Genomic DNA, 576,716 nt, shown 5'->3' with positions numbered 1-576,716 from the left:
TAACATTGATAACATTCAGAACCATTCATAACCATTGATAACATTCAGAACATTCATAACATTGATAACATTCAGAACCATTCATAACCATTGATAACATTCAGAACATTCATAACATTGATAACATTCAGAACCATTCATAACCATTGATAACATTCAGAACCATTCATTCATGTATGCAGTTAGACCCTCAAAGTCACACCAGGTAGTGTTACCAGATCAGTATGATTGCTACCCAGAGAATACCATGCTTTAGTTCTATCACTATGGACTCCAATGAGGCTTCACTAAGGGTATTTTACAGCCTGGGGCCACAGGGACAGTTTAACCCCTTCCACTGGGCCTTGTTTTGTTATGTGTCTCTCAACAGCTTGTTAAAGGTCTCCCTTGTATAAACACAGTGGATCTAGTCTCTACTCTTTCTCAGAGGATCACTTTGCCTATGTCATGATACCCACAAACACAGTTCTATTCAATCTGGAAGGCTGAACAGATTCCTCGATAGAAATTAAAAGCCGACATTGCAGTCTCTGCTAAAGTGGGAGCATGTCCTTTTAAATGTAATTTCTGCCCTGCTGATTGAATAGAACCCAGTAAGATCAGGTGGGGATAGTCATGTCTGTGTGGTGTCCGTATGTCCACCGTTATGTCCATTACATCTCAAAGGAAACACGTGATGTTAACATACACATACTGTAGTTCTGGGATGGGTTGAAGTAGGAGCGGCAGGACAATAACACTTTTGGTTGACCAGATTCACAGCTTTACACTGTGTTAACAATGACTTTACACAGTGTTAACAATGACTTTACACTGTGTTAACAACGACTTTACACTGTGTTAACAATGACTTTACACTGTGTTAACAATGACTTTACACTGTGTTAACAATGACTTTACACTGTGTTAACAATGACTTTGCACAGTGTTAACAATTACTTTACACTGTGTTAACAATGACTTTGCACTGTGTTAACAATGACTTTACACTGTGTTAACAATGACTTTACACTCTGTTAACAATGACTTTACATTGTGTTAACAATGACTTTACACAGTGTTAACAATGACTTTGCACTGTGTTAACAATGACTTTACACTGTGTTAACAATGACTTTACACTGTGTTAATAATGACTTTACACTGTGTTAACAATGACTTTACACTGTGTTAACAATGACTTTACACTGTGTTAACAATGACTTTACACAGTGTTAACAATGACTTTACACTGTGTTAACAATGACTTTACAATGTGTTAACAATGACTTTACACAGTGTTAACAATGACTTTGCACTGTGTTAACAATGACTTTACACTGTGTTAACAATGACTTTACACTGTGTTAATAATGACTTTACACTGTGTTAACAATGACTTTACACTGTGTTAACAATGACTTTACACTGTGTTAACAATGACTTTACACTGTGTTAACGATGACACTACTCTTGTTGATGCTGCTCCATCTGACGACTTCATCCCCATTCAACTCTTCAGTTTCCACGACTTCCATTCGGGTTGCAGCAGGTATCTGAGGATGTCTTGAAAAGGACAGCGAACAAAATGTCAGACACCAAAAACATTGCTATCTGGTCATGCCGCAAAGCTTGCTGTCAAAATGTGTGTTTAACCAAGCATAACCTTTTAATCAAGCCTACCTCTATCAACAGCCGTGTATCCCACAAACAACGCAAAGTGGCGTGATAATTGAAAACAAGCTTTATCTTCAACCTCAAGGCTTAACCTTTACAGTTTATCCACCTTGCTACCATGGTAACAGACACAAGGCTGTAAACCAATCAAAGCAAGCAATGTCTGACTTTAGACATCCAAGTCTTGTGGGAGTTTATACAGTTCTCACTATAATCGTGTTGCAACAAAGGAAATGTAGGTGTTTTATCTCTTGTTTTATCTCTCCTGTTGCACCAAACATTAGTTTGTTTGTTGGTGATTTCCTGTTGAAAGATGTGGCTGACACAATCAACTACAGAACACATCTGGTTTCAAAATGCTACGTAAAGCTCGTGACAGGATCTGCTAACAATTAGAGGGATGCAGAGGAAAGAAAAGTGGATTTTATTGTCTATTGAGTGTAGACAAATGAATGCAGATTGTATTTGCCCTCGGGTGATTGCCAGGCTACACTGTTCACAGAAACTAATTTCATTAGAGAAGTTCCACAATGGCGCCGTTGCTGCTTGGCTTTATCTCAGCCTGAGGGCATGGTGTCCCACTCGGAAGCTCTCTTGAATACGGATCAGTCACTCAGAACCGGACCAATGCCAATCTCATTCTGATCCCGCCAGTCTTGAGATGGATTTGATTACCAATAGAAAGGGTCTGTAGGTACACTGTACACAGCCTCAAATAAATATAGAGCCCTAGAAGTGGGTGTCTCCCTTCAAGCCAAGTTCAATCAATTCCTTCATTTTAAACTGCCATGAAGCCACATGAGATTGCTTGGAGGAGCTGGGTTCAATTTGGTGCTCAGACAAAGTGATTGCTGTTTTGTTGCTTTGGAAATGATTCTGCTGCCAGTAGAGCACAATTACAATACAGCCATAACAACACCTAAAAATATGAAACTGAATGGCTTTGTGTCTCTGAAGATGTAAAGTAATCAGTAATATTTTGCTGTGTCTAAGGCCTGTCTATTGTGCTTGTGACTTGTTTTTCAGGTATGCGTGTAGCCTATTATCACTTAAATGTAAAAATACATCTATGGAACGTAATAGTACTAATTACCTTGTCCTCAGTGTGTTATGTAGAACTCGAGCAGGTTGTTGTCATCTTTTAACAACACAAAAGCAATTTGAGAGTTATACGTTGCAAATGATCGTGTGTATGATTGTACCGCAACTTAACTTAATTGTTCCTTCACATTCAGTTAATGAAAGAACCAGAAGTAGAAACACCATTCACACCGAAGCAACCACTCCACTAGCTTAGAACAATTAGACACTCTGTCATAGAAGATTTCTCCATTGGTACCATAACTTATCAAGCCTGCGGTAACATAGCAGGCCATCCCCACTGGGGACACACTGGTTGAATCAACGTTGTTTCCACGTCAGTAAAATGAAGTTACGTTGAACCCTACGTGGAATAGACGTTGAATTGACGTTTGTGCCCAGTGGGTTCCTGCCATTGCAATAAGTTGTAGTAGGAGACCTACACTGCCTGCAGAAAGGATTCACACCCCTTGACTTTTTCCACATCTTGTTGTGTTAAAAATGGATTATATAGAGATTGTGTGTCACTGACCTACACACAATACCTCATAATGTCAAAGTGGAATAATGCTTTTAGAAATGGTTACAAACTAATAAAAAATGAAAAGCTGCATCGTCTTGAGTCAAGAAGTACTCAATCCCTTTGTTATGGCAAGAAGTACTCAATCCCTTTGTTATGGCAAGAAGTACTCAATCCCTTTGTTATGGCAAGAAGTACTCAATCCCTTTGTTATGGCAAGAAGTACTCAATCCCTTTGTTATGGCAAGAAGTACTCAATCCCTTTGTTATGGCAAGAAGTACTCAATCCCTTTGTTATGGCAAGAAGTACTCAATCCCTTTGTTATGGCAAGAAGTACTCAATCCCTTTGTTATGGCAAGTAAAACTGTGCTTAACAAGTCACAAGTTGCATGGACTCACTCTGTGTGCAGTAATATAGTGTTTAATACATTTTAAAAAATATGATTACCTCATCTCTGTACCCTACACATACAATTAATTATCTGTAAGGTTCCTCGATCGAGCAGTGAATTTCAAAAACTGATTCAACCACAAAGACCGGGATGTTTTCCAATGGGAGATTTTGCCAATGCCTCGCAAAGAAGGGCACCTATTGGTAGATGAGTGAAAAAAATGAATAAAGGGGTATGAATACTTTCTGAAGGCACTGTACGTTTAGAGAAGAGAAACAGCGCCCCCCACTGGCAAGATTAGTACATTACATGGCAAATGATAATCTCCAAGGTAACAGGAAAGACATCATAATGGGACCCAATGACCATAACCACTGTCTCTCTCTCTCTCTCTAGCTCTCCATCTCTCTCTCTCCATCTCTCTCACCATCTCTCTCCATAGCTCTCTCTCGCCATCTCTCTCTCTCCCCTCTTGTGTTCTTGTCTTCTTCCATCAGTTTTCCTAAGGGCCTTTATGTGTTGATATATTGTAGCCTAAAGCATCGCCCCAAGCACTGGTTTTCATCCCTGAGCGTTGCTTTTCACAGTAAATCTGTGAAATCTGTTAAGTCTTTTCAGGGAGATTTGAAGTGAGACTTTAATGGTCTGGTCTGTAGGGTAATATCTTGTCTGACTTTGGGAACTAAGTGATGGTGGGTTGTCATGTAAGGCTATATATAAAAATCACCTTAAACTGTTTTGCAGTAAATTGCCTTTAGGTTTTAGCTCGTAGGATATTGCAGTTTTAAAAGGCATAGACAACCTGATTCCTGGTCCCTGAACAGAAACAAGATGGCACTTCTCTGTTTTGTTTCAACGTGTTTGTCCTCATCTCGTTACCACCAGGTAGAGCATCTAGTCTCATGCTGCATTCATATCAAAGTTCTCTAAGGTACAGTATAACAATCAACTAAACCCTTGCACTCGTGGGAATTGGCCTATATGGATAGGTCTACATTGAAATGTTTCTTACAGAATAAATATGGAAAGCATATGCATAACCATGGTAACAATGAAAAGGGAACAGTTTGAAGATTATGGGAACATTAATAGACTAAAGGTGAGGACACAACAGTTCACCTAACACAAGACTGAATCCAAACACTACACTGTTGATTTGATGTGCATTTGACATTTACTGTGCTTTTCACCCATTTCGAGTGTTATATCGAATGTGTGCATCCTTTGAGCGACGTTCTATCGATTCCCGGAGTAATTTGATGTTTTGAAGTGTATCGGAGCTATTTGCCGTTCAAGCAGGCAGAAGTACAGCCGGTATGATGAGTTTTACATCCGTCTGCTTCAAGCATGCAGCAGTTTAATATTGGACGTGAGGGGAGCATAATTTTCCAACGAACTGGAACAGAGCCCTAGGCACTAGATTTGGTGAAGGAGATGTTTTGGGATCACACTGAATATCACGGTTCTGTTGTACATATTGTGATGTTTTGCCGACAGCCTAACTCTCGTTAGATTAATTAAATGTCAGCTGATGATTTAGCCTCACGGCCAACAGCTCGACTTCTCCAGCTGATCTGTGCAGTGTAGAATAGATGCACTGTAGAATAGATACACTGTAGAATAGATGCACTGTAGAATAGATATACTGTAGAATAGATACACTGTAGAATAGATACACTGTAGAATAGATACACTGTAGAATAGATATACTGTAGAATAGATGCACTGTAGAATAGATACACTGTAGAATAGATACACTGTAGAATAGATACACTGTAGAATAGATACACTGTAGAATAGATACACTGTAGAATAGATGCACTGTAGAATAGATGCACTGTAGAATAGATATACTGTAGAATAGATGCACTGTAGAATAGATGCACTGTAGAATAGATATACTGTAGAATAGATACACTGTAGAATAGATACACTGTAGAATAGATATACTGTAGAATAGATGCACTGTAGAATAGATACACTGTAGAATAGATGCACTGTAGAATAGATACACTGTAGAATAGATACACTGTAGAATAGATACACTGTAGAATAGATACACTGTAGAATAGATGCACTGTAGAATAGATATACTGTAGAATAGATACACTGTAGAATAGATACACTGTAGAATAGATATACTGTAGAATAGATGCACTGTAGAATAGATACACTGTAGAATAGATATACTGTAGAATAGATGCACTGTAGAATAGATATACTGTAGAATAGATACACTGTAGAATAGATACACTGTAGAATAGATACACTGTAGAATAGATACATTGTAGAATAGATACACTGTAGAATAGATATACTGTAGAATAGATACACTGTAGAATAGATGCACTGTAGAATAGATACACTGTAGAATAGATACACTGTAGAATAGATGCACTGTAGAATAGATACACTGTAGAATAGATGCACTGTAGAATAGATGCACTGTAGAATAGATATACTGTAGAATAGATGCACTGTAGAATAGATGCACTGTAGAATAGATGCACTGTAGAATAGATGCACTGTAGAATAGATATACTGTAGAATAGATGCACTGTAGAATAGATACACTGTAGAATAGATACACTGTAGAATAGATACACTGTAGAATAGATGCACTGTAGAATAGATACACTGTAGAATAGATACACTGTAGAATAGATGCACTGTAGAATAGATACATTGTAGAATAGATACACTGTAGAATAGATACACTGTAGAATAGATGCACTGTAGAATAGATACATTGTAGAATAGATACACTGTAGAATAGATATACTGTAGAATAGATGCACTGTAGAATAGATACACTGTAGAATAGATGCACTGTAGAATAGATGCACTGTAGAATAGATACACTGTAGAATAGATGCACTGTAGAATAGATGCACTGTAGAATAGATACACTGTAGAATAGATGCACTGTAGAATAGATGCACTGTAGAATAGATACACTGTAGAATAGATACACTGTAGAATAGATACATTGTAGAATAGATACACTGTAGAATAGATACATTGTAGAATAGATACACTGTAGAATAGATGCACTGTAGAATAGATACATTGTAGAATAGATACACTGTAGAATAGATACACTGTAGAATAGATACACTGTAGAATAGATGCACTGTAGAATAGATGCACTGTAGAATAGATACACTGTAGAATAGATACACTGTAGAATAGATACATTGTAGAATAGATACACTGTAGAATAGATACATTGTAGAATAGATACACTGTAGAATAGATGCACTGTAGAATAGATACATTGTAGAATAGATACACTGTAGAATAGATATACTGTAGAATAGATGCACTGTAGAATAGATATACTGTAGAATAGATGCACTGTAGAATAGATACACTGTAGAATAGATACACTGTAGAATAGATACACTGTAGAATAGATGCACTGTAGAATAGATACATTGTAGAATAGATACACTGTAGAATAGATATACTGTAGAATAGATGCACTGTAGAATAGATATACTGTAGAATAGATACACTGTAGAATAGATACACTGTAGAATAGATGCACTGTAGAATAGATGCACTGTAGAATAGATACACTGTAGAATAGATGCACTGTAGAATAGATACATTGTAGAATAGATACACTGTAGAATAGATATACTGTAGAATAGATGCACTGTAGAATAGATGCACTGTAGAATAGATACACTGTAGAATAGATACACTGTAGAATAGATACACTGTAGAATAGATACACTGTAGAATAGATACACTGTAGAATAGATACACTGTAGAATAGATGCACTGTAGAATAGATACACTGTAGAATAGATACACTGTAGAATAGATGCACTGTAGAATAGATACACTGTAGAATAGATACACTGTAGAATAGATGCACTGTAGAATAGATGCACTGTAGAATAGATGCACTGTAGAATAGATGCACTGTAGAATAGATACACTGTAGAATAGATACACTGTAGAATAGATACACTGTAGAATAGATACACTGTAGAATAGATGCACTGTAGAATAGATACACTGTAGAATAGATGCACTGTAGAATAGATGCGCTGTAGAATAGATGCACTGTAGAATAGATGCACTGTAGAATAGATACACTGTAGAATAGATGCGCTGTAGAATAGATACACTGTAGAATAGATGCACTGTAGAATAGATACACTGTAGAATAGATGCACTGTAGAATAGATGCGCTGTAGAATAGATACACTGTAGAATAGATGCACTGTAGAATAGATACACTGTAGAATAGATGCACTGTAGAATAGATGCACTGTAGAATAGATGCACTGTAGAATAGATGCACTGTAGAATAGATGCACTGTAGAATAGATGCACTGTAGAATAGATGCACTGTAGAATAGATGCACTGTAGAATAGATGCACTGTAGAATAGATGCACTGTAGAATAGATGCACTGTAGAATAGATGCACTGTAGAATAGATGCACTGTAGAATAGATACACTGTAGAATAGATACACTGTAGAATAGATATACTGTAGAATAGATGCACTGTAGAATAGATATACTGTAGAATAGATGCACTGTAGAATAGATACACTGTAGAATAGATACACTGTAGAATAGATACACTGTAGAATAGATGCACTGTAGAATAGATACATTGTAGAATAGATACACTGTAGAATAGATATACTGTAGAATAGATGCACTGTAGAATAGATATACTGTAGAATAGATACACTGTAGAATAGATACACTGTAGAATAGATGCACTGTAGAATAGATGCACTGTAGAATAGATACACTGTAGAATAGATGCACTGTAGAATAGATACATTGTAGAATAGATACACTGTAGAATAGATATACTGTAGAATAGATGCACTGTAGAATAGATGCACTGTAGAATAGATACACTGTAGAATAGATACACTGTAGAATAGATACACTGTAGAATAGATACACTGTAGAATAGATACACTGTAGAATAGATACACTGTAGAATAGATGCACTGTAGAATAGATACACTGTAGAATAGATACACTGTAGAATAGATGCACTGTAGAATAGATACACTGTAGAATAGATACACTGTAGAATAGATGCACTGTAGAATAGATGCACTGTAGAATAGATGCACTGTAGAATAGATGCACTGTAGAATAGATACACTGTAGAATAGATACACTGTAGAATAGATACACTGTAGAATAGATACACTGTAGAATAGATACACTGTAGAATAGATGCACTGTAGAATAGATACACTGTAGAATAGATGCACTGTAGAATAGATGCACTGTAGAATAGATGCGCTGTAGAATAGATGCACTGTAGAATAGATGCACTGTAGAATAGATGCACTGTAGAATAGATACACTGTAGAATAGATGCACTGTAGAATAGATGCGCTGTAGAATAGATGCACTGTAGAATAGATGCACTGTAGAATAGATGCACTGTAGAATAGATACACTGTAGAATAGATGCACTGTAGAATAGATACACTGTAGAATAGATGCGCTGTAGAATAGATGCACTGTAGAATAGATGCACTGTAGAATAGATGCACTGTAGAATAGATACACTGTAGAATAGATGCGCTGTAGAATAGATGCACTGTAGAATAGATGCACTGTGTCAGCAGGTTTCAATAGTTCAATGGTGTCAAGATGAATGAACATACAGTACTGTTCTTAGATACGGTACAACAACCTCAATATGATGCAGTATCATTTCTGTCTTGGCTGTGAAGTCTGCAGTATGAAAAACACAAGGGAAGCAACATACATTATTGTTTAGGAGAAGTTCTCTACAGGTCTGATCTATTAATTGGTATTACGGTTCCATTTCCACATAGTTCAAATGCTTAACAATGTAGTTATTGTGGTGATTCATTCTTGAATTGTGGTGGAAATGCTGTCCTTTGACTTTGGCACCATGTAAAAACAATTTCAAATGTCAAAAACATGACAAATACTAAATGTTCAGTTTTATTTAACTATTGTTTAATAACAAAACATGTGTACATCCTTTACACTGCAACACATCTATTTGTATGTATTGTAGAAACTACTGGGGGCCAGAACAGTGTCTTGTGCCACTGGTGATGTGTAGTGACATGGTTTTGGGATTTAGAGCCAGAGGCAGCCGCTACTCTTCCTGAGGTCCAAACAGGCTTAAAGCAATTACATCACAACGAAACACAACAGCAACCTACATCCTCAATAAAAACAATACATAATACGAAGGTATTCATCTAATGTGAGCCAGAGGTGTCAGGGAGGGACAGAAGGACCGGTCAGTGATACACCAAAACACATTCCTGGTGTTGTAGTAAGGACATCAGTGATACACCAAAACACATTCCTGGTGTTGTAGTAAGGACATCAGTGATACACCAAAACACATTCCTGGTGTTGTAGTAAGGACATCAGTGATACACCAAAACACATTCCTGGTGTTGTAGTAAGGACATCGGTGATACACCAAAACACATTCCTGGTGTTGTAGTAAGGACATCAGTGAAACACCAAAACACATTCCTGGTGTTGTAGTAAGGACATCAGTGATACACCAAAACACATTCCTGGTGTTGTAGTAAGGGCATCGGTGAAACACCAAAACACATTCCTGGTGTTGTAGTAAGGACATCGGTGATACACCAAAACACATTCCTGGTGTTGTAGTAAGGACATCAGTGATACACCAAAACACATTCCTGGTGTTGTAGTAAGGACAACACTGTAGAAAAGCCCTGTCCAAATACGTCCTGTTGAACATTTTCCACAACTTGTAAGCTGCCACAACCAGCTCTTTACAACAATCCTTAAAGGGGCAGTAGGCAGGTCCTACATCAATGTTTGGATAAATACATTCATTTTATGTACCCATTGATTCTTGAAAAACAGAACTTGTAAATGCCTCATGCGCTTAGTTCAACTGTTACACCCCATCAAAACCCAACAATGAAAATGTAAACAAACACTGTAGCCTCAACTTGGTTAAAACTATAATTTTGATAACATAGATGGTCAGTCCTTTCATCCATAGCTCTGTCTATAGGTGGTTACATTTCTCCATCCATATTTTTTTCAACTGCTGATTGCCCCTTTAACAATTTGGACTGACCAACCAGAACAAATCCATGCTTAGGAGAGAATAGACAAACAGTGCCTTGAGAAAGTATTCAGACCCCTTGACTTTTTTCACATGTTTTTACATTACAGCCTCATTGTAAAATTGATTCAATTATTTTTTTTCCCTCATCAATCTACACACAATACCCCACAATGACAAAGCAAAAACAGATTTTTATAATTTTTTCACATCCATTAAAAATAAAAAAAAACAGAAATACCTTATTTACATAAGAATTCAGATATTTTGGTATGAGACTCGAAATTGAGCTCAGGTGCATCCTGTTTCCATTGATCATCCTTGAGATGTTTCTACAACTTGGAGTCCATCTGTGGTAAATTCAATTGATTGGATATGATTTGGAAAGGTACACACCTGTCTATATAAGGTCAAACAGTTGACAGTGCATGTCAGAGCAAAAACCAAGTCATGAGGTTGAAGGAATTGTCCGTAGAGCGGCGAGACGACAGGATAGAGTCGAGGCACAGATCTGGGGAAGGGTACCAAAACATTTCTGCACCACTGAAGGTCCACAAGAACACAATGGCCTCCAGCATTCTTAAATGGAAGAAGTTTGGAACCACCAAGACTCTTCCAAGAGCTGGCCACCCGGGCCAAACTGAGCAATCGGTTATAGGTTTGATGAACTCCTCAGGACGTTCCCTCACATCGTATTATAGACAGACCTTGATTTTCATCTCAAGAAAGCTTTTGATGTTTTTTTCTCTCTGTCCATCCTTGTAGCCACGTTCAGAGGGTAAGAAAGAGAACATTAGTGGTTGGTATTCTGCAAATACACTTCAATAATGAACACATAGGCCCGCTCAATACACTCTTGAAACAGAACTAACTGTAATTCTCTTGGACGATCACTAGATGTCACCTCATCTTTAAAATAGAATATCCGTATCTGTGTTCCCTTTTCAGCAGACATTTATACATGTTATGTTGGGGTGTTGTTTGTGAATGGAAATAGAAGAAACAAATGCAGTTCTGTCCAGCTGATATGTCATCAGAGCTGATAGCCTAGTGGTTAGAGTGTTGGACTAGTAACCGGAAGGTTGCAAGAACAAATCCCCAAGCTGGAAAAGTAAAAAACATCTTTAGTTCTGCCCCTGAACACGCAGTTAACCCACTGTTCCTAGGCCATCATTGAAAATAAGAATGTGTTCTGAACTGACTTGCCTAGTTAAATAAAGGTCAAATATATATATTTTTAAATGTCATCAGAGCAGATACTGTATGTCATAAGAGCAGATTGGCCATAAGAGCAGATATGTCATAAGAGCAGATACTGTATGTCATAAGAGCAGATTTACCATAAGAGCAGATACTGTATGTCATAAGAGCAGATTGGCCATAAGAGCAGATACTGTATGTCATAAGAGCAGATTTACCATAAGAGCAGATACTGTATGTCATAAGAGCAGATTGGCCATAAGAGCAGATACTGTATGTCATAAGAGCAGATTTACCATAAGAGCAGATACTGTATGTCATAAGAGCAGATTTACCATAAGAGCAGATACTGTATGTCATAAGAGCAGATTTACCATAAGAGCAGATACTGTATGTCATAAGAGCAGATTGGCCATAAGAGCAGATATGTCATTAGGCCACTAGCGGCAGAACTTTCATGACGGTATCAGCATATGGAGAATGATAAGTGCCAGTTCGACAATGAAATACTTAAATGCTAAGTAGGAATGTGAATATGATAAAGGTGTTTATATTTTAATATTATTTTGCATGATGCCTTAATTAAATTACAAAGTTAAAATTATATTGAAAATGGTTCATTGGAAAGGGTTAACAGAAATTCTAAATGAAAATGGTAAATCATAAATGGAAAACGCAAAATGGTAAAAAGAAAATCGTACATGCAAAGTGAAATTGAAAGTGTCTGTTTTTATTTCCTAACTACCCAATGTAGTATTTCCTGTTTTTCATTTTCCATTTAAATTTTCAAAAAACATATGTAAATTGATTCCTGGATGCGTGAACCAGGAGAGCAACACCACACCCACATGTAGTAGTAGTACGTCCTAGCCATGTCAGGCTCTCTGTCACGTAATGTTAGACTGGAGAAACCAACAGGTTAGAAACCCAGATCTCCTGCGCACCAGAAAATAGTTGGCCTGCTAAGCTGAAGCCTAGGCATTGACTCAGGGGGCCAATGCAACTCTTCAGATCTTAGGCAAGGTTAGACCTATTCATCATGCATGTGTGATCGCTGAACCACCTCAGTTACAATTCACCATCCTTTGACCTCCTTACAGAGATCCATCTGAGCCACAGCACAAAGGACTGCCAGGGTTTGAACAAGGGTGTTCTGAACATCAGAACATTATTTCACTTTTATTTAACCAGGTAGGCTAGTTGAGAACAAGTTCTCATTTACAACTGTGGCCTGGCCAAGATAAAGCACAGCAGTTCGACACATACAACAACACAGTGTTACACATGGAATAAACAAACATACAGTCAATAATACAGCAGCAAAAAAAAGTTTATATACAGTGTATGCAAATGAGGTAAGATAAGGGAGGCAAGGCAAAAAATAGACCATGGTGGCGAAGTAATTACAATATAGCAATTAGACACTGGAATGGTAGATGTGCAGAAGATGAACGTGCAAGTAGAGACACTGGGGTGCAAAGGAGCAAGATAAATAAATAAATAAATAAATACAGTACGGGGATGAGGTAGTTGGATGGGCTGTTTACAGATGGGCTATGTACAGGTGCAGTGATCTGTGAGCTGCTCTGACAGCTGGTGCTTAAAGCTAGTGAGGGAGGTATGGGTCTCCAGCTTCAGTTATTTTTGCAGGTCAATCCAGTCATTGGTAGCAGAGAATTGGAAGGAAAGGCGGTCAAAGGAGGAATTGGCTTTGGGGGTGACCCGTGAGATATACCTGCTGGACCACGTGCTACGGGTGGGTGCTGCTATGGTGATCAGTGAGCTGAGATAAGGCGGGGCTTCACCTAGCAGAGACATGTAGATAACCTGTAGCCAGTGGGTTTGGCGACGAGTATGAAGCGATGGCCAGCCAACGAGAGCGTACAGGTCTCAGTGGTGGGTGATATATGGGGCTTTGGTGACAAAACGGATGGCACTGTGATAGACTGCATCCAATTTGTTGAGTAAAGTGTTGGAGGCTATTTTATAGATGACATCGCCGAAGTCGAGGATCGGTAGGCTGGTGATATGTACTAGGGTATGTTTGGCAGCATGAGTGAAGGATGCTTTGTTGCAAAATAGGAAGCCGATTCTAGATGTAATTTTGGATTGGAGATGCTTAATGTGAGTCTGGAAGGACAGTTTACAGTCTAGCCAGTCACCTAGATATTTGTAGTTGTCCACATATTCTAAGTCAGAACCATCCAGAGTAGTGATGCTGGACGGGCGGGCAGGTGCGGGCAGTGATCGGTTGAAGAGCATGCATTTAATTTGACTATTTAAGAGCAATTGGAGGCCACGGAAGGAGAGTTGTATGGCATTGAAGCTCGTCCGGAGGTTAGTTAACACAGTGTCCAAAGAAGGGCCAGAAGTATACAGAATGGTGTCATCTGCGTAGAGGTGGATCAGAGAATCACGACATCATTGATGTATACAGAGAAGAGAGTGTGCCCGAGAATTGAACCCTGTGGCACCCCCATTGAGACTGCAAGAGGTCCGGACAACAGGCCCTCCGATTTGACACACTGAACTCTATCGGAGAAGTAGTTGGTGAACCAGGTGAGGCAATCATTTGAGAAACCAAGACTATTGAGTCTGCCAATAAGAATGTGGTGATTGACAGAGTCGAAAGCCTTGGCCAGGTCGATGAATACGGCTGCACAGTAATCTCTTATCGATGGCGGTTATGATATCATTTAGGACCTTGAGCGTGGCTGAGATGCACCCATGACCAGCTCAGAAACCAGATTGCATAGCGGAGAAGGTACGGTGGGATTCGAAATGGTCGGTGATCTGTTTGTTGACTTGGCTTTCGAAGACCTTAGAAAGGCAGGGTAGGATAGATATAGGTCTGTAGCAATTTGGGTCTAGAGTGTCTCCCCCTTTGAAGAGGGGGATGACCGCAGGCTAGTAATAGGGGTTGCAACATTTTTGGGAGATTATCCTGCTAAGCCAAAGCCTATAGTGAATGCAACTCTTCAGGTATCAGGCAAGGTTACTCATCATAGCTTAATCAGGTAATATTAATGACAGAGAATTGGTTTTATAGAATAGCATGTCATATCACTTAATCCGGCATCGCCAAAGACACGACAATGAGCAGAATTAAAAGATCCCAGACATTATTTATACGCACAATGTTAAATGTCAAATTTGTTTACATCCCTGTTAGCAAGCATTTCTTCTTTGCCAAGATAATCCATCCACCCTACAGGTGTGGCATATCAAGAAGTTGACTAAACAGGATGATCATTACACAGGTGCACCTTGTGCTGGGTACAATAAAAGGCCACTCTGAAATGTGTTGTTTTGTCACACAACACAATGCCACAGATGTCTCAAGTTTTGAGGGAGCATGCAATTGGCATGCTGACTGCAGAAATGTCCACCAGAGCTTTTGCCAGTGAATTGAATGTTCAATTCTCTATCATAAGGCGTCGTTGATTTAGAGAATTTGGCAGTACGTCCAACCGACCTCACAACCACAGACCATGTATGCCCAGGACCTCCACATCCAGCTTCTTCACCTATGGGATCATCTGAGACCATACACCCGGACAGCTGATGAAACTGAGGAGTATTTCTGTTTGTAATAAAGCCTTTTTGTGGGGAAAAACTGGGCCTGGCTCCCCAGTGGGTGGGCTTGGCTCCCAAGTGGGTGGGCCTATGCCCTTCCAGGCCTACCCATAGCTGTGCCCCTGCCCAGTCATGTGAAATCCATAGATTAGTGCCTAATAAATTCATTTCAGTTTCCTTATATGAACTGTAACTCAGTAACATTGTTGAAATTGTTGCATGTTGCATTTATATTTTTGGTGTTGTTCTGGTGTACAGAACAGCAGGTTCCAACCCTGTCATTACACTAGTCTAAAATCAATGCGCAGAGAGCCCGACATGTCTAGGATGTATGGTGGTGCATGGTGGTGTTGTGTTGCTGTCCTGGTTCATGCCTCCAGGAAGACATTTGCATACATTAAACACATTTTAAAAATCCTAAATTAGGCAGTTGGTAAATGAAGACAGGCACTTTCCATTTCACTTTGCACATTGCATTTGTCATTTTCTGCGTACCATTACCTGCTTACCATTTTCTGTTTATCATTTACCATTTTCATTTAACATTTCACTTTACATTTTCCATTTTTCAATGAACCATTTTCAGTTTTAATTTTTAATGAAGTTTATTGTGGCAGAAATAATGCCAACTAATATGAAAATATAATTCTGTTTATCATTTTCACATTACAATTTAGCATTTCATGTTCAAAGTGGCACTGATTATCCTCCACATCAGCATATGTTGTCAGAGAAAAATCCAATCAACTGCGTTACTGAAAGAAATCAGAAAACATTTAGAAACACTTCAGATGTCATGTTTTAATAGCCTGGACATTTACTTTAACATTTCCCCATTTGAAGTAACATGTGGGCATCATTTGACGAGCAAAAGTGCTGTGCGTAAAGTTTGGCCACCGTAGCTATCGTCAACATTGCTGCGCGCGTAAATTGTATAACTAGTCAGGTAGAAAAATGTCTCCGGTATAGTGACAATGGTTTACTTTATTGCACTTTTGCGAAAGCCAACAGCAAGTCTGTCACTGCAGCGCAATCATATCGAGAGACCAGACAGACCTCTCTCTTGTCAAACATATTTAGTAGGAGGGGCGGCGGCTGCGGCTTTATCTAGGTCCCAGTCCCACTGCTGCCGCCTCCTCTGCTCACATCTCTTCCAGCCTTCACACTTCAGTGAGGAAGACTATGGAGGATGATCATTGATGTTTGATATTTGTATGAATTAAAATACATCCGGAGTTCAGCGGGTCTATGCCAGACACTTCTATTGAACGCAATGATGGGTCCATGGAACGCTCTCCTCTACATTGCAGTCACTGTCTGCCTATTGAAGGGTAAGGAGTAATGCATGTATTTTAATTGTATTGTTACGTGCGTCCTACATGTTCGTTAGATGTGTTATTGGTGTTCAGTGCTGCTTTCAAATCAAGTTGTTGGTCAACGTCAGTTGTGCACATGTACATACATGCAGCAGTGGATACATTTTGACAGTTACTGTGCTGAACATACTGCATCACTACTTGTTTCCAATGCATGTATCCTAGCAACCACTGCCTGATCCTAATCTATCCATGTATTACTACTGTCTATTCACATGTTGAATCCCAGAACTTGTTCAACAGGCTTGATTCAGGCTGCTACTCAAAATCTGACATAAAAAGTTTTAAATTATTAAATCATATGACAGCTTGTAAATAGAATATACATGTTGAATGTTGAAATATATATGAGTATACATATACAATATATGCTGTATTTACATCAGCAACATCACTATGCAGATGGCTTTGGCAGGCACAAAGAGAATGAACAATGACTTACGTGCCATGCATTTACATGTAGTTATGATTAGTAAGCCTAGTTCGTTTTTCCCCATTAGAACTGTTATGAAAGCATGCACTCCATATAACAAGGTGTGGACATAATATGCATATTCAAGAAATAAATGAAGCAACAATCTATTGTGAGAAAATTATGAGGAACAACCTTTATTTGGACAGATATGATATGCACCTCAACTTATATATGGTATACACCTCAACTTCGATATGATATACATCTCAACTTAGATGTGATATACACCTTAACTTCGATATGGTATACACCTCAACTTCGATATGATATACACCTCAACTTAGATATGATATACACCTTAACTTCGATATGATATACACCTCAACTTAGATATGATATACACCTCAACTTAGATATGATATACACCTTAACTTCGATATGATATACATCTCAACTTTTAGATATGATATACACCTTAACTTAGATATGATATACACCTTAACTTCGATATGGTATACACCTCAACTTAGATGTGATATACACCTTAACTTCGATATGGTATACACCTCAACTTAGATATGATATACACCTCAACTTAGATATGATATACACCTCAACTTAGATATGATATACACCTCAACTTAGATATGATATACACCTCAACTTAGATATGATATACACCTTAACTTCGATATGATATACATCTCAACTTTTAGATATGATATACACCTTAACTTAGATATGATATACACCTTAACTTAGATATGGTATATACTTCAACTTAGATATGGTATACACTTCAACTTAGATATGGTATACACCTCAACTTAGATATGGTATACACTTCAACTTATATATGGTATACACCTCAATTTATAATCACACATAATAATAAGGAGATTAAGACCAATGACAATCTTAAGTCATAGGTCAATGAAATGGTCATTGTGACAAATATTACATCAGTATTGGCAAAGCATCATATTCATTTGTTTTCCAAGGTGAAGTTTCCCATTGAGTGCTGCATTGTCATGGATGGTCACACTCCCATGTGGCTTGAAGCTCTTGTTTAAGACAAAGCTGTCACAAGATGTCATGACATTACATCCTGAGTAACAGTATTACCAACTCCCCTTCCTGCCTGTGCTTACTCTGAAAGCATATGTACTCTGTCTTTCCTTGTTCATGTTTGTTTATCAGTCACATATACAGTGCATTCGGAAAGTATTCAGACCCCTTGACTTTTTCTACATTTTGTTACGTTACAGCCTTATTCTAAAATTGATTAAATAGTTCGTTTTTTTCTCACACAATACCCCATAATGACAAAGCAAAAACAGGTTTTTAGAATTAAATATCACATTTACATAAGTATTAAGACCCTTTACTTAGTACTTTGTTCAAGCACCTTCGGCAGCGATTACAGCCACAAGTCTACCACAAGTCTTCTTGGGTAAGCTTGGCACACCTGTATTTGGGGATTTTCTCCCATTCTTCTCTGCAGATCCCCTCAAGCTCTGTCAGGTTGGATGGGGTGCATTGCTGCACAGCTAGTTTTAGGTCTCTCCAGAGATGTTTGATCGGGTTCAAGTCCGGACTCTAGCTGGGCCACTCAAAAACATTCAAATACTTTTGCAGAGGCGCTGAAAAACAACCCCACAGCATGATGCTGCCACCACCATGCTTCACCGTAGGGATGGTGACAGGTTTCCTACAGACATAACGCTTGGCATTCAGGCCAAAGAATTCCATTTTGGTTTCATCAGACCAGAGAATCTTCTTTCTCATGAGAGTCTTTAGGTGGCTTTGGAAACCTCCAAGGGGGCTGTAATGTGCCTTTTACTGAGGAGTGGCTTCCTTCTGGCTTCTCTACCATAAAGGCCTGATTGGTGGAGTGCTGCAGAGATGGTTGTCCTTCTGGAAGGTTCTCCCATCTCCACAGAGGAACTCTGAAGCTCTGTCAAACCATCTGCTACTTGGTCACCTCTCTGATCAATCCCCTTATCCCCAGATTGCTCAGTTTGGCCGGGTGGCCAGCTCTAGGAATAGTCTTGGTGGTTCCACACTTCTTCCATTTAAGACTGATGGTGGCCACTGTGTTCTTGGGGACCTTCAATGCAGCAGATCTGTGCCTCGACACATTTCTGTCTCTGAGCTCTACAGACAATTCCTTCACCCTCATGGCTTGGTTTTTGCTCTGACATGCACTGTCGACTGTGGGACCTTTATATAGACAGGTGTGTGCCTTTCCAAATCATGTCCATTCAATTGAATTTAACACAGGTGGACTCCAATCAAGTTATAAAAAAGCAATATATAGGGTGATCAATGGAAACAGGATGCACCTGAGCTTAATTTAGAGTTTCATAGCAAAGGATCGGAATACTTATCTAAATAAGGTATTTCTGTTCTTTATTTTTAATACTTTTGCAAAAATGTCTAAAAACCTGATTTGTCATTATGGGGTTTTGTGTGCAGATTGATGAGGGAAAAATATTATTTAATACATTTCTGAATACGGCTGTAACGTAACTAAATGTGGAAAAAGGGAAGGGGTCTGAATACACTCCGAATGCATTGTATCCATGGAGTACACAGTGCAATGAAATGCTCACTTGCAGGTCCACATCTCATCAGGTTCACCTCTCGTCAGGTTCACCTCTCGTCAGGTCCACATCTCAACAGGTTCACCTCTCGTCAGGTTCACCTCTCGTCAGGTTCACCTCTCGTCAGGTCCACATCTCGTCAGGTCCACCTCTCGTCAGGTCCACCTCTCGTCAGGTCCACCTCTCGTCAGGTCCACCTCTCGTCAGGTTCACCTCTCGTCAGGTCCACATCTCGTCAGGTTCACCTCTCGTCAGGTCCACATCTCGTCAGGTCCACCTCTCGTCAGGTTCACCTCTCGTCAGGTCCACATCTCGTCAGGTCCACCTCTCGTCAGGTCCACCTCTCGTCAGGTCCACCTCTCGTCAGGTCCACATCTCGTCAGGTCCACCTCTCGTCAGGTCCACCTCTCGTCAGGTCCACCTCTCGTCAGGTCCACCTCTCGTCAGGTTCACCTCTCGTCAGGTTCAGCTCTCGTCAGGTTCACCTCTCGTCAGGTTCACCTCTCGTCAGGTTCAGCTCTCGTCAGGTTCAGCTCTCGTCAGGTTCACCTCTCGTCAGGTTCACCTCTCGTCAGGTTCACCTCTCGTCAGGTTCACCTCTCGTCAGGTCCACCTCTCGTCAGGTCCACATCTCGTCAGGTCCACCTCTCGTCAGGTCCACCTCTCGTCAGGTTCACCTCTCGTCAGGTTCACCTCTCGTCAGGTTCAGCTCTCGTCAGGTCCACATCTCGTCAGGTCCACATCTCGTCAGGTTCACCTCTCGTCAGGTTCAGCTCTCGTCAGGTTCACCTCTCGTCAGGTTCAGCTCTCGTCAGGTTCACCTCTCGTCAGGTTCAGCTCTCGTCAGGTTCACCTCTCGTCAGGTTCAGCTCTCGTCAGGTTCAGCTCTCGTCAGGTTCACCTCTCGTCAGGTTCACCTCTCGTCAGGTTCACCTCTCGTCAGGTTCACCTCTCGTCAGGTCCACCTCTCGTCAGGTCCACATCTCGTCAGGTTCACCTCTCGTCAGGTCCACCTCTCGTCAGGTTCACCTCTCGTCAGGTTCACCTCTCGTCAGGTTCAGCTCTCGTCAGGTCCACATCTCGTCAGGTCCACATCTCGTCAGGTTCACCTCTCGTCAGGTTCAGCTCTCGTCAGGTTCACCTCTCGTCAGGTTCAGCTCTCGTCAGGTTCACCTCTCGTCAGGTTCAGCTCTCGTCAGGTTCACCTCTCGTCAGGTTCACCTCTCGTCAGGTTCAGCTCTCGTCAGGTTCACCTCTCGTCAGGTCCACATCTCGTCAGGTTCACCTCTCGTCAGGTTCACCTCTCGTCAGGTTCACCTCTCAACAGGTTCACCTCTCGTCAGGTTCACCTCTCGTCAGGTTCACCTCTCGTCAGGTTCACCTCTCGTCAGGTTCACCTCTCGTCAGGTCCACATCTCGTCAGGTCCACCTCTCGTCAGGTCCACCTCTCGTCAGGTTCACCTCTCGTCAGGTCCACATCTCGTCATGTCCACATCTCGTCAGGTCCACCTCTCGTCAGGTTCACCTCTCGTCAGGTTCACCTCTCGTCAGGTTCACCTCTCGTCAGGTTCACCTCTCAACAGGTTCACCTCTCGTCAGGTTCACCTCTCGTCAGGTTCACCTCTCAACAGGTCCACATCTCGTCAGGTTCACCTCTCGTCAGGTTCACCTCTCGTCAGGTCCACATCTCGTCAGGTTCACCTCTCGTCAGGTTCACCTCTCGTCAGGTTCACCTCTCGTCAGGTCCACATCTCGTCAGGTTCACCTCTCGTCAGGTTCACCTCTCGTCAGGTTCACCTCTCGTCAGGTTCACCTCTCGTCAGGTTCACCTCTCGTCAGGTTCACCTCTCAACAGGTTCACCTCTCGTCAGGTTCACCTCTCGTCAGGTTCACCTCTCAACAGGTCCACATCTCGTCAGGTTCACCTCTCGTCAGGTTCACCTCTCGTCAGGTTCACCTCTCGTCAGGTTCACCTCTCGTCAGGTTCACCTCTCGTCAGGTCCACATCTCGTCAGGTTCACCTCTCGTCAGGTTCACCTCTCGTCAGGTCCACATCTCGTCAGGTTCACCTCTCGTCAGGTTCACCTCTCGTCAGGTTCACCTCTCGTCAGGTCCACCTCTCGTCAGGTTCACCTCTCGTCAGGTTCACCTCTCGTCAGGTTCACCTCTCGTCAGGTTCACCTCTCGTCAGGTTCACCTCTCGTCACGTTCACCTCTCGTCAGGTCCACCTCTCGTCAGGTTCACCTCTCGTCAGGTTCACCTCTCGTCAGGTTCACCTCTCGTCAGGTTCACCTCTCGTCAGGTTCACCTCTCAACAGGTCCACATCTCGTCAGGTTCACCTCTCGTCAGGTTCACCTCTCGTCAGGTCCACATCTCGTCAGGTTCACCTCTCGTCAGGTTCACCTCTCGTCAGGTTCACCTCTCGTCAGGTTCACCTCTCGTCAGGTTCACCTCTCGTCAGGTTCACCTCTCAACAGGTTCACCTCTCAACAGGTTCAGCAGCAGAAATAGAAGAAAGGAAAGAGTAATACAAAAATGTAATTGTCTGCACTCCATTTAGTAAGACCTCCGCTCTGGAGTCTCTAGTCTATTTGCAATACCTAATTGAATTCTCGGAGGGAGAGAGATCGAGAGATTAAGAGTGAGATGTAGAGATGGAGAGAGGGGGGAGGGGGGAGAGAGAGGTAGTCTTGGCCAGCTCTGTTTTATCTATCTAACTGACATTGGTGGGTCTCCTAGATTTAATCAAGAAGTACAGGAGATGCTTTGTCTCCTTCCTCTGCTCCCCAGCCTCCTTTCGTATTAGGAAACATCAGAAAGCTACTTTGTATTACCGTCAGTAATATTACTAATGTACCCTGATGAATGACTGATACATCTTTACACAATAACACAGTGATGTTATCCCACTGATGGTAACACTGAAATGTGATTATGAAGAGGGCCCGCGATCCAGAGGGGAATCAGACCGGAGACAATGAACAAGCTTTTATCTGATCTTCCAGTTCTGAGAGCCTCTGTATGCGACCTGGGTAACTGATGACGGACATAGATGTTTTCTTAGAAACTTAGAAACAATTTCAAAATAGACAGTGAACCATAGACAGTGAATCAATGGAGTAAAGTGCTCTCCCAGAGGTGTTTCTGGGTAATTGGATTTTGGCTATTAGAAAAGTAAGTAGCCATTCGTGTCTGAAGTGCCTTAAAATAGATGAAGACCTTTTCAGAGAATTTAAGAGGGAGGACTCTGAATGAACTGAGTACACTGTGCTGTTATGGTCCATGCATAGCTGGGAGAAAACACCTAGGTTATGTTCAGTGCAGTGCACCGTGACAATGGTTTGCAATAGTAAACAAAAATCTGTGATCTCATTGGACAATTTTAGGTAGTTTCAAAACGTTTTTTTCTGTACTGAACACAACCATGGACATGCATTCCAATGACTGGTACTGTAGAAGGGCTTACTAAGACATGTCAGAGATTACTGAAGTACTGAGAGTTATAGGGTGTCAGTATGCTACTAGCTGAATCTAGCTGGAGAACGTTTGATGAGCCTCTTGGATCAATAAGCAAGCATCCAAATGAGCTGGACCGGCTGTCCACCAGGTGGTTTATAGTCTCTCTCAATCTCTCAATCTCTCTCTCTTTCTCTCTCTCTCTCTCTCTCTCTCTCTCTCTTTCTCTCTCAAATTCAAGCTGCTTTATTGGCATGAAAAACATTGTCAATATTGCCAAAGCAATATTGTATACAATATACATTGTTATAAAATAGCAAAGAATAAAGAATAATAATATAAAATGGTAGTAAATAATAATACTGAACAATTCTAAAAATAACAACAATAAAATGGTAACAGTCAATAGTAGAAATATAATACACAGAAAAGGCTAAACATGGAAAATTAAACTAGAACTAACTTAGAACTAACTGTCATTGTAAGGATCTGGGTGTAGCTGGTGCAGAGGAGTCAGGCACAGGACAGCAGAGATGAGTAACACAAGGAACTTTACTCAAAATATCAAAGTACATGAAGAAACACCAGGCCCACAAACAACGGACCGAATTTACAATAAACAAGCACGCACAAAAAACATGGGGAAAACAGAGGGTTAAATAATGAATATGGAATTGTGGAATTGAAACCAGGTGTGTAAAACAAAGACAAAACAAATGGAAAATGAAAAGTGGATCGGCGATGGCTAGAAGGCCGGTGACGTCGACCGCCGAACGCTGCCCGAACAAGGAGAGGGACAAGGAGAGGGACCGACTTTGGCGAAGTCGTGACAGTCATCCTCACCATTACATCAGTACTGGGGCGGCAGGGTAGCCTAGTGGTTAGAGCGTTGAACTAGTAACCGGAAGGTTGCAAGTTCAAACCCCCGAGCTGACAAGGTCGTCTGTCGTTCTGCCCCTGAACAGGCAGTTAACTCACTGTTCCTAGGCCGTCATTGAAAATGAGAATTTTATTTTATATTTTGCTTTGGGTCATGTATGTGACAGAGATAGTGAAAGGACTTGACCATTTTTGACCATGACCATTTTTTACAACACTGTGGTTAACAAGACATGTTATTTCCGACTGTACAACAGGGACTACATACACATCTACGTAAAGTCTATCGATCTTCAGAGAAGACCAAGCACATTTTAAAACAGAAGCTCAAATGTCTACCTCTGTTGTGGTTTTTCCCCTGGCAGTGTCCCTCCAAGGGGAACCCCAGCGGAGGCTGTACAAGGATCTTATGGCCAACTACAACCCACTAGAAAGGCCAGTGTTCAATGACACCCACTCCCTCACCGTCAACTTCAGCTTTAGTTTGATGCAGATCATGGACGTGGTGAGTTACTGTGGTACGCAAGTTAACAGAGCTCACATATTGTTGTGCTAGTCCAACACTAACCAACCTGATTCAACTCAAATCAAGGGTGATTAGTTGTTTTGTAACAAAAATGTTCACCTCTGGGGTCCTTCAGGAATGGATTGAGAAACACTGGGTTGTTGTATTACTTTATTCTCTGATGTTACAAACTGACATGTTCATCTATCTCTCTATCATGTTACAAACTGACATGTTCATCTATCTCTCTCTCTGATGTTACAAACTGACATGTTCATCTATCTCTCTCTCTGATGTTACAAACTGACATGTTCATCTATCTCTCTCTGATGATACAAACTGACATGTTCATCTATCTCTCCATCATGTTACAAACTGACATGTTCATCTATCTCTCTATCATGTTACAAACTGACATGTTCATCTGTCTCTCTATCATGCTACAAACTGACATGTTCATCTATCTCTCTCTGATGTTACAAACTGACATGTTCATCTATCTCTCTATCATGCTACAAACTGACATGTTCATCTATCTCTCTCTGATGTTACAAACTGACATGTTCATCTATCTCTCTATCATGTTACAAACTGACATGTTCATCTATCTCTCTATCATGTTACAAACTGACATGTTCATCTATCTCTCTCTGATGTTACAAACTGACATGTTCATCTATCTCTCTCTGATGTTACAAACTGACATGTTCATCTATCTCTCTATCATGTTACAAACTGACATGTTCATCTATCTCTCTATCATGTTACAAACTGACATGTTCATCTATCTCTCTCTCTGATGTTACAAACTGACATGTTCATCTATCTCTCTCTCTGATGTTACAAACTGACATGTTCATCTATCTCTCTCTGATGATACAAACTGACATGTTCATCTATCTCTCCATCATGTTACAAACTGACATGTTCATCTATCTCTCTATCATGTTACAAACTGACATGTTCATCTGTCTCTCTATCATGCTACAAACTGACATGTTCATCTATCTCTCTCTGATGTTACAAACTGACATGTTCATCTATCTCTCTATCATGTTACAAACTGACATGTTCATCTATCTCTCTATCATGTTACAAACTGACATGTTCATCTATCTCTCTATCATGTTACAAACTGACATGTTCATCTGTCTCTCTATCATGTTACAAACTGACATGTTCATCTGTCTCTCTATCATGCTACAAACTGACATGTTCATCTATCTCTCTCTGATGTTACAAACTGACATGTTCATCTATCTCTCTATCATGTTACAAACTGACATGTTCATCTATCTCTCTATCATGTTACAAACTGACATGTTCATCTATCTCTCTATCATGCTACAAACTGACATGTTCATCTATCTCTCTCTGATGTTACAAACTGACATGTTCATCTATCTCTCTATCATGCTACAAACTGACATGTTCATCTATCTCTCTCTGATGTTACAAACTGACATGTTCATCTATCTCTCTATCATGCTACAAACTGACATGTTCATCTATCTCTCTCTGATGTTACAAACTGACATGTTCATCTATCTCTCTATCATGTTACAAACTGACATGTTCATCTATCTCTCTATCATGTTACAAACTGACATGTTCATCTATCTCTCTCTGATGTTACAAACTGACATGTTCATCTATCTCTCTATCATGCTACAAACTGACATGTTCATCTATCTCTCTATCATGTTACAAACTGACATGTTCATCTATCTCTCTTTCATGTTACAAACTGACATGTTCATCTGTCTCTCAATGCAACAGGATGAGAAGAACCAGGTTTTAACAACCAACATATGGCTGCAGCTGGTAAGACTTTTTTCCATTTGCCTGTTTCAACACGTTTAATTTAGACTATATACTGTACTGTACTATACTGCACTATACTATACTGTATTGTACTGTACTGTACAATACACTAGACTACACTACACTATACAATATTATACCATACTGCAGTACACTACACCTCCATCTATCTTGCAAATTGGTCAACTCGGGAACAATAACTAAGCTACTCAGTCACACACAACTGAGTGAAGATGACGTTTATGTTTTATGACAGTAAGTCCTCTCCTGCTCTCGCCTCATCAGCAAACTGTATGAATGTTGTGTTGGCTGTTTTAAATCACCTTAACGAATGGACAACCTCCAGACAGTCAGTCCTTCATAGAGCCACTCCGTAGACCTTATAGATAGATTTGACCTTACTCCAGAAACAGGCTATTATAGTATCCCTCTGATAAATATCCACGGTCTGTGGCTCAACCCCCTGGTGGGGAAGACAACGTTACATTAAGACAATAAAATATATACAACCCGACACCCATCTCTAGACTCGGAGGTAATCTGTTTGAGCACCCAGGACAGCTTGCTAAAGAAAGTAATTGAGACCGTGTTGATATTGCTACACTTACAGTACACTCATGAGGTGGTGCAACCTCCATTTGTTATGTCTGCTAACACTTACTGATAACAACATGACTGCCAACCTCCATATAAAGAATGAAAACTGACGATACACTGGCTATTATTATTATTATTTGACAGGGTATGCTTAGTCATGCTCCATACTAGGGCTCCGTTGGTTGTGATGTGTCATGGCATATCAAACATGACGTATGGAAACCTCACCTTGCTACACCAGTCTGGTGTTGTTGAAATGATGAACAGTCCACGCTACCCATCTCAAATCTCAAAGTATGATACAGGATGTGTAGGCCATTGTAAGACTCATTACCTTTTCAAACCAATCATTTACAACCCTCAAACTGATTGATAATGGTCACTATGTCCATGACTTGTTTAGTCATCCACATTTGAATTAGAATTGGAATATACAGGTAACTGCCAGAATAAAGGAAACACCAACATAACGTGTCTTAATAGGGCGTTGGCCTGCCAGACCAGCTGCAATGCACCTTGGCATAGAAGTGTCTGGAACTCTATTGGAGGGATATGACACCATTCTTCCACAAGAAATGACATAATATGGTGGTGGAAAACGCTGTCTCAGGCATCCAGAATCTCCCATTAGTGTTCAATTAGGTTGAGATCTGGTGACTGAGACACACACACACACACACACACACACACACACACACACACATTTAACCCCATATGCTCCTTTAAAACCCCCTATGCTCCTTTGAGACCTCTCTTTCAAAATCACTGAGGTATTTTTATACATGACCCTAAGCAGGATGGGATGTTAATTGCTTAATTAACTCAGGAACCACATCTGTGTGGAAGCACCTGCTTTCAATATACAGTACTTTGTATCCCTCATTTACTCAAGTGTTTCCTTTATTTTGGCAGTTAAATGTAGATTTTTTAGAAAAGATTGTAGCATAGCCTTAATCCCATAAAATGTTTATTCCTTGATACAGTTGTTTATTATAGACTGGGACAGATTCTAATCTGATCTGTTCTGTGTGTTTAATAAAGACTGGGACAGATTCTAATCTGATCTGCTCTGTGTGTTTAATAAAGACTGGGACAGATTCTAATCTGATCGGCTCTGTGTGTTTAATAAAGACTGAGACAGATTCTAATCTGATCTGCTCTGTGTGTTTTATTAAGACTGGGACAGATTCTAATCTGATCTGCTCTGTGTGTTTTAATAAAGACTGGGACAGATTCTAATCTGATCTGCTCTGTGTGTTTAATAAAGACTGGGACAGATTATAATCTGATCTGCTCTGTGTGTTTAATAAAGACTGGGACAGATTCTAATCTGATCTGCTCTGGGTGTTTAATAAAGACTGGGACAGATTCTAATCTGATCGGCTCTGTGTGTTTAATAAAGACTGGGACAGATTCTAATCTGATCTGCTCTGGGTCTTTAATAAAGACTGGGTTCTGTCAGCAATACCCTTAGAGTCCCACAGGAGGCTGCTGAGGGGAGGACGGCTCATAATAATGTATTGAATTGAGTTAATGGAATGGTATCAAACACATGGAAACCAGGTGTTCGATAACATTCCATTTGTTCCATTCCAGCCATTACTATGAGCCCGTCCTCCACAATTAAGGTGCCGGCAGCCGCCTGTGCCTTAGACATAACAAGCAGTAAAACAAACAGCTATGACAAACAACTATAGTTAACACTCCTACACTTCTTACACCCTTTAAAGATGTTCCTTTTTGTTGCTATGCAATGCCTGGTTTCCCCAGTTACCACAAAACTTTGACCATTTCCATTTTCAGATTCATCTGCATAGATGGATACTTTGTTTATCAAACCGTGATCAGGTTCAACAAGCGATGCGAGGCCTCAGAACCTCCCACTAATGGACTTAGCTTATCTGGAAACGTGTGTGGAGGAGTGGTGAGAATATGAGGAGTGTGTTATGTTTCTCTCTCCAGTACTGGAATGATTATTACCTGCAGTGGAATCAGTCTGAGTACCCTGGGGTGGCCAATGTGAGATTCCCTGATAGCCAAATCTGGAAGCCAGACATCCTGCTGTATAACAGGTTAGTACTATACCAGTAATCTTGGACCCCATAACCAGTTCTTGCTCTATACAGCTGGCCAACTCCATTACTATGGCCTCTAATGTATTAGCATGAGGTGGAAGCAGGACTTATATAGTTTGTAAGACAGGTGTTGAGCTCATACCTCTTGTACATTAAATGCTTTTGAACATATTGCCATATGACAGCGTTGATTTGAGGAAAGAAACTATTTTCCTAACATTGGAAATGTACAATACACAGATTATAATAGCAGGAACTGCTTCTTTAGGAGCCAGCCTGATCTCGTGAGCTTACAGAATGATGTGCGTTTTAAGTAAGGCTGGCCAGCAAGGCTATTCTTCATGCAAATAAAGTCAGAAAAAGCAAAAGAGTATTTCACCAAAAATGCAGAATTCCATATGCTATTGTATACCATTAACCCTCATAAACTTTCTTCAAGGACAATCACAGTGAAGAAAATGTAAATAAATGTAAATAAAATGGTAACAGCAGAACCCCCTGCCTGTTTCCCCCTAATGCAGAAAACAACATTCTCGTCCCTATCTGTCACTGTTCTTCTGAACAAAGCCTTAGTTTCACCCCAGTCAATTACATTCCACTATGGTGGCTTTTTGCCTCCCGTGGAACGGCAACTCTTTTAACTTGAGCTCACCTTTCTCCATTCCTATTGAAACCTTTGGGAGTTCAGTTGGAGGAGTGCATTATGTATTGCGAGAGACAGAGCTCTACACTGACTAGGCCATCTCTAGGGGAATGTAGCTGTTGCTATGCTGCAACAAAGGAACCATACTTCAGGTCTTCTATCACACGGTAACCTAGAAAATAATGAGGCAGGAATACTCATTTCGAAGGCTGGCATATCTTTTTAACTTTTTAACACCAGCTACAGTAATGGATTTAATTTTAACACTACAGTAATGGAATTGATACAGTACATTTTCTTTGCCATGTAATCCTTTGTGAGTAGTATGAATGGAGGTGGAGCTACATCCTGATTAACAGTCTGTGTTGCTCTAGTGATTTATAGCTGTATGATTCATGATCGTGGTTTTCACAGCTCAAGGTCATACTACCACACCAATAAAAGACTGTTGTGTTGCAGTCTGCACATTAATGTAGTCGTTCCCAACCCTCTTCTAAGGGCCTGTCTGCACATTAATGTAGTGGGTCCCAACCCTCTTCTAAGGGCCTGTCTGCACATTAATGTAGTGGGTCCCAAACCTCTTTTAAGGGCCTGTCTGCACATTAATGTAGTGGGTCCCAACCCTCTTTTAAGGGCCTGTCTGCACATTAATGTAGTGGGTCCCAACCCTCTTGTAAAGGCCTGCCTATACATTAATGTAGTGGTTCCCAGCCCTCTTGTAATGGCCTGCCAACCGCTCCAGTGCAAGCACACCTAATTCCACTAGTCAACCAATCAGAACACCTAATTCCACTAGTCAACTAATCAGAACACCTAATTCCACTAGTCAACCAATCAGCACACCTAATTCAACTAGTGAACCAATCAGCAAGGCAATAATTTGTTAAATCAGCTGTGCTACTGTAGTGTTGGAATGTAACTCGTATTTGGAATGGCTGGGCATCCCCAAGGAGCGGGTTTGGGAACGACTACACTAATGCCCACTAACTGAACACATCCATGTTCTCCCATAGTGCCGACGAGAGGTTTGATGCTACCTTCCATACCAATGTGTTGGTCAACTCCTCTGGGTCCTGCTCCTACTTGCCTCCAGGTAAGTATAGCTCAAGTACCATGCCTGGATATCCATATTCAATACCTTCCACATTAACTCTGTTTTCCCAAGTCAGTTCCACTGAACCATAAAAGCTCACCTTCTATGGATTTGACCTGTTTAGTTGGCTCTGGGGTCTAAGCTAGATGCCCTCAATCTCACCCAAATTATCATGGAACCTACCAGGTACAACCCCAAATCCGTAAACACGGGCACCCTCATAGATATCATCCTGACCAACCTGCCCTCTAAATACACCTCTGCTATCTTCAACCAGGATCTCAGCGATCACTGTCTCATTGCCTGCGTCCGTAATGGGTCCGTGGTCAAACGAACACCCCTCACCTAAAACGCTTCCGCGAGCAGGCCTTTCTAACCGACCTGGCCCGGGTATCCTGGAAGGATTTTGACCTCATCCTGTCAGTAGAGTAGATGCCTGGTTATTCTTTAAATGTGCTTTCCTCACCATCTTAAATAAGCATGCCCCATTCAAAAAATGTAGAACTAGGAAACAGATATAGCCCTTGGTTCACCCCAGACCTGACTGCCCTTGACCAGCACAAAAACATCCTGTGGCGTACTGCATTAGCATCGAATAGCCTTTGCAATGGACAACTTTTCAGGGAAGTTAGGAACCAATACACTCAGGCAGTTAGGAAAGCAAAGGCTAGCTTTTTCAAACAGAAATGTGCATCCTGTAGCACAAACCCAAAAAGTTCTGGGACACTGTAAAGTCCATGGAGAATAAGAGCACCTCCAGCTGCCCACTGCACTGAGGCTAGGAAACACTGTCACCGATAAATCCACGATAAATGAGAAATTCAATAAGCATTTTTCTATGGCTGGCCATGCTTTCCACCTGGCTGTTTCCACATTCATCTTCTGCACATCTATCACTCCAGTGTTTAATTGATAAATTGTAATTATTTCGCCACTATGGCCTATTTATTGCCTTACCGCCCTAATCTTACTTCATTTTCACACACTGAATATAGACTTTTCTATTGTGTTATTGACTGAACGTTTGTTTATTCCACGTGTAACTCTGTGTTGTTGTTTGTGTCGAACTGCTATGCTTTATCTTGGCCAGGTCACAGTTGTAAATGAGAACTTGTTCTCAACTGGCCACCTGGTTAAATAAAGGGGAAACAAAAATACAATAAAAAACACTTCCTCTAGGTACAGTGGTTGCGAAAGTACTCACCCCCCCATGGCATTTTTCCTATTTTGTTGTCAGACAACCTGGAATTAAAATAGATTTTTGGGGGGGTTGTATCATTTGATTTACACAACATGCCCACCACTTTGAAGATTTGTTATTGTGAAACAAACAAGAAATAAGACAAAAAAAATTGAAACCTTGAGCGTGCATAACTGTTCACCCCCCCCCCCCCCCCTCCCAAAGTCAATACTTTATAGAGCCACCTTTTGCAGCAATTACAGCAGCAAGTCTCTTGGGGTATGTCTCTATAAGTTTGGCACATCTAGCCACTGAGATCTTTGCCTATTCTTCAAGCCAAAACTGCTCCAGCTCCTTCAAGTTGGATGGGTTCCCCTGGTGTACAGCAATCTTTAAGTCATACCACAGATTCTCAATTAGATTGAGGTCTGGGATTTGACTAGGCCATTCCAAGACATTTAAATGTTTCCCCTTAAACCACTCATGTGTTGCTTTAGCAGTATGCTTAGGGTCATTGGCCTGCTGGAAGGTGAACCTCTATCCTAGTCTCAAATCTCTGGAAGACTTAAACAGGTTTCACTCAAGAATTTCCCTGTATTTTGCGCCATCTGTCATTCCTTCAATTCTGACCAGTTTCCCAGTCCCTGCCAATGAAAAACATCCTGGGGATTGTGTTCTTGGGGTGATGAGGTGTTGGGTTTGTGCCAGACATAGGGTTTTCCTTGATGGCCAAAATGCTACATTTAAGTCTCATCTGACCAGAGTACTTTCTTCCATATGTTTGGGGAGTCTCCCACATGCCTAATGGTGAACACCAAACGTGTTTGCTTATTTTTTTATTTAAGCAATGGCTTTTTTTCTGGCCACTCTTCCGTAAAGCCCAGCTCTGTGGAGTGTACGGCTTAAAGTAGTCCTATGGACAGAAAGTCCAATCTCCACTGTGGAACTTTGCAGATCCTTCAGGGTTATCTTTGGTCTCTTTCTTGCCTCTCTGATTAATGCCCTCCCTGCCTGGTCTGTGAGTTTTGGTGGGCAACCCTCTCTTGGTAGGTTTGTTGTGGTGCTATATTCTTTCCATGTTTTAATAATGGATTTAATGGTGCTCCGTGGGATGTTCAAAGTTTCTGATATTTTTTATAACCCAACCCTGATCTGTACTTCTCCACAACTTTGTCCCTGACCAGTTTGGAGCTCCTTGGTCTTCATAGTGCCGCTTGCTTGGTGGCGCCCCTTGCTTAGAGGTGTTGCAGACTCTGGGGCCTTTCAGAACAGGTGTATGTATATATACTGAGATCATGTGACACTTAGATTGCACACAGGTGGACTTTATTTAACTAATTATGTGACTTCTGAAGGTAATTGGTTGCACCAGATCTTATTTAGGAGCCTCATAGCAAAGGGGGTGAATACATACACACACACCACTTTTTGAATTTATTTAATTATTTTTAAAGTACATTTTTTTCATTTCACTTCAGCATTTTGGACTATTTTGTGTATGTCCATTACAATCCAAATAAAAATCAATTTAAATAACATGTGTTTGCAACAAAATAGGAAAAATGCCAAGGGGAGTGAATACTTTTGCAAGCCACTGTCCAGGATCAGCTTCCACTCCCCCAATCATAACCTTAACCATTAACTTCACTCTACTCCCGGAAAGAAAGTGTACCCAAGCGCACTTTAGCCCAGCTTGAAAAAATGTATTGACCCGTTGAAGTATCCTGGGGTAAGGAATTATTTTTGGATTCACTCTACTCGTTTCAGTTACCTTGAGTTAATGTCAGGTTTCAGGGAAGATGACGCCACAGCGTGAGGCTAGTCTTGCTAGGACTGTCTGACCTCCACTGCACAAGCCAAATGCACAGTCAGTCATTAGATCAATATCGTGGTAGGAAGGATGTTTTGGCTTTCAAAGCACTTTATTTATTGTTTCGTCCAACATCCCGGAACCATAATCCAATTTCATCTTTGATATGAGATGATTCTGAAAGCTCTACCACTATGTTCAATTGACCATCTGTTCTTTAAAGGGGCAATCTGCAATAGCTACGTCCATTTTTGGACTGATTAAATAAATATATGTACCCATTGATTATTTAAGAATATAACTTATAAATGCCCCATGAGCTTAGTTCAACTGTCGTACCCCATTGTAACCCAAAATATACGTTTGTTTTACTCCAATGTTTGTAAACAAACACTTTATAGCCTCGAAACATGGTTACAACTATAATTGTGATATCATGGCTGGTCACTCCTTGCATCTATAGCTCTGTATATGAATTTGAGTGGTTGCATTTCTCTAGCCCCACATCCCTCAGCTTTTTAGAGAAACAGTGGCAGGGGGTTTGCTTTGTTATTGTTTCAACTGCTGATTGCCGCTTTTAAAGATATGTCCAGATATGACAATAAACCATTCTCAACATTTAACCCAGCGTGAGAAAGAAATGCAGTTGATTTTGGTTGAGTGGGATTTTTATACAGTACTTATACTGTAAGTGAAATGAACCCCGTTAACCCAATCTAATATTTTCAGATATTTGATATTCGTACTAAGCAGATTTAGCACCATTCTGTCAGTTGAGAAATATTGCTTTGAAATACATGTCTTCGTATTATCACAAAATACACTACTTAAATGTTGCCCTATTATTATCTGTCTATTTCTACACTTCTGGGGGCCTGAAATTGGTGCAGAATAATAATAGGTAGAAGAATTACAAAGAAGAAGACGAAGAAGATCATTAGAATGCTGTCTTTCATTCCAACCAATACAAGACCACCCCAGTTTCAGTCCCACTTCACTGCAGATTAAATCTATTTATTTGTTACTTTTCTAGCTTGTCCTCGTTTCTTTTCCTCCCGCCCAAGAGACCGGCGGATCCTCCTGTAACTTCCCTTCAGTCATTCATGATGTATGTCATCATGACTGCGTCCCAAACAGCACCCTATTCCCTATGTAGTTCACATGCACTACTTTTGATTAAGCCTACATCACATGTAGGGAATAGGGTGCCATTCGAGACACAACCATAGTCCCTGAAGATATCAAAGAGAACAGTAGGTGGTAAAATCTCATAGAATTGCAACATTCTACCAAGGAGCTGTGGGTGTAAAAACACAATGTTAAAGGTCCGATTCAGAGGTTTTTTATCTCTATCAAATCATTTCTGGGTAACAATTATGTAACTTACTGTGATAGTTTTCAATTAAACTGGTCAAAAATAAACAAAAATGGCTTCTTGACAAAGATTTCTCAAGTAAGAATTCAGTTAGGACTGTCTGGTAGTGGTCTGAGTGGGGAGGGGACAACTGAAAACTATCTGCTATTGGCAAGAGAGGTTTGGAACTCTTTCTTATTGTTCTATTAACTAATTCACTGCCTGGTGATGTCACCAGGCAGGCCAAAACTCCATAACACCAAAACAGGCTGAAATGTGTTTTTAAACAGCTCTTCTGAAAAGAACTCTGGGCATTCTCATAATTTTCACATTTCGCAGTTTTATTCCAATCTCATAGTGTGGAAATATATATTTTTAAAAAGTAGAAATTCACGTTTTTGACTGCACTGGGCCTTTAAACTACCTTTTTAACTGTGGTTGGGTGAGAAGTATATTTTTTTCAGTTGCTACAATCTTCAACACTGTCATTCTTATTTTGTCTTCTGACAACACAATAACTACAAGTATTTTTCAGTTTCTGTTTTACTTTGGCTGACAGTCTGATTCCCTAACAAACTAGTTTTATTAATTTAATTACTTTGTATCCATCGAGTGTTTCCTCCATTGCATCGATGTTAATTTGTGATGTGTTTAAAATGCATTCTACATTTTAATTCCACATCAGTGCTGCTTGGTTCATAAGATTGGCTCTGTTCATTCTGTATAACATGCCTAGGAATGAGATTGGCTCTGTTCATTCTGTAGAATAGTATGTGTAGGAATGAGATTGGCTCTGTTCATTCTGTATAACATGCGTAGGAATGAGATTGGCTCTGTTCATTCTGTATAACATGCCTAGGAATGAGATTGGCTCTGTTCATTCTGTAGAATAGTATGTGTAGGAATGAGATTAGCTCTGTTCATTCTGTATAATAACATGCGCAGGAATGAGATTGGCTCTGTTCATTCTGTATAATAACATGCGTAGGAATGAGATTGGCTCTGTGCATTCTGTATAATAACATGCGTAGGAATGAGATTGGCTCTGTTCATTCTGTATAATAACATGCGTAGGATTGAGTTCACTCTGCTGGTTCACTCTGCTTTTGTCAGAGGTCTGGGAAGTGAGAAGATACTGTAGTGTAAGTGAAGTCTGACCAATCCCTTAATATACTGTAGTGTAGGCAGAGCCGGTCCTGTCCTCCCTGGGGCCCTAAGCAACATTCTGCTAAGGGGCCCTCCTACCTGACCCGTGAGAACATGTAAACCATTGTCCATTGCCACACAGTCACACCTGACACTTCAGTGCTCCCACTACAATCCTCCCACCTTTAAAACTGTTTGCTCCATCTGTTGGTCTAAGAATAAGTAGACCTATACAGAACAGACTGAGGTATAAACAAGCCATATTTATTGAACATAACATTTTCTATAGAATCTTAAGATAAGTGTATATTAACATTAACATAAATAAGAAATGATAGAAAATATAGAAAATAACCAAATATAACACTGAGCTTTGGCTCTGCTGCCTGGTAATTAGTCCAGTCCTCACAATATTATACAATTAGCTTTGTTTATACAATGTAAACATAATCCTAAAGGCTATGGCTGCACCTATATGTCTCAAAATAGTAAAATAAAACCTACAGTTGAAGTCGGAGGTTTACATACACTTAGGTTGGAGTCATTAAAACTCGTTTTTCAACCACTCCAAATTTTTTGGTAACAAAATATAGTTTTGGCAAGTCGGTTAGGACATCTACTTTGTGCATGATACAAGTCATTTTTCCAACAACTGTTTACAGACAGATTATTTCACATATAATTCAATGTATCACAATTCCAGTGGGTCAGAAGTTTACATACACTAAGTTGACTGTGTCTTTAAACAGCTTGGAAACTTCCAGAAAATGATGTCATGGCTTTAGAAGCTTCTGATAGGCTATTTGACATCATTTGAGTCAATTGGAGGTGTACCTGTGGATGTATTTCAAGGCCTACCTTCAAACTCAGTGCCTCTTTGCTTGACATCATGGGAAAACCAAAATAAATCAGCCAAGACCTCAGAAAAAAATTGTAGACCTCCACAAGTCTGGTTCATCCTTGGGAGCAATTTCCAAACGCCTGAAGGTACCATGTTTATTTGTACAAACAATAGTGCGCAAGTATAAACACCACGGGACCACGCAGCCGTCATACTGCTCAGGAAGGAGCTGCATTCTGTCTCCTAGAGATGAACGTACTTTGGTGTGAAAAGTGCAAATCAATCCCAGAACAGCAGCAAAAGACCTTGTAAAGATGCTGGAGTGTCACGACTGCTGCCGAAGTCGTTGCCTCTCCTTGTTCGGGCGGTGCTCGGCGTTCGACGTCACCGGTCTTCTAGCCATCATTGATCCTTTTTTCATTTTCCATTGGTTTTGTCTTGTCTTCCCATACACCTGTTTTCAATCCCATTCATTACCTGTTGTGTATTTAACCCTCTGTTTCCCCTCATGTCTTTGTCAGAGATTGTTTTATTGTCAGTGTAGTGTGATTGTTGTATAGGTGTGCGTCGGGTCCTTGTACCCATGTTTATGTACATTTAGTGTTATGGAGCATACTCCGTGGACTTTATTAAAAGACTCCATTTTACACTCCATTTGACTCTCCTGCGCCTGACTTCCCTGCCACCTATTACATCTACGCATGACATGGAGGAAACCAACGTTAAAGACCAACGTTATGTTTGGAGGAAAAAGAGGGAGGCTTGCAAGCCAAAGAATACCATCCCAACCGTGAAACACTGGGGTGGCAGTTGTGGGGGTGCTTTGCTGCAGGAGGGACTGGTGCACTTCACAAAATAGGTGGTATCATGAGGAGGGAAAATTATGTGGATATATTAAAGCAACATCTGAAGACATCCGTCAGGAAGTTAAAGCTTGGTCGCAAATGGGTCTTCCAAATGGACAATGACCCCAAAGCATACTTCCAAAGTTGGCCCATCCAAAGGAATTGGCCAAAATTCACCCAACTTATTGTGGGAAGCTTGTGGAAGGCTACCTGAAAAGTTTGACCCAAGTTAAACAATGCTACCAAATACTAATTGAGTGTATGTAAACTTCTGACCCACTGAGAATGTGATGAAAGAAAGAAAAGCTGAAATAAATAATTCTCTATACTATGACACTGACATTTCACATTCTTAAAACAAAATGGTGATCCTAACTGACCTAAGACAGGGGATTTTTACTAGGATTAAATGTTAGGAATTGTGAAAAATGTTATGTATTTGGCTAAGGTGTATGTAAACTTCCGACTTCAATTGTATACAGCTATGTGATTAACTTTGGTTCCCTCTACAGCCTGGGCATTTTCAGCATTAGCATGGGCACCAGTCTGTCTGGGCACCAGTCTGTCTGGGCACCAGTCTGTCTGGGCACCAGTCTGTCTGGGCACCAGTCTGTCTGGGCACCAGTCTATTTGGACTGTCTGGAAGAAATTGAGAAAGTATGTCACATAGTTAAGCAGTTATTTACACAAATGCACTTCTGCTATACAATCTTAAATGTTACTAAGTGTGTAAACATTTGAATTTTCTAATAAAAATCTTACCATCAAAATATTCCTCTTCCGCACTTTCTTGAGGCAAAATCATCAATGATGTCATCATAGGACACGTGATTCCCCACGTCATGATTTATACTCTTGATGGCCAGACGTTCCTGTGACATGAAAGACCTCAGGTAGCTTTTGATGAGCTTTCATTTTGAAAAGGTTAGGATAGAGTTCCTCCAGGTGTTTCTCACAGAGAAAGGAAAGCAGCTCAAAGGCAGTCATCTTGTCTGATGGCAAATCAGGTACATTCTGAATCTCATGTGCCAGATCCATTCCACTGATGTCACAGTCATCTCTGAAGGTTAGAGTGTTTTTAACTTCGATGCAGTGAGCCTTTAAAGATTCACTGGACATCTGAGAGGCAGTGCTGAAGTTCAGCAGCACTCCATATTTGGTTTTCACCTGGTTCACCTGAGTGTTTCAAATCTCTCATCCATGGATGTCACAGCAGAGTCGACCACAATGTTGAAGTAGTTGACATCAAGGTTTTTCAGTGCATCAGTTCCTGGTTCATCAGGAGCCTCATAGCTGAAATGTATCTTGCTGTTTCCCAGTCTCTTCTCTTTCAGAACAGCCTCTACATCAATTTCCTCACAAATGCTTTTGGCTGTTGTCTGGGCCTCAGAGAATCCAGTTTCCCAGTATGTAGTGAGGGAGGCCTTTGCGATTACATTTACTGTGATCTCCAACTGCATTGAGGCAGATTGGAGGAGCTTGTTCACCTTGTTTGTCATTGTCAGTATCTCACACCATACGACACAGCAAATCAAATGGCGGTAGGACCCAACTTCCTCTGCAAGTGCTCGTGCCTCCACAGGATCGTTGATCGTCTGTCTGGCTTCCGATAATGCCTCCCGAACCTCAGAATTGCATGAACACTTTGGAGCCGACTCTCCCATCCCATCTTGTGTCACTCCATGACCTCACGGTTATGTTCACGTGTTTCTTCAAAACACTCCATCTTTGTGTGCCCGCTGAAAAGAAGGTGAAGAGCTTTCACTAATGCCCAAAAAACCCAACTGCATCTTTTGAAGATTTGGCAGCATCTGCAATGACAAGGTTTAGAGTATGTGCTCCACATGGGATGAACACGGCTCTGGGATTTTTTTTTGCAGTCTGGCTTTACTCCTTGGTGCTTGCCTTTCTTGTTGGTCTCATTATCATAAGCTCGCCCTCTGCAATCTTCAAATGGAATCTTGAGCTCGTTCAGCTTATCTAAAATGACAGTGGACAGATTCAAGCCTGTTGTAACCTCAACATTCACAATGCTGAGGAAGTGATCCTTGATCTCTGGCTTTCCCTTTAAAGCCATGCTTCTCAGAATAATGGACATTTGCTCCTGGTGACTAATGTCAGGTGTACAGACCAAGATAATGGAGATGTACTTTGAGTCTCTTACTTGAGTCACTATTGCTTCCAGAATCTTGTCACTCACAGTCTGTTTCAGTTCATTCTGTGTGCGCTTCCCAAGGTAATGAGCATGTGTCTCTCCATCTTTAATTTTGTTGAGATGATTTTCCATAACGGGGTCAAATTTTGCCAGTAATTCAACCTCTTTTAGGAAGTTTCCATTATCTGGTTGGAAGAGTTTGTCTGATGAACCCCTGAGAATGCTAGGTTTATTTTAGCCAGAGATTGGGTGATATTTAGTAAACATGTAAGGACATCCCGTAATCTCTTTCTTTCAACCTCCAAAACTGTCATTTGTATCTGGTCAAGTGTCTGTCCCCAACTTAGGCACAGATCAAGTTCTCTCCACTGGGTCTGTCATAGTATTTGCTGAAGTTGGCTGTACTGGGTCTGTGTTAGTACTTGCTGAAGCTGGCTGTACTGGGTCTGTGTTAGTACTTGCTGAAGCTGGCTGTACTGGGTCTGTGTTAGTATTTGCTGAAGCTGGCTGTACTGGGTCTGTGTTAGTAATTGCTGAAGCTGGCTGTACTGGGTCTGTGTTAGTACTTGCTGAAGCTGGCTGTACTGGGTCTGTGTTAGTACTTGCTGAAGCTGCCAGTACTGGGTCTGTGTTAGTATTTGCTGAAGCTGGTTGTACTGGGTCTGTGTTAGTATTTGCTGAAGCTGCCAGTACTGGGTCTGTGTTAGTATTTGTTGAAGCTGGCTGTACTGGGTCTGTGTTAGTACTTGCTGAAGCTGGCTGTACTGGGTCTGTGTTAGTACTTGCTGAAGCTGGCTGTACTGGGTCTGTGTTAGTACTTGCTGAAGCTGGCTGTACTGGGTCTGTGTTAGTACTTGCTGAAGCTGGCTGTACTGGGTCTGTGTTAGTATTTGCTGAAGCCAGCTGTACTGGGTCTGTGTTAGTATTTGCTGAAGCTGGTTGTACTGGGCCTGTGTTAGTATTTGCTGAAGCTGGCTGTACTGGGTCTGTGTTAGTACTTGCTGAAGCTGGCTGTACTGGGTCTGTGTTAGTATTTGTTGAAGCCAGCTGTACTGGGTCTGTGTTAGTATTTGCTGAAGCTGGCTGTACTGGGTCTGTGTTAGTATTTTCTGAAGCTGGCTGTACTGGGTCTGTGTTAGTATTTGCTTAAGCTGGCTGTACTGGGTCTGTGTTAGTACTTGCTGAAGCCAGCTGTACTGGGTCTGTGTTAGTATTTGTTGAAGCTGGCTGTACTGGGTCTGTGTTAGCACAGAGGTTGCTGCTGGAAAGCGCGAGTTTCATTTCGTGCAGAACAAGGGATGCACTGCCCAGCTAGGTTAGCAAGACAGACAGACTAGAGAGAGATGCACTGCCCAGCTAGGTTAGCAAGACAGACAGACTAGAGAGAGATGCACTGCCCAGCTAGGTTAGCAAGACAGACAGACTAGAGAGAGATACACTGCCCAGCTAGGTTAGCAAGACAGACAGACTAGAGAGAGATGCACTGCCCAACTAGGTTAGCAAGACAGACAGACTAGAGAGAGGTGCACTGCCCAACTAGGTTAGCAAGACAGACAGACTAGAGAGAGATGCACTGCCCAGCTAGGTTAGCAAGACAGACAGACTAGAGAGAGATGCACTGCCCAGCTAGGTTAGCAAGACAAACAGACTAGAGAGAGATGCACTGCCCAGCTAGGTTAGCAAGACAGACAGACTAGAGAGAGATGCACTGCCCAACTAGGTTAGCAAGACAGACAGACTAGAGAGAGGTGCACTGCCCAACTAGGTTAGCAAGACAGACAGACTAGAGAGAGATGCACTGCCCAGCTAGGTTAGCAATACAGACAGACTAGAGAGAGATGCACTGCCCAGCTAGGTTAGCAAGACAGACAGACTAGAGAGAGATGCACTGCCCAACTAGGTTAGCAAGAGAGACAGACTAGAGAGAGATGCACTGCCCAGCTAGGTTAGCAAGACAGACAGACTAGAGAGAGATGCACTGCCCAACTAGGTTAGCAAGACAGACAGACTAGAGAGAGATGCACTGCCCAGCTAGGTTAGCAAGACAGACAGACTAGAGAGAGATGCACTGCCCAGCTAGGTTAGCAAGACGGACAGACTAGAGAGAGATGCACTGCCCAGCTAGGTTAGCAAGACAGACAGACTAGAGCGAGATGCACTGCCCAGCTAGGTTAGCAAGACAGACAGACTAGAGAGAGATGCACTGCCCAGCTAGGTTAGCAAGACAGACAGACTAGAGAGAGATGCACTGCCCAGCTAGGTTAGCAAGACACAGACCAGAGAGAGATGCACTGCCCAGCTAGGTTAGCAAGACAGACAGACTAGAGAGAGATGCACTGCCCAACTAGGTTAGCAAGACAGACAGACTAGAGAGAGATGTGCTGCAAGCTAGCACATCAACTTAACGTTACTGTTATTTGCTGATAAACTTGGAGAGGAGAGAACACATGTTTACCTGATTGCTGTTCCCGCAATTCACTTACATTGTCACGTCCTGACCTTAGTTCCTTTTTTATGTCTCTGTTTTAGGTTGGTCAGGGCGTGAGTTGGGGTGGGAATTCTATGTTTTGTAGTTCTATGTGTTTGGCCTGGTATGGTTCCCAATTAGAGGCAACTGTCAATCGTTGTCTCTGATTGAGAACCATACTAAGGCAGCCTGTTTTCCCACTATGGTTTGTGGGTAGTTATTTTCCATTTCAGTGTTTGCACCATACGGGACTGTTTCGGTTTTCATTTATTCTCTTGTTCTTTTGTATTTTGTATTCATTCTTGATTAAATGGTATTATGGATACGTACCACGCTGCATTTTGGTCCTCCTCTCCTTCCACCAACGAAAATCGTTACAGAACTACCCACCAAAAAAGGACCAAGCAGCGTGGTAACCAGGAGCACCGTGGAATGGGCTCATGGTCATGGGAGGACATTCTGGACGGGAAGTATTCCTACACATGGGAGGAGATCCTAGCTGGAAGGGATCGCCTCGCATGGGAACAGGTGGAGGCAACCAGGAGAGCGGAGGCAGCAGGTAGAGGGAGCCAGCGATTTGAGGGAACACGGCTGGCAAGGCAGCCCCAAAAATGTATTGGGGGGGGTCGCACAGGGAGATTGGCGAAGTCAGGTAGGAGACCCCGTGCTTGCCGTGGCGAGAGAGTGACCGGGCAGGTACCGTGTTATGCGGTGAAATGCACGCATAGTGTCCCCAGTGCGCACGCATAGCCCGGTGCGCTACATCGCAGCTCCTCGAATCGTCCGGGCTAGAGTGGGCATCGAGCCAGGAGGGATGATGCCGGCTCAGCGCATCTGGTCTCCAGTGCGTCTCCTCGGCCCGGGTTATACGGCACCAGCCCTACGCACGGTGTCCCCGGTTCGCCAGCGCAGCCCAGTGCGGTCTGTTCCAACTCTCGGCACTTGCCGGGCTACAGGGGGGATCCAGCCAGGACAGGTTGTGCAGGCTCGTTGCTCGAGACCTCCAGTGCATCCGGTGCCTCCGCCAAGGAAGAGGCCGCCTGTATGTCTCCCTAGCCTGGTGAGTCCTGTGCCTGCTCCCAGAACCAAGTCTCCCTCCAGTCCGGAGCTGCCAGAGCCGCTCTCCTGTCCGGAGCTGCCAGAGCCTCCCGCCTGTCCGGAGCTGCCAGAGCCTCCCGCCTGTCCGGAGCTGCCAGAGCCTCCCGCCTGTCCGGAGCTGCCAGAGCCGCCCTCCTGTCCGGAGCTGCCAGAGCCGCCCTCCTGTCCGGAGCTGCCAGAGCCGCCCACCTGTCCGGAGCTGCCAGAGCCTCCCGCCTGTCCGGAGCTGCCAGAGCCGCCGGTCAGTCCAAAGCTGCCAGAGTCTCCCGCCTGTCCGGCGCCGCCAGAGTCTCCCTTCTATTCTGGGCCCGCGGTAAGGGTCCCCAGTTTGGGGTCGGCGGCGATGGTCGCCACTCCAGAGGCGCCACCTAAGTGGGCCAAGACTAAGGTGGAGTGGGGTCTACGTCCTGCACCAGAGCCGCCACCGCGGTGAAATGCCCACCCAGACCCTGCCCTATAGGTTCAGGTTTTGCGTCTGGAGTCCGCACCTTTGGGGGGGGGGGGGGGGGTACTGTCACGTTCTGACCTTAGTTCCTTTTCATGTCTCTATTTTGGTTTGGTCAGGGCGTGAGTTGGGGTGGGAATTCTATGTTTTTCATTCTATGTTTTGTATTTCTGTGTTTGGCCTGGTATGGTTCCCAATCAGAGGCTGTCTATCTTTGTCTCTGATTGAGAACCATACTTAGGTAGCCTGTTCCCACCTGTGTTTGTAGGTAGTTGTTTTGTGTATTGCACCTTGCTGAACTGTTCGTTTGTTGTTTTTGTTCTAGTGTTCATATTTATTAAACATATTATGAATACTTACCACGCTGCACCTTGGTCCTCTTCTCCTTCTCCCGACGACATTCGTTACATATAGGGCCACACGGCTCTGAGTGTAGGTTCTGTCTTATTATACTGTAGTGTAGGTGCTGTCTGAACAAGCCCCTTAATATACAGTAGTGTAGGTGCTGTCTGACCAAGCCCTTAATATACTGTAGAGTAGGTGCTGTCTGACCAAGCCCCTTAATATACTATAGAGTAGGTGCTGTCTGACCAAGCCCCTTAATATACTGTAGAGTAGGTGCTGTCTGACCAAGCCCCTTAATATACTGTAGAGTAGGTGCTGTCTGACCAAGCCCCTTAATATACTGTAGAGTAGGTGCTGTCTGACCAAGCCCCTTAATATACTGTAGAGTAGGTGCTGTCTGACCAAGCCCCTTAATATACTATAGAGTAGGTGCTGTCTGACCAAGCCCTTACTGAACCAGAACTATCAAGACACACAGCGTCAAAAGAGCCATGACTCTGTCTTATCAACTCCGCTCCTCGGACACACACACACACACACACACACACACACACACACACACACACACACACAGAGAGAGACTGTCAGACACGTGCGCTTACCATGTGAGTACGTCCTCAACCTGTCAGTGTGGGTGATTACTGTTCTGTTCCCTCTTACTTTTCCCTTACTGTAAGACAACACTGGGTCTATGTACCGCAGCATCCAAATATATGGCTGGAAATAGCTCATTACTAGATTTCCTCTGAATTGATAGTGGCGTTGTGGACAAATTGCTTCCTAACTTTTCAAAATGAACACTTGTTCAATCAGACAAACCATTATGGCCAAAGCTTTATCAATGCTTTACTGCACAAGAAAGTCATTGGGTTAGACCACAATGGTTGAGCAGTATGAGTGAAGAGGCAGGCAGAAACGGTGTAGAGAAGATCAGTTTTTCAGAAACAAATGACATTTTGGGGCGTTTGTCTTCGTGGGCCGGTCTCCATTGCATGTAAATGGAAAACCATTTTGCACTGCCTTCTCTTTTATGGCCTTTGTCTCCCGCCAGAGAGTTGTTTTCTCATCCTCTAATAGTTTTCTTTAATACAGATGAAGATGTTTTATGCCTGTCTTTCTCATGATAGATTACTGGGCACTCATCCCTATTTCTCTGATTTGAGTTCTCTGTTGTGGTGTATAGGACTGTCTTTACTGTTGTTGTGGTGTATAGGACTGTCTTTACTGTCGTTGTGGTGTATAGGACTGTCTTTACTGTTGTTGTGGTGTATGGGACTGTCTTTACTGTTGTTGTGGTGTATGGGACTGTCTTTACTATCGTTGGGGTGTATCGGATTGTCTTCACTGTTGTTGTGGTGTATAGGATTGTCTTCACTGTTGTTGTGGTGTATAGGACTGTTGTGGTGTATAGGACTGTCTTTACTGTTGTTGTGGTGTCTTTACTGTTGTTGTGGTGTATAGGATTGTCTTCACTGTTGTTGTGGTGTATAGGACTGTTGTTGTGGTGTATAGGACTGTCTTTACTGTTGTTGTGGTGTCTTTACTGTTGTTGTGGTGTATAGGACTGTTGTTGTGGTGTATAGGACTGTTGTTGTGGTGTATAGGACTGTTGTTGTGGTGTATAGGACTGTTGTTGTGGTGTATAGGACTGTTGTTGTGGTGTATAGGACTGTTGTTGTGGTGTCTTTACTGTTGTTGTGGTGTATAGGACTGTTGTTGTTGTGTATAGGACTGTTGTTGTGGTGTCTTTACTGTTGTTGTGGTGTCTTTACTGTTGTTGTGGTGTATTTACTGTTGTTGTGGTGTATAGGACTGTTGTTGTGGTGTATAGGACTGTTGTTGTGGTGTATAGGACTGTTGTTGTGGTGTATAGGACTGTTGTGGAATATAGGACTGTTGTTGTGGTGTATAGTACTGTCTTTACTGTTGTTGTGGTGTATAGGACTGTTGTTGTGGTGTATAGGACTGTTGTTGTGGTGTATAGGACTGTTGTTGTGGTGTATAGGACTGTTGTTGTGGTGTATAGGACTGTTGTTGTGGTGTATAGGACTGTTGTTGTGGTGTATGAGACTGTCTTTACTGTTGTTGTGGTGTATAGGACTGTCTTTACTGTCGTTGTGGTGTATAGGACTGTCTTTACTGTTGTTGTGATGTATGGGACTGTCTTTACTGTTGTTGTGGTGTATGGGACTGTCTTTACTATCGTTGGGGTGTATCGGATTGTCTTCACTGTTGTTGTGGTGTATAGGATTGTCTTCACTGTTGCTGTGGTGTATAGGACTGTTGTTGTGGTGTATAGGACTGTTGTTGTGGTGTCTTTACTGTTGTTGTGGTGTATAGGACTGTTGTTGTGGTGTATAGGACTGTTGTTGTGGTGTATAGGACTGTTGTTGTGGTGTCTTTACTGTTGTTGTGGTGTATAGGACTGTTGTTGTGGTGTATAGGACTGTTGTTGTGGTGTGTAGGACTGTTGTTGTGGTGTCTTTACTGTTGTTGTGGTGTATAGGACTGTTGTTGTTGTGTATAGGACTGTTGTTGTGGTGTATAGTACTGTCTTTACTGTTGTTGTGGTGTATAGTACTGTCTTGACTGTTGTCGTGGTGTATAGGACTGTTGTTGTGGTGTATAGGACTGTTGTTGTGGTGTATAGGACTGTTGTTGTGGTGTATAGGACTGTTGTTGTGGTGTATAGGACTGTTGTTGTGGTGTCTTTACTGTTGTTGTGGTGTATAGGACTGTTGTTGTGGTGTATAGGACTGTTGTTGTGGTGTATAGGACTGTTGTTGTGGTGTATAGGACTGTTGTTGTGGTGTCTTTACTGTTGTTGTGGTGTATAGGACTGTTTTTGTGGTGTATAGGACTGTTGTTGTGGTGTCTTTACTGTTGTTGTGGTGTATAGGACTGTTGTTGTGGTGTATAGGACTGTTGTTGTGGTGTATAGGACTGTTGTTGTGGTGTCTTTACTGTTGTTGTGGTGTCTTTACTGTTGTTGTGGTGTATGGGACTGTCTTTACTGTTGTTGTGGTGTATGGGACTGTCTTTACTATCGTTGGGGTGTATCGGATTGTCTTCACTGTTGTTGTGGTGTATAGGATTGTCTTCACTGTTGTTGTGGTGTATAGGACTGTTGTGGTGTATAGGACTGTCTTTACTGTTGTTGTGGTGTCTTTACTGTTGTTGTGGTGTATAGGATTGTCTTCACTGTTGTTGTGGTGTATAGGACTGTTGTTGTGGTGTATAGGACTGTCTTTACTGTTGTTGTGGTGTCTTTACTGTTGTTGTGGTGTATAGGACTGTTGTTGTGGTGTATAGGACTGTTGTTGTGGTGTATAGGACTGTTGTTGTGGTGTATAGGACTGTTGTTGTGGTGTCTTTACTGTTGTTGTGGTGTATAGGACTGTTGTTGTGGTGTATAGGACTGTTGTTGTGGTGTCTTTACTGTTGTTGTGGTGTATAGGACTGTTGTTGTTGTGTATAGGACTGTTGTTGTGGTGTCTTTACTGTTGTTGTGGTGTCTTTACTGTTGTTGTGGTGTATTTACTGTTGTTGTGGTGTATAGGACTGTTGTTGTGGTGTATAGGACTGTTGTTGTGGTGTATAGGACTGTTGTTGTGGTGTATAGGACTGTTGTGGAATATAGGACTGTTGTTGTGGTGTATAGTACTGTCTTTACTGTTGTTGTGGTGTATAGGACTGTTGTTGTGGTGTATAGGACTGTTGTTGTGGTGTATAGGACTGTTGTTGTGGTGTATAGGACTGTTGTTGTGGTGTATAGGACTGTTGTTGTGGTGTATAGGACTGTTGTTGTGGTGTATAGGACTGTTGTTGTGGTGTATAGGACTGTTGTTGTGGTGTATGAGACTGTCTTTACTGTTGTTGTGGTGTATAGGACTGTCTTTACTGTCGTTGTGGTGTATAGGACTGTCTTTACTGTTGTTGTGATGTATGGGACTGTCTTTACTGTTGTTGTGGTGTATGGGACTGTCTTTACTATCGTTGGGGTGTATCGGATTGTCTTCACTGTTGTTGTGGTGTATAGGATTGTCTTCACTGTTGCTGTGGTGTATAGGACTGTTGTTGTGGTGTATAGGACTGTTGTTGTGGTGTCTTTACTGTTGTTGTGGTGTATAGGACTGTTGTTGTGGTGTATAGGACTGTTGTTGTGGTGTATAGGACTGTTGTTGTGGTGTCTTTACTGTTGTTGTGGTGTCTTTACTGTTGTTGTGGTGTATGGGACTGTCTTTACTGTTGTTGTGGTGTATGGGACTGTCTTTACTATCGTTGGGGTGTATCGGATTGTCTTCACTGTTGTTGTGGTGTATAGGATTGTCTTCACTGTTGTTGTGGTGTATAGGACTGTTGTGGTGTATAGGACTGTCTTTACTGTTGTTGTGGTGTCTTTACTGTTGTTGTGGTGTATAGGATTGTCTTCACTGTTGTTGTGGTGTATAGGACTGTTGTTGTGGTGTATAGGACTGTCTTTACTGTTGTTGTGGTGTCTTTACTGTTGTTGTGGTGTATAGGACTGTTGTTGTGGTGTATAGGACTGTTGTTGTGGTGTATAGGACTGTTGTTGTGGTGTATAGGACTGTTGTTGTGGTGTCTTTACTGTTGTTGTGGTGTATAGGACTGTTGTTGTGGTGTATAGGACTGTTGTTGTGGTGTCTTTACTGTTGTTGTGGTGTATAGGACTGTTGTTGTTGTGTATAGGACTGTTGTTGTGGTGTCTTTACTGTTGTTGTGGTGTCTTTACTGTTGTTGTGGTGTATTTACTGTTGTTGTGGTGTATAGGACTGTTGTTGTGGTGTATAGGACTGTTGTTGTGGTGTATAGGACTGTTGTGGAATATAGGACTGTTGTTGTGGTGTATAGTACTGTCTTTACTGTTGTTGTGGTGTATAGGACTGTTGTTGTGGTGTATAGGACTGTTGTTGTGGTGTATAGGACTGTTGTTGTGGTGTATAGGACTGTTGTTGTGGTGTATAGGACTGTTGTTGTGGTGTATAGGACTGTTGTTGTGGTGTATAGGACTGTTGTTGTGGTGTATGAGACTGTCTTTACTGTTGTTGTGGTGTATAGGACTGTCTTTACTGTCGTTGTGGTGTATAGGACTGTCTTTACTGTTGTTGTGATGTATGGGACTGTCTTTACTGTTGTTGTGGTGTATGGGACTGTCTTTACTATCGTTGGGGTGTATCGGATTGTCTTCACTGTTGTTGTGGTGTATAGGATTGTCTTCACTGTTGCTGTGGTGTATAGGACTGTTGTTGTGGTGTATAGGACTGTTGTTGTGGTGTCTTTACTGTTGTTGTGGTGTATAGGACTGTTGTTGTGGTGTATAGGACTGTTGTTGTGGTGTATAGGACTGTTGTTGTGGTGTCTTTACTGTTGTTGTGGTGTATAGGACTGTTGTTGTGGTGTATAGGACTGTTGTTGTGGTGTGTAGGACTGTTGTTGTGGTGTCTTTACTGTTGTTGTGGTGTATAGGACTGTTGTTGTGGTGTATAGTACTGTCTTTACTGTTGTTGTGGTGTATAGTACTGTCTTGACTGTTGTCGTGGTGTATAGGACTGTTGTTGTGGTGTATAGGACTGTTGTTGTGGTGTATAGGACTGTTGTTGTGGTGTATAGGACTGTTGTTGTGGTGTATAGGACTGTTGTTGTGGTGTCTTTACTGTTGTTGTGGTGTATAGGACTGTTGTTGTGGTGTATAGGACTGTTGTTGTGGTGTATAGGACTGTTGTTGTGGTGTATAGGACTGTTGTTGTGGTGTCTTTACTGTTGTTGTGGTGTATAGGACTGTTTTTGTGGTGTATAGGACTGTTGTTGTGGTGTCTTTACTGTTGTTGTGGTGTATAGGACTGTTGTTGTGGTGTATAGGACTGTTGTTGTGGTGTATAGGACTGTTGTTGTGGTGTCTTTACTGTTGTTGTGGTGTCTTTACTGTTGTTGTGGTGTATAGGACTGTTGTTGTGGTGTATAGGACTGTTGTTGTGTTGTATAGGACTGTTGTTGTGGTGTATAGGACTTTGTCTTTCATATCTTTATACCCTCTGAAAATTATCTCTCTAGCTCTAACTTTTGCTTCTCTCTCTCTCTCCATCCCTCCCATTTATCTCCCTCTCTTTCTCTCCTCATGTTTCTCTCCCCTCTCCTCTTCATGTTCCAACACAGGCATCTTTAAGAGCACCTGCTACATAGATGTGCGCTGGTTTCCCTTTGATCTCCAGAGGTGTGACCTGAAATTTGGCTCTTGGACCTATGGGGGCTGGTCTCTGGACCTACAGATGATCGAGGCAGATATCACAGGTTACATCCCCAACGGAGAGTGGGACCTAGTGGGTAAGAGTTAGTGGCTGGCCAGTATTGGACAAGATATTGTCACCACAAAACCTGGGTTCTGATGGCAAGGTTGTTTGGAAGACTGTGCTGCCAGTCCTGTATGGGCCATATACCGGTATTATTCTTACAGTATCTGTTTTGGATAAAAGTCTCTAAATTACAATATTACATCAAATTATTACAATAACTGTTTTGAACAAGCATGGAAGTTTGGGATAACTCACAAATATACCCAGACTATATTTTTTTAAATTTTGAGTTTAACTTTCAAACTCGATGGTCAAACTATAAAAGCTAGATCCTGTATGTATGATTGATCACATTTAAATAAAATAGGAGAATTCATTTTAAAGGCTTTTCCTCAGCAGTACAGATCTTTAGTGAAATTGGCTTCTACGGAATCCCTGGCAAATTGACTAATGTGTTTACAAGAGAGGGGTTCTAATGAAATGCTTCTACGGAATCCCTGGCAAATTGACTAATGTGTTTACAAGAGAGGGGTTCTAATGAAATGCTTCTACGGAATCCCTGGCAAATTGACTAATGTGTTTACAAGAGAGGGGTTCTAATGAAATGCCATCCCAGCGCTGAATATAGTTTTTCTTGCATGTTGGACTGCTTATTAAAAAATGGCAGACACTATTACTGTAATGGGGAACTGATGAAAACTAACAGGATCATTTGATTCAGGTTCAAACTCCCAACACCCTTAACTTACAACAGTTTCCTTATTGTGAAACACCATTAATTTGCCTGGGGGGAAAAAGACATCCATTACTGCAAATCATCACAACCCAAATTGAGTCCTCAAACTGTAATTGACTTCCTATATTGTTGTCTTCCTGGTGTATGATACAGAGGTGCCGGGGCGCAGAAACGAGCGCTTCTACGACTGTTGTAAGGAGCCTTACCCTGACGTAACCTTTACTGTGGTGATGCGTAGACGTACCCTCTACTATGGCCTCAACCTCCTCATCCCATGTGTTCTCATCTCCACCTTGGCCCTGCTTGTCTTCCTACTGCCTGCAGACTCTGGGGAGAAGATATCACTGGGTCAGCTCCGTGGGTTGGTGGGTGGATGGGATGAATGGATGGATGGATGGTTGGGTGGATTACTACTATTGGACATTAAACATAAATAGGTTATAAATAGGTTATTAAATCAACAACTGTAACTAGGGGTGTGGGGTTGTTAACCCACTGTTCCTAGGCCGTCATTGAAAATAAGAATTTGTTCTTAACTGACTTGTTAAATTAAAATTAAATTAAAACTTACATGCCAGGCAAGACACCCTATACTTCTCATAAGGTAATACACTTATTATTATTTTGAGTTTATAACTCAGTATTCACTCAATCCTCACTGAGGGAAACCAGCCACTGGAAAAATATTCATGAAAAGCTCCAGCAGTTGGTCATCAAGCAAATTCTTATTCACCTTTCAGAAGTCAGGCTTCAGTCTCCAGATTACTCTGATTTATCATTCAGTGCTAAGAGAATCATATTGAACATCCTATTTCCATCTCTCAGAACCTGGCTGAGTGCTGACTGTTGGCTTCGAGCTGTATAAGGCATCAAGGCATGCCGGGCGATTTATGCATGTCTACACGTCTCGTTGGAAAGATTAGGAGCCTGCAATGGAGATGGTTTCCTTAATTAACCCAGTGTTTCTCCAAAAGAGCTGTGTGTGTGTGTGTGTGTGTGTGTGGCAGCTGTTTGAGTGTCTAGAGGGGTGATGGGGAAAGCAGGAAATGTGTTTGATGTAGTCAGTCAAACTTCAAACGAATAAAAAAACATCTTGCTGTAATACATGATTTAATGCTGCCATGTTGTTTTTAGACTGTGTAAAGATTTATGAATCAAACTTAGTGGAAAGTGTGACCATCACAAAACACCATCTGCCTTTATGATGAAGACTTACTGTATCAACCAACCAACACCATTATCTGTCATCCTTTTTAGAAGTGATCAATGCACAACAGAATATGTATTCAGCTTCAGTTCCTACTGAGGAAACTGTCATGGCTGACTTGAACAGAGACAGGGACTGTTGATCAGGGGAAAGAGAGACATGAATATCCAGGCAGGGTCAACACTGCTGTTGTCTTTATGGTCCTTGGGGGTGCAGTGAACACACCTGCCAACATTAACTTGTGTCTCAAATGGAACCCTATTCCCTTTATAGTGCACTACTCTTGAACCCTATTCCCTTTATAGTGCACTACTATTGAACCCTATTCCCTTTATAGTGCACTACTATTGAACCCTATTTCCTTTATAGTGCACTACTATTGAACCCTATTCCCTTTATAGTGCACTACTATTGAACCCTATTCCCTTTATAGTGCACTACTATTGAACCCTATTCCCTTTATAGTGCACCACTATTGAACCCTATTTCCTTTATAGTGCACTACTATTGAACCCTATTCCCTTTATAGTGCACTACTATTGAACCCTATTTCCTTTATAGTGCACAACTTTTGAACCCTATTTCCTTTATAGTGCACAACTTTTGAACCCTATTTCCTTTATAGTGCACTACTATTGAACCCTATTTCCTTTATAGTGCACTACTATTGAACCCTATTTCCTTTATAGTGCACTACTATTGAACCCTATTCCCTTTATAGTGCACTACTATTGAACCCTATTTCCTTTATAGTGCACTACTATTGAACCCTATTCCCTTAATGGTGCACTACTTTTGACCAGAGCCCTATGGGTTAAAGGGTTCCATTTGGGACATCCCTGACAGTGAGTCACAGGTCAAGCATCTACGATCAATAGCTGTCGGAAATTAAATCAGCGAGCTGTCTTCTCAGTTGAAGTCTTATTTTAGACATGCCTGGCTGATGTTTTTTCATTTAGCGAGGAGAATTGTGCTTCAATCTGAGAACGCATCGAGTGAGTCACGGCCGTTAATAATTATATTTCTACTGTCTTTAGTTTTTAAGTCTTAGTTGGTTTATTTTCTTAGTTCAGCCATGCTCAGACTCTGGGCGGATTAGATAGAGATATTTTCAACATTTCCCTTTTGTAATGTGCCAATTGATAACCTATATGCCATTCAGCAGATGCTTTCATCCAAAGCGATTTACAGTCATGCGTACATAGATTGTTTACGTATGGGTGGTGCCGAGAATCAAACCCAATATCCTTGCTTTGCAAGCGCCATGCTCTACCAACTGAGCTGCAGAGGACCTACTTAGGATATGTTGCTACTATTTGTCTAAGATTTAAATAATTTAGCTACCAACACCTTATTTACTGAGTTGTTACCTGGCTGACAGTTTGTTACCTGGCTGGCAGTTTGTTACCTGGCTGGCAGTTTGTTACCTGGCTGGCAGTTTGATACCTGGCTGACAGTTTGTTACCTGGCTGGCAGTTTGTTACCTGGCTGGCAGTTTGTTACCTGGCTGGCAGTTTGTTACCTGGCTGGCAGTTTGTTACCTGGCTGGCAGTTTGTTACCTGGCTGGCAGTTTGTTACCTGGCTGGCAGTTTGATACCTGGCTGACAGTTTGTTACCTGGCTGGCAGTTTGTTACCTGGCTGGCAGTTTGTTACCTGGCTGGCAGTTTGTTACCTGGCTGACGAGTTTGACATTTGGGAAAAGTAGCTGTTGCTATGGTTATTGTCAGGAACACACAGAAGAGAAGTTCCTAGCGAGTGAAAGGTGAGCCGGTGTGCTTTGAGATACCGAGGAATTGACATCTAATCACTTAGAGATATTCAGTCCCCGTTCTATCCCTGGAATTCAGTGGCTTAGAGACCCAGCAAGCTCGTTAGCAAGCTTCAGGGGGGGATTGTCTTAAATCTCCACCCACAGGTGTTTGATGTCGTTCCCACATTTCCACTCGAACCCTGTTCGCCTCAAGGCAGTATGATGATGAACCACAATAGTAGATGTTGCTATTTCAGATCCCTCTGTCATTGTAGGCTAAAACCCAGTGAAGCAGCACTGGATTCTGACAAAAGCAGGAAACCGAAGACTGTGTAAATTAGCATAATAATAAAACAGAATACTGTTTGATTACATGGATGGGATAAACAATAGAACAGAGCACAGTGAAATGCAGACTAGAATAGAACAGAATACAATGCCACTCAATATGCCTTGGTGAAATCCAGTTGAACCCATTGGGTACACAGGGATAGTATGCTGCAATGTGACACAATACAGCAGATGATTCCACCTGAATAAATTATAGATTGGTATTCATAGCAAGCCATTTTGTTAAAAAAAAACACGACTCAGAAATGTACAAAATAATGTTAGGCCTATGTGTAAAATTGTGTTTGTTAAAATGTGTAGTCTGTTTAATATAATTTTAAGGATTATTTCACGTTCCAAAATAACCATACTATTAATCACACAGACTACATTAACTAATTTACGTTTCGTTCCAGGGATAACAGTGCTGCTCTCACTGACCGTCTTCATGTTGCTGGTTGCAGAGATCATGCCTGCAACCTCTGACTCAGTACCTCTAATCGGTAAGATTGTCTATTTTTAAATTGGAAATTACAATTGTAATGGCTGCATTTTGAAAAGGCCAACAGTATAATTGAATCATCTTCAGGAGAGGAAGAGCTATTGGAGGCTTGGAAGTGACTCAGTGTAAATTCCTAATCTCTGTATTTATCAAACCACTCACTTGTGTGGGAGGCTATTTCTTAACCTGAAAGATATTGATTTGGGAAGAGTGACAAATGAGAACCTCTCATTGAGATAAAATTATGCCCATTTCAGTAACTTATGGTATGGGGAGTTCTGTCATTTAGCCACTAGTCCTCTGTCCACATTCATATCTCTTCCTCTCTGTCCTCTCTTTCTCTCTCTCTCTCTCTCTCTCTCTCTCTCTCTCTCTCTCTCTCTCTCTCTCTCTCTCTCTCTTTCTCTTTCTCTGTATTGTAGCTCAGTACTTTGCCACCACCATGGTCATTGTGGGTCTCTCTGTGATCGCTACGGTTCTGGTCTTACAATATCACCATCACGATCCTGATGGAAGCAAGATGCCTAAGTGGGTGAGTGTATTTTTACACAAACTCAGTATCTGAAATTACTATGAAATCTTATTAGTTACTCACTAGTTCTACATCCGGACTCCCATTGTTGTGATTCTGCCAAAGAAAGCCTTTCAGTGATAGAGTGCTTTAGAATAGTTCTCAAAACCCTTTGCCTGGTAAGGGGAAAGTTATTCACTGACAATGTGTAGCACCAATCTGAGTGATGCCCAGTAGCCATTTTGTGCTAGAACATTGGCTATCATAGTGGAGGGCTGAGGAAGACTTTTGGACAATTAGAAGCAGGGGAGGATTAGGCAGCCATGATAGCGTGAAGGGCCAGGGAACACTGTTGTCGTGCGATCGTCACCACTGAGTGTCAGAACACCTCATTCAAAGGAATCATGCTGGGAGGATTTGAGTGAAAGTTTAATATTCTCTCTCTTAGTATCTCCAGTCAGTACACTGCTGGCACAGTACATTCATTCTGGTTTTACTCTCTGATTGTGTGAAGACTCGGGTGATTCTGCTCAACTGGTGCGCCTGGTTCCTGCGTATGAAGCGGCCCGGTGAGGACCGTGTACGCCCGGCTTGCCACAACAAGCATCCCCGTGGGAGCCTCACCAGCATGGACCTGAACACCAGCGCCTCAGCCCCCCACTCCACCAACGGCAACATGCTCTACATCGGCCTGGAGAGCATGCACTACACTACAGCTGCCACCTCCCCCGACTCCGGAGTGCTGTGCGGCCGTCTGGTGTGTGGTCGGGGGGAGGACGAGGTGCTTTTGCCCACGCGGCCCACCTCTTCGGCGGGGAGCCTGGAGCCCGATCTGGCCAAGCTCCTGGATGAGGTGCGCTACATCGCCAAGCGTTTCCGCGACCAAGATGAGGATGAGTTGGTGTGCAACGAGTGGAAGTTTGCGGCTTCAGTGATCGACCGGCTCTGTCTCATGGCCTTCTCTCTCTTCACCATCCTCTGCACCATCGGTATCCTCATGTCGGCACCTAACTTTGTAGAAGCCATTTCCAAAGACTTCTTTACCTGAGAGCTTGAAACGTTCACATGCTTTAGCCAATAAATACACTACATTGTTTTTGAAATCTCACATTACAAGACACATACTTATATCAAATGATTGAATATTTGTCTGTGATATAGAGAGAGAATACATTATGTCTGCATAAATATTCAATTTACAAGATGTACAGTTTTTTCACATTCAACTATATCCCTGCAGGATGCTGCAGGATGTCATCTGGTGGAAAACCGTGTTGTATGTAACTGGCTTAAAGGAATCTAGGCCTTAGGTATTACAGCCAACCAACACAGAAGAGGTAATAGCCATGCCTTGTATAGCTTTATAAATACCAAGGTTACTTCAATTGAATCCAATGTGTTTTTGTCCACTTGAGTAATTGCTTATTGGCCACCCTTTATAACTCTCTCAGTTCAAAACGTTCAAAACCTTTTCTCTTATGTGGTGTAAAGAAAAATTGATCGATACCTTTGGGTTCAAGGTTTCTGTCAAAGTTATTGTTGGTTTTGTGTTTGTAGATCGTGTGATGATATGTAGTGTGTAGTTTTCTGTGATTTGAAAATATCCATCACAAAAACACCTTTTTGAGTTTTGGCAACTTTATTGCATCATCATCATCAGTATGTCTACAAGAACAGAACACAATACTCCATCAGAATTATGTTTGCACCTGTACATTTAAAAAAAAAAAACTGATTTAATTGCCTTTTTGTTTATTTACTGATCATTTCAATACGTCGTAGTGCTTGGGCTTATAAAGCATCCCTAGAAGATTTGTGACAGGTGCAACATGTCCTCCATCAGCCTGGTCTCATAGACTAGACGTAGCATAGTAAATATAAATCCGGGACTCTCAAATGAGTATATGTTATGTTTGGTATGGTGACATAAGACAGTGTCTTGGATTTACGTAAATAATCATATGAAATGCTCTAAGACCAGGTGGCCTCCATTCATGACATTCTCACTAAAGTGTTTGTTACCACTTGTTTTTGTTGTTGTTTATTTAACAGTTTTACTGTAGATGCTGTACATGGAGTTTGAGGACTGATTATGTCAGTGCATTCTCCCTCTCTAAAACACATGAATGGAATTGAACCTGTTTTGATCGAAGCTTCATCTTCTTTTATTGTATTATCAAGTATCTGTGCCACATACAGTATATGTTTTGTGGACTCTCACAAATAAATGTATTTTTCTAGATGTGAACAACAATGTATCTTGATTTAATTACAGTTTCTTTATCATTTACTAAGTATGTGTAAAGTGGGATATTTACGCAGTATATTACAGTATATTGCTATACTTTCAGCACTTCAGTTCATCAATAAGAGCATAAACTTTATTACAGTATCACCTACATAACATATAATGTCCATATTGTCTTCAAACAGCAAGAGCAAACCTGATATGGTGATCCCTCAGAAATGTAGTCATTGCTTATATGGGTATTCAAGAGCAGAAATAATGATCAGTAAGATATACATCTACTTTATCATGACTTGATCTCCCATTTTAATATTACAATGTTATGATTATGAACAGATAAAGCTGTTGGCATTCTACTTTATCATGACTTGATCTCCCATTTTAATATTACAATGTTATGATTATGAACAGATAAAGCTGTTGGCATTCTACTTTTTGCAGTGTATAGGATGAAAACATATTGCTATCAGGCTGTTGTGTTATTTTCTATTGTAATCCATTTTAAGAATCAGACTAAGTATAATGATTCTGAAATACAGCTCTTAAATGTCATTGTTTACAACTTTGGGATGTCATTTGTAGCCAGCAGCATGTTATTTATTATATATAAACCACCTTTGTCAGATAGTCAGTGCTTGACTTGGGCAGGAGCTTACCGGACTGAGGCCTGGCACCTAAATCTTTCTACTGCTGGAGCTCCTGTTCCACTTATAGAATATTATCTCAAAAGTACTGTGGAGCTCCTGTCCCTCTTATAGAATATCTCAAAAGTACTGTGGAGCTCCTGTCCCTCTTATAGAATATCTCAAAAGTACTGTGGAGCTCCTGTTCCACTTATATAATATTATCTCAAAAGTACTGTGGAGCTCCTGTTCCTCTTATAGAATATTATCTCAAAAGTATTGTGGAGCTCCTGTTCCTCTTATATAATATTATCTCAAAAGTACTGTGGAGCTCCTGTTCCTCTTATAGAATATTATCTCAAAAGTATTGTGGCGCTCCTGTTCCTCTTATAGAATATTATCTCAAAAGTATTGTGGAGCTCCTGCACCTAAATATTAACAGTACCGGCACCCAACATTAGTACTGACACCTAAGTCAAGCACAGCAGATAGTCAAGATTTCACTTGGAGCTCATTCAACAGAGCCATTATGCTAAGAAGGGAACTAAGTGGATTGTGCTAAATATTTGCTGAGTGTGACAAACCACCAACACCCATTTCTTCAATAAATCTTTGTTATCAAAAGAGCATTTGAGCACTGGATAATGTAATGCTGCAGTAATGGATAGGCATATTCCACTTAGTATTTTGGCAACCCCTTCCATAATCATACTGGCAGTATAATGTTGAACAAATCAGACTTGAGGTACTGGAACTATGGCCCATAAAAGGCATTGTAAAGAGTATTTGGTATCTACTATATAACAATGACGTGCCTATAAAGTTTTATTCTCCCTGCAAGTACAATGATGAAGTTGAAATGTTGTCTATTGATTTCAGATTGAGGCCAAGGTGGGTCTACGACTGACAAACTTTATATAGGCCTAGTTACTTACTGTATAAACATTTGTAAAGGCTGATTTTTTAAATTATATTATTTGTGGCTATTTGATGTTCTCCGGTTAACTTTAGGTGAGCTAAACTTCTACATACGCTAGAAATGTGTATCTAACTACACCTATCTCAACTTTCAGGGAAAGTAGGCTATGCTTATTGCATAGTCTCCCTAGGCAGACGGGTTGCTTCCCAGGCTCCCACATGCTTTAGGTCTTGGATTGAGAATACCTATTGCATGCATTTGATACCAGTTCACTGAGATGTTCATTCCATATAGATGTATAGAGGACTCTAGTGCCCAAAAGCCAGGTTAAAAGTGGGCAGCACCATTGAGGACTTTCAACATTTTTAAGTAGTCAACTGGATGGGACTTCCTATGGGTTCAGGAAGGATCACATAATTCCATCCAGGTCATCAGGAGGGATCAGATAAATCATTATACTCCTGAGCAAACTTTCCATAACTGCAGGCGGCACAAAATTTCCAACCTTGACTGTATACCTGTTGAGACAACACACTCCAGGTGGCAGTATGCACCCTCTCAGTTTATTTACCAAACGTTTATTTGCCCATGCTCTCACAGATGCCATAATGGGGCAGATAAAATGTTGCAATCTCAATACATGCTCTCACAGATGCCATAATGGGGCAGATACAATGTTGCAATCTCAATACATCTCTATGGTTCATTCTCACAGAGGTTTTGTCAATTCCTAAACTGCCACCTAGTGACTGTAATGCTGAATCAAGCTTATAGGCAAACGAGACACGTGACTTGCTGTAATAAAGGTGGGGTGGCTAAAACCTACATTGTTGTTGTTCTGTATGATTGAAATGTTCACCTTCCATGTGAATTGATTATATGCTGACATTTTCTAATTATTCGTATTGTATGAAGTCATTGACATAATTTTATGTCAAAGTTGGGAGGAACCTTCAGTATCCTTAAGTACACTGTTTCTGGTGGGAAGGGATTCTTTGTTGCACCCTGCGTGCGCATTTGTTATTCAACCGGCTTACAACAGGAGTTGCTAACATCCTTATATTGAAATTGCCATATTAAAGTTGTTTTAACTTTCATGATGTCGGATGCCTTGCTTCAATGGTGTGTGGACCAGTTGCACCACAACTTTGGCTTGGAGGCCAGTGAAGACATAGTCCAGTAAGTAGCTAACGTTAGCTAAATGTTGATTTAAAATAGTGAGCTAGCCATTGCTAGCAAGCTAGCTGTCTGTCTTTTAAAGCTGTCTCTCATGTTAAAGTTAATAAAATTGTCAACGACATCATTATTACTATTAGGTCTGTAAACTTGTAAATTTTTCCAGTTCATTCAGCTAGCAATATATGTAGCCATTTGCACTTGCCTGCTAGCTAGCCAGCTAGCTAGCTTTTCCAGGTGGCCATATCTTAATGTCACTTCGTCAAAATCATAGTATAAGTTACTAAGCCAAAGCATGGACTGACTGACTATGAGATGGACGTAAATCAAGGTTTACCAAAGTAGGCCTAGCTGTCATAGGGCAACCTTTCAACAACGAGCTCCGCTATCTAGGCTAGCTATAAAAGCGTTTCATTGACATTCTTCTCACTCTCAACAGGTATATTCTGTCCATCGACAATGCGGACGAGATAGCGGAGTATGTTGGGGACCTCCTTCAGGGCACTGATGGAAGGAAGAAGCAGTTTATAGATGAACTCCTGGACAGATGGCAGCGGTCTCAGACACTGACTCCTGACAGCACTGGCCTGTTCCCCATAAACTCTCTGTCAGGAACAGGTAGGATGCCTTCTTCCGTTGCCACATTGGCACTGACCTGTTGTCTTATTGTTTGATATGTTTATTTTTAAAGTTATATGTATTTTATAAGTAGTTTTCTTGTCAGGCTATATGGTTCCTAATGCACAATGCCAACAGTACAATGGGAGTGAGTCTGACTGTTGTAATGTCCATCCTGTCCTTGTTAAGTGACTGTCCAAACACAGTAACAAGTACATGCATGAGAGGGAAAGCTAACCAGTATATGCTTCTCTAGATGCTCAAGACATGTCCAAGGACTCCCAGAAGAAATCCAAGCGCAAAGGCAGGAACAAGCAAGAGGTGATGGCTGTTAGCCAAGCAGAGCCTGAGCCTGAGGTGGTGAAAACTCCCATTGACCTAATGAAGGCCCAGGAGAGCGGCAGCTCCTCGTCACAGAAGAAGAAGAAGAACACATTTGTGAGCCTCTACAATAAAGAGGGCCAGGACAAGCTGGCTATCCTGCTGCCCGGGCGCCATTCCTGCGAATGTCTGGCCCAGAAGCACAACCTCATCAACAACTGCATGAGCTGCGGACGCATTGTGTGTGAGCAGGAGGGATCAGGGCCCTGCATCTTCTGCGGCAGCCTGGTGAGAAGAAAACCCGTTTTAGATCACCTGACCTCTAACTTTATGATTGTTTTATGTTTCCCCAGTAAGTTATTAGAATGCATGTTACTCATACAAATTCAATTTGGCCTCTTAGAGAAGTATTTTCCCCTGGTTTCGCATGTTCTTTTATGAATTAACCAGGTATGCACCAAAGAGGAGCAAGAGATTCTGCAACGAGACTCCAACAAAAGTCAGAAACTGCGCAAGAAACTTATGGGTGAGACAAGCCACCAGTAGTATCTATCTACATAGCATATTAGAGAGTTGTTGAAGTCGGAAGTTTACATACACCTTAGCCAATTACATTTAAACTCAGTTTTTCACAATTCCTGACATTTAATCCTAGTAAAAATTCCTTGTCTCAGGTCAGTTAGGATCACAAAGAATGTGAAATGTCCGAATAATAGAGAGAATGATTTATTTCAGCTTTTATTTCTTTCATCACATTCCCAGTGGGTCACAAGTTTATATACACTCAATTAGTATTTGGTAGCATTGCCTTTACATTGTTTAACTTGGATCAAACGTTTCAGGTAGCCTTCCACAAGCTTCCCACAATAAGTTGGGTGAATTTTGGCCCATTCCTCGTGACAGAGCTGGTGTAACTGAGTCAGGTTTGTAGGCCTCCTTGCTTGCACACGCTTTTTCAGTTCTGCCCACAAATTTTCTATAGGATTGAGGTCAGGGCTTTGTGATGGCCACTCCAATACCTTGACTTTGTTGTCCTTAAGCCATTTTGACACAACTTTGGAAGTATGCTTGGAGTCTTTGTCCATTTGGAAGACCCATCTGTCTTCAACCAGGATCTCAGCGATCACTGCCTCATTGCCTGTATCCGCTACGGAGCCGCAGTCAAACGACCACCCCTCATCACTGTCAAACGCTCCCTAAAACACTTCTGTGAGCAGGCCTTTCTAATCGACCTGGCCCGGGTATCCTGGAAGGACATTGACCTCATCCCGTCAGTTGAGGATGCCTGGTCATTCTTTAAAAGTAACTTCCTCACCATTTTAGATAAGCATGCTCCGTTCAAAAAATGCAGAACTAAGAACAGATATAGCCCTTGGTTCACTCCAGACCTGACTGCCCTCGACCAGTACAAAAACATCCTGTGGCGGACTGCAATAGCATCGAATAGTCCCCGCGATATGTAACTGTTCAGGGAAGTCAGGAACCAATACACGCAGTCAGCTAAGCTAAGGCCAGCTTCTTCAGGCAGAAGTTTGCATCCTGTAGCTCCAACTCCAAAAAGCTTGGGTACACTGTGAAGTCCATGGAGAACAAGAGCACCTCCTCCCAGCTGCCCACTGCACTGAGGCTAGGTAACACGGTCACCACCGATAAATCCATGATTATCGAAAACTTCAACAAGCATTTCTCAACGGCTGGCCATGCCTTCCGCCTGGCTACTCCAACCTCGGCCAACAGCTCCCCCCCCCGCAGCTACTCGCTCAAGCCTCTCCAGGTTCTCCTTTACCCAAATCCAGATAGCAGATGTTCTGAAAGAGCTGCAAAACCTGGACCCGTACAAATCAGCTGGGCTTGACAATCTGGACCCTCTATTTCTGAAACTATCCGCCGCAATTGTCGCAACCCCTATTACCAGCCTGTTCAACCTCTCTTTCATATCGTCTGAGATCCCCAAGGATTGGAAAGCTGCCGCAGTCATCCCCCTCTTCAAAGGGGGAGACACCCTGGACCCAAACTGTTACAGACCTATATCCATCCTGCCCTGCCTATCCAAGGTCTTCGAAAGCCAAGTCAACAAACAGGTCACTGACCATCTCGAATCCCACCGTACCTTCTCCGCTGTGCAATCTCGTTTCCGAGCCGGTCACGGGTGCACCTCAGCCACGCTCAAGATACTAAACGATATCATAACCGCCATCGATAAAAGACAGTACTGTGCAGCCGTCTTCATCGACCTTGCCAAGGCTTTCGACTCTGTCAATCACCATATTCGGCAGACTCAGTAGCCTCGTTTTTTCGGATGACTGCCTTGCCTGGTTCACCAATTACTTTGCAGACAGAGTTCAGTGTGTCAAATCAGAGGGCATGCTGTCAGGTCCTCTGGCAGTCTCTATGGGGGTGCCACAGGGTTCAATCCTCGGGCTGACTCTTTTCTCTGTATATATCAATGATGTTGCTCTTGCTGCGGGCGATTCCCTGATCCACCTCTACGCAGACGGCACCATTCTATATACTTCCGGCCCGTCCTTGGACACTGTGCTATCTAACCTCCAAACGAGCTTCAATGCCATACAACACTCCTTCCGTGGCCTCCAAATGCTCTTAAACGCTAGTAAAACCAAATGCATGCTTTTCAACCGTTCGCTGCCTGCACCCGCACGCCTGACCAGCATCACCACCCTGGATGGTTCCGACCTTGAATATGTGGACATCTATAAGTACCTAGGTGTCTGGCTAGACTGCAAACTCTCCTTCCAGACTCATATCAAACATCTCCAATCGAAAATTAAATCAAGAGTCGGCTTTCTATTCCGCAACAAAGCCTCCTTCACTCACGCCGCCAAACTTACCCTAGTAAAACTGACTATCCTACCGATCCTCGACTTCGGCGATGTCATCTACAAAATTGCTTCCAACACTCTACTCAGCAAACTGGATGCAGTTTATCACAGTGCCATCCGTTTTGTCACTAAAGCACCTTATACCACCCACCACTGCGACTTGTATGCTCTAGTCGGCTGGCCCTCGCTACATATTCGTCGCCAGACCCACTGGCTCCAGGTCATCTACAAGTCCATGCTAGGTAAAGCTCCGCCTTATCTCAGTTCACTGGTCACGATGGCAACACCCATCCGTAGCACGCGCTCCAGCAGGTGTATCTTACTGATCGTCCCTAAAGCCAACACCTCATTTGGCCGCCTTTCGTTCCAGTTCTCTGCTGCTTGTGACTGGAACGAATTGCAAAAATCGCTGAAGTTGGAGACTTTTATCTCCCTCACCAACTTCAAACATCTGCTATCTGAGCAGCTAACCGAGTGCTGCAGCTGTACATAGTCTATCGGTAAACAGCCCACCCATTTTTACCTACCTCATCCCCATACTGTTTTTATTTATTTACTTTTCTGCTCTTTTGCACACCAATATCTCTATCTGTACATGACCATCTGATAATTTATCACTCCAGTGTTGTTAATCTGCAAAATTGTAATTATTCGCCTACCTCCTCATGCCTTTTGCACACAATGTATATAGACTCCCCTTTTTTTCTACTGTGTTACTGACTTGTTAATTGTTTACTCCATGTGTAACTCTGTGTTGTCTGTTCACAGTGCTATGCTTTATCTTGGCCAGGTCGCAGTTGCAAATGAGAACTTGTTCTCAACTAGCCTACCTGGTTAAATAAAGGTGAAATTAAATAAATAAATACAATTAGCGACCAAGATTTAACTTCCTGACTGATGTCTTGAGATGTTGCTTCAATATATCCACATAATTTTCTTCCTCATGAAGCCATCTATTTTGTGAAGTGCACCAGTCCCTCCTGCAGCAAAGTACCCCACAACATGATGCTGCCACCCCCGTGCTTCACGGTTGGGATGGTGTTCTTCAGCTTGCAAGCCTCCCCCTTTTTCCTTCAAACATAACAATGGTCAATATGGCCAAACAGTTCTATTTTTGGTTCATCAGACCAGAGGACATTCTCCAAAAATACGATCTTTGTCCCCATGTAAAGTTGCAAACCGTAGTCTGGCTTTTTTATGGTGGTTTTGGAGCAATGGCTTCATCCTTGCTGAGCGGCCTTTCAGGTTATGTCGATATAGGACTCATTTTACTGTGGATATAGATACTTTAGTACCTGTTTCCTCCAGCATCTTCACAAGGTCCTTTGCTGCTGTTCTGGGATTGATTTGCACTTTTTGCACCAAAGTACGTTCATCTCTAGGAGACAGAATGCTTCTCCTTCCTTAGCGGTATGACGGCTGCATGATCCCATGGTGTTTATACTTGCGTACTATTGTTTGCACAGATGAACGTGGTACCTTCAGGCGTTTGGAAATTGCTCCCAAGTTTGAACCAGACTTGTGGAGGTCAACAATAATTTTTATGTGGTCTTGGCTGATTTATTTAGATTTTCCCATGATGTCAAGCAAAAAGGCGCTGAGTTTGAAGGTAGGCCTTGAAATACTTCCACAGGTACACCTCCATTTGACTCAAATGATGTCAATTAGCCTATCAGAAGCTTCTAAAGCCATGACATCATTTTCTGGAACTTTCCAAGCTGTTTAAAGGCACAGTCAACTGTATGTAAGCTTCTGACCCACTGGAATTGTGATACAGTGAATTATAAGTGAAATAATCTGCCTGTAAACAATTGTTGGAAAAATGACTTGTGTCATGCACAAAGTAGATGTCCTAACAGACTTGCCAAAACTATAGTTTGTTAACAAGAAATTTGTGGAGTGGTTGAAAAACGAGCTTTATTGACTCCAACCTAAGTGTATGTAAACTTTTGACTTCAACTGTATCTACATAACATAGTAGGGAGTTGTTTGAATTCTATGTAATGTCTGTGTGCCTGTCTGTGTCTCTCAGAGGGGGCATCGGAGAGGGGCTGTCTTCCACACCAAGAGGCAAAGATGAAGGCAGGGTTAGAAAAGGCCCTTCAACATAAAGACAAACTGCTGGAATACGATAAGAACAGGTTGGGATGTAGTGTGCATGTAGTATTGATGTGATTTCACTCTCTCTGTTTAAAGTCATTCTTTATACTTTCTTCCTGATGCATTTGGAGGCTGTGTCCTTTATATGTGGAGGCTGTGTCCTTTATATGTGGAGGCTGTGTCCTTTATATGTGGAGGCTGTGTCCTTTATATGTGGAGGCTGTGTCCTTTATATGTGGAGGCTGTGTCCTTTATATGTGGAGGCTGTGTCCTTTATATGTGGAGGCTGTGTCCTTTATATGTGGAGGCTGTGTCCTTTATATGTGGAGGCTGTGTCCTTTATATGTGGAGGCTATATGTCCTTTATATGTGGAGGCTGTGTCCTTTATATGTGGAGGCTGTGTCCTTTATATGTGGAGGCTATGTGTCCTTTATATGTGGAGGCTATGTGTCTTTTATATGTGGAGGCTATGTGTCCTTTATATGTGGAGGCTATATGTCCTTTATATGTGGAGGCTATATGTCCTTTATATGTGGAGGCTATATGTCCTTTATATGTGGAGGCTATGTGTCCTTTATATGTGGAGGCTATGTGTCCTTTATATGTGGAGGCTATGTGTCCTTTATATGTGGAGGCTGTGTCCTTTATATGTGGAGGCTGTGTTCTTTATATGTGGAGGCTATGTGTCCTTTATATGTGGAGGTTATATGTGGAGGCTATATGTCCTTTATATGTGGAGGCTGTGTCCTTTATATGTGGAGGCTATATGTCCTTTATATGTGGAGGCTATATGTCCTTTATATGTGGAGGCTGTGTCCTTTATATGTGGAGGCTGTGTCCTTTATATGTGGAGGCTGTGTCCTTTATATGTGGAGGCTGTGTCCTTTATATGTGGAGGCTATGTGTCCTTTATATGTGGAGGTTATATGTGGAGGCTATATGTCCTTTATATGTGGAGGCTGTGTCCTTTATATGTGGAGGCTATATGTCCTTTATATGTGGAGGCTGTGTCCTTTATATGTGGAGGCTGTGTCCTTTATATGTGGAGGCTGTGTCCTTTATATGTGGAGGCTGTGTCCTTTATATGTGGAGGCTGTGTCCTTTATATGTGGAGGCTGTGTGCTTTAAATGTGGAGGCTGTGTGCTTTAAATGTGGAGGCTGTGTCCTTTATATGTGGAGGCTATGTGTCCTTTATATGTGGAGGTTATATGTGGAGGCTATATGTCCTTTATATGTGGAGGCTATGTGTCCTTTATATGTGGAGGCTATGTGTCCTTTATATGTGGAGGCTGTGTCCTTTATATGTGGAGGCTATGTGTCCTTTATATGTGGAGGCTGTGTCCTTTATATGTGGAGGCTATGTGTCCTTTATATGTGGAGGCTATGTGTCCTTTATATGTGGAGGCTGTGTCCTTTATATGTGGAGGCTGTGTCCTTTATATGTGGAGGCTGTGTCCTTTATATGTGGAGGCTATGTGTCCTTTATATGTGGAGGCTGTGTCCTTTATATGTGGAGGCTGTGTCCTTTATATGTGGAGGCTATGTGTCCTTTATATGTGGAGGCTATGTGTCCTTTATATGTGGAGGCTATGTGTCCTTTATATGTGGAGGCTATGTGTCCTTTATATGTGGAGGCTATGTGTCCTTTATATGTGGAGGCTATGTGTCCTTTATATGTGGAGGCTATGTGTCCTTTATATGTGGAGGCTGTGTCCTTTATATGTGGAGGCTGTGTCCTTTATATGTGGAGGCTATGTGTCCTTTATATGTGGAGGCTATATGTCCTTTATATGTGGAGGCTGTGTCCTTTATATGTGGAGGCTATGTGTCCTTTATATGTGGAGGCTATGTGTCCTTTATATGTGGAGGCTATGTGTCCTTTATATGTGGAGGCTGTGTCCTTTATATGTGGAGGCTGTGTCCTTTATATGTGGAGGCTATGTGTCCTTTATATGTGGAGGCTATGTGTCCTTTATATGTGGAGGCTATATGTCCTTTATATGTGGAGGCTGTGTCCTTTATATGTGGAGGCTATGTGTCCTTTATATGTGGAGGCTATGTGTCCTTTATATGTGGAGGCTATGTGTCCTTTATATGTGGAGGCTGTGTCCTTTATATGTGGAGGCTATGTGTCCTTTATATGTGGAGGCTGTGTCCTTTATATGTGGAGGCTATGTGTCCTTTATATGTGGAGGCTATGTGTCCTTTATATGTGGAGGCTGTGTCCTTTATATGTGGAGGCTGTGTCCTTTATATGTGGAGGCTGTGTCCTTTATATGTGGAGGCTATGTGTCCTTTATATGTGGAGGCTGTGTCCTTTATATGTGGAGGCTGTGTCCTTTATATGTGGAGGCTATGTGTCCTTTATATGTGGAGGCTATGTGTCCTTTATATGTGGAGGCTATGTGTCCTTTATATGTGGAGGCTATGTGTCCTTTATATGTGGAGGCTATGTGTCCTTTATATGTGGAGGCTATGTGTCCTTTATATGTGGAGGCTATGTGTCCTTTATATGTGGAGGCTATGTGTCCTTTATATGTGGAGGCTATGTGTCCTTTATATGTGGAGGCTATGTGTCCTTTATATGTGGAGGCTATGTGTCCTTTATATGTGGAGGCTATGTGTCCTTTATATGTGGAGGCTATGTGTCCTTTATATGTGGAGGCTATGTGTCCTTTATATGTGGAGGCTATGTGTCCTTTATATGGGGAGGCTGTGTCCTTTATATGTGGAGGCTGTGTCCTTTATATGTGGAGGCTGTGTCCTTTATATGTGGAGGCTGTGTCCTTTATATGTGGAGGCTGTGTCCTTTATATGTGGAGGCTGTGTCCTTTATATGTGGAGGCTGTGTCTCCTTTATATGTGGAGGCTATGTGTCCTTTATATGTGGAGGCTATGTGTCCTTTATATGTGGAGGCTATGTGTCCTTTATATGTGGAGGCTATGTGTCCTTTATATGTGGAGGCTATGTGTCCTTTATATGTGGAGGCTATATGTCCTTTATATGTGGAGGCTATATGTCCTTTATATGTGGAGGCTGTGTCCTTTATATGTGGAGGCTATGTGTCCTTTATATGTGGAGGCTATGTGTCCTTTATATGTGGAGGCTATGTGTCCTTTATATGTGGAGGCTATGTGTCCTTTATATGTGGAGGCTATGTGTCCTTTATATGTGGAGGCTGTGTCCTTTATATGTGGAGGCTGTGTCCTTTATATGTGGAGGCTGTGTGTCCTTTATATGTGGAGGCTATATGTCCTTTATATGTGGAGGCTATATGTCCTTTATATGTGGAGGCTGTGTCCTTTATATGTGGAGGCTGTGTCCTTTATATGTGGAGGCTATGTGTCCTTTATATGTGGAGGCTATATGTCCTTTATATGTGGAGGCTATATGTCCTTTATATGTGGAGGCTGTGTCCTTTATATGTGGAGGCTATGTGTCCTTTATATGTGGAGGCTATGTGTCCTTTATATGTGGAGGCTATGTGTCCTTTATATGTGGAGGCTATGTGTCCTTTATATGTGGAGGCTATGTGTCCTTTATATGTGGAGGCTGTGTCCTTTATATGTGGAGGCTGTGTCCTTTATATGTGGAGGCTGTGTGTCCTTTATATGTGGAGGCTATGTGTCCTTTATATGTGGAGGCTATGTGTCCTTTATATGTGGAGGCTGTGTCCTTTATATGTGGAGGCTGTGTCCTTTATATGTGGAGGCTATGTGTCCTTTATATGTGGAGGCTATGTGTCCTTTATATGTGGAGGCTATGTGTCCTTTATATGTGGAGGCTATGTGTCCTTTATATGTGGAGGCTGTGTCCTTTATATGTGGAGGCTATGTGTCCTTTATATGTGGAGGCTATGTGTCCTTTATATGTGGAGGCTGTGTCCTTTATATGTGGAGGCTGTGTCCTTTATATGTGGAGGCTGTGTCCTTTATATGTGGAGGCTATGTGTCCTTTATATGTGGAGGCTATGTGTCCTTTATATGTGGAGGCTATGTGTCCTTTATATGTGGAGGCTATGTGTCCTTTATATGTGGAGGCTATGTGTCCTTTATATGTGGAGGCTATGTGTCCTTTATATGTGGAGGCTGTGTCCTTTATATGTGGAGGCTATGTGTCCTTTATATGTGGAGGCTGTGTCCTTTATATGTGGAGGATGTGTCCTTTATATGTGGAGGCTATGTGTCCTTTATATGTGGAGGCTGTGTCCTTTATATGTGGAGGCTGTGTCCTTTATATGTGGAGGCTATGTGTCCTTTATATGTGGAGGCTATGTGTCCTTTATATGTGGAGGCTGTGTCCTTTATATGTGGAGGCTGTGTCCTTTATATGTGGAGGCTATATGTCCTTTATATGTGGAGGCTATGTGTCCTTTATATGTGGAGGCTATGTGTCCTTTATATGTGGAGGCTATATGTCCTTTATATGTGCAGGCTATATGTCCTTTATATGTGGAGGCTGTGTCCTTTATATGTGGAGGCTGTGTCCTTTATATGCCGATGACAGGAGTGAGATTACCTTCATATCCCCTCCCCCTGTTTACATCGACAGTACGCGACGAACGCAGGTCCTGGATGACGAGTCAGACTACTTTGCCACCGACTCCAACCAGTGGCTGTCGCCTAGCGAGCGCGAGCACCTGAGGAAGAAGGAGGAGGAGCTACGGGAGCTTCGCCACGCCTCCAGGAAGGACAGGAAGATCACGCTGGACTTCACAGGCCGACAGGTGCTTGACGAGGGAGAGAATAACAGTCATTACTACAACAAGTGAGTGAATGACTTGAAAACATCTCAATTCACACCACAGGAGGTTGGTGGCACTTTAATTGGGGAGGACAGGCTCGTGGTAATGACTGGAGAACAAAGGTGGAATGGTATCAAACACATGGTTTCTGTGTGTTTCAATGCCATTCGCTTCGTTCCAGCCTTTATTGGGAGCCGTCCTCCCCTCAGCAGCCTCAACTAATTCACACCCTACTTCTCATATAGTTTACTACTGCAGACCGGAGCACCATGGACTTGCTGATAGGACAACATGTCAGGTAGAGCAGAAACAGACTTAGTCCCAGGCTTAGTTATGTGAGTCCTTGGGTTACATAAACAAGAGTAGGTTTTTAATACACCCTTCAGACTTTCACAACACAGTGATAACCTCCATTTCTCCTGGTAATGTATCCACACTGTTACAGCTAGAGGGGTTCACGTGTGTGTAGTTTGAAACAAGGCATCTAAAAAGCATCCTACTGACCACACTCCTTGGTGTTTTTAGGTTTGACGAGACGGTCAAGGCCCTCAACACAGGCACCAAGGGGAAAGCTCCCCAACGCCCTGAGGGACCAGCGGGGCGGCAGCACCTGAGAGAGCTGGTCAACCCCAACATCGTACAGGCTGCACCCAAGGTAGGACACACACACACACAGTATTTTCTCATGACGTTGTGGCGTGTCTATTTACCCTGGTAAATCCCTCTACAGCTGCTAACGTTTTGTCAACATAATTCTGTGACTCTCTACTCATTTCTTTACCATGCATCTCCAGTGGGTGGACGTGGGCAGTGGCCCTCGGAGATCTCAGGATAAAGGTGTTGTTGGCACAGAGGGAGACGGCGCTGTAGGCCCAGAACGCTCCAGACTCCGGCTGCAGGACAGAGAGCTGCAGGAGATGGCAGACGGGGGCTGGTGCCTCAGCATGCACCAACCATGGGCCTCACTACTGGTCAAAGGAATAAAGAGGTACAGAACACTCTAATAATGGGCCTCGCTATTGGTCAAACGCATCCCTACTGGCCTTGCTATTGGTCAACAACATCCCTACTGGCCATGCTATTGGTCAACAACATCCCTACTGGCCATGCTGTTGGTCAACAACATCCCTACTGGCCATGCTGTTGGTCAACAACATCCCTACTGGCCATGCTATTGGTCAACAACATCCCTACTGGCCATGCTATTGGTCAACAACATCCCTACTGGCCATGCTGTTGGTCAACAACATCCCTACTGGCCATGCTATTGGTCAAACGCATCCCTACTGGCCATGCTATTGGTCAACAACATCCCTACTGGCCATGCTATTGGTCAACAACATCCCTACTGGCCATGCTATTGGTCAACAACATCCCTACTGGCCATGCTATTGGTCAAACGCATCCCTACTGGCCTTGCTATTGGTCAAACGCATCCCTACTGGCCTTGCTATTGGTCAAACGCATCCCTCCTGGCCATGCTATTGGTCAAACGCATCCCTCCTGGCCATGCTATTGGTCAAACGCATCCCTCCTGGCCATGCTATTGGTCAAACGCATCCCTCCTGGCCATGCTATTGGTCAAACGCATCCCTCCTGGCCATGCTATTGGTCAAACGCATCCCTCCTGGCCATGCTATTGTTCAAACGCATCCCTCCTGGCCATGCTATTGGTCAAACGCGTCCCTACTGGCCATGCTATTGGTCAAACGCATCTCTCCTGGTCATGCTTTTGGTGAAACGCATCCCTACTGGTCATGCTTTTGGTCAAACGCATCCCTCCTGGCCATGCTTTTGGTCAAAAACGTCCCTACTGGCCATGCTATTGGTCAAACGCGTCCCTACTGGCCATGCTATTGGTCAAGCGCATCACTACTGGCCATGCTATTGGTCAAACGCATCCCTACTGGCCATGCTATTGGTCAAACGCATCCCTACTGGCCTTGCTATTGGTCAAACGCATCCCTACTGGCCATGCTATATCAGGAAGCACATAACACACACAACAATAGGCCCTGCAAAGACATTGAGTAAGAACAAAACACAACAAACAATGGACTATGTTATTGGTAAAAAGCATCACTATTGGTCTTGTTATTGGTCAAAAGGCAGCCTTTTCGACTAGCCATTGTAAAGAAGTGTTACAAACTCATGTATGTAGTCCTCTGTAGCTCAGTTAGTAGAACACGGTTCTCCTCTGTAGCTCAGTTAGTAGAACACGGTTCTCCTCTGTAGCTCAGTTAGTAGAACACGGTCCTCTGTAGCTCAGTTAGTAGAGCACGGTCCTCTGTAGCTCAGTTAGTAGAGCACGGTCCTCTGTAGCTCAGTTAGTAGAGCATGGTCCTCTGTAGCTCAGTTAGTAGAGCACGGTATTCTGTAGCTCAGTTAGTAGAGCACGGTCCTCTGTAGCTCAGTTAGTAGAGCACGGTCCTCTGTAGCTCAGTTAGTAGAGCACGGTCCTCTGTAGCTCAGTTAGTAGAGTACGGTCCTCTGTCGCTCAGTTAGTTGAACATGGCGATTGCAATGCCAGGACAGTGGGTTTGATTCCCGGGAACACCTGTATGTTAAAATGTATGACTGTAAGTCAGTCTGGATTAAAGCGTCTGCTAAAAGGAATATGATGTGTGTCCAGGGTGGAGGGGAGGAGCTGGTACACATCCCACCGCGGGCTCCTGTGGATAGCAGCTGCAGCCAAGAGGCCCACCCCTGAGGAGGTCACTCAGGTGGAGAACATGTTCCTTCATATCTACAAGAGAGGTACACACACACACACTGTTACACACACAATCTACCACTTTCTCTACACCCCCCCACACACACACGGTTACACACACACGGTTACACACAGACAGTCTACCACTTTCTCTACCCCCCCCCACACACACACACCAATCAATTAAAATATTTATTAGGATGTATGTAAACATACTGTTGACTCTCACCGACCACCTTCCTCTCCCCAGATCTTAAGTTTCCTAAAGACTACCCCACCGGCTGCCTGCTGGGCTGTGTCAACATGACCGACTGTCTGTCTCAGGAGCAATACAAGGAGCAGGTTAGTGTGACCACGTACCTTCCTACACACACGCTTCTGTACACTGGTACGCGTACGAACATGCCCGGACACTCGGAGCACTTAGCTCTCTGTGAAGGCTATGTGATATTCTCCTGGTTAGTGTAGGAACCACAGACACTTCTAACAGACAGACAGGACATAGTTTCAGCCTGGCTGGCATGACACGCCCAACACGCCTCAAGTCTTTTCCCCTCCCTCTCAGCCAAGAAAACACTCCAAGGGATAAAAACCAAGAGTCTGGAAAAATGTATGGAATTTTAAACTGTCTGTTCCCGGAATATTGTTTTTGACTGACGAGTTTCTCTTGTTCCAAGCGGTAGTCATCCTCTTAGATTAAACTGGGATGAAATGCTTTGTTCCAAAAGAATCCTGTCATTATTGTTTAAAGCAATGCAGAAATTGATTTTCTTACAAGGTAATAGGTGTCAGGTAACAGTTCCTGTGCCCTAGAATACCAAGGTAACCTGCCTGAATGACTACAGACCCGTAGCACTCACATCTGTAGCCATGAAGTGCTTTGAAAGGCTGGTCATGGCTCACATCAACACCATTATCCCAGAAACCCTAGATCCACCCCAATTTGCATACCGCACCAACAGATCCACCATAGCTCAGTTACACAATCTCTTTTGCACTCCACACTGCCCTGTCACACCTGGACAAAAGGAACATCTATGTGAGAATGCTATTCATTGACTACGGCGAAGCATTCAACACCATAGTGCCCTCTAATCTCATCACTAAGCTAAGGACCCTGGGACTAAACACCTCCCTCTGCAACTGGATCCTAGACTTCCTGATGGGCCGCGCCCAGGTGGAAAGGGTAGGTAACAACACATCCGTCACTCTGATCCTCAACATAGGGATCCCTCAGTGGTGCGTGCTCAGCCCCCTCCCATACTCCCTGTTTCACTCATGACTGCATGGCCAGGAACGACTCCAACACCATTATTACGTTTTCTGATGACACAACAGTGGTAGGCCTGATCACCAACAGCGATGAGACAGCCTATAGGGAGGAGGTCAGAGACCTGACCATGTGGTGCAAGGACAACAACCTCTCCCTCAACATGATCAAGACAAAGATGATGATTGTGGACTACAGGAAAAGGAGGACCGAGCACGTGCCCATTCTCCTCAACGGGGCTGTAGTGGAGCAGGTTGAGAGCTTCAAGTTCCTTGGTGTCCACATCAACAACAAACTAGAATGGTCCAAACACACCAAGACAGTTGTGAAGAGGGCACGACAAAGCCCATTTCCCCCTCAGGAGACTGAAAAGATATGGCATGGGTCCTCAGATCCTCAAAAGGTTTTACAGTTGCACCATCGAGAGCATCCTGATGGGTTGCATCACTGCCTGGTATGGCAACTGCTCGGCGTCCGACCGCAAGGCACTACAGAGAGTAGTGCGTACGGCCCAGTACATCACCGGGGTCAAGCTTCCTGCCATCCAGGAACTCCATACCAAGTGGTGTCAGAGGAAGGCCCTAAAAATTGTCAACGACTCCAGCCACCCTAGTCATAGACTGTCCTCTCTGCTACCACACGGCAAGCGGTACCGGAGCGCAAAGTCTAGGTCCAAGAGGCTTCTAAACAGCCTCTGTTTGCTACCCAGACTACCCCCCCCCCCCCCCCCCCCACGCTGTTGCTACTCTGTTATTATCTATGCATAGCCACTTTAATAACCCTACCTGCATGTACATAATTACCTCAATTGCCTCGACACCTGTGCCCCCGCATATTGACACATTGATTCTGTACCGGTACCCCCTGTATATAGTCTCCACATTGACTCTGTACCGGTACCCCCTGTATATAGTCTCCACATTGACTCTGTACCGGTACCCCCTGTATATAGCCTCCACATTGACTCTGTACCGGTACCCCCTGTATATAGCCTCCACGTTGACTCTGTACCGGTACCCCCTGTATATAGCCTCCACGTTGACTCTGTACCGGTACCCCCTGTATATAGCATCCACGTTGACTCTGTACCGGTACCCCCTGTATATAGCCTCCACGTTGACTCTGTACCAGTACCCCCTGTATATAGCCTCCACGTTGACTCTGTACCGGTACCCCCTGTATATAGCCTCCACATTGACTCTGAACTGGTACCCCCTGTATATAGCCTCCATGTTGACTCTGTACCGGTACCCCCTGCATATAGCCTCCACGTTGACTCTGTACCTGTACCCCCTGTATATAGCCTCCACATTGACTCTGTACCGGTACCCCCTGTATATAGCCTCCACATTGACTCCGAACTGGTACCCCCTGTATATAACCTCCACGTTGACTATGTACCGGTATCCCCTGTATATAGCCCCCACGTTGACTATGTACCGGTACCCCCTGTATATAGCCTCCACATTGACTCTGTACCGGTACCCCCTGTATATAGCCTCCACATTGACTCTGTACCGGTACCCCCTGTATATAGCCTCCACATTGACTCTGTACCGGTACCCCCTGTATATAGTCTCCACATTGACTCTGTACCGGTACCCCCTGTATATAGCCTCCACATTGACTCTGTACCGGTACCCCCTGTATATAGCCTCCATGTTGACTCTGTACCGGTACCCCCTGTATATAGCCTCCACGTTGACTCTACTGGTACCCCCTGTATATAGCCTCCACGTTGACTCTGTACCGGTACCCCCTGTATATAGCCTCCACGTTGACTCTGTACCGGTACCCCCTGTATATAGCCTCCACGTTGACTCTGTACCGGTACCCCCTGTATATAGCCTCCACGTTGACTCTGTACCGGTACCCCCTGTATATAGCCTCCACGTTGACTCTACCGGTACCCCCTGTATATAGCCTCCACGTTGACTCTGTACCGGTACCCCCTGTATATAGCCTCCACGTTGACTCTGTACCGGTACCCCCTGTATATAGCCTCCACGTTGACTCTGTACCGGTACCCCCTGTATATAGCCTCCACGTTGACTCTGTACCGGTACCCCCTGTATATAGCCTCCACGTTGACTCTGTACCGGTACCCCCTGTATATAGCCTCCACGTTGACTCTACCGGTACCCCCTGTATATAGCCTCCACGTTGACTCTGTACCGGTACCCCCTGTATATAGCCTCCACGTTGACTCTACCGGTACCCCCTGTATATAGCCTCCACGTTGACTCTGTACCGGTACCCCCTGTATATAGCCTCCACATTGACTCTGTACCGGTACCCCCTGTATATAGCCTCCACGTTGACTCTGTACCGGTACCCCCTGCATATAGCCTCCACATTGACTATGTACCTGTACCCCCTGTATATAGCCTCCACGTTGACTCTGTACCGGTACCCCCTGTATATAGCCTCCACGTTGATTCTGTACCGGTACCCCCTGTATATAGCCTCCACATTGACTCTGTACCTGTACCCCCTGTATATAGCCTCCACGTTGACTCTGTACCGGTACCCCCTGTATATAGCCTCCACATTGACTCTGTACCGGTACCCCCTGTATATAGCCTCCACGTTGACTCTGAACTGGTACCCCCTGTATATAGCCTCCACGTTGACTCTGTACCGGTACCCCCTGCATATAGCCTCCACATTGACTCTGTACCGGTACCCCCTGTATATAACCTCCACGTTGACTCTGAACTGGTACCCCCTGTATATAGCCTCCACGTTGACTCTGAACTGGTACCCCCTGTATATAGTCTCTACGTTGACTCTGTACCGGTACCCCCTGTATATAACCTCCACGTTGACTCTGTACCAGTACCCCCTGTATATAGCCTCCACGTTGACTCTGAACTGGTACCCCCTATATATAGCCTCCACGTTGACTCTGAACTGGTACCCCCTGTATATAACCTCCACGTTGACTCTGTACCAGTACCCCCTGTATATAGCCTCCACGTTGACTCTGTACTGGTACCCCCTGTATATAGCCTCCACGTTGACTCTGTACCGGTACCCCCTGTATATAGCCTCCACGTTGACTCTGTACCGGTACCCCCTGTATATAGCCTCCACGTTGACTCTGTACCGGTACCCCCTGCATATGGCCTCCACGTTGACTCTGTACCGGTACCCCCTGTATATAGCCTCCACGTTGACTCTGTACCGGTACCCCCTGTATATAGCCTCCACATTGACTCTGTACCGATACCCCCTGTATATAGCCTCCACATTGACTCTGTACCGATACCCCCTGTATATAGCCTCTACATTGACTCTGTACCGGTACCCCCTGTATATAGCCTCTACATTGACTCTGTACCGATACCCCCTGTATATAGCCTCCACATTGACTCTGTACCGATACCCCCTGTATATAGCCTCCACATTGACTCTGTACCGATACCCCCTGTATATAGACTCTACATTGACTCTGTACCGATACCCCCTGTATATAGCCTCCACATTGACTCTGTACCGGTACCCCCTGTATATAGCCTCCACATTGACTCTGTACCGGTACCCCCTGTATATAGCCTCCACATTGACTCTGTACCGGTACCCCCTGTATATAGCCTCCACATTGACTCTGTACCGGTACCCCCTGTATATAGCCTCCACATTGACTCTGTACCGGTACCCCCTGTATATAGCCTCCACATTGACTCTGTACCGGTACCCCCTGTATATAGCCTCCACATTGACTCTGTACCGGTACCCCCTGTATATAGCCTCCACGTTGACTCTGTACCGGTACCCCCTGTATATAGCCTCCACGTTGACTCTGTACCGGTACCCCCTGTATATAGCCTCCACGTTGACTCTGTACCGGTACCCCCTGTATATAGCCTCCACATTGACTCTGTACCGGTACCCCCTGAATATAGTCTCCACATTGACTCTGTACCGGTACCCCCTGTATATAGCCTCCACATTGACTCTGTACCGGTACCCCCTGTATATAGCCTCCACGTTGACTCTGTACCGGTACCCCCTGTATATAGCCTCCACGTTGACTCTGTACCGGTACCCCCTGTATATAGCCTCCACGTTGACTCTGTACCGGTACCCCCTGTATATAGCCTCCACATTGACTCTGTACCGGTACCCCCTGTATATAGTCTCCACATTGACTCTGTACCGGTACCCCCTGTATATAACCTCCACATTGACTCTGTACCGGTACCCCCTGTATATAGCCTCCACATTGACTCTGTACCGGTACCCCCTGTATATAGCCTCCACATTGACTCTGTACCGGTACCCCCTGTATATAGCCTCCACATTGACTCTGTACCGGTACCCCCTGCATATAGCCCCGCTGTTGTTATTTACTGCTGCTCTTTAATCATTTGTTTTTCTTATCTCTTACTTTATTTCCTTACCTGCATTGTTGGTTAAAGGCTTGTAAGTAAGCCTTTCACTGTAAGGTCTACACCTGTTGTATTCGGTGCATGTGACAAATAAAATGTGATTGAACAAGGATAGTTAATATAATCTAATTCAGTTATTTACTGTATTAACATGTAACTTTAGATTGGTGCTATTAGGTATGTAGCCTCGCAGTTAAAGCATTGTGCCAGTAACCGAAGGGTCGGTGGTTCGACACCCCAAGCCGACTGTGTGAAAAATATGTTGTGCCCTTGAGCAAGGCACTTAACCCTAATTGCTCCTGTATGTTGCTCTGGATAAGAGCATCAGCTAGATGATTTAAAATGTAAATATATGTGGTACAAAGCATAGCTTTTTTTATAGCTTTGTTTGCCTTTTCCAGTCTTGAAACACGTATTTATTTCATCCCAGCATTAACACACCTGATTCAAATAGTCCGCTAATAATCCAGTTGAAGTTGAACACGTGTTCAACGGCTGGGCATCCCATAGAGAAACAGATTGCCAGAGGTACAAAGTAACTAACTACTCTTGGTACTGTAATTTAGTAGCTTTTCAGAGTACTTGTAAAAATAATTGTTGTAATTTTAGTTTTATTTCCCAGAGAGGAACCGGTTGGTGATTTAGGCTAGGGTGTAATTGATTCTACTACTATGACATCATTGGCTTTCCTCTTTTCCTCCCTACTGCTATACAACTTCTAACCAGCAGAGGGCGTACTGCACCACTTCAGCATCAACCCACAGCCAGCCATTTTACACTGACTGGAGGCTACAGCACAATCACTGTAAAAGCACTGCTGAAGCACAACACAATTCAACCCACATTTACTCCCCTTCTCTATCGTCTAAAACACAAACGTGATCAACCAAACCCACATGGTATTAAGTTAACCCACGTTCCCATTACGTCTAGAGCAGTTAGATGAGATGGAGAGAAACGCTGTATTTCAGGGAGGCAGATTGACTCGCATCACCCTTTGATGTATAATGAATCAATCGGGTGCGCTGGTGCTCTCGGTGGTCTTTAATCTCTTGCCTTTCATGCTGTTTAAATGTGGAGATGCCTCAATGCCTGGATGGCCCAGTAAGGCCGTACCACTCCACCCCAAACCACTATGACTGAGGCTGCCAGCAGCTCTTTGAACATTGTACTCTTTCTAACATGGATTGATTGAAAGCTATGTCTGTTTTGTTTTAACCATGAGGAATGGGGATCTTTGTTGTTTTGGTTCGGTTTATTTAGAATGGTTTGGTGGTGGGGGGGGGGGGGGGTTCCATCGGCTCCCTGTTCCTATGGAGGTTTACCACAGAGGTTTTGAGCTGGTTCTTTTCTATTCTGTCAGCCATTATGTTGACCAGCGAAATCACGGTCTTAAAAAAAAGGAAGCATGTTGTTTTGTGTTCCGTGCGTGTCTGGGTGATTCCTTGAACAGTAAAAGACCCTGAGTTTTCACAAAATGTAATCCATAGAAGGTTCCTTTTGAGGAATATGAATATCTGTAAAATGAGTATGAACATTTAAAAATATAAACATGAATATTGAAAATATATATATTTTTAGATTAGGTAATTTGTGTGTGTATGAAAATACAGTGGGGCAAAAAAGTATTTAGTCAGCCACCAATTGTGCAAGTTCTCCCACTTAAAAAGATGAGAGGCCTGTAATTTTCATCATAGGTACACTTCAACTATGACAGACAAAACATGCCTACCACTTTGAAGATGCAAAATATTCTTCAAAGCAAAACTGCTCCAGCTCCTTCAAGTCAGATGGGTTCCGCTAGTGTACAGCAATCTAAGTCATACCACAGATTCTCAATTGGATTGAGGTCTGGGCTTTGACTAGGCCATTCGAAGGCATTTAAAAGTTTCCCCTTAAACCAGACGAGTGTTGCTTTAGCAGTATGCTTAGGGTCATTGTCCTGCTGGAATGTGAACCTCAGGCCCAGTCTCAAATCTCTGGAAGACGGAAACAGGTTTCCCTCAATAATTTCCATCCATCATTCCTTAAATTCTGACCAGTTTCCCAGTCCCTGCCGATTTAAAAACATCCCCACAGCATGATGCTGCCACCACCATGCTTCACTGTGGGGATGTTGTTCTCGGGGTTATGAGGTGTTGGGTTTGCGCCAGACATAGTGTTTGCCTTGATGGCCAAAAAGCTCAATTTTAGTCTCATCTGACCAGACTACCTTCTTCCTTATGTGACTTTTGGATTTTGGCGAACACCAAACGTGTTTGCTTATTTTTCCTTTGAAGTAATGGCTTTTTTTCTGGCCATTCTTCTGTAAAGGCCAGCTCTGGAGTGTACAGCTTAAAGTGGTCCTATGGACAGATACTCCAATCTCCGCTGTGGAGCTTTGCAGTTCCTTCAGGGTTATCAGTCAAATTTATTTTTAAAGCCCTTCTTACATCAGCTGATGTCACAAAGTGCGGTACAGAAACTCGGCCTAAAACCCCAAACAGCAAGCAGGAAAAATTCCCCATAAAGGCCAAAACCTAGAGAGGAACCAGGCTATGAGGGGTGGTTAATCCTCCTCTGGCAGGGCCTGGTGGAGATTATAACAGAACATGGCCAAGATGTTCATAGATGACCAGCAGGGTCTAATAATAATCACAATGGTTGTAGAGGGTGAAATAGGTCAGCACCTCAGGAGTAAATGTCAGTTGGCTTTCAGGGTATCTCTATTGCTCCTGCTTTCTCTATAGTTGAAAACAACAGGTCTGGGACAGGTAGCACATCCAGTGAACAGGTCAGGGTTCCATAGCCGCAGGCAGAACAGTTGAAACTGGAGCAGCAGCACGACCAGGTGGACTGGGGACAGCAAGGAGTCATCAGGCCAGGTAGTCCTGAGGCATGGTCCTAGGGCTCAGGTCTTCAGAGAGAGAATTGGAGAAAGCATACTTAAATTCACACAGAACACCGGATAAGACAGGAGAAATACTCCAGATATAACAGACTGACCCTAGCCCCGCGACACAAACTATTGAAGCATATATACTGGAGGCTGAGACAGGAGGGGTCGGGAGACACTGTGGCCCCGTCCGACGATACCCCCGGGACAGGGCCAAACAGGCAGGATATAACTTTGGTTGTCTTTGTTCCTTCTTTGATTATTGCCCTCCTTGTCTGGTCTGTGAGTTTTGGTGGGCGGCCCTCTCTTGGCAGGTTTGTTTTGGTGCCATATTCGTTCCATTCAGTTTTACAATGGATTTAATGGTGCTCCTTGGGATGTTCTAAGTTTAGAGTGAAAAATTGATAACCCAACCCTGATCTGTACTTATCCACAACTTTGTCCCTGACCTGTTTGGAGAGCTCCTTGGTCTTCGTGGTGCCCCTTGCTTAGTGGTGTTGCAGACACTGGGGCCATTCAGAACAGGTGTGTATATATACTGAGCTCATGTGACACTTAGATTGCATACAGGTGGACTTTATTTAACTAATTATGTGACTTATGAAGGTAATTGGTTGCACCAGATCTTATTTAGGGGCTTCATAGCAAAGGGGGTGAATACCCCTTAAACATGCACTACTTTTCAGTTTTTTAGATTTTTTTTATTTTTTCATTTTTTTTCACCTCAGCAATTTGGACTATTTTGTGTATGTCCATTACATGAAATCTAAATAAAAATCTATTTAAATCACAGGTTGTAATGCAACAAAATATGCCAAGGGGGATGAATACTTTTGCAAGGAACTTCCCAGTCACGTGAAATCCAAAGATTAAGGCCTAACTAATTTGATTTCCTTATAAAGTAACTCAGTAAAATCTTTGAAATTCTTGCATGTTGCGTTTTATGTTTTTGTTCAGTATATATTGTTGAACATCATATATTCTACTACGGGCATGCCAAAGTTCCAGAGTGGGATTTCTGCTACTTTTAGCATTAACAGAGGGAATGTGAAAATGGATTCAAAATGGTCGGGGATTTGCAGGATGTGTAATGATACAATTCAAAGGAGGGCTGTGATTGGTTATAATGACTACTATGCTCATAACTTTAGAGTATATTATTTTCAACCATATATAGAAAAATGTGGCAAATCAAAAATGATTTATTTTCAATATTAATTTGTATATTTTTCTCAATTATGCTCTAAGATACAAATGTGAAATATACAGTATGTCAACAATCCTTCCTCCATAGGACTATGGGTTACATTTTGTGAAAAAAAAAAAAAAATCCTGTTTATTTTATTGATCTAGTTTGGTGAAGATGCACCCTGTCTTTAATTGACCTGGCTGTTTGTTTTATTTCCCCGGATGCAATCGGGACAGTGAAAACATCTGTGACTGCATCTCTGCCACCCCTCCCCTACACACACACACACACACACACACACACACACACACACACACTCCCTCATACACACACACACATTAGCTCTAATGAGATATTGGCACACTTATTTTTTTAATGAGATATATAAACTGTGCTGGTGAAATGTAATTGGCTCTGATTACTTTGCGGTACGGGTGATTCTGAAGTCCGTGTGTGTGGGAGGTGACTAGACAATGGCAACAAATCACTCTTATTTTTTTCACTTTTACAATCAAATGATATATTTTTCATGTATTTTTCCTGTTTTAAATGGTTCAGTTTAGCTGGAGTGACCTAATAGGCGTCGTACATGGAAATAGGATAACCTACATCTGGGAAATGTACTAAACCTTGAGACTATTTGAATAGAAATCTTTCCCTTTGTTCAGTCATCTTTCTCTCACCTTCCCAACCTTTTCAGGGCCATAAAATCATGTCGGGGGCTCTGTGACCGCCCTTTCATCTGTGTGTGTGTGTGTGTGCTTGCAGAGAGGTACACAAGGCAGCCATAAATAAAAGCCCATTTCAATGTAGCCTTTCAGGAGAGGGAGGATAAAGTGGAGACCAGCTAGAAACTACACAGGACTAGAGTATAGCCTAAATACTGTATCATCCTTCGAGTAGTGTAAATAAATACGTAGGAGTGTGTGGATCGCTCTCCATTACCTTCACACTAGTCATTTAGCCGTAGCCGCCTGTTTTCCCATGTTAGATAATGGGAGTTAGCATAACGTGGCTAGCGCTGTAGCTAGCCCGCTCCCTAGAGCCGCCGTGTGAGGCAGGCAGGGGATTTACTGTGTTGTAGGGCTGGGAGTTGCCAGGGACCTCGCGATACGATATTATCACCATACTCGGGAGCAGATTCGATATGTATTGAGATTCTCACGATTGTATATGTATTGCAAAACGATGTTCCAAACATATTGCTGCTGCAAAGGGACAAGGAGCTATGAGAAAACCAGTCCTGGAAATAAAAGTGCTGAAAACAAATTGCCTCCGTATTTAAAAAGATGATCGAGAACAAGCTAAAATAAAATACTGGAATATTGGCGCAGGTACAGCAAACTAGCACAAAAGTAATATAGCGATATTGTCAACACGATACAATATATCATCAAACGTAATATCCCGATATGTAACTGTGTCAATGTTTTCCCCCATCACTACTGCCATGGCAGGAGGGGAAATTATGCTTCCTCAGTCCACACGAGGCTTACCGCCCACCTCGCTGTAACCTGCTCCCGGGTATCAACAGCCTGCGGAGGGAAGAGGAGAGGGAGGGAGGCTAGAGAGGAGGGGTTGATGGAGGGAGAATAGATAGAGAAGGAGGGTGGATGGAGGGAGAATAGAGAGGGGTTGATGGAGGGAGGGAGAATAGAGAGAGGAGGGGTTGATGGAGGGAGAATATATAGATGAGGAGGGGTGGATTGAGGGAGGGAGAATAGAGAGGAGGGGTTGATGGAGGGAGAATAGATAGAGGAGGGGTGGATGGAGGGAGAGAATAGAGAGGAGGATAGGTGGGTGGATGGAGGGAGAGAGAATAGAGAGAGGAGGGGTGGATGGAGGGAGGGAGAATAGAGAGAGGAGGATAGGTGGGTGGATGGAGGGAGGGAGAATAGAGAGAGGAGGATAGGTGGGTGGATGAATGGAGAGAGAATAGAGAGAGGAGGATAGGTGGGTGGATGGAGGGAGGGAGAATAGAGTGGAGGATAGGTGGGTGGATGGAGGGAGGGAGAATAGAGAGTGGAGGATAGGTGGGTGGATGAATGGAGAGAGAATAGAGAGTGGAGGATAGGTGGGTGGATGGAGGGAGGGATAATAGAGAGAGGAGGATAGGTGGGTGGATGGAGGGAGGGAGAATAGAGAGTGGAGGATAGGTGGGTGGATGGAGGGAGGGAGAATAGAGAGTGGAGGATAGGTGGGTGGATGGAGGGAGGGAGAATAGAGAGTGGAGGATAGGTGGGTGGATGGAGGGAGGGAGAATAGAGAGTGGAGGATAGGTGGGTGGATGGAGGGAGGGAGAATAGAGAGTGGAGGATAGGTGGGTGGATGGAGGGAGGGAGAATAGAGAGTGGAGGATAGGTGGGTGGATGGAGGGAGGGAGAATAGAGAGTGGAGGATAGGTGGGTGGATGGAGGGAGGGAGAATAGAGAGTGGAGGATAGGTGGGTGGATGGAGGGAGGGAGAATAGAGAGTGGAGGATAGGTGGGTGGATGAATGGAGAGAGAATAGAGAGTGGAGGATAGGTGGGTGGATGGAGGGAGGGATAATAGAGAGAGGAGGATAGGTGGGTGGATGGAGGGAGGGAGAATAGAGAGAGGAGGATAGGTGGGTGGATGGATGGAGGGAGAATAGAGATAGGAAGGATGGAGGGAGGGAGAATAGAGAGAGGAGGATAGGTGGGTGGATGGAGGGAGGGAGAATAGAGAGTGGAGGATAGGTGGGTGGATGGAGGGAGGGAGAATAGAGTTAAGGATAGGTGGGTGGATGGAGGGAGGGAGAATAGAGAGTTGGGGATAGGTGGGTGGATGAATGGAGAGAGAATAGAGAGTGGAGGATAGGTGGGTGGATGGAGGGAGGGATAATAGAGAGAGGAGGATAGGTGGGTGGATGGAGGGAGGGAGAATAGAGAGTGGAGGATAGGTGGGTGGATGGAGGGAGGGAGAATAGAGAGTGGAGGATAGGTGGGTGGATGGAGGGAGGGAGAATAGAGAGTGGAGGATAGGTGGGTGGATGGAGGGAGGGAGAATAGAGAGTGGAGGATAGGTGGGTGGATGGAGGGAGGGAGAATAGAGAGTGGAGGATAGGTGGGTGGATGGAGGGAGGGAGAATAGAGAGTGGAGGATAGGTGGGTGGATGGAGGGAGGGAGAATAGAGAGTGGAGGATAGGTGGGTGGATGGAGGGAGGGAGAATAGAGAGTGGAGGATAGGTGGGTGGATGGAGGGAGGGAGAATAGAGAGTGGAGGATAGGTGGGTGGATGAATGGAGAGAGAATAGAGAGTGGAGGATAGGTGGGTGGATGGAGGGAGGGATAATAGAGAGAGGAGGATAGGTGGGTGGATGGAGGGAGGGAGAATAGAGAGAGGAGGATAGGTGGGTGGATGGATGGAGGGAGAATAGAGATAGGAAGGATGGAGGGAGGGAGAATAGAGAGAGGAGGATAGGTGGGTGGATGGAGGGAGGGAGAATAGAGAGTGGAGGATAGGTGGGTGGATGGAGGGAGGGAGAATAGAGAGTTAAGGATAGGTGGGTGGATGGAGGGAGGGAGAATAGAGAGTTGAGGATAGGTGGGTGGATGAATGGAGAGAGAATAGAGAGTGGAGGATAGGTGGGTGGATGGAGGGAGGGATAATAGAGAGAGGAGGATAGGTGGGTGGATGGAGGGAGGGAGAATAGAGAGTGGAGGATAGGTGGGTGGATGGAGGGAGGGAGAATAGAGAGTGGAGGATAGGTGGGTGGATGGAGGGAGGGAGAATAGAGAGTGGAGGATAGGTGGGTGGATGGAGGGAGGGAGAATAGAGAGTGGAGGATAGGTGGGTGGATGGAGGGAGGGAGAATAGAGAGTGGAGGATAGGTGGGTGGATGGAGGGAGGGAGAATAGAGAGTGGAGGATAGGTGGGTGGATGGAGGGAGGGAGAATAGAGAGTGGAGGATAGGTGGGTGGATGGAGGGAGGGAGAATAGAGAGTGGAGGATAGGTGGGTGGATGAATGGAGAGAGAATAGAGAGTGGAGGATAGGTGGGTGGATGGAGGGAGGGATAATAGAGAGAGGAGGATAGGTGGGTGGATGGAGGGAGGGAGAATAGAGAGTGGAGGATAGGTGGGTGGATGGAGGGAGGGAGAATAGAGAGAGGAGGATAGGTGGGTGGATGAATGGAGAGAGAATAGAGAGAGGAGGATAGGTGGGTGGATGGAGGGAGGGAGAATAGAGTGGAGGATAGGTGGGTGGATGGAGGGAGGGAGAATAGAGAGTGGAGGATAGGTGGGTGGATGAATGGAGAGAGAATAGAGAGTGGAGGATAGGTGGGTGGATGGAGGGAGGGATAATAGAGAGAGGAGGATAGGTGGGTGGATGGAGGGAGGGAGAATAGAGAGTGGAGGATAGGTGGGTGGATGGAGGGAGGGAGAATAGAGAGTGGAGGATAGGTGGGTGGATGGAGGGAGGGAGAATAGAGAGTGGAGGATAGGTGGGTGGATGGAGGGAGGGAGAATAGAGAGTGGAGGATAGGTGGGTGGATGGAGGGAGGGAGAATAGAGAGTGGAGGATAGGTGGGTGGATGGAGGGAGGGAGAATAGAGAGTGGAGGATAGGTGGGTGGATGGAGGGAGGGAGAATAGAGAGTGGAGGATAGGTGGGTGGATGGAGGGAGGGAGAATAGAGAGTGGAGGATAGGTGGGTGGATGGATGGAGGGAGAATAGAGATAGGAAGGATGGAGGGAGGGAGAATAGAGAGAGGAGGATAGGTGGGTGGATGGAGGGAGGGAGAATAGAGAGTGGAGGATAGGTGGGTGGATGGAGGGAGGGAGAATAGAGAGTTAAGGATAGGTGGGTGGATGGAGGGAGGGAGAATAGAGAGTTGAGGATAGGTGGGTGGATGGAGGGAGGGAGAATAGAGAGTTGAGGATAGGTGGGTGGAGGGAGAGAGGGAGAATAGAGAGTTGAGGATAGGTGGGTGGAGGGAGAGACGGAGAATAGAGAGTGGAGGATAGGTGGGTGGATGGAGGGAGGGAGAATAGAGAGTTGAGGATAGGTGGGTGGAGGGAGAGAGGGAGAATAGAGAGTGGAGGATAGGAGGGGTGGATGGAGGGAGGGAGAATAGAGAGTTGAGGATAGGTGGGTGGATGGAGGGAGGGAGAATAGAGAGAGGAGGATAGGTGGGTGGATGGAGGGAGAGATGGAGAATAGAGTGGAGGATAGGTGGGTGGATGAATGGAGGGAGAATAGAGAGTGGAGGATAGGTGGGTGGATGGAGGGAGGGAGAATAGAGAGTTGAGGATAGGTGGGTGGATGGATGGAGGGAGAATAGAGAGTGGAGGATAGGTGGGTGGATGGAGGGAGGGAGAATAGAGAGTGGAGGATAGGTGGGTGGATGGATGGAGAGAGAATAGAGAGAGGAGGATAGGTGGGTGGATGGAGGGAGGGAGAATAGAGAGTTGAGGATAGGTGGGTGGATGGATGGAGGGAGAATAGAGATTGGAGGATAGGTGGGTGGATGGAGGGAGGGAGAATAGAGAGTGGAGGATAGGTGGGTGGATGGAGGGAGGGAGAATAGAGAGTGGAGGATAGGTGGGTGGATGGAGGGAGGGAGAATAGAGAGTGGAGGATAGGTGGGTGGATGGAGGGAGGGAGAATAGAGAGTGGAGGATAGGTGGGTGGAGGGAGAGAGGGAGAATAGAGAGTGGAGGATAGGAGGGGTGGATGGAGGGAGGGAGAATAGAGAGTTGAGGATAGGTGGGTGGATGGAGGGAGGGAGAATAGAGTGGAGGATAGGTGGGTGGATGGAGGGAGGGAGAATAGAGAGTGGAGGATAGGTGGGTGGATGGAGGGAGGGATAATAGAGAGTGGAGGATAGGTGGGTGGATGGAGGGAGGGAGAATAGAGAGTGGAGGATAGGTGGGTGGATGGAGGGAGGGATAATAGAGAGAGGAGGATAGGTGGGTGGATGGAGGGAGGGAGAATAGAGAGTTGAGGATAGGTGGGTGGATGGATGGAGGGAGAATAGAGAGTGGAGGATAGGAGGGGTGGATGGAGGGAGGGAGAATAGAGAGTGGAGGATAGGTGGGTGGATGGAGGGAGGGAGAATAGAGAGTGGAGGATAGGTGGGTGGATGGAGGGAGGGATAATAGAGAGAGTAGGATAGGTGGGTGGATGGAGGGAGGGAGAATAGAGAGAGGAGGATAGGTGGGTGGATGGATGGAGGGAGAATAGAGAGAGGAGGATAGGTGGGTGGATGGAGGGAGGGAGAATAGAGAGTGGAGGATAGGTGGGTGGATGGAGGGAGGGAGAATAGAGAGAGGAGGATAGGTGGGTGGATGGAGGGAGGGAGAATAGAGAGTTGAGGATAGGTGGGTGGATGGAGGGAGGGAGAATAGAGAGTGGAGGATAGGTGGGTGGATGGAGGGAGGGAGAATAGAGAGAGGAGGATAGGTGGGTGGATGGAGGGAGGGAGAATAGAGAGTGGAGGATAGGTGGGTGGATGGAGGGAGGGAGAATAGAGAGTGGAGGATAGGTGGGTGGATGGATGGAGGGAGAATAGAGAGTGGAGGATAGGTGGGTGGATGGATGGAGGGAGAATAGAGAGTGGAGGATAGGTGGGTGGATGGAGGGAGGGAGAATAGAGAGTTCAGGATAGGTGGGTGGATGGAGGGAGAGATGGAGAATAGAGAGTGGAGGATAGGTGGGTGGATGGAGGGAGGGAGAATAGAGAGTGGAGGATAGGTGGGTGGATGGATGGAGGGAGAATAGAGAGTGGAGGATAGGTGGGTGGATGGATGGAGGGAGAATAGAGAGTGGAGGATAGGTGGGTGGATGGAGGGAGGGAGAATAGAGAGTTCAGGATAGGTGGGTGGATGGAGGGAGAGATGGAGAATAGAGAGTGGAGGATAGGTGGGTGGATGAATGGAGGGAGAATAGAGAGTGGAGGATAGGTGGGTGGATGGAGGGAGGGAGAATAGAGTGGAGGATAGGTGGGTGGATGGAGGGAGGGAGAATAGAGAGTGGAGGATAGGTGGGTGGATGAATGGAGAGAGAATAGAGAGTGGAGGATAGGTGGGTGGATGGAGGGAGGGATAATAGAGAGAGGAGGATAGGTGGGGTAATGGAGGGAGGGAGAATAGAGAGTGGAGGATAGGTGGGTGGATGGAGGGAGGGAGAATAGAGAGTGGAGGATAGGTGGGTGGATGGAGGGAGGGAGAATAGAGAGTGGAGGATAGGTGGGTGGATGGAGGGAGGGAGAATAGAGAGTGGAGGATAGGTGGGTGGATGGAGGGAGGGAGAATAGAGAGTGGAGGATAGGTGGGTGGATGGAGGGAGGGAGAATAGAGAGTGGAGGATAGGTGGGTGGATGGAGGGAGGGAGAATAGAGAGTGGAGGATAGGTGGGTGGATGGAGGGAGGGAGAATAGAGAGTGGAGGATAGGTGGGTGGATGAATGGAGAGAGAATAGAGAGTGGAGGATAGGTGGGTGGATGGAGGGAGGGATAATAGAGAGAGGAGGATAGGTGGGTGGATGGAGGGAGGGAGAATAGAGAGAGGAGGATAGGTGGGTGGATGGATGGAGGGAGAATAGAGATAGGAAGGATGGAGGGAGGGAGAATAGAGAGAGGAGGATAGGTGGGTGGATGGAGGGAGGGAGAATAGAGAGTGGAGGATAGGTGGGTGGATGGAGGGAGGGAGAATAGAGAGTTAAGGATAGGTGGGTGGATGGAGGGAGGGAGAATAGAGAGTTGAGGATAGGTGGGTGGATGGAGGGAGGGAGAATAGAGAGTTGAGGATAGGTGGGTGGAGGGAGAGAGGGAGAATAGAGAGTTGAGGATAGGTGGGTGGAGGGAGAGACGGAGAATAGAGAGTGGAGGATAGGTGGGTGGATGGAGGGAGGGAGAATAGAGAGTTGAGGATAGGTGGGTGGAGGGAGAGAGGGAGAATAGAGAGTGGAGGATAGGAGGGGTGGATGGAGGGAGGGAGAATAGAGAGTTGAGGATAGGTGGGTGGATGGAGGGAGGGAGAATAGAGAGAGGAGGATAGGTGGGTGGATGGAGGGAGAGATGGAGAATAGAGTGGAGGATAGGTGGGTGGATGAATGGAGGGAGAATAGAGAGTGGAGGATAGGTGGGTGGATGGAGGGAGGGAGAATAGAGAGTTGAGGATAGGTGGGTGGATGGATGGAGGGAGAATAGAGAGTGGAGGATAGGTGGGTGGATGGAGGGAGGGAGAATAGAGAGTGGAGGATAGGTGGGTGGATGGATGGAGAGAGAATAGAGAGAGGAGGATAGGTGGGTGGATGGAGGGAGGGAGAATAGAGAGTTGAGGATAGGTGGGTGGATGGATGGAGGGAGAATAGAGATTGGAGGATAGGTGGGTGGATGGAGGGAGGGAGAATAGAGAGTGGAGGATAGGTGGGTGGATGGAGGGAGGGAGAATAGAGAGTGGAGGATAGGTGGGTGGATGGAGGGAGGGAGAATAGAGAGTGGAGGATAGGTGGGTGGATGGAGGGAGGGAGAATAGAGAGTGGAGGATAGGTGGGTGGAGGGAGAGAGGGAGAATAGAGAGTGGAGGATAGGAGGGGTGGATGGAGGGAGGGAGAATAGAGAGTTGAGGATAGGTGGGTGGATGGAGGGAGGGAGAATAGAGAGTGGAGGATAGGTGGGTGGATGGAGGGAGGGAGAATAGAGAGTGGAGGATAGGTGGGTGGATGGAGGGAGGGATAATAGAGAGTGGAGGATAGGTGGGTGGATGGAGGGAGGGAGAATAGAGAGTGGAGGATAGGTGGGTGGATGGAGGGAGGGATAATAGAGAGAGGAGGATAGGTGGGTGGATGGAGGGAGGGAGAATAGAGAGTTGAGGATAGGTGGGTGGATGGATGGAGGGAGAATAGAGAGTGGAGGATAGGAGGGGTGGATGGATGGAGGGAGAATAGAGAGTGGAGGATAGGTGGGTGGATGGAGGGAGGGAGAATAGAGAGTGGAGGATAGGTGGGTGGATGGAGGGAGGGATAATAGAGAGAGTAGGATAGGTGGGTGGATGGAGGGAGGGAGAATAGAGAGAGGAGGATAAGTGGGTGGATGGATGGAGGGAGAATAGAGAGAGGAGGATAGGTGGGTGGATGGAGGGAGGGAGAATAGAGAGTGGAGGATAGGTGGGTGGATGGAGGGAGGGAGAATAGAGAGAGGAGGATAGGTGGGTGGATGGAGGGAGGGAGAATAGAGAGTTGAGGATAGGTGGGTGGATGGAGGGAGGGAGAATAGAGAGTGGAGGATAGGTGGGTGGATGGAGGGAGGGAGAATAGAGAGAGGAGGATAGGTGGGTGGATGGAGGGAGGGAGAATAGAGAGTGGAGGATAGGTGGGTGGATGGAGGGAGGGAGAATAGAGAGTGGAGGATAGGTGGGTGGATGGATGGAGGGAGAATAGAGAGTGGAGGATAGGTGGGTGGATGGATGGAGGGAGAATAGAGAGTGGAGGATAGGTGGGTGGATGGAGGGAGGGAGAATAGAGAGTTCAGGATAGGTGGGTGGATGGAGGGAGAGATGGAGAATAGAGAGTGGAGGATAGGTGGGTGGATGAATGGAGGGAGAATAGAGAGTGGAGGATAGGTGGGTGGATGGAGGGAGGGAGAATAGAGAGTGGAGGATAGGTGGGTGGATGGAGGGAGGGAGAATAGAGAGTTGAGGATAGGTGGGTGGATGGAGGGAGGGAGAATAGAGAGTGGAGGATAGGTGGGTGGATGGATGGAGGGAGAATAGAGATAGGAAGGATGGAGGGAGGGATAATAGAGAGTGGAGGATAGGTGGGTGGATGGAGGGAGGGAGAATAGAGAGTGGAGGATAGGTGGGTGGATGGAGGGAGGGATAATAGAGAGAGGAGGATAGGTGGGTGGATGGAGGAAGGGATAATAGAGAGAGGAGGATAGGTGGGTGGATGGAGGGAGGGAGAATAGAGAGTGGAGGATAGGTGGGTGGATGGAGGGAGGGAGAATAGAGAGTGGAGGATAGGTGGGTGGATGAATGGAGAGAGAATAGAGAGTTGAGGATAGGTGGATGGATGGAGGGAGAGAGAATAGAGAGTGGAGGATAGGTGGGTGGATGGAGGGAGGGAGAATAGAGAGTGGAGGATAGGTGGGTGGATGGAGGGAGGGAGAATAGAGAGAGGAGGATAGGTGGGTGGATGGAGGGAGGGAGAATAGAGAGAGGAGGATAGGTGGATGGAGGGAGGGAGAATAGAGAGTGGAGGATAGGTGGGTGGATGGAGGGAGGGAGAATAGAGAGTGGAGGATAGGTGGGTGGATGGATGGAGGGAGAATAGAGATAGGAAGGATGGAGGGAGGGATAATAGAGAGAGGAGGATAGGTGGGTGGATGGAGGGAGGGAGAATAGAGAGTTGAGGATAGGTGGGTGGATGGAGGGAGGGAGAATAGAGAGTGGAGGATAGGTGGGTGGATGAATGGAGAGAGAATAGAGAGTGGAGGATAGGTGGGTGGATGAATGGAGAGAGAATAGAGAGTGGAGGATAGGTGGGTGGATGGAGGGAGGGAGAATAGAGAGTGGAGGATAGGTGGGTGGATGGAGGGAGGGAGAATAGAGAGTGGAGGATAGGTGGGTGGATGGAGGGAGGGAGAATAGAGAGAGGAGGATAGGTGGGTGGATGGAGGGAGGGAGAATAGAGAGAGGAGGATAGGTGGGTGGATGAATGGAGAGAGAATAGAGAGTGGAGGATAGGTGGGTGGATGAATGGAGAGAGAATAGAGAGTGGAGGATAGGTGGGTGGATGGAGGGAGGGAGAATAGAGAGTGGAGGATAGGTGGGTGGATGGAGGGAGGGAGAATAGAGAGAGGAGGGATGGAGGGAGGGAGAATAGAGAGAGGAGGAGTGGATGGACAGGGGGAGGTGGGGAAGTGAGAAGGGTGAAATATGTATGGGATAGGTATTTGCATTAAATATGTATAACGGCGTTATAAGTCCGCATGGACAGGGTTGTGAGTGAGGTAATGTCAAGGTAAGGAATGAAGTAGGGGGTGTGTTTATTATTAAGGACAGAGAGGGAGACAGAGAGAGGATAAAAGGGAATTTGATTGAGAGAAAGAGAACAGGCGAGTGTTTTTGAGTGATTGAAGGAAGGAGTAGGTTTCTAACATATAATTGCCAGTTATTGCCACTGTGCAGCAAGCATTCATGCAGGGCTGTGATGGTCATGGAATTTTGGATGACGGTAATTGGCCACAGTAAAAAAACAAAATTAACAAGCCCACTTTCTCATCTCCTCCGCTCCTGACTGCATGTGCTGCCATAGAAATAGAATGAATAGAACGGTCATCCCCATTCAAGTCAAAAGACTGCATAATGGCTGGACTAGCGGCCATTGTGAGTGTACCCTTTAGGAGCAAACCAGGAAGTAAAGTATGTGCTGGGATTTGTTGATTCAACTCAATTTGAGAGCGAGGGAGAGACTGACTTTCATATGCACAAAAAGCTTATTTCTCTCATTTGGTGCACAAATTTGTTTATATCCCTGTTAGTGAGCATTTCTCCTTTGCCAAGATAATCTATCCATCAGACAGGTGTGGCATATCAAGAAGCTGATTAAACAGCATGATCATTACACAGGTGCAACTTGTGCTGGGGACAATAAAAGGCCACTCTGAAATGTGTAGTTTTATCACACAATGCCACAGATGTGAGGGAGCATGTAATTGGCATGCCAACTGCAGGAATGTCCACCAGAGCTGTTGCCAGAGAATTTAATGTTAATTTCTCTACCATAAGCCGCCTCAAGTTGTTTTAGAGTATTTGGAAGCACGTCCATCTGGCCTCAACTGAATACCACATGTAGGTCGTAGCTAGATGTTGTATACTTAAACAATAAGGCCAGAAGGGGTGTGGTATATGGCCAATATACCACGGCTAAGGGCTGTTCTTACGTGCAACTCGGAGTGCCTGGATACAGCCCTTAGGCGTGGTATATTGGCTGTATACCACATCCCCAAGGTGCCTTATTGCTATTGTAAACTGATTACCAATGTAATTAGAGCAGTAAAAATAAATGTTTTGTCATACCTGTGGGCTCGAACCTCAGGGCTCGAACCTCCCAGTTTATAATACTGTATGTATCCCCAGTATATAGAAAGAACTAGTGATGGAGAGATGACTGTTGTGTTGGCTACACAATTTCATTCCACTTCAAAAATATATTCACCCCACAGTTGCTGACAAATACAGTATGTTTTAGAATCACATCAAGTTATTTAGACAAAGTAGTTTAATATAATGTCCCACATCTACATTCACTATGCGTAAATTATCTATGTCATGTGTGTGTTTTCAGATTCACTGCTAATTCATAGCCTAGGACACCCCAAGCCCCAAACCGCACACCCACAATCTACCCCGCCAAATAGATTGGATCGATCCAAGCTCTTAATAAGAGCCATATTTTTCACACCGTTCCCTAGCTTAGCCTGCCTTAGCGCTGGGTTAGCGACCGCAGGGCAGGTAGTCTAATCTGGCATGGTTAAAGGAGATATATGTAGAGACAAAGCTAGCTCCTATTTCTCCTTTTAGTGGAGCTGAGTGCTCTATTGATCTCTATTGACTGACCACGGGCCGGGTCATGTGGACTTGCAATTTGTGTTTCAGCAGAGGTTCCACAGTGTGTGTGTACGATGTGTAATGAGTGTATGAGGAAGAAAGAGTGTGCGTTTGTCTTTGTGTTGCTAATGTAGCATAAGAAGATCTAAGTATTCAGACATTCATATGTTACAATGTGAATAGCTACCTAGCGTGTCATTAGGTTAGTCGGTATAACCACAAGTCATGTAGCTTTCATCAGGGCTGTTCATTATGTTATAGTTGTTGTTATGACTTATTAAGCAGTTAGAACAACAATTGGTCTCCATTTGGGATTTTCCTGTCTGTGTCCTATAGGGTTTCCAGGGCTGATCTCCAGAGTGTCTGTGTCCTACAGTGTTTCCAGGGCTGACCTCCAGAGTGTCTGTGTCCTTCAGTGTTTCCAGGGCTGATCTCCAGAGTGTCTGTGTCCTACAGTGTTTCCAGGGCTGACCTCCAGAGTGTCTGTGTCCTTCAGTGTTTCCAGGGCTGACCTCCAGAGTGTCTGTGTCCTACAGTGTTTCCAGGGCTGATCTCCAGAGTGTCTGTGTCCTTTAAGCGTGTCCAGTGCTGATCTCCAGTGTCTGTGTCCTACAGTGTTTCCAGGGCTGATCTCCAGTGTCTGTGTCCTACAGTGTTTCCAGTGCTGACCTCCCACAGTGTCTGTGTCCTACAGTGTTTCCAGGGCTGACCTCCAGAGTGTCTGTGTCCTACAGTGTTTCCAGGGCTGATCTCCGGAGTGTCTCTGTCTGTGTCCTACAGTGTTTCCAGGGCTGATCTCCGGAGTGTCTCTGTCTGTGTCCTATAGTGTTTCCAGGGCCGAACTCCAGAGTTGCTCTCCTCTCCTTGTTAGTGCGTCCACAAGCTCCAACTGATGCCAATGTTTCCTTGTGCAGTAATGCAATATTTATATGCTGAAAAGCCTGTCTTCTCCTTTATCAGCCTCCGGAACATATTGTCTTTCCCTGTCTTCTCCTTTATCAGCCCCCGGAACATATTGTCTTTCCCTGTCTTCTCCTTTATCAGCCCCCGGAACATATTGTCTTTCCCTGTCTTCTCCTTTATCAGCCCCCGGAACATATTGTCTTTCCCTGTCTTCTCCTTTATCAGCCCCCTGAAATATTGTCTTTCCCTGTCTTCTCCTTTATCAGCCCCCGGAACATATTGTCTTTCCCTGTCTTCTCCTTTATCAGCCCCCGGAACATATTGTCTTTCCCTGTCTTCTCCTTTATCAGCCCCCGGAACATATTGTCTTTCCCTGTCTTCTCCTTTATCAGCCCCCGGAACATATTGTCTTTCCCTGTCTTCTCCTTTATCAGCCCCCGGAACATATTGTCTTTCCCTGTCTTCTCCTTTATCAGCCCCCGGAACATATTGTTTTTCCCTGTCTTCTCCTTTATCAGCCCCCGGAACATATTGTTTTTCCCTGTCTTCTCCTTTATCAGCCCCCGGAACATATTGTCTTTCCCTGTCTTCTCCTTTATCAGCTCCCGGAACATATTGTTTTTCCCTGTCTTCTCCTTTATCAGCCCCCGGAACATATTGTTTTTCCCTGTCTTCTCCTTTATCAGCTCCCGGAACATATTGTTTTTCCTGTTGCGGCTGTGAAGGTGGATGTGGTTGTTAAGAATTAAATTTCACTAGGAACAGGCATCATTATCTTTTGTATGTGTGTCTCCACGTGCGTGGGCGCGTGAGGGAGAGGCTTTGAACACTCACCCCAATTTGTAGCCACACGCGCACACAAACACACACACACACCTCCTCTCTCCGTTCTGTTTCCATGCTAGGCAGTTTGCCATGGCAGAGAGAGGTCAGACAACATGTGATTCTGCAGTGGTGGTGTGGAATGCATTCAGCCCCAGTCCCCAGGCTCTGAATGACAGCCAGCCAGCCCAGCCCAGCCAGCCCAGCCCCTCCCAGCTAGCCAGCCAATCCAGCCAGCCAGCCAGGCAGCCCAGCCAGCCAGTCAGACAGCCCAGCCAGCCAGCCAGCCAGGCAGCCCAGCCAGCCAGTCAGGCAGCCCAGCCAGCCAGTCAGGCAGCCCAGCCAGCCAGTCAGGCAGCCCAGCCAGCCAGCCAGGCAGCCCAGCCAGCCAGCCAGGCAGCCCAGCCAGTCAGCCAGGGAGCCCAGCCAGTCAGCCAGGGAGCCCAGCCAGTCAGCCAGGCAGCCCAGCCAGTCAGCCAGGCAGCCCAGCCAGTCAGCCAGGCAGCCCAGCCAGTCAGCCAGGCAGCCCAGCCAGTCAGCCAGGCAGCCCAGCCAGTCAGCCAGGCAGCCCAGCCAGTCAGCCAGGCAGCCCAGCCAGGCAGCCCAGCCAGTCAGCCAGGCAGCCCAGCCAGGCAGCCCAGCCAGCCAGGCAGCCCAGCCAGCCAGGCAGCCCAGCCAGCCAGGCAGCCCAGCCAGCCAGGCAGCCCAGCCAGCCAGGCAGCCAGCCAGCCAGGCAGCCCAGCCAGCCACAGGTCTACAACACCAGGAACAATTCATATGTCCATCTGCTGGACTAAGTGGTTACACTACTTATAGTTTCACTAGTGTTTTCAGAACCACTAAATTACACGCCTTTCAGTTTCAGGGAGGAAAGTCAGTTAGTGTTTGGTCATATGCCCAGTTCTGTTGGGTTTTTGTTTGTTAGTGCGCTGAACCAGACTAATAGTCATTGATGGATTTTGCTCACTGTGTCCTTCCTACCTCAGATATCCAAAACCGTCACATCAAATGAGTTGTCTTTGATGTTTTAAAAGCTCATTCTTAGAATGCTGAAGACTATTATACACAATAAAAGAGAAGTAATTGAATTCCAAGATAGATTATGGATTTGGATGTTCAACAGGTTCAAAGAAACTAATTAGGTCCACTGACAGTCAGTACATTCGTCGCCTTTGATTCTGAGTATAGTCCAATTGTGATGGAAGCTGAACTATCTCTTTGTCATTCTACTTGACTGGTAACATATTACAATGATAAAAGCAATTAGAACCTTTTGATTCATCTTACCAAAGTATCATATCTTTAGTTATTTTATTCTGTATACTCATCCCTGTAAGGATTTTAGTCCACTGTTTACTCAGTTGTTGAAGAAATGCCTGGACTAATAGCTTTCTGAGTATTAAATTAGGATATCATTGTTACAAAAATCTAACACCTCCATTTCATTTAACACCACAGTCTCCGTGCCTTCCCAGAAATCAATGTTCCCTTTCTCTCTAATAAGCTTCAAAGAAGCAAAGAGACAGTTGCCATTGTTTTCAGTTTCCACGTCTGGTGTTCACAATGGATGCCCCAAAAATGGCTCCCTGTGAGGCCTACGTCTTTGCCAGTTTTCTGCTTGGAGTTGGGAAAGGAATGGTCCCTGACCCAGTCCAGAAACAACCCCTAGCCTCCACCAACTAGACACTTACTGTACATCTGAAAATAATTGGATAGATATAAGCAATATGGTAGTTGGGTCCACCTTGCCCTCTGATAAACTAAGTGCAACTTCCGCTATATAGCTAACACCCATCCAATCTTCTCAGATCATACACAAATGCATAATGCTTCTGTTAGGGGATGTTTCTAGACTTGGCCTAATGCCTCTGTTAGGGGCTGTTTCTAGACTTGGCCTAATGCCTCTGTTAGGGGCTGTTTCTAGACTTGGCCTAATGCTTCTGTTAGGGGATGTTTCTAGACTTGGCCTAATGCCTCTGTTAGGGGCTGTTTCTAGACTTGGCCTAAAGCCTCTGTTAGGGGCTGTTTCTAGACTTGGCCTAATGCTTCTGTTAGGGGATGTTTCTAGACTTGGCCTAATGCCTCTGTTAGGGGCTGTTTCTAGACTTGGCCTAAAGCCTCTGTTAGGGGCTGTTTCTAGACTTGGCCTAATGCCTCTGCTAGGGGCTGTTTCTAGACTTGGCCTGCCTCTGCTAGGGGCTGTTTCTAGACTTGGCCTAATGCCTCTGCTAGGGGCTGTTTCTAGACTTGGCCTGCCTCTGCTAGGGGCTGTTTCTAGACTTGGCCTGCCTCTGCTAGGGGCTGTTTCTAGACTTGGCCTAATGCCTCTGCTAGGGGCTGTTTCTAGACTTGGCCTGCCTCTGCTAGGGGTTGTTTCTAGACTTGGCCTGCCTCTGCTAGGGGCTGTTTCTAGACTTGGCCTAATGCCTCTGTTAAGGGCTGTTTCTAGACTTGGCCAAATTGTGGTGTAGTCGGCAAGTGTTTGGCATGGTCTGGAGGACGTCCATCTTTCTTCCTGGGACAGTGGAGGATTAAGGTAGGTATGCTTATGTGGAGGTGCTGCCATTGCAGAATGTTGGAATGATAAAAAAATAGCCACCATGCCTGGAGCTTTTTGAGCTGGTTTATTGTTTTCACTGTGAGGCTGGTCCTGTCACCCAGGCTGGTCCTGTCACCCAGGCTGGTCCTGTCACCCAGGCTGGTCCTGTCACCCAGGCTGGTCCTGTCACCCAGGCTGGTCCCTGTCACCCAGGCTGGTCCTGTCACCCAGGCTGGTCCTGTCACCCAGGCTGGTCCCTGTCACCCAGGCTGGTCCCTGTCACCCAGGCTGGTCCCTGTCACCCAGGCTGGTCCCTGTCACCCAGGCTGGTCCCTGTCACCCAGGCTGGTCCCTGTCACCCAGGCTGGTCCTGTCACCCAGGCTGGTCCTGTCACCCAGGCTGGTAAGCTGGTCCTGTCACCCAGGCTGGTCCTGTCACCCAGGCTGGTCCCTGTCACCCAGGCTGGTCCCTGTCACCCAGGCTGGTCCCTGTCACCCAGGCTGGTCCCTGTCACCCAGGCTGGTCCCTGTCACCCAGGCTGGTCCTGTCACCCAGGCTGGTAGGCTGGTCCTGTCACCCAGGCTGGTCCTGTCACCCAGGCTGGTCCTGTCACCCAGACTGGTCCTGTCACCTAGGCTGGTCCTGTCACCCAGGCTGGTCCTGTCACCCAGGCTGGTCCTGTCACCCAGGCGGGTAGGCTGGTCCTGTCACCCAGGCTGGTCCTGTCACCCAGGCTGGTCCTGTCACCCAGGCTGGTCCTGCCACCCAGACTGGTCCTGTCACCTAGGCTGGTAGGCTGGTCCTGTCACCCAGGCTGGTCCTGTCACCCAGGCTGGTCCTGTCACCCAGGCTGGTCCTGCCACCCAGGCTGGTAGGCTGGTCCTGTCACCCAGGCTGGTCCTGTCACCCAGGCTGGTCCTGTCACCCAGGCTGGTCCTGCCACCCAGGCTGGTCCTGCCACCCAGGCTGGTCCTGTCACCCAGGCTGGTCCTGTCACCCAGGCTGGTCCTGTCACCCAGGCTGGTCCTGTCACCCAGGCTGGTCCTGCCACCCAGGCTGGTCCTGCCACCCAGGCTGGTCCTGTCACCCAGGCTGGTCCTGTCACCCAGGCTGGTCCTGCCACCCAGACTGGTCCTGTCACCTAGGCTGGTAGGCTGGTCCTGTCACCCAGGCTGGTCCTGTCACCCAGGCTGGTCCTGTCACCCAGGCTGGTCCTGTCACCCAGGCTGGTCCTGCCACCCAGGCTGGTAGGCTGGTCCTGTCACCCAGGCTGGTCCTGTCACCCAGGCTGGTCCTGCCACCCAGGCTGGTCCTGCCACCCAGGCTGGTCCTGCCACCCAGGCTGGTCCTGTCACCCAGGCTGGTAGGCTGGTCCTGTCACCCAGGCTGGTCCTGTCACCCAGGCTGGTCCTGTCACCCAGGCTGGTCCTGTCACCCAGGCTGGTAGGCTGGTCCTGTCACCCAGGCTGGTAGGCTGGTCCTGTCACCCAGGCTGGTCCTGTCACCCAGGCTGGTCCTGTCACCCAGGCTGGTCCTGTCACCCAGGCTGCTGCTTGTTCCCGTGTCACAGGATCAGGCCCCCAGTCTTACATCTGTCTGACATTTAGCTCCTTTGTTTGTGTCAGCGTTCCATGGGTGCGTCACAACATCATTTCAGCTCAGAGGACAGGGCTAGACAGGCTGTGTGTGTGTGTGTGTGTGTGTGGACACGTGAGGTGCACGCACACGTGTCTCTGTATATATAATGTCCATGTGTGTGTGTAATGGAGCAGGAGGCATCACCTTGTCAGACCTCCAGCTAAGCAGCATCACCGCTACAGGCATCTGTCTTCATGAGGGAGGGAGGGAGCGAGGGGGGAGGGAGGGACGGAGCTGGCTGTACCGCTGCTGCAGGGTCAAGAGATTACAAACTCAATTGTGCTCCTCAGGCGAAGGTTTGTCTGCTCAGCAACTTCCTCCCGGTGACAGATGAGAGCGAGGGAGGGAAAAGGAGGAGAGGATGCCCCGCTGCCTCGTCCTCCTCCAGTCATCCTCCTTTCTCGCCCTGTGTGTGTCACAATCTGAGGCTTGATGACCAGACAGCCTCTCCTGTACCATCTCCACTCCAAAATAGCTTCTCCTGTACCATCTCCACTCCATTACAGCTTCTCCTGTACCATCTCCACTCATTACAGCTTCTCCTGTACCACCTCCACTCCAACACAGCTTCTCCTGTACCACCTCCACTCCATTACAGCTTCTCCCCTACCACCTCCACTCCAAAATAGCTTCTCCTGTACCACCTCCACTCCATTACAGCTTCTCCTGTACCACCTCCACTCCAAAATAGCTTCTCCTGTACCATCTCCACTCCATTACAGCTTCTCCTGTACCACCTCCACTCCAACACAGCTTCTCCTGTACCATCTCCACTCCAACACAGCTTCTCCTGTACCATCTCCACTCCAACACAGCTTCTCCTGTACCATCTCCACTCCATTACAGCGTCTCCTGTACCACCTCCACTCCAACACAGCTTCTCCTGTACCACCTCCACTCCAACACAGCTTCTCCTGTACCACCTCCACTCCAACACAGCTTCTCCTGTACCACCTCCACTCCAATAACAGCCTGTGGGAAGAGCTCTGTCAAACCAAGAGGCTCTATGTAACCTGGACACTTTTTTTTTTTCTCTTTTTCCATAACAATAAAATTAATAGAAAATATATTGTAACTTAACATTATTACTAGTGCCACAGTACAATATTATTTTAACTATGGGATAGGTGTTCTTGTATTTTCACATGTATAGATTCACATCTTTTCTTTCATCTGTGAGCAAGCAGCCAGGACAGAGAGACCGAGAGCCAACCACTTCCCACAGGGGCTGAGTGAACACAGATGGGGGACTCTTTTCCTTTGGCCCACTATCAAAGCTAACACTCACCTCAGGAGAGAGACGCGTTCATAAACTCCCTCTCTATCTCCATTTCCCTATTATCAAATCAAAATGTAGCCATGAAATGGTTTGTTAGCTGACTGAAATCCAATCCATTTCGCTGACAGTATTGCCACTAAAGGAGGTGGATTTGTGATGGGGATAAAGGGAGATTGTGGAGGAAAATAACAAGTTTTAATGCTTAAGATTCCCTGGAGTTCTTTGAAGTCTGGTTTTGAAAGCAGACATGGTAATTGTCCCTGGGGGAATTCACGTGTGTGTGTGTGAAGTTGGGTAAAGCCGTGTGCTCGGTAAAGAGGTTGTCTAATGCAGTGCACATGTACAATAGTCTGCCCACTAACACAAATGTACATTCAACACATGTACAACAGTCTGCCCACTAACACATCAAATGTACATTCAACACATGTACAATAGTCTGCCCACTAACACATCAAATGTACATTCAACACATGTAGGTGCAGTCATTCCATGATTTTATGGTGTATTATTATTACACTGTAGTTCTATATTTCCTCTAGCATTTTGTCCAAGTGCTATTTGGTAACTTTTTGTCCAAGTGCTATTTGGTAACTTTTTGTCCAAGTGCTATTTGGTAACTTTTTGTCCGAGTGCTATTTGGTAACTTTTTGTCCAAGTGCTATTTGGTCACTTTTTGTCCAAGTGCTATTTAGATGTTTAGTATAGGTTTACAGAGACACGTTTCTCAAGTGCATCGTTATTCCCTAAATAGTCAAAAGAAGAGATGTCGAATTTACAAATATTCAACACATAGTAGGTTAAACACGGTATTCTCCTTCTCTGTCAGAACCTAGTAGACTTCGGACAGAGAGGTAACTGTAGGCTTGTAGTGTAGATCAGACCCAATGCCAGGAACGTTCCAACAGTGGGAAACGTTGTTGAGTCTAAAAACACTGTGGGTGTTGTGAGGCCGTCCTGTTTTCTTGCCGCTCGAGGCCCACCACAGGAGGTGAAGTCATAAACAGGGCTGGGAAAATGGGACTTCGCTATGCGAGGCAACTGGTGTAAATCTTCCTGTGCAAACACATGACTTCATTACACCTGTCATCACTAAAGCTAAATTGCTAATGTGTCTCTTGCTAGCTCTTCACTGAGGCTCTCTGCGATTTGAATCGTCATGTTTGTGGAGCCCTGAGGTAAAATAAATAAACCATGATGCTCCGACCCACTTGTCAAACTGCAGGAGCTTTAAAGTCCCAGTGCAGTCAAAAAATAAATGAAATGTTCTTGTGTTTTATATAGTTGTCCACACGGAGTTGGGATATTACTGTAACATTTTGAAAATGATGATAATGTGCTTTTAGTGTAAGCGGTTTGAAAAGACCGCCTAAAATGTCAGCCTGTTTATGTGGGCTGGCGTTTTGGCCTGACTGGTGACATCACCAGGCAGTAAATGAGTTAATAGACCAATACGAGAGTTCCAGACCTCTCTGCCAATAACAGCTAGTTTTCACTTTCCCCCTCCCCTCTCAAAACACTGACAGACAGTTCTAGATAAATTATTGCTTGAGCAATCTTTGCTAAGAAGTTATTTCTGCTTCTTTTTGACCATTTTAATTGAAAACGATCACAGTAAGGTACTTAATTGTTACCCAGAATTGATTTGATATTGAGATAAAAACGACTCCATTGGGCCTTTTAAAAGCTTTAATCTTTCATTAAAACAATAACAAAGTGGTTTTGTTAAAAAGCTGAGGGATGGGAGAAATGTAACATTGGAGAAACAAACATTGGAGGTCATATGTTGGGTTCTGATGGGGTGTGACAGTTGAACTAAGCTCATGAGACATAAGTTATGTTCTTAAAAACAATTGTATAAAATGTGTATATAGCATTAATGTATAAGTAAAAAAATTTATGTAGCAACTAATTATTTTACATATACGTTTTCGTAATTTATCAAACACACTTATCCACAGCGACTGACAGTTAGTGCATTCATATTAAGATAGCTAGGTGAGACAACCACGTCACAGTCGTAGTAAGTACATTTGTCGTAAATAAAGAGATTATCAGCAAAGTCAGAGCTAGTAAGATAAGTAAGTGCAATGTTGTTGTTGTTTTTTTTTGGGGGGGGGGGGTTAAGACTGAGATGTGTTATTTAAGATACTGAAGAGGGAGGGTTTCAGATGTTTTCAGAAGATTGGCTAGGAGGCTGCTGTCCTAGCATCAGGGGGAAACTGGTTCCACCAATGGGGTGCCAGGACAGAGAAGACCTTTGATTGGTCTGAACGGGAGCTGTTTCAGTTCAGCAGTTAAAGAGGACAATGTTAGCTTTCATTATCAATTGTGTCATAGTTACAACTCGAAACCAAGTCTTGCGTGCGCTAGCTAGCTACTCCATTTATGTTAGCGCTAACAGTCAGTCTGCCATGAGAGACTATGTAATAAGTCCTTTTATAATTATCCACATAAAACAGTCTTTGTTCTTCAGATAAACTTAAATCAACACCAGAGGTCCCAGTATGGCTATATTGGAAAGAAAAGTCCTCATGTTTAGCCTGGGCATGTAGCTGTGTTTTAGCAGTCGAGCGGACTGACACAATGGAATAATTGAAGACCCTCCTTGCCGGCTCAGAGCTCCTAATAAACAGATGTCTTTCCTCGGCTTGAGGATATTAATAATGTAAAAAAAAATGAGTCAGTGTTGGACACTCTTAGATAATTCATGTGCACTCTCCTACTTGACACCGGTTGATTCTGTGGCTGAAGGACAGTCTGTAATACAGCAGTTTCATATTGATTTGGATTACTTTCTCATAATGTTCTTGTGGTGGAAATGAAGATGTTCAGCCATTCAACATAAATGTGTTGTTGTGCTACTGAAGGAGTGTTGTCAGCTTCTTGGCAATTTCAGACTTGTTTGGGTGCTTCCTGTTACTAAAGCAAATGGTTTATAAAGATGGAATCCTTAAGGTGGTCAGTCACTTTGTTCTTCAGGATGTCTGCCTTCTACAAATACTTCTCTTTACTAGTTTTTCCACCGCTCCTTGACTTTGTAATTTGTTCAGAAACATTAAATGTAACACATTTTAAAAGATTTCCTAGGAGCAGTCTGAATAAACGGCTACAAAGCTACAATCAGCTGGATGAGAATGAATGGGTGGAACAAGAATGACTATATTGAAGCTCAGTGATCTGAAAAGCCACCCTCCACCACTATCATTTATTTTAGCTTGAAGTGGGTTTACAGTGAAGACACAGGTCACATGACCCATCAACGGGACTCAGACCAGTACATCTGTTTCTTTACTCTCAGTGTGAAACCAGCCTTGACAAAGCCTTAGTATTTTGGGTTTTTCACCCACTCTCTCTTTTTTTCTGTCTTTGTCTCTCTCTGTTTCTCTCTTTCTATCTTTCTCTTCTGATTTCTCTGCCTCTTCTCTCTGTCTCTATCCATCTCTGTCTCTCCCTGTCTTCCCACCCTCCCTCTTTTTCCCACCCTTTGTTAAAAGCCTCCTCCACAGCTCCCTGCTCCTGTGGCTCAGTAGCTCCCTGCCAATGAAGGCCTTTTTATTGGGCTGAGATTGAGTGCAGCCAAGCGGGGCCCGACCAGGCAGGGCCAAAGCCACAGCCACACAGGCCCATTACCACCACCGCTGCTGCGCAGCGCCTGGCCTCAGAGAGAGAGAGAGGAGATTGCTTGTCTCTGCCTCCCCTAATTGCCGACAGCAGCTGAAAAGGACCAGGGAGAGTGAGAGGGGGGAGGCAGAGCAAACAGTATTGGCTTGTTCACCAGTCATAGACCAGCAGCATGGACCCATACAGCTTATAGGGCTCTTGCTGTTCTGTTGGAAGCCCAGAGCTGTGTTTTTCTTGTAGTTTTGGGCCGTGCAGGGTGGAGTTCACCCTACTTGTTGATCTGATGTCACGTTAGCAGTTTACCTACTTGTGATTGAGGTTTGTGTTTGACGGGGGTGAACTGATCCTAGATCTGTGCTGAGGGCCAACTTCTATCCCGTGTCTTTGTGAGGGGACAGAGGTGGGCGCAGCCTTTGGGGGGCCTTGGTGCACTTTCTCTGCCCCTTGAATGATCCTGTAATATCCTCCTCACCTAGCCAACATCCCCGTCCTGCAGAGTATGTCTCTGGTCTCCAATGGACTCTGTGAATTTCATATTATTACAGGCGCTTATTGTTGCAGCCCGCTGGCAATATCCCAGCAAATTGAAAAGAATGGGCCGTTTATTAACTTGGCTGAGGCGGATGGCGAGGCTGCAAGCCATTTTTTTCCTTTCCTTTTTTCCCCACTGTGTTTATAGGGGGTTGTTTTCATTCAAGAGCCTCTCTTTTCTGAAATGTCTGTACTATAGGGAAGGTGGCTAACCCACCACTCACCACCTGGGAAACTATTATTAAAGAGCTGCAGTACGTTGAGCCGCGGAATCCTTAGCAGACTGAAGACTCTCAAAGAAGAGCTAGCTAGTTCACTGTGTCCTCTCCTTGAACACCCAAAAACACTATTTTAATGAGGGTATCGTTGCAAAACTAAAAGAAGGTGCCTGTAACATTGCTGAGAGAGTTGCCATTGTCAGTGAAACCATAGCAACATTGGCAGCAGTCAAACCTGCCAGTGCCCGCTTGCTAACGATTTGGAAATTCTCCAAACTTTTGGAAGAGTTGCACATTTTGGACACATCTTCCCAGTGTTTGTGACTGTGAGAGAATTAGCACGAAACTAGCAATTGAACACTTGAGCCAGTTTGAGGTCCAATCTGCCCTCATATTTTCATCAAGTCTAAGACATTTGCATGATTTAAGACAGAAGATTTCGAGAACCTAGACTCAAAACTCAATATTTGTTTTATATACTTTCTTTGTTGGGATGCAGTTTAATTTAAAACATTAGGGCAAACTGTACAAATGTGGCTCTTAATTAAAAATGTTAAGCTTTTAATGATGTCAAACCTTCAGTGTGTACAAGGCCTACGTTATCAGAGAGGTTTTGGAATATGGAACAATGAAGGCTTTTATGGAGTCAGAGTTGTATCCCTTTGTTAGCGTGTGTATTTTGACCTCATTAGATCATGCCTGATGCATTTGGAGTGTTTGAGTGAGCCACGGCACTGCTACGGCCCAATGTTTCATGCCTTTTTGATTAGCATGGTATGGAAACAATTAGACTCGGGGAGGGGAGGCAAAGCCGGCTCGATTCAACAGCTTTAAATGCTAATTGGCTAATGGAGGATGAAAGAGCGGGCGACCGGCTGTGTTTTTGACATGAGCTCACTCAGACGCTGGATTCAGCTACTCTCAATTCATCTGGATTTAGACGGACCACCACAACCACCATTTTGTTTTCCTTTCAAAACCTGGAAAAATACTACTACTGCCATCTCAAAGCTGAATGTGCTTACACACTCCCAAGTTAGCTTTAAGTGAGAATATTCAAGCACGCATCACAGCAGGTGAAAACACATGTAAGGGAAGCGTTTGATGTCTTCTGTAATGGACTGGCTGCACCAGTCTTGTAAATACACCTCCTCCAAGTGGAACAAGGAGGCCTCTCTTCCTCCAGACTGACGTTCATAATTACCGTAGTGGGATGCTTGCTTTAGGATATGGGCTATTTCCCCTGACTGAGATGATAGAAGAGGGATAGCTATGCAGTATGATATAGGACTTCCATCTTTTCTGTTGACAACCCCTGTGTTCGCTAACCCCCGTAACCACTCGGAATGTTGCAAAATTGGTGAGAGATTTATAGCGCTACTCTCCCAATTTAGCAGAGAAGCACTCAAAGGTTGAACCTCACACTTCGCTACCGGAGTGTCATTCAGAGTCGGACTGCAAAACACCATTACTAGTGTGTTTCTATCGGGTTCTACAACAAGCCGCCACTGTGGAATCCCTGTTGAGCTTCAGAGGGTGTTCAATGATGTTTCATCACATGTGGTTATTACGGTCAGTTCAGCGTTGACTGGGAAGTGTAATAAGCAGCCCCATCACCTCTCCCAGTTTGTCAGGAACCACACAAACTGTCTGTCTTGTCGATTCTCCTAAAAGCCCTGGATTAGTCACAACCTTCAGTGCTGCTCTTAAGAGAGACAGAGGGGGTGTAGAGGAAAGAAGCGAGCCGTCATGAAAAGCCGCCGCTTCCTGATTTCGCAGAGATGCAATCACGGCACTATCTGATAGACGTGCTGGAGGAAATTGGATGAGCTGAGAGCTGCTCCACCTGGACAGATTGGAAAGATGACTCCTTTGTCATGAAAGTGTCAGTCAATTCCCCCTACTGTCACCTGAACAACCAATCAGAGGGAGGGAGAGATGCTTCTTCTTTCCAGGGCTCCATGCTTTGCAGTGGGAGTGTTAATTAACAACAAAAAATGTTTTATTGTCAAATACACCTGACAGGTGCAGTGAAATGTGTTGTTTTACAGGGTCTTCCATAGTAGTATGGCGCACCTGGAGCAAATTAGGTTTAAGTACCTTGCTCAAGGGCACACCGGCAGACGTTTTACCCTGTCGGCTCGGGTTTTCGAATCAGCAACCTTTCGGTTTCTGGCCCAACGCTCTAACTGTTAGGCTACCAGCCACCCTATCTATGTATCAACAGTACTGTACTGTCTGGAGCTAGGGCCTGAAAGAGATGTCATATTGTGTAAATAATAAAGCTGTCACAGTAGAGAGATGATTACAGCTGTAATAACAAGCTACAACATGATGATACCAATTTGGTAACACTTCATTTTAAGGGTCCATAGTAAACCATTTGTAAGGCATTTACAGTTTGCTCACTATTTATAAATCATTACTCCCACATGTGTAAATGTTAGTAAGCTAGTTATTCAGACATGAATATATATTTCCTTTAACGTCCTGTCTTGTGTGCTTGTTTTTGACCAGGTACTGCTGGAATGGCTACCAATAACATGGCCTTCATTTTGTGAGAAATTACACTGGTCACTCAAAACATTTATGAAGTATTTTTTTAAGTATTAATAGGACTCAGTTTAGATTAGGGACTGCAAAAATAATTGACTAATGATTAGTAAATGGTTTAATAATGTGGGAGTAATGATTAATACATGGTGAACACACACTTTATAAATGCCTTCTAAATGGTTTATTATGGAACCTTATCATAAAGTGTTACCAATGATTTAATTTCCCCCACATCCAGCCCCTCCCTCTTTTTTCTACCACTGTGTCTTTATAAAATCATGTTTTGTAGAACAGACGAAGATGTATGTAGAATGATGATAATGTATGTAGAACAGATGATGATGTATGTAGAATGATGATGATGTATGTAGAATGATGATGATGTATGTAGAATGATGAAGATGTATGTAGAACAGATGAAGATGTATGCAGAATGATGATGATGTATGTAGAACAGATGAAGATGTATGTAGAATGATGATGATGTATGTAGAACAGATGATGATGTATGTAGAATGATGATGATGTATGTAGAACAGATGAAGATGTATGTAGAATGATGATGATGTATGTAGAATGATGATGTATGTAGAATGATGAAGATGTATGTAGAATGATGAAGATGTATGTAGAATGATGATGTATGTAGAACAGATGAAGATGTATGTAGAATGATGAAGATGTATGTAGAAGAGATGAAGATGTATGTAGAATGATGATGATGTATGTAGAACAGATGAAGATGTATGTAGAATGATGAAGATGTATGTAGAATGATGATGATGTATGTAGAATGATGATGTATGTAGAACAGATGAAGATGTATGTAGAACAGATGAAGATGTATGTAGAATGATGAAGATGTATGTAGAATGATGAAGATGTATGTAGAATGATGAAGATGTATGTAGAATGATGATGTATGTAGAACAGATGATGATGTATGTAGAACAGATGAAGATGTATGTAGAATGATGAAGATGTATGTAGAATGATGAAGATGTATGTAGAATGATGATGATGTATGTAGAACAGATGATGATGTATGTAGAATGATGATGATGTATATAGAACAGATGAAGATGTATGTAGAATGATGAAGATGTATGTAGAATGATGATGTATGTAGAACAGATGAAGATGTATGTAGAATGATGAAGATGTATGTAGAAGAGATGAAGATGTATGTAGAATGATGATGTATGTAGAACAGATGAAGATGTATGTAGAATGATGATGATGTATGTAGAATGATGATGTATGTAGAACAGATGAAGATGTATGTAGAACAGATGAAGATGTATGTAGAATGATGATGTATGTAGAACAGATGAAGATGTATGTAGAACAGATGAAGATGTATGTAGAATGATGAAGATGTATGTAGAATGATGAAGATGTATGTAGAATGATGAAGATGTATGTAGAATGATGATGTATGTAGAACAGATGATGATGTATGTAGAACAGATGAAGATGTATGTAGAATGATGAAGATGTATGTAGAATGATGAAGATGTATGTAGAATGATGATGATGTATGTAGAACAGATGATGATGTATGTAGAATGATGATGATGTATATAGAACAGATGAAGATGTATGTAGAATGATGAAGATGTATGTAGAATGATGATGTATGTAGAACAGATGAAGATGTATGTAGAATGATGAAGATGTATGTAGAAGAGATGAAGATGTATGTAGAATGATGATGTATGTAGAACAGATGAAGATGTATGTAGAATGATGATGATGTATGTAGAATGATGATGTATGTAGAACAGATGAAGATGTATGTAGAACAGATGAAGATGTATGTAGAATGATGAAGATGTATGTAGAATGATGAAGATGTATGTAGAATGATGATGTATGTAGAATGATGATGTATGTAGAACAGATTATGATGTATGTAGAACAGATGAAGATGTATGTAGAATGATGAAGATGTATGTAGAATGATGATGTATGTAGAACAGATGAAGATGTATGTAGAATGATGAAGATGTATGTAGAATGATGATGATGTATGTAGAACAGATGATGATGTATGTAGAATGATGATGATGTATATAGAACAGATGAAGATGTATGTAGAATGATGAAGATGTATGTAGAATGATGATGATGTATGTAGAACAGATGATGATGTATGTAGAATGATGAAGATGTATGTAGAATGATGATGATGTATGTAGAACAGATGATGATGTATGTAGAACAGATGAAGATGTATGTAGAATGATGAAGATGTATGTAGAACAGATGAAGATGTATGTAGAATGATGAAGATGTATGTAGAATGATGATGATGTATGTAGAACAGATGAAGATGTATGTAGAATGATGAAGATGTATGTAGAATGATGATGATGTATGTAGAATGATGATGCATGTAGAACAGATGATGATGTATGTAGAATGATGATGATGTATATAGAACAGATGAAGATGTATGTAGAATGATGATGTATGTAGAACAGATGATGATGTATGTAGAATGATGATGATGATGTATGTAGAACAGATGATGATGTATGTAGAATGATGATGATGTATGTAGAACAGATGAAGATGTATGTAGAACAGATGAAGATGTATGTAGAATGATGAAGATGTATGTAGAGTGATGATGTATGTAGAATGATGAAGATGTATGTAGAACAGATGAAGATGTATGTAGAATGATGATGATGTATGTAGAACAGATGAAGATGTATGTAGAATGATGATGATGTATGTAGAATGATGATGTATGTAGAACAGATGATGATGTATGTAGAACAGATGATGATGTATGTAGAACAGATGAAGATGCATGTAGAATGATGATGTATGTAGAACAGATGATGATGATGTATGTAGAACAGATGAAGATGTATGTAGAACAGATGAAGATGTATGTAGAATGATGATGATGTATGTAGAACAGATGAAGATGTATGTAGAATGATGAAGATGTATGTAGAATGATGATGATGTATGTAGAATGATGATGATGTATGTAGAATGATGATGATGTATGTAGAACAGATGAAGATGTATGTAGAATGATGATGATAATGTATGTAGAATGATGAAGATGTATGTAGAACAGATGATGATGTATGTAGAACTGATGATGATGTATGTAGAACAGATGATGATGTATGTAGAACAGATGAAGATGTATGTAGAATGATGATGATGTATGTAGAACAGATGATGATGTATGTAGAACAGATGAAGATGTATGTAGAACAGATGATGATGTATGTAGAACAGATGAAGATGTATGTAGAATGATGATGATATATGTAGAATGATGATGTCATGTTGCGTAATCCCTCTGATGATTGCGGTGTCTCAGTGTCGTGTTTGTTTCATAATGTCATGCCGAGTTATAAGGTGTTACGCCACCCTTTCCACAGGGATGTAGAGATTCCATGTAAACATGCTTCAATTAAAAACGGAGAACCCTTTATTCCAGGTTATATTGCTTTCATGTCTATGGTATTACTCTGATAATAACAGGTTCTATCTACCTGTAGGTTCTCTGTCCTTCCTGACCAGGATGTATCAGTCTAACAGCAATGAAGGTTCCCAGTGTCACCACTCCTGTCTGTCCTTAGGAAAAGCAGTGCTCTGACTGTTTCTGTGTTTCCTGCAGTTTCCTCAGACCTGCAAGGAGTCTGGCTCTCCGTTCGTCTTCGTCTGCACCAACCCTCAGGAGCTGCTGGTGAAATTCCCCATGAAAGGGAAACATAAGATCTGTAAGTGCTGCGTCTTTCTGTGTCGCAGAGTAGATCCCAACGAGTTTGGTTGAGCTTTCTGTGTCGCAGAGTAGTAGATCCCAACGAGTTTGGTTGAGCTTTCTGTGTCGCAGAGTAGTAGATCCCAACGAGTTTGGTTGAGCTTTCTGTGTCGCAGAGTAGTAGATCCCAACGAGTTTGGTTGAGCTTTCTGTGTCGCAGAGTAGTAGATCCCAACGAGTTTGGTTGAGCTTTCTGTGTCGCAGAGTAGTAGATCCCAACGAGTTTGGTTGAGCTTTCTGTGTCGCAGAGTAGATCCCAACGAGTTTGGTTGAGCTTTCTGTGTTGCAGAGTAGATCCCAATGAGTTTCGTTGAGCTTTCTGTGTCGCAGAGTAGATCCCAACGAGTTTGGTTGAGATTTCTGTGTCGCAGAGTAGATCCCAACAAGTTTGGTTGAACTTTCTGTGTCGCAGAGTAGATCCCAACGAGTTTGGTTGAGATTTCTGTGTCGCAGAGCAGATCCTAACTTGTTTGGTTGACCTTTCTGTGTCGCAGAGTAGATCCCAACAAGTTTGGTTGAGATTGCTGTGTCGCAGAGTAGATCCCAACGAGTTTGGTTGAGATGTCTGTATCGCAGAGTAGATCCCAACGAGTTTGGTTGAGATTTCTGTGTCACAGAGTAGATCCTATTAGGTTTGGTTGAACTTTCTGTGTCGCAGAGTAGATCCCAACGAGTTTGGTTGACCTTTCTGTGTCGCAGAGTAGATCCCAACGAGTTTGGTTGAGCTTTCTGTGTCGCAGAGTAGATCCCAACGAGTCTGGTAGAGCTTTCTGTGTCGCAGAGTAGATCCCAACGAGTATGGTTGAGCTTTCTGTGGGGGAACACAATTCTCACACAAGCACTGCATGTACACACACACACACACACACACACACACACACACACACACACACACACACACACTGTATACACACACTGTATACACACAAACAAACATAGGTCTTGTGCAAAAATGAACATGTTTTGCAAAAGATTTTTAAAAATATTAATGCGCTCACAAAGTCTCTCAAAGAGCAATCTGTAAAGACAAGATGTTGATGTCAGGTTGCCCAGGGGATGTGGGAGACTGTAGCTACTGTAGTGTCAGTGTTGTTAATGTATGGTGTGATTTCTAATAGGTCAGAGCACATTCCCCCGCTGTAGCTGGGGATGTACCTGCAAGCTCTTTTGTTCATTTTTGACAAACTCCTGAGACATGAAGGGTTGTTTATGTCCCCCTCTCCCGTCTCCGGTCCTTTAAGATGGATGGCGGGTCTTTGGGAGATTCAAGGTAAAATACTAGCACCGCCCTTGATCAGTAGGGGAGGATTTCAGTTGTATTGTGAAGGGGTGAATTCAAGCAACAGCCCAGAGGGTTAAGGTGCTTGTGCTCATAAAAAACAACAATAGGTATATCATCTGAGGAAACCATTTAGTCATCATTCTGTATTTGCTAACTGGTTCCACTCCCATTGATTTGCATGGAGTTATGCTAATGCTAAGCTGTGAGCTAATGCTAAGCTGTGAGCTAACTGCGCTAACCCAAATCTTAGATCCCTAACGTTGAGTCCATAGACCACTAAGTCTAGGCATCCATTCTAAACAGTAACATGTATATTTTGAATGCAATATCCCTTTAATACATTGAATAATGCCTTATTACCTTTATATTGAGTGTAACCTATAAGATATCCAACTAGTCCCCAGACAGTTAATTTCTAGCACACTATTGGACCTGTCATCTCCTCTTTATATCCAGCTAGTATTTCACCCTCTATTACTCTGCAGCCTCTGAAGGCTCAGAACCATCTCCAGGGAGACCACCTGTGAACCCCACACAAGTGCTGGTGGGTGGGGGGGTGGTGTCTGTGTGTTTCTGTGAGTCAAACGGGGGAACCTGCTGTTAGAAGCTGGCCGAGTATTTAGAGGGTTAGCTGCTAGAGCCAAGCAGACATTCTGTATCTATTCACAGTGTCTCTCTCTGTCACTCTCTGTTTCTGTGTCTCTCTCCCTCGCTCTCTCAATTTAATTACATTTCAATTCTCTGTCTCTCTCCCTCTCTCAATTTAATTCAATTTCAATTCTCTCTCTCTCTCTCTCTCTCTCTCTCTCTCTCACTCTTTTGTTCTTGTCTTCCGCCTGGGTTGCCTCCCTAACACACAGGGTCAGGGGGCTACTGCCGCCACTCTCGTTCAGGGAGGCCCAGTGGGACTGTTCTTCAGCCCTCCACTGTGTTAGATAGGAAATGACCTCTTCTCTTGTCCAGCTAGCTGCCTCAGACCTGACAGGGCAGCAGAGCGGTGGAAGGATTAGACAGGGAAGGACCTCTTCTCTTGTCCAGCTAGCTGCCTCAGACCTGACAGGGCAGCAGAGCGGTGGAAGGATTAGACAGGAAAGGACCTCTTCTCTTGTTCAGCTAGCTGCCTCAGACCTGACAGGGCAGCAGAGCGGTGGAAGGATTAGACAGGAAAGGACCTCTTCTCTTGTTCAGCTAGCTGCCTCAGACCTGACAGGGCAGCAGAGCGGTGGAAGGATTAGACAGGAAAGGACCTCTTCTCTTGTCCAGCTAGCTGCCTCAGACCTGACAGGGCAGCAGAGCGGTGGAAGGATTAGACAGGAAAAGACCTCTTCTCTTGTCCAGCTAGCTGCCTCAGACCTGACAGGGCAGCAGAGCGGTGGAAGGATTAGACAGGAAAGGACCTCTTCTCTTGTCCAGCTAGCTGCCTCAGACCTGACAGGGCAGCAGAGCGGTGGAAGGATTAGACAGGAAAGGACCTCTTCTCTTGTCCAGCTAGCTGCCTCAGACCTGACAGGGCAGCAGAGCGGTGGAAGGATTAGACAGGAAAGGACCTCTTCTCTTGTCCAGCTAGCTGCCTCAGACCTGACAGGACAGCAGAGCGGTGGAAGGATTAGACAGGAAAGGACCTCTTCTCTTGTTCAGCTAGCTGCCTCAGACCTGACAGGACAGCAGAGCGGTGGAAGGATTAGACAGGGAAGGACCTCTTCTCTTGTCCAGCTAGCTGCCTCAGACCTGACAGGGCAGCAGAGCGGTGGAAGGATTAGACAGGAAAGGACCTCTTCTCTTGTTCAGCTAGCTGCCTCAGACCTGACAGGGCAGCAGAGCGGTGGAAGGATTAGACAGGAAAGGACCTCTTCTCTTGTTCAGCTAGCTGCCTCAGACCTGACAGGGCAGCAGAGCGGTGGAAGGATTAGACAGGAAAGGACCTCTTCTCTTGTCCAGCTAGCTGCCTCAGACCTGACAGGGCAGCAGAGCGGTGGAAGGATTAGACAGGAAAAGACCTCTTCTCTTGTCCAGCTAGCTGCCTCAGACCTGACAGGGCAGCAGAGCGGTGGAAGGATTAGACAGGAAAGGACCTCTTCTCTTGTCCAGCTAGCTGCCTCAGACCTGACAGGACAGCAGAGCGGTGGAAGGATTAGACAGGAAAGGACCTCTTCTCTTGTTCAGCTAGCTGCCTCAGACCTGACAGGACAGCAGAGCGGTGGAAGGATTAGACAGGGAAGGACCTCTTCTCTTGTCCAGCTAGCTGCCTCAGACCTGACAGGGCAGCAGAGCGGTGGAAGGATTAGACAGGAAAGGACCTCTTCTTTTGTCCAGCTAGCTACCTCAGACCTGACAGGGCAGCAGAGCGGTGGAAGGATTAGACAGGAAAGGACCTCTTCTCTTGTTCAGCTAGCTGCCTCAGACCTGACAGGGCAGCAGAGCGGTGGAAGGATTAGACAGTGTTGACACTTTACTTAAAGGTCTGCTGACTTAAAGGTCTGCTAGTAAACTGCTTATGAACGTTGACTTATTTAGAAACAATTTACTGTTAAACTATTTACTATTAAACTATTCACTATTAAACTATTTACTATTAAACTATTCACTATTAAACTATTTACTATTAAACTATTCAACTATTCACTATTAAACTATTCACTATTAAACTATTCACTATTAAACTATTCACTATTAAACTATTCACTATTAAACTATTCACTATTAAACTATTCACTATTAAATTATTCACTATTAAACTATTCACTATTAAACTATTCACTATTAAACTATTTACTATTAAACTATTCACTATTAAACTATTAAACTATTCACTATTAAACTATTCACTATTAAACTATTTACTATTAAACTATTCACTATTAAACTATTCACTATTAAACTATTTACTATTAAACTATTCACTATTAAACTATTCACTATTAAACTATTCACTATTAAACTATTCACTATTAAACTATTTACTATTAAACTATTCACTATTAAACTATTTACTATTAAACTATTCACTATTAAACTATTCACTATTAAACTATTCACTATTAAACTATTCACTGTTAAACTATTTACTGTTAAACTATTCACTAATAGTTTACTATTATGACTACTATTTTATGACTAAACTATTTAGCTTTATAATGACACCCTGTCCACCAAGCAGTATTGCATTCAATGCTGGTACCCATGGAGAGAGGAGAGGTGTTGTGGTAAATATGGGATATAGGAACCAAGAGAGACGGGTCATTAGACTGGTCATTAGGGAGAGACTTGTTGTTAAACTGGTCATTAGGGAGAGACTGGTTATTAGAGTGGTCATTAGGGAGAGACTGGTTATTAGAGTGGTCATTAAGGAGGGACTGGTTATTAGAGTAGTCATTAGGGAGAGACTTGTTGTTAAACTGGTCATTAGGGAGAGACTGGTTATTAGAGTGGTCATTAGGGAGAGACTGGTTATTAGAGTGGTCATTAGGGAGAGACTGGTTATTAGAGTGGTCATTAGGGAGAGACTGGTTATTAGAGTGGTCATTAGGGAGAGACTAGTTATTAGAGTGGTCATTAGGCAGAGACTGGTTATTAGAGTGGTCATTAGGGAGATACTGGTTATTAGAGTGGTCATTAGGGAGAGACTGGTTGTTAAACTGGTCATTAGGGAGAGACTGGAAATTACACTGGTTATTAGGCAGAGACTGGAAGTTACACTGGTCATTAGACTGGTCATTAGACTGGTTATTAGGGAGAGACTCGAAATTACCCTGGTCATTAGACTGGTTATTAGGGAGAGACTCGAAATTACCCTGGTCATTAGACTGGTCATTATGGAGAGACTGGTCATTATGGGTCCTGCAGAGTAGTGACATTCAGAAGGGGAGAATGATGTGAATTCTTCATTGAGGTGTGGGTGGATGTTCAATGTAATGTACACTGGATAGAGCCCATTGTGGTGTGGGTGACTGTGCATGCGTGTGTGTGCATAGATCAATGTGTTTGTGTGTGTCTGTGTGTATGTTTACAAACTGGGGACTTTCCTCTGATTGTACCCATTCATCCACACACTGTAACGACCCCAGCCAACCACTTCTGTCGGAGCTGAAGGTCACCCCGGCTGTTCAGAGCTATCAAACAACCTGACAAGTGCCCCCCCCCCTCTCTCTCTCTGTCTCTCTGTCTCTGTGTCTCTGTGTCATTTTTTCTCTCTCTCTCTTTCTTCCTCTCTCCCTCCCCTCTTTCTCTCTCTCTATTTCTCCTCCCCTCTTTCTCTCTCTCTGTCTCACTCTCTCTCGTGAGATACTGCAGAGTGCTGATCCAGACCCTTCATCTGCTTGCTGGCTACTGCAAATGTTCCAGTCTCTCCAGTTACCAGCCTTTAGTGTCTAACTGATCTCCTTAAAGAGTGTGACCCAGTCATCCTGAACACCTCTCCGTTTCACTTGGTTTCATTAGGACACTATTCACTTAGCTTTATGTGCTTCGGATGACATGTGAGGTGAAAATCTGGTCTATTCTCTCTCTTCGCTCGCTCTCTCTCTCTCTTTCTTTCAAACACACACACACACACACACACACACACACACACACACACACACACACACCATATAAGTAGGTACATCAGATTTCTCACAACACCATGAAATGCGTTTGGATACTGTACATGCCCAGGGAAGAAAAATGAACCTGTTTATTTGTACATTGTGTCAGCGAGGTGTGAGTGAGTACCACAGACAACTGTCTCTGAGAGTACGCTTCCTTGTTTGCCCTGCGTTTACTGCCGTGTACACAAAGAACCCCTTCCAGCTGTCTTGTCACAATGCCATTTGCATCCATGTTGGTGAATACATTGACAAGCACTGCAATATGTATGGCTGCCGTCCCCCAGGTTACACAGAGATGGAAGTGGTTTGATAATCCCACTGAAGTGAAGTGGAGGGGGGGGGGGTTTGCTCCAGTAACCATCCTACCTCACGGTTAGCTCTTTGTTTTACCATGTTGAAAACACAGTGCCATGGGATTGAAACAGAAAGCCAATTAGCTTAACCAGCGTCCAGCTTTTTCTCCGGAGGGGGTCCTTGCATTTTCTACCTCTTTTTACTCCTCCGCCGGGAGACTGAAGAGGTTAGCGAGAGAAGAAAGTCCTCTTCTTTTGGTTATTTATTTATTCATGGATGTATTTAATATTCATGATTTTTCCAGGACTATCTGGCTGCAGAGGGGAATTTACTGCTCTGGAGGCGACGGACTGGGAACGAAATCACGTTTTAGCTCCATTGAGCTTTGTGGATGAAGGGAAGGGAAAAAAGAGAGAGAGAGAGAGGGAGGGAGAGGAGGGTTTATGTGCTCTCCAGTAAATGGGAGGTAGGCCTGTAAGGTGACAGGCTGTGTTTATTACTGATCTGTCAGCCGGTTAATAGGTAGAGGAGAGTGGAGCAGAGCAGCTCATATAGAGGCCAGGCTGGAACTGCATGGCAGCCAGAGAGTGAGCTCTCAACAGTGGTCTGGATTCATAGTACCACTCTGGCAGACCCAGTCTTCAAGGTTGCTTCCACAGTCCCCAAAGAATAACCCCATCGCTTTCTTTACATTCTCAACCGACATTCTCCCCCAGACTTTATTTTCAGTTTCCCCCTCTCCCTCGTATAACAGGCAGAGAGAGCGCTTAACAATGGGACTCAATGCTAGTACTACTAACAGAACCAATGATGGTACTACTAACAGAACCAATGATGGTACTACTAACAGAACCAATGATGGTACTACTAACAGAACCAATGATGGTACTACTAACAGAACCAATGATGGTACTACTAACAGAACCAATGATGGTACTACTAACAGAACCAATGAGGGTACTACTAACAGAACCAATGAGGGTACTACTAACAGAACCAATGAGGGTACTACTATAACAGAACCAATGAGGGTACTACTATAACAGAACCAATGATAGTACTACTAACAGAACCAATGATAGTACTACTAACAGAACCAATGATAGTACTACTAACAGAACCAATGATAGTACTACTAACAGAACCAATGATGGTACTACTCTAACAGAACCAATGATAGTACTACTAACAGAACCAATGATGGTACTACTCTAACAGAACCAATGATAGTACTACTAACAGAACCAATGATGGTACTACTAACAGAACCAATGATGGTACTACTCTAACAGAACCAATGATGGTACTACTCTAACAGAACCAATGATAGTACTACTAACAGAACCAATGATAGTACTACTAACAGAACCAATGATGGTACTACTAACAGAACCAATGATGGTACTACTATAACAGAACCAATGATAGTACTACTAACAGAACCAATGATGGTACTACTCTAACAGAACCAATAATAGTACTACTAACAGAACCAATGGTGGTACTACTAACAGAACCAATGATGGTACTACTAACAGAACCAATGGTGGTACTACTCTAACAGAACCAATTATAGTACTACTAACAGAGCCAATGATGGTACTACTCTAACAGAACCAATGATAGTACTACTAACAGAACCAATGATAGTACTACTAACCGAACCAATGGTGGTACTACTAACAGAACCAATGATGGTACTACTAACAGAACCAGTGATAGTACTACTAACAGAACCAATGATGGTACTACTCTAACAATACCAATGATGGTACTACTAACAGAACCCATGACGGTACTACTAACAGAACCAATGACGGTACTACTAACAGAACTCATGATGGTACTAGTCTAACAGAACCAATTGTAGTACCACTCTAACAGAACCAACGATAGTACTACTGAACAGAACAGAACCCGAGTCCAAGGCTGCTTTACAGTACATCCACCTCTCTCCCCTTCTGCTAAACCTTTCTGTGGTATTGATCAGGCTCAACGCTGTGCTGTGTAGGCGGTGTGATTCATTTCCTTGATTAGGAAGAGATTACCCTGCTGTGGGGAGTTAGTGCTGGCCCTGCTAGAATTCATCGCACTTAGGCTGCTGCCTTGTTTCTGTTAATTTGTCAGGTCAGAAATCAAGGATCAATCGCTGGTTTATTTGCCTAGTTCAAGTAGCAATAGGGGGTGAGGATGTTATTATGGGCACTTTCAATCTGACTGGTCACAGTAGTTGACATTGAGTTTACAGATTCTGTGTCTGATTGTGAAGATTTGCGTTGTTACTAGTAAAAGGACTGTGAAAAGGGTTGTGTGACGTGATCCACTTGGAATCGTGATTGCCGTATCGTAATATATTTTCTGAGTGGTATGTTTCGTGAGCTTACAATACTTATCCCTATTATTTAATGCACCCACCTTTTTTAAAGCAATTCAATTAATGTATGAATTATTTATAGAGTTGTTTTGATTCATGCGTAGTGTGTCAATGTTCATGTACAAACTGCATTTTGTGTTATTTACAGCTGACTGTGTTGGCCACACTGCGTAGCTAAAGCATCAAAATCCAGACTTCACTAAACTGTTTACCCAACATGCTCATTCACCACATCTGCCAGAAAGATCAACATTACTCAAGTCCTTCATCAGCTTACTGTCTCCAACCTGCCTCTCCTGAATACAAAAAAACATGTGGCTACTTGTGATTCTCACTCACTTAAAGCCTGTTCTCCATTTTGAGAAGACCGACGCAATAGCTATTGTTGTCATGGAGACTGCACAGTCCATGTTTAACGGGCTGTTTTTTTTTACAGTCCAAGAGAAGACTATGCAAACAGTGAGCTGTGTTTGCCCTGTGTGGTTGAGCAGTGATCCAGGAACGCGCTCAGTCGACAGTTCCCCGGGACTCCAAACAGACCATGACTCCAGTCCTCATTATAACAGTGGGACGGACCACCTGAGGACCGAACATAAATAATGCAGAGAGAACCAGAGTTCTGCTGACAAACCCTTCCCCCTCGACCACATGGTTGAACCCCTAGCCCTGGAGGGCATGGTAAAGACGACACCATACCACACCGTTATGACACTCTATTCCTGTGACTGACGTATTTTCTACCTCCTCTCCACGGGGCCCTATATGGGGTTTCCTATGGATGTGGGCACGGGCTCGCAGCTTTGGCTCTGAAAAATAACCCGCAGCAAAAAAATCTAATTCTTTATCTTAATTTGATCCTAATTTACTCCGACAGTCGCAATGAAAAGTGTGAGATGAAAGAGTTGAAATTCCAAAGAAGAGGTAATGACCATGGCAAGTCGATAGTGATATTGGTCTTACTCTGCTGTGTGTTTTCCCCATCTCCCATCAGTATGTTTAGCTTGGTCTCTCTTAAAATGTAGACTGTTTCCTACTTTGTTACCAGAGGCAAGGGCCCTTGACTCACTGCCACCAGCCTCTGCCAAGACAGCCTTTTTAAGCTGTGATAAAAAATTTACAAGAGAGAGAGAGAGAATTCTATGGTGGAGAACAGAGGCCACATTCGGAGAGAAGCAGCTGCTCCCTGATAGCGGTTGGAAGGTCTCCTCAGTACTCGGCAGTGTTCTGCTCTCCCCATGCCCACCATGAATATTGCATTAGCCCACTACAGGGCCCCTTGTGTTTGCCCCCCAAGAGAGGAGAGTAGAGCAGCCATGGTACTGGAGCGTACGAGGAGTCAAGCCCACACTCCCCCACACCGCCAGGCCCATCCACATTTAGCTTGCACAGGCAGACGCTCCAAACTCCAGACCAGCTTTCCATCAGCATAATCTCCCAGACTGACTCAGAGGACTCCTGTCTCATAATGTGTCAACCTCAATTATATTAATGTGCACACCCGAGAAAAATGTCTGACATTTGCTGGCATTTACAGGACGAGTAACTGTTTTCTGGCTGGTGTTTTTTTGCTCAAGCTGAGTCGTCTTAGAGGCCCTTTTGAAATAAACCACATATTGGCTCTGTGTTGACCCGTCTCCCACTGATTAGCTAAAGAAACAAAGCTATGGTAAATAGCAGCACCGAGGCCACAATTATGTCAAAATACTCTTTTTTTTTTTTTGTTCATATAATCTCCACAGCAATTGAAAATTGGCACCTCCCTTTGAACAAGGTCAATAATGGTACAAGTGAAGAGGCCATTTTGAGAGGCGAGCCTAGCTGGCTGTTATTAGCTATTAGCCTAATTCCCTGGCCTTTAAACACAAACACCTGGAGGCCAAGGGCAGTCCTGACCGTGAGGTCAAACTTTAACTCCTGTTAAACTGGAGCTTTCGTCTCGCGAGCTCCCTCCCTCCTTCCCCATCTCATCCTCCTCCTCCTCCGTAGTGTTTCATTAGTGTTTCACCGACTCCATTACCCTGCTGTAATGTGCACTTAGCCGCCTAATCTCCATGCGGCTGACATGTGACTCCCCCAGTGCACTTTGCACACCTTCTCTCATTTGAACAGGGGACATCCTCTGAGAATGCCAATTTACTGGTTAATGCAGAAGAGGCATGTGTTCCTTCCTCGCTATCGCTCACCTTCCTGTTGCTGCACTCTGTCACAACACCCGCCTTAATTCTTACCTCATTTTTTAAAATTCTGTCCTATTTCCTCGTTGCTGTTTCCGCTCAAGGCGTTATTTTCAATGCTAATGAGGCACAGCAGTGAGCAGCGGTTTGTGGCGAGGGAAGCTGAAAAGATGGCGATATGCTAATAAACCAGTTCAAACACGAGCGATTCTCCTCAGTAAAGCTAAAGCGCTACATGCTGTTATGCTTGAGGTCAGTGTGTTCACTTCAGCACCGTTCTTCACTTTGTCCTACAACCCATGAGACCTGCAAAAGGAGGACCAGTAATTGAAGAAAGCGCATACTTTCTCAAGACTAGCACTTAAAAACAGTTCAAGGGTTCAAGCTACCTTGAAGAGGTAAACAACTTGTTCTGGGTTTTAGTTGAAGGCATAGGTTTTGCCTGTCCATCTGTGTTTACCTCAATGGCTTATGTTGTCTCTATGCATCATGCTTGCTAGCTGCACTTTGCCCACTCTCACTGGGAGCACATGCCCAGAAAGTAGCCATAACTCTCTCTGGTAGTCTAGGAGATGTGCTGATCTGTCCAAGCTCTTGGATAGGTTTGGAATTCCATTTGTAAGGGCGGCAGGTAGCCTAGCAGTTAGAGCGTTGGGCCAATAATCAAAAGGTTGCTAGTTCAAATCCCCGAGAGCCAGGGTCGCCGTTGATAATGGCAGACCCTGGCCGTGACCCCATTCTCCAAGAGTGTCTCGGGAGGAGTTGGCATATGCACAAAAACACATTTCCATTTCACACCTGGGAGACTTGAATAAATTCTCCCCATTAGGAAAACAGTGAAGCTAATAACATAACGTTGAAGCTAAACACCTGCAATGAGGCTAGTATATGTACATGTGTGAAATAGGACAAATTTAAGCATCTAATTATTATTATAAGCCCCCAGCAATCAGGCCAATGTTTCTGGCATTCCCTATCGCTAATTAACTGGAACTAGCAAAGCTTTCCTCTGAATCTCGACTGGGTTGTGTCTCTTCCAAAAGATCTCATGTCCCAGTTTAGTATCCCACACAGTTTTTCACACCAGAGATATAGCCGCAGATCGAGACCGTAATCACGGGGAAATATCACATCTTTTCCCTCCATTTTGACAGTTCACATTGCAGAGATGTACAGCTCACCAGCCTGTGCATCTGAAAATAATCTCCTTCGTCTTGACTTGTCAGAACAAAATGTGAGAACCCAGAGGGGTTCTCCACTGAGTCAGCGATGAGGGAGGGAGATGTCAAAGACGCTGTGGCTCTATTTCAAACCAGTTCCACCTGCAGGCAGCTAAGTAGTTCCTGTTGTTTAGCTCGCCACAGCTAAGGCCAATGAAAAGAATGCCGTGACAAGAGCTAAAGCAACGACTAAGTAAACTGATTAATGCGTAACTGTGAGCAAAGTTGGCCCCAGGTAGTAAGCTACATCTGTTACAAATGACTGCATAGATCTATGGAGAGAGACTTAAAATGGCATGATGTCAGCTAGCCTCACTGCAGGTGTTTAGCTTCAACGTTATGTTATTAGTTTCACTGTTTTCCTAATGGGAAGAATTTATTCCAGTCTTCCTTTTGCTTGTAGTCTGTTGTCACCCACTTTTTGAATGATATGGAAATGCATACATATGCTGTGTCAGTCGCTAGAGCATGACACTTACCATGCCAATGGTCTTGAGTTGGATTCCCGATGGGGACACCCATATGTACAGTATGCATGCATGATTAAGTTGCTTTGGAGAAAAGTGTCTGCAAAATAACACATTATACTACTATAGCATTTCCTTTCCCAGATTATTCCACTATTATTATTATTATTATACTATTAAGTAGCACAACTTGTCACCAAAGTTTCATCATATAAACGAATATATAAACTTTAGTCCTAAAGACTCTTTAGTTCTACTTCACACTTGTGGCGTTAGTCTAGTTGTCAATCAACCAATATATCAAATTTAGCCCTAAAGACTCTTTAGTTCTACTTTACACTTGTGGGGTTAGGCTAGTTGTTATATCAACCAATATATCAAATTTAGCCCTAAAGACTCTTTAGTTCTACTTTACACTTGTGGCGTTAGTCTAGTTGTCATATCAACCAATATATCAAATTTAGCCCTAAAGACTCTTTAGTTCTACTTTACACTTGTGGTGTTAGGCCAGTCGTTGCATTGTTCTGACCAACATGTTATCTCTGCTAATGTCTGTTCTAACCAACTTAGCCCAGGATCAGGGACCTGAGCAGGATAATCCCTCGTCTGGCTCCACCCACCCACACCCCCTCCACGTTGGGCCAGCAAGCTGTCTTTGTGCCATGCATCCTGAGTTGGGCTGAGGTGTGGTGGGGGTGCTACTTACAGTGCCTTGCGAAAGTATTCGGCCCCCTTGAACTTTGCGACCTTTTGCCACATTTCAGGCTTCAAACATAAAGATATAAAACTGTATTTTTTTGTGAAGAATCAACAACAAGTGGGACACAATCATGAAGTGAAACGACATTTATTGGATATTTCAAACTTTTTTAACAAATCAAAAACTGAAAAATTGGGCGTGCAAAATTATTCAGCCCCTTTACTTTCAGTGCAGCAAACTCTCTCCAGAAGTTCAGTGAGGATCTCTGAATGATCCAATGTTGACCTAAATGACTAATAATGATAAATACAATCCACCTGTGTGTAATCATGTCTCCGTATAAATGCACCTGCACTGTGATAGTCTCAGAGGTCCGTTAAAAGCGCAGAGAGCATCATGAAGAACAAGGAACACACCAGGCAGGTCCGAGATACTGTTGTGAAGAAGTTTAAAGCCGGATTTGGATACAAAAAGATTTCCCAAGCTTTAAACATCCCAAGGAGCACTGTGCAAGCGATAATATTGAAATGGAAGGAGTATCAGACCACTGCACATCTACCAAGACCTGGCCGTCCCTCTAAACTTTCAGCTCATACAAGGAGAAGACTGATCAGAGATGCAGCCAAGAGGCCCATGATCACTCTGGATGAACTGCAGAGATCTACAGCTGAGGTGGGAGACTCTGTCCATAGGACAACAATCAGTCGTATATTGCACAAATCTGGCCTTTATGGAAGAGTGGCAAGAAGAAAGCCATTTCTTAAAGATATCCATAAAAAGTGTTGTTTAAAGTTTGCCACACCAAACATGTGGAAGAAGGTGCTCTGGTCAGATGAAACCAAAATTGAACTTTTTGGCAACAATGCAAAACGTTATGTTTGGCGTAAAAGCAACATAGCTGAACACACCATCCCCACTGTCAAACATGGTGGTGGCAGCATCATGGTTTGGGCCTGCTTTTCTTCAGCAGGGACAGGGAAGATGGTTAAAATTGATGGGAAGATGGATGGAGCCAAATACAGGACCATTCTGGAAGAAAACCTGATGGAGTCTGCAAAAGACCTGAGACTGGGACGGAGATTTGTCTTCCAACAAGACAATGATCCAAAACATAAAGCAAAATCTACAATGGAATGGTTCAAAAATGAACAGGTGTTAGAATGGCCAAGTCAAAGTCCAGACCTGAATCCAATCAAGAATCTGTGGAAAGAACTGAAAACTGCTGTTCACAAATCCTCTCCATCCAACCTCACTGAGCTCGAGCTGTTTTGCAAGGAGGAATGGGAAAAAATTTCAGTCTCTCGATGTGCAAAACTGATAGAGACATACCCCAAGCGACTTGCAGCTGTAATTGCAGCAAAAGGTGGCGCTACAAAGTATTAACTTAAGGGGGCTGAATAATTTTGCACGCCCAATTTTTCAGTTTTTGATTTGTTAAAAAAGTTTTAAATATCCAATAAATGTCGTTCCACTTCATGATTGTGTCCCACTTGTTGTTGATTCTTCACAAAAAAAATACAGTTTTATATCTTTATGTTTGAAGCCTGAAATGTGGCAAAAGGTCGCAAAGTTCAAGGGGGCCGAATACTTTCGCAAGGCACTGTAATATAAATGTCTTAGAAACAACACCCCTTTCCTCACTTTATGGCTATGCTAACCTCTTTTAAAGCTAGAATCCTTAGTTGCTACATCCACTTTTGGACTTATAAATGAATGATAAATACCCATTGATTCTTGAAGACTATAACAGTACAGTAAATGCCTCATGAGCTTAGTTCAACTGTCTTACCCCCATCATAATCCAATATATAAACTTGTTTCACACCAATGTTTGTAAACAACGTAAATGCAAACGAACAATGTACAGCCTCAAAACATGGTTAAAACTATACATTTGGTATCACGGATGGTCAGTCCTTGCATCCATAGCTCTGTCTATTCATTTGAGTGGTTACATTTCTCCGGTCCCATCCCTTAGCTTTTTAGAAAAAACAAGGGGAACAGAGCACACTTTGTTATTGATCAATTAAGGATTCTAGCTTTAAGCTAGCAATTAGCTATGCAGCGAGCGTCTAACAATTGTAACTGTTACTTACCGCAAGTGATCTGGTACGTGCTTCCTTTCTTCCTGCCTTCCTTGAAGCAGTCACTGATCCAACATTATTGGAATGGTGAAAGCCACATAGAGGAATACTTTCTCTCACCCATACTATCGGGTAAGATCTGTGAATACATGAAGAAAGATCATTTTGGAGGGTCTTTAAAAAGCTGCATACTCTGTGAATGTGTTTGCTTACCCTACAATAACTAACACATAACATGGGAATAGATTAGAGAGAGAACTGAAGACAGGGATTTTAGAGAAGGCAAGGTGAGTTTTAAAGACAAATGGCAATAATAAAGAGATGAGTCTTTCCGTTGTATAAACGTTAAAAATGAATGTATCCGTTGAATTTCAATTGTCAAAAAGGGATATTTGTTCTCGGGAAACGTGGATGTAAAACAGGTGGAACTGGTTAAATAAGATATGTCTCTGGTGAACTGAAAATAGTTGTGGCTTTGGAATCTCCTCACAAAGAGTTATAACCTACACCTTTGTATTTGAAGTCGGCTGAGAAGACTGAAGACAACTCTTAATGTTTCAATAAATGGTTTATTTGGAAAGGTGTCTGGGGGATTGTAATAATCCTGCAGCCTGTGTTTTATTATTAATGGAATGCATTTCCTCTGTGCCGTGAACATTCATCTCCCTCCTTACTGGATTCCTCCTCCTCGACTGTTCAGCAGACGTATTTATTACGGCCGGGACGATACCAGTATCACGATGCTTGTTAGTATCATGGCAAGGAAACAAAACACGAAGCGGATTTAACTTCTTTAGGAAAACAGTCCTAATGTTGGAAACAAACATCATTATGTCATCCAGAGTCACATGTATTTATTTTCCATCTGTAGCTCACAATATTTTACATACAACAGGTTTTTAAAGGACTAAAGAGTTTCATCTGCTTCGTGTTTTCATTTTTCCCATGGATTTTTTTTTGTCGACACTGGTATCGTCGCATCCCATATAAATTAAATTAAACAATATTAAGAAAAATGTTCTTTCACATTATAAATTGTCTCTATTCTTTATAAATCCATCATTTGTTTTTAGTAATCAGTTATCTTTAGGGTTATGACATTTTATGTTTGCTATTTACATTTGAGTCATTTAGCAGACGTTCTTGTCCAGAGCAACATACAGTTGCTGCATTGATGTGAAGATAGCTAGGTGAGACAGCCACACATCACATATCATATCAGGTACATTTTCCCTCAATAAAGTAGTTATCAGCAAAGTCAGCGCTAATAGGAGAAGGTAAGTGCAGGGTGAGATATATTTTAATATTTCAAGTTTTAAAAATGCAAATTGGTGGATCATCACTTCAAACCGATGGTTGAGAATCTTCCATCTCATGTCAGACACCAGCCACATGATCCAACCGGTACTTATTTAGTGCTTGGGCATGGAATGTTTAGGCTAATGTTCCTATTGAGTCATTTGGTCATTGGCTGTATGTTGGGTGCATCTTGTCAAGTAGTTAATGCATTGACATATTGCATTCTATTATGTAGAGCCGGGACGATACTAGTAACGCTATATTGTTTCCATGGCCAAAAAGAAGATCAACCTCTTTGGTCCTTTTAAAAACATGCTGTATGTAAAATATTGTGTGCTATAGCGTGGAAAATAAATAAATAAATGTGACTCTGGCAACATAATGATGTTTGTTTTCAACATTAGGGCTGTTTTTTCTAAAGAAGTTAAATCCGCTTTGGGGTTTGTTTGCTCGCCACGATACTAAGAAGTATCACGGTGCTGGTATGGTCCCAGCCCTACTGCAGTACTATGGTAAGCTGACGTTTGTGTGTCCCCAGTATGACTTGTTTAAAGACAGTAATTGGCTTACGGAAGATAACGTACACAATCAGACTGTTTGCTTCAAACCTAAACCAGTCCAGAACCAGCTGAGTAGACAAGTAACAGCAGATTGACCTTGGGGTCAACGTTGATTAAGCAGGCTTATGGAGCGAACCAGTTAGCTCTCAAGCATATGTTCTGCCTCAGCCTGTTTTTGCTGCATCAAGCAAAAACAATTAACCAACCAACTGAAATTGTCACGGCGATACAGTACCTCCCATCTGTTTCCTCCTCCTGCATGATACTTCCTTACATGCTTTTTCACCACACAATGTTGGCCTGCAAAGTCTGTGTTTGTAGACGGATGTCAGCTTCTTTTTATAGACCATATACAGTACCACGGGCCACACTCTAAACGTTTCTGACATGTGACAGGCAGGTCCCTTGGGGTTGCCCTCTGAAGTTTTACTCTGCTAGCTAACTGTGTTGGTTGCCCTCTGAAGTTTTACTCTGCTAGCTAACTGTGTTGGTTGCCCTCTGAAGTTTTACTCTGCTAGCTAACTGTGTTGGTTGCCCTCTGAAGTTTTACTCTGCTAGCTAACTGTGTTGGTTGCCCTCTGAAGTTTTACTCTGCTAGCTAACTGTGTTGGTTGCCCTCTGAAGTTTTACTTTGCTAGCTAACTGTGTTGGTTGCCCTCTGAAGTTTTACTCTGCTAGCTAACTGTGTTGGTTGCCCTCTGAAGTTTTACTTTGCTAGCTAACTGTGTTGGTTGCCCTCTGAAGTTTTACTCTGCTAGCTAACTGTGTTGGTTGCCCTCTGAAGTTTTACTCTGCTAGCTAACTGTGTTGGTTGCCCTCTGAAGTTTTACTCTGCTAGCTAACTGTGTTGGTTGCCCTCTGAAGTTTTACTCTGCTAGCTAACTGTGTTGGTTGCCCTCTGAAGTTTTACTCTGCTAGCTAACTGTGTTGGTTGCCCTCTGCCTTGCGTCACCGGTTTATTTTTCTTCACACACCACCTAAGAGCAACTGAGCTTCCGGAACACTATGTACACAAGTGTCAGTCCCAGCTGAGCCTCTCTCACAGTGGGCTAAATGAGCTACTTAACGCCCCCAGGCTTGCAAATAACCTGATTACCAATGTCTGTAAAAGGATGTTGCGACAAAATGCTACTGATGCTGACAGTCCTTTATATTGTTTTGGAATTTGGTCTTCAGCTAGGCTCTACATTTAAAATGTTCCCCAGCCCACACCAACCTCACTCTTCATAATTATGGAGCATGTCGTCTTCATTCCTCTGGCTGCTCATTAAGCTCTGGAGGAGCAGGGTTGACCCATTTTACATGGGAGCCTATAGAACCCCTGGTGAACAGACAAGCACCTCTCCTGCATCAGGAAGCTCTCTTCCCCGACTCTATTATCTGACGTTTAGCAGACACTTTTATCCAATGCCACTGAGTCATGTGTGCATACTTTACATACAGGTGTTCCCGGGAATCAAACCCACTATCCTGGTGTTGCAATCGCCATGTTCTACTAACTGAGCTACAGAGGACCGTGTTCTACTAACTGAGCTACAGAGGACCATGTTCTACTAACTGAGCTACAGAGGACTGTGTTCTACTAACTGAGCTACAGAGGACCGTGTTCTACTAACTGAGCTACAGAGGACCGTGTTCTACTAACTGAGCTACAGAGGACCGTGTTCTACTAACTGAGCTACAGAGCACCGTGCTCTACTAACTGAGCTACAGAGGGCCGTGCTCTACTAACTGAGCTACAGAGCACCGTGCTCTACTAACTGAGCTACAGAGGACCAGGTTCTACTAACTGAGCTACAGAGGACCGTGTTCTACTAACTGAGCTACAGAGGACCGTGCTCTACTAACTGAGCTACAGAGCACCGTGCACTACTAACTGGGCTACAGAGGACCGTGCTCTACTAACTGAGCTACAGAGCACCGTGCTCTACTAACTGAGCTACAGAGGACCGTGCACTACTGAGCTACAGAGCACCGTGCTCTACTAACTGAGCTACAGAGCACCGTGCTCTACTAACTGAGCTACAGAGGACCGTGCTCTACTAACTGAGCTACAGAGCACCGTGCTCTACTAACTGAGCTACAGAACACCGTGCTCTACTAACTGAGCTACAGAGGACCGTGCTCTACTAACTGAGCTACAGAGGACCAGGTTCTACTAGCTGAGCTACAGAGGACCAGGTTCTACTAACTGAGCTACAGAGGACCGTGTTCTACTAACTGAGCTACAGAGGACCGTGTTCTACTAACTGAGCTACAGAGGACCGTGTTCTACTAACTGAGCTACAGAGCACCGTGCTCTACTAACTGAGCTACAGAGCACCGTGTTCTACTAACTGAGCTACAAAGGACCGTGCTCTACTAACTGAGCTACAGAGGGCCGTGTTCTACTAACTGAGCTACAGAGGACCGTGCTCTACTAACTGACCTACAGAGCACCGTGCTCTACTAACCGAGCTACAGAGGACCGTGTTCTACTAACTGAGCTACAGAGCACCGTGCTCTACTAACTGAGCTACAGAACACCGTGCTCTACTAACTGAGCTACACAGCACCGTGCTCTACTAACTGAGCTACAGAGCACCGTGCTCTACTAACTGAGCTACAGAACACCGTGCTCTACTAACTGAGCTACAGAGGACCAGGTTCTACTAGCTGAGCTACAGAGGACCAGGTTCTACTAACTGAGCTACAGAGCAACATGCTCTACTAACTGAGCTACAGAGGACCGTGCTCTACTAACTGAGCTACAGAGCAACGTGCTCTACTAACTGAGCTACAGAGGACCGTGCTCTACTAACTGAGCTACAGAGGACCGTGTTCTACTAACTGAGCTACAGAGGACCGTGCTCTACTAACTGAGCTACAGAGCAACGTGCTCTACTAACTGAGCTACAGAGGACCGTGCTCTACTAACTGAGCTACAGTGGACCAATCAGGTTTTTAGAGCCACTTGCTAATATTTTTATTAAAGTCTTATGCATTATAACCATTGATTTATTCAGGCTTTCATAAGGGCCTTTTTATGATAGTATGTTTTTAATGCCTAATGCCCGTATGTGATTAATTCTGAATGCATCTGTAGCAGAAGGGCTGTTCAAAGGAGCTGTGGGCTGTTAGCCAGTCTTCTCATGCACTACTCATGCATGTACTATAAATTAATTCACTATGTGTTATACACAGGTGGTTCTGATAGATGTTCTGCCTGTGTTGTGGTCCACTCACTGAACAAGAGAGGCTTTTAAATAACTATAAATTAATTCACTATGCATTATACACAGGTGGTTCTGATAGATGTTCTGCCCGTACTGTGGTCCACTCACTGAATAACAGAGGCTTTTAAATAACTCTCTGTGCCTGGCTTTGCAGGTTGATCTCTGACAATCGATTACTGTTAGAATGTAATATTTAATTAAGCAATAAGGCACCTCGGGGGTTTGTGGTATATGGTCTTATATTGTTTTACCTTTATTTAACTAGGCAAGTCAGTTAAGAACTAATTCTTATTTTCAATGACGGCCTAGGAACAGTGGGTTAACTGCATGTTCAAGGCCAGAACGACAGATTTTTACCTTGTCAGCTCGGGGATTTGAACTTGAAACCTTCCGGTTACTAGTCCAACGCTCTAACCACTAGCGACCCTGCCGCCCCGACGCATCGCGGAGTGCCTGGACACAGTCCTTAGCCGTAGTATATTGGCCATATACCACAAACCACCGAGGTGCCTTATTGCTTAATTTAATCTTACATTATAGTTATTTAAAAGCTATTATAGCACGGTCCTCTGTAGCTCAGTTAGTAGAATTAAACTATTAAACTGGTTACCAACATAATTAGAGCAATAAAAATACATGTTTTGTCATACCCGTGGTATACGGTCTGCTATACCATGGCTGTCAGCCAATCAGCATTCAGGGCTAGAACCAGTTTATAATAAACCATATTCCATTATTGTATTTGAGGGAGCTCCATACTGTAGTGTTTATACACCCCTCTGACGTGTACAAAGTAATGAAAGTGTAACGAGCTCTGAAATTGGACCATGTAGATATTCAGACATTGACTCCTCTGATCTTATTAGCAATGTATCTGTGATGAAGAATGGGGCTTCCATCATGTAGGCAGTACACACACACACACACACACACGAGTGTCAAGCAGAGCTCTCACACAGAGAAGCCAGCGATACAATACACAACGTTAATTATCCATTTAAAACCATGGCCCATTGGCAGTGCTGAGGCACCACTGCTGGAAAAGCCTCTCAGAGCCATAATTGCTTCTTATCTTTTGGAGGTCACACTGTGTCCAGTAGAACTAATCAATCTCTGGCTCAGACCTGCTGTTAGCCCCAAAGAGCTCCATAAAATAACATTTTGAACATTTGGACCAATTTAGATACCCCACCTTCTCCTAAAATAAATCAATAGCTGCTGATCGCGGGTGGGTAAGTCTGCTCTGTTGCTAAGGAATAACGACGGGGAGCTGGCCGGTGGGTAAGCCTGCGTTGTTGCTAAGGAATAACGATGGGGAGCTGGCCGGTGGGTAAGCCTGCGTTGTTGCTAAGGAATAACGACGGGGAGCTGGCCGGGGGGTAAGCCTTCGTTGTTGCTAAGGAATAACGATGGGGAGCTGGCCGGTGGGTAAATCTGCGTTGTTGCTAAGGAATAACGACGGGGAGCTGGCCGGGGCGTAAGCCTTCGTTGTTGCTAAGGAATAACGATGGGGAGCTGGCCGGTGGGTAAATCTGCGTTGTTGCTAAGGAATAACGACGGGGAGCTGGCCGGTGGGTAAGCCTGCGTTGTTGCTAAGGAATAACGACGGGGAGCTGGCCGGGGGGTAAGCCTTCGTTGTTGCTAAGGAATAACGATGGGGAGCTGGCCGGTGGGTAAATCTGCGTTGTTGCTAAGGAATAGCGACGGGGAGCTGGCCGGTGGGTAAGTCTGCTCTGTTGCTAAGGAATAACGACGGGGAGCTGGCCGGTGGGTAAGTCTGCTCTGTTGCTAAGGAATAGCGACGGGGAGCTGACCGGTGGGTAAGCCTGCGTTGTTGCTAAGGAATAGCGACGGGGAGCTGGCCGGTGGGTAAGCCTGCGTTGTTGCTAAGGAATAACGACGGGGAGCTGGCCGGTGGGTAAATCTGCGTTGTTGCTAAGGAATAGCGACGGGGAGCTGGCCGGTGGGTAAGTCTGCTCTGTTGCGACGGGGAGCTGGCCGGTGGGTAAGCCTGCGTTGTTGCTAAGGAATAGCGACGGGGAGCTGGCCGGTGGGTAAGCCTGCGTTGTTGCTAAGGAATAACGACGGGGAGCTGGCCGGTGGGTAAGCCTGCGTTGTTGCTAAGGAATAGCGACGGGGAGCTGGCCGGTGGGTAAGTCTGCTCTGTTGCTAAGGAATAGCGACGGGGAGCTGGCCGGTGGGTAAGTCTGCTCTGTTGCTAAGGAATAACGACGGGGAGCTGGCCGGTGGGTAAGCCTGCGTTGTTGCTAAGGAATAACGATGGGGAGCTGGCCGGTGGGTAAGCCTGCGTTGTTGCTAAGGAATAACGACGGGGAGCTGGCCGGGGGGTAAGCCTTCGTTGTTGCTAAGGAATAACGATGGGGAGCTGGCCGGTGGGTAAATCTGCGTTGTTGCTAAGGAATAACGACGGGGAGCTGGCCGGGGCGTAAGCCTTCGTTGTTGCTAAGGAATAACGATGGGGAGCTGGCCGGTGGGTAAATCTGCGTTGTTGCTAAGGAATAACGACGGGGAGCTGGCCGGTGGGTAAGCCTGCGTTGTTGCTAAGGAATAACGACGGGGAGCTGGCCGGGGGGTAAGCCTTCGTTGTTGCTAAGGAATAACGATGGGGAGCTGGCCGGTGGGTAAATCTGCGTTGTTGCTAAGGAATAGCGACGGGGAGCTGGCCGGTGGGTAAGTCTGCTCTGTTGCTAAGGAATAACGACGGGGAGCTGGCCGGTGGGTAAGTCTGCTCTGTTGCTAAGGAATAGCGACGGGGAGCTGACCGGTGGGTAAGCCTGCGTTGTTGCTAAGGAATAGCGACGGGGAGCTGGCCGGTGGGTAAGCCTGCGTTGTTGCTAAGGAATAACGACGGGGAGCTGGCCGGTGGGTAAATCTGCGTTGTTGCTAAGGAATAGCGACGGGGAGCTGGCCGGTGGGTAAGTCTGCTCTGTTGCGACGGGGAGCTGGCCGGTGGGTAAGCCTGCGTTGTTGCTAAGGAATAGCGACGGGGAGCTGGCCGGTGGGTAAGCCTGCGTTGTTGCTAAGGAATAACGACGGGGAGCTGGCCGGTGGGTAAGCCTGCGTTGTTGCTAAGGAATAGCGACGGGGAGCTGGCCGGTGGGTAAGTCTGCTCTGTTGCTAAGGAATAGCGACGGGGAGCTGGCCGGTGGGTAAGTCTGCTCTGTTGCTAAGGAATAACGACGGGGAGCTGGCCGGTGGGTAAGCCTGCGTTGTTGCTAAGGAATAGCGACGGGGAGCTGGCCGGTGGGTAAGTCTGCTCTGTTGCTAAGGAATAACGACGGGGAGCTGGCCGGTGGGTAAGTCTGCTCTGTTGCTAAGGAATAACGACGGGGAGCTGGCCGGTGGGTAAGTCTGCTCTGTTGCTAAGGAATAGCGACGGGGAGCTGGCCGGTGGGTAAGCCTGCGTTGTTGCTAAGGAATAACGACGGGGAGCTGGCCGGTGGGTAAGCCTGCGTTGTTGCTAAGGAATAACGACGGGGAGCTGGCCGGTGGGTAAGTCTGCTCTGTTGCTAAGGAATAGCGACGGGGAGCTGACCGGTGGGTAAGCCTGCGTTGTTGCTAAGGAATAACGACGGGGAGCTGGCCGGTGGGTAAGCCTGCGTATTTGCTAAGGAATAACGACGGGGAGCTGGCCGGTGGGTAAGCCTGCGTTGTTGCTAAGGAATAACGACGGGGAGCTGACCGGTGGGTAAGCCTGCGTTGTTGCTAAGTAATAACGACGGGGAGCGGGTCGGTGGGGTGGGTCAGATTGATTTCGTATTACGCTGCTCGCTTTTTTAAAATGAAGGGTCCTCAGTCCGACCGCTCGCCTCTGCTGCTCCCATTTCTTGGGGTGATGCCAGTGTGATGTCGTGATGAGGTTACCAGGATCACGTTAAGTAGGGGGGGGGTAACGTTTTGAAAAGGTCATTTTGGTTGCCAAGAAAGAATTCCTACGGCTTCAGTTTCTACTGATTTGTGTGATGGGAAGTAATGCTTTTCCAAACAGGAATATGAGGGCGCTAGTTGTGTGTTGTGACACGTTTTCCATCATTAACAACCCCCCACCAAAGCCTGCATTTAGTTGTTAACCCTCTTAAGTGTTTCAATAGGAAACATAACAGCAAACCGTTAATCAGAAGGGGCTTTATTACCCCCTGTCGGTTTCCTCTTCCCCTCCCCCACCTCTCCCTATCCATTTCATAGCCATGCAGGCATTTGATGTGTTAGTCTGCTGCCTGAGGAACAGAGGAATGTAGTAGTATCTAGGGTAGGACATAGGGAGGTGGTAGGCTTTGAATTGGTCCAGTCGTTTAAATGTCACCAAGACAGCTCTGTGGGAGGTAGGGGTGAGGAAGGTAGGGTGGGGAAGGTGAGACGCTAGCTGCTGGTTGTGTGTGTGTGTGTGTGTGTGTGTGTGTGTGAGATAGCAGCAGGGCTCAATTTCCATTTTTATTAACAATCCAGTTACCTCTTCATGGAGAGGGATGGAAGGGGCCCGGCAGATCAATGTCATCGTGCCTCCAGCATGCCAAGGAGCCTGGCCACAGTGTTAACCACTTCCTCCCCCCCCCCCCCCTCTTTACACACACTGCCCTCTCCCACCAATCAGTAGCCTGAATGGAGATTGGCAGGCCCATCAACACTGCACTCCCCACTCTGAACACAGACATGGACATTCACAGCCCCTGGAGACGTGCATCGTAACCTTGGGCTAACATAACCTTGAGCTAAATGGACAACTTAACCAGACCCCTTGATCTTCCTGTTAGCAGCAATGTCATATTCACAAATACCACTGACTCCTTTAAAAAGGGCAAGCTACTGTACTGTAAAAGACTTGTCAGAAGAACATCTTGACATTTCTAGTCAGAAATATGGGTATTAAATGATGTCAGAAGTGTTGTTTTTTTAAGCCGTTGACGAGGCTCAGTGAAAGTGTTGAATTGTGCTCTGAAACACATCAGTCCGTCATCAGTCTCGGACGTCATATTAGACAGCTCAGAGGAGATATAATATCCTGGGGTGTGACTGTCAGAAAAACACATTCCCCTGTGTCTGCTTATAACTGTCAAAACTTCAAAAACTAGAATTACATGTTCTCTAGTCTACTTTAAGTTGTCATTCTTTGGCACCAACAACATCTCGCCAACACAATGGGCCTCTTTTATCAATCGTCAGTCGCATGCGCGTAAATCGTCAGCAAGCGAGACCATCATCTTTTGACGGACATTTCAATTACCAAAGTTTTCATAGCTCAAATGGGTAACAAACAATGTGAGAGCTGTAAGAGAGTCATTTGAGAAATGGCCGTCAGATGAATATAATGGGATTGAATAGATAAGATGCTTAGATAAGGGACATTGGACATTGTTTAGCTAGCAGTGTAGTGCTCCTACAGTACTCTCACCAGAGTGGGAACACAGAGGCACTGTATGGAGGATGGTTGCTGAGTTAACATGAACTGGGGCTAGTGTTGGATACAAAGCATTGCTCCTCTTTCTCCTCGCCATTGGTCCTTTTAAAGCCATGTGTGCATGTCATGACAACAGTGTATATATCTATTAATAGTTTTGTTGTGGTAGTGGAGCAACCCAAATATTCATCCCTGTGTAGGTAAAAAGTCATGTTATATTTATAAACCAAGCTATAGAGGGAAATAAGCTACTGTGGGGATTTAGGTCACGACTACATAATGTTTCTCTTGTTATGTCTCTAGCTTACTCTCTCGGTTTCACACCCACAGATGTCTCCGTGCGCATGGAGACACTTCACCGGGGCTTTTCCCCAGAGATGAGCCTTGCACTTGAGCTGACCGTTAAACAAACGCTACTGTACACAGTCACATGGGAACACAGCAATCCTCCCACCTGGTGTGTGTGTGTGTGTGTGTGTGTGTGTGTGTGTGTGTGTGTGTGTATCAGAGGGAGCCTGAGAGAGCGCCTGCAGGGGTGTCAGTGAAGGTTTAAGATATTCAGCTTGCTGTCAACGCTGACACATTTCTCCCTCTGCTCCGCTGCACTGATATCCAAATGCAGCCTCCTCAGAATGCAGAGCACTAGATCAGCATAAACGTATTCCCCCCTCTGCTCTCTCTACCCCTCTCCCTATCTCTCTTCTCTCTCTCTCTCTGAGACTCTCTCCCCTTTCTTCTCTTTTGTTCTCTGAGTCTCTCTCTGAGACTCTCTCCCCTTTCTTCTCTTTTGTTCTCTGAGTCTCTCTCTGAGACTCTCTCCCCTTTCTTCTCTTTTGTTCTCTGAGTCTCTCTCTGAGTCTCTCTCTCTCTGAGTCTCTCTCTCTTTGAGACTCTCTCTGAGACTCTCTCTCTCTGAGACTCTCTCTTTGAGACTCTCTCTCTCTCTCTCTCTCTGGGACTCTCTCTCTCTCTGAGACTCTCTCTCTCTCTCTCTCTGGGACTCTCTGTTTGGTCTTGACTGTTCTGTTCTTGACTTATGCCCCTGATAAAGGATTTGATTGTTTCTCTCAAAATAAACTGATGTATAGACAAGAGAATAGGTCTACACACACACCCAAGCATTCTGAAGGTTGGTGTGTGTGTGTGTGTGTTTGTACATGTGTGTATAACCCCTCTCCAAATCCCCAATGATAGAACAATGACAGCCCCTTACCGTCAATGCCGAGATACAATTAGTCTTATCAGCAAAGCCTCTGAAATAAGCTATCTCCCCAAAATACCGTGTCATCAGTAATCTAGTCCCGACATAACATCATCTAAATGCCAATGTCTATCCCCAGTGATCCATTCAAAGCCCACGCTACATTTCCATTCTAATTAGATGTGGGCAGTCAACAGGCTTCTTTATAAGAACCTGTTTTTAATAACCAGCAGTATTGACTTTTTCAGAGTCCCTCAGTGGCTGTTAGAAAGAGGTTCCTGTTGATATTTTGTCTCTTTGACATTGGGGCTGCAGGGGAACGAAGTCTCTGTCTAGAAACCCAGCGTAAACACACGCCTATCGCTAAAGCCCGTCCTGCTGTTTCTTTGGGCTCTCTGTATTTGCAGTGGTGTACAGAGATGTGAAATAGACATCAAAATAAAGCTGTCCCTGCAGGACTTCACCACTGACCCTATTCTTATGACCGGTTTATTAACACACAGAGAAAAATAGAACAATCTTGATTGAATATTTGACTTCTTTTAATTCATTACAAAATGATTATGTCACTTACCATGAGAAGAGGGTTGAATATAAACACAGCGTCCTGATCCACCATGATGGGGCAGTATGTCATTACAACTTTAATACAGGCATTGTGATATGCCACTCAAGTTATATCAATGTCTTATCATGATTAACATAATACAAAATATGAATTTGTGTTGCCCCCTCAGCAGTTTAGCTGATTTGATGATTTTTATACCGGGGCCAATGTTTCTGAGGCATTTGACTACCTGAGGAGACATGGGGATTTTAGCGACGGCACTTTGCGTTAACGAGAGTGCCACGATCGAAGCTAATGCGAAACGAATGAAATGTCTTCTGGACGCGTGCCCTCGCTGCAGCAGCATTGCCTTGGGGGGCGTTCACGTCACACGAGGTCGGTGGTGATTCAGCGTTAGCGCAAGCGCGATCCCACTGTATCTAACACACTGCGTCGCTGCTGCACCAGTCGCTCTGGCTCTCACTGTAAGAGCCCAGGGTGATTGATAACCACTGGGGAGCTGGCTCCTTACTGGAATTACTCATGTACACAGGAGGAATCTGTTTCCCTCAGTTGGGGCACATTAGTATGGGTGACCCTTGTCACTGGGAGATTTTTCACTGGAAAACCCCCAGTCAATGTTATGTGAGTAGGTTATAGAGTTATTAGACCAGAATGTGCTCCCTCCTTCTCTCCCTCCCTCTTTCCCCCTTAAACATGTCCATTCTGGAAGTGGCCAGAAACGCTTCTTGATTATTTAAACCAACTAATTTGAACATGGTGTTTTCATAAGAGTTGTTCAGACATTTTTCTGGACAATCTCCTGGAAAGAGATGCTGTGAAGCAGGATTAATACGATGATGAAGTCATAGAAGAAACATGGACGCCACACATGGCAGCCAGACTGATTCCCTCCATTTCGGCTCATTCACTTTCATTGGCTTTAGCTCCCCCATGTATCAGGGTAAACCTCCAGGAGAATTGTTAAACATGATTCCACAAAGCACTTTTCTATTCCTCTCTATCTCATTATTGTCTCACTTCCCCTCCTTCCAACCCACCTGAACCCACCACCCACTCCCCAGGCAAGGTGCGTGGTAGCAGGTGCAATCGACGGAGCGTCAGCCCCTATTTGGGACAGCGGTGTAAACACGCTGTCACCCAACCTCGGAGTCGCTAGCTACCCACGCACTGTCCGGGCCGGCAGCCCGGACAGTGCGTCTGGCAGGTTAGGAAGGGAAGGGCAAAAGACAGAGCGTGGGTAGCTAACCTGCCAGACTCAGGCTGCTGGCCCGGTTAGCCTAGCCTGTTGTGTGCCTGACTAAAGCAGCGCTGCAGCAACAGCAGCAGTAGAAATCACTCAGCCATTTCAGCCCCTCGGTGTCTGTGAAAACAGCTTGAGGGGGAGAATGGAGAGAGAGAGAGAGAGAGGGGAAGAGGGAGAGAGATCCTCCAAGGGGAAGCTGCCTGCCTGCTAGTCGACTCACACAGCAGTACAACCTCCACTTGTAAATCTAGCAGCCAGGGCTGAGGAAGAGAATATAAATTAGGTGTGACTAACACCGGGATGAGAATCCAGGCAGGTTTCTTTCTTTTACCCCTCCCTCCTGCTGAATGATGTGTACACATCCACTTGGCTGCAGTAGTCAGTGTAGAGCCAGGAGATGTCTGGCATGTAGGGATTCTCTTGAGGCTCACTGAGTACGAACTCTATTGGAAAAAACAGAAACAAGATGGATGCCATAGTGTCATCTCCATGCCCTGGCTTTAGGCCCAATCAACACATAGATGTATCCCCTGGGTATTCTCATGCCCGGTTGTATTGCCAAGCAACATTAGAATATATACGATTCTTTAATAGGCCATCATTGTAAATAAGAATTTGTTCTTAACTGACTTGCCTAGTTAAATAAAGGTTAATAAATATAATATTGCATTTGTATGCTTTTACTCTCCTCGTCCTCATCACAATCCTCTGTTGGTGTGGAGTAATTGCCTGTAGTCTGAGTGTATCAAGCTTTGGTTATATTTGCATAGCAATCATAAATCACCTTAGTGAATGGGGATTATCATTCTCCAATACAAGGTATGAATACAAAGAGCTCCCTAGCTGATTCATTGATTGGCATATCGGATATCCATTATTCCTTGTTTACGCCTAGAATTATTCCATTATCCCTCAATCGACAGTGAAGTGTTGCCTATCAGTGTTTATGACCATCTCAAGGCCATTGTGTTTAATTGGTGCGGTTGTCAATGGTCCTCCATTACAGGGTAGTAGTATACAGACAGACCTCTTGGCTCCATCTCTTGGGTTCTGAAGCTGGATGTGAATATTTATCAGAAACGTATTGGGCTCCTTCCCATCGGGCTGTAATGAGAACAGTGTGTGTATACTATAGGGTCAGAATAGTAGTGTGGGGTGTGGCCACATATCAACTGTCTGTCCATAAGGAATAGTAGTGTGGGGTGTGGCCACATATCAACTGTCTGTCCATAAGGAATAGTAGTGTGGGGTGTGGCCACATATCAACTGTCTGTCCATAAGGAATAGTAGTGTGGGGTGTGGCCACATATCAACTGTCTGTCCATAAGGAATAGTAGTGTGGGGTGTGGCCACATATCAACTGTCTGTCCATAAGGAATAGTAGTGTGGGGTGTGGCCACATATCAACTGTCTGTCCATAAGGAATAGTAGTGTGGGGTGTGGCCACATATCAACTGTCTGTCCATAAGGAAGAAGGCTGTTTTAAGCTTAGGTGAATGGTTACAATTAGAGTAAACAGGGTTGGGAGTTTGGGTTAAGGTTCAGATGTAGGGGAAATATGATTTAAATGGAAATGAATTGTAGGTCCCCATGAGGATAGAAGAACATAACGTGTGTGTGTGTGTGTGCGCTCAAATAGGGGTGTATTCTACAGGTTTGATGATGTAGCTCTAGCCCTCTGCAGACACACTGCACCTATTATTGGGCCTCCCCAGCTGTAGTGTGTGGGTAATAAACCTCTCTACAGCAGCCCCCAAACAGACCAGCAATCAATGGGAAATTGTCTCACCGATCGATGTGACAGCCTCTCTCTTTCTGTCTCTATATCGCTTGCCCTTTCTCTCTGTCTCCCTTTCTCTTGCTCTCTCTCTTCTCCCCATCTCACTCTTTCAGCATCCACTCTGAAATGCTGTTGCTCAGCAGCCCACTCAGCAGCCCCTCCAGCCATTAACAGAGAGGAACTAGACTGAGCTGGCATTAGCACTTCCCAGACACAATCAGCCGAGCTGGCCAAACGCTAACTCTTAATTACGCACTTGACAAGTGAACTATCAGCTTGCCATGTCTGGCTTGTTGTTTCTCTCCGTGGGGGTCATGGTAAGTCGTTTAGGGGGGAAATTCTAGTTGATTTTATATTGAGGCAAAGAAGCAGTCAAATACTATTCTTGATTTGGTATGAGTGAAACTAGTGTTCATGTTCTGTTGAAACCAGTCACCTGGTGTGGATTAGCCTATGCAAAAACACAATTTTTCTGCAAGAATTCATGTTAGATGTACAGTATGTACACAACTTCAGGGAACATTTTACTCAGGCCAGAAACAAAGTCCTCTGTGTGGTGCAGGGCATTGGTTTGTGACATAAACATTCTCAAGCATTCAACATTGTCACTTGGGCAACCACTGTATTTGTAGCTAGTTGCCAGAATCCAGAGGCACTCCCTTTGCTGTGGAGATTTGGCTCCAGGCATAACAGAGAGACACACAAATAATACATGTCAGTATTTGAGGCAAGTTTGGAAATGGTGAGCAAACAGCACTTCTCCTTAACACCGTGCTTACACAGCCACAACCAGGGCATGGAGTTGAGCTCTAATGTGACGAGACAGATAGAAAAACAAACAGAGTTGACAACCACTGCTGCCTGTTATACATACATCATGTTTGTCCTACCTCAGCCCCTTGGAAAACCGACCTCAGTGCTAACTGTCTGAATAGAGTGTTTCTGGGCTCCGTCGTGCTAGATTACAATGTGTTTAACTGTTAACTGCTGCTTCCACACAGATCATCTAACCTAATATGGCTTGTAGTGGCCAGGGATTGCTTGAGGGTCCTATGTGGTGTGAATGACCTCTGTTGGGGGAATAGAGATGCTCATTTTGGCACTAGCTACAGTATTAACGTTTTGCAAGGGCTTTGAGAATAAATAGGTAGGGTTATGTTAAATATAGAGCCAGGTGACTGGTTGAATGAAGAAGAAATGGATGGGCTATGTTGGAGCTCAACTCCCAGATGGCTTCGATACGGCAATGAATAAGTACTGCTGAGAAATAGCCATGCTAGGAGCAACGCAAATGCTAATTCAAGACTTGCAAAGAGTTCAATGTCACCAGAGGGCCTACAAAGCGGAGACCAGCGTACAGCCAGCTCTTGATACTTGTTGTGCCGCTTGAATATCCACAGCTTTGTAGGTCAAACAGCCGCCGCTACATTTCCATTTTTGTGATGTAGGAGACGCTCTTATCCAGAGCAATTTACAGGAGCAATTAGGGTCAAGTGCCTTGCTCAAGGGCACATCGACAGATTTATTTACTTAGTTGGCTCGGGGATTCGAACCATCGACTGTACCCACCTGGAGAGAAACAGAACCAGGGTTAAAACACTACACTAACCCTCCAACACTCTTAACCACTAGGCCACCTGGCTGCTGGCCTGCCATTGCAGATTAACTTGAGAGTTTTCTGCACAGAGTGCCATCTGCAACTGGCCCAGGGTTGGCTTTCAACTGCTTAGCTTGTTTGTGTTAACAAGCTAACTAGTAAACATTGCTTAACCTGCGATTACAAGATATCATGACTATGCTGCGGTCCTGATTGGTGTCAAAGTCTTGGCTGTTCAAATAATCCAGTCATACAACTAGGCCTACTTCAACATAAGACTCTGCTGCTGTTTTGTACAATCTATCCTTGCCAGCAGCAGTCATATTGAGCCCTGTCATCACCCAAAGAGGAAAGTCTGCTTAGACAGATTCTAGTGGACGACTGTAACCTGAAATGGTTGGGTAGGATGAGAAAAGGCTGGTACTCACTACTCAGATATACTTCAGAAAAGCAATCAGACTCATGTTTGCAATGGAGGAAGGGACAGGATCTGCCGGACATGTCTTGAATTGATAGTGTCAAAGACCTATGGAAAGCTTCTATTAGGCTCTTATCTCCTCCATTGCAGGTTATGAGGCACGTTAGTGAATGTATGGGGGGGTTGTTTGCCACTTTGACTGGTCCATAAAGCCTATTAGGAAGTCAGTCAGTGGTGTAAAGCTGGGTTAACACTATGCTCTGTATTGATGGTCCTTTGAATGTAATATGCTGTAGTAGCCTAGCGCCCTGTGAGGACACTTATCAAATATTTAACAATTTTTATTGATTTTCCAATGCAAAGGAATTGATCCCCATTCTGATAACCATCCAGTATATATTCTTAATTATGAACTGGGTGGTTCAAGCCATGAATGCTGTTTGGCTGACAGCCGTGGTATATCAGACCGTATACCACGGGTATGACAAAACATTTATTTTTACTGCTCTAATTACGTTGGTAACCAGTTTATAATAGCGATAAGGCACCTCGAGGGTTTGTGGCATATGGCCAATATACCACGGCTAAGGGCTGTATCCACGGACTCCTCATTGCGTTGTGCATAAGAACAGCACTTAGCCGTAGTATATTGGCCATATTTTTTAAAAGTAAGCCACCTCCTATAGGAATGGTTCTGTCCAAATGGCCACTATAAGCAGGGGCTTATTAGACCTAGTTATAAGTGTAGTGTGATGTAGCCTAGAAAGACTTGACTAGATGTACCAGAACAAAAAGCTGAAGGCTAGTCTGTGGTAGCAGCAGGATAAACAGCCTCGCTGGCCTTCTCCCTCCTATCTGCCCCGGACGCCTCTAATCAGCAGGCCTTGAGCTCTCTGAAAGGTCATTCTGTCCCTTTGATGGTGCTTTGATTCATTCCCTCCTCCCTCTCTTCCCTCTCTCCTCCCCCCTCCCTTCCTCTCTGCTTTCCCCCCTTTCACAGTCAAGCTGGAGAGTCAATATCATAGGGGTGCGAAGATGGGACTGGTTCCGTCGGCGGCCGTGTGACGTTGGCGAGAGAGAGCGAGAAAGCAAAGAGAGAGTGTGGACCAGCTGGAGGAGAGGCGGAGATTGATGAGAACATCCAGAGTTGGTCATACTCTGACTACTGTGTTTTATATGGAGTTCCAGCAAAACATAAATATGGACACACTGGCTATACATGGCATCCTCTCAAGGCATTTACAGTTTAAGGACAACGACTAAGCAGACATTCACCACACAGGAAAGTTATTACCAGGTTCTCTACATTCTATACTGTGTACTCTTGAACAGTTGTATTTTCTGCAATAAACAATGTTGAAATGTAATTTCTGTCTTTTATTTTATTTTGACCGTAGACAGGTTGGTGGTTTAGCAACAAAACCGATGCGTTTGCAAAAATGGGGCAAAACAGATGGGGTTGGCTTAGATTTTTGACCGCTTGTAAGCTACAGTATATTTTGTCTACAATGTTTATTGAAAACATAAATACATTTGCACAATGAGCACTTGTCTTTCAAATACGCTGTTACAGTTGTTGGTTAGCTAGCCAGCTATTTTTTTTGTTTGTTGCCATATTGACATGAAATCAGTCAAAACAGAAGAAGAACAAGATGAAACGAGCCACTTACAATTCCCTGCATGGTAGTTTCTTGTCATTCTTGCTAGCAACCTGGCCATCCATAATCACAACACCCCGCTGACTTGTACACCATCATGGAGACATCGTCTCATGACGTTGTCAGCTTATCCATCTATAATGAGAGGGGAAATCCAAACTAGAAGATGACTCTGAAAGAAACGTCAACCATAGCACCAAACTTGCTCTCTTGTCCTATCAGTCATCCCACTCAACCATCACCACGCATTTTTTGTACATTTGTGAAATAGAACTCTTTCCAGAAAAAAAGCACTCCTTTCAGATGTAATGGGGCGGTGGAGGCCGAACATGGAATTCCGTGGTGACTGACGGACCAATTGGCCACAAGCGATTAAGTTCCTGTTCTCTCTCCATTATATAGCTGTCAGAAGCAGGCCTCTTGGAGTCATGTCAGGCTGGCCCTTGGTGGGATTGAGTGTCCTCTTGGTGACAGGAGTGTCTTTACCTCAATAGGAAATTAACAAAGGTGCTAAACGATCATCATGACTCCACACAGAGGCACAGTCATTGAAAGCCAGCAGCGCTGGAGCCCATTAAATTAGTCTTATTTAGTCTGATTTGCACCTTTCTCACCTTCTAGAAGTCACTCAATTGTCATTTTCTTCAAAGCGTGTGCTGTTTTCACAAGTTGTGATTTGTTTTTGTGTCGATCCATGGTAATTATGTGCTTTGTGTTTTAACCACTTTAGCTCGGTGGTTATTTCCATCAAGATGTTTTGTTTGAGTGGTTGTTTGACTCAGCCCTTTCTTGCCCGAGGGGGTTCTTTGCCATGAATCACCTCGCACACCCATTGCAAGTTGTAATGTGTTTGTGTATCCATGCCTAGCATTGTAATTGGCCATTGATTAGCCTAGATTTTCTCTTGTTTGAGTTGCAGATTAAGCCACAGCCCTCCCATAGACAGCCTTTACCATGAGCCTACCTAATTGCACCAATCCTCCCAGTCATCTTTGCCACCCAGAGAGCGTAAGAGCTCTCCTTTGTAAAAGTTCCCCCCCACAAGGGTGTACAAGAATTCTCCAAATTTCAGCCTGACTGAATCAATGATGACAGCTACTTGCCTTGTGGGTGGCTTTCTTTCCTCCCCCACCAGATCAGGGCTTTCACTGGATAACAACAGACACCCGGTTCACACAAACACAGGCCCTGTTTCTGTTATTCCGACATTCAAACATTTGCAATGTCACTAAGCATGTTTAAATAAACACGACTGAAATCACTCACAGCGTTCCTCGTGCGCAAAATGACAGAGAGATCTAATGATGTTAACAAAGGGCCAAGTGTGAGACATTATAATGAGAAAGGGCCCGGTCCTCTGCTCTCTGAAAGGAGAATGAACTCTAATAGGATGGAATGTGAGCAGCAGCGGCACTTCCTGTTCTCTTCCTGTTCTCAGTCACGCCAGCTTCCTAGCAGCAGTTTTCCCCTCTCCCCTGCCTGAAGCTAATGCTAGTGCAACTACTTCACACGTCCCCCCCCTCTGTTATCCACTTCCCTGAATGGGAGAGGACAGACACATGACTACCTGAGGCTATGAATAAGGGGGGCTACACCCAGGCCTCTCACGAGCTAAAGACACCCAGCGACCACCTGCTTTATAGTGGGGGTTCCAATTCCTATTCAATTATTTCCAATCCAATAAATGTACTAATATGCCATAAGTAGCAGCAACTAGTTCATATTGGTATTTTTCAATTATATTCACTTGAATGTTTGAATGTAATTGAAATGGAATTCATTGGGGTGGGCTCTAGTAGTGGTAGCAGCAGGTCTTTTGTGTTGAGGACTGAAGGGTGATTGGGAAGGGGATTGGGGGAAATCCCTCCCCCCTAGGCTTGGATGTGGAATGAGGAATTGTAGGAGGCGACTGGGGAACAATGCAACACAGGAACGGCTTGTGGCGCGTCATCCATTACTCTGTTGTCAACCGCCCCCCCCCCCCTATTTTGGAAAAATGTACCTTCAATTAAAATTCTTCATCGTCTTCAAAATGGTTGAGAATGGTATTTTGAATCACCTTGAAATTGGCTGAAATGTGTTCTCAAGCTGCCAACATCTAAACAAACCTAAGATTTTTTTTCCATAGTAAAAAACAAAACTTGTTCACCACTTGTGAAACCCACCACAGATTGTCAGTTACTGTCTGCTCTCTGTCTCATCCAATCCCTCCTCCCAAGGTCTTGTGTGTGGAATGCATCATTTCCTCATCACACCCTTGATTGCCTGTGTGTTCGGCATGCCACGGATTCCTTGATGTAAGACTGGCTGATAAAGCTGTTAAGTAGAGCAGAAGTCCTGTCTGCAGCCGTGGCCTGCCAGCTCCAGTGTTCATCTGCCCAGCCCGCATTGGGGCTCATGGCTCGTCAGCTTCAGTTAGTCAGGAGGTCGCAGGCAGGCCCAGTCAGAGGAAGTGAAGCACATGAACCTTTGAACGAACTGCCTGGCTGGCTCCCCAAAGGCAAGTCAGTGTGTAAGATGGAGAGGGAGAGCATTTTTATATCTGACGTTCTCCTGTTATGGAGAATGCCGCTGGAGAGCCGACCTGATTGACCTCCAGGGCGGGCCTGAGCTAGTCACCGTCCACGGCAGATACTCAGATCTACAAGTCAGCCAAACCTCCAAACAACAGGGTATAAAGACATACATGCCAGGCAAAGGTAAGTGAATCTGTGCACCAACCCAAGTGAACAACTCCTCCGGCTCGACTTGATCATGGGTATTGGTTTCCGAACATCCGACAGCTGTGCAGAAGCATTGATCTATACCTTATGGACGTGTCCATTACAAATTGGCTTTATCACCAGGCAAATTCAACTGGCCCAATTTGTCTTGGCCCCTTTTGACCTGACCAACTAAGATAGTAGCTGCAACAATTGTCAAATTCTATGGGGATTACTCAAAATGGTACAGGTATAGTATCCCCTTTATGCATGCAATAGCTAAAGCAGCGCTTCTTTGCCTGACAATGAATCTAAACCACTTGCAGAGATACAAGGCAGATATGCAGGATATACTATATGGACATCAACGCCATTATCATACCTGGACATTTCTACTCTCCACACTAAGCTTCCTACTGGGACTTTTTATAGAGCTTTTCAGAACTGTATTGTATTACTGTCAGCTGCAGAGACGTCTGTCCAGACGAGTCACTCCAATTTGGGACCTAATCTGTCATCAGAACTAAATCGGGTCACATGGGTTGGTCTAGCGAACAGCCAGGCTCTCTGTAAGCACTGCAAAGGGAAAAAAACATAGCGATCCATCTTTCAAGCCTCAGGGATGGGTTCTTAGTCAAGTATGAATTACACTCTATGTATTTATAGGAGACTATCAGCATATCATCGCAACATGATGGGAAAGCAAAGCACTGCTGTTGTTTACTTCAGGAGCTAGAGACGGTCGTTTTCTCATTCATTTACTCAACCTCAAAACCTGTGATGGAATGATAGATGGCATAATTGGTGCAATTTGCCAGCGGAGAGACAGAAGGAAAGAAAGAGCCACAGCGGAGGTGGACAGGAAACACCCTGCCATCTCCATCCCAAAACTGTAGTTAACGTCTTCTGAAGTGTTTTTCAACGCCAGTCAGGGAGATCAAATTGAATACACAGTTGTCTCCTTGTGACTGTACTGGAATCAATGTGTGGCTGTTGGGATAAAATGCCCTTGCCTACCTGCCACATGGTTCCTGCATTTTCACTCTTGGATTCATTTGTAGTGTTTCCATCCATCTTAGACACATCGTGCCAGTCTGAAGAGGTAACATTCTCCTCTGAGCCCTCCATTATAGTACTTTAATGTATGATTAATGTGGCCAGGACAGGAGTAAACAGTATTTACATGGTTTGGTTAGAGACACACTCAATGCCTTTTAGACAGCAACCGCAGTGAGGACATCCTGTAATCAGATACGGTGGTGTAGTTCAGCTCAACTGTCATTAAGTACATGTATATCACCAAGGTATGCTGATTACCTTCTCACTCCAATCTGGAACATCTTGTTCCAGGGGTTGGGGTCAATTCCCATTTCAATTCAAAAAGTGAACCAAATTCAAATTCTAATTCTAATGTTTCCTCGTTGAAAAGCATTGAAGAGAATTGGAATGTTAGTGTACTTCCTGAAATGACTGAAATTGAAATGGAATTGATCCCAACCCAGCCTTGTTCATCTTCAGTGTATGCTGTACATGATCCCATGCTTGTTTCTCTTTAATCTATCATCTATCTATCATATTAACACGTTCTCCTTTGCCAGACTGAATTTCCTTCCATCCTGCCATCATCTATCCTTTCTTTCTACTTTCTAAATGAATTCATGTTTATCACCAATCCCATTGTTGTGACAAGCAGTGTTGTGGACAAAAAAGAAAGGTGCATTATTTGAAAATAGTTTTTTCTGTTTTGCTGTTGGCTGAAATTATTCATACTTTGTGTAAGAACAATGCCTAAATTAAAAGAGTGTTTATCATCCCTGGGTGAGCTTCAAGGCTCACAGTGTCTCTTTAATGTGGTAATGGAAGATCAGACTCCACAAATGAAACCGGTGCCTCTGTTATTCCAAATGACTGATTGATTTGCCATTTTTCAGCAAGGGAAAAAATATTACACGGTCGACACAGCTTGTTCATTTGGGTTTCTGGCTGGCACGTCAGGCAGACAGACAGAGAGGGGCCTGGTCTAATGCCTGCGACTTGAAGGGCGAGTCATCAGTGATCTCTCTCTCCCCACTGTGCTCATTCACTGACTGTTATTTATCTTTCCAATGGAGACTGGCTGCTCCTTGGGGGAGGATGAGTGTGCCTGCCAGCGGGGAACGCATGGGAAGATGGAGGACGGTGGCTGACTGCTGCTTTGGCTCTGTGTGAAAATGAGCCCATTAATTCAGTTTCCCCCCAGGCCTCCCTGTGCCTGTTGTCTCTGTTTGTTAGTGAGATGATTCCTTCTGTCACGTCAAAGGGAACATTATCATATTCTTGTTGCCGGGGAAACCGTGCAGCAGCCAGAGAGAGGGCGAGGATCTCTTTAAGCCGTTTGAAGCGGGTAAACATGAAAGGTTATCTGTGGCGCTTTATGAGAAATGGCAACATGACAGACACATTTTTTCCTTGTGTCTCCTTCCTGTACTGTAATTCTTCTGCCTGCTTCCTAAAATGATACAACATAAAATATCTTGGTTGAGATGTAAGTCTTTCTGAACAATGGAATTTAGGTACTGTGAGTGAATCTTGTGAGGCCTTCAGACAGCTCATTCCATCAAAGTTAGGCTTATTTAAAATCTTCAACTGACCTGCACTTCAAATAATTCAATCCAAAAAAGGAGTGAGGATCAAACATTTTTTCTTTCACCTCACTGAAATTTCTTCCTGTGTCAATTGTTGTGTAATTACCGTGCTGTGTGCAATCAAAACCGTCAACCCTGCAGTGAAAACTCTTGGAGATTCATCAATCTAGTGTAAGCCACACTATACCATTGAGGTCCCAGGCCATAAATGAAGAGCCACACTGACCTGGTCCAGGAATGTCTCCTAGGCACTTCTGAAAAGGCTTTAATAAGTATAAGCAACATGGGGAACATGTGGAGCTACTATATTGCTTATACTTAGCTATCAGTGGAGGCTGCTGAGAGGAGGATGGCTCATAATAATGACTGGAATGGAGTATATGGAATGGTATCAAGCACATGTTATAACTGTTTTCTTCATGCGTTTGATACCATTCCTTTCACTCCATTCCAGTCATTATTATGAGCCATCCTCCTGTCAGCAGCCTCCACTGTTAGCTATCCAATTCATTCAGATATACAAAGTGCCTACAGGGTGTGGGGTCTAAGGGTTGTTTCTGGACTGGACCTGTTTAAAGACAATAAAGAACAGAACAACTCATGAGTCAAGTATTGCTGGTAGTATCATTCTCTTGTTACATTTTTAGCCCAATAAAATATTTCCTCTCATCTCCTCAAAACCAATAGCTGACAGATATATTCTACCCTGAAATATGTCATGGCATCCACATGGGAAATGTATTCTGCTCTCCAAATATACAGTTCTGAGTACATGGTGTCAAATTGTTTTTATTATCCCTAATTGAAGGAGGCACTCTATAAAATACAATTTCCTTTAGGAAATAAATAGGTCATACATGTTTTATTAAATGCTCTTATTATGTTAGCATTTTTTGTCAAATGTTATGATAAATTGTCACTCATAATGCAGGAGGACACAACATTAATTTATCAAGCCAATGTTTTTTTTGCCATATAGGTTATGTATTATGAATGTATTACTTGGAGATGTGTGCAGATGTCATTACATTTTAGCAAACATTTGGTGAAAACGACAATATAATCCATTCAAATTCCAGATATGTCTCTTTTTACTCAAGCGCACCCCTCCTGCAAGATAGTTCAATCCGAATGGAACGTTTGTCCTGGATTTCCTAGCAGCTCGTTCTGCTTGTTGGTTACGTTGTATCAATCTCCAGTATAGGAGGGTACTAACAACCAGCAAGATACAGATACATCGAAAGCAGAGGAATTAACCCAGGGAGGAAATCTGTTCAATGTTGGATTTACTGTACAGGAGACCAAAGGGAAATATTAAATCCTTGAATGGTTCGAGATTTAAGCTAAAAATGACCGCCCGAGCCGGTATTTTCGATTTGGAACGGGATCTCAAAGTGTGATGGCAGCAGTCCAGTGAATTGCTGGCCTCTCCTTTTCCTTGCCGTTGGATTTCTTGGGGAGTGCATTGGTCTGTGGTTATTTTGACAGATTTTTGTTGTCATTCTCGTCAATTACTTTTACTCTTTCTATCTATGGAGTGTACGTAATCCGTCGTTGTACTGGGGTTTTCACACGGGGTAAGTGTCGCCTAAATATAATTATATTGTATTTTGATATGTGGTGGGACTGGGAGAGACTGCTAGCCAGCTAGCAATGAAGCTAGCTAACGTTAGCTAACTAGCTATGCCCTGAGAACTCATTGTTTGAGAGACCTAGCTAACTAGCAATAAGTTTGTCACAGAAAGCAACATTATTTGACATGGATACCGTTTAATGCTAACTACGAAATTAAAGAACTAGCTAACCAATATGTATTTTAAACGAAGCCTCTTTGCCACGAACACAGAACAATATTCTGAATCTAGGTATCAAATCGTGCAGCTAGAAGCCAATTAGCCTAGCTAACGTTAGTTAGCAAGCTAGCTTGACACGCTTATTTCACAATATGCGACAGGGTAATAACAGTCTTTGGAAGTTAGCTAGTTAGCCATATTGGCATTCTGTACATTTTATAAACTGAGGTGATTGGGGTTCATATTTTGGTTCTATGCTAACCAGTAACCTAAGGTCAACTCGAGCAGCAATGTCAGGGCTGAGATTAACACCTCATGCACGCTGTGACATTATTTGATTGCTCAGCCACATGCATTGCAGGGATTGCCTGTAGTGGAGCTTGTCGGCCAACAGAACGTTGCATGCCAATACAACTCTCCTTGGCTCTACATGTGTAAGCTTGCTAGCTAAACGCTGTATTAAAATATCATAACATTTCCCAATCTCAAGCATATCTGCTATTATTACAGTAAGTACCACATGCTAGAGACTGACAGATGATTTATCTAGTTTGGACATGGCTGTGGGTTTCAGCAGCCAATACTGGTATAGGCTAGGCTTTGAGAACACTCACTGCCTAGTAAAATTATGAAAGTACAATGTCAACATAGTATGAAGTTGTTCTAGTACTTGAAATGAATTAGGAAAACAACAAGACTTTGGCTGAATGCCTTGGAAGTCTGATGGGGATTCGGCCCATGTTGGCGCTTTTAAACATTTCCACTGCTAACAAATCAAACCAGATGTGGAAAAACATTGTTTATTGTGAACCACACTTATCTTGGTTACTTATCATGACCTTCCCTAATACATAGTAGACAGTACTTTCCCAATAGTTGTGTGTGTATTCCATAGTACTGCTAGATATCCCTAGTGAGTCAACACATTGTAAAGGCTACAGGTTCCATGCATGTGGGCAATTCCATGGTAATGGATTTACGCTGAGACTCAGATTGTTAACTTTAAAATGTAAACCAACCAAAAACCATAGATTCAAAAAAAAAAAACTTAATTCTGTGACCCAGCTTTGCGCAGTTTTTCCAGTAAATGTTTTTTATTTAAATTGTTCAAATTAGTCATTGTTCATAGAGCTGTATGGTTTATTAAACTCGAAAATCAATGGTTTTTGTTTGGCATACATTTTAAAGTGTGAAACCGGAGTTTCAGCGTAATTCCATTACCTTGGACTGGCCCACATGGGTGAATCAGTGATTTGTAGTCTACTCTATTCTGACGATGGAGAAATCAAGCTTGCTAGCAGGACTTTGATCTGGAGTGTGGACCCACGGAAGGAGTGAATTCTACAGTGACTATGTTCCATGGGACAAATGGTATGTCTCAGAAACAAACATGTTTTCATCTTACCTGTCTTGGATCAGCCAATCATCTATGATGTCACTTTGAGAATCAGGAACAGTAGAGCATTAAACTACACTGAACAATGATTTTTCAGCCTGTTTGTTTAGAGTCCTGAAGCATCTGATTAGTTTTATTTCAGGAAAGGGAGTACGTCAGTGTGGCTCCAGTCATCTGATGGTAACATCAGCTGATGACACACTAGAGAGGATTTACATCCTAAAAGGTAGCTGGCAATTTGAAACCTCAGGGGAATCACTAACAGTCACTTGAACAAAGCCAATTCTCAGAGGTTGGCTGGAATTGAAATGACGCTAAAAGGAGGGTTCCAATTGATTTAAAAAAAATTGTTTTGAAATGTGCCGATTTATGATTGAATTGTGTTTGCTTAGCCTTATTCAAGGACATGTATTTCTGACCTAGCCTACAGCCTTACTTGAAGTCGTTTGTACACATTTTTCAGATCCCCTGCCACTTCCTATTACAGTTTGACAAAGCTTTCAGTCCAGTGGGCTGTACCGTTATCGACATGTCATGAGTAACACAGCTTCTTTACTGTACATCAGCATCTCTTATAAATACACAGATTCCCACTGGCCAACACACACAGCACTCCTCTCCCCTAACAAAAGTTCCAGGTATACCACTTCAAAGCCTATTGACCACAGGGTGAAGGTCTTGTTAAAACGCCAATGGACTCTGTGCAAATGTTGCGATCTTTATCCAGATTTTTTAAAAGTTGATCCATTTATGGATTTTTATGTTCTTGAAGCTTGTCCTGTTTAATTGCTTTGCTTTAAGTATCATTAACAGCTCAAAATGATTGAATAGCAGAAAGCGTGTGGTGAGATATTGAGTTTTGTGAGAACCTCAATTTATATTCAGTAGGCTTAGCTGCATTACATTTTGTAACTGAACTTTAAGCCTTTCTGAAGTCTTATGTCAAGGATGTGCCTGGTTTGTCTACTTTTATCAGTCTGTGTTGTAAGCTGTTATTGGACACACTACTCACATGCACTGAGTATACGTACGGGATAAACGCCAACGTTCTGTATGTTACCTTGGAATTAATGGACGACGCAGCGGGAAGATGTGGAGCCGAGTCCCTTTGCAGAGTTCATTTTTCCAAGGTAATGTAGAGGCATTTATCCCACTTATACCAAAGGTGCTAAAGAAAACAGTATAAAAGCACGCTGGTAGAAAAACGGAAATTGATATTTTTCAATGCAAATTTATACTTTCTCATCTTTTGGTTGCTAGAGATGTGACCCAGTCGTTCGTTCTTTGTTCCATTGCCATGCTCATGCTCAGTGGCAATGTTCTTCTTCTTGCTTGCTGACACTTAGCCAACTAGCTATGGCTACACAGTCACGACCTCTGCAGACAGAAAAACAGCAAATGCGATGTTTTCTGTTGACATTCATTTGGATACATCCACATGTGCTGATAATGCCTGGCATAGCTAGAAGAGTTTGGCTTCAAGGCAGGACACAAAACACTGACTGTTAATTACGAGGAGATCGCTTTGCATATCAAACACTAGACGCTAGCTAAATAGTTTGTTGCTAGCAAAACTGCCAATATGACAACCAAATTTAAAAAAATCAGTTGCTGAAAACAGCTGGTCAAACATGGGAGGATTTGACAGCTTGAGTGGGGGAGGGGACAGGAGAAATTAATGTTAATCACTCACCATGTTATGTCAGATGCTCAAATGTCTCTGTAAAAACAAATCAATGCTAGCTAGCTAGCTACGTCTTTTCCTCGGTGGACCTGCGTTTACATTGTATCCATTTTCAGGTTGTGTGATTGTTGGTTTAGCTTTCTGTAACGGTGTAGCAAGTAGTCTGCATGTTAGAGGTCGACCGACCAATCGGAATGGTCTATTAATTAGGGCCGATTTCAAGTTTTCATAACAATCGGAAAACGGTATTTTTGGACAGCTATTTGGACGATTTTTAATTTTAATTTTTTTACACCTTTTATTTAACTAGGTAAGTCAGATAAGAACACATTCTTATTTTCAATGACGGTCTAGGAACGGTGGGTTAACTGCCTTGTTCAGGGGCAGAACGGCAGATTTTTACCTTGTCCGCTCTGGGATTCAATCTTGCAACCTTACAGTTAACTAGTCCAACGCTCTAACCACCTGATTACATTGCACTCCACGAGGAGCCTGCCTGTTACACAAATGCAGTAAGAAGCCAAGGTAAGGTGCTGGCTAGCATTAAACTTATCTTATAAAAAACAATCAATCATATCACCAGTTAACTACACGTGGTTGATGATATTACTAGTTTATCTAGCATGTCCTGCATTGCATATAATCGATGCAACGCAGGGGGATGATTTAACAAAAGTGCATTTGCGAAAAAAGCACAATCTTTGCACGACTGTACCTAACCATAAACACCAATGCTTTTCTTAAAATCAATACACAGAAGTATATATTTTTAAACCTGCATATTTAGCTAAAAGAAACCCAGGTTAGCCGGCAATATTAACCAGGTGAAATTGTGTAACTTATCTTGGGTTTATTGCACGCAGAGTCAGGGTATATGCAACAGTTTGGGCCGCATAATTTGCCAGAATTTTACGTAATTATGACATAACATGGAAGGTTGTGCAATGTAACAGGAATATTTAGATTTATGGATGCCACCCGTTAGAAAAAATACGGAACGGTTCCGTATTTCACTGAAAGAATAAACGTCTTGTTTTCGAGATGATAGTTTCCGGATTCTACGATATTAATGACCTACGGCTCGTATTTCTCTGTGTTATTATGTTATAACTAAGATATGATTTGATAGAGCAGTCTGACTGAGCGGTGGTAGGCACCAGCAGGCTCGTAAGCATTCATTCAAACAGCACTTTCCTGCGTTTACCAGCAGCTCATCGCTGTGCTTCAAGCTTTGAGCCGTTTATGACTTCAAGCCTATCAACTCCCGAGATTAGGCTGGTGTAACCAATGTGAAATGGCTAGCTAGTTAGCGGGGTGCACGCTAATAGCGTTTCAAACGTCACTCGCTCTGAGACTTGCAGTAGTTGTTACCCTTGCTCTGCATGGGTAACGCTGCTTCGAGAGTGGCTGTCGTCGATGTGTTCCTGGTTTGAGCCCGGGTAGGAGCGAGGAGAGGGACGGAAGGTATACTGTTACACTGGCAATACTAAAGTGCCTATAAGAACATCCAATAGTCAAAGGTATATGAAATACCAATCGTATAGTGAGAGAGAGTCCTATAATTCCTATAATAACCTCAACCTAAAACTTCTTACCTGGGAATATTGAAGACTCATGTTAAAAGGAACCACCAGCTTTCATATGTTCTCATGTTCTGAGCAAGGAACTTAAACGTTAGTTTTTTTTTACATGGAACATATTGCATTTTACTTTCTTCCCCAACACTTTGTTTTTGCATTATTTAAACCAAATTGAACATGTTTCATTATTTACTTGAGGCTAAATTGATTGTATTGATGTTATTATTATTATTATATATATATATTAAGTTAAAATAAGTGTTAATTCAGTATTGTTGTAATTGTCATTATTACAAATAAATAAAAATTGGCAGATTTTTTATCGGTATCGGCATGTTTTGGTCCTCCAATAATCGGTATCGGCGTTGAAAATTCATAATCGGTCGACCTCTACTGCATGTGTAGGCGCATATTGCGTCATGATTTGAAGGTTTCCAGATGTCTGGTTGTAATGTCCATTCTAGAATGCCCTTCTAGCCAATCAAAAACGACTATTCAATAATACTGTGGTATAAAAAAAACATTAAGGACACACCTTTCCATGACATAGTCTGACCAGATGAAAGCTATGATCCCTTATTGATGTCCCTTGTTAAATTCACTTCAGTCACTGTTGATGAAGGGGAGGAGACCGGTTAAAGAAGGATTTTTAAGCCTTGAGACAATTGAGACATGGACTGTGTATGTGTACAAATTGAGGGTGAATGGGCAAGACAAAGGATTTAAGTGCTTTTTGAACGGGGTTTGGTAGTAGGTGCCAGGCTCACCGTTTTTGTCAAGAAACCCAGCAGCGTTGCAGTTTTCACGCTCAACAGTTTCCCACGTGTATCAAGAATGGTCCACCACCTAAAGGACATCCAGCCAATTTGACACAACGGTCATTTGGAGTCAACATCAGCCAGCATCCCTGTGGAATGCTTTCGACACTGTAGCATCCATGCAACTCAATATTAGGAAGGTGTTTCTAATGTTTGGTACAGTGTATTTGACAGCAATGAACTGGTTGGTGCGTATTGCCAATCTGTCAGACTATCGAAGGACCTTTCTCATCATTCAGGCTAGTGAGGTTTTCAATTGTCCACAGATTTCTGTATTACTTCTCCCTTATTGAGCTCACTTTACAAAATACCAGTTTGTGGCCAATTCACCCAGTGTTCTGGCTGTGCCTCTTTGCATTGGTACTGATTTACGCAGCAGGGAGTCCTCTCAATGCAGAAGGTCAAGTCTTTAGCGGTTTTCTAGGCATTGGTCACTGTGAGCCACTGTCTGGATCAACAACACGTCTCTGTACTTGCCCCCTAGTTTATTGTGGCCTCTGCAGATAATTGGATAAGTGAGAGAGAGGCAACGTTTTGCTGTAGACTGCTTCCTGCCAAATGGAAAAGGATTCCAGTGTGTTTTCATGCTAATCGCACCGGGCCTAAATTACAAGCTCTATAATAACGTTATCTAGCTACTTCTGTTGGACATAATCACACACAACCTACCTCATTCTGGTTTGGTTAGGCTTATTACTAGAGATTTTTGTAACTAAACCAAGATGCAACACAGTCTGTTTCAAATGGGAACAAATGAGCCATAGTTGACAGAACAAGCAAGGAGGTGGGCAGTGCCAAGCACGAGCTAGCAAGATCCTATTGGCGCGTTCTAGCATTAATTTGCATATTTCTGTTGGGGAACGCCTACTCTGAAGTGTGCAATAACTCAATTCGCCTTTGCACTCCTTCCTAACAACTTTATTTAAAAAAATATATATATATTTGGGAAAGGGTTAAGTCTACTAAACTTAGTCCACTCTGTTCGTAACAGATTGTAGTTTTGGGAACAGAACTGTATTGAGATCCAATGTTTAATCGATGAGTGAATTGCCAGAATGTCTGCCTAAATCCATCTTCTCCCACTGCCGGCCACTGGGCTTCCTCTCACTACCATATTTGGTAGTGAGTGGAAACGCCAACCGGATGCTTCATATTTATACATCAGTTGAAATATCTGTCTCATTGTTCTATCTGTGCTATTAGTACCTGATGTCTGGTTTGATCTAGCCATCTGACTGAAATGCATAAGACTAGGACAGTTGATAAGGCTTAGTTCTGTCTGTCTTTTCCTAGCGGTTTGTTTACATTGTTCACAGCAAGTGATTTGCAATGCCAGTTGTGTCAAACAGAAAGCTTATCTCATTGCAAAAGATGCATTATGGGGACTTGGACTAGCCTCCATGTACGGTCACTGCAAACAAAGATGTTGCTTATGATGAGACCGTTCAGTTCATAGAATAACTCGTGTTGAAGCCATATGGCCTTGTGGTGTCCCCCTTGTTAGACTAATTATTATACAATTGGCCTGTTTTTAGACAGGTGTTGGGCTATTGACGAACTGTTAAAATAAGGTAGGTGCTTGTCTGATTGCGTTAAATACATTCAACACATTGCTTTTGAAATGTGTGTGAGTGGTACTGTGGATTTTAGAACAGTCTTTAACCGCCTCTTATAGCTCTGAGCTACATAGCAACATTAATCACTCACCCCACATCACGATGCTGCTGTTGTCCAGGCCTAGGAACCCCAGGATCCTAATAAAATACTAGGGTCTAGTCTCCATTCACATTTGACTTACCATTCTGGTTAGCCTCTTTGTTAGGTGAGATGTTTCTGTCTGTTTCCAGTGCGGTATTTGGCCCATGTCCTTTAATCCAATTGTAGGTACGGCATTGATTGACCAGATACTGGTATGAATGTAATTTTTTGATCTTTATTTAACTAGGCAAGTCAGTTAAGAACAAATTCTTATTTTCAATGACGGCCTAGTGGGTTAAACTGCCTGTTCAGGGGCAGAACGACAGATTTGTACCTTGTCAGCTCGGGGGTTTGAACTTGCAACCCTGCGGTTACTAGTCCAACGCTCTAACCACTAGGCTACCCTATCATGCTGAACACAGGGAATGTCCCTTGAATTGGTCAAGACTCAAGTCTGTTGGAAATCAATTATGTTTGGTGAAGGGGCCCAGAGTCTAGATTCAGCCCAGTTCAGAATATTGACACACATTTGAGTCACTGTTGTCTAGATCTATAGATGGACTCTTGTTGGCTGTTCACTCACAAACACGTTCATGCAGTGAATCCATCAAGTCTATTGTGAATAAAGTTGAACTATGCAATCTGGATGGGAATTATTCAAGATATCTGCTGGGTTTGATCCAATTCATCTAGGAAACTAGGTGTTTTCTTTTGTCCCATCTGAGCTTTTGAAACGTTGAACATGCTGAATGGGGTAGGCTTGGTCTTTTATATAACGTATATCAGAGTATTTGGAAATCGCCATGGGATGGTTTTTCAATACCATCATCAATACTTTGAAACTATTTATTTTGAAGTTTTTCAATACATTTTATATTTGTAGCTACTGAAGTGAATCCCTGCAGTCAACTTGTGCGATGTGATAGGAGATAAAGGAGATCACGTTCTTCATTTCACCTGGCACATGATTTTACATCATGAAGCTTTTACCATAGTTCCCCAGAACAGTTGAGCCAGTCACTTGTTTGTAAATAGCACAATGGTGTAAGCGGGAGCAGGTAAGTCAAGCTGTCTGTTGACAGGCGTCGGCTTTTCTATTGAAAGTGAAGGGTTTTTGTTTCTTTAGCATAAATATAGTGATCAGGGACGTGTAACTTGTTTCCCTTCACAGAAAATACATCAGTGCAACACATTTGGCAGAAAATAGCTTCATTTTCATCAGATGACAACAGAAGTGCAACGCTATTTGGCTGGCAGCCACAGTGAATTAGTAAATGAGCTGACAATGAAAAAGCAAGGTATTTTTTGCTAAAACGATGCATGTCCATCATATTGCAAAATGTTTATTATAGAAAGAATGCAGCCAGCTACATTTCCTAATGTTTTGATTGAAGTTAATCTGTCATTTTACCAGAGAAAAGTAGACCACCAGTCAGAGAGCTGTCTGCTGATAGAATGCCGTTCTACTGAAGCACAAAATGGGTCGGATGGCAGCAGAAATTACAATAAGAAGCATTTTAGATCTGCGTTTATAAAACGCTTCGAGATTTCTTATGAGTTTTATGAAAAATAAAGAATTCTGTGTTAGAGACCCCCTAGGTTTAACTAGCTAGTTATCTAAATAAGTGACTTAATTAATAAGGTGATGGTGCATCATATTGTGTAAGCTTTCAGTCTTTGAGAAGTCAAAGCTCTTCGGAGGAGTTATCCACACAGCTGCCACTATCTTGATATCCTCTTCTTTCTCAGCCTGTTTGACCCTCCCTCCTCTTCTCTGAGCAGAGCAGGCATTCCCTTTCCCTTGTGACTCCAGACACACGTGTGTGTGTGTGTGTGTGTGTGTGTGTGTGCATGCTGCCTCAGAGCAGACAGGCAGTCTTCAAAACTTTGTTCATTTGGACAATGTCTCTCGTTCACATTCTCTTGTAAGTGTCCAAACTCACCAAAAATGACATTCTGTAGCACCTACCTATACATGTATAACTTTATAAGATGGATTGCCTGTCTTTGAAATGTTTATTTTCATTTGCACTCCTTTGCATATTTAGCGAGCGGCCTCCCTGGAAATTCTGTTACCAGAATGCTATTTTATTTTACCTTTATTTAACTAGGCAAGTCAGTTAAGAACAAATTCTTATTTTCAATGACGGCCTAGGAACAGTGGGTTAACTGCCTGTTCAGGGGCAGATTTGTACCTTGTCAGCTCGGGGATTTGAATTTGCAACCAGAGGGTTGCTAGTCCAACCCTCTAACCACTAGGCTACCCTGCCGCCCTAATAAAATTAGCACAATTAACAGATGCCCAATGGGAGGGGGGGTGTATATCGATACAGTTAAGAGTTTTTGCGCAGGTACCTACATATCGCAATATTATTTTGGACAATATTGCACCAATATTCTGACTCCAAATATTGATTTGTACAAAAATAAATCTTGGTGGCGTTAGCGCCAGACAGCTGTACCAGCGCCAAAACTCTGGTATTTTTAATATTATAGCTTGTTCTCCATCTTCTTTTTAAATAGTGAGCCAACGTGTTTTCAGCACTTTTATATCCATGACTTATCAAACAATAATTCTCATACTCTCTCCTGTTCCTCTTCAGCAGAGCATTAGGTTTGGAACATTGAATCACAATACTTAGGCGCCGATATGGTATTGCGATTCTAAGTATCGTGATAATATCGTACCGCGAGATCCCTGGCAATTCCCAGCCATACATGCTATCATTTGGTTGTGTTCAAACCCAATCAGATCAATTCTTGTTATTATGTTTAAGTGGGTTTTATTTGAGTTGGGTAAATATTGTACTTTGGCTACCTCAAGTAGCCTATTACACAGAGCATTTTGGTTTTCAGGCACTTGTAGTCAGGCAGGCATGTGTTTTTCATTTTCATGCCAAGATTGCATTGGAGGTTTCCCTTTATGAAAATGTCTTCTCATGATTAGAGCTGTTAGCGATAAGCTGTTTTGCCAGCTGTTAAAAAAGGTATGCTAACACATGGAACATGAGGAGGCCTGTCAACCAAGTGAAGGATCTCTTTGCTTGAATTCCTCTAATTCCACATTGGCAAGTAATGCAGTTTCTTTGGGTGTAAAATGAAGGTCAGATACCTTTGCACCGGGAAGAATCATCCAGGTGGATGTAGTAGTTGTGAAATAGTTTGGAAATGTGAAATGGTCTAGGGTAATGCTGTCCTCCAGGACCAGATGGTGCTTGATGTAGGACTACTTGCTCCACTTAGGCTACTATATTAAGGTATGTTGTCCTATTGATTCGTTCTGGCCTCACTACATTTTTGTCAATGTGTAGCCTATTTCAGCCATGACAATTTATTAGGAAAAGTAGTCTTGCTTAGACTGTAATAATCTCATGTAGGCCCTAACCTATGTCCTGCATACAATATGTATTAACATCTCTTCATAGAAAGTGGTCTTGGGCAGTGAAAAACTCTGGTGATAGGCTAACTATTCAGTTGTCTGAGTTTCTGCTACACACAGTTATTATTTTTTCTTTGGTTTAGGTAGTGTTTCTGAAGTTCCAAAGCTCTTTGATGGAAAACTTGTTCTGTTGGCCAACTCACAGTAAAGTTTAGGACGGCGAGAAATTGGTCTTGAAAAGCAGCATGAGTCGACTTGTCCATCGACGTGGATAAGGTTCAAGTTCAGAACAAGCTTCATTTTCACAATTGGTGTGTGGGGTATTACCGGGAGAGTCCATGACTCTTCTGGTCACTTCTGGTTACTGTTTTAAAGGACATTCTACTCCAAAAATCCTTTGAAACTCAGTTGAATTTAATCTCTTGATCTTAATTATTTAGCCGTGCGCCCTTTTACTAAATGAAATATAGGAGAAACACTGATCATGCTGCTCACATTTCAGTCTGACTTGGGGATCTGAAGTCAGTTGATTAGGTTTGAGTCAGTGCAGGTTTAGTGCTGATGCATTTAGCCTACATCGTTTAACAGCTGCAACAGCGTGCTTGTATGTCTTTACATTCCTTACACCATCTGCAAAGATCAACTGGGAGTTTTCCTTGAATGTAATTTTGTCTGAATGTAGACCAGAAGGAAAGATTGAGAAAGGCAGAGGTAAGGAAAGAAGGGACCATACGAAGGGGGAAGGAAAGAAGGGACCATACGAAGGGAGAGAGGGGGAAGGAAAGAAGGGACCATACGAAGGGAGAGAGGGGGGAAGGAAAGAAGGGACCATACGAAGGGGGAAGGAAAGAAGGGACCATACGAAGGGAGAGAGAGGGGAATGAAAGAAGGGACCATACGAAGGGAGAGAGGGGGAAGGAAAGAATGGACCATATGAAGGGAGAGAGGGGGAAGGAAAGGACCATACGAAGGGAGAGGGGGGGAAGGAATGAATGAAGGGACCATACGAAGGGAGAGAGAGAGGAAGGAAAGAAGGGACCATACGAAGGGAGAGAGGGGGAAGGAATGAATGAAGGGACCATACGAAGAGAGAGAGGGGGAAGGAATGAATGAAGGGACCATACGAAGGGAGAGAGGGGGAAGGAAAGAAGAGACCATACGAAGGGAGAGAGAGGGAAGGAATGAATGAAGGGACCATACGAAGGGAGAGAGGGGGAAGGAAAGAAGAGACCATACGAAGGGAGAGAGAGGGAAGGAATGAATGAAGGGACCATACGAAGGGAGAGAGGGGGAAGGAAAGAGACCATACGAAGGGAGAGAGAGGGAAGGAAAGAGACCATACGAAGGGAGAGAGGGAAGGAAAGAGACCATACGAAGGGAGAGAGGGGGGGAAGCAGAAGGCTGGGGTGCAGTAATGTCTCCCTGTGTCTGGGGAGTTCTCTGAGATTGCCTGCTGTTATGGAGGAACCATGTCTGAATGGCGCTGCTGAGCCTATTAATGGAGTTGCTCTTGTTTCTGCCAACTTGTCAGCCTCTGAAGAAGGGCCCTCCCTTCCACCCCACCCCCACACCCTACTGTATCAACTGCCTGGAAGAGATCAGTGACATGAGGGCCACAGACAATTTCTCTTCAGGTCCATTAGCCAGAAGGCCTTCGCTCAATTTACTGAAGCATTTTCCCCTTGGACTGGAGGTGTGATGACAAACGTTATTTGACTCAAGTACATTATCTCCCGAGCCCAGCCATAGTTGCAGTACATTATCTCCCGAGCCCAGCCATAGTGGCAGTACATTATCTCCCCAGCCCAGCCATAGTGGCAGTACAATATCTCCCGAGTCCAGCCATAGTGGCAGTACATTATCTCCCGAGCCCAGCCATAGTAGCAGTACATTATCTCCCCAGCCCAGCCATAGTAGCAGTACATTATCTCCCCAGCCCAGCCATAGTGGCAGTACATTATCTCCCGAGTCCAGCCATAGTGGCAGTACATTATCTCCCGAGCCCAGCCATAGTAGCAGTACATTATCTCCCCAGCCCAGCCATAGTAGCAGTACATTATCTCCCCAGCCCAGCCATAGTAGCAGTACATTATCTCCCCAGCCCAGCCATAGTAGCAGTACATTATCTCCCCAGCCCAGCCATAGTAGCAGTACATTATCTCCCCAGCCCAGCCATAGTGGCAGTACATTATCTCCCCAGCCATAGTAGCAGTACATTATCTCCCCAGCCATAGTAGCAGTACATTATCTCCCGAGTCCAGCCATAGTGGCAGTACATTATCTCCCGAGCCCAGCCATAGTAGCAGTACATTATCTCCCCAGCCCAGCCATAGTAGCAGTACATTATCTCCCCAGCCCAGCCATTGTGGCAGAATTGAAAATGAAAGTACAGAATCTTCTTTATTATGCAGCATCATGGAGCTATTTGATTGTGAGCGATGGGTTACATTATGAGGCAGCTGGCCATGGGTCGGCACCGACCATTACACTATTGTTAACCAGTATATTGATTCTCCCCTTTTGGCTCATGTGCCGCTGAAAAGACACTGCATTGCTTGATAATGTTCAGCGGTGTCTGGCTTCAGTTCTTTTTCCACACAGACACAGAACCGGCAATGGAAAAGATTACTTTTCATAACATCGCTCACAAAATGATATTGCTTTGTTTATGTGTACTCTGGGACGAGATAAAATATACAGGAAATAGCCTACTTGAAGTGTTTTCACCGCTTAGATTTTAGACTGTGTACTTCACAACCGTCTGAGCAATGGGGATGTTTTCAAAGCACTGTAGACACTTCACACACAAGATGGGAGTCTGGTTAGTCTACATGCTACAGTTGAATCAGATAAAAATGTGTCAGATTGTGATGTGGCAGCTGAGCATTACTCTTGTCGTATTGAAGTAGGGCTTCCCAGCTACGTGGCAGAAAGGCAGTAGCAAGTTAATAGTGGCAGTATTGCATGTCAATATAGCCGTAACCATTGCTGCCTTGCAGACACATAAACCAGTAGTGGACAGACTCAACTTTTTAATGAGCTCTGTTGCATGCCACAGGAAATGGAAGTCCCACTGTGAATGGGAGCTTGTTCTCCCCAGGTTGACATTAGCTGATATGGAAGCTGGCTGACCCGCAGGCTCCTGATTCCCATCACCTGGAGTTCCCTGTGCAGTTCTATTTTGGTAACCAGCTCCAGGCACACAATCCAATTACATGGAGGTTACTGTTTGGCTCTCTGGACGGGGACCTGTCTTATACCAGGAGTCAGGGAAAAATTGCTCCTGTGCCAGGTTCTGCACTATTCAATTGAGGTTTTATTGGGTTATTACTCTGCCGCAGTAAATTATTGGGAAGCTCATGGCAGGTGCCACAGAATATCTTTTTAATCTGCCGACGACTGTCAGCTTTCTCTGCATCGTAACCCTGTGACTTTTTGCACACTGGTGTTGTGTGGTGAGAAAAACCTCCCTTTATTTCATGGCACTCAAACAGCCAATGTGTTGTTGAGAAACTCTTACCCTGGAACTGTTCACTGAAATTGGGAGTGGTGTTCTGCTAAGTAAGAACCGGGTGTGTAGCTTTAACATCCGATCCATTCCAGTAAGACAGGGTTAGGAGAGAAGGGCTGAATGAGTCTAGCAGTGTTGCTGTCACTGATTCTATTCAGGTTCTGTTGGTGTCTGGTTATCCATGACTGATTAGCCTGGGCTACATGTTCTAGTCCCTAGTGTCTGCACAGATGGTACCCTCTAACATTAGGATGTAGAGACTAGCCTATATCAGCTCATTTTAATTAAAGGGATACTTCAATTTTCTACTTACCCAGAGTCGAGGAACTTGTGGATACTATTTATGTCTATGTGTGCACTATGAAGGAAGTTAAGAGGATGTTTCGCCAATTAACTAGCATTAGCGCAATAACTGGAAGTCAACAGGTAAAGTAGCGTACACTAGCATACTTATAGACTTCCAGTCATTGTTTTAACGCTAGTTAGCACTGGCTTGTGAAACTACCTCCAACTTCCTTCATACTGCATGCCTAGACATCAAATGATATCCACAAGTTCCTCTGACTCTGGCTAAGTAGAACAACAACTTCATTTTAAAGGTAACTCTTGTAGAGTTGGTACATTCTGTGTGCAAATAATAGAATGTGGACAAATCCTTTCTGTAAAGAGGTGTCTCTTTGTGCAGGCCAGATATCATCCCCACCCTAACATGGGTGTCTGATGGATTGCTGGGGGAAATTGGATCTCTGAGAAAAAGACAAGCACTGAGGGTGGTACATAGCCTCATGCCTTCGGTCAACAGACTGCTCACTGGGACGTTTCCTCTGTGGGTCTTTTCAAAAGGCTTGCTCTGCAGTTCTGGCGAAGGGCAGTACAGTAGGTCAACTGCAAATAGAGCTACAACCCCTCTATTATGAAGGTGTCGGATGATTTAGAACCCACCACTGTTTAGCCAGCCAAACGCCACAGCTGCAACCCCCCCCCCACCAGTTTTACCACACTACCATGTAGGCTCATCATATGGCAGTTTACCAGTCTTACTACACTTCCATGTAGGCTCATCATATGGCAGTTTACCAGTCTTACTACACTTCCATGTAGGCTCATCATATGGCAGTTTACCAGTCTTACTACACTTCCATGTAGGCTCATCATATGGCAGTTTACCAGTCTTACTACACTTCCATGTAGGCTCATCAAATGGCAGTTTACCAGTCTTACTACACTTCCATGTAGGCTCATCATATGGCAGTTTACCAGTCTTACTACACTTCCATGTAGGCTCATCATATGGCAGTTTACCAGTCTTACTACACTTCCATGTAGGCTCATCATATGGCAGTTTACCAGTCTTACTACACTTCCATGTAGGCTCATCATATGGCAGTTTACCAGTCTTACTACACTTCCATGTAGGCTCATCAAATGGCAGTTTACCAGTCTTACTACACTTCCATGTAGGCTCATCATATGGCAGTTTACCAGTCTTACTACACTTCCATGTAGGCTCATCATATGGCAGTTTACCAGTCTTACTACACTTCCATGTAGGCTCATCATATGGCAGTTTACCAGTCTTACTACACTTCCATGTAGGCTCATCATATGGCAGTTTACCAGTCTTACTACACTTCCATGTAGGCTCATCAAATGGCAGTTTACCAGTCTTACTACACTTCCATGTAGGCTCATCATATGGCAGTTTACCAGTCTTACTACACTTCCATGTAGGCTCATCATATGGCAGTTTACCAGTCTTACCACACTTCCATGTAGGCTTATCATATGGCAGTTTACCAGTCTTACTACACTTCCATGTAGGCTCATCATATGGCAGTTTACCAGTTCTACCACACTTCCATGTAGGCTCATCATATGGCAGTTTACCAGTTTTACCACCCTTCCAGGTTGCGGTTGCTGTGAATCGGCCCTTACTGAAACCTGTTGAATTGTTAGGCTACCATGAAAGCACCCATTTGGGAGTCTACCGTTAAGGAGAGCTGAATAATCTGGACTCCTCCTGCTTCCTTTCCTCCCGTCTCCATTAGGTCAGCAGGGACAAGCCTGAGAGCTGAATAATGTGGACGCCTCCTGCTTCCTTTCCTCCCGTCTCCATTAGGTCAGCAGGGACAAGCCTGAGAGCTGAATAATGTGGATGCCTCCTGCTTCCTTTCCTCCCATCTCCATTAGGTCAGCAGGGACAAGCCTGAGAGCTGAATAATGTGGATGCCTCCTGCTTCCTTTCCTCCCATCTCCATTTGGTCAGCAGGGACAAGCCTGAAAGCTGAGTAATGTGGATGCCTCCTGCTCCCTTTCCTCCATCTCCATTAGGTCAGCAGGGACAAGCCTGTGAGGGCAATTGTGTCAAAAGCAGAACAGCTGATGTCAGAGCAGCTAAAGCAGACGCTGAGAGTGCGTCTGGAGCACAGGAGGTTAGTGGCACCTTAATTGGGGAGGATGGACTCATGGTAATGGCTGGAGCAAAATCTGTGGAATGGTTTCCATGTGTTTGATGCCATTCCATTCATTCTGTTCCAGCCATTATAATGAGCCGTCCTCCCCTCAACAGCCTCCACTGGTCGGAAGTCATTGGAGAAAGTGGCCAACTGAATTAAAAAAAAAGGTGTTTCCAATCAGAAGATCCACAAGGCTTTGTCTGTTCAAGTAGGGGAAAAGATGCAATAGATTGTATCAAGGCTGAAGCTTTCCTCTCCCCTCACACAAGCAGGAGCCTGCTGAGCACGCTTTCTGAGAGCAGCAATTCAAACGTTTCACAGCAATGACCTTCCAAATGGTGCAGATTCTTTTCATTTAATTTCAGATCCTAAATTACATCTCAGCGACAGAGGAATTAGAAAATGAAAGGTTTTGGCCAGCTATTAGAGGCAGGAGCCTTTTCTCTCCACAAACAGGTTGGCTGAAGTCCTGTTGTGTACACTGTTTGGCCCGGGGTTTTTGTCAGTGGCAGTGTGCAGCACAAAGAGAATCATCAGAATTCAGGCCTCTGAGGCGTTATTGATCTCATCTCCACAGACCCCCCTCTGAAGAGTCTTTTGTGCTGGGTTTATTTTCCCCTGCACATTCCTTATCACAGGGGGAGACGAGCAGTGCAGATGTGAGTGTTAATTATTTACTGGTTTGTGTTGGAGGGAGGGGTGCTGCAGGGGCAGAGGGGTCACGATGCTCAGACAGGAGGCAGTGTCTTCCACTCTGCTCCCATTCAACCCAGCCAGCCCGATGCTCAGCAACATGGAGGAGAATGATAAATGAGTTTCTGGAAGTTGTTTACAGCCCCTGGAAGGGCAGCAGTAGCACAGACATGCTAAAACCCGCTGCTGGTGGAGTTTTTATAGGAGTCCGTGGAAAGGACCACGTGTTTGGGCTAGAGGGAGTTATTGTCTGTTACATGCTGACCAGACCGTGTCCGCTGGCCATCGCGCACATTTGATTTTGTCCCCCCACACCAGACACGATCAGGACACGCAGGTTGAAATATCAAAAACAAACTCTGAACCAATTATATTAATTTGGGGACACGTCGAAAGCATTCAACATTTATGGTAATTTAGCTAGCTTAGCTTGCTTTTGCTAGCTAATTTGTCCTGGGATATTAACATTGGGTTGTTATTTTACCTGAAATGCGTAAGGTCCTCTACTCCGACAATTAATCCACAGATAAAACGGTAAACCGAGTTTGTTTCTAGTAATCTCTCCTACTTCAGGCTGATTCTTCTTTGGACTTTATATGGCGGTTGGCAACCAACTTTAAGGTGCATTACCACAACCGACTGGACTGGAGTGTGGACTTCAGTTCATCTTTCAATCACCCACGTGGGTATATTCTCCTAAAAACTAATGAGGAGAGGTGAGAGGTGGGACTTGCTGCTCGTAAAGCATCACAAATAGAACCAAATTCTATTTTAGCGTCTGGCAATGAAGTTGTTCGTTGAATCGCGCAAGCTATGATTGAATAACATGTATGTGTAAATATATTTTGTGACTCAAGCGGTGTGGTCGGCATGTTAGAGCTGAGCAGGCATGTGTTTTAAGAGCGTAGTGTCTCTTGGATAAGATGGACATTATGGATAATTAAGAGTGACGTCAACTATACGTATACATACACACACACTTAAAAATCATACAATGTGATTTTCTGTACTTTTTTTAGATTCCGTCTCTCACAGTTGAAGTGTACCTATAATAAAAATTACAGACCTCTACATGCTTTGTAAGTAGGAAAACCTGCAAAATCGGCAGTGTATCAAAAACTTGTTCTCCCCACTGTATATATTTATTTACTTATCCATCCATTTAGAAGTGAATTACAGATACAGAGGCCATGTTGGAGAAAGCTATCACATCTGGTGCAGTCGACTGTATTTGAAGAAATGGTAGGCCTAGACCTAGGCTATATGAAGCTAACCTGATCACAATGTGTTTGTGTAAGGCATGCCTTTTTAACAGCACTTTATTTAGCCTACATTATGGTGTTGGGCTGTGCCTTTCCTCTGGCATCATTCATGTTTTCTTAAGCTGCCCTGTTGATGCAGGGGTTGTCAGTGTCCACTTGACAGAGTATGGCTATGTTAACCCTGTGAGGGTGAGTAGTGAGGCCAGTTGGTCTTCATCCGTCACCAGTGACACTATCAGCAGTCCTTGTGGAATGAGCCAGTCACTCAGAACAGTGAGGCCACGGTTTGCCTTCAAATCAGGATTTACGTTTCACATGGTTGCCATGGTGACCGTGGGAAATGGTTATGGAGATCAGGATTTCTGTGCAACGCTGTAGCACCTTTGGGATTATGGTGGAGTTTTGGGCAGCTTTTAGATAATGTAGTGTTAAAGGATGGATCATTGTCCCTGTTTTGTCACATTTGGTTAACAAAGTGCATCTTTTGCTACACGCATTTGGTTGTATTTAATCAAGAAAACAATGTCTCTACTACTGGGTAAAGAGAACTGTGGCTCTAGGATAAATACGCCTATTTGACACATTTACTGACTTGCAGGACTAGTTGAATCTTTCTTTACCTTACCCCCGACCTTCTTGATTAGCAGCTTGATTGAATAGGTCCCAATGTAATGGCATGTCGCTGTTTTTTTTCTTGCTAGTAAAGACATCACAAGCCTTCCTAATCCGAATAATGTTAGATCAAGCTGTAGGCTTATGTCAGTTGAACAGTGTTAGATCAACCTGTGTCAGTTGTGTTTAGAGGTCGACCGATTATGATTTTTCAACGCCGATACCGATTATTGGAGGACCAAAAAAGCCGATACCGATTAATCGGACGATTTTTAAAATGTATTTCTAATAATGACAATTACAACAATACTGAATGAACACTTATTTTAACTTAATATAATGCATCAAAATCAATTTAGCCTCAAATAAATAATGAAACATGTTCAATTTGGTTTAAATAATGCAAAAACACAGTGTTGGAGAAGAAAGTAAAAGTGCAATATGTGCCATCTAAGAAAGCTAACATTTAAGTTCCTTGCTCAGAACATGAGAACATATGAAAGCTGGTGGTTCCTTCTAACAGGTTGTAGTTATTATAGGAATTATAGGACTATTTCCCTCTATACCATTTGTATTTCATTAACCTTTGACTATTGGATGTTCTTAATACTTTAGTATTGCCATTGTAACAGTATAGCTTCCATCCCTCTCCTCGCTCCTACCTGGGCTCGAAGCAGCATTACCCATGCAGAGCAAGGGGAACAACCACTCCAAGTCTCAGAGCGAGTGATGTTTGAAATGCTATTAGCGCGGACCCTGCTAACTAGCTAGCCATTTCACATCAGTTACACTCATCTCGGGAGTTGATAGGCTTGAAGTCATAAACAGCGCAATGCTTGACGCACAACGAAGAGCTGCTGGCAAAACGCAGGAAAGTGCTGTTTGAATGAATGCTTATGAGCCTGCTGCTGCCTACCACCGCTCAGTCAGATGCTTGTATGCTCAGTCAGATTATATGCAACGCAGGACACGCTAGATAAACTAGTAATATCATCAACCATGTGTAGTTAACTAGTGATTATGATTGATTGATTGTTTTTTGTAAGATAAGTTTAATGCTAGCTAGCAACTTACCTTGGCTTACTGCATTCGCGTAACAGGCAGTCTCCTTGTGGAGTGCAACGAGAGGCAGGTGGTTATAGCGTTGGACTAGTTAACTGTAAGGTTGCAAGATTGGATCCCCCGAGATGACAAGGTGAAAATCTGTCGTTCTGACCCTGAACGAGGCAGTTAACCCACCGTTCCTAGGCCATCATTGAAAATAAGAATGTGTTCTTAACTGACTTGACTAGTTAAATAAAGATTAAATAAAGGCGTAAAAAAAAATGTTGGACAAATCGGTGTCCAAAAATACTGATTTCCGATTGTTATGAAATCTTGAAATCGGCCCTATTAACCTGTTGCGACGACCAAACCCGGATCCGGGATTCTATTTATAGACCTAAGCTCATTACCATAACGCAACGTTAACTATTCATGAAAATCGCAAATGAAATTAAATAAATATGCTATCTCTCAAGCTTAGCCTTTTGTTAACAACACTGTCATCTCAGATTTTCAAAATATGCTTTTCAACCATAGGAAAACAATCATTTGTGTAACAGTAGCTAGCTAGCGTAGCATTTAGCGTTAGCATTAGCGTTAGCATTTAGCAGGCAACTATCACAAAAACAAGTAAAGCCTTCAAATAAAATAACTTACCTTTGAAGAACTTCTGATGTTTTCAATGAGGAGACTCAGTTAGATAGCAGATGCTCAGTTTTTCCAAAAAGATTCTTTGTGTATTAGAAATAGCTCCGTTTTGTACATCACATTTGGCTACCAAAAAAAAAAAAAAAAACGAAAATTCAGCCCTCAAAACGTGAACTTTTTTCCAAATTAACTCCATAATATCGACTGAAACATGGCAAACGTGGTTTAGAATCAATCCTCAAGGTGTTTTTCCACATATCTCTTTGATATATCCTTCGTGGAAGCCTGGTTTCTCCTTGCTCTCAAATGGAAAAATAATTGCACCTGGCTTTGCGCTCCAATTTCGACGCAGGGACACCAGGCGGACACTTGGAAAATGTAGTCTCTTATGGTCAATCTTCCAATGATATGCCTACAAATACGTCACAATGCTGCAAACACCTTGGGGAAACGACAGAAAGTGTAGGCTCATTCCTTGCGCAATCACAGCCATATAAGGAGACAATGGAAAACAGAGCTTCAGAGATTCTGCTCATTTCCTGGTTGACGTATCATCTTGGTTTCACCTGTAGAATGAGTTCTGGGGCACTTACAGACAATATCTTTGCAGATTCTGAAACTTCAGAGTGTTTTCTTTCCAAAACGGTCAATAATATGCATAGTCGAGCATCTTTTCGTGACAAAATATTGCGCTTAAAACGGGAACGTTTTTTATCCAAAAATGAAATAGCGCCCCTAGAGATCCAAGAGGTTAATCGGTCGACCTCTAGTAGTGTTAGATCAAGCTGTTGGCCTGTGTCAGTTGTGAATAGTGTTAGATCAGAACTCTAATTTTAAGCATCAGCTGTCAGAGCAGCTTACCGATCACTGTACCTGTACACAGCCGATCTGTAAATAGCACACCCAACTACCTCATCCCCATATTGTTATTTATCCTCTTGTTCTTTTGTACCCTAGTATCTCTACTTGCACATCATCATCTGCACATCTATCACTCCAGTGTTAATGTTACATTGTAATTATTTCGCCTATATGGCCTATTTATTGCCTTTCCTCCCTGCTCTTCTACATTTGTACACACTGTACGTATATTTTTCTATTGTGTTATTGACTGTACATTTGTTTGTGCAATTCTGTTGTTTTTGTCGCACTGCTTTGCTTTTTCTTGCCCAGGTCGCAGTTGTAAATGAGAACTTGTTCTCCACTGGCCTACCTGGTTAAATAAAGGTGATCTGGCCTACCTGGTTAAAGGTGATCTGGCCTACCTGGTTAAATAAAGGTGATCTGGCTTACCTGGTTAAATAAAGAGGAAATAATAACAAGCTGTAGGACTATGTCAGTTGCATGAATGGAGGACATGTGCTTAAATGTTTTGCCTTGTGGTCCGCACTCAGTTTCCATAGAGGTCTGGAGGGCTACACTGAAATGTTGTTATATTTTCTCGTCATTAGAATTTGCAATAGTCCTCTGTCCATAAAAAAGTTTTATCCAATGTTCCCTGTAGCTTTTGTTTCAATCGTTGTTTGCAAGCTGAACAGAGTCAAGTTACAAATTGTAGGGCTGTTATCATTTCTACACAGTTTCGGTTTGGTTTCAGTCATTTCAATGTAGATTTAGGGCTCAGACACACCAATACCTTTCGCTGACCGAGAGAACTTAGCACCTCTGAACAGAGAGCCGGCTGTAATTTGCGAATCGACTGCACACCAATTATACCTGTAGAATTGCATGAAAATGTCAGCAGTCAGACATCTGCGGCAGGTGGTCCCTTAAACACAACGAGCTGAACGATTGGCAGACCAATGCTACATCCACATTAGTGCAATGAGTTTGAGCCTTTAGGTTGTTTTCATTGGCAATTAAAACAACTCTTGAACCTTTATTCTTCATCGCTGTGAGAAGTTCAAAGGTTTTATCACCTTCAAACTTTCTGTGAATTTTTGTCTTCTTCTGTGGTGCTGCTCAGCCCTTTTTGTTTCATGTCATTGGTTGGCTGATACCTACTGTATTGGATAGATGTAACTATTTTTCTCTTTTTCCCCCCCTCAGGGCAAAATGTGGGTAAATAGGAAGGGGATACCTAGACCCTAAGGATTCTCTCAACCCAGTCCCCCAGCAGTCAGAGAAGGTGGCGGACCTCATTGAGGCAAACCTGGGCCGTTGGCACTAAAATGTCCTTAAGTAGTGGCACTGCAGGCGGGAAAGGTGTGGACTCGAATGCGGTGGACACTTACGACAGCGGTGATGAGTGGGACATCGGTGTAGGAAATCTGATTATCGACCTTGACGCTGACTTAGAAAAGGACAAACTTGAGATGTCTGGAACCAAGGACGGAGGGGGTATGACGGCTCCGCCCACTGCTGTTGCAGCTTTGCCTGACAACATCCGATTTGTTAGTCCTGTACCTGGCCCTCAAGGCAAGGAGAGTAAATCTAAATCCAAACGCAGCAAAAACTCTAAAGACAATAGTAGCAAGGTCTCAGCTGGAGATGGGACCAAGAAAGAAGGGCAGACGCGAACCCAAGGGGAACCAACCAACACTGGTGCTACTGCAGGAGCCACTAGCAACAATTCTACTACTGGCAAAGGAATGGACAAGGGTGGCAAAGTCTCTCGGAACAGTGGTAAAAAAGACAAGGAAGGGGCAAGTGGGAAAAGTAAGAAGGAGAAAAGCGAGGGAGTGCCAGTGGTGGTAATAGCTGCCACTGAAAAGGAGGTGGTTTCTCAAGTAGCTTTGGGGGTTAACCGTAGTGCCCCCTTTGAGAACACACAATCTACAGACTTGGTAGGGGACGATCAGTTGGGGAATATTGCACTCGAGTCTGTTGGGATTGTTCCAGCATTGACAATTAAAACTGAACCACAGGAGCTGGACAATATAGAATGCAGAACATTGAAGAAAGTGAAAAATGAAAAGGTAAGAGTGCTATTAAACAAATTATTGCTTGGAATGTTTCAGCTGAATGTGTATCACTATGCAAGACCAATTTCCAAACCTTTGCCAAGCTGTAGGTTCAGATTTTTTTCCATTTTAGATGTGGTTTTTGGTTGAACAAAATTTCAACTTTGTAATCTTTATTGGAACATGATGTAGCCTTGTTGGGGGTTTGGAGATGTGCCTGCTGTTTCTCACCACTTTAGTTTTGTCTAATTGAAGACGTGGCCCACATTTCACTTCAGTTGTATCAGTCAGGACAATCTGGTCATGATGGCTTTTCTGAAATATCTTGTTCCTCTGCCTTTAAAGCCTGGAAGAACTTTAAAGTGCTTGGCTACAGTTCATTATTATTACAATTGTCTGGTTATTAAACTACATACATATTATAACATGTTCTACACAGGATGTTTGTTTTTCAAAATGAATCAATTAGCTAGTTGATTGCTGATGGGAACGCTAGTTTTCCTCTTTTCAAATATAGACATTGTCATGCAAGAAACTCATGAACAGTTGCTTAACTATTTACCAGCACTTATCCTGTCTCCTCATTGAGCTGGTCTATCAGTGTGTCTATTGTGTGCTCAGAAACAGCCTTTTCATGCTATGTTAGTACCAGCAGTAGAGGGAGGTGCTGGGGATTGTTTTGTCTGTCGTCGTGTTCCATTCTTAATCCCACAAGCCCCGGCAATGCCTGGTGGGTGGGGGAGGGGGTGGCAGAGCACGCCCTCACTTTCGCTGCTGCTCTGAAAGTGAAGTGGGGGGGAAGGGCCTTCGAAGAAGCACGTTTCCCTCTGTCAGGAATGCAAAGCTGTGAAGTCTCCTCAGATAACTCAAACAGGGAAGGAAATCTAAGGACAAAAGGCTTAGCAATCAGAAAGTACTCGGGCAACCCAATGAGCTCGGCATGGACCTTGAACAAAGGGTCAGACTCAGCACTGACTGGGTTCTTAGACTCATCAGGGTCTCCAGAAAACGGTTGCCGATAGTGTTTCACTGAATTCATATCGGATTCCTTGAGACCCGATGGAAGTTGTCCCATGCCACGTTCTAGATTCGTAAGCTAAAGGCCTACGTTTAAACTGAGGCCTCAATACAATGGACGTCTAGACCACGTTAATGATGAATACAATGTATACTGACATTTTTAAAATATTTTACCTTTTTATTTAACTAGGTCAGTTAAGAACAAATTCTTATTTACAATGACGGCCTACCTGGGAACAGTGGGTTAACTGCCTTGTTCAGGGGCAGAACAACAGATTTTTACCTTGTCAGCTCGGGGATTCAATCCAGAAACCTTTCGGTTACTGGCCCAACGCTCTAACCACTAAGCTACCTGCCGCCCCAAAAATATGCTATTTCCTATGATGCTAAAATTAACCTAATCTTTATCAATGTTGTCCAACATGTCTCATCTCCATGCCATGGGTGTTCCAGAGTTCAAGTCACATTTGGCCAAACTGTGAACAGTATGTATAATACAAGTCAATAAGATATTTGAATAGCGTGTTAAGTCATCCAGATGTTTCCCAGTTAGTATCTTGTTAGAGGTTCTGAGCTGTAGCTTAATAAAGGTGTTGTACGTGACGGCAAGTTTTCTTCCTTCTAGACGTTTGACAGTAACTGGGTGTGATTTGTTATTCATCATCTCAAATACATTATTTAAAAAAAAATGTAATGATGACTTACTAACTCATGCTCTTATCCTCTGAGTGTGTGACTTTAGCCGCACTGTCTCCATCTTAGGACAGAGCTCCTAAAGCATTGGCTCTTGTTTCTGGAATAAATCATCTCTGCTCCCTCAACTATAGCACTGCCCCCCCCCCCACTCGCTCTCTCTCTCGCTCACTCATTATACAAGCCTGGAGGAGCCAGGCGTTCGTCAGCTGCCTCGACGTGATGCTGGCCTTGACGAATGGAGCAGCTCTTATGGAAAATTACATTAGCAATGTCAGTTCAAAAGAGGAAGAAGGAAAAAAGGGTCTGTGCTTGAGAGTGAATGAGCCTGGCCACCACTGTGTAGTCGCTGATGTGCAGTTAGGGGAGAAAGGGTTCTCATGAGAACTAGCTTTATTTCCCTTTCTTGCCTCTGACTTACTGTTGCTATTGTGTTACAGCTCATTCCTTTTAAATAACACCAAGGCTTTGAGGACTCTGAATGAGGAGGGAGGGATGACTGGTTTTGAGGGGAGTGTTAATTGCGTAGACGAGGGTAGGCCATACCTGTTCATATATGCTGGTTAGCCCCGTTTCCAACAAGGGACTTGATGTGTAGTCCTAAACACAGAACTTGCTATTTTCCCATTTGACATTTTTGCGTGGATAAACAAGGCGACACAGCAAGCAGGGATTGGAGATAAACTGTATTTCCCCAATCTGTTCAGCCAAATCCTACCAGGAATGTTAACTTGCTTGGTCCTGCTGAGGCACCTTGCCATGAAGACACATTGTTTCAGCCCAAGCACCATGACGGTGCTTTCTTTTCAGCTGTTAGTCGTCTAGCCTAGACGTGTTCCTTTTGAACTGTTGAACAAAGCATTATGAAATGTAGACGAAATCTACTCCATGTCGACCTGTTCATTTCAATCAGTTATGCTTTTTATAGATATTGTACCACCCTTTTCTTCCCAATTTTGTGATATCCAATTGGTAGTTACGATCTTGTCTCATCGCCGCTGCAATTCCCCAATGGACTCGGGAGAGGAGAAGGTCGAGAGCCATGTGTCCTGCGAAACATGACCTGCCAAGCTGCACTACTTCTTGACACTGCTCGCTTAATCCAGAAGCCAAACGCACCTATGTGTCCGAGGAAACACCGTCCGAAGTCAGCTTGCAACCGCTAGAGTAAACTGAGCCAAGGAAATCCCCCCCCCCCCCCCCGGCCAAACCCAATAATGAGCGGCCCTATGGGGCTTCTGGCCATGGCCGGCTGTGACACAGCCTGGGATTGAACCCGATGCTGTAGTGGCGCCTCAGCACTGCGATCCAGTCCTTTTAGACCGCTGCGCCATTCGGGAGGGCCTCAATCATGTTTTGGCCCTAGCACTATGACGAAGCATTCCTTTCAGCGTCTAGCCTCGACGTGTTCCTTTTCAGCTGCTTCCTCACCAATATCAGTCTGGGTTCAAACTGAGCATTATGAAATGCAGCCTAAGTCTACTCATGAGTCAAATGTTAAATGACTATACTTCGCCCTGTGGAGCGCACAGAGGCAGATTTTTTTTTTTGCCCTAATTTCAGAGCAGAGAAACCAACCGATGAAGAGGCGTGCAGCGCAGTGCTTTGTTGTCGCCTCAAGCGAGTGCGGAGAAGTGATTCCTCTTGATCAGCAGACTTGTATGTTCCATGTGATTGCAGCAAATGAAGAGCTCCCATTCAGGCTGTCGTTCGTGAGAGGCCTCTGTAGGTAATGGGAATCGCACGATGAAATTGTTATCTTGTTAAATGCTTTGAAGGCAAGAATGATTGAATATCCTAATGCTTGGAAATGTGTATCATAGTTTGTCTATGTTGAATCAGTGGTATTTTCTTTGCCTTGGTGGTAACTATCCATGCTTGAATTGCTTTTCCTGGTATTAGCAACCTTGATTTGTCATTCCTCAAGGTGTTATTCTGTTCACTAGGATTCTGAAAGCCATCTGTCTGTGGTATAATTCATTAGCATAATAGAAAATCCAATGTGGAAAGTGAAAAAAGACACTCCATCCCCTGGCTCTCCTTAGCTCTTTGCCTGCGGTTGGTCTCCAACGTTGCCCGGCTTCAATTTCATTGAAAACAAAGCTTGTTGGCCCTACATGTCTATTTTCAGTTGATTTGACAACCTACTGTTGAGAGAACCTGCATGTGTGTTTAGATACGTGTGTGTGTGAGAAACAGATGAAGGGAGGCATTTTGCAGCAGCGGACTCAGTCAGTCAGTGCTGCTGTGATTCCTGTAGTGCTGCCTCTTCCTGTTAGAAACTCTCCCACAGGGAGCCCCCCCTCTCTACTCCAGTAAAAACACTCCACACTAATTGTTTCCCACATCTGTCATTAGCCTCTGTCTCCACAACAACGTAAAAGGCTGTGAGGCTAAACACAATACAAGGGAGGGTTAGTGACGGCAAATCTACTTTGCCCACCTATTTAGAAAAAGCTATAGCCTTGGATTATTGAGGCTAGGTCAGTTAACTTTTGACCCCTTAATGGTGTTAAAGGAGATAAGGATCGGGTAAGCTGATCTCTGACAACTTTTTGGTTGAGCTATCCTGTTTCTCTCAGATCCAGAAACATTTAGGCTAGAGTTTGCCTGAGTTTACGGTTGAATTCAGTGTTTAATGTGTTTCCCTTTTGTCTCTTTATGAAAAGGACACATTCATTATCCTCTTTGTTTCCTCAAAGCATGTGCAGGCAAGCTGTTAAAGGCCTTTTGTCTAGGCTTTTCTGAATTTCTCAAACTGTTGGGAAGCATAAACATGTTTCCTTTCAGTGTTTTATATAAATTGAGATCAGACAAGCATTCATAATACTGAGGAAAAAACCCAAACATTTGTCACAATCTTTAGGCTGTCAGTTGCTGCAGATATTGCCATAATCTATTCACATCAATATTAAGCTAGATTCATTTTTGGCATGCCAGCAAAAAGCAGCCTTGAACCTGGAATGTGTGTTAGTGTTGCTTTTGGCTCCTCTGCAGTATAAGTAAGGAGTTTGCTTCGGTAAGTGGGTCTTGTTTCCTTTCCAACTTTCCCCACTTAAGAAAGCCTTGTTATCTGGGGTTGCTATTGTCGTAGGGGGATGAGGCAACACGATGAAGTGGGAAATACTGATTCCTACTCCGCAAGCAAGCGGGTGAAATCCTGTCAAGGCATATTCTGCTGTATAGCCACCACTTAGCCTTTGGCTCTCTCTTTACAGTCACCCGCTTAGAAAGTCCCTCCTATACAAATGCGTTTCTTTGTTCTGTAGACTAGATGGCGTGAATGATTCATTAACAGTCGGTCACAAATGTCTACCCTCAAGATGTCTATATTTAACCAGCAATTTGCAAAAATGGTTCAGTTTGCTGTCAGCTAGCACAGTTCTCTCTAGTCCTTTTCCAAAAGGGTACAGGTGTGAGAATTTACATTACTGCCAAGAACGTCTCACCAAATGTTTGTGCGGTGGCCTCAATGTACCATTACAAAAGGAGCTTTTAGCTCAGGGCTATTTTTTGTCTGGTTGTCGTATTCCTGGTGTCCAATGTCACTTTACTGTGGCTGGGATTAAAGCCACGCCAGAACAGTGACTCTAGTTGTAGCAGAGCCATTCCCAGAGCTGGTTTTGCCTCAGGAACAAGGTTCCTCCCCATCCCCCACGGTCAGACCAGAGGCCTCGTCAGGGAATGGGAAAGCTGCGGCCCACTGAGTTTATAGTGCTGTCGGACACTGTTCCAGGAAATCCTTGTCAAGAGCCTTGAGAGACCCTTGTGTGGAAATATTTAATATTGGAACCCAGTCCTCGCTGGTCATAAACTGTCTCTGTAGACATTTAGCAGGCTCCTTGACCTGGAGAAGCACGGGCTTGATTTGTGCCCTCTTGTTCCGTTCTGAAGGCTCCTGAGAGCACTGAAAGATCTGCTTTTGTACACAAGAGAAGACGTTTACTTCCAGCTAGGTTTACATGGAATAAAACAAACTCTCACCGTCATCACAAGGACTACGATGTATTTCTGAAAGACAACACCATTGTCTTAAAGAAGAGTTGAGATGTGTTAGGCCTTCCGTACGTTCTGCCTTCTATTTGCTGTTGCTCATAACCAAGAACGGTTTGGAGCAGTCTATTTAAGTGAACCACTGTTGGCCTAATCATGGTAACCATTTTAATCATGGATCTTTTGAAAATGGATAACTGTCGGCCTGTGCCTGTTCTGTAACCTACTTTTTAAATTGTTTTTGTAACATATGGGGTCTTTGTCAATAGGGGGATGTGCCTGTTTTTAATTTGCTCCTGAAGGTGTCGCAATAAAATGTTGACTTTGACAAAGCTTGTGGAGGAGCCTATAAACCTCGCTGCACCGTGCTGGGAGGCCACATGCTATTTTGTTCCTCCTCTATTGGGATAACAAGGATACTTTTCTGGGAATGGCAGCACTGTAGCCTGAGCCTTCATGCTGAAATAATGTCACTATCAATGTCCATTGTGATCATTTCACATTTTATTAGATTTTTTCATCATGATGTTCTGATATCTAACAGAAGCATACAGTTATTTTCTTTCCTAATGAGCGATAAACTGGGTACCACCTCAGAGGCTAGATTGTAGATTAGATTAATGTATAGCAAAGGAAATGGACGAGTAGGCTTATAATAATCGTGAATGAGCCTGTGAATTGATCTGTGTTCATATGGTTTGAGTTGCTGAGGAAGTCTTTGAATGCCCTCATGTACCATAGGCTATTTGTGTTAAAACTAGAGGTCGACCGATTAATCGGAATGGCTGATTTTAATTTGGGCCGATTTTCAAGTTTTCATAACAATCGGTAATCGGCATTTTTGGACGCCGATTACATTGCACTCCACAAGGAGACTGCGTGGCAGGCTGACCACCTGTTACACGAGTGCAGCAAGGAGCCAAGGTAAATTGCTAGCTAGCATTAAACTGATTTGTTTTTTAAGATAAATCTTAACAATCACTAGTTAACTACACATGGTTGATGATATTACTAGTTTATCTAGCTTGTCCTGTCCATATAATCAATGCGGGTTTTTTTAACCTGCGTATTTAGTTAATATTGCCTGCTAACATGAATTTATTTTAACTAGGGATATATATATAGTGCTTGCACAGAACGCAAGAGAAGTGACAGTCAGGGTATATGCAGCAGTTTGGGCCGCCTGGCTCATTGCGAACTGTGTGAAGACCATTTCTTCCTTACAAATTTGCCAGAAGTGTACATTATTATGACATAACATTGAAGGTTGTGCAATGTAACAGCAATATTTAGACTTAGGGTTGCCGCCCGTTCGGTAATATATGGAACCGTTCCGTATTTCACTGAAAGAATTAAACGTTTTGTTTTCGAAATGATAGTTTATGAATTTCCGGATTTGACCATATTAATGACCTAAGGCTCGTATTTCTGTTTGTTTATTATATTCTTATTAAGTCTATGATTTGATACAGCAGTCTGACTCATGTTAAAAGGAACCACCAGCTTTCATATGTTCTCATGTTCTGAGCAATGAACATAAACGTTAGCTTTCTTACATGGCACATATTGCACTTTTACTTTCTTCTCCAACACTGTGTTTTTGCATGATTTAAACCAAATTGAACATGTTTCATAATTTATTTTAAACTAAATTGAGTTTATTTATGTATTATATTAAGTTAAAAATAAGTGTTCATTCAGTATTGTTGTAATTGTCTTCATTACAAATATATATATTTAAAACAATCGGCAGATTAGTCGGTATCGCCTTTTTTTGGTCCTCCAATAATCGGTATCGGCGTTGAAAAATCATAATCGGCCGACCTCTAGTTAAAACATGAGCTTTCTCTGTGTACACCTAGCAGCAATATCCTCATAGAAAATGTATGGGGAGGATGGCTTCAAGGTCGCAGAACATCTTTGGCTCGTCCTGCAAAAGTGATCACAGTTCTGAGAAACAAAGCCCTTTCATGTTTTGTCTCTCTCCGCCCTCCTCTGTCTCCCAAGCTTTGTACAAGGCTAGGCATGTGCGTGTGTCTGGATCAGTGTGCTGTCAGGGAAACATGTGGGGGGAAGGGAGAGAGGCTAACCCGCGCTGCTAATTCAGCTCATGAAAGACTTATGCAGTGAGAGCAGCTGTCTTCCATTGTCAGCCAGCAAATTTCCAACGCGCCTCATTTCGCCTATCAATGCGGGAGTAGCAGGAAAGCCGGGGGTGGGGGGACAGAGGGAAACAAACAAACAAAGAACACGAGAGGGGGGAGAAGGCCAAGATTTTTGATTTTGATGGTCTGGAGTCGATGTATTTTCTCTGCTTAGGGGTGGGGAGGATGTGGAGTTGGGTCAGCGGTCTAGTAATAAACCATCCATCTATTCATACGCCAGCTACACAAGGAAAAAGGGCTCTGCTGTTATGAGGGAAGAGGGCACATGATGGGTAGAGGAGTGAGGGAAATGGGGGGGGGGGGGGCGCAACTGGGGTTAAGGAAGGGGGAGGGGAGGACAGCCTTATGAATGGATCACCACTAGCGGAGTTGCCAATAACCGGATGGTGTTTCTTTTACGCCAGCTACGTTAGGTTATGAATGGATAAAGTCTTTAACCCCCTACACATTGAATGGTTTGTCTGCTCAGCTTCAGCTGCATGGGGCTGGTGGAATGACAGGGAGAGGCTGGCTGGAAGGGCTGCTCTATTAAGACCGACACAGTTCCAGGGTTCTTGAATCCTCGAGGCATTTGGTCTGATTAGCAGAACAAAACCCACACAGTGGGGAGGAGCAGACGTGGCTTTCCTCTGGCCTGGAATGTTCTGCCCTGTGAGCGAAAGCTGGCACAGTGTCTGTTACAGAGTCACTCTTGTTGTACTGTGTGTTTCAGGATTGTTGCCTGTTTTCAAAGGGTTTGGCTTAGTGCATTCTGTGGTGTGTCAATAATTTAGACCTAGGCTGTACTATACATGAAAGTGTCTTCCCCAGGCCTTAACTCATTTAGCACTTTGTCATTTTGTTCAAAGTGTTAACTGCATTATGAAACCACTCACTGTTGGACAAGCTTCCTCCACAAGGAGACATTCATGACTCGACTACTCATGGAAAAACTATTTTCAGCTTGAAAGAAATGTAGATTTGTGCATACTGTAGTTGTTGGTGAGGCAACTCTCTTCAAAAAAGGTTTAGCTAGGGCTTTCAACGTAGGAATGTGAAACCCCCCATTGAGTTCCTCTTTATGGAGGAAAGTTCTTTGCACAGAAGTGCAGTGGGAGAGGAGGAGGAGGACTAGAGGCAGCTTCTAGAAGACAGGGAGATAAAAGAGAGATTGATGTCTGTGTGCTGCGAACCTGCGGCTGCCATTAGTAATCTTGTCGTTTTGCCTTCCCACTTCGCGTTAGAAAAAAATAATGATTTTAGAGGTTTCTACTTCTACTCTGAGGGGTTCATTATGGATAAACCAGAGGATTGCCTTTGAACAGCCAATTTACAGGGCTAGTTTTAGCCTGGTTTGGTTCAGAACTTACATAGTACATTGGAAATCACCCAAGTTTCTGCTTGTTGTTTAAAAAAAAAAGCCCCTATGTTGGCCACTAATTGAAAAATACCCTAATCCCTTGGAAATCTTATTTCCACTTAAAGCCTCCTGCGTCAATTGAATGCTCATCCTAAGCATTCGTTGAGACTGGCTGGGATCTGCTCCTCCGCTGTATGCTGCATACTGTACTGTATACTGCATTCTAATGGGTGTGCTGTGTCCAGTGGCCAAAGCATGCCTGCTATTTGCTCGTGTGGTTAGCCTAATTAGTCAGTTAAATCGAGTGAGTCAGAATGAAACACTGGCATTCATTTCTATTTTTCACCCTGTTTCTCAAGCTACTTTTATAGGCTTGAAATGCAAGTGGGAGTTTACAGGTCAGCCTGTTGTTCAACCTGAGGAGTCGTTCCCCATTCCTTTCCCTTGTAGCGAGTAATTTTACTGCAGATTGAAAGAGTCTGGTTACAAATAGGATTATCTTCATAAAGGTAGGCAAAATATCCAGTTCTGCGCTCATCTTGAAAGAGAGGCTTTGGTATTTTGTTGGTGACTGAGGCTCCATTCTACCCTGCACTCTTAGGAATATTCCAAAACCTGTGTCTCATTGCTTCATAAGAACCAGGGTAGCAAGGTGTCAGGACTTCACATTTCACCCTGGTACTGAAATCACTACCATCATTTAAAAACTAGACTCTGCATGGTTAATGCCAGCTGCTCAATACAATAAGGGTAGCTGTGAAGTCTAGCCTAATGCCTTTCTTTTCCTCTTGCCATTGGGCCTCTGTACCTTAGCAACTGTACCTTAGCAACGCTCTCTTACCAATATACACCATTCTGTTTTCACATTGAAATACCGGTGAACCAACATAGGAGAAAGACCGAGACATTCTCCATATTTGCAACATGGACTTAGCCCTGTAACTGAGACTGTTTGCCTTGTTATCCCAAAGGCTTTTTCAAACATACTAATTAAAGTACACTTGCAGTGTACTGTCCTACTGTTACCTTCAGGAAATTGCTGAAGAACTGTTTATGTCAGCAAGGTGGGTTACATTTCTGGGCAAATGGGTTCAGTCTGGCTGGGCTGGTTCCGGCTCTATACATTTTAAACATGTCCAACTAGGGACGATCAAGTACAATTTTAGATGTGGTTTAGCAAAATAGCTAACGTTAGCATTCACCATTTGGTGGAGCTAATTAAAAAAAACGACAAAATAATGTGCAAATAATACTTTATGTGAAACAAATAGGGAAAATCATATGGAAGTGTTTCTTCAGGAAAAAACACTGATCTTTTCACAACTAGTGAAAGTTCGTCAATATATTCAGGTTAGGTTAGTTGACCTTGGAATTCTATGGAATAAAGGCTTGTTCTGTGTTAGAAACAGACCATGAGTAGGCATTTGGAAGACCCTCTCTCTCTTGCTGTCATTTATCACCAGACTCTTCATGCTCCAACCACAATTTCTTCTATGTTAAACCACTACTCCATCACATTACTCAAACCCTATTTAACTCCAACCACAATGCCTAGCCACATTATTGTTTTCATCGAGGCCTTGTAGACTATATCTGCATAATCCTCTAAAATACTTTGTCGGTGTAATTGTTACTAGACATGTTGGTCACTGTGGGCTTTTTGAAATGCCAAATAAACCCGTGTTTCAAATCAAATTGTATTAGTCTCATGCGCCGAATACAACAGGTGTAGGTAGACCTTACAGTGAAATGCTTACTTACGAGCTCCTAACCAACAGTTCAGTTTCGGATAAAAGTAACGGATAAAAGTAACAAGTAATTAGAGGAGTAGTAAAAAAATAACAATATATACAGGGGGGTGCCGGTACAGAGTCAGGGGCGGGCAGGCAGGCAATGTGAATCGTCTGGGTAGCCATTTGACTAGATGTTCAGGAGTCTTATGGCTTTGGGGTAGAAGCTGTTTAGAAGCCTCTTGGACCTAGACTTCGTGCTCCGGTACCGCTTGCCGTGTGGTAGCAGGTAGAACAGTCTATGACTAGGGTGGCTGGAGACTTTGACAATTTTTAGAGCCTTCCTCTGACACCGCCTGGTATAGAGGTCCTGGATGGCAGGAAGCTTAGCCCCAGTGATGTACTGGACCGTAGACACTACCCTCTGTAGTGCCTTATGGTCAGAGGCCAAGCAGTTGCCATACCAGGCAGTGATGCAATCAGTCAGAACGTTCTCGATGGTGCAGCTGTAGAACCTTTTGAGGATCTGAGGACCCATGCCAAATCTTTTAAGTCTCCTGAGGGGAATAGGCGTTGTCGTGCCCTCTTCACAACTGCCATGGTGTGCTTGGACCATGTTAGTTTGTTGGTGATGTGGACACCAAGGATCTTGAAGCTCTCAACCTGCTCCACTACAGCCCGTCGATGAGAATGGGGGGTGTGCTCTGTCCTCTTTTTCCTGTAGTCCACAATCATCTCCTTTGTCTTGATCACGTTGAGGGAGAGGTTGTTGTACTGGCACCACATGGCCAGGTCTCTGAACTCCCTATAGGCTGTCTCGTTGTTGTTGGTGACCATGCCTACCACTGTTGTCATCGGCAATGTAATGATGGTGTTGGAGTCGTGCCTGGCCGTGCAATCATGAGTGAACAGGGAGTACAGGAGGGGGCTGAGCACGCACCCCTGAGGGGCCCCTGTGTTGAGGATCAGCGTGACGGATGTGTGGTTACCTACCCTTACCACCTGGGGGTGGCCCGCCAGGAAGTCCAGGATCCAGTTGCAGAGGGAGGTGTTTAATCCCAGGGTCCTTAGCTTATTGATCAGCTTTGAGGGCACAATGGTGTTGAATGCTGAGCTGTAGTCAATGCACAGCATTCTCACATAGGTGTTCCTTTTGTCCAGGTGGAAAAGGGCAGTGTGGAGTGCAATATAGACTGCATTATCTCTGGATCTGTTGGGGTGGTATGCAAATTGGAGTGAATCTAGGGTTTCCCGGATGATGGTGTTGTGAGCCATGACCAGCCTTTCAAAGCACTTCATGGCTACAGACGTGAGTGCTACGGGTCTGTAGTCATTCAGGCAGGTTACCTTAGTGTTCTTGGGCACAGGCACCATGGTGGTCTGCTTGAAACATGTTGGTGTTACAGACTCGGACAGGGAGAGGTTGAAAATTTCTGTGAAGACACTTGCTAGTTAGTCAGCGCATGTTTGCAGTACACATCCTGGTAATCCGTCTGGCCCTGCGTCCCTGTGAATGTTGACCTGTCTAAAGGTCTTACTCACATCGGCTACGGAGAGTGTGACCACACAGTCTTCCGGTACAGCTGGTGCTCTCATGCATGTTTCAGTGTTATTTGCCTCGAAGCGAGCATATAAGTTATTTAGCTCGTATGGTAGGCTCGTGTCACTGGGCAGCTCTTGGCTGCGCTTCCCTTTGTAGTCTGTAATGGTTTGCAGGCCCTGCCACACCCGATGCGCGTCAGAGCCGGTGTAGTACGACTCGATCTTTGTCCTGTATTGATGCATTGCTTGTTTGATGGTTCATCGGAGAGGCATAGTGGGATTTCTTATAAGCTTCCGAGTCCCGCTCCTTGAAAGCGGTAGCTCTAACCTTTAGCTCAGTGCGGATGCTGCCTCTAATCCATGGTTTTTGGATTGGGTATGTACGTACGGTCACTGTGGGGATGATGTCATCGATGCACTTATTGATGACGCCAATGACAGATGTGGTGTACTCCTCAATGCCATTGGAGGAATCCTGTAACATATTCCAGTCTGCCAGCAAAACAGTCCTGTAGCTTAGCATCTGCTTCATCTGACCACTTTTTTATTGATCTAGTCACTGGTGCTTCCTGCTTTAATTTTTCCTTGTAGGTGGTCTAGAATTGTTTTTGCTCTGGTTGCACATTTAACATGTTGATAGAAATTAGGTAAAACTGATTTATGTTTCACCTGCATTAAAGTCCCCAGCTACTATGAGCGCCGCCTCTGGGTGAGCGTTTTCTTGTTTGATTATGGCGGAATACAGCTCATTCAATGCTATCTTGGTGCCAGTGTCTGACTGTGGTGGTATGTAAACAGCTACAAAGAATATAGACAAACTCTCTCTGTAGGTAATGTGGTCTGCAGCTTTTCATGAGTAACTCTACCTCGGGCGAGCAATGGCTCGAGACTTCCTTAGGTATTGTGCACCAGCTGTTATTTAGAAAAATACATAGACCACCGCCCCTTGTCTTACCAGACGCCACTGGTCTATTCTGCCGGTACATGGAAACCCTAGGAAGTGCAACCTCATCCGTATCTCAATGCGTATTCGGTAGGCCAAGCTTTGAAAAACTACAAACCTCAGATGTCCCACTTCCTGGTTGGATTTTTCTCAGGTTTTCGCCTGCCATATGAGTTCTGTTATACTCACAGACATCATTCAAACAGTTTTAGAAACTTCAGTAGTTTCTATCCAATACTAATAATAATATTAGTGGCGGCAGGGTAGCCTAGTGGTTAGAGCATTGGACTAGTAACCGGAAGGTTGCAAGTTCAAACACCCGAGCTGACAAGGTACAAATCTGTCGTTCTGCCCTTGAACAGGCAGTTAACCCACTGTTCCTAAGCCGTCATTGAAAATAAGAATTTGTTTAGCATCTGGCACAGAGTAGGAGGCAGTTCACTCTGGGCATGCTATTCATCCAAAAGTGAAAATGCGTGAGTTGTTTTTTTGTGGGGGGCACACAGCATCCCAAAAATGTTAAAATAGTCAGAATTAATGTAAGAAATCTAAGAAATCTCTCATTCATTTTGAAGTTTTTGCAGAGGAGATCTTAATCACACAATTTTACATCTAAGATGTTTGATGCAGTATTTCTCAATGAAGAAAAACTGTGCATGAAAACGAGTCGTTTCTCGTTGACCAATCACGGACGAAGGGGCGTAGACTTCGGCTTGCCTCCAGAAAAAATGCTGTGTGCCCCCCACAAAAAAACAACTCACAGAAGTCCAAAACTAACATCACAAAATGTAGTCATAATATATGCACAAACTCTTCTGAAATGATTCTGCTGGGAAGCATGCGGACACCTGTAGAGAAGTCACTCACCTCAAGCAGCACTTCTGTAATTGTTTGAAGAATGTCTTCTCAGAAATCACACTCAGATGAAATATGTCTCTCTAAAATGAGATAACAAACAAACCGCAGACCAACAAGTGATGGTCGTGGGCATTTCATTACACCATGCAGAACATTTAACAGTCAATGTTTTGACTGTAGATAATCTGTCATAATGTAGGATTATCAATTTGTGGGAATTGTGGTTACTTATGTTTTTCGGTAGTAACCCTAAAGAATTGTAGGTCCATTGTTGCGATATAGTCTAGGCCTAGACTTTGTCAGGGAGACTTTGGTTTGTCCCACCTGCTCCTTCCTCTGGTTTCTCAGTTGCAGATAACGCCCATATAATGTGCTGTTATGACCATGAGTCGGTCCTGTGAAAACGCCTCCACAACAAGGTTAGTCCATAGAGCAAGTCTTTTATATCAGGTTGTCTTCAGTCTAGTAGATTAACTATCGTTCTAAACACAATGTAATCATCTGCCATCTATTTAAACAAGGCAAAAATGACTTGTTTTCTTTACAGAAGATCATTTCACAAAACAACACATTTCTCCATCTGGTGTGTATGTGTCAATAAAACGTGTGTGTGTGTGTGTGTGTGTGTGTGTGTGTGTGTGTGAGCGAGGGAGCTGGGAAGTGCGGATCTGAGATGAAAGGATTTTCTTTACCATTCTAATCCACGTAGACCACAAGGGCTTTGGGATTATTACCAGCCCCTTCTCTCTCCACTCATCTCTTAGAATACGGCGCCTTTCTAATTCACCCTAAAAAGGCTTTCAAAAGGGGATGATGCTGCTGATAGAAATGAAAGAGGGAACATGGCCGTCCTTGGGGAGCAATGTCTAACACTCATGATTATTTGTGGGAAGCTCGCACAGTGCACAGTATGGGATTTTTATTCTGAGAGACTGTAACTGTTGCTGCTCATATTGGAAACCTGAGCTACCACCCCATCCCCCACTCTGTTCCAACTGTAATAACATTAACCCACTGGCCTGCTAGTATGAAATGGAAGAGATTACACTGTTATACAATTGAATCGTTATGTTCTGTTTCCAGTTGCCTGTTTTGTAAATGTGTGATCTGTGCAACGAGCCCACCACCCCCCAAAAAGTTTTTAGCTTTTTTATCAGATGGTACAATGATCTTACTACGAAGGCTCTCCCTTTTTTAAAGCCTCTGCTTATTGGTTTAAAGGAATTAATTTGATTGGAGATCGTCTTGGGAGCTCTTTTGACGGAGAACAGGCTTGATTGAGCTCTGAGCTGCACAGTAGTCATGGCTACAAGGCTTGTCTTCAGAGTAGCACAGTAGAGCTGTTGTTGAAGAACATGGAGAGACCTTGTGTGTGAGGGGGGGGGGGCATACTATCCTGGTCTTTGGACAAAGGCCTCATCACCACAGAATCACTAAATCCTCACCCAAATCAAATGCTCCCAGATTAGATTGTTATTGGAGCATTAACGTCCCAGTCCTGTTGAAATCTATTTCCGTTCAGCACTGGTTGCTGCCAAGTTGTTCTAAGCCCTGCGACATGGAGCCATTGGCTTTGGCACAGTCCACCAGTCAGTTGGTGTTTACATGACATTTACATCTATTCAATTGGCACACACACTGCCATCATGGCCAAATTGGCTGAATGCATTAGAACAAGGCATGTCAAGAGAAGTAGCCTATAGATGCCTCATAATACTCATATAGTTACGAGGGACCGACAGGGAGGATGTATAAACTCACCGTAGACTGTAAACAACCTAGTCAAACACAGAGTTTGGAGTGCACGCTAAGTTTCAAGATATTTATTGCCGTACACGAGCCATAGCATGTTTACACAGCCCAGCTGAATCGTGGTCTCGTTTCTGTCAGCGTACAATTTGATGTTTGTCTTTCTGTGAAAGGCAAACAGTTTGAGGAAACTATTAAAGGGAGCCGTTATTATTTAAATATATCTTTATTCATAAGTGCTAGTCAAGCGACATTGACATCTCATACTAAACTTCATGATACATTTACATTAGCAGATTCTATAAAGCAGCCAGTGGAAAAATTGTAAGTAATGGTATTTCTTTACAGTTGAGGTGAGAAGAAACCCTTTTGCGGGTCTGCTTTTCAGAAGACATCCTCAGCATATCGTACCTAGATCACAGGAGGCTGCTGAGGGGAGGACGGCTCATAATAAATGGCCAGAACAGAGCGAATGGAATGGCATTAAACACACGGTATACCATTCTACTTATTCCGCTCGAGCCATTACATAGAGCCCGTCCTCCCAAATGAAGGTGTCACCAACCTCCTGTGATCTAGATTCTTGATCTCTGTATGAATTACATTTAATATTTATGAATGAGTTACCACTTGAAAAGCACTAAATGCCATCAGTGAAAAATGTAGCTCATCAAGTGGGACAGCGGTCTAGGGTACTGCATCTGGTTCGAGTTCAGGCTGTATCACAACCGTCTGTGATTGGGAGTCCCATATGGCAGCGCATAATTGTCCCAGCGTCGTCCGTGTTTGGTCGGGGTAGGCCGTCATTGAAAATAAGAATTTGTTAACTGACTTGCCTAGTTAAATAAAGATTAAATATATAAAACATATATCTTGCTTACTCCTCATCTAACCGTGGTTGTGTGCAGGTGGATTTGATGTTCTCAGGAAGGACAAGGTTAGATTTTTTTTCCCTCCTCACTGCTATTTTCTTCAGACGATAGTACCACATGCGTCAGTCACCCAGCCAATGAAGAGCTCTCTGATGAGCTCTCTGATGAATGCTGATGTGCTCAGTGGAGACTGCGGTGGAGTACCCTTGAATAAGCTGTCTTTACACTGTCTGTTATGGACATGAAAAGACTCCTTGTCAAAACACTCTTATCTCTTTGCTCAATCTCCCCTTGATGCCTTTTTCTTCCAGCCCCAACCTGACCATAAGATCTGGATCCTGATCCAGGACCCGATAGGAATGGATTCTACCAACTCATTCCAAATTCTTTCATCTTTGCCACACAGACGCAGCAGCCCATTTTTAATTAAACTACAGGGATATTTGTGATAATTACATATTTTTGGTTTCTCAGTATTCCCTGTGGTGTTTCTGGATTTGAAGGGATTTAGAAATTAAACCTGCCGTAGTTTCAACATTATAGAGAATGCATGAATGTGTACTCTGATAACTCAATGTGCAGGATCAAATTGAGTGACTTTGGTCCGTGTGGTAACTTTGATCTGACATCCAGAATGTGTTGCCGCTGGGCTAGACTGCGTTCTTTTCTAAACAAACAAAGCATTTACTTATCCACATTATTTAGGAACGGTACACTCTATTTACAAAGCCTATGTATGAGAAAATAACACTCTGGAGCGTCTGCTTAATGACTCAAATGTTAATGTCATAACGCTCCCAAAATGGCTTCTATGCTGTGTTTTCTGCAGAGCCCGGGAGATGATGAAAAGCCCCTGGATCAATAAAGGTGCAGTTAGAAGGGAATGAGTTCATTGGAGAGGCGGGGGACTTGCTCAGTCCTTGGATTATGCTGATCTCACACACACTGTTATGTTCTCCCATCTGGAGAACCAAGTTGTATTTAATCATATCAATTAGCTTTATGTCTTTTAAGAGAATGAGACGGCCTGCTGTGAAGTCTAGTCACTCGGGTCAAATGTAATCATTATGGCATTTTCCTAACATTAACATAGCTAATGCTAATAGCGGAGAAGTCATGGAATGTGTTAAACACCCTATAGGATGAACTGATAATACAGATCCTCATGCTCTCTGCTAGATGACCTGATAATACAGATCCTCATGCGCTCTGCTAGATGACCCGATAATACAGATCCTCATGCTCTCTGCTAGATGACCCGATAATACAGATCCTCATGCTCTCTGCTAGATGACCCGATAATACAGATCCTCATGCTCTCTGCTAGATGACCCGATAATACAGATCCTCATGCTCTCTGCTAGATGACCCGATAATACAGATCCTCATGCTCTCTGCTAGATGACCCGATAATACAGATCCTCATGCTCTCTGCTAGATGACCCGATAATACCAGATCCTCATGCTCTCTGCTAGATGACCTGATAATACAGATCCTCATGCTCTCTGCTAGATGACCTGATAATACCAGATCCTCATGCTCTCTGCTAGATGACCTGATAATACAGATCCTCATGCTCTCTGCTAGATGACCTGATAATACAGATCCTCATGCTCTCTGCTAGATGACCTGATAATACAGATCCTCATGCTCTCTGCTAGATTACCTGATAATACAGATCCTCATGCTCTCTGCTAGATGACCCGATAATACAGATCCTCATGCTCTCTGCTAGATGACCCGATAATACAGATCCTCATGCTCTCTGCTAGATGACCCGATAATACAGATCCTCATGCTCTCTGCTAGATGACCCGATAATACAGATCCTCATGCTCTCTGCTAGATGACCTGATAATACAGATCCTCATGCTCTCTGCTAGATGACCTGATAATACAGACCCTCATGCTCTCTGCTAGATGACCTGATAATACAGATCCTCATGCTCTCTGCTAGATGACCTGATAATACAGATCCTCATGCTCTCTGCTAGATGACCTGATAATACAGATCCTCATGCTCTCTGCTAGATGACCCGATAATACAGATCCTCATGCTCTCTGCTAGATGACCTGATAATACAGATCCTCATGCTCTCTGCTAGATGACCCGATAATACAGATCCTCATGCTCTCTGCTAGATCAGCTGATAATACAGATCCTCATGCTCTCTGCTAGATCAGCTGATAATACAGATCCTCATGCTCTCTGCTAGATGACCTGATAATACAGATCCTCATGCTCTCTGCTAGATGACCTGATAATACAGATCCTCATGCTCTCTGCTAGATGACCTGATAATACAGATCCTCATGCTCTCTGCTAGATCAGCTGCTCTTGGTGTTGACCTCTGAGAATAGCCTCTGCTTGTTTTCCTCCTCCTCTGTTCTGATAGAATACAGTAGAACCGGAGTTGTTGACGTCAGACATTGGGTTGATTGTTATGCACACTGGAAGCACAACCCACTCCGGTCTTTAGTTGAAGCGTTGATATAGGTCTCAAGGCAGAATTCTCGCTCCTCCCTTTGCAGGTTTGTGCCAGTAAGGACTTGGTGCCAGCCCCTTCACTCACTGAGAGATTGGTTCATGCAGTTTGACCATGCTCCCTGCTGTAACCTCAATGGCCGTGACGGTATCAGCTGTGCCCGTGGACAGCAGCTGTAGAGGGGGGAATACTAGCAGGCAGCTGCCCTCCCCGTTTTCTTTTTATCCGAGCATTAGCAGATTAGGCACTGGAACTAACGAGGTCATCAAACTATGATGGCTGTGCAGACTTCTGGGACTGTCGAGGGGGGAGTTAGAGCTGTATTTTCAGGGGTAATTTACTTCATTTTTCTCTCCTTGACACCTCCCACTGACTCCACTGTTCCTTAATGATTTGAATGGCATGTAGGTGTCATTTGTTTAGTGTGATCCCTTATTAGTGGCCGCTCGCTGTGGTCGACCCACACGTCTCTCTGCACGTCCTACCAGTGGCCGCTCGCTGTGGTCGACCCACACGTCTCTCTGCACGTCCTACCAGTGGCCGCTCGCTGTGGTCGACCCACACGTCTCTCTGCACGTCCTACCAGTGGCCGCTCGCTGTGGTCGACCCACACGTTTCTCTGCACGTCCTACCAGTGGCCGCTCGCTGTGGTCGACCCACACATCTCTCTGCACGTCCTACCAGTGGCCGCTCGCTGTGGTCGACCCACACGTCTCTCTGCACGTCTTCTGATTAAGAAAGTGTCTTGGGGATTTCGGGTGCCTCCGTCTGGGATCACAGCTGTGCCCTTATCGTTTATTGTTACACCGTAGTCCATAGTATCTCCCTGAAAAACCTTGACAGGAAGATTACACTAGGCTAGATTTAGGAGCGACATGGTTTGTCAGATTCGGCGTGGCTTTATTGGCACATGAATTCACACCCACCTGCCCCTTCCCTTCCTCCGCCATGTTTCTACCTCCTCCATGTAGAACAGTACTAGTAGTAGGCAGTAGCCTGTTTAATCAGTATGGAATGATGCTTGCAGCAGACTACCACCTACTGTGATTCTGCTCATTACTCTACGGCACATGTGTCAAACACATTCCACGGAGTGCCGAGTGTATGTCGGTTTTCACTCCACCCTTGTACTTGATTTATGATTTAAGGTCACTAATTAGTAAGGAACTCACGTCATCTGGTTGTCCAGGTCTTAATTGTGGAATGAGTTTGACACCATTGCTCTATGGCCTTTGGTGCAGTGTGTGTGTTTCTACTATATCCTGTAATGCCATAGCCCAGGAACTGCTCTTTGCAGTATAGTGCACATCACCATCCATCAAGCTTGAGGCCTAGACATGGCTCAATAAGAACCGTTGTGAGACGCCCAACAGAAGAGGTTCGTCAGAGAAACAGGATACAGTCTGTGTGAGAGAACAGGGGACTGTTAGTGTGTCTATCCTGTCTGCAGACAGGGATCAACCCCCATATGAAAGGTCGTAGTTCACTCCCAGCTCATCTGCCCATCTGTCTGCCCTGTAGAAGACCCCATTGGCTTTTTTTGTTTTTTTCAGTCGACAAACAATTGTCTGTGGATAATATTGTAGCTGTAGCCATGGCTCCTGAAACAGCCTCCAGAATTATACATGTATTTTTACATCACAATGTAGTAAGGTTATGGGACTGCAATTTCGGTTGATGGGTGATTTACATTTTTGTTATCAGATTTCTTTTCGAAAGCAAATTATTTTTAACCGTTGTCTAGAAATGCAACCAAACTTCTGTAAGCACCGATGCTCAACTGAAGGATAGGGTTTTGTAGTTCCTGTGGTTGGATGACGCACCACCCACAGAGTAGCATCTGCACAAAGGAAACAGGCAAATGCAGAACATCTCTCTAAATAGTGTTGTGGTTGTGGTCTCTGGTGTAATCTCACAGGCTGCATAACAACTTGTTTTCCTTGTTTTAATATGCGGGCTAGTAAAATTTCTATTGTGTTCTAGCAGTTCACTACCTCGTAGGATCCATCCAGTAGTGACTTGAAGGCCAACCGCTTACTGTTGTAATTTGACCGTACAAAACCCTTCAGGCGTTTAGCCTTTAGTCTTCGCTTCAAAGAAGAACCTCATACAGGCTTGAGTGTTGTGTGAAAGCCTCCAATAACATGGGGGGTGGGGGGGGGGAGAAACTATGACGTGACCAATTTGGGGGTTTGGTTCTCGTATTTGAATAAATACCGGGGTCGTGTTAATGCAGACCTCTGCGTTTTTCAAATAATTTTTTTTTTTTATTGTTTTTTATTAAACGCATAAGAAAGGATGCGTTTTATAAATGCAGATCTAAAATGCTTATTGTAATTTCTGCTGTCACCAGACTCATTTTGTGCTTCAGTAGAACGGCATTCTATCAGCAGACAGCGCTCTGACTGGTGTAGTCTACTTTTCTCTGGTACTTTTCTCAGTGTAGTCTACCTTTCTCTGGTACTTTTCTCAGTGTAGTCTACCTTTCTCTGGTACTTTTCTCAGTGTAGTTTACTTTTCTCTAATAAAATCACAGATTAACTTCAAGCAAAACATTAGGAAATGTAGCTGGCTGCATTCTTTCTATAATAAACATTTAGCAATATGATGGACATGCATCGTTTTAGCAAAAAAGAGCTTGATTTTTCATTGTCATCCCATTTACTTGTGTTGCACTTCTGTTGTCATCTGAAGAAAATGTATGTATTTTATGCCGACTGTGTTGCAGGAAAACTATAGTTCCACTCCCCTGATCACTCTATTGAAGCAAAAAACTATTGACTTTATATATAAAACGCAGGTGAAAATGTTTAAAACGCAGATTTTGTGACGGTCTGCGTTTTGACAATGGAGATTTCTGAACTCATAACATTACCTCTGGAATACAGCAGACTATGCTTAGCAAATAGCGAGTAGCCTATACGAACAACTGTATCAGTTCTCTGTTATGGGATTGTACTCATTTCCTACTAGAGATTTATCATGTCATACTATTTGCAGATGAAATAGTTGCATAATGCACAAATGAGTAAACAAATCTAAGCCTAGCGTTAGCAAATTACCCATAAAGCCTGCATGTTTTTCAGCTTCTTGTCTACACATTGGCTATCCCAATCACCTTTTTGTAGTCCTGGAATGATAGGGGTGTGTTTGGGTGGGATTTCATCCTGCTGAGCAGTGGATGGCGGCTTCCTGGTTTGTTGTCAGGTTTTTCCCTTTGGTGTGAGAAGGTTTATGACTATAGAGAGGGCGGGAAGACAGAATCCTTCCAGGCTCAGCACAGCTTATCTGGATTTCTGCTCACAGCCTCTCTCTCTCTCTCTCTCTGAGCTTGAGTGGGTGACCTTGACAAGAATGTGGCTTATTATTGTAATCGATGCCGTTGTTTTGTAATGACTTTCTGTCAGAGTGGGAGGCTGGGCATGGGGGAGGGAATATCCAGTATTTTCCACCACACAGATGGGACTTTGTTGGAACAGGTCAGGGTAGTATTGACATTTGTGTTTCTTATAACAAGGCCAGACTCAATTCATTGGATATTCACAGTAAATATTTAGTTGATAATGTAAAAGAGCTGTAATGATTATTGGTATCGCAATATGTTTTCCATGGCAAAAAGGAAAACCCGAAGCAACACTTTGGTCCTTTTTAAAAACCTGCTATGTGTTAAATGTGTGCTATAGCCTGGAAAATAAATACATGTGACTCTGGAAGACAACATAATTACGTTTGTTTTCAGCATTAGGGTTGTTTCCCTAAATAGAGTAAATCCACTTGGCGTTTTGTTTCCTTGCCATGATACTAAGGAGTATTGAGATACTGGTATCGTCCCGGCCCTATAACCAAGGCTGCCCAGCAGCAGAATCACATTGTTCTCTGTTGTTTAACTACCAGTAGCACTATGAATGGAACTCCACTCTGCCAAGCTTGCGAACTAGGCAAGGGAAATACTTCCTCTTTCTCTTATAGCAGTGGGGGAGTAAATGGTTGCAGGCAATTTCCCACGCAGTCATCCACCACCTTGTTCTGCAGCAGTACATAGTTGCTACTAAGGGAAGAAGGAGGCCTTCTCTGCTTCCAGTCTTCACAATATATCCTCTGACTCCAGCCTACCACACCATACTCCAGTCCTGCCCAAACCCCCACCCTGAAAGCTAGCAAACAATACCAGGCACAGGCACAGCCAGCTGCGCCGGAGGAAAGTGGGAGGTTTGGGGGGCAGGGTCAAGCTGGATCTAACTTTGACAAGAGAATAGTGTACGAAAACACCTGCTGGGTGCAAGCCAGCCAACCAGCCAGCCAGACACATCTCAGAGCTGAGGAGGTACAGCTGCAGTCCACCTCCCTGAAAATGAGTTTACGTTAGCAAATTAGAATGAGCTTTCCCCAAGCGGTGCGAGTTAGTCTATTGCCAGGATGCTGTTGTGGCTAAGGGAGAAAGACGGTCACCTCATGGAACTGAGGTCTTGCTCTCTTAGCTACTGATCGGTGCATTAGAGTCAGGTAGGGAGATATGAACGTCAAGCACATTTTACCTCCGTAGTTGGAATTGATGTTTGATTGGCGTGATCAAACTAGGTCTTTTCTGGAGAAATAGTTATCATGGCAGTTTATATTTGTAATGTTTTCTATTTGTCTGGCCTAGTTTTTCATCAACCCTTGGACACAGTAGAAGCTGTAGTATGGCCTTCACGATGAGCCATTGCAATACTTTGACAATCCCAAGGAGGTCATTTATTGTGGAACAGCATGGTCAGTCCCGGCTGATTTGACGGAAGCCTACATCTGAATGGTAAGCTGTAAGCCCATCACCTTATCTTGGTTGTTGTGCCGCCTACAGATAAGATGCTTAGCCTCCACTCACTCACTCACTCACTCACTCACTCACACTCACTCACTCACTCACTCACTCACACACTCACAAATGAAAAGCTCTTCTGCTTTCTTTCATAAGGGTGGAGTAGAGTCGCTTGAGGAATGTGTTGCCCGTCTGGATGCCCCAACGAGACACCGCTTTTAGACTGGGTGTTTAATCTTTCATTGTCGATGTTGAAAGTGCTAAATTAGTGGTTGCTAATTTCCCCCTCTCTTCTGCCTGACCTAGCTGCCTCAGAGGCGTCAGTGCCGTTTATGATTTAGGCTGAGCTGTGTTGTGCTTCGGGGCCTTCAATGTTTTGCAAGAATTTTTGGCTCAATTGTTTGTTTGATGTGCCTGTCAGTTAGGCTTGTAGGGATTTAAATGAGCTTTTGTGTGAGTTTGTCTCCATTTAGAGCAGACAATCTGTTTGTCTGAACGCAGAGCTACTAAAGGTAGAAATGATGGATGTAAATGTCAGTACATTCTGCTGCTGACTAACCAGCCCTCATTAACCGGTCAACAAACGGTACGTTTTTCCCCCCAAAAATGAAATACCGTGACCAACAGAAAATATGATGCATGTATATAAGGGATGGACTTAATGAAAACATGCAACAATAGCAAGACTATTGTCTGACAGGGCCTAATGAAGTAGCTAATAAAAAGTCATTTTCAAACATTTGCCAAAATTCAGTTTGTTGGAGTTGGAAACAGTGCAGCGGTTCTGTATGTGACAGCAATGAAGCTCTCTGTTAGAAACATAGAATGAGGGGAATTCAATAGCAACAACTAGGATGGGTTGCTCCTGATTTGGTGCGTCGGTCGAAGGCATTGAATCTCAGTGCAAGATAGTACCTGGTTCCATTCCAGGCTGTATCACATCCGGCCGTGTTTGGGAGTCACATAGAGCGACGCACAGTTAGCCCAGCGTCGTCCGGGTTTGGGAGTCACATAGAGCGACGCACAGTTGGCCCAGCGTCGTCCGGGTTTGGGAGTCACATAGAGCGACGCACAGTTGGCCCAGCGTCGTCCGGGTTTGGGAGTCACATAGAGCGACGCACAATTGGCCCAGCGACGTCCGGGTTTGGGAGTCACATAGAGCGACGCACAGTTGGCCCAGCGTCGTCCGGGTTTGGGAGTCACATAGAGCGACGCACAGTTGGCCCAGCGTCGTCCGGGTTTGGCCGGAGTAGGCCGTCATTGTAAATAAGAATTTGTTCTTAACTGACTTGCCTAGTTATAGGTAAAATAAATATGACTAGGATGGTGCCTTTGGTTTCTGGACAACGAAAGAAGGTTGAAAATAATTCTAGGCCCTCAAGTTCCCATTATAAAGTGATGTGTGATTCCCAGATAGCATGCCTGCCTAACCTACAATATATCCTATACACGCCAATGGTGAATGAGATTGAGAAATGAAAATGTGCTCTTTTTACATTTAAAAAAACATTGTTTCATCAAAACAGTTTAACATGGGATTGCATTAAGAAGGGTTATTTGTTGCGCAATGACTGGGCTTATAAAAGCCTGTTTCACTCCAGTAGTAGCTTTTTGGGGAGGCAGGTAGCCTAGTGGTTAGTGTTGGGCCAGTAAACGAAAGGTTGCTAGATTGAATTTGTTCTTAACTGACTTGCCTAGTTAAATAAAGGTTAAAAAAAGGGTAAATAAAAAATTATAAAAATTGAGGAGCTTCTCACACTGACAGGTGATAGGCTTTTCCATTCCTCAAACTAGTCTCCGTATGCTGTGTGATCATGAGATACGTGATGACTAACAAAAATACCTCCCTTATCCACACACTGTCTTGGGCCTTCTGTCTGCCTCGGTCACCTTCACTCTCATTCACACTTCTTGTAGGACAGGGAGGAATCTAGTGTCTCTATGTGAAGCACCTGCTGTTCTTTCATCACTGAATACAGATGTCTCTTCAGGTAAAGCTCTTCACATCTGCCTCAAGTGGCTCCTCTGGCTGGTTTACCTTCCCTGCCTCTGTGCTTTAGCCTTGGGCAACATTGGGTAGGTGGTGGTGTCAGGTTGACACTGTCTTTGTTTGCTTAGGAAGAGTTCCTTAATTTGCAAGGAAGTGCTATGTTTCGTTCCACTTAGTAACAGGTGAGCTGCAACCCAAAGCGATTGTTAAGGACTGTTAGATTGATGGGAGCCCACATGGTACATTTACATCTCACATTTGTGGGGCGGCAGGTAGCCTAGTGGTTAGAGCGTTAGACTAGTAACCGAAAGGATGCAAGATCGAATCCCTGAGCTGACAAGGTCAAAATCTGTTGTTCTGCCCCTGAACAAGGCAGTTAACCCCCTGTTCCTGTTGCCGTCGTTGAAAATAAGAATTTGTTCTTAACTGACTTGCCTAGTTAAATAAAGGTAATAAAAAAATAAAATGTTTCGTTTTTTTTTTTGTTGATGTGTTCTTATCTCAGATTCCCCTGTTTGGCTCACCTAGTCGCAGTTTCTTAATCTAGGTTGTCTTGCTTGGCTTCTAGGCTACATTCTAGTTCCTTTAAATATATGATCTGAAGGTATGCCTTGTGAGATGTTCTTGTAAAGATTGTCAGAAGCAGAATTGTAATATATTTTTTTACATCTAGGCTAGTAGCCTGAACACCATATCAGCCATCTTGTTTGATGTAGCCCATTTAATCTCCGGGAGAAAAAATCCACTTGAAACCTGGGCTCAGGCCTATACATTCAAAGGAGCCATATGGCATAGAGCATATTTATTGTGTATGTTATTTACATGAAATGAGCAACTGGCTTACTGTTCATGGTTATGGGTGACTGAATTCATCACAGCTTAGTTTTCTCTTCTGTTTTATTTATGAGTGTTACAAGTGTGGTCCTAAAAGCCTACAGTTAGCAGCTGAAACAGAGTTGCCTAGAAACCGAAAGTGCCCGTTTAGCAGCTGGTGGTAATACTTCAGGTTGTTTGTATTCTCTGTGTAGTTCTCTTGCAGTGTCTGGAAGCTTCAGCGTCTGCAATATTGTCAAGCAGCCTTAAACAGTCTAGCTCTCTGGAAGCTTGCTACATCCAAGGTTGTCATACTAGGCTTTAGGTCACCTCAAATGTGAGGGGTATAACCATTTTTTTGTTTTCTGAGGATCATTGGTTTGCTATAGGTGCTGCCATTTGTGCACTCGGTCCAAGTCTTATCTTTTGCATATGAATCATCGCAATCAATGCAGTACTAGAGAATCTCTAAGTAGGCTAACATGACTTGAGAGGATCAAATGACTTACCCGAGACGTAGTGTCCTCATTGAAACTGCAGCATAGGGACACAATCAGTGTGGCAATATTCACATTAGCGTTTGATTGCAGGATGGCTTTATTTCAAGAGAACATCAAGCACGGCTGTTTTCATCCACTGTCTTGTACCAGGAAACTAGGCTACTGTGTGTTAAAGTAAACATGAAGATGTACTGACTAATCTAATAAGGAACACGGCTGCTGTTCTCCATGAACCACTGTGCTTGACTGGTAGCCGATGATGCAGAGGGGGGGACTCTGGACTCTCACGGCTCAGTCATTCAGGTGAAGGGTGACGTCACCTCTGATGGCCTAACTCCAGGGAAGCCACCGATCCACAAAGCACTTTCCCTGGCATCAAAATGAATTGTAGAACTGAAGTGGAAACATGCATTTTGACAATTATCTAAGACTACGGGCAGTTTCTTTCCTGCTTAATCAATCATATCCTCTTACCTCTGAGAACTCACACGTTTCCTCTTCTTTGCTTTCGTTCTTTCTCTGGTGTTAAGATTGAATTCCTCATACCTCACCCACGCTGAAAATGGATACGGATGACTGTTCAATTCTCAACATACCTCGTAGTAACTGATGTTTTGCATAAGCCAGGGGGCCCTGTTTGAGGTCTGGAGTTGTTTGTTGCTGAGTTTCAACAGGGCAGGAGGCATTACAGTTGATGGCATAACCTTGTTACTGTCGCTATGGGATTTGCCGTTTCATTCTTTTTCATCCTATTGTACACTTAAGTAGGATCAGTCATTCAGAAAAACTAGACCCAATATTTATGTCCCTGGGTGTAAGCAAATGACTAATTACTGGGAGGCTCCATCACAGAGCTTGCCTTCATTACTGGGACGCTCCAACACAGAGCTTGCCTTCATTACTCGGACGCTCCAACACAGAGCTTGCCTTCCATTACTGGGACGCTCCAACACAGAGCATGCCTTCATTACTGGGACGCTCCAACACAGAGCTTGCCTTCATTACTGGGACGCTCCAACACAGAGCTTGCCTTCATTACTGGGACGCTCCAATACAGAGCTTGGCTTCCATTACTGGGACGCTCCAACACAGAGCTTGCCTTCCATTACTGGGACGCTCCAACACAGAGCTTGCCTTCATTACTGGGACGCTCCAACACAGAGCTTGCCTTCCATTACTGGGACGCTCCAACACAGAGCTTGCCTTCCATTACTGGGACGCTCCAACACAGAGCTTGCCTTCATTACTGGGACGCTCCAACACAGAGCTTGCCTTCCATTACTGGGACGCTCCAACACAGAGCTTGCCTTCCATTACTGGGACGCTCCAACACAGAGCTTGCCTTCCATTACTGGGACGCTCCAACACAGAGCTTGCCTTCCATTACTGGGACGCTCCAACACAGAGCTTGCCTTCCATTACTGGGACGCTCCAACACAGAGCTTGCCTTCCATTACTGGGACGCTCCAACACAGAGCTTGCCTTCCATTACTGGGACGCTCCAACACAGAGCTTGCCTTCCATTACTGGGACGCTCCAACACAGAGCTTGCCTTCCATTACTGGGACGCTCCAACACAGAGCTTACCTTCATTACTGGGACGCTCCAACACAGAGCTTGCCTTCCAGTCCAAACAGCCTGATTTGATTCAGCTTGCGTTGTTATTCCTTTCAGAGGACTATCTGATTTTGCCGTTCTGATACGGTTATTCGATCCACAAAAGAGAACCCATCTGGTCCAAGGCAAGCTCCGAGGTTTTGCTAAATGAGATAAAGATTAGGTTAACTACTCCCTTTTCCAAAACACTAATTGTTCCCTCTGACAAACAAAGCTGGGTCTTGTCTTTGTGTTTTGTCACTGTTGTATCTCTGGATGAGTTTGTACTGTAGCTCAGTTGATTCAATTTGGGGTTCAAATGAATTTTACAGCCAGTTGATCCATCTGGGATATCTCAACCTGTCAATCTAGAAGAATGCCTACGTTGTTTCCAGAAAGCATAGCCTACTCTTCTGTACTGGTGGATCCTACTTACTCAACCTTTGTCATGGGGTGGATCCTACTTACTCAACCTTTGTCATGGGACGGATCCTACTTACGCAACCTTTGTCATGGGGTGGATCCTACTTATGCAACCTTTGTCATGGGGTGGATCCTACTTACTCAACCTTTGTCATGGGTCGGATCCTACTTACGCAACCTTTGTCATGGGGTGAATCCTACTTACTCAACCTTTGTCATGGAGTGGATCTACTGATATGACACTGCAGCGTAACAACCCTGACGGTGTGTTGATATGACACTGCAGCTTAACAACACACTGCAGCGTATTGATGGCTGAGCTCCAGTCAATGAACAGCATTCTTACGTAGGTATTCCTCTTGTCCAGATGGGATAGGGCCGTGAGATGCTGAGTGGATCTGTTTGGGTGGTATGCAAATTGCAGGGTGTTGGGTAAGGTGGAGGCGATATGATCCTTAACTAGCCTCTCAAAAGTACTTCATGATGTGTCACGAACCGGCTCATAGCCCGTAACAAAAAGGGAGACAACATGAAGATAAAGAATAACAAAATATATTTATTAACTGAAGTAAATACAATTAACAATGGTGTGTGTGTGTGTGTGTGTGTGTGTGTGTGTGTGTGTGTGTGTGTGTGTGTAGTCAGTAATTAGTAGTGTAAGTGAGTGGTCGCGTGTATACATGTGATGAGGGGTGTTTAAAGGTGTCAACGCAAACAAGCCAAATAGCCACAAAAATGACACAACCAAAATCTGTCTGTGTCTGCATGGAGAGAGTATCCCCCAATGAATGGGGAAGAGGTGCATTTATCCTGGGACACACCCGAGCCCAGGTGTGTCCCATTTCGCTGATGACCCTACCGGCTCTGCCCACTAACATCCTATTAAGGAATACAAGAGCAAAGAGAGAATTCAGCAGACAGAGTGGGAGGGTCATCACAGATGACAGAAGTGAGTGCTACGGGGTGGTGCGATAGTCATTTAGTTCACTTACCTTCGCTTTCTTGGGTACAGGAACAATGGTGGACATCTTGAAGCAAGTGGGGACCGCAGACTGGGATAGGGAGCGATTGAATAGGTCCGTAAACACTCCAGCCAGCTGGAGGACGTGACTAGGGATGCTGTCTGGCAGCTGGTCTACTTATGCTCTGAGGACGCGGCAAGGGATGCTGTCTGGACCGGCAGCCTTGTGAGGGTTAGCACGCTTACTCACGGGCCTCCCGAGTGGTGCAGCGATCTAAGGCACTGCATTGCAATGCTAGCTGTGTCACTACAGATCCTGATTCGATCCCAGAATGTCGCAGCCGGCCGTGACCGGGAGACCCATAAGGTGGTGCACAATTGGCTCAGCATAGTCCGGGTTAGGGGAGGGTTTGACCGGCCCAGTTGTCCTTGTCCCATCGCGCTCTATTGACTCCTGTGGCGGTCTGGGCGCAGTGCACGCTGACTCGGTCGCCAGTTGTACGTTTTTTTCCTCCGACACATTGGTGCGGCTGGCTTCCGGGTTAAGCAAACATTGTCAAGAAGCAGGAGTCGTGTTTCGGAGGACGCATGGCTCTCGACCTTTGCCTCTCTCTCTCTCTCTCTCTCTCTCGTCCGTACGGGAGTTGTAGCGATGGGACAAGACTGTAACTACCAATTGGATAACATGAATTTGGGGAGAAAAAGGAGTAAAGCTTGTCCGGGAGCTGGTTTTCTCTAGATGATCTGTGATTCTCTGGAGTCTCGTGACTGAGCCGTTAACCTCTAGTGACTCCCCATCCCGCATGAGGGGAGTGTAATCATCGACTGACACTAATTAGCATAACGCAACGGACATAAATATTCCTATTCATGAAAATCACAAGTGAAATGTATTGAGACACCGCTTAGCCTTTTGTTAAAATGCGACCCCACTTTGTCGCTGTGCTGACGTGTTTGATTGCCTTACGGAGGGCATAGCTGGACTGTTTTGTGTTCGATCATATTCCCAGTCACCTTGTCATGGTTAAATGCGGTGGTTCGCGCTTTCAGTTTTGCATGAATGCTGCCACCTAGCCACAGTTTGTAGTTTGGATAGGTTTTAATTGTCACAGTGGGAACAACATCCCCTGTACACTTCCTGATGAACTAAGTCACTGTGTCAGTGTATACGTCAATATTATTCTGAGGCAACACAAAACATGTACCAGTCCGCGTGAAAATAGTCTTGAAGCATGGATTCCGATTGGTCAGACCAGCTTTGAATAGACTTTAGCACAGGTACTTCCTGTTTTTGAGTTTCTGCCTATAGAATGGGCAGGAGAAACCCAGACAGGTGTGTTGATATTTACAGCGTAAATCCCTTTGTAATCCTTGCCCTAGCCATAAGCTCAGTTTCTAAATTCCAATAAACAAATTGAAGCCAAGGTTTATGTTCGGCAAAAAGTGCAGCAGCATCCCCAGTCGGAAAATTACTGTGAGAAGATGAACTGAAAATCCATGCAAAGATTTTCCTCTCAATCTAATACATTTAGTCATTCTGTCAGCAACTTGGTATGCTCCACATCACTCCCCAATCCATTCAAAATCCTTTCACTCAGCTAAACATCTTTCTTAGCCATTGTGGCTTTCTCAAGAAATTGGCATGGGGCTGTTTTTGAAGGGAGGGCTCGCGTGACACTGCAGAAACCTCTCAAACATTGTGGTTTGGGGGAGTTTTTATAAACCAGACTGTAAATCCTGTGGGACGGTAAAGCTACTCAACTCAGTGTTGGCTGAGTGGTGAGGCAGAGACTTGTTTAATCTATCAGTTTTGTCCTTTCCTCAGCATGCGGCTTTTGGAACCCCAGAATGGGCAAGCACTTCACTGTGTGTGTGTGTGTACAGCCTGCCACGGAATGAAAGTGTTTGTTGTTTTGTACGGAGTATGAGGGAACCTAGAAATAGAGTTAGTTATTTCTTGTCGTTTCCCTGCGCCTCTGGTTCAGGAGGACGTCCTTTCCATTTCATTCTCCTTAGTCATTCAATACATGAAGCAACTTATCAATGAAAGTAGTCTAAATGTATCAGGTCATTTATCATGGTATTTTATATTCTTGGACAGGCATGGTGAATAGAATTTCATAGTCCCGTATCATTCAGACAGTAAGATCGTTCAAGAGTATCTAAATCGTTATCACCCTCAGAGATCCTCAAGTTGGTGATGTACCCAACTGTTCCAGCCTCTCACCACGCACAAGGAAACAACCACTCAAGGACCTCTGCTCTCATAGAGGATCACTTAACATTTGCCTTGAACTTAAGTGGAACAAGCAATAATGCAAAATGTGCTTGTCTGTTCTGTTCACCATTCAGCCCTGTGCCTAAGTGAACACTACTACTGTACTATGCTCAAAGTACAGAGGATGTTAATGTCTTCGTGACCTTTAAACTCTTCAGTTCAGAGGTTGGCTAGGTTAATCCACTGTGAACATGAGAACATTTACTCCAGTATTAAAATCCCTATAGAATTTCTTAGACATGATTTACACTCCAACAGCCAACAGACTCTGAGGCCCCAGCACCCAGCGTCTTAGAGGAGCTTCTGTTGAGGCCTCAGCACCCAGCGTCTTAAAGGAGATTCTGTTGAGGCCCTAGCACCCAGCGTCTTAGAGGAGATTCTGTTGAGGCCCCAGCACCTAGCGTCTTAGAGGAGATTCTGTTGAGGCATCAGCACCCAGCATCTTAGAGGAGATTCTGTTGAGGCCTCAGCACCCAGCGTCTTAAAGGAGCTCTCTGAGACCTTGTGGTGAACAAAATACCTCTCCTACTGATGCTTAGTGGTTGCCATCTGGGGAATCCCTTTAATTCAACACTTCCTGGACACTTAACCTGTCATCGTCACCCTGTTGTTTCTAATGTTGTTTCCATGCCAGCACGACGGCCTCATTAGTTTCCCAGGGATCTAAAGGAGGCTGTAAAATGAGTCACAGCCCAACTTGTGATCATACTTGCCTCCAATTTACAAAGGAAATATGATTGAGGAAGAGCGGTCGATTCTCTCCAGGGTAGTTTATTTTAGCCCTCTGTAGCCCGCTTGTTTTATTTACTTTCCATCTAGCCGATCTAGAAATCAAGAATGAGCAATGAGCGGACTGCAGTGTAGAAAATAATATTATTCTGCAGAAAGTTGCAGGACAAGCCAACTTCTGTAATGCCTGTCTGGAAACGTGGTTTGAGAAGCAAAGTGCATTAGAAGAGTTGTGTTCTGTTTGCGTCTGTCTTTACATGGCTTTCACTTTGAGGATAGGGTTCTTTGTGTAGGCTTGTCTTCTGGCTCACTGTGTCTCCATAAGGCCCAGGAACAGAACAGGTTGACAGCAGGCTGATTACCTGTCCTGTCCCATTCACTCAGCACACTGCAGCCACAGGTTGGCCACATCATGCATCATAAACTGACACAGAGTGATTATGATGTCATTAGGCCCCTCTCACCGCAGCTCGCCGCCACATTGATTTGCTAGCTCCTCTCTCCTAGGGAGTGAACAAATACCTTTCGGAGGCTAGTAGGGAGAAATGGCCTTTCAAGCGCATTTCAAAAGCCAGTTGGAAAGATTAATATCTTTTACAGTAGAACTAATGTACATATATTGTCTCCCCACAAATATACCTACAGATCAAACTGGAATGATGGTATTCTGAGTATTCAGGCTCCATTCTGTCACGGTTCCGGCCACATTCTGTCACACGGTTCCGGGTTAAAGTTTGGACAACTACTCATTCAAGGATTTTTCTTTTTTTACTATTTTCTACATTGTAGAATAATAGTGAAGACCCAAACTATGAAATAACACATATGGAATCATGTAGTAACCAAAAACGTTTTAAACAAATCAAAATATATTTTATATTAGAGTTTCTTCAAAGTAGCCACCCTTTGCCTTGATGACAGCATTGCACTCTCTTGGCATTCTCTTAACCTCTCTAGGGGGCGTGGGACGGTAGCGTCCCACCTGGCCAACATCCAGTGAAATTGCAGAGCGCCAAATTCAAAAACAGAAATACTCATTATAAAAATTCATAAAACATACTAGTGTTATACATCGGTTTAAAGATTAACTTCTTGTCAATCCAACTGTTGTCAGATTTCAAAAAGGCTTTACGGCGAAAGCATACCATGCGATTATCTGAGAACAGCGCCCAGCAGACAAATCATTACAAACAGTTACCAACCAAGTAGAGGAGTTACATTTTATCGCTATTTTGACTTGTGTGTCACTTACCTTCGATGATCTTCATATGGTTGCACTCACAAGACTCCCATTTACTCAAATGTTTGTTTTGTTCGATAAAGTCCCTCTTTGATAGAATAATTTGTATGTTTAAGATAATGACTAAAGTGTTCCACCCTGAAACTGTAACTGTGAAATGTGTTAGAATCATAAGAATATAATCTAATGATGTGTGTAGTTAGAATTATAACTAGGGCATTGTATTATTTTGTAGCTATGCAAGCAGGGAGCAACTATGAGACGAGAACTATGTATGGGGATAGTGGGAAAAATTCTGGTTGCCTAAGCAGGGAGTAAGTAGCCTATGATAAGAAACTTGTGTGTGTATAAAAAGGTTCGCTTTGCACTTGGAGGGCAGAGCACTCTCTGAATAAAGGATTGATCTATTGCAGACTGGGACTTTGTCTAATTCTTCATTAACCAGAGCCTTACAACCTCTGGGAATTGGTCAAAAGCTATAAAATAGTTCAGTTAGAACATTGGGATAAAAATTCTCGTGACACTCTTTATATCCAAAAACCTCTGTTTTGTTCAGTAATCCACAGGCTCAAAGGTAGTCAAAACAGGCAGACTAAAAATCCTAAAAGTATCAGTAAAGTTCGTAGAAGCATGTCAAACCATGTTTATAATCAATCCTCAGGTTGTTTTTAGTCATAATAATCAATATTTCAACCAGACAAAAGCTTCGTCAATATAAAAGGAAATCAAGAAAGGCGCGCTCTCGGTCGTGCGCATGGAAAAACCTCTGGGACACTGCAGTGTCCACTCATTCAGTGGTCTTACTCACTCATTTTTCAGAATACAAGCCTGAAACCATTTCTAAAGATGGTTGACATCTAGTGGAAGCCATAGGAAGTGCAATTTGAGTCCTAAGTCAATGGAATCTGTATAGGCAGTCAATGGAAAACTACAAACATTTAAAAAATCCCACTTCCTGGATGGATTTTTCTCAGGATTTCGCCTGTCATTTCAGTTCTGTTATACTCACAGACATTATTTTAACAGTTTTAGAAACTTGAGTGTTTTCTATCCAAATCGACTAATTATATGCATATCTTAGCTTCTGGGCCTGAGTAGCAGACAGTTTACTTTGGGTGCGCTTTTCATCCGGAGGTGAAAATAGTGCCCCCTACCCTAGTGAGGTTAACCAGCTTCATGAGGAATGCTTTTCCAAAAGTCTTGAAGGAGTTCCCACATATGCTGAGCACTTGTTGGCTGCTTTAACTTCACTCTGCGGTCCAACTCATCCCAAACCATCTCAATTGGGTTGAGGTCGGGTGATTGTGGAGGCTAGGTCATCTGATGCAGCACTCCATCACTCTCCTTCTTGGTCAAATAGCCCTTACACAGCCTGGAGGTGTGTTTTGGGTCATTGTCCTGTGGAAAACAAATAGTCCCACTAAGCACAAACCAGATGGGATGGTGTATTGATGCAGTATGCTGTGGTAGCCATGCTGATTGTGTGCCTTGAATTCTAAATAAATCAGACTGTCACCAGCAAAGCCCCATCACACCTCCTCCATGCTTCACGGTGGGAACCACACATGCAGAGATCATCCGTTCACCTTCTCTGCGGCTCACAAAGACACAACGGTTGGAAGCAAAAATCAAAGAATTTGGACTCACCAGACCAAAGGACAGATTTCCACCGGTCTAATGTCCATTGCTCGTGATTCTTGACCCAACAAGTCTCTTCTTCTTCTTCTCTTCCACTTTAGTAGTGGTTTCTCTGCAGCAATTCGACCATGGAGGCCAGATTCACACAGTCTCCTCTGAACAGTTACTATTGATGTGTCTGTTACTTGACCTCTGAAGCATTTATTTAGGCTGTAGCCAGTGGGTTTGGATAACCTGTAGCCAGTGGGTTTGAAGACGAGTATGAAGCGAGGGCCAACCAACGAGAGCGAACAGGTCGCAATGGTGGGTAGTGTATGGGGCTTTAGTGACAACGGATGGCACTGTGATTTTCTGCATCCAGTTTGTTGAGTAGAGTTATCCTCCTCATGAGAGAAATTACAAAAAATGTCTGAAAGATATCTGGGTTTTAGGTAACGGAATCACAAGGCAGAAAGCAATATTTAGTAAACTTACAGAAAGTAAAACATTTCTCAAATGAAATATGTGATATTAGTTTGCTGTGGCGTTTTACGTCAACGTTATTGTGGTTTGATGTATTTCTGATACCGTAAGACGTTTTCTGGTAGATGTTTATCGACAAATCAAAGCCTTTTACTTCTGCCCCCAAAGAATGTGATGGAGTATGGTTGAAAAATGTATCTATCCTTCATTTCCCCAAAAGATGCACTCTTAGCTTTCATTATACACCCAATTTAATATGCTCCTATGAACTTCTCATGTTGATTCTCATGGGTCCTTTTACATGGAAATGCATAAAAGTGGTGGCAGGCAAATTGTTGTATTTAAACATTATTCATGCGGTCAATAGGCCTATAAGCTGCATGTCAATTGTTATTTACTCAAGCCTAATTGGATCCTGCATTTGCAAAAAAAAAAATTGGAGCAGGGAGTGGTTTATGCCCAATTAATGCACAGTGTTTGGCTGTGCCCTGTTCCTCACGCAGATCAGAGCTAATCATTTTGAAGCACTCTAATGTTGACTGCCTTGAATTAATGAGCACTGAGCTCAGTGTCACCATGGAGCTTAAATCAGCCATCTCTCTCTCTCTCTGATGCATTGAGCGCACACACACCGTCTCTCTTTTCCCTGTACCGTCATAGTGCCTCGGAATCAATTACTGTCCCTCGCCGCCTGTTCCTTCACCACAACCAAGTCTTTAATTGAGGGAATTGGGGAGCGAGTCCATGAGATGATGTGGTGTCAGAGATCTGGCTGAATTAGTGACGATCAGTCCATGAGAAGATGCGTTGTCAGATCTGGCTGAATTAGTTACGATCAGTCCATGAGATGTTGCGGTGTCAGAGATCTGGCTGAATTAGTGACGATCAGTCCATGAGAAGATGCGGTGTCAGAGATCTGGCTGAATTAATGACGATCAGTCTATGAGATGATGCGGTGTCAGATCTGGCTGAATTAGTTACGATCAGTCTATGAGAAGATGCGTCGTCAGATCTGGCTGAATGAGTGATGATCAGTCCATGCGATGATGCGGTGTCAGATCTGGCTGAATGAGTGATGATCAGTCCATGATATGATGTGGCATCAGATCTGTGTGGCAAGAGGAGAGGGAGACCAGAGAAGGGAGAGTGCTTAACACCAGTCTCTCGCTCCTTCTCTGACCGCCAGTGGTTGGGATTGAAGCAGTTCAATGCCTTCCTGTCTGCTAGTCATGGTGGTGGAGCAGAGAGAGGAAGGAGAGAGAGGGGCCAAGTCCACACAACAACCACCCTTTGACTAATCAAGGCATCAGTTTACATCAAGGCATTCCTGGATGTCTCCCATGCGTTGAGACGCACTTCCTCTCTGTGGCATCCCCTCCCACACAGTATCTGCTGCTGTATACAGAGCTTTTTAAGTGATGTGTCTCGTGTGTCTTCCCCCTTCTCTCTTGCAGATGGAATCTCCTGTCTCCACACCGGCCCCTCCCGCCCTCCACCTCCTGGCCGCCGTGGGCGACAACATCGCGTCCCCGTGCGAGCAGATAATGGTGCGTACGCGCTCGGTGGCGTCCAACACATCAGACGCGTCCCTGGCCACGGAGCCCGATTGCCTTGGTCCCTGCGAGCCCGGGACCAGCGTCAACCTGGAGGGCATTGTGTGGCAAGAGACCGAAGACGGTGAGTAGGCTAACATTAGCCACTGCATAGCTGGTGTTCCTTTTGAACAGACATAACAGCTGTGTTGCATTGGGCCTCAACAATGTTTTGTTCAGTCTGGGCCTTGAAGATAACAGAAAGCACTTGTTTTACTCTGCCCATGGGTAAAGACGCACAAGTGCATCACCTCTAACATTGGCTCATTCAAGCCTTCCACTGAGGTGAAAGTTCAAGGTCTGTTGTTATTATAGTCCCACTAGCTTTCTCAGGAAGTTGCCTAAAGGTTCATGTTATGCTGCAAAGACTGACCTATTGAAGGTCTCCTGACTCAAACCATGACTGGTGAAGCTGCTTTCAGTCAATGAAATCTCACAACTGTGGGTGGGTTTGGCCTGACTGTGGGCGGGTTTGGCCTGACTGTGGGCGGGTTTGGCCTCTTTACATTCCATGTTACACAATTCGGCCAATTTTAGCAGTAGTTGGCACTTGGCAGGTAGATGGGATCTTCTTGGATAGAAAGATGGGCATTTCCTGGATGGCCTTAATGATTTATTAATATCCATACTCAACAGAACCCCTGGCTACATAAAGCCAGACTTCTTTTTTTAACTCTGCCTGATGGGTAGTAGGCCATTGGCAACTCTCCCACAACGTCGGTCTGAGTGAAATGCTACTTCTTTGATCACACACATGCAATACATTCATTTAATTTGAAATGTGTATCACCAGCAGACCCAGTTTACAGGGCCCGAATAACTTCCCCTAATCTTCTGTCACACATGCAAAATAATGCAAACACCTAATCTTCAAAGCGGTGCATGTTCAATCGCTCGGTAGGCATGCGGGGTACAAATCTCCCACACAGCCACAGTCAGTGCGCCCTTGGATGCGCTTGTTCTGAGCCACTGAATATAAAGGCCGCCGCCTCATCAACATTCCCAGTCCTCCATGGCGGCTCCTGCCGTGGGCCCTGGGTGTTATTCATCCCAGTCCTCCATGGCGGCTCCAGCCGTGGGCACTGGGTCTTATTCATCCCAGTCCTCCATGACGGCTCCAGCCGTGGGCACTGGGTGTTATTCATCCCAGTCCTCCATGGCGGCTCCAGCCGTGGGCACTGGGTCTTATTCATCCCAGTCCTCCATGGCAGCTCCAGCCGTGGGCACTGGGTCTTATTCATCCCAGTCCTCCATGACGGCTCCAGCCGTGGGCACTGGGTCTTATTCATCCCAGTCCTCCATGGCGGCGCCAGCCGTGGGCACTGGGTCTTATTCATCCCAGTCCTCCATGGCGGCGCCAGCCGTGGGCACTGGGTCTTATTCATCCCAGTCCTCCATGGCGGCGCCAGCCGTGGGCACTGGGTCTTATTCATCCCAGTCCTCCATGACGGCTCCAGCCGTGGGCACTGGGTCTTATTCATCCCAGTCCTCCATGGCGGCGCCAGCCGTGGGCACTGGGTCTTATTCATCCCAGTCCTCCATGACGGCTCCAGCCGTGGGCACTGGGTCTTATTCATCCCAGTCCTCCATGGTGGCTCCAGCCTCAGGGAGAGCACACAGCCAGCTGCCCCCTGACTCGGTCTCCCAGCAAGGGAAGAGAAAGCGACTGCCGGGTCAGGGAGGTTGTTGGGAAGATGAGGAGGAAGCTCCAGGCAAGGCTACAACATCTGTTAGTGACATGTCTGTAGCTGCAAGCCAGCACCTACTATGAGTGCTGTTTGTTTAAGCTCTCCCTGGGTGCTGTTTCAAATCAAATTTATTTGTCACATACACATGGTTATAAGATGTTAATGCGAGTGTAGCGAAATGCTTGTGCTTCTAGTTCCGACAATGCAGTAATAACCAACAAGTAATCTAACCTAACAATTCCAAAACTACTACCTTATACACACAAGTGTAAAGGGATAAAGTATGTACATATGTACATAAAGATATATGAATGAGTGATGGTACAGAACGGCATAGGCAAGATGCAGTAGATGGTATCGAGTACAGTATATACATATGAGATGAGTAATGTAGGGTATGTAAACATAGTGGCATAGTTTAAAGTGGCTAGTGATATATGTAATACATAAAGATGCAGTAGATATAGAGTACAGTATATACATATACATATGAGATGAGTAATGTAGGGTATGTAAACATTATATTAAGTAACATTGTTTAAAGTGGCTAGTGATATAATTCCCATTATTAAAGTGGCTGGAGTTGAATCAGTGTGTTGGCAGTTTGTGAGTGCTTTTGGTGACAACCCGAATTTCTTCAGCCTCCTGATGTTGAAGAGGCTGCTGCGCCTTCTTCACAACGCTGTCTGTGTGGGTGGACCAATTCAGTTTGTCCGTGATGTGTATGCCGAGGAACTTAACTGGCTACCCTCTCCACTACTGTCCCGTCGATGTGGATAGGGGGGTGCTCCCTCTGCTGTTTCCTGAAGTCCACAATCATCTCCTTTGTTTTGTTGACGTTGAGTGTGAGGTTATTTTCCTGACACCACACTCCGAGGGGCCTCACCTCCCTGTAGGCCGTCTCGTCGTTGTTGGTAATCAAGCCTACCACTGTAGTGTCGTCCACAAACTTGATGATTGAGTTGGAGGCGTGCGTGGCCACGCAGTCGTGGGTGAACAGGGAGTACAGGAGAGGGCTCAGAACGCACCCTTGTGGGGCCCCAGTGTTGAGGATCAGCGGGGTGGGGATGTTCTTACCTACCCTCACCACCTGGAGGCGGCCCGTCAAGAAGTCCAGTACCCAATTGCACAGGGTCTCGAGCTTGATGACGAGTTTGGAGGGTACTATAGTGTTAAATACTGAGCTGTAGTCGATGAACAGCATTCTCACATAGGTATTCCTCTTGTCCAGATGGGTTAGGGCAGTGTGGTTGAGATTGCGTCGTCTGTGGACCTTTTTGGGCGGTAAGCAAATTGGAGTAGGGCTAGGGTGGAGGTGATATGGTCCTTGACTAGTCTCTAGTTTCTAGGTCTCTAGGTCTGTAGTTTCAGAGCAGGGAGGAGGTGGGATGGGGTCTGTAGTTTCAGAGCGGGGAGGAGGTGGGAGGGGGTCAGTAGTTTCAGAGCGGGGAGGAGGTGGGAGGGGGTCAGTGGTTTTAGAGCGTGGAGGAGGTGGGAGGGGGTCAGTGGTGTCAGAGCGTGGAGGAGGTGGGAGGGGGTCAGTAGTTTCAGAGCAGGGAGGAGGTAGGATGGGGTCTGTAGTTTCAGAGCAGGGAAGAGGTGGGAGGGGGTCAGTAGTTTCAGAGCGGGGAGAAGGTGGGATGGGGTCTAGTTTCAGAGCAGGGAGGAGGTGGGATGGGGTCTGTAGTTTCAGAGCAGGGAGGAGGTGGGAGGGGGTCAGTGGTTTCAGAGCAGGGAGGAGGTGGGAGGGGGTCAGTGGTTTCAGAGGTGGGAGGGGGTCAGTGGTTTCAGAGCAGGGAGGGGGTCAGTGGCTTTCAGAGGTGGGATGGGGTCAGTGGTTTCAGAGCAGGGAGGAGGTGGGAGGTGGTCAGTGGTTTCAGAGCAGGGAGGAGGTGGGAGGTGGTCAGTGGTTTCAGAGCAGGGAGGAGGTGGGAGGGGGTCAGTGGTTTCAGAGCAGGGAGGGGGTGGGATGGGGTCAGTGGTTTCAGAGCAGGGAGGGGGTCAGTGGTTTCAGAGGTGGGAGGAGGTGGTCAGTGGTTTCAAAGCAGGGAGGGGGTCAGTGGTTTCAGAGCAGGTGGGAGGTGGTCAGTGGTTTCAGAGCAGGGAGGAGGTGGGAGGGGGTCAGTAGTTTCAGAGCAGGGAGGAGGTGGGAGGGGGTCAGTGGTTTCAGAGCAGGGAGGAGGTGGGAGGGGGTCAGTGGTTTCAGAGCAGGGAGGAGGTGGGAGGGGGTCAGTGGTTTCAGAGCAGGGAGGAGGTGGGAGGGGGTCAGTGGTTTCAGAGCGGGGGGATTGGGAGAAGCACTCTGTTCTGCAGGTGGAGACTGTTATGGTCCCCGGTGCTGGAGAAACATTTGGGGTTGCCAGGTTGCATATCCCCTCGCTTTGAAGCCAGTGTTTTGTCTCTTTGAAGTGGACAGATCTATATCTCAGTGACACCCTGTGTGGGTGGACAGTGGAACAAACAAGTCCTCTGGTAGAGGTCACATGGGTAAAAGCACTTTAAAACACCTCCCCATAGCTTGTAACACATCTCTAACTTTTTTTTGTGTTTCTTATTTATTTATTTTTTACCTTTTATTTAGTCAGGTAAGACAGGTAAGAACAAATTTGATTTTATAATGGCATAGATTATCCTATGCTAGTTTAATCCAGTTGAACAACAACCTACTGGCTAGGGTTTAATCGGAGCCCAAGTTACTCAGTTCCTTTTCAAGGCTCTATGTTCCCCTTCTCCCCTGAGAGAGACTTTAAAACAGACAACTTAACACATGGGAACCAAATGAGTAAACCAAGGCATGAGCAGAGCAATGCTACGCAGAGCCCCAGAGCCAATCAGAGAACAGTGTGATTAGCCGTGATGTTAAGCAGTTCTGCCTCCTGCATGGCAACTCTCACATGGAGCTGCTCAGGCATGCAGTGTGGCGAGCATGTAGCTTGTTTAGCATGCCGCACAACAGCTGCATTTTCACCTCTGCCTTTTGCCCTTGTGGGAGTCAATGAACAACAGACACCAGTTAAACGTCTGCACCTCGCCGGAATGAAGAGCTCCAGAGGAAGGAATGGTGGTTGAGGTGGGGGGAGGGAAAAAGAAGAATCTAGTCCCAAAAAAACATGCCCTGCTGGATTCACCTGTTCCCCAGGCTTCTGATATTATGTCTAGTCTCAGCATGAATGATTTATCCTACATCATTTGCGCTTAAAGGTAACAACCTAGATAGATTTGACCTCCAAATGGCCACCTTTTAAAGGTAAGTTATGCATCCGTATGTGAATCAATTAGCTTTCCACCCATGTCAAGGAGCTGGTGCAGTCTCCACTCTCTCTGACACATTCAACCCTGAACATGAGAGAGGCGAAAAGAGAGAAGGAGAGTCTGGCATGGAGGTGTTTGAGTCGGATGGCTTGCAGTGCAGGAAATGAAGACCAAGGGAGGAGCAGGAATGGTATTTTAAGGCTGAGCTCTGACACACATCCCTCAGCCTGGATATGGTGACAGGCTAGGGTCTCCTCTGCAGTGCCCTGGGCCAACCCTCCGACACACATCCCTCAGCGTGGATATGGTGACAGGCTAGGGTCTCCTCTGCAGTGCCCTGGGCCAACCCTCTGACACACATCCCTCAGCCTGGATATGGTGACAGGTTAGGGTCTCCTCTGCAGTGCCCTGGGCCAACCCTCCGACACACATCCCTCAGCCTGGATATGGTGACAGGCTAGGGTCTCCTCTGCAGTGCCCTGGGCCAACCCTCCGACACACATCCCTCAGCGTGGATATGGTGACAGGCTAGGGTCTCCTCTGCAGTGCCCTGGGCCAACCCTCCGACACACATCCCTCAGCCTGGATATGGTGACAGGCTAGGGTCTCCTCTGCAGTGCCCTGGGCCAACCCTCCGACACACATCCCTCAGCCTGGATATGGTGACAGGCTAGGGTCTCCTCTGCAGTGCCCTGGGACAACCCTCCGACACACATCCCTCAGCGTGGATATGGTGACAGGCTAGGGTCTCCTCTGCAGTGCCCTGGGCCAACCCTCTGACACACATCCCTCAGCGTGGATATGGTGACAGGCTAGGGTCTCCTCTGCAGTGCGCTGGGCCAACCCTCTGTCACACATCCCTCAGCGTGGATATGGTGACAGGCTAGGGTCTCCTCTGCAGTGCGCTGGGCCAACCCTCTGACACACATCCCTCAGCGTGGATATGGTGACAGGCTAGGGTCTCCTCTGCAGTGCCCTGGGCCAACCCTCTGACACACATCCCTCAGCGTGGATATGGTGACAGGCTAGGGTCTCCTCTGCAGTGCCCTGGGCCAACCCTCCGACACACATCCCTCAGCCTGGATATGGTGACAGGCTAGGGTCTCCTCTGCAGTGCCCTGGGCCAACCCTCCGACACACATCCCTCAGCCTGGATATGGTGACAGGCTAGGGTCTCCTCTGCAGTGCCCTGGGCCAACCCTCCGACACACATCCCTCAGCCTGGATATGGTGACAGGCTAGGGTCTCCTCTGCAGTGCCCTGGGCCAACCCTCCGACACACATCCCTCAGCCTGGATATGGTGACAGGCTAGGGTCTCCTCTGCAGTGCGCTGGGCCAACCCTCTGACACACATCCCTCAGCGTGGATATGGTGACAGGCTAGGGTATCCTCTGGGCCAACCCTCCCGGGCCTCGCACGCCGCTGATACTACCAAAATGTCAGCTATGAAAATCGTAGGAAAGTTTATTGCTCTTGAAGCACGGCCCAGAAAGCCTCTCACTCCGAGGGCCAGGGAACACCGCTGATTCCCAGCCAACGCTGCAGCCCACGCCAAAGCTGTGTTACCCCTGTCAACCTCTCTTTCTCTCTCTCCACACACAGAGGGCTATTCCCCTAGCGGTCACACAGGGACCTTGCCTTAATAGATCAATAATACAAGCTGATTGGGAAATTTTTTTCCTGGATTATTTATACATTTACATCATTGGAGGATTAAGACTGTTAGCTTTAGCCACCGTAGTTATTTGGTCGTCGGAGCAGAAAAAGAGGTCGCTACAAAAGGGATATTATCATATAAACATTGGGAGAAGTCTGAAGCAGCGCTGACTCTTGTCAGTGTTTGGAGGAAGCATGTTGTATGAAAGGTCCTCTGGGTTCTGGAGCTCACTGCCGGCCATGCTGTCTTACTCTTTTCAACACCACCACCTGTCAAAGGCTTCATTGAAGTGTTTTTCTAAAGGGGCGACACCTTGCTCTCGTTGAGCTGCTCAGTGCTATGCCCTTGATGTACCGGAGCCAACATTGACAAGAGGCCCGTAGCTGTCTACACTGGCCAGAGAGGAAGAAAGGGAGGGAGAAAATCACTCTTGTTTTAACAGTAGAGGAGGACATGTCAGGAAGAACGGAATAATTAAATGGATGTTCAATTGAGCCTTCACTTTCTCTCTCCTTCCCTTCACTTTCTCTCTCCTTCCCTTCACTTTCTCTCTCCTCCCTTCACCTTTCTCTCTCCTTCCCTTCACCTTTCTCTCTCCTTCCCTTCACCCCTCTCTCTCCTTCCGTCACCTCTCTCTCTCCTTCCCTTCACCTCCCTCTCTCCTTCCCTTCACCTCCCTCTCTCCTTCCCGTCACCTCTCTCTCTCCTTCCCTTCACCTCCCTCTCTCCTTCCCTTCACCTCCCTCTCTCCTTCCCTTCACCTCTCTCTCCTTCCCGTCACACCTCTCTCTCCTTCCCTTCACCTCCCTCTCTCCTTCCCTTCACCTCCCTCTCTCCTTCCCTTCACCTCCCTCTCTCCTTCCCTTCACCTCCCTCTCTCTTTCCCTTCACCTCCCTCTCTCCTTCCCTTCACCTCCCTCTCTCCTTCCCTTCACCACCCTCCCTCCTCCCTTCTGTAGTCTTCACTTCATATCAATGGGCTTTGTCCAATTGTCAAAGTGGCCAATTTCCCGAGTGCTGCTTGCAGCTCACCACACAAGACACATTTGGAATTGAAATTCCATGCTGTCCAGAGGGCAGGCCCATTCTTTCTGGCTGACAACTGCATTCTTCCATACACTCCAATAGACCGCAACCTTAACCCACTCCAATAGACCGCAACCTTAACCCACTCCAATAGACCGCAACCTTAACCCACTCCAATAGACCGCAACCTTAACCCACTCCAATAGACCGCAACCTTAACCCACTCCAATAGGCCGCAACCTTAACCCACTCCAATAGATCGCAACATTAACCCACTCCAATAGACCGCAACCTTAACCCACTCCAATAGACCTCAACCTTAACCCACTCCAATAGACCGCAACCTTAACCCACTCCAATAGTCCGCAACCTTAACCCACTCCAATAGACCGCAACCTTAACCCACTCCAATAGACCGCAACCTTAACCCACTCCAATAGACCGCAACCATAACCCAGTCCAATAGACCTCAACCTTAACCCACTCCAATAGACCGCAACCTTAACCCACTCCAATAGACCGCAACCTTAACCCACTCCAATAGACCGCAACCTTAACCCACTCCAATAGGCCGCAACCTTAACCCACTCCAATAGACCGCAACCTTAACCCACTCCAATAGACCTCAACCTTAACCCACTCCAATAGACCGCAACCGTAACCCACTCCAATAGGCCGCAACCTTAACCCACTCCAATAGACAGCAACCTTAACCCACTCCAATAGACCGCAACCATAACCCACTCCAATAGACTGCAACCTTAACCCACTGCAATAGACCGCAACCTTAACCCACTGCAATAGTCTTGACGTAAAAGCAATAGAGGACCCAGATGGCCCCTGACCACTGAAGTCATTAAGAGAGACCATGTCACACACCACAACTACCATGGAAGTGGAAAATGTATCATGTTGAGATTTAACCAATACATCAGTATTGGTTTGTTCAGTGCCACTCCTGAAGTAACTTATCAGGTACATTCAATAGAAATGTTAACAACTTATCCTCTCCTCTCCTGTATGTTGCTTTCACAATGTTGAGTGCACATTCGTACAGAGTGACTTGCACACACAATAAGACCCAACAGGAGCTCATTTTCAGGAGAAAAACGTTGTTCTGCTAAACAACATCATAACCATATGAAATGCATACAAATAACCTGGATATCACCCAAACCAAGGAAAAATATGACATTTTCAGACTTAGCTTTTCTGGTGAAAATGTTATTACAGCAAGTTAATCAAATGTTGAACTGAGGTCATAGTTTGAGGATGTGCTACACACACACAGCGTCCAATAGAAACGGCTGTATCTATTAACCCTTCATCACCCGAATGTGAGACGATACATGATGAAACAAGCCTTGGATTTCAACTTCCACTCTGATTTGAATGTATGGTGGCTGATGGGAAATCAATGTTACTAGTATGCTTTCGGACATTGACAGCACAAGGACTAGAGCCACTGATGTGTTCTTTAAATTGAGACTAATTTTTTTAATTTGAATGCTATGTTCGATATGCATCTTGCGCACATCAAAAGTATTTCACCATTTGAAATGACACATGAATTTAATCTTTCTAGCTAGCTTTTTGTTGCACACCATTAATGCCAGCTCCAGTATTAGCACAACGCCTGGATCATTCCCCTGTAGTTAACTGATGTGTATCCACACCATTTTTCTCAGTTCCCTCTTATCTCCACGGTCCCTTGATGAACCAGGCTGTCATGGCAACATGGCTGGTGTGAGCAAAGTACTTTAACCCCCACAGGGACACGTAGAGGTTTACAAACCTTATTAGCAGGCATATTTACATCAGCCGCTCGCTGTGTGTGTGCACAGTGATAATTACCTCAGCTGATTGTACGGCGCATATGAACGATTGAGCTTTTTCTCCGTGCTTTTTGCAATTTACAGAACCTTTTCTCTAAACCTAAACTTGAAATAAAACCGTTTGGTGAATGATTGACGTGTTCAACCTTCTCTTATTTCAGTGACATGATGCAATGATCGATAATTTGGCTTAGCTGCATTTGTAGCAAACTCATATGAGCTCTGAACCTTAACTGCCTGTTCAGGGGCTGAACGACAGATTTGTACCTTGTCGGCTCGGGGGTTTGACCAGGCAACCTTCTGCTCACTAGTCCAATGCTCTAACCACTAGGCTACCCTGCCGCCCCAGCAGTAATGTATACAGGGGGTACCGGTACCAAGTCAATTTGTGAGGGTACAGGTTAGTCAAAGTGACTATGCATAGATAATAGACAGCGAGAAGGAGCATTGTAAAAATAAACGTGGTGGGGAGTGTAAATAATCTGTTTGGCTACCCTCTGTAGCGTCTTAGTGGTATGCCGAGCAGTTGCCATACCAGGCGGGGATGCAACCAGTCAGGATGCTCTCGATGGTTCAGCTGTTGAACTTCTTGAAGATCTGGGGACCCATACCAAATCTTGTGTGCCCCTCCTGAGGGGGGAGAAAGGCTTTGTCGTGCCCTCTTCACAACTGTCTTGGTGTGTTTGGACTACGATAGTTTGTTGGTGATGTGGACACCAAGGAACTTGAAACTCTCAACCCGCTCCACTACCACAATGTCAATGGGGGCCTGGTTGGCTCTCCTTTTCCTGTAGTCCACAATCCGCTCCTTTGTCTTGCTCACATTGAGATGAGAGGTTGTTGTCCTGAAAACACACTGCCAGGTCTCTGACCTCCTGCCTACAGGCTGTCTAATCGTTGTCTGTGATCAGGCCTACCACCGTTATCGTCAGCAAACTTAATGATGATGTTGGAGTCGTGTTTGGCCACGCAGTCGTGGGTGAGCAGGGAGTACAGGAGGGGACTAAGCATGCACCCCATGTTGAGGATCAGCGTGGCAGATGTGGTGTTGCCTACCCTTACAAAACTGGGGGCGGCCCATCAGGAAGTTCAGGATCCAGTTGCAGAGGGAGGTGTTTTTGTCCCAGGGTCCTTAGTTTAGTGATTAGATTAGAGGGCACTATGGTGTTGAACGCTGGGCTGTAGTCTATGAACAGCATTCTCATATAGGTGTTCCTTTTGTCCAGGTGGGAAAGGGCAGTGTGGAGTGCGTTTGAGATTGCGTCATCTGTGGAGCGGTTGGGACGGTATGCGAATTGGAGCGGGTCTAGGGTTTCCGGGATGATGGTACTGTGAGCCATGACCAGCCTTTCGAAGCACTTCATGGCCACCGACGTGAGTGCTTAGTCATTTAGGCATGTTACCTTCGCTTTCTTGGGCACAGGGACTGTGACGGTCTGCTTGAAACGTGTAGTTATTAGATTCGGGTCAGGGAGAGGTTGAAATATCAGATTGCCCCTTTGTTTGGAATGGTCAGAGTAAAGGCCAAAACCATTTTGATCCATGTGGAGCAGGAGAAATCTGAGGTACCTGAAGGACTTCGATTAGTTTTAAACCTTCATAGTTGCAGTCGGAGACGGAGAATGCTGACAAGCGGCTAAAGGCGTGTTGAGTAGGAGAGGTTCAAAGGTCGGCCGTGTCCCTGTGGCCAGCAGGCTTGACTAGCTGCAGGGGAGCTGATTATGGAGCTCCCAGTAACCTAATGAAACGTGTCAGTGGGGACCTGGGAGCCGTTGACCCATGCATCCAGGAGCAACCTCCTGACTGATATTCTCTGCCATTAGGGTCTTATTCATTAGTAGTGTACAAGAACCAAGGAGTCCAGTGGTGGAGGGTTTAGGGACAGGGACACTATTTGTTGCTCAGTGGAAATGAGAGGTGAAATACAGGCCAATCGTTCTCATTAATGTTGGTTTCAATCACTTGGCTCAGGCGACCCTAATGAGGTTGATGGAAAGGGGGGAGTGAGGTGGGGAGGGTGAAGGGGGAGGGTGGACCACTGGTGTCTCTGCCTGCTTCCCCCACTGAACTCACATTTGAAAGGGTTGGCCTTGTTTTTTTAACTGACCCAGTCTGGTCCTTTTACTGCGAACAAGTCCAGAGACCACACTGAGAGATCACAAACACGTCTTCCCGATAATCAGCTACAAACACCTTGAGGATTTCAGCCTGTCAGTTTAACTGCCTTCTGAACTGTTAAAATTATCTCTTCATTTGTTATGTCCTGATATTGGGATTTTGGCAAGGAGTACATTGGTGATTATTACGTTAGGTTATGTTGACATATGTACGCCAACACGGCTACAATAAACCCCTCTCCTAACCTGATTAGCTGTACAGTTTAGCAGATAGTATTTCGATCAACATTTTTTGTTGCTTTTAATACGTATTAACATGCGCATACAAATTCTGCCAATATTGGAGCACAGCACAGTCACTGAGTGAGTTAAATGCTGACAAAATGCCAAAGACAACATAGCTGTTCAGTTGCTTTTTCCTATTCAGCCAATATTGGCTGCCAGTATCATTTTGCATTAGCTTGTCTGTCGAGAGGTTGGGGGGGAGGCAGGGTGATAAAGGTGCTGGATAAGCCCTCTAACGTCACGCAAGGCCAAACTCAATGGCCTGGCCGGCCCATCACAATGCTTTCCAGTTGGTACCAGTTGAAAGAGCAAGGGCTGGGGGTGAGCACTAGTGTTTACCATCTGGACTGGAGTAGGACGGGGCCAGTGGCCAAGTGTCACCAGGTTCCTGTAAACGTATGTAGAAATGCCTTATACGCTCACCAACTGGCAACCACTTTCAGTGCCAGAGGCAGTCCTGCAGCAGAAAGACAGACGAGACCTGCACTAGGTTAGATGGAGGGGAGAGGGTTCGACACAGGAAAGGGAGAGGGGGGAGGTTTCCTGAGCTAATAAAATACGTGCAGGAATGGAAGCTGCCAGCCAGCATTCTTCTGCTATTAGACAAGTCACTTCACTGCAGACTCTAGTTTCTACTGCAGTGCTGAGATGGCATGCTGAGGTCACCGGGCGGTGGGCTATGGGGTAATACATCTAGGCTGTTTTTAAACCGGGAGACAACTTGCTGTCGTCTGCAACACTATGCTTTTTTTGTAGGTGTTTTTATTATTGAATTTGCCAACGAAATAAATTATCACCTGTCATATAAATTCTCATCAGCTTTAGATCATATTATGATCAGCCTTAAACAGTTATGCTTTTATTTTATGTGTGGTCATTGTCGAGTAACAAAGTTATGGAGAGAGGTGTAGCGGACTTCCTAACCCATCAGTGTTGATGAATCTTGTATTCTCCAAACTGACCTGTGATTTCCACTAGTGTGTGTGTGTGTGTGATATAGGCTATTGTATGATCTCACACCAAGTCATCCCATTGGATGATCTCACCTCAAGCTAAAGTTGGATTTAACGTGCCAGGTTATATATCTCCTAGCCTGGCCATGCATGCCTAGAAAAACTAGTGGTTCTGAATGCTGCCAACTTAACACCAGCGAAATGACAACACAGTAGCCCCCTGGTCAGCCGCAGTCAGCCACATACCAGAAAAGTTGAGGATATTCCTGTACCGGCTTCTTGCTTCTCTCCTGCAGCGTGGCCGCTGATGCCCAGAACATCAGACATTAATTTAACAATTTCTTTGCTCTGGCACTCCACTAAGGGCTCCTAGCAGAATCATTAAGCTCTGCTGGATCGTTACACCCTCAGGCTGAATATGAACTACAGAGCCATCACTAAAGCAAAGGCCTCATATGTGTTTTTCCCTGTAATAGCACAATCTTTTTCTCACTGGGAAGTCTGATGCTTGGTAGCAAAGTCAAAACGGAGGACAGAAAATCATTTTACATACAAATAAGAAAACTATCGGTGCTACAGTGGTAATGCAGTGGTAATGTAGAACCTACATTATAATAGACAGTGGTAATGTAGAACCTACATTATAATAGACAGTGGTAATGTAGAACCTACATTATAATAGACAGTGATAATGCAGTGGTAATGGAGAACCTACATTATAATAGACAGTGGTAATGCAGTGGTAATGGAGAACCTACATTATAATAGACAGTGGTAATGTAGAACCTACATTATAATAGACAGTGGTAATGTAGAACCTACATTATAATAGACAGTGGTAATGTAGAACCTACATTATAATAGACAGTGGTAATGTAGAACCTACATTATAATAGACAGTGGTAATGTAGAACCTACATTATAATAGACAGTGATAATGTAGAACCTACATTAAAATAGACAGCAGTAATGTAGAACCTACATTATAATAGACAGTGGTAATGTAGAACCTACATTATAATAGACAGTGGTCATATAGAACTGACAACATTATAATAGACAACAGTAATGGAGAACTGACAACATTATAATAGACAGTGGTCATATAGAACTGACAACATTATAATAGACAGCAGTAATGTAGAACTGACAACATTATAATAGACAGCAGTAATGTAGAACTGACAACATTATAATAGACAGTGGTCATATAGAACTGACAACATTATAATAGACAGCAGTAATGCAGAACTGACAACATTATAATAGACAACAGTAATGTAGAACTGACAACATTATAATAGACAACAGTAATGTAGAACTGACAACATTATAATAGACAGCAGTAATGCAGAACCGACAACATTATAATAGACAGCAGTAATGGAGAACTGACAACATTATAATAGACAGCAGTAATGTAGAACTGACAACATTATAATAGACAACAGTAATGCAGAACTGACAACATTATAATAGACAACAGTAATGCAGAACTGACAACATTATAATAGACAACAGTAATGTAGAACTGACAACATTATAATAGACAGCAGTAATGCAGAACCGACAACATTATAATAGACAGCAGTAATGGAGAACTGACAACATTATAATAGACAGCAGTAATGGAGAACCGACAACATTATAATAGACAACAGTAATGTAGAACCGACAACATTATAATAGACAACAGTAATGCAGAACTGACATTATAATACACACTGACAACATTATAATAGACAACAGTAATGTAGAACTGACAACATTATAATAGACAGTGGTCATATAGAACTGACAACATTATAATAGACAGCAGTAATGTAGAACTGACATCATTATAATAGACAGCAGTAATGGAGAACTGACAACATTATAATAGACAGTGGTCATATAGAAATTACAACATTATAATAGACAGCAGTAATGTAGAACTGACAACATTATAATAGACAGCAGTAATGGAGAACTGACAACATTATAATAGACAGCAGTAATGGAGAACCGACAACATTATAATAGGGGTCCTGCTTTGAGAGTATGCCCAGGAACCCCTGTCTGATCTATTTAAATGGGAGCTGTTGCGGTGTCCCCGGTTAGATGCGGTGGCCCCTGTTAGTTGAGGTGGCTCCGGTTAGTTGAGGTGGCCCCGGTTAGATGCAGTGGCCCCGGTTAATTGAAGAATACAACGTGAGGTCATTCTTAATGAAGGAGCAACTGTTAAATTCTGTCTTGGCACTATGGTGTGAATGTGAGATCATTAATCCAGATGATGTATAGTAGTCTCGTTACTCTTATGAATGACGAATTAAGGCTGTTATTTTCCCACAGGCATGCTGGTGGTGAATGTGACCTGGAGGAACAAGAGCTACGTCGGCACCCTGTTGGACTGTACTCGACATGATTGGGCGCCTCCCAGGTAAGCACGTCTTCATACATTATCACCCTGTTGGACTGTACTCGACATGATTGGGCGCCTCCCAGGTAAGCACGTCTTCATACATTATCACCCTGTTGGACTGTACTCGACATGATTGGGCGCCTCCCAGGTAAGCACGTCTTCATACATTATCACCCTGTTGGACTGTACTCGACATGATTGGGCGCCTCCCAGGTAAGCACGTCTTCATATATTATCACCCTGTTGGACTGTACTCGACATGATTGGGCGCCTCCCAGGTAAGCACGTCTTCATATATTATCACCCTGTTGGACTGTACTCGACATGATTGGGCGCCTCCCAGGTAAGCACGTCTTCATACATTATCTCCACTGTTATTCCAGGCGGTTCACATTTTGGTACTTTGTCTTTCATTAACTGGATTCGACTGAACATTTTGAAATAAGTTATTGACGTTAGGCTTCCGTATACTGAATTGTATTTGAAAAATGGTCGCTGGCCGTAATCTTTACACAGTATCATAAGTCATGTAGTTAGTAGTGTTTGATGTCAAATAAGAGCATTACCAGGGGCCATCAAACATCAGATACTCCATTTTTTTTAATAATTTACCCTTCCAGCACTTGGTTTCTCACCTTTCCTTGCATAAAGAGGGAACTCCGATATGAATCTACCAATCTGCCATCTATATCACGCTAGCTGTTGGATATTAGTCCTCACCTCTGTCTCTAGGGGGCCGGCAGTGCTTGTCTATCCACTGTAGTCTTTAACCTGGGCTCGGAGATACATTCTGCAAACTGCTGACGTCCCGAGAGGAAGTGATAGAAATAGAATCCTCCAACAAGCCAGATTGCCGGATCCAATTATTGAGCTAATAGCTTTTCCCAACACTGTATCACATTCTCCACTGTCGTGGTGGGACCACACCGCCTATCAGCAGCATTGTCTCAGCACTGGCTCATTTTCTCATGCTCTTTTTTTTCCTACACGAGATATCTTCATTCCTGGAGTCCCCATCTCATTTAACTACCGCAGAGAGTTTAGCTTACATTTTTTGATAGACCATACCACTCAAGCGCTGCACATCCACGGCCAACTTGAGTCACTCTCAAAACAGTGACAGACTGGCTTTCAGAATTGCATTGTAGCTGGGCTTACTGTGACAGTTTGATTGAAGGCTCTCAGCAAAGTAACAGCTCAACAAACTTTCAGGAAACCAAATCCGCAGGCTCTCCAGCTCCACGATGAGTAATGACTAATGAGTCTGAATTCCTCAATCTCAGAGGGCCTACGGATTTACTCTCATCCCCTGCTGCTGGTGAAATAGTTTGGAGTGATTGGAGGGGGAAGTTATGAGTCATCCCAGGCCCTGGTGTCTTTGTCACGGACTGTTAACCTTCACTGCTGGGATAATTACATTATTATCATAGAGACATGGGGGCCCAACTCTATTTTAGGGATGTGAATTATGCTACTTATGATTTACCAGGCAGGTAGGTACATTGCATGACCAAAAGTATGTGGACATATCGAACATATCATTCCAAAATCATGGGCATTAAGAGTTGGTCCCCCCCGTTGCTGCTATAAAAGCTTTCCACTAGATGTTGGAACATTGCTGCGGGGACTTGCTTCCATTCAGCCACAAGCATTAGTGAAGTCTGGCACTGATGTTGGGCGATTAGGCCTGGCTCGCAGTAGCATTCCAATTCATCCCAAAGGTGGTCAATGGGGTTAAGGTCAGGGCTTTGTGTAGGCCAGTCAAGTTCTTCCACACCAATCGACAAACCATTTCTGTATGGACCTCGCTTTGTGCACAGGAGCATTGTCATGCTGAAACAGAAAAGGGCCTTCCCCAAGCTGTCATTGTATGCTGTTGCTTTACAGTTGACACTATGCATTGGGGCACAGGTAGCGTTCTCCTGGCATCCGCCAAACCCAGGTTTGTCCGTCGGACTGCCAGATGGTGACGCGTTATTCATCACTCCAGTGAGCGCATTTCCATTGCTCCGGAGTCCAATGGCGGCAAGCTTTATACCACTCCAGCCGACGGTTGCCATTGCGCATGGTGATCTTAAGCTTGTGTGCAGCTGCTCGGCCATGGAAACCCATTTCATGACGCTCCCGACGAACCGTTCTTGTGCTGACGTTGCATCGAGGCAGTTTGGAACTTGATAGTGAGTGTTGCAACAGAGGACAGATGATTTTTATGCACTTCAGCACTTGGCAGTCCTGTTCTGTGAACTTGTGTGGCCTACCAGTTCGCGGCTTAGCCGTTGTTGCTTCTAAACATTTCCACTTCACAATAACAGCACTTACAGTTGACCGGGGTAGCTTTAGCAGGGCAGAAATTTGATGAACTGACTTGTTGGAAACGTGGCATCCCATGACGGTGCCACATTCTACTGACAATTTTTGTCTATGGAGATTGCATGCTTTCCCGAGATTGCATGGCTGTGTGCTCGATGTTACACACCTGTCAGCAACGGGTTTGGCGGAAATAGCCAAATCCACTAATTTGAAGGGGTGTCCACATACCTTTTGTGTGTATGTAGTGTAGATGTTCACCCTCTTCCTTCTGCAACTAATGTTCACTCTTTATTTGGACAAAACGAAAGACAAAGGAATTCCACCCCATAAGTTGTGTGTAAGGCTTGCTGATATACAGACCCAGTTTATAGCTGTCTTTATCTAGAAATGTAGAATTTCAGCAATTCATTAACCAGGTTTCCTTCCAACCATTTCTTGTGAATGAATTACCTGATGCATGAAAACAGTCACAGCTGGGCTGATGGAAACAGGATATGCCGATACAATTTTAAAAATGGTGACAGACTATTTATTTGTTCGACATGGTTGGGATCTTTTTGTGTCGGGGAAATTGATTATGTGAGAAATGGAGGTCGAAACGCCTTTTATGCGCAAATATTGATGTAATTAACCATCATATTGAAATAATCGTATGTTGTGTGGTCCTCCCACTACGACTCAGGAAAGCATGCAGTTTATTAGGCTACAGATTAAATAAGTTATGATGAACTTCATAGGGTGGACGGTGATGAGCTTGATGCTCCTTTCTAATAAATATAGAGGGTCTTATTCTGGTGACATGATGATCGATTCTTTACTGCCATTTGACAAATACAAATAATATTGCTCTTCTCCATAATAATCTCATAATGCATGTAGCCTACCCACACTGTATCTGCCAGCTGTTGGGTAAAGTGCACGTGCCAAGATCAGAGTGGGCACCCCTGCTCTAAAACCAACAGGTTTTGTGACAAAATATATGTTTATGTGCACTATGTCATCACACACAGCCTTTTATCCACAACAAGTTAATTTGATGGAAACCCATCTCTGGTGGAAAATGCACATATTGTGTTATGCAGATTGGATGGAAACCTAGCTATTTAGTGTAATTTGTATTCTGCCTACATTTATCAGTCAACCTTTTTTAAATTACGTTTGTTTTTGGCATGCGTAATGTAATTTGCTAACGTCTACGTCCTCTTGTCTCCTCAGGTTCTGTGAGTCTCCCACCAGTGACTTGGAGATGAGGAATGGCCGGGGCCGGGGCAAGAGGATGAGGCCCAACAGCAACACACCCGTCAACGAGAACAGCAACTCGTCGGACAACAAGGGCAGCGGCACCAGCAAGACACGTGCCGCCAACAACAACAGTAAGGGTCGGCGGGGCAGCCAGACGTCGTCGGAGCGCCGCACGCCACCCAACAGCAACACCGAGGACGTCAAGGCCAGCCCCTCATCGGCCAGCAAGCGCAAGTCCAAACCTGCCTCAGACATGGAGCCCAACTCCAGCTCTGAGGACACCAAAGGCAACAAGCGCATGCGCACCAACTCCAACAGCGGAGGAGGAGGGGCGCTTCCCCCTGTCCTTCCCCCCATCCCCTCAATTAAAACTGAGCCCCAGCCCCCGACACTCGACCGTAACTGTCCCTCGCCGGTCCTCATCGACTGCCCGCACCCCGGCTGCAACAAGAAGTACAAGCACATCAACGGCCTCAAGTACCACCAGGCACGCGCACACAACGACGACGACGACATCAAGCTGGACCTGGATGGGGACAGTGAGTACGGGGAGGACTCCACGCTTCACCCTGAGCCGGGGAACTGCAACGGGGCCTCCAGTTCTCACAAAGGCTGCCTGTCTCCCGCACGGTCTGTCACCCCCAAAGGAAGGGGCTTTGACTGCCAGAGTCCGTCTCCTTCCCCGGGCAAGTTTGGTTCCAAACAGAGTAAAAAGAAAGGTGGCGACGCTGACCCTGAAGCAAGCGGCATACCGATGGAAGGCTGTGACGACGGGCCCTGTCTCACCGACGAGGCCAGCAACGACGGCATGGAAAAGTCCAAGTCCCACAAAAAGTCCAAGACCGACAAACTATCTCAGAAGAACATGAAGTCATCGTCCCGGCCTGTACCCCCAGGGAGCGTAGCTTCCCAGCAGCTCTACTCCCTACAGGCCTCCTCTTTCCCTGCCGGGGGGAACCTCAATGCTTCTCTAGGGATCCCCCCTATGATACAGGGCATCCCCAAAAGCCCCCAGATGAAGGGTACCCAGCCCACCAAACCCCCCGCCGCGATGGGAGACCCTGCCGCGATGAACCCTGCCGTGCTGAACCCTGCTTCCGGTGCCTCAAAAGAAAAGAAGAAGAAGGAGAAGAAGAAGAGAGACAGCAGGAAGGAGGCAGAGAGCCCCAAGCCTCCGGGGAAAGGGGGGAAACCAGAAGAGGGCAAGAGTCCCTACTCTGAGTCCTCAGAGCCAGGAAAAGGTGACGGGCTACTTAACGGCTCCTCGGACCCCCACCAGAGCCGTCTTGCCAGCATCAAGGCAGAGGCGGATAAGATCTACAGCTTCACCGACAACGCCCCCAGTCTGTCCATAGGGGTGGCCAGCCGGATAGAGGGCACGGGAATGCCTCAGCCACTCACGCCCCTCCACGTGGTCACCCAGAATGGTGGCGGAGCCGACAACTCCTCGGTCAAGACCAACAGCCCGGCGTACTCGGACATCTCGGACGCAGGGGAGGACGGCGAGGGCAGACTTGTGGAAGGGGTGAAGGTCAAGGTGGAGGACCAAGGTATCAGAGAAGGAGCCAAGAAAGCCTTGTTTCCCAGCCAGACGCCCAACAAGGAGTCTCCGTACTATGCCGGCTATGAGGCCTACTACTCGCCCAACTACACCTGCCCCAGCCCCGGTGCCGCCAACCCTGGCATGCCGCACACCGAAAGTCCGGCATTGAAAGTGAAGCGTGAGGACGAACAGGAGAATGTGGAAGACAAGGTCAAAGTGGAGCCTCACGAAGATCGTAAACCTGAGATGAACGCCTCCAGTCAACAACAACAACAACAACATCATCATCATCATCATCATCATCAACAGCAGCAGCAGCAATCAGTCATCCAACAGCGCTCCAACATGTACATGCAGCCTCTCTATTACAACCAGTACTCCTACGTTCCCCCGTACGCCTACCACCCGGACCAGGCCTACCACAACCACCTGCTCAACACCAACCCGGCCTACCGGCACCAGTACGAGGAGCGCCAGCGCCAGGTGATCTCTGAGCAGCACCGGGCGGCGGTGGCGGAGAAGAAGAGCTCTGATGCGGCGGCCATGAAGGAACGCGAGGCCTCCATGAAGAAGGAGTGGAAGCAGAAGGCCTTGGGGCCACCCACTCTCTCCAAGGCCCCTGGAAAGACAGACAGCCTGGCCAACAAGACCCAACAGAACCAGGGTAAGACCAGAGACTCTCCATCGGAGCCCTCCAAGGCCTCCGCCACAGGCCTGAAAGGAGAGGTATCTAAGTCCCAGCAGGCTGAAGGGCTGAAGATGAAGCTGAGTGAAGGGGGGCACCATGGGAAGGAGGACTCCAAGCCAAGCCTAGACTCCAGAGCGGGGATAGAGCAAGCCATGTGGTACAGACAGGTAAAAAAAAAAAAAAACGTACCCTATTATTTTTCATACTTAGGTGTGTTCTTATATTCTATTATTTGTACATACAGTGCCTTGCGAAAGTATTCGGCCCCCTTGAACTTTGCGACCTTTTGCCACATTTCAGGCTTCAAACAGAAAGATATAAAACTGTATTTTTTTGTGAAGAATCAACAACAAGTGGGACACAATCATGAAGTGGAACGACATTTATTGGATATTTCAAACTTTTTTAACAAATCAAAAACTGAAAAATTGGGCGTGCAAAATTATTCAGCCCCCTTAAGTTAATACTTTGTAGCGCCACCTTTTGCTGCGATTACAGCTGTAAGTCACTTGGGGTATGTCTCTATCAGTTTTGCACATCGAGAGACTGAATTTTTTTCCCATTCCTCCTTGCAAAACAGCTCGAGCTCAGTGAGGTTGGATGGAGAGCATTTGTGAACAGCAGTTTTCAGTTCTTTCCACAGATTCTCGATTGGATTCAGGTCTGGACTTTGACTTGGCCAGTCTAACACCTGGATATGTTTATTTTTGAACCATTCCATTGTAGATTTTGCTTTATGTTTTGGATCATTGTCTTGTTGGAAGACAAATCTCCGTCCCAGTCTCAGGTCTTTTGCAGACTCCATCAGGTTTTCTTCCAGAATGGTCCTGTATTTGGCTCCATCCATCTTTCCATCAATTTTAACCATCTTCCCTGTCCCTGCTGAAGAAAAGCAGGCCCAAACCATGATGCTGCCACCACCATGTTTGACAGTGGGGATGGTGTGTTCAGCTGTGTTGCTTTTACGCCAAACATAACGTTTTGCATTGTTGCCAAAAAGTTCAATTTTGGTTTCATCTGACCAGAGCACCTTCTTCCACATGTTTGGTGTGTCTCCCAGGTGGCTTGTGGCAAACTTTAAACAACACTTTTTATGGATATCTTTAAGAAATGGCTTTCTTCTTGCCACTCTTTCATAAAGGCCAGATTTGTGCAATATACGACTGATTGTTGTCCTATGGACAGAGTCTCCCACCTCAGCTGTAGATCTCTGCAGTTCATCCAGAGTGATCATGGGCCTCTTGGCTGCATCTCTGATCAGTCTTCTCCTTGTATGAGCTGAAAGTTTAGAGGGACGGCCAGGTCTTGGTAGATTTGCAGTGGTCTGATACTCCTTCCATTTCAATATTATCGCTTGCACAGTGCTCCTTGGGATGTTTAAAGCTTGGGAAATCTTTTTGTATCCAAATCCGGGCTTTACAATTATTCACAACAGTATCTCGGACCTGCCTGGTGTGTTCCTTGTTCTTCATGATGCTCTCTGCGCTTTTAACGGACCTCTGAGACTATCACAGTGCAGGTGCATTTATACGGAGACTTGATTACACACAGGTGGATTGTATTTATCATCATTAGTCATTTAGGTCAACATTGGATCATTCAGAGATCCTCACTGAACTTCTGGAGAGAGTTTGCTGCACTGAAAGTAAAGGGGCTGAACAGTTTTGCACGCCCAATTTTTCAGTTTTTGATTTGTTAAAAAAGTTTGAAATATCCAATAAATGTCGTTCCACTTCATGATTGTGTCCCACTTGTTGATTCTTCACAAAAAAAATACAGTTTTATATATTTATGTTTGAAGCCTGAAATGTGGCAAAAGGTCGCAAAGTTCAAAGGGGCCGAATACTTTCGCAAGGCACTGTATTTTATTATGTTAATGATTGCCGTGTAATGTGGTGATTGATGCTCATTTTAGATCATGTTTGGATCACTTGTAGCCCTTCTAGAGAGTTGTGGAGTTGTTTTAGAGTGGTATCCCTGAGTTAACGCATTCACACCATCTGTCTACCCCAAGCAGACCCAGATGGAGGACGAGCAGCAACAACAACAACAACCACCACCACCGCGGTGGAAAGACGAGAGAGACCGAGAGCGAGAGAGAGACCGCGACCGCAAAGGAAAGGACGACAGGCCCAACAGGCCCAAGGAGAGTGGCGGTCCCAAAGAGGAGGATGGCGCTGGTCCGAAAGAGGGCACAGACCCCAGAATGTCTTCTGCTGAGGACCAACGGACCATGGGCAAAGACCCTCGCGCCAATGCCCACATGCAGTTCTCCTCAGCCCTGGCGCAGCACCAGGGCTACATGCCCTATATGCCTGGTTACCCTTATGGGCAGGGCTATGACCCCAGCCACCCCGGGTACAGAGGCATGCCCACAGTCATGATGCAGAATTACCCAGGTAACCACACCAGATCAACTATTGGTATAGAAAGGAACCACTTGGGTGAAAGCGCATTTGCCCAAAAAATCTTTATACAAATGTTTTGATATTAAGCCATGAATGAAATGAACACAATGACCTGTCCCCCATGTTAGGTTCCCCCTACCTGCCCGCGGGCTATCCGTTCTCCCCTTATGGCGGCAAGATGGCCGGCGGTGAGGAGGAGGCGAGGGGAGGTGACAAGTCGCGCGCCAGCCCCACGGTGAGTGGCAAGGCAGCTTCGGTGGACTCCAAGGCCCTGGACATCCTGCAGCAGCACGCCAGCCAGTACAAGAGCAAGTCCCCCACGGTGGGCGACAAGCCGTCCCATGAGAGGGATAGGGGAGAGAGGAGCGGTGGGGAGAGGGAGCGAGAGAGGGACATGGAGCGGCCACGCTCCTCGCCCTCCCAGCGCATCATGCCCTCCCATCACCACCTGGGATATCCGCTGCTCTCGGGCCAGTATGATCTGTCCTACACTACAGGTCAGTTGCAGCCAATCACCACTTTTACTATTATGACTGACGAGGCTTTCGGAAACTCTTACTGATACACAACTGATGCACCCTCCCCAACTGATGCACCCTCCCCAACTGATGCACCCTCCCCAACTGATGCACCCTCCCCAACTGATGCACCCTCCCCAACTGATGCACCCACACCAACTGATGCACCCACACCAACTGATGTACATACATTTTCTGCCTCGCACAGGTCTCTCGTCATCAGCTATTGTTGCCAGTCAGCAAGCCGCAGCCCCCTCCCTCTACCCCCCGGCGCGGAGATGAAAACGGTAAGGCCCCTAGTCAGACAGACGGACAGGCACACAAACAGAATAAAATGGATCTTAAAGAGAAAAATACATTAGCAGACATAGAGCGCAGTTCAATAACCAAATCACACCAAATACTTGGTACTGTGTACACACTAACCAAACTGTTGTCATAGATGACGCCAATGGAGACAGCTAGTCTTACTGGGGTCTGACACATACAACCACAATGACTTACTTTACAATTTACATACTTTTAAAACATGAGCATATAGTGTGTGTGCCTCTATCAGTTACACATACACGTCAGTACATGCACACAACAAGTAGGTCACACCAATGGGAGTATCACGGTCTCATTAGCCAGACAAATAGACACTGGGGTCAGATGTGGCCGTATGGACAGAGAGCATGGTGGGAAAGATGTAAACATGCAGTACTTTGACAACCTGTAGCTTCTATGCCTCATTACATATGAGAAATTATGCTTTCCTTTACAATCGCACTGACTTAGTACTACTGGCCTGTGCAACAGTCTGATACACAGCTCCCTGGGAAAATACTTTACTACTGTACTTACTGTACAACAGTCTGATACACAGCTCCCTGGGAAAATACTTAGTACTACTGTACTTACTGTACAACAGTCTGATACACAGCTCCCTGGGAAAAGACTTAGTACTACTGTACTGTACAACAGTCTGATACACAGCTCCCTGGGAAAAGAGTTAGTACTACTGTACTTACTGTACAACAGTCTGATACACAGCTCCCTGGGAAAAGACTTAGTACTACTGTACTGTACAACAGTCTGATACACAGCTCCCTGGGGAAAGACTTAGTACTACTGTACTTACTGTACAACAGTCTGATACACAGCTCCCTGGGAAAAGACTTAGTACTACTGTACTTACTGTACAACAGTCTGATACACAGCTCCCTGGGAAAATACTTAGTACTACTGTACTGTACAACAGTCTGATACACAGCTCCCTGGGAAAATACTTAGTACTACTGTACTTACTGTACAACAGTCTGATACACAGCTCCCTGGGAAAAGACTTAGTACTACTGTACTTACTGTACAACAGTCTGATACACAGCTCCCTGGGAAAAGAGTTAGTACTACTGTACTGTACAACAGTCTGATACACAGCTCCCTGGGAAAAGACTTAATACTGCTGTACTGTACAACAGTCTGATACACAGCTCCCTGGGAAAATACTTAGTACTACTGTACTTACTGTACAACAGTCTGATACACAGCTCCCTGGGAAAAGACTTAGTACTACTGTACTGTGCAACAGTCTGATACACAGCTCTCTGGGAAAAGACTTAGTACTACTGTACTGTACAACAGTCTGATACACAGCTCCCTGGGAAAATACTTAATACTGCTGTACTGTACAACAGTCTGATACACAGCTCCCTGGGAAAAGAGTTAGTACTACTGTACTGTACAACAGTCTGATACACAGCTCCCTGGGAAAAGACTTAATACTGCTGTACTGTACAACAGTCTGATACACAGCTCCCTGGGAAAATACTTAGTACTACTGTACTTACTGTACAACAGTCTGATACACAGCTCCCTGGGAAAAGACTTAGTACTACTGTACTGTGCAACAGTCTGATACACAGCTCCCTGGGAAAAGACTTAGTACTACTGTACTGTGCAACAGTCTGATACACAGCTCTCTGGGAAAAGACTTAGTACTACTGTACTGTACAACAGTCTGATACACAGCTCTCTGGGAAAAGACTTAGTACTACTGTACAACAGTCTGATACACAGCTCCCTGGGAAAAGACTTAATACTGCTGTACTGTACAACAGTCTGATACACAGCTCCCTGGGAAAAGACTTAGTACTACTGTACTTACTGTACAACAGTCTGATACACAGCTCCCTGGGAAAAGACTTAGTACTACTGTACTGTGCAACAGTCTGATACACAGCTCCCTGGGAAAAGACTTAGTACTACTGTACTGTGCAACAGTCTGATACACAGCTCTCTGGGAAAAGACTTAGTACTACTGTACTGTACAACAGTCTGATACACAGCTCTCTGGGAAAAGACTTAGTACTACTGTACAACAGTCTGATACACAGCTCCCTGGGAAAAGACTTAATACTGCTGTACTGTACAACAGTCTGATACACAGCTCCCTGGGAAAAGACTTAGTACTACTGTACTTACTGTACAACAGTCTGATACACAGCTCCCTGGGAAAAGACTTGGTACTACTGTACTGTGCAACAGTCTGATACACAGCTCTCTGGGAAAATACTTAGTACTACTGGCCTGGACAACAGTCTGATACACAGCTCCCTGGGAAAATACTTAGTACTACTGTACTTACTGTACAACAGTCTGATACACAGCTCTCTGGGAAAATACTTAGTACTACTGTACTTACTGTACAACAGTCTGATACACAGCTCCCTGGGAAAAGAGTTAGTACTACTGTACTGTGCAACAGTCTGATACACAGCTCCCTGGGAAAAGACTTAGTACTACTGGCCTGGACAACAGTCTGATACACAGCTCTCTGGGAAAAGACTTAGTACTACTGTACTGTACAACAGTCTGATACACAGCTCCCTGGGAAAATACTTAGTACTACTGTACTTACTGTACAACAGTCTGATACACAGCTCCCTGGGAAAATACTTAGTACTACTGTACTTACTGTACAACAGTCTGATACACAGCTCCCTGGGAAAAGACTTAGTACTACTGTACTGTGCAACAGTCTGATACACAGCTCTCTGGGAAAAGACTTAGTACTACTGTACTGTACAACAGTCTGATACACAGCTCCCTGGGAAAAGACTTAATACTGCTGTACTGTACAACAGTCTGATACACAGCTCCCTGGGAAAAGAGTTAGTACTACTGTACTGTACAACAGTCTGATACACAGCTCCCTGGGAAAAGACTTAATACTGCTGTACTGTACAACAGTCTGATACACAGCTCCCTGGGAAAATACTTAGTACTACTGTACTTACTGTACAACAGTCTGATACACAGCTCCCTGGGAAAAGACTTAGTACTACTGTACTGTGCAACAGTCTGATACACAGCTCCCTGGGAAAAGACTTAGTACTACTGTACTGTGCAACAGTCTGATACACAGCTCTCTGGGAAAAGACTTAGTACTACTGTACTGTACAACAGTCTGATACACAGCTCTCTGGGAAAAGACTTAGTACTACTGTACTTACTGTACAACAGTCTGATACACAGCTCCCTGGGAAAAGACTTAATACTGCTGTACTGTACAACAGTCTGATACACAGCTCCCTGGGAAAAGACTTAGTACTACTGTACTTACTGTACAACAGTCTGATACACAGCTCCCTGGGAAAAGACTTGGTACTACTGTACTGTGCAACAGTCTGATACACAGCTCTCTGGGAAAATACTTAGTACTACTGGCCTGGACAACAGTCTGATACACAGCTCCCTGGGAAAATACTTAGTACTACTGTACTTACTGTACAACAGTCTGATACACAGCTCTCTGGGAAAATACTTAGTACTACTGTACTTACTGTACAACAGTCTGATACACAGCTCCCTGGGAAAAGAGTTAGTACTACTGTACTGTGCAACAGTCTGATACACAGCTCCCTGGGAAAAGACTTAGTACTACTGGCCTGGACAACAGTCTGATACACAGCTCTCTGGGAAAAGACTTAGTACTACTGTACTTACTGTACAACAGTCTGATACACAGCTCCCTGGGAAAAGACTTAGTACTACTGTACTGTACAACAGTCTGATACACAGCTCCCTGGGAAAAGACTTAGTACTACTGTACTTACTGTACAACAGTCTGATACACAGCTCCCTGGGAAAATACTTAGTACTACTGTACTGTACAACAGTCTGATACACAGCTCCCTGGGAAAAGACTTAGTACTACTGTACTGTACAACAGTCTGATACACAGCTCTCTGGGAAAAGACTTAGTACTACTGTACTTACTGTACAACAGTCTGATACACAGCTCCCTGGGAAAAGACTTAATACTGCTGTACTGTACAACAGTCTGATACACAGCTCCCTGGGAAAAGACTTAGTACTACTGTACTTACTGTACAACAGTCTGATACACAGCTCCCTGGGAAAAGACTTGGTACTACTGTACTGTGCAACAGTCTGATACACAGCTCTCTGGGAAAATACTTAGTACTACTGGCCTGGACAACAGTCTGATACACAGCTCCCTGGGAAAATACTTAGTACTACTGTACTTACTGTACAACAGTCTGATACACAGCTCTCTGGGAAAATACTTAGTACTACTGTACTTACTGTACAACAGTCTGATACACAGCTCCCTGGGAAAAGAGTTAGTACTACTGTACTGTGCAACAGTCTGATACACAGCTCCCTGGGAAAAGACTTAGTACTACTGGCCTGGACAACAGTCTGATACACAGCTCTCTGGGAAAAGACTTAGTACTACTGTACTTACTGTACAACAGTCTGATACACAGCTCCCTGGGAAAAGACTTAGTACTACTGTACTGTACAACAGTCTGATACACAGCTCCCTGGGAAAAGACTTAGTACTACTGTACTTACTGTACAACAGTCTGATACACAGCTCCCTGGGAAAATACTTAGTACTACTGTACTGTACAACAGTCTGATACACAGCTCCCTGGGAAAAGACTTAGTACTACTGTACTTACTGTACAACAGTCTGATACACAGCTCTCTGGGAAAAGACTTAGTACTACTGTACTGTACAACAGTCTGATACACAGCTCTCTGGGAAAATACTTGGTACTACTGTACTGTGCAACAGTCTGATACACAGCTCTCTGGGAAAATACTTAGTACTACTGGCCTGGACAACAGTCTGATACACAGCTCCCTGGGAAAATACTTAGTACTACTGTACTTACTGTACAACAGTCTGATACACAGCTCTCTGGGAAAAGACTTAGTACTACTGTACTGTACAACAGTCTGATACACAGCTCTCTGGGAAAAGACTTAGTACTACTGTACTTACTGTACAACAGTCTGATACACAGCACCCTGGGAAAATACTTAGTACTACTGGCCTGGACAACAGTCTGATACACAGCTCCCTGGGAAAAGAGTTAGTACTACTGTACTTACTGTACAACAGTCTGATACACAGCTCCCTGGGAAAAGACTTAGTACTACTGTACTTACTGTACAACAGTCTGATACACAGCTCCCTGGGAAAAGACTTCAACAAAGGCTTGACTGTGCTAGCTAGCAGCCTCAGTATGCAGCAGCAACAGCTCTTATGCCTTCAGTTCAGTTGTTTGTCCTAAGCAGGTAGAACAGCAGCAGAGCCGTGAATCACAGTAGTGATACTGTAATAGAGACAGCGTAATCACAGGCTGCCCTGACCTCTAGTGGCTGACCTCTGCCTTGTTTCTGGGTGTGGAATACCTTATCTAGAGTCTTCTGTTGGATTTGCTTCCTCAGTTTGGTATTCAAGTGTAAAATGTCACTCACATAGACGTCACAATGGTCAAAACGGCTGCATTTAAATGTTTTAGCCATTTTTACATTTTGAGGTAATATTGTAATTTACAATAGTAGTGATACTAGTCATTATATTGGGTAATCTACGTGTCATTATAGTGGGTAATCTACGTGTCATTATAGTGGGTAATCTATGTGTCATTATATTGGGTAATCTATGTGTCATTATAGTGGGTAATCTACGTGTCATAGTGGGTAATCTACGTGTCATTATAGTGGGTAATCTATGTGTCATTATAGTGGGTAATCTACGTGTCATTATATTGGGTAATCTATGTGTCATTATAGTGGGTAATCTACGTGTCATTATAGTGGGTAATCTACGTGTCATTATAGTGGGTAATCTATGTGTCATTATATTGGGTAATCTATGTGTCATTATAGTGGGTAATCTACGTGTCATTATAGTGGGTAATCTATGTGTCATTATATTGGGTAATCTATGTGTCATTATAGTGGGTAATCTACGTGTCATTATAGTGGGTAATCTACGTGTCATTATAGTGGGTAATCTATGTGTCATTATATTGGGTAATCTATGTGTCATTATAGTGGGTAATCTATGTGTCATTATAGTGGGTAATCTATGTGTCATTATAGTGGGTAATCTATGTGTCATTATATTGGGTAATCTACGTGTCATTATAGTGGGTAATCTACGTGTCATTATAGTGGGTAATCTACGTGTCATTATAGTGGGTAATCTACGTGTTATTATAGTGGGTAATCTACGTGTCATTATAGTGGGTAATCTACGTGTCATTATAGTGGGTAATCTACGTGTCATTATAGTGGGTAATCTACGTGTCATTATAGTGGGTAATCTACGTGTCATTATAGTGGGTAATCTATGTGTCATTATAGTGGGTAATCTATGTGTCATTATAGTGGGTAATCTACGTGTCATTATACGTGTCATTATAGTGGGTAATCTACGTGTCATTATAGTGGGTAATCTACGTGTCATTATAGTGGGTAATCTACGTGTCATTATAGTGGGTAATCTACGTGTCATTATAGTGGGTAATCTACGTGTCATTATAGTGGGTAATCTACGTGTCATTATAGTGGGTAATCTACGTGTCATTATAGTGGGTAATCTACGTGTCATTATAGTGGGTAATCTACGTGTCATTATAGTGGGTAATCTACGTGTCATTATAGTGGGTAATCTACGTGTCATTATACGTGTTATTATAGTGGGTAATCTACGTGTCATTATAGTGGGTAATCTACGTGTCATTATAGTGGGTAATCTACATGTCATTATAGTGGGTAATCTACGTGTCATTATAGTGGGTAATCTACGTGTCATTATAGTGGGTAATCTACGTGTCATTATAGTGGGTAATCTACGTGTCATTATAGTGGGTAATCTACGTGTCATTATAGTGGGTAATCTACGTGTCATTATAGTGGGTAATCTACGTGTCATTATAGTGGGTAATCTACGTGTCATTATACGTGTTATTATAGTGGGTAATCTACGTGTCATTATAGTGGGTAATCTACGTGTCATTATAGTGGGTAATCTACATGTCATTATAGTGGGTAATCTACGTGTCATTATAGTGGGTAATCTACGTGTCATTATAGTGGGTAATCTACGTGTCATTATATTGGGTAATCTACGTGTCATTATAGTGGGTAATCTACGTGTCATTATAGTGGGTAATCTACGTGTCATTATAGTGGGTAATCTATGTGTCATTATAGTGGGTAATCTACGTGTCATTATAGTGGGTAATCTACGTGTCATTATAGTGGGTAATCTACGTGTCATTATAGTGGGTAATCTACGTGTCATTATAGTGGGTAATCTACGTGTCATTATAGTGGGTAATCTACGTGTCATTATATTGGGTAATCTACGTGTCATTATAGTGGGTAATCTACGTGTCATTATAGTGGGTAATCTACGTGTCATTATAGTGGGTAATCTACGTGTCATTATAGTGGGTAATCTACGTGTCATTATAGTGGGTAATCTACGTGTCATTATAGTGGGTAATCTACGTGTCATTATAGTGGGTAATCTACGTGTCATTATAGTGGGTAATCTACGTGTCATTATAGTGGGTAATCTACGTGTCATTATAGTGGGTAATCTACGTGTCATTATAGTGGGTAATCTACGTGTCATTATAGTGGGTAATCTACGTGTCATTATAGTGGGTAATCTACGTGTCATTATAGTGGGTAATCTATGTGTCATTATAGTGGGTAATCTACGTGTCATTATAGTGGGTAATCTACGTGTCATTATAGTGGGTAATCTACGTGTCATTATAGTGGGTAATCTACGTGTCATTATAGTGGGTAATCTACGTGTCATTATAGTGGGTAATCTACGTGTCATTATAGTGGGTAATCTACGTGTCATTATAGTGGGTAATCTACGTGTCATTATAGTGGGTAATCTACGTGTCATTATAGTGGGTAATCTACGTGTCATTATAGTGGGTAATCTATGTGTCATTATAGTGGGTAATCTACGTGTCATTATAGTGGGTAATCTACGTGTCATTATAGTGGGTAATCTACGTGTCATTATAGTGGGTAATCTATGTGTCATTATAGTGGGTAATCTACGTGTCATTATAGTGGGTAATCTATGTGTCATTATAGTGGGTAATCTACGTGTCATTATAGTGGGTAATCTACGTGTCATTATAGTGGGTAATCTACGTGTCATTATAGTGGGTAATCTATGTGTCATTATATTGGGTAATCTACGTGTCATTATAGTGGGTAATCTACGTGTCATTATAGTGGGTAATCTACGTGTCATTATAGTGGGTAATCTACGTGTCATTATAGTGGGTAATCTACGTGTCATTATAGTGGGTAATCTATGTCATTATAGTGGGTAATCTATGTGTCATTATAGTGGGTAATCTGTGTGTCATTATAGTGGGTAATCTATGTGTCATTATAGTGGGTAATCTGTGTGTCATTATAGTGGGTAATCTACGTGTCATTATATTGGGTAATCTATGTGTCTTGAACATGGTTTTGAACTTGAATTTAGCCAACCATTTTCTGTCATTTCCACAGGGAGACGTGACCGACACCTCGCCACCCTGCAAAGATTCATGTGACTGGCTCACATGAGGAAGCCCTGGGCTCCGAGTCCATTTTAGACATCAGTTGAATGGTGTTTCTATATTTTTAGTTCTCTGCCTGAATGTCCGGCAGATTCTTTTTTTCTTCTTCTCCTAGCAGCATCTTTTTCCCTCGTTTCCCCTCCTGCCCCACCGTGGACTGGGACTGACCTCATCCAAGGTTCAAAGCCATCACTGTCTGCCCATGTGCACACCTCCGCTGATATCTATTGGTCTTTGCACTGTTGATGAACGAACACATGCAAAAGTAGACCAATTGACTGCCTGAAAAGCTGAAAAGGGGTTCTGACTGCATAGTTTTTTTTAGTCCCATGCAGAACGGGGCTGGGTGGCTGGGGGGGATGATGGGGGAGGGGTCAAACTAAAATAAAGACTGACAAAACTAAACAAGTGAATCATGTTGAAATGTTTGAACTTGCTGTTGTTGGCCTGTTGTACCCAGTGTGCCAGTATATCCTGACAATTGTCATTAGTAGGTTTACTGTGTGTGGTGAAAGGACGCTTGAGGAGAGAGGCTCAACCTCCTCAGACTTCTATAGGCGTTGAAGGGTTTGTTTTCTCGTCCCTCAACCAGCCATTTGCTCGCTAAACACCTCTTGGTTCACTTTTCAGGGATAGACATAATTATTGTGTGAAGGGAACACACTCACCTCAATACAGTTCATGTTTTGTGTTTTCTTGACATTTGCATTGTTCATTTCACGGCATGAGTGACTTTTCTTTCAGTTAACTTGATTCCTCCCCACTTCCCAATCCATCCTTTAATGTGTTTTCGATACGCCAGTCTCACTTCACCCTTTCCATACACTGAATCAACCAAATCACACAAATACCGTGGCTCACTCTGATCAATATTGCACTGACTGATGGACAGTTGTAACCATGGTTTCTGTTCAGAAGTGTAGAGCTGTTTGTTACCTCAGAACACTGGGGATCATCTACTGAAGAGGTCGGCCATTTTCACCTGTCAGCCTACAGTACCTTACTGGTCCTTCAATCGGCACAGCAAATGGACCAGCTCGTTATCCTGTCAATTTCCATGGAGGAAGAATCAAACAACTGATTGCAGAGGATGAGGAAAGATGCACAATGTAAAGTCAAGGCATAACCAGGGCGGAGCGATGCCCGGCTAGACAACACACAACCAACCACGCACATCTAGCTGCTAGCTCATAGCGACCCCATCCCGTCAGCAACACCATTGGTGTGGGCAGCGCTTCACTCCTATATATCCTTGGCTTAGCAACCCTTCCCCCGTGTTACAGTAGTGCAGCACTGAGACAATGGGGGAGTCCCAGTAGATTCAACCAAGCCTGGCCAATGTCTGGCACTCCTATCACTGGGTGGCCCTTCAGGTGACAACTGCCAGAGACTGTTACATGGTCACATTACAGCTGGGCTCCCCTCAGTAGAGGGACATCACCTCACTCTCTGCCACTCACCTCATTCAACCCCCTCTCTCTGCCCCTCACCTCATTCAACCCCCTCTCTCTGCCACTCACCTCATTCAACTCCCACTCTCTCAGACCAGTGGAGCTTGTAGGGGTTCTGGAGATGAGGGGAGAGTGTAGTCTCTCAGACCAGTGGGGCACTAGGGGTTTTGGAGATGAGGGGGGGTGTAGTCAGACCAGTGGGGCACTAGGGGTTTTGGAGATGAGGGGGGAGTGTCGTCTCTCAGACCAGTGGGGCACTAGGGGTTTTGGAGATGAGGGGGGAGTGTCGTGTCTCAGACCAGTGGGGCACTAGGTGTTTTGGAGATGAGGGGGGGAGTGTCGTCTCTCAGACCAGTGGGGCACTAGGTGTTTTGGAGATGAGGGGGGAGTGTCGTCTCTCAGACCAGTGGGGCACTAGGGGTTTTGGAGATGAGGGGGGAGTGTCGTCTCTCAGACCAGTGGGGCACTAGGTGTTTTGGAGATGAGGGTGGAGTGTAGTCTCTCAGACCAGTGGGGCACTAGGGGTTTTGGAGATGAGGGGGGAGTGTCGTCTCAGACCAGTGGGGCACTAGGGGTTTTGGAGATGAGGGGGGGAGTGTCGTCTCTCAGACCGGTGGGGCACTAGGTGTTTTGGAGATGAGGGGGGAGTGTCATCTCAGACCAGTGGGGCACTAGGTGTTTTGGAGATGGGGGGGGGGAGTGTCGTCTCTCAGACCAGTGGGGCACTAGGGGTTTTGGAGATGAGGGGGGGGAGTGTCGTCTCTCAGACCAGTGGGGCACTAGGTGTTTTGGAGATGAGGGGGGGAGTGTCGTCTCTCAGACCAGTGGGGCACTAGGTGTTTTAGAGATGAGGGGGGAGTGTCGTCTCTCAGACCAGTGGAGCACTAGGTGTTTTGGAGATGAGGGGGGAGTGTCGTCTCTCAGACCAGTGGGGCACTAGGGGTTTTGGAGATGAGGGGGGAGTGTCGTCTCTCAGACCAGTGGGGCACTAGGTGTTTTGGAGATGAGGGGGTGTTAATCAAAGGTTATTTAAAAACAGTCACAGTGATCTTAGATTTGTTCTTTACCTGTTTATTTATTCAAGAACCCTTTTTGGATGTTGTCTGGATTGAAGCATGGATGAACTCTTGAGTTGAGAAGCTTAATTTAACCTTTGTGCCCATTTAAGCAAGTAGCCATGAAATGATGCCTCCGTAGTGGGATACAGCACTTAAAACACAACACAATGTCCTCCCCTCCACTAATGTAGACGCTGCAAAAAGACTCCTTTCCTATTCACACAAAGTAGTCGCTATACAATGTATAGAAAAGGCTTCATGTGGTGCGTGAGCTGGAGTCGTTGAGAGTGAAGCTAAACCAGTCATTAAAAGTCAAAGATGTATATTTATTTTTTCTATTTTCAGGGAGGGGTACTTGCGCTATACAAACAAGGCTTGTTGACAGTCTGCCCTGTAAGAAACTGTGGAATGTTCCAGAAGTCAACATACTGCTGGCCAGAACATTATCACGATTGTCAGGTAGCTTTTTTTTTATTTTAAATTTTGTTCAGTATTGAAGTACATATATACACCTGGATTTCACTAACTTGAACCTGCTAGCTTGGTGGTGTAACCCCTTGTTAAGGACTAGGACAGTTAACATATTAGTCTCATTGTGTTGCTAGTTTCTTGTCCTATAGGGCAGTTAACATATTAGTCTCATTGTGTTGCTAGTTTCTTGTCCTATAGGACAGTTAACATATTAGTCTCATTGTGTTGCTAGTTTCTTGTCCTATAGGACTAGGACAGTTAACATATTAGTCTCATTGTGTTGCTAGTTTCTTGTCCTATAGGACAGTTAACATATTAGTCTCATTGTGTTGCTAGTTTCTTGTCCAATAGGACAGTTAACATATTAGTATCATTGTGTTGCTAGTTTCTTGTCCTATAGGACAGTTAACATATTAGTATCATTGTGTTGCTAGTTTCTTGTCCTATAGGACTAGGACAGTTAACATATTAGTCTCATTGTGTTGCTAGTTTCTTGTCCTATAGGACAGTTAACATATTAGTCTCATTGTGTTGCTAGTTTCTTGTCCTATAGGACTAGGACAGTTAACATATTAGTCTCATTGTGTTGCTAGTTTCTTGTCCTATAGGACAGTTAACATATTAGTCTCATTGTGTTGCTAGTTTCTTGTCCTATAGGACAGTTAACATATTAGTCTCATTGTGTTGCTAGTTTCTTGTCCTATAGGACTAGGACAGTTAACATATTAGTCTCATTGTGTTGCTAGTTTCTTGTCCTATAGGACTAGGACAGTTAACATATTAGTCTCATTGTGTTGCTAGTTTCTTGTCCACAAGTGTCATGGTTCATAAATGGAATGGTGTTGCGACCTGTATATCTGAATGTGACAGTGTGTTGAGATGTCCTGTACAACTAATATCCAATAGAAATATAGACCGCTGTGACGTTGTATGACGCATCAGTGGATTGTCATTTCTACATGTCCCAAGCAGAATGGCTTTCCACTATACTGGAGGAAGAGACCAGTGCATTGCTCCAAAGGACAGAGATTTAGACTTGGTAGTAGGTTGAATAAGAATCGTATTGCCTTGGGGGTATGATAAAGCCACACAAGCAAGTACTTACTATCCAGCAACTTAAAGGAAAAAGCTCTTGATTTTGTCTTGTTATTTTTGGAGGGCATCCTTTCTTTGTTAACTACTCTTTGATTAGTTGTTTTTTTGTTCTCCAGAACGGCAGTTGCTTCAGTTGTCTCAATTGGTGCTTATAAAAACATCCTTTATCCCTGGGAACAAAGACACTCTTTCCTACTTCTTAAATTACCAGATCATGTCTTGTCTCCCTCCTCACCTTCCTCACGGGCCCTCTCGTCTCCCTCCTCACCGGCCCTCTCGTCTCCCTCCTCACCTTCCTCACGGGCCCTCTCGTGTCACTCAAAACCCTCAAAGTATCAGTCACTGGTACTTGCAAGGATGTTTACAACGGTTTTCATTTCTATGGTTGAGCCCCGTCTCCTGTGGTCTCACCCCTTCCCTCCCTCTTCTCCTTCATCCTCCCCTTCAGGAGTTTATGTAAAGTGTGCATTACCACCACGGTTCTTTTTTATACAATACTGTAACTTGCCTTTGTACATTTGGGCGAAAAATAAATCTTTTTATGAGACAATCATATCTGTCATGTCTGACTGGCTTGCTTTATTCAGTCATAAGGGGTTGGAAGTGGACAATCGAAATGATAGCTATTGCATATGTTGAAAAATTTTGTTTATCAAATGCATGTCAATGCTTCTTAACTTGAATGTCAATAATTGACAAACTTATGTTAATATGATCAAATATATGAAGATATGATACTGTGGTTCAACAGTAGTGTGTTGACTTGGCACTGTTTCTCAACCTCCGGTTCCAGGACCAGCACCGGCCCCTGGGATGTTGCCGATTGGTCCTTTACAGGGATGTATTAAAGCAATGAGCTAAAATAACCATTAGAGGGTGGTGTTCCCAAATAATGATGAGAAGTGGGCTATTATGCAAATTGTCTATATAGAATTTCATAATACGCACCGGTAACATAAGCCTCCATTGACCTAAACAGGCAATTTACTAAAACTTACCTCAAAGTCAAATATGAGGCTTAGTACAAAGAACATAACATTTGAGAACATTTTCATCATCGATCACCACTTCATTGCACCTTTTGGTAAACCTTTCAAATGTGTAGTTTGTCTTAATGGCTGCTGAACCAGCCCAGCCAACAGTTAGGATATTTTCCTAAATACCCCCCCACCCCACCCCCAAGTCCCTTCTCCCCATCCAGGGTGCTCCGCGTGCAACAACGTGATGATTCTGCTGCAACAGCGGGGGAGAGATTATGCAAGGATGATTTTGTTCAGTGTAAATGTGAAATCTGATTATCTCCTGTGTTCTCAGTGGGGGAGGGAGAGTGTAAGGTCTAGGGGGGGGGGGGGGGGTGAGCGGGGTTAGCTAGAGGAGAGAGGGTGGAGATGTGCTGAGGCAATGGCTTTTACAGCAGGCGCCTGGGAGTAGGAGGAGCAGGGTAGAGACTCACTGGCAGGGACGACGTGGGGACGCGGTACGGCACGGTAGTACGCAGCGGAGGCTCCTCTTGCTCTGCGACGTCAAGGGCACGGTGGCCGACAGCACAGGGGTTAATGGGATGCACTATCTACGCAGCCAGCCCTGAGGCCCTGCCAGGCGACGAGGCCACAGGCCGGGACCACCGACACCACCACCGACCCCATGGTCCCTGCAACCAGAAGATACCAGCCAGGTCAGTCAGCCCTGTTACCTGTTCACTTTCTTTGGCGAGGCAATACTTAGGTCGGTTTCTCAGACCCAGATTAAGATCATTCCTGGACTAAAAACCACTCTAGTCCAGTAGTAGCCATATTTTGGGTTGAAGAAACCGTCCTGTACAGTCCAAACATAAGGAACAACGGTGGGATTTCTCCTAGTGTGGAGGTTTGTGTAATGACTTCCTTGAACTGAGATACAACTTCTATTTACTGATGTGACTTTTCCCTTGAACCTCAGAGCTGTGGAACATCCACCTTCTACACTACTAGTAAAGGTCTATGCTAGCCTCTTCTCTACGTTTATTAGTATGCTCACAGCACGCAGGCAGGTGTTGTGTATTCACAGTGTAAACTGTGTCTGTCCTCTACGTTGACTTTATTCACCCCTGACGTTGTTCCATGATTAATAGAGCTCAAGGGGGTGAGTGTGAGTGTGCATCCTCAGAGTGGCAACAGAAAGGTTCAAGGATATCAGAGACTCATGTGTTCTGGTAGTCAGTTAGCCTATAAGTACTGGTAGGAGTACATTGAATAGAAGGAATACAGTAACAATATGAAACTGGTGCAGGAAATAATATTAGCAGGATGGAGAGTAAAAGAAAGTCATGGTTGTGATGGTATGGCGTTCCTTAGAGGATGGAAATGCTAGTAGCAGGGTTTTCAGCACCACAGATCTTTGCACAGTTTCCTCCCTGCACAAGCTAAATAACACCAATATGCAGTGTTATTTAAAATAACTTTAGGACTGTGACAGACCAAATACAGCTATATTTGGGGGGGCCTTAGGCCTACTCAGGAAAATGATTTGGCATTTTATTGATGTATAATTTATTCAACTCAGACATGGGTTTATCAGTTGTATTACCATATAAAGTCTGAATCAACTTCATATAACAATTATAAACATCTTACTTGAAAAGGCTACTGTGGTAGGCCTAATGTGATTTGCTTACACCACTCAGTAAGGTGAAAAGGTGCAGTTACGTTCTGCCTTGGACTATAACAAAATAGAGATTTAAATTGCATTCGGTTGTATCATTACGATTAGTACAAGCGAGCGTAATCACACGATTAGGTTATTTTAAATCCGTTGATCAAAGCATTACTAAACCGTGAATGACACAGCGGTGGCGTATTCTCAACCAACCTCACGGATTCCCTGCGCAACAAGATGACAAGCGGCCAGTGCTTCTTGTCTCGCCGCATGTCTCTTTGCTTCAAATTTGGTCATTTTTCGCAATTCTAATTTTTTTCCCCCATGGATATTTCGCTATAGCTACTTTACACCATGTGAAGCTGTGGCTGGTACCAATTCAACCTTGTGGAGGACATGACAGTTACTTCGGCTGAATAAAGTAAGACGACTGGCCTACCTGTGCAGCGGTACGTTGCGGAAGGTTATTCGTAAAGACAAAGATTGCGTGAGTTGACAGTCTCGCTCATCTCTAGAGTTTGTCGTCTATATTTTATTGACAGTTGTCAAACGCATAAGTTGTTTATAATGAATCTAGGCCCTAATGTAAGTACCTCAGATGTATGAAGTAGGGCAGGCTGTATAAGGAGGTTATTAGTCTAGTTTCTAAATCCCGCCAATAACCATGATTGTATACCTTATACTTTATCACAGCCTACAGGCATATAACTGTATAAAAATGATCAGATTTATTTTATTTATCACATTTTAGCCTCTATACTTTTCAATGAGTGACATTCCTACAATATATTTGTTTCTGAAAATTATTTGAAGCTCGCATTTGTTGACAAAGGATCAAAAAACTGTGAACAATGTAGGTACAGTATGCTACTTTTTTACAATACGTTTTTTGGTTAAAATAAGGGTAGACATTAATACTAATGCCATTTGCGTATTTAAGTCATATTATTCAAACACCAAGGGGTTATATCTAATTAGTTGTGGAAATCTTAGACTATGTGGTTTAAATCTAAGCGTCAGTGACGACTGGTCGACGCTTGTTTGCTGTAGACAGTAGTCTACCCAATCAGAGCCATTTGAATGGGCGCAAGTGATGTCACCCTCTACACACACACACACGCTTGCTTGAAAGGAGCCCTCAATGTAGCTCCTTTTGAAATTCAAATTATTTTTATTTCCTGTAAGGGAACTTTGTGTGGTGACGAATTGTTCAAGACACATCAACATAGAACATTAAAACATGTAGGCTACAGTACACATGCAAGCAGATGTGTCAAACAAAACCTGTTGCAAAGGATCTGGCCTTGCAGTACAAGTCCATCCTGTCTCTGATTCTGTAGAGTAACTGTTAAACTCACAAACAGGATATTGACTCATATTGTCATCTTGTTTATCTTGTAGGGAGAGAACAGGTCCAGAGAACCGGTCCAGGATGCCTATATAGTCTACAGTCTCCGCTTGTAGTGTAGCAGTGTGGATACGGTATCTCACAGACCAAAGTCCTTCTTTGTGTTATGGTTTCATAGACAACTACCTGCATCACAATTTGCCTGATTTTAGTCCATATGTAGGCAACAGGTACAAATATGGACTAGCCTTCATAACTAATAATAATGGAGGCTACAGATGTATTAGCGATTAGGCCATATCAGGACCACAATATGACATAACCCAGCTGCAGCCAATTATGCAAAGCATGCCTTTCTCAGATGCAGGTGGTAGCTAAAGTACTCAGGCCCCTATTAAATCCAACTCCACTTCCTCCCTTACCTTCACTGAGCTCAACTGTAATTAATAGGCCACCTGACTGCAGGCGTTCAGCTTGAACAAGCCCTTTGGTTTGCACAGCTGTGGTGAACCATGAGAGAGGAGAAATAGTTGATCACATTCTGTGTTCTTTTTTAATACATGCTCTTATGGATAATTTATTGACCATGGTTTGGCTTAGACTTCAATTTGTCCTGCCATTGCTGACTCTTGTAAGCGTCAGCTGTTCTGGAATAAGATAGCTGAGATTGATAATGATCCTTGTTGAGGCCTGCCTCTCTCAGCCCCGTCTGACCCTATAGTAAAGTGACACCACCAGACACTATCTGCGATCAAGAGGGAGCAGCGCATCACAGCCTCTTCGGGTGTGAGGGGCCACAGAGAGAGTGTGAGACTTGGAGGTATAGGGTTCCACTGACTGCTTACGAAGTATATTGGTCAACATTAACAGAAGATGGATGATATGAATGGCTTCATCATCAATGAAATATGACATGATCTGGACAGTATGTATCACTATACTGTATTGTGTAATTAGATATCATGATATACTGGATTATAGAGGTTGTTGTATTGTTTTGGCTCATTGCAACTTCTACCTGGAACGTCATTGACCTTGACAGCCTATAGCCTCCGTTAGATTAGACTGTGTCCATGACTCACACCTGTTTGTTTGCTTTCCCCGTCTCTCTAGAGAAGACCACGAGGTGAAGGAGAAATGGTGTGATGCACCTTTAACAGTAGAGGTCCTAGAAACTGCAGCTAGCTTAACTAGATTAGAGTTAATTCGATTGGAGGACGTCTTGTGATGGCTCTGTAGATGTGCCCTAATCAGCAGGAAGACAAGGAGGAGGAGAGGGATGAAGGCTCACATTTTAACATTCATATATGGACAATGGTGTGGCCTTTGTCACTGTTATAAGCCAAGTCAGAGTGAGAGTACTCCATACAAGGAGCCAAGAGGTCCGTTTGGATTCGTATTCCACAGATCGTTTTCTTGTAAGTATTCCAAACTAGTTAAACATCTCAGATCATCATTGCTTGGTGTCTCAACCACACAAACCATTTTTTGTTTGCATAACTTGGTGCCATTTTTCATGTTGTTTCTGGTCATTCTGTTATAACCGAAGTTGACATTGACAAGAACTTCCATAGCTTGTGATGCGTTGGCTACCATCTCTTGAACAACATTTTCAGGTTGTGTTTGTGCCTCATTCACAGAACACAGAGACTTGGTCCACAGAAAAGTCTGCACTCTGTAACTTAAGGTAAAGGGCTCCTCCCACCACTCTGTAACTTAAGGTAAAGGGCTCCTCCCACCACTCTGTAACTTAAGGTAAAGGGCTCCCCCCACCACTCTGCCCCACTGTTAAATCAGACCAAGTCTGCACTCTGTAACTTAAGGGAATGGGCTCCTCCCACCACTCTGTAACTTAAGGGAATGGGCTCCTCCCACCACTCTGTAACTTAAGGGAATGGGCTCCCCCCACCACTCTGCCCCACTGTTAAATCAGACCAAGTCTGCACTCTGTAACTTAAGGGAATGGGCTCCTCCCACCACTCTGTAACTTAAGGGAATGGGCTCCCCCCACCACTCTGTAACTTAAGGGAAAGGATTCTGCCCCACTGTTAAATCAGACCAAGTCTGCACTCTGTAACTTAAGGGAAAGGGCTCCCCCCACCACTCTGCCCCACTGTTAAATCAGACCAAGTCTGCACTCTGTAACTTAAGGTAAAGGGCTCCCCCCACCACTCTGCAACTTAAGGTAAAGGGCTCCCCCCACCACTCTGCCCCACTGTTAAATCAGACCAAGTCTGCACTCTGTAACTTAAGGGAAAGGGCTCCTCCCACCACTCTGTAACTTAAGGGAAAGGGCTCCTCCCACCACTCTGTAACTTAAGGGAAAGGGCTCCCCCCACCACTCTGTAACTTAAGGGAAAGGGCTCCTCCCACCCCTCTGCCCCACTGTTAAATCAGACCAAGTCTGCACTCTGTAACTTAAGGGAAAGGGCTCCCCCCACCACTCTGCCCCACTGTTAAATCAGACCAAGTCTGCACTCTGTAACTTAAGGGAAAGGGCTCCTCCCACCACTCTGTAACTTAAGGGAAAGGGCTCCTCCCACCACTCTGTAACTTAAGGGAAAGGGCTCCCCCCACCACTCTGTAACTTAAGGGAAAGGGCTCCTCCCACCCCTCTGCCCCACTGTTAAATCAGACCAAGTCTGCACTCTGTAACTTAAGGGAATGGGCTCCTCCCACCACTCTGTAACTTAAGGGAAAGGGCTCCTCCCACCACTCTGTAACTTAAGAGAATGGGCTCCTCCCACCACTCTGTAACTTAAGGGAAAGGGCTCCTCCCACCACTCTGCCCCACTGTTAAATCAGACCAAGTCTGCACTCTGCAACTTAAGGGAAAGAGCTCCCCCCACCACTCTGCCCCACTGTTAAATCAGACCAAGTCTGCACTCTGCAACTTAAGGGAAAGAGCTCCCCCCCACCACTCTGCCCCACTGTTAAATCAGACCAAGAATTGCACTCTGTAACTTAAGGTAAAGGGCTCCCCCCACCACTCTGCCCCACTGTTAAATCAGACCAAGTCTGCACTCTGTAACTTAAGGTAAAGGGCTCCCCCCACCACTCGGCCCCACTGTTAAATCAGACCAAGTCTGCACTCTGTAACTTAAGGGAAAGAGCTCCCCCCCACCACTCTGCCCCACTGTTAAATCAGACCAAGAGTTGCACTCTGTAACTTAAGGGAAAGGGCTCCCCCCACCACTCTGCCCCACTGTTAAATCAGACCAAGTCTGCACTCTGCAATTTAAGGTAAAGGGCTCCTCCCACCCCTCTGCCCCACTGTTAAATCAGACCAAGAGTTGCACTCTGTAACTTAAGGGAAAGGGCTCCCCCCACCACTCTGCCCCACTGTTAAATCAGACCAAGTCTGCACTCTGCAACTTAAGGTAAAGGGCTCCCCCCACCACTCTGCCCCACTGTTAAATCAGACCAAGTCTGCACTCTGCAACTTAAGGGAAAGAGCTCCCCCCCACCACTCTGCCCCACTGTTAAATCAGACCAAGAGTTGCACTCTGTAACTTAAGGGAAAGGGCTCCCCCCACCACTCTGCCCCACTGTTAAATCAGACCAAGTCTGCACTCTGCAACTTAAGGTAAAGGGCTCCCCCCACCACTCTGCCCCACTGTTAAATCAGACCAAGTCTGCACTCTGCAACTTAAGGGAAAGAGCTCCCCCCCACCACTCTGCCCCACTGTTAAATCAGACCAAGTCTGCACTCTGTAACTTAAGGGAAAGGGCTCCCCCCACCACTCTGTAACTTAAGGGAATGGGCTCCTCCCACCACTCTGTAACTTAAGGGAATGGGCTCCCCCCACCACTCTGCCCCACTGTTAAATCAGACCAAGTCTGCACTCTGCAATTTAAGGTAAAGGGCTCCCCCCACCACTCTGCCCCACTGTTAAATCAGACCAAGTCTGCACAAGTCAGGGCCTCCAGTTCTGCTGTCCTGATGACTTTCTGTTTGTCCAATTGAAAACAACGAGTCACACAAAGACGTGACAAAATGTCTCTTGATCTTCTGACTGTTCAGGGAATGGAGGGGTTTAATAGGGTATTATGGGTAAACAATATCCACGCCAACGGGTCGTAGAATTTGGTGACATTTTCTGGGAATGATGATACCCAGCCCTGAAGTTGCTCCCTCTCGGCCAGTGAAGGTTTTAAGAGGATTAAAGATGTCTTTAGGTAAAGAGGGGTTTAAGATGATCCCTCTCATATTCCCCAATGTGGAGCTATGATTAATTACTTTACTTTTCTCCCATCTGCATTTATTCTAAAAAAAGTTAGCTTCTGTTTCATGACTTTTCATTTACCATAGACACCTGTTTGCAGCTGGAATAGTTGAATACAGCAACCATTAACTTATTGTTCACCAGCCTCATCTACTTTGACTGGCCAGCTACAGTTCATTGGTTATGGACAGGGTGGGGGGATTTCTGTGGGAACCATTGAACTAGGACCTTCCGCAACAGGAAGAGGCTTTTTCGTACAGAGAAGTCATTGGTTCAGATGGAATGAACCAGGCCAATTAGAGATAATAAGCAGGAAACTCAGCATGTGATAAATGGCCGGACTGAGTCAGGGGTTTTCCAGAAAACACAAAGCTATTATCAGTCAGTCACACCTGTGATTATACAGAGGATGTGGTAACTACTGCCTTTCTCCCAAAAGGGTCACGGTATCATCCAGTGTACGTACGTGTGTGTGAGTTAGTGGAATGGTGTGCACATGTGTGTTTGAAGAGCACAAGTGGTTGCTCGACAGTGTGCATGAAAGAGCATGAGAAAGTCACCCAGGCCCTGTGCACAGCTTCATTAACCTGTGTTTATTCGCTTGTATATTGATGTAGAATTTGCATGAATGGGTGTGTCCACGCATCAATATGAGCTGTGTTAGAATACGACACATGAACCTGTGGATAACTGATGACAGCTCAACTCTGTGTGTTCAGGCCCAACATCATGACGGAACACCAGGAGCAGAATGAAGAGGGAGTCCTCATCTCAACACAGGACCTGGAGACCTCAAAACACCAGGATACTCAAGGAGGCCATCCACAATTCAGGTAGGTAACATGTACACACACACTTTTTTAAAGGATCTTTATCTATATACAGACAGGTCCTCTGTATAGACTATTAGACACAGACAGACAGGTCCTCTGTATAGACTATTACACACAGACAGACAGGTCCACTGTATAGACTATTACACACAGACAGACAGGTCCTCTGTATAGACTATTACACACAGACAGACAGGTCCTCTGTATAGACTATTACACACAGACAGACAGGTCCTCTGTATAGACTATTACACACAGACAGACAGGTCCTCTGTATAGACTATTACACACAGACAGACAGGTCCTCTGTATAGACTATTACACACAGACAGACAGGTCCACTGTATAGACTATTACACACAGACAGACAGGTCCTCTGTATAGACTATTAGACACAGACAGACAGGTCCTCTGTATAGACTATTTCACACAGACAGACAGGTCCTCTGTATAGACTATTTCACACAGACAGACAGGTCCTCTGTATAGACTATTTCACACAGACAGACAGGTCCTCTGTATAGACTATTTCACACAGACAGACAGGTCCTCTGTATAGACTATTTCACACAGACAGACAGGTCCTCTGTATAGACTATTTCACACACGCAGCCAGACAGGTCCTCTGTATAGACTATTTCACACAAGCAGACAGACAGACAGGTCCTCTGTAAAGACTATTTCACACAAGCAGCCAGACAGACAGGTCCTCTGTATAGACTATTAACACAAGCAGCCAGACAGACAGGTCCTCTGTATAGACTATTTCACACAAGCAGCCAGACAGACAGGTCCTCTGTATAGACTATTAACACAAGCAGCCAGACAACCCTTCAGGCTTAATGTTGTCTGAATCCGCTTTTGTCTCTTACATTCCTGCTACGGTGGGTTACGAGACGGCTACGTGAGGAAAGCTACAGTCTGGGGGTGGATAGGTCACGGTGGTGTCACCTGACTCCACGTCACGGTGGTGTCACCTGACTCCACGTCACGGTGGTGTCACCTGACTCCACGTCACGGTGGTGTCACCTGACTCCACGTCACGGTGGTGTCACCTGACTCCACGTCACGGTGGTGTTGTAACCTGACTCCACGTCACGGTGGTGTTGTAACCTGACTCCACGTCACGGTGGTGTTGTAACCTGACTCCACATCACGGTGGTGTCACCTGACTCCACGTCACGGTGGTGTCACCTGACTACACGTCACGGTGGTGTTACCTGACTCCACATCACGGTGGTGTAACCTGACTCCACATCACGGTGGTGGTGTAACCTGACTCCTCGTCACGGTGGTGGTGTAACCTGACTCCACATCACGGTGGTGTCACTTGACTCCACGTCACGGTGGTGGTGTAACCTGACTCCACGTCACAGTGGTGGTGTAACCTGACTCCACGTCACAGTGGTGGTGTAACCTGACTCCACGTCACAGTGGTGGTGTAACCTGACTCCACGTCACGGTGGTGTTGTAACCTGACTCCTCGTCACGGTGGTGGTGTAACCTGACTCCTCGTCACGGTGGTGGTGTAACCTGACTCCACGTCACGGTGGTGGTGTAACCTGACTCCTCGTCACGGTGGTGGTGTCACCTGACTCCATGTGGCGTTGACAGGTTGTACTCTAGAGTCCCAAATGCCACACCCTATTCACTATATTGCTATGGGACTCTGGTCTAAAGGAGTGCACTATATAGGGAATAGGATGCTCTAACTGTGGAGCTGTTGGGGCTTATATAACCAGGATCTAAGGCAGGAAGGGCATTCTAATCCTGGTGAAGCTGTCCTGGGATGGGATTTAGCAGGGTAGGCTACTGCAGTGTGTTGTGACTGTGATGTGTTCTCTCTGTCATTGACTAGTGGGTGGGAACTCTGAACTGTGTTGTTCATGGGTGTGTCTCATTGGTCTACAGTGGATTTATTTTCATGGGTGCGTCTCATTGGTTTACAGTGGATTTATTTTCATGGGTGTTTCTCTGGTCTACAGTGGATTTATTTTCATGGGTGGGTCTCATTGGTCTACAGTGGATTTATTTTCATGGGTGCGTCTCATTGGTCTACAGTGGATTTATTTTCATGGGTGCGTCTCATTGGTCTACAGTGGATTTATTTTCATGGGTGCGTCTCATTGGTCTACAGTGGATTTATTTTCATGGGTGCGTCTCATTGGTCTACAGTGGATTTATTTTCCTTATTTTGTTTCCTTCATGAATTGATGGGAAAGAAAATGGCTGGCCAGTGTCCACCATGTTGCGTCACCTTTCCTATGGTTTTAGATGAATGCAGACGCTAGGTTTCTGTCCTAAAGGTGATAGTTCAGCCAAATTACAAATGGAAAGGTGATTGTTCAAGTAAATATCAGAACGACACAGAGGTATGTTATGGCATTGACCTCACAGTGCTCGTTGTCCCATTTTCTCTTTTCTTCAGCTGAATTATTGACAGTGAATCTGTCTTTGTCTGCCTGAGGGAGGTATTCCCTTTCTAATGTATCATTCCTCAGGCTTGTAATTAGCTATGCCATTCAGCGCCGCAGCCAAGGACACTTTGAGACACAGATATACACACACTGTAGCCATGGTTACACCTTCCACTTCTCACAGGAAGATAAACAACGCTCCTGCAGAAATCAATGTCCTGTTTTATTTTCAACCTGATGACTAAGGTACAGGTAAGACAGGGGAAATATATGTTTGATAGATTTTGAACTGTTGGACTCTGCTGGGCTTGAATATTGTTATTCAGATTAGTCTTGGTATCTTTATGTCTTCAAATATCTAAACGTTGTATTCCAGTAGTTTACTGCAGGGAGATGGATGAAAAGAACAGGAGAGAGGATGTATTCCAGTAGTTTACTGCAGGGAGATGGATGAAAAGAACAGGAGAGAGGATGTATTCCAGTAGTTTACTGCAGGGAGAGGGAGATGGATGAAAAGAACAGCAGAGAGGATGTATTCCAGTAGTTTACTGCAGGGAGAGGGAGATGGATGAAAAGAACAGGAGAGAGGATGTATTCTAGTAGTTTACTGCAGGGAGATGGATGAAAAGAACAGGAGAGAGGATGTATTCCAGTAGTTTACTGCAGGGAGATGGATGAAAATAACAGGAGAGAGGATGTATTCCAGTAGTTTACTGCAGGGAGATGGATGAAAATAACAGGAGAGAGGATGTATTCCAGTAGTTTACTGCAGGGAGAGGGAGATGGATGAAAAGAACAGGAGAGAGGATGTATTCCAGTAGTTGACTGCAGGGAGATGGATGAAAAGAACAGGAGAGAGGATGTATTCCAGTAGTTTACTGCAGGGAGAGGGAGATGGATGAAAAGAACAGGAGAGAGGATGTATTCCAGTAGTTGACTGCAGGGAGATGGATGAAAAGAACAGGAGAGAGGATGTATTCCAGTAGTTGACTGCAGGGAGATGGATGAAAAGAACAGGAGAGAGGATGTATTCCAGTAGTTTACTGCAGGGAGATGGATGAAAAGAACAGGAGAGAGGATGTATTCCAGTAGTTTACTGCAGGGAGATGGATGAAAATAACAGGAGAGAGGATGTATTCCAGTAGTTTACTGCAGGGAGATGGATGAAAAGAACAGGAGAGAGGATGTATTCCAGTAGTTGACTGCAGGGAGATGGATGAAAAGAACAGGAGAGAGGATGTATTCCAGTAGTTGACTGCAGGGAGATGGATGAAAAGAACAGGAGATAGGATGTATTCCAGTAGTTTACTGCAGGGAGAGGGAGATGGAGGAAAAGAACAGGAGAGAGGATGTATTCCAGTAGTTTACTGCAGGGAGATGGATGAAAAGAACAGGAGAGAGGATGTATTCCAGTAGTTTACTGCAGGGAGATGGAGATGGATGAAAATAACAGGAGATAGGATGTATTCCAGTAGTTGACTACAGGGAGATGGATGAAAAGAACAGGAGAGAGGATGTATTCCAGTAGTTTACTGCAGGGAGATGGATGAAAAGAACAGGAGAGAGGATGTATTCCAGTAGTTGACTGCAGGGAGATGGATGAAAAGAACAGGAGAGAGGATGTATTCCAGTAGTTTACTGCAGGGAGATGGATGAAAAGAACAGGAGAGAGGATGTATTCCAGTAGTTGACTGCAGGGAGATGGATGAAAAGAACAGGAGAGAGGATGTATTCCAGTAGTTTGCTGCAGGGAGATGGATGAAAAGAACAGGAGAGAGGATGTATTCCAGTAGTTTACTGCAGGGAGAGGGAGATGGATGAAAAAAACAGGAGATAGGATGTATTCCAGTAGTTGACTGCAGGGAGATGGATGAAAAGAACAGGAGAGAGGATGTATTCCAGTAGTTTACTGCAGGGAGATGGATGAAAAGAACAGGAGAGAGGATGTATTCCAGTAGTTGACAGCAGGGAGATGGATGAAAAGAACAGGAGAGAGGATGTATTCCAGTTGTTGACAGCAGGGATTTGGATGAAAAGAACAGGAGAGAGGATGTATTCCAGTAGTTTACTGCAGGGAGATGGATGAAAAGAACAGGAGAGAGGATGTATTCCAGTAGTTTACTGCAGGGAGATGGATGAAAAGAACAGGAGAGAGGATGTATTCTAGTAGTTTACTGCAGGGAGATGGATGAAAAGAACAGGAGAGAGGATGTATTCCAGTAGTTTACTGCAGGGAGATGGATGAAAAGAACAGGAGAGAGGATGTATTCCAGTAGTTTACTGCAGGGAGATGGATGAAAAGAACAGGAGAGAGGATGTATTCCAGTAGTTGACTGCAGGGAGATGGATGAAAAGAACAGGAGAGAGGATGTATTCTAGTAGTTGACTGCAGGGAGATGGATGAAAAGAACAGGAGAGAGGATGTATTCTAGTAGTTTACTGCAGGGAGATGGATGAAAAGAACAGGAGAGAGGATGTATTCCAGTAGTTTACTGCAGGGAGAGGGAGATGGATGAAAAGAACAGGAGAGAGGATGTATTCCAGTAGTTTACTGCAGGGAGATGGATGAAAAGAACAGGAGAGAGGATGTATTCTAGTAGTTTACTGCAGGGAGATGGATGAAAAGAACAGGAGAGAGGATGTATTCCAGTAGTTTACTGCAGGGAGATGGATGAAAAGAACAGGAGAGAGGATGTATTCCAGTAGTTTACTGCAGGGAGATGGATGAAAAGAACAGGAGAGAGGATGTATTCTAGTAGTTGACTGCAGGGAGATGGATGAAAAGAACAGGAGAGAGGATGTATTCCAGTAGTTTACTGCAGGGAGATGGATGAAAAGAACAGGAGAGAGGATGTATTCTAGTAGTTTACTGCAGGGAGATGGATGAAAAGAACAGGAGAGAGGATGTATTCCAGTAGTTTACTGCAGGGAGATGGATGAAAAGAACAGGAGAGAGGATGTATTCCAGTAGTTTACTGCAGGGAGAGGGAGATGGATGAAAAGAACAGGAGAGAGGATGTATTCTAGTAGTTTACTGCAGGGAGATGGATGAAAAGAACAGGAGAGAGGATGTATTCCAGTAGTTTACTGCAGGGAGATGGATGAAAAGAACAGGAGAGAGGATGTATTCTAGTAGTTGACTGCAGGGAGATGGATGAAAAGAACAGGAGAGAGGATGTATTCTAGTAGTTTACTGCAGGGAGATGGATGAAAAGAACAGGAGAGAGGATGTATTCTAGTAGTTTACTGCAGGGAGATGGATGAAAAGAACAGGAGAGAGGATGTATTCCAGTAGTTTACTGCAGGGAGAGGGAGATGGATGAAAAGAACAGGAGAGAGGATGTATTCCAGTAGTTTACTGCAGGGAGATGGATGAAAAGAACAGGAGAGAGGATGTATTCCAGTAGTTTACTGCAGGGAGATGGATGAAAAGAACAGGAGAGAGGATGTATTCCAGTAGTTTACTGCAGGGAGAGGGAGATGGATGAAAAGAACAGGAGAGAGGATGTATTCCTGTAGTTTACTGCAGGGAGAGGGAGATGGATGAAAAGAACAGGAGAGAGGATGTATTCCAGTAGTTTACTGCAGGGAGATGGATGAAAAGAACAGGAGAGAGGATGTATTCCAGTAGTTTACTGCAGGGAGATGGATGAAAAGAACAGGAGAGAGGATGTATTCCAGTAGTTTACTGCAGGGAGAGGGAGATGGATGAAAAGAACAGGAGAGAGGATGTATTCCTGTAGTTTACTGCAGGGAGAGGGAGATGGATGAAAAGAACAGGAGAGAGGATGTATTCCAGTAGTTTACTGCAGGGAGATGGATGAAAAGAACAGGAGAGACAGAAACAGAACACAGTGCCTGTGTTTTTCAATAACCATGCTTCCCTCCACCTGGGAACAGGACCAGCTGTTATTTATAGCCAGCCTCCAACAGGCAGGCAGGCAGGCAGAGGGACAAACTGTAGCCAACAACTCACCCACCTCTCTAATATGGTGCCTACCCACTACAGATATCAGCTTTGTTGTTCAAGGTAATAAACGTGTTGCCACTACTCTTAGCACCTGTTGATGACAATAAATATCTAGAGGAGTGGAGCAAGCATATTGTCTATACTTTTGTCTAAACATTTTAGAACCTTTTTATAAACATTAAATCATTACAACATTGTAATAAAGAATAGATATAGCCTTGCTAAATGTTATCCATGGAAGATAAATACAGGCATTCTCTGTTGACTAGAGGATTATATGAGTGAGGCAGAGCTCTGTCCCAAGAGGAGACATGAAAACCCCCAGCTATCCTCCACAGGGTTGCTAAGATCCTCCGTTTACTGCAGATGCTTATAGAATGAAAACATGGCCTTTTCCTCAAACACCCTTTCCAGAGAGAGAGAGAGAAAAAGAGAGCGAGACCTTTATCTGTTATTTTTATGTGTCTCTAGTCAGCAACTGACTAGAAAATCTCTCCATTGGATCAAATCAAAAACTTATCCTAAAGACAAAACCGGTCAACAATGCAGCCCAGTTGACCAGGGTTGTGCACATCCATACTCAACCTCTACAGTACTTGTGCAACAGACTGCCTACTGATTTTATCTTGCAGCAGGCGATGGTCTCACTAGCCCCGGGGACATGAGGCCCCTTTCCTCTCACAGCCGTGGTGCTCAGCTGCAAGCAGGATCTATTTTCTCTCCTCACAAACCCCACAGGATGTCTCAACACCTCTCAACTCTCCCTGCTGCTCAACTAGAATGAACCAGCAGAATCAACTAGAATGAACCAGCAGAATCAACTAGAATGAACCAGCAGAATCAACTAGAATGAACCAGCAGAATCAACTAGAATGAACCAGCAGAATCAACTAGAATGAACCGGCAGAAGCAACTGAATGAACCAGCAGAAGCAACTAGAATGATGTTGACATGTAAACTATATATTGTCTCCAATGTTTATTGATAACATTCATAAATTTGCACTATGAGCACTTGTCTCTCAGATATTGTTACAGTTGATTATTCATCTCATATGCATACGTATATACTGTACTCTATATCATCGACTGTATCCTTATGTAATACATGTATCACTAGCCACTTTAAACTATGCCACTTTGTTTACATACTCATCTCATTTGTACATACTGTACTCGATACCATCTACTGTATCTTGCCTATGCTGCTCTGTACCATCACTCATTCATATATCCTTATGTACATATTCTTTATCCCCTTACACTGTGTACAAGACAGTAGTTTTGGAATTGTTAGTTAGATTACTTGTTGGTTATTACTGCATTGTCGGAACTAGAAGCACAAGCATTTCGCTACACTCGCATTAACATCTGCTAACCATGTGTATGTGACAAATAAAATTTGATTTGATTTGATTTGTTGGTTAGCTAGCGAATATTAGCCATATTAGCATAGACATGACATCAGTCAAAACACCTCCTAATAAAACATGGTATCAAGAACAAGATAAAACGAGCTGAAATGAGCCACCTATGATTCCCCATATGACAGCTTCTTGTCATTGTTGCTAGTTATCTGGCCATCCCGAATCACAACAACACAGACTTCTTGACGCAAGCCGAAGTCTACGCTCCTTCGTTGGTGATTGGTCAATAGTAGGGTTCTTCAATAAGGTCTTTGATGTCATTCAATGAGAGACGGCTCATTTTCAATGTGCACCAAACATCTTAGATGTTAAATTTCGCGACGTAGATCTCCTTGGCAAAACGAATGACAGATTTCTTGAGTTATCTTAGATTCATTTGGACTATTTTGAGGAAGTGTATACTAGCAGTACTATTGTCGTATTTATTTTTTCAAGAGAAGGCCTTTTAAGGGAGTATGCGGGCACACTGGTTTGTTTTGGGAAGCCGAACTGAAGCATGCTGACGCCTCTATCTCTCTCATTCAATTTCAATTTAAGGGCTTTATTGGCATGGGGAACAAATGTAAACATTGCCAACGCAAGTGAAGTAGATAATAAACAAAAGTAAATAAACAATACAAATGTACAGTAAACATTACACTCCCAAAAGTTCCTAAACAATAAAGACATTTCAAATGCCATATTATGTGTGAATAGTTAAAGTACAAAAGGGAAAATAAATCAACATAAATATGGATTGTATTTACAGTGTGTGTTTGCTTGCTTGCAAACATGTTTGTGCTTGTACTCATGCTTGCCGGTCAGATGTACGAAAGTGTGTGTGTGTGTGTGTGTGTGTGTGTGTGTGTGGGAGGCACTGAGTTTGCATAATGTAACTAGTCAGCCCAGTTTTATAAAAGCACATTCACCTCCCTTTATGTGTGTTTGTGTGGTCGCGTAGTGTTTGTTTCTGTTTGATTGAGTGAGATACCATTTGTCTGCCGTCACGTTTGCTTCCCTTCTCTACAGTCCTGCACATGTTTTGTCTGGTAGCCGACCCTGAACCATGCCGACATTACTGTCATAGACAGCAGACAAATATACACTACTACTGTTTGATTTGATGCCGAGGTCAGAGTTCACAGATTACAGTTGGATCAGATTATAGTTGAAATGTCTCACTATTCTCCAACAAGATTAAGATCAAACAAATGATCCAGTAGGAGTTAATGAGATCAATACAATCGCTGTGGACCAGTGGAAAAGCTTAATCACCATGAGATTCACCATAGTGTTGAGTCTATGTCTCTAAACAAACAGGCACTGGCCTGATATATTAAAACACCAGCAGATGTCTTCTTTTCACACTATTTCCTTCATCATTTCCTTCACAGGTTGATTGACGACCTATCATATGAAGATGTGAAGAAATGCTACAGGGGTTCGGTGAGTAGCAGGTTTCCTCTCTAATGTATTGTAGATCATGTCTGTACCTTATTGATTTTGCATCTTGCCTAACAAAGATAAGCCAATTACAGCCGAGTTGGATGCAGGCCAAGTCAATTGTCGATTTCCTATAAGAGTTAAATGATACACTTTATATTGGTTGACCTTTACCTCACATATTTACTGCACATTCTGGAATGAAGTTCCTTTGACCTTTTTATGCACAATTCATCTGCACAGAGTGATTTTAAGACTTGTGTGGCAGTGATCCCTGTCATTGTTTGCCTTTAGGAGTGGTCCTTTGAGGAGTTTCCTGGTGTTGAGGGTGACCGAGGCTAAGATACAATTTAAACGAGGCATTGTGATCCTGAAATACAAACATGTATTAGATCTGTCTATAGACTTAGACCGATCAAGGTTTGATAGTAGCCTTGAGACTCTATTAAGCATCCCACCTCGCTAATCCAGCCCCAACAACTGATTATCTCCAGCCATTCAGATGTAGTACCGCTGATTTGATTGTGTTCTTCAGGCTCAGAACTCAACGGTTATTCAATAGGTGAGGAGGTTATCCATTAACTCAAACACACTCTCTTTTGGCGAGATCAGCAGGCCATCAGGCCAGATTAAAGGAACTGTACCGTAGCTGAGATTATTATCTCCATGTCTCCCGAAGGGGAATATTAAGTAGAGCTGCTGAGCCCCACAGTCACACCAGCTGGCTGCAGATATTAACAGGGCTGACAGTTCTGACTGTCTCATGTGCTTGGTGAGAGAGGAGGGAGGGAGGGAGGGGGTGGTGCCTGTGGGCAGCAAGCTGTTATTAGGACAAGGATAGGAGGGTAAGGAGGCGGCAGTATGGGTTGGGCTGGCATGGGGTGAGCATAGGGGGGAGTCACTGTGCACTGTCGTGTTGAAACAGCAAGAGAGAGGCAGGAAGAGAGGACTCAGGGTGTCTGTGGCTGAGAAGGGCCGTGTGTGAGAGTGTGTGTGGTCGGGTTTCAGAGCAGTGTTGAAGGGTGAGGGAAAGGGCTCAGTGATGGTCTGAGGTGTACACTGTCGGACCGGAGTGGTGTGTGTGTGTGTGTCTGTCTAACGGAGAACTGCCCCCTCAAACCTGCACAAAGGACACCGGTTGACATCTGACTAGTTGGAGGACAGTCTGTGTCTTGCAGTGGGGTCCGCCACGCCGTCGATGTGTGTGTGTGTGTGTGCGGCTGTGTGTGCGGCTCCAGCATGCTGAGTCTGGTGCAGCAGAGCTCTCGTCCTCTGAGAGAGAGGGCGGCCGCCGGTTTGCCGGTGCCGGTGGGAGGGAGGCCAGCCAAGGAACTGCTCATGACTCTGCCCTGTCCCTCTGCTCAGACTGTCAGCAAGTACAACTCGCAGTACCACAAACTCTTCCAGTGCGTTCCGAAGGACGAGATCCTAATGAAAGGTACTGTCAACAACAATGCTACATGCTAACATCTGTTGTAGTATCTCTGTAATGATGTATGTTTATTTAGGTTAACATGCTAGTGACTGTAGCATGTCTGTAGCTTACTGTCTATATGCTGTGCATTGACTTCAGGCTATCGCCCTATTAGCTCCATATGCTGTGTTTATGTACCATTGGCTAACTTGCTAGCTATGGTAGCATCTATTTTTTTCCCATGGCAAAAATGAAACACACTTAACTCTTTGGTCCTTTAAAAACCTGTTGTATGTCAAATATTGTGAGCTACAGATGGAAAATAAATACATGTGACTCTGGATGGCATAATGATGTTTGTTTCCAACATTAGGACTGTTTTCCTAAAGAAGTCAAATCCACTTTGTGTTTTGTTCCCTTACCATGATACTACGAGTATTGCAATACTGGTATTGTCCCAGCCCTAATTACTATTATTAGTAGAAGTACTTTCACTGTCAAATGTTGTTGTCTGTAATATGTATATAGTTTCTTATGTTTCTGTCCCCACATAGTGTATGAGTTTGTCATTTTTGTTTTTGGAACTCTATTGGCTACTCAGTGTGTTTGAAACCATCTTTCTGAGTTTCTGGTAAGGATTTCTGGTAATTGTTTCTGGTAAGGATTTCTGGTAATTGTTTCTGGTAAGGGTAACCAGTCCTCAGGCCCTGAACAGGAAGTTGTATGGTTTGAGGTCAGGTTATGCATATTAGGTCAGGGTTGGGTTTCCCAAAAGCATCGTAGCACTAAGATCAACTTTCGTCCATTTAGATTCAATGGAATTAAGATGACGGTAGTGCTACACTGCTTTAGGGAGACACAGCCCTGTTCTATTTGAGACTAGGGGTAAAGTCATGATGGTAGTGCTACACTGCTTTAGGGAGACACAGCCCTGTTCTATTTGAGACTAGTGGTAAAGTGATGATGGTAGTGCTACACTGCTTTAGGGAGACACAGCCCTGTTCTATTTGAGACTAGTGGTAAAGTCATGATGGTAGTGCTACACTGCTTTAGGGAGACACAGCCCTGTTCTATTTGAGACTAGGGGTAAAGTCATGATGGTAGTGCTACACTGCTTTAGGGAGACACAGCCCTGTTCTATTTGAGACTAGGGCTAAAGTCATGATGGTAGTGCTACACTGCTTTAGAGAGACACAGCCCTGTTCTATTTGAGACTAGGGGTAAAGTGATGATGGTAGTGCTACACTGCTTTAGGGAGACACAGCCCTGTTCTATTTGAGACTAGGGGTAAAGTCATGATGGTAGTGCTACACTGCTTTAGGGAGACACAGCCCTGTTCTATTTGAGACTAGGGGTAAAGTCATGATGGTAGTGCTACACTGCTTTAGGGAGACACAGCCCTGTTCTATTTGAGACTAGGGCTAAAGTCATGATGGTAGTGCTACACTGCTTTAGGGAGACACAGCCCTGTTCTATTTGAGACTAGGGGTAAAGTCATGATGGTAGTGCTACACTGCTTTAGGGAGACACAGCCCTGTTCTATTTGAGACTATGGGTAAAGTGATGATGGTACATACAGTCTTCATCTGTTTAACAGATATGTACCAGTTACTTTATTCAATGCCTATGAACCTATTTTAGAAGCATCTATAGGCCAAGTCAAAGACACATGAGCTATAATTATATATAATATATGCCGTTTAGCAAAGCCACTTAGTCATGTGTGCATACATTTTTAGTGAGAAGCAACAAACAGTGTTAGCAATGTGCTTGTCTTGAGTTAGCAGCTATTTTGAACCTGTTTATGTCTCCTCTCCCTCAGTATACTCCTGCGCTCTGCTCCGAGACATCCTGCTGCAAGGACGTCTTTATATCTCTAGGAACTGGCTGTGTTTCTATGCCAACCTCTTTGGCAAGGACATCAAGGTAAGTCAAGGCCTGGCAGATAATAGACAGATCGTCAATAATGAATAATATATAACACTTTTACCTGAGTGCATACATCTTAGAATGTGTGACCCCAGCTGGAACAAACCCACAACCCTGACATTGCTAGCACCACACTAATACCAGCTGAGCCACAAAGGACCGCAGGACCCTCGATATCTAGATGGACGGACAGAGAGAAGTAGACAGGACCGCAGGACCCTCGATATCTAGATGGACGGACAGAGAGAAGTAGACAGGACCGCAGGACCCTCGATATCTAGATGGACGGACAGAGAGAAGTAGACAGGACCGTGATATCTAGATGGACAGGCAGAGAGAAGTAGACAGGAATGCGATATCTAGATGGACAGACAGAGAGAAGTAGACAGGACTGCAATATCTAGATAGACAGGCAGAGAGAAGTAGACAGGACTGTGATATCTAGATAGACAGACCGAGAGAAGTAGACAGACCCGCAGGACCCTCGATATCTAGATGGACGGACAGAGAGAAGTAGTATGAGACTTCCAAGTCCAACTATGTCACTACTCACCTTCAACCTTGCCCACTTCCAATTAGAACAATGTGCTGGGAGCTGTTAGTCAGGCAGCTGATAGAGCTGTTAGTCAGGCAGCTGATAGAGCTGTTAGTCAGGCAGCTGATAGAGCTGTTAGTCAGGCAGCTGATGGAGCTGTTAGTCAGGCAGCTGATGGAGCTGTTAGTCAGGCAGCTGATGGAGCTGTTAGTCAGGCAGCTGATGGAGCTGTTAGTCAGGCAGCTGATGGAGCTGTTAGTCAGGCAGCTGATGGAGTTGTTAGTCAGGCAGCTGATAGAGCTGTTAGTCAGGCAGCTGATAGAGCTGTTAGTCAGGCAGCTGATAGAGCTGTTAGTCAGGCAGCTGATAGAGCTGTTAGTCAGGCAGCTGATAGAGCTGTTAGTCAGGCAGCTGATGGAGCTGTTAGTCAGGCAGCTGATGGAGCTGTTAGTCAGGCAGCTGATGGAGCTGTTAGTCAGGCAGCTGATGGAGCTGTTAGTCAGGCAGCTGATGGAGCTGTTAGTCAGGCAGCTGATGGAGCTGTTAGTCAGGCAGCTGATGGAGCTGTTAGTCAGGCAGCTGATGGAGCTGTTAGTCAGGCAGCTGATGGAGCTGTTAGTCAGGCAGCTGATGGAGCTGTTACTCAGGCAGCCGACGGAGCTGTTAGTCAGGCAGCTGACGGAGCTGTTAGTCAGGCAGCTGATGGAGCTGTTAGTCAGGCAGCTGATAGAGCTGTTAGTCAGGCAGCTGATAGAGCTGTTAGTCAGGCAGCTGATGGAGCTGTTAGTCAGGCAGCTGATGGAGCTGTTAGTCAGGCAGCTGATGGAGCTGTTAGTCAGGCAGCTGATGGAGCTGTTAGTCAGGCAGCTGATGGAGCTGTTAGTCAGGCAGCTGATGGAGCTGTTAGTCAGGCAGCTGATGGAGCTGTTAGTCAGGCAGCTGATGGAGCTGTTAGTCAGGCAGCTGATGGAGCTGTTAGTCAGGCAGCTGATAGAGCTGTTACTCAGGCAGCCGACGGAGCTGTTAGCCAGGCAGCTGACGGAGAGGCAGCCGATGTCCATGAGCAAATCAAGCCCAATCAAATCAAAGTGTGTGTGTGTCCGTGGTGCGTGTGCATGCGTAAGTGTGTGTGTGCAGGTTTTCAGGGAATTTATGTCAATCATGAAGCTCATCTGTAGTGCAGGAAAATTCTCAGCAACAAAAGAGTGATCAAATTAAGACCCGGCACCTGTCTCTCCTGCCTCTGGCCTCTGCAATAAGCTGGTTAGTCAGAGTGCATTCCCAGCATTCTATTTGCAACTAGACACATATCCTCCTTATTCTGCCCCTTCTCTCCAGCATCAGGGGCTTTCCCCTCCTTTATTCTGCCCCTTCTCTCCTCCAACCAACTGTAATCCAACCCCACTCTCTCTCTCTCTCTCTCTCTCTCTCTCTCCCTCTTTCTCGCTGGCATTCCCCCATCCGTGTCTCCTTCTGTTTAACTTTAAAACAATTTTTGTCCCGAACTTGCCTCTTCAGTTAGTCCCCCGTGTCTGGTCCAGTATGTCCCCCGTGTCTGGTCCAGTATGTCCCCCGTGTCTGGTCCAGTATGTCCCCCGTGTCTGGTCCAGTTAGTCCCCCGTGTCTGGTCCAGTATGTCCCCCGTGTCTGGTCCAGTATGTCCCCCGTGTCTGGTCCAGTTAGTCCCCCGTGTCTGGTCCAGTATGTCCCCCGTGTCTGGTCCAGTATGTCCCCCGTGTCTGGTCCAGTATGTCCCCCGTGTCTGGTCCAGTATGTCCCCCGTGTCTGGTCCAGTATGTCCCCCTTGTCTGGTACAGTAAGTCCCCCCCGTGTCTGGTACAGTTAGTCCCTGTCTCTGGTCCAGTATGTCCCCCGTGTCTAGTACAGTAAGTCCCCCCCGTGTCTGGTACAGTTAGTCCCCCCCGTGTCTGGTACAGTTAGTCCCCCCCGTGTCTGGTACAGTTAGTCCCCCCGTGTCTGGTACAGTTAGTCCCCCTCGTCTGGTACAGTTAGACCCCCGCGTCTGGTACAGTAAGTCCCCCTCTCTGGTACAGTAAGTCCCCTGTGTCTGGTCCAGTTAGTCCCCCTCTCTGGTACAGTTAGTCCCCCTCTCTGGTCCAGTTAGTCCCCCTCTCTGGTCCAGTTAGTCCCGCTCTCTGGTCCAGTTAGTCCCGCTCTCTGGTACATTAAGTCCCCCTCTCTGGTACAGTAAGTCCCCCGTGTCTGGTCCAGTATGTCCCTTGTGTCTGGTACAGTTAGACCCCCTCTCTACAAGGTATAATATTGTGTCCTCTTCTTTCGCACCTCTTTCCCCCATCATAGGTTGCTATCCCCGTGGTCTCTGTGAAGCTGGTAAAGAAGCACAAAACAGCAGGTCTGGTGCCCAACGGCCTAGCCATCACCACAGATACCAGTCAGAAGGTGAGCGTTAGCCTCTTAGCACCTCTGTGCACAGTGAATGGGTGTTTCCATGTTTCCACTAACTGGCATTAGTGCCGCACCACGTTCTTTCCACCAAGCACAGGTGGATGGAAAATAAACAACACCTCATGCAAACATGCTAAGCTAGTGCAAGTCAGCGCATGGTTCGGTAACACTGAAAGGGTGTCAAGGTCGCAGTCTATTTTGGTAGTGTCCCTTCTTGGTTCCTCTCCAGTGTGTGGGAGATAGAACGGTTCACCTGCCTGCTCCTTTACATTGGAGCAAATGTCTGGAAAATGTTTCTTAATACTCTGTAATCTTAATGTGTTGTGAAATCTGTTGTGAATGTATTGTGATGTTTTTAAAATTGTATAACTGCCTTAATTTTGCTGGACCCCAGGAAGAGTAGCAGCAAATGGGGATCCATAATAAATACAAATCTTTGATTTCTGATATTTTATGACTGTCTATTGTCCGGTAAGTGATGTAAGGATTCCTACTCTCTCATTGAAAATGAATTATGAAAGAGTGGTGTTTTCAGTAGAGGTACAGTACAGCCACCATGTAAGAGGAATGGAGTATCACTATTGAAATATCCTCTGTCAGTCTACTAGATTAAGCCATAATCTGTCAAATATAATCCCTGGTAGATTGAGTTACTGTTCACAATATCTATTTAGAGAAAATTGTATTCCTGGTAAGGAGTTGATGTCCTAATGGATCTTATAAATGTTCCTGACATCGGGTTTTATGAGTACATGATGAAATGCTTAATACGTGTTTACATGTGTGCATGCATGAGTGTGAGCATACGTGAGTGTGTATGCTTTCATTCACATTGGAATTGGCTAATGCTCTTTCTCTCCCTTGCTCTCTCCCTCGCTCTCCCTCTCTCTCCCCCTGTCCGTCCGTCCTGCAGTATGTCTTTGTGTCTCTGCTGTCCAGGGACAGTGTGTATGATGTGCTCCGGAGGATCTGCACACACCTTCAGGTCAGAGAACACACTCACCCACACACACAACCACACACACACCTTCAGGTCAGAGAACACACTCACTCACCCACACACACACAACCACACACACCTTCAGGTCAGAGAACACACTCACCCACACACACAACCACACACACCTTCAGGTCAGAGAACACACTCACCCACACACACAACCACACACACACCTTCAGGTCAGAGAACACACTCACCCACACACACACACAACCACACACACACCTTCAGGTCAGAGAAAACACTCACCCACATACACACAACCACACACACACATCCAGGTCAGAGAACACACACACTCACTCACCCACACACACACACAACTACACACACTGGCTACCACTACACACACATCCAGGTCAGAGAACACACACACACACACCCAAACACACCCACATCTACCACTGAACCAGCTCACTCCCACATCATCAGGTCTATTGGCCTTAAAAGTGTACAGACTGTAAAATAGTGTACTGAATATTTCCCATATCTCATCGTTCCCTCTCCAGGTCAATGGGAAGAGTCTGAGCTTGAAACACTACATGGAGGTTCCCCATACCTTATCTCTGGTAAGTAAGCTTAGAACTCTGGCCCCTCACTCCAGACTGATCCATGTCTCTTATTGGTTAGAATATTGACCAACTCCAGACTGATCATTGTCTCTTATTGGTTAGAATATTGACCAACTCCAGACTGATCATTGTCTCTTATTGGTTAGAATATTGACCAACTCCAGACTGATCCCTCTCTTATTGGTTAGAACATTGGCCAACTCCAGACGGATCCCTGTCTCTTATTGGTTAGAACATTGACCAACTCCAGACTGATCATTGTCTCTTATTGGTTAGAACATTGACCAACTCCAGACTGATCATTGTCTCTTATTGGTTAGAACATTGACCAACTCCAGACTGATCATTGTCTCTTATTGGTTAGAACATTGACCAACTCCAGACTGATCATTGTCTCTTATTGGTTAGAACATTGACCAACTCCAGACTGATCATTCTCTTATTGGTTAGAACATTGACCAACTCCAGACTGATCATTGTCTCTTATTGGTTAGAACATTGACCAACTCCAGACTGATCATTGTCTCTTATTGGTTAGAACATTGACCAACTCCAGACTGATCATTGTCTCTTATTGGTTAGAACATTGACCAACTCCAGACTGATCATTTTCTCTTATTGGTTAGAACATTGACCAACTCCAGACTGATCATTGTCTCTTATTGGTTAGAACATTGACCAACTCCAGACTGATCATTGTCTCTTATTGGTTAGAACATTGACCAACTCCAGACTGATCATTGTCTCTTATTGGTTAGAACATTGACCAACTCCAGACTGATCATTGTCTCTTATTGGTTAGAACATTGACCAACTCCAGACTGATCATTGTCTCTTATTGCTTAGAATATTGACCAACCATAATGTACAACATGAATCACATTATTATTTTGAATAGTACTGACGTCAAATGGGAGAACCAAGGACACGGGTGGTTCCTAATGTTGTAAGAATCTCGCTAGTGTTTACAGAACAACTGGTTCTGCGAGATTAGGATCAGGATTTCCAATTGTAACAGTAAGCATCTGTAACAAAATGAATGACTGCAGTATAGATGTTATTATGAGTACATGTTGCATGGATTGCTAAGTCATAAGAATATGAAAGTGTGTATTGTTATTTTAGATGTAGATGTACCTGTCTATTAATGCTATGTATCATATCATTTTATGTAGTTCTGTCCTTCAGCTGTAATTGTCTAACAATGTTATGTATTATGTCAACGGCGAGCAACTGCGTCCCTTCATGATGAATTCAGATTTTATGTGGCCCCCACCCACATCAAAGTTGCCCATTCCTGATCTACTTGATTTCTGGATTTAGTCAATGCATTATTTAATGTCTTAGTTAATGTCTTAGTTAATGTCTTAGTTAACGTCTTAGTTAATGGCTTGTGATGAATAACGCAGGAACTACAGTATTTCAAAAGATAACGATATTTTCAGAATCTCCATTATTGGTGTAACGTCTGTGTCATAACCTATAAGACATGTTTGGGGTAATGCCTGTGTCATAACCTATAAGACATGTTTGGGGTAATGCCTGTGTCATAACCTATAAGACATGTTTGGGGTAATGCCTGTGTCATAACCTATAAGACATGTTTGGGGTAATGCCTGTGTCATAACCTATAAGACATGTTTGGGGTAACGTCTGTGTCATAACCTATAAGACATGTTTGGGGTAACGCCTGTGTCATAACCTATAAGACATGTTTGGGGTAATGCCTGTGTCATAACCTATAAGACATGTTTGGGGTAATGCCTGTGTCATAACCTATAAGACATGTTTGGGGTAATGCCTGTGTCATAACCTATAAGACATGTTTGGGGTAATGCCTGTGTCATAACCTATAAGACATGTTTTGGGTAATGTCTGTCATAAGCTATAAGGCATGTTTGGGGTAACGTCTGTCTCAGAAGCTATAAGACATGTTTGGGGCAATGCCTGTGTCATAACCTATAAGACATGTTTGGGGTAACGTCTGTCTCATAAGCTATAAGACATGTTTGGGGTAATGCCTGTGTCATAACCTATAAGACATGTTTGGGGTAACGTCTGTGTCATAACCTATAAGACATGTTTGGGGTAACGTCTGTGTCATAACCTATAAGACATGTTTGGTGTAACGTCTGTGTCAACCTATAAGACATGTTTGGGGTAAAGTCTGTGTCATAACCTATAAGACATGTTTGGGGTAACGTCTGTGTCATAACCTATAAGACATGTTTGGGGTAACGTCTGTGTCATAACCTATAAGACATGTTTGGTGTAACGTCTGTGTCATAACCTATAAGACATGTTTGGGGTAACGTCTGTCTCATAAGCTATAAGACATTCTGTTTTTCCTTGTGTTGCTGCTCCTCCACTAAACACAGAACCATTAGCAGTGCTGTGCTTTGTGTCAAATTGATTCTCTACTGAAATAACATCTATTAGCCTGTGGTTAAGATAAGAAGTCTGTTGTGGTTAACAAGGAAATGGCCGGTCTGTATATCAAGCTTACTTACAAGCTATAAAGCTGTACCATCTACAATCTAAGTCTGTAATTGCAGTCATTCGAATGCAGCTGTTACATTGAAAATAACTAAACCAAAACAGAAAGGATGTGTGTGTGTCCTACTGCTGTGTTCCACCTGCTGTCCTACTGCTGTGTTCCACCCGCTGTCCTACTGCTGTGCCCTACTGCTACCCTATTATAGTCTAAAAAGGATTAATCATAATCATAATAAATAATGAATGTTTTTCTAAAGTGTACATACTGTATTTGTTATGAATCAATATCCATATGTAACCTTGTCTCTAGATATGTAAGAGTAGGCTGACCCAAGTCTGCCATGGCCATGCCCCTCTGTGACCTTCAACAATGACCTTATCAATGACTTCCTGGAAAAAAATGGAAGTAATCAATATTTGGTCCATTGTCATCTGACTCTTACTCTGTCTCAATGACTATTCTCCTGAGTGGGCCCACACGATGCAGCCATCTTGTATGACAGTTGACCTTCGTAACATCTGAATGTAATGGGCGTAATATGTATTAATAATGTCTAATGTCATAGGTTGATTATGGATGGATGGATATAGGTATGTTCAGTACTAGTCAAAAGCTTTAGAACGCCTACTCATTCAAGGGTTTTTCTTTATTTTTACTATTTTCTACATTGTAGAATAATAGTGAAGACATCAAACTATGAAATAACACATATGGAATCATGTAGTAACCAAAAAAGTGTTTAAAAATAAATATTTTATATTTGAGATTCTTCAAAGTAGCCACCCTTTGCCTTGATGACAGCTTTGCACACTCTTGGCATTCTCTCAACCAGCTTCATGAGGTAGTCACCTGGAATGCATTTCAATTAACAGGTGTGCCTTGCTAAAAGTTCATTTGTGGAATTTCTTTCCTTCTTAATGCGTTTGAGCCAATCAGTTGTGTTGTGAGAAGGTAGGGGTGGTATACAGAAGATAGTCTTATTTGGTAGAAGACCAAGTCCATATTCTGGCAAGAACATCTCAAATAAGCAAAGAGAAAGACAGTACATCATTACTTTAAGACATGAAGGTCAGTCAATCCGGAAAATTTCAAGAACTTTGAATGTTTCTTCAAGTGCAGTCGCAAAAACCATCAAGCGCTATGATGAAACTGGCTCTCATGAGGACCGCCACAGGAAAGGAAGACCCAGAGTTACCTCTGCTGCAGAGGATGAGTTCATTAGTTACCAGCCTCAGAAATCAGCAATTAACTGCACCTCAGATTGCACCTCACAGAGTTCAAGTAGCAGACGCATCTCAACATCAGCTGTTCAGAGGTGACTGTGTCAATCAGGCCTTCATGGTCAAATTGCTGCAAAGAAACCACTACTAAAGGACACCAATAATAAGAAGAGACTTGCTTGGGCCAATAAACATGAGCAATTGACATTAGACCGGTGGAAATCTGTCATTTGGTCTGATGAGTCCAAATTTGAGATTTTTGGTTCCAACCGCCGTGTCTTTGTGAGACGCAGAGAAGGTGAACGGATGATCTCCGCATGTGTGGTTCCCACTGTTGAAGCATGGAGGTGTGATGGTGTGGGTGTGCTTTGCTGGTGACAATGGTGAGTTATTTACAATTTCAAGCACACTTAACCAGCATGGCTATCACGGCATTTTGCAATGATACGCCATCCCATCTGGTTTGCGCTTAGGGGGAATGTCATTTTTTTTTCAACAGGACAATATCCCGACACACCTCCAGGCTGTGCAAGAGCTATTTGACCAAGAAAAATAGTGATGGAGTGCTGCATCAGATGACCTCGCCTCCACAATCACCCGACTTCAACACAATTGAGATGGTTTGGGATGAGTTGGACCGCAGAGTGAAGGAAAAGCAGCCAACAAGTGCTTAGCATATGTGGGAACTCCCTCAAGACTGTTGGAAAAGCATTCCAGGTGACTACCTCATGAAGCTGGTTGAGAAAATGCAAAGCTGCCATTAAGGCAAAGGGTGACTACTTTGACAAATATAAAATATATTTGGATTTGTTTTTGCAATTTTTTTGTTGCTACATGTGTTATTTGATAATTTTGATGTCTTCACTATTATTCTAAAATGTAGAAAATAGTAAAATAGTAATAATAAAGAAAAACCTTGAATGACCAGGTGTGTCCAAACTTTTGACTGTTACTGTAGATAAACTGTACAGCATTGAGAGAGTGGAACACTTTCTTTCCTGAAGATTTGGTCCATTCAGGTCAATAATGCCTCGCACATCTCTGATTCAGAAGGGTTGGGTTAAATGCGGAGGACACATTTCAGTTGAGTACATTCAGTTGGACAACTGACTAGGTATCCTCCTTTCCCTTTCCTTTCTATACCTCCAGGATGAGTTCCCGGTGGCGGATGAGTTCCCAGGGGCGGATGAGTATCCTCCGGTGCTGAAGTGGAGGAGAAAACCCTCTGTGGTGTCCGTGTCCTCGTCCCTCCCTGACCTCCTGGGTAGCTCCACCGGTAGCCTGACTGCGGTGGACTCCTCCTTCCAGACAGACCAGCCTCTGGAAGGTGAGAAGGGAGGACAACCTGGACCAACATTGGTTTATGCTGTATTATAGCCAACTCTTGTTTGGCATGAGAATGACCATAGAGGGGTTTGGCAAGACGACAAAAACAGATGTGGGACCAGGCTAGGGACAACCTGTTTTTCATGTATTTAATTTCACAAAGGATGACAAACTGACAGATACAATGGCGAACACAGCATTTCTCATGAATTGTATAATATCATAATAGCCATGTCTATTGAGGCTATGCCACATGAGGTGAGCGCTGTGTTTTTTCTGGTGCATTAAGAGATTGGAGGTGTTCAGCTTTGTCCACTCCTGGCCGGAGTTATCCATTGAAGTTAGCCGGCGGGGGCTGAGCCATCACATGTTTGCAGAATGTTCAAATCCCTGATTATGTGTAGGAGGGGAACTGGGAAGGGAGTTGTGTTTGGATGGGCACAACCCTCTGATTCAGTACAGGATTAAGCACCAAATGGAGATTTTAGCATGTGGGGACTTGTTCTGCCCTACTACTGTGTCCTGCTACTGTAACCTACAACTGTACCCTACTACTGTATCCTACTACTGTGCCCTACTGTACCCTACTACTGTGCCCTACTGTACCCTACAACTGTACCCTACTACTGTGCCCTATTGTACCCTACTACTGTACCTTACAAACTGTACCCTACTGCTGTACCCTACAAACGGTGCCCTACTGCTGTACCCTACAAACTGTACCCTACTACTGTGCCCTACTACTGTGCCCTACTAAACCCTACTACTGTGCCCTACTGAACCCATACACTGTGCCCTACTGAACCCTACTGCTGTACCTTACAAACTGTACCCTACTGCTGTACCCTACAAACTGCACCCTACTACTGTACCCAACTGCTGTACCCTACTACTGTACCTTACAAACTGTACCCTACTGCTGTACCCTACAAACTGTACCCTACAAACTGTACCCTACTGCTGTACCCAACTGCTGTACCCTACAAACTGTACCCTACAAACTGTACCCTACTGCTGTACCCTACTGCTGTACCCTACAAACTGTACCCTACAAACTGTACCCTACAAACTGTACCCTACTGCTGTACCCTACTGTACCCTACTGCTGTACCCAACTGTACCCTACTTCTGTACCCAACTGTACCCTACTGCTGTACCCTACTGCTGGTCCCTACTACTGTACCCTACTGTACCCTACTGCTGGCTACATTTAGATGATCTGAAAGAGACTTGGATAAACTGCCCAGTTATACACTACATAACACTACTATTGTCTCATAGTTGTGACATCTGTATGCAGGCTTTACTATGACATAAATCACCTCCAAGTGATTTTAATTTGGGACATCTGTTCCAATGTATTCCCACGCATTATAGAGATTTATTATATAAACAAATTTAAGCAAGGTTTGAAATTATTATATTTTAGTCAAATATTATATCTGTTTGGTCTTCTTGGGGTCAATTTGCAGTCTACAAATGATTAGTCATTATGTTCCAGCCCCCTGACCATCCGCTGAAGAAGAAATGGTCCCGCGGCTAAATGTAGTTGATGATCCCTGATATAGGACAGTCTGCCTCTACCTCTCATCTACTTGATATGGTGCATATTGTCATAGTGGACTGTTTAAGATGTGTTTACTATGTGGTTACTATGACGTAACTGTCTGGGGTTGCATAAGAGTTGGAAAACCTGAGTGTAGATTGATCAAATCAAAACGTTGACCCACTTGCATACATACAATACTTTTGCACAGCCAGATGTGGTCAAATATATATTAGCTTCCTTGCACTTTACAATGAGGTGCAATGGAGCAGAATGTGGCACCTGCAACTTACCACAATATATTGATGGCATCTGTAAGCAACAATACACTACCTACTATGTAGTCTATTAGATGGCTATATTAATGTGTGTGTGTGTGTGTGTGTGTGTGTGTGCGGCGTTGTAGACCGGGGCTTAGAGACAGAGAAGATCCTACTAACAGAGCCTGTTCCAGAGCTGGGCCCGATGGAATATCAGCTTCTCAAGTTCTTCATCATACTGTAACTATTTCCATGCCCCACAACTGGCTTCGAACACCTTGTGTTGTTGGATAAATATACATTCATTGGTAGCATTATGCTCAACATTTTTTTGTCCGATTTTTATCTGTGAAATCAAATCTGAACAAGGCCTAATTTAATATTCTAAAATGGATATGATCACAAAAAAATCCAGTTATACCTCCACCTAGTGTACACACACACTTGGCACATCCAATAAACCTTATTGTCCATTACTTCAGAATCATCCTCCTCATCCTGTCTTCCTGTTACCTGGCCTTCCGTGTCTGCAGCCTGGAGCACCAGCTGTCCTTCCTCAACAACCCAACACGCCCCCCCCGAGAGAGGTGAGATGGGGCCAGACTAACTTCAGCCAAGTGTGTGTGTAACTTTTGATCTAACTGTTTTCTCATTCTGTTTTATACTACTGCTAATAATAATAGTAATAATAATAATGATAAACTGTTAAGTTTATTAAATTAGGATTCCACCCTCAGAAAATCCTGTTCATAACTCTTATTCAAATGTCACATTTTTGGATGGAAAGCTATTTTACTGACAATTCTATTGTCTGGTCTCTTCCTCCTAGGTAAGTGCTGCTCTGCACTGTGATCCAATATCACTTGACCGTCTCCCTTTACGGACACATTCCTCTCTGTGACCACCTCCAGACTATGCAAACAGACTATTTATTTTTCAGGATTTTACTTCACTGTAGACTAGAAGAGGGCAAACCCCCAACTCCACCATTTTGTTGTAGGTCAAAGACAATGGCAGGTGAAAGACAATGGGCAGGCCGATTGAAGAGCCAGAAAACTACACTCAAACCAATTGTGGATGGACTGAAAAGCCCGGGATTGGTGGAAATGGCTGGGAGTCAGGACTGGGAAGGACTCTGATTGGTGGAGGGATTGGTCTGATTGTTTTGAAGATTTCTGGACATGTTCACCAACATTAGAGTCAACTGTGTTTTTTCCCTCCTGTCAACTCAACCAGGAATGAACTACAGGACTTCAGAGAAAAGTCAAAACCAGTCATCTTTCAGAAATATATATATATATATGGTACTTTCAAGGAAAGGATTTGGATGCATTAACACAGTGACAGTGGAAGAAGCCAATATCGTTGGCTTTACAGAATAAAAAAAAAATGCCTATATGAACTTAGGAGGATCAGTCTACTATTTCAAATGGTTATCATCATCAATGAAGTCTAACTATGTTGCCATTCTAACAGGCATGTTATTTCTGGTAAACGGTGCAATACAATTATGCAAAGTATCCAGCCTAGACTGACTTTTTAAATGTTGAAATATTGTCCTTTAACTCTGTGTTATCATGGCACCACCGGCATATGTTTACCATAATGGGTAGGATGGTACTCTTTCATGTCCCAAAAATATTGTTTAGTATAACATCTTGTCTTTTGTTTTAATTTGTATAAATGCCAGTTGTCAGCTTTGTATTGTAAGCTACCTTTAGCCAGACACAATGTGTCACAGTGAGTGATCAGTCTCCTATCGAAATACTGAACACAGTCGTCTGAATGAGTAAACAATGAAGACATTGACTGAAGTGAAAAATAAGAAAAGTATGTTTTCTTTATTACACTGTAAACTTAAAAGTTAAATCTGCATTTCAGTCAGGAAGAAAACTAGCCAAAGATTTCTAGTCCTTTTACTCAGAATGTCTGAACAGATGCATTAGGAACAAACACACCCTACTTTGATTATTACAGTAATATTGTTGAGGAAACAGCTGCAGTATGTAGGGTATACTTTACTACTGTAACCATTAATATGTCTTATCTGGTCTGTTTTGGGTCTAAACACATCTGCAGCTATGTAATAGTGGTCACTGATATTCAGTCAATGGTGAAAGAACAAACTGTCCCTGTAGACTCTGAGAACAGATGAACCCTGTAGCACCCCTGAACAACCCATTACAAGACTAACACTGTACAACATAACTGTGAAGGTTACTAATAAACAGCCATTTGATCTTGAGATGGTGTCACCTTTTTGGAAAAGTCACCCTGCATCCCACTGCTGGCTTACCTCTGAAGCTAAGCAGGGTTGGTCCTGGTTGGTCCCTGGATGGGAGAACAGATGCTGCTGGAAGTGGTGTTGGAGGGCCAGTAGCAGGTTCTCTTTTCTCTGGTCTAATTTTTTTTTCCCAATGCCTCAGGGCAGTGATTGTGGACATTGCCCTGTGTAGGGTGCTGTTTTTCGGATGGGATGTTAAACCGGTTTCTTGACTCTGGTCACTAAAGATTCCACAGCCCATATTGTAAGAATAGGGGTGTTAACCCCAGTGTCCTGGCTAAATTCCCAATCTGACCTTCATACCATCATGGACACAATCATCCCCAGCTTCCAATTGGCTCATTCATCTCCCCTGTAATTTTCCCCAGGGACATACTGATATTCTGCAAAAGGTACAGGGATTGGACTGCTGAGGACTGGGGTAAAGTAATTTTGTCTGATGAATCCCCCTTTCCGATTGTTTGGGGCATCCGGAAAAAAGCTTGTCCGGAGAAGACAAGGTGAGCGCTACCATCAGTCCTGTGTCATGCCAACAGTAAAGCATCCTGAGACCATTCATGTGTGGGGTTGCTTCTCAGCCAAGGGAGTGGGCTCACTCACAATTTTGCCTAAGAACACAGCCATGAATAAAGAATGGTACCAACACATCCTCAGAGAGCAACTTCTCCCAACCATCCAGGAACAGTTTGGTGATGAACAATGCCTTTTCCAGCATGATGGAGCACCTTGCCATAAGGCAAAGGTGATAACTAAGTGGCTCGGGGAACAAAACATCAATATTTTGGGTCCATGGCCAGGAAACTCCCCAGAACTTAATCCCATTGAGAACTTGTGGTCAATCCTCAAGAGGGGCGGGTGGACAAACAAAAACCCATTGCATTGATTATGCAAGAATGGGCTGCCATCAGTCAGGATGTGACCCAGAAGTTAATTGACAGCATGCCAGGGTGGATTGCAGAGGTCTTGAAAAAGAAGGGTCAACACTGCAAATATTGGCATCAACTTCATGTAATTGTCAATAAAAGCCTTTGACACTTATGAAATGCTTGTAATTATACTTCAGTATTCCATAGTAACATCTAACAAAAATATCTAGACACTGAAGCAGCAAACTTTCTGTAAATTAGTATGCACACAACATTCTATAATACAATTGTGTTATTTGACGTGTCAAATTAAAAGCTTATTTAACTCGTCAAATAGTGATCAATATGACATGTATCTTTTTTGAAACACAATGACCCAAACATTCAATGTGCCTCACCCTAATAATTTGGTCTATTTTCACCTCTTAATTTCACCTACAACAGTAGACGAAATTAAGAGGTTCTAACTTGGTGATGCGCAAATAGCCTATAACCTGTTTTAGAGAAATGTCATCATTGAACATTGTAAGAGCTGTCATTGTCTGTTTATGTGCCCCCTTTATTTATCCTATGGTTCTGATGTGTACAGGGAGAATACTGTAAGAACAGCCCATGTTCTGAGTTCTGTTGCTGTACATTTCTAAAGTGCTGAACAAATAGTTCTATGGACTACGTCTGTCGTCGCTGGCTCATTAATGTCTTCATCGGAACTACGGATTGCCTTTTATCAGCCATCATTTGTACATCTCGATTGTCAGTAGAAACCACATTTGTTTAAGCAAGTCTGCCATATCAGCTATGTTTTTTTTAAATGCAGTAAATGAGGCTGCATTTATGAACTGTTTCGCTGCCAGACAAGACTCTGCTGAATGCCAGGTTTTGCAGTGGTAAGGTGTTGTTGGGACAGCTTTATGTAGGCCCTAACAGTTTTGTGGGCACCATTTGTCACCATTATAGTGCCATTAATGTATTGTTTAGTGTTGTGTTGTGTAGTGGCTTTGCTGGCAGGCATCCCACTTTTTTTTTTTTGCCCCACCAAGATTGACATGCTAAAATCACCACTGGTTATACTGCACCAGTGGTGAGCAATCATTTTGTCTCGAGTTATTTGGAAATGTCCATTATCATTTATACATACATACATTATATCAAGTTGTAGACGTTCAAACTGCAATTTCAAGCAAATGTTACTACCGTGTTGCATCTAATTTGATTCAATGCAATTTCATCTTGGAAGTCTGCAACCATAGAAATACTTGGTATTTATGCCAATAATAAACCATTGTCAACTTTCTATCTATAGTTATTTTGGTCACCGCTCACTGTCACACTATGTTAACATATTATTGATTTAGTACAGAAAAAAAAAATCTGAGCAACTGGGGCCATGTAAATAATTGTTAGATTACTCATTTGGAATCCACCTGTGGCACCTGTGTGTCCATAAAAGTCTGTGTGCAACCTGGCACACTTGAAAGGGTACTGAGGCCCTTCCTTCACATGTTCCTAGCCTTCAACATAGAAATGTAACTACCATGGTAATTTGGAATGACCAGTCAATTAGCATTATGATTAATTTAGTCGTCATTCTACAGATTCCAAATTGGCCTACAAACGTTTACATTATGCCATCTTAATCTCCCAAAGAAACCGTGCCATTCCAAACACAAAAAAATTGAAAATAAACAAAAATACAAAACACAGTGGTTTAAAAAGTGGAGGACGACGTGCTTCTTTTGATCATAAAACGAATAAAATCGTGGCAAAATTGTAGGAATAGACCCTCCCGCAGCTGAGAGGTTTACGGTATTATAATACATGCAGCCTAGATCTTTTACAGTTTAGAATGGTTCGATCTTGAAATTATCCTATAAACATTATACTTTTAAACTAAAAGCCTATCTTCCCGTGTCTAATGTCACAACTATAGGAAACGTTTGGATCCAGAAATGACTGTAGATTTATGCTGAAAATGAGCGCGAACTAAACCATAATGGTACAAAGCATTATCTGACTTGACGGTTGATGATTGAATGTGTCAGTTTTCAATAAATATATTGTTTTAATGTATTTATTTATTAGGGACAGATACAATTATTAAAACGTTTTAATTATATATATATTACTAACATAGTAAGTAGGCTATTATTTGTATTATCTCAAATATATTATTAACTCTACCTCCAAAAACTCTTACAGCCTAAAAAACCTATCTACTAATATAAAGTCGTAACAGTTTTAGTTAAAAGCCCATCTTTTATTTAAGCAGACTTTAACACCTCTACACTACCAGGGGTCGGGAGGGAGAACCCGGAGGGGGCGGATAGGTCAGGTAGGTTCTACCCGTTCTATCTAACGCCTCCTGCGGCCTCCTCTCCTGCGACGACGTCGGGACACCCTGGCGCGGCGGCGCCTGCGGACAGGTCGGCTGGAGGATCTGCGTCTTCTGGGCATTGTGATTGGATAACATTTTTAGACGGGCGGTGGTCCCTTTTATAGGGCTGGAGGGGGCTGGAGTGATGTCATTATGGGATAAATGATGATGCAATAAGTATTAAAGACAGTTTAAATTGAGAAAACATCTGAATTCTGTGACGTCATAGTAGCAATCGCAGGATGATGTAATAATGATATTTGTATTTTGTCATTTTAAATAGTGATCTGTGTGTGAATGTTACATGACGAGAGAGGCATTGATGCGAGTAACCAGTCTTGTTCAGTACATCACAATACAACCGGGTATCTCAAGCACACCGGTAAAACACATGAGTTGCAGTAATGAACATTTACCAACAGATGGCATCACTGTGCCATTTTACACCCATAACAATCTGTTTCTTTGGCCAACCCAATGAACCATGGTAGAAATAATCAACCAGATCTTTATTTAATGGTGATTTGGAATGTTGTAGGAGGAGATCCTACTGCAGCATAGAATGCTTAGCATATTATAATACAGATAGGCTATCATACTACAGTAAAACACATATTCAGTTGATTATGCCAAAATTTAACAGAGGATTTAAGGAAAGTCTATTTAATCATCCATTTCCTGCAGTCAAATAACCTAGTAGCCTCATGGGTGGAATGACATTAATATGATTCATCATTTCATAATTAATACACATTATTTTTTAAAAGCTGTTGAAAATCCGGTGTTTCTATGTCAAACGGTTTTGTTATATTTCAGTCTTCTGTGATGTATATAAAAGTGTAATATTGGGATACAAACTCAAAATGTAATACATGTCAACTCTATATCTGACTTGGTACACGGTGTCTTCTGTATACACCTCACGCCCATAACCATGTGTGTGAGGTGTATACTTTTGTTTCAAAGTAGTTTTAAGACTACCTAGAAACACCGTGTGACCCTGATTCAGCCCACTGCAGTAATTATTAATGACCTCTACTATTACCCTTGACATGTCAGCCATGTCATCCATTAGAAAGTCTGAAACTACTGAATATGTTTATTACAACCAATCTCTAAACTACTGAGTAGGCACTCTCATTAAATCTATTATCATGTGATTTCTCAGGAGTCAATTGAATCACCTTCTTTCAGCTAAACTGTTCAGAATGTCTGTGTAACTACTGCAACCAGCCTCTCAGAATCAGATTGTTGTGATGTCCCTGAAACTGCATTGTGATTTAATGGCACCACAACAAGTTGTGCATAAAGCAAGTCATATTATGCTCATCAAATGCTGCTATACAGTAGATTGTTATCAGAATGGGGTATAATATAAAAGTAATTTCCCAAATACTAAACTCAGTCAAACATTTAATCCTCTACATATTTTATTTGATCTCATATAGAGAATGCTTTCTAAAATGGTGGATCTTCAGGAGCCCACTCCACCTGGATACCATGACAACCCTCAAGTGATTGACACTTTTTTATTTTACCTTTATTTAACCAGGTAGGCAAGGTGAGAACAAGTTCTCATTTACAACTGCGACCTGGCCAAGATAAAGCACAGCAGTTCGACACATACAACAACACAGAGTTACACATGGAATAAACAAACATACAGTCAATAATACAGTAGAAAAAAGAAAAATCTATATAGTGTGTGCAAATGAGGTAAGATAAGAGAGGTAAGGCAATAAATATGCCATGGTGGCGAAGTAATTACAATATAGAAATTAGACACTAGAATGGTAGATGTGCAGAAGATGAATGTGAAAGTAGAGATACTGGGGTGCAAAGGAGCAAGATAAATAAATACAGTATGGGAATGAGGTAGTTGGATGGGCTGTTTACATGTGGGCTATGTACAGGTGCAGTGATCTGTGAGCTGCTCTGACAGCTGGTGCTTAAAGCTAGTGAGGGAGATATGGGTCTCCAGGTTCAGTGATTTTTGCAGTTCGTTCCAGTCATTGGCAGCAGAGAATGTTGACAGGTTAGTTCCCACAGCCTGGTGGGCGGGACCAGAGGGACACCTGGTTCAGAGGTTCAAGAGGCCCTACTCTGACTCTCTCCTAGCGATGCCAGGAATTCCCCTAGCTAATTACCTAGGGAAGCTAGACACTGAACACACAGGCTTTAAGGTTGATAGGCCAGGCTAAACAAACCACACTGGAGCTAAGTGGCTCTGTTCGTGTATAGACCCAACTCTCTAAATGTTCACATTTCTCTATCTAAATAAATTGGGCACAGACATCAGATGACCATAGCAATATATTTTGTTGTTTTTGTTCAATGCATAACCTCTTGTTGATCCTATAGGCATACCTCCATGCCCTTACAGATGTAGGTCTCCATAACAAAGTCATCTTCATACAAAGAAAAGAGACAGAATGGACACAGTTCGTAAATCCACAAGAACCACATTCCATGATTTCAGTACACCTGAACAAAAATGTACATATACAATGTTGCATAATTGTTGCATAATGTAGAACCCAAATTCTGAGAGGGGGCTGTATTGGGGTTGGAGAGAGGCAGAGGTCAGGCTGAAGCAGATGGCCAGACACACTACAGCCGAGACCATTCCTCTTGGGACATACTGTCTACTAGTGAATGTTAAATCTGCATTTCAGCCAGGAAGAAAACTAGCAAAAGATTTCTAGTTCTTTTACTCAGAATGTCTGAACAGAGGCATTAGGGAAAAAAACACACCCCACTTTGATTATCAAATCAAATTTATTAAGCCCTTCTTATTTCAGCTGATATCTCAAAGTGCTGTACAGAAACCCAGCCTAAAACCCCAAACAGCAAGCAATGCAAGTTTAGAAGCACGGTCGCTAGGAAAAACTCCCTAGAAAGGCCAAAACCTAGGAAGAAACCTAGAGAGGAACCAGGCTATGAGGAGTGGCCAGTCCTCTTCTGGCTGTACCAGGTGGAGATTATAACAGAACATAGCCAAGATGTTCAAAATGTTCATAGATGACCAGCAGGGTCAAATAATAATAATCACAGTGGTTGTCAAGGGTGCAACAAGTCAGCACCTCAGGAGTAAATGTCAGTTGGCTTTTCATAGCCGATCATTGAAAGTATCTCTACCGCCCCTGCTGTCTCTAAAGAGTTGAAAACAGCAGGTCTGGGACAGGTAGCACGTCTGGTGAACAGGTCAGCGTTCCATAGCCGCAGGCAGAACAGGTGAAACTGGAGCAGCAGCACGGCCAGGTGGACTGGGGACAGCAAGGAGTCATCAGGCCATGTAGTCCTGAGGCATGGTCCTAGGGCTCAGGTCCTCTGAGAGAGAGAGAAAGAAAGAAAGAATTAGGGAGAGCATACTTAAATTCACACAGGATACCGGATAAGACAGGAGAAATACTCCAGATATAACAGACCGACCCTAGCCCCGACACATTAACTACTGCAGAATAAATACTTGAGGCTGAGACGGGAGGGGTCAGGAGACACTGTGGCCCCATCCGACGATACCCCCGGACCGGGCCAAACAGGCAGGATATAACCCCACCCACTTTGCCAAAGCACAGCCCCCACACCACTAGGGGGATATCTTCAACCACCAACTTACCATCCTGAGACAAGACAGAGTATAGCCCACAAAGATCTCCGCCACGGCACAACCTAAGGGGGGGGGGGGGGGGGGGGGGGGGGGGGGGGGGGGGGGCAACCCAGACAGGAAGATCACGTCAGTGACTCAACCCACTCAAGTGACGCACCCCTCCTAGGGACGGCATGGAAGAGCACCAGTAAGCCAGTGACTCAGCCCCTGTAATAGGGTTAGAGGAAGAGAATCCCAGTGGAAAAAGGGGAACCGGCCAGGCAGAGACAGCAAGGGCAGATGGTTGCTCCAGTGCCTTTCCGTTCACCTTCACACTCCTGGGCCAGACTACACTCAGTCATAGAACCTACTGAAGAGATGAGTATTCAATAAAGACTTAAAAGTTGAGAGTAAAATTGTTGAGGAAACAGAGCTGCAGTATGTAGGGTATACTTTACTACTATAACCATTAGTATGTCTTATCTGGTCTGTTTTGGGTCTAAACACATTTGCAGCTATGTAATAGTGGTCACTGATCTTCAGTCAATGGTGAAAGAACAAACTGTCCCTGTAGACTCTGAGAACAGATGAACCCTGTAGCACCCCTGAACAACCCATTACAAGACTAACACTGTACAACATAACTGTGAAGGTTACTAATAAACAGTGAATAACAAATAAAAATAATGAGTAAGAATCACATGGCTAAATACAGGAAGTAGAAACTAACATGGTATACAGGAAGTAGAAACTAACATGGCAATATTTAGGAAGTAGAAACTAACATGGCTATATTTAGGAAGTAGAAACTAACACGGCTATATTTAGGAAGTAGAAACTAACACGGCTATATATAGGAAGTAGAAACTAACATGGCTTTATACAGGGGGTATAAACTAACATGGCTATATACAGGGGGTACCAGTACCGAGTCGATGTGCAGGGGTTCGAGGTAATTGAGGTAGGTAGCTATGTACTGTACATATAGGTAGGGGTAAAGTGACTAGGCAACAGGATCCGTGGCGATTTTAGCATTTAAATCTTAGTGGGGCAAACTCAACAACATATTTTTTTGATGCATGCCAGCAAAGACACTACACAACAAAACCCTAAACAAAACATTAATTTCACTATAACGGTGACAAGTGGTGCCCACAAACTGTTAGGGTCTACATAAAGCTGTCCCAACAGCAGTGCTTTCTTTTCAGCACAATGGAGTGAATCCTTACCACCGCTACACCTGGCTATCAGTGGAGCCTTGTCTGGCAGCAAAACAATTAATTCAGCCTTGTTTACTGCCTTTTTACAAAACATAGCTGATATGGTTGACTTGCTTAAACAAATGTGTTTTCTACAGACAATTTAGATGTACAAACTATGGTATAAGGGAATGATGAGCGCATAAGAGGAATTTCATAATTTCGATTAAGACATTAATGACCGAACGACGACGGATGTAGTCAATATAAGTATGTGTTCAGCACTTTTGAAATGTATAGCGACAGAAGGCTGTATAGCGACAGTAGGCTGCTCTTACAGTATTTTCCCTGTACACCAAGTCAGAACCGTTGGATAAATAAAGGGGGCATATAAGCAGACAATGAAACCTCTTAGAATATTAGATGATGACATTTCTCAAAAACAGGTTATAGGCTACAAGTGCAGCACCACCGAGTCAGAACAATAACATTAGGCAAAATTACAGTTGATTTTACAATTGCTAGGACCCATTTCTCAATACTTAGGTCACTATTTCAAAAGTCTTCACACTATGAACACAACAGCAGTCTATGCGGGCTACACTGTGTCTCCTTTTTCATTGTTTTGGCACAAAATGCATTCAATGACTACATCTCAAATTTCATGAATTATTTTCTCACTCAGATACAACCACCACTAAAACTCGATGTACCTACAGGCCAATTTTCATGTTTACATACAGTTGAAGTTGGAAGTTTACATACACCTTAGCCAAATACATGCAAACTCAGTTTTTCACAATTCCTGACATTTAATCCTAGTAAAAATTCCCTGTCTTAGGTCAGTTAAGATCACCACTTTATTTTAAGAATGTGAAATGTCAGAATAATAGTGGAGAGAATGATTTACTTCAGCTTTTATTTCTTTCATCATATTCCCAGTGGGTCAGAAGTTTACATACACTCAATTAGTATTTGGTAGCATTGCCTTTAAATTGTTTAACTTGGGTCAAACGTTTCGGGTAGCCTTCCACAAGCTTCCCACGATAAGTTGGGTGAATTTTGGCCCATTCCTCCTGATAGAGCTGGTGTAACTGAGTCAGGTTTGTAGGCCTCCTTGCTCGCACACACTTTTTCAGTTCTGCCCACACATTTTCTATAGGATTGAGGTCAGGGCTTTGTGATGGCCACTCCAATACCTTGACTTTGTTGTCCTTAAGCCATTTTGCCACAACTTTGGAAGTATGCTTGGGGTCATTGTCCATTTGGAAGACCCGTTTGCAACCAAGTTTTAACTTTAGTAGATGTCCCAACTGACTTGCCAAAACTATAGTTTGTTATAATGCCATAATGTGCAGTCAACAGAAGTCAGAAATAACATTATAAATATTCACTTACCTTTGATGATCTTCATCATAATGCACTCCCAGATATCCAAGTTCCACAATAAATGTTTGTTGTTCAATAATGTCCATCATTTATGTCCAAATAGCTACTTTTGTAAGCGCGTTTTGTAAACAAATCCAAAGTCACAAACCGCGTTCACTAGGAACAGACGAAATGTCAAAAAGTTCCGTTACAGTCCGTACAGAATCAATCAATTACAGAATGTATCGAATCAATCTTTAGGATGTTTTTAACATAAATCTTCAATAATGTTCCAACCTGAAAATTCCTTTGTCTTCAGAAATGCATTGGAACAGTGAACAGTGAAATGCTACCTCTCACGTGAACGAGCGTCACGAGTTTGTGGCACTCTGCCAGACCACTGCCTCAAAGAGCCCTTATGAGCCCCTCCTTTACAGTAGAAGCCTCAAACAAGTTTCTAGAGAAGGTTGACATCTAGTGGAAGCCTTAGGAAGTGCAACATGACCAATATCCCACTGTATCTTCAATAGGGAATGAGTTGAAAATCGACCAACCTCAGATTTCCCACTTCCTGGTTGGATTTTTTCTCCGGTTTTTGCCTGCCATATGAGTTCTGTTATACTCACAGACATCATTCCAACAGTTTTAGAAACTCCAGTGTTTTCTATCCAAATATACTAATAATATGCATATATTAGCAACTGGGACTGAGTAGCAGGCAGTTTACTCTGGGAACCTCTGGGCATCTTATTCATCCAAGCTACTCAATAGTGCCCCCAGCCATAAGAAGTTAAGAAGAAATGTGTGGAGTGGTTGAAAAACGAGTTTGAATGACTCCAACCTAAGTGTATGTAAACTTCTGACTTCCAACTGTATTCTTTTCAAAACTGTTAAACTTAAGTTCAAAACATAACACAACATTGAATAAGACAGCAATTTGCTACATTTTTACAGTAATACCGTATTGAAATATATTTCAAATCTTTAAAAAAATGAAATACTATCAAAACAATTAGACCAACCACAGCTGATTCCCATTGTAGTTGAACACCTACCCAGGTGTTACGTCTTTCAATTTCATTACGATCTATACAAAAAGGGACATCTTAGGAATAATGCTGTACTGTAATGTCAACATGGATCCAGCCAGAGATATAGAAGTGGCTGACAGGAAGAAGAGTGGCTGGGAGAGGGAGAGGAGTACGTATGTGTGGTGGAAGAAGACAGAGGAAAATCAAGAGCTGTAGTTTCAGATGAGATTAGAGCTACTATAATTTATCATGTAATAAATCATGGTCTATCAATGAGAGAGGCTGGTCTGAGAGTGCAGCCAAATCTGCAACACTCAAGAGTGGAATCTATTGTGAGAAATTTCAGGCAAAACAACAGGTGAGATGTGCATTCTGCAAGGGCATCTGACTGAACTGCACATTACAGAAGTAAATTGAGCAAAGCCTCCAAACCCACTTGTGTGTAATTGTTTTTGTTTTTCTGCTTAGGACCCAACGGTTACCTCCTACAGGCGGGAGAGGTAGGATTTTCACTGCTGTGCAGGGAACTGCAATCGTTGATATGGTCATCAGAAACAATGGCATAAAACTCACAGAGATTTGGGACAGAGTGTTGGCAGACAACATTACATTTGGAAATATTCACAATGTAAGCATAATAACTATTTCTAGAGTCCTGAAACATCAAGTCAGAATGAAGCAGTTGTACACTGTCCCCTTTGAGAGGAACTCTGAACCAGTCAAACAACTCAGGAACCAATATGTCCAGGTAAAATGACTATAAAATACAGAACTGGTTTTGAACAAAACCAACCAGGGCAGAGGCACATAATGGCGTGTTGTTTAGGTATGATGTAAACTACCGTAAGAGCCTAACTCTTATGTTGCCTTGTGGATGTATTTTAGAGAGTCATGGAGATTGAAGCCAAGCAAACACCCCACATATTCATCCTTGTGGATGAGGCTGGTTTCAACTTGGCCAAAACACAGCGGTGAGGAAGGAATGTGATTGGGAAAAGAGCCACAGTGGATGTCCCGGACCAGAGGAGTGGATGTCCCGGACCAGAGGGGTGCCATCCGCTGATGGATTGCTGTTACACAAACCACTAAGCGTCTCATTTCATTCCTGGATGACCTCTATGGAAGGGTTGGGCCATACAACACTGAGCGTCTCATTACATTCCTGGATGACCTCTCTGGAAGGGTTGTGCCAGGTGAGGAAAGGGTTGCAGTGAGGCGAAATCAGCCAACCGTTGACATTGTAATGGACACCGTGGCATTTCACCAGTCCAGTCACAGAGTGGTTTGCAGCTCCTCCCAGGACGGTGTCAAGTTTCCTCACACCTTGTTATTATTTCCTCATGGAGATGGAAGGTTTATGAGCACCATCCACATCCTGGACACAATGAATGCTGGATGCCTGGACATACAGTACTATGCAAAAGTCTTAGGCAGGTGTGAAAAAATGCTGTAAAGTAAGAATGCTTTCAAAAATAGACATGTTAATAAATTACATTTATCAATTAACAAAATGCAAAGCGAGTAAACCGAAGAAAAATCTACATCAAATACATTTTTGGTGTGACCACCCTTTTAGCGCATTGCGCCAATCACGGCGCAATGCTCCTATTTTTTGCTGGTTCGCCCCACAACCACCGAAAGCACTGAGCTAGGCTGAAACACCTACCTTTTGAACAGGATAGATAATAGACAGTAGAAGAAGTGTGTGTGGCGTCAGAATGCATGTGTGTGCATGCTATGTGTGTAGCCTGTACGTAGTGTGTGTGCGTGTGTGTGTGGCGTCAGAATGCATGTGTGTGCATGCTATGTGTGTAGTGTGTGTGTGTGCTCCAGACTTGGTACCGCTTGCCTTGCGGTAGTAGAGAGAACAGCCTGTGGTTTGAGTGGCTGGAATCTTTGACAATTTTAGAAAATAGGTTAAACCATATATTGATTTGAGGTTTCCTCAAAAGGGTTTTAAGAATAAAAATGTTTTTTTTACCGCATAAAATGTGATTAAAGAAAGCAGCGCAATAAAGCGACAACGGCACAAAATGTAGAATCCACAATTCCACTTTCTGCCTGGAAAAAGCTGCAATTATTTTTCTGATCACAAGATGGAAGCATAGACCTTGAAACCCAACCATTTGTCATTTCCAAATTGTTCCTTTGCTCCATGGGTTGTTACACTGTACCCATGGTGAGCAATCATTTTGTCTCGGGCCACATCGGGATTTCAAAATTCAGCACATAAAAACTTCGGGATTTCAAAATTCAGCATAGGGCTGTACATAAAACTTTTTTTTTTTAAACATTCAGCGGAGGGACAAAAATACACAAATATAAATACAGAACATAGTAGTTTATAAAGTGGTCAGTGGCATGTAACTGGAGAGGACAACGCGCTTCTTTTGGTCCTAAAACGAAGAAAATCGGCGTAAAATTGTAGGAATAGACCCTCCCCCAGTTGGAGAGGCTTACGGTATAATAATACAGCCTAGAACATTTACCGTTTAGAATGGTTCCATCTTGAAATGATCCTATAATCGGTATAAATAATTTTAAACTAATAAGCCTATCTAATAATGTATATTCATTATCGTGTTTATTCGGTTCCCTAGTTGTCTGTCTGTCTGTCAATGTTGTGCAATGTTATAGCTATAGGAAACGCTTAAGATTAATGATTTGTCGTTTCTAATGCTTGGAATCCAACCGTTGGATCAATAAATAGCTGTAGATTTATGCTGCAAATGAACGCGACTTGAACCATAATAGTGCAATGCATCATCTGACTTGACGGTTGATAAGACTGCATTTCTCAATACTGTTTTAAATAAAAACATTGTTTGAAATGTTTTAAATAAAAACATTGTTTGAATTTATTTATTCATTTGTTAGGGACAGACACAGTTATTCAAATATCTATGATTAACTCTATTGCCTAAAACTTATAGCCAAAAAGATCACCATCTTATAAAATAAAGAAAGTCGTAACAGTTTTAGTTAAAAGCCCATCTTTTATTTAAGCAGACTTTAACACCTCTACACTACCAGGGGTCGGGAGGGAGAACCCGGAGGGGGCAGATAGGTCAGGTAGGTTCTACCCATTCTATCTAACGCCTCCTGCGGCCTCCTCTCCTGCGACGACGTCGGGACACCCTGGGGCGGCGGCGCCTGCGGACAGGTCGTCTGGAGGATCTGCGTCTTCTGGGCATTGTGATTGATGGATAAGACTTTTAGACGGCCGTGCTCCCTTTTATAGGGCTGGAGGGGGCTGTCATTATGGGATAAATGATGATGCAATAATGATTAAAGACAGTTTAAATTAAACTCTGTGACGTCATAGTAGCAATGGCAGTATGACGCAATAGTAATATTTTATATGTTGCAAATGTAAATCGTGATCTGTGTCTTTGGCCAACACAATGAACTCTAGTAAAATAAAAGGTCTTTATTAAATGGTTATTTGGAATATTGTAGGAGGGGATCCTACCGCACCATAGAACGCTTATTAGCATGTTATGATACAGATAGATACGCTACCTTACTACACAGTAAAACATCTTCCATAGGTTTTGCCAAACTAGAACAGAGGATTTAAGGAAATTCTCTGTTTAATGACCTCTACTATTAACCTTGACATGTCAGGCATTTAATCAATTAGAAAGTCTGAAACTACTGAATATGTTCATTATAACCAACCTCTCTACTACTGAGTAGGCTCTCTCATTAAATCTCTTATCCATTTAATAATGGATATCAGTGGTCAGTTGAATCAGCTTCTTTCAGCTAAACTGTTCAGAATGTCTGTGTAATTACACTATTAGAAAAGGTGCTATCTAGAACCTAAAAGGGTCTTTTGGCTGTTCCCATGGGAGAACTCTTTGAAATTACCTTTCTGGTTCCATGTAGAGAACCCTTTTGATTCCAAGTAGAACCATTTTGGGGTCCATGCAGAACCCTTTCCAAAGAGGGCTCTTCATGGAATTCAAAAGGAAGAATTCTACCTGGAACCAAAAATGTTTTTTTACCTGGAACCAAAAATGTTTTTTTACCTGGAACCAAAAAGGGTTCTTCTATGGGGACAGCTGAAGAACCCCTTTTCTTGAGTGTACTGAAACTAACCTCTCAGAGTCAGATTGTTGTGATGACTTTGTAGTTCCATTGTGACACGATCAGAGTACCAAACAAAGTATGTCATAATACCCATAAAACCTAGAGGTCAAACAGGGAAATGGTTCCAATAGTTTTCACACCATTCATTTTTCCCATAGGGGATTTTAGAAATGCTTAAAATAAGGGCTGTGCTTCGTGTAGGCTTACACTGTGGGGATGTTTTGTTAACTGTGTACATCTCTCTAGGACAAGGTGACTGTTATCAATATACTCACCTGTATTTTCCCCCCCAAAATGAAATGCTAATTAGCTGCTAATGTGGCTATCGAGACTGACGAATCAAATCAAACTTTATTTGTCACATGCGCCGAAGTGTAGACCTTACGGTGAAATGCTTACTTACAAGCCCTTCACCAACAGTGCAGTTCATGAAGAGTTAAGAAAATATTTACCAAATAAACTAAAGTTAAAAATAATGAAAGTAGCACAATGCAATCCAGTGGCCATTTGATGAATTGTTCAGCAGTCTTATGGCTTGGGAGGGCCTTTTGGTCCTAGACTTGGCGCTCCGGTACCTCTTTTTCCACATTTTGTTACGTTACATCCTTATTCTAAAACTGATTCAACTGTTTTTTCTCCCCTCAGCAATCTACACATAATATCCCATAAAGACAAAGCAAAAACTGGTAAAACATTTTTTTTTATCACATTTACATAATTATTCAGACCATTTACTCAGTACCTTGAAGCATCTTTGGCAGCGATTACAGCCTTGAGTCTTCTTGGGTATGACACTACAAGCTTGGCACACCTGTAAACGGGGAGTTTCTCCCATTTTTCTCTGCAGATCCCCTCAAGCTCTGTCAGGTTGGATGGGGAGCGTCGTTGCACAGCTATTTTCAGGTCTCTCCAGAGATGTTCCATCGGGTTCTAGTCCGGGCTCTGGCTGGGCCAGTCAAGGACATTCAGAGATTTGTCCCGAAGCCACTCCTGCATGGTCTTGGCTGTGTGCTTAGGGTCATTGTCCTGTTGGAAGGTGAACCTTCGCCCCCAGTCTGAGGTCCTGAGCGCTCTGGAGCTGGTTTTCATCAAGGATTTTTAAGTACTTTGCTCCGTTCTCCTTTGCCTCGATTTTGACTAGTCTCCCAGTCTCTGCAGCTGAAAAACATCCCCACAGCATGATGCTGCCACCACCATGCATCACCGTAGGGATGGTTCCAGGTTTCCTCCAGACGTGACGCTTGGCATTCAGGCAAAACAATTCAATCTTGGTTTCATCAGACCAATGAATCTTGTTTCTCATGGTCTGAGTGTCCTTTAGGTGCCTTTTGGCAAACTCCAAGTGGGCTGTAATGTGTCTTTTACTGAGGAGTGGCTTCCGTCTGGCCACTTTACTATAAAGGCCTGATTGGTGGAGTGCTGCAGAGATGGTTGTCTTTCTGCAAGGTTCTCCCATCTCCACAGTGGAACTCTGGAGCTCTGTCAGAGCGACCATCGGGTTCTTGGTCAACTTCCTGACCAAGGCCCTTCTCCCCCGATTGCTCATTTTAGCCGGGCAGCCAGCTCTAGGAAGAGTCTTGGTGGTTCCAAACTTCTTCCATTTAAGAAGGATGGAGGCCACTGTGTACTTGGGGACCTTCAATGCTGTACCCTTCGCCAGATCTGTGCCTCAACAAAATCCTGTCTCGGAGCTCTACAGACAATGCCTTCAACCTCTTTGCTTGGTTTTTGCTCTGACATGCACTGTCAACTGTGGGACCTTATGTTGACAGATGTGTGCCTTTCCATATCATGTCCAGTCAATTGAATTTACCAAAGGTGGACTCCAATCAAGTTGTAGAAACATCTCAAGGTTCATCAATGGAGACAGGATATACCAGAGCTCAATTTCAAGTCTCATAGCAAAGGGTCTGAATACTTATGTAAATCTGGTATTTCAGTTTTTTATTTGTATAAATGAGCAAACATTTAAAAAAAAAACTGTTTTTTACTAGTTTTTGCTTTGACATGATATGGTATTGTGTGTAGATTGATGAGGGAATAATGTAATCCACTTTAAAATAAGGTTGTAACGTAACAAAATGTGGAAAAAGTCAAGAGGTCTGAATTCTTTCTGAATGCACTGTACATGGTTATCAAAACACCACGCCAGGGTAAGCCTAAACGAAACACAGACCTTATCTTTAGTGTTTCTAAAACCCCCTATGGAAAAAATGAATGGTGGAAAAACGATTGGAACCATTTTCCTGTTTAACCGCTAGGTTTTATGGGTATTATGACGCCTCCACTGTGGGGCTCTCAAAGAATACATTTCTCAAAGAATAAACTCAGTCAAACATTTCATCCACTATATCTTTTACTGATATCATAGAGTGAGAATGCTCTCTAAAATGATGGATCTGCAGGAGCCCACTCCACCTGGATACCATGACAACCCTCAAGTGATTGACACTTGACAGGTTAGTTCCCACAGCCTGGTGGGCGGGACCAGAGGGACACCTGGTTCAGAGGTTCAAGAGGCCCTACTCTGACTCTCTCCTAGCGATGCCAGGAATTCCCCTAGCTAATTACCTAGGGAAGCTAGACACTGAACACACAGGCTTTAAGGTTGATAGGCCAGGCTAAACAAACCACATTGGAGCTAAGTGGCTCTGTTCGTGTATAGACCCAACTCTCTAAATATTCACATTTCTCTATCTAAATAAATTGGGCACAGACATCAGATTACCATGGCAATATATTTTGTTGTTTTTGTTCAATGCATAACCTCTTGTTGATCCTATAGGCATACCTCCCATGCCCTTACTGATGTAGGTCTCCATAACAAAGTCATCTTCATACAAAGAAAAGAGACACAATGGACACAGTTCGGAAATCCACAAGATCCACATTCCATGATTTCAGTACACTTGATTAAAAATAAACATATCCAATGTTGCATAATTGTTGCATAATGTAGAACCCAAATTCTGAGTGAGTTGTATTGGGCTGGAGAGAGGCAGAGGTCAGGCTGAAGCAGATGGCCAGACACACTACAGCCGAGACCATTCCTCTTGGGAGCCATACTGTCTGTACTGGAATGTTCCTCAGGGGACCCTTACTTACTCTTGTTGTGTCAATGTGCACAAGCTGCCTGCAAAGATACAGTAACAGTCCAGCTTTATGTTTTATACTGCATTGCGATACGACATGACACCAGTTCTTGTTTGTGTTTGCTATGCAAAGGCCAAACAAATGGATTCATAAAGACGTTCATCTTAGATTTTGCTGAAGCAATAAGTGTATTTTTTTCTCATTGAGGTGGCAATGACATCAGCATTGTTTGCTATCCAAGCTAGTCACATTGAGAGAGTAAGTTTTGCATGCTAGGCCTGTGACATACAGACTGGATCCCCTGATGTGGTAGGCCGTCATTGTAGATGATAATTTGTTCTTAACTGGCTTGCCTAGTTAAATAAAGGTTTAATAATATAAAAATATATACCGTAGCGATCCTCGCTATGTGAGCCACGTCACAATTCCCACCAAGTGGGTTAACCCTATTGGCACGATGCGTAGGGTGTTTGCCTATCACGCAGAGACACTGGTTTGCTTCCCTGGCCCGCCATTGTCGACATTGGTTTTCAGAAGTGGGATGGCGGCTGTCATGGCCCGGACGTGTGAGGGGGCTGAGGTTAGTCGAAGCATGGGGTCGTGCCTTCCCATTCGGAGGGGGCAGTGTAGCGATCTTCGCTATGTCAGCCACATAACCATTTCTACCAAGTGGAAACCCTATTGGTGTGATGCATTGGGTGTTTGCCTTTCAGGGCAGAGATCGGGGTTGCTTCCCTGCCCCTCTGTTCGCTACAATACTGTGTTGATAATTAATAAATGAACATATCATAATCCTTGATACAGATGCATTCAAATAGAACCAATAACCATTCATCTAGCTCTCACCCATGATGAAGTGTAACCTGGAAACATTTCAGTATTTCACCCTGTTTCCTGTGATGTTGAAAGTAGGCCATATTGTGAGCCGTGAGATGTCATGACCTTTGAGGTGGTGAGTGTCCAGGGGAGATTTCCATGGCTGACAGATGAAGAGGTTGTCCTTGGGTCTGAGTCCCTCCAGATTTCTCTCTGGCAGTCTGGACCCCCTGATGTGTAAGGGAAATGGGAGCTCTATCTCGTTCTTCACGGCTGGATTAACGTTTCCTCTACTAACCCTCTCTCTCTCTCTCTCTCTCTCTCTCTCTCTCTCTCTCTCTCTCTCTCTCTCTCTCTCTCTCATTTATATTGTCATTTAAATTAAACTTTTACAATTCACAGAAACACCTCAATATCATTCCCTAGCATCCTTTCCTCTCTAAAACATTAAACTTAGAATTATAAAAATCCCTGGAACGTCGTGTCCTCTTCCCTCCGACTACAACAACCAGTTGTCCCTTCCTAAACCTGCCTCTATACTACTGAGAGCAGAACCAGACCAATACCTAGAGGAGGAACATCCAATCTTCCAAAATGTGCTAATGCTATGTTCTCCCTGATGCTAACGGCGATGCTAGTAAGTGTTTACAGGGAAAGAGCATTTAAGGTGGGTGTTCATTCTCCAGAACACTGACTGACTGACTGGCCTACCCAACACTACGCTGTCAGACCCAGAAGGACTGGTACTGGATAGTCCATACTCACTCTCAGCGCATTTCCATACAGGCTTTACCTCAGTGTTTTACCCAAAAGGCTCAGACTTTTCTGTTTCCATCTCCAGTATGGGCTGGCACCCGTGTCTCACTGGGCTTTGGCTCTGGAGGACCTGCTTTCACTTGGGGCCAAAGTCGGTCAACTGGTACTTTTCAGCTTTAACACCTCACAAAGCAACTGTTTTGATGATGCAGAGGTTGTTGATTCCGCTCTTCACAAGTCCTCACTGTCAACCCTAGCTATGGAAACACAATTTCCCTAGTGTAACATAAGGGTGTATACACTAGTGTAACATAATGGTGAATACACTAGTGTAACATACGGGTGTATACACTAGTGTAACATAATGGTGTATACACTAGTGTAACATAAGGGTGCATACACTAGTGTAACATAAGGGTGTATACACTAGTATAACACTGGTGTTACAGTGGAAAAGCAGCATGTGTCTCCATAGCTGTCTAGAATGACACAGACAGCTTGTTGATGTCTAGACTGTGACTCTGTGTCAAACAGCCAGCTGGTGTGTGTATGTTCTCTCTGTAACAGTATGACATGACCAACAGTCCCATACTATGACACACCACCACTGTGCTAACGGAGAGACAGTGTCCTCTGACAGGTTAAATATAGAGATGAAGGGTGTCACGCCCTGACCTTAGAGAGCCTTTTTATTTCTCTATTTGGTTAGGTCGGGGTGTGATTTGGGTGGGCATTCTAGTTTTTCTATTTCTTTGTTGGCCGGGTATGGTTCCCAATCAGAGGCAGCTTGTCCATCGTTGTCTCTGATTGGGGATCATACTTAGGCAGCCTTTTTTTCCACTTTTAGTTGTGGGATCTTGTTTGTGTGTAGTTGCGTTCTGCACTGCATATAGTGTCACGTCCGGTTGTAGTTTGTTCATTTTGTTTCGTGTTCATCTAATAACATGACGTACGCTGACCACGCTGCACCTTGGTCCAATCCCTCTCTAAACGATCGTGACAAAGGGTCTAGTTGATGTGTAGCTTGCGCAATATCTCCTTGCAAAATGTCATAACGTAAATATGTTGAGGATAAAGAGCATAAACATCCAATGGATTATTATAAACTAATTTGAAATGTAAAAACGTTGTCTTGCTTGAACCGTAGATGTGGGACCAAATTCAGAAATAACAGAACACACCTGGCCACTTTCATTTTCTGACTGTTTTCACGCACAGGAAAGGATGGCGCTTGTTCTCAATTAAAGCCACACATTTTGTTGAAAATGGGTCTAAAATGGTTTCATGTTGTTGTATTTGGTTTCAGATGTGTGTGTGTGAGTGCATGCATACCTACGTGTGTGTGTGTGTGTGTGTGTGCAGTTAACTCTGTTTGGAGTCCATCCTGAAAGACCTCTAAAAACAGATCATGTGAAACACCTGAGATGCTACAGGGAATCTCAGCTCCTAGGAAGAACTCCCCAACAGCCATGATAACAGACAGCGCTGATCAACAGACCAGATCAATTAACCCTGTAAATGGAACAATGTGTGTGGGGGGGTTTAACATCTCACATGCATGTTTGTTGTGTGTACAAAGCCTTAGCCGTAGCAGAGAGGCAGGCTTGGTACCGTCTGGTGAGCATTCTCATGATGACAGGGCGTTGACGAGCTCCCTGCAGGGCAGATTCAACCCTGGCTCATGAGCACACCACCCACAGCCAGGTCTACAGAACTGTATCATTTGGAATGGGAAAACATCTGCCCGTGTGTTTTATCTTGGCATTCTCCACAGCCAACATGCACTCAATGCCATGACAGAGGGCATTACCCATGTAATGCTGGCACCATGTCCCTAAACAACTTTCCTGTTTTCTTTCAGATGGGTACTTTCACTGTTTTAGGAGAATGAATGTGTGGTTAAAATCCCTCATTCATTCACAGGTCAAATCTGCTCTCCTTTATTGTGTGTTACTCTGCAGCGCTCAGAGAGGAGAGGGGGAGATATTTCTCTAATAGAGTTTGCCTGCCAAGGCGGCGAGTGGTCCCAGTCTTGTGTGGTTTATGGGGACAGTTGTAAACCTTAATGGGATTGTCTGTCCAGGCAGCTAGGCACTCCTGGTGATATATGACCGTCTGGTGTGAACGGGCACATGATGCCAGAGGCACGAGACAGTCTCCATGGTGGCACTGCGCCAAGCGGAGTAACTCTCAGAGCAACGGTGCCCTCGGCCAACAATGCCATGGCAATACCCGTCTCTCTTGCCCATTCTCAAGTGCATGGCACAACAGACAGTGATCTTAACAGTACGGCTGCCTCTCAAATGACACCCTATTCCCTATACAGTAAACCCTATTCCCTATACAGTACACCCTATTCCCTATACAGTACACCCTATTCCCTATACAGTACACCCTGTTCCCTATACAGTACACCCTATTCCCTATACAGTAAACCCTATTCCCTATACAGTAAACCCTATTCCCTATACAGTACACCCTATTCCCTATACAGTACACCCTATTCCCTATACAGTACACCCTGTTCCCTATACAGTACACCCTATTCCCTATACAGTAAACCCTATTCCCTATACAGTACACCCTGTTCCCTATACAGTAAACCCTATTCCCTATACAGTACACCCTATTCCCTATACAGTACACCCTATTCCCTATACAGTACACCCTGTTCCCTATACAGTACACCCTATTCCCTATACAGTACACCCTATTCCCAATACAGTAAACCCTATTCCCTATACAGTACACCCTATTCCCTATACAGTACACCCTATTCCCTATACAGTACACCCTATTCCCTATACAGTACACCCTATTCCCTATACAGTAAACCCTATTCCCTATACAGTACACCCTATTCCCTATACAGTACACCCTATTCCCTATTCGTCTCTGGTTACAGGTACAGTATAGTGCACTAGAGGGAATAGCTTTTTGTCAAAAGTAGCTCACTATGTAGGGAACATGGTGTCATTAAGTATGCGGTCCCAGTACGTGCATTGATTATAGAGAACCAATAAGGATAATCAACAACATGCAGTAAGTGGAATCTACCAGAGTGAAAAGAGCTCTACATTATGATGTCACCATTGAAAAGCCCTTTTGGAGCTGCTGGCTTGTCCTATAAACTGGGTGGTTCGAGCCCTGAATGCTGATTGGCTGACAGCCGTGGTATATCAGACCGTATACCACGTGTATGACATAACGTACAATTTTACTGCTCTAATTATGCTGGTAACCAGTTTATAAAAGCAATACGACACCTCTGGGGTTTGTGGTATATGGCCAATATACCACGGCTAAGGACTGTATTCAGGCACTCCGCGTTGCGTCGTGCTTTACCACACCCCCTGAGGTTTTATTGCTTAACTACACAATGCCTTCATAAAGACTTCATACCCTTTGATTTATTTCACATTAGTGTTGTATTACAGCCTAAATTCAAAAATGATTAAATAGATTTTTTCTCCCCATCTACACACAATACCCCATAATGACAGTGAAAACATGTTTTTAGAAATGTTAGCAAAAAAAATACAGTCAATAAATGTTAGAATCACCTTTGGCAGCGATTACAACTGTCAGTCTTTCTGGGTAAGACTCTAAGAGCTTTGCACACCTGGATTGTACAATATTTGCACATGATTATTCTTCAAATTCTTCAAGCTCTGTCAAATTGGTTGTTGATCATTACTAGACAATCCTGATTGGTTCCCGAGTGGTGCAGCGGTCTAAGGCCCTGCAACTCAGTGCAAGAGGTGTCACTGCAGTCCCTGGTTTGAATCCAGGCTGCATCACATCCAGCCGTGATTGGGAATCCCATAGGGCGGCGCACTATTGGGCCGGGTAGGCCGTCATTGTAAATAGGAATTTGTTCTTAACTGACTTGCCGTCTTAAATAAAAATGTAATAAATAAAAAAGACAGGCATTTTCAAGTCTTGCCACAGATTTTCAAGCCGATTTAAGTCAAAACTGTAACTAGGCCATCCAGGTACTGTACATTCTATATCGTCTTGGTAAGCAACTCCAGTGTATATTTGGCTGTGTATTTGAGGTTATTGTCCTGCTGAAAGGTGAATTCATTTCCCAGTGTCTGTTGGAAAGCAGACTGAACCAGGTTTTCCTCTAGGATTTTGCCTGTGCTTAGCTTTATTCCGTTTATTTTTATTCCCCCAAAAAACCATAGTCCTTGGCGATGACAAGCATACCCATAACATGATGCAGCCACAACCATGCTTTAAAATATGAAGAGTGACATTGTGTTGGATTGGCCCCAAACATAACGCTTTGTATTCAAGACATAAAGTACATTTCTTTGCCACATTTGTTTTGCAGTTTACTTTAGCACCTTATTGCAAACAGGACGCATATTTTGGGGGGATTTTTTATTCTCTACAGGCTTCCTTCTTTTCACTCTGTCATTTAGGTTAGTATTGTGGAGTAACTACAATCTTATTGATCCATCCTCAGTTTTCTCCTATCACAGCCAATAAACTCTGTAACTGTTTTAAGCTCACCATTGGTCTCATGTGAAATCCCTGAGCGGTTTCCTTCCTCTCCGGCAACTAAGTTAGGAAGGACGCCTATATCTTTGTATTGACTCTGTATTGATACACCATACAAAGTGTAATAAATAACTTCTCCATGCTCAAAGGAATATTCAAAGTGCTGTTTTTTTACCCATCTACCAATAGGTGCACTTTGCGAGTCATTGAAAAATCTCCCTTGTCTTTGTGGTTGAATCTGTTTGACATGCACTGCTCCAATGATGGACCTTACAGATAATTGTATGTGTGGGGTCCAGAGATGAGGTAGTCATTAAAAAAAGAATGTTAAGCACTATTATTGCACACAGTGAGTCCATGCAACTTATGTGACTTGTTAAGCAAATGCTTACTCCTGAATTGATTTAGGCTTGCCATAACAAAGGGGATTGAATACTTATTGACATTTCAGCTTTTCATGTTGTATTCATTTGTAACAATTGTGTAAAACATCATTCCACTTTGACATTATGGGGTATTGTGTGTAGGCCAGTGACACATCTCAAGGAGTGTGAATACTTTCTGAAAGCACTGTATATATTACTGCATAACGGCATAGCTGTGACGGCCGTGATCTAGAGCCTTCAGAGGTTGACTGGAGTATTAGGACGTATTATGACGTGTGAGGCGTCTGTGGAATGTCATGTGCACTCCACCACAAGCCTGCAGTGGATCATCTCTGCGCTATCTGCATCATGGCCGTCCTCGCTGACAAGCTAAGCCTGTCTAAAAGTCTAAAACTGATACCACCTATAAATATGGATGGTTCAGATTCTACCGCCGACTGATACATTTGTGGAAAAGAATAGCCCGTTCTTATCCTGACTGTTTCCCATAGCCTTGGGATTTAAAATACAATCTGTGTTGACTGAGTGAAGTCTTTCAGATGAGATGGAGATCAGGAATGATCACTATAGGCACCCATTCTCAACGCTGTAGATGAATTCTGCCTGTCGGGAAGTTTATGTATTGTATCCCCAGATGGATATAGTCCTAGGAGTTGTGTAATAATACTGTTTGTGATGACTGGCTGCCAGCCTCTGCTGGCCCTTTGGAAGGGAAATCTAGATCTTCCCAGAAACAACCCCCCTACTTCATCCTAAGCACCTGTGTAGATCAGAGGGCAAGTTGAAGCATGCGTGTTTATGTTTCTATCTATCCAATTCATTCAGACCTACATGAAGTGTGAAGAGGGTAAGGGGACAGGCCTATTTCCAGTCAGAACGCCAAATGTCAGGCAACAGTCCTTTAATTACACTATAATTACACTACAAACAGTCCTTTAAATTACACTACAATTACACTATACTACAGTCATTTTAATTACACTACACTAAAAACAGTCATTTTAATTAAACTACTATTACACTACACTAGAAACAGACTTTAATTACACTACTATTACACTACACTAGAAACAGTCATTTTAATTACACTACTATTACACTACACTAGAAACAGTCTTTTTAATTACACTACTATTGCCTGACATTTGGCGTTCTGACTGGAAATCTTCTCAATCGGAAATGACCTTTAACTTTCTGGCGCAGCATCTGTCACGCTTCAGCGATACAGACTGAATAGAGACGTAAACGGGACTAATGAAGGAATGTAATTACCGGGACCTTGTGATTCATTCCAGGATCGAATGGTTTTCTATTCTTCAGGTGTTCATCCTTGCCTCAGCCAGTAATGAATAAATAAATGATATGTCATTACTACATTAGTACTTAAATTCATTATTCATACTCCTGTTGATTTTGAATCATGTATTTGCCTGCATGCTACTGACACAAAGTAGAACCAAATTGGGCTGCTTATTGATATCAGATTCATTCCTTTATTATCATCCAAAATACTGTAACAATTTCAACATGAAATTAATTTCTCTCATTATATGCATATAATCTCATATATAAGATATGGCACTTTCATGTTCCTTGCTTGGTTTATTGGAAGTGTATCATGGAGATACGGTGTAAATGTTCATGGTTTACTAAGATGAGGACTAGGTTTTATTTGCAGGTTTAGTAAACGGAGAGGATCATGGAACTGGTGCCGCCACACAACCATCATTTGACCATGATTAACAGGTAGAATTGCATCCAAACATTTCTTCCTTGTGAGGTTACTGTATATTTAACATTCTAAGGTATATTCTTCATATCAATTCTAATTTATTTACAGCAAACCTGAGCAAAAATCATTGTAAACAATTTAAACATTTTCTTACAAGATCAAATGAAATACAGTGAAGAGAAAACGTTATTTTCAAGATGTCCATTTCTCCTGTGTTTATTATTATTTTTATACCTGACCTAGTGTTATGTGCTTTTTGTAAGATCCTATTCTGGACTTTCCATTTCCTACCTCTGATATTGAACTCTGTTGAGGAAACATTTAGCTGGATGGTTTACGCCTGTTGTATTCTGTCATGCGACAAATAAACTTTGATTTGTAACCCGCTCCTTGTGCTGAATATGATAAATAGATAATAAATTAAACATATTGTATAGGCATGCAGGTGCAGTGTTTACATGTGTTGTTCTGGCTTTATAAGGAGTAAATATGACAGCAATTGTTGTATGAAGCCTGAAATATTGGAACACGGCTTCAATCTTTTACTTTCAAAGGCAATATCTTTGTGATTGTGAATGTAGATCCAGTGCATTCCTTCATTGACCTTAAAACTCCTGAAGGCTCTCCTCTTCTGAGTACATTGAGGACACGCTTAGTGCTGAGGAGGAGAACATAGCTCCCCAGGTCAATCTCTGTCTAGTCTCTGGATCAGTCTGCACCACTCTAGCCTCTTCTGAGTGATGTAGGCCGGGGTGATGGTCTGGACAGGGAGGCGAGGCGAGCCCTCCACTCTGGCCCTCTCACACAAGGCCTCTGCGTTACAGATCACATACATGCCGCAGTCATAGCTGTTCTGCTGCAAAGGACAGGGCTCCTCCACAAAGGGCACTTTCCTCCCCGACCCCAGGAAGGGCTCCAGCTTTGTGGCGATCCGCCGGGCGTGAAGCGAGTTGCCACCACTCTGCGAGTCGTAGTGGGCAAAATGGCCGCCGTCGCGCAAGAACAGCAGCAGGCTCCAGTGAGAGCCGCCGGCAGTCTGGATGGAGTTGTCGTTGACAGCCAGGAAGACCCAGCGCCGGGAAGCTAGCCCCAGCGGCTCCAGAAACAGGGCTAGTTCCTCCGGGCAGGCAGCACACTTGATGAACTGGGTGACCTCGGGGCTGATGAAGATGGCCGCTTCACCAAGGCCCTTGAAGAGCTCAGCAGCAAAGTACTCGAAGGCAAAGCCGATGACCTGGTCGTTGAGCCAGTGAGGGCCCTCCAGTAAGGCCACATCAGAGCGCCGCAGGAGGCTGTCCTGGTAGCTCAACACAACGGGATCCATTCTCTCCAAGGCAGGGTGGGGGCGGACAGGTAGACAGGGTCAGTCTGGAAAACATAGAGGAACCGGTTTTGGGGAGATTAAGTGAAAGATGAAGCAACACTACTCTACACAATCACAAACTGTCATCTTGTCAGATTTTTCAGGAATGAGCGCTAGCTAATTCATTAGTTGAGTGTATGAGGAGGTTTTCTACTAGTTAGCTATAGCCTAGGTGCTGAAAGTACTTTCCAGATAGCTAACCTAATAGATAGCTAACCTAACCTTAGCTATGTTGGCAGGCTGATTAGCTATAAATAAATAAATAAAACTTCTACTGGATATGATCTTCAATCTCACAATTAGTACTATAGCTATAAAGCCTATCTAACAACACACTAAGTTAGCTAGTTATAGCTAAAATATTTTTATTTTGGTCAAAGTTGGCAGGGTTGCTGGCGCTGCATTGCGTTTTGCTATGCTAGCTAGTGGTGACTCCCAGGCCAATGGGTTTGGCATGCGCAGTGGGTTTTACGATGTACGAAATTAATAAACAAACGAACATTTTATTCCACATACCTTACCAGACACATTCACTAAAAAGGTCCATCAAAAAATGCAACCTTCCTTTCTCGTTGCAGTAAGAAACGTAAACGAGTACAAACTGCTCCACTACTGTAAACATTTTGCGACAGTACTGCGGGGCAAGTAGGCTTTCCGAGACCCGCTCTGTCCATGCGGGTGATTCGCTGAATGAGTCGGTACATCCAATCCCCTCGAACCTCTCTGGGAAACCCTCCCTCCCTGATTATTTCACCCCGCCTATCAAGTAGCGTGAGCGCGCACTGTTTAGCAAAGAGAAAAGGCAGCAGAGGTTTCATCGAACGTCACCGGGGATAGGAAGGGCTGCTTTTAATACATTTTAAGAACAGAAGAAAATAGGACACATATGCGTCACTGTTCGGGACTGATCTGAATTTTGAATCATTTTCGGGGGAAGTTATTTGGAGAGAAGAACGAAGGCGCAGTTGTTTAAGGAAACCCAGGGAATTAAAAATCAGATTTGAGAGTTGCATTTGTGTGCTAATTCCCCTGTCCCAAACGAGAAGGCTTCCGCGCACAACAGATTTGGATTAACGTTCATTGATGTGGTAAGGTAAGAAGTGTTGTTACTGTCCCAAACGAGGCTTTTCATGTGTGTATAAATATATATATGTATGTACCAATCACTGGGGTATGGTACCAATACGCAAGGTTTTGCTATTGACGATATGATTTTTGGAATTCCATTCATCGCGCGTTGAACTACCCTTCCCACTGAGCCACAGGGAGTTTATTGCGTGTAGTTACCATTACTTGAAACGCTGTGTTAATTTATTGACTGGATTAAAGCTTGACCACTTTGAGATTGTGCGTGTATTAAAGAAACCACATTTTTGCATTGAAATTGAGTTATTTTTACTTTGTCAGTAGTGGGACACCCATTATTACAAAAGTCTATTGCTTTCGAGTAGTAAGTTATTGTCATGAGCTGTTAGATAACTGATGTTGTAGTTTATGTCAAGGGAACCGAAAGTTTAGAACCTACGCACTATAGTTTTTAAACAAAATGAATTCAAGTCAAATCAAGACAGTATCTGTCAACGTCCATGCAGATGCATTGTATCCCATCAAATGTATCAAGCATTTAATAGGAAGGTTACAATGTCCCGCCAACTTCAAGTGATCTCAGACCACCCTCTTTTGACACAAAGTAATCGAACAATAACTGAGAGCAATAGCAGAGGTGTGTTGTCTCTCTCTGTCTGGGGCGGGGAAATGTTTGCATGTATTATTTAGTGGAGGTCAGCCAGAATAGCTTATAATGCAGTGGATGCAGTACAGACTGCAAAGCAGTGGAATTGTAGAGGAGGTCTAAAGGGGTGAATAAGCTGCTGAATCATGGGGCCTGCCCAGAGCAGCACTCCTTAGCCCATAACATTTGTTCCATAGCTTTATCCACTACTTATCCCTCAAGCTCACCTATCCTCATACTGAGTTGATTGAGAATGTTTATATGATCTTTGTAGAATGTTATTGTTTGTAATGCCAGTGCAGAGGCTATAGCCTGTATTCTATACATGTCTTCTGTAGCTTGGATATTGTTTAGCCTCTGGAGTCTGATATGGGTATGATGGGAAGCGATTACTCAATGCTGAGCAACAACAAGACATTTTGAAATGACTAAAATATAACAAATGTTTAGTAACTTTTATTTCTTATTGTTGTTGCATTGTCGAGCCTGCAAGTAACCACTTCGTTGGACTGTGTATACCATGTGTATCCCGTACATATGTCTAATAAAACTACCAGGTACTCTCCAGAGGCTAAACAATATCCAAGCTACAGAAGACATGTATAGAATACAGGCTATAGCCTCTGCACTGGCATTACAAACAATAACATTCTACAAAGATCATATAAACATTCTCAATCAACTCAGTATGAGGATAGGTGAGCTTGAGGGATAAGTAGTGGATAAAGCTATGGAACAAATGTTATGGGCTAAGGAGTGCTGCTCTGGGCAGGCCCCCCAACTATATTCTCCATAAAGCTTGCTACTTTGGCTCATCCTCTGCTTGTTACTTTGGCTCAACCTCTGCTTGTTACTTTGGCCCATCCTCTGCTTGTTACTTTGGCCCATCCTCTGTACAGGTGATCAGAGTGGGTCTGGAGGAATGCATTGGGACTGAGAAGACACAGCTGCATGCTGGGATAGCACCATAGAGTTACCTCTATGGTTAACATCCAATGAATAGTCATGATATGATGTTCTGGGGAGTGTCCATGGCTGGAGCTTGTATACCTGAAACGTGTAATAGCCTGGGTCAGGACTAAGCTACAGGATATTTCTGATCACAACTGGATACATTGTGACGTTTGGGTTCATCTTGTTGAACTAAAGGCCTACAGGATAATATGGAAAGCAAGCCATCAGAGATGAAGGCTTGAGAAAAACCACATTGTGCTGATATGAACCTAGAGAGGTTCAAAAGTGGGAGTGATAGTTAGCGCAGCAGAGTAGCTACAGCAGCTGTTGTAGCCAGAGATCTAACACCTGATGCAGTAGAAGCGGTGCTGATGCAGTAGAAGCGGTGCTGATGCAGTAGAAGCAGTGCTGATGCAGTAGAAGCAGTGCTGATGCAGTAGAAGCAGTGCTGATGCAGTAGAAGCAGTGCTGATGCAGTTGAAGCAGTGCTGATGCAGTTGAAGCAGTGCAGTAGAAGCAGTGCAGATGCAGTAGAAGCAGTGCAGATGCAGTGGAAGCAGTGCAGATGTAGTAGACTGGGGCTCTGGAAATTGTTAATGTATGTTCTTAGGTGGGGTATGCTGTAGTATACTTTAGAAACCGATTATCTTTGAGGTGGACCAGTGAAATCAATGTGAATGGCCATTTGGCTGCACATTATTTAGTCATTGTACACTACTCTGTAGACGCTCCAAAGTCTGAGCTGTGGGGTGCTGCAAGCTTCACAGCAGTAGCAGAGCTCTTCCAAAGTTTTGATGGCTACCCTCCATGATGGAAAAGACCATTGCAGAAATATACAACTATTGCATCACCCTAAAGCTATCGCTCCCCAACCACAGAGACTGTAGCCAACATGTAGACTGTCAGTTCTATCCTGATTGTTTTGTTCACTGGTGGACCGAGGTGACAAACTGCTCCTCTGACCATGCTATGCTTTTCCCATATAGGCCTACACAATGCCTTTGAGGATTCTAAAACCCAACATGACCTCAAATGAGTGACCTCATTGCCACGTGTTTCTGTGGGGTGGGGTGGTAGGTCACGTGCTGAGTCACTTGGTCAGCCGCACATGAAAGGTGTTGTGCGGCCGCATGGCCGGATTGTATGGCGTAAGTGATTGGCACGCACATGAAGTGAAGTCATTAAAGTGGAACATGCCTGTTGCCCATGAACAAAGCTCCCCATTCTCTGTGGCCATTACAGAAGGAGGCTATGGAACCTCAATGGCTTGGCTTCCCCCATGGCTTTGTATTTCCCCTCGTTAACTCCTCATGGTGCTCAGACTGGTCAGAATGAGAGTTTCTACTTTTAATGTCACATGCACAAGCACATTGAAATGCCTTTCTTGCAAACTCAAAACCTAACAACGCAATGATTAATAACAATGTATTCCTAGAACCCCCCCGCCCCCCCCCCCCCCCCCCCCCCCCCCCACAAGAATAAGAAATATAAAATACACAATTAAGTAAGTAAGCATACTAAATATAGGACATTTTTAATAAGCAAGTTCCAATACCATATTTACATATGCAGGGATATTGGAGTAATGTAGGTAGATATGTACAGGGGTAAGGAGACTAGGCAACAGGATATAAGATAAACAGAGTAGCAGCAGCTTGTATGTGAGCGGCTGTGTAGAGTCAGTATAAATGTATGTGCATATTATGTGTGAGTGACCAAATTATGGAGTGCGAGTGTGTAGGTGTAACAGTATAACTTTAGACCGTCCCCTCGCCCATACCCGGGCGCGAACCAGGGACCTTCTGCACACATCAAAAACAGTCACCCACGAAGCATCGTTACCCATCGCTCCACAAAAGCCGCGGCCCGCGGAACTACTACTTCAAGGTCTCAGAGCAAGTGACGTCACCGATTGAAACACTATTTAGCGCGCACCACCGCTTACTAAGTTAGCCGTTTCACATCCGTTACATCAGCACCACCGCTAACTAAGCTAGCCGTTTCACATCCGTTACATCAGCACCACCGCTAACTAAGCTAGCCGTTTCACATCCGTTACATAGGGCCCTGTGAGTGTGCATAGAGACAGTGCAAAGATTTAAATAAAAGGTCAATTAAAGGTTAACTCAGTCTGTGTAGCTATTTATCAGTCATATTGCTTGGGGATAGAAGCTGTTCAAGAGCCTGATGGTGTCAGACTTGATGCACCGGTACCTCTTGCTGTGCGGCACCAGATAAAATAGTCTATGGCTTGAGTGGTTGGAGTCGTTGATGATTTTCCAGGCGTTCTTTTCACACCACCAGCTGTAGAGGTCCTGGATGGCAGGGAGCTCATCCCCAGTGATATACTGGGCTGTCCGCACAACCCTCTGTAGCGCCATGCAATCGAGGGTGGTGCTATTGCCATAACAGGCAGTGATGAAGCCAGAGAATTTTAGGGCCCATGCAAAACTTTTTCAACCTCGTGAGGGGGAAGAGGCACTGTGGCGCCTTCTTCACGGCTGCGTGTGTGTGTTTGGACTATTTGAAGTATTTAGTGATTTGGACACAGAGGAACTTGAAGCGGTCTACCTGCTGCCCCACCGTTTCCTGTCGTCCACGATCAGCTCCTTGTTCTCGCCGATGTTGAGGGAGAGGTTGTTGCTCCAGCACCACACTGCCAGGTTACTGACCTCCCTGTAGGCTGACTCATCATCGCCGGTGATCAGGCCTACCACCACCGTGTCATCAGCAATCTTGAAAATTATGTTGGAGTTGTGCATGGCCACACAGTTGTGGGTGAACAGGGAGTACAGGAGGGGACTAAGCACACACCCCTGTGGGGCCCCTGTGTTAAGGGTCAGCGTGGCTGAGGTGATGTACCCGGGGTCGTACTATCAGGAAGCCCAGGATCCAGTTGCAGAAGGAGGGGTTCATACCCAAAGTCATACGCTTGGTTACGAGCTTGGAGGAGACAATGGTGTTGAACGCTGAGCTGTAGTCAATGAACATCATTCTCACATAGGTATTCCGCTTATCAAGAGTGATCGAAAACAAGGAATTGTTTTTATTTTCCTAACATTACCGGCTGTGTTTTCTGTTTTCACCAAATTTAGTTTAAATGCAGGTCAGGCCTATGATTTGGCTACTAGCCTACTTGGTCACTAGACTACTTGTTACTTGGTCACTAGACTACTAGTTACTTGGTCACTAAGTACTAACTTGGAAAGTATTCCTTTAACTACTCCTTTAACTTTCCACTAACTTGGAAAGTTCTCCTTTAAAGTACTTGTTACTTGGTCACTAGCCTACTTGTTACTAGCCTTGGTCACTAGCCTACTCATTATTTGGTTATTAGTGTCCCTTTAAAAGTACGGAGTTCGCTCCTACAGTAGTTCTCCTCTAAAAAGGAGTGTCTCTTGTGGAGAGAGGACGGGGCCAAATCTTTGTTTAATTCATCTCTATTGAGAAACCCCTGTTGACATTTTAGTTAATATGCTAGAACAATCACAGGAAACTTAAAGGGCATGTAGCGAAAGTTGCTTCTGGAAGAAATCCCTTGAGTTAATTTTACCTACTGCTTCATCACTCTTAGCAAATGAGGTCTAAGGTATTTCATAATTTAAGCAATAGATTTTATTTAGCTTAAATGGTTACGTCAACTAAATTATTAGGCCAAGATGGAATTACCATTTAACCTCACTTCTTGGACATAACAGAGCCTTAGTAATGCAGTTTTAGAAACTGTTCTTTGTCCTGTAAGCCTTACATGGCAATGCAGGAATTTTGATAGCGCAAACTGCACAGGGCTGCAGGCCAGAAGGTTGTGGGTTCACAGACCACCATGGACAAGAGTAGGAGTGGAAAGTTCTCCTTTATAGTAAAAGCATTGCATGAATCTATCATCATATTTACAGACCCAAGAAAATATTGCCTTTTATAAACATTTCATTAAACTCTACATAATTTTAAACATTAGCAGAATATATTTTTTAATACCACACAAATTACCAAAATTATAGGATAAGAATGGACACCGAAGGGCCTCCCGATTGGCATAGTCGTCTAAGCCACTGCATCGCACTAGAGATCCTGGTTCGAGTCCAGGCCCTGTCGTAGCCGGCCGCGGCTGGGAGACCGATGAGGCGGCGCACAATTGGCCTAGTGTCCTCCGGGTTAGGGGAGGGTTTGGCCGGCGGGGATGTTCTTGTCCCATCGCACACTAGTGACTCCTGTGGTGGGCGCAATGCACGCTGACACGGTCGCCAGGTGTACGGTGTTTCCTCTGACACGTTGGTGCGGTTGGCTTACGGGTTAAGCGGACATTGTGTCAAGAAGCAGTGCGGTTGGGTTGTGTTTCGGAGGATGCACGGCTCTCGATCTTCGCCTCTCCCGAGTCCGTACGGGAGTTGCAGCGATGGGACAAGACTAACTACCTAATTGGATATCACAAAATTGGGGAGAAAAAGGGGTAAAATAATAAAAAATAAAATAAAATGGACACCGAGATATGTGTTCGTTCATCTTATCATATTTCTCCAAAAATGTTACATTTAACTTCTGGCTATTCTTCTTCTGTGGCTTATCCCAATGAGAGAAGGTCAAGTGTTTCGCTAAAAGCTGTCTGAGGTTAAACATCTTCTATTGTACAGAAAGTGAATAGCTTAATCAAATGGTAGTGAAATAATTAGATTACTTCCCAAGCAAAGTGTATTTTTTGTCTCCTCTGCTGTAGAAGGTTGTAGCTCAGCCTCTGAATGTCAAATAAATGAAACCATGATGTCCCCATATGTGTCGGGGTCACGTCATTCCTAGGCTTCTACATCTGCATGGCTTGCTGTTTGAGGTTTTAGGCTGGGTTTCTGTACAGCACTTTGTGATATATTTATAAAGTAAGAAGGGCTTCGTTCCACTTCATGATTGTGTCCCACTTGTTGTTGATTCTTCACAAAAAAATACAGTTTTATATCTTTATGTTTGAAGCCTGAAATGTGGCTAAAGGTCGCAAAGTTCAAGGGGGCCGAATACTTTCGCAAGGCACTGTAGATAAATACATTTGATTGATATTTTACATCTACAGCTGTTATAGATCACTTTATATAATCAGATCTGTTTCATTTTCTTTCAAATAAGCTTTATCTGGCCATTTTCACTCCATTATGGAACTTTAAGGGTTTATGACATAGTCCCTCTAGTAGTAATTGAATTCATTGGTTGCATGTTGCGTGACAATATGTTTTGGAATGTTTGTTTTAGGACTGATGCCCAACTGAGCGTTCTGCTCAATACATCCTTATTGGGTGCTGATGAATATTTGTTCTAAAGTGCATTACTGTGGCTTGAAAACACAATGACATTTCTTAAGAAGGCAAATCATTATTAGGAAAAGCTTTTTATTATTTTGATGTCACCAGATTGACTTTAGATGTAGTATTACTTTAACTAGGTAGCTAAGATTGAGGGGAGACCTCCAGATTTTAGCTAGCTAACGTTAGCATTGCCAGCTATTTTTGATGAACTTTGCAAGCTAATGTCATTGCCATCTGTCTAAAGTAAATTTGACAACATGATGTTGATGATGGTAAAGTTGTTTCCTACTATTTTATGAAATAAGCCCAAATCCTAAAAACATTATACCAACCTATAGAGTTTACAATTGCATTGATGAACATCCCCCCCCCCCGCCCTCCCTTACTATATAATTGGCAAAGGTCCCGTAGTCGGCGTAGTAATAAACCCCAACCTAGCAACCCATGTGACCTCAAACTGTTCACACCCCTCTTGTTGGCAAAGAGAGAAGTTTGCACTTTTCAAAGCTTATTTCCTGCAATTCTACACATTTTGCAATGTCTTATGTGTGTTCATATTATACAAGGGGTTCGACTGAGTTAAAACATTTACCTTTTTGTATTTGGTTATATTTTTTTTATTAGTCGGGACCCTTGTTCTGTATTGACCCCGTTCTGGGTCCAGATTTGGACCGTGGTCTGCCTATTGCGTATGTGGGCCTGAGATATTAACCTTCATCTGCCAGCAATAGGCTACTGGCTAATGTTACAAAATAAAAAGATGAACATTTCCTACAGCTGGATCTTGTTTTCTTGAATATAAGGATGCCTTTTGGGGGCGGGTGTGTAAACAACAAGCACTCTGATATTCTATCACAATAGATGGGTTATTTAGAACTTTCTCAACATGGTCTTCTTGTCAGTTTATTCTGGCTGTAGGAGTAAAAACTAGGCCTGTTTTATGCTAACTTTCCAGTCAGACCTTGTCTGGTGTTCCACGGTCTTTTTCCACCTCTCATTCCTTTGTTCACTCACTGCGCGCCCATTTAGCACGGAAAATGCTTCCCCTGGTCATGTCACACAACTCCAGGCGAGCTGTGAAAGTTACAGGCACGGAGGCTAACATTCGCTCCAAGTGTTTCTGGAGGTGGGGCCAATGTAAATCTGGGAAAATGGACTCCCAATAGGATCACTGGACTGCTGTGACCATCTTATTCAAGGCAGCACGCTGTTGTTCAGAGAAAAAAAAACACCTGAGCTGTCACTATTTTGGATGATAAGTCCCTTTTTGAAGACTAATTAGATCCCTTCCTGAAACAAGTTCCTGGCTAATTGGTCAAGATGCTAGTTGAATTAATCAATGTGAAACTGGCTGAGCTTCGATTCAGTATAATAGTGACTTATGGACAGATTTTTACACTAAATCTATACTTTGCTTTGGGGGGAAAAAACACATTTGTGTAAAATTACAAAGGTAATGTTTGATGTGGCCTCTGTAAGACCTAGGACTGCCACAAGAATTGTGAAGCTCAAAAGTTCTCAAGTTTCTTTCCATACGTTCATCTCAAACAAAGCATGGATCAATGTGGCCACTGTTTCAGATTTCTGCGTCCCTCCTTCCACTGCTGCTCTGACTGCACCATTCGTCTCATATTTCAAAGAGCGTCGTCTGGCTGCAGACTGACAGCGATCAGTCAGGCCCGTCGTCATGTTGAAGAGTCTCTGAGAGCCCTCTGAACACTGACCTATAGTTAGAGGTCATGTTGTATCTGATGCGCTAAGCAGATGTGCTTAACATTCAGCCCTGCAGTTAATGTCATAGCCTGCCCATTGTACTGTATATGATGAATATTGCATTAGTGCCATCATGGCTGCCAATGAATAAGCTATACCGTTTTGTTATACATGGGAAACCAATGGCGTAATTAAATTGTTGCTAGCAGCACAGTTAGTCACCAAAACTCTGGATAACATGAAAACAACCTAACCAGGTCGAGTAAAATGGTCAGTGTTCTCTCATTTGTGTCTGGAAGTAGCTAGCAAGTTAGCCAGTTAGCTTGGGTGCTTGACTGCCGCTCTGATCAACCCCACTCTTCCACTAGTGTCTATTGTGCGCTCTGTACGATCGAAGAGCAAAACGCTCTGAATTGACAAACTCCCAGGGCGCAAGCTGGCACTACAGATTGAATTTACACACCCAAAGTTGAATGATTTCATATGTATATAATGTATTCTATTCTACTGTATTTTAGTCAATGCCACTCCGACATTGCGCTTCCTAATATTTATATATTTTTTAATTCCATTATTTTATTTTAGATTTATGTGTATTGTTGTGAATTGTTAGATACTACTGCACTGTTGGCGCTAGGAACACAAGCATTTTGCTACACCAGCAATAACATCTGCTAAATATGTGTATGTGACCAATACCATTTGATGCCTAGCTAGTAATTTATGCTAACAGGCTAGCAAGAGGTTGCATAGCAACAGCATCAACTTCCTGTAGACAGGCGAAGCGCTAGTATGCTCAACTGAAAGGATACCGTTCGTTTACAGACTTATATATTCATTAAGTATGTAGTATACAGTATGTTAGTATGGGTATTCGAACACAGCTATGGATTCTGTTATGGAGTGTGTGTACTATAAGACTGCCAACAACTCCAGTTGATTTGAATTGAACCGGATACGTTTATGATGGAACTCAGGATTACCTTGCACAGCATGACCTCATATGGCTGGGTTGTATCTTTGAGCATCTTTCAGTCTAAACCTTTTTTTTATTATACTAAAAGTTGTACGCCCTCCAGTGTGGATTAAGGGAGGGACTTTTCTTACGTTCACAAACGGGAAAAACGGTTATTTTGTTTTTTCTCCTCACTAAATTAAAATAACACTGCTGCTGGCTCGCTTGCTCTTCGCTAATGATGCGAGTGTGTGTTCAGTCGTCGGTCTATTGCCTGTAAAATATCCTAACCTATTAATTGATGATAGGCCCTGCTTTACTGAAGTTGCAAGCCAAGAAATTGCGAAATACAGCATTCCATTGCAAGATACAGCTTTTGATTGCTGATAGATAGGCCTTGTGCCTTCTGACTCCTGTCTGCCTGGTGGCCAACGTGCCTGGTCATGGGATACAAGGGATACATCTTTTGTCAAATCTAATGGGAGCAGAAGTCCTCAGCAGACAGCTGTGAAACAGGACATGAGTTCTGTCTTAAAAAGTATATATTTCTCTTAAAAAGTATATATATTTTTTCATTTCAGCTAACCCCCCCTAACCTTTATCAAATGATCCGAACCTGCTACGTTAATTCTTCTAACCTGCTGTATGCGTTTTCCTAAACCTACGAAAAGTAACATTTGACCAAAGTGTATGCCTTCTAGACAAAACCGACCGGCCTGTAATGTGCTCCTCTCCTCTCTTTGTCCCTCGCTAGCTCTATATGAAAGATGCGAGTGTTCTTGGAAGTATTGGAAACTAAATCAGTCCACTCCTTTCCAAAATCTTAAGAGTCGCTTCCTAGCAAAAGATGTCTTCTTTCTACTAAATGTCTTGATTTAAATCACAGTATTTAACAAACAGGCAGGCTGCGCGCAGGTAGTATGAGATTATTTGATTGACAGTTCTGGTTGCCTAGTGATGGACGGTAGTCACGCCCCAGAAGCTGCATTCCTTTACAAACAAGTAAAATACCCGTTCAGTGGCGCTTGGAAACTATCTCCAGAGAAGGTTTTGTGTCCGCATTTAAAAAGCCTTAGTGTACCTTTACAGACAGACAAACAAACATGCCGTAGCTGGGTGCTTTCAAGGGGTATATGACTGGTACAGAACTTCATTGCTTGGCTCTTGCGGTCATATAATACGACCATTATTTCTTATTGTTTTTAATGGAAAACTGATTTAAAAAAGGCTGTATTTAAACATTTACTTTAGATGTGTGTAGCCTTTCTTTTTTACGTTAAGAAAAATCATACAATTCCACGTCAATTCACAATGCAGAATAATGGTCGTATTATATGACCGCAAGAGCCAGGCAAAGAAGTTCTCTACCACAGTCATATACCCATTGGAAGCACCCAGCTACGGCTGTTTATTTGTCTGTAAAGGTACACTGTCTTTTTAAAACGTTAAGCAAAATTGTCCTTTTGTAATTTTCCATAGTATGGGATACAGTTATGAATCAAGACATCACAAGTGACAACTGCAGTGTGGTTATGTAATTAATGTCTCACAAAGGAATCATCCCGCAGATAATTCGATCAACATCAACACAGTTAATTGACTGTGATGGTTAATTTGATTCAGATCTTCATACCCTGCAGGTCTAAAGACTGTTTGTGTTCAGTTGGTTGCATGGCCGCATCATTCCAACGACTGACGGAGGCATCGAGCAGGAAACAGACCATTTATCAGTTCAGATCTGTTGGCACTGAATATTCAAGGCAGGTTGTATCTCTGGCATTGTAATGGGAGCAGAAGTCCTCAGCAGACAGCTGTGAAACAGGACATGAGTTCTGGTGTTTGCTCAGTCATTGTCTCTCGAACTTGCATTGTTCATATCTTGCATTACTCATCTCATATGTGTGTATATATAGTATTCTATACTATTCTACTGTATCTTAGTCCGTTACGCTCTGACATCGCTCGTCCGCATGTATATAGTCTTAATTCATTCCTACTTAGATTTGTGTGTATTGGGTATATGTTGTGTCATTTTATATATTACTGCATTGTCGGAGCTTGAAGCACAAGCATTTAGCTACACCCGCTGATCACGTGTGTGAGATCAATCATTTTATTTGAATGTGTGCGCTTGCGTGTTAGTGAGAACGGTTGATGCGATTTAAAAACGTTTTTTTTTTTTTGATAATCCGATTTAATATAATAGTTTGATTAAAACATTTACAGTGGCTTGCTAAAGTATTAACCCCCCTTGGATGTTTTCCTATTTTGTTGCCTTACAACCTGGAATTGAAATTGCTTTTTGGGGGGGTTTGTATCATTTGATTCATACAATATGCCTACCACTTTGAAGATGCAAAATATTTTTTCTTGTGAAACAAACAAGAAATGAGACTTAAAAAACAACTTTAGCGTGTATAACTATTAATCCCCCAAAGTCAATACTTTGTAGAGCCACCTTTTGCAGCAATTACAGCTGCAAGTCTCTTGGGGTATGTCTCTATAAGCTTGGCACATCTAGTCACTGGGATTTTTGCCCATTCTTCAAGGCAAAACTGCTCCAGCTCCTTCAAGTTGGATGGGTTCTCCTGGTGTACAGCAACCTTGAAGTCATACCACAGATTCTCAATTGGATTGAGGTTTTGGCTTTGACGAGGCAATTCCAATACATTTAAATGTTTCCCCTTAAACCACTCAAGTGTTGCTTTAGCAGTAGGCTTAGGGTCATTGTCCTGCTGGAAGGTGAACCTCCGTCCCAGTCTCAAATCTCTTGAAGACTGAAACAGGTTTTCCTCAAGAATTTCCCTGTATTTAGCGCCATCCATCATTCCTTCAATTCTGAACAGTTTCCCAGTCCCTGCCGATGGAAAAACATACCCACAGCATGATGCTGCCAGCATGATGCTGCCAGCACCATGCTTCACTGTGGGGATGTTGTTCTCTGGGTTATGAGGTGTTGGGTTTGCGCAAGACATAGCGTTTTCCTTGATGGCCAAAAAGCTCAATTTTAGTCTCATCTAACCAGAGTACCTTCTTCCATATGTTTGGGGAGTCTCCCATATGCCTTTTGGCGAACACCAAATGTGTTTGCTTATTTTTTTCTTTAAGCAATGGCTTTTTTTCTGGCAACTCTTCCATAAAGCCCAGCTCTGTGGAGTGTATGGCTTAGTGGTCCTATGGACAGATACTCCAATCTCTACTGTGGAGCTTTGCAGCTCCTTCAGGGTTATCTTTGGTCTCTTTGTTGCTTCTGATTAATGCCCTCCATGCCTGGTGTGTGAGTTTTGGTGGGCGTCCCTCTCTTGGCAGGTTTGTTGTGATGCCATATTCTTTCCATTTTTTAATAATGGATTTAATGGTGCTCTGTGGGATGTTCAAAGTTTCTGATATTTTTTTGTAACCCAACCCTGATCTGTACTTCTCCACAACTTTGTCCCTGACCTGTTTGGAGAGCTCCTTGGTCTTCATGGTGCCGCTTGCTTGGTGGTGCCCCTTGTTTAGTGGTGTTGCAGACACTGGGGCCTTTCAGAACAGGTGTATATATACTGAGATCATGTGACGTGCACACAGGTGGACTTTATTTAACTAATTTTGTGACCTCATGAAGGTAATTGGTTGCACCATATCTTAATTAGGGGCTTCATAGCAAAGGGGGTGAATATATATGCACGCACCACTTTTCCAATTGTTTTATTTTATTCCCTTCACCAATTTGGATTATTTTGTGTATGTCCATTACATGAAATCCAAATAAAACAACATTTTTAAATTACAGGTTGTAATGGAACAAAATAGGAAAAATGCCAAGGTGGGTGAATACTTTTGCAAGGCGATGTACATGCTTTCTAAGAAGAACGGTTTCCCTAATAATAATAATCCTGTTTCCATGGAGCCATCTGAAATCAGGCTACCTGATGGCACTCTGATAAATGCAGAAAACCACCCATCAAAATAAATTTTCTACCACAGCGACTGTTATTTCTGGGAAGCATATTTGTTTGAGTTCGGACATAATGTTTGTATGTGAACTATTTCTAAGATGCATTTCTCAGAAAACCAGGTGTTTTTAATCGCAGAGTAAGGTGTTTATACATGACTATTGCATAATCTGTCTACTGCCATAATCAGTTAAATAGCAAATTATTACTGTATTTACCAGCCATAGTGTCTGGAAGAGTCCACCCGCTGGTGCCCAGCTCCTCCTCTTGCCTTGAAGCTGCCTTGCCCCCAGGCCAGGACCTGCTGAGCTGAACCAGGCCTTGGCCTAATGGCTACCATTCTTATAGGGTAATGGAGTGTGTGTAATCCAGGTCACTGATACCTCCTACAGTAACCTCCCTGTCTCTTCTTCTTCACCCTCCTCTCCACTCCCTCTCAGCTGCTTTTTCTCCCTCTGACCAACCCCAGCTGCTTGCTTTCAACACCGGCGGAGTGGATGCTCTGACATCGCCCCACTCACTCCTCTAGAGTCGAGTGGTTCCCAACTTTCCCAGTAGAGGCTGTTTGCATCAGGATTGGGGTCAATTCCATTTCAATTCAAGAAGTACACTGAAGTTCTCTTTAGAGTACATTTTCCTCATTGAAGAGAAATGGAATAGGTTTTACTTTCTGAATTGAAATGGAATTGACCCCGACCCTGCTTGGCATCATACAGTCCTTTGCCATGCAACTCACCACCAGACAGATTTGTGCTTGAGGTGATACCTTTCTAGTGGTTAGACTTGGCAAACTTCTAAAGAGGTGTACAAGCCAGCTACACATGAGCTCAAGGGTGTTCTTTATTCAGTTGCTGTGGGCTTCCTGCCACACACACACTGAACTTCTTTCCAGTGTGAATTGATGAGTGCCTTTACCAGGAAATGTTTTTAAACAAATCTGTGTGATGACTATATATTCCATGCCAGCTAGTTCCCCCATGTCTTAATTTTTTATAAAACGTGTTGGCAAAGAAATCCACAACTGTCTGGAGATTAGAGAATGGCCAATTTGTTTTATTTTTATGCTTAAAAAATATCTGCCAGTTACAGTGCACTTCATACCTTCATCATCATATCATCATATTAGTTACATTGACATCTTTGAATTAGACCTTTTCCATGTACGAAACCCATTTTTCCCAGTATTCTTGACCTCTCTCCTGTTGAGTTCTTAAAGGTCATACGCTCCATGTGGTGTATTTCTTCCACAATGTCTATCCATTGTGTCACTGTGGGAGGGTCTTTTTGTAGCCTTTTCCTAGTGATAGCCGTTTTACTGGCTGCCAGTAGGACCTTCAAGAGGTACGTTTCTCTATTGTGTAAGTTATCAGGTATTTCACCCATGAACAATTAAATGAATGTTTGTTCTATGTCAAATCCCATTAGTTTTCCAATGTTAGAGCTTATTTCTCCCCAGTAAGTTTCGATTGCGGGGCAAGTCCAAAAGATATGAGAGTGGTCCGCCCTCAATAGACCGCATTCTCTCCAACAAGGGTGTAGTGAGCCAGTCTGTTTTGATTTCAGTTTAGGTGTTATGACGAAACGTATTACATTCTTCCAACAGAATTCTCTCCATGACCTTGAGTTGGTGGAGATTTGTTGAGTCTCTAATATGTTCAACCATGTTTCATCAGGTATTTCAATGTTAAGTTCCTCCTCCCATTTCTTTTTAATATAGTTTGTAGAATGTTTCTTTGAGGATTGAATACCCAAGTAGAGATTTGAAATAGTTTTTTTGTTACTCCCCAAGTTGTATGCGTTAGTGAATACTTGGATTCATTTTAGAGGTGCTCGAGGGTCAGTCACTTTTATCTCCCTTAAGAAATAGTGTCGAACTTGTAGGTAGCTGTAAAAATCTTGTTTATCCAGGCCATGTTTTTTTTTTACTCAGGTCCTGGAAGTTATCTAGGTTCCCATTCCTTATAATTGTACTGAATGATGTGATGCCTTTCTGTGTCCATTGTTTAAACCTTCTGTCCTGAGTTGCAGGGATGAAGCTGGGGTCATATGCGGGCCAACTCAGCAGTTTGATCTCTCTGTCTAAATAAGTTTGCTTAACTACCCTAAACCATGTCTTCATAGAGAAATTAATCCACTGATTTTGTCTATTGTACATTTCTTTTACCATGTCCTTATTTCCCAAAACTGACTGTATGGGTATCTCTGTCAAAGTAGTCTCGATGTCTTTCCATTTGGATTCATATTCTGAATTGCACCAACACACCAGAGGTCTCAATTGGGCTGACACATAATCATCTTTTAGGTTTGGTAAGGCCATACCCCCACAGTTTTTTGGTAACTGTAATGTTGTAAATCTAGTTCTTGGTCTCTTACTGTTCCAGATAAACCTTGATATCCATTTATCCCATTCCCTAAACTGTTTAGGCGGGATTTCTATGGGCAGTGATTAGAACAAATACAGTAACCTTGGCAGGATGTTCATTTTGATTGTTTCAGTTCTACTACTAAGATCTAAGGGAAGTGAATCCACCTGTCTAGGTCATCAGATATTTTCTTGTTAATGTGATCGTAATTCATGCAATAAAGTTTGGGTATATCTTTTGGTAAATTTACTCCCAGATATTTGATGGATGAGGAGGTCCAGGTGAAGTTTTTTATTTTTTATTTCACCTTTATTTCACCAGGTAGGCTAGTTGAGAACAGGTTCTCATTTACAACTGCGACCTGGCCAAGATAAGGCATAGCAGTGTGAACAGACAACACAGAGTTACACATGGAGTAAACAATTAACAAGTCAATAACACAGTAGAAAACAAAGGGGGAGTCTATATACAATGTGTGCAAAAGGCATGAGAAGGTAGGCGAATAATTACAATTATGCAGATTAACACTGGCACTGCTAACATTAACACTGCCCCTCGCTCTAATTTTATCGTTCGTGTCAAATGTCCATTTATCTTTATTCTAGCTGTCAGGCATGAATACAGTGTTTTGATGTACTGTGTCACTTCTTTGTTGAAACCAAATCTTTCCATAACTTGGAATGGGTAATCCCATCCCACTGAATCGAATGCTTTTTCTGCATCTAGGCTGATTAATATTGCACTTGTCTTATTCTGAGTAATGTGGTCCATGACATGTAGTGTTCTCCTTATATTGTCCTGTGTCTGCCTATTTTGAATGAAACCAGTTTGATCTCTGTCAATCAATTTTGGGATTATGTTCTCCATTCTTTTGGCTATTATTGATGCATATAGTTTATAATCTGTGTTAAGAATTGCGATAGGTTTATATGAACTGCATTCTTTCTTATCTTTACCCTCTTTTGGAATTACTGATATGATGGCCTCTCTCCATGACGGTGGGAGACCCCCCTCCCTCCAGTCCAGTTAAAACAGGCCTTAAGTAGAGGTGCTAATTGTTCTCTGAAGGTCTTGAACCATTCTGAAGGGAAGCCATCAGGGCCTGGAAACTTATTGACTTTTTGTTGAGATATTGTTTTATTAATTTCTTCGGTGGATATTTCTAAAGTTAGTCTATCATTTTGCTCTGTCCCAATTGAGGGGAGATCAAGTGAGTTCAAAAAGTGCTCTATTGTCTGTGCATCTGCCTTCTCTGGTTGCTTGTACAGATTTGTGTAATAGGATTCAAATGCATTCTGTATTTCATCTCATTTGCATGTGATCTTTTTTGTTTTGGGGTCTTTTATTTTGAAAATGGTTTTCTGTGCTTGTTGTTTCCGGATTCTCCATGCTAGTAATTTGTTTGCCTTTGAGCCTGCTTCATAATATTGTTGTTTCAGGAACCTAAGCTTTTTCTCTACTTCTTCTCTATAAATCTGGTCAATTTCCTGTTTTACCTTTTTGAATCTCTCGTAATATAAGAGGGTTTTTGTATTGACTATGAGATCGTTCTAAGTTTCTTGGGGTTTCCTGTAATTTCAGCAGCTTCTGTGCTTTAATCTTTTTCTTGAGAGATGATGTGGCTATGATCTTCCCTTTAATAACCTCCTTAGCTGCATCCCACAATATAGCAGGAGATACTTCCCCATTATCATTATTCTCCAGATAGATGTTCAATTCTGTCTTTATTGATTCCTTGAATGCTGGATCATTCAGCATGCTTGTATTAAGTCTCCATATAGTATTTCTTGGTTTGCTATCAAGGTGTAGAGTAAGGTAAACTCCATTATGATCTGATAAGTCGCTCTGCCCGATCCTACAATCCTCAAGCCTGTGTCGCTCTGCCCGATCCTACAATCCTCAAGCCTGTGTCTATCTGCACGGTACATAAAAAAGTAGTCTAACCTGGACTATTCAGTGTGGCGGGCTGAGTAAAAAGTATATTCCTTATCGGTCTTGTGGGTGTCACGCCATACATCGAGCAGTCCTAGATCCTGCAGTATCCTATTGATCTTTTTGGCAACTAGGCTCATTTTCCTATTTTGGTTTGTGCTGTCCAATTTTGAGTTTAGAATTGTGTTGAAGTCCCCTCCACAGGTAAGAGTGCCAGTGGTTTCTGTAGCAACTAAATCAAACACCTTCCCGTAGAAGACCGTGTCACTCCCTGGGGGTGCGTATATCCAGTTTACATTTAACAAGTATAAATCTACCCTCCTTGTCCTTTATTTCTGACACAAACTCAAAATGAACTGAATTTGGGATCAACATTGCAACTCCCCTTCTACCATTTTGTAAGAAGAAAAAAAAGTGTTCCTATATCCCATTTTCTTGAGTTTCTCAGGTGTTCAGGTGTGGATAAGTGAGTTTCCTGCCAGAATAGTATGTCAACTCTCTCCTCATCTTTGCTATTACCTTACTTCTCTTGATGGCACTCCCCAGCCCGTTTACATTTAGACTTATGACCTTAAATTCCCAATGATGCATCGATATAAACAAAAAACCCTGTGCACCATATCTGCCTGCTTATCATGACCCTAAAAATGAATGAAAAATCAAGAACGATAATAAAGTAAACCAAAGTGGTAAAATACTTTGGTATTAGGACTCCCATGTCAGAGGACTGTCTCTTGCCTCTGGGGTTTGAGGAGATGAGCCTGTCCGCAGGATGGGCCCCTCGCTCAGATAGGAAAATGCGTGACGTAGTCACAAACAAGACCTGGTGGAACCGAAAATAATAAGGGCTCCTATTTCATCGCTTATACACATTGGTTAATTACAAGTGAGAACTATATCGGCCATGCGTGCATATCATGAATCCTCCCCTTGATATGCCCTTCTGTCGCCCCGTTGTCAATGTGTCATTAATCCTTAGCTAATATATGTTATTAACGTGACGCTACTTAGTGTGTTCGTAAAGAACACATGCTTTTGGCTACTCACCCTTGTTCAGCATTGGGGGAAAATAGGGGATATATTTTACCTATTGCAATGTCAACCATAACAACTCAACGTCTTAACAGCTCGCGGTAACTATTAATTCTGTTAAATCCGATTCAGTGACTTCCATCTTCCCGTTGGAAATGCCTGAGTCTCTCTCGGATGTGAACGTCCTCTCGCCGAGATGGTTTCCCTCTTTCTCCATGACCCTGCTTGTCAACAATGATCCATGGGAGAGCTTGCTCGAGTCTTTCCGCTGGTGATGTCGCCTTTCTCCTGGCGGTATACTCCACTGGGAAGCCCCTTGACTTCAGGTCCTCAGCCGCCTCGTCTGCATGCTCGTATGTAACCGGGCCATTTTCCAGAAATACCCGCATTTTTGCCGGGAATGGTGTTTGGAAGCGTATACCCTACTCTTTAAGTGCTTTCTTAATGGGGGTGTATTCTTTCCTTCTTTTCAGTATCTCTCCCGCGTAGTCATGATCAAAGAACACTCGTTGGCCTTGGATGTTAACAGGCTTTTTCCAGGTTGCATGTAAGACTTTCTCTTTGACTGAGACTTTTAGGAACCGTACTACTATGGATCTTGGTGGGGCGCCGCTGGGGGGGGTTTGAGGCCAGAGCTCGGTGTGCTCTCTCGAGTTCCAGGTCGGTGTCGTCTTCAAGTATGCCCTTGAATAGATCCTCCACGAAGTTGGGCAGAGTCTTTTTCTGCGCCCTCTACTACGTTATAAAGTCTAATGTTGTTTCGACGTGAGAAACCTTTGCGTTCTGTCACTTTTGCCTGTACTGCGGGTTGGCTTTTCAGTGACTGTTCAAATATTTCCTTGTCTGCCGGGTTCCATGTGTCCGTTTCCCCAATGCGCTGTTCTGCGTCCCCCATTCTTGTAGCTATGCTGTGAAGTTCTAATTTGTTTTCTTCCAGGTTCTGGTTAATGTCCTTCTTGAACTCATTTAGTTATTTTCTTACATCTTCTCGAAGTTCCTCTCGTAAGCCTTTGAGCGCCTCGCGCAATTCCTCCTTCATCACCTCACGAAATGAGGGTTCTTTTTGCTGCTGCTATCTTATTTGCGCTAGCATTAGCTATTTCGGGTTCATCGATGATTATCTTCTGCTGTCTTGTTACGGGCTGTTGTATCTCAACAACCTTTTCCTATTTCCCCCTTTCCATTTTGCACAAGTTATTATAATGCTCAGAGTAAATACTTGAATGTAGGGGGGGAAATACCCAACCGATGTGCAGTACGAAAAACCATGCAGCCATTTCCTAAGTTGTCACCGGACCGAGAATGGCCAATTTTGACAGATTTCGCTTTCATGAGAAAGGAACATCCTACTCCTCCCCTATACTAATGTTAAAGTATGTTAATACCCCAGTGTAGCAGATTCATGCTGTTAATGATTAAGTTCCATTTGTAACACAGATGTTGTCCTTGCCAAGTCTTCATCCAGATGATACTGATATCTCTGACACCATGGCTGCGTTTACACAGGCATCCCAATTCTGCATTTTTTTCACTAATTGGTCTTTTGACCAGTCAGATCAGCTCTGAAAAATATCTGATGTGAAAAGATCTGATGTGATTGGTCAAAATATCAGAATTGGACTGCCTGTGTAAACGCAGCCCATTTGGATCAGGCTACCTCATACTTATTTGGTTGTATGGTATGATTGGCATCGTTTTAATGGTTTACTGTTGGAATGCCCTCTATCATCACCTCTTACTGTGTCTAGTTCTGAATGATTTCACATGGACACTATATAACTAACTATAGAACTCTCACCTTTCAGCTGTGACAGAGAGACGGACAGAGAGGGGGAGACGGACAGAGAGGGGGAGACGGACAGAGAGGGGGAGACGGACAGAGAGGGGGAGACGGACAGAGAGGGGGACTGAGTGGGAGACTGATGGTGTGGGAGAGGGCAACTGCACGACAGTGAGAACCAGCGAGAGAGGTTTGGAAAGGGTAAGAATTCTGGTATGTGTTGTATTCTTCTGGGTTAGGGTTAGAGAGAGGAGAGGTTTGGAAAGGGCCAGATCTGTGTGTTATTCTCCCAGGTTCCTGACAGGTGTCTGTAACCCTATCTACGTCCTTCGCCGGTGCTCTGTCTGCAGCCAGTCAGAGGAGCGTGGGAATGGTGAGAGTCCTCCATAAAAAGCTCACATGCTGTCTGACCCACGGACCTGTTTGGCAGTCTGTCCATCCGTACTGTTTTCTAGGTAGTGTCTGTTGACAGGAAGCTCTGGCAGTCTCCTCACAGTTGGCTGTCTGCTGTGAGAATCCCTCTCCGGTCCTGTTTGATCATGTTCCTGTCTGTTGTAGTTCAGAGACACACATCAATGTTTTATTTCCTCTTTTGTCATAGTATTTTGTGTAATCTTCTCTCTTCTCTTTTTTGACTTAAAGGGCAGGGAATTTAAGAGCCCCTGTTGGCTACCATTTTGTAGCTAGATGTTAAATGTTGACATACGGCATCAATTTGACCCCCAAAGAGTTAAAGTTCCTCAAACTGGGAACATTGTAGCATCAAACAAGACACTTAAAAGTTCATAAGGAGGTTCATGCGTTGCTATCAGTAGAAAGTGGAAAGGGAGCTGTAACAATGTCACGGTGTTGTTGCTGTGGAGAAGCCCCCTGAAACATGCTTCCTGCTTCGCCCATGCCGGGGTCATTGTCCTGGGAGTGGATGAAGGAAGTAGGCCTCGCCATTGCGACCATGCAGGGGTGGTCCTGTTTACTCTCCCTGTCTCCAGTGCTCTTTTCCGTGCAAACCCCTTCAGTGGTATTAATAGCAGTTCCTTTCAGGAACCTGCCTTTGAGTTTTTTGAGTTCACTGGCATGACAGTCTATTGGATTGTTTGGCCCAGAGTGACTAGTATTTTCTGAAAGGCCCATGAACCATCCCCTTACTGTATGTAGAGAGGGGACAGCATTGCCCATTGAAGGCTGGCCATGTTGATAGAAATGAAAGTCCTGCGACCTACCTCAAGAGTTACAAAGATTTGCTCATTAGAGATATTATGGTGGCCATCTTTGATTTAGGTTAAGCTGCCTTATTCTTCAAAGTTGGAGTCTTTGTTGACCAGTGGACTACTAGGTTACATTGACAGTTAACTGCTGAAATGAAATGGTGTCCTTTCATTATAAAGTCAACATTAAGAAATCAATGAACATGGCTATACACATGGCTACGGGTGTAGTAATTCTTGGCTAAGTAGTGACATGCTCTCCCTGCTACAGACTCCGTTTGTCCTGGTTTGTCACTGGCCAGGCCCGGATGTCTCTCTTCAAGAGTTGCGAGTTTTACAAGGCTATAAAAAAGCTATTTAGGCTTGACATTTCTTTTCACCTTTACATTTAACGATAGGCTGTTTATTTCTATACATATTTTATTGTAATCTCATAATTCTGTTTTCTTCTTTGAATGTGGCATTAGAGCAATTTTGAACAGGATCAGCACAGTCTAGCATCCGATCATTCCTAGTACATCTTCCCCCTTTGTCTAGCGAGCGAGCGCTCCTTGTTCTGTGACCACACACTGTGCTAACTGGACTCTGTACTAATAATAGAACCAGCATGGCCAATCTCGGCTCTTATTTTAGCAGTGACACATGGCACTGTCACCCTGACCAACCAAACAAGATCCTCCAGGCCTCCTCAGCGAGACAACTTCATATTTGTGTACGAGTGCAAATTCACAGTTGTGCCACCACCACACACCTGTCGGCGCTTAGCGTAAGGCAAGCATGTTCCTATTGTAGCAGGTATGTGGAGGGAGTTAGCATGGCAGTTGTATTTAATTTAGAAAACCCATTATTATCTCTGTGCTGTGTCGTGCACACAGACCCAGGGAACCTTTGGTCAGCTGTAATTACAGTGAGAACGGTGAAGTTTGGAAGGGATGTGTCAGTTGGGTTAGCCACATGCTAGCATGCTACCCTGCTAGGTTAACAGGTTAGCGTTATTGCACTTTGTGTAAGCCCAAACTCTGCTTGACTTTATTTCTCAATATCTATGCCTAGGCCTGTCTCTTTTAGACATTGTGATTGAATTACTAAGGTATTTGTGATATCTTATCTATGAAGTTGTAAACAGGGCACCAATATTTATTGAGGAAGGAACTTCAATTAGGCATAGGTGAAGGTGTGACATACAGGCACCAATCTCATCTCATCCTGTTTCCCCTTCATCAAAGAGTTAACCTCTTGGCCAAGTCGGGGAGGCTGAAGAATCTCTGCTCCCACTCAGAGGAGGAGCCGGTGACGGCGCGGCCCTTTAAGTGACCTGGCACAGTGGCAGTGTTTCTGTTGGCTATGAAGGCGTGGGGCAGCCATGTTTCCTCTCCTCTCGCTGACCCTGGCCCGCTGACTCAGGTGTCTCCTTCCAGCTCACAGTTCATACGCTGTACACAAATAGTTTATGACAAGCCATGTGTTAAGGTCCTGGCAGTGAATCAGAGAGACTGCATCAAAGTAGAGCTACTATAACTGTTTAATCTCTCTTTGGCTCTTCTCACATCATTCCTGGCTGTCGTTTGATCAAGAGCTTTTGATAGTGTGTTTATATCAGAGCATCAGTTGACGTCTGAACAAAGTTCTGAGAGGCCATGGTTGTGTTGTTTTCTCTGTGGCCGTAAGGAGTCCACATGTTTATTCACTGTAGATGGCCGACACTTTCCTTACATCGTCAAAGTCTGGAGAACCTGCCTTTTCAACCCAAAAGTTGAATACAACCTGAACCTTTCCAGCCCAGCATGACAGTGTGCCTGAATTATGGATAATTTCTTTGTTTTCCACTGGATATCTGTTTATTCACTTTGATTGAATAAGGCCCTTACTGGAAGAGGCAATATCCTGCTAGCCCACCAAGTATGCTACATTTTCAACCTTTAACATTGTAAAATGGATTTTCTGGCAGCAAACAATGACATAAACATCTTAAAACAAGGTCATGGAACAAAACACATTTAGGTACGAGCAAAAATGACTTGATGTCTTTGCGTGTTTATCTCTTCCCGTATTTAATTGGTTAGCTGTGAGTTTCACCTCGGAGAGCTGCGTTTTTAGAGCCCGCTATTGGATTTACTAAGGGTGTTTTAGAAGAGTTGCCAGCGCACCACATCAGAAGTGTACTACTAGCAGGACGTCTGTTCTCCCCTTGAGACCCTCTCTTAAGTCAAATCTGCTTGGATTCACTAACGAGCTACTAGCAGTTGTCTGTTCACGTAGTTGACTTTGATCTTGTACATCTTGTAGGTCAAACACTTTACAGCTTAAACTTGACGATTTCAACTTCAATGGCAGTAATGGTTCTGGCAATGCGTTTAGACTGTTACAAACATTGAAAGACTTGTGTTCGTGTGACATTGATTGAAGTATGGAGCACAAGGTTGAGTGAAAACGGCCACATATAAAGGGTTACATTTAGCTAGGGAGCAATAGACGGAGCTAGGCAGAGACCGTGTTTGAATTAGACGTGGTGTGGAGATTCAGGAGCCTCATGTCTTGGTTGTGGGGATATTATCCCACAAAAGCACCCACTACTGGTCTCACTGTGCCCACCACCACAGAGGACTATTTGCTCTGCAAACAAAGCATCTACCTGATCTGCTAGCCAAAAGGAACACCTATGTGAGAATGCTATTCATTGACTACAGCTCAGCGTTGAACACCATAGTACCCTCAAAGCTCATCACTAAGCTAAGGATCCTGGGACTAAGCACCTACCTCTGCAACTGGATCCTGGACTTCCTGACGGGCCGCCTCCAGGTGGTGAGGGTAGGTAGCAACACATCTGCCACGCTGATCCTCAACACTGGAGCCCGTCACGGGTGCGTGCTCAGTCCCCTCCTGTACTCCCTGTTCACCCATGACTGCGTGGCCAGGTACGACTCCAACACCATCATTAAGTTTGCAGACGACACAACAGTGGTAGGCCTAATCACGACAACGACGAGACAGCCTATAGGGAGGAGGTCAGAGACCTGGCCGGGTGGTGCTAGAATAACAACCTTATCCCTCAACGTAACCAAGACTAAGGAGATGATTGTGGACTACAGGAAAAGGAGGACCGAGCACGCCCCCATTCTCATCAACAGGGCTGTTGTGGAGCAGGTTAAGAGCTTCAAGTTCCTTGGTGTCCACATCACCAACCAACTAGAATGGTCGTAAAGAGGGCACGACAAAGCCTATTCCCCCTCAGGAAACTAAAAACATTTGGGAATGGTCCTCAGATCCTCAAAAGGTTCTACAGCTGCAACGTTGAGAGCATCCTGACTGGTTGCATCACTGCCTGGTATGGCAATTGCTCGGCCTCCAACCGCAAGGCACTACGGAGGGTAGTGCGTACGGCCCAGTACATCTCTGGGGCTAACCTGCCTGCCATCCAGGACCTCTATACCAGGAGGTGTCAAGAGGAAGGCCCTGTCAAAGACCCACCCACCCCAGTCATAGATTGTTCTCTCTGCTACCGCATGGCAAGCGGTACCGGAGTGCCAAGTCTAGGACCAAAAGGCTTCTCAACAGCTTTTACCCCCACGTCATAAGACTCCTGAACAGGTAATCAAATCAAATGGCTACCCTGTGTGTGTGTCCCAACCCCTCTTTTATGCTGCTGCTACTCTGTTTATCATATATGCATAGTCAATTTACCTATAGATTCATGAACATACTACCTAAATTAGCTCGACTTACCGGTGCCCCCGCACATTGGCTACCTGGACTATCTGCATTGTTTCCCACCACCCACCAACCCCTCTTTTACACTACTTTGTTTATCATATATGCATGGACACTTTAACCATACCTACATGTACAGTTGAAGTCTGAAGTTTCCATACACTTAGGTTGGAATCATTTAAAACTTCACAAATGTCTTGTTCACAAAATATAGTTTTGGCAAGTCGGTTACGACATCTACTTTGTGCATGACACAAGTAATTTTTCCAACAATTGTTTACAGACAGATATTTCACTTATAATTCACTGTATCACAATTCCAGTGGGTCAGACGTTTACATACGCGAAATTGACTGTGCCTTTAAACAGCTTGGAAAATTCCAGAAAATGATGTCATGGCTTTAGAAGCTTCTGATAGGCTAATTGACATTGTTTGAGTAAATTGGAGGTGTACCTGTGGATGTATTTCAAGGCCTACCTTCAAACTCAGTGCCTCTTTGCTTGACATCATGGGAAAATCAAAAGAAATCAGCCAAGACCTCAGAAAAAAATTGTAGACCTCCACAAGTCTGGTTCATCCTTGGGAGCAATTTCCAAACGCCTGCAGGTACCACGCTCATCTGTACTAACAATAGTACTCAATTATAAACACCATGGGACCACGCAGCCATCATACCGCCCAGGAAGGAGGCACGTTCTGTCTCCTAGAGATGAACGTACTTTGGTGCGAAAAGTGCAAATCAATCCCAGAACAACAGCAAAGGAACTTGTGAAGATGATGGAGGAAACCGGTACAAAAGTATCTATAGCCACAGTAAAACGAGTTCTATATTGACATAACCTGATAGGCTGCTCAGCAAGGTAGAAGCCACTGCTCCGAAACCGCCATAAAGAAGCCAGACTACTGTTTGCAACTGCACATGGGGACAAAGATTGTAATTTTTGGAGAAATGGACTGGTGCGGAGGAGGGACTGGTGCACTTCACAAAATAGATGGCTTCATGAGAAGGAAAATTATGTGGATATATTGAAGCAACATCTCAAGCTTGGTCGCAAATGGGTCTTCCAAATGGACAATGACCCCGAGCATACTTCCAAAGTTGTGGCAAAATGGCTAAAGGACAACAAAGTCAAGGTATTGGAGTGGCCATCACAAAGCCCTGACCTCAATCCTATAGAAAATGTGTGGGCAGAACTGAAAAAGTGTGCAAAGAGGCCTACAAACCTGACTCAGTTACACCAGCTCTGTAAGGAGGAATGGGCCAAAATTCACCCAACTTATTGTGGGAAGCTTGTGGAAGGCTACCCGAAACGTTTGACCCAAGTTAAACAATTTAAAGAGAATGCTACCAAATTGTAATACTCTACTACTAATACTCTACTATTGTAAGTACTCTACTATTATTCTGACATTTCACATTCTTAAAACAAAGTGGTGATCCTAACTGACCTAGGACAGGGAATTTTTACTGTAATTAAATGTCAGGAATTGTGAAAAAATGAGTTTAAATGTATTTGGCTAAGGTAAACTTCTGACTTCAACTGTACATACAACATCAATTAGCCCGACTAACCTGTATATAGCCTCGCTACGGTTATTATTCATGGTCTTTTTACTGTTTTATTTACTTATCTATTGTTCACCTAATACCTATTTTGTATTGAAAAATGGCACTGTTGGTTAGGACCTGTAAGTAAGCGTTTCACTGTCCGGTCTGTTGTATTCGGCGCACGTGACAAACTTTGATTTGATTTGAGCTCTCATTTCAGGGGAAGAAAGAGAAGAAGGCAAAGGGAATAAAAAAGAGTGAAGGATTGGATTGAAGACGAGCTGAGAGGATATAGACCGGCAAGGACAAAGAAGAGAGGGCGAAGGAGAGCACATGCTTACTGCCCACTATATAGGGCTGTGGTGTGTTTTGACAGGCCCCTGACAGACTATGGGCAGGTTCTGTTATCTCTCCATCTCTCCGTCTCTCTTTCTCACACACACACAGACACACACTTCCTTGTCATGAGGCCAGAATAAGGGCTGTGTGAGAGAGTGGGGGAGACAGTCACAACACATACACACAACACACATATGGTCAGTGTGACTGAAAACGTTTGTGGCACACTCCTTCCCGGTATGGAATGTCTGGAGGTGTGAGTGCACTGCTACATTACTCTACTCTTCACTACAGAGACACACTCAACATACTGGAAGATTGGTTGAACACCAACTCTCTGTTTTAAAGACCTGAAAGAGCTACACTTAGCAACAACATGACTGCTTATACCGAGAACTGTCTTAAAACCAAACTTTTCTTATTTTACTTTGAGGGACTCAGTGGCTTAATGCCACCGACTCATAACATTGATGATGTCTGGTATGTACTGTATATTGGTTGGGTTCAGAGACACCTCAGTTTGCTTCAGGAGTTGGGGCACACGTCCATGCTTGCTTTTCCTCTTCAAGTCAAAAGATGAGGGCATTTGAATGTTTGGTATGTCCTTGAAACTCTGGGGAGAAGGCGTTCAAGCGCAATGTTGTAGCCTATACTGGGATATGTGCTGTGAACTTTAGGTTCTATGTCCCACCTCAGTGTTTTGTTCTGGATCTGGAATGAACAATGTATGAAAAGAGATATTTGAAATGTCGACCTTTTGAGGGAACACGAGGTCTTGGAAAATGATGAGACCACATTCTACGTGTTGGCACACTGTTGCTTGTGTATTGTTTATAATTATTTGCATAATAAGTAACTACCGGTGAGATTAGACTGTAGGAGTTGGGGAATGAAGAGGAGGTTGCACGGCTGATTTGCAATTGAAATAGTTTTACTGCTCTGAGCTGACTTGTAACAGAATCATTGGCAGCAGCTGCAGATGTTCTTTCCCGTCAGGTCAAGCAAGACAAAAGGGAAAACATCCCCCTGATGACTATGCAGTCAACCAATTGGTTAGAAACTAGTGGTTGAATTAAGTCACTACTGTATTTTGGCAAAGTTTTGCTTTGCAATGTCCCGGGCCGACAAGACGGGCCCTCCCTCCTGTAGAAGTGGCCTACAAGACGGGCCCTCCCTCCTGTAGAAGTGGCCTACAAGACGGGCCCTCCATCCCTGTAGAAGTGGCCTACAAGACGGGCCCTCCCTCCTGTAGAAGTGGCCTACAAGACGGGCCCTCCCTCCTGTAGAAGTGGCCTACAAGACGGGCCCTCCCTCCTGTAGAAGTGGCCTAGAAGACGGGCCCTCCCTCCTGTTGAAGTGGCCTACAAGACGGGCCCTCCCTCCTGTAGAAGTTGCCTACAAGACGGGCCCTCCCTCCTGTAGAAGTGGCCTATAAGACGGGCCCTCCCTCCTGTAGAAGTGGCCTATAAGACGGGCCCTCCCTCCTGTAGAAGTGGCTCAAATCCAGTAGTCTTTGACTCCATGCTTGGCTCGATAACACTGCTTAACTAATACTCTCTTAACAGAGAATTGTAGCATCCCTGTTGACAAGGTCATAACAGGTGCCGCTGAGTCACAATGGTGCCGCTGAGTCACAAGGGAAAAGGTTTTGGGGCCCCTTGCGCGCGCACACACACACAGCAGTCCTGTGTTATGTCACTCCTCTTCAACTGTCTTTTCCCACCAAACACCACTCATTACTGTGCTCTTGTGATCAGATCTTGCCCTGCTTACTGTACCCCCTCTCACTCAGCCAGATATCCCATGATCCTCTCTGCCTCCGCTGGATGAATGCCCAGGACTGCCAGTGATAGAACCCCCCCCCCCGCCCCCCCTTAATTTTGGAAATTAATTGAGTCGTTTGGTTAATTAAGGCCTCTCCCCTCTGACTGTATTCTATCAGAATCCATAATGCCAAACATAAGAAGCTTTAATTTAAGGCTTGCTATTGGCTGCTCAGAGTTTTTGCCAGTTATGACAAACCAAAGCACTTAGCACATTGAGCTTAGTCGACTGTTCTGTTCTGTGTTTCATGCCTGTTTTTCACAAGCCATGTTCTCTGCATTTGTCTTTATGGCTGTATGAATGTACTGTTGTAATGTGTTTTGTGTCCAAAGTGCAATTTCCTTTCTCTGACTTGTTAAGTGTTTGGTGGCTTTTTCCCCACATCTCTGGAGCCCTTGTAGAGGGACATGACCAGTATAGATATTATGGAGGAGTCTGGCTCTCCATTAGGTTCTAATGCAGTACTATAGGTGATGCATGGTCCAGAACATATATGCTATGCCATGTAAATGCATACATACACACATTCTTAATAAACTGATACAGGAGAGGAAACGATGCCCGTTGTTTGACATGGTCAGCTGTCGGTGTGTTTGCGGTTGATGACACACAGCTTCTCAAAAGCATGATGTAATAACTTAAACCGACCCAACTCCATCCTCCACTTCTCTCACAATGACAGCCATTTAATCAGTCAGCACTAATACATTCTACCCTCCTCCCAGTGGGTGACCCCTTTCCCATTGTTTCCCTGTTAGTGAGTCAGTTTTTTTACTGAGGGAACTTGGAAAGGGACACACACACACTGCGGGACATTTTTGTCCCTGTGGGTTCAGTGTGCTGTGTCTCACTGAACCCACCAATAGAAAAGGTCCACCACGGGACCTCTATTAGTCCCCACAAACAGCAGCAGCTCTCACTGTCCTCAGGCACCATTACATCATGGCTTAGACATTCTCTCTCTGTCTATGTCTCTCTGTCTTTGCAGGGCCTTGTCTATCGATCTGTATATCTCTCTTCTCTCCCCTCTCTTCTCTCTGTCTCAGGACATTTGCTTCAGCAAATGAGAGTGTTCAGTTTTTGTTTGTTTGCCAGTCAAATGGATAATAGTTTCAGAATGTGGCGACAGAAATGGGATATTCTGTCCCTGGCCGTGTTCACTGATTCATATTGACACTGTATCAGTGTGTGTTGACGGTGTAACGTGTTGTTATGGGGTTACGAGTGTCTCGGCCACTTTGTTCTTTAGAGTATACTACTATAGCCTAATTTTCCTGCTGGAAGGAATATGTTGACTTGGGTCTATAGTTATGTAATTTTAATGGCAGTTTAAAAACAGATTGCTGGTTGTAATCATCAGTGAGTATTGTCTACTCTACACTGTTTTTAACCTGAATACTATGTTGTATTTGATTGAATATACAGTTGTCAGTACTACTACTATTCAATACACAGTACTTTAAGAATGACCAGCCACCCTGCAAACATACAATACTCTAGCATTGTGCACTCCACCCCATAATCAGCTTCAGTCTTGGGTTGACACAAGCCCCTCCCCTCTACCTCAGCTGTGAATAAAAGGATTGTGCATCTCCAATCCAAACTGGAGATGAGATTCTAGACCCCACCCAGACAGTTGCGGTGATTGCTAAGGGCTGGTGATTCCCTGGAGGAGAGCATTAGTTGATTGACCTGATGTGGTGAACATGGTTCGGCATGGCCAGCCAGTCAGCCACGGAGGGAGAACAACCCTAAATCTATTAACCCCTATCCTTTAAGCAGTGCACTGGCCATCTGCTCCACCACCCGGCCGTCACACACACACACACACACAAACACACACACACACACTGCGAAGTGCACCATTAATACCCCCAGTGTGTGTGTGCCCAGCCTTACACAATCTGGTTAGCAGGGGTGTGTGTGTTCGTTGTGTGTGTTGGACGCATGCAGGCAAGGCTGCTCACAACCTATTTGGGGGGGGGGGGGGGGGGGGTTTGAATGTAGGCCAGCAGGAAATTGGAGAGAAGGGTGCAGCATTGTATTAGGACCCAGCTGGAGATGGCGTGCCACCTATATGCTTCCCTGTTCCATTTCCTGTTTTCATTTTTTTCCCCACATAGAGGTTTTTATGGGCAGGAACAGTTTTGTCCTTAGCAACAGAAATAACACCGTATATTGGACTGACAAAGCAGCATCTGTGTATGTTGCTAGCTGATCCATTGTGAGAGGAATTGTGGTAAACACAATCATGTTCAAATGGCAAATGGTTCTCATTGGCTCTGGTATTGGACATTCAATAATTCTTTGTCTACACCCATTCAGCATCGTTCACACCCTCTAAAGACTTAGCCCCACCCAGCTCTTTAAGGATTCTATTGAAATGGTTACTTGCATATGTAGCTAGCTAGCTAAACAATGAACCACAATCCCAACTCATAACGTTACTACCTTGCATAAGTCTACAGGTAGCTAACCAACCAGGTTCAATGTTAGCTAGCTAACATTAGGCTATAACTAGCAATGCAAATGGCTCTGAGATATGAATAATATAACTACACAGATCATACACGTAACATTAGCTAGCGAGACAGCCAGCAAATGTTAGCTAGCTAGCTAAAAGTACACTTGAAATGAAAACGACTTTCTGACAAAATTAGAAACGTGTAATATCTGAATGTAGCTAGCTACATTCAAAGTGTCCATACATGGATGGATGCTTCTCCCTCACTGTGTCGGATGCCATGGTTGCCCTTCGTTTGAATATGTAATCCGGAGACAGGATTTTTTTGGGACTCCGTCTGCATATTTGCCAGAATCTCCTTGGCTATCATACTCTAATTCCACTGATTTCAAAACTCGGCCCTGCAGAAAGTGGAGAGCCAACACTTATACAGTCTACTAGATGATATCTTCTGAAAAAAAAACGGCATTAGAAAGTATTTCCTACACATACTGACCAGCTCATGTTACAGAAGCATGCTACATGGCAGACCAATCAGAACTCCTCTCTCTGCATGTCCAGCCCGCTCATGATCTCAGCCAATCATGACTAGCGGGAAGGTTGCTGCCTTTTTCTGCGGCTAAACCAACTAGGCTCGTAATTTAACAATTTTATTCGTATTTACAGATGTGCCTAAATAACAAACTTGTATGCCATGAAAGTTCACATGTTCCAGATGGAATTTCTGCCCAAAAATGCATTTTGATTAACAACAAAAAGTTTACATTCAAATGGTTCGACATACAGGAGGGCATGACTGTACGCCCAGTTTCAATTACATCAAATCAAATGTTGTCTGTCACATGCGCCGAATACCACAGGTGTAGACCTTACAGTGAAATGCTTACTTACAAGCCCTTAACCAACAATGCATATTTAAGAAAAGTAAAACTTAAAAAAAAAAAAAATTACAAGAAAAATAACAAATAATTAAGGAGCAACAAAAATAACAGTAGCGAGGCTACATAGAGTCAACGTGCTGGGGCAATGGTTAGTCGAGGTAATATGTAGGTAGAGGTAAAAGAGATATGCATGGATGATAAACAGAGAGTAGCAGTAGTGTAAAAATGAGGGTGGGGGCAATGCAAATAGTCATGATTAGATTTTCAGGAGTCTTGTGGCTGTTAAGCCTTTTGGACCTAGACTTGGCACTGTGGTACCTCCTTGTCGTGCTGCAGCAGAGAAAACAGTCTGATTAGGGTGGCTGGAGTCTTTGACACATTTTTTTAGGCCTTCCTCTGACACCGCCTGGTATAGAGGTCCTGGATGGCAGGAAGCTTGGCCCCAGTGATGTACTGGGCCGTACGCACTACCCTCTGTAGTGCCTTGCGGTCGGAGACTGAGTAGTTGCCGTACCAGGCAACCAGTCAGGATGCTCTTGATGTTGCAGCTGTAGACATTTTTGAGGATCTGAGGACCCATGCCAAATCTTTTCAGTCTCCTGAGGGGAATAGGCGTTGTCGTGCCCTCTTCGCGACTGTCTTGGTGTGTTTGGACTAGAGGTCAACCGATTATGATTTTTCAATGCCGATACCGATTATTGGAGGACCAAAAAAAGCAGATACCGATTAATCAGACGATTCTAATGATTTATTTATTTGTAATAATGACAATTACAACAATACTGAATTAACACTTATTTTAACTTAATATAAAACATCAATAAAATCAATTTAGCCTCAAATAAATAATGAAACGTTAAATTTGGTTTAAATAATGCAAAAATAAAGTGTTGGAGAAGAAAGTAATATGTGCCATGTAAAATATGTGCCATGTAAAAAAGCTAATGTTTAAGTTCCTTGCTCAGAACATGAGAACATATGAAAGTTGGTTCCTTTTAACATGAGTCTTCAATATTCCCAGGTAAGATGTTTTAGGTTGTAGTTATTATAGGAATTATAGGACTATTTATCTATATACCACTTGTATTTCATTAACCTTTGACTATTGGATGTCGTTATAGGCATTTTAGTATTGCAAGTGTAACAGTATAGCTTCCATTCCTCTCCTCGCTCTTACCTAGGCTCGAACCAGGAACACATCGACAACAGCCACCCTCGAAGCAGCGTTACCCATGCAGAGCAAGGGGAACAACCACTCCAAGTCTCAGAGCGAGTGACGTTTGAAACGCTATTAGCGCGCACCCCGCTAACTAGCTAGCCATTTCACATCGGTTACACCAGCCTAATCTCGGCAGTTGATAGGCTTGAAGTCATAAACAGCACTGTGCTTGCGAAGAGCTGCTGGCAAAACGCACAAAAGTGCTGTTTGACTGAATGCTTACGAGCCTGCTGGTGCCTACCACCGCTCAGTCAGACTGCTCTATCAAATCATAGACTTAGTTATAACATAATAATACACAGAAATACAAGCCTTAGGTCATTAATATGGTCGAATCCGGAAACTATCATCTCGAAAACAAGACGTTTATTCTTTCAGTGAAATACGGAACGGTTCCGTATTTTATCTAACGGGTGGCATCCATAAGTCTAAATATTGCTGTTACATTGCACAACCTTCAATGTTGTGTCATAATTACGTAACATTCTGGCAAATTAGGTGGCTCAAACTGTTGCATATACACTGACTCTGCGTGCAATGAACGCAAGATAAGTTACACAATTTCACCTGGTTAATATTGCCTGCTGACCTGGGTTTCTTTTAGATAAATATTTTAAAAAAATATACTTCTGTGTATTGATTTTAAGAAAGGCATTGATGTTTATGGTTAGGTACACATTGGAGCAACGATACGCACCGCATCGATTATATGCAACGCAGGACACGATAGATAAACTAGTAATATCATCAACCATGTGTAGTTAACTAGTGAATATGATTGATTGATTGTTTTTTGTAAGATGAGTTTAATGCTAGCTAGCAACTTACCTTGGCTTCTACTGCATTCACGTAACAGGCAGGCTCCTCGTTGAGTGCAATGTAATCAGGTGGTGAGGGCGTTGGACTAGTTAACTGTAAGGCTGCAAGATTGAATCCCCGAGCTGACAAGGTAAAAATCTGTCATTCTGCCCCTGAACAAGGCAGTTAACCCACCGTTCCTAGACCGTCATTGAAAATAAGAATATGTTCTTAACTGACTTGCCTAGTTAAATAAAGATTAAATAAAGGTGTCATTTTATATATATATATATATATATATATATATATATATTTTTTTTTTTTTAAATCAGACAAATCGGTGTCAAGAAATACCGATTTCCAATTGTTATGAAAAATTGAAATCGGCCTTAATTATTCACCCATTCCGATTAATCGGTCAACCTCTAGTTTGGACCATGGTAGTTTGTTGGTGATGTGGACACCAAGGAACTAGAAGCTCTCAACCTGCCCCAATACAGCCCCGTCAATGAGAATGGGGGCGTACTCGGTCCTCCTTTTCCTGTAGTCCACAATCATCTCCTTTGTCTTGGTCACGTTGAGGGAGAGGTTGTTGTCCTGGCACCACACTGCCAGGTCTCTGACCACCTCCCTGTAGGCTGTCTCATCATTGGCTTATGCAAAACAAATTACACAACACTAGTGAATACCTGAATGTCTAGGCTACCTTTGTAGTTGTGTACACTCTGTGTGAGGTATTGTGGATGGTTTCTGTTTCAGTATAGTCTCCAGGGGAATGAGCTGTATACAGGTGAGAGGAGCCCAGACAATAGAGGGCTTAGTGGTTTGTACACACACACACACACACAAAGACTAATGCTACGTTTATACCGATTTTTAGGCCGTTTATATGGTCCATCCTTCAATCAAATGTATTTTATAAAGCCTTTTTACATAAGTAGTTGTCACAAAGTGTTGATGAGTTTAGGACAGTCCAGTGAGTCAGAGACAAAACATCTGTCCTTCTCATAATGCTCTTCTCTTCTCTCTGTGGACACCAGTCACCCCATCAGGACTTTTGGGTGTATATTAAGGTTTTGAATGGTGTTATTGTGTGTTCAGTGAAGAAGCTGGCAGCTGCTAGTCTTGGCATGGGGATGGACTGCTGCTGCTGTGCAGTGTAATCTAGTCGGTCCAGATGCTGTTATCCCTCAATGTTCCAGTCTCTTTATGTTGGCCAGCCGGCTATAAACTCATTTGTACATTTTTCATAGATTACATAATAACATGAAATGCACATTTTGTGGTGGATTCGGTGATGAATGATTTACGGTGTTGACCTCTCTGTGTGTTGTCTTGTCATCTCCAACCCTCTCTTTCTCTGTCTCCTCCAGTGGTGATGTCTTGAGACAATCTCCCATCCGGCCTAGTGAAGGACGTGCGAGGTCAAGTGACTGCTAATGGGAACCCCTGTGACACCATGAGTGCTCGTGATGGCGGCCACGGCGGCGGGATCGGTGGCGTGGGCACGCTGGGCAGGCGAGGACGCTACGAGGACTCTGAGTTCACCCTGCGCATCTATCCGGGCTCCCTGGCCGAGGGCACCATTTACTGCCCCGTCAGCGCCCGCAAAAGCACCACGGCCGCCGAGGCCATCGAGCGCTGCCTGGAGCGCCTGCGTCTGGACCGTGACCGCTGCTACGTGCTAGCCGAGGTCAAGGAATTTGGCGGGGAAGAATGGATCCTGAACCCCAGCGACTGTCCCGTCCAACGGATGATGTTGTGGCCCCGCGGAGCTCTGGAGCAGCGCTCGGGCTCGGGCGGCGGGGAGGACTACCGCTTCCTGCTGCGGCAGAAGAATCTGGATGGCTCCATCCACTACGGCGGCAGCCTGCAGATGTGGCTGCGTGTGACCGAGGAGCGCCGGCGCATGACGGAGCGTGGCCTGTTGCCACAGGAGGAGGTCAGGGGTGACCACGCCGACTTGTGCTGCCTGCCGGAGCTCAACGAGCGCTCGCTGCTGGACAACCTACGCTCGCGCTTCCGCCAGGAGAGGATTTACACCTACGTAGGCAGCATCCTCATCGTCATTAACCCCTTCCAGTTCCTCCCCATCTATAACCCGAAGTACGTCAAGATGTACGACAACCACGCTCTGGGAGACCTGGAGCCGCACATCTACGCCGTGGCGGATGTGGCTTACCACGCCATGCTGCAGCGACGGAGGAACCAGTGCATCGTCATCTCTGGAGAGAGCGGCTCTGGAAAGACCCAGAGCACCAACTTCCTGATTCACCACCTGACTGCCCTCAGCCAGAAGGGGTTCGCCAGCGGGGTGGAGCAGATCATTCTGGGGGCGGGGCCAGTGTTGGAGGTAAGGACACCCGTGCAATAAAAATCCTTTGGAATTTGTAACAGTGATGGTTAGTTTTCTGGTGCTATTTTCCTCTCATGGATACAAAATGAGCCAAAATGCTTTTGTTCTGTTTCAGTCAGCCAGTCTACAGTGTAGTTTGTGTCAGCCAGTCTACAGTGCTGTTTGTGTCAGCCAGTCTACAGTGCAGTTTGTGTCAGCCAGTCTACAGTGCTGTTTGTGTCAGCCAGTCTACAGTGTAGTTTGTGTCAGCCAGTCTACAGTGCTGTTTCAGTCAGCCAGTCTACAGTGTAGTTTGTGTCAGCCAGTCTACAGTGCTGTTTCAGTCAGCCAGTCTACAGTGCTGTTTCAGTCAGCCAGTCTACAGTGCCGTTTGTGTCAGCCAGTCTACAGTGCCGTATGTGTCAGCCAGTCTACAGTGCCGTTTGTGTCAGCCAGTCTACAGTGCCGTTTGTGTCAGCCAGTCTACAGTGCTGTTTGTGTCAGCCAGTCTACAGTGCAGTTTGTGTCAGCCAGTCTACAGTGCTGTTTGTGTCAGCCAGTCTACAGTGCTGTTTGTGTCAGCCAGTCTACAGTGCTGTTTGTGTCAGCCAGTCTACAGTGCTGTTTGTGTCAGCCAGTCTACAGTGCTGTTTGTGTCAGCCAGTCTACAGTGCTGTTTGTGTCAGCCAGTCTACAGTGCTGTTTGTGTCAGCCAGTCTACAGTGCTGTTTGTGTCAGCCAGTCTACAGTGCCGTTTGTGTCAGCCAGTCTACAGTGCCGTATGTGTCAGCCAGTCTACAGTGCCGTTTGTGTCAGCCAGTCTACAGTGCCGTTTGTGTCAGCCAGTCTACAGTGCCGTTTGTGTCAGCCAGTCTACAGTGCCGTTTGTGTCAGCCAGTCTACAGTGCCGTTTGTGTCAGCCAGTCTACAGTGCCGTTTGTGTCAGCCAGTCTACAGTGCCGGTTGTGTCAGCCAGTCTACAGTGCCTCCTATCAGTCTATGAACTGTGTGTAGTGTAGTTGTACAGCAGCTGTGGTTGATGGTGCAATAAAAACAGTTTCCAGTAATGAAGAAACCGTTGCTCTATGATCGACCTGGTTTGTACCTGATAGACGGGATGAGCTGTGTGTTCAGACTCTGTTGGCTTGTACCTAATAGATGGGATGAGCTGTGTGTTCAGACTCTGTTGGCTTGTACCTAATAGATGGGATGAGCTGTGTGTTCAGACTCTGTTGGCTTGTACCTAATAGATGGGATGAGCTGTGTGTTCAGACTCTGTTGGCTTGTACCTAATAGATGGGATGAGCTGTGTGTTCAGACTCTGTTGGCTTGTACCTAATAGATGGGATGAGCTGTGTGTTCAGACTCTGTTGGCTTGTACCTAATAGATGGGATGAGCTGTGTGTTCAGACTCTGTTGGCTTGTACCTAATAGATGGGATGAGCTGTGTGTTCAGACTCTGTTGGCTTGTACCTAATAGATGGGATGAGCTGTGTGTTCAGACTCTGTTGGCTTGTACCTAATAGATGGGATGAGCTGTGTGTTCAGACTCTGTTGGCTTGTACCTAATAGATGGGATGAGCTGTGTGTTCAGACTCTGTTGGCTTGTACCTAATAGATGGGATGAGCTGTGTGTTCAGACTCTGTTGGCTTGTACCTAATAGATGGGATGAGCTGTGTGTTCTTATGCAACAGTGTCTGGCCCCAGCTGTCCCTGTGGCCAGAGTTCTACTACTCTATAGAAGGCTTTATTGCAGTTTTCATCCAGCTGTGCAGGGATTATATTGTACACAGAGGAGCTTGTTCCTCTGCCCACAGCAGCTTCTGAATGGCTACAGTTGTACCTTCTTGTTTCACTGTCTCCTCCTTGTTTTTGGATACCAGACCGGAACGCAAAGCGCCGTCCAAGGTTGTCACTACATAATAGTTCAATCAAAATATATTCTGAACCTGTTGAGATGGGCGGCAACAGAGCTTGGAAAGAAGGACAAACTCAAAATGAGTTGTTTATTACTGAGTTGTGCTACCTTTGTCAGAGGCGTAGGTTGTCTGAATAACAAGCCCTGTAGGTTATTTTGGGGCACCCTCTATTTCTGAACATTCCAGAGGGATTTACAGGCCCTAGAAAAGTACCCCCCTCCCCACATCCTCTGTCGTTCATCTGTATGTCACACAACAACAACAACACCTGAACCTTATTTCACCAGAATACCCTGGCAACTACAGCCACACAGCCTGGCAACTATGGTCTTTTTTCCGTCTCGGTGGTTCGCCGTCTGACCACAGTCTGTTTACAGTAGCTTGGGTTTCATTGAACGTGGGCGTGTACACATTCCTTATGACATTCCTTGAGGAGGACTTCAGAGTGGCACCACACTCATACTGTGTGACTGAGGAGTATATTGTTTTCGGTGGCTTTGGAAAGTGTACCGTTTTAGTGTTCTGAACTAATTGTAAGAACTGGACAAGCAGGTGTTTTGGTCAACCCTGACCCTGATTGGTGTACAGTCCTCACTTGCCTCGTTTTATTTGAGAACATTAACACCTATACTGTAGGCCTATTACAAGTCAAGTGTTTGAGGGAGAACTATTCCTGTAGATTCATCCAGTCGTACTGTTAAACCCACTCCCACTCTGGACAGCTAATGTGTGTGTCTCCCACTCTGGACAGTTCATGTGTGTGTCTCCCACTCTGGACAGCTCATGTGTGTGTCTCCCACTCTGGACAGCGAATGTGTGTGTCTCCCACTCTGGACAGCGAATGTGTGTGTCTCCCACTCTGGACAGTTCATGTGTGTGTCTCCCACTCTGGACAGTTCATGTGTGTGTCTCCCACTCTGGACAGCTCATGTGTGTGTCTCCCACTCTGGACAGCTAATGTGTGTGTCTCCCACTCTGGACAGCTCATGTGTGTGTCTCCCACTCTGGACAGCTCATGTGTGTGTCTCCCACTCTGGACAGCTCATGTGTGTGTCTCCCACTCTGGACAGCTCATGTGTGTGTCTCCCACTCTGGACAGCTCATGTGTGTGTCTCCCACTCTGGACAGCTAATGTGTAAGCCCTGTGGGTTAATCTCTAACAAGCTGGCACAATTGAGTGGTTTTTGAGGGCGGAGGTGCAGCATTTAATTGTTTGCACAGTGAGATTGTGTATCTGCCCTTTACTGATTAGTAATGCTAGGGCCCAGGACAGGGGGACTAAGGGAACTAGGAGAGGGGGACTAAGGGAACTAGGAGAGGGGGACTAAGGGAACTAGGAGAGGGGGACTAAGGGAACTAGGAGAGGGGGACTAAGGGAACTAGGAGAGGGGGACTAAGGGGAACTAGGAGAGGGGGACTAAGGGAACTAGGAGAGGGGGAACTAGGGCCTAGTCCAGTCCACTCTATAGCTGACTCGTACCAATATTGATGTCTTCCTTTCCTCGTCTCCTTTGCTCATGATCACTGACCATGGAACTGGCCCCAACCTTGGAGATGGAACACATCTCACCCCGACAGTCTAACCTTGGAGATGGAACACATCTCACCCCGACAGTCTAACCTTGGAGATGGAACACATCTCACCCCGACAGTCTAACCTTGGAGATGGAACACATCTCACCCCGACAGTCTAACCTTGGAGATGGAACACATCTCACCCCGACAGTCTAACTTTGGAGATGGAACACATCTCACCCCGACAGTCTAACCTTGGAGATGGAACACATCTCACCTCGACAGTCTAACCTTGGAGATGGAACACACCTCACCCCGACAGTCTAACCTTGGAGATGGAACACACCTCACCCCGACAGTCTAACCTTGGAGATGGAACACATCTCACCCCGACAGTCTAACCTTGGAGATGGAACACACCTCACCCTGACAGTCTAACCTTGGAGATGGAACACATCTCACCCCGACAGTCTAACCTTGGAGATGGAACACACCTCACCCCGACAGTCTAACCTTGGAGATGGAACACACCTCACCCCGACAGTCTAACCTTGGAGATGGAACACACCTCACCCTGACAGTCTAACCTTGGAGATGGAACACATCTCACCCCGACAGTCTAACCTTGGAGATGGAACACATCTCACCCCGACAGTCTAACCTTGGAGATGGAACACATCTCACCCCGACAGTCTAACCTTGGAGATGGAACACACCTCACCCCGACAGTCTAACCTTGGATCACTCAAAAAGGGACCGTGGCTTTAAGAGGTATAGGGAAGTAGCTGTGTGTTTAAATCAATAATATATTCATCCTAGGTGCATTTCTAAGCGCTAGTTGTGTGGAACAGAATCCTGCTTCCCTCTAATATTCTTAACTGAGCTTTTAAGACTGCTGTTAAGGTTGAATTAAGAAACTGGGAGTGTCTCCATTCCATACTCCTCTCTCCTCGCCTCTTTCTCAAAACCTATTGGAGCAGAAGGTCAGATGGGAGGGACCTTTGGCTTTCTCATCCAATGGGTTTTAAGAAGGACGCGAGGAGTCTGCAATAGAGATCTTCCTGTCTTTTCATTCCTCTCTCCCTCCCTTTGATGGTACATTACCTTGACTTGACTCCCACTCAAACATGGGGAGGGGGGCTGGGTCGGCTACCATTTCACTCCTGAGAGAACAATGTGCTTCTGGTCTTTACGCTAATGTCAGAGCCCTCTGACTAGCTAGCTAGCTAACACACGTCTATCCTTTGGTCCAGCTGTCAAGCACTATTCAGGCAGCCAGTATGTACATATATCCAGTGGCATAGCCATTCAGCTGGACCTACAACAGAGACTATAGAGTAGTGTTACCTGTCTAACCACTAGTTTACCTCCGTTAAGTCTAGGCTCAAGGTCAACATTTGCGAACATAGAAATCCATAATGAGAATATAGCAACATACCTGCTAGCATTGTTCTGACAGATGTGATTTATGATGCACAGTATTCTCTTGGCTCTAGCCTTGAGATAGTATGAGACACTCCCTTCAAGCATATAGCTCATGCGCTAAATAAAGGCCTACCACAAACAGTAACGTTATGGAGGCTGTTTAAGCGAATGGCTCATTAGCGCACTGCATTTGCTAATGGCCATAAATGGTTGAAGCGATTCAATAGTTTATCATTGAGCTTTGTTGAAGTGGTAGCACTGCTTATTAAACACAGCGGATAAGGTTGGATAAGCAGGATACCAGGCTGTATCACTAACGGCCGTGATTGGGAATCCCATAGGGCGGCGCGCAATTGGCCCAGCGTCGTTAGGGTTTGGCCGGGGTAGGCCGTCCATTGTAAATAAGAATTTGTTCTTAACTGACTTGCCTAGTTAAATAAAGGTTAAATAAATAAACATATTTCCTTCTGGGGATTTCTATATTACTGTTGCAAAACCAAAGCTGAGCACACACTCATTTTCCAATGGCTGTCAGTTGAGAAGCTCACCCTGGGGCCACTGGCACAGACAGGATGTTAACGCTTGATGGAAGATATCACTTACGAGAGGCTTTACTCTGTTTGGAGCTCTGCCAACACCAACAGTTAGCTGTTAACTCCTGACATGCCCTGTCTCTCAAGTGCTCAAATGAATCAAGCTTTGGATTGATTGAGATGAATAGTGAGACTCAAGCTGCCATCAGCCAGGCGCATGTCTCTGGCAACTACTGAGTGGCACGGTCATGTTTCTAGGTCGCATACTGCTGTGAGTAGTGTGTAGGGATCACTGAAGGATGACAATGAATGTGGGATGTAGATTGTAGAGGTCGACCGATTAATCGGAATGGACGATTAATTAGGGCAGATTTCAAGTAACAATAACAATTGGAAATCGGTATTTTTGGACACCGATTTGGCAGATTTTAATTTTTCTTTTACATTTTAATTTAAAAAAATGTTTTTTACACCTTTTATTTAACTAGGTAAGTCAGATAAGAACACATTCTTATTTTCAATGACGGTCTAGGAACGGTGGGTTAACTGCCTTGTTCAGGGGCAGAACGGCAGATTTTTACTACGTCAGCTCGGGGGATTCAATCTTGCAACCTTACAGTTAACTAGTCCAAAGCTCTAACCACCTGATTATATTGCACTCCACGAGGAGCCTGCCTGTTACGCGAATACAGTAGAAGCCAAGGTAAGTTGCTAGCTAGCATTAAACTTATCTTACAAAAAACAATCATTCAATCATAATCACTAGTTAACTACACATGGTTGATGATATTACTAGTTTATCTAGCGTGTCCTGCGTTGCATATAATTGATGCGGTGCATATCGTTGCTTCAATGTGTTCCTAACCATAAACATCAATGCCTTTCTTAAAATCAATACACAGAAGTATATATTTTTAAACCTGCATATTTAGATCAAATATATCCAGGTTAGCAGGCAATATTAACCAGGTGAAATTGTGTCACTTCTCTTGCGTTCATTGCACGCAGAGTCAGTGTATATGCAACAGTTTGAGCCGCCTAATTTGCCAGAATTTTACATAATTATGACACAACATTGAAGGTTGTGCAATGTAACAGGAATATTTAGACTTATGGATGCCACCCGTTAGATAAAATACGGAACAGTTCCGTATTTCACTGAAAGAATAAACGTCTTGTTTTCGAGATGATAGTTTCCGGATTCGATTATATTAATGACCAAAGGCTCGTATTTCTGTGTGTTATTATGTTATAATTAAGTCTGATTTGATAGAGCAGTCTGACTGAGCGGTGGTAGGCACCAGCAGGCACGTAAGCATTCAGTCAAACAGCAATTTTGTGCGTTTTGCCAGCTGCTCTTCGCAACCACAGCGCTGTTTATGACTTCAAGCCTATCAACTCCCAAGGTTAGGCTGGTGTAACCGATGTGAAATGGCTAGCTAGTTAGCGGGGTGTGCGCTAATAGCGTTTCAAACGTCACTCGCTCGGAGACTTGGAGTGGTTGTTCCCCTTGCTCTGCATGGGTAACGCTGCTTCGAGAGTGGCTGTCGTCGATGTGTTCCTGGTTCGAGCCCAGGTAGGAGCGAGGAGAGGGACGGAAGGTATACTGTTACACTGGCAAAGTGCCTATAAGAACATCCAATAGTCAAAGGTTAATGAAATACAAATGGTATAGAGAGAAATAGTCCTATAATTCCTATAATAACTACAACCTAAAACTTCTTACCTGGGAATATTGAAGACTCATGTTAAAAGGAACCACCAGCTTTCATATGTTCTCATGTTCTGAGCAAGGAACTTAAACATTAGCTTTCTTACATGGCACATATTGCACTTTTACTTCTCCAACACTTTGTTTATACAAATATATATATTTTTAAATCTGCCGATTTAATCGGCATCGGCTTTTTTTGGTCCTCCAATAATCGGTATCGTCGTTGAAAAATCATAATCGGTCGACCTCTAGTAGATTGTTCCATCTCCTGTCCTCTAATGGTTCCATCTTTCCCCTCCTGTCCTCCTCTAATGGTTCCATCTTTCCCCTCCTGTCCTCCTCTAATGGTTCCATCTTTCTCCTCCTGTCCTCCTCTAATGGTTCCATCTTTCTCCTCCTGTCCTCCTCTAATGGTTCCATCTTTCTCCTCCTGTCCTCCTCTAATGGTTCCATCTTTCTCCTCCTGTCCTCCTCTAATGGTTCCATCTTTCCCCTCCTGTCCTCTAATGGTTCCATCTTTCTCCTCCTGTCCTCCTCTAATGGTTCCATCTTTCCCCTCCTGTCCTCTAATGGTTCCATCTTTCTCCTCCTGTCCTCCTCTAATGGTTCCATCTTTCTCCTCCTGTCCTCCTCTAATGGTTCCATCTTTCCCCTCCTGTCCTCCTCTAATGGTTCCATCTTTCTCCTCCTGTCCTCCTCTAATGGTTCCATCTTTCCCCTCCTGTCCTCCTCTAATGGTTCCATCTTTCTCCTCCTGTCCTCCTCTAATGGTTCCATCTTTCCCCTCCTGTCCTCTAATGGTTCCATCTTTCTCCTCCTGTCCTCCTCTAATGGTTCCATCTTTCCCCTCCTGTCCTCCTCCATCTGGCACCTAGCCGCTGTCCATAATTTCCGAACATTGTTTACATTTCTTTCCTAGACACAGCAGAACCTTATGGGGACAAGATATTTAGCATTGGCAACTTGAACTACATTGGAATCCACCTCAGAACAACCAAGCTGTTCCACTTCCTCAAAACTACTGCTCATCAGTAATGACAGGCCAGTTCAGGAAACCAGTGTATCGTCTTGGAGATAACTGACATGTTTATCAAACGCTCAACGTAGTGGTTTGCCTCACACACACTATAGTCAACGTGACATGTACAAGCAGAGTGCAAACAGTCTTGACAGATTGATGGGTCAGCTCATGCTCCTGGCCCTGTGCTCTGGGAGGGAAAGGGTGGGCAGATTGCAGAGATAAGGGCCAGATAGGATGGGCCAGATAGGACAGCCCGTTGACTTGTTCAGCTCTAGCCTGTAGACAGACCTTCCTGGCTGCATAACTACCACTCCAATCCAGTGTCTGTTAAAGACCCCCCCCCCCCCCCACACACACACACACACACGTTGAAGATATGTTAGACCCATGGTTGTTGGAATGTTGGTTTAGAGATGGTTTACCGAATACGTTTAATACCATGTTTAGTATTAGTTAGACAGGTTTAGTATTAGTTAGACAGGTTTAGTATTAGTTAGACAGGTTTAGTATTAGTTAGCCAGGCTTAGTATTAGTTAGCCAGGTTTAGTATTAGTTAGACAGGTTTAGTATTAGTTAGACAGGTTTAGTATTAGTTAGACAGATTTAGTATTAGTTAGCCAGGCTTAGTATTAGTTAGCCAGGTTTAGTATTAGTTAGCCAGGTTTAGTATTAGTTAGCCAGGCTTAGTATTGGTTAGACAGGTTTAGTATTACTTAACCAGGTTTAGTATTAGTTAGACAGGTTTAGTATTACTTAGACAGGTTTAGTATTAATCAAATGTCATTATAAACTAAGCTGCAACAACAATGATACATTGTGATAATTTACATTTTGTTTTACAACATTTTCACCAACAGAATACTTTTTCTACCTGTCCAAGACAATTGGCCTGCGGTCAAGATTAGTTTTTATCCCGCGATTAAAAAGCCATCATAATAAAAAACAGCTGTGGGAACATGGCATCAATTTGAGATAAACAAGAAAGCCTATATGTCACTTCAGTGAAGGGGAGGGAGTATAGATGAATTAAGGATGACACATATTAAGACACAAGTTTTCTAGCACTTCAAGAAATAATCTCTCATTGGAAAAAGACTAGTTCTGGGCTACCTGTAGATGTGAGTGGAGACAGCTGGCTTCCCTGGGAGCGAGTCAGGAGCAGGCAGAGTCCAGGGTGACTTATTACTTATTACTCTTTCTGTGGTTGCCTCATCATTGTCTGCCTTTGAAGAATAAGGAGCTGTCACAGGGCCTTAGTGTGGGAGCAGCTGGGGGCTACACTGGAGCCCGCTTCAAGGCTCCTGGCACTGCTGTTAGTGTGTGTGCACAGCTTCCTCTAATTTACACACACACACACACACACACACACACACACACACACACACACACACACACACACACACACACACACACACACAGATCAACTCTGTGAGGGCTCCCGAGTGGCGCAGCGTTCTAAGGCACAGCATCTCAGTGCAAGAGGCGTCACTACGGACACTGGTTAGATTCCAGGCTGTATCACAACTGACCGTGATTGGGAGTCCCATAGGGCGGCGCACAATTGGCCCAGCGTCGTCCGGGATTGGCCCGGGTAGGCCGTCATTGTAAATAAGAATTTGTTCTTATCTGACTTGCCTAGTTAAATAAATAAAAAATAAAAACTCCTTCCGCGTGACTTAGTGACGTAACAAAACCGTTAATTAGATTTGAAGATGTTTTATCTATTTAGTCTGGTTGCCTTTTAGCTTCTTCTCTCTATCAGCCTGCAGTGTGAGCTAGTGGTTGGAGAATAGGATGGTGACCAGGAGATAGATGGTTTGAAGTCCAGGTCAGACACAGTTAGTAAGTAGACCCACACTCACCGCTGAGGAATCGGGATCATGCAACTTGCTTTGATTGAAATGTGGCCTACTTTGCAGACTGTTCCCCCTAAAACATGGATTCAAGAAAATGATCTCTGTAGAAGACAACCGACTAGTTACTGTCTGTGGATGGAGCTGCTGTGAGGAGTCTGGAGGGTCAGGCTAGTTACTGTCTGTGGATGGAGCTGCTGTGAGGAGTCTGGAGGGTCAGGCTAGTTACTGTCTGTGGATAGAGCTGCTGTGAGGAGTCTGGAGGGTCAGGCTAGTTACTGTCTGTGGATGGAGCTGCTGTGAGGAGTCTGGAGGGTCAGGCTAGTTACTGTCTGTGGATAGAGCTGATGTGAGGAGTCTGGAGGGTCAGGCTAGTTACTGTCTGTGAATGGAGCTGCTGTGAGGAGTCTGGAGGGTCAGGCTAGTTACTGTCTGTGAATGGAGCTGCTGTGATGAGTCTGGAGGGTCAGGCTAGTTACTGTCTGTGGATGGAGCTGCTGTAAGGAGTCTGGAGGGTCAGGCTAGTTACTGTCTGTGGATAGAGCTGCTGTGAGGAGTCTGGAGGGTCAGGCTAGTTACTGTCTGTGAATGGAGCTGCTGTGATGAGTCTGGAGGGTCAGGCTAGTTACTGTCTGTGGATGGAGCTGCTGTAAGGAGTCTGGAGGGTCAGGCTAGTTACTGTCTGTGGATGGAGCTGCTGTAAGGAGTCTGGAGGGTCAGGCTAGTTACTGTCTGTGGATGGAGCTGCTGTAAGGAGCCTGGAGGGTCAGGCTAGTTGCTGTCTATGGATAGAGCTGCTGTGAGGAGTCTGGAGGGTCAGGCTAGTTACTGTCTGTGAATGAAGCTGCTGTGAGGAGTCTGGAGGGTTAGGCTAGTTACTGTCTGTGGATGGAGCTGCTGTAAGGAGTCTGGAGGGTCAGGCTAGTTACTGTCTGTGGATGGAGCTGCTGTAAGGAGTCTGGAGGGTCAGGCTAGTTACTGTCTGTGGATAGAGCTGCTGTGAGGAGTCTGGAGGGTCAGGCTAGTTACTGTCTGTGGATAGAGCTGCTGTGAGGAGTCTGGAGGGTCAGGCTAGTTACTGTCTGTGAATGGAGCTGCTGTGAGGAGTCTGGAGGGTCAGGCTAGTTACTGTCTGTGGATGGAGCTGCTGTAAGGAGTCTGGAGGGTCAGGCTAGTTACTGTCTGTGGATGGAGCTGCTGTAAGGAGTCTGGAGGGTCAGGCTAGTTACTGTATGTGGATGGAGCTGCTGTAAGGAGTCTGGAGGGTCAGGCTAGTTACTGTCTGTGGATGGAGCTGATGTAATGATTATTTGGCCCAATGCTACTATTGTACTCCCCCTTGTATGTACAGCCAACAGAAACACTCCCGGAGTGAGTCGGCCCAGGTCAGCAGCTTCTCCTCTCTGCGCTATCCCTCATCACTACCCTTCTCTCTCACACGCACACGCACACACACACACACACACACACACACACACACGCACACGCACACGCACACACAGCACATGTAATACCAACCCCCCTAGCCCTGTAATGCTCTGCAGGATTAGGGCTGTACTGTATGTCTCCCTCCACACAGGGCGGGGTCAGCAGCAGACATGGGAGGGGGGGCTTTACTGTCCACTGGAAGGGGTTGTTTTTCATTCCCCTTGGCAACAGAAAGACCAGACAGATTGGGATCCATTGAGCTCTCGGCTTTCTGGTGTAGAATCTGGTGTGTCCATTTTGTGTGTGTGTGTGTGTCGAAAGGGTGTGTGTTGAGGCCCTGGGGTGTGTGTCTGTGTGCTCGTGCGAGGTTACACAAGGTATTGTAACTGTAGTCCTACAGTATTGACTGGTTGACTAAACAGTCAGCAGATACAGGGTCAGTTCCAGTTTCTCCTAACATCGTATAGATGACAGAAAAGGCTGAAGTTGTGATTATACTCCCACTCTCCTGTGTTATTCTCTCACCCCATTAGGTTGCTGCTGTGACTGGTTCTGTGTCAGACATTCTAGTAGTTCTAGTTGTCTGCCTCATTAAGATCATATACATGTCAGAGATGATCCACTTCAGGAAATAAACAAGCTAAATGGATTCAATCCCTGTGGTTGTAATTAGTGCTGTCTCGAGAAAAAAATGAACGTTTTTTCAACCAATCGATTGGTAGAAATGTTAAAACGAGAATTTGTCCATATATAGACACACTATACAGTGCATTTGGAAAGTATTCAGACCCCTTGACTTTTTCCACATTTTGTTATGTTACAGCCTCATTCTAAACTGTATTCAATTACAGTTTTTCCTAATCAATCTACACACATTACCCCATAATGACAAAGTGGAAAAAACTGTTTTTTTAGAACATTTTGCAAATGTATAAAAAAAAATCCCAATCTGCGTGCCGGTTCTGGTTCTGGTTTGCACATGTTCATGGAACACTTTCATTACATTTATCAACAACCTCTTTGTATCTCAAAATCATTGTCATGTGGTTAATCAAAAATCAATCTAAATGAAAATGATACGAACCTTTTAAAAGTATATGAAGCCAACAGATATGAAGCCTAATATGAAGCCTGCAAATATGAAGCCCGACATTGTGTAAAATATTCTGGGCCCTCAGTTTCCAGTGGGACAGACACCGCTGTAGGCTATTTACACAAGGGATAATAAGTAATCATGTCGGCCTATTTTATTAGAGCATTACATTTTTGCACTTTCATGCTGAGTAGTTATCGAAACGAAGCGAGCTGGAATACATTGAGGAACTATTGTCATTCTCAGTGGATGTAAAAACATATGTTGTTTGCTGGCTGTTTGAGGTGAAGAAAACATTACTTTGAGAAGCTCCACAGCTCATTAGTGATGGTGGTGCATTAAGCCAAGCAGAAATACTGTCAGATCCCCAAATGGGCACATTCATATGCATTGGTGTAAAAATACTTGAAAGTACTGCTTGAGTAGTTTTTTTGGGTATCTGTACTTTACTTTACTTATTTATGTTTTTTACTACTTTTACTTACATTCCTTAAGAGAATATTGTAATTTTTACTCCATGCATTTTACTTGACACCCAAAAGTCCATTTTGAATGCTTAGCAGGACAGGAAAATAGTCAAATTCACACACTTATCAACCGAACATCCCTGGCCTCTGATCTGGCAGACTCACTAAACACAAATGCTTTGTTTGTAAATGATGTCTGAGTGTTGGAGTGTTGGAGTGTTGGAGTGTTGGAGTGTTGGAGTGTTGGAGTGTCTGGAGTGTCTGGAGTGTCTAGGGTGTGCCCATGGATTTCAGTAAATAAAAAAACCAAGAACATGGTGCCTTCTGGTTTGCTTAATATAAGGAATTTGACATGATTTTTACTTTTGCTACTTAAATATATTTTAAACCAAATACTTTTACTCAATTAGTATTTCACTGGGTGACTTACTTTTACTTGAGCCATTTTCTCTTAAGATAACTTTACTTTTACTCAAAGTAACTGTTGGGTACTTTTCCCACCACTGTTTATATGCCTCCATCAGCGCCCAGGCCAGGTAGCCATAGGCTACTTCTATGAGTAATCAGGCCAGGTAGCCATAGGCTACTTCTATGAGTAATCAGGCCAGGTAGCCATAGGCTACTTCTATGAGTAATCAGGCCAGGTAGCCATAGGCTACTTCTATGAGTAATCAGGCCAGGTAGCCATAGGCTACTTCTATGAGTAATCAGGCCAGGTAGCCATAGGCTACTTCTACGAGTAATCAGGCCAGGTAGCCATAGGCTACTTCTATGAGTAATCAGGCCAGGTAGCCATAGGCTACTTCTATGAGTAATCCGGTGCGCGTCCTAACTCAACATTCACATGATTGCTCCAAACAAAAGACAATGACTAAACTCGTCAAATGGAATGAAATGAACCTAAACGTGTTTCTCACAAGGGTAGCATAGGTTGTGCGCTCGGCAAACAACGTGTCCACTATGAGAACGGTAAAAGACTGTAAAATAATAATATATTAAATGCATGAACAGAAATGACCGTACCCAAACAAACATTGTAGATTAGAAAATATAGGAATTAATGGTAAATGTACTACTGGTGATATATGTAATGGGGAAATTAAAGGAAATGATGAAACAATGAATGGGCACAAATTGGCGGGAGAAGGGCATTCTGGAGCCAGATGTGCATTTTAGCCACACTCCCCTTCTTCCTGGACTGAGCCATCCCCACGGCCTCCGCAATGGATTAGTTCACTGAGATCGGCGCGAATAAGACAGGTGTCTCATGTGCCATTTAAGAAAACAAATATATGTGTGTATATATATTTGCTACTGCTCAACAACAACAAAAAATTGACCAGTCGACTAATTGGGTCAGCCCTACTTGTAATGTAAAGATGATGACGAAGTGAGATGATAAACTGCTCAATTATAGTGGGCTGCAAACGGCCCTACTTACTGTGATGGTGTTCGTCATTTAAAATAGGCTCCAATCCGAGAACACTGGGTTATGGGAAAACGTCACATGCTTCTGTACCGTGCATGTTTTAAACAGGGAACGTCGTGATTTGGCTCTCGCGAAAGGAAGACGCATACATACAGGAACTATTTTCAACAGGAGGCTCTGTGTTGGGCCTCCCATTTGAATAAGTGTAGTAATAACTGTGTGTGTACTATGAATGGTTTCTACGGTTCAATCTTTTTCCATCACCTTGATATGGGGTGGTTAGGGGCAGCCCCCTTGCCACAGTAACTACAGGTAATGTTATGATATATACGGTTGTTAAGTATAATCCTGGTTAACTGTGAAAGTCGACCAGAGTCCTGTGAACTGTAGAATAGATGCAGTACAGGATATGGTAGTATGTGTATATGGTATGTAATGTTATATAAGGTTGTTAAGTATAATCCTGGTTAACTGTGAAAGTCGACCAGAGTCCTGTGAACTGTAGAATAGATGCAGTACAGGATATGGTAGTATGTGTATATGGTATGTAATGTTATGATATATAAGGTTGTTAAGTATAATCCTGGTTAACTGTGAAAGTCGACCAGAGTCCTGTGAACTGCAGAATAGATGCAGTACAGGATATGGTAGTATGTGTATATGGTATGTAATGTTATGATATATAAGGTTGTTAAGTATAATCCTGGTTAACTGTGAAAGATGACCAGAGTCCTGTGAACTGTAGAATAGATGCAGTACAGGATATGGTAGTATGTGTATATGGTAGGTAATGTTATGATATATAAGGTTGTTAAGTATAATCCTGGTTAACTGTGAAAGTCGACCAGAGTCCTGTGAACTGTAGAATAGATGCAGTACAGGATATGGTAGTATGTGTATATGGTAGGTAATGTTATGATATATAAGGTTGTTAAGTATAATCCTGGTTAACTGTGAAAGTCGACCAGAGTCCTGTGAACTGTAGAATAGATGCAGTACAGGATATGGTAGTATGTGTATATGGTATGTAATGTTATATAAGGTTGTTAAGTATAATCCTGGTTAACTGTGAAAGTCGACCAGAGTCCTGTGAACTGTAGAATAGATGCAGTACAGGATATGGTAGTATGTGTATATGGTAGGTAATGGATCAACCTGTTAAGAACACATGTATCTGTTCCTCTGCAGGAATGCTGTTTACATAGACCAGCCTCATTAGAACGGCTGTGGTGATCTGACCTCCTCTCTGTCTGAGCTCCACACACCTCTGTCCTCCCTTTTACACAGGCTGCATTCTGCTCGTATACGTGTGTGCATCGCACCAGCCTCAACTCCTAAATAAAGCTTCACTCCAACCATGCGCACACACACACACACACACTATATTACTAGTCATCTTCTAAAGTGTTCTCAGAAGTCCTATTACTATACATGTAGTGTACATGCCAGTGCACTAACCTGTATCCCCCCCCCCCCCCCCCCCAAAAAAAATGACTGAGCTGTCATGAAATTGAACGATTTGCTTCAACCAATTGGCGTCTATGTAGAGGAATGTTAACCAACTTCCCTCTGCTTCTTCTCAACACTCCTTATCTCCCCCAGGCAGAGCCAGAGCCAAGCACAGTTTCTCTCATAGACACTGTGTAGGGTTGTAATGGAAGGCTGGCCTGATGCAGCGCTAGCTAGCTGAGGAGGGACGGTTCGCTACAGTACATGTTGTTCTATCCAGGTCCTACTTTGCAGTCCTGTATGATTTGTATGTGCTTGTACTGTACATGACACCACAAATAAAGTTCCCTCCGGTTAAATAAAGTTCCCTCCGGTTAAATAAAGTTCCCTCCGGTTAAATAAAGTTCCCTCCGGTTAAATAAAGTTCCCTCCGGTTAAATAAAGTTCCCTCCGGTTAAATAAAGTTCCCTCCGGTTAAATAAAGTTCCCTCCGGTTAAATAAAGTTCCCTCCGGTTAAATAAAGTTCCCTCCGGTTAAATAAAGTTCCCTCCGGTTAAATAAAGTTCCCTCCGGTTAAATAAAGTTCCCTCCGGTTAAATAAAGTTCCCTCCGGTTAAATAAAGTTCCCTCCGGTTAAATAAAGTTCCCTCCGGTTAAATAAAGTTCCCTCCGGTTAAATAAAGTTCCCTCAGGTTAAATAAAGTTTCCCTCAGAAGTTCCCGCTGAAAAAAAAAAAGTGTTCATAGTGGATCTACGCTCACTGCTGCTTCTCCCATTGGATCAAAGGGCTGCAGCCAGGTCAACGTTCAGTCAGACATTTTGTCTCTACGTCAGATCCAAGTATGGACAGGGCCAGAGTGAATACTTGGTGAGTCCGGTCCCCTTACTAAATCAAAGGAAGGGATGCTCCAACTAGACTCTTGAGCTCATCTGCTGCCAGACCCTCCCAAAACATCTCTAGGTCAACATCCTGTCTGTGTGACTGGGGGCGTATTGTATTTGGTTTACACAGTGCAGGTGGTGGACGGACTAATAACTTCTGCATTAGTCTGGAGAGAAACAATGCATTGTCCTTGATCTGCTCTGGTTACTCACATGTTCCTGCAACTATTTCTAATTGACATCAAGTCAAGATGATGCACAAACCATTTGTTCAGGGGACCTTTTCTGGAGACAAAGACCACACAAACAATACCATATCTGTTATAGCATTCACTTGCTCAGAGGTCTGTACAGAAACGTATTAGTGAACTGCTGAACTGCAGAACAGTAGCCCAATCTCTGAACAGGCATAGTATTCACTTGCTCAGAAGTCTGTGCAGAAACGTATCCTAATCTCTGAACAGGCATAGCATTCACTTGCTCAGAAGTCTGTGCAGAAACGTATCCTAATCTCTGAACAGGCATAGTATTCACTTGCTCAGAAGTCTGTGCAGAAACGTATCCTAATCTCTGAACAGGCATAGTATTCACTTGCTCAGAAGTCTGTGCAGAAACGTATCCTAATCTCTGAACAGCCGTAGCATTAGCTGCCCAGGCTGATGCTAGTGTGCCGGGTCTGGCTCCTGTCACAGTACTAAAGGCTACCAGTTGGTTAGGCAGTGGCAGATGCTGTTGGCGTGTCCAGTCAGTGGCAGCCCAACAATGTGCTTGTGTTTGTGCGGCATCAAAAAGCCTCTTTATTTAAGGGGAGGCAGGTGAGAGTCCTCAGATGCCACGTCAGCAACACAGTGTAGCCAGCACCTGCTGTCTGCATTCACTAGCTGCCCTGGCCCGCTGCCCCGGCCCGCTGCCCCGGCCCACTGCCTGTACTACACCTGGGCCTTTGTCAGTGTGGCTAGAGATAGATTTATGGAATAGTCTTGATAGATATATGGAATAGTCTTGTTAGATATATGGGAGAATAATGTTTGGAATAGACTTGATACATAAATGGGAGAATCGATGTTTGGAATAGACTTGATAGATAAATGGGAGAATGGGATGTTTGGAATAGACTTGATAGATAAATAGGAGAATGGATGTTTGGAATAGACTTGATAGATAAATGGGAGAATGGATGTTTGGAATAGACTTGATAGATAAATGGGAGAATGGATGTTTGGAATAGACTTGATAGATAAATGGGAGAATGGATGTTTGGAATAGACTTGATAGATAAATGGGAGAATGGATGTTTGGAATAGACTTGATAGATAAATGGGAGAATGGATGTTTGGAATAGACTTGATAGATAAATAGGAGAATGGATGTTTGGAAAAGACTTGATAGATAAATGGGAGAATAGATGTTTGGAATATACTTGATAGATAAAGGGGAGAATGGATGTTTGGAATAGACTTGATAGATAAATGGGAGAATGGATGTTTGGAATAGACTTGATAGATAAAGGGGAGAATGGATGTTTGGAATAGACTTGATAGATAAATGGGAGAATTGATGTATGGAATAGTGTGTCAACTCTGTCAGATTTCTATCTGTAGAAATAGTCACTGTTCTCTAATTATCATCCTTAATCATAATAGCCGTCTACCAGGATTTCTGGAAAACCACGTCATTTATTGAACGTTCCAGGAATTTTTCAACTCTACCCATCACCCATAAAGGGGTTTAAAGTGGAATTAACAGTGTTTTAGCAACATGAAATCTTATTAAAATCTGTTCCTATAAACCCCCAGGAAGAATATGACTGCTTTATATATATATATATAAACCCCCAGGAAGAATATGACTGCTTTATATATATATATATATAAACCCCCAGGAAGAATATGACTGCTTTATATATATATATATATAAACCCCCAGGAAGAATATGACTGCTTTATATATATATATATATAAACCCCCAGGAAGAATATGACTGCTTTATATATATATAAACCCCCAGGAAGAATATGACTGCTTTATATATATATATATAAACCCCCAGGAAGAATATGACTGCTTTATATATATATATATATAAACCCCCAGGAAGAATATGACTGCTTTATATATATATATATAAACCCCCAGGAAGAATATGACTGCTTTATATATATATAAACCCCCAGGAAGCATATGACTGCTTTATATATATATATATATAAACCCCCAGGAAGAATATGACTGCTTTATATATATATAAACCCCCAGGAAGAATATGACTGCTTTATATATATATATAAACCCCCAGGAAGAATATGACTGCTTTATATATATATAAACCCCCAGGAAGAATATGACTGCTTTATATATATATATAAACCCCCAGGAAGCATATGACTGCTTTATATATATATATAAACCCCCAGGAAGAATATGACTGCTTTATATATATATATATATAAACCCCCAGGAAGAATATGACTGCTTTATATATATATATATATATAAACCCCCAGGAAGAATATGACTGCTTTATATATATATAAACCCCCAGGAAGCATATGACTGCTTTATATATATATATAAACCCCCAGGAAGAATATGACTGCTTTATATATATATATATAAACCCCCAGGAAGAATATGACTGCTTTATATATATATATATATAAACCCCCAGGAAGAATATGACTGCTTTATATATATATAAACCCCCAGGAAGAATATGACTGCTTTATATATATATATATATAAACCCCCAGGAAGAATATGACTGCTTTATATATATATAAACCCCCAGGAAGAATATGACTGCTTTATATATATATATAAACCCCCAGGAAGAATATGACTGCTTTATATATATATATATAAACCCCCAGGAAGAATATGACTGCTTTATATATATATATATATATAAACCCCCAGGAAGAATATGACTGCTTTATATATATATATATATATAAACCCCCAGGAAGCATATGACTGCTTTATATATATATATATATAAACCCCCAGGAAGAATATGACTGCTTTATATATATATATATATAAACCCCCAGGAAGCATATGACTGCTTTATATATATATAAACCCCCAGGAAGAATATGACTGCTTTATATATATATAAACCCCCAGGAAGAATATGACTGCTTTATATATATATATATATAAACCCCCAGGAAGAATATGACTGCTTTATATATATATATAAACCCCCAGGAAGAATATGACTGCTTTATATATATATATATATAAACCCCCAGGAAGAATATGACTGCTTTATATATATATATATATAAACCCCCAGGAAGAATATGACTGCTTTATATATATATAAACCCCCAGGAAGAATATGACTGCTTTATATATATATAAACCCCCAGGAAGAATATGACTGCTTTATATATATATATATATAAACCCCCAGGAAGAATATGACTGCTTTATATATATATATATATAAACCCCCAGGAAGAATATGACTGCTTTATATATATATATATATAAACCCCCAGGAAGAATATGACTGCTTTATATATATATATATATATAAACCCCCAGGAAGAATATGACTGCTTTATATATATATATATATATAAACCCCCAGGAAGAATATGACTGCTTTATATATATATATATATATATAAACCCCCAGGAAGAATATGACTGCTTTATATATATATATATATAAACCCCCAGGAAGAATATGACTGCTTTATATATATATATATATAAACCCCCAGGAAGAATATGACTGCTTTATATATATATATATATAAACCCCCAGGAAGCATATGACTGCTTTATATATATATATATATAAACCCCCAGGAAGAATATGACTGCTTTATATATATATATATATAAACCCCCAGGAAGAATATGACTGCTTTATATATATATATATATAAACCCCCAGGAAGCATATGACTGCTTTATATATATATAAACCCCCAGGAAGAATATGACTGCTTTATATATATATAAACCCCCAGGAAGAATATGACTGCTTTATATATATATAAACCCCCAGGAAGAATATGACTGCTTTATATATATATAAACCCCCAGGAAGAATATGACTGCTTTATATATATATAAACCCCCAGGAAGAATATGACTGCTTTATATATATATAAACCCCCAGGAAGAATATGACTGCTTTATATATATATATATATAAACCCCCAGGAAGAATATGACTGCTTTATATATATATAAACCCCCAGGAAGAATATGACTGCTTTATATATATATATATATAAACCCCCGGGAAGAATATGACTGCTTTATATATATATATATAAACCCCCAGGAAGAATATGACTGCTTTATATATATATATATATAAACCCCCAGGAAGAATATGACTGCTTTATATATATATATATATAAACCCCCAGGAAGAATATGACTGCTTTATATATATATATAAACCCCCAGGAAGAATATGACTGCTTTATATATATATATATATAAACCCCCAGGAAGCATATGACTGCTTTATATATATATATATATATAAACCCCCAGGAAGAATATGACTGCTTTATATATATATATATATAAACCCCCGGGAAGAATATGACTGCTTTATATATATATATATAAACCCCCAGGAAGAATATGACTGCTTTATATATATATAAACCCCCAGGAAGAATATGACTGCTTTATATATATATATATATAAACCCCCAGGAAGAATATGACTGCTTTATATATATATATAAACCCCCAGGAAGAATATGACTGCTTTATATATATATATAAACCCCCAGGAAGAATATGACTGCTTTATATATATATAAACCCCCAGGAAGAATATGACTGCTTTATATATATATAAACCCCCAGGAAGAATATGACTGCTTTATATATATATATAAACCCCCAGGAAGCATATGACTGCTTTATATATATATAAACCCCCAGGAAGCATATGACTGCTTTATATATAAATAAACCCCCAGGAAGAATATGACTGCTTTATATATATATAAACCCCCAGGAAGAATATGACTGCTTTATATATATATATAAACCCCCAGGAAGCATATGACTGCTTTATATATATATATATATAAACCCCCAGGAAGAATATGACTGCTTTATATATATATATATATAAACCCCCAGGAAGAATATGACTGCTTTATATATATATAAACCCCCAGGAAGAATATGACTGCTTTATATATATATAAACCCCCAGGAAGAATATGACTGCTTTATATATATATATATATAAACCCCCAGGAAGAATATGACTGCTTTATATATATATATAAACCCCCAGGAAGAATATGACTGCTTTATATATATATAAACCCCCAGGAAGAATATGACTGCTTTATATATATATAAACCCCCAGGAAGAATATGACTGCTTTATATATATATAAACCCCCAGGAAGAATATGACTGCTTTATATATATATAAACCCCCAGGAAGAATATGACTGCTTTATATATATATATAAACCCCCAGGAAGAATATGACTGCTTTATATATATATAAACCCCCAGGAAGAATATGACTGCTTTATATATATATAAACCCCCAGGAAGAATATGACTGCTTTATATATATATATATATATAAACCCCCAGGAAGAATATGACTGCTTTATATATATATAAACCCCCAGGAAGAATATGACTGCTTTATATATATATATATATAAACCCCCAGGAAGCATATGACTGCTTTATATATATATAAACCCCCAGGAAGCATATGACTGCTTTATATATATATATATATAAACCCCCAGGAAGCATATGACTGCTTTATATATATATAAACCCCCAGGAAGAATATGACTGCTTTATATATATATAAACCCCCAGGAAGAATATGACTGCTTTATATATATATATATAAACCCCCAGGAAGAATATGACTGCTTTATATATATATAAACCCCCAGGAAGAATATGACTGCTTTATATATATATATATATAAACCCCCAGGAAGAATATGACTGCTTTATATATATATAAACCCCCAGGAAGAATATGACTGCTTTATATATATATATATATAAACCCCCAGGAAGAATATGACTGCTATATATATATATATATAAACCCCCAGGAAGAATATGACTGCTTTATATATATATAAACCCCCAGGAAGCATATGACTGCTTTATATATATATAAACCCCCAGGAAGAATATGACTGCTTTATATATATATATATATAAACCCCCAGGAAGAATATGACTGCTTTATATATATATATATATATAAACCCCCAGGAAGAATATGACTGCTTTATATATATATATAAACCCCCAGGAAGAATATGACTGCTTTATATATATATAAACCCCCAGGAAGCATATGACTGCTTTATATATATATATAAACCCCCAGGAAGAATATGACTGCTTTATATATATATATATATAAACCCCCAGGAAGAATATGACTGCTTTATATATATATAAACCCCCAGGAAGAATATGACTGCTTTATATATATATAAACCCCCAGGAAGAATATGACTGCTTTATATATATATATATATAAACCCCCAGGAAGAATATGACTGCTTTATATATATATATAAACCCCCAGGAAGAATATGACTGCTTTATATATATATATATATATAAACCCCCAGGAAGAATATGACTGCTTTATATATATATATATATATATATATATAAACCCCCAGGAAGAATATGACTGCTTTATATATATATATATATAAACCCCCAGGAAGAATATGACTGCTTTATATATATATATATATAAACCCCCAGGAAGAATATGACTGCTTTATATATATATATATATAAACCCCCAGGAAGAATATGACTGCTTTATATATATATATATATAAACCCCCAGGAAGAATATGACTGCTTTATATATATATATATATAAACCCCCAGGAAGAATATGACTGCTTTATATATATATATATATATAAACCCCCAGGAAGAATATGACTGCTTTATATATATATATATATAAACCCCCAGGAAGAATATGACTGCTTTATATATATATATATATAAACCCCCAGGAAGAATATGACTGCTTTATATATATATATATAAACCCCCAGGAAGAATATGACTGCTTTATATATATATATATATAAACCCCCAGGAAGCATATGACTGCTTTATATATATATATATATAAACCCCCAGGAAGAATATGACTGCTTTATATATATATAAACCCCCAGGAAGCATATGACTGCTTTATATATATATATATATAAACCCCCAGGAAGAATATGACTGCTTTATATATATATATATAAACCCCCAGGAAGAATATGACTGCTTTATATATATATATATAAACCCCCAGGAAGAATATGACTGCTTTATATATATATATATATAAACCCCCAGGAAGAATATGACTGCTTTATATATATATATAAACCCCCAGGAAGAATATGACTGCTTTATATATATATATAAACCCCCAGGAAGAATATGACTGCTTTATATATATATATATATAAACCCCCAGGAAGAATATGACTGCTTTATATATATATATATATAAACCCCCAGGAAGAATATGACTGCTTTATATATATATAAACCCCCAGGAAGAATATGACTGCTTTATATATATATAAACCCCCAGGAAGAATATGACTGCTTTATATATATATATATAAACCCCCAGGAAGAATATGACTGCTTTATATATATATAAACCCCCAGGAAGAATATGACTGCTTTATATATATATATATAAACCCCCAGGAAGAATATGACTGCTTTATATATATATAAACCCCCAGGAAGAATATGACTGCTTTATATATATATATATAAACCCCCAGGAAGAATATGACTGCTTTATATATATATATATATAAACCCCCAGGAAGAATATGACTGCTTTATATATATATATATATAAACCCCCAGGAAGAATATGACTGCTTTATATATATATATATATATAAACCCCCAGGAAGAATATGACTGCTTTATATATATATATATATAAACCCCCAGGAAGAATATGACTGCTTTATATATATATATATAAACCCCCAGGAAGAATATGACTGCTTTATATATATATATAAACCCCCAGGAAGCATATGACTGCTTTATATATATATATATAAACCCCCAGGAAGAATATGACTGCTTTATATATATATAAACCCCCAGGAAGCATATGACTGCTTTATATATATATATATATAAACCCCCAGGAAGAATATGACTGCTTTATATATATATATATAAACCCCCAGGAAGAATATGACTGCTTTATATATATATATATAAACCCCCAGGAAGAATATGACTGCTTTATATATATATATATAAACCCCCAGGAAGAATATGACTGCTTTATATATATATAAACCCCCAGGAAGAATATGACTGCTTTATATATATATATATATAAACCCCCGGGAAGAATATGACTGCTTTATATATATATATATATAAACCCCCGGGAAGAATATGACTGCTTTATATATATATATATAAACCCCCAGGAAGAATATGACTGCTTTATATATATATATAAACCCCCAGGAAGAATATGACTGCTTTATATATATATATAAACCCCCAGGAAGAATATGACTGCTTTATATATATATATATATATAAACCCCCAGGAAGAATATGACTGCTTTATATATATATATATATAAACCCCCAGGAAGAATATGACTGCTTTATATATATATAAACCCCCAGGAAGAATATGACTGCTTTATATATATATAAACCCCCAGGAAGAATATGACTGCTTTATATATATATATATAAACCCCCAGGAAGAATATGACTGCTTTATATATATATAAACCCCCAGGAAGAATATGACTGCTTTATATATATATATATATAAACCCCCAGGAAGAATATGACTGCTTTATATATATATATATAAACCCCCAGGAAGCATATGACTGCTTTATATATATATATATATAAACCCCCAGGAAGAATATGACTGCTTTATATATATATATATATAAACCCCCAGGAAGAATATGACTGCTTTATATATATATATATATAAACCCCCAGGAAGAATATGACTGCTTTATATATATATATATATAAACCCCCAGGAAGAATATGACTGCTTTATATATATATAAACCCCCAGGAAGAATATGACTGCTTTATATATATATAAACCCCCAGGAAGAATATGACTGCTTTATATATATATATAAACCCCCAGGAAGAATATGACTGCTTTATATATATATATATATAAACCCCCAGGAAGAATATGACTGCTTTATATATATATAAACCCCCAGGAAGAATATGACTGCTTTATATATATATAAACCCCCAGGAAGCATATGACTGCTTTATATATATATAAACCCCCAGGAAGCATATGACTGCTTTATATATATATAAACCCCCAGGAAGAATATGACTGCTTTATATATATATATATATATATATATAAACCCCCAGGAAGAATATGACTGCTTTATATATATATATATATAAACCCCCAGGAAGAATATGACTGCTTTATATATATATATATATAAACCCCCAGGAAGAATATGACTGCTTTATATATATATATATATAAACCCCCAGGAAGAATATGACTGCTTTATATATATATATATATAAACCCCCAGGAAGAATATGACTGCTTTATATATATATAAACCCCCAGGAAGCATATGACTGCTTTATATATATATAAACCCCCAGGAAGAATATGACTGCTTTATATATATATATATATATATATATATAAACCCCCAGGAAGAATATGACTGCTTTATATATATATATATATAAACCCCCAGGAAGAATATGACTGCTTTATATATATATATATATAAACCCCCAGGAAGAATATGACTGCTTTATATATATATAAACCCCCAGGAAGAATATGACTGCTTTATATATATATATATATAAACCCCCAGGAAGAATATGACTGCTTTATATATATATATATATATATATATTTGTTTTTTCAAGTGCACACTAAAATATGGTCATTTTCACGTTTTCATACTCTGACTGTTTGGGAATGATGTACATTAAGGCAATTGAACATTGTATAGCAATATATTGTGGGAACGCCCACTGCAGTAAATAAAACCTAATAAACACATCTGTCTTGTCCAGGACCGGACTCTACACAGACCGGCAGTAGGACCTGCCATCATTCACGTTGAACTAGACTGTGTGTTTACAGGCAGTAGGGCCTGCCAGCATTCACGTTGAACTAGACTGTGTGTTTACAGGCAGTAGGGCCTGCCAGCATTCACGTTGAACTAGACTGTGTTTACAGACAGTAGCAACAGCGCAACATTAGATCATTATAAAGCATATGGCAAAATACACCTGAATGGATTTGTAAGTATGTAATACCACAGGAGTCCTCTAATATTTGGGAACTTCACAGTCATGTTGATCAAATAGCCAACCTGTTCATGTTTGTCTTTGAATCAAATAGAACCTATTTTTAAAACCTCATATAAAGTTGGTATTGTAGCATAAACTAGGAATTGTATATATTTTGCTGATATTATGATTCTGTTTGTTTCATATCTGCAAAGTAGTAAAAATGCTGTCAGTTCCACTTTAATGCTTCATCCCAATGAATAGGCTGTATATCTTCCCAACAGCTTTAACTAATATACACAATGTGTCTCTCTGTTATTCATAGACATGCACTCACTGTCTGTGCACGTTATGGGAATGGAAAATAGACATTCTGTATTTCCATTTGTTATGGCTTGGTTTCATTCTTTCCAGTTAAAACTACATGGTTCAATAATTTCCGTTCAAATGCACTCAGTACCCCGAAGAGTGATAGGGGAGATGGTTACGCTCTCTGTTTCATTCCTCACGCTTCCTTCGTTGTAGAGACACATCATAGTGTACAAAAATACCAACAGGAACGATGATTCACACATCATAGTGTACAACAATACCAACAGGAACGATCATTCACACATCATAGTGTAGGACAATAACAACAGGAACGATCATTCACACATCATAGTGTACAACAATACCAACAGGAACAGGAACGATCATTCACACATCATAGTTTCCAAAAATACCAACAGGAACGATCATTCACACATCACAGTGTACAACAGGAACGATCATTCACACATCACAGTGTACAACAATACCAACAGGAACGATCATTCACACATCACAGTGTACAACAATACCAACAGGAACGATCATTCACACATCACAGTGTACAACAATACCAACAGGAACGATCATTCACACATCACAGTGTACAACAATACCAACAGGAACGATCATTCACACATCATAGTGTACAACAATACCAACAATACCAACAGGAACGATCATTCACACATCATAGTGTACAACAATACCAACATGAACGATCATTCACACATCATAGTGTACAACAATACCAACAGGAACGATCATTCACACATCATAGTGTAGGACAATAACAACAGGAACGATCATTCACACATCATAGTGTACAACAATAACAACAGGAACGATCATTCACACATAGTGTACAACAATAACAACAGGAACGATCATTCACACATCATAGTGTAGGACAATAACAACAGGAACGATCATTCACACATAGTGTACAACAATAACAACAGGAATGATCATTCACACATCATAGTGTAGGACAATAACAACAGGAATGATCATTCACACATCATAGTGTAGGACAATAACAACAGGAACGATCATTCACACATCATAGTGTAGGACAATAACAACAGGAACGATCATTCACACATCATAGTGTAGGACAATAACAACAGGAACGATCATTCACACATCATAGTGTACAACAGGAACGATCATTCACACATCATAGTGTACAACAATAACAACAGGAATGATCATTCACACATCATAGTGTAGGACAATAACAACAGGAACGATCATTCACACATCATAGTGTACAACAATAACAACAGGAACGATCATTCACACATCATAGTGTAGGACAATAACAACAGGAACGATCATTCACACATCATAGTGTACAACAATAACAACAGGAACGATCATTCACACATCATAGTGTAGGACAATAACAACAGGAACGATCATTCACACATCATAGTGTACAACAATAACAACAGGAACGATCATTCACACATCATAGTGTACAACAATAACAACAGGAATGATCATTCACACATCATAGTGTAGGACAATAACAACAGGAACGATCATTCACACATCATAGTGTACAACAATAACAACAGGAACGATCATTCACACATCATAGTGTAGGACAATAACAACAGGAACGATCATTCACACATCATAGTGTAGGACAATAACAACAGGAACGATCATTCACACATCATAGTGTACAACAATAACAACAGGAACGATCATTCACACATCATAGTGTAGGACAATAACAACAGGAACGATCATTCACTCATCATAGTGTAGGACAATAACAACAGGAACGATCATTCACACATCATAGTGTACAACAATAACAGGAACGATCATTCACACATCATAGTGTAGGACAATAACAACAGGAACGATCATTCACTCATCATAGTGTAGGACAATAACAACAGGAACGATCATTCACACATCATAGTGTAGGACAATAACAACAGGAACGATCATTCACACATAGTGTACAACAATAACAACAGGAACGATCATTCACACATCATAGTGTACAACAATAACAACAGGAACGATCATTCACACATCATAGTGTAGGACAATAACAACAGGAACGATCATTCACACATCATAGTATAGGACAATAACAACAGGAACGATCATTCACACATCATAGTGTAGGACAATAACAACAGGAACGATCATTCACACATCATAGTGTACGACAATAACAACAGGAACGATCATTCACACATCATAGTGTAGGACAATAACAACAGGAACGATCATTCACACATCATAGTGTAGGACAATAACAACAGGAACGATCATTCACACATCATAGTGTACGACAATAACAACAGGAACAATCATTCACACATCATAGTGTACAACAATAACAACAGGAACGATCATTCACACATAGTGTACAAAAATAACAACATGAACAGGAACAATCATTCACACATCACTAATACACATCATCTCTCTCTTTGCTCTTGCTCTCTTTTTCCTACCCCCTCCCCCTCCATACACACACCATCCATTCCTCCTTTCCTGTGTGGCCTTGACTGTGTCCATCTGCAGCTGGTTGTGTTATCCTGCTGCTCCCTCCTCTGTAGCCCTCTACACTCCTCTTCTGTCCTGTACATGTAAAGGAGTGGATGTCGCTTGGTTTTTAAAAGTCCTTTTTGCACTCTAATTTTCTGCCTCTGTAACCCCTTTCTCCTCCTCGTCTGTCCCTTTCCTTCCGTAAGAGGAGTGGGGGGACTCCTTGTGGCAGGGGGGGGGGGGGGGGGGGGGGGTTCGTAATAATGAATACCATGGGGGACCAGTATGAGAATATATGCACTCACTACTGTAAGTAGTTCTGGATAAGAGCGTCTGCTAGATGACTTAAATGTAAATATGTAGTTAGTCTATCTGGGTGTATAAAGTCAGTGTCTTTATGTTACTGTCTCAAGTTACTACCATGTGCACCATTTCCCCACCTGTCTGTCTCCTGTACTGAACTGGAAAGGTGAGCATTAGAATGTGTAGTCCAACACTCCTTAACCCTAACTCTTATCATGTCCGCACAGCTAAACCACACCCATATCCCCTTCCACCAGCTCATTGGTCAGTTGGGTCCTTTCCCGGGATTTATTTCAACAGGGAGCATTTACATTTCACCCATGGTCATAGATGTTGTTAAGGAGCCTTTTGGTCCTAGACGTGGCGCTCCGGTACTGCTTGCTGTGCGGTAGCAGAGAGAACAGTCTATGACTTGGGTGACTGGAGTCTTTGACCATTTTTTGGGGCTTTCCTCTGACACTGCCTAGTATATAGGTCCTGGATGGCAGGAAGCTTGGCCCCAGTGATGTACTGATAGCAGCTCAGCTATCATGCAGCATGTTAAAGGGATACATCACATTTTTGGCAATGAGGTCCTTTTCTTTACTTCCCCAGAGTCAGATGAACTAGTAGATACCATTTTTGTGTCTGTGTCCAGTACGAAGGAAGTTAGAGGCAGCTGCGTCATACAATGCTAACTAGCGATAGTGCAATTTAAATGGTATCCACAAGTTCATTTGACTCAGGAACTAAACTGAACAAAAATATAAACGCAACATGTAAAGTGTTGGTCCCGTGTTTCAGGAGCGGAAACAAAAGAACCCAGGAATTTTCCACATGCACAGGCTTATATCTCTCAAATGTTGTGCTAAAATGTGTTTATATCCCTGTTAGTGAGCATTTCTCCTTTGCGAAGATAATCCATCCACCTGACAGGTGTGGCACATCAAGAAGCTGATTAAACAACATGAACATTACACAGGTGCACCTTGTACTGGGGACAATAAAAGGCCACTCTAAAATGTGCAGTTTTGTCACACAACACAATGCCACAGATGTCTCATGGTTTGAGGGAGCATGCAATTGGCCTGCTGACAGCAGGAATATCCACCAGAGCTGTTCACAGAGATTAGGGCCTAATTAATTTATTTCAATTGAGTGATTTCCTTGAACTGTAACTCTGTAACCAAAATTGTTTAAATTGTTCAGTGGTGCGTTTATATTTTGTTCAGTATACACCAATCCACGGATGTGACCGTAGTGGTGTGGTTCACATCTGGCGATGGCTGTCGTAGCGGCCCGGTCCTCTTAGTCCAGATGGGCTTCGTAGCGGCCTGGTCCTCTTAGTCCAGATGGGCTTCGTAGCGGCCTGGTCCTCTTAGTCCAGATGGGCTTCGTAGCAGCTCGATCCTCTTAGTCCAGATGGGCTTCGTAGTGGCCCAGTCCTCTTAGTCCAGATAGGGTTTCTCCATTTGCAAAGTGCGCATGCTGTTCCTTCCTCACACTAAAGCACAGACATCTGGAAAACAGCAGGGTTTCTTATTAGTGAACAACATGAGGGACATCAGTCGTGGAAATAACATCAGGGGCCGTGGACTGTGCTCTTCCTGTATCCGTCCCGTAGTGTGGTTTAGGTGCATGCTGTGTTTGACTCCAGGCAGGTTTGGAGAGTTTGTGTTCTCTTCGCCATACTTTTTGGTTGAAGAGCATAGTGTGCTCTGAAGTATGTCTACAGCAAGGTCAATTCTGTTTACATTTAATTGAGTTAATTTAGTGAATGCATCAACAATTTAATTAATAAATAATTATCACGTTTGGTGGACAGTGATTCACAGCTATGTAGCGTTGAGGCCAAAGGTTGACAATAAATTGATTGTTGAAGGAAAGCTTGAACTGTGAGTCCCTTCTCACCTTCTCCCTCCCTCTCGCTCCCTCACTCCCCTCTCCTTCTCTGGTTGTCTGGTCATTCTAACTACACTCGACTCACAACCCTAGCTCTGTAAGATGACACGTGTCACCATCATGCTAAGAATAAAGCGCTGGTCCACCTGGAATGTTGCTGTGGTATAGTAAATGAGTGTCCACAACAATGAGTACAGTTCCCTCCCAATGTAAAGCCTTTACCAGCCTATATCTCCATTGTATCTTGACTTCACTGCTTCCTTCAAAGCCGTGGCCTTAACAATGTCCTGTTGATGTGTAACAGGACGTTGTTACAGTAACTACGTCAGAACATGGTTCTCTAGTGAATGTTTCGGTACAATAGGCTACATTCTTTTTGCGTTTGTTTAGCTAATATAGAATTTAGCATATCATACTCCCGAGTGGCGCTGCGGTCTAAGGCACTGCATCTCAGAGCAAGAGGTGTCACTACAGTTCCTGGTTTGAATCCAGGCCGTATCACATTCGGCCGTGATTGGGAGTCCCATAGGGCGGTGCACAATTAGCCCAGCGTCGTAAATAAGAATTTGTTCTTAAGTGATTTGCCTAGTTAAATAATAGTTAAATAAATACAAAAATTAAAACAAAATACTCCCAGCCTACAACTGTATCTAGACACGCCGCAGGGATATACCTTTCACGGGATTGGAAGAAGTGTCTCTGAGATCTAACTAATGGGATTGCCCTCCTTTCTTCTGTGTCCATGTGGGTTAGCGTTAGCCTCATTGTGCTAAGTCACTCCCTTCACTCCGTCTATAGTTAGCCCTAGTCTAGCTGTAACCAGCTAATGCTTGACATGTGACCCATGTTGTGGGTTTGTTGCCGGCTGATAAGGCCAGCTGTTCTGGCTTTACCTCAACATGTCTGGTTTAACAGGAAGAGCTCTAGAAACATCCAGAGCATTACATGTGCAGAACCACCCCCTTCCTCTGCTGCCTCCTCCTCTTCTCACACTTCAAGCTAGCTTAGAATCTGAAGTTTGACACTTCATTTATATATTTTTAACCCTTTTTTTTCTCCCTAATTTCGTGGTGTCCAATTGGTAGTTACAGTCTTGTCTCATCGCTGCAACTCCCGTACGGACTCTGGAGAGGCGAAGGTCGAGAGCCGTGCATCCTCTGAAACGCAACCCAATGCAATCTGCACTGCTTCTTGACACAATGCCCACTTAACCCGGAAGCCAGCCACACTAATGTGTCGGAGGAAACACCGTACACCTGGCGACCGTGTCAGCATGTACTGCGCCCGGCCCGCCACAGGAGCCGCTATTGCGCGATGGGACAAGCATTTCCTGCAGTCAGCATGCCAATTGCATGCTCCCTCAACTTGAGACATCTGTGGCATTGTTGTGGTGACAACTTTACATTTTAGAGTGGCCTTTTATTGTCCCCAGCACAAGGTGCACCTGTGTAATGATCATGCTGTTTGATCAGCTTCTTATTATGCCACACCTGACAGGTGGATGGATTATCTTGGCAAAGGAGAAACGCTCACTAACAGAGATGTAAACAAATTTGTGCACAACATTTGAGAGAAATAAGCTTTTTCTGCATATGGAACTTTTCTGGCATCTTTTTTTTTTCAGCTCTTGAAATGTTTATTTTTGGGCAGTGTAGTTATCGTTACCTCACTTTGACAGAGTTTTGTTGATTTGATTTAAATAATCTCTTGTTGTAGTCAAGTAAGATCACAATGGAAGCTGTACGTGACCCACTACACAGGAGCTGAAATCCTCAGTGGTGTGGCGTTTTAGTGAAGGGTGTTTGCTGGGTAAATACTGGACTTGGATTAGGGAATGGAGGCTGTCCAAAGTAAACAATGTTCATGTGTGGAGGAGTTAAGGGAGAACGTTTCATGGCGAGACCGAGGGAGAGAGTTAGGGAGATAAAAAAAGGGCAGAAAGCCAAGCTGTCTTTCTCCACCACCTCCAATCAAAGGCCTAGCAATCACAGCACTGATGAAACCCATATGAACACAATGATAAAGTACCGGTTTCATACATTGCTTCTGGTGAATCCACATGGATTTCCTTGCCGTTTCGTAAGTGATTTCCTGCATGGTTAAATATTTCCTGGCTAGTAAAAGAGATGAAGTCATAGCTGAGGCTTGAGGAGCAGCTGCAGTCCTGATGAGCAGAGGATCTTAAACTGTTTCAGACACCCAAATGAGAAATTGACCGTCGTCCCGTGACCTAAATCATCCTCCCAACGAGCCAAATTAAGTAGAAATAATGTGTGATTTATATATCAATCAAATGTATTTCTTTATAAAGCCCTTTTTACATCAGCCGATGTCACAAAGTGCTATACAGAAACCCAGCCTAAAACCCCAAACCGCATGTATTCTCATATCTCACAACCCACCTCTCACATGCCCAGGGCCCACTTTGGGTCCTGACCCCAATTTTAAGAAACCTTGCGGTAGAGTGTTGAGTGTTCTGTAACATTTGACTTATTGTGGGCCAACTGGTTCCTGTCTGAAGTGGGTTATTGACATCTGGCCAGAAAGCAGTGCTGTTTTCCTCCCATTCTGACGCAATCACATGAATGTCCTCATGCTAACCTCAAAGATAAAGTAGACTTGTATTTGGTGAAGTTGGATACCTAACCTTAAGCTACCAGAAGTACATCTTCAGAAGGAGTCATTTATTTTATGGAACATTTCGCTGATATCTTTAAAGCCTTGAGGTAAGGTTTAAAAAAAAAACATCCACAAGAACCAAGAATCTACCTTGCACAAAATGGCTTTTCATCTGTTTAACAGATTCTTCTCTCCCTGGAGTTGATTTGGAACGCTACTACAGTATTGGCAGAGAACACAATAGTAGTTATTGTTCTACTTTCGCAGTGGGATGCCCAAAAGCTCACTGTAGGTCTGCTATTGTGACTTTTGTCCTGGTTTGCTTTGACCGTGGCTCAGTTGGTAGAACATGGCGCTTGCAACTCAAGGGTTGTGGGTTCGATTCCAGCTGGAACCACCGATACGTAAAATATATGGCTACAAGTTGCTTTGGCTAAAAGTGTCTGTTAAATGGCATGTTATGTTATTTGTTACTACTGCATCTCTGTACCCTTCTCTTTTTGTGATTGTGTGTTTGAGAACGACTTTCCTTCAGCCACGTTTACCACACTAAGCCTTTACCTCACTAGGCCTTTACCTCACTAGTCCTTTACCACACTAAGCCTTTACCTCACTAGGCCTTTACCTCACTAGGCCTTTACCTCACTAGGCCTTTACCTCACTAGGCCTTTACCACACTAGGCCTTTACCTCACTAGGCCTTTACCTCACTAGGCCTTTACCTCACTAAGCCTTTACCTCACTAGGCCTTTACCTCACTAGGCCTTTACCTCACTAGGCCTTTACCACACTAGGCCTTTTCCTTCCACAGTCTCCAGTAACTCCATCCCTGTCGACACAGTTAGCTACGGCAGTACTCTGGGAAAGCAGATGTCCTAGCCCAGCCTCCGGCCAACACTGACTGATCTACAATACCAATTAGCAATAGCATCGCTCTGTTAGCACAAGGAGATTCTTGGCCTTACAAATACATGAGGAGAGTTGGTTTGCTGCTGCTGAGGAGTCCCACTTCGTACTCGACCTGCCCATAGCCGTTTTCACAGCGCTGCGCCTTCATGCTTCACACAAACAACAGTTTTTCCACCCAACAGTTCATCTTTGAATAATGAGGTTATTGGTGAAGGGATGTGGAGCTCGCGTTACAATTCATCATCAATGTGTGAGAAAGGAAAACAATGTCATACTGGCCAATCAGACTCTGGTAACACTTTACTGTAGGTGTCCTTATTCATGAAGCCTTAATAACAGATATAACACTTTACTGTAGGTGTCCTTATTCATAAAGCCTTTACTGTAGGTGTCCTTATTCATAAAGCCTTTACTGTAGGTGTCCTTATTCATAAAGCCTTTATAACAGATATAACACTTTACTGTAGGTGTCCTTATTCATAAAGCCTTTACTGTAGGTGTCCTTATTCATAAAGCCTTTATAACAGATATAACACTTTACTGTAGGTATCCTTATTCATAAAGCCTTTACTGTAGGTGTCATTATTCATAAAGCCTTTACTGTAGGTGTCCTTATTCATAAAGCCTTTACTGTAGGTGTCCTTATTCATAAAGCCTTTACTGTAGGTGTCCTTATTCATAAAGCCTTTACTGTAGGTGTCCTTATTCATAAAGCCTTTACTGTAGGTGTCCTTATTCATAAAGCCTTAACAGATATAACACCTTACTGTAGGTGTCCTAATTCATAAAGCCTTTACTGTAGGTGTCCTTATTCATAAAGCCTTTACTGTAGGTGTCCTTATTCATAAAGCCTTAATAACAGATATAACACTTTACTGTAGGTGTCCTTATTCATAAAGCCTTAATAACAGATATAACACCTTACTGTAGGTGTCCTAATTCATAAAGCCTTTACTGTAGGTGTCCTTATTCATAAAGCCTTTACTGTAGGCGTCCTTATTCATAAAGCCTTTACTGTAGGTGTCCTTATTCATAAAGCCTTTATAACAGAAATAACACTTTACTGTAGGTGTCCTTATTCATAAAGCCTTAATAACAGATATAACACCTTACTGTAGGTGTCCTAATTCATAAAGCCTTTACTGTAGGTGTCCTTATTCATAAAGCCTTTACTGTAGGTGTCCTTATTCATTAAGCCTTTACTGTAGGTGTCCTTATTCATAAAGCCTTTACTGTAGGTGTCCTTATTCATAAAGCCTTTACTGTAGGTGTCCTTATTCATAACGCCTTTACTGTAGGTGTCCTTATTCATAAAGCCTTTACTGTAGGTGTCCTTATTCATAAAGCCTTTACTGTAGGTGTCCTTATTCATAAAGTCTTTACTGAAGGTGTCCTTATTCATAAAGCCTTAATAACAGATATAACACCTTACTGTAGGTGTCCTTATTCATAAATCCTTCACTGTAGGTGTCCTTATTCATAAAGCCTTTACTGTAGGTGTCCTTATTCATAAAGCCTTTATAACAGATATAACACTTTACTGTAGGTGTCCTTATTCATAAAGCCTTAATAACAGATATAACACCTTACTGTAGGTGTCCTAATTCATAAAGCCTTTACTGTAGGTGTCCTTATTCATAAAGCCTTTACTGTAGGTGTCATTATTCATAAAGCCTTTACTGTAGGTGTCATTATTCATAAAGCCTTTACTGTAGGTGTCCTTATTCATAAAGCCTTTACTGTAGGTGTCCTTATTCATAACGCCTTTACTGTAGGTGTCCTTATTCATAACGCCTTTACTGTAGGTGTCCTTATTCATAAAGCCTTTACTGTAGGTGTCCTTATTCATAAAGCCTTTGCTGTAGGTGTCCTTATTCATAAAGTCTTTACTGTAGGTGTCCTTATTCATAAAGCCTTAATAACAGATATAACACCTTACTGTAGGTGTCCTAATTCATAAAGCCTTTACTGTAGGTGTCCTTATTCATAAAGCCTTTACTGTAGGTGTCCTTATTCATAAAGCCTTTACTGTAGGTGTCCTTATTCATAAAGCCTTTACTGTAGGTGTCCTAATTCATAAAGCCTTTACTGTAGGTGTCCTTATTCATAAAGCCTTTACTGTAGGTGTCATTATTCATAAAGCCTTTACTGTAGGTGTCCTTATTCATAAAGCCTTTACTGTAGGTGTCCTTATTCATAAAGCCTTTACTGTAGGTGTCCTTATTCATAAAGCCTTTACTGTAGGTGTCCTTATTCATAAAGCCTTTATAACAGATATAACACTTTACTGTAGGTGTCCTTATTCATAAGGCCTTAACAGATATAACACCTTACTGTAGGTGTCCTAATTCATAAAGCCTTTACTGTAGCTGTCCTTATTCATAAAGCCTTTACTGTAGGTGTCCTTATTCATAAAGCCTTTACTGTAGGTGTCCTTATTCATAAAGCCTTTACTGTAGGTGTCCTTATTCATAAAGCCTTTACTGTAGGTGTCCTTATTCATAAAGCCTTTACTGTAGGTGTCCTTATTCATAAAGCCTTAATAACAGATATAACACCTTACTGTAGGTGTCCTTATTCATAAAGCCTTAATAACAGATATAACACCTTACTGTAGGTGTCCTTATTCATAAAGCCTTTACTGTAGGTGTCCTTATTCATAAAGCCTTTACTGTAGGTGTCCTTATTCATAAAGCCTTTACTGTAGGTGTCCTTATTCATAAAGCCTTAACAGATATAACACCTTACTGTAGGTGTCCTAATTCATAAAGCCTTTACTGTAGGTGTCCTTATTCATAAAGCCTTTACTGTAGGTGTCCTTATTCATAAAGCCTTTACTGTAGGTGTCCTTATTCATAAAGCCTTTACTGTAGGTGTCCTTATTCATAAAGCCTTTACTGTAGGTGTCCTTATTCATAAAGCCTTTACTGTAGGTGTCCTTATTCATAAAGCCTTAATAACAGATATAACACCTTACTGTAGGTGTCCTTATTCATAAAGCCTTTACTGTAGGTGTCCTTATTCATAAAGCCTTAATAACAGATATAACACCTTACTGTAGGTGTCCTTATTCATAAAGCCTTAATAACAGATATAACACCTTACTGTAGGTGTCCTTATTCATAAAGCCTTTACTGTATGTGTCCTTATTCATAAAGCCTTTATAACAGATATAACACTTTACTGTAGGTGTCCTTATTCATAAAGCCTTTATAACAGATATAACACTTTACTGTAGGTGTCCTTATTCATAAAGCCTTTACTGTAGGTGTCCTTATTCATAAAGCCTTTACTGTAGGTGTCCTTATTCATAAAGCCTTTACTGTAGGTGTCCTTATTCATAAAGCCTTTACTGTAGGTGTCCTTATTCATAAAGCCTTTACTGTAGGTGTCCTTATTCATAAAGCCTTTATAACATATATAACACTTTACAACTTTATAACAACTTTTGTCATAAGCAACATTTCTCTCTTTCTGTCTCTCTCTTTCCATCTCTGTCTCCCTCCCCCTCTCTGCTACATTCCTTCCCCCTCTATAGTAGCCAGATTTGGGAAGATTCTCTCCCCGCCACACGCATTTCCTCTGCTTCCGCTCGCGTCTGGCTTCTCCTTCCTTGTCCCGCCATGGCAAGGCCAAAGCCTGTCGGGCCCCCTCCTTTAAGCCTTCCTCATTCTACTGTACCTAACAAGCCAAGTGGAGGACAAAGGGCCTGAGTGGTAGAGAGGGATGGCTGGGTGATACTAGAGTAATCCACTGGACCGAGCGTATCTTGTGTTTTGGTATGAACACATTCATATACCGACAAGTGTACAAGCGTACACACACACACACACACACACACACACACACACACACACACACACACACACACACACACACACAAATAAACTCACACGGATGGATTTGGGGTTTCTCTCCTTACCCGTCAACAGTTCATAAATCCTCCCCAAAATTCCTTGTGGCACACCTCGACTCTCTGGAGACAACTCCTACATCAGTACACTGGTGGAGCTGTGTGTTCTATTGTCTAGAGGGGTCCTCTATGGTGGAGCTGTGTGTTCTCTATGGTGGAGCTGTGTGTTCTCTTGTCTAGAGGGTCCTCTATGGTGGAGCTGTGTGTTCTCTATGGTGGAGCTGTGTGTTCTCTTGTCTAGAGGGTCCTCTATGGTGGAGCTGTGTGTTCTCTATGGTGGAGCTGTGTGTTCTCTTGTCTAGAGGGTCCTCTATGGTGGAGCTGTGTGTTCTCTTGTCTAGAGGGTCCTCTATGGTGGAGCTGTGTGTTCTCTTGTCTAGAGGGTCCTCTATGGTGGAGCTGTGTGTTCTCTTGTCTAGAGGGTCCTCTATGGTGGAGCTGTGTGTTCTCTTGTCTAGAGGGGTCCTCTATGGTGGAGCTGTATGTTCTCTTGTCTAGAGGATCCTCTATGGTGGCGCTGTATGTTCTCTATGGTGGAGCTGTGTGTTCTCTTGTCTAGAGGGTCCTCTATGGTGGAGCTGTGTGTTCTCTTGTCTAGAGGGTCCTCTATGGTGGAGCTGTGTGTTCTCTTGTCTAGAGGATCCTCTATGGTGGAGCTGTATATTCTCTTGTCTAGTGGGTCCTCTATGGTGGAGCTGTGTGTTCTCTTGTCTAGAGGGTCCTCTATGGTGGAGCTGTGTGTTCTCTTGTCTAGTGGGTCCTCTATGGTGGAGTTGTGTGTTCTCTTGTCTAGATGGTCCTCTATGGTGGAGCTGTGTGTTCTCTTGTCTAGATGGTCCTCTATGGTGGAGCTGTATGTTCTCTTGTCTAGAGGGTCCTCTATGGTGGAGCTGTGTGTTCTCTTGTCTAGAGGGTCCTCTATGGTGGAGCTGTGTGTTCTCTTGTCTAGAGGGTCCTCTATGGTGGAGCTGTGTGTTCTCTTGTCTAGAGGGTCCTCTATGGTGGAGCTGTATGTTCTCTTGTCTAGAGGGGTCCTCTATGGTGGAGCTGTGTGTTCTCTTGTCTAGAGGGGTCCTCTGGAGCTGTATGTTCTCTATGGTGGCGCTGTATGTTCTCTATGGTGGAGCTGTGTGTTCTCTTGTCTAGAGGATCCTCTATGGTGGAGCTGTGTGTTCTCTATGGTGGAGCTGTGTGTTCTCTTGTCTAGAGGGGTCCTCTATGGTGGAGCTGTGTGTTCTCTTGTCTAGAGGATCCTCTATGGTGGAGCTGTATATTCTCTATGGTGGAGCTGTGTGTTCTCTTGTCTAGAGGATCCTCTATGGTGGAGCTGTGTGTTCTCTTTGGTGGAGCTGTATGTTCTCTTGTCTAGAGGGATCCTCTATGGTGGAGCTGTATGTTCTCTTGTCTAGAGGATCTCCCAGTGGAATCATCAGTACATCTCAGCAAAGGTTGCCTGTGTACATTTAATTGAAGATTTTGTATTTTCATGAGAGATGGAACCTCTGCTCCGTAGATGGGTATTCAATGTATGGTCTTTACTTTTTGCCATAAAATGTTGAGTTCACTGGAAAAAGGTGTTTCCTTTCAATAAAAGACTTGCTATTCCCATTCATGTTGGTGGGTGTCCTGAAGTCAAATCAAATCAACAGCCCGAATACAACAAGTGTAGACTTTACAGTGAAATGCTTATTTACAAGCCCTTAAACCAACAGTGCAGTTCAAGAAGAGTTCAGAAATGTTTTACCAAGTAGACTAACCTAAAAAGTAACACAGTAAGAATAACAATACCGAGTCAGTGTGCGGGGGTACAGGTTTGTTGAGGTAATTTGTAGGGGGTGAAGTGACTATGCATAGATAATAAACAGTGAGTAGCAGCAGTGTACAAAAGGGGGGGGGTGGGGGGGGTCAATGTAAATTGTCTGGTGGCGATTTGATTAATTGTTCAGATGTCTTATGGCTTGGGGGTAGAAGCTGTTGAGGAGTCTCCTAGACATGGCGCTCTGGTACCGCTTGCTGGCGGTAGCAGAGAAAACAGTCTAACTTGGGTGACTGGAGTCTCTGACAATTTTATGGGCTTTCCTCTGACACCACCTTGTATAGGTCCTGGATGGCAGGAAGCTAGGCCCCAGTGATGTAATGGGCTGTTCACTCTACCCTCTGTAGCGCCTTACGGTCAGATGCCGAGCAGTTGCAATACCAGGCAGTGATGCAACCGGTCAGGATGCTCTCGATGGTGCAGCTGTAGAACCTTTTGAGGATCTGGGGACCCATGCCAAATGTTTTCAGTCTCCTTAGGAGAGAAATGGTTTTGTCGCGTCCTCTTCACGACTGTCTTGGTATGTTTGGACCTTTCTAGTTCTTTGGTGATATGAACACCAAGGAACTTGAAACTCTCGACCCGCTCCACTACAGCCCCGTCTGTTAATGGAGGCCTGTTCCTGTAGTCCACGATCAGCTCCTTAGTCTTGGTCACTTTGAAGGAGAGGTTGTTATCCTGGCACCACACTGCCAGTTCTCTGACGACCTCCCTATAGGCCATCACATCGTTGTCGGTGATTTGTCCTACCACTGTTGTGTCATCAGCATTTGGCCATAGTCGTATTTGGCCACGCAGTCATGGGTGAACAGGGAATACGGGAGGGGACTAAGTGCACACTCCTGATGGACCCCAGTGTTAAGGATCAGCATGACAGATGTGTTGTTGCCTACTCTTACCACCTTTTCTTCAAGCAAATGACGGGGATCTGGCCTGTTCCAGTGAAAGCAGGATAACATTCTCGTCAGACTCGTTAAAGGAAAACGTTTTTTCCAGTCCACGGTGAGTCATCGCTGTTCTGATGTCCAGAAGTTATTTTCGGTAGCAGCAATATTATGTACGCAATAAATAAGTTTAAAAAAGTTACACAAAACGCAAAGAACGTCAGCCATGTTCTTTGGGTGTGTGACCACCAACATTGGGTAATTTCACTGTCCTAAATCAGCAATTTTAAACCTTTTTGCTTTTTTACAAAAACCAGTGTCTTTCACAAAGGAGCCAAGTGGATTGGGGAACAAAACCTCAGCAGGCCGACCAGAAGATGGTTGGAGTTGTTGAGAAATCCCATGTTGACACAGTCCTTGAGAGAGACTGGGTTTTATTGTTTGCGCTAGAAGATAATGCCTGTTCAGAAATAGCGGATTACTTAGCCAATGTCAAACACATCACTGAGGGTGTGTGTGCATGTGATGTGCATGTATCTCTGCCTGTGTGTGTGGAAGTCTGCTCTGCGTGGGTGTGTGCTTTGGCTCTTCTCCACACACTCCTCCTGCGTGTCATGTTCCACTGAAAGTGACAGATCAGCATTAAGTCCAGTGGGTTTGGGTTGCAGATGTAATTCACTCTGAGTCAGGTCAGTCCAGGGACTTGGCTCTAGACTAGAGGACTGTTTGTTATCCTGTGGATCCACTGTGACATCATTGGCTTGACATAGAGTATGGTAAAAAGCTGTGTCCAGATGTGTCTTTTGCATAAATCTTGTCCCAGCCTATAGTTTGTACTTTTTGGAGATTCCAGACAATTCTTTTTCACCGTTCTGGTCATTGTGACATATTACCTAAGTGCCTTCATTGAGCCTAATCCCAGCGGCCCTATGGTGGCCTGTAGAGATCTAGACTAGACATAGGCCTTATTGTCCAATTGGAACCTCCTCTAGCCTTGAACCAAGAACAACATGTCCCATCGCTACACCAGACAGACCTAACGACTCTCCTCCCAGAATGTTTTCACCAATCGGATAGATCCATCAGGCCCGGATGGTTTGGAGTGGGGGCCGGGTGGTTTGGAGTGGGGGCCGGATGTTTTGGAGTGGGGGCCGGATGGTTTGGAGCCAAGCTAGGTGGTTTTTGGAGTGGGGGCCAGGCTAGGTGGTTTTTGGAGTGGGGGCCAGGCTAGGTGGTTTTTGGAGTGGTGGCCAGGCTAGGTGGTTTTTGGAGTGGGGGCCAGGCTAGGTGGTTTTGGGAGTGGGGGCCAGGCTAGGTGGTTTTGGGAGTGGGGGCCAGGCTAGGTGGTTTTGGGAGTGGGGGCCAGGCTAGGTGGTTTTGGGAGTGGGGGCCAGGCTGTCTGTCTCTAACTCTTTAGGCTCTGTAGTCTTTAGTGGAGCTGACACTGCCCCAGAGACATCATAGGGACACTCTTTACATAATATGATCTCTCGCTGTCTCTCTCTGGGCGTGCGTCTTAAGCTGGAAAAGCAATCAGCTTTGTAGCTACTGCCAATACAGCCCCCATCCCTCACATGCGCAAAGACACTCCCAATGCTGCATCACTCCCCATCCTGCATCAGTTGCTTTGACTCCTCTCTGCTGCTGTACTCCTGTTTTGTATCTGTGTGCCCCTGGTGGGCTCCATGTCTCTTTCTCTCTCTGGTTTTCCCTGTTTCTCTCTCGAACAGCTGTGGCTCTTGTGGAGGACAAAGGGCTCTGTTCGGCCCCGTGTGTGTGTGTGTGTGTGTGTGTGTGTGTGTGTGTGTGTGTGTGTGTATATATAGAGGTTAGGGGGTTCAGTTGGCCCTGGTACACTCCTCTACTTCACAGCCTGCCTATGACTGCAGTCCACCACTAACAGATGCCAACATCAGTGTGTCACACACATACATGCACACACACTCACATGCCTGCAGGTCTTTCGTTCACCCTCTGCTGCATTGTACTGCAGTTGAAGGTCAGGCGTTGAAGGGTTAAAGCCTCAGGAACACTGCTGGCTGGACAGGCGCTAAGGATTTGTCTGATGTCTTCACCTAAGGCAGTTTGTGATGAATCAATGTCACCTCAAAAGAAATGGCAGTTTGGAACCACAATGCTTCAAATGTACTTTGGATAGGTGTTTAATGCATCCTCAGAGTCCTACAGATGGAGACAGGGGCAAAAATACACTTTTGCACAGGGATGTGCATTTACACAGTACGTCTCTACACAGTGAGATGAATATGAGACGTAAGATGATAGAAACAACCTATTCAACCATTATTTTCGCTAACACACGCTAATACCTTCGCTAACACTTCGCCATGGAGGTCAGTCAGTCGCGCCCATCTCTGCCTTGCTGCAGTGGCCTGGCACAGACCCAGGCTGGCTGGGCGGTCCAGACTGGTCAGTTCGGATCAATATGAGTGATGTCGGATGCCCACAGCGGCGTTTAGTGATTCACATGGGTCAGTTCTGCCCAGTGGCAAGGTTAGTCTGTCACTATATGTAGTCAGTCAGTACTGAGACTGAATCAGCTCTGTGTCAGTAGACTTCTGCATTAAGCCTGATATTCCCAGACCTACTGAGAGACTGAATCAGCTCTGTGTCAGTAGACTTCTGCATTAAGCCTGATATTCCCAGACCTACTGAGAGACTGAATCAGCTCTGTCAGTAGACTTCTGCATTAAGCCTGATATTCCCAGACCTACTGAGAGACTGAATCAGCTCTGTGTCAGTAGACTTCTGCATTAAGCCTGATATTCCCAGACCTACTGAGACTGAATCAGCTCTGTGTCAGTAGACTTCTGCATTAAGCCTGATGTTCCCAGACCTACTGAGAGATTGAATCAGCTCTGTGTCAGTAGACTTCTGCATTAAGCCTGATATTCCCAGACCTACTGAGAGACTGAATCAGCTCTGTGTCAGTAGACTTCTGCATTAAGCCTGATATTCCCAGACCTACTGAGAGACTGAATCAGCTCTGTGTCAGTAGACTTCTGCATTAAGCCTGATATTCCCAGACCTACTGAGAGACTGAATCAGCTCTGTGTCAGTGGACTTCTGCATTAAGCCTGATATTCCCAGACCTACTGAGAGACTGAATCAGCTCTGTGTCAGTGGACTACTGCATTAAGCCTGATATTCCCAGACCTACTGAGAGACTGAATCAGCTCTGTGTCAGTAGACTTCTGCATTAAGCCTGATATTCCCAGACCTACTGAGAGACTGAATCAGCTCTGTGTCAGTGGACTACTTTAGTGGTGCTATGTCATGGTAATGTGAAGTCGGGTGTTGTAAGATGACATCAGTTCTGTATTGTAATGGCTCTTCTGTTGTCCGTTATGTAATGGTTCTGATAGTGTTATCAAGTCCTTGTGATGGAGGGTTAAAGCGTTGCAGTGATAAAGTCCTTCCTCAGGACTGAGGGACTAGGGAGTTATACTCCTGGGTTGTGTCCAGGAGGCTGCAAAGCACTGAACGTTGCCGATAGAAATGCTATGAATAGAACTGATATGATTCCTTATTCTACACGTCAGAGGGGCATGTCTGTTCTACACAAGTGATTTCTATCTGAACGACCCACAGTGGTTCGTAATGGCTGTATGGACACACCTCAGGGGAACTGGGAGTGCTGCTACTCAGGGCGCCTCGACATCAGCAGGCTGCTACACAGGCCTAGCCCTGCAGGGCACCCTGCCAAGTCTCTCTATCCCTGCAACACACACATACACACACACATACAGCATCTCCACTCTGCGCAGTGCTGACACTCTGTATGCAGTGCTGTGGGGATCTCTAGGGCAGGGCAGAAGAGACTGCTGGCTAGGGTAACAGTTTCAGCTTCCTGCAACAGAGTAGTCCGGTTCTATCCTGGGTGTATGAGTGAGTGAGTGGGTGGGTGCTGCTATCTTTCTTAATATCCAGCGCTGTCGATAGTCAGCTTTCTGGCTGCTGAGAAATCCGTTGTGTAACATGGGATTTACGGAGGAATTTGCATGGATTTATAGTCAACCAGGAAGTGCTTTATGCAGTACTACCAGTAACTGAGGGAGGGGGAGAGTGTTCCCCCTTCTATGTACTCTGACACATTAGTCAGTTCTCTAACCTCCTAACTACCAGACTCGTTGATCAATGGCTTTGTTTATTTCTGGAACAATAGAACATTAGCTTGTTCTCTGATCAGTATGAATTGTTCTCTGATCAGTAGGAATTGTTCTCTGATCAGTAGGAACTGTTCTCTGATCAGTAGGAACTGTTCTCTGATCAGTAGGAACTGTTCTCTGATCAGTAGGAACTGTTCTCTGATCAGTAGGAACTGTTCTCTCTGATCAGTAGGAACTGTTCTCTCTGATCAGTAGGAACCGTTTGAACAGTCAGGCTTTTGTCAAGGTTGGGTTGTCTTATTCAAGTAAGCATCACTGAGAGCTTTTTATTAAAGGTTTTATTTTACCAGGTAAGTTGACTGAGAACACATTCTCATTTCCAGCAATGACCTGGGGAATAGTTACAGGGGAGAGGAGGGGGATGAATGAGCCAATTGGAAACTAGGGAGGATTAGGTGGCCATGATGGTATGAGGGCCAGATTGGGAATTTAGCCAGGACACCGAGGTTAACACCCCTACTCTTACAATAAGTGCCATGGGATCTTTAGTGACCACAGAGTCAGGACACCCGTTTAACGTCCCATCCGAAAGACCACACCCTACACAGGGCAATGTCACTGCCCTGAGGCATTGGGATATTTTATTTTAGACCGGAGGAAAGAGTGCATCCTACTGGCCCTCCAACCCCACTTCCAACAGCATCTGGTCTCCCGTACAGGGGCCTACTAATGTCAACCCTGTTTAGCTTCAGAGCTCAAGCCAGCAGTGGGATGCAGGGTGGTATGCTGCTGGCAAAGCTGCTATCTGAGAAAGATCAGTTGGCTGGACAGTACGGTCCTTTGTAGGTCGGTGGGTGTGTTGGGTGGATGACTCCGAGTCCAGAGCTAAGGCTGTGGGTGAATGGAAGGAATGGTCTCATCATGTGACTCTGACACCAGTGTTTCCCTTCTATTTAGGTTTTTAAGGCATTTTCATGGTAAATAATAAACACAATAGGCATAGAACACTTAGTGACGTTTCCATGGCAACCCACCCTCCTCAGGCTATAGCCTAACTATAAACCAATGGAGGCTTAAAGGCTCTGCATGGTCAATCCGGAAATCTGAAGTGGCCGTACAGCATTTACTGCGATGCAGCCTCCACAGACGTCAGGGATTTCATACATCTTGCGCTTAGCGGAGCAGAGCTATTGTGAAGGAAGTTTTCAAGGAAGTGACTTTGTTTATACGGTGCTTACCACCCCACCTACCAATCATGCTCTATGGATCCCTCCACATTGTCAAAACAATTAATTTGGCCTCTGCATGCCCCCCCGTAGGCTCCACATTTTTGGATCAATCATAAATTGGCTTTTAGCTGCTAGGCTAAAAGCTAGGCTAAAAGCTAAGCTAATGTTGCATGCTATTTGTGTAGTTTCATGTTAGTGAGGTCTTAGGGAGGTGTTAGCTTTCTTTCACCAGCTCGTTATGCTGGCCGTGGCTAGCTGCTAAACACCAGGTAGCGTCCACTACCCCCCTCATGCACACGACTAATTTGTCATCACCCTGCTGCTCTGTGTGAAAACGCTGTCAATAGAGGGAGGCATTAGCAGAGTGCATCGTTTATCATGACTGGATAGCGCTAGCGCTAATCACCTTAACTGCTTTGTGCCTGTGATGACTGGCTACGTTGGGCTGGGTTGTCATGTGCATTCGAGGATCACTCTGCAGCCTCTTCTCTTAAAGTACATAGGACATAGTATTTGTCCTTTTTGGAGTGTTACAAATGTATACGTGCTACAGAATAATAGTCTACATTCTGTGGTGAGAATGATATGATAGAGTACCGTATTGGTGTAACAACTATGTGAAGTTGCCCTTATTCACCGCTCTGATGTCCGTTTTGAAGTGTGTTTGTTAGGGTTCAGGGAGGGAAAGCTGGTCCTGGATCTGAGACTTTGTCAACTTCTACCAGGGATTGTCTACTCCAAGACGCCTCAGAGGTTGCTCAAAACAAGAACCCTTCAACCATTTAAAGTTTTTTCTCTCTCTCTCTCTCTCTCACCACCTCTCTCTCTCAAGCTCGCTCCACTTTCACTGAACACTGCACTATTGTTTATCTTGGAATGTCCTGGGAAAGTTTGTATCCAAAGAAGGAGCTACTGCTCTCAGCTGACCTCCATCATTGTTTGGGGCAGAATTCATGTTCCACCATGCTTCTTTGCTCCACATTTGTTTTCTGTCTGTCGCAGATGGCACTCTGGATCAAGGAGGGATAATTAATCACAAGAGGAACTGAGTTTGAATGTGTCAACCTTTAGTAAAGGGGACGCATACCTCTCATTTCTCACACTTCGAGAACTAAACACACAAAGGGTCAAAAGTTCAACGGGTGAAGAAACATGGCATATTTTTGATTCTTATCACATGCCTCATCTAGAGAGGAACCTGTAGTTGAGGAACAGGAATGATAATGGGGTGAATGTTTGGCCAGGATACGACTTTAAAGAACAGAGAGCCCACTGTATGCTCTGTGAGAAATGACAAATGACATCACATCTCTGGCATCTTAGCGATGTTGAAAATCAAACCAGTGTGACAGCCATGCCCTAGGCGACGACGACGTAGATGCCGATTATGACAGCCCCCCGCCCCCGCACCTCTCTGATTTTAAGAGGGGTTGGGTTAACAGCGGGATACGCATTTCAGTTGAAGGCATTCAGTTGTACAACTGACTAGGTATCCCCCTTTCCCTAGAGGCTGAAAGGGGGCCTCAGGAGTGACCATGTGAGTCACTTTAGATCCGGGATGGTCAACATAATGAGGAGTGGGGGCCACAAAACATCTGAACTCATCATGAGGGGCTGCAGTTGCTCGGCAGTCTGCGTACTCACACATGTATTTTATTGATCCAAGGGCCGCCAGTTGCCCATCCCTGCTCTAAGAGTTGTACAAAGTTACTCAGAATAATTCACAGCTGTAATGGCTGCCTAATATCAACATAAGCAGCTAGGTGTAGATGGAGGATGGGCAACTTTAATGGGGGTGGGGGCCTTCAAAAGGTTGCCCGTCCCTGCTTTAGACCAAAGCTTTAGACCAAAGCTTTAGACCAAAGTTTTAGACCAAAGCAGAGTAGAATGTCAGTCAGTTGTCCAGTTATGTAGTATCTCCTTGTATTAGCAGACGTACCGTTCTGCATGCTTGTATATTGAGAACTGATAGGGGTAAATCTCAAGGCGTTCCTCACATCCTCTGTCGTCCACCCTATCCCCGCTTCCTTCGTAAAATGTCAGAGGGAAGCAAGTTCCCTCCCTCAATCCTAACCATACCATCATGGAGAAAACACAACAGCTGATCCTAGACCAGCGTCTGAAGGCAGCATTATCACTCTCCTGTGTCTCCACAAATCAAAAGGCCCAGGTCTGTGATTGACAGCTATGAGGTCCCGCCCATCACTGTTTTAAAGCCTTTCTTCTCCTCTCAACACCTCTTTATTGGACTCTTCCATACGTGTTGACACGTCGCCTCGTTCCATGCCTGTGGCCACACATAGCCACGCCCAGTCATCAGCACCCCTACATTTTAGCATTGTTGTACACAGACACACACACAAACACACACACCTAAGCATCTGGTGCCGAGTTTGTGTACAGTCGGTACAGAAAACATCCCCTGCTTTCAATGAGGAGCGCTCGCTGGGGAAATCTATCCCAGTGGGGAACTTCAAAACAAAGACGGCTAACCTTCAATTTAGGAGTCCTCGCATCCCCTACGGCACCTGCTTAGAAGGAATTCAGCCATTTCAGTTAAACAGGCTCATGGGTGGTAGTGAGAGCTACAATAATGCTAAATTAAATGGATGTATTTTGTGATGAAGACCTTTCAAAACTATCTTTCTGTCATTGCTCTTTAGAACATGCATGCAAGCATGTGCCCTGAACTAGGAAGTTCGCTCTATTTGTAGGCCATTGCTATATGACAACATTCTATCTGGATAATATCAGCTAGGTAATAGATTATTTAACTACTGGATAATACCAGCTAGGTAATAGATTATTTAACTACTGGATAATACCAGCTAGGTAATAGATTATTTAACTACTGGATAATATCAGCTAGGTAATAGATTATTTAACTACTGGATAATACCAGCTAGGTAATAGATTATTTAACTACTGGATAATACCAGCTAGGTAATAGATTATTTAACTACTGGATAATATCAGCCAGGTAATAGATTATTTAACTACTGGATAATACAGCAGGTGTTGTGGGTGGCTGTAGATGACACGTGGCAATGCTGGGTCCTATTTACTACACTGCCATTGGATGAATCCTTTAGTGTGGTGTCTGGATAACAACCTCTCACTGAATGTCAACAAAACAAAGGAGATGACCGTGGGCTTCAGGAAACAGCAGAGGGAGCACCCCCCTATCCACATCGTTGGGACAGCAGTGGAGAAGGTGGAAAGTTTTTTAAGTTCCTGGGCAAACACATCACAGACAAACTGAAATGGTCCACCCACACAGACAGTGTGGTGAAGAAGGCGCAACAGCACCTCTTCAATCTCAGGAGGTGGAAGAAATTTGGTTTGTCACCCAAAACCCTGACACACTTTTACAGATGCGCAAGCGAGAACATTCTGACAGGCCGTATCACCGCCTGGTACGGAAACTGCACCGCCCTCAACTGCAAGGCTCTCCAGAGGGTAGTGTGGTCTGCACAACGCATCACCGGGGGCAAATTACCTGCCCTCCAGGACACCTAGAGCACCCGATGTCACAGGAAGGCCAAAAAGATAATCAAGGACAATAAACACCCGAGTTACTGCCTGTTCACACCACTATCATCCAGAAGGCGAGGTCAGTACAGGTGCATCAAAGCTGGGACCGAGAGATTGAGAAATGGCTTCTATCTCAAGGCCATCAGACTGTTAAACAGCAATCACTAACTCAGAGAGGCTGCTGCACACATTGAGACCTGATCACTAATAAATGGATCACTAGTCACTTTAAATAATGCCACTTTAATAATGTTTACATATCTTACGTTACTCATAACGCATGTATATACTGTATTTTATACCATCTATTGCACCTTGCCTATGCCGCTCGGCCATCCCGCATCCATATACTTATATGTACATATTCTCATTCACCCCTTTAGATTTGTGTGTATTAGGTAGTTGTTGGGGAATTGTTAGATATTACTGCACTGTCGGAACTAGAAGCACAAGAATTTCGCTACACTCTCATTAACATCTGCTAACCATGTGTATGTAACCAATTTGATTAATCCTTAGTGGTACTAGAGTTGGGGATTATGGGTAGTTAGATAAATCATTTATTACTGTAGCAGCAGATTGGGGGGAGTTGGATTAATCCTTTAGTACAGTAGCAGGAGATTAGGGGGAGTTGGATTAATCCTTTAGGACAGTAGCAGCAGATTAGGGGGAGTTGGATTAATCCTATAGTACAGTAGCAGGATATTAGGGGGAGTTGGATTAATCCTTTAGTACAGTAGCAGGAGATTAGGGGGAGTTGGATTAATCCTGTAGTACTGTAGCAGGAGATTTGGGGGAGTTGGATTAATCCTTTAGTACAGTAGCAGGAGATTAGGGGGAGTTGGATTAATCCTTTAGTACAGTAGCAGGAGATTAGGGGGAGTTGGATTAATCCTTTAGTACTGTAGCAGGAGATTAGGGGGAGTTGGATTAATCCTGTAGTACTGTAGCAGGAGATTAGGGGGAGTTGGATTAATCCTTTAGTACAGTAGCAGGAGATTAGGGGGAGTTGGATTAATCCTGTAGTACTGTAGCAGGAGATTATGGGGAGTTGGATTAATCCTGTAGTACTGTAGCAGGAGATTAGGGGGAGTTGGATTAATCCTGTAGTACTGTAGCAGGAGATTAGGGGGAGTTGGATTAATCCTGTAGTACTGTAGCAGGAGATTAGCGGGAGTTGGATTAATCCTTTAGTCAGTGGTATTGCTGTGACTATAGAAGCAGGATGGACTGTTTACATCACCGTGCTACGATATTGACAGAAGCAGGAAATGGTGTGTGTGCATGTCTGCCTGTGCATGTCTGCCTGTGCATGTGTGACAGTCAGAGAGAGAGAATGTGAGATTCCACAGGAATCAGATGCCTGACATGGGCAGTCAGAGGAAGCTCACAACTCTGCCCTACTCCAGTTAAGAGATGGAGGGGTGAATCAATTTGCTGACTCACTGGAGAAAGTCAGTCAGGTCCCTCTCCTAGTGTGTGGCCAGGGAAACCAACACAGATTGTAGGGCTGCCACCGCCCCATCTTCCACTCCACTGAAACAGGAAATGGACACTTCCAGATGCCTATCAGTATCACTTACCGATAAAGGCCAGATTACGTGCTTCATCCGTGTGGCTTCCTTTTAGGCTTTAGACAGTGAGGTAATCCCCATCTCTCCCTGCTCTCACTTTTCCCACAAACGGTGGGGCGGTGCAGGGAGGTGTGTGACTGTGTGTGTGAAATGCTAGGTACTCTGGCAGCGGTGGTGGTGAAAGCTGTGTCACCCTCTGGAATGCCTAGCCTCATGTGGCTAGTGCTAACTAGCTAGCTGAGAGGGTTGATTGCTTGCCGCCTGAATGATGTGTAAATTGGTTGGGATGGTGTAGTGTTGTCAGCAATGTGGAGGTTGGTTAGGATGATGTAGTGTTGTCAGCAATGTGGAGGTTGGTTCGGATGGTGTAGTGTTGTCAGCGATGTGGAGGTTGGTTAGGATGATGTAGTGTTGTCAGCAATGTGGAGGTTGGTTGGGATGGTGTAGTGTTGTCAGCAATGTGGAGGTTGGTTAGGATGGTGTAGTGTTGTCAGCAATGTGGAGGTTGGTTAGGATGGTGTAGTGTTGTCAGTGATGTGGAGGTTGGTTAGGATGGTGTAGTGTTGTCAGTGATGTGGAGGTTGGTTAGGATGATGTAGTGTTGTCAGCAATGTGGAGGTTGGTTAGGATGGTGTAGTGTTGTCAGCAATGTGGAGGTTGGTTAGGATGGTTTAGTGTTGTCAGCAATGTGGAGGTTGGTTAGGATGGTGTAGTGTTGTCCGTGATGTGGAGGTTGGTTAGGATGATGTAGTGTTGTCAGTGATGTGGAGGTTGGTTAGGATGATGTAGTGTTGTCCGTGATGTGGAGGTTGGTTAGGATGATGTAGTGTTGTCAGTGATGTGGAGGTTGGTTAGGATGGTTTAGTGTTGTCAGCAATGTGGAGGTTGGTTAGGATGGTGTAGTGTTGTCCGTGATGTGGAGGTTGGTTAGGATGATGTAGTGTTGTCAGTGATGTGGAGGTTGGTTAGGATGATGTAGTGTTGTCCGTGATGTGGAGGTTGGTTAGGATGATGTAGTGTTGTCAGTGATGTGGAGGTTGGTTAGGATGGTGTAGTGTTGTCAGCAATGTGGAGGTTGGTTAGGATGGTGTAGTGTTGTCAGTGATGTGGAGGTTGGTTAGGATGGTGTAGTGTTGTCAGTGATGTGGAGGTTGGTTAGGATGATGTAGTGTTGTCAGCAATGTGGAGGTTGGTTAGGATGGTGTAGTGTTGTCAGCAATGTGGAGGTTGGTTAGGATGGTTTAGTGTTGTCAGCAATGTGGAGGTTGGTTAGGATGGTGTAGTGTTGTCCGTGATGTGGAGGTTGGTTAGGATGATGTAGTGTTGTCAGTGATGTGGAGGTTGGTTAGGATGATGTAGTGTTGTCCGTGATGTGGAGGTTGGTTAGGATGATGTAGTGTTGTCAGTGATGTGGAGGTTGGTTAGGATGGTGTAGTGTTGTCAGTGATGTGGAGGTTGGTTAGGATGATGTAGTGTTGTAATTATGGAGAGAGTTGTACAGTATCTGATCTGTTTCCTGCTAGTTTATTTCCCACTAGCAAATCTGGCTGATTGAAATGAATTGAACAAAAGTTTTTTTCTCTACATGTATTCAAGTTGCGAGGGACTCTTAACTAGGCAGACAGTTTTGGCTTTGTCTTCAGAGAGACTTATGTTAAATGAAAGGTGTCTCAGATGGTGCATTCAGGAGACAAACAAGCGTGCTGATTGTTGTGATGAGGACAGACTTTCATCTCAACCACGCCCACTCATTTCCATAATGTCCCATAACTAACTCATAATGAGCTACTGGCTGGGTGTTGTGGGGGGTAGGGAGAGGGTGTTGTGGGGGGTAGGGAGAGGGTGTTGTGGGGGGTAGGGAGAGGGGGTTGTGGAGGGTAGGGAGTCTTTGTAGAACTGCACATGTGGAAGACCTCTAACAATGGCATCTTTATGTGCTCTGTTTGAAGAGCTTAATTGTTTAAACGGACCTTTGGACTCGACCAACGCTCGTGTCAACGGCGGTGCCTCTGTGGACTTGAATAACTCAGAAACTATTATTAACATGCCGAAGTCAAGTCACAATTTCCTGCATTGGCCAGGGTCAGTAGATGACTACTTTGAGTGCAGAGTCATTTTGCGTTCAGAGAGATCCTCATAAGGAGTTAGTTTGTTCCAGTGTAAGATCCTGGGACCCTTGTAGCATTGGGTGGACATGTTTAATTGCAGCAAGGTTGCAGCTTGACTTTCAGCATTTCTCCTACGTTACCACAGTCCATGCTAGCGTTAGTGTTGCTGCTAATTCCCTGAGGCCCACAACTTAAATTCTTCTCCTTTCCTCCTGCTGGGTTTGAACCGATTCAACACAAAGAAGCACAGAGCAAGATTCATTGTGGGGAATTTCTGTTGGAGAGATTTCAACCGTTATTTTCTAGACAAGGGGTCAATAGTATTTTGTTTCAAGGGGGTTTTGGGATCACGTTGTGGCTTTTCAATACATCTCTTTAGTTGAATCACTCAGGTTTATTTAGTTAACCAACTCGACCAGAGCACCTCCAGCATGGCTAACATTCCCTATTTGAAGATATTTCATTAAAAATGATCATTTGTAACACCTGGTAAAGTAATGCTCTAACTAGTCTTAACAACATTGTTTTAAAATGGTTATGTAGTGTGTTAGTTGGCCTAATTGCAAAATAATGGAGATTAGCATATTTTGTTTGTCACAGAAGAGCACCTAAATGTAGTATTAAGAAATGTTGTCAATGTTCACTGTTTTTTAAGCAGGACCTGTAATCCCTCAGTCTGTCACCTTAAGATGCTATATGAAGGAATCACACTGGAAATCTGACATGGATCTCTAAGACCTTGTCTGTGAGCAACTGCTACCTTTAAAACCCGTTGCCTTCTTGTCTCTCCCTTTAAACAGTCTGGAGGAAACATGACTCAATATAACCCCATGATTAACCAAACCACGTTGACCGCAGCAACTTTAGCCAGAATGACCTAAGAAGGTGTGGGATTACAGGGGATACAGTTAGCAATTAGCCTGGGTAAAACAGTATCTGCGAAGAGTGATTGGTGGGCTCAACTCACAAAAGTTTGCAGTAGAAAAAGGTATTTGGATGCTGGGTTCAAAGGGCAAACATTTGAAAAAAGGAAGAACCTGAACTCACTGGAATATTCTTTTGAGTTTGAATGTCTTTTTTTAGCAGCAGAGGTCAGAGCAAACGGACGTGTTTCGGCGACAGCCTTCGTCAGCGGTTATTTTTTAAACGTATCTGCCCACACACGCCGTGGCATAAAAAACGGATCTGCCCACACACACTGTTGCATAAAACTGGATCTGCCAACACACACACACACACACACACACAGACTGTGGCATAATTGTGATACAAGCTGTGTCTAGTCATCATTGACTGTTTGATCTCATTGTGAAAGTTGTTGAACCCTCAGATTGCATTAGGTGAGTCGTAGACACACCATTGTGGATAATGATAGGATGTGTTCAGGGAAGCTGTGTGAGTCAGTGAGCAGAAGTGAGATCTTGCATGTCCACAGTCTCAATGGCAGCCCAATTTACACAGGCAGCCCAATTCTGAGATTGTTTTTTTTTCTCCAATAATTGCTATTTTGACCAATCAGATCAGCTCTGAAAAAGATCTGATGTGAAAAGATCTGATGTGAGTGGTCAAAAGAACAATTAGTGACCAATTAGTGTAAACGCAGCCAAAGACGAGACATGGAGGAAATGGACGTGAGCAACGTGAAGTACAGTAAGTAGTGTTCATCGTCAGACTGATTTTACTGTACCACTTGGTGACCTGCCCTATACAAGACAGACATATGTTAGGTATGAGCCTACATCACTTGAAGCAGTATTGGGCCTGAAAATGCACATAAACTTTGTATAGTCCATGTATGGGGATGTTGTTGCTGTGTTCACTTATCAGCATCACATGGGACCAGGAAACTCCCATTTACAACCCAGCGTGGAAACTGATCTTATAGCTGCAACCCATCAGAGCAGTCGCTCCACTGTCTGTCAACTCAGCCTCTCTTTTGTTCTCTTCTCTGAGGGCCCAATGTGACCCTAATGCCGCTTTTAAGAATTCACACATACACAACAGCTCTGTTCTTCTCTCTCCTTCAGCAGGAGTCACTAATTAACTCATCCTATATGATTAAGGTCTGTGTCTCCGCTCATCGCTGCATGACCCAGTGTCCCTGACATACAAAGATCTTATTATCCACCACGGATGGGAGGCACTAATGGAATTCCTACAGAATGTTGCAAATGTGTAAGATCTGACTGCAACTGTAATTATTTACCCTGCTGTTGAAAAGGAAGATGATCCATCATGAAGTCAATGTGACTCAGTGTGGCTAATCTGTCCATGTGCTCTTCTACTTTGTAGATAGTTATATATTTAATTGGGAGGACTTCTTTACTGTGCCCTTGCACTTATCAGCATGTTGCCGTTTTAATGAACCCTGCCTCCAAAGTGTATTGATGAATGTCACGTTAGCTCGGTACTAGGTTACTCATAGCCACAGCTTTTCTAATGTATTCTATGGAAAGTAGATCTGTGCATCTGGAGACGGATTACAACAAGAACAGTGCTATGGCTGTCTCTGTTCTCCACTCACTCTCTGATCCCATGCCCAGTTGCAGTCCATGATATCACACAGCAGGTGCTGTAGTCAGGGGTCGCGTATCAGTGGCAGGACACGTAAGCAATAAGGCCCGAGGGAGTGTGGTATATGGCGAATATACCACGGCTAAGGGCTGTTCTTATGCACGACGCAATGAGGAGTGCCTGGATACAGCCCTTAGCCGTGGTATATTCGCCATATACCATATACCCCGAGGTGCCTTATTGCTATTATGAACTGGTTACCAATGTAATTAGAGCAGTAAAAATAAATGATGTGTCATACCCGTGGTATACGGTCTGATATACAACGGTTGTCAGCCAATCAGCTTTCAGGGTTCGAACAACACAGTTTATAATAACCTTTATAGCACAGCAGCACAAGCCAAGGGCCCCTCGGGAGCTATCCCAGCCCACCCTTCCTGCACGCTCTCTACTCTGGCTCCACTCCACTGAAGCTAAACAGTCCCTCATGTTTCCTATCGAAAAAAGCTATGAAACGCATATTTCTGCTCTGATATAATGCAGTTTGGCAGTGCTGTTTTTGTTTCTGACCACGCCCCTGTTGTAGTTGTCATTCTACCTGTGAACCAATGGAATTGTAAGTTCGCTCCTTTGATCACTTCTCCAGCTGCTTCTTAAAGGACCAGGACCAAGTGTTTCTTGTTGCATGCTGGATGCGAGCCATGGTCCTGCTCATCCCAATATTATCTGAGGAAGATTTACTGTGGCAGATATGGAGCGAGCCAAGCCTGCGGAACCATACATATGTTGTCGGCCGTAAATGTGTCCGCTCTAACTAGGGATGCTTTTACACAGACCAGGTGGATGTACACACGGTACACCCAAGTAAATCATTCAGAGTTTTTAATGGTTCCCACTCCAGTTTCATGTATAACGTGGAATTTTGAGCATCGAAGAATACCTGGAATGTTCCACGGTCTGCTGTTAGACCCTAGTTTGCTTCCTTCACCTTGAATAATGTGTTAGATTCATGCGTGGGTTCCAAGATGCACTTCTTCCTCGATAGAGCAGGAAGGGAAGTAGGGATACTGGTGGCTGGTTGGCTGCCTCGTCTGACCTGTACTTTTTGGATGGGTCAGGTTAGCTAGGTCATAGCTAGAAGGGGTACAGCTTTTGTCAAGTTAAAAATAAATAAATGTAATAAATAAATAAAAAAATAATAATAAATATATATTTTATTATTTATTTTTTCAATTTAGTTAACCCTAACCCTTTTCCTAACCTAATTCTCCTAACCTGCTACGTTAATTCTCCATGGAGCATATCTCATTCACAGCCTATTATCTAGCCTTTCAACAGCTCACCCTTACTGGTTTCCACATCATCAACGCCTATCCAGTACTCCAATAGTATTGACTTGGCACTCTAATGCAGTTTCACCTCAATATGCTCAATATGGGAACATGGTGTGTTAACTTTTCCTCTGTCTGCCTGTGGACAGTTTGTCTGGTGGGCAAGTCCCAAATAGAGCTGTGAGGTCACTGATGCCGGCTGCGACCCAGACGTGTTCGTGTGGCCCAGCAGCAAAGCAGCCAAGTGTCCTGGGTTCTGCCGCCAGTGTAGCGTCCTCCAGTGAAGTGTGAATAAGAGCAGGAAGGTGTGCTCCCACGGTCTCCAGTGTAGCGTCCTCCAGTGAAGTGTGAATAAGAGCAGGAAGGTGTGCTCCCGCGGTCTCCAGTGTAGCGTCCTCCAGTGAAGTGTGAATAAGAGCAGGAAGGTGTGCTCCCACGGTCTCCAGTGTAGCGTCCTCCAGTGAAGTGTGAATAAGAGCAGGAAGGTGTGCTCCCGCGGTCTCCAGTGTAGCGTCCTCCAGTGAAGTGTGAATAAGAGCAGGAAGGTGTGCTCCCGCGGTCTCCAGTGTAGCGTCCTCCAGTGAAGTGTGAATAAGAGCAGGAAGGTGTGCTCCCGTGGTCTCCAGTGTTGCGTCCTCCAGTGAAGTATGAATAAGAGCAGGAAGGTGTGCTCCCGCGGTCTCCAGTGTAGCGTCCTCCAGTGAAGTGTGAATAAGAGCAGGAAGGTGTGCTCCCGTGGTCTCCAGTGTAGCATCCTCCAGTGAAGTGTGAATAAGAGCAGGAAGGTGTGCTCCCGCGGTCTCCAGTGTAGCGTCCTCCAGTGAAGTGTGAATAAGAGCAGGAAGGTGTGCTCCCGCGGTCTCCAGTGTAGCGTCCTCCAGTGAAGTGTGAATAAGAGCAGGAAGGTGTGCTCCCGCGGTCTCCAGTGTTGGGTCCTCCAGTGAAGTGTGAATAAGAGCAGGAAGGTGTGCTCCCGCGGTCTCCAGTGTTGGGTCCTCCAGTGAAGTGTGAATAAGAGCAGGAAGGTGTGCTCCCGCGGTCTCCAGTGTTGGGTCCTCCAGTGAAGTGTGAATAAGAGCAGGAAGGTGTGCTCCCGCGGTCTCCAGTGTTGGCTCCTCCAGTGAAGTGTGAATAAGAGCAGGAAGGTGTGCTCCCGCGGTCTCCGGCCTATTTACTCGGACTCTGCCCATCTGGCTGCGGTGGCTCAAACCGTCCTGGCGTTCCTCCGCCTTGCGTTTAGCACGCTATCGACCCGTTTTAATAGCGCGCGTATTAGCAAGCACCGAGCTGAAGTGAACGGCGGTCATGATGCTAGGCTAAGGGAGTGGACCGGGCGGACCGCCTGTTTTCTCCCCATTCCAGATGCACAAAGTGCAGCTCAAAAAGTGATTCGTGGAGGAATTTGTTTACTTGCGGCGGAGGCTACAAATAACTGCAGGGTTTCTGAAGGGTGAATAAGGACTTCCCCTCCAGGCAGCTGTACAACACAAACAGAGCCAGAGGGGAATTACTGGACTCTTATTAAAGCACACCACTAAACATGTTCCAGCAGGCCCACATGGATTACATTACCCAATGGACACTTTTCCCCCATCAGGGCTTCTTGCTGCAGCTCCATCATTTTTGGGCCATTTGTCTGACTTTAAACAGAAGAGCTTTGGAGCGTTCTGAGGACATGTTGGTTTCTGTGCTGCTCCCAGCCTGTGTGTGTGTGTGTGTGTGTGTGTGTGTGTGGTGAGGCTCAGCAAAATGATACATTTCCTGTATAATGCATAAATAAAGATCTATTCCATGTTATTAGACTGAATGAAATATGGCTCTGAGGTGTACTTGATCAAAGAAATGTCTTGAGGTTGGCTCACGGTGGTTGTTATCCCAGATTGGTTGACCCACAAACATGCCCACGCCCACCAGTCTTTTCCAACATGGACATATAACCTTGTGTCACCTGCATGGATTTGTTCTCATCCCCTCTCTCTTCTCTCTCTGCAGGCATTTGGGAATGCAAAAACTGCCCACAACAACAACTCGAGTCGCTTTGGCAAGTTCATCCAAGTGAATTACCAGGAGAGTGGTACTGTCCGAGGGTGAGAAAGACACATTCAGATATTACATTTAGAGTCATTGTTTACCTAGTTTTACCTGCAGCTCCTACATCCTAGTTGACTGGCTATGTCCCCTGGCTCCTCCTCTATATTCATCTATATTCAGGCACCAATGACGTGGATGTTGATTAAGGCAGAACCTCTCTGAATCAGAAAGGGCTGCCTTAATCAAATAAATGTGGAAGACAAATTTTGGTTGAATACATTCAGTTGCGCAACTGACTAGGTGTCCCCATCCCCTGTCTATTCTATGTCCCCTGCTGACACATCTATAATCCTACCAGTCTATAGTCCTACATCTACACTCATCCTTGTTATAGTTCTACATAGCCTCCATAGTGAATTTGGTGGCTGCTCAGAGTGCATTGTCCAATGCCGATATCTGATCAATTTGGTCCGGGACTCCCCCCCAGTGTTGTGACTGACGCCAGGTCTGTGCTGTTTGTTCCAGAGCCTATGTGGAGAAGTACCTTCTGGAGAAATCAAGACTGGTCTACCAGGAACACAACGAACGGTAAGCATTCACACTTAATCATCCTACTGCCACACACACAATCATCATCATACACTACTGGACTGTAGTATCATGTTACTGCAGAACAAGGACATAGCGTTGTATTCAAATAGAATCAGACATTGATCATTTCCCTAATTGTTTTGTAGACTGAGTACATGTTGTGGTTTAGGAACACTTACACAGTAAACCACATTGGGTAAACAAATACACAATGAATGACTAGTTGGAGAATCATTTATTTTCACCACAGTGTTAAAGAAGTGAAGATCACTAAATTCGCAGTGTCTATATAGAGACAATTTGATAAGCTAGAATCCAGAATTGAGCAGCTCTCACAAACTAGTCCAGAAATCCTTCCACTGAGGTTGTCTCTGCTGAGAGAACTTCAACTCCATGTGAATAACAACCCAATCCCTTTTATATAGAATGATGTGAGAATGATTGCGCCACATGAAATTGAGTGTCTCTAGAACCACACACACACACACACACACACACACACACACACACACTCAAAACAGAGGGTGAACTCAATCATGATTGGATCCCACTGCTGCCACCAATGCGTTTAGACGTTGACACTTTTGTCGAGGAATCCAATTGTCCATTCGTGCTAGAAAGTCATTTTCCTACAGTAGGTGTGAGTTTGTTGGTCACAGCAGGGTCAGTGACAAATGTGGTGCCAAACTGATCCTGACACAAGTGTGGACCAGGACTGGAGCCTCCTGCAGTTCATGTTCCAATAGTGTATTATTATTTACCTTTATTTAACTAGGCAAGTCGGTTAAGAACAAATTCTTATTTACAATGACAGCCTACCCCGGCCAAACCCGGACGACGCTGGACCAATTGTGCGCCCCCCTTGGGACTCCCAATCATGGCTGGATGTGATACAGCCTGGAATCAAACCAGGAACACCTCTTGCACTAAGATGCAGTGACTAAGACCGCTGTGCCACCCGGGAGAAAAGTAGCTGTCTCACAATTCACCATATCCTGAAAACTCTTAACAAATATGGACTTTTCCACTGTAATTCTGTGGTCCTACACAGTTTATGATTGTGTCCTAAAGGAAGTTAACGCCAAGTATCAAGTACAGTTTGACATCAACAAGTGTTGAACAGAATCAGTTTAGATGATGGTGTATTACCCAGCCAAGCTCAGGCTGGGTGAAGTATTTCTCAGCAGCCCTAAGTGGGGTTGACACTAATGTGCTGTGCAGGCTGGATGGTGTTGCGAAGGTTAACCTCACTCTGGGGCGGGCTAAAATGGGCCCCCTGTGGGTCGGGGGGGGGGGGGGGGGGCTCTTATTGAGATAGATTTCTGACTCCAGGCTCCCACTACAGCTGCAGCACGGTTCTGCCCTTCTCACCTTTACGCAACACACTCAGTATTGTACAACTAACACACAATCCAGTCCCATTCAAAATCCTATTTTCCTTAACACTTAACCCTAACCCTAGCTCCGAACACTAATTCTAACCTTAACCCTAAACCCCCTAGAAATTGCATTTGACCTTGTGGGGACTAGCAAAATGTCCCCAAATTTTTTTTGTGGTCCCCACAAGAATACAGTGCCTTGCGAAAGTATTCGGCCCCCTTGAACTTTGCGACCTTTTGCCACATTTCAGGCTTCAAACATAAAGATATAAAATTGTATTTGTTTGTGAAGAATCAACAACAAGTGGGACACAATCATGAAGTGGAACGACATTTATTGGATATTTCAAACTTTTTTAACAAATCAAAAACTGAATAATTGGGCGTGCAAAATTATTCAGCCCCCTTAAGGTAATACTTTGTAGCGCCACCTTTTGCTGCGATTACAGCTGTAAGTCGCTTGGGGTATGTCTCTATCAGTTTTGCACATCAAGAGACTGACATTTTTTCCCATTCCTCCTTGCAAAACAGCTCGAGCTCAGTGAGGTTGGATGGAGAGCATTTGTGAACAGCAGTTTTCAGTTCTTTCCACAGATTCTTGATTGGATTCAGGTCTGGACTTTGACTTGGCCATTCTAACACCTGGATATGTTTATTTTTGAACCATTCCATTGTAGATTTTGCTTTATGTTTTGGATCATTGTCTTGTTGGAAGACAAATCTCCGTCCCAGTCTCAGGTCACTACTTCCGGCGCCGACAGAGATGGCCGCCTCGCTTCGCGTTCCTAGGAAACTATTCAGTTTTTTGTTTTTTTACGTGTTATTTCTTACATTAGTACCCCAGCTCATCTTAGGTTTCATTACATACAGTCGAGAAGAACTACTGAATATAAGATCAGCATCAACTCACCATCAGTACTACCAAGAATATGTTTTTCGCGACGCGGATCCTGTGTTCTGCCTTACAAACAGGACAACTGAGTGGATTCCATGCAGCGACCCAAAAAAAAAACAACTCCGAAAAAGAGGGAAACGAGGCGGTCTTCTGGTCAGACTCCGGAGACGGGCACATCGTGCACCACTCCCTAGCATTCTTCTTGCCAATGTCCAGTCTCTTGACAACAAGGTTGATGAAATCCGAGCAAGGGTAGCATTCCAGAGGGACATCAGAGACTGTAACGTTCTTTGCTTCACGGAAACGTGGCTCACTGGAGAGACTCTATCCGAAGCGGTGCAGCCAACGGGTTTCTCCACACATCGCGCAGACAGAAACAAACAACTTTCTGGTAAGAAGAGGGGCGGGGGCATATGCCTTATGACTAACGTGACATGGTGTGATGAAAGAAACATACAGGAACTCAAATCCTTCTGTTCACCTGATTTAGAATTCCTCACAATCAAATGTAGACCGCATTATCTACCAAGAGAATTCTCTTCGATTATAATCACAGCCGTATACATCCCCCCCCAAGCAGACACATCGATGGCTCTGAACGAACTTTATTTAACTCTTTGCAAACTGGAAACCATTCATCCGGAGGCTGCATTCATTGTAGCTGGGGATTTTAACAAGGCTAATCTGAAAACAAGACTCCCTAAATTTTATCAGCATATCGATTGCGCAACCAGGGGTGGAAAGACCTTGGATCATTGTTACTCTAACTTCCGCGACGCATATAAGGCCCCGCCCCCCTTTCGGAAAAGCTGACCACGACTCCATTTTGTTGATCCCTGCCTACAGACAGAAACTAAAACAAGAGGCTCCCACGCTGAGGTCTGTCCAACGCTGGTCCGACCAAGCTGACTCCACACTCCAAGACTGCTTCCACCACGTGGACTGGGACATGTTTCGTATTGCGTCAGACAACAACATTGACGAATACGCTGATTCGGTGTGTGAGTTCATTAGAACGTGCGTTGAAGATGTCGTTCCCATAGCAACGATTAAAACATTCCCTAACCAGAAACCGTGGATTGATGGCAGCATTTGCGTGAAACTGAAAGCGCGAACCACTGCTTTTAATCAGGGGAAGGTGTCTGGTAACATGACCGAATACAAACAGTGCAGCTATTCCCTCCGCAAGGCTATCAAACAAGCTAAGCGTCAGTACAGAGACAAAGTAGAATCTCAATTCAACGGCTCAGACACAAGAGGCATGTGGCAGGGTCTACAGTCAATCACGGACTACAGGAAGAAATCCAGCTCAGTCACGGACCAGGATGTCCTGCTCCCAGGCAGACTAAACAACTTTTTTGCCCGCTTTGAGGACAATACAGTGCCACTGACACGGCCGGCAACGAAAACATGCGGTCTCTCCTTCACTGCAGCCGAGGTGAGTAAGACATTTAAACGTGTTAACCCTCGCAAGGCTGCAGGCCCAGACGGCATCCCCAGCCGCGCCCTCAGAGCATGCGCAGACCAGCTGGCCGGTGTGTTTACGGACATATTCAATCAATCCCTATACCAGTCTGCTGTTCCCACATGCTTCAAGAGGGCCACCATTGTTCCTGTTCCCAAGAAAGCTAAGGTAACTGAGCTAAACGACTACCGCCCCGTAGCACTCACTTCCGTCATCATGAAGTGCTTTGAGAGACTAGTCAAGGACCATATCACCTCCACCCTACCTGACACCCTAGACCCACTCCAATTTGCTTACCGCCCAAATAGGTCCACAGACGATGCAATCTCAACCACACTGCACACCGCCCTAACCCATCTGGACAAGAGGAATACCTATGTGAGAATGCTGTTCATTGACTACAGCTCGGCATTCAACACCATAGTACCCTCCAAGCTCGTCATCAAGCTCGAGACCCTGGGTCTCGACCCCGCCCTGTGCAACTGGGTACTGGACTTCCTGACGGGCCGCCCCCAGGTGGTGAGGGTAGGCAACAACATCTCCTCCCCGCTGATCCTCAACACTGGGGCCCCACAAGGGTGCGTTCTGAGCCCTCTCCTGTACTCCCTGTTCACCCACGACTGCGTGGCCACGCACGCCTCCAACTCAATCATCAAGTTTGCGGACGACACAACAGTGGTAGGCTTGATTACCAACAACGACGAGACGGCCTACAGGGAGGAGGTGAGGGCCCTCGGAGTGTGGTGTCAGGAAAATAACCTCACACTCAACGTCAACAAAACTAAGGAGATGATTGTGGACTTCAGGAAACAGCAGAGGGAACACCCCCCTATCCACATCGATGGAACAGTAGTGGAGAGGGTAGCAAGTTTTAAGTTCCTCGGCATACACATCACAGACAAACTGAATTGGTCCACTCACACAGACAGCATTGTGAAGAAGGCGCAGCAGCGCCTCTTCAACCTCAGGAGGCTGAAGAAATTTGGCTTGTCACCAAAAGCACTCACAAACTTCTACAGATGCACAATCGAGAGCATCCTGGCGGGCTGTATCACCGCCTGGTACGGCAACTGCTCCGCCCTCAACCGTAAGGCTCTCCAGAGGGTGGTGAGGTCTGCACAACGCATCACCGGGGGCAAACTACCTGCCCTCCAGGACACCTACACCACCCGATGTCACAGGAAGGCCATAAAGATCATCAAGGACATCAACCACCCGAGCCACTGCCTGTTCACCCCGCTATCATCCAGAAGGCGAGGTCAGTACAGGTGCATCAAAGCTGGGACCGAGAGACTGAAAAACAGCTTCTATCTCAAGGCCATCAGACTGTTAAACAGCCACCACTAACATTGAGTGGCTGCTGCCAACACACTGACACTGACTCAACTCCAGCCACTTTAATAATGGGAATTGATGGGAAATGATGTAAATATATCACTAGCCACTTTAAACAATGCTACCTTATATAATGTTACTTACCCTACATTATTCATCTCATATGCATACGTATATACTGTACTCTATATCATCGACTGTATCCTTATGTAATACATGTATCACTAGCCACTTTAAACTATGCCACTTTGTTTACATACTCATCTCATTTGTACATACTGTACTCGATACCATCTACTGTATCTTGCCTATGCTGCTCTGTACCATCACTCATTCATATATCCTTATGTACATATTCTTTATCCCCTTACACTGTGTACAAGACAGTAGTTTTGGAATTGTTAGTTAGATTACTTGTTGGTTATTACTGCATTGTCGGAACTAGAAGCACAAGCATTTCGCTACACTCGCATTAACATCTGCTAACCATGTGTATGTGACAAATACAATTTGATTTGATTTGATTTGATGATTTGCAGACTCCATCAGGTTTTCTTCCAGAATGGTCCTGTATTTGGCTCCATCCATCTTCCCATCAATTTTAACCATCTTCCCTGTCCCTGCTGAAGAAAAGCAGGCCCAAACCATGATGCTGCCACCACCATGTTTGACAGTGGGGATGGTGTGTTCAGGGTGATGAGCTGTGTTGCTTTTACGCCAAACATAACGTTTTGCATTGTTGCCAAAAAGTTCAATTTTGGTTTCATCTGACCAGAGCACCTTCTTCCACATGTTTGGTGTGTCTCCCAGGTGGCTTGTGGCAAACTTTAAACAACACTTTTTATGGATATCTTTAAGAAATGGCTTTCTTCTTGCCACTCTTCCATAAAGGCCAGATTTGTGCAATATACGACTGATTGTTGTCCTATGGACAGAGTCCCACCTCAGCTGTAGATCTCTGCAGTTCATCCAGAGTGATCATGGGCCTCTTGGCTGCATCTCTGATCAGTCTTCTCCTTGTATGAGCTGAAGGTTTAGAGGGACGGCCGGGTCTTGGTAGATTTGCAGTGGTCTGATACTCCTTCCATTTCAATATTATCGCTTGCACAGGGCTCCTTGGGATGTTTAAAGCGTGGGAAATCTTTTTGTATCCAAATCCGGCTTTAAACTTCTTCACAACAGTATCTCAGACCTGCCTGGTGTGTTCCTTGTTCTTCATGATGCTCTCTGCGCTTTTAATGGACCTCTGAGACTATCACAGTGCAGGTGCATTTATACGGAGACTTGATTACACACAGATGGATTGTATTTATCATCATTAGTCATTTAGGTCAACATTGGATCATTCAGAGATCCTCACTGAACCTCTGGAGAGAGTTTGCTGCACTGAAAGTAAAGGGGCTGAATAATTTTGCACGCCCAATTTTTCAGTTTTTGATTTGTTAAAAAAGTTTGAAATATCAAATAAATGTCGTTCCACTTCATGATTGTGTCCCACTTGTTGTTGATTCTTCACAAAAAAAATACAGTTTTATATCTTTATGTTTGAAGCCTGAAATGTGGCAAAAGGTTGCAAAGTTCAAGGGGGCCGAATACTTTCGCAAGGCACTGTAGTTAAACACGTCCATACACACACACACTCACACTCAATGAGACAACTTTGTTCCTATTGGACAATCCAGTTTGTTTGTTAGTAATAAACAATGTAAAGTGGTGTTAATGTTTTCTGACCTGCTTGCCTTTCAGGAACTACCATGTGTTTTACTACCTGCTGGCAGGAGCAAGTGAGGAGGAGAGGAGCACCTTTCACCTCAAAAAGCCTGAAGAATATCATTACCTCAACCAGGTGAGAGATCCAGTAGGACTTCAACACTGTAGCCAAGTGTAGCCCCTTCTCACGCACTGCTGATTGGACGAGATGTATCTGACTGAGTCTGTCTGACTGTCTGTCTGTGCATGACACATGGTTGTCTCTGGGTTTTGTCTCTGTGTCTGTACCAAAAGGTTTGTGTATATTGTCTTTCTGACTGACTAGTTGTTTCTGGGTTTTGTGTGTGTGTGTCGTCTGTGTGAATCACGGCTGTTCCCAGAGGCCCACAGTGGATGTCGACCAGACCTATTTCTCTCCCTCTTACTCTCTCTCTCCGCAAACAGGAAGCAGAGGAAACATTACATTGTTGGTGCCTTTCAGCAGCTCCTATAGTCTCTCTCACACACAGAGGCTTTAACAGAGCCTCATCCCTCAGCCCACCAGAGAGAGAGACAAGGCACTGGGCCCTCTCATTACCATGACACTGCCTTGTGGCTCAGTTAATCTGCTGGCTTTTGGCGCGTGGATGTTTGTTGGTCTGTGGAGTCTATGTACATGTGGGTTTGCATATCTACATGTGGATGTCTTTGTGTGTGTGTGTGTGTGTGTGTGTGTGTGGGACCTGCAGCACGACAGGGTCACTCTCCGTGTCTGTCACACACACACTCCCTATGACTGTCAATATGCTCTCACAACACTCTGCAATCTCTGTTATCCCCGCTCCTCTAATCCCAAGGGGATCCAACCCAGTCTAACCAATCACAAAAGAACACACACACTTATAAACATGCAGACGGAAAAGCTGACTGGCTGGTCTACCCCTCTGTGTCTACCCCTCTGTCATGCCAAGCTGACAAACCCATTACAAGCTGATACACATGCAGATTATATATACACACACACACACACACACACCACACACACACACCACACACACACACCACACACACCCCACACACACACACACACACACACACACACACACACACACACACACACACACACACACACAAAACCATTACAAGCGGGGTGCAAAGTGTGTAATGTTGATGATGTTCAAAACTTGTTGCACCTCTGCCAGCTCCAGAGATGTTCATATCATAACATAGAGATCCAGCCCCCCCCCCACTCTGACAACCTGACGCCCATTCTGAGAAGGGTGTGAATTCCTTCCATTTCTCTGGTGTGTGGTCACTCTCTCTCTTTCTCACTCTCTCTCTTTTCCAAAGTGTATATTGTAACACAGTCACTCAGAACAATTTACAGTATTTCACAACTTCACATTCTAAGGGGTTCAGACAGTCTGTTTACAGGCCAAATAAGCCATTTTGAAACTGAGCAATTTCTTCTCACAGCTATAGCATCTCTATCCATATGTTTTTCCCTTATTCGTCATAATGCAGTCACCACACATTAGAATAATCCTATGGCTAATTTCAGTGGTTCTATTAGCTTAGCATACTGTATGTATGGTGTCAGAATGAAAACATATTTCATCCCCATCGGTTTCTCACCATGTGTTCTATGTCCCGTGCTTCTGTCTGTGTGTTTGTGTGCATTGAGTGTGTGTGTGTGCATTGAGAGTGTGTGTGCATTGAGAGTGTGTGTGTGTGTGTGTGTGCATTGAGTGTGTGTGTGTAGGATGGGCCCCAACACGACGTCTAAATATGACTCCATTCCTTCTACTAACTGCATGTCCCTTCCAGTTCCATGTGTAGAGTGCGTGTGTGGTGTATGGAATGCTGCGCTGCCTAACCCTAACCCCATCTACTCTACCTTTTTAACCCTCTCCAGATGACAAAGAAAGTCCTGAGACTGCACTGGGAGAATTACTATGAGAGCGAAGCGGTCAGTATACATCTCTCTGGGCGGGACTGTGTTGAGTGTTCACCAAATCACCTGTAGGAGTTTTGATTATCAAAACTAATAATCACTGGCTTCTCCCTCACAACTACATTGTCCTCACAAGTACGTGTGCCCCTGTCACATTCTGTGCCCTACCACACGCCTTTCTCCTTGCTTTTCCCTTTTGTTGTTATTCTTCCTGGTTTGGGGTGTGTCCACTTCCTCAATTGTGTGTTGCCAGTCCCAGTCTCTGTTCCTTCGATCTCTGTTCTGATCTTCTGGTTGGCTTATTTGGTCGTTGACTGGATGGAAACATCGTCTTGATTGGCTTATTTGGTCATTGACTTGATTGATTGAATAGATGGAAACATATATTCTGATTGGCTTATTTGGTTGTTGACTAGATTGATTGAATAGATGGAAACATATATTCTGATTGGCTTATTTGGTTGTTGACTAGATTGATTGAATAGATGGAAACATATATTCTGATTGGCTTATTTGGTTGTTGACTAGATTGATTGAATAGATGGAAAGATCTTGTGTTTGGCTTATTTGGTCATTGACCAGATGGAAGGATAGTCTGTAAACCAGGGGCCTCCAACCTCAGTCCCGGAGAGATACTGGGTATGCAGGCTTTCGCTCTAGACAAGCTCTAACACACCTGACTCAGCAAGATGTGGTTCAGATGGAAGACCAGCTCTAACACACCTGACTCAGCAAGATGTGGTTCAGATGGAAGACCATGATCAGTTCATGATTTAAAACAGGTGTCTTAGTGCTGGGCTGGACAGTCAGTATCTCCTGTACCAGGAGTTAGAAACCCCTTATCTATGCCTACAGTACCCACTAGAGGTCGACCGATTAATCGGAATGGCCGATTAATCAGGGCCGATTTCAAGTTTTCATAACAATCGGAAATCCGTATTTTTGGGCGCCGATTTTTTTTCATTTATTATTATTATTATTTTTTTTTAATGACTTTTATTTAACTAGGCAAGTCAGTTAAGAACACATTCTTATTTTCAATGACGGCCTAGGAACAGTGGGTTAACTGCCCTGTTCAGGGGCAGAACGACAGATTTTCACCTTGTCAGCTCGGGGGATCCAATCTTGCAACCTTACAGTTAACTAGTCCAACGCAATAACGACCTGCCTCTCTCTCGTTGCACTCCACAAGGAGACTGACTGCCTGTTACGCGAATGCAGTAAGCCAAGGTAAGTTGCTAGCATTAAACTTATCTTTATAAAAAAAACTACTAGTTACTAGTTAACTACACATGGTTGATAATATTACTAGAAATTGTCTAGCGTGTCCTGAATTGCATATAATCTGACTGAGCATACAAGTATCTAAGTATCTGACTGAGCGGTGGTAGGCAGAAGCAGGCGCGTAAACATTCATTCAAACAGCACTTTCGTGCATTTTGCCAGCAGCTTTTCGTTGTGCGTCAAGCATTGCGCTGTTTATGACTTCAAGCCTATCAACTCCCGAGATGAGGCTGGTGTAACCGAAGTGAAATGGCTAGCTAGTTAGCGCGCGCTAATAGCGTTTCAAACGTCACTCGCTCTGAGCCTTGGGGTGGTTGTTCCCCTTGCTCTGCATGGGTAACGCTGCTTCGATGTGGTGGCTGTTGTCGTTGTGTTGCTGGTTGGAGCCCAGGGAGGAGCAAGGAGAGGGACGGAAGCTATACTGTTACACTGGCAATACTAAAGTGCCTATAAGAACATCCAATAGTCAAAGGTTAATGAAATACAAATGGTATAGAGGGAAATAGTCCTATAATTCCTATAATAACTACAACCTGTTAAAAGGAACCACCAGCTTTCATATGTTCTCATGTTCTGAGCAAGGAACTTAAATGTTAGCTTTCTTACATAGCACATATTGCACTTTTACTTTCTTCTCCAACACTTTGTTTTTGCATTATTTAAACCAAATTGAACATTTTTCATTATTTATTTGAGGCTAAATTGATTTTATTGATGTATTATATTAAGTTAAAATAAGTGTTCATTCAGTATTGTTGTAATTGTCATTTATTTTAAATCGACCGATTAATCCGTATAGCCTTTTTTTGGTCCTCGAATAATCGGTATCGGCGTTGAAAAATCATAATCGGTCGACCTCTAGTACCCACCTTAGTGAGGATGCTACTAGTACAGTATGCCAACCATACACACACACCCCACACACACCGGTACCCTGGGTCACCACACACACACCGGTACCCTGGGTCACCACTCACTCAGCCATGAACCAGTGTTAATATTAATACAGGGAACCTGGAGTATCCTGGTCAGAATCTGCCAACAAACACTTTGGGCAGATTGAATGAGAGCATGACGATAAACAGCCGTCCAAACATTCCCCTGTTTGCCCCGGTACTTGTTGACATAGCCTCACAGTAGCTGACCCGTGACCCCTCCCCCGTGTGTTTGTGTGTGTGTCACAGGCGGCCTGTGGCACCTTAATTAGGGAGGACGGACTCATAGTAATGGCTGGAATGGAGTAAATGGAATGTTATCAAACACATCAAACACCTGGTTTCCATTTATTCCAGACATTAGGAGCCTGTACTCCCCTCAGCAGCCTCCTATTATGTGTGTGTGTGTGTGTGTGTGTGCGTGTGTGTGTGTGTGTGTGTGTCATGCATCCAGGCAGCAAGCTCACATGGACAGTCGATTGTTCAGAGCTTTCCTGCTCTTGACCACCATAGGATTGATGACTTGTGAACTTTTGACCCAATCAGAAGGCAGTGGAACATGGAGGGGGAGCTCTATTCAAATGATTGTGTCCGTCTGTGTGGCCTGCTACCTGGGCACTGACTCTCAACCACAATGGAGGATCAAGGTCACCTTCTGTGGGGCTATGTCAGCAAGTTTCCATTTTGAGCCAACAAGCCTCCCATGTTAGCATAGATGGATAAATAGTCATCCTGAGCAGGCGATGACAATACAGCCTGGCTACAGGTGTCTGAGTTGGGGTGTGCTGATACAGCCTGGCTACAGGTGTCTGGGTTGGGGTGTGCTGATACAGCGTGGCTACAGGTGTCTGGGTTGGGGTGTGCTGATACAGCCTGGCTACAGGTGTCTGGGTTGGGGTGTGCTGATACAGCGTGGCTACAGGTGTCTGGGTTGGGGTGTGCTGATACAGCCTGGCTACAGGTGTCTGGGTTGGGGTGTGCTGATACAGCCTGGCTACAGGTGTCTGGGTTGGGGTGTGCTGATATAGCCTGGCTACAGGTGTCTGGGTTGGGGTGTGCTGATACAGCCTGGCTACAGGTGTCTGGGTTGGGGTGTGCTGATACAGCCTGGCTACAGGTGTCTGAGTTGGGGTGTGCTGATACAGCCTGGCTACAGGTGTCTGGGTTGGGGTGTGCTGATACAGCCTGGCTACAGGTGTCTGGGTTGGGGTGTGCTGATACAGCCTGGCTACAGGTGTCTGGGTTGGGGTGTGCTGATTGATGTAGTGATGGGTGTTCTGGTTGTCTGTGAATGGCATGCTCACCATATGCATATTCCATAGCCTTGAATCAGTGTAGTGCTTCACCAATCATCTCATCGATCACAGTACATGCCAAGACATTTCCCCCAATGTCTCCAGGTATGTGTTTGTGGTTTTGTGTTGATGTGCTGCACATCTGCAACAAGGGGACAGGCAAGGCTACTACTTTGTTCCAGGAAAATGGCTCTGGGGAATGTTGAACACGGAATTATTATCTACTGTCTTGTCATTTAAAGAAAGGATAGTCAAATCATGTACAAGATACCACTGAAAGAATTGGCACTCTTGCAGTATTGGAATATTACGGCTCTATATACATAGTAGTACATTATGATCATTGTCTAATGATAGTTCTATTGTATTAGCACTGTAATATACTGTGTATCAAAGACGCTGTCGTTCGTTGTTTTTCTACCCTTCACTGACATAGAGGAGTGTGAGCTATGCAATGCATGAAGTGTCTGTAAAACAGACTTGCCAATCTGGAAATATACCTTTAATTTCCCCCTGTAGAGTGTGTGTGTGTGTGTGTGTGTGTGTGTGTGTGTGTGTGTGTGTGTGTGTGTGTAAGCAACAGCTGTGTGGTGTGTTTGTATTCCTCTGGAGAGGATGCCATTTCCTTACCAGCTGATCTCTATCCACACATTCTGCCCTCCTGGTGTTGTAAGCAATCTGATTCACACTCTCATTCACCAAGGGTCACCTCAAAGCCAAAGTTATTCAGACGTTTTCACACCTCAAAGTACACTAACTGTATGTTCCATTATGAGTCCAAAAAGACCATCTGTTGTGTACAGTAGATCCCACTATAACTCGAGCCCTGATGACAGGGAAGGATCGGCACCATCTTATGTAATCATTTCAGTTGCTGCCTATCTTTCTCATTTCACTATGACCTTAAAGCAGGGGTGGTCAACTCCAGTCCTCCAGGGGCTGATTGGTGTCACTCTTTTCTCCATCCCTAACAAACACAGCTGGTCAATCAAATCTCATGATTAGGTGATTATTGGAGTCAGGTGTGTTAGCTGGGACTGGGGCAAAACTGTGCAGCCAATCAGGCCCCCGAGGACTGGAACTGCCTACCCCCTGCCTTAAAGGGATATTTGGGGATTTTGGCAATGAGGCTCTTTATCTATACTGAACTAAATATAAACGCAACATGCAACAATTTCAAAGATTTGACTGAGTTACAGTTAATATAAGGAAATCGGTCAATTTAAATAATTAAATTAGGCCCTACTCTACAGATTTCACATGACTGGGAATACAGATATGCATCTGTTGGTCACAGATACCTTAAAGTTAGTGGCGTGGACCAGAAAACCAGTCAGTATCTGGTGTGACCACCATTTGCCTCATGCAGCGTGACACATCAACTTCTCATAGAGGTGATCAGGCTGTTGGTTGTGGCCTGTGGAATGTTGCCCCAATCCTCTTCAATGGCCGTGCGAAGTTGCTGGATATTGGCGGGACTTGGAATCCTAAACGTGCTCAATGGGTGACTTGTCTAGTGAGTATGCAGGCCATGGAAGAACTGGGTCATTTTCAGCTTCCAGGCATTGTGTACAGATCCTTGCGACATGGGACCTTGCATTATCATGCTGAAACATAAGATGATGGTGGCGGATGAATGGCACGACAATGGGCCTCAGGATCTCGTCAAGGTATCTGTCTTTTCAAATTGCAATCGAAAATATGCAATTGTGTTTGTTGTCCGTTTCTCATGCCTGCCCATACCATAACCCCACCGCCACCATGGGGCGCTCTGTTCAGAGCGTTGACGTCAGCAAAACACTTACACGTGATCTGTGGTTGTGAGGCCGATTGGCCATACTTCCAAATTCTCTAAAACAACGTTTGAGGCGGCTTATGGTAGAGAAATTAATGTTAGTCTCTGGCAACCGCTCTGGTGGGACTTTCCTGCAGTCAGCATGCAAATTGCATTGCTTGTGGATACCATTTAAAAAAAATTGCTAGCATGCTAGCGGAACTTGTTGCTAGCCTTGCACTATCGCTAGATTGTCATTACTGTCCTTTGCATGTAATCATGGAGTTGGATGCCCTAGTTGATGTAACTCTGGGACTGAAGCCAGGTGAATTAAACCTGTTAAAGAGAACATGCTGCCTGCAGTGCTACACACCACAGGTGTGTGTGTGTGTGTGTGTGTGTGTGTGTGTGTGTGTGTGTGTGTGTGCACCTCATTAGAAGCCTCATGGGTATCCAGGTACAATGAGGTATACAAAACTCTCCTCTTCCATATTGTTTTCTCTCCACAGCCTTTCCCCTGCAGACCATGTAAAGGCACTTTCCCCTGCAGAACCTGTAAAGGCACTTTCCCCTGCAGACCCTGTAAAGGCACTTTCCCCTGCAGACCCTGTAAAGGCACTTTCCCCTGCAGACCCTGTCAAGGCACTTTCCCCTGCAGACCCTGTCAAGGCACTTTCCCCTGCAGACCCTGTCAAGGCACTTTCCCCTGCAGACCCTGTAAAGGCACTTTCCCCTGCAGATCCTGTAAAGGCACTTTCCCCTGCAGATCCTGTAAAGGCACTTTCCCCTGCAGATCCTGTAAAGGCACTTTCCCCTGCAGAACCTGTAAAGGCACTTTCCCCTGCAGAACCTGTAAAGGCACTTTCCCCTGCAGACCCTGTAAAGGCACTTTCCCCTGCAGACCCTGTAAAGGCACTTTCCCCTGCAGAACCTGTAAAGGCACTTTCCCCTGCAGACCCTGCCAAGGCACTTTCCCCTGCAGACCCTGTCAAGGCACTTTCCCCTGCAGACCCTGTCAAGGCACTTTCCCCTGCAGACCCTGTAAAGGCACTTTCCCCTGCAGACCCTGTAAAGGCACTTTCCCCTGCATACCCTGTAAAGGCACTTTCCCCTGCAGAACCTGTAAAGGCACTTTCCCCTACAGACCCTGTCAAGGCACTTTCCCCTGCAGAACCTGTAAAGGCACTTTCCCCTGCAGACCCTGTAAAGGCACTTTCCCCTACAGACCCTGTAAAGGCTGTCATAAATTGCTACTGCTCTTATTGCCTTTGCCAGCATGCCACATTTCCCCTGAAAGTTTAGCAGAAAAAGCCAGCTGAATTTTCCACTGCATGAGCAGAACATGCATATGCTGTCGTTCACCAGCCCGCTAAAATCTGACCAGAAATGCATCTCTGTCTCCGGTTTGTTAGACCGAACTTCCTTATGACATGCTCTTATAAGTCACTCAGCTTGTCTCTGTGTCATGCCACTGATTTGTCTTAGGAGAAGCCTGTCACTAAAAGTCATCTTCACTTCTTGGGTGGACATTATCTCTTATGTTAGTCGCTGGTACAGTATGTAGTGTTGGTGATGGCACAGTACTGGCTAGTACAGCACCTACTGTATCCGCTCTGCTGAGCACACTGGGCTGACTTACTGTTTGGCAGTCGCCCTGATTTGTGCTACAGTTGCAGTGTTGTTTGAGCCAAAATGGCTACCATGTGGTAGGCCATTATGTGGTAAAGCCAAAATGGGTGCCATATGGACACTGATAACACCTGGTTTCCTGTCATTGGCCCATGCAGGACTGCTTCACAGTGGAAGGGGAGGACCTGAAGCATGACTTTGAGAGACTGCAGCTGGCCATGGAGATGGTGGGATTCCTGCCTGCCACGCGCAAACAGTGAGTGCACACACACACACACACACACACTAAATCTCACTGCTCGTACGCACTGACACATACACTGAAATTACAAACACAGGCAAAGGAATCATAGTCACAGGTAAATTACCAGGATACGCTGTCCAAATGCTCAAGCCAGGTTTCTGTGTTGAAACGAGCCAGGTTTCTGTAACGAGCCAGGTTTCTGTGGTGACACGAGCCTTGTTTCTGTCCCACAGGATATTTTCTCTGTTGTCGGCCATTCTTCACCTGGGGAACATCCGCTACAAGAAGAAGACCTACCGAGATGACTCCATTGACATCTGCAATCCAGAAGTCCTACCTACTGTCTCAGAACTGTTAGAGGTAAGCCTGTTACTGTCTCAGAACTGTTAGAGGTAAGCGTGTTACTGTTGAAATTATTCCTTATTATGTTTACATTTTACATGTTAGTCATTTAGCAGATGCTCTTATCCAGATCCACTTACAGTTAACTTCTCTGGGATATGTGGGACGGTAGCGTCCCACCTCGGCAACAGCCAGTGAAATTACAGGGCGCCAAATTCAAAACAACAGAAATCTCATAATTAAAATTCCTCAAACATACAAGTATTATACACCATTTTAAAGATAAACTTCTCGTCAATCCAGCCACAGTGTCTGATTTCAAAAAAGTTTTACAGTAAAAGCACACCATGCAATTATGCTAGGTCAGCGCCTAGCTACAGAAAAACATAGACATTTTTCAACCAAGGAGAGGTGTCACAAAACTCAGAAATAGCGTTATAAATATTCATTTACCTTTGATGATCTTCATCGGAATGCACTCCCAGGAATCCCAGTTCCACAATAAATGTTTGTTTTGTTCGATAAAGTCCATTATTTATGTCCTAATACCTCCTTTTTGTTTGCGCTTTTTTTGGAAGCCTTAGGAAGTGCAATATGACTCCATAGACACTGTATATTGGATAGGCAATCAATTGAAAAACTACAAACCTCAGATTTCCCACTTCCTGGTTGGATTTTTACTCAGGTTCTTGCCTGCCATATGAGTTCTGTTATACTCAGACATTATTCAAACAGTTTTAGAAACTTCAGAGTGTTTTCTATCCAAATCTACTAATTATATGCATATTCTAGCTTTTGGCCCTGAGTAGCAGGTAGTTTACTCTGGGCACCTTATTCATCCAAGCTACTCAATACTGTCCCCCAGTCCCAAAGAAGTTAATGCATTCATGTTAAGATGGCTAGGTGAGACAACCACGTATCACAGCCATAGTCCATTTCTTCTCAATAAAGGATCTATCAACCAAGTCGGTGCTAGTAAGAAAATACACGTGTGAGTTAAAGTTCAAGAAAGGCAAGGCTTTATATAATTGTATTTTTAATTTTCTTGTTTTATAATGGATACAACAGAAGTTGATTGAATGAGACCTACGTAGTGTGGAAATCTATTCTTCAAATGTGTTCCCATCCACACAAGCACTTTGTTTCTCAGAGTCAGGATGTTTTCAGATGCTTTTGCAGTGACATACTGTGCTGTGCGCAAGGCTTTTCAGTACCAAGCCACTCGGTGGAAAATGCAATTCCTCGGTCAGGAATTTGGTTTGCATGCAGCGTGTAATTACATCATTTCTAATTCTGTCATCCGTCTACAAATATTCTGTAGGCACAACACTATTTTTCTCTCTCTGCCTCAGTTCATGAATGATCGTTTTTCCAGTGAACATGTGCTGTGAAGGGACAGAAGTCAGGACTTATAAGGGCAGATGTATTCTCAGAATACTGATCCAACCATCGTTGAGGTTTGCAGGAAAGCAACAGGAGCAGCTAGTGGCTAAGGAACATGGCTTGTGCTCATGTGAAAGAACATATGTTCCCCAAATGGGTTGGGTCAGAGTCAGTCAAGCATCTTACAGATAAATGGAAATTCATTTAAAAATAATGTTAAAATAATAGATAAATGAGATGTGTAATGATTTATACAGCTTACTTGTGATTTCAAATATGAGATGGTTTGTAATCAGTATTTAAGTACCTTCAGATAAAGTGTTGCTGTGATTCCTCCACTAGGGTTGCACAATTCCTGGAACGTTCAGTAAATTCCCTGGCTTTCCCGATATCCCGTTTTGTAAGATTCCCAGGAATGAGGAGGAAATAAAGCAAGAAATCTGGAATCCTACAACCAGGTTTTCTGTTAAACCAGGGAATGTATTGAACGTTCCAGGAACCCGAGTTGGGACATAGTCTACATCCAAGAGAAGTGCACTGTGCTGGGACCTCTTCTCCCCTCTAGTTCCAGGATGTTAATGGGATAGTGCAGGCCACTGGCCCTCTTCAATAACTAGGAATAAGTCTTTCACATGAGCGTGAGTGCCCGTCCCACTAAACATAGCAGGGCACATATCCACCCTCATTACCTAAAACATTCGGCTGAATGAAAGCTGTTGTAGGGCTTGGTGTGTGTACAGAAGAAGAATGGGCTTTGTGTTTCTGAAACAGAAATTGCTTTCAACTGTGAAATGAATTGTGGTCTCTTTTCTGTACAGGTCAAGGAGGAGATGCTATTTGAAGCCCTGACGACGAGGAAGACCATGACAGTGGGAGAGAGGCTGATCGTGCCCTACAAACTGGCTGAGGTGAGACCAAGTCAACAGCACAAACATGAAACTCATCCCAAACATTCTCAACCCTTAGTGCAACGAAGAGGCACAGTCAAATACTCCACCTTACCTCAAGATGTACCATTCCTCAACCCAATCCCAAAGTATTCTTGAAAATTTGATCATCAAGACATATTGCATTATTCTGCATTGGTAAATGCTAAGGAATAGTAGGCACCCTGCCTATCTAAATAACGATATAGGGGAAACACTGGGTCCCAGTCCCAGGGCAGGCTGTGAAGGAGCTGGAGTCAGAGCTGGTCTGTTTGTCAGTCTCTGTCGTCTGTCTGTCTGGTTGGGTGTGGATAGTTGAGGGATCAGATTGATGTCTACAGTGGGGTAGGCCATGGCGGATGTCAGGGCCGTTAAAAGGGGTCTGCTCTGCAGGGCCAGCAGAACTCACAGCTACACACACACACACGCGCGCACATGCACTCATACACCACATCTATCATTTTGACCTTGGAAACACTGAGTGGGAAGTGGCTGTGTGTAGAGCTGTTAGTTCCACTGGCCCTACCGAGCAGACCCCCTTTAATGGGAGGGGGCTTGTAACCATGCAAACACCTAGATATGGTTTTTTAGTTCACTAAAAAAGTATCCTTGAAATGTGCAAGTCAGCCTTACACCAAGCTACTGAAAAAAGTCCCTTTTGAGAAAGACTGCCACAGCTCTCAATCCAATGGCACAAGTTCCTTTTCCTCAATGCTAGTCCACAAAGGCTGCAGCATCAGAGAGCTGCTTAGTTTGTTTACAGAAACCAGAGAGGGATTCTCTGAAAACAAACACACTACGGCCATGTAATGCAGACAAGACTCAGCTGAAAGACTGACCAACAAGCTCACAAAGTGGAAATCAACGGCTTATTCTTTTAAGTGTAATTCTAAAGTATAATTATTATTTTTAGTATAATTGCATATTATTTTTAGTTATTTACACCTACAGTATGTCCACATGTTGGATGGGTATTTTATCTAAATCTTTTCCACAAAGTCGATCCTTTTCTACCTCCCCAACTAGCATGTGGCTATGCCATATCACAGCATACAACAAACTTCCTCACTACACAAAACTTTAATAATCCACAAGACCGCTACTTTATCAACCATATAATGCAAAACACAGCTACGCCCTCGTTCCAGCTGTTTAGGATCCATTTTATATGAACAAACAGTGCTGATTGTTCTGGCAGCTCTTTGGGTGGTCCTTTCTGTAAACATTGTTGTAACGGTTGCAACAGTGAACTTTTACTCATTCGCCCTGTAGTCTCAACTGGTATTTTACTCCTTGAAAACTCAAGTACCATGGATTTGTTTTCTCTCTAATTGTGACTCACCACCTGGATTCAGTCTTATGGAGGAACATTTGAAATTGTGTTTTTTACAGAGCTACAAAGTGGTATATCATAAACTGTATTTGAGGAACAATGGGAAAGTAATTCTGCTTTGAAAGTTGATGAACTTTTGTCCCAGAGCATTGTTCACACCCTCTTAAGCTTTTGCCCCACCCATCTCATTTTTGCTCTCGGAGCGCATACTTGACGCTCTGGCCGATAATTTGTTTACCTATGGACAACATGAAAACAGCCTAACCAGCTCTACTGGCAACAATTTCATTACGCTTTTTTGCAGACTGACACCGGCCATATTCAACGGGTGTTGTACACACGTCACGTAACGTTAGCTAACGAGTCAGCCAGCTAACGTTAGCTAGTTAAACCACAATGAACAGTGCCAACAATGCCACAGTGCGGGGGGCTAACCAACCAGATTCAATGTTAGCTAGCGAACATTAGGCTCTAACTAGAAAAGCAAACGGCTCTGGGATATGGATAATAACGTAAGCTAGGGAGCCAGCCAGACAGCTAACAGTAGCTGGGGAGCCAGCCAGACAGCTAACAGTAGCTGGGGAGCCAGCCAGACAGCTAACAGTAGCTGGGGAGCCAGCCAGACAGCTAACAGTAGCTGGGGAGCCAGCCAGACAGCTAACAGTAGCTGGGGAGCCAGCCAGACAGCTAACAGTAGCTGGGGAGCCAGCCAGACAGCTAACAGTAGCTGGGGAGCCAGCCAGACAGCTAACAGTAGCTGGGGAGCCAGCCAGACAGCTGACAGTAGCTGGGGAGCCAGCCAGACAGCTAACAGTAGCTGGGGAGCCAGCCAGACAGCTAACAGTAGCTGGGGAGCTAGCCAGACAGCTAACAGTAGCTGGGGAGCCAGCCAGACAGCTAACAGTAGTTGGGGAGCCAGCCAGACAGCTAACAGTAGCTTGAAATGAAACCACTTTCTGTCAAAATTAGAAATGTGTAATATCTGAAAATGTAGCTAGCTATTTTACCTGTATACATCATCATGCATGATGGACGTGTCTCCCTGTCAGGAATGCCATGCCACGGTTGCCCTTAGTTTGAAGATGTAATCCGGAGGTGTTTTCTCCATCTCTTTATCTGTCATACTCTAATTACATTGATTTCAAAACTTGATCCTCCCGGAGGTGGAGAGCAACACAGCAGCCCCGTTCAACAGGATTACCAACACAGACTGACGAGCTCAAATAGACAGAAGCCTTCTATATGGCAGACCAATCCGAACTCATCTCTCGGCATTTCCAGCCCACTTATTATCTCAGCCAATCATTTGTGGTTTAACTTCTGTGGTTTAACCAACAAGGCTCATAATTTAACAATTGCATTTACAGATGGCATACAAGTTTGTTATTAAGGCACATGAAAGCTCGCATTTTTGACAAGACATTTCTGCTAAAAAATGCATTTTGAAAAAGCGGCTCTCCTGTGAAGTCATGACTTGCGACATATGCCTCGTTTCCTGGATCAGGTCTTATCCATTTTGTTATTGAGATATTTAAAAGATTGATGCTCACCGGAATGTTCTGAATCCAACTTCCTTTAAATAATGAAAAGGCCTCTCACTTTTGAAGACTTTTGTATGATCTTTGGGAGTTGCTAGGCAGATCTTTTTGTAGTCGCTAAAAATAAAGTAGTAAATTATGTAAAAGACAGTCATTTCAACTTTTGCTGGACCGTTGTATAATGGCATGTTTTGAGCAAAAGTAGACATCTGAAGCTCTGCAGGCACTTATACTGGAAATGTACTATACTAACTTCCCACACAATTCAGTCACATTTTTGTGTGTGGTAAATCTATCTCACCTGGTTGATTAATGGACATTCAGGCATGGCAAGAGAAGATGACAAACAGCCCTTCACTGTCTGTGATGGTATGAGCTAATGACTCCTAATAATTATTATTATTTATAACATTTGTAAAACACTTTTTTCATTATACAGAATAATCTTGAAGTGCATAAAATAATAAATAAAAACCAAATACAAGACAAATTGGCACAACAAGACAGGATAACTGACACAGGAACCCAGCTGACACTACAAGGGACAAGGACACCAAAGAACCCAGCTGACACTACAGGGGACAAGGACACCAAAGAACCCAGCTGACACTACAGGGGACAAGGACACCAAAGAACCCAGCTGACACTACAAGGGACAAGGAACCCAGCTGACACTACAGGGGACAAGGACACCAAGGAACCCAGCTGACACTACAGGGGACAAGGACACCAAGGAACCCAGCTGACACTACAGGGGACAAGGACACCAAGGAACCCAGCTGACACTACAGGGGACAAGAACACCAAGGAACCCAGCTATCAACAGAAAGCCTTCCTAAAGAGAAACTTGGTTATGTTATTAAAACTTATGTTGCATGTTTCGTGTCTATAGTCGATATACTGTAGTCAATTGTGAAATTGCCCGTTTTCCACATCGTACTTAGATCAGTAATACTTTTGTGTGAAAACGTTACACCCATTTCTCTCACTCTATTTCCATTTCCTTGTAATACACATTGCTTCATTCCTTGACACCTCTATGCTATCAACTGCCTATCCTCAGAGGGGTAATGTTTTCATTGGTGTCTGTTCTACAGTAGATTGGATTGGTAGTGCCTCTGTCACTCTGATGGTCATTAGGCAGACTAATGTCATTAATCATGACCAGGAGAGGTGCTGCTGGGACATAATACAGGGTGCCAGCCCAGGATTCGCCTCCTGTGGCCACCTGCTGAAGCCCCATTGCCACGCCACGAGTCACAATGCTGTGCTTGAAAGATATTAACCAGACATGGAGCGCTGATCTAAGATCAGGTCCCCCCTGTCCATGTAATCGTATTCATTCTGATCAAAACAACAACACTGATCCTAGACCAGCACTCCGACTCTAAGACACTTTATGAATATGGCCCTGCTCATGGATCTCCTGGGTCATGTTTGTTAGGCACGTGAAACGGGGAGGGGACTACCTTAATGTATCTAATAAGAACTTTAGTGTTTTCATTTCGGAGTTGGACATAAGACGGGGACAGAGGACTGACGTGACGGGGACAGAGGACTGACTGACTGACCGGACGTGACGGGGAGGACGTGACAGAGGACCGATGGGGACCGAGGACTGCGAACATGACTCAAGTCTTTGATATATGTCTAATATTCATCCATGTTACTATACTCAGCAAAAAAATAAACGTCCTCTCACTGTCAACTGTGTTTATTTTCAGCAAACGTAACGTGTAAATATTTGTATGAACACAACAAGATTCCACAACTGAGGCATAAACTGAACAAGTTCAACAGACATGTGATTAACAGAAATTGAATAATGTGTCCCTGAACAAAGGGGGTGTCAAAATCAAAAGTAACAGTCAATATCTGGTGTGGCCACCAGCTGCATTAAGTACTGCAGTGCAGCTCCTCCTCGTGGACTGCACCAGATTTTCCAGTTCTTGCTGTGAGATGTTACCCTACTCTTTCACCAAGGCACATGCAAGATCCAGGACATTTCTGGGGGGAATGGCCCTAGCCTTCACCCTACCATCCAACAGGTCCCAGACGTGCTCAATGGGATTGAGATCCGGGCTCTTCTCTGGCCATGGGAGAACACTGACATTCCTGTCTTGTAGGAAATCATGCACAGAACAATCAGTATGGCTGGTGGCATTGTCATGTTGGAGGGTCATGTCAGGATGAGCCTGCAGGAAGGGTACCACATGGTGGGAGGAGGATCTCTTCCCTGTTCCGCACAGTGTTGAGATTGCCTGCAATGACGACAAGCTCAGTCCGATGATGCTGTGACACACCGCCCCAGACCATGACGGACCCTCCACCTCCAAAATCGATTCCGCTCCAGAGTACAGGCCTCGGTGTAACGCTCATTCCTTCGACGATAAACACGAATCCGACCATCACCCCTGGTGAGACAAAACCACGGCCCGTCAGTTAATAGCACTTTTTGCCAGTCCTGTCTGGTCCAGCGACGGTGGGATTTTGCCCATTGACGACGTTGTTGCCGGTGAGGACCTGCCTTACAACAGGCCTACAAGCCTTCAGTCCAGCCTCTCTCAGCCTATTGCGGAGAGTCATAGCACTGATGAAAGGATTGTGCATTCCTTGTGTAACTCGGGCAGTTGTTGTTGCCATCCTGTACCTGTCCCACAGGTGTGATGTTCGGATGTACCGATCCTGTGCAGGTGTTACACGTGGTCTGCCACTGCGAGGACCATCAGATGTCCGTCCTGTCTCCCTGTAGCGCTGTCTTAGGCATCTCACAGTACGGACATGGCAATTTATTGTCCTAGCCACATCTGCAGTCTTCGCGGCGCCATGCAGCATGCCAAAGGCACGTTCACGCAGATGAGCAGGTACCCTGGGCATCTTTCATTTTTTTTTTTTCCCAAAGTCAGTAGAAAGGCCTCTTTTAGTGTCCTAAGTTTTCATAACTGTGACCTTAATTGCCTACCGTCTGTAAGGTGTTAGTGTCCTGTTCCACAGGTGCATGTTCATTAACTGTTTATGGTTCATTGAACAAGCATGGGAAACAGTTTTATTTTTTTATTTACCCCCTTTTTTCCCCAATTTCATGGTATCCAATTGTTAGTCATTAATGTCTTGCGTCATCGCTACAACACCCGTACGGGCTCGAGAGAGATGAAGGTCGAGAGCTATGCGTCCTCCGAAACACAACCCAACCAAGCCACACTGCTTCTTAACACAACGCGCATCCAACCCGGAAGCCAGCCGCACCAATGTGTCGGAGGAAACACCGTACGCCTAGCGACCTGGTCAGCATGCACTGCACCCTGCCCGCCACAGGAGTTGATGAGACAAGGATATCCCTACCGGCCAAACCCTGCCTAACCCGGACGACGCTAGGCAAATTGTGAGTCGCCCCAAGGACCTCCCGGTCGCGGCCGGCTGCGACAGAGCCTGGGCTCGAACCCAGAGTCTCTGGTGGCACAGCCTTAGACCACTGCGCTGCCCAGGAAACAGTTTTTAAACTCTTTACAATGAAGATCTGTGAAGTTATTCAGATTTTTACGAATTATCTTTGACAGAGTCCTGAAAAAGGGAAGTTTATTTTTTTGCTGAGTTTACTTCCATCAGATACTTCCATCAGACAATGTAATCAACTTCACTTGTGTGGATTTCCTGCTTTAATTATACAATGTTCCTAACATCTGGGCCCCATCGGGTTTGGCTTCAAACAAATAACTAATAAACATCTAGAAATCAAGATGCATTTGTTGCTTGTTTTTCTACATTGACATAAAACGCCACATGCAACAATTTTCAAGGAAATCAGCCACCTCCGACGTTGTTTTTAGAGAATTTGGCAGTACCACGTGTAACCACGCCAGCCCAGGACCGCCACATCCGGCTTCTTCACCTGCGGGAACATGTGAGACCAGCCACCCAGACAGCTGATGAAACCAAGGAGTATTTCTGTCTGTTATAAAGCCCTCTTGTGGAGCAAAACCTATTCTGATTGTCTGTGCCTAGCTCCCCAGTGGGTGTGCCTTGGTCCCAAGTGGCCTAATTAATTGATTTCACTTGATCTGATTTTTTTACAATGAACTGTATGTAACTCAGTAAAATCATAGTAATTGTTGCATGTGGCGTTTTTATATTTTTGTTCAGTATATATTGGAAGAGATTTAGCCTTGTTTGATTGCAAGGTAGAAAAACAAGCAACAAATGCATCTTGATTTCTAGATGTTTATTAGTTATTTGTTTGAAGACAAACCCGATGGGGCCCAGATGTTAGGAACATTGTATAATTAAAGCAGGAAATCCACACAAGTGAAGTTGATTCCATTGTCTGATGGAAGTGTTTAGGGTATTCCATGCGTACCTAACTGATCACCCATGGCACCAGGGCCCGTGTTCACAAAGCGTCTCATAGTAGGAGTGCTGATCTAGGACCAGTTTAGTATTTTTGATCATAATGAATAAGAGGAGGTTCTGATCCCGGATGAGCACTGCTACTTTGAGATGCATTGTGAATACGGGCCCAGGTCTTTCACATTCAATCTTTTGAGGTCAATAGTAACACGGATGAATAGTGAGGTGGAGTAGCTCACTAGTAACACGGATGAATAGTGAGGTGGAGTAGCTCACTAGTAACATGGATGAATAGTGAGGTGGAGTAGCTCACTAGTAACATGGATGTGTGGTTTTGTATGTTCCTGCAGGCGGGCACGGTGCGAGACTCCATGGCCAAGTCCCTGTACAGCGCACTGTTTGACTGGATTGTGTTCCGGATCAACCACGCACTGCTCAACAACCGGGACTTGGAGGAGAGCGCCAAGGTAAGACCAACGTGACTGCTATCATGCTTTGTTATACAACATACTTATGTCTGCTTATAATATATCCATGTCATGCGTTGATGACATGCTCACCTCTCCACTTCATTAAGATTAAGATCACTTGATTGGTCAATTTCAAGGTCCAACTAAAAGGTTACTTCCTTCCACTTTTAACCCAACCTCTCCGAAAGACACGCATACATACAGTGGTGGGAAAAAGTACCCAATCGTCCTACTTGAGTAAGAGTCTAAAAGTATTTGATTTTAAATATACTTAAGTATCAAAAGTGCAAGTATAAACCATTTCAAAGTCCTTATATTAAGCAAATCAGACGGCATCATTTTCTTGTTTTTTTTAATTTACAGATAGCCAGGGGCACACTGACACTGACATCATTCACAAAAGAAGCATTTGTGTTTAGTGAGTCTGCCAGATCAGAGGCAGTAGGGATGACCAGGGATGTTCTCTTAATAAGTGTGTCAATTGCACCATTTTCCCGTCCTGCTAAGCATTCAAAATGTAATGAGTACTTTTGGTTGTCAGGGAACATTTTATGGAGTAAAAAGTACATTATTTTCTTTAGGAATGTATTGAGGTAAAAGTTGTCAAAAATGTGAATAGTAAAGTACAGATACCCCCAAAACTACTTAATTAATACTTTAAAGTATTTTTACTTGAGTACTTTACTGCATCCATATACAAGTTTTGGGGAGGTGTGGGGGGCTGCCACACTGGGCGCCCAGGGAGCTGTTGTTGGGGCAGTTAAGTGCCTTGCTCAAGGGCACAACATTTACCCTCCTTTTGCCAGCTCACCTCCTGCCAGATTGGTTTCCATCGGACTCAGGATTCGAACTGGCAACCCTCCGGTTGCAGGCTCACCTCTCTAAGGCTACCTCTCTAAGGCTACCTGACGCTCACCTCTCTAAGGCTACCTGACGCTCACCTCTCCGCCCAGAATAACTGGCTTTATGCTTCTGTTACAGGTGTTCAAATAGAGCGTGAACACCTTGGCAGAGACGAGTTGTTTTATTGATTTAATAAATCACAGTATGAACCACCTTCTGGAATCAGTGACATCAGTGGTTTTGTTTGAACAGCTTCAACCTTGTTTTACATTATGCACCTAAGGGTCTTTGGTAACCTTCTCAAACCTTCTCAGTTAGACTTTCATGTTGAATTGTTTTTGTTGTTGTTGTCAAAAAAACCTATTGTTAATTGAGATTTCACCCTCATGTATCCCTCACAGATCTTTTCCATCGGAGTGTTGGACATCTTTGGCTTTGAGGACTACGAAAACAACAGCTTTGAGCAGTTCTGCATCAACTTCGCCAACGAGAGGCTCCAACACTACTTCAATCAGCACATCTTTAAGCTTGAGCAGGTAAGGCATTTGGCATTCCTGCACCCTTTCAGTACTAAACTGTACGTATCCACAATGCACTTACATGGACGTTTACAATACAGTGGTTCTTTAAAGAGGAGACCAGCTCTTCCAGTGGGTTATGCAATAGGGTTTATTATGGGGCTGACCGCCACATGACTCACCTCTTCAACCCTCTGACTGCTGATTATGATGGATCTATCTTACTTCATCAACCCTCATTATGATGGATCTATCTTATATCCTCAACCCTCATTATGATGGATCTATCTTACATCCTCAACCCTCATTATGATGGATCTATCTTACTTCCTCAACCCTCATTATGATGGATCTATCTTACTTCCTCAACCCTCATTATGATGGATGGCTGTTACCTCCTCAACCCTCATTATGATGGATGGATGTTACCTCCTCAACCTTCATTATGATGGATGGCTGTTACCTCCTCAACCCTCATTATGATGGAGGGATGGATGTTACCTCCTCAACCCTCATTATGATGGATGGATGTTACCACCTCAACCCTCATTATGATGGATGGCTGTTACCTCCTCAACCCTCATTATGATGGAGGTGTGTTGGTGTTAACTGACTGGATTGGAGAGAAAGGTTGTTTCGGTCATGATCAGCTTTGTAGGTAAACATCATGTTTAATCACGATTGTCCTTTAGTACTTTTTAGGCTGCATTCACACAGGCAGCCCAATTCTGATATTTTTTTCCACCTATTGGTCTTTTGACCAATGACATCAATCTTTTTGAAAGGTGATCTGCTTGGTCAAAAGACCAATTAGTGAAAAAATATCAGAATGTGTCTGCCTGTCTAAATGAAGCCTTAGTGAGTACAACTGAAACTGATTGGAGAGTTCCTTTTAACAGTACCATCTCGGTAATGACACATACTGTATTTGCTCAAGGAGGCCTCCTGTACAAAGGCACCCATCCATAAAGTCACTGCCGTCATTAACCTCCATGTTAAAAATTAGCCACGGCTTTTGAACGTGTACAGCACTCACTCAACTTCTAAGAGGGTTTGTTTGCTTCATGCTTTGGTGAGGTTGGGCCATTGCATCATGCTACTAATAAGTCAGATTTAATGGGATTTCCTATGTTAAAATGTACTGTTCCTCAGCAGAACAAATGGCTTATGAAATGAATGGTCTTACAAGAGCACTGAAGTGAATGAAGTGTTGGAGGTATAGTTCTGAAGACAATACTCTGGTATAGTTCTGAAGACAATACTCTGGTATAGTTCTGAAGACAATACTCTGGTATAGTTCTGAAGACAATACTCTGGTATAGTTCTGAAGACAATACTCTGGTATAGTTCTGAAGTGTTGGAGCTCAATCAAGACAATACTCTGGTATAGTTCTGAAGACAATACTCTGGTATAGTTCTGAAGTGTTGGAGCTCAATCAAGACAATACTCTGGTATAGTTCTGAAGTGTTGGAGCTCAATCAAGACAATACTATGGTATAGTTCTGAAGTGTTGGAGCTCAATCAAGACAATACTCTGGTATAGTTCTGAAGTGTTGGAGCTCAATCAAGACAATACTCTGGTATAGTGTTGGAGCTCAATCAAGACAATACTCTGGTATACAGTACTAGTCAAAAGTTTGGACAGCTACTCATTCAAGGGTTTTTCTTTATTTTTTACTATTTTCTACATTGTAGAATAATACTAAAGACATCAAAACTATGAAATAACACATATGGAATCATGGAGTAACCCAAAAATGTGTTAAACAAATCTAAATATATTTTATATTTGAGATTCTTCAAAGTAGCCACCCTTCGCTTTGATGACAGCTTTGCACACTCTTGGCATTGTGGTCTTGACTATTATTCTACAATGTAGAAAATAGTAAAGATAAAGAAAAACCCTGGAATGAGTAGGAGTGTCCAAACTTTAGACTGTTACTGAAGTGAACAAGACAATACTCTGGTATAGTTCTGAACTCAATACTCATAAGAATGTACTAAAGCAACCACGTGCTGCTTGTCATAAGCAGGCAGACATTTTTCTGGTGGTTGTAAATGTCCTTATCCCCTACCGTTTCTGGTGGTTGTAAATGTCCTTATACCCTACCGTTTCTGGTGGTTGTAAATGTCCTTATACCCTACCGTTTCTGGTGGTTGTAAATGTCCTTATACCCTACCGTTTCTGGTGGTTGTAAATGTCCTTATACCCTACCGTTTCTGGTGGTTGTAAATGTCCTTATCCCCTACCGTTTCTGGTGGTTGTAAATGTCCTTATACCCTACCGTTTCTGGTGGTTGTAAATGTCCTTATACCCTACCGTTTCTGGTGGTTGTAAATGTCCTTATACCCTACCGTTTCTGGTGGTTGTAAATGTCCTTATACCCTACCGTTTCTGGTGGTTGTAAATGTCCTTATACCCTACCGTTTCTGGTGGTTGTAAATGTCCTTATACCCTACCGTTTCTGGTGGTTGTAAATGTCCTTATCCCCTACCTGGTGGTTGTAAATGTCCTTATACCCTACCGTTTCTGGTGGTTGTAAATGTCCTTATACCCTACCGTTTCTGGTGGTTGTAAATGTCCTTATACCCTACCGTTTCTGGTGGTTGTAAATGTCCTTATCCCCTACCTGGTGGTTGTAAATGTCCTTATACCCTACCGTTTCTGGTGGTTGTAAATGTCCTTATACCCTACCGTTTCTGGTGGTTGTAAATGTCCTTATCCCCTACCTGGTGGTTGTAAATGTCCTTATACCCTACCGTTTCTGGTGGTTGTAAATGTCCTTATACCCTACCGTTTCTGGTGGTTGTAAATGTCCTTATACCCTACCGTTTCTGGTGGTTGTAAATGTCCTTATACCCTACCGTTTCTGGTGGTTGTAAATGTCCTTATCCCCTACTGTTTCTGGTGGTTGTAAATGTCCTTATCCCCTACCTGGTGGTTGTAAATGTCCTTATCCACTACCGTTTCTGGTGGTTGTAAATGTCCTTATCCACTACCGTTTCTGGTGGTTGTAAATGTCCTTATACCCTACCGTTTCTGGTGGTTGTAAATGTCCTTATCCCCTACCGTTTCTGGTGGTTGTAAATGTCCTTATACCCTACCGTTTCTGGTGGTTGTAAATGTCCTTATACCCTACCGTTTCTGGTGGTTGTAAATGTCCTTATCCCCTACCTGGTGGTTGTAAATGTCCTTATACCCTACCGTTTCTGGTGGTTGTAAATGTCCTTATACCCTACCGTTTCTGGTGGTTGTAAATGTCCTTATACCCTACCGTTTCTGGTGGTTGTAAATGTCCTTATCCACTACCGTTTCTGGTGGTTGTAAATGTCCTTATACCCTACCGTTTCTGGTGGTTGTAAATGTCCTTATACCCTACCGTTTCTGGTGGTTGTAAATGTCCTTATCCCCTACCGTTTCTGGTGGTTGTAAATGTCCTTATCCCCTACCTGGTGGTTGTAAATGTCCTTATACCCTACCGTTTCTGGTGGTTGTAAATGTCATTATCCCCTACCGTTTCTGGTGGTTGTAAATGTCCTTATCCCCTACCTGGTGGTTGTAAATGTCCTTATACCCTACCGTTTCTGGTGGTTGTAAATGTCCTTATACCCTACCGTTTCTGGTGGTTGTAAATGTCATTATCCACTACCGTTTCTGGTGGTTGTAAATGTCCTTATCCCCTACCTGGTGGTTGTAAATGTCCTTATCCCCTACCGTTTCTGGTGGTTGTAAATGTCCTTATCCCCTACCTGGTGGTTGTAAATGTCCTTATCCCCTACCGTTTCTGGTGGTTGTAAATGTCCTTATACCCTACCGTTTCTGGTGGTTGTAAATGTCCTTATCCCCTACCGTTTCTGGTGGTTGTAAATGTCCTTATCCCCTACCTGGTGGTTGTAAATGTCCTTATACCCTACCGTTTCTGGTGGTTGTAAATGTCCTTATACCCTACCGTTTCTGGTGGTTGTAAATGTCCTTATCCCCTACCGTTTCTGGTGGTTGTAAATGTCCTTATCCCCTACCGTTTCTGGTGGTTGTAAATGTCCTTATCCCCTACCTGGTGGTTGTAAATGTCCTTATACCCTACCGTTTCTGGTGGTTGTAAATGTCCTTATACCCTACCGTTTCTGGTGGTTGTAAATGTCCTTATACCCTACCGTTTCTGGTGGTTGTAAATGTCCTTATACCCTACCGTTTATGGTGGTTGTAAATGTCCTTATCCCCTACCTGGTGGTTGTAAATGTCCTTATACCCTACCGTTTCTGGTGGTTGTAAATGTCCTTATCCACTACCGTTTCTGGTGGTTGTAAATGTCCTTATCCACTACCGTTTCTGGTGGTTGTAAATGTCCTTATCCCCTACCGTTTCTGGTGGTTGTAAATGTCCTTATACCCTACCGTTTATGGTGGTTGTAAATGTCCTTATCCCCTACCTGGTGGTTGTAAATGTCCTTATACCCTACCGTTTCTGGTGGTTGTAAATGTCCTTATCCACTACCGTTTCTGGTGGTTGTAAATGTCCTTATCCACTACCGTTTCTGGTGGTTGTAAATGTCCTTATACCCTACCGTTTCTGGTGGTTGTAAATGTCCTTATCCCCTACCGTTTCTGGTGGTTGTAAATGTCCTTATCCCCTACCGTTTCTGGTGGTTGTAAATGTCCTTATCCCCTACCGTTTCTGGTGGTTGTAAATGTCCTTATACCCTACCGTTTCTGGTGGTTGTAAATGTCCTTATCCCCTACCGTTTCTGGTGGTTGTAAATGTCCTTATACCCTACCGTTTCTGGTGGTTGTAAATGTCCTTATACCCTACCGTTTCTGGTGGTTGTAAATGTCCTTATCCACTACCGTTTCTGGTGGTTGTAAATGTCCTTATACCCTACCGTTTCTGGTGGTTGTAAATGTCCTTATCCCCTACCGTTTCTGGTGGTTGTAAATGTCCTTATCCCCTACCGTTTCTGGTGGTTGTAAATGTCCTTATCCCCTACCGTTTCTGGTGGTTGTAAATGTCCTTATCCCCTACCGTTTCTGGTGGTTGTAAATGTCCTTATACCCTACCTGGTGGTTGTAAATGTCCTTATACCCTACCGTTTCTGGTGGTTGTAAATGTCCTTATACCCTACCGTTTCTGGTGGTTGTAAATGTCCTTATCCCCTACCGTTTCTGGTGGTTGTAAATGTCCTTATCCCCTACCGTTTCTGGTGGTTGTAAATGTCCTTATACCCTACCGTTTCTGGTGGTTGTAAATGTCCTTATACCCTACCGTTTATGGTGGTTGTAAATGTCCTTATACCCTACCGTTTCTGGTGGTTGTAAATGTCCTTATACCCTACCGTTTATGGTGGTCATGTGCTTATCTGCTACCTTTTAGAAAATAAATATTTTGATCTTATAAATGCAAATTCTTAATAAAAAATTGAGACATCCCAGGCATGCACATTCTCGTAGAGGCTTTGCTATAAGAGGTGTGTGTGTGTGTGTGTGTGTGTGTGTGTGTGTGTGTGTGTGTGCGGCCTGAATTCCTCCAGAGAGCGGGTGGAGTGCGTCATTCAGCAGGCTGCAGCTTCTCACTCCCCAGTGACTGTCATATCAGCTAATAACTCCACACTCTAAGTGTTGGCAAACCATCAGACGTCTAAACCACTGCTGGCAACATAGAGCAGGACTGTCATTAGAGCTGTGTTTATGGTCCATTCACACTCAATGAACAGCATGGTGGCCTACTGTACTGTACACAGCCAGCTAGTATGGTGGTCTACTGTACTGTACACAGCCAGCTAGCAGGGTCAACAGTCTTCATACTGCTATTAGCTAACCACTATCGTGTTGATCATCTTGTCTCGTGTTGTTACGCTGTGCTGAAGTTGGCATGTTCATACTGTTAAACACAGCATGGGCCTTGATGGTTTTACTGACTGAACTGGGGCTGATTGAAGTCATAGTCCATAAAGAACCAACGTGCCCTCAAAGTCCATGATAATGATTGTGACTAGAAAATGTCTCCATATTGTATGATCCTGTAAGTCCCACTAAAAGGCGCTCTGTGCAGACAGGCATGTTCAGACCTTGTTAGAATGAGAACACACCAGCCCATCATCAACGTGTGACCGTGTTGACGTCCAAGAATCGGGCTGTGAATGTGACCTGCTTGAGTAGCACACGGATCATCGATTCTAGTGCTTTACCTTTTCCAAGCACTCACCGTAGTTGTCCAGGCACGTTTTGCCCAGTGCTTTACTTGACAGGAAGGTCCCATTTGGAGACGTCCAAGTCCTCTGGTTAACAGAAAATAAGGACTGGGTTATGTACCATGGTTTGGAGGCAGGGTCAGCCACGGTGTAGAACCGTCCTAGCATTGTTCAAGGGCTCGATGTCAGCAGATGGCAGGTTATTTGTGCTCATAGGAAATTGAATAAAGCAGGGGATTTATTTGCATATCTGGATTGTATTGTTGTGATAGCGTGACTGACCTGCACATCTAGTTGTAGGAAACCGAAGAGATGAGAGGCTGCATTGTGAAGGCCTAGTGGTGGCCCTAATAGATGACCGATCAACATGGAGACAATATCAAGGTGGCATCAAGGAGATTTTTTCCCCCCATAAGTATTCTGTCTAAAGAGATATATTCTGCTAGCCTGTATTTGCATTTGCCAAGTCCTTTGAATATTGTTGGACTGAGCCGTTTCCTTTGTGTTGGGTAACTCTGACAGTGTGCGAGGGGAGGTGCTAGTTGCCCCTCAATGAAAGGAAGTGTGTGTGTGTGTGTGCGTGCGTGCCCCCCCCCCCCCCCCCCCCCCCATCGCGTTGGAACAAGCGACGGGGGGGACAAAGTGTACAGACGTCAGGTTGGCTCATCTCCAGCTACATCTGGCAGGCATGACATCACCATCATAAATCACTACACACTGGAGGGATTCTTGGAATCGTAAGGCACATCACACACTTGTGTATACACACACACACACATGCTCTCACACACACACACACACACACATGCTCTTCTCACACACACGCTCTTCTCACACACACGCTCTTCTCACACACACACACACTCACACATGCTCACACACACACACACACGCACACGCACACAAGCGCTCATTATACAGTTAATGGTATGTGGTTTGGTATGTGTTTTTACCATTTTATAGAGATCTTGTAAATGTCATTTTCTGTTTTTTCCATGTGCTACCAGGGTCCATTCAGGTTGTTGGATAGATCTAGGCTCACTGAAGGAGACGTGATGGAGTCAAGAGAGGGAAGCAGAATAGAGATGGAGGTTAACAGACAAACATAGCAGATGCTGTATGCACTATGACATTCAGTTACACATCAGCCTGAGCCTACCATATGGGAAATATACACAACAACATTTTATAGGACCTTGTTCAGTGTTTGTGGTGTAAACACAATGCATATATATGGTCCCTTTTTAGGCACATATCTAGGATCAGCTCCCCTTTCCCAAATTCTAACCATGAACACTGTCAGCTTGTACAATGTTCATGGCTGGCTAATATGAACATTTCTGCTAAGCATTGAAGGACTGGGCCGTTGGTTCATTCCATTCTTCTGCAGACTGGGATCATAAACCACCGTATTAGGTTATTGTTTCTGTGCCCATGCTGCCACCAATGAGGTTGGTTCTGGTATTTCCCCGTCGTTATTTGCGAGGGCAGAGGGATAACAGATTGACTGGTTTGTTCAGCTGACTGTGTGTGTTTTGGCTAATAGAGAGGAGGGGAAAGGAGGCTCCATTGATTTGATGAAACTCTCACTGGGATTATAGCCCTTTATCGCTCCGTTCTTTTCCCCAGCGAGTCAAGGAAACAACGTGCAGTAGGGGAGAAACACTGCAAAATGCTAAGAATGCTTTTCATATTATTAAACCACAAAGTGGTCCAGGCTGGCACAGCACAGCACGGTGGTCCAGGCTGGCACAGCACGGTGGTCCAGGCAGGCTCAGCACAGGGAAGGGTTGTGCTGTGTTCTAGCCTAACAGGAAAAAAAACACTACTACTGGAACACTGTTGTTTTGTTTGTTCAGGCCCAGTATCGACACAACTACTGGAACACTGTTGTATTGTCTGTTCAGGCCCAGTATCGACACTACTACTGGAACACTGTTGTTTTGTTTGTTCAGGCCCAGTATCGACACTACTACTGGAACACTGTTGTTTTGTTTGTTCAGGCCCAGTATCGACACTACTACTGGAACACTGTTGTTTTGTTTGTTCAGGCCCAGTATCGAAACCACTACTGGAACACTGTTGTTTTGTTTGTTCAGGCCCAGTATCGACACTACTACTGGAACACTGTTGTTTTGTTTGTTCAGGCCCAGTATCGACACTACTACTGGAACACTGTTGTTTTGTTTGTTCAGGCCCAGTATCGAAACCACTACTGGAACACTGTTGTTTTGTTTGTTCAGGCCCAGTATCGACACTACTACTGGAACACTGTTGTTTTGTTTGTTCAGGCCCAGTATCGACACCACTACTGGAACACTGTTGTTTTGTTTGTTCAGGCCCAGTATCGACACTACTACTGGAACACTGTTGTTTTGTTTGTTCAGGCCCAGTATCGACACTACTACTGGAACACTGTTGTTTTGTTTGTTCAGGCCCAGTATCGACACAACTACTGGAACACTGTTGTATTGTCTGTTCAGGCCCAGTATCGACACTACTACTGGAACACTGTTGTTTTGTTTGTTCAGGCCCAGTATCGACACTACTACTGGAACACTGTTGTTTTGTTTGTTCAGGCCCAGTATCGACACAACTACTGGAACACTGTTGTATTGTCTGTTCAGGCCCAGTATCGACACTACTACTGGAACACTGTTGTTTTGTTTGTTCAGGCCCAGTATCGACACTACTACTGGAACACTGTTGTTTTGTTTGTTCAGGCCCAGTATCGACACTACTACTGGAACACTGTTGTTTTGTTTGTTCAGGCCCAGTATCGAAACCACTACTGGAACACTGTTGTTTTGTTTGTTCAGGCCCAGTATCGACACTACTACTGGAACACTGTTGTTTTGTTTGTTCAGGCCCAGTATCGACACTACTACTGGAACACTGTTGTTTTGTTTGTTCAGGCCCAGTATCGAAACCACTACTGGAACACTGTTGTTTTGTTTGTTCAGGCCCAGTATCGACACTACTACTGGAACACTGTTGTTTTGTTTGTTCAGGCCCAGTATCGAAACTACTACTGGAACACTGTTGTTTCGTCTGTTCAGGCCCAGTATCGACACAACTACTGGAACACTGTTGTTTTGTTTGTTCAGGCCCAGTATCGACACCACTACTGGAACACTGTTGTTTTGTTTGTTCAGGCCCAGTATCGACACTACTACTGGAACACTGTTGTTTTGTTTGTTCAGGCCCAGTATCGACACTACTACTGGAACACTGTTGTTTTGTTTGTTCAGGCCCAGTATCGAAACTACTACTGGAACACTGTTGTTTTGTCTGTTCAGGCCCAGTATCGACACAACTACTGGAACACTGTTGTTTTGTTTGTTCAGGCCCAGTATCGACACTACTACTGGAACACTGTTGTTTTGTTTGTTCAGGCCCAGTATCGACACTACTACTGGAACACTGTTGTTTTGTTTGTTCAGGCCCAGTATCGACACTACTACTGGAACACTGTTGTTTTGTTTGTTCAGGCCCAGTATCGACACTACTACTGGAACACTGTTGTTTTGTTTGTTCAGGCCCAGTATCGACACTACTACTGGAACACTGTTGTTTTGTTTGTTCAGGCCCAGTATCGACACTACTACTGGAACACTGTTGTTTTGTTTGTTCAGGTCCAGTATCGACACTACTACTGGAACACTGTTGTTTTGTTTGTTCAGGCCCAGTATCGAAACCACTACTGGAACACTGTTGTTTTGTTTGTTCAGGCCCAGTATCGACACCACTACTGGAACACTGTTGTTTTGTTTGTTCAGGCCCAGTATCGACACTACTACTGGAACACTGTTGTTTTGTTTGTTCAGGCCAAGATTCAGTGGAGGCTTCTGAGGGGAGGACGGCTCATAATAATGGCTGGAATGGCGTCAAACAAATGTAAACCATGTTTTTGATGTATTTGATTGCATTCCACCTATTCGACTCCAGCCATTACCAAGAGCTCGTCCTCCCCAATTAAGGTGCGACCAACCTCCAGTGCCAAGAGTGAAGAAACACAGTTAGAGTACAGGCCACAATCTTGTTTTACCTGTCCTTGGGATGAAATGTGTGATGTAGGCTGTGAATGACGGTTATGTGATTGATGTTTGTCAGGGCTATCCCCTACTCCACTATCATATGCATAGTGTTCTGCCTCTGCAGTTATGGCAGACAACCCAAACCTCTGTAGAACTTAGACAGCATAGAAGAGGGATGTCCCATACAATGTTATGGGGCTCAGTGGTATTTAGTACGAGTTGATAAGATTCTTACTAGACTTACTAGGACCAAACCTTGAGTGTTGAACCATAGCATTGTGAGATCACATCTTCATGTTTCTATTTGTTCATCCCGGAAACCCTAGACCCAGTCTAATTCCCACACCGCCCCAACAGATGACGCGTTCTCTGTTGCACTCCACACTGCCCTTTCCCACTTGGACAAAAGGAACACGTGAGAACGCTGTTCATTGACTACAGCTCAGTGTTCAATTAATCCATCAAATGGCCACCTGGACTATTTGTTTTGACCCCCCCTTGTTTATTATCTATGCATAGTCATTTTACCCCTACCTACATGTTCAAATGACCTCGACTAACATGTACCCCCGCACATTGACTCGGTACCCCGCGACATTGACTCGGTACCCCCGCACATTGACTCGGTACCCCCGCACATTGACTCGGTACCCCCGCACATTGACTCGGTACCCCCGCACATTGACTCGGTACCCCCGCACATTGACTCGGTACCCCCGCACATTGATTCGGTACCCCCGCACATTGACTCGGTACCCCCGCACATTGACTCGGTACCCCCACACATTGACTCTGTACCCCCGCACATTGATTCGGTACCCCCGCACATTGACTCGGTACCCCCACACATTGATTCGGTACCCCCACACATTGATTCGGTACCCCAACACATTGACTCGGTACCCCCACACATTGACTCGGTACCCCCACACATTGACTCGGTACCCCCACACATTGACTCGGTACCCCCACACATTGACTCGGTACCCCCTGTATATAGCCTTATTATTTTCATTTTACTTGATTAAACAAACATGTTTTCTTAACTGCATTGTTGGTTAAGGGCTTTTAAGTACGCATTTCACGGTAACCTGTTGTATTCCGCGCATGTGACAAATAACATTTGATTTGATTGTATAGGAGGAGTACAGGGCGGAGGGCATCAGCTGGCACAACATTGACTACATCGACAACACAGGCTGCATCAACCTCATCAGTAAGAAGCCCACTGCGCTGCTCCACCTGCTGGATGAGGAGTCAAAGTGAGTCCATTAGACCTCTCTCTCTCTCGCTCTCGCTCAGACCTGGGTCAAAATACGACCAGTGATTCCACTCCGTAAGACTGACTAGGTGATGTTATAGTGGAGAACAATGATACTCTGTAATGGGAGATATTCAGGTTGCATCATAATGCAGACTCTATGAAGTCTTAAAATATACATAACCTGATATCCTAACAGTCCTCGTCTGATGACAGACCATTTTAATAAGCATATATGAACTCATTCATAAGCATGGCTGAAATTTGACATTTTTGTTTCAGTACAACATCCTGGTAATTCCCTCTCCATGTGCTGTAACTAAATAGTCTGCTTCTTCCTGATCTGGACACTGACACACTGAATTCCTCCCACTTGAAATAGCTGGAAATCGAGTCCCTGGCGCTCTGTGTTTTTCATAGCTCAAGTTCCCCTTAGCCTCCCCCTGTCCCACTCTTCCTGTCCTCTTTCTGTAAGCTGTTGGTTTACTGTGAACACTTCTGGCAGGGGACTGCTGTGCAGCGTCTCTAAAGGCATGAGAGAAAGCAGGAGTTTATCGTCGTCCTCTGGCCAACCACATTCTCCCTATGGGGAGAGTTTGACTCTTAGGTGTAAATCTAGGATCAGCTCACCCTCCATTAATCCTTGCCTTAGCCATTATCGGGGGAAATATAAAACTGACCTCACGTCAGTGTTCATGGGTGACTACATTCTATGGATGTTGGAACCACCCGTAAGTCTTTGTGCTCCTGTATAATCAGAATCATTATTCAATAGGGACCAGAAGAGGGGAGCGGAATGAATAGGTGTCTGTCCGTCTGTCGGTGTTCCTGCTTGTGTCTCTGTGTTCCTGCTTGTGTTCCTGCTTGTGTCTCTGTGTTCCTGCTTGTGTCTCTGTGTTCCTGCTTGTGTCTCTGTGTTCCTGCTTGTGTTCCTGCGTGTGTCTCTGTGTTCCTGCGTGCGTCTCTGTGTTTCTGCGTGTGTCTCTGTGTTCCTGCGTGTGTCTCTGTGTTCCTGCGTATGTCTCTGTGTTCCTGCTTGTGTCTCTGTGTTCCAGCGTGTGTCTCTGTGTTCCTGCGTGTGTCTCTGTGTTTCTGCGTGTGTCTCTGTGTTTCTGCGTGTGTCTCTGTGTTTCTGCGTGTGTCTCTGTGTTTCTGCGTGTGTCTCTGTGTTTCTGCGTGTGTCTCTGTGTTTCTGCGTGTGTCTCTGTGTTTCTGCGTGTGTCTCTGTGTTTCTGCGTGTGTCTCTGTGTTTCTGCGTGTGTCTCTGTGTTTCTGCGTGTGTCTCTGTGTTCCTGCGTGTGTCTCTGTGTTTCTGCGTGTGTCTCTGTGTTTCTGCGTGTGTCTCTGTGTTTCTGCGTGTGTCTCTGTGTTCCTGCGTGTGTCTCTGTGTTCCTGCGTGTGTCTCTGTGTTCCTGCGTGTGTCTCTGTGTTCCTGCGTGTGTCTCTGTGTTCCTGCGTGTGTCTCTGTGTTCCTGCGTGTGTCTCTGTGTTTCTGCGTGTGTCTGTGTTCCTGCTTGTGTTCCTGCGTGTGTCTCTGTGTTTCTGCGTGTGTCTGTGTTCCTGCTTGTGTTCCTGCGTGTGTCTCTGTGTTCCTGCGTGTGTCTCTGTGTTCCTGCGTGTGTCTCTGTGTTTCTGCGTGTGTCTGTGTTCCTGCTTGTGTTCCTGCGTGTGTCTCTGTGTTCCTGCGTGTGTCTCTGTGTTCCTGCGTGTGTCTCTGTGTTTCTGCGTGTGTCTGTGTTCCTGCTTGTGTTCCTGCGTGTGTCTCTGTGTTTCTGCGTGTGTCTCTGTGTTCCTGCGTGTGTCTCTGTGTTCCTGCGTGTGTCTCTGTGTTCCTGCTTGTGTCTCTGTGTTCCAGCGTGTGTCTCTGTGTTCCAGCGTGTGTCTCTGTGTTCCAGCGTGTGTCTCTGTGTTCCTGCGTGTGTCTCTGTGTTCCTGCGTGTGTCTCTGTGTTCCAGCGTGTGTCTCTGCTCATGTTCCTGCGTGTGTCTCTGTGTTCCTGCTTGTGTCTCTGTGTTCCTGCTTGTGTCTCTGTGTTCCTGCGTGTGTCTCTGTGTTTCTGCGTGTGTCTCTGTGTTTCTGCGTGTGTCTCTGTGTTCCTGCTTGTGTCTCTGTTCCTGCGTGTGTCTCTGTGTTCCTGCGTGTGTTTCTGTGTTCCAGCGTGTGTCTCTGCTCATGTTCCTGCGTGTGTCTGTATTATGATCCCCCCTGAGACATGATGACACCAACCCCCCTGCCGTCCTTGTCCCAGCTTCCCCCAGGCCTCTAACCAGACTCTGCTGGACAAGTTCAAGCGGCAGCATGAGGGCAACGGCTACATTGAGTTTCCCGCCGTCATGGAGCCCGCCTTCATCATCCGCCACTACGCCGGCAAGGTCAAATACGGGGTCAAGGTCAGTGTCTGACTGTCTGGGTCAACAAGAGCTTCATGTGTGTCATAGCGTCCTAGCTTAAATCATTCCATGGAGTGGAATGGAAATGTATGTAGGACAAACTACTGTTTACTCTGGCAGGTAGACTCCTGGAAAGGACCATGTGAAAAGAGAACATCAGAGCCAGCATGGTTCAGGTTAGCACGTCAGTGTTAAGGATATGGGGGTCACCTCAGTGTGTGTGGGGGGGGGGGGGGTTCAGGTTAGCACGGCAGTGATATAGGGGTCACCTCAGTGTGTGGGGGGGGTTCAGGTTAGCACGGCAGTGTTAAGGATATAGGGGTCACCTCAGTGTGTGTGTGGGGGGGGGGGGGGGGGGGGGGTTCAGGTTAGCACGGCAGTGTTAAGGATATAGGGGTCACCTCAGTGTGGGGGGGGGGTGTGAAGACTTACACCTGTACAGGATGATTTGTTAATCACTCTCTTGGCCCAGTTCCCTGCTGCAGAGTCCTATAACCCAGACCTCAGACTTGGCAACCAGGAATATGTCACACATTGTGCAGGTCTGGGCAGTCGTGTTTCGCTCAACTGGTTTCTGTGTCGTCTCCTGCGAACTACAAACGCTTCATTCTCTCTTGCACTCATTCAACCTGTTCATTTCCATGGGATTTACTATTGTTGTGTTTGGATGGAACAGAGTCCAAGTAACATTTCAGGGCTTGGTTGGAACCACATTGGCAATATATGAGGCATCAATCAATAGAATTACCCTGCGGAGAGGAGCATTAAGAAAGGTTTTAATTAGTGGTGTTGCAATCCAGTTCAAACCGAGTCCATCCTCTATGACATGGCTTCTTTAGGGACATGGTTTTGGAAACCTCAGGAGTTCTGCCATACAAGAAGCTGCCTACCTGTTCCAATGAAAGTCTCACTAGAGAGGAAATTAAAAGCTGAAAGATGTATTGAAGCTGAGCTTATGTGTACGTTAAACTGAGGGTGAACCGAGTGCAATGCTTAGCTCTTCTCTCGCTCTTTCTCTCACACGCACCCATACTCTCTCCCTTTCTCTGTCTCTCTCTCTTACACGTACACTCTCTCCCTTTCTCTGTCTCTCACTCTCACTCTCACACGCATCCATACTCTCTCCCTTTCTCTGTCTCTCGCTCTCACTCTCACACGCATCCATGCTCTCTCCCTTTCTCTGTCTCTCTCTCTCCTCTCTCTCTCATCCATGCTCTCTCCCTTTCTCTGTCTCTCGCTCTCACTCTCACACGCATCCATGCTCTCTCCCTTTCTCTGTCTCTCTCTCTCTCCTCTCTCTCTCATCCATGCTCTCTCCCTTTCTCTGTCTCTCTCTCTCCTCTCTCTCTCACCCATACTCTCTCCCTTTCTCTGTCTCTCTCTCTCCTCTCTCTCTCACACACACACACTCTCTCCCTTTCTCTGTCTCTCTCTCTTCTCTCACCCATACTCTCTCCCTTTCTCTCTCTCTCACCCATACTCTCTCCCTTTCTGTCTCTCTCTCTCCTCTCTCACCCAAACTCTCTCCCTTTCTCTGTCTCTCTCTCTCTTACACGTACACTCTCTCCCTTGTTCTCTTTCTCTCACTCTCACGCACACTCTCTTTTTTTTTTTATCTCTGTCTCTCTATCACACTCACGTATCCCCACACAGGACTTCCGGGAGAAGAATACGGACCATATGCGTCCGGACATCGTGGCCCTACTGAAGAGCAGCAAAAACGCCTTCATCTGTGGCCTGATGGGCATCGACCCCCCAGCCACCTTCCGCTGGGCTGTCCTCAGAGCCTTCTTCAGAGCCATGGTGGCCTTCAGGGAGTCTGGGAAGAGACACGTACACAGGAAGACTGGTGAGTGTGCTGCACACTGGGTCCTTTTCCCCCTTTAGGCTCCTGGGTCCTTTTCCCCCTTTAGGTTCCTGGGTCCTTTTCCCCCTTTAGGTTCCTGGGTCCTTTTCCCCCTTTAGGCTCCTGGGTCCTTTTCCCCCTTTAGGCTCCTGGGTCCTTTTCCCCCTTTAGGCTCCTGGGTCCTTTTCCCCCTTTAGGCTCCTGGGTCCTTTTTTCCCCCTTTAGGCTCCTGGGTCCTTTTTTCCCCCTTTAGGCTCCTGGGTCCTTTTTTCCCCGTTAGGCTCCTGGGTCCTTTTTTTCCCCCTTTAGGCTCCTGGGTCCTTTTCCCCCTTTAGGCTCCTGGGTCCTTTTCCCCCTTTAGGCTCCTGGGTCCTTTTTTCCCCGTTAGGCTCCTGGGTCCTTTTCCCCCTTTAGGCTCCTGGGTCCTTTTCCCCCTTTAGGCTCCTGGGTCCTTTTCCCCCTTTAGGCTCCTGGGTCCTTTTTTCCCCCTTTAGGCTCCTGGGTCCTTTTTTCCCCGTTAGGCTCCTGGGTCCTTTTTTTCCCCCTTTAGGCTCCTGGGTCCTTTTCCCCCTTTAGGCTCCTGTGTCCTTTTCCCCCTTTAGGCTCCTGGGTCCTTTTTTCCCCGTTAGGCTCCTGTGTCCTTTTCCCCCTTTAGGTTCCTGGGTCCTTTTTTTCCCCCTTTAGGCTCCTGGGTCCTTTTCCCCCTTTAGGCTCCTTTTTAAAGGGAAATGTATATCTATTTTTTACTTCATATTCATCCTCTCCAGCACTACCCAAACATCAACATATGTGAATATTGCACGTTTCCCCTCCTCTCAAGGACATTTTTTTTGAGGGAGAAATGATGCACATCATTGCTGTGCATCATCAGATTTTAACCAGTTGGTTTGTTATTTTTAATCAAGCCTTAGTAGACCATTAGTAAGCAATTAGAAGGAAATGCTTACTCATAATTGGTTAAAATGATGCACACCAATGATGTCATTGGAGAAAAAAATATATTGCAAAACATTTTTACTACAAAAAACATAGAAACGCATAATTTTCACACGTGGTGCTGTAGATGATGAAGTTGAAACATTATGAAATGTCCCTTTAATTCAAGTACACCAGTCATAAGGCATACAGAAGTTATGTAGCTGTAAGGCGTGTGTCTGTGCGTGTGGACCCCAGTGCAGCCAGGGCACATGCTGTGTCCCATACCCCCCTCTGTTTGTATCCTGTAGTGTGTGTGCCTAGTGCTGGTAGTACTGTCCTGCATTCAGTAGCTAGCTCTGCTAGCTTCCACTCTATATGCCTGCCTTCTGTCCCTCAACCCTTTAGTCTACAGTGGTGCCTTCTGTCCCTCAACCCTTTAGTCTACAGTGGTGCCTTCTGTCCCTCAACTCTTTAGTCTACAGTGGTGCCTTCTGTCCCTCAACCCTTTAGTCTACAGTGGTGCCTTCTGTTCCTCAACTCTTTACTCTACAGTGGTGCCTTCTGTCCCTCAACCCTTTAGTCTACAGTGGTGCCTTCTGTCCCTCAACCCTTTAGTCTACAGTGGTGCCTTCTGTCCCTCAACCCTTTAGTCTACAGTGGTGCCTTCTGTTCCTCAACTCTTTACTCTACAGTGGTGCCTTCTGTCCCTCAACCCTTTAGTCTACAGTGGTGCCTTCTGTTCCTCAACTCTTTAGTCTACAGTGGTGCCTTCTGTCCCTCAACCCTTTAGTCTACAGTGGTGCCTTCTGTTCCTCAACTCTTTAGTCTACAGTGGTGCCTTCTGTCCCTCAACCCTTTAGTCTACAGTGGTGCCTTCTGTCCCTCAACTCTTTAGTCTACAGTGGTGCCTTCTGTCCCTCAACCCTTTAGTCTACAGTGGTGCCTTCTGTCTCTCAACTCTTTAGTCTACAGTGGTGCCTTCTGTTCCTCAACTCTTTAGTCTACAGTGGTGCCTTCTGTTCCTCAAACCTTTACTCTACAGTGGTGCCTTCTGTCCCTCAACCCTGTAGTCTACAGTGGTGCCTTCTGTCCTTCAACCCTTTAGTCTACAGTGGTGCCTTCTGTCCCTCAACCCTTTAGTCTACAGTGGTGCCTTCTGTCCCTCAAATCTTTAGTCTACAGTGGTGCCTTCTGTCCCTCAAATCTTTAGTCTACAGTGGTGCCTTCTGTTCCTCAACTCTTTAGTCTACAGTGGTGCCTTCTGTTCCTCAACTCTTTAGTCTACAGTGGTGCCTTCTGTCCCTCAACCCTTTAGTCTACAGTGGTGCCTTCTGTTCCTCAACTCTTTAGTCTACAGTGGTGCCTTCTGTTCCTCAACTCTTTAGTCTACAGTGGTGCCTTCTGTTCCTCAACTCTTTAGTCTACAGTGGTGCCTTCTGTCCCTCAACCCTTTAGTCTACAGTGGTGCCTTCTGTTCCTCAACTCTTTAGTCTACAGTGGTGCCTTCTGTTCCTCAAACCTTTACTCTACAGTGGTGCCTTCTGTCCCTCAACCCTGTAGTCTACAGTGGTGCCTTCTGTCCTTCAACCCTTTAGTCTACAGTGGTGCCTTCTGTCCCTCAACCCTTTAGTCTACAGTGGTGCCTTCTGTCCCTCAAATCTTTAGTCTACAGTGGTGCCTTCTGTCCCTCAAATCTTTAGTCTACAGTGGTGCCTTCTGTTCCTCAACTCTTTAGTCTACAGTGGTGCCTTCTGTTCCTCAACTCTTTAGTCTACAGTGGTGCCTTCTGTCCCTCAACCCTTTAGTCTACAGTGGTGCCTTCTGTTCCTCAACTCTTTAGTCTACAGTGGTGCCTTCTGTTCCTCAAACCTTTACTCTACAGTGGTGCCTTCTGTCCCTCAACCCTGTAGTCTACAGTGGTGCCTTCTGTCCTTCAACCCTTTAGTCTACAGTGGTGCCTTCTGTCCCTCAACCCTTTAGTCTACAGTGGTGCCTTCTGTCCCTCAAATCTTTAGTCTACAGTGGTGCCTTCTGTTCCTCAACTCTTTAGTCTACAGTGGTGCCTTCTGTCCCTCAACCCTGTAGTCTACAGTGGTGCCTTCTGTCCCTCAACCCTTTAGTCTACAGTGGTGCCTTCTGTCCCTCAACCCTGTAGTCTACAGTGGTGCCTTCTGTCCCTCAACCCTTTAGTCTACAGTGGTGCCTTCTGTCCCTCAACCCTTTAGTCTACAGTGGTGCCTTCTGTCCCTCAAACCTGTAGTCTACAGTGGTGCCTTCTGTCCCTCAACCCTTTAGTCTACAGTGCTGCTACTTCTTGTCTGCCTGCACTGAACATAGACACATTGACATTGTGATTCAGCCATATGAACTGTATACTCCTAGATAACCAAATAGCCTTTTTGATTCCTAAACACACTTTGACATAGTGTAACTTCTAGCTTCCATGCTGACAAAGCAGTAAAGACATTGATTAATTTCCTTATGAGCGTCAATACCAACTGCAGGGGCCCCATACCAATTGACGGAATTGTGTGTCAGAAAAATGACTCAATGTTCAAATTCTTGATTACTCATTCAGAAATGCGCTCACTCCAAATGTAAATGTAACACTGTCAAAGGGGACATCACTGGTGACATCATGATCTCCTAAAGCTGACAGCGTGTGAAGGAGGGGAAATATCCTGCAGGTTAACTCTGTCACCGTTAGTCAAACTCACCCGCCTAGAACCACAACGGATCCCACCTCTGACCCCAACTGCAGTTTGAATGTAGTGTATATCCTCTCTCCTGAACGTCTGGCAGGTGTCTCTCTTGTAGTCTGCTGCTCTTCATTCTTCCTGCTGTCTAATCTGTCTTTTCTCTCTTTCTTTTTTTGTTTGTTTTTTTTCTTCTCTTTTGTTTTGCTTCCCAAGGGCATGATGCCGCTGCTCCCTGTGCAGTTTTGTGCAGTGTGGATAGTTTTAGCTTTCTGCATCACCCTGTGCATCAGAGAAGTTTAGAGATCCTGCAGAGGTGCAAAGAGGAGAAGTACAGTAAGACTGCATTTCCCACAATACCCCTCTCTCCTCACATTCATGCAACTGTGAGGGGTAACCGTAGGGGTGAGGTAGACCAACAGCATCAGACCAGAGACATTTTAGTAAATAAACATTGTGATGGAGTTGAATTATAGCATTCTTTAGATATCATTTTTGTGATGGGGAACTAATTTAAAACCCCAAGATCTCTTGTTTACTCTTCATTAAAATCATTAGTTTAGTTCCACAGCATTTGTTATCCACCTGTACTGTCTAGATATTTAGTAGGTGAACCAAGAAGGCATAATGTTTCTATTCATCCTTCCATTAAAATGAGATGCTTGTTGGTCTCCTCTCCCCCTCCCCCAATCTCTGCATGCACCTATATGTGTCTTAACAGCCAGTCTTGCATGTGATCTAGTATGTGCCTATGCTAGTCCCCCCCCACACCTTCTCACTAACTCTGTGTTTGTGGGGCGACCCAGCACTGAACGGTCCTGTTAGCATGGTGACAGGCACTCTAACTCCCTGTTTAATCCAAGCTGTGGTCTGGGGTAAGACACAGTAACACCACTAGTCTCCACCACCACAGACACATGCAGTGTTGTCGCCATGTTGCCCTGGTGGCCCTGGCCTGTTACCCTGCCCTGGTACCTGCTCAGGGGCGTAGATCAAGTGTCAACTCACTGGTCCACCATGTCACTAGTCTGCACCCCCCCACAACACACAGACACACCTCTAAATGAAATATAGAGAACATCTAGCCTATCAGAGGGCAGGGTTGTGCTATTGCCATATTGTTTGTTTATGCTTATCCTGTTACCATATTTCAATAATCTCAGATCTACTTGAAGTGCCCACAGGTAGGGTCTAGGGGCCGATCTGGACGGGTAGGGTCTAGGGGCCGATCTGGACGGGTAGGGTCTAGGGGCCGATCTGGACGGGTAGGGTCTAGGGGCCGATCTGGACGGGTAGGGTCTAGGGGCCGATCTGGACGGGTAGGGTCTAGGGGCCGATCTGGACGGGTAGGGTCTAGGGGCCGATCTGGACGGGTAGGGTCTAGGGTCCGATCTGGACGGGAAGGGTCTAGGGTCCGATCTGGACGGGTAGGGTCTAGGGGCCGATCTGGACGGGTAGGGTGTCCATGTAAGGGATGGGGGTTGGGTTGGAGGGGTTTCCGTCCCTCCATCTCGCCCTCATGTAAATCTAACTAACCTATTCACACACAAACCAATAATATCACTCTTCAATTGTTCTAGAAAAAATAGCACATTCTTCAGGGTTTTTCAATAATATCCCTCTTCAAGTGTTCTAAAAAAATACACAAGTTTGTTCAACATCAAGTCCACACCAAGCACAGTTTTTAAGAGCTTGTAGCCAACTGTTTTTTCTTCTCTTTATACCCTTCAACAGCAGAACATACTGATGATACTGAAAACCAAATAGCATACAGCCTTGAACCAGTCTGAAATGAGTCGCTAGAATGTAGTTCACTTCAAATCACTTTCTAGATGCTCTGTTTTCTCTCACTGTGTGTGATTGGCAGAGGTTTCACGACTTGAAGATGGAATGTTGGTGTATGGATTGCATCACCTCCTCTGCCAACTGTCATAAGCCAATCAGATTGAGGGAAACCGCACAGCTGCCAAAAACACAGCCGTCACAGTTATTGAAAAATGCTTTCCTGACAAAACCGGTTTGTTTTCTCCCATTGGAGGCCAACAATATCTCACTTAAATAGGTGCCTCTGAATTGAGTGTATGTATATTTTGTCTTCAGAGCTACAATGGTTCATTTAAACATGATCCAGAAGCACCCATTGTTCTTTTAAATGCAACAATTCAGCTCAATTATATTTGGCATGTTTGGATATTTGACCACAAAGTCATAGATTCTCCCCTCATGTATATCGTCATGCAATTCTTCATAGAATACCATCTTCTGAGAAAATAGATGTTTCTTGGAATATCAGGATGAATCATGGGTTTATATAAACATTTGGTTTTTGGGGAGTTAGAATCGGGGTTCTTAGTGTTGGACCTTCCCAATTACTAAAGGCATGTTTCCAATAACTGTCTTTAAGTGTTTGTCCATACAGTGAACTAAAACCTTTGTTAATCATTAGTCCAAACTAAACTGAGTAACGCTTCCTAAGTGGATCTTCCAGACTTCCATAATTCTCACAACCACGCTAACAGCCAAACTCACTGTTAACCTCCATTATTTTTAGCACTATATAACCCGATTTAAATCAGACATTTGGATACATGTAACTGTCATTATGACATCATTACAACCAGAAACAGCCCAGTTCTGTCCACTGAGTTAGAACTGGTATTGTCCTGGGGTCTAACGTTGGTCTGGGTTTGGCCTGGTCCATCTTTGTGTGTCCTCTCACCTTGTTGTGTTCTCCTCCTTCCCTGTCTCTCCCGGCTCAGGTGTGGTCAGAAAGAGTCTACGAACACCGCTATCGGACCTGCAGGGCAGCAACACGCTCAACGAGAAATCTCCACGGTAAGACCACCTGTGTACTGTACGGTGTATGCTGAGATATGTTGAAGCCTAGCGGTTAACAGCATTGGACCAATAACCAAAAGGTTGCTGGTTTGAATCCCTGAGCCGACTAGGTGAAAAATCTGTCAATGTGCCCTTCTCCTGTAAGTCGCTCTGGATAAGAGTGTTTGCTAAATGACTAAAATGTTGATGATTCTGTACTAAGGAGCTGAACACACTCCAGAGTTTCCAGGGCAGTGACGCTCCCCAGTACAGAAAAGGAGGGTTGTTTAATAATGATGCACCCCAGTACAGAAGAGGGTTGTTTAATAATGATGCTCCCCAGGACAGAAGAGGGTTGTTTAATAATGACGCTCCCCAGTACAGAAGAGGAGGGTTGTTTAATAATGATGCACCCCAGTACAGAAGAGGGTTGTTTAATAATGATGCTCCCCAGTACAGAAGAGGGTTGTTTAATAATGATGCACCCCAATACAGAAGAGGGTTGTTTAATAATGATGCTCCCCAGGACAGAAGAGGGTTGTTTAATAATGATGCACCCCAGTACAGAAGAGGGTTGTTTAATAATGATGCCCCCCAGGACAGAAGAGGGTTGTTTAATAATGACGCTCCCCAGTACAGAAGAGGAGGGTTGTTTAATAATGATGCTCCCCAGGACAGAAGAGGGTTGTTTAATAATGACGCTCCCCAGTACAGAAGAGGAGGGTTGTTTAATAATGACGCTCCCCAGTACAGAAGAGGGTTGTTTAATAATGATGCTCCCCAGTACAGAAGAAGAGGGTTGTTTAATAATGACGCTCCCCAGTACAGAAGAGGAGGGTTGTTTAATAATGATGCTCCCCAGTACAGAAGAGGAGGGTTGTTTAATAATGATGCTCCCCAGTACAGAAGAGTGTTGTTTAATAATGATGCTCCCCAGTACAGAAGAGGAGGGTTGTTTAATAATGATGCTCCCCAGTACAGAAGAGGAGGGTTGTTTAATAATGACGCTCCCCAGTACAGAAGAGGAGGGTTGTTTAATAGTGACGCACCCCAGTACAGAAGAGTGTTGTTTAATAATGATGCTCCCCAGTACAGAAGAGGAGGGTTGTTTAATAATGACGCTCCCCAGTACAGAAGAGGAGGGTTGTTTAATAGTGACGCTCCCCAGTACAGAAGAGGAGGGTTGTTTAATAATGATGCTCCCCAGTACAGAAGAGGAGGGTTGTTTAATAATGACACTCCCCAGTACAGAAGAGGAGGGTTATTTAATAATGACGCTCCCCAGTACAGAAGAGGAGGGTTGTTTAATAATGACGCTCTCCAGTACAGAAGAGGAGGGTTGTTTAATAATGACGCTCCCCAGTACAGAAGAGGGTTGTTTAATAATGATGCTCCCCAGTACAGAAGAAGAGGGTTGTTTAATAATGACGCTCCCCAGTACAGAAGAGGAGGGTTGTTTAATAATGATGCTCCCCAGTACAGAAGAGGAGGGTTGTTTAATAATGATGCTCCCCAGTACAGAAGAGTGTTGTTTAATAATGATGCTCCCCAGTACAGAAGAGGAGGGTTGTTTAATAATGATGCTCCCCAGTACAGAAGAGGAGGGTTGTTTAATAATGACGCTCCCCAGTACAGAAGAGGAGGGTTGTTTAATAGTGACGCACCCCAGTACAGAAGAGTGTTGTTTAATAATGATGCTCCCCAGTACAGAAGAGGAGGGTTGTTTAATAATGACGCTCCCCAGTACAGAAGAGGAGGGTTGTTTAATAGTGACGCTCCCCAGTACAGAAGAGGAGGGTTGTTTAATAATGATGCTCCCCAGTACAGAAGAGGAGGGTTGTTTAATAATGACACTCCCCAGTAAAGAAGAGGAGGGTTATTTAATAATGACGCTCCCCAGTACAGAAGAGGAGGGTTGTTTAATAATGACGCTCTCCAGTACAGAAGAGGAGGGTTGTTTAATAATGACGCTCCCCAGTACAGAAGAGGGTTGTTTAATAATGATGCTCCCCAGGACAGAAGAGGGTTGTTTAATAATGACGCTACCCAGTACAGAAGAGGAGGGTTGTTTAATAATGATGCTCCCCAGTACAGAAGAGGAGGGTTGTTCGGCAATGGGTTGGAGAAAAATCTAACAAAGCTTTAAAATAATGATTATGCACTGACTCACATCAAATCAAATCAAATCAAATTTATTTTATATAGCCCTTCGTACATCAGCTGATATCTCAAAGTGCTGTACAGAAACCCAGCCTAAAACCCCAAACAGCAAGCAATGCAGGTGAAGAAGCACGGTGGCTAGGAAAAACTCCCTAGAAAGGCCAAAACCTAGGAAGAAACCTAGAGAGGAACCAGGCTATGTGGGGTGGCCAGTCCTCTTCTGGCTGTGCCGGGTGGAGATTATAACAAAACATGGTCAAGATGTTCAAATGTTCATAAATGACCAGCATGGTCAAATAATAATAAGGCAGAATAGTTGAAACTGGAGCAGCAGCACAGTCAGGTGGACTGGGGACAGCAAGGAGTCATCATGTCAGGTATTCCTGGGGCATGGTCCTAGGGCTCAGGTCCTCCGAGAGAGAGAAAGAAAGAGAGAATTAGAGAGAGCATATGTGGGATGGCCAGTCCTCTTCTGGCTGTGCCGGGTGGAGATTATAACAGAACATGGCCAAGATGTTCAAATGTTCATAAATGATCAGCATGGTCGAATAATAATAAGGCAGAACAGTTGAAACTGGAGCAGCAGCACAGCCAGGTGGACTGGGGACAGCAAGGAGTCATCATGTCAGGTAGTCCTGGGGCATGGTCCTAGGGCTCAGGTCCTCCGAGAGAGAGAAAGAGAGAAGGAGAGAATTAGAGAACGCACACTTAGATTCACACAGGACACCGAATAGGACAGGAGAAGTACTCCAGATATAACAAACTGACCCTAGCCCCCCGACACATAAACTACTGCAGCATAAATACTGGAGGCTGACGTAACGCCTTCCGCTGCACCCTAGAGCCCTGTACCCCCTAATTACCCCCATAACATGACATTACTGCCTGCTAGATCCCCATACCCCCTAATTAACCCCGTAACATGACATTACTGCCCCCTAGAGCCTCATACCCCCTAATTAACCCCATAACATTACATTACTGCCCCCTAGAGCCTCATACCCCCTAATTAACCCCATAACATTACATTACTGCCCCCTAGAGCCTCATACCCCCTAATTAACCCCATAGCATGACATTACTGCCCCCTAGTGCCACATACCTCCTAATTAACCCCATGGCATGACATTACTGCCCCCTAGATCCCCATACCCCCTAATTAACCCCAAAGCATGACATTACTGCCCCCTAGATCACCATACCCCCTAATTAACCCCATAGCATAACATTACTGCCCCCTAATTCCCCATACCCCCTAATTAACCCCATAGCATGACATTACTGCCCCCTAGATCCTCATACCCCCTAATTAACCCCATAGCATGACATTACTGCCCCCTAGATCCTCATACCCCCTAATTAACCCCATAGCATGACATTACTGCCCCAGTATACAGCAAGTGGCAAAAGACCACCCTTAGAACAGTGCTTTTGTTGCAAGAGGGCAAGTTACACAAGTCCTGCTAATATGATTTGGAGGAGGAGACACACAGACACACACACCTGCACACACACACACACTCAGGGTTACTAAGTTAGTGGTAAAGCCCACATGCAGCTGTTTCCTGCATGATGTCAGGTCAGAGTTATGTGTTTCAGGAGATGGATAAATACTGGCTCTCGGTAGGGGTCTTCTCAGATGGACGCTACAGTACAGTACTGTCTGTGGTCCAGAGGGGTACTCTGAAAACAAACATATTCTGTAGCCGTTCCTCCTTGTGGCATACACAGCATTAGAGGAACATTGTTTAAAAACCTCTACAGGATCGTTGGGTCCCCCACGGGACGGTTGTGCTTACGTTGGCTAGTGCGATTAGCATGAGGTTGTTAGTAACAAGAACATTTCCCAGGACATAGGCATATCTGATATTGGTAGAAAGCTTAAATTCTTGTTAATCTAACTGCACTGTCTAATTTACAGTAGCGATTACAGTAAAATAATACCAATCTATTGTTTGAGGAGAGTGCACAGTTATGAACTTGAAAATGTATTAATAAACTGATACAAACGTTTGAACAGAAATGCAATGGTTCATTGGATCAGTCTAAAACGTTGCGCATACACTGCTGCCATCTAGTGGCCAAAATGTAAATTGCGCCTTGGCTGGAATAATACATTATGGCTTTTCTCTTGCATTTCAAAGATGATTGTACAACAAATATTTTTTAAACGCATGTTTTTTTCTTTGTATTATCTTTTACCAGATCTAATGTGTGTTATTCTCCTATATTCATATCACATTTCCACAAAATTAAAATTGTTTCCGTTCAAATGGTATCAAGAATATGCATCTCCTTGCTTCAGGTCCTGAGCTACAGGCAGTTAGATTTGGGTGTGTCATTTTAGGTGAGAATTGGATAAAGGAGCAGATCCTTATTAAAGGGACAAGTATCCATATTTCAGAACTGGCAACTGAAACATTTCTTACTCATTTTCATATTTCTAGGGTTAGTCTCAAGTGTGGTCAGGGTGGAAACCTAATTTATTTCCACCAGGGCATTTTGTTTATATTGCTTTAGTGCTATAATTGTAATTCCCTAGTCAACGGAGGTATCGGTCTCTAGTTTAAATCATCAAAACTTATTGGGAGGCCTGTTTAAATTGGAAATATATCTCACCACTGGGTTTCAGGATTTACTCTGTTCTTTATATGAATTTTGGACCTGATTACTTCCTGTAGCTTGGCTAAAGTCGGTATTTTGGATCTGTTTAGAGAAATCTAAACAGGTCCTGCTAAGTCCAAACCAAGAGAGACAGCCATTTATGCTCAGTCTTCTTTTCAATCTGTCCCCACTGTCCAAACTATTCTTGGCTGTGAATGCACGAAACAGAGCAAAATATGCCGTGTTTTCCCCCATCAGTTTATGGGGGAAAACAAATATGACAAAAACCATGGGATCCTAGACTGTGTCGTAAAAGCCAAATACTTTGAGACCTCAGTGTTGTTTTACTCTGACTTAGCAAATAAATACTTTGGTGTTCATAGTTTTTTTATGCAAATAAAACCCTAAGACAATGAGTAATCTTTTTAATTTGGGTGACCACATCAAACGGTACAATCCGGAAACAAATGGCTTGCTTTGTTTCCCCCCATATTTAATGTAGAAGTGGTTTGTGTAACAAACAGTCTTCCATCTTTAGAGATAGTATACATTCCAACATTTGACTCCCAACAACACTACTGTACTGTAAGTCTTCACCTGTTGGCCTTGGACTTATCACCCATGAAGCCACCCCACGGACACGTGTCTAATCTCTGACCCCGTCCTGCTTGTAGGAAAGACGAAGCCCCCACATTAGTAACATTTATATATGTACATGGATACCGTGTTTAACGTGTCGTTGTGTGTGGCCACAGACCCAGTAGGAGGTGGTGTATAAATCATCATGGGTCAGTGTGAAGTGTGGAGTGTGAAAACAAACATCCCTCCCTGGCTGCTGGGATGGCCTTCTCCCCAGTCCTGATGGCTTACCGGGTGGAATCCATGATAGATGACCTTCTCCCCAGTCCTGATGGCTTACCGGGTGGAATCCATGATGGATATCCTTCTCCCCAGTCCTGATGGCTTACCGGGTAGAATCCATGATAGAGGACCTTCTCCCCAGTCCTGATGGCTTACTGGGTGGAATCCATGATAGATGACCTTCTTCTCCCCAGTCCTGATGGTTTACCGGGTGGAATCCATGATGGATCTCCTCCTCTCCAGCCCTGATGGCTTACCGGGTGGAATCCATGATGGATCTCCTTCTCCTCCCCAGTCCTGATGCAGTATACTACCAGTGGTTACTCAGGAGTGTCTTTCTCTCTCTCTCCTGACTCCTCCCCTCAGGGCTTAAGGGGTTTGGTGTTAGGGGGTTTGGTGTTAGGGATTGACCGTTAACCGACCCGAGCCGCTGTGTTGATAGAAAAACCTGCTGTTTGTTCAGGCGCTTCGCTAGGATGACCAGGGTTTACCTTGAGGCCTGAGGCTTTACACTGCTGAACCTAGGGCTAGGATAGCATATGCCATTTGTAGTTGTGCTTAATATGTCTACAGGACATGGAATAGAGTCAATGTTGGTCAAGCATTTTCTTATTTAAGCTTTTTCCCAGCTCTTTCCAAGTTGTCCAGCTAAAATGAAATCTCTATTTCCTCAAGGCATATTTTTAACTGTGGATCATTTGAAACTTCCTAACCAGGGATGGTGTGGGCTGGAATGGGCGTGGTGGGCGTCAGAGCCGCCTGTCATCCAGCGGGTCCAACACGGAAGAGGACGGAGGAATTTTTGTCAACTCCACCAGCAGCAAGCTCCTGGAGAGAGCCCACGGCATCCTCATGTGAGTGACTCAACATCTTAGTTTAACCTCTCTGGGATATTCGGGACGGTAGCGTCCCACCTCGCCAACAGCCAGTGAAATTGCAGAGCGCCAAATTCAAAACAACAGAAATCCCGTAATTAAAATTCCTCAAACATACAAGCATTTTACACAATTTTAAAGATAGCATTTTACACAATTTTAAAGATAAACTTGTTGTAAATCCAGGCACAGTGTCTGATTTTCAAAAAGGCTTTACAACGAAAGCACACCAAACAATTATGTTAGGTCAGCACCTAGTCACAGAAAAACACCGCCATTTTCCAGCCAAAGAGAGGAGTCACAAAAAGCAGAAATAGAGATAAAATGAATCACTAACCTTTTATGATCTTCATCAGATGACACTCATAGGACTTCATGTTACACAATACATATATGTTTTGTTCGATAAAGTTCATATTTCTATCCTAAAATCAGTATACATTGGCGCGTTATGTTCAGTAGTTCCAAAACATCTGGTGATTTTGCAGAGAGACACATCAATTTACAGAAATACTCATAATAAACATTGCTAAAAAAAAACGTTACAGAAAAAGCACACCATGCGATAATCTGAGGATGGCGATCAGACAAAAAAACAAGCCATACAGATACCCGCCATGTTGTGGAGTCAACAGAAGTCAGAAATAGCATTATAAATATTCACTTCACTTCATCAGAATGCACTCCCAGGAATCCCAGTTCCACAATAAATGTTTGTTTTGTTCGATAAAGGCCATCATTTATGTCCAAATACCTCCTTTTTGTTCGCGCGTTTAGTACACAAATCCAAACTCAGGAGGCGCAGGCAAGTCCAGGCGAAAGTTCAGACGAAAAGTCATATTACAGTTCGTAGAAACCTGTCAAACGAAGTATAGAATCAATCTTTAGGATGTTTTTATCATAAATCTTCAATAATGTTTCAACCGGAGAATTGCTTTGTCTGTAGAAATGCAATGGAATGCAGCTAACTCTCACGGGAGCGCGCGAGACTGAGCTCATGGCACTCTGCCAGACCCCTGTCTCAAACAGCTCTCATTCTCCCCTCCTTCACAGTAGAAGCATCCAACAAAGTTCTAAAGACTGTTGACATCTAGTGGAAGTCTTAGGAAGTGCAATATGACCCCATAGACACTGTATATTCGATACGCAATGACTTGGAAAAACTACAAACCTCATATTTCCCACTTCCTGGTTGGATTTTTTTCTCAGGTTTTTGCCTGCCATATGAGTTCTGTTATACTCAGACATTATTCAAACAGTTTTAGAAACTTCAGAGTGTTTTCTATCCAAATCTACTAATTATATGCATATTCTAGCTTTTGGCCCTGAGTAGCAGGTAGTTTACTCTGGGCACCTTTTTATCCAAGCTACTCAATACTGCCCCCCAGTCCCAAAGAAGTTAACACTGGTCACCCACCCACCACCAGCACTGCTTAAGTTACAGTCAGGACTGACTTTCTGTCTAAAACCTCCTACACCACTCCTTAAGTTACTGTCAGGACTGACTGTTTCTGTCTCAAACCTCCTACACCACTCCTCTTTATGCCCTATTTTGGCCTGGTAGAGAAGACGCAGTGTAGATATTCTTCTAAGTCCCTAAAACCATCTGCTCTCTTTTACCAGGAGAAACAAAAACTACAAATCAAAGCCCAGTCTTCCAAAGGTAAGCCACCTTGTTAAGCCACCTTGTTAAGCCACCTTGTTAAGCCACCTTGTTAAGCCACCTTGTTAAGCCACCTTGTTATAAGCCACCTTGTGTTTAAACCGCTAGTGATGGTACTAGTGCTGACTCATACTGGCTGTGTGTTCTTCTCTGTTACCGCAGCACTTGCTTGACGTCAAGTCCCTAAAGTATCTCAGCAACCTGACGCTGCACGACCGCATCACCAAGTCCCTCCTCCACCTCCACAAGAAGAAGAAACCACCCAGCATCAGCGCTCAGTTCCAGGTCAGTCAGTCCCCCTTAAGCACACATCTAGGATCAGTGTATCTTTCCCAAATCATGCCCTTAACTATTAGGGCAAGGGTGCCAAACTTAAATCCTGGCGGGCCATGAGGCTCCTGGTTTTTGTTATATCTTTTAAATTCTTGTCCAATTACGCCCATTAAGACCTAGACAACAAAGTGAGAGGAGTTCCTAACTAATCAGTGACCTTAATTGATCAATCAAGTACAAGGGAGGAGCGATGACCCGCTGGCCCTCGAGGACTGGAGTTTGACACCTGTGTATCAGGGGATAAAATACAAAACTGACCTCAGATCAGTGGTTAGGGTTGACATCTCTCTGCTACACGTATCTGGGATGTGTATTGGAAGTGACCAGCTGAGTCCAGCTGACAGTATGGATGTTCTCTGGAACTCTGGGTGTTGTCCCATGAGCTGTCTCTTACAACCTCCTCCCTCTGCCTGTACGCCTGTCTGCCCGCCCAGTGTCGGGTCCCAGCCTGTGACGTCTTTTTAAAACCTCGTCTGTCTGTCTGTCCGCCCACTGTCAGGTCCCAGCCTGTGACGTCTTTTTCTTTTTATCATCCCACCCAAAAGACAACGATGACATCGTGTCTGGGTTGGGGGAAAAAGTACAATTTAATAGGCCATAAAAAGCATCTCTTGTCAAGAACATCCCCATGTCTCTGTCACTTTGGAAACTAGTGTGATCCCTGATGATGAATGTTCAGCTCAGTTGAGCAGATTTCACCATGTCAAAAAGAATATAATAAAACCCATATTGCTATTTTATATTAAAAAGATTCTCTGGCACTTTTGTATACTTTTTAGCCAGTAGTTTGGAAAATAGTGCTCACGAGCCGAAAGTGTTCCCAGAAAATGGCGTACTACATGACATATGTGCTACACGTCATTGCTCTCGCCCTGCTGTGTGTTCATCATCTGCATCTTGCCTGCTGTCTCATATGACAAGGGGCTGATGCTCATTGGTTGAACTCAAATTGCTGGACTATGTTGGGGGAAAATGTAGGGGAAAATGGTGCAGCACACCTTCCAGAAAGAACAGTTACTTTCAAACTAGGTTTAAAAATGACTTTGTAGTCGCCAAAGTAAAGGTAAATACTTAAAAATGGAAGTCCCCAGCTTCTCTAAGACCAGCTGAGTAGGCTGATGAAACAGAAGGGGACGTTGTCAACTCATCTCAGTTATGATCGTCCCCTTTATCACAGCCATAATCATCTCTCCATCCCCTCCCACCATCTTGTCTTTCTTAACTCTGTTGTGTCTTTTCTCATGCCTGGCTGTCTCTATTGCTCCTGGCTCACAGTGGGGGAGGAGGAGTCCCAAATTACTCCCTATTCCCTACATAGTGCACTAGTTTTGATCAGGACCTGGAGTAGGGGGGGCATTTGGGACGCAGTATGAGAGTAAAGAGGCGTGACCACCCCCACAACAACAATCCCATATCCACTAGCCCTGGCCTGTACTCTAACCCTCTCTGGCTGGCAGGAAGCCTGGGCAGAAGGCTGCGAGTGGTGACATCACTTCCCACATCCTGTTGTGTGGCTGATTGCCTTCATCTTCTGAATGGAGTGGGGGGAAGTGCATTCCTGGCCACCAAAATAGCCACACACACACACACACACACATATATGTACATACATATAGGGCAAAAAGGTATTTAGTCAGCCACCAATATTGTGCAAGTTCTCCCACTTAAAAAGATGAGAGGCCTGTAATTTTCATCATAGGTACACTTCAACTATGACAGACAAAATAAGAGAAAACATTTCAGAAAATCACATTGTAGGATTTTAATGAATTTATTTGCAAATTATGGTGGAAAATAAGTATTTGGTTACCTACAAACAATCAAGATTCCTGGCTCTCACAGACTTGTAACTTCTTCTTTAAGAGGCTCCTCTGTCCTCCACTCGTTACCTGTATTAATGGCACCTGTTTGAACTTGTTATCAGTATAAAAGACACCTGTCCACAACCTCAAACAGTCACACTCCAAACTCCACTATGGCCAAGACTAAAGAGCTGTCAAAGGACACCAGAAACTAAATTGTAGACCTGCACCAGGCTGGGAAGACTGAATCTGCAATAGGTAAGCAGCTTGGTTTGAAGAAATCAACTGTGGGAGCAATTATTAGGAAATGGAAGACATACAAGACCACTGATAATTTCCCTCGATCTGGGGCTCCACGCAAGATCTCACCCCGTGGGGTTAAAATGATCACAAGAACGGTGAGCAAAAATCCCAGAACCACACGAGGGGACCTAGTGAATGACCTGCAGAGAGCTGGGACCAAAGTAACAAAGCCTACCATCAGTAACACACTACGCCGCCAGGGACTCAAATCCTGCAGTGCCAGACGTGTCCCCCTGCTTAAGCCAGTACATGTCCAGGCCCGTCTGAAGTTTGCTAGAGAGCATTTGGATGATCCAGAAGAAGATTGGGAGAATGTCATATGGTCAGATGAAACCAAAATAGAACTTTTTGGTAAAAACTCAACTCGTCGTGTTTGGAGGACAAAGAATGCTGAGTTGCATCCAAAGAACACCATACCTACTGTGAAGCATGAAACGTGGCTGGGTCTTTCAGCATGACAATGATCCCAAACACACCGCCCGGGCAACGAAGGAGTGGCTTCGTAAGAAGCATTCAGATGGACCTCACCCAGTCTTTTTCTTGTTGTCCGGCGCAAGAGAACCCAAGAGGACCCGTCTCTCTCCTCACCCCAACCCTCCATGCTACAGCAGCCAAGGACACACTAGCCTTTTATCCTAGACAGTCTTTTATTATGTGGTTAAAAAGGTTATAAAGATATGACAACAATTTATTCACACCAGACAAAACCACTTCTCCCTGCTATAAAACAAGCCACAGTACACCAACAAAACCACTCCTCCCTGCTATAAAACCAACAAAGCCAATGTGCCGTCCGTGTATTATTTCTGTCTGTTTATACGATGTTTAATATGTTTTTGGTGAAGTCAATGCCCTGGTATGTATTCACTAGGAACCAAACAGAAGCAAATGAAATAGGGAGGGGCCTACCTGAATTTGTCCAATAGAAATGTTTTCCGTTTGGAGTTATTAACAGGGTTTTTTTTAAATAAACGTTTTGGACTAATGATGGCACCCCTGATCTGTCCTACCACAGGCCTCTCTCAATAAGCTGATGGAGACTCTGGGCCAATCAGAGCCCTACTTTGTCAAATGCATCCGTTCTAATGCAGAGAAGCTGCCCCTGCGCTTCAACGAGGGCCTGGTGCTCAGGCAGCTCCGCTACACGGGTATGCTGGAGACCGTGCGCATCCGCCAGTCAGGCTACAGCATCAAGTACACCTTCCAGGTAAGCAGTTTTGTACAGATGCACAGACACGTACTCAAACTCACACACACACACACACACACAAACTAAAAAGAAACATCCTCTCACTGTCAATGAGTTTATTTCATCAAACTTAACATGTGTAAATATTTGTATGAACATAACAAAATTCAACAACTGAGACATAAACTGAACAAGTTCCACAGACATGTGACTAACAGAAATTTAATAATGTGTCCCTGAACAAAGGGGGGTCAAAATCAAAAGTATTAGTCAGTATCTGGTGTGGCCACCAGCTGCATTAAGTACTGCAGTGCATCTCCTCATGGACTGCTCCAGATTTGACTGTTCTTGCTGTGAGATGTTACCCCACTCTTCCAAAAAGGCACCTGCAAGTTCCCGGACATTTCTGTGGGGAATGGCCCTCACCCTCAGATCCAACAGGTCCCAGACATGCTCAATGGGATTGAGATCCGGGCTCTTCGATGGCCATGGCAGAACACTGAAATTCCTGTCTTGCAGGAAATCACGCACAGAACGAGCAGTATGGCAGGTGGCATTATCATGCTGGAGGGTCATGTCAGGATGGGTACCACATGAGGGAGGAGGATGAGGAGGGGAGGAGGATGTCTTCCTCGCTGTAATGCGCAGCGTTGATTTCCTGCAATGACAACAAGCTCAGTCCGAAGATGCTGTGACACACTGCCCCAGACCATGACGGACCCTCCACCTCCAAATCAACCCCGCTCCAGAGTACAGTACATTAGTCAGTTAATCTGCCGGTCTTCTATCCTGGAAACACTCACATCGTAGACATTAGTCAGTTAATCTGCTGGTCTTCTCTCCAGGAAACACTCACATCGTAGACATTAGTCAGTTAATCTGCCGGTCTTCTATCCTGGAAACATGAAACAAAGAGTGCAAGTTTCAGTCACTCATTAGCGACAACGTTAACATTTTCCTTCTGTCCAAAGGTGGTGTGGACTCGAGCCCTGGTGCAATTTCCTCTATTCCTCAGTAACCTCCGAGTCATGTCCTCTGTTGCTCAGTAACCTCCGAGTCAAGTCCAACATCTGAGTCATTGTTTCCACTTCTTTCTGTGTTTCAGTTGGCTTGGTGATTGGGATCAGTTGTATGCTACTTATCGTGCTATTCATTGAGCAAACAATGGCGTCTGCTGTAAGAAATTACTTGCTTGCGATTTGAAGTGGTGGCCATATTGTCTCGAAGACTAAGTTTGATGTTTGTATGATAGTATTGTGGGACTATTAGGACAGTTGGGTACAGTAATGTCACAATAATGTTATAGATTGTCTAGTGTCTAGCTTGTTACTGTACTTTTAGCAAATCCTTCAGTTTTATAGTAGCATCACCTTTTATTTTTGTGTATTGCTTGTCCTGTAAGGAACCGTTGAGCTAGTGTTTACAGCTGTGGAAGCCAAACATTAGATCACCGGGAAAAACCACTGTGATGGAACGTTTGTAATACACAACCTTGACGGTGAAACGACAAGAAATGCCCCGCCCGTACGCTCATTAACTTACTCACAACACGAGCTAGTTTTAGCCTCAGCCTGACATTGTCATTTATCTGAATTCCCCTGACAGATTAGAGCTGCGGTCCTCTGTGATGATGAAAAATATCTGGAGCGCGTGTCATCTTCTGAAGACTGTCCTGAGGTCATGGTGGAGAACAGGGCCTCTATAGTCTGTAATGAAACACTCGGCCCTGTGGGGGTAATTGTAAAAACACAGCATCTGTTTCCCAGTCAGTCAGCCACACCCCTACAGCTTTCACCGGTTTCCCAGACTGCCCTACTGTGTTGACATCAGATAACGGGCCTCCGTTTGGAGGAGTGGGAGAGTGAATCTTTTTTTGATGATGTTAGTTAGTCTCCCTGTAAATATCACCATGGACTATCCCTAAAACCACATGTGCCCCAAACTGGATCTTGTCCTCAGACTAGCTGGTGATGTCACTTAGAAATGAACAGCTCCAATCCTCAGGGGCTGCAGTGTTTTGTGCTCCCTGCGACAGATTCAGACCAATGGAGAGAAGGCCAGTCAAACAGCTGATCAGTACAGTGCCATAGAGAAGAGTCGACCAGTAGAGACCGTGGCCGTTGAGGACTGCCTCCTACATTTATAATAACCGTTTTTTGTGTGTGTTTCTCATTTTCCCTCTACTTGCCTGGCAGGATTTCATCCGCCACTTCCACGTGCTGCTACCCGAGGGCACCAGTGCCACCCAGGAAGGCATCGGACAGTATCTGGGCCAGGTGGACCTTGCTCCCGATGGATACCAAGTTGGCAAAACCATGGTACTATTCACCCTACTGCCTGTCACTATAGTATATTTAAACCATGGTACTATTCACCCAGCTGCCTGTCACTATAGTATATTTAAACCATGGTACTATTCACCCTACTGCCTGTCACTATAGTATATTTAAACCATGGTACTATTCACCCTACTGCCTGTCACTATAGTATATTTAAACCATGGTACTATTCACCCTGCTGCCTGTCACTATAGTATATTTAAACCATGGTGGTTCTATTCACCCAGCTGCCTGTCACTATAGTATATTTAAACCATGGTACTATTCACCCTACTGCCTGTCACTATAGTATATTTAAACCATGGTACTATTCACCCTGCTGCCTGTCACTATAGTAGATTTAAACCATGGTACTATTCACCCAGCTGCCTGTCACTATAGTATATTTAAACCATGGTACTATTCACCCAGCTGCCTGTCACTATAGTAGATTAAAACCATGGTACTATTCACCCAGCTGCCTGTCACTATAGTAGATTAAAACCATGGTACTATTCACCCTGCTGCCTGTCACTACAGTAGATTAAAACCATGGTACTATTCACCCAGCTGCCTGTCACTATAGTAGATTAAAACCATGGTACTATTCACCCAGCTGCCTGTCACTACAGTAGATTAAAACCATGGTACTATTCACCCAGCTGCCTGTCACTATAGTAGATTAAAACCATGGTACTATTCACCCAGCTACCTGTCACTACAGTAGATTAAAACCATGGTACTATTCACCCAGCTGCCTGTCACTATAGTAGATTAAAACCATGGTTCTATTCACCCACTATAGTCACTATAGTAGATTAAAACCATGGTTCTATTCACCCAGCTGCCTGTCACTATAGTAGATTAAAACCATGGTTCTATTCACCCAGCTGCCTGTCACTACAGTAGATTAAAACCATGGTACTATTCACCCAGCTGCCTGTCACTATAGTAGATTTAAACCATGGTACTATTCACCCAGCTGCCTGTCACTATAGTAGATTAAAACCATGGTTCTATTCACCCACTATAGTCACTATAGTAGATTAAAACCATGGTTCTATTCACCCAGCTGCCTGTCACTATAGTAGATTAAAACCATGGTTCTATTCACCCACTATAATCACTATAGTAGATTAAAACCATGGTACTATTCACCCTACTGCCTGTCACTATAGTAGATTAAAACCATGGTACTATTCACCCTGCTGCCTGTCACTATAGTAGATTAAAACCATGGTACTATTCACCCAGCTGCCTGTCACTACAGTAGATTAAAACCATGGTACTATTCACCCAGCTGCCTGTCACTATAGTAGATTAAAACCATGGTGGTTCTATTCACCCAGCTGCCTGTCACTATAGTAGATTAAAACCATGGTACTATTCACCCTGCTGCCTGTCACTACAGTAGATTAAACCCATGGTACTATTCACCCAGCTGCCTGTCACTATAGTAGATTAAAACCATGGTACTATTCACCCAGCTGCCTGTCACTACAGTAGATTAAAACCATGGTACTATTCACCCAGCTGCCTGTCACTATAGTAGATTAAAACCATGGTTCTATTCACCCACTATAGTCACTATAGTAGATTAAAACCATGGTTCTATTCACCCAGCTGCCTGTCACTATAGTAGATTAAAACCATGGTTCTATTCACCCAGCTGCCTGTCACTACAGTAGATTAAAACCATGGTACTATTCACCCAGCTGCCTGTCACTATAGTAGATTTAAACCCTGGTACTATTCACCCAGCTGCCTGTCACTATAGTAGATTAAAACCATGGTTCTATTCACCCACTATAGTCACTATAGTAGATTAAAACCATGGTTCTATTCACCCAGCTGCCTGTCACTATAGTAGATTAAAACCATGGTTCTATTCACCCACTATAATCACTATAGTAGATTAAAACCATGGTTCTATTCACCCAGCTGCCTGTCACTACAGTAGATTTAAACCATGGTACTATTCACCAAGCTGCCTGTCACTACAGTAGATTAAAACAATGGTACTATTCACCCTGCTGCCTGTCACTATAGTAGATTAAAACCATGGTACTATTCACCCAGCTGCCTGTCACTACAGTAGATTAAAACAATGGTACTATTCACCCTGCTGCCTGTCACTACAGTAGATTAAAACCATGGTACTATTCACCGACTATTGTCACTATAGTAGATTAAAACCATGGTTCTATTCACCCAGCTGCCTGTCACTACAGTAGATTAAAACCATGGTACTATTCACCCAGCTGCCTGTCACTATAGTAGATTTAAACCATGGTACTATTCACCAAGCTGCCTGTCACTACAGTAGATTAAAACCATGGTACTATTCACCCAGCTGCCTGTCACTATAGTAGATTAAAACCATGATACTATTCACCCAGCTGCCTGTCACTATAGTAGATTAAAACCATGGTACTATTCACCCTGCTGCCTGTCACTATAGTAGATTAAAACCATGGTACTATTCACCCAGCTGCCTGTCACTATAGTAGATTAAAACCATGGTACTATTCACCCAGCTGCCTGTCACTACAGTATATTAAAACCATGGTACTATTCACCCTACTGTCTGTCACTATAGTATATTAAAACCATGGTACTATTCACCCTACTGCCTGTCACTATAGTAGATTAAAACCATGGTACTATTCAACCTACTGCCTGTCACTATAGTAGATTAAAACCATGGTACTATTCACCCTGCTGCCTGTCACTACAGTAATTAAAACCATGGTACTATTCACCCTGCTGCCTGTCACTGCAGTAGATTTAAACCATGGTTCTGTTCACCCAGCTGCCTGTCACTATAGTAGATTAAAACCATGGTACTATTCACCCAGCTGCCTGTCACTACAGTATATTAAAACCATGGTACTATTCACCCTACTGCCTGTCACTATAGTAGATTTAAACCATGATACTATTCACCCAGCTGCCTGTCACTATAGTAGATTAAAACCATGGTACTATTCACCCTGCTGCCTGTCACTATAGTAGATTAAAACCATGGTACTATTCACCCTGCTGCCTGTCACTATAGTAGATTAAAACCATGGTACTATTCACCCAGCTGCCTGTCACTACAGTATATTAAAACCATGGTACTATTCACCCTACTGCCTGTCACTATAGTAGATTTAAACCATGATACGATTCACCCAGCTGCCTGTCACTATAGTAGATTAAAACCATGGTACTATTCACCCTGCTGCCTGTCACTATAGTAGATTAAAACCATGGTACTATTCACCCTGCTGCCTGTCACTATAGTAGATTTAAACCATGATACTATTCACCCAGCTGCCTGTCACTATAGTAGATTAAAACCATGGTACTATTCACCCAGCTACCTGTCACTACAGTAGATTAAAACCATGGTACTATTCACCCAGCTGCCTGTCACTATAGTAGATTAAAACCATGGTTCTATTCACCCACTATAGTCACTATAGTAGATTAAAACCATGGTTCTATTCACCCAGCTGCCTGTCACTATAGTAGATTAAAACCATGGTTCTATTCACCCAGCTGCCTGTCACTATAGTAGATTTAAACCATGATACTATTCACCCAGCTGCCTGTCACTATAGTAGATTAAAACCATGGTACTATTCACCCAGCTACCTGTCACTACAGTAGATTAAAACCATGGTACTATTCACCCAGCTGCCTGTCACTATAGTAGATTAAAACCATGGTTCTATTCACCCACTATAGTCACTATAGTAGATTAAAACCATGGTTCTATTCACCCAGCTGCCTGTCACTATAGTAGATTAAAACCATGGTTCTATTCACCCAGCTGCCTGTCACTACAGTAGATTAAAACCATGGTACTATTCACCCAGCTGCCTGTCACTATAGTAGATTTAAACCATGGTACTATTCACCCAGCTGCCTGTCACTATAGTAGATTAAAACCATGGTTCTATTCACCCACTATAGTCACTATAGTAGATTAAAACCATGGTTCTATTCACCCAGCTGCCTGTCACTATAGTAGATTAAAACCATGGTTCTATTCACCCACTATAATCACTATAGTAGATTAAAACCATGGTACTATTCACCCTGCTGCCTGTCACTATAGTAGATTAAAACCATGGTACTTTTCACCCAGCTGCCTGTCACTACAGTAGATTAAAACCATGGTACTATTCACCCAGCTGCCTGTCACTATAGTAGATTAAAACCATGGTGGTTCTATTCACCCAGCTGCCTGTCACTATAGTAGATTAAAACCATGGTACTATTCACCCTGCTGCCTGTCACTACAGTAGATTAAACCCATGGTACTATTCACCCAGCTGCCTGTCACTATAGTAGATTAAAACCATGGTACTATTCACCCAGCTGCCTGTCACTACAGTAGATTAAAACCATGGTACTATTCACCCAGCTGCCTGTCACTATAGTAGATTAAAACCATGGTTCTATTCACCCACTATAGTCACTATAGTAGATTAAAACCATGGTTCTATTCACCCAGCTGCCTGTCACTACAGTAGATTAAAACCATGGTACTATTCACCCAGCTGCCTGTCACTATAGTAGATTTAAACCCTGGTACTATTCACCCAGCTGCCTGTCACTATAGTAGATTAAAACCATGGTTCTATTCACCCACTATAGTCACTATAGTAGATTAAAACCATGGTACTATTCACCCAGCTGCCTGTCACTATAGTAGATTAAAACCATGGTTCTATTCACCCACTATAATCACTATAGTAGATTAAAACCATGGTTCTATTCACCCAGCTGCCTGTCACTACAGTAGATTTAAACCATGGTACTATTCACCAAGCTGCCTGTCACTACAGTAGATTAAAACAATGGTACTATTCACCCTGCTGCCTGTCACTATAGTAGATTAAAACCATGGTACTATTCACCCAGCTGCCTGTCACTACAGTAGATTAAAACAATGGTACTATTCACCTTGCTGCCTGTCACTACAGTAGATTAAAACCATGGTACTATTCACCGACTATAGTCACTATAGTAGATTAAAACCATGGTTCTATTCACCCAGCTGCCTGTCACTACAGTAGATTAAAACCATGGTACTATTCACCCAGCTGCCTGTCACTATAGTAGATTTAAACCATGGTACTATTCACCAAGCTGCCTGTCACTACAGTAGATTAAAACCATGGTACTATTCACCCTACTGCCTGTCACTATAGTAGATTTAAACCATGATACTATTCACCCAGCTGCCTGTCACTATAGTAGATTAAAACCATGGTACTATTCACCTTGCTGCCTGTCACTATAGTAGATTAAAACCATGGTACTATTCACCCTACTGCCTGTCACTATAGTAGATTAAAACCATGATACTATTCACCCAGCTGCCTGTCACTATAGTAGATTAAAACCATGGTTCTATTCACCCAGCTGCCTGTCACTACAGTAGATTAAAACCATGGTACTATTCACCCTGCTGCCTGTCACTATAGTAGATTAAAACCATGGTACTTTTCACCCAGCTGCCTGTCACTACAGTAGATTAAAACCATGGTACTATTCACCCAGCTGCCTGTCACTATAGTAGATTTAAACCATGATACTATTCACCCAGCTGCCTGTCACTATAGTAGATTAAAACCATGGTACTATTCACCCAGCTACCTGTCACTACAGTAGATTAAAACCATGGTACTATTCACCCAGCTGCCTGTCACTATAGTAGATTAAAACCATGGTTCTATTCACCCACTATAGTCACTATAGTAGATTAAAACCATGGTTCTATTCACCCAGCTGCCTGTCACTATAGTAGATTAAAACCATGGTTCTATTCACCCAGCTGCCTGTCACTACAGTAGATTAAAACCATGGTACTATTCACCCAGCTGCCTGTCACTATAGTAGATTTAAACCATGGTACTATTCACCCAGCTGCCTGTCACTATAGTAGATTAAAACCATGGTTCTATTCACCCACTATAGTCACTATAGTAGATTAAAACCATGGTTCTATTCACCCAGCTGCCTGTCACTATAGTAGATTAAAACCATGGTTCTATTCACCCACTATAATCACTATAGTAGATTAAAACCATGGTACTATTCACCCTGCTGCCTGTCACTATAGTAGATTAAAACCATGATACGATTCACCCAGCTGCCTGTCACTACAGTAGATTAAAACCATGGTACTATTCACCCAGCTGCCTGTCACTATAGTAGATTTAAACCATGATACTATTCACCCAGCTGCCTGTCACTATAGTAGATTAAAACCATGGTACTATTCACCCAGCTACCTGTCACTACAGTAGATTAAAACCATGGTACTATTCACCCAGCTGCCTGTCACTATAGTAGATTAAAACCATGGTTCTATTCACCCACTATAGTCACTATAGTAGATTAAAACCATGGTTCTATTCACCCAGCTGCCTGTCACTATAGTAGATTAAAACCATGGTTCTATTCACCCAGCTGCCTGTCACTACAGTAGATTAAAACCATGGTACTATTCACCCAGCTGCCTGTCACTATAGTAGATTTAAACCATGGTACTATTCACCCAGCTGCCTGTCACTATAGTAGATTAAAACCATGGTTCTATTCACCCACTATAGTCACTATAGTAGATTAAAACCATGGTTCTATTCACCCAGCTGCCTGTCACTATAGTAGATTAAAACCATGGTTCTATTCACCCACTATAATCACTATAGTAGATTAAAACCATGGTACTATTCACCCTGCTGCCTGTCACTATAGTAGATTAAAACCATGGTACTTTTCACCCAGCTGCCTGTCACTACAGTAGATTAAAACCATGGTACTATTCACCCAGCTGCCTGTCACTATAGTAGATTAAAACCATGGTGGTTCTATTCACCCAGCTGCCTGTCACTATAGTAGATTAAAACCATGGTACTATTCACCCTGCTGCCTGTCACTACAGTAGATTAAACCCATGGTACTATTCACCCAGCTGCCTGTCACTATAGTAGATTAAAACCATGGTACTATTCACCCAGCTGCCTGTCACTACAGTAGATTAAAACCATGGTACTATTCACCCAGCTGCCTGTCACTATAGTAGATTAAAACCATGGTACTATTCACCCACTATAGTCACTATAGTAGATTAAAACCATGGTTCTATTCACCCAGCTGCCTGTCACTACAGTAGATTAAAACCATGGTACTATTCACCCAGCTGCCTGTCACTATAGTAGATTTAAACCCTGGTACTATTCACCCAGCTGCCTGTCACTATAGTAGATTAAAACCATGGTTCTATTCACCCACTATAGTCACTATAGTAGATTAAAACCATGGTACTATTCACCCAGCTGCCTGTCACTATAGTAGATTAAAACCATGGTTCTATTCACCCACTATAATCACTATAGTAGATTAAAACCATGGTTCTATTCACCCAGCTGCCTGTCACTACAGTAGATTTAAACCATGGTACTATTCACCAAGCTGCCTGTCACTACAGTAGATTAAAACAATGGTACTATTCACCCTGCTGCCTGTCACTATAGTAGATTAAAACCATGGTACTATTCACCCAGCTGCCTGTCACTACAGTAGATTAAAACAATGGTACTATTCACCCTGCTGCCTGTCACTACAGTAGATTAAAACCATGGTACTATTCACCGACTATAGTCACTATAGTAGATTAAAACCATGGTTCTATTCACCCAGCTGCCTGTCACTACAGTAGATTAAAACCATGGTACTATTCACCCAGCTGCCTGTCACTATAGTAGATTTAAACCATGGTACTATTCACCAAGCTGCCTGTCACTACAGTAGATTAAAACCATGGTACTATTCACCCTACTGCCTGTCACTATAGTAGATTTAAACCATTATACTATTCACCCAGCTGCCTGTCACTATAGTAGATTAAAACCATGGTACTATTCACCCTGCTGCCTGTCACTATAGTAGATTAAAACCATGGTACTATTCACCCTGCTGCCTGTCACTATAGTAGATTAAAACCATGGTACTATTCACCCAGCTGCCTGTCACTACAGTATATTAAAACCATGGTACTATTCACCTTACTGCCTGTCACTATAGTAGATTTAAACCATGATACTATTCACCCAGCTGCCTGTCACTATAGTAGATTAAAACCATGGTACTATTCACCCTGCTGCCTGTCACTATAGTAGATTAAAACCATGGTACTATTCACCCTGCTGCCTGTCACTATAGTAGATTTAAACCATGATACTATTCACCCAGCTGCCTGTCACTATAGTAGATTAAAACCATGGTGGTTCTATTCACCCAGCTGCCTGTCACTATAGTAGATTAAAACCATGGTACTATTCACCCAGCTGCCTGTCACTATAGTAGATTAAAACCATGGTACTATTCACCCTGCTGCCTGTCACTATAGTAGATTAAAACCATGGTACTATTCACCCTGTTGTCTGTCACTACAGTAGATTAAAACCATGGTGGTTCTATTCACCCAGCTGCCTGTCACTACAGTAGATTAAAACCATGGTACTATTCACCCTACTGCCTGTCACTATAGTAGATTTAAACCATGGTACTATTCACCCAGCTGCCTGTCACTATAGTAGATTAAAACCATGGTACTATTCACCCTGCTGCCTGTCACTACAGTAGATTAAAACCATGGTGGTTCTATTCACCCAGCTGCCTGTCACTATAGTAGATTAAAACCATGGTACTATTCACCCAGCTGCCTGTCACCATAGTAGATTAAAACCATGGTACTATTCACCCACTATAGTCACTATAGTAGATTAAAACCATGGTACTATTCACCTAGCTGCCTGTCACTACAGTAGATTAAAACCATGGTACTATTCACCCTACTGCCTGTCACTACAGTATATTAAAACCATGGTACTATTCACCCAGCTGCCTGTCACTATAGTAGATTAAAACCATGGTACTATTCACCCTACTGCCTGTCACTATAGTAGATTAAAACCATGGTACTATTCACCCTGCTGCCTGTCACTATAGTAGATTAAAACCATGGTACTATTCACCCAGCTGCCTGTCACTACAGTAGATTAAAACCATGGTACTATTCACCCAGCTGCCTGTCACTATAGTAGATTAAAACCATGGTGGTTCTATTCACCCAGCTGCCTGTCACTATAGTAGATTAAAACCATGGTACTATTCACCCTGCTGCCTGTCACTACAGTAGATTAAACCCATGGTACTATTCACCCAGCTGCCTGTCACTATAGTAGATTAAAACCATGGTGGTTCTATTCACCCAGCTGCCTGTCACTATAGTAGATTAAAACCATGGTACTATTCACCCAGCTGCCTGTCACTATAGTAGATTAAAACCATGGTACTATTCACCCTACTGCCTGTCACTATAGTAGATTAAAACCATGGTACTATTCACCCTGCTGCCTGTCACTATAGTAGATTAAAACCATGGTACTATTCACCCAGCTGCCTGTCACTACAGTAGATTAAACCCATGGTACTATTCACCCAGCTGCCTGTCACTATAGTAGATTAAAACCATGGTGGTTCTATTCACCCAGCTGCCTGTCACTATAGTAGATTAAAACCATGGTACTATTCACCCTGCTGCCTGTCACTATAGTAGATTAAAACCAAGAGGAAGGGATAAAATTGAGACTTTTTAGTCAAGGTATCAACAATTGTATCCAATTGTCTTGTTTTCTCTAGTATATTGTACCACAAAGGGGATTGATATGTTTTATTTTACAAATTTAGACTAGCCTTATCTATAGAAACGTTTGTGGCCAAATGCACATCCCTAAAACACAGGTGCTGGGCTAATGAAGTATACTACAACAGAACAGACATGCCTTGCATTGTCCTTATAGTTAGAATAAAAAATGGTCCGTCATGTTTGTCTTGATGAGTGGTAGTTGACCATCAGTTTGAGTCACCACAGGGGTGGTGGAGATTCGGCCCTGCTTTAGGTTATTGAACTTAGTTAAATAAACAGAAAAATAAGGAGCAGTGACATTATATTACCAGCACTGTAGTCTTTCTGGGAGACAGGATGTTATAAAGAACATAGCCCAAGAATGGACAGGACCTCTGACACACACAGACACACAGACTGATAGATGGGTCCAGCACTATTCCTTTGGTTTGATGTCTATAATTAGCAGCCCATAGCTCCCATACCTGAAATTATTGTTGCTCCTGTGTTTGATCATCCAGGGAGGGGGAGGTCCATATGTAAACAGTGAGAGTGTGTATATGTGTGTGTGTGTGTATGATGTGCCACTCATTGTGTCCACTGTCAGGTGTTCCTGCGGGAGGTGGAGCGTCAGCGACTGCAGGCGTTGCTTCACAGGGAGGTCCTGAACCGTATCGTCACTCTGCAGCGCCGCTTCAGGGCCCTGCTGGAGAGGAAACACTTCACCAGGATGAGACTGGCTGCCACAACTATCCAGGTAACCACCGTTCCCTTCTTATAGCCTCATCACCCAGGGGCAGTCTCCTTCTTATAGCCTCATCACCCAGGGGCAGTCTCCTTCTTATAGCCTCATCACCCAGGGGCAGTCTCCTTCTTATAGCCTCATCACCCAGGGGCAGTCTCCTTCTTATAGCCTCATCACCCAGGGGCAGTCTCCTTCTTATAGCCTCATCACCCAGGGGCAGTCTCCTTCTTATAGCCTCATCACCCAGGGGCAGTCTCCTTCTTATAGCCTCATCACCCAGGGGCAGTCTCCTTCTTATAGCCTCGTCACCCAGGGGCAGTCTCCTTCTTATAGCCTCATCACCCAGGGGCAGTCTCCTTCTTATAGCCTCATCACCCAGGGGCAGTCTCCTTCTTATAGCCTCATCACCCAGGGGCAGTCTCCTTCTTATAGCCTCATCACCCAGGGGCAGTCTCCTTCTTATAGCCTCGTCACCCAGGGGCAGTCTCCTTCTTATAGCCTCATCACCCAGGGGCAGTCTCCTTCTTATAGCCTCATCACCCAGGGGCAGTCTCCTTCTTATAGCCTCGTCACCCAGGGGCAGTCTCCTTCTTATAGCCTCATCACCCAGGGGCAGTCTCCTTCTTATAGCCTCATCACCCAGGGACAGTCTCCTTCTTATAGCCTCATCACCCAGGGACAGTCTCCTTCTTATAGCCTCATCACCCAGGGGCAGTCTCCTTCTTATAGCCTCGTCACCCAGGGGCAGGGACAGTCTCCTTCTTATAGCCTCGTCACCCAGGGGCAGGGACAGTCTCCTTCTTATAGCCTCGTCACCCAGGGGCAGGGACAGTCTCCTTCTTATAGCCTCGTCACCCAGGGGCAGGGACAGTCTCCTTCTTATAGCCTCGTCACCCAGGGAAAATGAGTGGGAACAGGGCACCAACCCTGGTCCTGCTACAGGGGTATGAAGGCGTTTGTTTCATTACAGTTAAATGGTCCTGTTACAGGGGTATGAAGGCTTTTGTTTCATTACAGTTGCATGCAAACAGGGTCTTGGTTAGTTGAATCAGGTGTGTTAGCGCCGGGCTGGTAGAAAGTCTGTACACCCTGTTCTGTGGCTCTCAGCACCATAGTTGGTGACATTAACTGTGTAAATTATCTATAGTACATCCAGGCTTGATACGTAGGATTTTGTTTGTATATGTGATATTTATTTTGAAATTTAGTAAATGGATTTAAGTGGGAAATTTGTTATTGAACTGAGGCAGGAATGCTTCTCATCCCAATGTTGTGTGTCAGTCCTCATCTGTGCAATCTTGCTCAGCCCGGTTTTGATGGGCCAGCAAGATATTTAATTTGTATGTGTTATGGAGGGATGTTTAGATTCAGAGCTCTTTCAGTAATCCTACAAAACCCCACAATTTATTTTTTGTGGAAAATTCTGTGAATTATCTAAACTATTTCTCTTGACCGTTCCTCAACTTTGTTTTGGATGTCATTCAACTTTCACGATCACAATCTAAGACTTATGCCAGATATTTGATCCTAGTAATTATGCAATTGTTGATTCAGTTCCGTTACAGTATCCAGCAGGAACCAAACACTAAGTCCTTTCATAAACAGGGACATTGTTGTACTAGAGAAGTTGGCTATGAATGGGAATGGATTTAACACACCTCGAGGATCGGTACTTCAGGGTTTTCAGTTGGCCTGCTTTGCTTTAGATCTTTGAGACCTTGGTGTGAATTAGCCAATCACTTATATTGATCAACGAGCACAGTTGGGGAGGTGATTAGTAGAGTGAGGTGTGGTGCCTGGTTGGAATGAAACCCTGCAATGGCACTCCAGGATCAAATCAAAATTAAATCAATGTTTATTGGTCGCGTCTAGAGTTGGACAGATATTTTAGCGGTTGCAGCGAAATGCTTGTGTAACTAGAGCCTAACAGTGCAGCAAAATTGGCAAACAAGTACACAAATAATAATTATCAAAAACTAGAAAGAAGAAATCCGGAATGTCAGAGCTAATCCAGTATACACTATCAGTTATCCAAACTAATCCAGGATACACTATCAGTTATCCAAACTAATCCAGTATACACTATCAGTTATCCAAACTAATCCAGTATACACTATCAGTTATCCAAACTAATCCAGGATACACTATCAGTTATCCAAACTAATCCAGTATACACTATCAGTTATCCAAACTAATCCAGTATACACTATCAGTTATCCAAACTAAACCAGGATACACTATCAGTTATCCAAACTAATCCAGTATACACTATCAGTTATCCAAACTAATCCAGTATACACTATCAGTTATCCAAACTAATCCAGTATACACTATCAGTTATCCAAACTAATCCAGTATACACTATCAGTTATCCAAACTAATCCAGTATACACTATCAGTTATCCAAACTAATCCAGTATACACTATCAGTTATCCAAACTAATCCAGTATACACTATCAGTTATCCAAACTAATCCAGTATACACTATCAGTAATCCAGTATACACTATCAGTTATCCAAACTAATCCAGTATACACTATCAGTTATCCAAACTAATCCAGTATACACTATCAGTTATCCAAACTAATCCAGTATACACTATCAGTTATTCAAACTAATCCAGTATACACTATCAGTAATCCAAACTAATCCAGTATACACTATCAGTTATCCAAACTAATCCAGTATACACTATCAGTTATCCAAACTAATCCAGTATACACTATCAGTTATCCAAACTAATCCAGTATACACTATCAGTTATCCAAACTAATCCAGTATACACTATCAGTTATCCAAACTAATCCAGTATACACTACCAGTTATCCAAACTAATCCAGTATACACTACCAGTTATCCAAACTAATCCAGTATACACTATCAGTAATCCAGTATACACTATCAGTTATCCAAACTAATCCAGTATACACTATCAGTAATCCAAACTAATCCAGTATACACTATCAGTAATCCAGTATACACTATCAGTTATCCAAACTAATCCAGTATACACTATCAGTAATCCAAACTAATCCAGTATACACTATCAGTTATCCAAACTAATCCAGTATACACTATCAGTAATCCAGTATACACTATCAGTTATCCAAACTAATCCAGTATACACTATCAGTAATCCAAACTAATCCAGTATACACTATCAGTTATCCAAACTAATCCAGTATACACTATCAGTAATCCAGTATACACTATCAGTAATCCAAACTAATCCAGTATACACTATCAGTAATCCAAACTAATCCAGTATACACTATCAGTTATCCAAACTAATCCAGTATACACTATCAGTTATCCAAACTAATCCAGTATACACTATCAGTTATCCAAACTAATCCAGTATACACTATCAGTAATCCAGTATACACTATCAGTTATCCAAACTAATCCAGTATACACTATCAGTAATCCAAACTAATCCAGTATACACTATCAGTTATCCAAACTAATCCAGTATACACTATCAGTAATCCAGTATACACTATCAGTAATCCAAACTAATCCAGTATACACTATCAGTAATCCAAACTAATCCAGTATACACTATCAGTTATCCAAACTAATCCAGTATACACTATCAGTTATCCAAACTAATCCAGTATACACTATCAGTTATCCAAACTAATCCAGTATACACTATCAGTAATCCAGTATACACTATCAGTTATCCAAACTAATCCAGTATACACTATCAGTAATCCAAACTAATCCAGTATACACTATCAGTTATCCAAACTAATCCAGTATACACTATCAGTAATCCAGTATACACTATCAGTAATCCAAACTAATCCAGTATACACTATCAGTAATCCAAACTAATCCAGTATACACTATCAGTTATCCAAACTAATCCAGTATACACTATCAGTTATCCAGTATACACTATCAGTAATCCAAACTAATCCAGTATACACTATCAGTAATCCAGTATACACTATCAGTTATCCAAACTAATCCAGTATACACTATCAGTAATCCAAACTAATCCAGTATACACTATCAGTTATCCAAACTAATCCAGTATACACTATCAGTAATCCAGTATACACTATCAGTAATCCAAACTAATCCAGTATACACTATCAGTAATCCAAACTAATCCAGTATACACTATCAGTTATCCAAACTAATCCAGTATACACTATCAGTTATCCAAACTAATCCAGTATACACTATCAGTTATCCAAACTAATCCAGTATACACTATCAGTAATCCAGTATACACTATCAGTTATCCAAACTAATCCAGTATACACTATCAGTAATCCAAACTAATCCAGTATACACTATCAGTTATCCAAACTAATCCAGTATACACTATCAGTAATCCAGTATACACTATCAGTAATCCAAACTAATCCAGTATACACTATCAGTAATCCAAACTAATCCAGTATACACTATCAGTTATCCAAAAGCAATCTGTATTTAGACCTAATATATCTACTTAAGAATATGTACAGCAGTATATATATTACAGTGAGCTATGTCAGGAATCCAGTATATAGATATTCAGTGTGAATAAACAGTGTAACAAAATGCAATGTTCAGTAGTAGGTATATTAGAAAGAGATATGTGAAGAATACAGTAAATTAATACACAGTGTGAAAAACAGTATAAAAGAAAAACAAAAAAATGAAACACAAAATGAACAAAGTGGATCAGGGCATCTACCCTTGTTACCCTGCCTTTCACCCTTTAATGTTTCCCTGTTCAACACTTCTCCCTCCCTGCTTGGAGAGGGCCTCGTATTATATCTGTTCACACTGGAACCACCTAATTGGTCCTTTGGAAAGAGACTCGGGTGCTTTGTCTGGTTGAAAAGAAAAATAAATCCAATCAATGGGTAGAAGTGTTAATAGCCAGAGACTGAGGGAGAGAGCTAACAAAAGGAAATAAAGCATCTTATGGAGGAGTTGTGATGATGTTCCCAGAGCAGGAGAACAAAAGGTCTGTCAAACAGTTCATGCATTTCTTTTATCTCTGCTGAGCCTGCTTTTGCTCTTTGTGTAGTCGTCCAAGTTTGGATAGCTTTGTGTCCTGTTTTGACAACATTTTCCCTGACTATACTAAACATTATTTTATACAGTAGTGCCAAATCCCAGCCCCTCCTAGCCCCCCAGGCCCTCCTAATACTGCTAAGCCCCCTAACACACCTAGCCTCCTAGCCCCCCAGGCCCTCCTAATACTGCTAAGCCCCCTAACACACCTAGCCTCCTAGCCCCCCAGGCCCTCCTAATACTGCTAAGCCCCCTAACACACCTAGCCTCCTAGCCCCCCAGGCCCTCCTAATACTGCTAAGCCCCCTAAACACCTAGCCTCCTAGCCCCCCAGGCCCTCCTAATACTGCTAAGCCCCCTAACACACCTAGCCTCCTAGCCCCCCAGGCCCTCCTAATACTGCTAAGCCCCCCTAACACACCTAGCCCCCAGGCCCTCCTAATACTGCTAAGCCCCCTAACACACCTAGCCTCCTAGCCCCCCAGGCCCTCCTAATACTGCTAAGCCCCCTAACACACCTAGCCTCCTAGCCCCCCAGGCCCTCCTAATACTGCTAAGCCCCCTAACACACCTAGCCTCCTATCCCCCCAGGCCCTCCTAATACCGCTAAGCCCCCCTAACACACCTAGCCTCCTAGCCCCCCAGGCCCTCCTAATACTGCTAAGCCCCCTAACACACCTAGCCTCCTATCCCCCCAGGCCCTCCTAATACTACTAAGCCCCCTAACACACCTAGCCCCCAGGCTCTCCTAATACTGCTAAGCCCCCTAACACACCTAGCCTCCTAGCCCCCCAGGCCCTCCTAATACTGCTAAGCCCCCTAACACACCTAGCCTCCTAGCCTCCCAGGCCCTCCTAATACTGCTAAGCCCCCTAACACACCTAGCCTCCTAGCCCCCCAGGCCCTCCTAATACTGCTAAGCCCCCTAACACACCTAGCCTCCTATCCCCCCAGGCCCTCCTAATACCGCTAAGCCCCCCTAACACACCTAGCCTCCTAGCCCCCCAGGCCCTCCTAATACGGCTAAGCCCCCTAACACACCTAGCCTCCTATCCCCCCAGGCCCTCCTAATACCACTAAGCCCCCTAACACACCTAGCCTCCTAGCCCCCCAGGCCCTCCTAATACTGCTAAGCCCCCTAACACACCTAGCCTCCTAGCCCCCCAGGCCCTCCTAATACTGCTAAGCCCCCTAACACACCTAGCCTCCTAGCCCCCCAGGCCCTCCTAATACTGCTAAGCCCCCTAACACACCTAGCCTCCTAGCCCCCCAGGCCCTCCTAATACTGCTAAGCCCCCTAACACACCTAGCCTCCTAGCCCCCCAGGCCCTCCTAATACTACTAAGCCCCCTAACACACCTAGCCCCCCAGGCTCTCCTAATACCGCTAAGCCCCCTAAACTCCTAGCCCCCCAGGCCCTCCTAATACTACTAAGCCCCCTAACACACCTAGCCTCCTGGCCCTCCTAATATCGCTAAGCCCCCCTAACACACCTAGCCCCCCAGGCCCTCCTAATACCGCTAAGTCCCCCTAACACACCCAGCCTCCCAGGCTCTCCTAATACTGCTAAGCCCCCATAACACACCTAGCCCCCCAGGCTTTCCTAATACTGCTAAGCCCCCCTAACACACCTAGCCCCCCAGGCCCTCCTAATACTACTAAGCCCCCTAACACACCTAGCCCCCAGGCTCTCCTAATACTGCTAAGCCCCCCTAACACACCTCGCCTCCTAGCCCCCCAGGCCCTCCTAATACTGCTAAGCCCCCTAACACACCTAGCCTCCTAGCCCCCCAGGCCCTCCTAATACTACTAAGCCCCCTAACACACCTAGCCCCCAGGCTCTCCTAATACTGCTAAGCCCCCCTAACACACCTAGCCTCCTAGCCCCCCAGGCCCTCCTAATACTGCTAAGCCCCCTAACACACCTAGCCTCCTAGCCCCCCAGGCCCTCCTAATACTACTAAGCCCCCTAACACACCTAGCCCCCCAGGCTCTCCTAATACGGCTAAGCCCCCCTAACACACCTAGCCTCCTAGCCCCCCAGGCCCTCCTAATACTACTAAGCCCCCTAACACACCTAGCCCCCCAGGCTCTCCTAATACGGCTAAGCCCCCCTAACACACCTAGCCCCCAGGCCCTCCTAATACTACTAAGCCCCCTAACACACCTAGCCCCCAGGCTCTCCTAATACTGCTAAGCCCCCTAAACTCCTAGCCCCCCAGGCCCTCCTAATACTACTAAGCCCCCTAACACACCTAGCCTCCTGGCCCTCCTAATATCGCTAAGCCCCCCTAATACACCTAGCCCCCCAGGCCCTCCTAATACCGCTAAGTCCCCCTAACACACCCAGCCTCCTAGCCTCCCAGGCTCTCCTAATACTGCTAAGCCCCCATAACACACCTAGCCCCCCAGGCTTTCCTAATACTGCTAAGCCCCCCTAACACACCTAGCCCCCCAGGCCCTCCTAATACTACTAAGCCCCCTAACACACCTAGCCCCCAGGCTCTCCTAATACTGCTAAGCCCCCCTAACACACCTAGCCTCCTAGCCCCCCAGGCCCTCCTAATACTGCTAAGCCCCCTAACACACCTAGCCTCCTAGCCCCCCAGGCCCTCCTAATACTACTAAGCCCCCTAACACACCTAGCCCCCCAGGCTCTCCTAATACGGCTAAGCCCCCCTAACACACCTAGCCTCCTAGCCCCCCAGGCCCTCCTAATACTACTAAGCCCCCTAACACACCTAGCCCCCCAGGCTCTCCTAATACGGCTAAGCCCCCCTAACACACCTAGCCCCCCAGGCCCTCCTAATACTACTAAGCCCCCTAACACACCTAGCCCCCAGGCTCTCCTAATACTGCTAAGCCCCCCTAACACACCTAGCCTCCTAGCCCCCCAGGCCCTCCTAATACTGCTAAGCCCCCTAACACTCCTAGCCCCCCAGGCCCTCCTAATACTACTAAGCCCCCTAACACACCTAGCCCCCCAGGCCCTCCTAATACTGCTAAGCCCCCTAACACACCTAGCCTCCTAGCCCCCCAGGCCCTCCTAATACTACTAAGCCCCCTAACACACCTAGCCCCCCAGGCTCTCCTAATACCGCTAAGCCCCCCTAACACACCCAGCCTCCTAGCCTCTATGCACTTGTGGAAATCTGAGAGGATTGAATAGGTGTAAGCAACATGGTAATAGCTCCACCTTGCTTTCTGATTGGCTTGATGGAATTTTTACCTAATCAGATCTCCACAAGGGCATAAGGGGGAGGGGGGGGGGGGATTCGGGATTGGACTTTGCTACAGAGGAATGGACTCAAATCCAATAAACGTAATAAATTCCATCATACTATAAATGTGGTAACATCCACAGCTCTGATCTCACCTACAGCGTCATCCGGGTTTGGCCGGTGTAGGCTGTCATTGTAAATTAGAATTTGTTCTTAACTGACTTGCCTAGTTAAATAAAGGTTTAAATAAAAAAATACTTCCCCCTCACACAGAAATGGTGGCGTGCCTACCAGTCCAAGCAGGAGGATGACTACGACCCAAGCATCCAGGAGGGGGCAGCCTTGTGCATCCAGACAGCTTGGCGGGGGTACAAGGAGCGCTGGAGGTTCGGGCTGTGGCGGGAGGCGGCTCTGCTGCTGCAGAGGGAGTGGAGGGCGTTGCTGAAGCGGCGAGAACGGGAGGGGGCGGCACTCGCCATCCAGACAGCCTGGCGCTGCCACATGGCCAGAGAGGCCTTCCTGCGACTGCGTGGCACCATGACGCTGCTACAGGCAGTGGGCAAAGGCTACCTGGCCAGACAGAGGTAAACTAATGTGAAGTGTTGCAGAAAGTTTTAGAGCAGACGTGGTTCTCCACATGACATGAGAGTGAATAGTCTGTTCTACATATTACATTTCTATCTGCAGCTGAGCTTGCTTCATTACTGTTTCTGGATGCTTATGAATCATTATGGAAATCAATATGAAATGCCATGGAACATTTGATGAAGGCAGTGTAGCCACAGAAGACCATCTGAACTTCCATGCCTCCATAACTTCAACTCATTGATGGAAACATTCTTGCAATGAGATTGGAAATTGCTGTTAAGTTAATTCACTGTACTTATTGGTCATAATTCTATATCCAATCCTCCTCCACGTCCAGTCGTCCAACTGGTGACGTGCTCGTATTCATGGCCTGCCAGCTGAAAAGTCTCCTGTTCAGATAATGTTGTTACATAAACACCCAGAACAAAGTAGCAACAGTCAGCTGAGCTAGAGGAGGACATTCTCCCATTAAGGCTGCCACTTTGAGTTCACACATTCAACAGGAAGAGACTGTGATATGTTTTTAAGTGTCTAGTCTGTCTTGTGTCAAGGAACAAGGAATTAAGACTCAATGAAGGTGTGGTGTTGCCTTGTGATTGGTTTAGCTGTAACCATGCCTCCTTGATTGACAGCTTCGGGCATTTGAAGGAGCAGAGACTGAGGGAGAAAGAGCAGAGGCTGAGGGAGAGAGAGAGTCAACAACAGCAGCAGCAGCTGCTGCAGAATGGACAGACGCGCCTCTCGCCAGAAGAAGACGATCTGCCAGTGAGGATCATGGGCCTGGACCTGAGCACATGGGAGGACCGCTCATACAAGGAGCGGGAAAGGAGCCTCCAGAGACTGAACAGCCAGGAGGAGAGGGTAAAAGAGGGACGAGGTGTAGAAATAGGAGGTGAGGGAGGAGTGGCGAGGGCCGCAGAGAGCTCAGGTAGGGCCCAGTCGGAACCACCGCCAGTTTCGTCGACAGCCGCTGTGGTGGTGAGAGAGAGGACCAGGACCCTGGACGAGCCCTGCCAGAGGACCACCAGGGCCAAGAGGGAGAGCCGGAGGATGAGGGAGCTGGAGCAGGCCAAGTTCAGCCTGGAGCTGCTCAAGGTGCGGGCCACAGGCAGTGGTGGGGCCTCGTCCCCCTCTGAAGAGAGGCGCTGGTCGGCCGAGCTGGCCCCCACCACCACCCCTCCTCGCCGCTCCCCCCAGGGACCCGGAACCCCCGACAGCCAGAGCTCCAAGGGCAGCTTCGAGCTACTCAGCATGGATGACGAGATACTCAGGGAGAGTGCACCTTTGGCGGATGAGGAGGAGCTTGGTTCCCCCCTCTCTTCTGAAGTGCAGCTGGAGCAGGCCCCGGAGGTCAGCCTCGTGTCGAAGGAGCCTCCCAGGGCTTCTGTGTCCGATGACGCCTCCCCACCTCCAAACAGTCAGAGTCAGGCCAAGCTAGAACCAGCTGCCGCCTCTCCACCTCCGCCCAAGATAGAGAACTACCTCCCTACCTTTTACGTCCCGTCAACTGATGGCAGCTTGGTCATCACCCATCGTCTTGGCGATGACTCTTCGCGACCCCTCGAGGCCGATACCACTAGTACCACCATCGTCACCAAGCAGCTCAAGTCAATCAAACAAAGGCGGGAATTGTCACGGCGACCTGTGGTTGTGGTCATCAGCATGCAGAAGGAAACCCCCCTGGATCAGGAGGAGCTTGGTGGTGCCGTCGTTCGTCTTCCCCGTGTAGAGGTTCGTGACGGGTCGGCACAAACCGGCGAATCCCCTTCATCGCCACGGCTACCAGTCCCTGCACCCGTTCCACCACTAGATCCCGCCCCAGTCATCCCCATCTCTGGCCCCACCCCTGTCCCGGCTGCCAACCAGTTGGTCCTGGAGAAGCTGGAACGACTGAACGAGGAAAAGGAGGAGAGGCAGCGGCACCTGCAGCAGCAGAACGAGCGTGAGATGATGGACCAGATCCGGAAGCAGAAGGAGGTTCTGGAGAGACAGCGGCACCACTTCGCCCAGCACGAGAGGGAACTGTTGGAGAAGCAGAGGGGTGAGGCCCTGGTCAGGATCCAGCAGAGCCGGCAGGGAAGGCCCCCCCAAGACAGGAGTGCAACCGCAGCTACATCTACCAGGCCCCTTAGACCCAGCTCCCTTCTCATCGAGAGAGCCCCGGCTCTGGCTCCACCCTCCAGGACCCAGTCTGTGTCCGCTGCCCACGCATACCTCTCTCCTCCTGGGCCGATGGACACCCAGAGTGTCCCCATGCCCCATCCTGAGCCCAACAAGGCCCAGCCCAACAAGGCCCAGCCCAACCAGGCCCGGCTCCCTCCACCTCCCTCAGCCCCCAAAACAAAGACCAGGGATGGGAGACCCATTGCGGATGGCTGGGCGCCAAATTTGACCCTGGAGTCCAGAGAGGGCGGGGGAGGAGGAGCCAGAGGGAGGGTTCCCAAGAAGGCCCCAGCTAATCAGGGCACCAGCATCAGCATGACTGACATGTCGGAAAACATCTTCTTTGCGCCCAAAGACAGAGTGGCGTTCTCTAAGTGAGTATTGAATCCAGCTATGGAGTTATCATGTACTGTAGAATACCTTTACCAGCCAACTAGACATGGAGTTATCATGTAGTATAAGGGCCTTAACTACCCAACTAGACATGGAGTTATCATGTAGTGTAGGTACCTTTACCACCCAACTACACATGGAGTTATCATGTACTGTAGGTACCTTTACCAGCCAACTACACATGGAGTTATCATGTACTGTAGAATACCTTTACCAGCCAACTAGACATGGAGTTATCATGTACTGTAGGTACCTTTACCAGCCAACTACACATGGAGTTATCATGTACTGTAGAATACCTTTACCAGCCAACTAGACATGGAGTTATCATGTACTGTAGGTACCTTTACCAGCCAACTACACATGGAGTTATCATGTACTGTAGGTACCTTTACCAGCCAACTAGACATGGAGTTATCATGTACTGTAGGTACCTTTACCACCCAACTACACATGGAGTTATCATGTACTGTAAGGGCCTTAACTACCCAACTAGACATGGAGTTATCATGTACTGTAGAATACCTTTACCAGCCAACTACACATGGAGTTATCATGTACTGTAGGTACCTTTACCAGCCAACTACACATGGAGTTATCATGTACTGTAGGTACCTTTACCACCCAACTACACATGGAGTTATCATGTACTGTAGGTACCTTTACCAGCCAACTACACATGGAGTTATCATGTACTGTAGAATACCTTTACCACCCAACTAGACATGGAGTTATCATGTAGTGTAGGTACCTTTACCAGCCAACTACACATGGAGTTATCATGTACTGTAGGTACCTTTACCAGCCAACTACACATGGAGTTATCATGTACTGTAGAATACCTTTACCACCCAACTAGACATGGAGTTATCATGTAGTGTAGGTACCTTTACCAGCCAACTACACATGGAGTTATCATGTACTGTAGGTACCTTTACCAGCCAACTACACATGGAGTTATCATGTACTGTAAGGGCCTTAACTACCCAACTAGACATGGAGTTATCATGTAGTGTAGGTACCTTTACCAGCCAACTACACATGGAGTTATCATGTACTGTAGGTACCTTTACCAGCCAACTACACATGGAGTTATCATGTACTGTAAGGGCCTTAACTACCCAACTAGACATTGATACACATGGGAGATTATTCCTAAAAACGTATGTCATATATCATTCTTAACCTCTGAAAAGAAACCAAGAGCCCTAATAGATGCATAGTTCACATAAAGGTTATAGAAGTTTTTTTTTTAAAACATCAGAAAAATAAGTGTTGCTTGAGAATTGATTGGTTTGGAATAATGATTTACTATTTCACAGAAACTTAAAGGTACAATATGCAGAAATCGCTAATAGTTTGCCTAATTTCAGTTTATGACAACAATAACTCTGATTGTAGAGAATCATTGTATCATCTAAACCGCTGTGAAATATATTTTCCAGAACCAAACACATTGTCTTTTCAGCTGTTTGAAACTGGTGTACAAAACCCAAAGTAAAAGATGCAATACGAAAGCATAGAAATAGTGCACATAGAACCGATCCACCACTTCTTAGACTTGCTTTCAATGAGAATGACATATCTATAATTCACATATCTATGTGAAGTTGGTCAGGTCCCTCTAAAAGCTACATATTGCAGCTTTAACCCCCTCTTCATTCCCTGACTCAATGACTCTATATGTTTTAGGTTTGACCAGGAGAAGCCTGTCAATCAAGAGAAGCCTGTAGCAGTCCCAAAAGAGGGCCCCTCCTCAAGCACCAAGCCCACCATAGGACTGAGAACACAGGAGGTGAGTGAATGGCAGAACCGGTAGCATTTGTCATAATGTTTGTGTGTATTTGCATGTCCATATCAAATAATCAGACTGATAAATACATATTGTGTGTGTATTTGCATGTCCATATCAAATAATCAGACTGATAAATAAATATTGTGTGTGTATTTGCATGTCCATATCAAATAATCAGACTGATAAATAAATATTGTGTGTGTGTTTCTATATGTGTTCTGAGGGTTTGCATGTGTTTACATATGGAGCAGCGTCGTCCAGGTTAGGGGAGGGTTTGGTCGGGGTTGGCCATCATTATAAAATAAGAATGTTTTCTTAACTTTCCAAGTTAAATAAAGGTTCATTTAAAAAAGACATCTTAGAGAGCGAGAGACCGACGGAATAAAAAGATGGCCACACAGAGAGAAAGTTGCAGGAAAGGGAAACATCGGGGCATCCAAGACCCTGTCTAGTATCCACAGGTCCTAAAGAGGAAAGCAGCGTTCATTGGCTTGTTTGTGAGTGTGTTTCAACTGTTGTTATATCGTTTTTGGTCAACCAGGTCAGCAGGGCGGGCCACAGAAAGAAAGCCCGCATGGCTCGGACACGCTCTGACTTTCTGACCCGCACGCCGACCTCCTCGCTGGGGGGCGAGTCGGAGGAGGACGAGTACGACGGAAAGCCCCCCCTCTCCTCCCCTCCCCCCTACTCCCCAACCATCCCTAAACAGGATTCCTTTGAGTGTTTCAGTGACTCAGAGATGGTAAAGAAAATAGACCCATACCTAAACCTCGGCCTACACCCCAATTCAACTAATAGAAGTTCTCATTGGGACGGCCATCTTTTTTCCCTGCTGTTAACCCTCTTCAGCACTGGCTGGGTAGACCTGCGCTACCGAGCAACTCAACTAAAACAACCTACGCTTTAACTAGATTTTGCCTTTTCCTCCGAGCATAAACTGTTTCAACGATGCTAACACACTCTTCTCTTTAAAACCCGATGAAGGTTCTAGCCTTAACTTAGCCTGTCTCCTCACTTCTTCACAGCCCAGAAGTGATACTCTCCTTCTCCTTTTTCCTCTCTGTCAGCATAATCAGCCATGGCATGTGTTACTGTAGCTTGTTAGCCTGTTAGCTTTCTCTTCTCACCCGTAGCCCTGCTCTCTGACCGAACCCTGGGATCCTGGGTTGAAGGTCATCGCTCAACCTTGACCTTCCTCCCTGATGATTAATTAACACACATTCCTGACCTCTTTACTTCAGCGTAACATAAACTTTATTGTGTCTTTATTGTGCTATCTGGCTATCCATGTTAGCTATACTGCTAGTCAGGTATGCTAGTGAAAAACTGTGAGCTATAGACAGTATTGAATAATGTTAGACTTGAGTAAAACTGACAACTCAGGCTAGTGGAAGTGCTACATTTTGTCAAGGAATCCATTGTTGTACTGCCATCTACTGGCGTGGGGGGGAAATCCTCCTGTCTCCTGTGAGATAGGAAAACGTAGATGTAGAGTAACACGACTTCAGTTAGTACTGTAGATATTGAAAAGTCTCTTTTAACTGTCATATCTATTTATGTATGATGTCATTGACATTGTGTCATTCATTGGTGTTTCAGCCTTCCACCAGCTCTGAGGAACAGAAGAAGATACATAAGGCCATGTCATCTGGAGATCTGGCCAAAGTTGACACGATACGCAAGAACGCCCAGTCAGATGGAAGGTTTGTTCCTATCATGGTGTCCATTGTAGTCATTTTAATACAGTATACACTGAGTGTACAAAACATTACGAACATCTTCCTAATGTTGAGTTGCATCCCTCCCTGTTGCCCTCAGAACAGCCTCAATTCGTCAGGGCATTGACTCTACAAAGTGTTGAAAGCGTTCCACAGGGATGCTGGCCCATGTTGACTCCAATGCTTCCCACAGTTGTGTCAAGTTGGCTGGATGTCCTTTGGTTGGTGGACCATTCTTGATACACGTGGGAAACTGTTGAGCGTGAAAAACCCAGCAGCGTTGCAGTTCTTGACACACTCAAACTGACCACCCTGGCACCTACTACCATACCCCATTCAAAGGCACTTAAATCTTTTGTCTTGCCCATTCACCCTCTAAATGGCACACATACACAATTAATGTCTAAATTATCTCAAGGCTTAAACATCCTTTAACCTGTCTCCTCCCCTTCATCTACACTGATTGAAGTGGATTAAACAAATGACATCAAGAAGGGATCATAGCGTTCACTTGGATTCACCTGGTCAGTCTCATGGAAAGAGCAGGTGTTCCTTAATGTTTTGTACACTCAGTGTAGATAGCAATGCATATGAGGTAGAGGGGCTTGATAGCCTCACTTGATTTCTTGGTTCGATTCCTCAATAATAATCTAAAGTAGTCAATACTCAATAGAAATGGTGGACATGGGTTTGCTTTTGGAGGATTATGAAGGTTGGATCACCAACTGTGTCAAGCTGTGATTTCAAGCCATGTGCTGTAGCTGTTAGGGTTCAGGTTAGGGTTAATGAAGCTGTGATCTGTCTCTCCTACAACCAGGGTTAGGGTTAATGAAGCTGTGATCTGTCTCTCCTATCACCAGGGTTAGGGTTAATGAAGCTGTGATCTGTCTCTCCTACCACCAGGGTTCAGGTTAGGGTTAATGAAGCTGTGATCTCTCTCCTACCACCAGGGTTAGGGTTAATGAAGCTGTGATCTGTCTCTCCTACCACAGGGTTCAGGTTAGGGTTAATGAAGCTATGATCTGTCTCTCCCCCCACCAGGGTTCAGGTTAGGGTTAATGAAACTGTGATCTGTCTCTCCCCCCACCAGAGTTCAGGTTAGGGTTAATGAAGCTGTGATCTGTCTCTCCCCCCACCAGAGTTCAGGTTAGGGTTAATGAAGCTGTGATCTGTCTCTCCTACCACCAGGGTTCAGGTTAGGGTTAATGAAGCTGTGATCTCTCTCCTACCACCAGGGTTAGGGTTAATGAAGCTGTGATCTGTCTCTCCTACCACAGGGTTCAGGTTAGGGTTAATGAAGCTATGATCTGTCTCTCCCCCCACCATGGTTCAGGTTAGGGTTAATGAAGCTGTGATCTGTCTCTCCCCCCACCAGGGTTCAGGTTAGGGTTAATGAAGCTGTGATCTGTCTCTCCCCCCACCAGAGTTCAGGTTAGGGTTAATGAAGCTGTGATCTGTCTCTCCCCCCACCAGAGTTCAGGTTAGGGTTAATGAAGCTGTGATCTGTCTCTCCCCCCACCAGGGTTCAGGTTAGGGTTAATGAAGCTGTGATCTCTCTCCTACCACCAGGGTTAGGGTTAATGAAGCTGTGATCTGTCTCTCCTACCACAGGGTTCAGGTTAGGGTTAATGAAGCTATGATCTGTCTCTCCCCCCACCAGGGTTCAGGTTAGGGTTAATGAAGCTGTGATCTGTCTCTCCTACCACCAGGGTTCAGGTTAGGGTTAATGAAGCTGTGATCTGTCTCGTACAACCAGGGTTAGGGTTAATGAAGCTGTGATCTGTCTCTCCTACCACCAGGGTTCAGGTTAGGGTTAATGAAGCTGTGATCTGTCTCCTACAACCAGGGTTAGGGTTAATGAAGCTGTGATCTGTCTCTCCTATCACCAGGGTTAGGGTTAATGAAGCTGTGATCTGTCTCTCCTACCACCAGGGTTCAGGTTAGGGTTAATGAAGCGGTGACCTGTCTCCTATCACCAGGGTTAGGGTTAATGAAGCTGTGATCTGTCTCTCCTATCACCAGGGTTCAGGTTAGGGTTAATGAAGCTGTGATCTGTCTCTCCTACAACCAGGGTTAGGGTTAATGAAGCTGTGATCTGTCTCTCCTATCACCAGGGTTAGGGTTAATGAAGCTGTGATCTGTCTCTCCCTACCACCAGGGTTCAGGTTAGGGTTAATGAAGCTGTGATCTGTCTCCTATCACCAGGGTTAGGGTTAATGAAGCTGTGATCTGTCTCTCCTACCACCAGGGTTCAGGTTAGGGTTAATGAAGCTGTGATCTGTCTCTCCTACCACCAGGGTTAGGGTTAATGAAGCTGTGATCTGTCTCTCCTACCACCAGGGTTCAGGTTAGGGTTAATGAAGCTGTGGTCTGTCTCTCCTACCACCAGGGTTCAGGTTAGGGTTAATGAAGCTGTGACCTGTCTCTCCTACCACCAGGGTTCAGGTTAGGGTTAATGAATCTGTGATCTATCTCTCCCCCCACCAGGGTTCGTGGTAAGATGCGTTTCTGGGGCAAGACGAAGCAGGGTGAGAAGAAGTCGTCCAGAGAGAAGCTGTTCTGTGGAGGTGACTCCATGGATGCAGATGACGGAGACACGGGGCCACTGCTAGGAGAAGGTGAGGGAGGGTTAAAGGTCATGTGGGGTTCAGCAGGTTTAACTGTCAGAGGAAGACACAGTGAAGATCACTACCAAACTTAATAAGGGAGTCTAGAAGACTTGAACGAAAGGCGTTAGACTTACTATGCTGCTACTCTGTCTGTCTCTCCATTCCTCCCTCCCAGCAGGACAGGATTACATGTCACCGCCTCGTAGTCCAGACCTGACCCTGGAGCGGGGGGCCAAGGAGTTCAAGGAGAACAAGGAGCCCTCGCCAAAAGTGAAGAGGCGGCGTAGCGTCAAGATTAGCAGTGTTGCCCTAGAGCCTGCCCAGTGGGGGAACGATGCACTGCAGATCCTCACCTGCACCAACGACTACAGGAGCATGAACGACTTCCTCATGAAGAAGGTACACACACACAGTCACAAAGACACACGCACCCACAGACACACACACACAGACACCAACACAATCACCCATCCAGACACGCACCCACCCAAACGCACGCACGCACGCACCCACACACACACACCCAACCACACACACACGCACCCACCCACACAAAGACACATCCACCCATACACACACAGAAATATGCAGGCATATGCATTGTGGTGTAAAGTACTTATGTACTTTAAAGTACTACATAAGTAGGTTTTTAGGGTACTTTGCTATTTATATTTTTGACTACTTTTACTTCATTACATTCCTGAATAAATTTTTACTCCCTACATTTGACCTGACACCCAAAAGTACTCGTTAGGTTGGTTACCAATATAAATTCTCTCTTTGAATGTTGAGCTTTGAACAATGATGCTTCTGAATATCGGTGTTGAGGTTGTCCAGTGTCCAGACTGATGTGGTTTTATAATGCTCATGTATTGAAGCCCGAGAGAACCCTTTTTTATCAAGCAGTTGTTTTTGTTTCGTTTAGATCGGTGACCTGGTGGCTGAGGACGGCGGTAAGAAAGACACAATGGTGGACGTGGTGTTTAAAAAGGCCTTGAAGGAGTTCCGCCTCAATATCTTCAACTCCTACTCTACAGCTCTAGCGGTTAGTACAGTAGTGCAACAACCCTGAATCCCAGGCTTCCTAATACCGTTGTATTTACATGGCTAGTAGTTACATGGTAACTACTTTACAGTAGTGTCCTTAATGCCTATGTATTTACATGGCAGTAGTTACATGGTAACTACTTTACAGTAGTGTCCTTAATGACTATGTATTTAAATGGCAGTAGTTACATGGTAACTACTTTACAGTAGTGTCCTTAATGCCTATGTATTTAAATGGCAGTAGTTACATGGTAACTACTTTACAGTAGTGTCCTTAATGACTATGTATTTAAATGGCAGTAGTTACATGGTAACTACTTTACAGTAGTGTCCTTAATGCCTATGTATTTAAATGGCAGTAGTTACATGGTAACTACTTTACAGTAGTGTCCTTAATGACTATGTATTTAAATGGCAGTAGTTACATGGTAACTACTTTACAGTAGTGTCCTTAATGACTATGTATTTAAATGGCAGTAGTTACATGGTAACTACTTTACAGTAGTGTCCTTAATGACTATGTATTTAAATGGCAGTAGTTACATGGTAACTACTTTACAGTAGTGTCCTTAATGCCTATGTATTTAAATGGCAGTAGTTACATGGTAACTACTTTACAGTAGTGTCCTTAATGACTATGTATTTAAATGGCAGTAGTTACATGGTAACTACTTTACAGTAGTGTCCTTAATGACTATGTATTTAAATGGCAGTAGTTACATGGTAACTACTTTACAGTAGTGTCCTTAATGCCTATGTATTTAAATGGCAGTAGTTACATGGTAACTACTTTACAGTAGTGTCCTTAATGACTATGTATTTAAATGGCAGTAGTTACATGGTAACTACTTTACAGTAGTGTCCTTAATGACTATGTATTTAAATGGCAGTAGTTACATGGTAACTACTTTACAGTAGTGTCCTTAATGACTATGTATTTAAATGGCAGTAGTTACATGGTAACTACTTTACAGAAGTGTCCTTAATGCCTATGTATTTACATGGCAGTAGTTACATGGTAACTACTTTACAGTAGTGTCCTTAATGCCTATGTATTTACATGGCAGTAGTTACATGGTAACTACTTTACAGTAGTGTCCTTAATGACTATGTATTTACATGGCAGTAGTTAGCATCATGATTTTGATGTAACCCTCTGTGTTCTCCAGATGGATGATGGGAAGAGTATCCGCTATAAGGACCTATACGCCCTGTTCGAGCAGATCCTGGAGAAGACCATGCGCCTAGAGCAGAGGGACTGGAGCGAGTCGCCCGTCAAGGTCTGGGTCAACACCTTCAAGATCTTTCTGGATGAGTTCATGACCGAGTACAAGCCCATGGACAGCACCATCAGCAAGGTACCACCTCCACCACTGACCTTCTGTCTGGTGCAATTGATTGTTATTGCAGCCATTGGCTATGTAGCTAAGCATCACACTGTGTACTGTATGTAGTCTGAGCTAAAACCATGGTTTAGGTGGGCTGGCAGTTATATTGGTAGCTGATACCGAGGTTTAGGTGGGTTAGCAGTGATGTTTGTAGATGAAGCCGTGGTTTAGGTGGGCCAGCAGTAATGTTGGTAGATGAAACCATGGGTTTAGGTGGGCTGGCAGTTATATTGGTAGCTGAAACCGTGATTTAGGTGAGCTAGCAGTAATGTTGGTTGCTGAAGCCATGATTTAGGTGGGCTAGCAGTGATGTTGGTAGATGAAGCTGGGGTTTAGGTGGGCTAGCAGCAGTGTGTGTGTGTGGGTGGACAGGTACAGCATTGCTACAGTGGCCTGGTTAGCTACTGGTGCTAACTACTTCCAACACCCAGGTGGCTAATTCAAACACTACAGGTCACATGAAGCCCTTGGCTACTATACTAAGCCCCTCTAAAAGAGAGTGTCCGCTGGAAAAGAGCATTGTGGTCTTTACGATCTTAGTAATTGATAAGCTACCAGGGTATTACAGTATTTGTTGTTGTTTTTAGAGCTCTGTTATATTTGGTTGTCTTTCCCAGCAGGTCCCCAAAACCGAGCGAAAGAAGAGGAGGAAAAAGGATGCTGACATTGTGAGTGCCTGCTCTTACTGTTTTTTAAAACTAGTAGTCAACCGTTTTGGTATGAGACTGGAGCCAGACTGATCTTAAAGGTATAGTCAGTGGGGGCCTCCCGAGTGGCGCAGTGGTTTAAGGCACTCCATCACAGTGCTAGCTGTGCCACTAGAGATTCTGGGATCGAGACCGGGACCGGGAGACCCATGGGGTGGCGCACAATTAGCCCAGCGTCGTCCGGGTTAGGGGAGAGTTTGGCCGGCAGGGATGTCCTTGTCCCATTGCGCACTAGTGTCTCCTATGGCGGGCTGGGCGCAGTGCACGCTGACACGGTCACCAGGTGTTTCCTCCAACACATTGGTGTGGCTGGCTTCCGGGTTAAGTGGGCATTGTGTCAAGAAGCATTGCGGTTGGGTTGTGTTTCGGAGGATGCACGGCTCTCGACCTTCGCCTCTCCCGAGTCCATACGGGAGTTGCAGCGATGAGACAAGACTGTAACTACCGATTGGACACCACGAAATTGGGGAGAAAAAGGGGTAAAAAAAAAATAATCCTAATAAAAAATATATATAATTACATTTTAAAAATGGTATAGTCAGTGATGCACGAAGTAAACATAAATATCGGGGCAATTTCCGCAACAACTAAAAGCATTGAAGCACGAGGCGAAAGTTCTCCGCTGTTTTGTTCCCGAAGCTATCACACTGTAGCAGATTGAACCGTGGACATGCGCAGATACTCTGATATTCTGTGAGTGCATCGTCTTGCATTGCACTACTATGCAACATCTGCGTTGCTGATCGTCTCCATTTAAAACATATTAACCGCCTGTCAGCAATGTTTCTATCTGTCCTTTAGAGAAAAAAGGAAATAGGCTAGTAACTAGAATACACAGGAGAGTCAGAGACAATAGAAAGCATACATGTCAACAAAAACTTTCCTTGGCTCTTTTCTCACCTGCTCTCGGCTGCCCCCTACAGGTGGAGGAACACAATGGCCACATCTTCAAGGCCACCCAGTACAGTATCCCCACCTACTGCGAGTACTGCTCCTCTCTCATCTGGATGATGGACAGGGCCTGCGTCTGCAAATGTGAGTACTCGTGCGCACACACACACACACACACACACTTTATTACTGTGCACGACCTCAGCGGCCCTTTGGCCAAGCCTTGAGCTGTGGCCCCTCCTAACCCCTCCTACTAATCAGATTGTGTTCAACTGGACTCATGTGGTCTGCAGCTCCTTATCCTCCACAGTTTTCTCAAGCAGCAGTCAGAAAGGATGTTTTCTCCTCCCTGGTCAATGTTGCATCTGTCTCTTAGTCCTGTAGTCAGTTAGTTAGCGGCCATAATCTTTTGTTTTTCCTCCCATGTTAACAATGCGGAGGCACTGTCTTTCCGTGGAAAATGGCGCTGACTTGCATTTCTCTGGCTGTGTTTATCCAGTGTGTCGCTACGCCTGCCACAGAAAGTGCTGCCTGAAGTTGACCACCAAATGCAGCAAAAAGGTAAGGCTACCACGACTAGATCAACGTACATTGATATTTATTCGGTAGAAGCTGTGTGTGTGTCCGTGTTTGTGTGTGTGTGTCCACATGCGCTCCTACATCTCTTTTTGTGTCTGTGTGTGTGCGCAGTACGACCCAGAGCTGTCGTCCAGGCAGTTTGGGGTGGAGGTGTCCCGTCTGACCAACGAGGAGAGGACAGTGCCCCTGGTTGTGGAGAAGCTCATCAACTACATTGAGATGCACGGCCTCTACACCGAGGGCATCTACAGGAAGTCTGGCTCCACCAATAAGATCAAAGAGCTCAAGCAGGGACTGGACACAGGTACTGTATACATGCTAACAAAGACCAGGGTGAGGCACCTAGTTACGCTAATGGCTATTTGCAAATGAAAATGTCAACGCTATGGCTAAAGATAACTTCAACCCGGGATGCTTGTTTCATTCTGACATTTTGGCTGTTTGTCCACACAGACGTGAACAACATGAACCTGGATGACTACAACATCCACGTTATCGCTAGTGTCTTCAAGCAGTGGCTCCGGGACTTACCCAATCCGCTTATGACCTTTGAACTATACGAGGAGTTCCTCCGCGCCATGTGTAAATACTCCGACCTTCCTGTCATTCTAATTTCTGATAAATGTATACTCCTTACTTATTTTATTTATGTATGTAGTTCAACATCATTGTTGGACATTGCAAATAACTTATCTCACTGACCTACAACAGGATATTTTATTTCAGATGAATTTATCAAAAACTGATTCAAAACCCCATGAAAACTGTCATCAATATGTTTGGTGGTGAATGTGTTTACAGGCCTGCAGGACAAGAAGGAGGTGATTCGAGGGGTCTACTCTATTATCGACCAGCTCAGTAGAACTCACCTCAACACTCTGGAACGGCTCTTCTTCCACCTAGTTAGGTAACAGACTTTCTCCTCCCTCTATTGCACTAGTATCTGCTGTAGCATTTGTTCGTCACGTCAAATCAAAAGGAAAATGCCAGAGAGAAGATTCGTCCAATAACATAACATTTCTGTAATGTCCTAACTCTTAAGAAGTTGGAACCAAACTTCACACATGTATTATATTGCAGTGCCTTCACAAATGATTCAAACCCTTTGACTTATTCCACATTTTGTTGTTACAGCCTGAATTCAAAATGGTTTGAAATATTTTTTTCCCCTCATCCATCTACACACACTACCCCATAATGAAAAAGTGAAAACATGTATTTAATTTTTTATTTTAGCAAATGTATTGAAAATGAAATACAGAAATATGTAATTTACATACAGGACCAGTCAAAAGATTGGACACACCTACTCATTCAAGGGTTTTCTTTATTTTTACTATTTTCTCCGTTGTAGAATAATAGTGAAGACATCCAAACGATTAAATAACACATATGGAATCATGTAGTAACCAAAAAAGTGTTAAACAAATGAAAATATATTTATATTTGAGATTCTTCGAAGTAGTCACCCTTTGCCTTGATGACAGATTTGCACACTCTTGGCATTCTCTCAGCCAGGTTCATGAGGTAGTCACCTGGAATGCTTTTCCAACAGTCTTTAAGGAGTTCCCACATATGCTGAGCACTTGTTGGCTGCTTTTTATTCACTCTGCGGTCCAAATCATCCCAAACCATCTCAATTGGGTTGAGGTTGGGTGATTGTGGAGGCCAGATCATCTGATGCAGCACTCCATCACTATCCTTCTTGGTCAAATAGCCCTTACACAGTCTGGTGGTGTGTGTTGGGTCATTGTCTTGTTGAAATGATAGTCCCACTAAGCGCAAATCAGAGGGGATGACATCGCTTCAGAATGCTGTGGTAGACATGCTGGCTATGTGTGCCTTGAATTCGAAATAAATGACTGACAGAGTCACCAGCAAAGCACCCCCACAGCATCACACCTCCTCCTCCATGCTTCACGGTGGGAACCACACATGCGGAGATCACCTACTCTGCATCTCACAAAGACACGCCGGTTGGAAGCAAAAATTGAACATTTGGACTCATCAGACCAAAGGACAGATTTCCAACAGTCTAATGTCCATTGCTTGTGTTTCTTGGCCCAAGCAAGTCTCTTTTTATTATTGGTGTCCTTTTAGTAGTGGTTTCTTTGCAGCAATTTGACCATGAAGGCCTGATTCACACAGTCTCCTCTGAACAGTTGATGTTGAGATGTGTCTGTTACTTTAACTCTGTGGAGCAGTTATTTGGGCTGCAATCTGTGGTGCAGTTAACTCTAATGAAGTTATCCTCTGCAGCAGAGGTAACTCTGGGTCTTCCTTTCCGGTGGTGGTCCTCATGAGAGCCAGTTTCATCATAGCGCTTGATGGTTTTTGTGACTGCACTTGAAGAAACGTTCAAAGTTCTTGACATTTTCTGTATTTTTTATTTATTTTTTATTTCACCTTTATTTAACCAGGTAGGCCAGATCACCTTTATTTAACCAGGTAGACCAGATCACCTTTATTTAACCAGGTAGACCAGATCACCTTTATTTAACCAGGTAGGCCAGATCACCTTTATTTAACCAGGTAGGCCAGATCACCTTTATTTAACCAGGTAGGCCAGATCACCTTTATTTAACCAGGTAGGCCAGATCACCTTTATTTAACCAGGTAGGCCAGATCACCTTTATTTAACCAGGTAGGCCAGATCACCTTTATTTAACCAGGTAGGCCAGATCACCTTTATTTAACCAGGTAGGCCAGATCACCTTTATTTAACCAGGTAGGCCAGATCACCTTTATTTAACCAGGTGGCCAGATCACCTTTATTTAACCAGGTAGGCCAGATCACCTTTATTTAACCAGGTAGGCCAGATCACCTTTATTTAACCAGGTAGGCCAGATCACCTTTATTTAACCAGGTAGGCCAGATCACCTTTATTTAACCAGGTAGACCAGATCACCTTTATTTAACCAGGTGGCCAGATCACCTTTATTTAACCAGTTAGGCCAGTTGAGAACAAGTTCTCCTTTGCAACTGCGACCTGGACAAGATAAAGTAAAGCAATGCGACAAAAACCAACAACACAGAGTTACACGTGGGATAAACAAAAGTACAATCAATAACACAATATGTGCAAGTAGAAATACTGGTGTGCAAAAGAGCAAAAAAAGTAAAAAAACAATATGGAGATGAGGTAGGTAGTTGGATGGGCTATTAACAGATGGGCTATGTACAGCTGCTGCAATTGGTTAGCTGCTCAGATAGCTGATGCTTAGTTAGTGAGGGAGATATGTCTCCAACTTCAGTGATTTTTGCAATTCGTTCCAGTCATTGGCAGCAGAGAACTGGAAGGAAAGGTGACCAAAGGAGGCTTTGGAGGGGACCAGAGAAATATACCTGCTGGAGAGTGTGCTACGGGTGGGTGTGTTATGGTGACCAGAGAAATATACCTGCTGGAGAGTGTGCTACGGGTGGGTGTGTTATGGTGACCAGAGAAATATACCTGCTGGAGAGTGTGCTACTGGTGGGTGTTGTTATGGTGACCAGAGAAATATACCTACTGGAGAGCGTGCTACGGGTGGGTGTTGTTATATTGACCAGAGAAATATACCTGCTGGAGAGTGTGCTAAGGGTGGGTGTTGTTATGGTGACCAGTGAGCTGAGATAAGGTGGGGCTTTACCTAGCAAAGACTTATAGATGACCAGGAGCCAGTGGGTCTGGCGACGAATATGCAGCGGGGGCCAGCCGACAGCCGACGAGAGCATACAGGTCACAGTGGTGGGTGGTATATGGGGCTTTGTTGACCAAACGGATGGCACTGTGATAGACTGTATTGACTGACGTTCATGTCTTAAAGTAATGGTGGACAGTCGTTTCTCTTTGCTTATTTGAGTTGTTCTTGCCATAATATGGACTTAGCCCTATTTGGTAAAATACTATCTTCTGTATACCACCCCTGCCTTATCACAACACAACTGATTGACTCGCATTAAGAAGGAAAGAAATTCCACAAATGAACTTTTAACAAGGCACACCTGTTAATTAAAATGCATTGGTGGTGAATGTGTTTTCAGGCTTGCAGGAGGTTGAGAGAATGCCAAGAGTGAGCAAAGCTGTCATCAAGGCAAAGGGTGGCTACTTTGAAGAATCTCAAATATAAAACATATTTTTCATTTATTTAACACTTTTTGGTTACTACATGATTCCATATGCTATTTCATAGTTTTGATGTCTTCACTATTATTCTACAATGTAGAAAATAGTAAAAAATCAAGAAAAACCCTGGAATGAGTAAGTGTATCCAAACTTTCGACTGGTACTGTAAGTAATCACACCCCTGAGTGTTAGAATCACCTTTGGCAGAGATTACAGCTGTGAGTCTTTCAGGGTAAGTCTCTAAGAGCTTTGCACACCTAGATTGTACAATATTCTTCAAGCTCTGTCAAGTTGGTGGTTGATCTCTGCTAGACAGCCATTTTCAAGTCTTGCCATTAGATTTTCAAGACGATTTTACGTCTGTAACTGTAACTAGGCCACCCAGGAACATTCCATGTCAATCTTGGTAAGCAACTCGTGTATATTTGTTTTTTAGGTTATTGTACTGAAAAGTACATTTTTCTCCCAGTGTCTGTTGGAAAGCAGACTGAACCAGGTTTTCCTCCAAGGTTTTGCCTGTGCTAAGCTCTATTCCATGTATTTGTATTATTTTTAAACTCTCTAGTCCTTGTCGATGAAAAGCATACCCATAATATGATGCAGCCAACACCATGCTTGAAAATATAAAGAGTGGTGCCTTATTACGAACAGGATGCATGTTTTATTCTGTACAGCCTTGTGTTCCCTCCTGTCATTTAGGTTAGTATTGTGGAGTAACTACAATGTTGTTGATCCATCTTCCGTTTTCTCTCTTCACAACTATTAAACTCTATAACTGTTTTAAAATCACCGTTGGCCTCATGGTGAAATCCCAGGGTGGTTTCCTTCCTCTCCGGCAACTGAAATAGGAAGGAGTGTATTGATACATACACCACCCAAAGTGTAGCTAATAACTTCACCAGGCTCAAAGGGATATTCAATGTCTGCTTTTGTTTTGTTTTACCCATCTATCAATACGGGCCCTTCTTTGCGAGGCATTGGAAAACATCTCTGGTCTTTGATTGAATCTTTGTTTGAAATTCACTGCTCAACTGAGGGACCTTAAAGATAATTGTATGTGTGGGGTACAGAGATGAGGTAGTCATTCATAAATCATGTTAAACACTTATTACACACAGACTCCATGCAACTTATTATTTTTATCCTGCATTTATTTATGCTTACCATAACAAAGGGGTTGAATAGTTATTAACTAAAAAATGTTCAGCTTTTCATTTTAATATTTTTTTTTTTAAATATATAAAAACATAATATAAAAACATAATTCCACTTTGACATTATGGGGTATTGTGTGTAGGCCAGTGACTCAAAATCTCAATTCAATCTCATTTTAAATTCAGGCTATAAACCAACAGCACGTGGAACAAGTCCAGAGGTGTTATGAATACTTTCTGAAGGCACTGTTTTTGTTTGGTGTATTCTCCAGGATCGCAGGGCAGGAGGACACCAACCGTATGTCGGCCAACGCCATAGCCATTGTCTTCGCCCCCTGCATCCTCCGCTGCCCCGACACCATCGACCCCCTGCAGAGTGTCCAGGACATCGGCAAGACCACAGCGTGAGACCACAATCCTACTGCTGCTAATATAGTATCCTACTAATGCTGCTACTATAGTATCCTACTACTGCTGCTACTATAGTATCCTACTACTGCTGCTACTATAGTATCCTACTGCTGCTGCTACTATAGTATCCTACTGCTGCTACTATAGTATCCTACTACTGCTGCTACTATAGTATCCTGCTGCTGCTAATATAGTATCCTACTACTGCTGCTACTATAGTATCCTACTGCTGCTACTATAATATCCTACTGCTGCTACTATAGTATCCTACTACTGCTACTATAATATCCTACTGCTGCTACTATAGTATCCTACTACTGCTACTATAATATCCTACTGCTGCTACTATAGTATCCTATTGCTGCTACTATAGTATCCTACTACTGCTGCTACTATAGTATCCTACTACTGCTGCTACTATAGTATCCTACTACTGCTGCTACTATAGTATCCTACTACTGCTGCTACTATAGTATCCTGCTGCTGCTATAGTATCCTGCTGCTGCTACTATAGTATCCTGCTGCTGCTATAGTATCCTGCTGCTGCTATAGTATCCTACTGCTGCTACTATAGTATCCTACTGCTGCTACTATAATATCCTACTGCTGCTACTATAGTATCCTACTGCTGCTACTATAGTATCCTACTGCTGCTACTATAGTATCCTACTGCTGCTACTATAATATCCTGCTGCTGCTACTATAGGATCCTGCTGCTGCTACTATAGTATCCTGCTGCTACTATAGTATCCTGCTGCTACTATAGTATCCTGCTGCTGCTACTATAGTATCCTGCTGCTGCTACTATAGTATCCTGCTGCTGCTACTATAGTATCCTGCTGCTGCTACTATAGTATCCTACTGCTGCTACTATAGTATCCTGCTACTGCTACTATAGTATCCTGCTGCTGCTACTATAGTATCCTGCTGCTGCTACTATAGTATCCTACTGCTGCTACTATAGTATCCTGCTGCTGCTACTATAGTATCCTGCTGCTGCTACTATAGTATCCTGCTGCTACTATAGTATCCTGCTGCTGCTACTATAGTATCCTGCTGCTGCTACTATAGTATCCTGCTGCTGCTACTATAGTATCCTGCTGCTGCTACTATAGGATTACATAGATGTAGTACTAGACTGCAATGTGACCATAGCTCTTCCTGTTCTAGGTGTGTGGAGCTCATCATCGGAGAGCAGATGAATAAGTACTGCGCCCGGCTAAAGGACATCAACAGTCTGGAGTTTGCAGAGAACAAAGCCAAGTGCAGATTGACCCTCATTCGGAGATCAATGGTAAAGTCAAGAGTCATAGCTGTTCATCACCACTATCCACAGACCGTATTTGACTAGTCATCAACTCCCATCAACTAGCTAACCTATCCTGTTAAAACACTGTTCTTAAATGAAACCCCCCAACTAGCTAACTTATCCTGTTAAAAACACCCTTCTTAAGTCAGCCTACCTTGAACCACCACCTCTTCACACTAACTCTGTTTTCTCCCATTTTAATCCTGTCATTCCCCTTCCTGTCTTTCCTTCCTAATCCAGAAACCTGTACTAATTGCTGTTAGATTTATGACCATATCCCGCAGTACTGTCCCGGTATGTATCCACTCACTGTTACCAAGCCCAGGCTCGCATAATCATAGTCAGCTGTCAGCTATTGATCGCGGCTCACCGTGCCCACCTTGTCCTAATGCCGAGGTCTGCCCATCCTCACAACATGGCGCCACCTCACTTTGTCCATGTCTGGCTGACCTATCTCTCACTTTCTCTCTCTCTCTGCTCTCTGGCTCTCCTCTCTCAATCCATCTCTTGATCCCTCTCTCTCCTCTCTTGCTTTTTCCTCTCTTGCTTTTTCCTCTCGCTTTTTCCTCTCTCCTCTTGCTTTTTCCCTCTCTCTCTCCTCTTGCTTTTTCCTCTCTCTCTCCTCTTGCTTTTTCCTCTCTCTCTCTCCTCTTGCTTTTTCCTCTCTCTCTCTCCTCTTGCTTTTTCCTCTCTCTCTCCTCTTGCTTTTTCCTCTCTCTCTCCTCTTGCTTTTTCCTCTCTCTCCTCTTGCTTTTTCCTCTCTCTCTTCTCTTGCTTTTTCCTCTCTCTCTCCTCTTGCTTTTTCCTCTCTCTCTCCTCTCTTGCTTTTTCCTCTCTCCTCTCTTGCTTTTTCCTCTATCTCTCCTCTTGCTTTTTCCTCTCTCTCTCCTCTTGCTTTTTCCTCTCTCTCCTCTTGCTTTTTCCTCTCTCTCTCCTCTTGCTTTTTCCTCTCTCTCTCCTCTTGCTTTTTCCTCTCTCTCTCCTCTTGCTTTTTCCTCTCTCTCTCCTCTCTTGCTTTTTCCTCTCTCTCTCCTCTCTTGCTTTTTCCTCTCTCTCTCCTCTTGCTTTTTCCTCTCTCTCCTCTTGCTTTTTTCTCTCTCTCTCCTCTTGCTTTTTTCTCTCTCTCTCCTCTTGCTTTTTCCTCTCTCTCTCCTCTCTTGCTTTTTCCTCTCTCTCTCCTCTCTTGCTTTTTCCTCTCTCTCCTCTTGCTTTTTCCTCTCTCTCCTCTTGCTTTTTCCTCTCTCTCTTCTCTTGCTTTTTCCTCTCTCTCTCCTCTTGCTTTTTCCTCTCTCTCTCCTCTCTTGCTTTTTCCTCTCTCCTCTCTTGCTTTTTCCTCTCTCTCTCCTCTTGCTTTTTCCTCTCTCTCTCCTCTTGCTTTTTCCTCTCTCTCTCCTCTTGCTTTTTCCTCTCTCTCTCCTCTTGCTTTTTCCTCTCTCTCTCCTCTTGCTTTTTCCTCTCTCTCTCCTCTCTTGCTTTTTCCTCTCTCTCTCCTCTTGCTTTTTCCTCTCTCTCTCCTCTTGCTTTTTTCTCTCTCTCTCTTGCTTTTTTCTCTCTCTCTCCTCTTGCTTTTTCCTCTCTCTCTCCTCTCTTGCTTTTTCCTCTCTCTCCTCTCTTGCTTTTTCCTCTCTCTCTCCTCTTGCTTTTTCCTCTCTCTCCTCTTGCTTTTTTCTCTCTCTCTCCTCTTGCTTTTTTCTCTCTCTCTCCTCTTGCTTTTTCCTCTCTCTCTCCTCTCTTGCTTTTTCCTCTCTCTCTCCTCTCTTGCTTTTTCCTCTCTCTCTCTCCTCTTGCTTTTTCCTCTCTCTCTCTCCTCTTGCTTTTTCCTCTCTCTCTCCTCTTGCTTTTTCCTCTCTCTCCTCTTGCTTTTTCCTCTCTCTCTCCTCTTGCTTTTTCCTCTCTCTCCTCTTGCTTTTTCCTCTCTCTCCTCTTGCTTTTTCCTCTCTCTCTTCTCTTGCTTTTTCCTCTCTCTCTCCTCTTGCTTTTTCCTCTCTCTCTCCTCTCTTGCTTTTTCCTCTCTCCTCTCTTGCTTTTTCCTCTCTCTCTCCTCTTGCTTTTTCCTCTCTCTCTCATCTTGCTTTTTCCTCTCTCTCTCCTCTTGCTTTTTCCTCTCTCTCTCCTCTTGCTTTTTCCTCTCTCTCTCCTCTTGCGTTTTCCTCTCTCTCTCCTCTCTTGCTTTTTCCTCTCTCTCTCCTCTCTTGCTTTTTCCTCTCTCTCTCCTCTTGCTTTTTCCTCTCTCTCTCCTCTTGCTTTTTCCTCTCTCTCTCCTCTTGCTTTTTTCTCTCTCTCTCCTCTTGCTTTTTCCTCTCTCTCTCCTCTCTTGCTTTTTCCTCTCTCTCTCCTCTCTTGCTTTTTCCTCTCTCTCTCCTCTCTTGCTTTTTCCTCTCTCTCTCCTCTCTTGCTTTTTCCTCTCTCTCTCCTCTTGCTTTTTCCTCTCTCTCTCCTCTTGCTTTTTCCTCTCTCTCTCCTCTTGCTTTTTCCTCTCTCTCCTCTCTTGCTTTTTCCTCTCTCTCCTCTCTTGCTTTTTTCTCTCTCTCTCCTCTTGCTTTTTCCTCTCTCTCTCCTCTCTTGCTTTTTCCTCTCTCTCTCCTCTCTTGCTTTTTCCTCTCTCTCTCCTCTTGCTTTTTCCTCTCTCTCCTCTTGCTTTTTTCTCTCTCTCTCCTCTTGCTTTTTCCTCTCTCTCTCCTCTTGCTTTTTCCTCTCTCTCTCCTCTCTTGCTTTTTCCTCTCTCTCTCCTCTTGCTTTTTCCTCTCTCTCTCCTCTTGCTTTTTTCTCTCTCTCTCTTGCTTTTTTCTCTCTCTCTCCTCTTGCTTTTTCCTCTCTCTCTCCTCTCTTGCTTTTTCCTCTCTCCTCTCTTGCTTTTTCCTCTCTCTCTCCTCTTGCTTTTTCCTCTCTCTCCTCTTGCTTTTTTCTCTCTCTCTCCTCTTGCTTTTTTCTCTCTCTCTCTTCTTGCTTTTTCCTCTCTCTCTCCTCTCTTGCTTTTTCCTCTCTCTCTCCTCTCTTGCTTTTTCCTCTCTCTCTCCTCTCTTGCTTTTTTCTCTCTCTCTCCTCTTGCGTTTTCCTCTCTCTCTCCTCTCTTGCTTTTTCCTCTCTCTCTCCTCTCTTGCTTTTTCCTCTCTCTCTCCTCTTGCTTTTTCCTCTCTCTCTCCTCTTGCTTTTTCCTCTCTCTCTCCTCTTGCTTTTTTCTCTCTCTCTCCTCTTGCTTTTTCCTCTCTCTCTCCTCTCTTGCTTTTTCCTCTCTCTCTCCTCTCTTGCTTTTTCCTCTCTCTCTCCTCTCTTGCTTTTTCCTCTCTCTCTCCTCTTGCTTTTTCCTCTCTCTCTCATCTTGCTTTTTCCTCTCTCTCTCCTCTTGCTTTTTCCTCTCTCTCTCCTCTTGCTTTTTCCTCTCTCTCTCCTCTTGCGTTTTCCTCTCTCTCTCCTCTCTTGCGTTTTCCTCTCTCTCTCCTCTCTTGCTTTTTCCTCTCTCTCTCCTCTCTTGCTTTTTCCTCTCTCTCTCCTCTTGCTTTTTCCTCTCTCTCTCCTCTTGCTTTTTTCTCTCTCTCTCCTCTTGCTTTTTCCTCTCTCTCTCCTCTCTTGCTTTTTCCTCTCTCTCTCCTCTCTTGCTTTTTCCTCTCTCTCTCCTCTCTTGCTTTTTCCTCTCTCTCTCCTCTCTTGCTTTTTCCTCTCTCTCTCCTCTTGCTTTTTCCTCTCTCTCTCCTCTTGCTTTTTCCTCTCTCTCTCCTCTTGCTTTTTCCTCTCTCTCCTCTCTTGCTTTTTCCTCTCTCTCCTCTCTTGCTTTTTTCTCTCTCTCTCCTCTTGCTTTTTCCTCTCTCTCTCCTCTCTTGCTTTTTCCTCTCTCTCTCCTCTCTTGCTTTTTCCTCTCTCTCTCCTCTTGCTTTTTCCTCTCTCTCCTCTTGCTTTTTTCTCTCTCTCTCCTCTTGCTTTTTCCTCTCTCTCTCCTCTTGCTTTTTCCTCTCTCTCTCCTCTCTTGCTTTTTCCTCTCTCTCTCCTCTTGCTTTTTCCTCTCTCTCTCCTCTTGCTTTTTTCTCTCTCTCTCTTGCTTTTTTCTCTCTCTCTCCTCTTGCTTTTTCCTCTCTCTCTCCTCTCTTGCTTTTTCCTCTCTCCTCTCTTGCTTTTTCCTCTCTCTCTCCTCTTGCTTTTTCCTCTCTCTCCTCTTGCTTTTTTCTCTCTCTCTCCTCTTGCTTTTTTCTCTCTCTCTCTTCTTGCTTTTTCCTCTCTCTCTCCTCTCTTGCTTTTTCCTCTCTCTCTCCTCTCTTGCTTTTTCCTCTCTCTCTCTCCTCTTGCTTTTTCCTCTCTCTCCTCTCTTGCTTTTTCCTCTCTCTCCTCTCTTGCTTTTTTCTCTCTCTCTCCTCTTGCTTTTTCCTCTCTCTCTCCTCTCTTGCTTTTTCCTCTCTCTCTCCTCTCTTGCTTTTTCCTCTCTCTCTCCTCTCTTGCTTTTTCCTCTCTCTCTCCTCTTGCTTTTTCCTCTCTCTCTCCTCTTGCTTTTTCCTCTCTCTCTCCTCTTGCTTTTTTCTCTCTCTCTCCTCTTGCTTTTTCCTCTCTCTCTCCTCTCTTGCTTTTTCCTCTCTCTCTCCTCTCTTGCTTTTTCCTCTCTCTCTCCTCTCTTGCTTTTTCCTCTCTCTCTCCTCTTGCTTTTTCCTCTCTCTCTCATCTTGCTTTTTCCTCTCTCTCTCCTCTTGCTTTTTCCTCTCTCTCTCCTCTTGCTTTTTCCTCTCTCTCTCCTCTTGCGTTTTCCTCTCTCTCTCCTCTCTTGCTTTTTCCTCTCTCTCTCCTCTCTTGCTTTTTCCTCTCTCTCTCCTCTTGCTTTTTCCTCTCTCTCTCCTCTTGCTTTTTCCTCTCTCTCTCCTCTTGCTTTTTTCTCTCTCTCTCCTCTTGCTTTTTCCTCTCTCTCTCCTCTCTTGCTTTTTCCTCTCTCTCTCCTCTCTTGCTTTTTCCTCTCTCTCTCCTCTCTTGCTTTTTCCTCTCTCTCTCCTCTCTTGCTTTTTCCTCTCTCTCTCCTCTTGCTTTTTCCTCTCTCTCTCCTCTTGCTTTTTCCTCTCTCTCTCCTCTTGCTTTTTCCTCTCTCTCCTCTCTTGCTTTTTCCTCTCTCTCCTCTCTTGCTTTTTTCTCTCTCTCTCCTCTTGCTTTTTCCTCTCTCTCTCCTCTCTTGCTTTTTCCTCTCTCTCTCCTCTCTTGCTTTTTCCTCTCTCTCTCCTCTTGCTTTTTCCTCTCTCTCCTCTTGCTTTTTTCTCTCTCTCTCCTCTTGCTTTTTCCTCTCTCTCTCCTCTTGCTTTTTCCTCTCTCTCTCCTCTCTTGCTTTTTCCTCTCTCTCTCCTCTTGCTTTTTCCTCTCTCTCTCCTCTTGCTTTTTTCTCTCTCTCTCTTGCTTTTTTCTCTCTCTCTCCTCTTGCTTTTTCCTCTCTCTCTCCTCTCTTGCTTTTTCCTCTCTCCTCTCTTGCTTTTTCCTCTCTCTCTCCTCTTGCTTTTTCCTCTCTCTCCTCTTGCTTTTTTCTCTCTCTCTCCTCTTGCTTTTTTCTCTCTCTCTCTTCTTGCTTTTTCCTCTCTCTCTCCTCTCTTGCTTTTTCCTCTCTCTCTCCTCTCTTGCTTTTTCCTCTCTCTCTCTCCTCTTGCTTTTTCCTCTCTCTCCTCTCTTGCTTTTTCCTCTCTCTCCTCTCTTGCTTTTTTCTCTCTCTCTCCTCTTGCTTTTTCCTCTCTCTCTCCTCTCTTGCTTTTTCCTCTCTCTCTCCTCTCTTGCTTTTTCCTCTCTCTCTCCTCTTGCTTTTTCCTCTCTCTCCTCTTGCTTTTTTCTCTCTCTCTCCTCTTGCTTTTTCCTCTCTCTCTCCTCTTGCTTTTTCCTCTCTCTCTCCTCTCTTGCTTTTTCCTCTCTCTCTCCTCTTGCTTTTTCCTCTCTCTCTCCTCTTGCTTTTTTCTCTCTCTCTCTTGCTTTTTTCTCTCTCTCTCCTCTTGCTTTTTCCTCTCTCTCTCCTCTCTTGCTTTTTCCTCTCTCCTCTCTTGCTTTTTCCTCTCTCTCTCCTCTTGCTTTTTCCTCTCTCTCCTCTTGCTTTTTTCTCTCTCTCTCCTCTTGCTTTTTTCTCTCTCTCTCTTCTTGCTTTTTCCTCTCTCTCTCCTCTCTTGCTTTTTCCTCTCTCTCTCCTCTCTTGCTTTTTCCTCTCTCTCTCTCCTCTTGCTTTTTCCTCTCTCTCTCCTCTTGCTTTTTCCTCTCTCTCTCCTCTTGCTTTTTCCTCTCTCTCCTCTTGCTTTTTCCTCTCTCTCCTCTTGCTTTTTCCTCTCTCTCTTCTCTTGCTTTTTCCTCTCTCTCCTCTTGCTTTTTCCTCTCTCTCTCCTCTCTTGCTTTTTCCTCTCTCCTCTCTTGCTTTTTCCTCTCTCTCTCCTCTTGCTTTTTCCTCTCTCTCTCCTCTTGCTTTTTCCTCTCTCTCTCTCTTGCTTTTTTCTCTCTCTCTCCTCTTGCTTTTTCCTCTCTCTCTCCTCTCTTGCTTTTTCCTCTCTCTCTCCTCTCTTGCTTTTTCCTCTCTCTCTCCTCTCTTGCTTTTTCCTCTCTCTCTCCTCTTGCTTTTTCCTCTCTCTCTCCTCTTGCTTTTTCCTCTCTCTCTCCTCTTGCTTTTTCCTCTCTCTCCTCTCTTGCTTTTTCCTCTCTCTCCTCTCTTGCTTTTTTCTCTCTCTCTCCTCTTGCTTTTTCCTCTCTCTCCTCTTGCTTTTTCCTCTCTCTCCTCTCTTGCTTTTTCCTCTCTCTCCTCTCTTGCTTTTTCCTCTCTCTATTGCTTTGTGTGAGCCTGACTGTATAATATAACGGTGTCTTGTGGATGAAAGTTCAAGACATTGACATACTGTAATTTAATCATGCAAATGTTTGTTCATTAGATTTTGACTATGCTGTACTCTGACAGGATTTTCTGTATTTCACAGTGTTCCGACTCAAATACATTATAATGATTTCATAACCTATAGTTCCATATTTTAATGACATATTTTATGTTTGTCATTGTCTGGTTCACTCAATGTTTACTATCTACTAAACCCACATTGGGTTGTTATTTTTATTGTATTTGTAAGTTTATAGAATATATTGTATAAAGTGTATCATCACACTTAATCAATTTCATCCTAAAATACACATTTGAGAAATGTGATTGTTTACTCCATTTCCTCCTGACCTTGTGGTCAAAATTTGGGAAATGATGTCCTACACTAGATTACTTATTATGTAATATAACCTATTCATAATAGAATTTCTTAGATTTTTCTGCCTCTTGTCCCATGATCCAATCAAAGATCGTCCCAATTACATGTGCTGTAGACCGTAGCAGCTCTTGGGTATTAAAGCAATTCCAGGAGAAATGTCCTGGTGTATCATCACATGGTAGCATTATGGAGGACTTTGTAAGAGGTTAGGGACCATATACTGTCCAGTGTCTTTGGCCTCATTTTCACTTTTATATTCTCTTTTGCTTCTCAATTGTTTGTACCGCGCAGCCAAACGCAGCCAAAAAGGTAACCCATGCTGCACAGCATCCAACATGATTTTGCGATTGGGTATCTGCTGTGACTGCTGGTTGCTAGACTGCATGTGTGGGGAGCATGAGTCTTGGGGTCGTTATGGGTTTAAAAGGCGACCTATGAAACATTAATGTTTCAGGTATTACAAAGTTGTTGTTTTTCTTGCATGTGCCGTCAAAGTAACTTGGTGGAAGGGCCCTCCTAGGTAGTAGGAGTAACGGCTGCTTGGCTATACAACCTGAAATAGAATTAGCTGCCAGACGCTGTTGCTATTCTTGTCATGAATCAGGACAATCCTACACCAGGACAAACGCTGGCATTAGCCTAAGCTAACGCTAACTTCTCACTGACTGACTGTTTTGTGCTTTGTTTCGCAGGGCAAGGGCCACGTACGGCGGTTCAGCTACCACACGCCCTCGCCCCCGGTTAGCCCACGCCTGCCGTCCGTGACGGGTGCAGTGGTGCAGGAGAGCGGCGGTGAGGAGGTGGGGGCGGGGCAGGAGCCTGAGGTATCGGAGCACCAGCAGTTGGCCATGCAGCAGGAGGAGAGGGTGCTGACGGAGCAGATCGAGAGCCTGCAGAAAGAGAAGTACCTTATAGCATTATACCTACAGTAGCATTCAGTCAATGTGCAACGAAAAGCATGTTATAAAATAAATGTAGAAATACAGTATTATACCTTTACCTACAGGATATTTGAGGAATCTTAAATGAATGGCAAAGTGTACCTAAAATGAGGAAAATGAATGACTAAAACTGTCAGTGTGTTTTCCTTCTGCATTGACCTCACCAATGTTTGTCACCCCAGGGAGGAGCTAACCTTTGAGATGCTGACTTTGGAGCAGCGAGCATCAGACGATGAGACCCTGGAGTCGGAGGCGTCCATCGGCACGGCCGACAGCTCTGAGAACCTCAACGTGGACTCTGAAGGAGCCACCTCCGACTTCTCCGGTATGCCATGATATTAAACAGTACCATGGTCAACCTGTTTGGAAAACGCTTGTTAAAACTTGTGGTTATATTTTAAGTTTCTCTCTACAATTGTGTGTAGCAAAAAGAGACATGAGTAAAACATTTGTTTTATTGAGTTGAAACGTATCGTTTTCTACTGCTGCTACTATAGTATCCTGCATCATGGTCTGACCGCTGACCTTTTTAGGTCCCTCAGAGAGAGAACCCACGCTGGCCCCCGTCGCCCGAACCAAGAGGTCGGAGGGGAAGAGCCACCGACGCCGCAACCTACGCAGGCAACCAGACTCCCAGGACTCAGTGGACTCCTGTTCTACCATCTCCTCCCTCTCTTCCTCCTCCCACTTCCACCCGTCCTCTTCCTCCTCTGTGGCCACAGCTCGCCACTTTCGCTACCGCTCAAAGTCGCCCTCTTCTGGCTCTGGCTCTGCCCAGGGCTTGTACCTGCCCCAGCCTCCCCGCCGCGACAGCATGGACTGTCCCCCCCCGGCCAAACAGGAGGGGGCGTTTGAAGAGAGGTCACAGTTCACCAGCCGAGGCACCTTCAACCCGGAAAAGGGCAAACAGAAACTGAAAGGATCCAAGAACTCACCCTTGAGGCACTCCCATGACAGTGGGGGCCGCAGCAGGGATCCGCCTGACTTACCCCAGCAGCGGGTTTTGTACGGCAGCAATGAGTTCATGGTATGAAGGACAGTGGGAAAACGTCCATCACAGCCCACTCTCCCTAAGAGCATGCGATCTGACCCCCTTCCTCAAACACTCCAGCTCACCCTTTCTCAGTCCACATCCGCAACGATGCAGAACTGTCCCCCCAAGTGCCATGTACACACTGTGTGTCCACCTCAGAGACAGGAGAGGGACAGGCTGGGAGTGGGAGAGGAGGAACCAGTAGAAAGTTGATCTCCTTAACTGCCAACCACACTCCCCATGGTCCCTCTGCAGGTCTGGGCCTCCCTCAGCCCAGGGGAGAGGGGACGTGTGGAGCAGGAAGGCAGAGAAAAGGGAATGCTGGGACACTGGGAGAGGACTACTCAGCATCCGGGAGATCTCCCGAGCTGACGTCCCAATGCAAACTAGGAGGTGGAACGAGGCTAGAAGATGGGAAGAAAAAAAAGAATTAAAAACCTACCGAGCCATTGACAGTGCTGCCGTGTCCATGAACTTGAGATCTCAATCATTGGCTGCTTTAAAGTTTACAGTTAAAAACAATCAATGTAAGCAGTGGTTCCTCTATTATTACAAATGTATTTTTCCCTTAAGCCTATTTAATACATTTTTAATTTCATGGAAAGTATAAATCTATATAACTATATTATAAAGGTATAAATACTGTACAAAGCCGGAACACCAGTAACTGCTGGGTAGTTGAAGTCAAATATTTATCTTTTTCTTGAGTATCTTGGGCAGAGATGTATGGTATTGGACAAAGGCTGTGTACGTGTGTGTGTTTGAGTGTTAATGTGTGTGTGTGTGTGTGTGAGAAGACCACTTCATGTGTTTTTATGTTTGTGCTGCTTCGTTCCTCTCCTGAGGGAAATACGGCCATGAAAGGGACCAAGTTAGCTGGTGTGTATTCTAGCCAAGGGGATCCCAGCTCTGTAAAGAATGTCGGATGTGTATAAAATCACTGCATTCACAGCTTAACAGCCATACAACAATTAGAATGTACAGTACAATATGTATTGGACAAATAGCATTCTCCTTGCTCTGGATACATGTTACCCCCAAATCCTTGTCTTCCTGAGATATCAGTGTTGGACTCAATAGCAACCAAACAAGGACATGCACTTTCTTGTCTTCTGTCATTATTCGTAACATTTCTTGTTTTTTTCTGGATGTATTAGTTTAACATTTTTATTGGGATAGTTTTGTGGCGCAGTCGGCTGTTTTTCAGGCAACAGTCAAAAGGCCCCTTTCAATTTAAAACATGCTTTTTGTAACACTAAATCACTATCAGCTATCAGAGACTCAAACATTAAAAAAAACATTTAAAAAAAACGATATTCAAACACCTCACAGTTCTAGTGTTTGAGGGGGAAAATGTCAAAAGGCCTCATACCTACAGTGTAAGAAAAAGTTGTTAGTTATACAGGACCAGTCAAAAGTTTGGACACACCTACTCGTTCAAGGGTTTTTTTCTTTATTTTTACTATTTTCTACATTGTAGAACAACAGTGAAGACATAAACTATGAAATGACACAGAATCATGTAGTCACCAAAAAAGTGTTAAACAAATCAAAATATATTTTAGATTCTTCAAAGTAGCCACCCTTTGCCTTGATGACAGCTTTGCGCACTCTTGGTATTCTCTCAACCTGGAATGCATTTCAATTAACAGGTGTGCCTTGTTAAAAGTTAATTTGTGGAATTTCTTTCCTCCTTAAGCCAATCAGTTGTGTTGTGACAAGGACAGCTCATTATGACAAGAACAGCTCAAATAAGCAAAGAGAAACAATGGTCCATCATTACAGTAAGACATGAAGGTCGGTCAATCCGGAAAATGTCAATAACGTGTTATTTCATAGTTTTGATGTCTTCACTATTATTTTACAATGTAGAAAATAGTACAAATGAAAGAACAACCCTGGAGATGAGTAGGTGTGTCCAGACATTGGTACTGGTACTGTAGTTGTACCAAACAATATTTTTCTTATAATGCGTGGTACAGGCATGAGCTTTAATTCAGAGGTTCAAAATCAGATTTGCATTTGTCATACAAGAGGAAGACCTTGGCACAGCTCACACATCGCATACGCAAAACATATTATTATTATTCATTAAGGTTGATTACACTAGTGCAGTGTACGTGATCACCGAGCAGTAGAATACAGTATTGTTATTAATAAATATAATATATGCCATTTAGCAGATGCTTTTTTCCAAAGTGACTTAGACATTTTACTTATGGGTAGTCCTGTAATTATTATTAATATTGATAATAATACTTTACAATAATTACTGTATTGATCAATCAGTTGGAATGGAATATCTCCACCAGATGCGATATGAGTGCTTCAGACGCTTAATGTTGACGGGTCTTAATGGTTCTTCTTTCTCTAACCATAACACTACATGACATAGTATATACACTTCCTGACAAATATCTAACCATAACACTACATGACATAGTATATACACTTCCTGACAAAGATATAACCATAACGGTACATGTCCTCATATATACACTTCCTGACAAAGATCTAACCATAACAGTACATGTCCTCCATATATACACTTCCTGACAAAGATCTAACCATAACAGTGCATGTCCTAGTATATACACTTCCTGACAAAGCTCTAACCATAACGGTACATGTCCTCCATATATACACTTCCTGACAAAGATCTAACCATAACGGTACATGTCCTAGTATATACACTTCCTGACAAAGCTCTAACCATAACAGTACATGTCCTAGTATATACACTTCCTGACAAAGCTCTAACCATAACGGTACATGTCCTCATATATACACTTCCTGACAAAGATCTAACCATAATGGTACATGTCTTCGTATATACACTTCCTGACAAAGATCTAACCATAACGGTACATGACATAGGATATACACTTCCTGACAAAGATCTAACCATAACGGTACATGACATAGTGTATATACACTTCCTGACAAAGATCTAACCATAACAGTACATGTCCTCATATATACACTTCCTGACAAAGATCTAACCATTTCCTGACAAAGATCTAACCATAACGGTACATGTCCTCGTATATACACTTCCTGACAAAGATCTAACCATAACGGTACATGTCCTAGTATATACACTTCCTGACAAAGCTCTAACCATAACGATACATGACATAGTATATACACTTCCTGACAAAGATCTAACCATAACAGTACATGACATAGTATATACACTTCCTGACAAAGATCTAACCATAACGGTACATGTCCTCATATATACATATATACACTTCCTGACAAAGCTCTAACCATAACAGTACATGTCCTACTATACACTTCAAGGCAAAGCTCCAAATAGCTTTGACACTTGCACACTGTCCATTCCAGCCATGTAAGTAGATAACACAGTCCCTCTACCCAAATCCATAGACTTGTACATCAATTATGATACAGAATAATACGTCTGTTGGCTGTTAAACTATGGGGGCCTACTGGTCAGTGTGACAGACAAATAGACATGTACACTAAACATATACTGTCTGTGTCTACTTTCATATTCCATGTGTAGCGAGACACACATCTGCAGTATATTTTCCCATACATATATACATAGTTACTTTTGCGTTGCATTAAAATTATCTCAAACTCTATCAAACACCTTGATTCATCTGCAAGGTAGGTTAGTTCCTTTTTATCTTTGTCAGTCAGCGTGGTCCACAATTCTGAGCTCTGGTCTGAACTCTCTGGAAGAAGATACTGGGAAAGTATCCTGCCTGTGGTCCTCCGATCTCTGCATAGTACTTGGTGTTCTCCATCTCTCCACTGGTCCGAAGAGTGACTCTGATGGTTCAACCCTGAGCTGACCACTGGACTGCACTGAACAGGACAACTTCCAGGCTGATTTGTCAAGATACAAATTTACCAAAGGGATATGTTTAGACTTTAAAATGCCTATGATAAAGATAATTAATGAATTTACAGAGCTGTGTAACAACTCTTATTACATCCATGTATAGAGTGGGTGTCTGTTAAACAATGTGATTTAGTTTTAAATCCTGACTCTTCGGTAGATGAGCCACATTACAATTCCCACCAAGTGGGAATTCAACTGTTCTGCCTGCAGCTATGGAATCCTGGACCTGTTCACCGGACGTGCTACCTGTCCCAGACCTATTATTTGACCATGCTGGTCATTTATGAACATTTGAACGTCTTGGCCATGTTCTGTTATAATCTCCACCCCCCACAGCCAGAAGAGGACTGGCTACCCCTCATAGCCTGGTTCCTCTCTAGGTTTCTTCCTGGGTTTTGGCCTTTCTAGGGAGTTTTTCCTAGCCAACATGCTTCAACACCTGCATTGCTTGCTGTTTGGGGTTTTAGGCTGGGTTTCTGTACAGCACTTTGAGATATCAGCTGATGTACAAAGGGCTATATAAATAAATTGATTTGATTTGAAGTGGGTTACCCTTATTGGCGTGATGCGTAGGTTGTTTGCCTTCTGCTTCCCTGTCTCTCCGTTCTCTACATCGGTGTCTAAAAATGGGATGGTAGCCGTGAGGCCATCGGAACTTATGAGGGGCTAATGTGTGAGGGGCTAATGTGGTCGAAGTTTAGAGGGGGCAGTGTAGCGATCCTCACTAATATGAACAGCATTACATGTACCACCAAATGGTTTAACCCTATCGGGCATGATGCGTAGGGTGTTTGCCATTTACGCCAGAGACACAGGTTCGCTTCAATATCAAACCATTTGACATTACTTAAATAGAACCATCAAGCTTCATGTCAGATTACAGTCCAGATAATATATGCAGTGCAATATAATTAAGGCATGTTTCGTTTAAACTAATACTTTAAAAAAAAAATGTATTTATGGTTACAAGCCTACCATAGCCTACAAATACTTTTCTGAACTGGTTGCAAGACATGCTTTGGTAAATGACTCCCTGATAAAATAAAGGTTAAATAAAATATCAATGAAATGGAATCTTCACTGTACAGCTCGGAGACATGGGAGTAGGATTTAGGAAGTCACGAGAATGTCACATTTGAAACCAATTGTACCCTATTTTCTAAAAATAAAGATAATTGATTTTAAATGAACGCTCGAGACTGCCCCAGATCAGCTGACGCAGTGTGCGTATCCTGCTACGCATGCGCACTGGAAACTGTCTAACAGCACCATCAACAGACTGGGGAACAAGCAGCCAGAGGAGAGGCACAAGCTGGCGTTTTGTTTACCTCCAAAAGAAGAAGATAACATTTTCTCAACATGTCGGGATTTGACGAGAACCCATTTGTAGATGCAGTGGATGTCAATCCTTTCCAGGTGAGCAATTTATTTAGACCTAACTGTAAGCTCTGACTTGCGTTGTCCTTATGTTCTCTTCTGAACGCTGTAAAAGATACACTGCAACAGAAACCAGTTTGGTTGGTTGCTGGGTTGGGCCTGGGTCTACTTCCTTGTTCAGATGAGAGAACGTAGCATGATTGACAATGTTGTGTGCCAGTCATTTCAGTCAATATATTTGGTAGGCCAATAAGGACACGTATAAGGTGTTCTATTAGCCTTTACCTAAGCAGGTAGCTAGGCCCCATTGACTTGTATAGGCCCATAGATGGCTAGCTATCAACAACCTATCCTGTCATCCGCTCAATTAAAACGACTACTGGGAGCAAGTTGTTTTAATAGGCGAGTATATGCCATTTATTGGCCTACGCATGTAAGAAGGTCAGGACTCATTTCCTACCAATAATGATAGTTATGCACCCGTAGCAAGTGCACCTGTCTTGCTGCCAACGAATATAGCCCCCTGCTATTCTCTGTTTTCGCACATTGTAATTCTAGCCCCTATAGGTTTGCGTGGGATTGTATACCTGAAAGAACCAACTATCAGTCAAATAACCAGAGGGAAGTTGTTATTTCGTGTTTTTACTCAAATAAAATGTATATTGTTGTCTCGAATACAGGATGCCTCAGTCACACAAATCACCAGCGGTGGGATTGAAACCGTTGAGGAATTCAACCCATTCTCAGCCAGTGCTATGGTAAGATGAGCCAGGAGACGTGGTGTGAAAATACTTTTAAGTACTACATAAGTCGTTTTTGGGGGTATTTGTATATTTATATTTTGGACAACTTTTACTCCCATCACATTCCTTAAGAAAATAAATGTACTTTTTTTACTCCATACATTTTTACTCCCTACATTTTTCCTGACACCCAAAAGTACTCGTTATATTTTGAATGCTTAGCAGGACAGGAAAATGGTCCAATTAACACACGTATCAAGAGAACATCTGTGGTCATCCCTACTGCCTCTGATCTGGCAGACTCACTAAACACCAAATGCTTTTTTTTGTAAATTGTCAGTGTTGGAGTGTGCTGGTGGCTATCCGTGAATTAAAAAATAAACAAGAAAACTGTGCTGCCTGGTTTGCTTAATATAAGGAATGTTAAATGATTTATACTAAGTATATTTTAGCAATTACATTTACTTTCAATGTATATTCATATAATGTGGGCACAGTGACGTAATCATCTTACTGAAAAGAAGCAAATGCATCTGACAAACATCCAGAGGAAATATGTTGATTTGGGAGCGTCTTATGATGTGAATGAGGCTTCATTTCATTTCAGACAAGAGTATATGTACATGCAGATGTCTTTTTATTTGTGATTTTGACTGTGTGTGTGTTTGTTTCAGGGCACCCACACTGGGACCACCATCCCTATCTCTGCTGCCTCCTCCCAACCAGCTGTCCTACAGGCTTCTGCTGTGGAGCCCACCCCACAAGTGAGTAACAGAGACCTGAATGAGGGGGAGGGAGGTTGGCAGTGTGGTACACTGACAATTTTAGTCAAAACAAGGACTTCCTTTTGACTCTAGCTATTGCTCAAAGCTGAATACAACACACTCTCAAATTCACTGAACTCCTGAGTTGTTTGTGATGACTAAGTGGCTAAGCGAGGCCACATGAAGGCAAATCATTTCAGCTTGTTTCATATTGTTCTTAATACTATGTCTTGTTTTGACTGATTTCATGTCGACGCTAATATGGCAAAAATGTGCTAGTTAGTTAACCAACAACTATAACGATGTATTTGAGGGAAGTACTCGTGTAAATATATTTATACTTTCGATAAACATTGGAGCAGAAATATAGTTGACATGTTGTCACAAACAATCCAAACCAACACCTTCTGTTTCGCCCCATAATTGTGCCTCGGTTTTGTTGCTAAATAACCAACCCATCTGTGCATTGATCTGAATAGGCACATTAAAACCAAGGTCAGAGAGAACTGGAAAAGCATCCTGACTTGGTCATACTATTCAAGTTTTTTTTGCAAGGACCCTGGTTTTGGTCCTACTTTACCTTAAGTGGACAAAGTAGTATTTACATAAGCCAGTACTGTGTAATGACAGTGTAGTTTAGGTACACATTCTTCCAATTGTTGTTTGAGACTTCACATGTCCCATTTCCAAGTTACCTCACAATATAAAGATGAAAAAAACAATTGACCTAGGGTAATGGGAGGTTTAGTTTGTTTAATAGAATGCATGTGAAAATGCAACCGTGTAATAAACAAATTGCACGAGTTGGTATGAATTTTCTCTGCAAATGGGCAGAGATAATTGGGTAGAGAAGGAACTTCTTATTAAATGCATTGTACCCAGCAACTTGATGCATCGCAACCATTTTCTGCCCGAACACTCCATCTTGGTTCAAGGTGGTTTGTAACACAGCTCTTTCCCATTGTCCACCAGGCTACTGCGGCTGCTGCCCAGGCTAACCTGCTCAGGCAACAGGAGGAGCTGGAGAAGAAAGCTGCTGAACTGGATCGGAAAGAGCAGGAGCTCCAGAACAGGCCTGGAGGCCACATTAGTAAGCTATAGATTGTCACTTGATTATGTTCAATTGAAATCTGTCTTGACCAAATTATAAATACAAAAGTTGATTCAACTTCTGTTTTAAAAAAGAAATGCTATTTCAACCTTTGCAATAAGGAATTGAGACCAAAAGCTCAAGAGAAGTTTCAAGTGTTTAATACCAAGGATGCCATCAGCTGAGTGCATACATTTAGAAAGCTCACAACACATCTTATGCTCTTGCCTTGTAGGTGTCACCTCCCCAGCTATACATTTTATGACCCCAATGAATTTCCCTCCTTTCTCCTGTGGAATGTCCATGATCCTCTCTTGTTTACCTAGATGTCAGAATCACACCCCGTCCATCTTCATCCTGGGCCTGACCCTGCTCTCTGATCCTAGGCAATTTCCTTTTATCTAATTAGGTCAACCTTTCTAAATTAGCATACACACAGTTTCATGGCCTGAACTCCATTAATACTCACAGTAATCATTCACTAAACGGGATACTAACAAACTGCAGTTTAACTTGAAACATGTTACATTTTAACAGAATCCATCACTGCCTTTTAAATTGGCTCCCTACTGTAGTGTTTTATCTTTCTAAGTTACGTTGTACTTGTATTGTTTCGTCTGATTATGTACCCATGTAACTCTTCATGGCAGTGAACTCTTTATTTGACAGCAAAAGAAAACAACTGGCCGCCACTTCCCAAGTTTTCCCCCATAAAGCCTTGTTTCTACCAGGACTTCAATGAAGACATCCCTGAAGAGTACCAGAAGATATGCAAGAGGATGTACTACCTTTGGATGTGTACGTACACCTTGCATCTTAAAGCTGCACTATGTCACTTTTTGGGCAACCAACCAAATTCACAGAAATGCGAGTTATAGATTTCTCATTCTCATTCAAGAAAGTCTAAGAAGCAGTAGATCTGTTCTATGTGTGCTATTTCTATGTTTCCGGTTCTTAAGTTTTGTTTTTTCCTCTTTTACTTTCGGTTTTCCACACCAGCTTCAAACAGCTGAAAATACAATATTTTTGGTTATGGAAAAGGTATAAAACTGGTACAATGATTCTCTACACTATACTTGTTTTGTCACATAAACTGAAATTAGGCGAACTATTCCAATTTTAGCATCCAGGTGGAGTGATTTCTGCATATTGCACCTTTAATTTCGTAATTAATGATATTACATGCTTGTCAGTGACAACAGTCAACAAAGTACTAGTCATAAAATATTAGTCCCCAAGCTCCTCTCCAACACTGCACCAGTTTCTTCTAGTCTCACATTCATTTGTTTTGTCTCTCCAGTTCACAGTATCACACTCTTCCTGAACCTTCTGGCCTGCCTGGCCTACTTCACGGCCGATCCAAACGCGGGGGTGGACTTTGGTCTGTCCATCCTCTGGTTCGTCCTCTTCACCCCCGTCTCTTTCGTCTGTTGGTACAGGCCAGTGTACAAAGCCTTCAGGCAAGTTCTTTGCTCAAATATAGTTTTACCTTTCTTTTGAATAAAAGTGTTTATATAAGTAAAGTCCCTTGTGACGATGACGAAGGAGTTGCTAAAGTCAAAACAGACTGGAACCTACTTAACACTGTAGAATGTCTTAATTCCACATTACCTAATTAGTTTTATTGTGAAGTCCATATACGTGCGGGTGATTGTTAACCCTTTGTCCTGGTTTGTTCTTCAGGTCGGACAGTTCCTTCAGCTTCTTCTTCTTCTTCTTTGTTTTCTTCTTCCAAGTGTCTGTCTACATCATCCAGTGTGTGGGGATCCCCAAGTGGGGGAACAGGTCAGTGAAACAACATGATACACTAGATAGCACCTCAGGGAATCTTCTTTGCGGAAGTGTGTGAGTGCGGTATTTTTGTGTATGTATTTGCGCACACAAGTACAGGTGTGTGTGTGTGTAATATGTACTGTGTTTGGGTGGGTGTAGGTCTCCCTTCACATCTTTGTGTACGTGTGTGGGTGTGTACGTGTGTGTGTGTGTGCATCTGGTCCTGCATCTTCTCTCTTGCATCTCTTTGACAGATCTCCTGCTGGCTAATCTGTTGCTGTGCTCTTTGTCCTGGGGGCTGCTTTGTAAGTGTGTGACACTCGGCTCATCTCTCTTACCTTATTTCACACTGCCGTGTTGACCCAAACCAAATTGTGTTGGTGCAGATATTTTATTTTCACATTGTCATTTTCAACATGATTCCAGTAACCAGACCAGCTCAGTAGTTTGGTTCGGCTTAGTACTGGGAAAAACCCTTCTGGCTCCTCAAACCTTTGCTCTTGCTTCTTTTGTGACGTAGGCTTCGCTGTCCCGTGTCATCCTAATAAACGTTGCCTGTCTGTTGGTCATCGTGTGGGTTTGTGACTGTTTGCTAAAAATAATTCTGTCGACAAAGGGTTTTGTATGCCTCATTGATGTTATGTTGCTATGGATTTATTTTCTGAAGGTGTAAATGAGGATGTGTTATTTGTCTTGTTTTCCAGTGGATGGATTTCGTCCATCACCATGATAAGAAGCAACATGGCTGTAGCTGTGGTCATGATGGTTGTGGCCGGCTGCTTCACTGTGAACGCTGTCCTCGCCATCATCCTACTCAAAATGGTACATTTTGGACTATCTCAATCCTTCAGAATTGATTCAAACTTTATTGCAAAGTGTTGAGGTCATTATGGATAAAACATCCACCCACCAAGGCCAATACAGCCTGAAAAGATTCAGAAGGCAACTCCATTCCCTTCAATAATCCCCTGTCTATCGTGCCTGACTCCTGCCTTCTCCCCCTTGTCAGGTCCACTCCAACTATCGTCGGACGGGGGCCAACTTCACCAAGGCCCAGCAGGAGTTCTCTTCGGGGGTCCTCACCAACCAGACCTTTCAGAGCGCCGCGGCCAGCGCCGCCTCCTCAGCCGCCCAGGGGGCCTTCCAAGGACGCTAGTGATCCTAAAGTCACAGGGCCAGGTTCCTCCTAACCTTTCTAGGCACCTCTCACTCACTCCAAGCCCCGTTTTGTCCCATGGCCTCAGTGTCTCTGCAGAGGCAACAGAAATGGCTGACAGGACAGAAACTAGACTGGTATACAGGAACATTACAATTTACTGCTGTATCATGGACATTCTCTAACCACAGCCATTGATGCATAATCCCAATTCAACCACTAGCCCCGTGTATTCAATGTGGTGGAAACTCTGCTAGCTGATCAGAGGGTATAAATGGAGCTATTACCATGTTGATTGGACTTATCCAAGTGTCTGGGGGGTTGGTTTGGGATTGTGGTGTCTTGCTGATATGGGGGTTTGGTTTGGGATTGTGGTGTCTAGCTGGTAAGGGGCTAGGGTTGGTTTGGGATTGGGGTGTCTGGCTGGTAGGAGGCTAGGGTTGGTTTGGGATTGGGGTGTCTAGCTGGTAGGGGGCTAGGGTTGGTTTGGGTTTTGGCACCAGAGTTTGGCAAAGTGTCCTCCATGTTGGTACCAAACATTCCATGACAATAATGTACATTTTCATTCTAAGTGGAATGTGATACTTTAAGAAAGCGAATGCGTAATCTGTCTTGCTCGTCTCCTGTAGGTTTTAATGCTATTACACTATGCTCCTAGCAAATGAGGAATGCTCTCCCTAGAATACTTTACATTGTCATTTTAATCCTCACTAGAATGAAATAGTTTGGTACCAGCATGGCGCTTATCATTATGAAAACACAATCTCCAATTAAGTTGTATTTTTATTCAGTATATCAATTGCGCTCTGTCCCATAGCCTAGTCTTTACCTCGTTATGTTCTCTTCTTCCTCACTGTCCTGCCCTATCCAGACACTCAGGTCCTCTTCTCAGGACATACTGTACCGTTAACGCAGAGATCTCCAACTCTAGTTGTGGAGAGCCACTGTTAGTGCAAGATTCTGTTCTTTCCTAACACTAACACACACGTTTCAAATACTCAACTGATCACGGTCTTCAGTCTCGACCTTGATTTTTGTTCAATCCGGTGTGTTGGTGCTAGGCTGGAACAATGCCTGCGTACCCAGTGGCTGTCCAAGACTGAAGTTGGAGATCCTTGTATTACAAGGGTTTGGGTACAAAAATGTTACCGAAGTGGGCATCTGAGGTAAAAACACTGAAATGTCTACTGAAGGAATTACATTTTATTTTGTGAAGTTTACATTGTTGTTGAGGTTTATTTTTGCTCTGATCATAATATATTGAAGGGATGAATGGTTTTATTTCTTAGATTTTTTTTTGTGATTTCATATTTTACTGTTCTTCAATCCCTCAGTAGGGTTGGACGTGCTGAAGTATGATAAGGCAACTGCTGTGTTTTTGTAGCTACAATAATGAAGATATTGGGTGACGGTTTAACTAAATGGGAAATCCTGTATACGCAGATGTTAGTGCACCACCGGCGGTATCCCTCCTACTGTACTTTAAAGTAACTTTCCAGTGAAAATCACACTTTTAAAAGTTCATGTTCTGTTAACTCCTACCCAAATAATGTTGTTGACTCATCCTATACTCATATTTTTGTCAAAACCATAAATTGGAGAAAAAAAACACCTCCAAACAGTTTAAAAAATGCTTGCTATTTCCTCAGAGCAGGATGAGCTGGCCAATCAGTGGTCTACTCTCAGTAATATTTTTAATAACCGGTATACGCCCACACCATTCCAACACAGAATAGCTGTTTTAAAAAAAAAAAAATATCGTACTTCATTATTTATTTTAATTGGAAGGAAAACAATTTGTCATATTGTGCATAATTATAGGTTATATTTCATAGAAATATTAACACGGGACAGTTACTTTAATGAACATAGAACCACTTCTGTGCTGTCACCACTACATTTTGGAGTTGGTGGCTTTGGTATTATGACGTCAGGACAAGTGGGATCTTTTCTTACAAATCAGACAAAGGACGAGTTAGTTTTAAATTGACACTTAATTATTTTTTCTCTATGAATGAGATATAGACCAGTCAATGTGGGTACTGTGGCATGCTCATAGACATTTCTGGAAGATTGAATGTATTTAGTGCAAGAATAGAATATAGTTACAGCCATGTGAGAATGAGTGAGTGGATGGAGGAATGAGCTGACAGGACAAATGAATGAATGATTTGAGTAATTACATAATGATCTAAATGTATTAATGAATAGTTAGTTATTGATTGTGGATATGTGCCTAAAGTAAAGTTCAGTACAATAACCCTAAAGATTGCAGTAAACCAAGTCATGACTTCTAATACAGCAACGATCAAAAAATAGATTTACATTCTTGATTTTAGTTGTTGGGTAGTAGTTACAACACAGGCATATTATTATTTTTAATGTACGGTTGGTTACTCTACACTTTTTCTGAAATGTCACTATGCTGTCTACTGGACATTTGCAGTCTTGCTACACTACCGCTGTTTGGTTCCTGATATGTCAACTCTGATGTTATGTAGCTGACACTGGTTTACTGAGATTTATTTTTGAGCCTAAAACTCACTGAGACATGACTTTAAATGAGCCTCACCTTCTGCCTATTAACTACCATTATGATCCGTCCGTGTTCTGAATGTTTGTCCAGATACATGTGTGTTTATCTGATCCTTCTATTGGGTAGGGTACTGTTACTGGGTATTATCTAGCACAGGGGTGTCCAACCCATCTTCTGGAGAGCTACTGAGTGTGCAGGCTTTTGTTTTAGCCCTGCTCTAACACCTAATTCAACTGCTCATCAGGGCCTTGCATGACTAGCTGATAGCTTCTGATTTGGTCGAATCAAGTAGGGATGGAATGGAAGCCTGCACAGTGCACACCCAGTAGCTCTCCAGGATGGCTGTCCTTCTGGAGGTCAAGGGTCAAATCTGTTTGTCACTGTACATATGTCTGACATGTTACAAAGCTGTTATTTTGTCTGAGGGATTTTTACGACTTATCTCTGAAGTAATTTATAGATCTATTGTTACTGCTATTATTCAATAAATGGATGCATTTCTTTGCTCTCTCTTGAACGTCAAACGGTTTTTAAATAAAAAAAGGTACATGCCCAGGCTTTCTGTCTGCCTGTGGGGCGTTCAAGTGCTGTTGGAATTAGGAATGTCATTGTAGAAAGATGCTACCCAACTTTTCCACTTGGAAAGTATCAGAATCAACCAACAGGAAGCTGTACGTAAATAACGTACGTTAATTTTAACTCTGAGCCGACGGTTCCTAGTTTCCGACTTATTATGAATGTGCCAACAGCCCTACATGTCGTAGGGTGGTGATGTCTCCCCGCTTTCCTCTCGCGTGCAATTTGGGGACGAACGGCACTTGGATCCTGATTCAACCATTTGTATCCTCTTAGGGGTTTTACAGCAACATGCAGGCTTCTATCATACAGCATTACTGCAGCCTATTGTACCTAAACTAGCTGACCCATCAACAGTCCCATTTAGTCACAGAGAATTAGTTATCTAAAAACATCTATACAATTAATATGAGCTATCCGACAACGCAGGGGAAAACAAATATGACAGCGAACTCTAAAATACAGATCATTTGAGAAATTGACTATGAGTTATTTAATTTGATTTTATCTAATCAGATTTGTTTTTTAAAGAAATGTTTTATTGTTTATTGTGACATATGAATAAAGGGGAGATACAGGGACCGGGATTCAATCCGGGGGACCATATGAATGTCGAACCACAAGGAGCTATATCAAGTTACCATTGAACTATTAAATTGACCTCTTTTCATGGACTAAGAACTGGAGTGGTTTATCTTTAGAGACGTGAGTTAAAATCACCACCAAAAAACACCACACTGTTGCCAATTACAATGACATTACAGTCTTAGTGGAAACAACAAAAACTAGTAGTTTAATATAAACCAACAAAAGTTAGTTTTTAGTATTATTTTTAAAAGCAAAAAAAACGAGCTCAAAAGTTGTCCAGGTTATAACCAAAAATATGAAAGTGATTCAAGCGTTTCAATAGAAAAACGTAGTCCCATATCATTTTAGCATTCAAACATGTTGATTATAACAGTCAGGAGGAACGTTTGGACTGATCTGGAAAAGCTATTTTCAACTGCCGTTTCATACCAGCATGATAGCTGAACTGTTTGTTTATGGTTGACCTCGGTACTTAGGTTGACCTTGGTTCAAGGTACGTGAATGCATGCAACTTGATGCACCGAGTTTACAAGTCCTATTTCCAAACACTCAGAGGTCGAGAACAATGCATTACATCCAACAAAGCTGTGGGCCTCCAGGGACACGCTGCTGCAATGCTTTCTGGGTGATGTAGTCCCTCTTCACAAATCAGTCTGTTTCCTGTGACCTCATTTCTACTGTGTCTGGTGAAGTCTGTTCTGGTTAAGATCCAGGTCAATCATCCCATGGTGTGGAATTGAAAGACAACCAGTATCTCCCTCTAGTATGGCAAGCAGGAAATCTGTTCATTAAATAAGAACACACCTCTGCTCCTGTCATACTGTAGATGGTCTCCTTCTCTGGGTGAACACACCTCTGCTCCTGTCATACTGTAGATGGTCTCCTTCTCTAGGTGAACACCTCTGCTCCTGTCATACTGTAGATGGTCTTCTCTGGGTGAACACACCTCTGCTCCTGTCATACTGTAGATGGCCTCCTCTGGGTGAACACACCTCTGCTCCTGTCATACTGTAGATGGCCTCCTTCTCTGGTTGAACACACCTCTGCTCCTGTCATACTGTAGATGGTCTCCTTCTCTGCTCCTGTCATACTGTAGATGGTCTCCTTCTCTGCTCCTGTCATACTGTAGATGGTCTCCTTCTCTGGGTGAACACACCTCTGCTCCTGTCATACTGTAGATGGCCTCCTCTGGTTGAACACATCTCTGCTCCTGTCATACTGTAGATGGCCTCCTTCTCTGGATGAACACACCTCTGCTCCTGTCATACTGTAGATGGCCTCCTTCTCTGTGTGAACACACCTCTGCTCCTGTCATACTGTAGATGGTCTCCTTCTCTGGGTGAACACACCTCTGCTCCTGTCATACTGTAGATGGCCTCCTCTGGGTGAACACACCTCTGCTCCTGTCATACTGTAGATGGCCTCCTTCTCCCCCACTAGATGAGAATAACAGTAATATAAGCTGGGATGAAAAGAGAAAAACAATAAGTATTTAATCAATTATTTGATTAACCTGTGACTAAAAAGATTGACAACACTCCTTTAGGGCTTTGAGGTTTTCACTTCTGAAGAGTTGAAACAGTTCAGTCCAACATGAAGAAGGAACGATAAGACCATGCAGCTTTAGGGACACTGCTGCTGGAAACATACATTAGCATCACCTGTGAAAACACGTGTATGCCGTTATCAGAACAAACAATTAGAATTAGCCTACATTAATTACACGTTTAAGTCGATGTTATTGGAACTTCAGTCTAAATAGGACATGAATAAATAAAAGAAAGATTACTGTATAAATTGACATGAACTTGATTAACGTTATTAGCTACAATAACTAACAGCACACAGATGGGTCATGAACACACTGCATTACCTTTTGATCCAGTGAAACTCATCCTTTTCAAGAATATCTTATTTTTTACTTTCAAATTGTGGATAAAAGCAGTGTACTTCCTTAGGTAAAAAATGGATGAATATAGACTTGATGAAAACTTGATAACTTATTGATCCCTCCAACAAAAATATGAAATGATAAAACAGCCTGTCCCAGTCCAGTAAAAATCTATAATAAAATAAAACAATAACCTTTCTTCGTCTCTTCTGAGATTTCCAAATCTGAACGGTCAATTGAAAAAGTTTGTGTCTGTCCACATGGTAAGCCTGTCAAACACAAGGTCCTTGGGCACCTCAATGTCATCAAACAAGCGTACATTTCCTTCAACAAGGTCTCTTCCATCTTCCTGCCATTCCTTGAGCTTGGTAATAAGGGTTTGGTATCTTACTTCCATGTCCAACACACTTTCATTCAAAGTCAAGGCTCTCCAGAGAGGATCAATGATTATCTTAGAAATCAGACCCAGAGCTCTGCATCCTGCTTTAAATGGCTGAATCTCCAAACCAGCAGCAACAGCTGCAAGCATACTACTGTCACCTTCATAGTCCCTGGTAAACACAGTGATAACATAATGGATTCTGTACACCCCAGCAGCATTATGAAACAGACTGTCAATTCTGTATCCACTGGATGGAGATAAGGGCACGTCATCAAATTCTCCTTTGCTGGCCAGAAAGGTTTTGAACGGAACAGGATAACCGTCCATTCCCCGTTGCTGTTCTTGGACAGCATCACTCACAGTATTCCCCAAACGCACTGTTCCAGACTCCAACTCTGTTGTTCCAATGATAGGAGAGCTTTCGACTCCTACTCCTACTCCTAAAATAATATTTTCCCAGAAAAGAACAGTTGTTTTGCCTGGTGAGCCAAGCCGTCAATCAAATGTAAGCCACAAAAGAGCTGATTCACAAGGGAAATTATTACCTTCTCAGCGTGGCTAAAGCCATCATATTTCTCAACTATGAGTGGTCGGACATCTGATCTGTATTTAGCAAGGATTGGTTTGAAATTATTTTCGGAACCAATCTGATAACCAAAACAGTTTTTAAACTTGGAAAAAATCCATCTCCTCCAATGTACCTGTTAACACATTAAGATTTTATGGATATATGTCTAGCAAATGTTTACTTGGTTGTTCTCTGAGTCCGAGGCTTGCTCTATGACCCCAGACTGACGATCAGACTCTTCCTTTGTGAAAATGTCAGCAGATCTATTCTCGCATCAGCCTCAGTAAAGACGCTCTCAGTCTTTATACTCTGAGGAACTTGTCTGGCTGTTTCAAATTTGTCTTCCTGCATCTTCTCGGCTATTAAAGCTTCTCTTTTTTATTTTTCCTCCTGTAATTCAGTGGCCTTTCTTTTGTTACATTTAGAACCCCAGAACGTTTCCATTGAGGCGCCATTGAGAACTTTTCTTTTAGCAATTCAACTTTTTTGCCTTTCAGTCTCCAACTTCGACTTTTCATTTTCTTCTTGACTGATCTTAAGTTATGAATTATATTTTCAAGGAGATCTATATTTTTGGAGAAATCAAGATCAAAATTGTACTCGAGAACAGCAGAGACAATATGGCTGTAGGTTCCACACACATCGGCCGCAATCTTTGCAACTTCAAGCATTACACCTCTAGTCAATAAACAAAGTCAAGTTTTTATTTTCCCTCACCTTTTGATTTCACGTCAAGGTCTAAACCTACTTTCTTACAAAGGGGGTAGAGGATCGTTGTTTTATCTTCTGTTGCAGATGTCATAAAATATTGGTCCCTTGTAGGTCTGTGTACTGCTTCTTCATCAGATAGTGATACATCTGTGTCGGTAGAGATCTTAACATGCTGAGTTGTTTACGAGGTCCAGATTGGGTTCATCCTTAATACAGATGTTAGCAGGTCCATTCTTGAGGGCAAGTGTTGCTGTTTCAACATATGTTTCATTAGACATGGTCTCTTTGACACGATGAGGAGATACCTGGCTGGCATCAAGGTCAAAGTTCATCAGAGAGACAGTGTTGTCCTGTTGGCCCTTTTCATACTCAACCAGCCCATCTTCTTCAAAGGACATTATAGAGACACATTCCTCCTCCTTCTTCTTTATAACCAATTGCTGTATTTCTACATCTTTATTCAATCTCAGATGAAATGACACAATGTCATATAAAAGGCTGGATCTTACATGTGTTTTTGATACAGGAATTGCCCTTGGATCAGGAAGTTTGAAGACTTTTGTTATCAAGTCAGGTCTTTGCAGTCTGGACTTCCCCATCAAGTACTTTACTTTCACCATAGTCCGAATTGCGAATTCATGCCGTTGATCATTTTGCAAACCAAGATCAAAGTTGTAATCTAAAATATCACAGATGACATGTGCGTGAGATCGATTCATCTCTTTGGCAAAATGTGAAACCCCAGTCATTACCCCATTAGACAGTAGACCTGTGTTAAGTTTCTGTTTTGCTCCAGATCCAACATGGAAATCTACACCTATTTTCTTGCAGTTGGGGTATGGGTCCTCAACCTTCCCTCCAGCGGATGGCTGCCTTAATTCAGTTATTTTTGAGTCATTTACTGAGCAGATGTCGTTGGCTATCGTCTGATATTTCACTTCCTTTATGTTATTTGCTTTTTGTATCCTGTTAGACACTAATTTTCCTTGACCTGCCTTTTTACGCCTGACATTTCTTTCAGATTTCCCAGGTAGAGCAGCTGTTTTTGTCACTGTGGAGACCATTACAGATTGGTTCATAACACGTCTGTGCACTGCTTCAGCATAACACTCTATTACATCGTCTCTGTGTTGATAGTCTCCATCTTAATAGCCTGAAGAGATATGAAGTCCAGATCAGTCTCTTCCTTTATGCAGCGGTCAGCAGATCCATTCTCATGGCCAAGTATTTCAGTCTCATCAGAAAACTGTGTTCAGTCTCAGTAAAGACGCTCTCTGTCTTAACACACTGAGAAACTTGTCTGGCTCTTTCAAATTGGTCTTTCTTCTTCTTTCTTATCTTCCTTGCTGTGAAACTTTCTCTTTTTCCTCATTAAATCTAGTCGTCTTCTTTTTGTTACTTCTTTAAGTCTCTGATCTTTTGACACAGCTGATGCCCGAGTGACCTCCATGTCACCTGAAATTATTGCATATTTCCTTTTTTTGGGAGGCACAATTGTTCAAGTTTCTTGTAACAATTCATGTTTTTCTTTACTTAACATGCCTTTCAAATTTGGCCTTGTTTTCTTTTTGACTAATCGTAAGTTGAGGATGATATTTTTAATAAGATCTTTATCCTTTTGCAAATCAATATAAAAATTGTACTCAAGGATATCATTGATAATCTGCCTGTAAGTTCCATACACATTTTTGGCAAAATTGCCCACTTCAATCATTGCACCTTTGGTCAGGGAGTCTCAATTTTGGAGCAACTCCTGGCCTGCATCCTGCCACCTTCTTCACCATTCCCCTCTGAGGATGCATTGTAACCTACACCTGGACCATCAGACACTGTCACATTGTATATTGTGACAGTGTGACCAACATGAATAAAAGGGGAGATACAGGAGTGCCCGGAATCGATCCCACACAGGCAGGGGGACCATATGAATGTCCAATTATGGTAATTTATCACGAAGTAGTTTGTGTTGTGAACTACTACTCCTGAAGTCAACTTTGTTTTTTCTAAAGGGTAGATTTAGTGCAGTTTAACTTATTTTAGTGTTTAGTAATTGGTAGCTTGGTAAACTATATTTTCAGAGTAATTTCCCCAACCCTGCAGTGCCAGAGATGATAGAAACAGAAGTCCTTCATAATCTAGCTACTGGTAAAGCTTTTTGAAACAGAGCTCAAAAATACCCCGTTCTAGCGTAACCATGGCAACAGCCTCCTGCGCTGTCAAGATGGCGGACGAAGAAAACACACTAACTGTGAGGATAATTTACTTGCTATGAATTGGAATTACAATGGTAAACCGAATAAAATCTGCACTGTTTTGGATATAACTAGCTGGGATGTTTGTTGTTAGCAGTGTAATATGTCTAGAAACGTCTTGCTTAGCATTCTCCAGCTCTAGCTAGCTGAAAACATAGCAGCTAGCTAACGACTAGCTTGTTAATGCTAATAAAGTCATTACAGCAGTAATTGTTGACGTTACAGCTCCGTATGGGGCCATGGCTAAAAAAGGGATCCATCTTTTGTCAAATTAACGTCAAAAGTTGGAAGGTTTTGCATTTTAACTAACCCTAACCCCTTACCTAATCTTAACCTAATTATCACAACATGCTACATTAACAGGTTTTGTTTAGCTCGATAATTAGCTAAACTCACGAAATCAAGGAGTATGCCTTTATTCCATCTGTCGATAATTAGTGTACATTCAATTCAAATAGTTCAATGATTTATCTTGCGTTCTTAATGACGACCAATATTACTGGACGCCACAAGCAGATGTGAAGTCGTCATTGCTAGTCGGCGACACGTTGTTATTGTTGGACAGCAAACATGGCGGATGAAAGTGTTGCTGGAGCCAGCCTTATTAAGGTACTTTCGTTACTGCATTTGGTAAATAATGCTGTAGTGAAATTGCAATAGAGCATGCCGAGTCTACTTTCTAGTTGTCAGAATAATTTCACTCAAAATATACGCCTGAGCAGACAACGGTATGACGTTGAACGACAGCACAGACGACGACGGTTTTTGCGTTTACGCGCTACAACCACTATATGTACTGACGAAAGAAGCAGCAATCGAGGATGCAACATGCTTTCGAGGTGTGTGGGAGCGGGGTCCAAGACCCGGTGAAGATGTTTGCAGTATGATGTTGGATGATTTTGACGACGATCAAAGGCGCAAACAGTTCCGCATGACTCAGACCACATTTGAACACCTTGCACAGTTAGTAGAGTCTGGGAACTAAACAAACCACCAATGTCTGAAACACAATTGAATACCGTCGAAGGTTTGCTCTATTTTTGGTGGTGGTGTGCAACACCAAGCGAGCACCAGATTATTTAAAGTTTATTTGGAGGCGGTGTTTCCACTGTTTGCATCATTCTACGACAGGTGACTGCACCTGTCGTGAAGACAAGTACAACCGCTTTATTTCGCTACCCGGTGGTAAAGACATCCTAGCCACCATCTGTGGGTTTAAGCAGCTTGGGTATCCGCAATGTGCTGGTGACCATGGTTGAGACACACATCCCCATCACTGCCTCAAAATAATATCCAAAGGACTACTTGAACAGCAAAGGGCAGCATTATTCTGTGTTACAGGCCGTTGCTGATCACAACCTCAGGTAAGTGTTCTGCTGCTCATATAATTTCTGTTTTGACAAACAAATAGAGGCCATGTTACCACTTGGTGATATAAGACACATTTGAGCAGTTTGTCTTTTTCTAGCTTCACTGATGTCTATATGGGGTGTCTAGATTGCACAGGGGGTGAGAGTATTGGCCAACTCTGATCATTTCAGACTGGCAGGGGGGGCGCATCTTTTTCCCCAGGAAGTATGTGATTAAACTCTTAAAATCTGATTTTGCTTCAGTTATAGAGAATAAGCACATAACTAAAAACCTCTGCAAGCATAGTAATGACCTATTTACTGCATGTATACAATTGTTTCTGAATCTACAATTATTCTCCTTTTCCACAGAGTTCAGCGATTGTCATTGGTGTAGAGATGCCAGTTCATCCGGTAGGAGACCCAGCGTACCCACTGAAGAGGTGGTTAATGACAGGCTTTTCCCAGGTCACATCTCTGAATAACCACCAGCAGAAGTTTAATGACCACCTGAGTTCTGCCAGGGTGGCTATTGACTACGTCTTAGGATGCTTGAAGGGACGTTTGGTGAAGTGCATCAACATTGACGTTAAGTTGACGACAGACACTGTAACGCCGTGTTGCATACTGCACAATGTGTGCGAACTGAAGAAAGAATTGTTTCTGGCATGAATGAAACATTGGCCAAGATCAGTTGTAGAAAGAACAGTTTCTGGCTGAATGGAACCGGAACATCATTGGCCAGGATCATCAGCAGACAGAGGCTAAGCTCACAGATCAAGACCATAGTTTACTACAAGGGCCAGTGGAGGACAATGTTGCTACTGTACGGGATGCAATTAGGGCCTCTTTACATGACACCATCATAACCGTGCACTGATGTTTTAGCCTTGTGGTGCAAGTTGTTTGTGATTAGTGCCAAGTACCGCGGTGCTCAAGTTGTGGCTATGCAAAAAAACAAACAAAAAAAAACATTTTGTAACAATGTGAATTTGCAGTGCAACATTTTAAAAAATTGTTTTTGTTTGAATGATATTTCCTTTTGCACAAGATGTTTTCAAGATGTTCGTGAATGTTATGTTAGACTTTGTATTTGTAAAAAAAAAAAATCACGTGAACGTTATGTTACATTACTTTATACTTTTAAGATGTTTTTACTTGAACGGTTTGTTCTTGGAAGAGATCCTCAATAAAGGTGTTTTATGAACATGTGTAGAGCAAAGTCATCGCAATGCAATTTAGTCCAATCAAATCAACACTCAATGAAATGAGTAACAGATTTTAGACTTAATTGAATATTTTAAACCCACACAAAAAAACTATCTGTGATAGAAAATGTAACAAATAAACTTAGCAACAAAGCACAGACAAATCTTGCATTTGAACAAATACCAAACACAGTTTTGTATTTATTCCAGATCCCCATTGGCTGCAGCTACTCTTCTTGGGCTCCAATCACAATTACATAGAGTAGTGTGTAACAATGTGTTATTGTTACACACTACTGTTGCTGTATTATTGATTTTGTATTGTAGATATGTTAAAGTGAGTTATAAGGGAAGCGAAAGCCTCACAACAAAAGGTGGTGAAAGAGGTAATGAGTGTATTAAAGCTCCTACATAAATGGACACAGGCATGTCGTCTCTAGATCCATGCCATGCCTAGTAAAGGGCCTGCTAGCTGCATCAAACTCACTAAGTGTTCTAGTCTACCAAAAATGGCTGTATGTCACCAAAATAGTCTGATGGTCCAGGTGTAGGTTATAATGCATCCTCAGAGGGGAATGGTGAAGAAGGTGGCAGGATGCAGGCCAGGAGTTGCTCCAAAATTGAGACTCCCTGACCACATCCCAATTTGTTGCCTCATGGATCTCTCTCTTTTTCAGCTCCCAGTGGCCTCTGAGACGAAGAAACGGCAAGCTCCAAAAGGTAAATGTCTAATAACTTAACAGTGACTCTACAGTTTTCCATTGAAATGTCACATACACCTGTGTTTTAACATGGAGGGCATTAGTTATACAGAATAAACACACATTATTCTATAGGCCTATTTATTAAGGGGAAATGGTTTGGCTAACTGACAGCATTTACTAAGGTCACCCTAGTCTAAATTACTCTTGACATCCAGGTGCCCTCCCGCAATTAAAAAATGCCCCGGCATAACAGCATCTGTACGTAATAGAACGTCTGTTTGACAGAGGAACTACGTCACTGCCTACCAGTGGAGACTGCTGAGCGGAGGATGGCTCAAAATATTAGCTGGAATACAGTCATTGGAATGGCATCAAACACATAGAAACTACTTGTTTGATGTCTTTAATAGCATTCCATTGACTCCATTCCAGACATTATTATGAGCCGTCCTCCCCTCAGCAGCATCCGCTGCTGCCTAGTCACTGCCTTTTCCGCTTGAATAAAATACAAAATAGTAGCTAGCAAGGTGAAGATCACGTAGGTTATTTTTTATGAGTGCATTTCGCAAGTGGCTAGTCTGCATTAACTACTTTAACTAAAACCACTAAATGTTTTGCATGCACTTTGGTTTCGAATCACGACATTCTGGCATGTCTTCTTTGTGATCTGTGAAGAGTACCCACCGCGGAGCAATTTTTTTCCCGTTATCGTAGTTGCCAAAACAGTCCGTCATTTAAACCTGACCCTCAGTGTTGCATAGGGACGAGACTAAGTCAAAATGCCAGAATTGAATTAATGCTCGCTGCAGTGTGTTACAGACTTTAAACATATATTTTATTTGACTAAAGAGGGCGCCCTTACCCTTTTTCTAATGTTTAAGCTGACAAACTTGCAACCATATTCCAGAACACAGTAAAAAATATATAGGCCTAGCATTCGTATAGAATAGCTTGTAGATATTGTTTTCATCCATCCCACAGAAGTTGACCTTTTAATAAAACGTTTAAAAGGCCATGATATCACCCTTAGGCCCCCTCATACATCACCCACTGTATTTTGTGTGCCAACTCATATTGTTGTGCAGCCCACTACAGAAGTCATGTTATTGATACAAAACAATTGTAGGAGAAACACTAACGCACAGTTCTTCCACTTGACCTCAATTTCCAAAGAGGTGACAAGTTGAAGAGTGAACTTGATCCTCTTCAGGGGTCTTTTAATCTCGGCAGGCTTTTCTTCAAGCATTCTGCTCCAACTTATCCTCTTTGCTCAGCTGGACTTTTTTGTTGTTGTAGCTAACAGAATAATACAAAGCTGTCTCCTCTCTCTACACATTACCGAGATCATGCATACAATGAGAGGATTTTTGTTGTGGGGATGAAACCTTTTCGCTGGCTATATTTGGACGGTTCCATGCTGGGTTCCTCTTCCTATTGCTGCTTCTCTCTTTATTGTCCCATGAAGACATGTCACAGACGAACCCCCCCCCCCCCCCCTCCTCCCTCCTCAAAATCTGCCCAGCTTTAGTAAGAGTGGACTTAAAGTGCCACAGGGCTGCAGCTGAAACCCAGAGACAAGAATATTATTGCTGTCTCGGCAGGAGCCAAAGCGGATTAAGCCCACAAATAAGGCCACTCCAAATCTGATGCGGCAAATATGAGAGGGGAGATGCCGTCTCCATGCACTGCAGTCTACCACTCAGCGAACAGGGGGAAAGGGAAGGCTTTCTCTGTGGGGTTAGAGTGGGCTTCCAGTCGAGGTTCTTGCTGTGAGACACTGGAGCTCCGACTTAACAATTGGCGAGATAAAACAGAGGGGAGCTTTTGTGTAAATCACTGTTTTTTCCACAGGCACTAACCTAACAACATCCACCCAATACCCTGTAGTGTAGTCTCAGGCAGCTTCATTTCATATAGCCAGTGTCCTATTGCTGCCTCACAGGTAGGTACAAGATAACAGGATTACTGAAATCAAAGAAGTCACTCTATTTGGAATTACAATGGCAGCTATCTTGAATACAATTGTGTTCTGCTAGAGGAAAGGTTTCCAGTACTGTTATACAGAACAGAAGCATGGTTGGCATGGCCATCTTAGCTCACCAAATATATCCTACTGTATTGAATTTCATGTTCCCCATTGTCTGTCTGTCTGTAGCATGTGCTCTTTCTCATTCCTGTCAGGAGCACTGAGCTTGTTAAAGACATGGTTGCCTGGGCAACAAGGATAATATCTTAAAGGCAGAGGCTTAATAAAACAACATCATTGTCTGTAACTAACAATTAGCAGTACTATAACTATTATCTAACTTACTTATTATGTCTGAGGAAAGTAGCCCGAAGGGTTTTTGTTGGAAAATGTTGCATCAGTCCTTGTCTTATTAAAGACATGCAGAGCATCGTAGTTTCAGGTAATAAAAGGACCATCACTTTTAAAGAGATAGTCTCTTCTGAATTATCATTGAAAATGCTATAAATATTTCTTAATTTAAATACATATCTTATTGATATTTCTATATTTCTTTCTTTTAACTTTTTTGTATTATTGTTTTGTATTGCTAGGTATTACAGCACTGTTGTAGCTAGAAACACAAGCATTTCCCTGCACCTGCGATAACATCTGCAAATCTGTGTACACAACCAATAAACTTTGATTTGAGATAGTATAACATGAAATGGCCATTCACTGGCAGCATGACTCAACTCATATACAGTAATGTCAGCTTCAGTTGTTCTGAGAGGTCAGAATGAGACCGTTTTTTCTGTACTTGATTTCTGACCACGTCATGGATAGTTCTATTAAATATATTCTTATCAGTGCGGGTCAACAAGGGCCTTAAATGAGAAAGGGTGGAGGGGTTTGTTTGGTATCGGGCCAATATGCCGTCTCCTCATCACCCCTGAATGTCTACTCTGCCTCTCCTCCTCAGCTCCGGAACTTCCCATTCTGGAGAGGAGGAACTGGCTCATCCACCTGCACTACATCCGCAAAGACTATGAGACCTGCAAGGTAGGCCCCCCCCCTGCCGCGCTGTCTCTCCCGGTGGTCTGGTCCAGTCCCTGACTGTCATTCATTCCCCCTTGTTTAATGTGCATTGGTGTCACACTGACCTTTCTGTCAGCCTAGACAGCATGCAAATAATGAATGAAGGCATCAAGGGCTCCCTCCCCCTCACTTTGTCTTAGTGTCTTCTGCTGAGAAGATAGTGATGTAATCTTCTGTTTCAAGCTGTGTTCCGTCTGGAAATGTGAAAATGCTACTAGCGCATGCTATTTTTCTCCTACCCTGCATGCGTAGTTAAATAAATAAAATAATGAATGAACCCACTACACAATCTCAGAAGTACAGTTTTGTAATAACAGCTGTTATAACACTTGTTGTGGGTGAAAATGGGAATGAACCAAGCATGTTGGTTTACTACAGGTAACTGCCAAAATAAAGGAAACACTTAAGTAAATGAGAGATACAAAGTATATTGAAATGGGTGATTCCACACAGGAGTGGTTCCTGAGTTAATTAAGCAATTAACATCTCATCATGCTTAGGGTCATGTATAAAATGTTTTGGCTACCATGGCCATGCCCCCATAGGATGACAATGGCCCCATCCACAGGGAACGAGTGTTCACTGAATGGTTTGATGAGCATGAAAACTATGGAAACCATATACCATGGCCATCTCAGTCACCAGATCTCAACCTAATTGAACACTTACACTTATTGGAGATTCTGGAGCGGCGCCTGAGACAGCATTTCCACCATCAACAAAACACCAAATTATGGAATTTCTTGTGGAAGAATGGTGTCGCATCCCTCCAATAGAGTTCCAGACAATTCTAGAATATATGCCAAGGTGCATTGAAGCTGTTCTGGCTCGGGTTGGCCTAACGCCCTATTAAATCAAATCACATTTTATTGGTCACTTACACATGGTTAGCAGATGTTAATGCGAGTGTAGCGAAATGCTTGTGCTTCTAGTTACGACTGTGCAGTAATATCTAACAAGTAATCTAACAATTTCACAACAACTACCAAGTGTAATGGAATGAATAAGAATATGTACATATAAATATATGGATGAGCAATGGCTGAACGGCATAGGCAAGTTGCAGTAGATGGTATAGAGTACAGTAAAAACAAAAGGGATGAGTAATGTAGGGTATGTAAACATTATATAAAGTGGCATTGCTTAAAGTGACTAGTGATACATTTATTACATCCAATTTTTTATTATTAAAGTGGCTAGAGATTTGAGTCAGTATGTTGGCAGCAGCCACTCAATGTTAGTGGTGGCTGTTTAACAGTCTGATGGCCTTGAGATAGAAGCTGTTTTTCAGTCTCCCAGCTATGATGCACCTGTACTGACCTCGCCTTCTGGATGATAGTGGGGTGAACAGGCAGTGGCTCGGGTGGTTGTTCTCCTCTTTTTGACCTTCCTGTGACATCAGGTGGTGTAGGTGTCCTGGAGGGCAGGTAGTTTGCCCCCAGGGATGCATTGTGAAGACCTCACTACCCTCTGGAGAGCCTTACGGTTGTGGGCGGAGCAGTTGCCATACCAGGCGATGATGCAGCCCGAAAGGATGCTCTCAATTGTGCATCTGTAAAAGTTTGTGTGTTTTTGGTGACAAGCCACATTTCTTCAGTCTCCTGAGGTTGAAGAGGTGCTGTTGAGCCTTCTTCACCACGCTGTCTGTGTGGGTGGACCATTTCAGTTTGTCCCTGATGTTTACGCCGAGGAACTTAACTTTCCACCTTCTCCACTACTGTACCGTCGATGTGGATAGGGGGGTGTTCCCTCTGCTGTTTCCTGAAGTCCACAATCATCTCCTTTGTTTTGTTGACGTTGAGTGTGAGGTTATTTTCCTGGCACAACACTCCGAGGGCCCTCACCTCCTCCCTGTAGTGCGTCTCGTCGTTGTTGGTAATCAAGCCTACCACTGTAGTGTCGTCTGCAAACTTGATGATTGAGTTAGAGGCGTGCATGGCCACGCTGTCATGGGTGAACAGGGAGTACAGGAGAGGGCTGAGAACGGACCCTTGTGAGGTCCCAGTGTTGAGGATCAGCGGGGTGGAGATGTTGTTTCCTATCCTCACCACCTGGGGGCGGCCCGTCAGAAAGTCCAGGACCCAGTTGCACAGGGCGGGGTCGAGACCCAGGGTCTCAAGCTTAATGACGAGTTTGGAGGGTACTATGGTGTTAAATGCTGAGCTGTAATCAATGAACATAGGTATTACATAGGTATTCCTCTTGTCCAGATGGGTTAGGGCAGTGGGCAGTGTGATTGCGTCGTCTGTGGACCTATTCGGGCGGTAAGCAAATTAGATTGGGTCTAGGGTGTCAGGTAGGGTGGAGTGATATGATCCTTGACTAGTCTCTGAAAGCACTTCATGATGACGGAAGTGAGTGCTACGGGGCTATAGTCGTTTAGCTCAGTTACCTTAGCCTTCTTGGGAACAGGAACAAGGGTGGCCCTCTTGAAACATATGGGAACAGCAAACTGGGATAGGACGTGGCTAGGGATGCCGTCTGGGCCGGCAGCCTTGCGAGGGTTAACACGTTTAAATGTTTTACTCACGTTGGCTGCGGTGAAGGAGAGCCCGCAGGTTTTGGTAACAGGCCGTGTCAGTGGCACCGTATTGTCCTCAAAGCGAGCAAAGACACTTTAAAAGGTATTTTTGACATTATTTTGCCAGTTACCTGTATGTCTGTCTTAGTTGTCATAGGAATGCTTTATCTGTCAATCACAAAACTGCGTGTAGCCAATGTATTAGTCTTCCTTGCCAGACTCATGGCACTCCACCCCAGTGTGTTGGCGATAGCGGCTGTGGGAAGAGAAAGAAAATTAGGAAATTCTGTCCATATTCAGTTCTTGCAATATTCTTGTAACATCAGTTTGGAGCAGAGATCATGTTCGTTGTTTCCCAAAGGCAATGATCAAAGAGCAGCTACAGGAGACCCAGGGAATGTGTGAATATGCCATATACGTACAAGGTAAGAAGCCATACTACATAACGTTCCACATCCCTCATCATGTGTTCATCACGTTCAAACGGTTTATCCCAACCACAACAGAGCTCTAGTCTATTCCAGTCAAAACCAAGCGTTAGATGTAACATTTCCTCCCCCAAAAAAGGCTTCTACCCCCTACTGTGCCTTAGAATTTAATGTGTCGGTTTAACGCCTTTTCATGCTAACATAAAAGCCTGTTTTCTTGCAATGAAGCGCTAATCTTGCGTCTGGAGGGGCAGATCCAGCCATCCCTGGAGCTGTTCCAAAGTTGTGCCATCCTCAATCCCACCAGCCCCGACAACCTCAAACAAGTGGCTCGATCGCTGTGAGTAGAGAGTACCCCTGCCTCAGCCCTGAGCCTGCCTGGGGGGAGACACTGCTGTTGATCAGATCACTCTACAGGCCCAGGCCAGGAAAAGGTCATACAGAATATAATAATGATATAAGATTGTGTTAGTGCAGGGTTCCTTACAAGATCAAAGTAGTTTATATGGTATGAGGGATGGGAACTGTTCGGCATCCGCCTTGGTGATGCACGTCTACCATTTTGCAGCAGAATACCCACCGGGCATTAGCTGATTTAGATGTTGAATTTAGGGTTACTCTGTGCGTGTACTTCCATTTATAGTTGTTTATGCATCTGTTTTTCCTTCAGTTTTCTGTTGGGGAAACACAAGGCAGCCATTGAGGTTTATCAGGAAGCTGGGAAGCTCAATGAGAAAGACTGGGTAAGAGAAAAGATTGTGGTTTCCTCTACTCAGTAGAGTTGCTTATCTTTGGCCTGTACCTGTAACCATTGTAAGATTTATCCATCAGCATTGCTCTTCCTGGATTTACACACTGCTTCTCAGCTATAGGGTTTAAGAGTGGAACAATGAACTATATGCATAGTCAGCCATTTTCATTTGTGTTGTAGCTCCATATAGCCACTCTGATATTTTTCTCCAGGAGATCAACCATAATCTGGGTGTATGCTATTCCTTCATAAAAGACTTCCAAAATGTAAGTATGAGCTGGATTTTCACACACTGTTCATAAGGAAGGAATTAGACTAAAGGGTTATTTTATCATTCAAATGTCAATATGAAATGGCGTCTCAGCCAGTGTACAAGTATTTGACGGTGGATGATGGAGTAGAGATACTGTATCTGTTGTATTCCAGTCTGAAGAGCAGTTGAATGCAGCCCTGCAGTTGAAAAAACACGACAGGACATTCATGACACTGGGAAAGGTCCACTTGTTGGCGGGAGACACGGACAAAGCCATCGAAGTGTACAAGAGTGCAGTGGAGTACGTTTGGATGTAGAGATTGTTAAAAGTTCAAACAAACTGTTCTAAAAGTTGGGAAACATTGCACCACTTCTAATATGCCCTAGAAAATATCCTAAGGGACATTTTTTTTTTTTTTTTTAAGAATTGTGAATAGGTGACATTTACGGAGAACATTCAGTGTAATTAAGTTTTGTTTAAAAGAAGTTCATCCTCATGGAAGAAAATGTTGGTTTGTTGAAAGGTTGCTTTGTTATTAAAAACCCAATGTGTTAGTTTTTAATACTAGAGGAACAACTTTCACTGAACTTACATTATTCAAAAAACTGGAAGCACTAAAGCCTTCATTAGGGAAGAGTTTTTTAATAATAGAGCGATGATAATATATACGAGTTTTAGACAACCTTTTCACAGTAATGATTATGCAGCAGAAGGGTAATTTTCCCTACATAGCTATTAATGATGTTCATTTAAGATGGAATAAAAGAGGAGTAAAAAAATCCCTAAAGACGAAGAAAACATGCTGTGCTTTGAACAGTGGGATCTGTTCCTGGTTGTAATCACACTAGTTTAACATTTTCTACTCTAAAATTGTTGATTTCAATCGTCTAAACAACTGAATCAGGCTCACTTATCATCTCTGACTGAAGGCCACTCGTGGCCTTGTTCAACGTACTGTACAAGTCCAAATCTATTTCAATACCCTCACTAGCATATTACTTAGAACGAAGCAATACATTTGTTTGTGCATCCATACTAGCAAATGGTATTTTCGTAAGAGTAAGTCAGTATGGATATTAGTATGGATATAGGATCAAAGCCCAAGTATCCATTAAATAATCGTCCTATCCAGGGCAGCGGAGGAAATAAGGTACTGGCAAAGGTCAGTGTATAAATGGGGTCGCCTTTCCGTGTTCATTATTACTACTGCCTATTGGGTAAATGAATTAATCAAGTTGCCCAGCTACTCGGTTTGCTTTTAATTAGACTAACCACTGTGAGCCTTAATTCAACCTCACCCCTCCTCTCAAGGCTCCTTCTTTAAGTCTTTTCTTCCCCCCCAGTCATAATTAATACTCTGCAATTATGCTGAAACGAACCCATTAAATAATCAGCAAATTCCAAGCTCCGTTCTTCCATTTGCATTAGGCAAAGTGTAGATAGACATTATTATGTGTAATTGCAGGCGTGAAGGTGATATTAGAGGTGTCTTTCCCTCCGTGTAGGTTCTCTCCAGAGAATGCCGAGTTGCTGACCACTCTGGGGCTCCTGTATCTGCAGGTGGGTCTGCAATCAACTCTGAACACACTCTTAGGAGTGGAATGTTTTTTTTTTTATTATGTTGTGTCCCAAAAAAATGTACATTTAATTTTTCCAGAATGGTGATGTTTGTTCGCACTGATTGTTGATAATCTTTCACAGTTGGGAAAATACCAAAAAGCATTTGAACATCTCGGGAATGCACTTACTTATGACCCTAATAACTATAAGGTAAGTGGCCACCATTTTATAAGCTTGTTTTGTTTTTTATAAACCCCTGACACCAATGTACTGTATAACTGCAACATTGAATCTGATGTACTGTATGTGTATAATGTACTGTAGGGTTCCCCAACTGGCGACACAAATCCATTTTATTTGGCCGCCCAAGTTTTCTGAGTAAAAAATGTCTTTCCCCAAAAAATGTATACACATATATATATATATATATATATATATATATATAAGGCACACCTTTTAATTGAAATGTATTCCAGGTGACTACCTCATGAAGCTGGTTGAGAGAATGCCCAGAGTGTGCAAAGCTGTCAAGGCAAAGGGTGGCTACTTTGAAGAATCTAAAATGTTTATTCGTTTAACACTTTTTGTGTTATTTCATAGTGTTGATGTCTTCACTATTATTCTACAATGTAGAAAATCGTAAAAATAAAGAAAAACCCTTGAATGAGTAGGTGTCCAAACTTTTGACTGGTACTGTAGTTGATGATCCCTGCAGCTGAATCTAGTTGGTGATCCCTGCAGCTGAATCTAGTTGGTGATCCCTGCAGCTGAATCTAGTTGGTGATCCCTGCAGCTAAATCTAGTTGGTGATCCCTGCAGCTAAATCTAGTTGGTGATCCCTGCAGCTGAATCTAGTTGGTGATCCCTGCAGCTGAATCTAGTTGGTGATCCCTGAAGCTGAATCTAGCTGGTGATCCCTGCAGCTGAATCTAGTTGGTGATCCCTGCAGCTAAATCTAGTTGGTGATCCCTGCAGCTGAATCTAGTTGGTGATCCCTGCAGCTGAATCTAGTTGGTGATCCCTGCAGCTAAATCTAGTTGGTGATCCCTGCAGCTAAATCTAGTTGGTGATCCCTGCAGCTGAATCTAGTTGGTGATCCCTACAGCTGAATCTAGTTAGTGATCCCTGCAGCTGAATCTAGTTGGTGATCCCTGCAGCTGAATCTAGTTGGTGATCCCTGCAGCTGAATCTAGTTGGTGATCCCTGCAGCTAAATTTAGTTGGTGATCCCTGCAGCTGAATCTAGTTGGTGATCCCTGCAGCTGAATCTAGTTGGTGATCCCTGCAGCTGAATCTAGTTGGTGATCCCTGCAACTGAATCTAACTGGTGATCCCTGCAACTGAATCTAACTGGTGATCCCTGCAGCTGAATCTAGCTGGTGATCCCTGATGTACAGCATGTCAGTTATGTGTATGTGTCCCTACTAGGCCATCCTGGCAGCAGGCAGTATGATGCAGACCCATGGGGACTTTGATGTGGCCATGAACAAGTACCGCGTGGCAGCGTGCATGGTCCCCGAGAGCCCCCCGCTCTGGAACAACATCGGCATGTGCTTCTTTGGCAAGAAGAAATATGTAGCAGTGCGTATTCTCATATTTCATGTACTGTACATATAAAATGGTGTCAAGGAGAGATGTATGTCATATGATAGATCAAATATGACAGACGTCATATCTTTCCATGGCATCAAAGGCGGCATACTAAAACTACAGTACACTACAGTACCTCAAATGACATTTTAAGGACAGTTGTTGTTTTGTTGTCTAGCCATGTTAAACCCCTCTCCTTTCCCGTGTCCTTTCTGTGTGAACCAGGCCATCAGCTGCTTGAAGCGGGCCCACTACCTGTCTCCGTTTGACTGGAAGGTACTGTACAACCTGGGCCTGGTGCACCTCACCATGCAGCAGTATGCCTCTGCCTTCCACTTCCTCAGCGCTGCCACCAACCTGCAGCCCCACCTGGGAGAACTCTACATGCTACTAGCAGGTAACACTAGGCTGGCCTGGGAGAACTCTACATGCTACTAGCAGGTAACACTAGCCTGGCCTGGGAGAACTCTACATGCTACTAGCAGGTAACACTAGCCTGGCCTGGGAGAACTCTACATGCTACTAGCAGGTAACACTAGCCTGGCCTGGGAGAACTCTACATGCTACTAGCAGGTAACACTAGCCTGGCCTGGGAGAACTCTACATGCTACTAGCAGGTAACACTAGCCTGGCCTGGGAGAACTCTACATGCTACTAGCAGGTAACACTAGCCTGGCCCTGCCTTCTCCCATCTATATTGGCTTTATGTGCCACTTTCCCCAGATACAGATACAGCCTAGTCCTTTAAGTCCAAGACCAGGCTAAATCTGTGCCTAGGGCATTATGAGTACTATGTAACTTGCAACCTTAAATACTTGGTTCAAGGTACCACATTGCATTCCCTTATATTTACCCTGGAATAGTGTTAATGTAATGGGATCTGTTTTATAATGTGTTTATGGATGTTTACAGGTTTCTATAGGTTTTATAGGTTTAGTTTTTGTAGTTCCCACTGAACTGACCACTCTCCTCTTTCAGTTGCACTGACCAATCTGGAGGACGTGGACAATGCCAGGAGATCCTATGAACAAGCTGTGGCTTTAGACCAGTAAGTTCCTCCCAATCGAACTTCCAAATAGTTTGATTTTTTGTCCTGAGTCAATCCACGTAGTTCAAGTTGTGTTGAATGTAATTCATTTAAAATGAGACTGAGATATGATATTTCCACGAGCAGCTCCGCAGGCCGAGGGGGAGGAGCAGAATCTGTGGATTGGTGTCAAACACATGGTTTCCAGGTGTTTAATGCCATTCCATTTGCGCCGTTCCGGACATTATTATGTGCCATCCTCCCCTCAGCAGCCTCCTGTGATCAGAGTACCTCACACTTTAATGCTCTTAGTTGTTGCAGACATCAACCCAATATTGCTGTTTACTTTGTACATCGCTGACTCTACCTTTGATTACTGATCTACCTGTCTATCTCAAGTCCATCTGTTTTGACTGGCTCCATGTTCCTCCCAGGTCCAACCCTCTGGTCAACCTGAACTTTGCCATTCTGCTGTACAACCACGGGGACAAGAAGGGAGCCCTGCAACAGTACCAGGAGATGGAAAGGAAAGTCAACATACTGAAGGACAGCAACACTGAGTTTGACCCTGAGGTACAATACAGTAGCTTCCTCTCTATACTCTGTCTGACATGGCACATACAGTGTAGGTCAAACACAGGAGGTTGGTGGCACCTTAATCGGGGAGAACGGGCTTGTGGCATTGACTGGAGTGGAATAAGTTGAATGGTTTGATGCCATTCCATTTGCTCTGTTTCTGGCCATTAATATGAGCCGTCCTCCCTTCAGCGGCTTCTTGTGAGCTCAAACTACTGATGGAAGAGAGAAACGTTTACCATTGTTGCATTAACGTGACGTTGATGTTAATATGACGCATTTAATGTAATAAAGGAAGGTCAGTATATAATACAGTATGGTATTATATGTAATAATGTAATAATGTAATGTAATACAGTATGGTCAGTATATTGTACCACATTCTCACGTCGGCTTAATAATATCAACAACAATAAATGCCCTCTTCAATTTCTTGACTTTTCCAAATACAGCCATTTTGTTTCCTTAGCTAATGGACATGGCTCAGAAGATGGCCGCTGCCTTGCAGGTGGGAGAGAGCCTGGAGTGGACCAAGCCGGTCAAAGACCCCAAGTCTAAGCAGCGCTCAGCTGGGGCCCCCAGTAAAACTCCTGGCAGCTCCCAGCAGCCCCTAGGCACCAACCAGGCCCTGGAGCAGGCCATGTCCTCCGCCGCAGGCTACAACAAGAGCATCTCACTCCCCACAGGTAACACATCACACCATCCTTAGATTTTTGTATGCATTTTCCGTGATAGTTGGGTAAACGCTCGCTTAACATAGTGTTTACCCTCCACTACACTACTGGTAATTAACTAGGGTACATGAATGAGATAGAGACGTGTCAAGTTAACATAATAATATGATCTTGTCAGTAGACTGTTAACTTGAATCACACCTCATTAACTCTTTACAAAAGACTGCGTATACTTAGTTACATTTTCAATATCTAATACCTGTCTCTCAGGAGTGTCCCCCCACAGCCAGCCCACGCCCCCTTCCCTGGCCTTGGAGGAGGAGCCTGATGTGGAGACCACCCCCACCCGAGCCCCTCAGCCAGAAGAGTCAGACCCCTCCACCACCATGCCCCCTCTGGCAGCCAAACCCAAAGTCAAGAAGAACAAGTTGAAGCAAGAGCTGAACTAGACTAGACGTCCCATATCTAGTCCACAGGCCTGTAGTGTATCATCACTCCCAGAATGTCACTCAGCTTATCTAGTCCACAGGCCTGTAGTGTATCATCACTCCCAGAATGTCACTCAGCTTATCTAGTCCACAGGCCGGTAGTGTATCATCACTCCCAGAATGTCACTCAGCTTATCTAGTCCACAGGCCTGTAGTGTATCATCACTCCCAGAATGTCACTCAGCTTATCTAGTCCACAGGCCTGTAGTGTATCATCACTCCCAGAATGTCACTCAGCTTATCTAGTCCACAGGCCGGTAGTGTATCATCACTCCCAGAATGTCACTCAGCTTATCTAGTCCACAGGCTTGTAGTGTATCATCACTCCCAGAATGTCACTCAGCTTATCTAGTCCACAGGCCTGTAGTGTATCATCACTCCCAGAATGTCACTCAGCTTATCTAGTCCACAGGCCGGTAGTGTATCATCACTCCCAGAATGTCACTCAGTTTATCTAGTCCACAGGCCTGTAGTGTATCATCACTCCCAGAATGTCACTCAGCTTATCTAGTCCACAGGCCTGTAGTGTATCATCACTCCCAGAATGTCACTCAGCTTATCTAGTCCACAGGCCGGTAGTGTATCATCACTCCCAGAATGTCACTCATCTTATCTAGTCCACAGGCCTGTAGTGTATCATCACTCCCAGAATGTCACTCAGCTTATCTAGTCCACAGGCCTGTAGTGTATCATCACTCCCAGAATGTCACTCAGCTTATCTAGTCCACAGGCCTGTAGTGTATCATCACTCCCAGAATGTCACTCAGCTTATCTAGTCCACAGGCCTGTAGTGTATCATCACTCCCAGAATGTCACTCAGCTTATCTAGTCCACAGGCCTGTAGTGTATCATCACTCCCAGAATGTCACTCAGCTTATCTAGTCCACAGGCCTGTAGTGTATCATCACTCCCAGAATGTCACTCATTTTATCTAGTCCACAGGCCTGTAGTGTATCCTCACTCGGTCTCTATCCGTTTTAGTTTTCATCAAGAATAGTTAGTCGAAGGCCACAAGGCCTTGACTAGCTTCTTGATTTAGCTTGTTACAAAGTGCTTTATGTTGCTCTTTCTTAATGGTCTTACTAACCAAGGTGAGCCAGCCTAATGACAGAGGTGTCATAATGAGTTGACTTCCTGATCATCAAAGGCCTTGACATGATCTCTTTTCAGTAGTTTCAGATACTTACTCTGTTCAACTTTCTCTATTGGGCCATGTCAAATACAGCATATGATTATTTAATTTTTTTACTTAGCCTTGGTCAGTGGCAGGTCTGGATTATCGTTTATAATGACACTAAATATACATTCCTCCATTTTAAGTAACCTATAAGATATGACAATCATGAATGAGATGTGGGAAATAAAGATTGTAGTGTTTTATACCTAATATATAGATTTATCAAGGGCCTTTTTTTTTAAACTATTGTTGAATTTTAAGATGTTTAGAAATTATGATGTTTGACAGAATAGATGTGTATTTATTGTTGCAAAATCCAAAGTGCCGTGAAGGTGATTGATAGTGTTCTGCTCTTTATTTTAGTCAGAGTAGTGTTAGGCTAAATGCGACACGGTTGGCTGGGTAAACCATGCTAGCGTGATGAGTAGCCTTGTCTGAGACTAAAGACTTGACTTAGCTCCCCAAGCTAAGGCCTAGACGTTTAGCTCAGCGGCTAACAGTTGTGGCACGCAGAAGACTTGTGTAAGTGTGTGTGAACATGCATGTAATATACAGGTAACTGACTAAATAAACGATACATCAAATTAAATGTTATTTGTCACATGCGCCGTGTAAACCTTACCGCCCTACCAACAATGCAGTTCAATAAATAGTTAAGAAAATATTGACTAAATAAACGAAAGTTTTTTTTTTTTTTTTTACATCGAATCAAAAAGTAACACAAGAAATGTACATAACAATAACGAGGCTATATACAGGGGTTACTGGTTAGTCGAGGTAATTTGTAAAGAGACTATGCATAGATAATAAACAGCGAGTAGCAGCAGTGTAAAAACAAAAGGGGAGGGTCAATGTAAATGGTCCAGGTGGCCATTTGTGTCTTGGTGTCTTAATAGGGAGTTTGGCCACCAAGACCCGACAGAACAGCTGCAATCTACCTGTGTCTGGAACCCTATCCGGGGGTTGCGAAACCATTCTTCCACGAGAAAATACATAATTTGTTGTTTTATTGGTGAAAAACGCTGTCTCGGACGCCACTACAACATTTCCCATAAGTGTTCTATTGGGTTGAGATCTGCATTTTGGCCGTTTTTCTAAAGTTATCTATCCCGATTAAATGCATAGAAGTAGAATAGAACGAGAGTCCCCATTCAGATCAATAATTTGTCCGTTCTATTCATTATTTCTATGCATTTAATCCTATCCGATAACTTTTGAAAAACGGCTCCGGTGACAGACGACCATGGCATATGTGGGTGGGGGCATTGTCATCCTATCGGGACATGGCCATAGTAGCAAAAATAATGGCATGCCCATAATTTTTATACGTGACCCTAAGCCTGATGGGATGTTAATTGCTTAATTAACTCCCCAAAAAATTATTGGTCACGTACACATGGTTAGCAGGTGTTGGCTTGTAAGGACCACACATGTGTGAAAACACCGGCTTACAATAAAGATTGGCCTATTATGAATTTGATTTGCTCACCTCGCGGCTCCTTCTGAAAAAGTGTCAAAAGAATGTTAATCGAGGAGAGTGAACGTGGATGGAATGCCGCTTGCTTACATTTTAGACGGTCCTTCTCGTGCATCATTAGGCATTAGGCAAGTGACGTTTACAGGGGTGGATCCCAAAATAAATGAAGTTGTACAATACATTTTATAGATAAAACAATAAGTAGCATATGGTTTTTAAACGTGTGCATGTTTTTCCTCATCGGACAAAACAAAAGCTAATTCAAAGGAGGTGTGGCAGATTTCAAAACTCTTCCGTGATAGGATACACATGAGTATCCTTGATGGAAGGTTTCTATCGAGGACGCGAGGACATTCTTACGTGCGTTTGCCTACTAACAAAGATGATGGATCTTCCTCTCTGCTACTAACAAATTGACACACTCCTCGACTACTTATCGGTTTCTGGGTCACGGAGGACGGTCTTTTGCTTAAACGAGAAAACCCCCTTGTATCCCGAATTTACTCAAGTGTTTCCATTATTTTGACAGTTACCTGTACATTCATTATACCTTACCTCAGACACACAGCTTCTGCAGTGTTTTGACTTGCCAGTAGGGAGCAGTGTTGGATCAGGAAGGCATACAGTATCTACACTGAGTGTACAAAACAACAGAATATTAGGAAGTTGTTCTTAATGTTTTGTACACTCAGTGTATGTCTGTCTGAATAGTACTACCTATTTACAAGGACAACTGGCATTTGCTCTGTTTTTCATCTGGTCAAGAAGTTATAGTATACTGCAGTCTAGAACCAATGTATTTTTCTGAAACAGCACAATCCTAACAAATGCCACACTTGGAATGTCTGACTGAGGAATGAGAATGTTGGCTTGTTTGACTAGGAGAGAGCTAGTATGGGAGTGTTTGGAATGAGATAGTACATGCCTGGCTCGGTAAAGGACTGTAAAATGCCAAACCTCATGGATATTGGAAAACAGTAATGAATGTAAATCATGTGTATGTATTGACAAAGGGTACCACACACACTGGCAAATTGAATCCTTGAGGAGCGTGGGATGGGGATGTCGATAAGGCCATTCAGAGTATTCATAATTCCATCTCTGATTTGCTTATACTGAATTTATAATAAATACTCATATATCCAAAAATCATAACGATGATCAAACCGCATTACTTACCAACTCTAAAATGACCCGTCTGGAAGGTCTCTGAGAGAAACCAAACAAAGCCAGTTGTTTTGTGTCTGCACGTCATCGCCAAGGACAAGGTATAATAGAAAACAAAGGTTACGTATGTAACCACGGTTATGTGAGCTATATGGATCACTCCAATATATTGGTATCGCCCTGTGGCGGAGGGATACATCCGAGGTGAGGATTTACAGATGTACTTCCGTGTACACCTGTGTCACGGCTGGGGTCCAGCCCCTATATATAGACCCCATGGCCGCGACACACGTTCTCAACATCATTTTTGAGGCGACTCTAGCACCGCAGAGGATTGGAGTGATCCATATAGCTCACATAACCGTGGTTACATACATAACCTTCATTGTGTTTCACTATATTGGATCACTCCAATATATTGGTATACCCGTACCAGATTAGTCGGTGCTAGAGGGAACTGGTCAGCCAGCGGCACAGTCCCAATGTGGGGCCCGAGATGCAGGGGCTGTCAATGTGGAAGGGGGGTCCCGGCACAGTCCCCGGAAGGGGAGGCGACACCCAGGACCGCTGAACCAACTGCAGAGGGAGGTGCCACATTTACCCGACAGTACCTAGTAAAGGTGCAAGAGGAACCCCAGCTGGCCTCAGAACTTATATCAGCTAGTGGCACTCATCTCAGTTGTGCCCAGGACTCAGCCACACCTCGTGTTGAATGTGCCACCACAGATCCCAGCACTGTCCTCCCAGCCAGGCGGTATGCTGTCGTAATGGTGTCCACAATCCAGTGAGGGAGCCTCTGCTTTGATAGCCCAGCCCCCAGGGCTCTCTCACCATAGCAGACAAAGAGCTCGTCTGTTGTTCTCATTGACTGTGTCTGCTCCACATAGGCAGCCAGTGCCCGCACAGGACACAGCATGCCGGAGTGAGGCCCAGACTTCCCTGCTACTGCCGGGGGGTCATAAGCAGAACCTTCGGGATGAATGAAGGGTTGGGGCGGAGAGATATACTCCTCCCAACGGGGTCCATCTGGTAGCCCACAGAACTTACCAAAAAGCATGGAGCTCACCCACCCTCTTTGTGGAAGTAATCGCTACCAAGAACACCACCTTCATAGAGAGATTTTTCAGGGAGGCAGACTCCAACATTTTGAAAGGCGGCTTTGCCAAAGCTGCCAAGACCACATCCAGATCCCGGCTCGCCTTTGAGCGGGTCCTAGCTGGACGCAGGTGACGAACCCACTTCATAAACCTGGAGAGCAAGGGATAGCACCCCACCAGCCTGTCCATCCACCCCACATGTCAGGCAGATATAGCGGCCAAATACTCTCTGTGTAGATGCTGCCATGCCCTCATCCAAGCGAGACTGTAGGTATTGGAGGACACACTACACCCCGCATGTCTCAGGCACAACCTCAATACCAGCGCACCAAGAGCAGAACAACTGGTTTGCCGCAGTTGTAGCCTGTGCCATTGAGCCCTTGCGTTCTTCATGGTGTTCATTACACCCTCCTGTATAGTCCTAACATGGACCATTGGTGCCATTCAGCGGCCAAGCCCACAGACTAAGGCGGTGCGGTCTCGGCCTCCACAGAGTTCCCCCGGCAGGTCAGGTCTCAGGGGCAGTTGCCAAGGTGTCCCAGACAACAGGGACAGGAGAAGGCTGAACCAGGGTAGTCTGGGCCAGTATGGGTTCACCAGCAGCAGACAATGCTCCGCCATCCTGGTCCTGTCCAGCACAGCCTGGATCAGGGGAAAAAGAGGGGGGAATGCGTAAAGCTCCAGCCCTGGCCAATCGTGATCTAGAGCATCCAAACCCAGAGGCCCTGATGGATCTGACATGGAGTACCACAGGAGGCAGTGTGCTCCAGTAGGCTCCGGTCCCAAGGTGGCGGTTCATCCCTTGAGAGCATATCTGCTGCCACATTCAGGATGCCAGGTACGTGTGCTGCGCGTAGAGACGCTAGACGCCCCTGAGCCCAAAGAAGGAGCTCCCGTGCCATAAGATGGAGGCGGTAGGACCTCAGGCCACCCTGATGGTTGATGTAAGCCACCACTGTGGTGTTGTCCATTCTCACCAGGACATGTCTTCCCTTCAGATGTGGAAAAAAAGACCGCAAAGCCAGCAGCACAGCTCAGAACTCTAGTGTATTGATGTGCCTGCCGCTCCAAGGGGGGTAGCCAACAGCCGCTTGCCGACCTGCCCTTGGTCATTCCCTCCCAGCCGATCTGGGAGGCGTCTGTGCTGACCAGCTCCCGGCGGCACTTCCTCAGCATCTCCACCCCACCTGAGTGAAAGGAGCGACAGCGCCACCTCAACAATGCCCTGAGGCACTGTGCGGTAACCCGCAGCTGGCAGTGACGGTGGCGCTTCGGGTGCAGCCGGTGGGAGTTGAACTGCCGCTGAAGAGGCCAGAGATGGAGCAGGCACAGGGGAAACGAGGCCGCCGTTGCAACGAGGTGTTGGCAGGTCAGGGCGGATACCACCCACCCCTGCCGAAAGTGGTCGAGGCAAGATCAGATCGCCTGAACCCTTCTGGTGGGCAGGCGTGCTCTCATGAGGACTGAGTCCAGTTTGACCACCCTCTGGGTGGCATCAGACGTCTCTTCTTGTCATTTACAGTAATGCCCAACCCACCGATGCATGTCTCTGTCTGACAGGACCTTGGTCCTGGTCGGAGTACAAATCAGCCAATCGTCCAGGTAATTGAGGATCAACAATACTCGAGACATGAGAGGTGCCAGGACAGCCTTCCATGCACTTTGTGAAAGTGTGGGGTGCCAAGGAGAAGCCGAAGGGAAGAACAATGAATTCGTAAGCCATCCCTTCTAACACAAATCGGAGGTCCTGCAAATGAGCTGGGTGAACAGGAACATGGAAGTAGGCATCCCTCAGGTCCAGTGTCACAAACCTCTGGTCCCTGGACACACCCTGCAACATGCGGGCTCGGGACAGCATGTGGAACCTCAGTACCTTCAAGTACCCATTGAGGTTGCGGAGGTCCAGAATTGGTCAAAACCCTCCATCTCTTTTTGGGACGACAAAATAAGTGGAGTAGAACCCACCTAGCTGTTCTGATGTCTCGATCCTGTGGATGGCACCCTTATCCAGGAGTGAGGAGATCTCTATCCGCAGGGTTTTCTTCAGGGGGTCGGCCACCGTGGTGACATGAAGGCCCCTGAAGGACGGTGGTCCGAATTGGAGTCGGTACCTCTAGAGCATTGTGGACAACACCCATGGGGACTCCACACCCTCCTCCCACTTTGCCCTTTGAGAGAGCTTATATCGTGACCCGCTTGGAGGAATAGGAACCCGGTGAGGGATAAATTACCCAGTAACTCTGCAAAAAAAATGGGGAAGACCCGTGTGGGAAAAACAGGCAGACCCAAAAAAAACAGCGATCAGGTAATGGATTTGATTTATGTTTTTTTTACTGTAATATTACCTTTAATATCCAAGCAGTAAAAGCAGCAACATATGATGGAGTAACTCCATTAAGGAACTCCAAAGTTAATGTCTCAACGTAGTGGAAGTCCACCACGATACTCTAACACTCTGCATTGGTAAGAGCAAGAAAAACCCTTGCAGGATAATTAGCAGAGAATGTAGGTTGCTTCATGTTAAAGCAATTCACAACACACATATAGAACAAGCCAGTGGGCAAGTTGTGTAAGTTGTGTAAGGTAAATTACTGTTTGTGGCAGCAAGAGTCACCATACTAATGGATGCACACGGACTCGTAGTGTAACACAAACAAAACACAAGTACGAAAAACCGCTCTCAGCAAGTGGAGCACTCAAGAGGAGGGGCTGGCCATGTGGCTAGCTGCTCCAGGTTGCAAACAGCCAGTGAGTATACTTCCATGCATGATATTACAATTACCAGCGACTGACCAAGCGAACTTCAGAAAGTGTGCCGCGGCCATGGGATCTATATATAGTGGCGCACCCCAGCCGTGACACAGGTGTACATGGGAGTAAATCTGTAAATCCTCACCCCGGATGTATCCCTCCGCCGCGGAGTGATACCAATATATTGGAGTTATCCAATATAGTGAAACATAACAACTTGATATGAAGCTCACGTAGGATGTGGTTTCTCTGTTATTAGCTGGACTGGGTGGTTGGGTTGTGGCTGGACTCTGTTATCTGCTAATAATGTCTGAATGCAGTGTTTCCTGTATCATTACAATTCACTTTGTTGCCCCAAGGCCAAAATGTTTGATATGCAGCCATGAATGTTGCTTCAAGGACCTCTGTAGCCCTCCACAGAAAACCTACGGACCAAACACTTGAATGATCCTGAATTTTGAATGATTTTCTTCTTGTACTTAATGTACTCTTGTCTTATTTCATCTGATATAATGGATGACCAACTATCACATTACACATAAACTCTCCTTGTTCCAACTACACTCACCACCACGAAATTAGATTGGATTCAATCTAACAGGCTTTAACTTTTGACCCGGGCTAAATGTATTCTCCAAAACGACTGAGTTAGTTATTCTGTCGCCAAGTAAATAAAAGACTCCACGGATTAACTATTCAACCTCTCCAATTTCTGATTAAATTGTTTCTGTTAATAATTCCGATTTAATTGCTGATTGCTACGATTGCCTCATTTCAACTGGATTTCATTGCATTACAAAATACCTTGGTGTGTTTTTCCTGGGTACAGGCCCAGAGCTCTGGTTTATGAACTAAATCTCCCAAATTGAAGCTGAAGTCTCGGGTGGAGAGATGTCCATTTCAGAGCGTGACTTTGTGCTTGATTGGAGCCAAAAACCCCAAGACCCTTTGGGTCCTCTTTAATGAGATTGATGACCTTGCCTGAGATGAGCTTTCCACCACAGCCCTGTGTTTACTGCCTGCTAAAAAAGGAAAGGCTAAGCTGCGCGTGTGTGTTTCACACGTCATGGGCAACAACTTTTACTTGCTGTCACGTTCAACCAATGAAAGGTGGTGAAATCTTCAAAAGCTATAGATGGAAACTACATATATTTCTTCTCTAGTCTATCTATTTGGTTTGGACGGATGCACTTTCACATCTGTGTATTGATAATCAGTGGCCCACAACCTTGTTCCTGAAGAACTAAAGGGTATGCAGGGTTTTGTTCCAACACAGCAGTAACACACCTGGGTCGCGTTCAGGATTCATGTTGCAGAGGAGTAATGCCATCTGTTCGAAGGCAATGACTTACGACTGCGTACAACACAACTTTTTAAGCTAATTTGACACACTCACATCAAATTGAGTAGTTGTGTATAATGTCTTACCTCGAATATTCAAGAGCATTGGATGATCTGTACGAAGTGTCTTTGAGAAAAATGTCAATCAAATGTACCAATAGATGTATTGCTACAAGCGCAAAAAGCTCTAAGGAAATTCTCAATATCCCAAGGCTGTAGTCGTAATATTGCCGACGTCGCTCTGATCCATGACGATGGGTCATGTTTATTGCTTAGATTAAATAGCTTTACATTCCATGGCAGAATACTGTACACCATATCATGATCAGGAGCTATAATGATAGGCTGCTTCCTCTCCAAGACGACGTTGATCAGTGGTGCTGTAAAAGAACACAACCAGTCGGCTGTGGATCAGCCAATGGCTCTCTTGGCTTTAATCAAGATTTTGTGTGTAAATAAGTATACACCATATCATGATCAGGAGCTACAATCATAGGCTGCTTCCTCTCCAAGACGATGTTGATCAGTGGTGCTGTAAAAGAACACAACCAGTCGGCTGTGGATCAGCCAATGGCTCTCTTGGCTTTAATCAAGATTTTGTGTGTAAATAAGTATACACCATATCATGATCAGGAGCTACAATCATAGGCTGCTTCCTCTCCAAGACGATGTTGATCAGTGGTGCTGTAAAAGAACACAACCAGTCGGCTGTGGATCAGCCAATGGCTCTCTTGGCTTTAATCAAGATTTTGTGTGTAAGTATTTTGATGGTAACATATATTTTTCTCTATGTGGAATAAAATATAGGCCTGTATTTAGTATTTTACCCCATGTCTTATGATGAGTCATTCACAACAGCCTACCTACTCTCCTTGTCAAATGATCTTCCTCTCGTTGCTTTAACCTGGGCTCGAACCAGGGCTCTCTGACCTCATCGACACATGATGTCAACCATGAAGTAGCGCTACAAAAGTCTCAACCAAGGGAAACAACTGGGTTGTTTCACCAATTCGGGGCCTTTTTGAGATGTGTAACTTGGTTAATTCTCATAATTTGAGGATGCTGTCATAAAGAGCACATGTTCGACATAGTCCCCATAAAGGCAGGAACCTAGGAAGAAACCTAGAGAGGAACCAGGCTCTGAGGTGTGGCCGTAACAGGGTTGACGATTTGATCTTAAATCAGACATAATCCCCTTGTGACAGGGGAAATGTAAGCTTTTTGTTTACAACAGGGAGGGGCAATTGACTGCAAGCATTACAAAACTAATTACATTTAAAATGAATGTCTAGCCTGCCTGTCTATCTATGGGTAACAGGGTTGATGTGTTATGCTCGACCCACTCAGTTTTCCACAACAAAACACCAGAAAAGGGCCAAAAAGAGTAGAACCAGCTCACTTGTTTTTACTCTATGGTTTGACTATTAGATGTTCAATGTTTTAAAAAATATATGTCACACCCTGACCTTAGTTATCTTTGTTTTCTTTATTATTTTGGTTAGGTCAGGGTGTGACGAGGGTGGTTTGTGTAGTTTTTGTATTGTCTAGGGGTTTTTGTATTGTCTAGGTGGTTATATGTCTAGGGTTGCCTAGATTGGTTCCCAATCAGAGGCAGCTGTTTATCGTTGTCTCTGATTGGGGACCATAGTTAGGTAGCCATATGCCTTGGGTATTTGGTGGGTTATTGTCTATGTGTAGTTGCCTGTCAGTACTCGTGTCTCGTAGCTTCACATTCGTTTTGTTGTTTTGTATAGTTTGTTCAGTGTTTATTCTTCATTAAAAGAAGTGCGTATTCTTATCATGCTGCGCCTTGGTCTTCTCATTATGACGAACGTGACAATGTATATATATTTATAAAGGAATAGTTTCACCATATTTAAACAAGTTCAGTTCACGTTACAGGGGTCACCTTAAAATGAGGAACATGTTTTTTTAAACTTTTAACTGGGGGGTCTCCCGAGTGGCGCAGTGGTCTATGACACTGCATCGCAGTACTAGCTGTGCCACTAGAGATTCTGGGTTCGCGACCGGGCGGCGCACAATTGGCCCAACATCGTCCGGGTTAGGGGACGGCTTGGCCGGCAGGGATGTCCTTTTCCCATTGTGCACTAGCGACTCCTGTGGCAGGGCGGGCGTAGTGCACGCTGAGACGGTTGCCAGGTGTACGGTG

At 43.9% G+C, this 576,716-nt stretch overlaps 8 protein-coding genes and 1 long non-coding RNA gene across 18 annotated transcripts; 8 read left to right on the top strand and 1 right to left on the bottom strand.

The window, feature by feature from the left end:
- The first annotated feature begins 16,639 nt into the window (after positions 1 to 16,639).
- Positions 16,640 to 58,297, top strand: LOC110506946 (neuronal acetylcholine receptor subunit alpha-7). Of its 2 annotated transcripts, XM_036981384.1 has the most exons (10): positions 16,640 to 16,853; positions 24,622 to 24,761; positions 26,541 to 26,585; positions 29,145 to 29,254; positions 30,914 to 30,993; positions 50,854 to 51,021; positions 51,880 to 52,074; positions 55,432 to 55,518; positions 55,940 to 56,049; positions 56,543 to 58,297. In XM_036981384.1, exons 1-10 carry the CDS (start codon positions 16,796 to 16,798, stop codon positions 57,074 to 57,076), a joined length of 1,527 nt encoding a protein of 508 aa, XP_036837279.1. In that variant the 5' UTR covers positions 16,640 to 16,795; the 3' UTR covers positions 57,077 to 58,297. The 2 variants fall into 2 exon arrangements, with proteins under 2 accessions (XP_036837279.1, XP_036837280.1); XM_036981385.1 differs by lacking the exons at positions 16,640 to 16,853; positions 24,622 to 24,761; positions 26,541 to 26,585; positions 29,145 to 29,254; positions 30,914 to 30,993 and adding an exon at positions 33,676 to 33,902.
- Positions 58,298 to 60,768: 2,471 nt separating this feature from the next.
- Positions 60,769 to 148,392, top strand: LOC110512518 (activating signal cointegrator 1). Its single transcript, XM_036981382.1, has 11 exons — positions 60,769 to 60,997; positions 61,434 to 61,612; positions 61,869 to 62,221; positions 62,384 to 62,459; positions 66,806 to 66,914; positions 71,428 to 71,643; positions 72,146 to 72,275; positions 72,415 to 72,608; positions 74,253 to 74,377; positions 74,584 to 74,675; positions 148,026 to 148,392. The coding sequence occupies exons 1-11, from the start codon at positions 60,915 to 60,917 to the stop codon at positions 148,155 to 148,157; spliced, it is 1,689 nt and encodes a 562-aa protein (XP_036837277.1). The 5' UTR covers positions 60,769 to 60,914; the 3' UTR covers positions 148,158 to 148,392.
- A 6,757-nt stretch (positions 148,393 to 155,149) lies between these two features.
- Positions 155,150 to 251,147, top strand: LOC110506202 (zinc finger protein 609-like). Of its 3 annotated transcripts, none has more exons than XM_036981380.1 (9): positions 155,150 to 155,586; positions 178,633 to 179,501; positions 217,760 to 217,982; positions 233,043 to 233,130; positions 236,638 to 239,062; positions 240,913 to 241,294; positions 241,432 to 241,800; positions 242,030 to 242,108; positions 250,690 to 251,147. In XM_036981380.1, exons 2-8 carry the CDS (start codon positions 178,755 to 178,757, stop codon positions 242,101 to 242,103), a joined length of 4,308 nt encoding a protein of 1,435 aa, XP_036837275.1. In that variant the 5' UTR covers positions 155,150 to 155,586; positions 178,633 to 178,754; the 3' UTR covers positions 242,104 to 242,108; positions 250,690 to 251,147. The 3 variants fall into 3 exon arrangements, with proteins under 3 accessions (XP_036837275.1, XP_036837274.1, XP_036837276.1); XM_036981379.1 differs by having other exon boundaries at positions 240,910 to 241,294; XM_036981381.1 differs by lacking the exon at positions 178,633 to 179,501 and having other exon boundaries at positions 240,910 to 241,294.
- A 5,074-nt stretch (positions 251,148 to 256,221) lies between these two features.
- LOC110514547 (GRAM domain-containing protein 2A) lies at positions 256,222 to 290,061 on the top strand. Of its 4 annotated transcripts, none has more exons than XM_036981375.1 (12): positions 256,222 to 256,489; positions 263,742 to 263,855; positions 273,042 to 273,093; positions 274,456 to 274,528; positions 276,327 to 276,430; positions 279,291 to 279,389; positions 280,309 to 280,380; positions 280,905 to 280,964; positions 285,834 to 286,011; positions 287,963 to 288,056; positions 288,299 to 288,403; positions 288,757 to 290,061. In XM_036981375.1, exons 1-12 carry the CDS (start codon positions 256,371 to 256,373, stop codon positions 288,953 to 288,955), a joined length of 1,269 nt encoding a protein of 422 aa, XP_036837270.1. In that variant the 5' UTR covers positions 256,222 to 256,370; the 3' UTR covers positions 288,956 to 290,061. The 4 variants fall into 4 exon arrangements, with proteins under 4 accessions (XP_036837270.1, XP_036837273.1, XP_036837272.1 ...); XM_036981378.1 differs by having other exon boundaries at positions 256,223 to 256,489; positions 288,646 to 288,893; XM_036981377.1 differs by lacking the exon at positions 256,222 to 256,489 and adding an exon at positions 257,667 to 257,935.
- Positions 290,062 to 315,643: 25,582 nt separating this feature from the next.
- On the bottom strand, positions 315,644 to 317,963 carry LOC118964958 (sentrin-specific protease 8-like). 2 transcript variants are annotated; one of them, XM_036981373.1, is made up of 2 exons: positions 317,799 to 317,963; positions 315,644 to 317,282 (listed from the first exon to the last, which is right to left on the bottom strand). In XM_036981373.1, exon 2 carries the CDS (start codon positions 317,236 to 317,238, stop codon positions 316,600 to 316,602), a length of 639 nt encoding a protein of 212 aa, XP_036837268.1. In that variant the 5' UTR covers positions 317,239 to 317,282; positions 317,799 to 317,963; the 3' UTR covers positions 315,644 to 316,599. The 2 variants fall into 2 exon arrangements, with proteins under 2 accessions (XP_036837268.1, XP_036837267.1); XM_036981372.1 differs by having other exon boundaries at positions 317,794 to 317,956.
- Positions 317,964 to 318,047: 84 nt separating this feature from the next.
- On the top strand, positions 318,048 to 530,180 carry LOC110506954 (unconventional myosin-IXAa). Its single transcript, XM_036981793.1, has 43 exons — positions 318,048 to 318,370; positions 354,326 to 355,305; positions 415,930 to 416,024; positions 416,494 to 416,556; positions 423,380 to 423,479; positions 425,238 to 425,291; positions 432,352 to 432,449; positions 432,671 to 432,797; positions 434,981 to 435,070; positions 442,654 to 442,770; positions 444,018 to 444,152; positions 455,498 to 455,619; positions 457,867 to 458,008; positions 459,662 to 459,857; positions 463,685 to 463,804; positions 466,228 to 466,303; positions 472,627 to 472,764; positions 474,409 to 474,448; positions 474,611 to 474,733; positions 477,902 to 478,093; positions 480,271 to 480,393; positions 490,695 to 490,844; positions 499,350 to 499,660; positions 500,297 to 502,201; positions 503,913 to 504,015; positions 504,557 to 504,757; positions 505,615 to 505,718; positions 508,221 to 508,351; positions 508,518 to 508,741; positions 509,268 to 509,387; positions 510,559 to 510,747; positions 511,398 to 511,445; positions 512,408 to 512,519; positions 512,875 to 512,936; positions 513,066 to 513,258; positions 513,408 to 513,536; positions 513,756 to 513,861; positions 518,487 to 518,618; positions 519,796 to 519,919; positions 520,175 to 520,228; positions 527,799 to 528,010; positions 528,230 to 528,372; positions 528,581 to 530,180. The coding sequence occupies exons 2-43, from the start codon at positions 354,412 to 354,414 to the stop codon at positions 529,078 to 529,080; spliced, it is 8,298 nt and encodes a 2,765-aa protein (XP_036837688.1). The 5' UTR covers positions 318,048 to 318,370; positions 354,326 to 354,411; the 3' UTR covers positions 529,081 to 530,180.
- Positions 530,181 to 533,487: 3,307 nt separating this feature from the next.
- LOC110506960 (secretory carrier-associated membrane protein 2) lies at positions 533,488 to 542,920 on the top strand. Of its 2 annotated transcripts, none has more exons than XM_036981370.1 (9): positions 533,488 to 534,373; positions 535,015 to 535,092; positions 535,752 to 535,841; positions 536,814 to 536,931; positions 537,601 to 537,729; positions 538,232 to 538,391; positions 538,615 to 538,716; positions 539,409 to 539,526; positions 539,714 to 542,920. In XM_036981370.1, the coding sequence occupies exons 1-9, from the start codon at positions 534,317 to 534,319 to the stop codon at positions 539,858 to 539,860; spliced, it is 999 nt and encodes a 332-aa protein (XP_036837265.1). In that variant the 5' UTR covers positions 533,488 to 534,316; the 3' UTR covers positions 539,861 to 542,920. The 2 variants fall into 2 exon arrangements, with proteins under 2 accessions (XP_036837265.1, XP_036837266.1); XM_036981371.1 differs by lacking the exon at positions 533,488 to 534,373 and adding an exon at positions 534,619 to 534,775 and having other exon boundaries at positions 539,714 to 540,025.
- Positions 542,921 to 549,118: 6,198 nt separating this feature from the next.
- LOC110506961 (Bardet-Biedl syndrome 4 protein) lies at positions 549,119 to 567,302 on the top strand. 2 transcript variants are annotated; one of them, XM_036981368.1, is made up of 16 exons: positions 549,119 to 549,360; positions 552,599 to 552,641; positions 555,553 to 555,632; positions 558,551 to 558,614; positions 558,846 to 558,957; positions 559,288 to 559,360; positions 559,581 to 559,634; positions 559,795 to 559,922; positions 561,128 to 561,182; positions 561,324 to 561,392; positions 562,610 to 562,762; positions 562,997 to 563,168; positions 563,750 to 563,819; positions 564,233 to 564,371; positions 564,844 to 565,060; positions 565,319 to 567,302. In XM_036981368.1, the coding sequence occupies exons 1-16, from the start codon at positions 549,307 to 549,309 to the stop codon at positions 565,495 to 565,497; spliced, it is 1,662 nt and encodes a 553-aa protein (XP_036837263.1). In that variant the 5' UTR covers positions 549,119 to 549,306; the 3' UTR covers positions 565,498 to 567,302. The 2 variants fall into 2 exon arrangements, with proteins under 2 accessions (XP_036837263.1, XP_036837264.1); XM_036981369.1 differs by having other exon boundaries at positions 549,316 to 549,399.
- LOC110506962 lies at positions 549,417 to 551,666 on the top strand. Its single transcript, XR_002471074.2, has 2 exons — positions 549,417 to 550,728; positions 551,086 to 551,666. It is a non-coding gene; the product is annotated as an uncharacterized LOC110506962 (long non-coding RNA).
- Positions 567,303 to 576,716: the final 9,414 nt, after the last annotated feature.

This window comes from Oncorhynchus mykiss, chromosome 6 (assembly GCF_013265735.2).
Source record: "Oncorhynchus mykiss isolate Arlee chromosome 6, USDA_OmykA_1.1, whole genome shotgun sequence".
Taxonomy (NCBI): domain Eukaryota; kingdom Metazoa; phylum Chordata; class Actinopteri; order Salmoniformes; family Salmonidae; genus Oncorhynchus; species Oncorhynchus mykiss.
The sequence above is the reverse complement of the archived record's forward strand: the minus strand, read 5'-3'. Positions and strand labels throughout refer to the sequence as shown.

What these genes read in the sequence shown, in the direction of transcription:
- LOC110506946 (XM_036981384.1), top strand. Translation starts at nt 16,796, where the DNA reads ATGATGGGTCCATGGAACGCTCTCCTCTACATTGCAGTCACTGTCTGC. An exon ending in CTGCTCCTACTTGCCTCCAG is followed by an intron (nt 30,994 to 50,853) that starts GTAAGTATAGCT and finishes GTTCCAACACAG; the next exon opens with GCATCTTTAAGAGCACCTGC. An exon ending in GAAGCAAGATGCCTAAGTGG is followed by an intron (nt 56,050 to 56,542) that starts GTGAGTGTATTT and finishes GATTGTGTGAAG; the next exon opens with ACTCGGGTGATTCTGCTCAA.
- LOC110512518 (XM_036981382.1), top strand. Translation starts at nt 60,915, where the DNA reads ATGATGTCGGATGCCTTGCTTCAATGGTGTGTGGACCAGTTGCACCAC. An exon ending in CTGGTCAAAGGAATAAAGAG is followed by an intron (nt 72,609 to 74,252) that starts GTACAGAACACT and finishes ATGTGTGTCCAG; the next exon opens with GGTGGAGGGGAGGAGCTGGT. An exon ending in CCTTCATATCTACAAGAGAG is followed by an intron (nt 74,378 to 74,583) that starts GTACACACACAC and finishes TCCTCTCCCCAG; the next exon opens with ATCTTAAGTTTCCTAAAGAC.
- LOC110506202 (XM_036981379.1), top strand. Translation starts at nt 178,755, where the DNA reads ATGTCCTTAAGTAGTGGCACTGCAGGCGGGAAAGGTGTGGACTCGAAT. An exon ending in AGAAAGTGAAAAATGAAAAG is followed by an intron (nt 179,502 to 217,759) that starts GTAAGAGTGCTA and finishes TCTCTCTTGCAG; the next exon opens with ATGGAATCTCCTGTCTCCAC. An exon ending in GTGGCAAGAGACCGAAGACG is followed by an intron (nt 217,983 to 233,042) that starts GTGAGTAGGCTA and finishes ATTTTCCCACAG; the next exon opens with GCATGCTGGTGGTGAATGTG.
- LOC110514547 (XM_036981375.1), top strand. Translation starts at nt 256,371, where the DNA reads ATGGGATGCACTATCTACGCAGCCAGCCCTGAGGCCCTGCCAGGCGAC. An exon ending in CCACAGATACCAGTCAGAAG is followed by an intron (nt 279,390 to 280,308) that starts GTGAGCGTTAGC and finishes TCCGTCCTGCAG; the next exon opens with TATGTCTTTGTGTCTCTGCT. An exon ending in GGATCTGCACACACCTTCAG is followed by an intron (nt 280,381 to 280,904) that starts GTCAGAGAACAC and finishes TTCCCTCTCCAG; the next exon opens with GTCAATGGGAAGAGTCTGAG.
- LOC118964958 (XM_036981373.1), bottom strand. Translation starts at nt 317,238, where the DNA reads ATGGATCCCGTTGTGTTGAGCTACCAGGACAGCCTCCTGCGGCGCTCT.
- LOC110506954 (XM_036981793.1), top strand. Translation starts at nt 354,412, where the DNA reads ATGAGTGCTCGTGATGGCGGCCACGGCGGCGGGATCGGTGGCGTGGGC. An exon ending in CAAAGCCCAGTCTTCCAAAG is followed by an intron (nt 474,449 to 474,610) that starts GTAAGCCACCTT and finishes CTGTTACCGCAG; the next exon opens with CACTTGCTTGACGTCAAGTC. An exon ending in GGAAAAAGGATGCTGACATT is followed by an intron (nt 511,446 to 512,407) that starts GTGAGTGCCTGC and finishes TGCCCCCTACAG; the next exon opens with GTGGAGGAACACAATGGCCA.
- LOC110506960 (XM_036981370.1), top strand. Translation starts at nt 534,317, where the DNA reads ATGTCGGGATTTGACGAGAACCCATTTGTAGATGCAGTGGATGTCAAT. An exon ending in TGGATGTCAATCCTTTCCAG is followed by an intron (nt 534,374 to 535,014) that starts GTGAGCAATTTA and finishes TCTCGAATACAG; the next exon opens with GATGCCTCAGTCACACAAAT. An exon ending in GATGTACTACCTTTGGATGT is followed by an intron (nt 537,730 to 538,231) that starts GTACGTACACCT and finishes TTGTCTCTCCAG; the next exon opens with TTCACAGTATCACACTCTTC.
- LOC110506961 (XM_036981368.1), top strand. Translation starts at nt 549,307, where the DNA reads ATGGCAACAGCCTCCTGCGCTGTCAAGATGGCGGACGAAGAAAACACA. An exon ending in GAAACGGCAAGCTCCAAAAG is followed by an intron (nt 552,642 to 555,552) that starts GTAAATGTCTAA and finishes TCTCCTCCTCAG; the next exon opens with CTCCGGAACTTCCCATTCTG. An exon ending in ACTCTACATGCTACTAGCAG is followed by an intron (nt 563,169 to 563,749) that starts GTAACACTAGGC and finishes CTCCTCTTTCAG; the next exon opens with TTGCACTGACCAATCTGGAG.